A 560,902-nucleotide genomic window follows, 5' to 3' on the forward strand; every position below is an offset into this window, starting at 1 on the left:
GGTTAGAATTCATCATACAATCTCAGGGCTTTGATAAAAGCCAGTATCTGAGACGGCTCCACAGAGGCCAACTCCCCATCTTCGACATCAGTCGTACCAAAGTTCATGGCAAAAACGGTTCTCGTCTCGGCGCACTGAGTGATAAGGTGTTCTGGTGTTTCCTCATTTTCTCCACAGAATCTGCATTCGCCGTTGTTTCTCAGCTTCAATCTACCTACTGTTCGTTGAGGAGACAGTTTTCTGTTAGATACCCCTTGACAATCCGAAGATTGTTCTTACTTAAATCAAGTAAAATCTTTGATTTTTCTTGATCGTAAGTTCTCAGAAACTTTTTCGAGTGTCTTAGATCATTGGAGATCCCATTCCAGGTTACGGATGGAGTCCTCCAGGTTCTTCAGTTCTGCTTTAAACTGGTTTCCGCTTGGAAAGCAGAACGGTTCTGGTCCACTCCTTTTCTACCTAGATCATTTGCTTTTCATTGCCTTTTATCCCTTGGTGGGCGGGTATAGGAGGACTTTTATTTTTTTTATTTTCTTTGTTCAGCTTCTCTAGGCATTCTTCAAGTTCGAATTGATGGTTACTGAGTTGATCGCTTTTAGTGCCTATTGTGTAATATATCCTTATATATCGGGTGTTGCATCGTCGAGCGGGACATAGGAAATCCCATGTAAATTTTAATTTTCAATTATTGGCCTCCCTAATTATTTTTGAGAATAATTCTATTTAGGTTTATTGAAGAGCACTAAAACCCACATTCAAATGAATAACTTTAGATATTTTTGATTAGCCCGTTTACGAGTTATCGCCGATTTCTGTTTAAATATTTCGCCTTTCTTATGGCCCAGTATTTACTTATGAGCACCAGACAAGGTAAAAGATAACTGTCAAATGAAGTTGTCATTTCAGAAATGTATCTATTTAGTGCTTTATTATTATTATTAAAAACTCATACCTACATCGAAAATATTAGCCATGAATTACACTATCGAAGAAAAAGTATTGATGATTAAATGGTATTATCAAGGAAGTAGTTATCAAAAGGTGTCGGACATGTTTGCTGCTCTGTATCCGAATAGACCGATACCTGGAAAATCTACAATGGCAAGGAATATCCAGAGATTTGAGACCAAAGGTACCCTAATAAATAAATGCAGATGTGAAGCAAGGCAGGAACAAAGAGAAGATGCAAGAAATGATACCGACTTGGAAGTTTTATTGTGCGTGGAAGAGAACGATGGAAAGATCAGCACAAGAAAACTTGAGGATGAAATAGGAATAGATCACACTACAGCGTTTCGAATATTGAAGCGACATAAGTACTATTCCTTTAAATATGAAAAGCACCAAGAGCTACGAGATGGGGACGAAATACGGCGGCAGGCGTTTTGTTTTGATATGATGGAAAGAGCAAACACGGATAGGAAATTTTTAAAAAACATATGTTTCACTGATGAATGCACGTTTACCTTAAAAAATGAACCCAATGTTCAAAATTATTGATATTGGAACAAAGAAAACCAACACAGGTTTGTCGAAACAAGGACGCAATATCCACAGAAAGAAAATGTTTGGGCAGGGATATTCGGACACAATATTATGGGGCCATTATTTCTTACGCGAAATTTAAATGCAGAATATTACATGCTTTACATGATGCCGCTAGGGAAAATCAGGAAGTTTGGTACCTAATGGATGGCTGCCCGGCACATAGTACCTTGGCTGTTCGGGAATATTTAAACAATATTTTTAACGGAAACGTTATTGGCCTAAATCATATAGTAAATTGGCCAGCAAGGTCTCCTGATATTTCGCCAAATGATTTCTTTCTCTGGGGCCATTTAAAAAACAGGATATACAAGGATAAAAAATAACCCAAATCTAGACGAGTTAAAAATGCTATTTCTGCCGAATGCGATAGAATTTCAGTTTACCAACTAGCCAATGTAAGAAGAGAATTTTATGATCGCCTGGGTTATTGTCTAGCAGTCGATGGAGGAATATTTGAACATCTTCTTAAATCCTAAAGTTCTGACAATTTAATAGTACCTAAATTAATAAGTTATTGAATATTGTAATAATACTATAATTAACCTTGTAATTGATTTCTTTATTTTACTTTAATTCATATTAATTTGTATTTATAAATACATCTTTAAGATTTTCGATGTAGGAATAAGTTTTCCATAATAATTAAGCACTAAATAGGTAAATTTCTGAAATGACAACTTCATTTGACAGTTATCTTTTACCTTGACTGGTGCCCATAAGTAAATACAGGGCCATAAAAAAGGAGAAATATTTAAAAAGAAATCGGCGATAACTCGTAAACGAGCTAATCAAAAATATCTAAAGTTATTTTTTTGAATGTGGGTTTTAGTGCTCTTTAATAAACCTAAATAGAATTATTCTCTAAAATAATTAGGGAAGCCAATAATTGACCCCATTAAAATTTATATGGGATTTCCTATGTCCCGTCCGACGATGCAACACCCGGTATATATAGTTACTATCGGATAAGATGGCTATTTCTTGTTTCCGATAGTTGCTAAGTAAAATACTAAGTTTAAATTAAATTTGCGTTGAATGGTATTATGACAGTAAAAATAATAAATTTGGATTTGCATGGATTTTCTATTTTGATTGTCTTTTTTGTGTAACTTTTGTTGGCCGCACATTTTTGAAGCACTGCAATGATTTAAGTGCAGTAGTTCAAGATGGAGAAAGCAAAGACATAGAATCTTATGAGTTTTACGAAGAACTACAACAAAATCTACCAAACTCCATTAGAAATGCCAATCAGATCAATCAGAGGTTTAATACATAATTACAAAAGATTTGGAAGACATATATGCCAATGTTTATATTGCTATTAGAATAATGTTGACTATGCCTGTAAGTATAGCTTCGGCAGAAAGAAGTTAAAAATTATAAAGAACTACTGAAGAAACAGTATAAAGCAGAACCGACTGTATGCTTTAGCAATACTCTCAATCGAAGCAGATTTAGCTGCAAAAATCAATTAAAAATCCTTACTATAAAAGACTTCAGTAAAACAAAAAGCCGAAAAAGAATATTACTTTATATATAAAAACTGACATTATGTTTGTGTGTGTGGTGAAGGCACAGTTTTCCTTCAGTTCAAAAATTGACAGTTTCAAAACTGAAGATGGCATCGTTCGACGTAACTGCATTGTGTGTGGCCTGACAAAGTTCTGATCTTCAGTTCATCATCAGATCGCACAGTCTCAGACCTGCCGGCGAACTGTATGTGAATGGGCACATTAAGTTAACTAAAGACGACAGTTAATTTTGACATTTGATATTATGTTGACGGGCGCCTGCTATATTCCTATATGTAAAATATTAAAGACAACCCTCGTACGTAATCTCTCACTTGTAGCAGAACATTTAATTAATTTTCATTTCTTATTTCTCGATGATCCTTATTATAGGTATGATTAATATTAATCTTCTTTTTCTATTTACAGTCTTTATTGCATCCAATTTTTAGAGATTATAAAATATGGAGTAGAACATAGTAATATGAACTTTTCAGTTCAAAATAACTTCTTCCCCACCTGTTGCCAAAGTTTCTCCGTAAAAAACTCTGACCACTTGTTAGAATTAAAACTTTTTTGAAATTCATATTTTTATTATTTGGTATTAGACGTATCTTTATAAGAATTTAAGTTTGTGTCATCGCTGAAATCAGGAAGATGCTGTGCAAACTGAAAATATCCTATTCTTGTTAGTAAAAGCAATTTATCCAATATACTTTACTTGCTTTAAAATTACTTATTTTCCTTCTGAATATAAAATCCTGCCGGATATTTCATAAAAGCCAGCTTTAGTTGGATGCCTGGCTGTACTGAAAATATCTCGACATATTTTCTTCAGCTTGGGTAGAGGCTTTGAAAAGCTTATTTTCCTTCAGAATTTGATTTTGTTTGTGTATTATTATATGTGTATTTACGTATAAAAATTGCATCAGGGAAAAATATCTTTTCTTGGGTTGTCAGGTATATCACACATATTAATATTTTTAGAAGATATGTAACTAATCATTTTTACACAACCTATTCTTATTGCAATAAATTAAACTAAAAAATGACTAAAAATTAGATTTTGATCTGAAGTTACTTGACAGACATGTTAAAGTTTGATAATTATTAATTTTTGTTATAACAACTACAACGATGTTATAACGTATCTAGGTGTATTAAAAAGACAAGTCAAAATATAAAAATCCTGGAATAAATCGCAAACTATTAAAAATAGGTATACGATATACCGGGTGCGTCTCAAAAGTGGCTCACCCCTATAACTTTTTTATTTTTTTAGATACAAAAACGAGATTTGGTGTGTTAGTATATGACATAAATTAGGATTGATTAACGCATTCAATTGTTTTTGGTCATTTCCTGTTTCACCGGAAATTACTACAACTTTTGCTTTTTAAATGGCACCCTCGGTATTTTTTTACTTTATTTGATAGAAAACGACATTCTAAATAGAATGACATATCATATGTCAACTCTTGACATTTTCGGTTAATAAAAAATGATATTTTAAAACTCAATCTAGAGTGCCATGTTTATGTTAAAAACACTAATTCTTAATCAAGGAGCCTTGTAAAAATATATTTGATCCTCTAATATTTTTAGTGTCTTGTCCTGACCAGTTAGAAAATGCACAAATCGTTCAATTTTTCAATTTTTCCAAATGGAACGAGGGTGGCTCATTAGCATATTCCGAAAAAGCATTTTTTTACAATTTGATACCACACACTTGGTATTTCGAGTCAAATTTTCGTTACGAACCGCAAGTTATAATTTCAAATAAACCATATGCGAAAATGTCAAAAGTTGACATGTGATATGTCATTCTATTCAGAGTGTTATTTTCTATCGAATAAATTAAAAAAATACCGAGGGTGCCATTTAAAAATCAAAAGTTATGGTCATTGAAAAAAAACGAATTGAATACGTCATTCAATCCTAATTTATGTCATATACTAACATACCAAATGTCGTATTTTTAACTGAAAAAATAAAAAAAATATATAAGGGGTGAGCCACTTTTGAGACGCACCCGGTATTTAACACAAATTCAAGAATTTTTCGGCTTATATAAAATTCATTATCTTGGCTGTTTTGAGAATTACTTATTAAAAGATGTTACAAGGTATTCAAATTAAATTTATAAAATTTCAGTATTTAAAATTAGAAAATATCAAATTTTGGAAACGACTCAAATTATACAGGGTGTCAAAAAATAGTGTATCTAACTTCGGTGGGTACCACATATTTGGTATTTCGAGTCAAATTGTTGTCACATGGCACTCAGATTTTAATTGAAAATGTCAAAAGATGACATGTGATATGTCATTCTATTCAGAGTGTTATTTTCTATCGAATAAATTAAAAAAATACCGAGGGTGCCATTTAAAAATCAAAAGTTATGGTCATTGAAAAAAAAAACGAATTGAATACGTCATTCAATCCTAATTTATGTCATATACTAACATACCAAATGTCGTATTTTTAACTGAAAAAATAAAAAAATATATAAGGGGTGAGCCACTTTTGAGACGCACCCGGTATTTAACACAAATTCAAGAATTTTTCGGCTTATATAAAATTCATTATCTTGGCTGTTTTGAGAATTACTTATTAAAAGATGTTACAAGGTATTCAAATTAAATTTATAAAATTTCAGTATTTAAAATTAGAAAATATCAAATTTTGGAAACGACTCAAATTATACAGGGTGTCAAAAAATAGTGTATCTAACTTCGGTGGGTACCACATATTTGGTATTTCGAGTCAAATTGTTGTCACATGGCACTCAGATTTTAATTGAAAATGTCAAAAGTTAACATTGTCATTCTATTCAGAATGTCATTTTCTATCAAATGAATTAAAAAAATACCAAGAGTGTTATTTAAAAATCAAAAGTTGTAGTTATTTTCGGTGAAATATGAAATGACCGAAAAGAATTGAATACGTCAATGAACCCTAATTTATGTACTAACATACCAAATCTCGTTTTTTTATCTGAAAAATTAAAAAAGTTATAAGGGTGAACCACTTTTAAGACGCACCCGGTATATTGCAGTTATTGCAAATAATGAACTGAAAAACTGAATTTTATTTTTTCAATTATTAGAAATTAGAATACAAAAAAATATTTCGTGGTTTGTAGAATTTATGAAAAGCTATAATATACAGGATGGTCCGAATTGTGCAGATAAAAATAGGTAAGTAAAAAAGTTAAGTATTAACATAGTAGAAGTAGTATACTATGGTATTAATTTATGTGCTTAAATGCTACGTTTCGATGATATAGGGTGTAAAAGTTTCATTTTTATTTCGATTTTTTCCAAATAATTTCTCAACAAACGTCGATGTTTGAATGAAAATTGGTGTCAGGGAACTTTTTGACTAGAAATTTGATTTTGATGTCAATATGACACCTAGTTGTTGGGGGCGCCACCTATATAAATAATATAAATACTGGTTTGAATAGTAATTACTTTTTGTCTCTGCCTGTATAACCCCCCCCCCTCTGAGTGAAAAAATACACATTCCTACCGTTTTTACATGAAAACGGTCTCTCGGTAAAAAATGCTACGACTAATGATTCCCGAGATATTTGGAATCCAATAAATTCAAACATGTCATCATTAACAAAATTGAACATGTTGTCTGGATAGTTATTGCACTTAAATCATAAATTTGAAATGTTTTTGTGCTAAACGCTTAACAGAAACTGTTACATTATTATTTTTTCCAGAAAAAAATATTATTAACTTATAAAAATAAAAAGTTCCCAGATTTATCATTTCAGTCAAATAACTACAGTCTGATAAAAAAAACGGCGTCCGCGATGGCTATTAAATAAAGATCACTGTCATTTCATATGTAAAATTATATGGGGAACGTCATCAATCGTGAATTCCATGCCAACTGAACGCCGGTTTTTTTTTCGATCATACGCTATTTAATCAACACGTTTATTTCTTGTTAATAATGACATTTATTGATAATTTACATTCCAAATGTCTTAAGAACGGTTAGTCGTAGGCAGGTACGTTATACAGGTACAGACGAAAAGTTTTAACTCTTCAAACAAGTTTTGTTCAGATACCAAATATTGACATTAATTCAGAAATTATTTGGAAAATATCGAAATAAAAATGAAACTAATTCACCCTGTAGATACCTCCGAAACGAAGCATTTTAGGTCATAAAATTATACGAACTATTTTTATCGGTAGAATATGCTGTCTAAGTTTCCCGAATGCAATTCAGACCACCCTGTATATAATATCTATTATTGTTTGGTTTAATAAGTTTTTTGTATTATATGCTGTTAAATTATTCTAATTCATTTTGACAGAAATTACTTTCGAACACTTACTTCTAGGAATGTTTTAATTATTTTTATAATTTTTCAAAAATATATCAGGCCTGTTATTTAAGTAGTAGTTTTACAATACTTTACAGTTTAGGTTCTGAATTGAGTTGTATGACAAAACTATTTAATATATTTTAGCTAAATGAAATTAAATAATATTTAATTTAAATAATTTTATTTTTTATTAGGGGTTAGATTTCTGTCAAACAATGAAATAAATACCAACAAATGCCATATTTTAAGCGCTTCAAATATACGATATGCAGCATGCTTCAAGGTTTGCTAGTTTTGACATTTCGAATATATTATCATAAACTTTCTGCTACATTCTGTCATCTTTAAGGTTATTTTCATGCTTACCTTCTCTTAATGCAAGCTCGGAAAAAACACCACACTATTTATTGAATGAATCGTAGTGGCGGCGACGACGGCGGCACCATAGAGACGCAGCAACGCGTTGTCCCCAATCCGACAACAGGTCTCGGACTGCGCTCGGAGCGCCGCGACGCTCGACCAACGTCGACAGGCGTCGGAGGCGTCTAGATAATCGATAATATGAGTAGAAAAGGTAGGAGAAGCAAGTGGGATAAGAATGTTACTACCGAGTACATTGGTTGGCGAAATTAGCCATAGATGAATTTATGAGGCGATTCCCGAATCCCTAGGAGAGTTTGGTTCTTTAGTTTGCGAAAAATTTCTCATTGGATAGTTTTCCAATATACAGGGTTGCGCTCCTCGTACAACGCGGAGGCTCCATGAAGAACAGTAGTTTATGTTGGAATTTTGGGAGGGCGAAAAATGTTTTTAAAATTTAGAGTGTTACATTTTTTTTTATTTTTAGCCCTACTTTTATTAAATTATACCACCTTTTATTCGTAAATTCAGTTTTTTATAAACTTTAGTATTTGGCATATTATTGTAATGGAATATTTTAGAGCAGACAACAAACCTAGTTTGTTAAAAGTTTGTCATGTGTTTCCGCTCTTAAATTGGTATTTTTTCAGAAGATCGCAAAAACTGTTAGAATGAAGGACCCGTTTCTCTGGGAAAAACCAAATATCTTTCTGTTAGGTTTAAACTCCCACGTCCATAAATTAATATAATACTTGCTTTGCAACAGCTAGAAACACACGACTAGCATCAATCATTAAAACTGTAAAACCCTAAATTTTAACTTCGAGATTATATAAGCAAAACCCCTAGAAAGCAATAAAACTCTAAGACGATACCCTTCTCACGATAGACCTCCCACGGGCCAATACAAACAGATTTTGGATAAAAACAAGTATAATTGTTAATTTAAATATTAAAGTAAAGTTCACGTAATGATATTCTGAAAGTTAAGGACTGTCCTCCTTTTTTATCCAAAATATCCAAAAGTATGTGAAATAAATAAACATATAAGATAAAACAGCGGAATCTAATGAAATCAAATTATAAATGTGATTTCTTTGGTTTTCTCAGACCAATCAGATGGTTCCTGAAAAGCGAACCCGGAGAGGATTTGAGAATGGCTCGGCTTTTGGTGGTTCCCTATTCTTTTTACCCGCCCATTTTAAAAATTTCGAGGATTGGGAAATTAGTTTTTTGGATCAGTTCGGTACTGACTTTTAAATTAGACGGTCGAATTTACTCCGTGAAGATCTTATATTATCTAGTGGTTTTTTTTTACCATTATTTTAGTAAGTTTATCTAAAGATTTTCTTAAATGATATTCAATTCTCAAGTTAGGAAATTGTAAACCTTTCATGTATAAAGATTTTTAACTTGTTGTTTTAGATTTTCTTTAACATTTTTTTATTAACGATTTAAGACTTTCTGTTTGTTCTAAAGGCTTTAGTAAAAGTTGTCATCACACAAATGATTATTTTGCAATTGTTTTTTTTATTAAATTCTAATTTAAATCCAAATGTTCAGTTAATATTTTTTTTGACATATTAATTTTCTGGCCACGATAATTCTAAGAGAGATTTGAATTGTATGCTAATTTTAGATAATTTAGATTAGACTAATAAGAAGAATATTTTGTATTTTCAACTTTATCATCTCTGAGTTTTAATATCATTCATTAATTATTTTTGATTACATTTCTTTCCTTTTTTTATATTTCATTAATTATAAATATTTTGTTGTTAAATTTTTTTCTTTATTTTTATTTATTTATTTCTTTATATTAAATATAGTTAGGTGTTGTGAAAAATCGGCATTTTATTTCTTAATCTCACCTTTTCACTAAATTATTAAGCTATATAAAAGAACACTGTGGTAACCGGTCGAGTGGTTTAATCTAAAGAATGAGTCCAAGACCAAGACCGAAGCGGTAGATCTACAAGGGGATCAATGAAGTCTTCGACAGGTTCTTGTTGTTAATGAAATGCTGAAGGATGTTGACGTAATAAGGTAAGTGGCAATAGAGTTTATATTAATTGAATTTAGAAAGAACCCTTACCATAAAAGTGCGATGCCTTAATTTCTATTTTTAGCTGGTTATATTTTGTTTTTATATGTAAACGATAATCTATATTTGCGTTCTGAAAAGACGGTGTTCTCATTAATCCAAGTTTTGCCTACCACTCAATAAATTATTTTAATTATAATTATATAAGGGCCACACTACCATGATAACGGACAAATCTTGAAAGTTTTGTCACATTATACAGGTTTAATCGAGGGGCTGTTCCTTTACCCTAACTTTAAAACACCCTGTGCAATAATTTCGTGTGTAAATTTTCTTAAAATATATTTTTACGCTCAGAACCATGTCTTCTGAGCATTTTTTTTTTGGGTCATGTCAATACAGGCCTTGGTTAATTTTTAAGATCGAAATGAGCTTGCCCCCAACAATTTGCCATTTTATCAATTACCATTTCTTTTTTGTTATTTTTCAATGTGGCAATGGTTTTGGTGATTATTTTAAACTAAATAGATACTACTATGAACTACCCATCATGTTCGATGTTTGGCAAATGCTTGGTAGGAGGGTTAGAGGTCGCGAAGCAGTACCAGCTTCATTAAATGAACTTCGCTTGGTCCTTAAAGAAATATGTGAAAACATAACGCAATATGATATATGCAGCCTCAATGACAATATGAATGGACGTATACAGGCAGTTATAGCAGTCAGGGGAAGGCAATACAAAGTATTCAGGTATTTTTTACAATTTTTTTTTCTGTTTGTATACTTGAGTATTACAGATGTTTTCTTTAATATCGTTAGTTCTATTATCGTTATTATTGTTTATTAAAACCAGGACTGTATCGTTAGTCTTTAAGTTTGTTTCTTTAATTTGGTAAAGAGTATCCGATGCAGCGTAATATGACTTTACGACAATAGTCACCAAAACCATCTCGTCTTATTAAAAAATTACATCAAAAGAAATGATAATTGGCAAAATTGCAAATTGATCGTGATCAGTTCATTTCGCTCTGAAAAATTAACCAAAGCATGTATCGATATGAACGTTATGGTTGTGATCGTAAAATTATATTTTAAGAAAATTTAGACACGAAATTATTGCACTGAGTGTTTTAAAGTTAGTGTAAAAAACAACCCCTCGAGTAACCCTGTATAATATGCCAAATACTAAAGTTTATAAAAAACTAAATTTACGAATTAAAGTTTTGATATAATTATATACAGCTTGCTAAAAAAAATATGAAAATGGGGTTAAAAATAACAAAAATACCGTATGATCGAAAAAAAAAACGGCATTCAGTTGGCTGGGAAATGACGATCGATGACATTTCCCATATAAATTTACATATAAATTGACAGCGATCTTCATTTCATAGCCCTCTCTGACGCCGTTTTTTCTCTATCATACGGTATAACACTTTAAATTTGATCATTTCTCAAAATTTATTTATTGAGAGATGATTATTAATTCTGAACAACGTCATACTTTTTTGCTATTTTAAAAGTTAAGGAGCACAAATTTTATTTAGTTCAGTATTATGGAATTGAATAACTTTGTATATTTGTGAAAATAATTTGAAAATACATACTCCTATTATTCTAACTTACTTTAAAAATGATTAATAAAATAAAATACAATAATTCTTCAATAATTACTTTAATTATGGTTCTTGGCGTACTCCATATGTAAAACATATATAATTTTATTGTTAGTTATTTACATAAAAATTATACTTATAAAAATTATGTTAAAATATAAAAATTTAACAAAAATGAATATAAATAAAAATAATTTAAGAACAATAATAAGTTTCAAATTTTAACTAGCCAGAACACTCGTTTACAAACTATAAATTTATCAAAATTTACCCTAATAATATTATAACAACGTTTTATAAATAAATAAATTTATATTAAATATTAAAACATGGGTATTCTAACACAACTGAGTACGCTCATTTAAATAATTATTATTAGATGTAAATATAAAACAGACTAGTAGACAGATACTAAATTGACATTATAAATAATAATCAATTTTTTTAATATTTGTTGCTATGTATAATACTTAAAATTGAAAAAACGTGGATTCCAACTTTGAAAATATAAGAGGTTTTCTTCATTTACTGAACATTACTTACTTTTGTAGTAGGGATTTATTTAAAATTCAAATATTTTTTGATACCAGATATATGAAAAAATTATCAATTTGAATTGATGGTCATAATAAAGAAATAGAATACAATAAAGAAAATATGTTTCCCAGCAATAAAACAATATTTACAATTCAAAAATTTGAAGAAAACAAATTAATAGTTGAAAATAATGTCATGAAAGAAGAGAGAAGAATACCTATCTATATACATTAATAATGATATTGGAGATTTTTAAATTCCTGATCCACCCCTTTCATTTTTTTTTTCAAAATCGTTACACCCATAATATATTAAAATAATTTTTCATTGCTCTGATCCTTTGATACCTTATAAGCATACTTTATCTACTGAGTTTTATGACATTTTGTCATAAAACTACCCAAAAATTTACATGTTTATAAAACATATTTGTAATTACACTCTATATAATTTCTTTTAATTCGTTTTCTTTTCCTGGCCGTGTAGCAGTTTATTATCATAGGTGTTTCCTTGACCACATCCAACGTCCATGCCAAAGAATACCTGATTACCCTGAAAATAAATAGAGAAAATTAATCAATATATAATAATGTCCAAAAAAAACAACAACAAAACAATACAACAATAACAACACATAAAGACACACTCAAACAAAAAAGATTAACATTTTTACATATTTTGACATAAAAATTTAGTCTATTAAAAATATGTGAATTGTAACATTATTATCTTTAATTTAGTTTATATGAGGAGCTGACTTTCTAGATGCATTTGGGGGGGGGGTCCATTTTTTCGAATTTTTGCAAACAAAGAAAAACTGCTACGCTTTTTGCAAGAAATTTATCGAAAAACTAGAATACTTGAAAAATAGACATAAAATCATAAAAATAGTATACCTACAGCAAAGACTTTGCCTACAGTATCGGACAAATTGAGAGCAACTATAGAAAAATGTGAATTTAACTGCCATCATTTATTTGAATCGGTTTATTTATTTTTGCAATGGAATGTTTCTTTCAAGCAAAACATTTCGATTGTTTGTTGACTTAAACGGTAATTTTTTGCATTCAAATATGTTGATGAAATTCTTGGTCAAAATTAGAGCAACTTGATCTTTACGCAGTGTTAGTTTTCTGAGAGTGTTGATACAAGTAACCATTTTGCTCTGTAGAATGCCTCGGGGTATACATTATTCAATTGACTTGAAACAACGCATCGTTGACGCCTACAAAGGTGGCATGTCGCAGGCAGACATATCAACAAGGTATAGGTTTCGAAGACAATTAAAAATTGAGGTGGCCGACATAGAAAAACCAACAAACATTTTGATCGTCGCATTAAACTGTTAGTTCAAAGGGAGCCGAAAATGTCAGCTCAACAAGTATTGGCCAATTTGGGGGAACCAGAGGTTTCTTCCAGAACCATTCAGCGACGCCTAGTTGAAGCTGGTCTCGAGGCTAGAAGACCTGCTAAGAATTATTTATGTTATTTTCTTTTATTGTCAAAGAAAAACCGGGATGCGAGACTACTATTCGTTACCTTTGATCGTCAGTGGACCGCCCGAGAGTGGAAAAAGGTGCTGTTCTCAGACGAATTAAAATTTTGCATCTTTGGGAGTGATGGTGCTAGATGGGTACGTCGTCCAGAAGGCAAAAGGCTACATCCAAAATACGTAAATCGCTCGGTTAAACATGGAGGAGGAAATATAATGGTTTGGGATTGTTTCTCTTCCTACGGTATGGGCCCATTATACAAAATATGTGGAAAAATAGACCGATTTGTGTACCGCAATATTCTTGAAAATGTTATGTGGCCTTATGCAGAATGAAAAGAATACAATATTAAATTCATATACCAACATGGCAACGATCCAAAACACACAGCAAAAATTGTTAAACAGTGGTTTAATAATAATAATGTTCGAGTTTTAAAGTGGCTCCCACAATCACCTGACCTCAACCCCATTGCAAATTTATGGGAAATAGTAGAAAAGACGATTCGTTCAGAAAATATCTCAAATTGTGATAGTTTGTATCAAGAAATTGAAAATGCTTGGATGTCAATGGATGCTGACGTCATTTCAAATTTAATTGATTCAATGCCCAAGAGGTGTGAAGCTGTGATAGCAAATAAAGGGTACTGGACAAAATATTGATAATGCGGCCTTTTTCATACTTAAATTTAGTTTGTATTCTAAATAGCATGGAAAAAAATAAAAGTTGCTTTAATTTTGTCGCAGTAAAAAATAGGATTATTGGAATTTATTATTTTTTTAAAGAAACAATTGGAAATAAAGATTTGTTAGTATTTTCTTGTTTCATTTGTAAATCGTGTTGTCCGATACTGTACATGTGAAAAAACTAGTTTTAAAGTTATCTGAAAAAAAATGAAAAAAAAAACTGTTGACTGTTCTTTAGACGTGAAATTTCTCTTTATTTTTCTGCTACCACGATCCGTATCCCCAACCAAACCCCAACTACACTCAGATGCAGAAAAAGTAACGGAGAAATTTTTGGTCAAATTTAAAGTCATATATTTTTGTTATTGTTAGCTCTATTTTCATGATTTTTTTATCAACCTGTACATAATTATATCAACTTTAATTTGTAAACTCAGTTTTTTATAAACTTTAGTATTTGCCATATTATACAGGGTTAATCGAGGAGTTGTTTTTTTACCTTAACTTTAAAACACCCTGTGCAATAATTTCGTTTGTAAATTTTCTTAAAATATAATTTTAAGAAATAAAAAATTAAGAATTTTACGGTCAGAACCATGTTTCCTAAGTATTTTGTTTTTTGGATTATGTCAATATATATGCCTTGGTTAATTTTTAAGAGCGAAATGAACTTGACACCAACAATTTGCAATTTTTTCAATTATCATTTTTTTAAAGTTATTTTTCAATATGACAAGCCGGCTTTGGCGATTATTGTGAACTATATACTACTATGAACTGCCCATAATGTTCGACGTTTGGGATACGCTTTGCAGGAGGGTCGCGAAGCGGTTCCAGCTTCCTTAAATGTTCTTCTTAAGAAGAATGGGAAAGCATAACGCAATATGATATATGCAGCCTCAATGACAGTGTGAACGGACGTATACAAGCAGTTTTAGCAGCCAAAGGAAGCAATGCAATGTATTAACACAGGTATTAGAATATTTTTTAATTTTTTTTTTCTGTTTGTATATTTAAGTATTACAGAGGCTTTCTTTTATATCGTTAGTTCTGTTATCGTTATTAATGTTTATTAAAACCAGAACTGTATCGTTAGTTTTTAACGTGTTTTTTTTTTATTTAGTATAAAGTATCCAATGCAGCGTAATATGACATTATGACAATAGTAACCAAAACCATCTCGTCATATTAAAAAAATACATCAAAAAGTAATGATAATTGAAAAAATTGCAAATTGATCGTGATCAGTTCATTTCGCTCTTAAAAATTAACCAAAGGATGTATTGACATGAATCAAAAAATAAAATGCTAAGGAGTCATGACAATAAAATTATATTTTAGGAAAATTTACACACGAAATTATTGCACAGGGTGTTTTAATGTTAAGGTAAAAAACAACCCCTCGAACAACCCTGTATAATATGCCAAATACTAAAGTTTATAAAAAAACTTAATTTACAAATTAAAGTTGATATAATTATACACAGTTTGCTAAAAATAAAATCATAAAAATAGGGCTAAAAATAACAAAAATACAACACTTTTCTCCGTTGCGTTTTTTTTGCGTCTGAGTGTACAAGGTCCCCAGTCGCAGTTCCATTTATTATTTAAAGTTTTAAGTAGTATTACTCAAGAAATAGAGAAGTTGTAGTACAAAGAAAAAACTGGTCATCTGGCAATGACAAACAAACAGCAGTATGTCCACAGCACAAAGACATACTTCTGTTTGTATGTCTACCGCCAATAGACATACAGCACATAGAAAGTCTAAGGTATTTTTGCCATTTAATTCGAATGGGATAAAAACAAACTCTGTATGTAGTTTCCAATGTCACTTTTGGTTGAAAATCTTAAAAAATGGACAAAATGCATTTAGTAAGTCTGCTCCTCATATACACTTTTCCTAATGGACGAAAATGTTGCAAGAGGTGGTCATTTGAAAAAAATAAATTCAAAATTCTTTTTAATTATAATAAGTAAAAATATTTAATCAAAGAGGAAATTTCGTGATAATCTAAATATCTCTGATTTTGATTGATTTTCCAAACTATATAAAATCTGTTGAACAAGAGAATATATGACAGTGAAAGTTATTGTTTGTCATTTTAATTGACAGGTAAATTATTTATCTCTCATGATTTTGATGTCGTCTGTCGAAATATTCTTCTACTAACTGGACAAACTTTAACAATATGGGTCTGTTTTAATAAACGAAAATAAATTTTATATTCCACAATTAAAAATTTGCAGTAGGCCCTCATGCACATTCCTGTCTCTTAAGGCGCGTTCTCTCGACTCGTCTACTTGGCAAGTATTTTTTATTGGCCTACAGGGTCTGGCGTGAGTGCGGCGTAGTTCCTATAATAAATAACTTAGAAATGCTGTATAGATGCCCGACGCAACGTGTATACCCTGTATACCAATTACAAATGTTTGTCAAGTACACGAGTCATGAGTATGCGCCTTTACTGTACTCAAAACTGTATGATCGAAAAAAAAACGACTTCCAGTTGGCTTGGATATGACGATCGATGACATCTCCCATATAATTTTACATATAAAACGACAGCAAACTTCATTTCAAAGCCATCGCGGACGCCGTTTTTCTTTCGATCATATTGTATTTACCTATGCTTTTTACATCAACGATTTTCTTTGTGCGGTAACTGACAAGCGTAATAAAAAGGATATGAAAGCACGTTGTATAATTCATTCTAATTTACGTTGCGTGCCTGACAAGTTCACGAACGACACATTCATACACCATTATAAGATACTTATTCGCAAATTTCACTTTCAATACGTATAATTTTAACGTAAGGTAAAATAAAAAACGTAATTCCATATTTAATTAAAGTACAATATTGTTTACGTTTTTTAAATATTTTTTATGCTAATTAAGTCAGTGAAATTTTAATATTTATGTTTCTTCCCTTCTCTGATTGTAATATTTAGGCATAATAATATTAAGTAGGCTCCAGGGGCGCCGACTGCGTGGGTGTAAACAGAAAAACAGTGGGTGCGGAGCGTATCAAAGGAACTATCAAATATAATCAGTATATTTAGCGGCACATCTCATACACCACAAGTAAGACATCGCTCAAAAACTGTAGAAAGTCCTTTGGTACATGCATGATACGCATCATACTGTGGTAGTTTTTCGAAAAAAAAAAAAAATTTCAATAGTTCTAAGTTTCCTCGTCCATTCAGTAGGTAAACCAATCTTGTTTTTCAACTTTTAAATTAGCAAGGAAATTGATATGGGAATAATTTTTTTTTTAAGTAGCCAGTCTTTGGTCTATTATTAACTATATAACCGTTGCTTTTCCGCTTTTTCTGTATTGCACAAACAAGCAAAATCCAAGACAGAACTGCATCTCGGGAGTCCATTTTTTACTTAGAATAAATGTGCTAAAGTGACTCAATTTATTGTAGATAAAAGTGTACTATAAAATTGCGTATGTGTGCGCCTGTTGCATCCAACGAACAGGCTGTTGCACTAGGATAAACTGCGCAAACTATCCGCCTGTGTTAAATATATGAGCGTCTGTGGGGGTTTTACAAGTGTTTAATGAGTGATATTCATATAATAATGATAATTATTCTAAATTGGAAGCGAATTTGTAACTACTTTAGCATTGCTAAATAAGTTTCTGGTTTTCCAAACGAAATCCGTCAATTCCAATTCTGTGTTCATATCATTTTATCTATGTCCACAACTACAACTCATGCGCACGTGTGACTCACTGTCAATCGATTTAAAAATAAATCGTTCTTCTTTTAAATCTAATTAATTATGAGTTTTTACGTCCAACATGATATGACTGACATGTAGTCTTTCTTACCTTATCCATATAAGCTTTAACATAAAAGTTTCCAAACAATGCAATAAATGAGAGCATGTAGAAAATAAGAGTGTAATGCATCCATAACGGAAATTCACAGCCAGTTCTAATACCATTTACTCCCAAAACTAAGGCACAAGTAAATTGTATCTACAAAAAAATGATTGTCATATATTATCATTAATATCGTAATAATATATTAAATATTTATGCAACAGTGTACAAACTTACCAGTTGTAATATCGTGAGGTATTTCTTCCACCATAAGTATTTTGTCACAGAGGGTCCAAAAACTGACAGGCCATAATAAGCGTATAAAAGTACATGGATAGATGAATTTACCATGGCAGGTAAAAAGGCTAGAAATAGAATATCATTAGATCAATACATGCTAAAATTAGTCCAACGAGAGAAGGTACGACTTCGGCAATCGACATTCATAAAATGACTGGAAATACAATTTAGTTTTTAATTCAAATCACAATAGAAACAGCAACTATCACTATCATACAACAGTTTGTCATGCGAGAGATGGGACGATTTCGAGAAAATTCATTCAAAAAATGTCAAATAGAATTTAGTCTTCAATGAAATTGACAGAAAACTTCTGTAATTGTCATATTTTCTCTCGTTAAATAGACTGTATTGTTTTATTTTATTTTCTTCTTAATTCTTTTCTAATCATATACTGTACCCTAATCACGAACAGTATGTACCATGTATGTATGAACAGTTGTATTACAAGAGGGAAAACTTTTTTATTATTGACATTTTGAAAAAATGTATATTCTTTATAAAAATTTTTGCTTGTTCTAAAATGGTTAATCCCGTTTATACTTTTAAAATTTCCATACCATTTTAGAAGAAATTAATAAAAACATTTTTTGAATAATATGTATTTTTTTCTATAAATCAAAAAGCGTTTCTATGGTAATATAATTTCGTTTTCATTCTTTGATATATTGTGTGTATCTTTTTATTACCGTTCAGTATTTTACTTTACATCCTTTAATTTTTGTTAAATTAACAAAAGGTTTGTCACAGCCACCTAGATTTTTTCCAATAATAAAGATTTACTGACGCCAAATCACAAAAATTAAAATATCTACTTAGGAAAATCTTTGTCAGAGGGGTAGGCAACCTTACTAATATTTTGAAAATATATGAATTTCCCATTTAACACCGGAATAATATACTGAATACACTTCCATTTAAAATAAGGAAGCAACTTGCTTTTAAAAGTGACTAATGTTTCATATTAATTTTGTCCCCCCTGTATAACTTTTCGGGTCAAATTTTAATTTGGTTTAACATACAATGGTTATTGTAATTAAATATCGGTAATTTAAAATTTAGGGAGTTGTTATTGAAATTTAAAATTTACTCTTCATTTTCACAAAATGTGAAATATGTCAAAATCGTTACATTTTAGGCACACGCTTCTTTGATAAATTGTATTTATTTTTTTCATAAAATCCGAAAATCAATTAATATATAGGGTGTTAGTTGGTTAGTTAATACCATTACAATAACACAACTTTGAATTGTAACGTTTTTGGGGACATCCTGTATACTTAACTCTATATATTTTTATAAACTGCTTTCAATTAACCTACATGTGCTCCCAAAATTTCATTTCGATGTTGTAATAGAATAATATCAAGCTTGGTAAAATTTTATCTTTTGGGTTGTTATTCTAAGATGGGACCATTTCAGTTTACGAAGTTATCATTTGACATAGGCAAACGAATTTTAAAAGGCCTAAGCAAATAATCTAATGATATTCAAGACACATAAACTCTATAAAAGTACGCATATATCCTGAGAAACTAACTAAGCAAATAATACAATCTTCTAAATAATTTAAAGTCACATAAACGAGGGTAAAGTAGAACAAACATTCATCCCTTATTATCAAAACTCTATTTGACAGAGTGGTACCAGTTGTGTACCCTAGGGATATCTCAAAATAAACAACGCAGAAAAAGCACGTAGGCATGCTTAACGAAATAAGTAAAATTAAATCATCCCTCGCTAGAGGTTTTACATTGAAAATTAAAAGTATTAAATATATGTTTTAAAATCAGAATCCAAATGTTCACGAGATGAATGTCTGAAAATGATAGAAATAGGATTATCTTTTTTTCCGTTCCTAGAGTTAAATAGAAATAGACAAAAATGTGAAGAAATAAAGAGTTAATTTCTAGGCGGTTTTTTTTCTAAGGTAATCCTATGGCACGATATCATTTGTATTAGTTAAGGCTTAGATTATGAATATTATCCAGCAAATTGGTAAAAGAGTAAGATTTACACGGAAGGGTTTAAAAATTACATTTAATTAATAAATAGGACATGCTGATGCCCTCTCGGGATAAGGACCAGAAACAGGGGTGAAAGAAGTCTAGGGATCTTTCGGGGAAGGAACCCTTCGGCCAATTAAAAAGGTGCAAAATATGCATTTGGATGGGTATTCGAAGGTTCCTCAAACAGGGGCGTGCCGAAGATGTAGTAACGCCTTTCCGAGATAGTACCAGCATCAGTATTTTCATCTTCAAAATTAGTTCGGTACTGACTTTTAAATTAGACGGTCGAATTTACTCCGTGTAGATCTTATTATATCTTAGATATATATTATCCAGTGGTCTTTTTAATTGTTTTAGTAAGTTCTCTATCTAAAGATTTTCTCAAATAAATTCTCAAGTTAGGAAATTCTAAACTATTCATGCTTACAGTATTTTAATTGTTGTTTTTGGATTCTCTCTAATATTTTTCTTTATTAATGATTTAAGACTTTCTGTTTGTTCTAAAGGCTTTAGTAAATTTTAGATGTCATTGCATAAGTGATTATTTTACAATTGTTCTTTTTATTAAATTCTAATTTAAATTTAATTTTTCAGTGAATATTTTTTTAATATATTAATTTTCTGCCAACGATAATTCTAAGAGAGATTTGAAAGTGTATGCTAATTGTTGATAATTTAAATTGGACTAATAAGAAGAATATTTTGTATTTTTTTTTTAACTTTATTATCTCTGAGTTTTGTCACGGGGTTTTTAACAGGACACTGTCTCCTCAATGAACACCTCAGTAGATTAAAACTAAGAAGAAACGGCGAATGCAGATTCTGTGGGGAAGATGGTGAAACACCAGTACACCTCATCACTGAGTGCGCCGAGACGACAACCATTCGTGCCATGAATTTTGGTACGACTGATATTGGAGATGGAGAACTACCCTCTATAAAACCGTCCCAGATACTGGCTTTTGTCAAAGCCCTGGGACTGTATGATGAGTTATGATTCAAGAAAGGGGGACACAATGGATCTGTAAGGTCGAAGTGATTAACCCCCCTCCCACTCATTCTAAATTCTAAAAAAAATCTCTGAGTTTTAATTTCAATTCTCTAATTGTCATTAATTATTTTTGATTCAATTTCTTTCTTTTTCATTAATTATAAATGTTTTGTTGTTAAAACTTTTTCTTTATTTTTTTTATTTATTTATTTCTTTATATTAAATATAGTTAGGTGTTCGAAAAATCGGTATTTTATTTCTTTATTTCACCTAATCACTAAAATATTAAGTTATTTAAAAGAACACTGTGATAACCGGTCGAGTGGTTCAATCTAAAGTATGAGTCCAAGACCGAAGAGGTAGATCTACAAGGGGATCAATGATATCTTCGACAGGTTCTTGTTGTTGATGTATTGCTGATGGATGTTGACGTAATAAGGTAAGTGGCAATAGAGTTTATAGTAACTGAATTTAGAAAGAGCCCTTGCCATAAAAGTGCGATGCCTTAATTTCGATTTTTAGCTGGTTATATTTTGTTTTTATATGTAAAAGGTAAACTATATTTACGCTCTGAAAAGTCGGTGTTCTCATTATCCAAGTTCTGCCTACCGCTCAATAAATTATTTTAATTATAATTATATAAAGGCCACACTACCATGATAACGGACAAAATCTTGAAAGTTTTGTCACAATGTAAACTACCGTTCTCCTTGGAGCCTCCGCGTCGTATAACAGGCGCCACCCTGTATATTACCATAGAAATGTCTTTTGATTTTTAAGACTTTTTTAGGACGATATTTTCATGTTTTTTTAATTTTCTTTAAAACGGTATGGAAATTTAGGAAACTATAAACCAGATTAAGCATTTTAGAAAATCATGTTGTTGATTTTTTATGAAGAATGCATTTTTCTCAAAATGTCAATAATAAAAAAGTTTTTCCTCTTGTAAAGGCAATCCGGGGACATACTGTACAATATTTTGGTAAAAATTTAAATAAAAACTTACTTGATCCACTAGGTACCCATTTGATACCAATCCACCACAAGAGAAACATGGTCGAATGGTGGTAGACATGGAGGAAAGAAAGTTGATTTTTCTTTTTTCTTAAAATAAAGAAGAAAGTATCGCAGAATTCCAGAAGCTTGGAGAAATAATACCACCAAACCGCATTTGCAATCTATAAAAGTACATAGACGAAATGTTTATTTTATGGTTATTATATGTATATAAATAAAAATATAAAATAGTTTTTTTATTTTAACTTTTTCTAACGTTTTTTTTATTGCAAAAAATAATGCTTAAATTTTTTTCAAAGACTGAAATATTGTATATTATTATATGAAATATTGTATTATTACCTGTAATTCATCAGGATTATGCTTAGGCCTGCATGGTTCGCAAATGTAACTGTACCGTAACCTCGTTGAAGCTGTGAGAAGCTGAAATAAAAATACATTTACATAGATCCTGTAAATCTCTAAAAATGTCCGTTATTCTTATTCAAAACATCTTATCTACTACTTAATATGGCAAGAAATATATCACTGACAAAGAAAACAATGTAGATCAAATGAAATAAAAAAAATAACTAATTGCCTCTGACTTCGCATGGAAAACGAAAGAACGACAGAACAGTTATCTTAGTAAGTACAGTAAGTTTAAAAGATCCTGTGGAATGATTTAACAAAGAAATTCAAAAAATAAAAATCCAGTTTACAACACATTAAGAGTTTTTTGGTGGAGATATTGCGCTTTTGAAGAAGATTGTAACAATTACTAACAATTTTTGCATTAAACCCATGCCTTTGTTTTGGTCCTCATCATCAACATACCTATGAAATAGCGTTTATTTTTTTTTGTAATGTCACTACCATCACAGATTAGGTATCCCATAAGTATACAGATAAAAATCTTGTCCGTAATTCGTGGTACGAAAATTGTTTTTTATGACGATAAGCAAACGTAGGGGTCGTCATTTTCTTGACAACTTCTTGATCTTGTCTTGATTTCAAGACAGCATCAAGACAAGAAATGATTTTTGGTTTTCAAGACAAGACAAGAAATTACTTCTCAAGATCAAGATTTCTTGACAAGAAATCAAGAAAATCTTGAAATTTCTTGAAAATATAAAATGAAAAACAAATACTCATTTGCTTAAGTATTTGTATATTATATATAATATTTGTACGAAGCGGCACTTTGTCGGATGTTCAATGTCCAAAGTTGCCATACGTCCAAAGTTTTATGTCTAAAGTCGGATGTCCAAAGTTAGCATACTGTGTCAAATTGAATCAATTGAATTAAATTGAAACCTTTTTTAATGCCTAATAAATCTTGTCTTGAAATCAAGACAAGATCAAGACAAGAAATGATTTTTGGTTTTCAAGACAAGACAAGAAATTACTTCAAGATCAAGATTTTGACAAGAAATTAAGAAAAATCTTGAAATTTCTTGAAAATATAAATGAAAAAGAAATATCATTTGTTTAAGTATTTGTATTATATATAATATTTGTAATGAAGCGGCACTTTGACGTCCAATGTCCAAAGTTGCCATACGTCCAAAGTTTTATGTCTAAAGTCGGATGTCCAAAGTTAGCATACTGTGTCAAATTGAATCAATTGAATTAAATTGAAACCTTTTTTAATGCCTAATAAATCTTGTCTTGAAATCAAGACAAGAAATGATTTTTGGTTTTCAAGACAAGACAAGAAATTACTTCTCAAGATCAAGATTTCTTGACAAGGAATTAAGAAAATCTTGAAATTTCTTGAAAATATAAAATGAAAAAGAAATACTCATTTGCTTAAGTATTTGTATATTATATATAATATTTGTACGAAGCGGTACTTTTGTCGGATGTCCGTCCAAAGTTGCCATACGCTAAAGTTTTATGTCTAAAGTCGGATGTCCAAAGGCATACTGTGTCAAATTGAATCAATTGAATTAATTGAAACCTTAATTTAATAAATCTTGTCTTGAAATCAAGACAAGATCAAGACAAGAAATTTATTTTGTTTTCAAGACAAGACAAGAAATTACTTCTCAAGATCAAGATTTCTTTGACAAGAAATTAAGAAAATCTTGAAATTTTTGAAAATATAAAATGAAAAAAGAAATACTCATTTGCTTAAGTATTTGGTATTATATATAATATTTGTACGAAGCGGCACTTTGTCGGATGTCCAATGTCCAAAGTTGCCATACGTCCAAAGTTTTATGTCTAAAGTCGGATGTCCAAAGTTAGCATACTGTGTCAAATTGAATCAATTGAATTAAATTGAAACCTTTTTTAATGCCTAATAAATCTTGTCTTGAAATCAAGACAAGATCAAGACAAGAAATGATTTTTGGTTTTCAAGACAAGACAAGAAATTACTTCTCAAGATCAAGATTTCTTGACAAGAAATCAAGAAAATCTTGAAATTTCTTGAAAATATAAAATGAAAAAGAAATACTCATTTACTTAGGTATTTGTATATTATATATAATATTTGTACGAAGCGGCACTTTGTCGGATGTCCAATGTCCAAAGTTGACATACGTCCAAAATTTTATGTCTAAAGTCGGATGTCCAAAGTTAGCATACTGTGTCAAATTGAATCAATTTGAAATCAAGACAAGATCAAGACAAGAAATGATTTTTGGTTTTCAAGACAAGACAAGAAATTACTTCTCAAGATCAAGATTTCTTGACAAGAAATCAAGAAAATCTTGAAATTTCTTGAAAATATAAAATGAAAAAGAAATACTCATTTACTTAGGTATTTGTATATAATATTTGTACGAAGCGGCACTTTGTCGGATGTCCAATGTCCAAAGTTGACATACGTCCAAAGTTTTATGTCTAAAGTCGGATGTCCAAAGTTAGCATACTGTGTCAAATTGAATCAATTCAATTAAATTGGAACCTTTTTTAATGCCTAATAGTTTTTAAATGTTTTTTTATAATTTTTTGGATATGTTATGGCCTACGATATTAGAATAAAAAAAACTTATCAAAGAGGGTCTACTTCAGTGGTATAGGTACAGACTTTTTGAATTAACGTAAAACTTTTAAAATAAAAAAAAATAATACATTTTAATGTGCGCCACTGAAGTAGAGTAGCTTTTATCATTAGGTTCGTTCCAACCGGACCGAGAACCGATCCTGGGACGGTAATTTCTAGTCGCCCACTTATTGTTTGAAAAGTTTGATCGTTTGTCAAGATTAACAAATGAATTGACTGATAGGAAATTACCGTTCTAGGACGGTTCTCTCGTCCGATTGGAACAAACATATTGTTGTGTTTTGACTGTTTTTATCTGTAGTAATATTATCACCGTCACTACTGTCAAAGTCACTAATTAAACTTTTACGTCCAGGTGTCTGAGGTGGTAGGTATTCTGAACCAGATTCAATTATGAATGGCTCAGATTTGCTGCTCAACGAACCATCACAATCACTCATTTTAATGTTATATAATAATAATAATAATTAACAAAATTATGTAAATTTGATGATTTTGGCTACTGTAGTATAATGAGCCCAAAGTTTTTGAATTTTTTGAAAATTAGATGCCTGACCTTCGATTTTACGCATAAAGCATAAATATCACATTAACCAATCTCACCGCGACTTTAAAACGGGGGGTTCCCCTTTAATAAACGAATTTTAAACGGGGGTACCCCTTTTGTCAAGATATCAAGAAATTTCAAGATTTCTTGAATCAAGACAAGAAATCAACTCTCAAGAAATGGTCAAGACAAGATTTTTTTTTAATTCTTGAAAATATTTCAAGACAAGACAAGAAATTGCTTGTCAAGACAAGATTTCTTGTCTTGCCGATCCCTAAGCAAACGAGTAAATTTTCTTGTACGCAAAAATAAACTCCCGTTTAAGCAGCGTAAAAAGTGGGCCGATACAAAGCCGGTCAGGTACTGTGCACAATTTTATAGGCCATAAGTGGGCGTGCTTGTGCGCAAACTAGTAACCTAACTAGTGCGCGACTCGGAAAATTGGAACGACGAAAAACAATGGTTTTGACGATAAGCTTATAATCTGTATAATCTGTGCTACCATTGAAAAGTCATATTATTAATGTTTGTTGTCAGTTATTTTAGCAGAGATAATTTTAAGTTCAGAAGTTTTATCCATGCTATTGGTTGCTTTATTTGAACACTCTTCTAGATTAGAACCATCTCTCCATCATAACTGCCATCAAATAATATAATAATATGACTTTCCATGCCGGTGACATTAGAAAACCAAATTTATTTCACAGGTATGTTGATGAAGACCAAAAGCAAAGGCGTGCTTTTAATGCTAAAATCGCTGCAAATCATTAATGTCTTTAATGTGCAGGTCAGTGTAAATGTCAAAGAGTGGCTTCTTGTGAAATATCTACATTAAAGACAATACATATAAGTCCAAGAAGATCTTCTGTTTAATTGTTTAACACAAATACTAATAGCACTATCAGCAGATAATTAAAAACTCTTCATTTAAACCATATGATAGATCGCGACACGACCGACTATAGTTTATATTTTTTCTAAATTATTTTGTTAAAAGTAGTAATTAAATAAAAATAATTTGATTGTCTTACCTGTATTGCAATATAGAAATTTAAAACGGCCATCGACATATTATAGGGAACTAAAAGGAGCGATAATTTGAATGGTTCCCTTTTTTCCATATACTTCGGTCCAATCCATACTATAAAAAGATAAAGGGCCGTAAAAAGCAATGTTGGTATTGGTGAATCTACTAAAGCCCATCCTCTCGTTCTTTCATCTGAAAAATGAAATTAGTGAAAGTTGTTAAAATTTATCTACCAGATCTTAAAAAAGGATAAGAGTTAAAATGAACTGTATTGTATCTCTTCGATAGATAACAATAACCGTAAAATTAAAACATTTTGTTTCTTGAATGCCACTAGGTCAAAAATTCACACAGAAAATTCCTTAAGATATTTGTATTATTCTCGAATTTTATTAGTTTCATTTATTTGTTGCTTAAATAAACGCTAGTTGCTATTATACAAAATACAAGAGAAGAATGGGAAGGCAACCGAGTACTGAACACTCAAGAGATAGCAGTCTACACAGATGCTTCCGTAACTTCAGGAGGCACAGGTGTATGCATCTTCTCAGAGGAACTAGACATCCGACGATGTTTAAGGCTATCGGATGGTTGTAATGTTCTACAAGCAGAGGTTTACGCCCGTCATAAAGGAAGCAACCAGTTGTATACGAGAGAAAATCGTTGATAGACCAGTAGGAGATATTCGTGATATACTCTGACAGCTTGGGTGCTTTAAGAAGCATCACCATGTAATCTGTGAAGAGAAGCACTGTCCTGGCTGGCATTAAGGCGGTGCTACTCTGTGCTGGGTGCCAGCCACAGCAATGTGGTGGGCAATCAAGAAGCAGACAGACACGCCAAAGAGGGAGCCAGGGGAGAGGCCGTGGCGGATGACCCAAGGAAGCTATAGGAACTACCATCAAGGTCAAGCAGCAAGAGACATGGAAATACCATGAGGACAGCGCTACAGCTCAAAGACTGTGGTCATTGGTAGATAGCAAAAATAGACAAAACAACTACTGGAGCATTACAGTTGAGGGTTGGAACCTTTGGTGTTACACAGCAAAATAAAAACACTAAATCACCACAATACACCAAAACACTTTTACTTTTACACTGGACGCGCGTTTCGCTAACCATGTTAGCATCATCAGCAGATGATTATAAACTCACATTTATCATCTCTCATAGTTTATAATCATCTGCTGATGATGCTAACATGGTTAGCGAAACGCGCGTCCAGTGTAAAAGTAAAAGTGTTTTGGTGTATTGTGGTGATTTAGTGTTTTTATTTTACTGGAGCAAAAAAAGAACCAAGTACGCATAACTCTAGGTGTCATCACTGGAAACTGCCCCACGGAGGTAAACCTCGTGGGATGGAAGGTTTCCAACGACGGACGGCTACTGCAGAGAATGAGGAGGGGAAGGAGAAACCATAGAGCACCTGCTGTTCCACTCTCCGGCACTGGAATTCCGACGCTTTAAAACTTTAGGGTAAGGTTTTTTGGAGAGACTAAAGGAAGCAGCAGAAGCCAACATCAGCGACATCGGGAATATTGCAAAGAGCTGGAAGCCCTTTAACGCAAAGAAAGGATGAGAGAAAGGTTTGGTACAATAATACAGGGGTATTGCAATGGGCCCAAGGCCTCCAAGTGAGGAATCAAATATGATCCCAAACCCCAGCAACCTATATAACATATATGTATACAAAATTATTTTGATTTCAGCTTTGAATATATCTAAAAGATATTTAAAATAAGTATATTCGAAAGATATATTTTAATAAGGTCTATATAAAATATTTTAAACCGATAGAACAACTAAATCATTTACAACTGATTAGTACTAACGAAATCCCCTATTAAGAACATGCTATATTGAATACACTTGTATTGTAATAAGAGACCGTATGATCGAAAAAAACGGCGTCCAGTTGGTTTGGAAATGACGGTCGATGACATTTTCCATATAATTTTACGTATAAAATGACAGCGGTCTTCGTTTCGTAACCATCGCTGATGCCGTTATTTGTTATTTTTAGATCATATTGTATTATATCAAATACTAGCGTGTACCAGCGACTTCGTTCGTGTCGAATTAATCATTTGTAATGGTGATGATAAAGCAAAGTAAGAATTTCTATTAACATACAAACTGGATAAAATTTTCTCACATTTATGTCAGCATGAGAAAAAACAATATGGCGATATTATTATACAATTTGGTAATATTTAAGGGGTAGTTTCATCTCGTTGGAATTTGACTTTCGAAAAATCCGTTTGCCAAAAATAAGCTTTTTACGTCAAGCATTTTAAGCGGAATCGTGGTTAAGAAATTACCCAACTTTTTGGAATACCCTGTATGATTTTTTAAAAAATTTCAAAATATGCAAAGAAACCAAATGAATTATGTTTGTCCAAGCGTTTTCCCGGAAGACTAACCGTTTTTTAAATAACAAATATTGTAATATTTGAGGGGCGTTTTCACCCTCTTGGAATTTGAGATTCGAGAAACCCCTCCTTATCGAACCTCCTCTACACCCCACAGTCAATCCGTTTGCCAAAAATCAGCTTTAAACGTCAAGCAGTTTAAGCAGAATCGTGATTACTCAATGGTCATATTTTTAAATTTATAAAAAATCTTAAAATATGTAAAACAACAAAATAAAATATACGTGTTCAAGAGTTTTTCCGAAAAACTCACCGGTTTTTAAATAAAAAATATTTTAATATTTGAGGGATAGTTTCACCCATAGTGGCCGGCCGTAGCTCCAGCGTTAGTGTGTCGATCTGCGGAGCGGAAGGTACTGGGTTCGATCCCCAGCCAGTACGGTCGCTTTATTTATTTAAATAAAAATATTTATTTATCTAAATAGAGCGACCAACGAGCCGCCACCTCAAGGAAGGCAATGGCAAACCACCTTGAGTATATTTGCCTTGTACAGCCTCTCAAATATGCCGTTCGGATTCGGCAATAAACTGTAGGTCTCGTGTACTTGTGAAACACTTATGACACATATCACAAGTATATGCGAGAGGTAGCCGACGCTCTATATAGAGTATGGCACTGTAATAAAAAGTTTCACCCCCTTAGAATTCGAGTTTCGAGAAAATCCCTTCTTATCGAACCTCTATACCCTAAAGTCAATCTGTTTTCTAAAAATCAGCTTTTTACGTCAAGCGCTTTAAGCAGGATCGTGATTAATCAATGACCAGATTTTTCGAAACACCCTGTATACATTTTTAAAAAAACTTAAAATATGTAAAAAAACAAAATAAAATATACGTGTTTAAGCGTTTTTCGGAAATTTGGCCGTTTTTTAAATAAAAAATATTGTAATATTTGAGGGGTGGTTTCACCAAAAATCCCTTCTTATCGAACCTCTACACCCTAGAATCAACCTGTATGCCAAAATTGAGCTTCTTACGTTGAGTGGTTTGAGCAGGATCGTGATTAATCAGTATGTCAGTCACTTAAGGATTTTACATATTAGTATAGATTAAAACATCGATACAATGACATTCAAAAAAATTCCATTGAATGGATTATTAAAAACAGAATTTTTTTTACAAAAATATTGTGAAAAAACTTCTATAAATATGAAATATTTTTTTTTAATTTATAAATTAGATTTGATTTTTGAGGTGGCTGTTCACGACCTATTATTTTGCTACGACCTTTAATACTAAGTGACTTTGTAAATGTATTTGTAGCGCTACAAATGGTTTCTGGATAGGGTACCTATCTGTTTTTACGACCTTCTTTATTTCTCGAGGCACGAGAATTGTCGACCAGAAGAGATTCTCTCAGAATTTAGATATTTTTATTAAAACACGATGTTCAAATATAAAAAGTATAATACTCGCATGCACAAGGGATTTTAGATAAAATAGACGAGAATATCTAGTAAATCTGTTTCTGTTGATAAAAACAAAAAAAGGGGAAAATCGCTTTAAATTTAGTGTTATGGTAGGAATGTGAATGAACTGCTCAGAAACTTGTTTTTGCCATTTAATCATATAGCATCAATAACCTTTTCTTATAGGGTATAGGAAGCGGTTTCCGCTAGTGAAAGTTGTTCCTGCTACATAACGCTCGCGGAGCTTTCAAACGGTGTATATTTCCAGTATCTCCGGGCTATAAAACCGTTTGAGAATGAAAGAGAGTGAAAATAATCTTATTTGTAGAATTATTACATTGAAACATTGGTCTTTTTAGAGCCTTAGATTTACAGTAAAAATTGGAATTTCTGTGTTCCAGAAAATCCATTTATATGACAATTGATGTGAGTACTTACACTTCCCCAATAAATTAACGCACCACAAAAAAATAACCAAAAGTTTAAGTTAAGTTTTTGTCAAAACCGCTTATCACATTTTAGCCTTATCTTTTTTTACATTTCGTTTTTTTTATTTACTCCATTATCTTCCTTATTACACGAGAAACAACATTTTATAGGATGACATGATTTAATATTGGTTTTAATTAACATTTTTCCATTTTACTCACTAAAGTAAGTAGCAGGCTATGGAAAAACACGGATTACCAGTAAATATCAAATAGAGATGCTAGTTTCTGTGCAAACTTATAGACCATTAATATCACTGAGCTGAGTTTGAATGGTCCGAGTTGTTACGAAACGTTGTCTTAATGTTGAGAGTTTTAAAAAACGTTCCTGAATCGGATTGGTTCTTCGATTTCTGCCTTGTCCGGGCCTACGACAATTACTCCCAGTATCTCTATACCGTTGTATAACTCGTGAAATGGTTGAGTGAGTTACATTAAATCGTTTACCAATTCTTCGGTAGCTCCAGCCTTCCTCAAACAATATTAATGCTTGAGCACATTCTTCGCCAGTAAAATTTCTTGTTTCACGTGCACGTTACGTATTTTTGATATAATAAAAGGACGAAAACGATTGACACTGACAACAAGCATCTCTATTTGACATTTACTGGTAATCCGTGTTTTTCCAGAGCCTGCTACTTACTTTAGTGAGTAAAATGGAAAAATATTAATTAAAACCAATATTAAATCATGTCATCCTATAAAATGTTGTTTCTCGTGTAATCAGGAAGATATTGGAGTAAATAAAAAACAAAATGTAAAAAAAGATAAGGCTAAAATGTGATTTCAATTTTAACTTGATACTGTAACTGATCAACTCTACAGGGTGTCACAAATTTTATTAAAAAAACACGTTATAATTGCTACACCCGGTATTACTATAAAAAGGGTTCCTATCAAAATACAGTTAGTATAGCAACATTGTGGAAAGAATAACCTATCATTCAAAAAAAAAATCGTCCAAATCGGATAAGTGGTTTTGACAAAAACTTAACTTAAACTTTTGGATATTTTTTTGTGGTGCGTTAATTTATTGGGGAAGTGTATTTTGTAATTATCAAAATAGTAAGAAATCCGTGATTATTGTTCGGTACTGTTTTTTTTTAATTTATTACTTTTTTATTATTTAATATATTTCAAATCTTATTTAACTTTTTTAGGTATACAGGGTGTCTCAATATTCCGTGGATATAAAACTACTATGTATTTTTGGAATCAAAATAAGTTTATTGGACACAATTTACTACTATATGTATAAGTGTTTAGTTTGTCCGCTAGAGGGCATCAGACTTTAAAAAAATAAACACATTTTTTCAGACACTTTAAGAACCGTTTTTCCGATTTGAATGATATTTTGGGTTTTTATGTTTTGCTAGGTGCTTTAACATTTGGCTTTGACAAAAATCAAGAAAAAGTACGGGAAGGGTAAAACCTACCTCCACCACTACAAAAATTTTAGTGTAAATATTTTCCAACTCCACCGACGACAGATTTTCTTTTCGTAAAATGGCCCCTCTAGTAAGTATTTAGTAAATTTTTTGTTTCTTGTAAAAAAACGCCACACTGCATAATTTTTGAGAAAAAAATTTTAGTAGAATTTATTTTTCTTAAGCAGACTTACAAAATATACAGAGAGTTCCAATATTCCGTGGACATAGAACAATTAATATAATTTACCTTCGTATAAAAGCGTTGTCCGTTAGAAAGCATCCAAAATTCAAAAATAAACCCGAGCGTTAATTAATTTAAAAATATTACTTTTTTAAGCTTATTGTCAAATATAATTTGTGATATTAACGTAAAATTACATATTTTTGCCAACTAGATTATTAGAGCATAATATATTTTATGCGCATCCATACCTACATAATATGACAAAAAACATATTTTTGAAGTCAGTTTTGGAAATATATTTTTTTCCTCAAAAAGTATGCGTGGTGGCGTTTTTGTACAAGAGACAAAAATTGTAGTAAACACTAGAAGGACCATTTGACGAAAAAAACAAAATCTGTCGTCCGTCGAGTTGGAAAATATTTATACTAAGATTTAAGTAGGGGTGGGGGTAGTTTTCACCCTTTCTGTATTTTTTCTTGATTTTTATGAAAGCCAAATGTTAAACCACTTAGAAAGAAAAACATAGGTAGGCACCCAAAATCTCATTCGAGTCGGAAAACGGTTCTTAAAATATCTGAAAAAATGTATTTATTTTTGATTAAACTTTGATGCCCGTAAATGATGATAAAAAAATGCTTTGATAAAAATACGAAGTATTTCTATGTCCACAGAATATTGGGACACCCTGTATTATTACAAAACGTTAAAGCAATACACATTTTGACAATATTTAAAAGAACTATTTAAAAATTAAATTAAAATTATTTGCAACTTGGAACTTTCTTTTAGTAAAAAAAATAATTCTAGATCTTTTAACGGAACTTGTTCTACCATAATGGGAAAAGTTAGGACTTGCAATCAATGTGTTTATAGCTAAAATATCTCTCTAAAGTACAGCTCTCAGTCTGATTAAGTTTCCTGCTTGGTATATTGGACATTTAATTAAGAAGTTATTGATTGTAGTCATATCTACTCCGAAATCGAGCATATAGTTGCCTTAAAACGACATAGTTTCTGTAAAGTACTAATAAGAAAGTTATAGCAGTTAATCTGATAAAAGGGCATAAAGTCAAAAGCAGTTCTTAAAATACTGCCATATATACCCCGCAGCGTAGTGTAGCGTCAATACAAGGGGATGTAATAAGTAACTGCATTTAACATTTTACCAATATAATAATTTTTAAAGTCTTTAATTTTGAAGTTACAATTACCAATATAATAATTTTTAAAGTCTTTAATTTTGAAGTTACAAAAATCTATACTAAAGTTACAGTTGAGGGTTGGAACCTTTGGTGTTACACAGCAAAATAAAAATTATAAAATACTAAATCACCACAATACACCAAAACACTTTTACTTTTACACTGGACGCGTGGATAGCATCATCAGCAGATGATTATAAACTGAAGTTATGACCAGAAATGAAGTTATAACCAGTTTATAATCATCTCCTGATGATGCTAAGATGGTTAGCGAAACGCGTGTCCAGTGTAAAAGTAAAAGTGTTTTGGTGTATTGTGGTGATTTAGTGTTTTTATTTTGCAATCTATACTAATATATAAAATCCTTTAGTGACTCACTGATTAATCACGATCCTGCTCAAACCACTCAACGTAAGAAGCTCAATTTTGGCATACAGGTTGATTCTAGGGTGTAGAGGTTCGATAAGAAAGGATTTTTCGAAATTCCAGTTCCAAGGGGGTGAAACCACCCCTCAAATATTACAATAATTTTTATTTTAAAAACGGTCAAGTTTCCGAAAAAAACTCTTAAACACATATTTTATTTTGTTTTTTTACATATTTTAAGATTTTTTAAAATGTATACAGGGTGTTTCGAAAAATCTGGCCATTGATTAATACGATCCTGCTTAAAGCGCTTGACGTAAAAAGCTGATTTTTGAAAAACAGATTGACTTTAGGATGTAGAGGTTCGATAAGAAGGAATTTTTTGAAACTCGAATTCTAAGGGGGGAAACCACCCCTCAATTAGAATATTTTTTATTTAAAAACCGGTGAGTTTTTCGGAAAAACTCTTAAATACGTATATTTTTACAGGGTGTTTCATAAAATATGACCATAGAGTACCTACATAATCACGATTCTGCTTAAACTGATTGACGTTTAAAGTTGATTTTTGGCAAACGGATTGACTGTGGAGTGTAGAGGTTCGATAAGGAGGGGTTTCTCGAATCTCAAATTCCAAGAGGGTAAAAACGCCCCACAAATATTACAATATTTGTTATTTAAAAATCGGTTAGTCTTTCGGGAAACGCTTGGACACGCATAATTTATTTTGTTTTTTACATATTTTGAAATTTTTTAAAAAATCATACAGGGTGTTCCAAAAAGTTGGATAATTGATTAACCACGATTCTGCTTAAACTGCTTGACGTGAAAAGCTTATTTTTGGCAAACGGATTTTTCGAAAGTCAAATTCTAACGAGATGAAACTACCCCTCAAATATTACTAAGTTATATAATAATATCGCCATATTGTTTTTTCTCATGCTGACATAAATGTGACAAAATTTTATCCAGTTTGTATGTTAATGGAAATTCTTGCTTTGCCTTATCATCACCATTACAAATGATTAATTCGATGCGAACGAAGTCGCAGGTACACGCTAGTAAAATATACAAAACATGTAACAGGTTAAAAAAACAATCAAACCAATTTAAAAAAAGACTAAATTTATGTAAAAAAACAAAGCTGTGAACGTATCTGATATTAAATTTTAAAATAAGGATCAATTCTTCTAGTATTCATATTTGCGAAATTTTTTATTACATTTTCTTCAAATGAGGGAGAAGAACGCAGGCTCTCTACTACCGAATCTTTCATCTCAACGCGCGACGACATTAATTTTTATTTTATACCGCGAACGAGATGCATTTATGAAATCGCATCAACCATCGACTAAAACAGCGCACGGGAGACGTAATCACGGCCGGAAAGTTCGAGATGAAACGAGGACAGTCGCATCATCGTGCTGTCGAGATATTTTTATATTTAGCGTTTAGCTAAATTTTATGTTAGAGCCTTTTAATAACCTTGTTCCGGAGAAAATTTGATATCAACATAAATAAATTCAATCAGGACATTGACATTTACTTGAAACAATATTCTATAATAATTAAGCGTACATAAATAATTGCATAACATTAGGAATTAGGAAGCTACAGAATACGAGAATGACCATTGTTTATGTTCAAAAGATAGTATGTTTAGAGTTAAGATAGTATGTAGTTAGCCAAAATATGTATTTAAGTCATTATTTCATTCTTAACTTTTTTCATAGAACATAACAAATTTTCAAGCATGTGCAAAAAAATCAACAAGCTACAAAATTGTTAAAAAACAAAGGTAATTTTTCCTATAAAAGTTTTCAAAATGCGCTTTCCTGCAAAGTTATTTCATTATTCTAGTATATTGAATTAATAACAATTATAAATTATTTATAATTTTATTATTACACTAAATGATGACACAGTTTATAACGTTTATATGAAATTACCAGAAAACTTAAGTAAAAGTGTAACGGTATCAGTAGAAAAAGTGGTTATAATTTTAATAAACTTGCTGGCCGACATGGACTTGATTAATTAATATAAAGAAGTGTATATTTTTTTCAAAAACAATGAGGTCATTTTTCTTTTACGAATAAAACTTTTTCTTTCTGGTACACCTACATGGAAATAAAAAATAAAAGTGACGTAAAAAAGTAGTTCCTTTTAATTCGTGTTTTTTATACACCAGTTCTGTTGTTCGATCATTTACATGAAACTCTGCAGCGCACCTCACTGGATATTCGCTTGTCTTATAACGTAACCAGGTTGCTTTAAGATAGAAAGATTCTCCTTTAAATATCCGTTTAATATATGTATAATACCGAGACTGATGCTCTGACTCTTGATCACTACCATCTATTAGGTAGGTGCAGAAGAATGTGTGAAAAAAACTGGGGACTTAACCCTAAAATGACTCTGTGATTATAGTCTTATACACAAGAGTAGTAAGACTCCTTGATAACCTACAAGTCGGTGGCGTGGTGGACAAAGACGTCGCAAGTGGATGCGATAAGGTTATTAAGTTTCACACAAAGGCTTGCCTGCCTGTGTGTAACGGAGGCCATAAAAATCACTCCCATAAATACGATGGAAGTCTTGTTGAACTTACCACCACTATATATTTTCATACAAGGCGAAGCCAGATCTGTTATGCACATGTTAATTCACAGTCAGCAGCACATAAGCCATACGCTTAGTGCTGAAAACTAGAAGATAATCTAAGAGCTAAAGCAGACAAAGTATTATCGCTTGATGCAACAGTTACAAGATTTAACAACAAATTTAATATAACCATACCAGGAAGGGAGGACTGGAGAAAAAGTGTATCCATTCAAGTTGAAGCAACCTGGTATACAGATGACTCAAGAACGTCGGAAGGCGTAGTAGCTGGAATAGTAAGGCCGAAACAAGGAAGATCTTTCCACGTAAGCCTATCTAAGGATGTCACAATTTTCCAGGCAGAAATAATGGCAATGCACTATTGTGTAGAAAAAATAATAAGACAGCAAAGAACACATCGTTCGATGGCCATCTTGACAGACAGCCAAGTAGCGCTAATGGCACTCGGTTCCACGGACGCCAATTCTAGACTAGTGTGGAACTATGTGCGTGCTTTAAATACTTTAGGTGAACGTAGCATTGTTACGTTGGCCTGGGTACCAGGGCCCAAGCAAGGCTCATCAGTGGCATTCATAAGCCCAGAACCCTTCATCGGCGTTGCCAAAGCAGTCACGAGAATGACAACGGAAGGATGGGTGGCTAACAAATCTCTAGAATGGAGGAGAAACTCACCAGGGCAGAGACAGGTGAAAAAACTTCATAGTAACTTCATTCGCCAAAATTCATGGTAGGCCTGATAAGCAAAGACAGAAAGACAATCAAAGCTGTAGTGAGTCTACTAACAGGGAATTGTAAGCTAAATAGGCATCTAAAGCTAATGGGATTCTTGGCTAGTCATTCTTGGCTATGTTAGCTTATTCTTAGGCATGGCTAAGATGGCTATTTCCTGTTTTCGATAGTTTCAATCGATAATTCGTTCCAAAATGTCGATAGTTCCAATAGATTGAATGAGAATTGTACCCATCTTTCGATGGCGTAGATTTCTGCTTGAAGGATGCTCGGGTAGGTACCCATCGGTTCGGAGTATTCCAGTTTTCGGCACAAATACTCCTATCCCTGTCCCTGCTTTGTTTCCTAATGAAGCCATGTGCAGGTTCTGTCAATTTGAAGAAGAAACGACAGAACACATTTTATGTCGGTGCGACAGCTTGACAAATGTGCGGTTCTCGATAATAGGCAATGATAGGCCATGACTATATGGAGGGTTCAGTCTCTAAGTTGCCAGACTTTTTGAAAAACATAGGACTGGGGAATGTAACCTAAGGATCAGAAGAGGACCGCAATAGATCTGAAAAGGTCGCAGTGGACCAGGTCGATAGGCACCTCGAAGAATCTAATTTAATATAACTAACGACCCTTGGCTGTTACGTCACAAATTGTCAGGACCATCACCAGAAACGGAAATTTTTCGTGGTAAATGTTAAGTATATTTTATTTCTTATACTGACAATATTTTGTCTTTTTATATTGCGATGATCATCGTCACGGAAAAAAAATCCTTCTCTAATGCCCATGAATAAAAAAAGACAAACGTCTTAGTATTAACAGCTGAAACCCCAACAACACGCAAAGCAGCTGTCCATGAAATATTTATAACCTATGGATCAATTCGGGAAAAACGGGAAAACCAATATGGCGTCGAAAATGATAACGTAATAACAGCCAAGGATGCAAAAACAAAGCTTATCTAAATTTTCCCACAATGTGTTTTAAAATTATGACATGTTGAAAAAAGCATTTTGATTTACACCTGTATAATACGTTCTAAACAAAATTAATTTAGTTTAGAAGTAATTTTAATTATTATATTGTTAATTATTATCAAAGTAAATAAAACCATAAATCAATCTTCAAACTGGGATAAAGCTTGATTTTCATGCATCCGTTGTCCGACGATACGTTGATACGATATTAATTTTATTGGTTGTATTTAAAGGCTTCGATTGGTTAATCGTTTCTAACCAATCGAACCCTTTAAATACAACCGATAAAATTAATATCGTATCAACGTATCGTCGGACAACGGATGTATGAAAATCAAGCTTAAGACATAAAATTTGTGAAAAAAAAATAGCGTATTTTTCAGCTTGTTCCTTCTTTACTTATGACCAATTTGTGAATAACCACAAACTTTTATTAAAAAAAATATGTTATATAAATTACAATAACTAATTTTATAATTTTTTCTGTAAATAAAAATAAACACCAGGAAAACATACAGGAGAGTATGCTATTTTATGCTGAGACAGTAATAAAATGGGTTATAGTGTAAGATGAAAGTTTATACTATTATTTTCATTAATCTCTATATCACTAACAGACTAAATAAAAAAGGTATTAATATTTATATCCTATTAAGCTTTTTCCTATTTCTTATATCCTATCCAATCACATGGCGGGAAAGAAAAGCTTTCTTTAATTACAACCTAATATAAAAAGATGTTGCGGTGATTTGGATTTGTAGCTTGTCCGTCGTAAACTATAATTATTTAAATTACATCTTTTTTACATGCGCACTGTTATTTTTTAACATTCTTCAGATAGAAAATGAGGTATCATCTGTTGCAGTTTTTCTTTTATTTTTTGCAGTCGATATTATATTTTTAGTAGTAGATAACAAAAAATTATATATCTGTGTCACATAATAATAATATCTTATTCTTATTTATTATTAATAAAAATTAAAAGATTCTTATTAATTTAATAAATGAGTTATTTAGTAATACATGCTTCTAACGAAATGTATTCAATGCTCTAGATTGATAGTAAGACCCATGATTACCTATGCAGTAGTTGCTTGGTATACAAAACTAGAGCAACGTAGAGCAAGGCAAAACCTGGGCAAAGTACAGAGACTGGCATGCATCTGCATCACAAGTGCCATGAGAACATGCCCGACAGCAGCAATGGCGGTCATTACCACTGCATATTGTCGTCGGTAGATATGCTAACGCGACAATGATTAGACCATGATTAGGTCATTGACAGAAACAGTAGTGGGAAACTTTTCAGGTCAGAACACCCTTAATAAGAAAATTCCACTATTTCAACTCCCAGTTGATGACATAACAAGAATGTAGAACTTTAAGAAACATCTCACAGTAGTATTGAACTATAAAAAGAATTGGAAGAGAGAAACGTTTGCACAGCATGTAAAAGACCATATCATAACGTGGTATATTGATCTCTCCCAACCAAACCAGGGACAGGGAAAGGAGTATTTGGGCTGAAAAATAAATACTCCGAACGGATGGGTACCTACCCCAGCAACCTTCAGGCACAAAATCTACTCTATCAAAAGATGCGGACAATTCATCTTAGATAGGAACTATCGAAAACAGGAAATAGTCATCTTAGACCTAAGAAGAATGCCTAGAAAAGCTGAATAAATTAGGCAAAGAAAATAAAGTCCTCCTACTCTAGGTGCCCGCTCACGAAGGGATAGAAGGCAATGAAAAAGCAAATGATCTAGCTAGAAACTGAGCGAACACTCCACTAACTGGATCAGAACCATTTGCTTTCCAAGTGAAAACCAATTGAAGCGAAACTCAAGAACCTTGAAGACTCCATCCGTAACCTGGAATTGGAGTCCTTCAATTCTCCGTCTAGGTCACTCAAAAAAGTTTCTCAGAACTTAGGGTACAAACATAGTGGAGGCAGGTTTCTGCTTACCGGCAACCAGCGCCGTCTCAGGGCACCCTATACTTGACCACTCGCATCTTCAAATATCGCTCGCATCTCGCATCTTCGAAAAAGCCATATAATAATACACGTGTTGCGTATACGCAAAGTTGCGAACGATGTCAAGAATAGGTACCTATATAGATCAGCGCCGACTACCGGTAAGCTGAAAATTTGCTTGCACTGTGTTTCCACACTTACGACCGAGAAAAATCAAAGATTTTCATTGATTTAAATAAGCACAATTTTTGGAGTTCCTATAAGGACACCGTCTCCTCAATGAACACTTCAGTAGATTAAAGTTGAGAAACAACGGCGAATGCAGATTCTGTGGGGAGAATGAGGAAACACCAGAACACCTCATCACTGAGTGCGCCGAGACAACAACCGTTCGTGCCATGAACCTCCGTCTCAGGTACTGGCTTATGTCAAAGCATTGAGACTGTTGGATGAGTTATAACTTGTTATAACTCAAGAAATGGGAACACACAATAGATCTGTAAGATCGCGGTGATTAACACCCCTCCTAAAATTCTAAATTCTAACGAAAACGCTTGTCAGTCTTATTTCCTTCACCCTTAAATATTTCAAAATTTTAACAGCAATTTAAGAAAGTAAATCCCCCTGTAATTTATAAAACATTTATTATTCAGGCACTGTATATTATCGATCTCTTTTCATGACGACGACCTTATGTTTTAAAAATGTATATACGTATACTATAAACTTGGAAAATAAGTTGGTTATAATAATGGTTTTATAATTCGGAAACTCTCTATTTATTTATCCAGTAATGCTAAAACACTCTATTTGAAAGTCGATTAGAGAAAATAGTATGATTCATTGGCAAGTAATGTAAATATTTACGATCCGGTAAAATTGTGATGTAAGAGGAGGCTGAGCTTGCCGGAGGCGAGTCAGTAGTTGATAGGCCGGCCGGCTGTTGTGTTGTGTTTTGTCATAGAGCTGATATTTGGGGGTTGAAAGTCTTTTGACTATAAACGTTGCAAGTACTGTAAGGCAACGGGTCGTTTGACCAGAAGAAAACCTCTTGTGACGTCTTGCCTTCGAGGTTGGTCTTGAGAGTTTGAGGTCTCCCTTGTCTTCTCGATTGACACGATGCGGCGTTGGGGTAGTGAGACTAGTGAGGTACCCCAATTAGCCTATATTCGATTGGGATGCGAATCTGTTTAGCGGCAGATTTGCGTCCGGGGGAAGCCCCTATACTATTTCAGGTGACACTAGCTAGTTGTTGAAGATGATTAACCAATATATAACCGAATGATATTTGAATTAGATGGAAAATATGGAATAGAATATATCAGTAGCTAGGGGGCGGAGTACCCCCGGGTGAGTCTTACTATTTAACTATCAATTTTATCCAGATCAGTAAATGTTTGTTTTGTTATTTTCATGTACAATGAGAGAGTGCTTGCCCGTGACAACTAAATGGATATTTGAGGAGAATTTGCATTGTGAGACCCGGTTGAGTAAGCCCCAAAAATAGCGATTTTACACTTTGTTCTTATAATGTATCTCACTTACTAGCAAAAATTGAGGTTTGTAGTTTTTGCTAAATGCATGGTAAATACCACAGATACTACCTTTTTAAATGAAAGATATACGTGCACTTTTGTATGTGAAATACGCAGATAAAATTTGGAATTTAAACTTATGTCATTTGTATTTTAGGAATGGTTAATAATAGTGAAAATGAAAATTATATAAGGTAAAATAATATTTTTAAGTTTAATTTATTTGCACACTCAGTACAGTGCAGATTCATAATAATAAACTTAAAAAAATATTTTTTCGAAATTGTCATAAAAAATTGGCGCCGGGAGGCACGTATAGCCGCCCATACTAAAATATGTTAATATCATCTCAAAAACTGCGAGTTTGACTGATTTTGATGTTATTGCAAATTTTGTTGGAAATATTATTCCTAATCTTAATTTGAAACCCGCGTTTCGCTAGCTACTATAATTTTGGAGTTACGATTTTTTAAAATTGTTAAATACGAAAACACAGAAAAAATTAAATAGTTCTTAAAATTTAAACGAAAAATATTTTTTTTATTTTCTTTAAACAAAATAACTAATGTTTTTTGGACTTATTTGATAAACAAAGGTCTATCGAGACCTACCAGCTCTGACAATATATGCATTTATTTAAAATTCACCCTGGATTGGTAAGATATTTACATTTTATTGGCTCTGTTTTCTCATATTATAATGTTATTTTCTCATACAACAGAATTTGTATATGTATAAAACTAAAATAGTTATGTTAAAATACTGTACAAAATAAGCTATAAAACTTTCAGTTGGGAAGAGTAGAATATAAATCAAGGTAGATAGTATGTAAAAAGAACAAAGAACTGAAATTACGTGAATATAAGTTTTAATCAGATTTTTATTGTTTAAAGTTAAAATGAAGTCTATAAACATAGTGTATAAAATACCAAAACAAGTTAAACTTAAAACATTAAATCTCTTGTAAAACATAATATTTTGGCATGAGGATTTTATATAACTTTAAATAAAAGTATGCTTTTAATAAAAGTATGCATTTCAAGTATAAATACAGAGTGTCCCAGAAATAAGTGCAAGTATTTAGGTGGTGCTAGATCTCGATAAAAGAAACATATTTTTTCTATATCGTTTTTTAAATAAGTCCAAAATAACGGAGTTATTTTACTTCGAAAATTTCCAAAAAAAAAAATGATTTTTTGATAAAATTTTGAGAACCACTGGATCTTTTCTGGATTTCTTTTATAATTATTCTTTTCTGGATTTTCTTTCTTGTAAATTAAATCTAATATCTTTGTTGCCATATTATCAAGAAATTATGGGTTTTAACTAAAAACAAAAAAAAACTAAAAAAAATTCAAAAAAATTTCGAATTTTCAAAACATTTTTTTCGCAAAAAAAACTCATAGGCGTCTTTCTGGGGTCGAACTATACTAGCAGTTAAAATACTTCCACTTATTTCTGGGACACCCTGTATAAGAGAAAATAAATAATATGCTCTTAAAATTCACTTTTGTTTTCATTATCGTGAACATTAAATAAAATATATGATTTATTTTTAAGAAATTGTATTAGGTATTTATACATAACTTAAAATAAAATAGTATTTATACAGGGTGCGTCTTAAATATGAGTAAATATTTTCAGGGCTAGTAGATAAAAGAAACATAGTACTTTCTCTTTACCATTTTTCAAATAAGTCCAAAATAGTTTGAAAAAAAATAGTTTGAATAGTTGTCAAAATTAACAAAAATATACATTTTTTTAAATTTTATGAACTACTGGAATTTTTTGGGTTTTTTGTTCTTTTAATAGCAATCTACTACCTATGTTGCCATATTATCAAGGTAATACCGTATGATCGAATAAAAACGGCGTCAGCGATGGCTATGAAATGAAGATGTCATTTTATATGTAAAATTATATGGGAAATGTCAATGACTGTCATTTCCAAGCCAACTGAAGCCGTTTTTTTTTCGATCATAGGGTATGTTTTTAACTAAAAATTTAAAAAAAAAATATTTTTTTGCCAGATAAACCTCATAGACGTGTTTGTGGGGTCCAAATAGAAAATCTTTAAATAAATAGTATTATCGGTAATTTAATGCAAATAAAACTTTCATGAAAATTTTAACATTTCATTATTTAAAATGCTATGCAATAGTCAGGAATCACTATTTGTAATAAATTAAAACAATAATTTTGAACAAATAAGTTAATAATAATATCATATATTATAAAAGTAAAAAACGAGAAAAATCTAAAGAAGGAAACATTCGACCAATGTGCCAATGTGTATTACCAGTCATGACCTATGCATGCGAAACCTGGACACTGGACACATAAGGAAACCGCAGGTTGCACAATGCTCAATGGAACCAAATATGCTGGGAATAACCAATAAAGACCGTAAAAGAATAGAATGGATACGACAAAAGACCCAGATAATAATGTCATCCACAGAGTCAAATCCCTCAAATGGCAATGGGCAGAACACCTGGCAAGAAGAGCAGACAACAGATGGACCACAAAAATTACAGCATGGTACCCATGAAGCATTAAGAGACCTAGAAGAAGACCTGAGATGGGACCATGATATTAGGAAATTAGGAGGGATAACTTGGGCCCCATAGCCAACAATATTGCTGTCTATTGTTACTTATTAGCCGAGAAAATGTTTGAATTTTCTATCATCTACCACATTGCTTATGACCTCTATATTGTTTGTATTTATAGAACACCTGACGCAGATATGCATATGTTCTTTCAGAAATTACTGAGTTTGCTAGAGTCCCTGCCTGTGAATAGCAGGTTGATCTTGTGTGGTGACCTTAATATTGACTTCTCCAGTGTGTGTGATGCTCGGGTATCTCTCCAGTCTATCTTCGAGACTTTTGGTGTAGTAATGCATGTTAATGCACCAACAAGAATCACTAGAACTTGTTCTAGTACTATAGACTATGTCGTGTCATCCTTTGATCCAGAATTGGTTGACTGTACTGTGTTGAACTCAGGCTTCTCTGATCATGAAGGAGTATTAACAAAATTTTCCATAAAATCCGAGAGTAGAAACACTTTTCGTAAATTAGGACGTATTTTTTCGGAAAAAAACTTTATAAATTTTAAGCAGCTTTGTCTAACAACAGATTGGCATGTCATCTCTGGTGATGTAGACACTGAAGTTTCCAGATTTACACAAACATTATCTGGTCTGGCATCCAAAGCCTTTCCTCTCAGGCCTGTCAAAATTAAACATCATAAACCCTGGACTATTAAGGGCCTACGTACATCTGCAAAAAACATGCGCTCTTTATTCACCTAAAAAAATTCTCGGATAGTGCCTTCTTTCACGAGTACGTGAAACTTTACAGGAAAATTTACCATAAGACTATAAAAGCCGCCAAGGACATCTATTACAATAGGAGGTTGACTGAGTCCGGTAATATTGCCAAAGAAACATGGTCGATTGTGAATGACTTGAGGAGTAAGGTTTCTTCGTCCAACATAACCTCAACTTCACCTGAGGACCTAAACAATTACTTTGTAAATGTGGCGAAGAATATAGTGAATACTATCTCACCCTCCCTTGATCCTCTATCATTTCTCTCTGACTATAATGCTAATTTGCACAGTTTCTTCCTTACGCCTGTGGGGTTGGCAGAGCTTCGCAATACATTAAATGATATTAAAAATAAATCTTCAGCAGGGACTGACGGACTTACTCTTAAAATGTTCTCTAGTATGCCGGAATGTACATTAAACCATCTTTCAGCCTTAATTAATATGTCATTTGAAGATGGTGCTTTTCCAAATTGCCTTAAGTCGGCGATAATTATTCCTTTGCATAAAGGAGGTGATAAAGAGCAAGCTTCCAACTATCGTCCAATTGCACTCCTTCCCACGTTATCGAAGATCATGGAGAGACTGGTTAAAAAGAGGCTTGTATCATTTCTTCTAAAATACAAAATACTCACCCCCCTTTCAGTTTGGGTTCTTGAGTAACAAATGTACAAATGACGCTATGTTTTCGCTGTTTAATAATGTATACTCCAGTCTGAACAACCGTCTCGTTACAGCAACAATTTTCTGTGATTTCTCGAAGGCTTTCGATTGTGTTAATCATAACATCCTAACTAACAAATTGCAGTACTATGGTATCAGGGGAACGCCTCTTGAATGGTTTAAGTCCTACCTTAACAACAGAAACCAGCGTGTGAGGGTTGATAAGACTGTGTCTTCTTGCAAGCCAATAGAATGCGGAGTACCTCAGGGCTCAGTGCTAGGTCCTATTTTGTTTCTGTTGTTTATCAACGATATTGCTAGTCTGGACATCAGTGGTAAAATCTGTCTCTTCGCGGATGATACTTGTTTCACATGGAGCAGCCCGGACACCACGGCACTTCATAGAACCATTTCCAGTGACTTAATCAACATAAAAACATGGTGCGATTCTAATTATCTGTGTCTCAACGTCTCTAAAACTAAAGTCTTATCATATAAAAGTACGTTGCTACCTTTTCAACTTGATAATACCACCATTGACGTCGTTGATTCTGTGAAATTTTTAGGCCTTGTTGTGGACAACTATTTAAAATGGGATTTGCACATCGATGCTTTAGCTAAAAAATTAAGTTCTGCCTGTTTCGCACTTAGATCAGTTGCTAATGTGCTTAATTTGTCAACATCTAGGACAGTCTATTATGCCCTTTATGAGTCGCATCTCCGATACGCACTTCCATTCTGGGGTGCGTGTTGTGCGACTCAATTTGAGCGTATCTTCAAATTACAAAAGAGAGCTGTGCGATATTCACTGAGGCTAACCAGTTGTGCTCACTGCCGGGACTTGTTTAGAAGATATAAAATATTAACTCTTCCTTCCCTATTCATACTCGAATCCGTCTGCCTAGTTCGCAAGCACGTATCGAGTATTTCTCTAGAGCCAGTTCATGGCTATCCAATTAGGAACGCAGAGCATAACATGTATCTGCCAACCCCTCACTCTGAGTTAGTAAAGAGTTCCCAATTGTACAATGCAAAAAAAAATGCACTATCATCTGCCATCTGAAATTAATTCCATTTCATCCTTTCCTGCATTTCGCAGAGCCTTGAGATCATACTTACTGGAGAAAGCCTTTTACGCGGTTAACGATTTTTTTATTAATATCTAGGGTTCTAAATTTAACACACATTCACTAAATTTAGAAATGATTTTGTTTTCTATCCATTTAAATTTAGTATTGACATTATATACAGTTGTTTATTTACATGTATGTTTATATTTTATTTATATTTAATTAAATAAATTTTTGACAATGTACAATTTCTATAATTGTATAAAGTATTGTTTTAGTTTTGTATGTTTGCTGTTAGTTTTATATGTTTTTCTATTGTTAAGTGAAGTTTTGTATGTTTTTTATATTCTTTTTTTTTAAGCTTTGTCAACAAAATTGTAAAATTTTTTTATGACAATAAAGCAATTTCTTTCTTTCTGTTAAGCCCAATACAACTACAAAGAGAGTATCTAAATATGTGAGGGAGGCTACACCATAATTGGAAATGGTTGAATAAGCTGAAAATGGTGATGATAATGTTGATGAAACGTCAAAAAAAAACCGCAAGACTGAAAGAGTCTTACGTGCTTGGTCTTAGACGGGGTCTTGCCGAAGTAGTATTGGTAAAATAAAAATAAAAATCAATCTAAAAAAGTTAATCCCGGGATCCTGGGATTATACAGGGTGAGTTTTCTACGATGTTCTCTATGGGTATCTCGGAAACTACTGGAGATAGAGAGTCGGTTAAACGGGGAAAGAATTACAGTTTTGTGAGGTCATAAATATGCGCCTTTTAGATTTTTGAAAATGTTCATGGCTTTCTAGATATTTCGAAAAAAAAAAAATTTTGGCAATTTTAAAAATGGTCCCTAATTCCATTATAATCTATTTTAGACAAAAAGTTTTCAGATAAAAGTTGTAGATAATCACATCCTTGATGAGATTATGTTCTACTTTTTTTTCTAAAGTCTATCATTTTTGAGATATGACACAAACTTTTATGTTTTTTTAAATGGAAACCATAGTTGATCATGGCTTCATAAAAAGCGCCATTTTTTAATATTTTCAGTGATATAAACTATAATATGTTTTTTTCGAAAAAATAGTAAGTTACAGTCAATTCTTATAATTTTTAAACAATTTCAATTAGTTAACCATTGAAACAAGTTCAATCGTCGTTAATGTCAAACTGTCACATCCAAACCTTGTAAATTAAAATAACCAAAAATTGTAAATATGAATTTTTCAAATGAAGAAAAACGTGTAGGATTATTAGTTCAACTTTTCTTGGCCATACAGTTTCGTCTTATATTGCTTATATCGCTGAAAAGCTTAAAAAACGGCGTTTTTATAAAGTCATGGCCAACTATGGTTTCCATTTAAAAAAAACATAATTTTGTATCATACGTCAAAAAAGACAGGCTTTAGAGAGAAACGGAGAATACAGTCTCATTAAAGATGTGATTATCTACAACTTTTTTCTGAAAACTTTTTGTCTAAAAAAGATTGATTTTAATGGAATTAGAGACCATTTTTAAAATAGCCGAAATTTGTTTTTTTTTCGAAATATCTAGTAAGCCATGAACTTTTTCAAAAATCTGAAAGGCGCATATTTATGACCCCACAAAAAGGTAATTTTATTTTTTATTTTTATTTATTTTATTTTTATTTATTTCTTTTCCCATTTAACCGAGTCTCTATCTCCAATAGTTTCCGAGATACCCATAGAGAACATCGTAGAAAACTCACCCTGTAGTTTCTCCGGACTTTTAAAACGGGATCCTGATCCTAAAAATTGGGAAACACTAGTTGGAGGTTGGAAGCTTTGGTGTTTCAACATCAAAATAAAACACTAGTTCACCACAATACACCAAGGTTAGCAAAATTGATCATGATCATGAGTCATGGAGTTAGTGTTTAATTATCATAATCAACTTTTTTATTATCACAATTAACTTTGGCATTTAAACTGGAAGAAATGTCACTTTTTAATGATATTAATTAATCGGAGAAATGTCACTTTTTAATAACGTAAATTAGTTAGCGGAAATATGTTACAGTCATGTTGTGCGTTAAATGTAAATTTATTGAAGGCGATTTTTTTATTTCATCTTACGGTATATTTATACTTTATTAATAATTATCTTATAAAATAATTTGGAAGAAGACAAAACAAAAATTTGAAAAATGATGATAGATAGATGATAATCTCCAACAATTTTTACAACGTCTATATAAAATCTCAATATTAAAAAAGCTTTTTTTCTAGAGTCATTAATCACATACTCGTATGGCCTAAATGTTTTTTATTCATGTAATAATTGGAGCTGATGTTTTAAATCAATATTGTCATTTTAATAATTATTGTATTCATTAATAATTATAAATAATTACCATAAATAAATGAGATCCAGAATTAAATAATGAATATGTAATTAATTGTATTTTTTATTTAATTTGTAATAAGCTCAGAGATATAGACTTTGAACAGTTGCATATAATCAAGGGTGGCACCTAGGTGAAACCTCATTAAATTTTATTTTATAATATCAAATCAAATCAAATCTTTTTCATACAGGGTGAGTCTGAAATAAGTGCAAATATTTTTAAGGCCAGGAGCACGTCTATAACGCCCAGGAAGCCCAGGAACACGTCTATAAGGTATTTTTCACAATAAAAAAAGGTTTTGAAAATACTGCATTTTCTTTTAAATTTTCGTGTATATTTTAGAAAACTTTTTAGAACTGCCTGCTCAGCGCAAATTTTTCGACGGTACAATTTATTAATCTCTAATATTACCATGGTAACAGTTTTACTCTATGGTTACGGCACTAAAAGGGATGAAAATACAGAAAAAACCGGTGGCTCTCAAATTCATTTAAAGATAATAGTATTGTTTTATTAGGAGTAAAAATGACACTTGTTGTGGCGAGGCTGTACGTTTGACGGAAGAGCGTTAGCGAAGCACTAAAAAGCATTTTTACTCCGAATAGAACATGCTATTTTTTTCAAACGCACAAATATTTTTTTAAGCAATTTCAAACGTCCCAGATAATATAACTTTTTAATTTTTTCAGTTAAAAAAACGAGATTTGGTATGTTAGTATATGACATAAATTAGGATTGATTGACGTATTCAATTGTTTTCGGTCACTTCCTGTTTCACCAGAAATTACTACAACTTTTGATTTTTAAATGGTACCCTCGGTATTTTTTAGCTTTATTTCAAAGAAAATGACATTTCAAGACTATTTCAAAGAAAATGACACTCTGAATAGAATGACATAGGTATCATATGTCAACTTTTGACATTTTTGCATATGGTGTATTTGAAATTATAACTTGCGGTTCGTAACGAAAAATTGACTCGAAATACCAAGTGTGTGGTATCAAATTATTCGTAAAAAATGCTTTCTCCAAATACGCTAATTAGCCACCCTCGTTCCATTTGAAAAAATTGAGATATGATTAAAAATACGATTTAAGCATTTTGTAACTGGCCAGGACAAGACACTAAAAACAATAGACGATCAAATCTATTTTTCCAAGGCTTCTTGAGTAAGAATTAGAGTTTTTAACACAGTTATGGCACTCTAGATTGAATTTTAAAATACGATTTTTTATTAAACGAGAATGTCAAAACTTGACATATATTGACTTGATATGTCATTCTATTCAGAATGTCATTTTTTATTGAATAAATTAAAAAAAAACGATGGTTCCATTTAAAAATCAAAAGTTGTAGTCATTTCCGGTGAAACAGGAAGTGACCAAAAACAACTGAATACGTCAATCAATCCTAATTTATGTCATATACTAACATACCAAATCTGTTGTTTTTATCAACTAACCAAATCTCGTGTTTTTATCCGAAGAAATAAAAAAGTTATAGGGGTGAGCCACTTTTGAGACGCACCCGGTATATCAAGAAACTATGGTAAAGGGAAAATATGTGTCTTTTAACGGGACCCAGCAGCCCTGAAAATATTTCCGCTTATTTAAGACTCACTCTGTATATTTTTACCGCCGTAGATTTCCGATTGATTATTTATTATTATTACTCACCCTGTATATTTGAAAACTTTTACTTCTGATACTCAAATAGATGAAAAAATCTTTTGTGAGAATCATGTTAAATAATGTTTACTCAGTAATGTGTGAAAAATGTTCAAAAGCGTTAAATTTTATCGTTTCCTTTTTTTGTTGGCTTGTAATTTGTTGTAACAAAGTAAACTTAAATAAGTAATTAAAACAATATGTACTGAAGTTTAAACAAAGATATTCCTAGAAATGTTTAATTTACAACATGAATTCCCCAACCAAGTCAATGCCGAAAAGCTGAGAATTTTATTTCACCACAAAACTTTTCCCGTGAATTGAGTATTTAAAATGTTCTTCGAATATAAATTGAAGATATTGGTGATCAATTTGGAATAAAATTAATAATGCTACTGATAGTCATGGTGCTGTTCTTCGGATAGACTGTAGTAACTATAATGACGTTAATAAATCACAGAACGTTTCTTTGCAAATTTGATAAATATTGTCTAAAAAGCTGAAAGTTTTATTTTATCTTATCCGATAGTCAAACAGCGCAAAAAGCGATCAACTCAGTAACCATTAGTTCGAAGTTGGTCAAAGAATACTTAGAGAAGATGAACAAAATAAGCAAAGATAATAAAGTCCTCCTAGTCTTGGTGCCCGCTCACCAAGGGATAGGAGACAATGAAAGAGCAAACGATCTAGATACAAATGGAGCAAACACTCCCACTAACTGGACCAGAACCGTTCTACTTTCCAAGTGAAAACCCACCTTAAAGCGGAACTCAAGAACTTGGAAGACTCCATCCGCAACCTGGAATGGGAATGGCAACCTGGTTATGCTTTCGGGGAATAATAGGGGATGTCGACATATTAATTTTGATACAGCACACTATGGGGTCGGAAATACCTCTTACGCAAGATACAGGGTGTTAACGTTTTTGAAAAATTAAAGATATTCTTTAATAGTTTTTTAACAGTTGAAGGTATCGTTATAAAATTTTAATATAGGAGTCTACTTAACAGAGACACTTTAAATGTAAAAAGGAGAAGAGGTTTTAGTTTCAACCAGTGGCGTAGGCATACGCATTGGGTAATTTAAAAAAAATAATACGCCACTGTTACAAATAAAAATTTCGGAGTATTTTTATTTATTCGATTTATTTCCAAGAAAAAATGTAAATTTCTCCTATCTAACACCATTTTGTCACAATTTAAAAATATAATAATTTTTTTAATACCTTAAATATGCGAATTATTATAACTACCTTAAAACTAAGAATGTTATTATTAACAATGCAAAAAAATCTAGTTTAAGAAGAAAAAAAAATATATTTAAGAAGCTAATAGTAAATAGTACTAAACTAAAGTTACCCAAGGTGTGTAACTCTAACCTTGGCCTATTTAAATAAGTGATGAAGGAAGCTGACGATGCATGCATTCTCATAAAAAAATGTATTTATTTTTAAATTGTGACAAAATGGTGTTAGATAGGAGTTACAAGAGACATTTTTACTTGGAAATTACCGAGTAAATAAAAAAACTCTAAAAATTTTATTAAATTGTATTTTTTATCAGTGGCGTACTATTTTTTTGCAAGAATTACCCGATGCGTATCACATTTACGCCACTGGTTGAAACTAAAACATTAGCGTAACTAGCAATTTATCCTGGGGTGGGCTTGGGGGGGGATGTAATGGGGTTGAGCCCAGGGGGGCCTAGGTATTTTGTTTTTTTTTTAAATGAAAAATCATTTTAAAAAACACATTTTTTGAATAAAACGTTTACAAGAATTTCTCTATCAAGAAATTTCATAGACTTGGTTATCAAACCGAGTAACCGTAGATTACTTAAATACCTACAAATTTCTATAAATCCATCTAAAAAATAAAAATTAACACATTTTAACCTAACCTAACCTAACTAAACAAAATAATATTAACTAAACAAAACGCGTTAACTAGAAAACGTCATTTTTACTGCATCACAAGCAAATGAAAATTAATACGTAGCCAAGAGTAATAATTCAGGATTTCTCTGGGGGGTGCCCAGCAGTACCTGAGGGGGGCGGCACCCCCGGGCACCCCTGTAGTTACGCCAATGAATAAAAACTTATTCTTTTTACATTATTTGAAGTATCTCTGTTAGGTAGACTCCTAAAATAAAACTTTATAACGATACCTTCAACTGTTAAAAAACTATTAAAGAATATCTTTAATTTTTCAAAAAGAGGCATTTCCGGCCCATAGTGTGCTATATCAAAATTAATATTTTGGCGTCCCCTATCATTCCCCGAAAGCATGACCGACTTATAGGAATCACCCTGTAGATAAAACATTATGTGTGGACGGGACTTTATAAGTGTAAGCAAAGAATATCTTAAAACTATAATATTCTTTGGTGTAAGTTATTTTAATTACTTACCAGATAGAGTTAAAGTCCATAGATAGTAGTCGTAAATTTGATGGAATACCGTTTGGCTTGAATTTAACGCTTGAGTCATAGCGTTTCAAAATGCACCGACAAAAAATCTGCAATAAAGAAAACCACATTTTACTCGAAAATATAGAAAAATTATTGTTAAATTATATAACATCTTCATCGTGAATTAAATGAAATGCTAGCGTAATAATTAACAATAAGTACAATAATTAATGGTACATGATACACAATATTGTGTGAAAGTAAAAGTAACGCCAACTGTAACAAACTTTCTTCTTATGTTGCATTTTAAGATATGGAGAAAAGGTAAACGATTCGATTAAATTCTTAATGTTTGTGGACTATCTCAACTTTCGCTTCATTCAGCAAAATACTTTAATGGAAAGTTATATTCGTTAATTTTCACTTTTTATTAATCATCTAGTGGCGTAACTTATTACGGAGTATAACGGATACACAGTACAGGGAGGCTTGGATAGAAGTTTATACTCTTTATATATTCATCAATATTCATCCGTGATATACTATATGATCGGAAAAAGCTACCAAGGTCGGCGTAGAAATACCGATACCGATCGATAATAATTTCGTGCTCGACATGTGATGTTCGTTCATCGACCTGGCTCATGGTTCATTTGGTTCATGGACCTTCATCGAATTTTGGCAAAAATTAAGTAAATCTAAATAAATAAAACAAAGTCGGGTTAGCTACACCTTTTACTATATGGTTACACCATTTATAACTCAAGAAATGCTGGACCGACTTTAATGATCTCTGATTTGTCATTTGGTCTGTCTGGATTCGTCTCTGTCCCAAATAGCAGAATAATTATTAAAATATTATTAACTATTTAATAAAATTAATTAAACTATTATGGAAGTATTAGTATAGAGGAAAAATTAAAGAAAAAAAATACAGAATTTTTTTTTCAAACGTCACAAATAATGTATTAATTTTTGCGACGTGATAGATGGTACAAAACCGTAATTTTAACACCTAGGCATAAAAGAGAAGCATTTTTACGCCTAAGCATAAAAGTACGAGAATATTATTAAACTGACATACAGTGTCAAATTTAACGAGCGTAACCATAGTTTCTCGATATATAATTACTTACAAGATATTACTTTTAAATATTTTTATACAGGGTCGCTGATATGTATGGGAACGGTCGATTATTCGGTAAAATATACGAGGTACCACAAAAAGTTAAATATAAAACTTATAGGTAATAAATTTAAGTATAAGGGTGGGTCATAAAGTCGTGGCACATCAATGTTTCATATTTTTAATTAGAACCCTCTGTATATTATTGCATATTTCAATTCTTCCGTCAATTCTAAGCAAAAATCGAGATAAACACAATGTAACTCAAGCCAACCTTTTCCGAATTATTGACCTTTGAAAATATCACTTAAACAATTCGATTTAGTTAATTTCGATGTGTTCGGTCTCATTTAACGATGTCATTCTGCGGAAACTGTGATACTTAATAATATTTGACATTACAAAATCTTCGTTTAACATTTCAAAATCCAAACTTCATAATTCGGAAATGGTCGAATTTTGGTACATTATATGTATTACAATTATTGCTTAAAATTGAAGGAAGAATTGCTTTGAAATATGCATGCAAATATGCAGGTAGTCGCATTAAAAAAAATTGATGTGTCACAACTTTATGGCCGACCCTGTATACTTAAATTTACTACTATCTGATTCTGACTTTTGCATTTTTGGCGGTAGTTTGTATACCAGGTGCGTCTCAAAAGTGGCTCACCCCTATAACTTTTTTATTTTTTCAGATAAAAAATGAGATTTGCTATGTTAGTATATGACATAAATTAGGATTGATTGGTGTATTCAGTTGTTTTTGGTCACTTCCTGTTTCATCGGAAATGACTGCAACTTTTGATTTTTAAATGGCACCCTCGGTTTTGACATAGTCACTCAAAAATAAATCCTATTTTAAATTCCAATCTAGGGTGCCATGGCTGTGTTAAAACCACTAATTTTTAATCAAGGAGCCTTGGAAAAATAAATTTGATCGTCTAATGTTTTTAGTGTCTTGTCCTGGCCGGTTAAAAGATGCCCGAATCGTATTTTTATTCATATCTCAATTTTTTCAAATGGAACGAGGTGTCCAAACATTAGCATATTTGGACAAAGCATTTTTTTACAAATAATTTGATACCACACACTAGTTATTTTGAGTCAAATTGTCGTTATGAACCGCATGTTACAATTTCAAATAAACCATATGCCAAAATGTCAAAAGTTGACATATGAAATGTCATTCGATTCGAGTGTCATTTTCTATCGAATAAAGTAAAAAAATACTGAGGGTGCCATTTAAAAATCAAAAGTTATAGTCATTTCCGGTGAAACCGAAAGTGACCACTAACAATTGAATACGTCAATCAATCCCAATTTATGTCATATACTAACATACCAAATATCGTTTTTTTATCTGAAAAAATAAAAAAGTTATAGGGGTGAGCCATTTTTGAGACGCACCCGGTATTTTACATGATAATCGACCGTTCCCATACATAACAGCGACCCTGTATAATTTGCAGTGTTTGAAATTGTTCAGTCTGTAATGACAAACGTACAGCCTCGCCGCAAAAAGTGTCATTTTTGCTTCTAATAAAACATTTTAATAAATCAAATTTAGAACACCGTCATCTTTGACAGCTTCTGTCACGCACGCTTATACGCTTTATTTGTAATAATTGATGTTCTCTGCAAATCAGTGACATACTAGGTTATATTATAGAAATTAAACGGAAAATAGTGAGAAAATAGCATAATCAATTCTAGAGAGATTTTGAAATATGTATATAGAAATAGAAAACACTTCAATCATCGAAATGCAAGCAAAATTATAGAGAACAGATGAGAACACAAAGTATAGACAACTGTCAAATTGATTAGTCTCTAATCGTTCTAGATCATTTGATCAATCAGTCAGCCACACTACAAAACTGTCAAAAAATATCTTACTCCGCGTTAGTTCAATGTTAAGCGAGACTGGTCTTGATCTTCGTCTTGCAGAAAAAGCAAAATCAAGACCAAGGCCGACCAGTGCAAGGCTTCCGCAACACCAAGCATGCAAGACTCCTGCGGTCTTGCATTTTTAACGTTTATGTGACTTAAAAATTATTGTTTTAATCTATTATAAATAGTGTTCTCCTAATTATTTGCTGATATAATATATTGAAAAAGAAATTCCTCAGACAAGTTTTACTTGCATTGTATTACTAAAAATGATATTTATTTAAAGATCTTCTATGTAGAAAGTGAATCCAGTAGAAATCTATTAAAAATGCAAGAAAAAGATAAAGACCAAGATTAGGCCCTGCAAGATAAAGACCAAGGGAGTCTTTTACACCGTTTTTATTCGATCATATCTAATATTATAATAATTTGTTGTCCATATTATTGTAATCTTCGGGCTAAAATATAATTATATATGTACACACAATGAAGACAGATAATCAATCAAGTCAGTGTCAAAGATATGAGACAGTCAGATAATCGATTATCACTGACATTTTTTCAACAGGAAGGAATCAGATTTAAACCACAGATCTAAGTTTTAAACATATTATTTCTACCAAACGTAATTTGTGCTAATTGAACCCCGTTGATGAATTAATTATTCATTTTTATTACTTTCTTTTTTATAGATGTCACTCAAGTGCTTTTGATAATAAATAAATAAGTAAAATTCGGTCAACTCGAAGGAAGCGCAAAAAGAAAGTTTCTAAACTTTGACTTCAGTTGTCTCTGGCTTTAGTAAACATTTTTTTTAGTAAAGAAAATCCTCGATACAAGTTAAACGATCAATATGTGATATCCAATGCTATGTGGTCAAGATTAATATAAATTATCATCTTCTTTCCAGGAAAAACAATAAATAACTAAATTTTGTTGTACAGTGTGATCCAATGTTCCGAAAAAGTTCTACCGGGTGCGTCTCAAAAGTGGCTCACTCCTATAACTGTTTTTTTTTCATATAATAAAATGAGATTTGGTTTGTTAATATATGATATAAATTAGGATTGCTTGACGTATGCATTTCTTTTCGGTCGCTTCCGGTTTCACTGGAAATGGCTACAACTTTTGATTTTTAAATGACACTTTTGGTATTTTTTTTCTTCATTTGATAGAAAATGACATTCTGAATAGAATGACATAGCAAAAGTCAACTTTTGACATTTTAAATTAAAAAAAATATAGCGTTTAAATTTTAATTTAGAGAACCATGGCCACATAAATGTAGTAACAATTTGACTCGAAATACCGAGTGTGTGGTACCAAATTATCCCCAAAAAATGTTTTTTCCAAATATGCTAACAAGCCACCCTCGTTCCATTTGAAAAAAAATGAGATATGATTAAAGATACGATTTGGGCATCTTCTAACCGGCAAGGACAAGACACGAAAAACATTAGATGATCAACTCTATTTTTCCAAGGCTCCTTGATTAAAAATTGGTGTTGTTAACACAACCATGACACTCTAGGTTGAAATTTAAAATACGATTTTTTAAGCGAAATGATTATGTGATATCATTCTATTCAGAGTGTCATTTTCTATCGAATAAAGTAAAAAAAAAATACCGAGGGTGCCATTTAAAAATCAAAAGTTGCAGTCATTTCCGGTGAAACAGGAAGTGATCGAAAACAATTGAAAACGTCAATCAATCATAATTTATGTCATATACTAACATAATAAATTTATTTTTTTTTATCTAAAGAAATAAAAAGTTATATGGGTGAGCCACCTTTGTACACACCAAAATGTACCCAGTATATTAGGGTTCAGGTTTGAGATTTTCATTCCAAACTATTTTATAAAATCCGCAGGCAATAGTAGCGTACATTTTAAAATATTTCTGTCAATGTACAGGGTGAATCAAACATATTTTTAAGATAAGGATGTAAATTTTCAACTCAAATGCTGTACAGGGTGAGTTTTAAATCAGTGCAAATATTTTTGGGGTAGTATATATCGAACCCAGAAACATACGTATATGAGTTTTTTTTGCGAAAAAAATTTTTTGAAAATTTGGAATTTTTTGAAAATTTTTTTGGGAATTTGTTTAATTTTTAGTCATAAAACATAATATATATCTTCATAATATGGCAACATAGGTTTTAGATTAAATTTACAAGAAAGAAACCTCAAAAAAGATCCAGTGGTACTCAAAATTTAAGCGAAAAATATCTTTTGTTTGTAATTTTCAAAGTAAAATATTTCGGTTATTTAAGGCTTGATAAGCAGTAAAGAGAAAATATGTTTCTTTTATCTAGATCTACCAGTCCTGAAAATATTTGCACTTATTTAAGACTCACCCTGTATATTTTTTACCGCCATAGAGTGGCCAATTGTAAACAGTAAATACCGAATTCAAAAATACCTTAATGTCATATTTTATATGGAATAGAGGTTTTGAAATACTAAATTTGCTGTATAGTATAAAAGCTGGTGTATTTGAAGCACCTATCAGCCAATAAGCAAAAAAATACAATACTTAGTTTTGACTCGCCCTGAATAAATCAAACAACAATAAATATTTTAGTAAGCTGAATTTTGAAAAAATACTAATGTACGGTATTTTCGGTTAAAGAGTATGTACTATCAAAAATTTACGTGATTTTACATTTTAAACTATGATTTGTTTTTAAGTGAATTATAATACATTTATTAAATAGAGAATTTATCACGAGTAATATATCTTCTAGCCATGGATAAGCTGGAGTTTAAAAATTCTATATCTGTATATCCAGTTATTAACTTTATATTAGTTCTAATTTGGTTATCTTATAGTAATTTACTATGTTAGATAATATAAAAATGTACCCACCTTTTCAAAAAAAAACTTTTCAGTCAACTAAAGAAAATATACATAATCTTCTCTAGCAACAGATCAAATATCTCAAGACGAACTCGACTATATCCCTACGTTCCATGATTACACTGCAGACCAAAAATCACAAAACACTATATTCAATTAATGACAAATAATTAGATAAAAAAGAAATGTTAGGAAGACGACTGACAATTTTTTTATCTAAATTTATGGAAATTTCCACGCGATATCGCCTCGTCAATGTGAAGCAACAGAGTGAAGCTATGAAGAACAAGTCACGTTCAAAGAAGACAAGTTTCGTTAGTGAAAATGGAGGAAGTAGGCCGTTATTGGCTTGGGGGAGCCCAATATCGAGAGTTCCGTTGTTTGGTACCGATACACGAGTATTCGGCGCTACTTTCCTAATTATTCTGGTGTAATAGGGTCGATGGTATGCACAGAGAGGCGTTGCGGTACGACTTGGACGGTGTGAAGCAGGTCCGTTTTGGTGACCGCAATAGGGATGTCTAATTTTAGATTAAGTATCGATATATGGTGGATTCTGTGCTAAATGGTACATTCTTCTTAATTTATTTATAATTTAATTTTTTCTTTGTTATTTGTTTTTAATTCTATACATTCAATGTTCCGAACAAGCTCCAAATCCATCTTCATTTCAATCAAAGTTAGTGGATTTGTCATAAAATTCCTATTTTAAAAATATCATAATGTTTAAACTATTTTTATAACGAATTATTTTTGAAATATGATTAACTTTAAATTAAATTTTCTACACTCTTAAGGCTCTTTTAAAATGATTGATGCCTTGCTCTCAGCTAAACTTCGCCCACAAATTGTAACCATTTTTTATAGTACAATAAAGACGATTTATTATTATTATTTTTGTAACAAGTAGTACTATACGACTGAAAATAAAACGGCGTCAAAGACGGCTGGAGAATTACAATGGATGATAATTTTAGCGAGGTCCAGCCCTAGACGTCATTATTTGGCGCGCGCCTTCTTTATTTTTAATGGCGTACTGCTGGATGGCCTTAAGAAAGTTGTAATTTATTTTTATATTAAATAAAAATTATTTTTAAATGGTGTAGTATAAAAAAAATATTTTTTGGAAATAGATTTGTGTGTCTAGAAACGATCTATTTCTTTTTAATATTTCTATACTTAGTATTAATTTTGACAAGTTTTATGTCAATTTTTAGTAAATGACGTCTAGATAGTCCTCGCCGAAATTACCATCGATTGTCCGTCCGACTTTGACGCCGTTTTTTTTTTCGATCATACAGTACTTTATTATTATTTCTATCTAATCATAATAGAATAGATCAACACAGATTTTATCAAAAAAAAATATTTTATTCTGTTGTGCAGTAAAAACGAAAATGCAAGAAAATTTGATACCCACCGTTAATTGAAAGAATTTCAATCAATGTAGTACCACTATAAATACCGAGAATCAAGAATCTAATTTCAAATTCTCTTATTGCCATGACACTTACCTAAAATACGTTCTTCAGAAGAAAAAAAACATCAATTCATTTTTAAATTGAGAGTTAGGTTAGGTTAGGTAGATAAATCAACAAAATTGATCCTTTGCATATTGCATATTGCATTATGCAACTGCAGATGTTTGCAACGTGCTGCTATTGATTCTCGTATTATTATTAAAGGAAAGTCTAACCAATCAGTCAGGGAATATTTTAACAGAATGATAAAAATTACAGAAAAAACAATTTATCTGTGTAATAGGTGACAGGACAAAATAATTATCACTGTCATCTATCTATCCACTTGTTTAACAGACTATAAAAAATATTTTATTGGTTTTATTTAATTCTCTATGTAACTCATATTAAGTAATAATTATTAATTTTTAATTAATTTGACTATCTAACGATAGTCTTATCAAAACATCAATTAGCAGTACGAAAAATTTAAAGCAGGTACCTTCATTTTGGTCACCACAATAATTTTTAGTTTTTAATATTTTTTCTTATTTTTTTGCTTTTGGCCATGTAAGGAGATATCCCCTCTGAAACTTTAAGACCCTGTAGTACAAACATACAGTATGACACCTTCAATGTTCATAAAAAAGTGACAGAATTTACAAACAGACACAGAAAACACAAAGAAGCAATCCTAAGAGACGATAACAAAGAGATAATTCTAGGAGTAAAGGCTAAGCTTGCGAGATGGAAAGAATATATCGAAACACTTTTTAATGATGACAGACCTAGCTCCCCACCACCGATAGATCACATACGGAATGAAAAGGCTCCAGCAATAACCAAAGACGAAATTGTTCATGCAATAAAAGCACAGAAAAGCGGAAAAGCTACCGGCCCCGATAAAATAAACGTTGAAATACTTAAACTGATTGCAGATAATGAAAGCAAAAGTCTAGATTTGGTAACAGCATTAGTTAACAAATTATATAGCTCAAGCAAGAGGTGCCCGGTGGCGTGGCGTAGAGGTACAGGCTCTCGTCTGCCAATCTCAAGGTACTGGGTTCGAATCCCACACCCGGCATTGCATCAGCCGACTATTTTTTATTTAAAATAAAAATAGTTTGGGTACCTAGGTCGACTCAGCCTTAAATGAGTACTTGGGATTCACAATCCTGAGGTAATAATAGGCGGTTGAAGCGTAGTGCTAGCCACATTACCTTCCTTGTATACCGAATGGCTCTAGTATGGCAAGCTGTACCTTGCTACTCCCAAGGCGTCCAACGGGAGCTATTATTATTATATAGCTCAAGCAAAATACCGTCAGATTGGCTTAAATCAACATTCGTAACCCTGCCAAAGAAACCCAATGCCTCACAATGTGATGACTATCCGATGATAAGTCTTATGTTCCATGTCCCCAAAACCTTTCTTAGAATCATTCACATGCGAATCTACAAGAAGTGCGAAAATGGACAACACCCAGTTTAGCTTCAGAAACAGACTCGGAACGCGTGAAGCACTCTTCTCCCTAAATGTAATGACACAGAGGTGTAGAGACATGAATGTGAATGTAGTTGCATGCTTCATCGACTATCAGAAGATGATCAAAATTCTAAGAACAACCGAAGTTGACGAACAAGACCTACGTTTCATATCAGTACTTTATTGGTATCAAACGGCGGTAGTTAAGATGAAGCAGTCAACATCGGAAGATATACATATCAGACGGGGTGTTCGACAGGGTTGCGTCTTGTTGCTCCTGTTTAACCTGTACTCGGAGACTATATTTAGAGAAGTACTGGATCGAATCCAGGGCGGAATCAAGTTTAATGGAATCCCAATAAACAATATTAGATATGCCGATGATACGGTTATAATAGCCAACGATATACAAGAACTCCAAAGCATCATAGATTCCGTAGTCCACTATAGTGAGATGTTTGGACTGCATCTCAATGTCTCCAAGACCAAACTATTGGTATTCTCTAAGACTCCAATAAATGCACACCAGACCTGCGTGTCAAGGGACAAACAATCGAACAAGTGACCTCAATAAAGTATTTAGGAGCTAACATCAATAGTCAGTGCGACACGAAAAGAGAAAATATTTTCAAGAATTGAGCAAGCGAGGAAAATCTTCGTGAGTATGAAATCATTCTTTACAAGACGAGACCTCAATGCGGAACTCAGAACTCGAATGGCCAGATGCTACGTCTTATCTGTGTTACTCTATGGATGTGAGAGCTGGACACAGATCACAGATCGAAATAAATTCACAGATCGAAAAGAGAATAGAAAATTCGAAATGTATGTGTAGACGGATGCTGCGAATCTCATAGATACAAAGGATCACCAACGATGAAGTACTCCAGCGCATGCAGAAACAAAAAGAGATACTGAACACCATCAAGAAAAGAAAAATGCAATACCTGGGTCATATGACGAGAGGTGATAGATACGAAATACTGCGCCTCATAATAGAGGGCAAAGTGCAAGGGAAAAGATCAGTAGGAAGACGCCAGAACTCATGGCTAAAAGATTTGAGGAGATGGTTTGAACGCTCGTCTGCGGAAATCTTTCGGGCTGCAGTTTCCAGAGCCACAATTGCCATTTGGATCGCCAACCTTCGGCAGGAGAGGGCGTGATAAGAAGAAGAAGTACAAACATAGCATAAACTCGAGTTCATGTGAACTGTGACAAGCGGTGATCTCGGCAATTTAATTTAGGTATATTTTTCTTGGAGTATAAGAAATAGCTGCTCGAAAATATCGTTGAAATTAGTTCAAAAATTATGTACACTCTCGTATGAAAAAACGCAAGGGAAAAAATTTTGGTCAGATTTAAAATGTTGTATTTCTTTTATTTTTAGCCCTATTTCCATGATTTTTTAGCCAACTGTATATAAATATATCAACTTTATTTCGCGTAAACTCGGTTTATTATAAACTTTAGTATTTGACTTATTATACAGGGTTAATCAAAGAGTTATTATTTAACTTTTCTTTAAAACACCCTGTGCAATAATTTCGTGCAAGTGCTCCTAAAATGTTATTTCTCTTCTATGTTGTTCTTCTATGTTCTTATTTTTTGATTCATGTCAATACATGCTTTGGTTAATTTTTAAGAGCGAAATGAAATCGCCACAAACATTTTGCGATCTTTTCAATTATCGTTACTTTTTGATGTTATTCTTCATAATGACGAGGTGGCTTTGGTGATTATTGTTGTGTAGGATTAAATATGGTTCTTAGCAACTTATTCTGTGGTACTTAGTGTCGAAGGTTGTGCAAAAGTCATTGATTTTATGGCCGAAATTATGAGTATTTGTTTGGTTCTTGAAGAAGAATGGGAAAACATAACACAATAGCCTCATTAACAGTATGAACCGACGTCTACAGACAGTTATGACAGCCGGGGAGGTAATACAAAGTATCAGAGTATATTTTACAAGTTTTTTGTTTGTTTGTACACTTAGTTATTACAGTTATTTTTTTTAATATCCTTAGTTCTGTTAGTGTTACTAATATTTTTTTTGAAACCAAGCTTGTATCGTTACATTTTAACATTTTTTTAAATTTTAATATAGAGTTCTAATCAGTGTCGATATGACATTATGACAATAGTCACCAAAGCCACCTCTTGATAATAAAAAATAACATAAAAAAGTAATGATACTTGAAAAAATTGCAAATAGTTGATAGGAAGTTCATTTCGCTCTTAAAAATTAACCAAGGCATGTGTTGACATCAAAAAACAAAATGCTCAGGAGACATGGTTCTGATCGAAAAATTTTTTTTTTTCGGAAAATGTACTCACGAAATTATTGCACAGGGTGTTTTAAAGTTAGGGTAAAAAACAACCCTTCTATGACCCTGTATAATAAGCCAAATACTAAAGTTTATAAAAAACTGAGTTAATGAATTAAAGTTAATAATAAATAATAGATTTATATACAGTTTGCTAAAAAATCATATAATAGGGCTTAAAGCAATAGGGCTCAAAGAAAAAAAAATAACACTTTAAATGTGACGAAAAAATTCCGTTGCGTTTTTTTGCATCTGAGTGTATTTGACGATATTATTTGACTTTGAGCCATTTTCGAACATTTTAATCATCTCCTACTATAGTTCGGGGCACTTATGATTTTATTGGGAACAAAATAACATAAAGCTGGGACTAGTCTTAATCGATAGCTGTTATAGTCCGATTGAACGTACTAAAAGTTCCCATATCTCCCACTAGGGGAACACTGTCAAAATGACGTCGCCATCTTGGATTTTTTACATTTTTTTCTTAATCTGGTCTTTACTCAAAAACTACTTATTTTTAAAAAAAATATGAAGAGGGAAAATTTCAATACCGATAAAAATGCTATAAATAGAGATACCTCTGACATTCCTAAGTACTACCCTAAAATAACTTGAATAATTTTCCGTTTTGCTCGAGAGGTAAACATCTATGCACCGTCCGATAGTACTTGCAGTACTATCTAGCACTGACCAAGTACTACCCAACCACTGGCGAGTACACAGTATCCTTATGATCTAATGTATATTATTACTCCGAAGAGTAAATAGTTATTCACAAATTATAATTGGTCTGGCGAATTGGTCTAGTACTGACCAAAACGTGGTGCATGTAAAACTACTGCCTACAGTTGTTGATATCTCGATTTTGCATGAAAACTAATAAACAATTCGAAGCTAATTAGTTTTTGATCATAATAATTTTTGATCATACACTCGTATATAGAAAGAGCGAATCTATCCCGATTTTGAAATAGCCGAGGAAAGAAAACGTCAAAAGACTAGGGTTCCCAACCGTCCCGGTTTAGCCGAGATTAACCAGGAATCAGAAAGTTTGTCCCGGCGAAAGTTTTGCCTTGGCCGGGACTTGGAAACTAAAAAAATGTGTACTACATACATAATTTATTTTATTTTCTAATATTTAATGTCTAGTTTCAATTATTTAAAAACTTAAAAATAATTGTCCTGGAATCGCCGATGCTCAAGTTGGGAACCCTACAAAAGACTGTAGACGGGTACTTCTGAAGAACACCAGTTAATACGTTTATTTTGTCGCTATACATACAAAACATACATATATATAACTAAAAACTAAGGTATCTATATTTCTTCCTCAGGCTCGATATCATTCATCGGATTTAAATCGGGGATATTATCGCAAGAGTTTCCTTGGCAAAATTCGCATAAATTTGAACAAAAAATGCTAGATTTTTTACAGCTGCATTGCTTTGTGCATGAGGTTTTTACAGTTACAAAAAATCATCTTTAAAATAAATTTGGGAGCTACTTCTTGCTTCATTAAAATGAGATAAAGCTCATTATTTGCATCCTTCTACCCCCACTCCAGTGGATCGGGAGAGTAGTCTAACCATTCCTGTATTTGGTTATAAATTCTAAAGATATGGAATTTTGCGGCATCTGTGGTGGGAGGAAGAGCAGCCAAACTGAAGTTTGTGCTAAGATTTTGTCTAGCGGTTTGGTTTGGTTTGGTTTGGTTTGGTCTAGCGGTTATATCATTGTCTAGCGGTTATATCATTGTATTTTTTAAATCTTAATTCATCTAGTGAAATTATTGAAGCTTCTCGCGAAAAAGCGCTCGCCAGCTTTCAAGGCATCATCAATATCACAATATTCTCGTATCTTACACAGCCTAACCCGCACACTTTCATAAGATTTACAGACTGGTCTGCTGTTTAAATCCTGAATCGACATGTCTTGATTCTGCGTGGGTGCGTCTACTATGTTATGCAATGACCAAAACTAGGAAAGCGATTTTTGGGATGACGAGATATGCGTTGCCGGCGTCTTTTAGATGGTACCTATGTGTAGTACATTTCAGGAAGATTTTCCGAAAATGGAATATTTTGCATGCTTCATTAGAAACACGGCGTGCTAATAAATAAAAATTTGCACGACACAATATAACTAGTCAAAAGTACACCGCTCGACGACACTACTTGCAGTACTGCCTTGTACTACCCAAGCACTACCTAGTACACAAATTCCGGCCCTAGTCTGCCTAAGTACCATCAAAGTCCTGCACAAGTATTGCCTAAGTAGAAACTTCCCAGCTATCTACTGTCTAATCGACTGCTCAGAAATAATATGTAAGCCACCCGACAGTATACTTGCAGTACTGCCCAAAGTACTAACCAAAAATTTTTACAGCTACTGTCCAAAATTTTTCATCCATCGATCTTGTCACTAGCCTTTTTATAAACAGCAAAATACTTACTTATTTCAGGTTAAAAACGAAAATTCGCCAAAAATTCTTATGTTGGTGCTCCTTCTACGTACCTATCTTGGTAACCTATCTTGGTGCTACCTATCTTGATGCTACCTAGGAACCTCGAAGGTACCTCTAATTATAGAAATTTTATCGGTTCATTTATCTTCCAACATATTTTCTTTAAAAATTAAAAGTTTTTGAATAAATGGCAAATTAAGGAAAAAATGCCAAAAATCCAAGATGGCGGCGCCATTTTGACAATGTTCCCTTTATGGGAGGCATGGGGACTTTTAGTATGTTCAACAGGACCTTTAAAACTATCAATTAAGACTAATCGCAGCTTTATGTTATTTTGTTCCCAATTCGCCCTATAGGAAATTTCTAAGTGCCCCGCATTACTACAAGAAAACATATGTAAATACCTAAATAAAATTGTCGAGTTCAGCGTTGATCCGAGTTCACATGAACTAGAGTTTAGCCATGTTTGTACAACCGGACCTACGTGATTTTTCTAAAGGCGGACTCTGGACGACCCGTGTGTTTGGGAAAATACAAGGTCTGGCGAGATACGACGTGACGTAGCTCCTATAATAAATAACTTAAAAATTCTGTATAGATGCCCGACGCTGTATACCCTGTATACCACTAACAAATGTTTGTCAAGTACACGAGTCTTCTGAGCGCGCCATAAGGCTGGCTATACAGAGTTTAACTCCATTTCATATGAACTCGGATAAACGCTGAACTCGGCAATTTTATTGGAATATATTTTTTTGGTAGTATAAGATTATAAGATGATTAAAATCCAAGTTCAAGCCTCAAAAATGTTTCAATTTCAATCGTCAAATACCCAATTTTTGAACTAATTTCGACTCTAAGTCATTGAACAACAGATTAAAGTTTTGAACTTGGTTTATGTCTGAGCTCACCCTGAACCGAGTATGCAAAACCGGGCCTAAGTTAATCAAATTTGTTTACGAGTAAAGAACTACTATAATATTTGTTTCTATGGATTCTAAACCCAGTAAGTACCTTTGTGGCAAAATATCCAGCTGTTTTCCAGCATATGTTCTCCTATTTCTGCTGATTCCCATCAGCTGATTCTGACTTCCAACTTTCGAGCCATCTTTTTATTCTTATTTCTTATCTGGGTATTTTAAATACTGGCAAAAATATCGATATATTTCCACACGTCGATATTCTCTTGGACATCTCTAAGCCGAAGAAAGTCGCGGAATGGGTGAATCTTCTCGAGTACGGTGCTGGGATTTCAAGTAATCGGAACAAGAAGAAAGTTTATTGATGATGTTTGTTTAGGCGTTGTACTTAATAAAAAACTTTTTACTTTTCATTATTACTTAAGAAATATATAAAAAAACTTTTAACAAAAAGACTACTTCTGTGTACCAAATAGTTTTATAAATTCTATCGACAGAGTTGTTACAAACCGGAGGGCTGTTTGGACCCTAATGTAGATTTCTCGAATATTTAGTATGTTACATATATCCACAATATATTGCTGCTTCTCATCTCAGTAGTATGAATTCAGGAGTGGTTTAGTATTTTACCTACATCCTGGCCATAACAAAAAACAGGGAATACATTCATTTGCCAATTTCACCGGATTTTATCCTAAATGTAATATTCTGCAGCTGTTTGTAAAAACTATGTAAATTGCTTGGATAAAAAATAAAACTAGATTAGACTGTAATATTTAACAGGAAGACGATATAAAAATAATTAAAAAAAATAGATTTTATTAACTAAAAGGTGTTATAGTAATTGTCATTTATACATTTGTAAATAACTAAGAATAAGATAATACTTTGCTATACGCTGACGGCCTCAATATATATTATTTTTTTTACATTTATGTAAAATCGTTTTGAATTACTACATATTATAGAGGGTGGCGCATCGGCGTTGGAAACAGAAAATCCCATGCAAATTTTGTGACTGTCCAAATATTGGCTCCCTTATTGATTTTACAGCGAAGTCATAAATAGGCTATAAATAAAAAAAAAATTAAAGACCTGCGTATGTTGAATACACATACCAAATTTGAATAATTTTGATCAATCCGATTTTAACAAATTTAAGTAAAACTGCTAATATTTAAGTACAACTATAAAACTGAACAGATAACAATGCAAAACCAGACAAATGTCAACATACCTTAAGTTGTCAACCTATGATTTTATCATTATCAAATGTAATTATTTGTTGTGCTATCTACACTACTACGCTACTACCCTTAACCCTTACTACGTTATATTACCTACGATTAGTGTCTCCAAGATGCATTTTGTAATTTAAAACTTGTTCGAATTAGGCAAAAGGTCTAATGTATAAAAAATAGATTTGCATCCACAGAATCATAGGTTGACAGTTTGAAAACATATAGGTGGGCATTTGCTTGGTTTTGCATAGTTATATGTTCAGTTTCAATTTAAAAATAGATGCCGTTTTCCTTAAAAAAAGTTCAGTAAGTTAAATAAAGAATGGCCTTTTTCCAACCCTTAAAATGCCAATCGCGGGTGTTAAATAGCTTCTTTCGTAACTACGTTTTTAGAATTTAGCGAGGAATTTAGTTTAAATGAAATTTACTTTAGTATAGCTTCTCTTTAACCTAAATCTAGCCTACGAGACGCAAACGGTTCTATTCACTATTTACGGTTCTCAATATACATATACACGCTTTCAACTAGTTTCCATTTTAATAGTTGGAGTAATAGATAAATACTAAATAAGGTAGGTAATCTTAGGTAATTGAAATAATTAACTGATCTTTCAAGATATTCAATGCGATGATGCTAACATGGTTCAACGCGATGAATGCATATTCAATGCGATAATGGTTAGCATTATCGCAGCAGCTAACGCGCGTCCACTGCAAAAGTAAAGTGTTTTGGTGAATTGTGGCGAATTAGTGTTTTATTTTGACTATATTTGATATTATTCCTAAAACACGTACCTAAAAATAATCATTATGAAAACAAAAATTGGACACTTTAAACAACAATGGAAAATAAGTAAAAAGAAAGACTAGGATGTATCTTGTAACTTGTAATCTTGTATTTTAGATATTTTTATGAGGTTCTTGTACATCCCTGTTCATTGGACAGGCTATACCAAAATTTAGTAGGAAAAAAACTTTTTTTTCTCTTACTTATTCTTACGGTATATTATTTGGTATGTGGAATATTAATAGTAAATGTAAACGGAATAAATGTGTCGTACGGTATGCCTGTAGGGCCTTTTTATACTATTAAACCTTAAATCTGCTAATTGTGATAACTAGCTGCTAACAAGGTGTTAAAATAATATAAATAAATTCTCATTTTGTACCTATCTTGAAAACAATAGATTTAAGAAGTATTTTTGACAATATTAGATATTCAAGACTCTTAGCATACCAGTTTTCTAAATATGGTTTGGAAGAAAGTGGTCGTTTGTGTTTAATACATGATCTTTTTTTTTGTATAGAGAAGACATGAATTATTATGAATGACATGCGCTATTAGCTTGAAAGTATTTGTAGGTGACCACAAACATTATATTGTAATTGATCATTTTGCATCGTTATTTCACTTTTACTTGTAGATTCCAATCTGGGTTTAAATTGTTTTATCTATTTTTTTATTTATTGGATCTATTTAAAACTGTGACGCTCAGTAGAATATACAGAAAAGAAATGTAATTGGACACATTGCTTTTGATAGTATCTATCGTATTCAGAATTTTAACTTCAAAATGTAGTCCAAAATTTTTTTTTGGACTTTTTATCTTTTTTTTTCTCTCTTCCTTATCAAAAGAAATAATTAAATTATTTCAAAATTATATTACAAAATAAAATTATTATTAAAATTCGCACAAAAATAATAAAATATTAAATATTAGAAGGATATTAGTATATTATAAAATTTTAGAATAACCATCTTTGAAAGATGGTTATTGACTCCTATTTTTGTGACTTTTCCTCCACTGAACTGTAAAAATTGTTTATGTAATCAAAGATCTCATCGTAGATCTCATCTGTAGATTTATTGATATACAGGGTGAGTCTTAAATAAGTGCAAATATTTTAGGGGTAGTATATTTCAACCTCAAAAACACAATTATGAGTTATTTTTCCTTGAAAAGAAAATTTGGAATTTTTTGAAAAAAAATCAAATTATATAAATATATATAATAAACTCAAATTTCCAAAAAATTTTGAAAAAAATATTTGTAAATTTGCTGTTGTGAAAAATATTATCAATTTCTTGATAATATGGCAACATAGGTAGTAGATTAAATTTACAAGAAAGAAACCCAGAAAAGATCCAGTGATTCTCAAAATTTAACCAAAAAATCATTTTTTTTTGGAAATTATCAAAGTAAAATAACTCGGTTATTTTAGACTTATTTGAAAAACGGTAAAGAGAAAAAATATTTCTTTTATCGAGATTTTTTTTTTCAGGCCTGAAAGTATTACAGGCCCAAGTATCACCCTGTACATACATTATTACTGAATTCTAGATTTCGTTTAATTTTGATATAATTTGAAATTCTGAAAATTTGTTTAATTTTATAAAGGAAAGTACGAGGAAATGTGTTTTGCTAAAGAAACAACATAAGCCGATATAATTGTTATTTCGTATCTCGTATAACATGTTTAGTTATTTATTTATATTTTTGCTACCACTATACCGGGTATCTCTCAAAACTGGCTCATCCCTATAACTTGTTTATTTTTCAGAAAAAAAACTAGATTTGGTTAGTTAATATGACATAAATTAGATTGATTGACGCATTCAATTGTTTTCGACCACTTCCTGTTTCACCGGAAATGACTACAACTTTTGATTTTTAAATGGCACCCTTTATATTACTTTATTCGATAGAAAATGACTAACAAAATGACTGACTCCGAATAGAATGACATACATGTCAGTTTTTGACATTTTTGGTTAAAAAAATCGTATTTTTAATTGGCTGTGTTGAAAAAAATAATTTTTAATCAATGGGCCTTGGAAAAATAGATTTGATCTTGATTGTTTTTCGTGTCTTGTCCTCACACCGACCAGAGCCGCAATCGCCGCACGCGCCGCACGAATCGCACTTTTTTTTCTTGTCGCACACACTGAGCCGTACCGAACGCGCCGCATTATTCCCTATTTTGTTTCTTTTTGCCTCTACTACACCCGTATTTGCAAATCGAATTTCTCATCAGTCGCTTCCGGAGCCCTCTCTGCGGTGATAAGAGTGTTTTTTAATATTTCTCGACAACGAACGAGAAATAATTATGAGCTCCTTGCTAATAGAAGAAGAGCAAGAAATCACGAGAAAGAATCGAAAGTTATAGGTTTAGGGGAAGTTTACCTAAAACGGGATACTTAAGGTTTGGACCTGGTTTCTGAAAAAAAGTTTAAGTACAAAATCAGGGACAAGCCTCGTCGTGAACATACCAAACATAACTTTATTCAAAAAATAAACATAACATATAAAACTATTAACATAAAGAAAAAAAAAAGAATTTTCTTGCGAGAGTCAAATTTCCCATTTTAAGAACATATATATCTAAAACGGGATCAGTAGTGTTTCTAAAATGGGATTATATTTCCAAGCATAGATCACATATGAAAAAACTGGTTTCATTGTCTGACACACCGCAAGCTTCGTGGACCCATCTTTGGCAGGAACTGCATCGAATCCACTGGTCACCAGGTTTGCTGCTTAAAAAATCTACTTCACAATTAAAAGCACACAGGATTTTCTTCATCATTACTGTTTTCTGTGGTCATTCTCACCTTCTTGGTATTTTGTCTTTCATTTTTGTTTCTCTGTTAACATCTTTTTGGTCTCTATATAGTCTTGTTTGTTGCTTCATCAGTCTTCTTTTCGGCCGAACTATTTTTCTGTGGTTTCGAGATTTTCTTTATTGATTTTCCCCTCGATAGTCCCTTTCCTTTCAAAGATGGCAATTTGCTGCTTGGAACTTTACGTCTTTTGCCTGTATACTGGCATCAATTCATCTTTATAAGGTGTACTCGTTAAAATGGCGGCTTTACCTCTATTTGCAGTTTTCGCTGCCCTTCTTAATGTTGCTTTTGGGTATGGTTGAATCATTTCTGGTGTAACACTATCATGCAGTATTTTGATTAGAGGTTTATCGTCATCACTGGAGAAGCTATCATCTGACGCATGAGGACGAGTTGATTTTGAATGTGGCAATGTGGGAGTCGAATATGAAGTCGATGGAGGTGGTGTTTGGTGCCTGATTGGAAATGGTTCTTCTCTGTCTGGTGAAACTTCTTCTGTTGGATGCGATTCATTTTCTAGCTGATCAGTGGGATCAGCAGCTATAAACATATCGTCAGTGAAAACATGGCGATTAACTGGAAATAAGCCTGTTTCTAAAATGGGATACATCCCATTTTAGAAGCACATGCCCTGTCCCATTTTATCAACACATCAATGTATGAACAAACAATACCACACGTTATCCATATAAGAATATAACCTTAACATATCATACGTTAAGTGGTTGTTTATATCCTATTACTTGGTAAAAAATATATCGCTGCCATCTCATTGACCAAAACTTATGTTTGTAGATCTAAATTTTTACAAGAAATGTTTTAAAAACTTAAAAACTGACCTAGCGTCGTTGCACCAGCTACGATTTTAGTCAAACTGCTAAAGGTTACTCACACACTAACAGAAACTATTAGGTGAATTGCACAATAGATGGCGCTGCATGTACTAAAATAATTAGTGTATCCCGTTTTACCACAGTATCCCATTTTAGGTAAACTTCCCCTACAATATTGGCAAAAATCCACATTATTTCGAGATGAACCATGAAAAATTTGCGAACTTTCTTAGCATATTGAATCTCCTCTTCGGCTACCTACGCTACGTAGAGTGGAAGGAATTGCGTGTGACATCAGCAGCGCTAGCCGCATTTATCGAAAATCATTCTGGCCCAACAATGCTGGCCGCATTTTCGTCGATGCGATTCGTGCGGCTCTGGCTAGTGTGCGCACCTTCATTGAAAGTAACACAAACAATATTTTCCTTCGGCCGATGCGGCGCGTGCGGCTCTGGTCAGTGTGCGCGTAGCTTTAAAATATGCCCAAATCGGATTTTTAATCATAACGCAATTTCTTCAAATAGAACGAGGGTGGCTCATTAGGATGTGATTCGGAAAAGCATTTTTTACGAATAATTTCGTGCCATCCCTTTGATATTTCGAGTCAAATTGTCGTTATGAACCGCATGTTACAATTTCAAATAAATTATATGCGAAAATGTCAAAAGTTGACATATGATATATCATTCTATTCAGAGTATCATTTTCTATACAATAAAGTAAAAAAATACCGAGGGTGTCATTTAAAAATCAAAAGTTGCAGTCATTTCCGACACTTACATTAATGTCTTACTAATGTACCAAATCTCGTTATTTTATCTATAAAAATAAAAAAGTTATAGCCACTTTTTAGAAAAACCCGGTATGTTATAATTAAAAGAACATTCTCCCCATTTAATAATTAATGGAGCGTAAGAAATATTTTTTATTTATGTTGATGATGGCATTGATAAACGATGAAAATACCTTGGTGAACCATATTGGCCTTTCCTGGATATTCTAGTAAGTAGAGACTATTAAAGGCTTGTATACCGGGTGTTTTTCAAAAGTAGCGCACTCTTATAATTTTTCTGTAATTTAAAAAAAAAAACAGATTTGGTGGTAAAACATAAATCGGGGTTTATTGATGTATTCAATTAGTTTCGATCACTTTCTGTTTCACCGGAAATGACTACAACTTTTAATTTTTAAATGGTACTCTGAGTATTTTTTACTTTGTTTGATAGAAAATGATATACTAAATAGAATGACATATCATATCTCAATTTTTGGCATTTTCAAATAAAACAAAATATATTTTAAATTTTAATCTAGAGGGCCATGGCTGTGTTAAAATCTCTAATTTTTAATCAAGGAGCCTTGGAGGAGTAAATTTAATAGTCTAATGTTTTTTCGTGTTTGTTCCATACGGAAGCGCTGAGGGGCCAGCTGAGTTTTTTTTTATATATGACTATCGTCAGATAATAACCGACTATAGTTAGATAACAAATGACTATAGTCAGATAATAAATGACTATAGTCAGATAATAACTGACTATAGTCAGATAATATTTGTACAGTTTTAGATGCTCCTGGATATGTTAAGTATGCGCAGTATATTTCGCAACAGGTGGTTTTCACGTGGATTTCATTAGCTGTTCAAAAAGAAGTGAATAAGCTTGCGCTGTTTAGTTTACGATTTCGGACCTACTTTTCGGAGGCCATCCCGTTGATACTAGGGGGGTTTTTGACAAAAAAAATAAAAACCACACAGACACCCTGTATCTTCAAAAATATGCATTTCTGGACACACATGTTTATATGAATTTTTTACCTTAAAATCCCTCAAAGAATCACACCCTGAAGTTTGGCCACATACTTAATTAACACCCTATATATTACAGCGCTGATGCTATGTGTCCCGATATTTTGCTGTCTGACTGATACATTTTTATTCTAATATAAGGCCTACTGCATAGTCTTAAATGTATTTTTTTAAGTTTTGACCTCAATTTTTAACCATATAGTTTTAGTACAGGGTATATAAAATAGAGACCATCTGAGACTACATAATATTTAATAGCTAAGGGTTCAAATCACCCTGACTATAGCCAGATAATAAATTACTATGTTCTTCATTGAAAATTTAGGCAAAAGTTGGCAAATGTTCCAACTATATTATTGTTTTTTAGCATTTGGCATTGTAACGCATGTCGGGTACCAGCTAGTCTCATATAAAGATTTTATGTCATATAAAATATTATACAGGGTTAGTCAAAAGTCCCGAAACGGCCATATATCTCAGAAACCGTGAGACTTAATTTTATGACATTTGGTATACGGGAATATTTGATTAAGCTTGATCCAATGGTGATAGAGGAGATGTTCTCAAATTTATAGTATTTTTCCTAAGCCATTGAACTTTCTTATTTTAAATGAAAAGGCTATATTTTTATTCTATTTTTGGACCCCCTTTAAAATTAAGTATTTTTCATGTCCTATAGCCTCTGAAAAGTAGGCCCGAAATCGTAAACTAAACAGCGCAGGCTTATTCATTTCTTTTGAACCGCTAATGAAATCCACGTGAAAACCTACAAAAGCGCTGAGGGGCCAGCTGAGTTCTTTTTATATATGACTATAGTCAAATAATAACCGACTATAGTCAGATAACAAATGACTATAGTCAGATCATAACTGTCTATAGCCAGATAATAAATGACTATAGTCAGATAATATTTGTATAGTAAACGCCACGAATGTTTGGGAGTGATTCATCGGTCGCTACCATGTGAACTAATCTGTTCAAGGTCACATAAAACTTAATTCCAGTGCCGTGGTCTTTCAAGTCATATAATAATCAATATATAATCTGTTGTAATTTGTTGTTTTAATTGTCAAAGTCTTGTCAAAACATATATTTGGTTATAAATATAAAATGGAATGCCCCATTGGTCGCACTGCAAGAACACCAATGGACTGACGCACAAAAACGAATCAATCAAAGAAACGCGATATAGTATCGTCTTTGTCAATCACGCTAACATTTTAGAATAAGTAGGAGTAGCGCAGGCAGATGATTAGACCGGGCCTTTAGAAAACTACATCTGCGGTAAAAATTTACGTTTTTAATGTAAAAATGATAGCGCGCTTGTCGATTCTAACTTCATCAAGCGATGAGTCACTCCCAAACATTCGTGGCGTTTACTCTACACTTTTAGACGCTCCTGGATATGTTAAGCATGCGCAGTATATTTCGCAACACGTGGATTTCATTAGCTGTTCAAAAAGAAATGAATAAGCTTGCGCTGTTTAGTTTACGATTTCGGGTCTACTTTTCAGAGGCTATAGGGAATGCTACGTGAAAAATACTTAGAATTTTAAGGGGGATCCAAAAATAGAATAAATATATAACCTTTTCATTTAAAATAAGAAAGTTTAGTGGCTTAGGGAAAAAACTATAAATTTGACAGCATCCCCTCTATCACCATTGGATCAAGCTTAATCAAATATTCCCGTATACCAAATATCATAAAATTAAGTCTAACGGTTTCTGAGATATATGGCCGCTTCGAAGAATATAGTCATTTATTATCTGGCTATAGTCAGGGTGAGTTGAACCCCTAGCTATTAAAGTTTATGTAGTCTCAGATGGTCTCTATTATATACAGCCTGTACATAAACTTATGGTTAAAAATTGAGGTCTAAACTTAAAAAAATATATTTAAGACTATGCAGTAGGCTTATATTAGAATAAAAATGTATCAGTCAGACAGCAAAATATCAGGACACATAGCATCAGCGCTGTAATATACAAGGTGTTAATTAAGTATGTGGCCAGACTTCAGGGGGTGATTCTTTGAGTGATTTTAAGGTAAAAATTCATATAAACATGTGTGTCCAGAAATGCATATTTTTGAAGATACCGGGTGTCAATGATAATTAAATGGGACAAACATAAAACTGGTCGTACAATAAAGTGGTTTTTATTTTTTTGTCAAAACCCCCCCTAGTATCAACGGGATGGCCTCCGAAAAGTAGGCCCGAAATCGTAAACTAAACAGCGCAAGCTTATTCCCTTCTTTTTGAACAGCTAATGAAATCTACGTGAAAACCACCTGTTGCGAAATATACTGCGCGTGCTTAACATATCCAGGAGCATCTAAAACTGTACAAATATTATCTGACTATAGTCAGTTATTATCTGACTATAGTCATCTATTTTCTGACTATAGTCATTTATGATCTGACTATAGACATTTGTTATCTGACTATAGTCGGTTATTATCTGACTATAGTCATATATAAAAAAAACTCAGCTGGCCCCTCAGCGCTTCCGTAAAAACCACCTGTTCCGAAATATACTGCGCATGCTTAACATATCCAGGAGCGTCTAAAAGTGTACAAATGTTATCTGACTATAGTAATTTATTATCTGACTATAGTAACTTATTATCTGACTATAGTCATTTATTATCTGGCTATAGTCAGTTATGATCTGACTATAGTCATTTGTTATCTGACTATAGTCGGTTATTATCTGACTATAGTCATATATATAAAAGAACTCAGCTGGCCCCTCAGCGCTTCCGTAGTTCCAGGCCGGTTAAAATATGTTCAAATCAAAAAGTATTTTTAAACATAACTCAATATTTTTTTCAAATGAAACGAGGAAAATATTAGAATATTTTATATAGTTTGTTACCACATATCCTATTTCGAGTCAAATTGTCGTTATATTTATTGTCGTGGCACTCCAGATTTAAATTTAAAATACTATTTTTTTAAACGAATGTCAAAAGTTGACATAGGATAAGTCATTTGATTCAGAGTGTCATTTTCTAAAAAAATACGCTTTTCCTTTTTTTAAAAGTTGTTGTCATTTCCAGTGAAACAAGAAGTAATCGAAACTGAATACGTCAATCAATCCTGAAATAAAAAATTATAGGGGTGAGCGACTTTTGAAAAACACTCGGTACAGAATACTTATTCAAAAAAAGTCGATTTTATCATTAACGATCCAATTAAAATAAAAACCAAAGTTACATTTTGGAGTAATATAACGATCACCTTAGTAAAAAACGATCACATAGACACAGTTAAATAAATGCATTCTCGTATAACTAATTATTTATAAGATTCATTTCGTGAGAAAAAAATACTATATTATCGACTTAAAATAGCATACTTTTAATACTAATCACTTGTGAGCGCTGTAAATTAGAAACTACCATATTAATTAAAATTATTATCCGAATAGTAGGTATATTATTTTTAATAACTTGTATAATAACTCTATACAAAACGCGCATACAACAAAAGAAATTTGTCCCTCTTTAATCATATGGAAAATTAACAATGCTGTTTTAACAACAAAAGTTTCTGCGTTTCTGCATCTAACAACTGTTCTCTTAAATGTCATTTGATGTCGTATCAATTTCTTTCTATCATAAAGGAATTAACTGTTGAAAGATGACACACCTAGAATATAATAAAACGACATCCGAATTTAATATATACAAGAGACTAAAACACACGATCTACCGGTGTAGAATACACGCACGACGCCAAAGCTGTTATCATAGCAACATGAAACCAATCAAGTATGAGATTCATTTAGAATTATCTAATTACAGATTTTTTTCTTGCATTTTCGCTTTTATTTAAAACTTTTGTCTAAAATTATTAGGATATCTCAATTTAACTAAGGTTTTTCAGTAGAGTATCTGATATTTTTTTATTAAATAATTACTATAACTTATCTATTTTTCTTAGAAATATACAGGGTGAGTTTTAAATAAGTTCAAATAATACAGAGCTCTTCAGGACTGGTAGATATCGATAAAAGTAACATCTTTTTTCTAATAAGTCCGAATATAACCGAATTATTTTACTTTGAAAAAAAAATTGGCTTAAATTTTGAGAACCACTGGGATCTTTGTTGGGTTTTCTTTCTTGTAAATGTAATATACCATCTATATGTTGCCATATTATAAAGAAATTATTTTTTTAACTGAAATTTAAAAGCATTTCCAAAAATTTGTTCAAAAAATTCCATATTTTTCAAAAAAATGCGAAAAAGACTCATAGTCGTGTTTCTGGGGTCGAATTATACTACCCGTAAACGTATTTGCACTTATTTAAGGTTCACCCTGTATTTTTTTAAATTTTAATAACTAATAATACTTATTGAAAACGTAAACGAAAACCAACAAATTATTGAGTCACCCGTGCATTATATTTTTACACGTTAAATAAAATTAGAACTGCAGTAATATACCGGTATTTAAGTCAGCAGTCAGCCATCCCACATCTAAGTTTGTTGACATGCTCCTTTCTTAATATGTATATTCAAAGCGTTCGCCATATAATATTACATATAAAATATCTCTCAGCGATCTTCATTTTCAAGTCAATTATAACATTTTTTTTTGATCCTATAATTAAAGAAATATCATCGTAACAACATGAAGGATACATAGTGGACCATCTCGATGCGATGCTCGCGGCGCGGCGATGCATCCTACGCGCACGTTTTAAGCACTGTTTTAAAACGGCGAGTAAGTGTGCGTAGGATGCATCGCGGCGAGCATCGCAACGAGTTGCCTCACTATGTAGGTACCCTTAGAAATGTCTAGGTTTACTTATTACACTGATATTTACGGAAAAAGGTACTTTGCCTCGGGTATAGAAACCGACACGTCGTGGAAGTGGCTCAAAAAAAATAATAGGAAAACAAAATAACAGGAGGCAACCAAAAGTTGCCAAAACAAATCCCCTCACGCCCTTCTCCGCAATTTCACGAATAATTTCAAGGCGCTTTTAAGAAGCTTAGAAGCGTTTTTAGATTTTTCCTTAACTTTTTTTAGGATATTCGTTATCTAAACGTCTTAAGCCGAGTCTCCACCAAAGCAACATTTGTCGGCGACACTGTCGCCGACTAGTGTTGTCGACAATATTGCTGAAAATTCAGTAAAGTCGTCGACATTTTATGACGCAGATTTAAGTCGCCAACTTTGTTTCATGTTTCGCTTGAGGAGCGGTACATCAAAGAAAAATCGTGTCGACGACAATGTTTACAAACATGTCGAAAGACGTCTCCACCGAATCAACTCCTATCCAGTAACTTTATCGGGTATATTTTGCCATTTGTACTCGTGTAGTTCACAAGGCTAGAAGTTTGTTTTGGTGTTGATAAACACTAAATAAACTTTCGCTCGTTAGTCGAAAAATGAAGTCGAGCAACAATATTTCTTTGGTAGGTACAATCTACATTTCTCGACAATATTTATGAAAATAGTAACAAAAGTTGATGACATTGTCGTCGACATATGTTGCTTTGGTCAAAGTTTACAGAATAAAATATAAGTTCCGTCACTTGTGCCGGCGGCAGGTATCAAAAGCCGCTTCACGCACGTGTGTGGACTTTGGACCCAGCATACACGGCGGATCACGTTCGGCGTATTACTCTGATTTTGGCGTTATTACAGAGTGGTCTCGCATGCATATGGAATTATTTTTCAAGTGATTATTTAATTTTCATTGCAAAATGTTACTGATCACATTAGCCTTAGTTAAATATTTATTAGTTTATTAGAAAAAAAGCATAATTATTTTTATTATTTCTTAAAAATAATATTGAGTTTTTCGCCACTGGAAAAAAAATTATTTAAAATATCTAATTAGAATTATTCAAGAACACTTTATTTTTTTACACGAAAAATCATATACTAGGTGTGTCTCAAAAGTGGCTTATCCCTATAACTTTTTTATTTTTTTCAGATAAAAAAAACGAGATTTGGTGTGTTAGTATATGACCTAAATTAGGATTGATTAACGTTTTCAATTTTTTTTCGGTCACTTCCGGTTTCACCGAAAATGACTACAACTTTTTATTTTTAAACGGCAACCTCAGCATTTTTTTACTTTATTCGATAAAAAATGACACTCTGAATAGAACGACATATTATATGTCAACTTTTGGCATTTTAGCTTAAAAAAATCTTTTAAAATTTCAATATTGAGTGTCATAGCTCTTTTAAAAACAAAACTTTAATCAAGGAGCCCTGGGAAAAATAGATTTGATCGTCTAATGTTTTCCATGTCTTGTCTTGGCCGGTTAAAAGATGCCCAAATGGTATTTTTAACCATATCTTAATTTTTTTCAAATGGAAAGAGGGTGGCTCATTAGTATATTTGGAAAAAGTATTTTTTACGAATAATTTCATGCCACACACTTGGTATTTCGAGTCAAATTGTCGTTATATACCGCGTGTTACACTTTCAAATAAATCATATGTGAAACTGTTGAAAACTGACATATGATATGTCTTTCTACTCAGAGTATCATTTTCTATCGAATAACGTAAAAAAATACCGGGGATACCATTTAAACATCAAATGTTGTTGACATTTAGTAGTTTCAGCTTTGAATTTTATAGTGTACGTAATTCGTGTTGGAAAACCATATTATGCACTCATGGAATACTGCACTCGTGCGTAATATTATTTTTTCCAAAACACTCGTTACGTAATATACTTTTACATTATTTACTGTTGATATTGTGTAGCTTTATTTTTTGTGTTTGTTTTTAAAATTTATTTTATTTTTGCTATATCTTTTTTATCTTGCAATGTCTAAATATTTATATGTAATACACCAATAAACTGATAGTATATTTTTTCTTTTGTAGTTTTACCATTAGGTATTTTTGAAATACCCCACGTTCCCCTGCACCTTCTCGCACCTTGCGATCGGTAAAAATACGGCTTCTATTTACCCCGGCTTCCACTCCTGTTTTCATCGAAATCCGGCGTGTCGGACGAGGCGGCTTCTGGCTTTTGATACGCGATTTTCAAAGTGCCGATGCTAAGTGACCGAACTTATATTTTATTCTGTAAACTTTGCTTTGGTGGAGACCCGGCTGTACATAAATCTATGTAGTGTATTAAAAATTATTTAATATTTAATTTTAATAATTCAAAACTAATACAATATCGTGGCATTATGTTTTATTTTTGAACATATCGTTTTTTGAGTTGTTTTGATTAAAAGACTTTTTTTCTTCAGTATTTTAATTTTTTTTTATTTTTTTTTATATTTTTTTATATTTCAATAGTGATCATAGGCGCCGCTGGGATTGCTTACAGGGTGGTGCATCTGCAGTCTGTGCATTCTCAAAATTCAAATTACAAGCATAGAGAAGAGAAGAATAAAGATACGAATATAGACGAAGGAAAAAAGCATAAAGAATTTATCGACAAAGTACACAAATTTGAAAAGCACAACAGACCCTTTAATTTTTTACTAAAACAATTATAGTAAAAAAAATGCGTTTTTCTATACAACAGAGGGTGCAGTTATTGCGTTCCCTGCAAAACCCTTTCCCGACGGCCATGGTGGTGATATTCCTATAAATTTATAGGTTTTTATTCAGCTACCACAGCTAAAAGAAATATTATTCTCATCAGTTTCACCTCCTTCAAAAGAAGGCTAGAATATGCCCTACTAAGTAGTATCAATATGTAAATTAATTTTACAGTTAAGACGTCTTCAAATCAATTAATGTCATTAGAAGTTACATAAAATAATAAACATTTGTTTACATTGGAACAGTCATTTTTCTAATGGAAACTTTCACCGCAACGAGAGAAATTGTTTTTCGTATGAATATTTTGCCTCTTACGTCTATTCTCATACGTTCGTTCGTTCTTTATGAAAATCTGAAAGCTTATACCTAGAGTTGCGTATTGTTTTTTTTCCATTGCACGCATTAATTATCTATATTAATCTCACACGATAAGTTTTACTTTCCGAAGAAAGTACATAATTTTTAAAAATGTTTATTATGATAATAGCAATTAATATCGCTAGAATATTTTCAATCTAATGGAATTGATAAAATACCGCATAATCAAAAAAAATGCGTCAAAAAACGGCAGGGGAACAGGTGACAATAGATGATAATTTTGGCAAGGTCAGTCTCTAGACGTTATTTACTAAAAATTGACATAAATATTGTCAATAATTAACACTAATAATTATAGAAAGATTAAAAAAGGATAGAACGTTTCCAGATATATATCGATTCTATTTCTAAAAAATTATTTTTTCTCGAATTTTAAACTACTTATGTTCCCGGATTGTCACTACAAGAGGAAAAACTTTTTTTAAATGTTTGCTTGTTCTAAAGTGGTCAATCCCGTTTATACTTTTCCAAATTTCCATACGGTTTTAGAAAAAAGTAAAAAAAAATATGAAAATATAGTAGAATTTTTTCTAAAGCTGAATTTACATTTACGAGTTCCCGGATCCGAGTTTTGCTACTTTGACGCAAACTGGGAATTCTAAACATCTACTTGGATATATTTATCACGCGGATCCGTACTAGTATTGAAGTAGGGAACAAACCGAATTGTTGGTTACTCGTAAGCTTATTTACGGAAATAAAAATGGCGGAAACTAGAGGTGGGAATTCTAGTTCCTTGGGAGGAACTAGTTCCTTAGTTCTCGTTCCTCCAGAGGAATAGTTCCTTGAACTAGGTCTTTAGTTCACAATAGTTCCCGACTAACATTGACATCCCCCTTGCTTGCTAATGCGTTTCGTTGTCAGTCAGAAATATTCACAGTATGATCTGTATAATTTTTATAATGTACGGAGATATAACGAGACGTGCAATTGTGTATGTTAAAAACATATAGGGTAAGTTTTATTGCAGATAAAAAAAATAAAAAAAAAACTCAAATCAGAATTTAAAAAACTACATCACAAATCAATTGGAGCAAATATTACAAAAAATTTACGAAAAATTGCATTTTTCCTCACTTCAAGCTTTTTGTTTTTGTCTAAAAGTTCAGAATGTCTACTTCGTTTTATAAGATATTTCTTAATTTTAGGGACCTAAAGTGAAACATTCCCATAAAATATTTAAAAAACAAACTAAAAATCAAAAACAGTATCCACGACAAATTTCTGTGGTAATTACGCCGCGCCGGCTCACAGTGCTTCGTCCCATGGACAAAAATCGAAAAAAAAAGTTAAAATTTATTAATATCTGAATATGTAATTATATATTTATAGCAATGTTCAACCATCCTGTTTGTTATATATTATTTTTCATAAACAGCGTTTTTTGTTAGCAAATATTTTCACTAAAAATAAATTTTGCGATCATTATCTTATCAGTGAAAAGAATAACATTCATAGTAGTTCTGTATATTATGGAGTTAAACGGTACGTACTTAATTCAAAGCCACTATGGATATTGTTAAACAAGGAATGTACTTTAAATTTATTTCTAAACAAGTTCGTTATTGTTTAGTTTTTATTTATTTTTAAGATGATTCTTAAATGGGTATAAAAATTTTACGTTTTCAAACTTCAAAAAGGCATTTAAAAAACATATCAAAACATATCGTATTTATTGAATATATGTGTTGTCATATTCATACACTTTTAATTTTTGTATAGTTCACCTGCGTCTGCTTGCGACGAACTTTATTTTATAATACTTTTCAGATGGAGGAAAATTGATAAGCAATGCCGATCTGGTTAATACTTGGCTTGATCACAAGGACAAGAACTCAAAATTATTTGTATTTCAAAAAATGTGTTCTTTATTAGATATTGATGAACCTTCCAGTCAAATGAGACACTTGTGCCTGAAAAAGCCCACTATGTTGGAGCGAAACGTCGCATAAAAATTTTCCAACTTTCAATTTATTATAAAACCTCATACCCAAGAAAAGGAAAAAATAATATATGGATATGGTCTATTAAAGAGGTAACTATTAATATCCGAACCCCTCATGCCAGCAAGAAGAACAGTAACAACGCGAAAAATTAACTTATTAGAAAATGATGTACAGAAATATCTTATATGTGAGGATACTTCATCTACCTGTGATTTGGATACTATAAATTTGGAAGATTCTGTCAGCAGTGATTCTTCTGAATCAGAGTAGTTACGATCTATGCATTTTGATGTCCTAAAGTAAATTTATAGCATCTTAAGTTTTTTTTTTAATTAAATATAACATTAATGTTTCTTTTTCATTAAAGAAAAACATATTTATCTTATATTAGGCTTATATTGTAGGAATCATGTTCTAATGTTATTTCAATTCTTTTTTATCACAGGGATTTATTTAATACTTACACCGTTTGCATACTATAAATTATTATTTCCTTAGATGGAACACAGCTCCAACATTTTTATTATTTATAAGATTTCTTTCATAAACGTGGGACTAAGAACATCATCATTTAGTACAATGAGAGTACTCATCATTTGTGTCAAATAAACCTAGTTTGAATAAATTGCCTACTATAAAAGAGAAGTTTTGCATTTTTGTCCTCTAGAGCCATATGTTCGAAGCACTGTGCGGCTGTGGCAATAGACAAGGCCGAATCCATCGTCGTCGCGTCGCCTTGTATTATAGATGGCGCTGCCAAAATTGCTTTGAATGCAATGCAGATTTCTTTTTAAAATTTAATTGCAGATTTCTTTTTTAAATTTAATTTGTAGTTCTAAATCCGTGTCATAGATGGCGTACCAAAATGTTGTCCTAATTTTTTGTACGGAAGATTTCGTTCTGTTTTAATCTGTTCTGTGGTTTAGTTCCTCTAGGTTCGGATCCGATAACGTACGGCTGGCACTCCCCACTCCTGCCTATCATCGGGCTACGCGCGCTAGCCGATCCGTCGCCGTCGCATATTATTCTATGTCGGTCACAGTCTCGATCCCGGAATAGGTCTTGAGGAACTAGTTCTTTGAGAAACCAGGAACTAGTTCACACCTCGAGCGGAAACTAGATTTTCCACTGAACAGATCGAACAATTTATTGACATTTATCGATCTTTTGACTGCTTATGGGATGTTAGATGTAAAGAGTATCGCAATATTAATAAAAGAAATAATGCCTATGACACAATAGCCGATATAAGGTCTGTTCCCAGAAGAATCCCTGACTAGTCAGCACGTTTCTCATTGGTTAAAATGCGTAGAAACCTGATTGTTAGTCTGGTTTCTACGCATTTCAACCAATAAGAAACGCGCTGACTAGTCAGGGATTCTTCTGGGAACAGACCTATAATGAATATTAGTATAGAACAAGTGAAGAAAAAAATAAATAATAAACTTCAACATAGTCCATTCGCATGAAGTTTTTATAGTATTTCCATCTCGTGTTAATAAATCTTTTAATAAATTATTTTCAATGCCAAATGAGTTTCGCACTTGCAGATGTGGTTTTACCTAAATATTTCTAAACCTACTAATTTTATTCGTATTAAATTGATTCTTTTTTAACAACATTAATATTATTAAAGTTACTGCCGCTCGCTTTTTTTAGAGGCAGCCATTTTAAAAGGATGAAATCTGAGAACTAACTAGTATAGAGTGTAAACAGGAACAATCCAAGTCGTAACAAAACTCGGATCCGAGAACTCGTAAATGTAAATTCAGCTTAAGCCTTAAAAATTAAAAAGCGTTTCTATGGTAATATAATTTCATTTCCATTCTTTCATAGACTGTTATTGAAAGAATTTTAATTAAAGTCATATTTTTTGCTGTTTTTAAATATTAAAGAAGCACAAAATTTTAGTTCAATGCTATGGAAAGGGTAATAATAGTTATTAGAAAATATCATACTTTAACAGCACCAAAAAATATAACGTTAATCAAAATTATTAATATCCATCTATCAAAGAAAGAAAATATAATTATATTACCATAGAAACACCTTTTCATTTTTAGGACTTTTTTTCTGCTATATTTTCATCGAGATTTTCATGTTTTTTTTTTAATTTTCTCTTAACATTTAATTCTTCTACGTTCAAGTCTTTGTGATTTTACATTCAATCCTGTGAATATTATTTAAAAAAATAAAGGAATATTAAAATTTCCTTTTTAGTCTATATCTTATCCTTATGCCTAACCGTTCGGGTTTCTCTAGTAAAGCTATTAGCACAGATATCTGAGTAGGTGAAAACTCAGGGTGTCCCACAATTAGTGCGACAAACTGAAAGGGGTTGTAGAGGGCATCAAAACAAGTCATTTGAGTATAGGAACCCATGTCCGGAAATGTGCCGTTTTGGCAGGAGGTGGAGTGAAACGTAAATTTCAAGTTGCATTATTTATTTAAAACTTTTACAAAAACTGCTCAAAGTGCCGTCCATTCTGTTGAAGACACAAATGCACACGCCTGTTCGCTGTTGATAGTAGGGCGTGCAGTCCGTGTTAGTACCTTAATGCACGTCCAGTCAAGTTCCTTCCGCTCATTTTAATAATACCTACAACCCCTTTCAGTTTGTGGCACTAATTGTGGGACACCCTGTATATGTTATCTGTGCTATTAGCAAAAATAATTCCAAAATTCTTCAAAATCCAAATTTTTCCAAAAAAATCATCTCTCATTTTATGGTTATCACATACTTATCATACACCGATTCACATTCGCGATCACCGATTATCCACAAACATCTTTCACATAAGCCACGACGATGAACATGAATAATTTTGTATATTGTATAGTTTTATATATCAGTGTTCTTATTTATATAACTAGCCAAACTATAATAGACCCTTGTTACCGCAAAGATGAATTTTCATAGTGATAGGTACTTACTTTTATTAAAATTGTGGAAGGTCCATAGTTAAAATATGAAATAATACTTAAAATAGATCCGTTAAATGCCATAAACATATTTTCAATTATTACTTGATGACACAAACATGAATGAATGGAAATAGGAATTATCAGTTCAAGCAATTATTGAAATAATGCGAAAAGATTCTTCGCAAGCAAGAAAGAGTTGAGCAGTTACAAGATCATTTACAAGGATTTAATAGAGATTATTATTTTATTTAAAATTCATATTCCACAAGAAGATAATAAAATTATTATAAACGAATTAAGAGGTATTACTTAGTGAGTAAAAATTAACATGATTTTCTAGATATAGCACCCGTGACACTGACCTTTCCCATTGACCTAGCTTTTTGCGGACGATAGCAAGCTTTCGCTCTGATGTATATTGAACTTAATCGTTATAGTATGCTCCTACACAGATTTAGATTTTTGCATTAACAAACATACCGTGAGCAGGTAATAGAAAAAAATGCGATTGATATTTAATTTGTTTAGATCAACTTCTTCAAAAATAGAAAAAAATTGAAAAATGTAGAATAAGAAACATGCTAATTAATTAAATGAAATATATTATTGTATAAATCTTAATCGACATCATGATCCCCATATTTGACAGTTTTGTTTGACGTTTCAATTGACATACCATTTGAATTTGATTTGAAATTTAGCGGATTTGTTTGGCTTTTCTGAGCTTATTTTATATTATGTATTATTCATTCTACAATTATTGGTTTGGTTCAGGTTCAGAAGTAGTAATTCTAGATGGATATGGGTGTGAAAAATTAACCTAACGGCAAGTTCAAAATAACCGAGTTATTTTTAAAATTGAAAATTTAGGATAATAAAAATGAAAATAAAGATTTTTTAAAAAAGATTTCTTGAAATTTGAGAACCACTGCATGTTTTCTAGGTGTTCTTCCTTATAAATTTAATCTACTACCTATGTTGCCAAGAACCTATATTATCAGGAAATTATGTTATTTAACTTAAAAACAAAAAAATATAAATTTTTTCAAGAGATTCCAAATTCTGAACAAAAAAATTTGCGCGAAAAAAAACCCTCATAATCGTTTTCTGCAGTCAAAATATACCACCCCTCACCCTGTAGGTATATAATATACGTTACCTGTAATAAATTGCGTTTCCAATTTTCGGTATCGGGATCCCGTTTTGAAATCTAATATAATGAAATACTTAATAAAAATGCAGCTACATACTATATCAAAAAGAAAATGAGAAGAGTTCTATTAAAATAGACAAAACAAAATAATATTCATGTTTAGTAAGTAAAAAAAATACAATTTCTGTTGCAAAAAAAAATATAGGAAACACGGAAATATAACTTTTAGATATTGATGTTCTGCTTAGTATAAATAAAATATGATCTTAGAAGGACTATAGTGTATGAAGTCGTATCATTTTATACTGCGTATTTAAATTTTTGGAGATTTTCGGAATCCCGGGATATCATATCGGGATTACGAGGATAAATATACATCAGGATCCCGAGATTTTAGGATCTCGGAATCCCGGGTTGAAAACCCTAAAACTTAGAAAAGTATTTAAGATAACGAATTATTATAAAAGGTCTATTTTTTTAACATCCTGTAACTTTAAAACTATGAATTTCCGCACCCATGTTTATAGGAACTTTTTTTCATATTTGTTGATGGTGAATCAATGAGTACTTATTTGACAACACTTTAATAGTTAATGATCAGCTGATGTAAATCAATCCAATCATCGGTAATCAGCCCCAATCATTTGTGACTGATTATCAATTGCTGCCGACTCTCAAAATGTTGCCATTATTTTTTAAGATTCCAAAGTAAATAACTCGCTTATTATTAATTTATTTTAAAAATGGTAGAGAGAAAATATATGTCTTTTTGGCCAGATCTACCACACCTCAAAATACTTGAACTTATGCAACACCCTGTATATATATAGCGGACAGCGTGGGAACCAGAAAAGTTTTGCATTATTAATAAATGGAAAATGTGTAATAAAATCAGACAAAAATGGTGGAAATAAATTTAATATATTAAATCGTCAGTTATTATTGATGTGATATTAATAAAATTCGTGTAATAATTAAGTTTAATGTTTTAATCGTATGTTTAAATTAACGAATTTGTAACAGCGTGACTAAAAATAATAATAAATTATGTACAGGGTGGGTCAAATTCGACGCTTTTAAATGGAAACACCCCTTTCTATAGGAGATAGACAAAAACTAATATCGGTGTCTGGAGCTCAGTTTTTGTCAAAAACATGATGGTGAAAACCGCATATCGATATCTGTTACCGCTTCGGAGTTACGGGGAGTTTTTAAAAAATGTGCATTTTTAACAAATCGCTGTAACTTTTTTGCTATGGAAAATTTTGTATTTTTATGAAAATATTTCCAAAGCACCTTTTTACGTAGAATTTAATGGTTTAAGTATAATTTTTTTAAAATTAATAATTTAAGAATTATCAACAGAAAATTAGATTTTTTATATGGGACACCCCGTATATTTTTAATTTATTGAAAAGAATTTAAAATTGCCTTTCCAAAAATATATCACACTTGATATTTTGCTCGATTCGTCTTCGAGATATAGAGTATATAAAAATTCGCCCCTTTAAATAAGGAGGCTTTGAACGGCACCGGCTGTAATGCAAAAAATATCTAGCTGTGAGCATCAATTAAAACGAAAATAATATTTGCTATGAGAGATGCAGAATTTTATAACAATTTAAAATATATTTAACCAACATCAACACATTTAAACTATATCTAATAACAATAAAAATAAATAGCAAACCAAGACATGAGATTTTGCTACAGGTGTTCGACATATCGACGGACAGACGGGGCAGTTTTTGAACATTTCTCGCGGAATTCATTAACTCCAGGGGCGGGGATACAGGAATTTACTTTAGGGGGGGGGCCAAATAAAAGTAATGTAGAATATGCTATTTAGAGCGCCAATTTTAACACAAAAGCCTGATATTTAACCCAATTTTCAGATTTTAGGGGGGGCCAAGGCCCCATGGGCCCCCCCTCTGTATCCGCCACTGATTAACTCAGTGGGGGTGAAACATACCCTCCCATAACTGCTAAGTATTTCTAATTCTTGTCTAGATTATACGGAAGAATAAGGAACCTTTATTCTTCCGCAAATATATCCATAGGATTAGATCCATGGGCACTAAGTCAGGCGGCCTCGACGGCCAACGGCTGGGATCTTGGTTAGCTATTCAATTATTCTTGAAATTGGCTGCAAAAATTTGCTGATAACTTCAGCGTTCAGAGGCGGTACGTTGTCTTGCTGGATAAATATGTTTTCGAGTTCCATTAAGGGCATATCATCAATAAGGGGTCCAAAGCCTACTAGTTAAAAGTGGTGAACTTTTAAAAAAAATTCTGTATTACGAAGGGGATTACAACAAAATATCAAGTGTCCTATATTTTTGGAAAGGTAATTTTAAATTCTTTTCAGTTAATTAAAAATATAGAGGGTGTCCCAAATAAAAAATCAATTTTTCTGTTGATAACTCTTAAATTATTAATTTTAAAAAAAATATATTTAAACCATTAAATTCTACGTAAAAAGGTGCTTTGGAAATGTTTTCATAGAAATACAAAATTTTCCATAGCAAAAAAGTTACAGGGATTTGTTAAATTTTTATCAAAAACATGAGGGTGAAAACCACACATCGATATCTGTTACCGTTTATGAGTTGCAAAATGGGAGAGTTTTTCAAAAATGTGCATTTTTAATAAATCGCTGTGTAACTTTTTTGCTATGGAAAATTTTGTATTTTTGTGAAAACATTCCCGAAGCATCTTTTTACGTAGAATTTAATAGTTTAAGCATATTTCTTTTAAATTAATACTTTAAGAGTTATCAACAGAAAAATTGATTTTTTCTTTAGGACACCCTATATATTTTTAATTAAGTGAAAAGAACTGAATTAAAAATTGCTTCTCCTGCGATTTTCTTGAAAATTGAGCTCCAGACACAGATATTAGTTTTAGTCTATCTCCTATAGAAAAGGTGTTTCCCTTTAAAAGCGTCCAATTTCACCCATCCTGTACGTACATATCTTAAATATTGCGTAATTAAAAAAAAATCTATTGTATTTAAATTTTATTTGTAATTTCCGAAACAAATGAGATAATGAACTTTACTCCATAGTAGACCTAAAACGTCTTGACCTATTAAAATTTGTGTATTAAATTCTTAGCAATTTAATTAATAGCAAGAAATTAATAAAAAACTTACCACCAATATCAATCTAGAAAAAAAAATCTTAGCAGTCATTTAATTATTAGTAGTCATTTAATCATCTATCATATTAATGATAAATGTTGATAAATTGCATATAGGACAGATGGAATGGACACCTACCCTAGTATTCTACACGCAAAAATCTACGCTATCGAAAGATTCGTACAACTTATCTTGGATAGAAACTACCGGAAACAAGAAATAGCCACCTTATCTGATAGTCAAGCTGCGTTAAAAGCGATCAGCTCAGTATCAATCAATTCGAAGTTGATCAAAGAATGCATATAGAGATGCTGAACAAATTAGGCAAAAAAAACAAGTCCTCCTACTCTGGGTGCCACCTCACCAAGGGGTAAAAGGTAATAAGAAAGCAAATGATCTAGCTAGAAAAGGAGCGAACACTCCACTAACTGGACCAGAACCGTTCTGCTTCTGCTTTCCAAGCGGAAACCAACTAAAAGCGAAACTCAAGAACTTCGAAGACATATAGGTATATCCCTTAGACAAACTTTAGAGCATTCTGTATACTCAGTATACTGAGGAATAATTTTCAATTGTTGTTTAGAATTTCCAAAAAACATTGAATTTAATAATTCAAGGTTTTTTTTTGTAATTTTCCAAAACAAACATTATCAATGACCCTCCTGTATTTTAATTGCTCTAATATGTAATACATTGATATTAGTATGCTAAAATATGCATATTATATTAAACTACTACTAGATAATATTTCCAAATATAATGATAATAATCTAGATTTTTGTCCAACAGTTTTATTTTACACTTGGTGCATATACAGGGTGTCCAATATTCCGTGGACATAGAACATAAAACTACTACGCGTTTTTGGGATCAAAACAAGTTTATTGGACACAAGCACAGAATATCTAGCTTAGTTAAAGTTACCTCTTACCTCTATACAAGTGCTTCGTGTGTTCGCTAGAGCTCTAGGGCATGAAACTTTAAAAAAATAAACACGTTTCTTCAGATATTTTAAGAACCGTTATTCCGATCTGAATGAGATTTTGGGTGTCTATGTTTTGCTAAGTGTTTTGACAAAATTTACTTTCAAGAAAATGTACGGGAAGGGTGAAAACTATACCGCCACGCCTACATACATTTTAGTATAAAAAATATTTTCTATCTCCACCGACGACAGATTTTCTTTTCGTAAAATGGTCCCTCTAGTATTATTGTCTCTCTGTTGTATTTTGTCTTGTAAAAAACGCCACGAAAAACAGAGCAGATTACAAAATATACCAATATCTACTGGCCCTGCCACACATTCGTCGAGTGGCATAGGAAGTAGCGAGGGAAGGAGACAGAAACTTAGTGTGGCAACATTACTCGCCATGCTGCATATCATGCTCCTCGTCCTGCAAACCATTCCCTGTTTTGTCGGTTTTTTGGGCGCGAGTCAAAGGAACGTAGTGCAGAGCGTTGCAAGTAATTACGCGAGCGGAGCAGAATGTGGGCGGAGAGGACAACATTGCGGTAGCACGAGGAGTAGAGCGATGAGCAGCGTGAGGAGCATGGTGTGGCAAAGGCATACAGATCTAGCAATATTCCGTAAACATAGAACAACTACGTATTTTTTGAATCAAAAAAGATAATTGAACATAATTTACGTTTATTCAAAAGTGCTTCATTTGTCCATTAGAGGACATCAATTAAAAACTGAACGTTAATAATTAATGTAAAATTTATAAATTTTTCTAGCTCACTATCAAATATAATTTGTGACACTAACACAAAATTCGATATTTCTGCTAATAAGCAGAAAATAATCTAATAAGATTATTAGAGCATAATAGATTTTATGCGCCTCCATAGCTTGATGACATATAGCTTGTGACAAAAAAACTAAGCAAAAAAAACATTTTTTGAAAGTCAGCTTCGGAATTTTTTTACTCAAAAAGTATGCCCGGTGGTGTTTTTTTACAAGAGACAAAAAAAGTAGTAAATAACTAGAAGGGCCATTTTACGAAAAAAAAGTCGGTCGTCAGTTGAGCTGGAAAATATATATAGGGGGGGGGGGGTTAGTTCTCACCCTCAGATCGGAATAACGGTTCTTAAAATTTCTGAAGAAATATTTAAATATTTTTTAAGTTTGATACTCTCTAACAAACGAAGCACTTTTGTACAGAGGTAAATTGTGTCCAGTGAACTTATTTTGATTTGAAAAATACGTAGTAGTTCCTGTGGTAGTTCTATGTTCACTGAATATTGGACACCCTGTATATGTCTGTTGTCTATTAATACCGAGATTAATACATTATCCCGGGTCATAATAAAAAATACAGAAATCAAGCAAATATATCGTTTATTATTTCATACTGTCTGGTATTACTGGTCTACCGAGAAGACACATGACATTGGCACACATTAAAATCTATAAATGTAACTACTATACCCTGGTGCGTCTCAAAAGTGGCTGACCCCTATATATATTTTTTTTTATTTTTTCAGATAAAAAAACGAGATATGGTATGTTAGTATATGACATAAATTACGATTGATTGACGTATTCAATTTTTTTGCGGTCACTTCCTGTTTCACCGGAAATGACTATAACATTTGATTTTTAAATGGCACCCTCGATATTTTCTTACTTTATTCGAGAGAAAATAACACATATCATATGTCAACTTTTGACATTTTCGAATATTGGTTATTTGAAATTGCACATGCGGTTCATAAGGACAATTTGACTCGAAATACCAAGTGTGTGGTATCAAATTATTCGTAAAAAATGCTTTTTCCAAATATATTAATGAGCCACCCTCGTTCCATTTAAAAAAAATTGAGAATTTGATATGATAAAAAATACGATTTGGGATTCTTTTAACCGGCCAGGACAAAACATTACAAACATTAGACGATCAAATCTATTTTTCCAAGGCTCCTTGACTAAAAATTAGTGTTTTAACACGAATAAACGATTTAGGCAAAAATGTCAAAAGTTGACATATGATATGTCATTCTATTCAGAGTGACGTTTTCTATCGAATAAAGTAAAAAAATACCGAGGATGCCATTTAAAAATCAGAAGTTGTAGTCATTTCCGGTGAAACAGGAGGTGGCCGAAAACAATTGAATACGTCAATCAATCCTAATTTATGTCATATACTAGCATACCAAATCTCGTTTTTTATCTGAAAAAATCAAAAAGTTATAGAGGTGAGCCTCTTTTGAGACGCACCCGGTATACCAGGAACATTTTAGTTTTTTAAAGACACGTCTATTAATTTTAAATAGACTAGACATTTTTGTTTTGTTTTCTATATTTTTTTGGTTTTTTGCTTTTGAGGAAGGAAGAAGATATATCCTGAAACCGCGAGAGGGCCACTTCACAAAAATATTTTACAAAAAAAAAATCTAGATTTCCCTCTCAGTGGCAAATGGTAAAATATCCAGGGTTTTTTCAATAAAATGAAGATATTTATAATGTGAAATTAGTAACATATTATGTGAAATTGTGAAAATATTAAATATCAAAATATTTACTTACAGATCAATTATTGAAGACTTTCTAGCAATACACCTAACACCACATACTTATGAATTCCCTATTAGAACTAGACCTTCAATATACTAGGTTAACATCTTTTATATGCCCAAAAATTGTATATATATTATGAATTCTTAATTGGCATTCATGAAAATTTGGCGTGACGGAAGCAAACAATAGGTAGATTTTTTTAAATAATATTAATTTTTTGTAATCAATTTGTTGATATTATTAGTAGGTATCTACCGAGGTATTTACTATATGAGAGTTATTTCAATTGTATGAAAATTTTAATTGAAGCAAAAAACTTATGAATTGTTTAAAAAAATAAATTGTTTACAGTCATAATTATTTCATAACTGTTTTCTTTTTGGAAAAAAACTAATTTATACAGGGATATATTGGGATATGCTTGTATACTTTCACTAAGTTAAAGTTAACCTAAACGATATTATTTGCAGATAGTTTTGTATATGTTTAACTATACAATTTCATACTTAATTAATTTATAATAATCTCTAGTTAGGCAAAAACTTTGTCATTTAATCTATATACAATTAAAGTGGCCCAGTGTGTCAAAAATGTTCTACCGTGTGCGTCTCAAAAGTGGCTCACCCCTATAATTTCTTTATTTTTTCAGATAAAAAAAACAAGATTTGGTATGTTAGTATATAATATAAGTTAGGATTGATTGGACGCATTCAATTGTTTTCGGTCACTTCCTGTTTCACCGGAAATTACTTCAACTTTTGATTTTTAAATGGCATACTCGGTATTTTTTTACCTTATTCGATAGAAAATGACACTCTAATTAGAATGACATACCATAAATCAACATTTTGACATGTTCGCTCAAAAAATCGAATTTTAAACTTCAATCTAGAGTGCTATTGCTGTATTAAAAACATTAATTTTTAATCAAGGAGCCTTAGAAAAATAGATTTGAACGTTTAATGTTTTTAGTCTCTTGTCCTGGTCTGTTAAAAGATGCCCAAATCGTATTTTTGATCATATCTCAATTTCTCAAATGGAACGAGGGTGCATGGCTCATTAGCATATTTGGAAAAAGCATTTTTCACGAATAATTTGGTACTACGCACACTTGGTATTTCAAGTCAAATTGTCTTTATGAATCGTATGTTAAAATTTTAAATTAACCATATCCGAAAATGTCAAAAGTATAACACACAAAACATATGATGTCATTCTATAGAATGTCATTTTTTATTGAATAAAGCTAAAAAAAATACCGAGAGTACCTACTATTTAAAAACCAAAAGTTTTAATCATTTCCGGTAAAACAGGAAGTAACCGAAAACAAATGAATACGTATCAATCCAAATTTAGGTCATATACTAACATACCAAATTTAGTTTTTTTTTTTCTGAAAAAATAAAAAAGTTATAGGGGGTGAGCCACTTTTGAGCCACATTCGATATTTCCACTCCTATATTTTCTGTAAAATATGGGGTAATAATAAGGCACTTTTTAAAAATAGTCGTAAATACATAATTTTTTTTTATTATAATATAACATATACAGGTTGTTTTATTATTCGAAGCACATGGGCAGGTATAACATTACAATATTTTAACAACAAACCTTTAAATATATTTAAGAATTTAGCAAAATAAACTAACACAAGTCTGAATAAATTTGTCTCCCAATAAATCGTAATACTTCTCAGGCATTTTAATTTTACTTTTATAAATAGTGTATTAGCAGTTTATATATAAATGCAAATAAATTTTAATTATAATAAATGTTAATATTCTAGTACTACCAATTAATATTTCATTAAACTAATATTAATTAAAATCGTTGCAGCAGTTAATAAATTTATACGCTGCTAACTTGTTTATTTTATTAATTTATTATGAGACATGTATCCTTCATTTTTGTGATAAAATACAGTGTTACATTACATTTACATTTATAGTTTCATATTTATAGTTTCATAGCACCTAGCAAATTCAATTGCTGTGTGTGCTAGACACTCTAACAAATAACTAATAACTATTTGAAAGAAATAAATCATAGGTGCAACAGAAAGAAAAAAACAATAAATACGCAAACTCAAACTACAACAATCGAAACAAAAAAAAACTCAAAAACCCAATGTGCATAAATTTCCTGCACTAAAACAAACATAAAACAAGCACAAGTGTCCCAAATAATGAGCGGCAATTGGCGAGAGGAGAGAGAGGTCAGCGGGATGTACATTTTGGTATATATTATATGTTACATTAATTTTAAAACTTATTTTTAGTTCAATGCAAGTATTTTGTGTACCGCACTTTTATTATCAGTTATTATATTGTTAATAATATAGGGTTATTTAAATATTAATAAAATGTTTTATTTTGTTTAATGGGTTTGTCATAAAATTCGCATTTCATAGGCACTGTAATGCGAGCTGTAATGTCATAATCTATATCGGGTGGTTTTTGAAATACTTTTTTTCAAAGCCTCCCAATGATTTTTCTCTCGTTTTTTACCGTTGAAAAAACCATATGAAAGTTTGATCGGGTTAAAATGTCTAATGTGATATCTGTTCTTACTAAATCTATGATATGAAATAATACTGCATGTATCTGTGAAACTATTAAAAATTTTGAAATACTTTAAATACAAAAAATCAATGTTCATCTAATGATCTAATCAAAAATGTTCTGTTAATCAAAAAAAAATCTGTTCGTTTAATAAAAAATAATATAACAGAGAGCTTCATTTAAAAAATAAAAAAGAAAAATTATTTTATATTTTATTAGTTTTGGCGAAGAATTTTATTGAAAGAAGTTTGGCGTAGAATTTTGAACACCCAGTATGATTTAGGATGATATTATAGCAAAGTAAGTACAGATCATCTAAAGTAAATACCTAATATAGTTTTGATTTCAGGTTAATTCTTGTATTTGTAATATTTATTTCAGGAAGGTTGAAAAATATATATTTTTTATTTATTTATTAATATCTCTAAAATTATTAAAATATATTTACTCATACCTTAGAATTATGTAAAGTGATCCGAAAGGAAGCCAAAAATGTAATAATATACAGGGTGTTCCATTTAAAAATTGATCCCGATCCACTCACTCTTTTTTGAGCCACCCTATAGAAGTTAAAATATTTTCTTGAAATACATCCTCATACTTTAGGTTTGAACTTAACAAAATTCCCAAGTTTTTTATTCTAGGAGGTACAGATGCCCGAGGCACTATTGCCAGACTCCTGTATGTAATATAAATTTGCTGTTCCTTTTCAATGATTTTCTTGATTTGAAATGCTATTTTTTTATTTAAGTATATAGTTCACAAAAGAAAATGTAAGAGATCGTTATGTTAATAACAAAAAAAATATATCTATTAGAAACATAATATTAAATTTTCAACTTTTATCTAAATCATAGCGATTTTGGACTAAAAATTAAAAATTAAACCATAAAGTCAATTATTTTATAATATATTTTATATTTTTCAAATTTGTGCGCCAAAATCTCCATAGGTATCTAGGGATTTTTAAAATAATTGGTTGAAAATTTTGACATTTATATGACACTGAATCTTCCTGAATTTTATTTTAAATTACACATTGAGGTTAGATCTGTATATTATTTCAAAATTTTGTGATGTACGTAGATTTTACTTTAATTTTCATGCTTAACTGAATTAATATGTTGTATTTATAAGTTCAAAGCGCAAATTTTGCAATTAAGACATTGCCACGTCAATATGAATATCATTTTTTCTATTATTAATAACCTTTGGACAAGTTAATGTGTATAGTTGATATAAAAATATCGGGATACAATCGGTATTATTTGTTTATTTTTAATCAAATTTTAGTATTTCAAGGATTGTTAGGAAAGTAAACATGACTGATTACGATAAAAAGTTTAAAGAAGATCTTGAAAGGGCCCAGGCTCTTAGTTTGGAATCTCTTGCTTTAGAGCAATTTAGGAATAAAAGATTACAGGAACTAGGTAAAATTCATTGTAATGAACAAAATATAAAGAAGACACCATTAGGTAATAGTATTGATTGCAAGACATTCTTGTTTTGATTTATTTACAATATTTTTTAGTGTCTCGAACTTCATCTATGAGTGAAACAGATTCTAAATCAAAATATGAAAGACAGTCAAGTAAATCAAGGCCAAGACCTGGAACATCACTCAGTACAACATCTAGTTCACTTATAGCACCACCACCAGTATCTCAAAGAAAAAATAGTAGTGCCAATGATACTGAGGACTTAATATCATTTTCTAGTCCTCCTGCAAGTACCACTAATATTATCGATATTTATAACAGTCAAAGGTTAGTACACGTATTTAAAATATTACTTTGTATCTCTATTTATGTGTCCCTAAAGTGTATCTATTTGAGTACAGTAACCTATAATTTTTGAGCAATAACTAACTCAGTTTGATTAATTAATATTAATACTAGGTATTATTTGTCATTTTATTCAGCAAAAACTACATCAAAGTTCAATGATGTTTAGTATATTTTTATATTATAGAATTACAGTTTTTATCTGATAATTTCTCAAATCAATATCATTCAGTTTTACATATTTATTATTTAAAAGAGTAAAAATTAGTAGTGTGGAGAGTATTTTTTAATTTAGGTTTTTGTACTTCTAAATAAATTACTTAAAAATATGAATAATGGGAATCTTCAGAAGAAAGTTTTATACCAGGCGTTTCAAATTTGGCTCTCACCATTGAGATCTTGGGAACGGTAGGAGATACAGAGTGGCTTAAATTGGGTCAAAGTTGCCTGTTAGTGAGCCCAATGATGATATATTTATAGTAATTGAACTTTGTAATTTCCGAAAACGTGGAGGAAAAACTGAAATTTCCAGTTTTCTTTTTTATTGTATGAGTTTATTTTGGTTATTATATCTATATGGAAAAAGCTTGGGATAAAGTTGAAATACGATTTTGAAGTTTGTATTTAAGAGCAATATAAAAAGGGACAATTATAGAGGCAGTTGTGCGACCTGCAGTTTCCTTATGATGTCCGTTTTATGTGTATCATTATCATATTCATTTTAGCTTAATAAACCATTTCAAAGTACGCTCTTTGTAGTTGGGCTTGTTATTGTCTATTGCTGGCTATGCGGGCCCAAGTTATCCCTGTCAATTTTCTAATTTCATGGTCCTATCTCAGGTTCAGTCTTCCTCTAGGTCTCTTAATTCCTCGTAGGTACCATGTTGTAATTTTTGTGGTCCATCTGTGCTCCGTTCTTCTTGCCAGGTGTCCTGCCCATTGCCATTTGAGGGATTTGACTTTCTGAATGACATCTATTACCATAGATAAAAGAAAATAATCTACTATTAAGATAGATATGAAACTTAATAGTAAAATTTTGGGTCAAAGCGCCCCTCCGTGTTTTTAGTGGAGACTACGTTTAACCCTGCGCCTTCGCCTTTTCTGCTGTAAATGTTTTTTATGTTTATATTTGAATTCAAAGGATTTATTTTTAAAGTTACACTGATATATTAGTATATCAGAGTAACTTTAATAAAACATAAGAATATATATATTTTACAATTTATTTGTTTATTTATTTTACAGAGTTTCATGTAAATGATCGTAAGTCGACTGGCTGTTTAATGAATAGACCGAGATTTATAGATTTTAAAGCGAACGAAAAAAAAATCAAACAAACAGTCTTTAAAACAGTCTTTTGGAAACACGTACATTTTTGCAGTTTTGTTAGTTTCTTTGCAAAATGCAACACAACAAGAAAACACCATTTTTACAGTTAATAAATAATAAAACTATTTCTGACTATGATATTTAAAATTTAGATAGATAGAAAATTAAAAAACAAACCAGTATTTGCAAACGCAGGCCCAAATTCAATAAAATCAAAATTTTTCCTGCGAAAATCAGGCTTTTTTTCACTGAAAAGGTATTTTTGATTTATCAGCAGTCATTGTCAAGTTGACAATATACAGGGTGTTTTCGAATTAGTCTAAAAAAATTATGGTGTGATTCCTCATGTGTTCTTAAAACAATTTTTATATAACCATTAGGTCTCAAGTACTTACTTTCAGATCTACAGGGTGTTAAAATTTAAAAAAATCGATTTTTTGCCTAACATAAATGGTACACCACTGCTTTTTTAAAGAAAAAATATTTTTTTCTTGACTGGCCATCCTTTTTCAACAAAATTTATCTTTTGAGTTTTTCTTGTTCATCAAACGGTTGTCGAGAAAAAAATAAATATACTTATTAAGAGCCCGCCTTAATTCGTTTTCTAACGATTTTATATTTTTTAGATTAATTAGGAAACACCCTGTATATGCATATCACAGGCAACCAAATAAACTAGTAACCTCTAAAAATTATTTTTCCTACCGCTAGCGACATACCGTGTTTTTAGTGTGTACTAAATTATTTTATCAAAATTTCACCATATAAGTTTCCAGGCAATGATCTATTACCTGGGTCTTATGTCATATCTGCTCTATTCCTTTTATGGCTTCTCTTGGTTATTCCCAGCTTATTTCGTTCCATTGAACGTTGTGCGACCTGCAGTTTCCTTATGATGTCCGCTTTAAGTGTCCAGGTTTCACAATGGGTTTCACATACGTAGGTCATGACTGGTAGTACACATTGGTCATATGTTTTCTTTACATAAAGTGGCATTCTAGATTTGAATATGATTGAGTTTCTTCCATAAGTAAGTATTCCATGCTAACTTAATTCTTCTGTTGTCCCAAATATACAGGGTGGCGCCTCTCCAAGCGTCTCTCATACGCCGCGGAAGCTCCAAGGAGAACGGTAGTTTATATCGAAATGAAATTTTAGCAGCATATGTAGGTTAACTGAAAGCATTTTATAAAAATATATAGAATTATACAGGGTGTCCCCAAAAAATGTTACACATCAAAGTTGTGTTTTTTCTAATGGAATACCCTATATATTAATTGATTTTCGGATTCTAGGAAAAAAATAAAGGCGAGTTTTATTAACGAAGCATATACCTAAAATCTAAGGATTTTGACATATTTCACTATTGTGAAAATGTAGAGTAAATTTTAAATTTCGATAACAGCTACCTAAACTTTAGTTGATCTTGTATAGCCTTATATTTAATTACAGTAATCATTGTATGTTAAACCAAATTGAAATTTGACCTGAAAAGTTATACAGAGTGAGACAAAATTAATATGGAACATTACTCACTTTTAAAAGCAAGTTACTCCTTTATTTTAAGTGGAACACCCAGTATATTATTCCGCTGTTCAATGGGGAATTTATATATCTTCAAAATATTATTAAGGTTGCCAACCCCTCAGACAAAGATTTTCCTAGATATTTTAATTTTTATGATTTTGCGTCAGTAGATCTTTATTATTTGAAAAAATCTAGGTGGCTGTGATATACCTTTTGTTAATTTAACAAAAATTAAAGATTGTAGAGTAAAATACTCAACGGTAATAAAAAGATACACTTTTAAAACATATTTTAATTATTACAGGATTAAAACTAGATATAAACATAAACCTATAATTATGTGACAAAAATTAGCTAGATGAAATCAAATGATCAAATGCTTCCTTTCCTGTTAACTGCATAAAATTACTGTCTTTTCAAAAGGATCTTTTCATTTTAAAAAGCATATGTGGAGTTCTACCTCAAAAAGCGCTACAATAATTTCTGTCATGTTGTCGACAATAGTTGGTCGTGTTTTGTAAACACTGTCTTATCCCCATAACACTGTCATATCCCCATAAAAAATCCCAGACTACATAAAATCAGGAGCATTTAACTATTCTGTTAATTAGTGAATGCACACTGCATTCACCAAGTAATAGAATCATATCAATTCTCTCTGATGTAGGACAAGTTTGCATTTTCAGCAAATTTCTGAGAATTTTTTTTTCTTTTAACTGACAAAATGATAACCAGTTGTTAAAGTTGGACTAATTAGACAGCTATGTTGAAGTGACGTCAGACATATCACAGCCACCTAGATTTTATCAAATAATAAAGATCTACTCAGATCAAATCATGTAAATGAAAATATCTAGGAAAATCTTTGTTTGAGAGGTAGGCAATCTTAATAGTATTTTGAAGAGACATGAATTCTCCATTGAATATAGGAATAATATACTGGTTGTTCCATTTAAAATAAAAGAGCAACATACTTTTAAAGGTGACCGATGTTCAATATTAATTTTGTCCCACGCTGTATAATTTTTTGGATCAAGTTTTAATTTGATTTAAAGTACAATATTATTCTTCTTATATGCATATATATTATTCTACTATTTCCAGTGTTGTGTTATTTATTAGATTGTCTGTGTGTATAAAATTATGAATGTATTTGCTGTTATATTCTATAATAAAATAGACACTGAATCTCTTACATCATTTGCATTACATCATACATAAGAAGCGTAGGTACTCTACGTGACGTCAAAACATGCTCTAGATCAAAGGATTCTTTGTCTAGATGTAGACACATCGTTTCAAACACTTCGGTTTATTTTATTCAAATCAATTTTCTAAAGAATCATACTAAAATTGTAAAAATGATTTTAAAAAACTTTTTATACTGAATATTTTAATTATGAAAAAAAGAGAAAACCCTTTTTAATTTTTATGGGGTCGATGCTTTTGGTTACTAAATAGTCAGTTGTGTAAAGTTAAGCAGCTTTGAATTGATGCCCCAAAGAAAAATGCACTGTAGATGAAAATATTATGGCTTTTTATAGAAAATAGTTTGTATTTTAAAAATAAATATTTTTAATTGTGGTTTTTGCATATACAGATCTGGCCATCCTTAATTGGTGGTCTAGGCTTTAACATATAAGGTAATAATTGAGATACCCTAATTGGAGTTCAGTATTTAAGAAATTTTAATAAAAAATTCTATAATTGATCTATGTTTGACGAACGAATAAAAACTTTATTTATTGTATCTCTCACTCAACATATTGATTGATTATGAAACATATTTAGTACTTATTAAAATTATACAGGGTTCGGCAATAGTGCGTCGGGCATCTGTAGTTCCTAAAATAAAAACTTGGGAATTTTGTTTAAGTGCATGTACTAGGATGTATTTCAGGAAAATATAACTTTTACAGGATGGCTCAAAAAAGTGTGAGTAGATCGGGATGATTTTTTTTTAAATGGAACACCCTATATACTATATGTTATTGTATTTTTGGCTTCTTTTCACATCACTTTACATAATCCTAAGATATGAGTATCGCGATCTACTAGAAACAAGAGGGGTGAACAGAACTATTATTCGCTGGTTTTGGGAAATGCTGTCAACACGAACAGCAGAGGCTCAGATGGGCACCAAAACTGTAGCTGTTAAAACAACGCAAGGAACTCCACAAGGTGGAGTAACCTCCCCTTTGCTGTGAAGCTTGGTAGTGGATGCATGATCGCTCGGGGGAAACATGAAGGCACCCTGTGTGATATTATCCAAAGAGAACTCCGTATCACTGAGAGATGGTGCAGGACCGTCGGGCTGAGTATCAACTCAGACAAAACCGCGATAGTGCCATTCACCAGAAAGCGAAGAAAAAAAATTAAACGGCTCAGCCCTCAACAACTCGTAACCGTATACACCAGTGTACAACAGTGCAGACACGCACATTCACACACTCACACAACCACACCTACACTAGTGCACACTGATGTAACTGCCTTCAGGCTTCATCAGTACGGTAAGGATTCAGGAAGCGAAGAAACCAATCCTAAATCACAAAAATCCAGGAAGCAAACGATGCAACGAGGCACCGTGTGCAACCCAGGAGATGGAAAAAAAAATTTGATGAAGAAACGAAAATAAATGATGGAAAAAAAAGGAGCAAACGGGAGCCTAAAGCCGCAATTTGCAGCCAAGAACCAGAGTCGCCCAGGATTGTGGGCTTCGTCCAGAACAGCCGCGGAGGTAGCCAACAGCAACTTGGCTGCAAATTGGGGCTTTAGGCTCCCGTTTGCTCCTCTTTTTTTCCATCATTTATTTTCGTTTCTTCATCAATTTTTTTTTCCATCTTCCTGGATTTTTGTGATTTAGGATCGGCTTCTTCGCTTCCTGAATCCTTACCGTACTGATGAAGCTTGAAGGCAGTTACATCAGTGTGCACTAGTGTAGGTGTGGTTGTGTGAGTGTGTGGGTGTGCGTGTCTGCACTGTTGTACACTGGTGTATACGGTTACGAGTTGTTGAGGGCTGAGCCGTTTAATCTTTTTTCTTCTTTTTTTATACATTTCCCTCACTATTTCTTTCTCTTTCATATTGGTACCACGGCTAAGGGTATTGCGGCGGGTTGCTGTTGGCTACCTCCGCGGCTGTTCTGGACGAAGCCCACAATCCTGGGCGACTCTGGTTCTTGGCTGCAATTTGGGGCTTTAGGCTCCCGTTTGCTCCTTTTTTTTCCATCATTTATTTTCGTTTCTTCGTCAAATTTTTTTCCATCTCCTGGGTTGCACACGGTGCCTCGTTGCATCGTTTGCTTCCTGGATTTTTGTGATTTAGGATCGGTTTCTTCGCTTCCTGAATCCTTACCGTACTGATGAAGCCTGAAGGCAGTTACATCAGTGTGCACTAGTGTAGGTGTGGTTGTGTGAGTGTGTGGGTGTGCGTGTCTGCAGTCTGTGCCGTTTAATCTTTTTTCTTCTTAAATAAAAGATATATATTTTTTACAGTCTTTCTTAAAAAAAAATAAAAATACAAGAACTATCCTGAAATCAGAACTATATTAGGTATTTACTTTAGATGGTCTGTAATGATTTTCCTATAAATAACGTATTCTTAAATTATACAGGGTGTTCAAAATTCTACGCCAACTTTCCTAAAATATAAAATAATTTTTCTTCGTTTTTTTTAAATGGAACACCCTGTATATTATTTTATTAATAGATGGAGAATTAAAAAATGAACATTTTTTTGTATTTAAGAGTATTTTGACATTTTTAATGGTTTCGCAGATATTCGCAGTTTTATATTTCATATGGCATTTTCCAGAGTAAATTTTTATTAAAGCCACCCAATGATTTTTCCCTCGTATTTTAGCGTTAAAAGAGCCATATGAAATAATACCGCGAGTATACCCTGCTGGTCATCCAATTTATGTGGTGTGGATTTTAATGCGTGTGACAGAGAATAATATCAATGATCAGTTGGTTAACAGAGAGACAAAACAAAAATGTCATACAGTGTTACCGTTTTTTTACGTTTGTATGTAGTTTCTAGGAAAATGTGTGTAGAAAAATATAAGCTATTTTAAAACATTTATGTATACTACTGAAATGATGATAATATATCTAAACTAAATATAATCTATTGCAGCTGTAGAAATATGAGTAACTAATAGTGAAAAATAAAGTCCCAACCCTAGATGCAACATTTTTCGTAAACGTTTACTTGTGTGGTTTGAAATTTTGAAGCAAAATCTGGCAATATGGCATAGAAGAAATGTGTCGACCCAATTTTTATATCTTTTTAATACATTCGACTTTACATTAAGCTGTCTACATCACTGTCTTACATGTTAAAATAAATACCGCACACACACACACACAGTTTCGATTACCAAATCGGTATATCTGCGAAACCGTTAAAAATTTTGAAATACTCTAAATACAAAAAATGTTCATTTTTTAATTTTCCATCTAATAAAAAAATAATATACAGAGTGTTTCATTCAAAAAAAAACGAAGAAAAAATATTTTATATTTTGGAAAGTTTGGCATATAATTTTGAACACCCTGTATGATTTGAAGATTACGATATTTATAGCAAAGTAAATATAGAGCATCTAAAGTAAATATCTAGTATTGTTTTGATTTCAGGCCAGTTTTTGTATTTGTAATAATTTTTTTAAGAAAGTTTGAATAATATATAGTTTTTATTTATTTATTTATATCTCTGAAACTATCGAAATATATTTACTCATGTCTTAGGATTATGTAAAGTGATCTGAAAGGAAGCCAAAAATGCAATAATATACAGGGTGTTCGAATTAAAATAAATCATCCCGATCCACTCACACTTTTTTGAGCCAACCTGTAGAAGTTAAAATATTTTCCTGAAATTCATCTTAGTACATACTTTAGGTCTGCACTTAAACAAAATTCTCAATTTTTTTATTCTAGGAGCTACAGATGCTCGACGCATTGGCAGACTCTGTATATGGGCTATTTAAAGGATAGCACATTTAAACAACAGATGATAAGCTCTTGACATATAAGTAATATCGGAATTGTATTACTCAAACAATAGATTTTGAATCAAATTGTCACGAATTATTCGTCTCGCATTTCATAAAATTTATCATTAATCTTTATCAAAACGTATAGTAGATAAGCTTTTATCTCTTCCATACCTTAACTAATTTCAAAACATTCGTTTCAGTTCCAACACAAACAACCAAGTTGCATTAGTTTCCACGTCTTCCATAGTACCGCCTCAGCAACAGGGTCAGATGAATCCGTATTGGCCCGGTAATCCGTATTACGGTCAGCATGGACCGCCGCGGTATCCTCCGGGATATCCGCAACAGCCTTATAGTTATTATGGTTCAGGTAGTATGTACTATCCTCCGCCGGGAAATATGGGGTATTATCCCCCGCCGCCTCCGTCTCTGCCTAGCCGCCCCTATACGGGGGTGCCGGGTCCGCCCCCAGTTAACGTGTCGCATATCGGGTTTAACGTGAATGTAATCGAAGCCCCAAATTTATTAGCTTCGCCGTCGCAACCGCCACCACCCCCACCCTCAATGGGGCCGCCACAACCCCCGCCCCCAATGGGGATGCACACCACTGAGGTGAGTAGGTTTAGATTTAAGCTATGTGGTTTGGAAGGATATACAGGGTGATTCACGACGGTGGTAGGTTAGACGTTTATGGAAAACTAGTCATAGATTTTTTGCAAACTGGATTTTTATAGTACAAGGCCAAAATCCTTGACATGTGTTTGTCATTTGTGCGATGTCTTTATTTTACAGCAACTCCAGGTTTTAGTACTATATACGAACTTTATTGGTAGCTAATACAACATTCTGGGTCTACACTTACTGTCCCTCGATTTTCCCTCCATTTAACTTTAAGAAACGCAAAAGACGCGTAATAACATTAACTAAAATGCAAAATTATCTATAATTTTCCAGAACGCTATTTATTTGACATAATATAAAAAAAATGTATTATAACTTTTAATTTGACAAAAGCCTCGACAAAATCTTGACAAGTTTCAAAAATCTTAAGTCGAGTTCATACGCATCTGCTTCAGTGCGTTGTTCATCATTCTGTCACTTCAATCACATTGAAATATGACCTGTCATTTTTAAAATAAACTAATTAGACTGGCTAAAAAACGAACAAGAGATGATGCATGACGGATTTATTATATAAACCCATCCATAGTTAACTTATAAAATATTGAAAACTTTTTTAGCGAAATAGGTAGGTACCTTTGATATCCGTTGATTAAAATTAGTCTATGCTCTAAACATCTTTTCGATGTCAGCGGAAATAAGTATTTGATGTTACTTAAATGAATTAAAATCTAAAAAAAAGTTTGTTGGAGGGTACGTGGCTATCGAAAAAAAAACAACCATTGTTGCCGTTTTGCATTATTTTTGCCACACTTAACGCTGGTTCTCCATAAACAGCTAACCTACCATCAACCGTAAATAACCCTGCATATGTGATTAGAAATGTTGTTGTTTAAAAGTGTGAAATATTAAGTGACACTAATATCCTAATAAAATATATATAGGTTTTGTAATAAATAATAAAGATATCTATCTAAATTATAGCTCGTTGTGACTCAGCTCTAAAACATTTTAAGGCATTCGTTTTTTAATTTGGTTTTACGAGACCGAGGTGATACGTGGATATCTCAACATCAAAATATTTTGTTAATACAGGGCGGTCTAATGTTTTTATAGCAGGTCTTAGAACACTCGATAGAAATGAAAATTTTACGAATTATCGAATTTTTAGAGTTATAAAAATCCTAGAATAAGTAAAAATTATAGAATATTTTTATTTGTATAATGTAGTTTGTGGTATAATGAAATATACCTACTACAAACCACATTATACAAATAAAAATATTCTCTTCAATCATGAGTATTAGAATTTAGAATGAGTGGGATGGGGGTTAATCACTTCGACCTTACAGATCCATTGTGTCCCCCTTTCTTGAATCATAACTCATCATACAGTCCCAGGGCTTTGACAAAAGCCAGTATCTGGGACGGTTTTATAGAGGGCAGTTCTCCATCTCCAATATCAGTCGTACCAAAATTCATGGCACGAATGGTTGTCGTCTCGGCGTACTCAGTGATGAGGTGTACTGGTGTTTCCCCATCTTCCCCACAGAATCTGCATTCGCCGTTTCTTCTTAGTTTCAATCTACTGAGGTGTTCATTGAGGAGACAGTGTCCTGTTAAAAACCCCGTGACAATCCGAAGATTGTTCTTACTCAGACCCAGGAAGATCTGTGATTTTTCTTGATCATAAGCCCTCAGAAACTTCTTCGAGTGTCTTAGACCGTTGCAAGATTTCCATTCCAGGTTGCGGATGGAATCTTCCAAGTTCTTGAGTTCCGCCTTGAGTTGGTTACCACTTGGAAAGCAGAACGGTTCTGGTCCAGTTAGTGGAGTGTTCGCTCCTTTCCTAGCTAGATTATTTGCATTTTCATTGCCTTCTATCCCTTGGTGAGCAGGCACCCAGAGTAGGAGGACTTTGTTTTCTTTGCCCAATTTATTCAGCTTCTCTATGCATTCTTTGACCAATTTCGAATTGATTGATACTGAGTTGATCGTTTTTAACGCTGCTTGACTATCAGACAAGATGGCTATTTCTTGTTTCCGATAGTTCCTATCGAAGATAAGTTGTACGCATCTTTCGATAGCGTAGATTTCTGCCTGTAGGATACTAGGGTAAGTGCCCATTGGTTCGGAGTATTTAGCTTTCGGCCCAAACACTCCGATCCCTATTCCCGTATTGGTTTTGGAAGCATCAGTATACCAAGTTATGGTATGGTTTTTTAACTGCTGGGCAAGCGTTTCGCTCTTCCAATCCTTCTTATTGCTCAATACTACATTGACATGTTTGTCAAAGTTGTACGTTCTTGGCATATCGTCCACTGGGAGTTGCAGGAGTGGTATTTCCTTTTTGAGGGTGTTCCAAGCCCCTGATCTGACAATTCTCCCAGTACTAATTCCGTTAGTGACATTCTAATCATTGTCGCATTGGCATATCTACCAATGACAATGTGCAGTGGTGTTAAAAAAAGTGGTGTGCATTCTAAAAAAAAATTCTAAAATCATGAGTATACTCTTGTCCCAAGAGCCACATGACTTTCATATACCGGGTGTGTCTCAAAAGTGGCTCACACCTATGATCCCTATAACTTTTTTATTTTTTTTTTCAGTTAAAAAACGAACCTTGATATGTTAGTATACGACATAAATTAGGATTGATTGACGTATCCGATTCTTTTCGGCCAATGACTATAACTTTTGAATTTTAAATGGTACCCTCGGTATTTTCTTGCTTTATTCGATAGAAAATGACTCTGAATAGAATTACATACCATATGTCAACTTTTTTTTGTCAACGACATTTTCCCTTAAAACAAAAGTGTACTTTAAATTCCAATCTAAAGTGCCATGGCTGTGTTAAAATCACTAATTTTTAATCAAGGAGCTTTGAAAAAATAGATTTGATCATCTAATGTTTTTAATGTCTTGTCGTGGCCGGTTAAAATATGCCCAAATCGTATTTTTAATCATATCTCAATTTTTTCAAATGAAACTAGGGTGGCTCATTAGTATATTTGGAAAAAGCATTTTTTTACGAATACATAATTTGATACCACACACCACAGCCACACACTTGGTATTTTGAGTCAAATTGTCGTTATGAACCGCATGTTGCAATTTCAAATAAACCATATTCGAAAATGTCAAAAGTTGATATATGATATGTGACAAATATATATTTGAGTGTCATTTTCTATCGAATAAGGTAACGAGAGTGCCATTTAAAAATCAAATCTTGTAGCACAGAATATCTAGCTACGCAACAGAAAAATACTCGAAATGAAAGAGCTAAAATTGCACAAATGAAATACTAGATGGCGCAACAATATCATAATCAGAATATAATTGGAAATTTTCAACTTTCGGTTCTGGATCGACGTAGATCGACGGCACGTCGACGGCCTTGAAGCTCGGCTAAAAATGCACAGTTGCCAGATTCAAACAGACTTTAATTGGCATCCCATTCTTTTTCTCGTGTATAATAATTTCTTTCTATTCTTCGTTTCTCGTCAGATACGCTTATATTAATTATTCGTTTGGTTTTTAAAATAGTTTTAATTTTATGTATATTATTAGAAAGCATATGCTCTCAAAATACATTTTTAATATACACTACTCTATTATGTTAACTAAGAAAATAACTTTAACTACCTTTAAAATTAATAATATACAGGGCGATTGATAGTGATATTTATTAATGCTGAAACGTTAGTAATGAAATATACGTTTAATAATAATGGAAATGATTTATTAAAATGCAGTACAAAAAATGTTAATTGACTAAAAAAATACTATAATAACAATTTTTTTCTGTTTGCCACGTTATTTATATAGACCTAGGTAGATTTTTAAAAGTGACACAGGTACAATTAATAATATATTAGTTCGGCATAAAAGTTGCTGTCACGACATCGTACAATAAATTAAAATTCATAAAATAAATTAAAATTATTAATTATACAAATCTTTATAAAGAAACACAAGTATATCAAATTTGGGCCCAATCGAACGCCAGGAAATGGTATCGTAATATGGTACTACATTATGGTACCCCTTGATATGCTTCATGGTACCATAATATTGCAATGTCATCAAAAATACGCAAGTATAATCAAATATGAGCCCAATCGAACGTCAGGAAGTGGTATCGTAATATGGTACTATATTAAGGTACCACTTTATATATGCATCATAGTAGATGCATCATAGTACCATCATATTACAATGTCACCGAAGATACTTACTATACCAAGTTAAGCCCAATCGAACGCCAGGAAATGGTATCGTCATATGGTACTACATTATGGTACCCCTTGATATGCTTTATGGTACCATAATATTGTAATGTCATCAAAAATATGCAAGTATAATCAAATATGAGCCCAATCGAACGTCAGAAAGTGGTATCGTAATATGGTACTATATTAAGGTACCACTTTATATGCATCATAGTACCATCATATTACAATGTCACCGAAGATACTTACTATACCAAGTAGAAGTCCAATCGCACGCCAGGAAATGGTATCGTATATGGTACCTCTATCGTATATGGTACCTCTATGTACTATTATGGTACCTCTTGATATGCTTCATGGTACCATAATATTACAATGTCACTGAAGATACGTAATATACCAAGTTTAAGCCCAATCGAACGCCATGTATCGTAATATGGTACTATATTACGGTATCACTTGATATGCTTCATGGTACCATAATATTGCAATGTCATGAAAAATACGCAAGTATATATCAAATACCGTATGATACCAAAAAAAACGGCGTCCAGTTAGCTGGGAAAAGACGATCGATGACATTTCCCATATAAATTTACACATAAAATGACAGCGATTTTCATTTCATAGCCATCACTAACGCCGTTTTTTCCCGATCATACGGTATGAACACAATCGAACGTCAGAAAGTGGTGTCATAATAGTAGAACAATACTTATTATATTGTCGCCGAATTACAATCAAAATTCAGGATTCAGTTAGAATCAAACGTCAGGAAATGATTTTAATTCAGCTCGTAAGATTTAACTCCAACTAACATGGCAAGTTAAATACTTAAACGTTTGAAAAAAGATCTCTAATGTATTTTAATATGTTTAAATGATGTAGCAAATTTGAAGCTAGGCTTTATCAGGAAATATTACAATATAAATTACACAATGGCAACACTGCATAAAATTCTTTTAAATTTCGTTTGTAGAAAACTGTTTTCTTTTAAATTTATCGCCCTTTGTTATGTAGTAGTGAAACTACCACATCAAAATATCTGATTTGGAGACAGGCTTTTAAAGCCTGTCTCCTTTTGAGACCTACGATTTTATACATGTAACGAGGCTTCTGTTGCGTAGCTAGATATTCTGTGCTTGTAGTCATTTCTGGTGAAACAGGAAGTGACAGAAAACAATTGAATACGTCAATCAATCCTAATTTATCTCATATACTAACATACCAAATCTCGTTTTTTTAACTGAAAAAATTAAAAAAAACTTATAGAAGTAAGCCACTTTTGAAACGCACCCGGTATGTCGATGTTCTGGTATTTTGGTTCAAGTAACTAATTTCATTAACAAATACATTTTTGCTCTTAGAATAGAGTTTCTTAAAACTACACACCCATATCTTAGATTAAGTATCGGATAACTATGTAAAAAGTGTATTTGAATAATTTGTGCATTTAAATCAAAGCATTCTTTCTTTGTACCAAAAATCCAGATTTTTAAAATATAGTAATCCGGTCTACTTGTTTTTAACTCATATTTTTAAGCTTAGTAAATAGGTTGTTGTTCTTCCTTTAAAAAAATCATAATTTGGTTTAAGAATATTCAAATCCAGAGTATTCCAAAATGAATTAATAAAAAGTACTCTACAAAGTCTACTATCTCTACTAGGAAATGTATTTTTTGAGTAACTGAATTTTGTATCTTTGAATATTTGTTTCTGATACTTCTATGCTATTACTTTTTCTGAAAGAGAAGTAGTTGTTTTAATTTTCAGTATAAATACGACATTACGAACACATAATCACATGTGGTTTTAATTTTTCACGACGCGACGTGAATCGTATTTTAGTTCAGTAATAAATATCCAGACTATAAAATGAAAATTAATTTTATCGATTTCTAACGCAAAAGAACTTACAATTGGTGTATATTTTTAATGGCGCTTTCACTTTAATAGTTTTGAAATGACTTTATGCCATTTACTTTTGGGGTAATTAATAAACACTTTAAATTGCAGCTAGTTGTGTTTTGTGTTCACCAAAGTATTGACATTATTTTAGTTAAATCAACTTTAATAATCTTCATATTAATTATAATATGCCGGATAATAACTGATATGAACAATGAGAGGTAATTTAGGTAATAATTTTATTATTAATTATATATTTTTGTTAATTTTTACATTAGTTACTTTGCTGATTGAACTATAATGTAATGAACTCAACTATGTGAATAATTTTAATGCAATTTTAAAAATTATAACGAGAAGATTGGCTGTTGTTTTCTATAAACATGTAGGTTCCTAAATAATTTGAGTCTAAATGAAACACACATATACGTATGTCCCCGGTTGAGCTTACGTACGGGAAGTTGATAGCAACTTACTTATTTTAAATTATATATATAGTATCTATTTTTTTCTTATAGATTTATAATAATTCTCTGTAAAATTTATTTTTTTATGAAATTTTATATGAAATTACTTTATATCTAAAAATTTTTGAGCCAAAAAATGTCTTTCAAATATAATTCTAAACGTCTAAACGTATTTTTTATACAATTGCAAAATTTTTGTGTCTTTTTATACATTTTAGAAAGTGTCCTGATGATGGGAATAAATTTGTCGAAAGCTTGACAAATTTAAAAAGTAGTTTTATTAGCCTATGTGGTGATTTATTAACCTAACCAAACATCACTAAAATTGATTTTTTTTTCTTCTTAAGTTAGTCAGTCACGACTAAACCTGCTGTTGATTAGTATTAATATCAATCTTACAGACATTTGTAATAACATTTTTACCCTTCTGGATTTTTTAACAAAGCAATAAAAATATAACAGATATACAGAGAAGACCAGGCTACTAGTAACATAGCAAGTTGCCGGACGAATTTACGTTTACCCGTTTTGCGTTCGTACTCGAGAGTCACTGCCGGCTTGTCGGCTGGTCAGGCAGTACGCAGTTGCAGTTGTGCTTGGACGGGTCGGTCGTGACAGACTGGGAATATGACGCGAGGAGTGCCGTGTATTTATTATTTTCATTTTAAGTGTTTACCTTCACTACTTAAGGGAACTACACTACTTACCTTCACTACTTAAAAATACTTAAATATTTATTATTTGAGTGTGTTTACAAGCCAAAACTAAAAATAAATAAATTCTCTAAACCCAAAAAAAAAACTATAATATTACTCTAAATAAAAAAAAGTTATAACAAGTGTTCAAAAAGACCACCTTCTTGTGCTAGACAGAAGCCTAGGCGGTCGTAAAATCCCTGTCTGACATTGGCTAACATATTAGGGCTAATAGTTTGGAAAGCTAGCAGACTATTAGCCCTATTATGACCATACACTTTGGATTTTACATAACCCCACAAAAAGAAATCTGAAATTTGATTACTTGAAAACGTGGGATTTTGATCCGCTGTAGCACAAACGAACACTTGCTTTAACTCCTGTTCTTCATTAATCAACACATCAGGCTTTTTGTGTTTTTGTGGGAACACGCACCCATGTGTTTCAAAATTATTAATAACTCTTGATATAGTAGATAAAGATGGAATTGGCCTGTTTACAAAAGTTTGTGGAAAAATACCATTTTACAATTTGAATTTTCTCACGAACTTCATAAACATCCATTATTTTACTTAAAAAATAAATTTTACACGAGAACTGCCGCGAGAATCTACGTATTCGTTTTGGCTATTAAAACACGAATAAATACAAATTCTGAAACATTCTTATCTCATATCGACCTATTTTTATTTTATCGCATTTTTTCGCCTGCTTTTTATCCGGCGGACGGGTATACGCTAATTCGTCCGGTTCTGCCTATGTTACTACTACGGTGGTCCGGTCTGTATACCTATTGTTTTATGTTGTTTGATGCTTAATTTTGCAATGTTTTTGAAATAACCACATTGTATCGATAACTAACTTGACGTTTAAGCTATATTTAGAGATTTTTTTACAAACAGTTTTTAGTTAATTATTTTTCTTCTCCAAAACGGCTAATTTTAGATATACAAGGTGGTCCGATCTGTATTTCGGAAACTTCGGCAGCATATTCTGCACATAAAACTAAGTAAAAAAAGTTCATATAAACTTATGTCTTAAAATGTTTCGTTTCATAGGTACAGGGTGTAGAAGTTTCATTTTTATTTCGATTTTTTCCTAATAATTTCTGAACTAAATTCCGTATTAGGAATTTAGTTCAGAAAGTCAGTTTGGAAAATTAGTATCTGGGGGGTTTATTAACATTTTGAGAAATTTGATTTCGATGTCAATATGACTCCTAATTGTAGGGGGCGCCACCTACATCTTTTTTAACTGTTTTGGAGAGTAATAACTTTTCGTCTGTCCCTGTATTACACCACTGAGTGAAAAAATTTACATTTGTGCCCCTTTCTACATAAAAAACGTCTCTTGGTAAAAGTCGCTGCGAGCAATCGTTCTCAAAATATTTGGTTTCTTAATAATCAATACATACCATCAATGACAAGAATTAACATGTTCAGTAGATAGATATTTGAGTAAATTAATAATTTTCGAAACGTTCTGATACCAAAGGTTCAACAGAAGCTGTTTTAAAACCCAACTGTCAATTTTTCTAGAAAACAAAATACATAAAAGTTTCTGTTGTGTCGTTGGTAAAAAACATTTCAAATTTATAATTTCAGACTACTAACTATCCTGCCAACGTATATTATTTTTGTCAATTATGACATGTATTAACTATTTCGATTTCAAATATCTTGAGAACTGTTGCTCGTAGCTCTTTTTACCAAAAGACCTTTTTACGTAGAAAAGGGCACAAATGTATATTTTTTCACTCGATGGTGTAATACAGGGACGGACGAAATGTTATTACTCTTCCAAAACAGTTAAAAAGATGTAGGTGGTGCCCCCTACAAGTAGGAGTCCAATTAACATCGAAAATCAAAAAATCAAATTTCTCATGTTAAAAACACCCAGACATAAATTTTTATCCAAATACCATCTTATTAGATAGAAAATTATTTGGAACAAATCGAAATAAAAATTGAACTTCTACAGTCAGTATCTCCGAAACGAAGCATTTTAGGGCATAAGTTTATACGAACTTTTTTTACATATTTTTATGTGCAGAATATGCTGCCGATGTTTTCGCAATACAATTCGGACCACCCTGTAGAGTGTGTGATATCAAAATTCATGAAATATTAATTTAAAAATTAATATCTAATAAAAAATAGTAGTATCCATTTAAAATAAGAAGGCTGTTCTCAATTTTCGGTACTTCCGGAAGTGCCGCCATATTAAAAATATTTTTAATCGAAAGATAATCGTGATACACTGATATGTAAAAAAACACCTACTGAGGTATTTTAATTTTCTAGACTTCTAAATGCAGCTTCTGATGCAAGCTTCAGCCAAAGACACCCTGTATACACATCAGTTCACAAAATTTCCCAGTCGATATTATCAGCAATTTGTAATTAAATTTGTATCACTTTTTACTGTAAATAAAATAAAATGTAATGTTGTTATTTGTTTATTAACAGGAAACTTATTAAAACTTCTGCAGATTTAAAATATTATTTAACTTAAAGATTTTAAGTATAAATATATTACTTTGGAATGTTTATTTTAATTTGAATTTTCTGAAATATTTACTACTAATTTTAACAGGTATAGTAACTTTTATCTTTTTGTTAAATTAAATAAATATATTTGTTTATAAAAATTCAAAGTATTTTTTCTTTTAAAAAGTGACATTATGATAACCGTTATGTCGAACTTCTATTGTATGTATTTACTGAGAATATTAATAAAACAAATGCAAGAGAGAGATACTTGTAATTGTTTTAATAATAATTATCTTATTTTTATGGATTTCGTGTGGATAATTTAAAGTCAGGTGGCTGTTAACGAAGAGACACCGTTTTTTTTTTCGATCATACGGTATTTATATCCAAAATTGTATATCCATCCAGCACAAAATGTCAATATTATTACTTTTAAGGAATAATTTGTTTCTTCAGTGTTTAGTAGGAATATCTCAGAAAGTTTGAATTTTCATATATCTGATTGTGTGTATGTGTACCTAAAACATATTTCACTGTTACTAAAATGTTTTATGGGTTGCTTTTTTCTTTTAGCCGCCTCCACCTGCTTTACCACCTAAAAATCAGCACAGACAACCGCCCATCTTACTACCTCCCAAATCATCCAGTAAACATTCCAAATTATCGACTGCTCCGAAAGCGCCGACGAACACGTCGGAAGTCGATTCTAAAGATGAGGCGGTAGAGAAACGCGAACTAAACAAAACTAATTTAATTGATCTCGCCGCCGTAGACGATAAGAATAGCGTTAGAGTTAGTATTTTACAAGAATTTGATCCTATTTTATCTGATTCGCAGAGCCTCTATCCCAGTTTGTATGGCGCATCCATGAGCCCCGACTATTATCGTAAGTATTTATTATTAATTTTTTATAGTTATAGTTATTATGATAGATACATTTTTAACAGCTCATAAAGCCTATGTGTGTGTGTCAACGTTTTATCGCTATATATTTTAGATGTTAAGCCTTGTCTACACATGACGTTTTATCTTACGGTTTGCCTGTCGGTTAAAACAAGACCGTCTAGAGAACTCACGGTAGTTCTCTAGACGTGAGTCTAGACAGTGAGGATGCGCACTGAATCGACTTGACTTGACTAAAGTCCACGGCCACACAGAAAGCGATTTTAGCGTGAAGCGTCTTTAGCGACTAAAACAAAATAAGCCCACGGCGCCGGCGGCCACGGCCACACAGAAAGCGTTTTTAGCGTTTTGCGTCTCAAGTGCTTTTTGCGATTTTACCGTTTTAAGCGCTTTTTTTCGATTTGTGTCCATTAAAAACACGCAAAAGACGCGGCAGGTCTGCAATTTCTATCAAGATGTCAATTAGTAAAGTCGCGCGTCGCAAGCTCGTGAATTCCCGGCCCGTCCAACAATCAATCCTATGAGAAAGAGATAGGCGAGATCGGCGCCGTTAGCGTTGAAGAGACGAAGATAAAAGATGCTGGGATTGAATTGTGGACGGGCCGGGGTATATATTCGGAGACAAACACAATCTACTGCTAGTGCCATTAGTGTGTGTAAAAATAATAATTATTATTTGTTATTTATTTTACGAATCTTAGTTTATATGTGCATAGTTTTTTTATGTTGTAGTGTTGTGGTTCGTACTTGTTATAATTATAATATAATATAATAAATAATTATAATTATATAATAGAATAATAAATATTTCTAGTTGCTAATGCAATTTTTGGACGTGATGGTCATTGAAAACATTTGAGAGTGAAACGACTTCTTTACGCGCGCTGGGAGTAAAAATTCAAACCCGTGATATACGAGCTAGCGGGATGGCCCTGACACACGAGTTAGTTGTAACGAAACGTGTTAACGGCTTAGAAATACGTAGTGACGCGACGTGTATTTGTGAGCAGTCCACATGTTTATCAAAAATTTTGATATTTTAATACAAATTTTTTAAAAGTGAATCAAATTATTACGTGTAAAAAACCATTTGTTATACGTAAAAAACTATTTTTATTATTTTACGCGAATAAAGCTGTTACATGTAAAAAAATATTTTTTACGCGTATAAAGCTATTTGTTACGTGTAAAAATCTATTTGTTACACGCAAAAAACTTATTGTCTCTGGTAAAAAAACTTTCTTACGCACAAAGAAAATATTTTTTACGTGTAAAAAACTAATGCTACACGTAAAAAACTAATTTTTACGCGTCAGAAACTTCTTGTTTCTGGGAAAAAAACTTTTTTACTCAAAAAAAAAAAATTTACGTGTAAAAGACTATTTGTTACAGGTAAAAAACTATTTTTACGCGTCAAAAACTATTTGTTTCTCTTAAAAAAACTTTTTTACGCAGAAAAAAACACTTTTTAGACATAAAAAACTAGTTTTTACGCGTAAGAAAAAATTTCTTTAATTTATTACTTTTTCAACATTTCAAACTACACTTTTTCAAACATTTCCTTCCAATTTTTGAATTTAATAGAATCTTCCTAAACAGTAGATGTTTTCTATAAAAACATTTTTAGATAATACCCTAAAATGAAAAAAAAATGCATACTATTTAATTTATTTTTCTTGTATTAATAAATATAACGTCCGCCTATGACGGGGTGTCATCTTAGAAATCGCTAAAGACGCTACAGAAAACAAACTGATTTGTTTTCATTTGCGTTTTTTGCGAGACACGCCGAACTCGACACGCTTATGGTGGGGCCACTCCCATATAATCCTGTTATTTTGTTTTAGTCGCTAAAGACGCTTCACGTTAAAAACGTAAAAATCGCTTTCTGTGTGGCCGTGGGCTAGAGCTATCGGCAGATTTTGGTATGTCTTTCCGATCTTATTTGGAATAGTATGTGGTATATTACTAAATAATATGTGGTATATTCAAATTACTTGACGATACGACGAAAATAGCAATTGCAAACAAGGAGCTCGAAAACAGCAAACAAGGATCTCGATTCCCGTAAATCTAAACAGGACTTCAATCATGATTTGGATTGTACGCCAACTCAAACGATCGAGTCCACACGCCAGCTTCGGAATGGCTAATCGTATAATGTTGTTTAATCAGCTCAGTTCAATCAGGGTCTTCTATAGATTGAGAAAACTCGGCTTACTCGGTGACCATTCCTTGGTGACCAGGTAGAAGATGTGTCTTGCTTGACCATGTGCAATGTCGGTTAGCCTCAAGATGCTTCCAAAGTCTGGATCCTGTCGGCGTAGTTCTCCGACGCGCCCAAACTTTTCATTGAACGTCGCAGCTATTCCTCTGAACATTCGCAAATCTCGAGCCACACAGTGAGCGAGCGAATAATCGGGAGCGAGATCGGGAGGCACGGAAAAGACGTCTCGTTGTTCTTCTTTGGTTACACCATAGCAAGCCTTCTCACCGCTGTTGTATTGGGCCAGAAAGTCGTCAAAGGACATTGAATGAGGGGGATCAAAGCTGCAGGTTTTACCTGCGGTTTTATTAATTATAGCATTGTATTTAGTGAAGTCGAAAAGAAAAACCGGGAATGTAAACAAGCAAAGCTAATTGTGGGCATAGTATCATTCAGTAATAATCATTAAATATCTCTAAAGAATTTTTTTTGGAAATTTACATGTTGTGAAACTGCAAAAATACTGGATTTTTAAACGTCGCTTCTTAAAGATGCTCTAATATACCTAAATTATTTTTGGTAAATTTACTTATATTCTTTTCAGTGTAAGCAAACTGACAGTTTTGTTATAAAACTGAATAATCCCGGTAGTCCTCTAGACGATTAATTCAATTTAATTAAAATCTTTTTTTTTTCGTCTGCACTCATGCTTTTACTTTATGGTAAAACGTTATTATTTGTAGATGGGGCTTTAGATCTTTATACCGTAGTTTTATATTTTATCAGAGTTCTTTTTTTTTCAATGCCAAATTCCAATAGCACGTCGATTATCGGAAAGAGTAACAATAAAATATTATCAATGCATGAAAGTAAAATGTGTTATTTTTAATCTACAAAACAGGTATATTTTTATATAAGTTAAAAATGACCCACATTCTTCAGTAGTATGGTCTGTGAGATGAAAGTTTTATATAGTTTTCATATTAAATTGATGGGTTTATAATTAAGCTATTGTTTAATTTTATTCAAAAAATGGTTCTCCCGGAATAAAATTGTACAGAGTGTCCCATTTTCGCGTTGTATAACACGGTGAATTGAAAAATTGAGAATTTTCAAATTAGCTCTGTATTTCCGGAACTAAGAGGGCTAGGGCAAATCTGTGTGTAGCAACTTTAGTGTCATAAAAAATAAGCACATGTGAAAACCGCATCTTTATATACAGGGTGGTCTGAACTGTATTCCGGAAACTTCGGCAGCATATTCCGCAGATAAAAATAAGAAAAAAAGTTCTTATAAATGTTTGTCCTAGAATGCTTAGTTTCGGAGATACAGGGTGTAGAAGTTTCATTTTTATTTCGATTTTTTCCAAATAATTTTTGAAGTAACGTCAATGATGAGCAATTTGATTTTGATGTCAATATGACTCCTTGTAGAGGGCGCCACCTACATATTTTTTAATTGGTTTGAAGAGTAATAACTTTTCATCCGTACCTGTATAAAACTAATGAGTAAAAAAATATACATTCCCGACGTTTTTTACGTAAAAAAAGGTCTCTTGGTAAAAATCGCTACGAGTAATGGTTCTCGCGATATTTGGAATCGAAGTTATCAATACCTGTCATCATTGACAAATTAAACATGTTGACTAATTAGTTATTAGACTGAAATCATAAATTTGAAATGACTTCGGTTCAACCGAAACTGCTTTATCATCATTTCTTCGAAGAAAAAATTATGATTAATTAAAAAAAATAAAAAGTTCCCAAATTTATCAGTTCAGTAAAATAACTATCTACTTTTCATGTTCATGTTCAACATGTTTACTTTTTGTCAATAATGACATGTATTGACTACTTCCATTCTAAATATCTTGAGAACGGTTGCTCGTAGCGATTTTTATCGAGAGACATTTTTTCCGTAAAATATCACAGAAATTTGTATTTTTTCACTCAGTAGTTTTATACAGTTACGGACGAAAAGTTATTACTCTTCAAAACAGTTAAAACACATGTAGGTGGCGCCCCCTGCAAATAGGATTCATATTGACATCAAAATCAAATGTCTCACGTCAAAAAACTTCTAGATACCAATTTTAATCCAAATCCTGACGTTACTTCAGAAATTATTTTGAAAAAATCGAAAAAAAAACGAAACTTCTACAGCCTGTATCTCCGACACTAAGCAATTTAGAACATACATATATACGAACTTTTTTACTTATCTTTATCTGCGGAATATGCTGCCGAAGTTTCCGGAATACATTTCAGACCACCCTGTATAATACAGGAAAATGGGATACCCTGTACATATAAATATTTTTTTTACTTTGCGTATTTATTAATCAGTTAATAGAAATATAATAACTTAATAATAGTGATATGCAGTATTGATGCATTTAAATTTTGAACCTACAAGATATCAGATGTCGATTACTTACACTAATAATGTTACCAAGTAATTTACCTACAGTAATTTACCTAGAAATTACGCCCCACTCACTCTATATTCTAGTAACTTTTAATATTTCGATACACAAATTTTTTAAAGGTCTAACAACAGAAAATAAATGAACAAACAATGAAACAACACTTATGAAGATAAGTAAACATGTAAAACTATGTAACACTACGAAAAGAATATTTTCAGAGATGTCTTTTTTTAATTTTATATTTACTTCTTACAAACGAATATGTCCGAATGAATCCTTAGCTGAGCTTGCATTAGGAAATTGAACTAGTAAACTACGGAGCGATCAATGATTGAATTAGTTGCCTAATCTGATTTTGATTATTTTGTTAGCAATAAACTAAAGTATAGTTTTTTTTTAAATTTATATTGTATGTACGTCTAGAAAACAAGATAGATTTTTGCTTTAATTTTTTTTCAAATATATAACTACAGTTTTCTAAACATTTGTAATACAATGATTTTGTACCTTTACAGAAAGTTTTAATTTATAATTTGCTTTTATACAAATATACAGTACAATTAAAAAAAAATGGCATCAAGTTAGCTTCAGAAACAAACACCATATAATTTTGTATATAAAATGACAGCAATCTTTATTTCAAAGCCAGATCTGAATCCGTTTTTTTCGATCATATGGTAATACCGTTGATTGAAAGAATTGGGAAGATACGGTGGAGCCACCACTCGTTCTGCGACCAACACATAAAACACCCATTTTCTTTAATTCGGCCAGCAAAGGCATACAGAAGACGGTGTGGAACTGAAAGCGACAGTGAACTGAAAGCGCCAGTTTAAAATGTGTAATATCTGTAATATGTTTGACGAAAATATCTTTGGATGAAAAATCCGCGTTTATGTATTGAAAATTTATTCGTGTTATACATAGAATAAACAACAAAAATAAATATTCTAAATATAACAAAATATTTCTATCCTTCAGATTTTTTATTTCATGTAAAAGAATAGACGAAACAAAAAGCACTGTAATATCTTGATTAATATATATTTCTTTATTATTATAATTATATTGCCCGCTATGGACTATGGGCCAGTCATGCGATGGAAATTCTTAGCTTTTATTAACGTACTGTACCTAAAACCGTGTTGTTAACGTACTGTACCTAAAATCCGCAAATCTACGGATTAATCCGTAGTACAGGCAACACTGTCTCCGGCAACCACCCACTCTGTCGACTAAAAGTAGAACTACGGTACAGTATTCTTTACCCGCTGCGCTGCAAGCGACGATCAGCGCGCAGCGGTGCAGGCCTAAACTAAATCTCGAACACCCTGACGCCATGATACATCGCGGACACCTTTTGTGTCACGAATTCGTCGATGAGCTTGCGCATCTTATTTCTTCAATCAACGGTAATACACAATATCATCGTAGACTATTTACTTCTCATATGTTCTAAAATGATTTAGTTCATATTAATTTTAATGCCATTTCTTTATTTTTATTTAGGGGATGACGCTTACTCGGTTTGTGGTAGTGTGTACAATGAGTACTACAACGACTACGACTACATATATACAGGTTCTGGAAATAACAGTATTTGTGGCACAAGCATATCAGATCATATTTATGCTACTATAAACAGGCCTGTGATAGAAACTTCTCCACATTCTCCTAGTCCTGCAATTCCACCGAGGGCTCTCATGTCCATTGACAAAGTTTCAAAAGACACTAAGGTAATAAAATGTTTGCTAAATAAATGCTCTACATATTTAAAGAAACTAAAGACCGGCTTGTATTGATTAATTGGTTTAGAATAGTCTGTTCAACTGGAAGAAGGGACGTTTTGACAGACGACATGCAAAAAATGATATAAAAATCAACTGTCACTGTCATATATTTTCTTGTTGGTCAGAGTATACCCTATAATATATTTCATAGAGTATACTGCCGTGTTAAGGAAAAAGGCCTTAGCTACAATCGAGATTTAAGTGTGTAATTAAAAAGATAAAGGTATTTTCCAACTAAATGCAAACAAAAACACTTTCACTTGCTTTATTTTTATAATTATAAAGAAATATAGTTTCACTTCAAGTGTAAATCTGACGGATGAGAGATTATATTATATAAAAGTGACCTGTTTACAAACATTAACACACAAAAACTTATTCAACGCGTGATTGGGAACAGACTGGACATTGAAGAAGCGTCTAAACCTTTGAATAAAAATATTAAGAAAGGAGTATAAGTATAGTCTGTCCAACGACAAGATCCTTGACAGTGGTAGATGTGTCTGGCATTTTAATTTCAAAGTAGTAAAGTAATAGTATTTTATTTTACAAAGAAATAAGTTGATACAACTGGAACGCATAGCAGGAAATTAATATATTTAAAATTTGAGTAACAAGTGATTACTTCAAAATATTGTGAAACAAAACAGTATAAAACTGAAAAAATCTAATTGAGTTTTTTTATTTAAAACAAAACGGTATGTGTTAATGCAAAAAAACAAGAACAAAACACCACATACCAAAAAATATAAAAAAATACTATTTCTTACTTTCAAGGTTCAAGAAACTTCCCACATTTGTTATTATAATTATCAATATAACTTATGCACAAATACAAATTTGTAATATTCCACAGGAATAAATAAAACAACTTAAATAAAACAAACTATTTTATTAATAATAACACTTACAAAATTTTATACCTTAAAGGCTGATTAATTAACTTTAATCTTAATTTTTTTAAACCAGTACCTTTTGACATTATTTTTCTCCAGTACTAAAATCCATTATTTACCTATCGTGTGATGTCGATATTTTACAGCTACTCTACTAGTATATGTGTGGTACGATCCTTGTAGCATCTACGAGATGCACTTATCTACGACAAGATGGTATACAAACTTTGTCGATGGTAACTTTATTGGTGTATAAGACTTTCTGCCTGGGCAGCGAGTATTAACTATAAACTGTGCTCTGGGTCTACAGTTAATTTTCCCTCGATTTTTTCTCCACTTGACTTGGAGAAAAGTGCATCAAAAAGAAAAATGCGTCATCTTTCAAAACGCATATATTTGTCATAAGTTGACACAAAATTATAACCTATAATTTGGCAAGACTTTGACAAGCCTCAAAAATCTAAAGGCGAGTTCATACGCATCGACGTGCGTTTACCGTTCAGCGTTCCGTCAAACCAATAAAATTGAAATATGATCTGTCATTTTTGAAATTAACCAATAAAACTGGTTAAAAGCAACAAGAGACGACGCATGACGAATTTATATTTAAACCCATCCATAGTTAACTTAAAAATTATTAGAAACTTTTTTTAGTAAAATAAATAGATTGGTATGGGACGTCATCTGCTTTTTTTCTGTCATCGTCTGTCGAAATCTTATCTGAGAAAAACAAATAAATAAATAAATGCCTTTATTGTCAAAAAATTTTTCAATTTGTAGACAAAGGTAAACTAACAAACAAAGTAAAAAAACAAGGTACACAAACAAACAAACAAAAGATAATACAAAACATTATACAAATAATATTGTCAGTCTTATTGTTTAAAATAAACATTTATAAATGTTTACAATGTCAAAGAACAAAAAAATAAAAATAATATTCAAAAATATTTAGTTAGTTTATAGTAAAATATCAATGACCTCTAAATAAATTTATTTCGATGTCATTAGTAAATATAGCAATAGCAAACATTAGACCAGTGTTTACAAGATCAAATTCGATTTTCAAAACATAATTCATTTTAGGGCGTAGAAAGCCTTGTCTAGTAAATAACAGTTCAATTCTTTGCGAAATGAAAAAAATGATGTTATGGATTTGATTTCAAATGGCAGGTGATTGTGCATTTTTGTCGAGTTGTATAATATTGAACTTTTAACTAACTCTGAGCGTGTGGTAGGTAGATATGATAGTAGGTATGATCTTGCTCCACGTTCCTGAGTGGATAAGTGTGAGATGGCCTTTCTTGAGAAGCTGATACATGTTTACGTATTAGGCAAACGGATTCAAATATAAATAAGGAAGGAAGAGTCAATATTTTTATTTTTTTAAAAAGTCCCGGCAATGAGTTCTGCTGTATAATCCCAGTGAATATCGAACAGCTCTCTTCTGGAGCCTGAAAATGCGGTCAAATTGAGTCGCACAACACATACCCCAGAATGGAAGGGCATACCTGAGGTGCGACTCAAAAAGTGCATAATAAACAGTTTTAGCCACTGACAAGTTAAGCTCCTTAGAAACAGACCTTAATGCAAAACAGGCAGAGCTCAATTTTTCCGACAAAGCTTCCATATGTATGTCCCATTTCAGAGAATTGTCCACAACAAGCCCTAAGAATTTTACAGATTTGACGACGTCAATGGTGGTGTTGTTAAGTACAAAAAGCTGCAACGAGTTTTTATACGACAAAGCTTTAGTTTTAGAAATGTTGAAACTTAGGAGGTTCGAATTGCACCAAGATTTAATGGTGATTAAGTCATTTGATATAATCCTATGAAGTGCCGTGATGTCCTTGTTGCTCCAACTGATGCTAGTGTCATCCGCAAAAAGACATATTTTGCGACTGATGTTTATGTTAGCAATGTCGTTAATAAAAAGAAGAAACAAAATAGGACTGAGCCTTGTGGTACTCCACATTCTATTGGCTTGCTAGAAGACAACGTGGTATCCACCCTCACAAGTTGACTTCTGTTGCTCAGATACGACTTAAACCATTCGAGAGTTGATCCCCTGAACCCATGGTGCTGCAGTTTATTAATTAAGATCTTATGATTTACACAATCGAACGCCTTAGAAAAATCACAGAAAATTGTTGCTGTAGAGTAACTTTATTAAGGAGGGAAAACATAGCGTCATTTGTGGACTTGTTACTTAGAAATCCAAATTGATATTCAGTATTTTGTACTTAAACAGAAAAGATACCAGCCTTCTTTTAACCAACCTTTCTATGATCTTAGATAGCGTTGGAAGGAGTGCAATTGGGCGATAGTTAGAAGCTTCATCTTTGTCTCCTCCTTTATGCAGAGGAATAATTATTGCCGTCTTAAGACATTTTGGAACGACATGTTTATTAAAGTTGTTAGGTGATTCAGAGTGCTCTCTGGCAGATTCGAAAACATTTTTAAAGTTAGCCCGTCGGTCCCAGAAGAGGATTTATTTTTGATGGTATTAATTGTACTGCGAAGCTCTTCTAAAACTACGGACGAAAAAAAGAAACTGTGTAAGTTTATAATAAATATCATTAGAGAGATAAGAAAGTGGATCATGAGGAGGACATATGGTATTAGTTAAGTTTTTCGCTACATTTACAAAGTAATCGTTAAGGTTCTCAGGTGAGGTAGAGATATTGCTAGACGAAGAAAAGCTTTGTTTCTCAATTCATTCACAATAGACCATGTTTCTTTAGCAACATTACCATAATTGACTATTCTCCTATTATAATAAAGGTCCTTAGCGGCACTTATAGTCTTATGATAAATTTTTCTGTATAGTTTTACGTATTTGTGGAAGAAGAGACTGTCTGAGAATTTTTTAAGTGAGATAATGAACGCATGTTTTTAGAAGATATGCGTAGACCTTTAGTGATCCAAGGTTTATTATGCTTATTTTTTATAGGCCTAAGAGGAAAGGATTTAAACGCTAGACTGGTTAATGTTTTTACGAAAATAGAAAATTCGGTGTCGGCATCATAAGAGCTAGTATCCCAGTTGGTTATTTTACATAAGTGTCTGAACTTTTGAGTATTCTTTTCAGAAAAAATACGGCATGATTTACGAGGGGCATTTTTGATTTTGGACTTTATCGAAAATTCAGTTAAAACTGCTTCATGATTAGAGAGACCCGAGCTAAAGACGTTGCAGGTGATGGAGTTAGGATCAAAAGATGACACAACATAGTCTATAGTACTAGAACTGGTATTGGATATTCTGGTAGGTGAGCCTACATGCATGGCTATTCCAAAAGAATCAAAAATGGACTGAAGAAACTCCTGAGCAGCACATACACTGAGAAAGTCAATATTAAGATCACCACACAAAATTAATTTGCTTTTTAAGGGCAGGGACTCAAGCAAGCTTAGTAGATTATGACAGAATAATTGCACGTCAGAGTCAGGTGTTCTATAAATACAAATAATGTAAAGGTGATAAGCATTATGGTGGACAATGGAAAATTCGAATACTTTTTCAGATAACAAATCATTGTACCTAGTTACCCCGGAAAAGTCGTTGTTTAAAGACATTATCATAGTACCTCCATGAGAAAAATTTGTTCTATTAAATCTAGCCACTGTGGTATAATTTTTAACAAACACAGGCTCATCAAAATTTAACCAGTGCTCCGTTATGGCAATGATATCTGGAAATTCAAGCTCTTCTAGTAAAAGATATAATTCATCTGTTTTATGTCTTAAGGACTGAATATTAATAAGGAATAGACCAAGCTTGCTATCGCTTAATTTTTCAGAGGGTGCTTGATCCTCTGTTCGCGTCAATTCAACTAAAAATTTTTACTCTTATTTGGGGAGCCACTGGAATAATATTTGCCATGACTTTCCCTAATCTTTTGAAGTCGTAGAAGGCTCTCCGCAGAAAAGAATGACCTGAAAGCTGAAAGATCTGCATCAACTTCAGTTGAACCAATACCATAGGCGTTGTGGAAGCGGTAGTACAACTTACGCAAGGACTCCAGGTCACTAGGTAGCCCTTCTGATGCAAGCATCAATTTGATGCTGGTACTAGTGTGTCCTTCAAAACACACACTGGATGGTTGGTCGTGAAGATAGGCAAGGAATAGCCTAAGAGATTTCAAAATGGAGGGGTCCCTCAACCTGGCCAACACGTAACGTCCATTTACCGCATCTGAGTCCTGAGACAGCCGTACTATAGGTGGGGTCATCGGGTCCATAACTGCCAAACCATCTCTCTTCGCACTTCCCTGCACAATAATTTCTGGATTTTCCATCGCCAGGGACTTGCAAGCAGCTATAGCCTCCCTGTCAGACCCAATCTTAATAGTTCTTACCTCCCTTGGCATAGTTGCCAGTGGTGGGTCAAGTAGGTGAGGTAGCTTGCGGTTCTCAATGATGTTTATTTTGAGATTTTGAGCAGGTTCAACCGAAGAAGTAAACGAAGCTTGGCTTAAGGATGTTGAGGTTGAATCTATTATGGTTCCCGGCGGCCACATATTTATGTCCTTAAGCTGCACCAAGTGACACCTCTTTTGCACTCCAATTTTGAAATCGGAATGGGAACTGTCCTTATTTTTCAGCATTGGAAAGCATCTGATGAAGTCGGTGGTTCCTAGTTTTTCTTTAACATAGTGCGCAAGTTGATTCGCTGTGTAAGGAGGTGGAATTCTGGACACCACCACATAATTCCAGTCTTCTCTTATGGCGGCCTTAGGAGGTTGCGATGACACTATTTTGGGTGAAACTATTTTTTTTGGCGAATCTATAAAAGCTAAAGTACTATCTAAAGTACTATTTTGGTGATCTATAGGGCCCGTCTGCGTTGAAATGGATTTTTTCCGCTGCATATTATGATTTGTACAGGTCTTATCCCTTGTAACAAGCTTTTCCAATGTGAGCGACATTTGTTTAATGCTCTGCCTAAGGTCAGCCATTTCCTTCGCCATTTCTTCCTTAGATGGGTCATGAACTTGGACTTTAACAGACCCATCATGGTTGTCCATTAAAATTGATGATAAATTGAAGGTGTCTTGCTTTATCTCATTTATTGACTTAGATAAGGATTCTTATGTGGTATCTGATATCCTGGATATGTCATCAATTTTCTTGAGTAAAATTTTCCACTTGGAATCGTGGTCACTCAGCATGTCATACATTTCAGTTATGACTGGAAAAATGTCCATATTTTTTTTAAACAGAATCCTAGTGCTTCGATGATTTCTGGTTGGACCTGGCATTCTTGAAGCTGTGTAATTCTATCATGAACATATTTTAATGTAGGGGAATCGCAGACAGTGCAGAAAAATCTAACATTGTGGTACTTTTGTTGACATAGCACCTTTGTTGTTGCCTTATCCAGTCCTGTACAGGTCATACAAAAACTTCTTCGACACTCTCCACTACAGCGAACCTTATAACTGTCCTTTTGGATTTTTTGACAAGAATCGCACTTAAATTCAGCCATAATAATGTAAATGATTAATAATATTAATAAAAGTCGATGACAGCTGAATAAAATTCGGAAATATAAACAAGCTAAAACTCACGCACACCGGAAACAAGTACGCCGAAAAATGTTCAATTAAGGTTGCAAAAAACTAACACAAGTAAACAATGTCAAGTTTAAACGAACAGTGAACTTTGAGTTGATTTCGGGTCAGGAACAAAAACAAATCAAAACAAAACAAACGTTCAATAACCGGCCGACAAAACGCACGAACGGTAACACAACCTTATCGTACGACTGCTAAACTGTTACTGTTAAAACAGAGTATAATGCTATCCATGTATTTATGCATGGTAACAGAAGTAGGACCCTAGGGTGGGGATCCTTGACAGTACTGTTTTGACCGTTCATTAGACACATTTGAATTTGATTTGAAATTTTGTGGATTTGTCAGTCTTTGCTGTTTAGAGGTAGTAAATCTAAAAGGAAATTGTCACAGAACTTAAATTAACACTGACACTATTGCGATTTATTGAAAAAAACTGTAAAATAGTTGGTTGTGTAGCGTGCGGTAGATCTCGGTCAAAAATCCAGGGATTTTATTTTTAATTGAATAACTTTTCACTAGTAAGTGACTATATAGTATACATACGAGTAGTAAACCGATCATTTATGAAATTCACTAAAATATTTAATTATGTATTTTTTCTTGCATTTTTGCTTTTATTTACTACTTGTCAAAGATTGGATACTTGTCAAAGAATTTAGACACGCCACACATAGGTCATTTTCGCCAATTTAGGCGGTAATAAATAATACCTTTAAAATTTAAATTATTTTTTAAAACAAAAATAATTTGTTTGGTAAGAAAATAAATAAATGCGTGGAATAATGATATTTTGTTTCATTTTATGCTTGTACAGGGTGTCTTACGAAATATATTATTTTTTTTTCATTTTATTATATCGAACTCAAACAAAAACTGTAGTTCCTTACTTTTTGTAAGTGAATTTATTAGTATCTAGAAGGTTTACAGAAGATGTACTGTATTAGTAATTGAAAGTAAAAATTAGCTTGAACAATGAAAAAAGCAGCCTAAAACATTTAACAAATAAAATAAAATGATAATAAAACTATTTTACTAGAGAAATTTATGTAACAATAATATTCAATCATCAATAATGATCATCATCATCCTGACTAATATTTTCATCATTTTGTCCTAACTCTGATGCCTGTAAAGTACGCCCTCGAAGTAAATTAAGAACCTCTTTGATAAGTGGTTCCTTATTTGACCGTGCTCCCACACATTTAGACAAAGAGTAATAATAATAATAATTTAATTTTTTAATAATTTTCACTATTTTATTATAATGTTCGTCGCCATCATGTTGCCCTAAATTTAGCGTATTCAGAACAAATCGCAAAACAGATGCATTTTTTTTCTTCAAAGAATTGCCTTCACACCAAGCAGAAAACCAAAGAGATTTTTCTATTGACATGGTACCTAAAACAATATATATTTATTCTCTTGGCACATCTTGGCAGCTAAATTTAGGATAAATTAATTGATAAAAAGATTGTGAATACGAAAAAAATGTTCTTGAAATAAATCTGTATAAATCCTGAATTATAAACCTTTTTAAATACAAGGTTATGAAAAAAAAACTATTTTTTTCTTATTATTAAAACATTGTATCTTTTCCAAGTCACAAGCTTTTTACACGGATATTATTTTTTTTAATAATAAATCTTACCTTATGGTACACAATAACACAACACTACTTTTTAAACTCACTTTCTATTCGTAACAACAAAATTCGAAACTTTATGAACTAATGACAGTAATTTTACAATGCGAAATAATTCAAACAAACTTTGATATTGTCATTCTCGCCATGGCCACCTCTGTTAATATTAAAATATAATATTGCAGAAATAATATCTATGGGGCCCTAGCTCCAAGATGAAATATAAAAAAATATTTTTTTCGACATTCAATATTTTTATTTATTAATTCCTAAAATACATAAAATGACCTATGTGCGCCAGTTTGACTTACCTGCTTCAGTAACGTATCGGATGTTTGTGTTAATAAAAATGATTATAACTAATCTGTTTTTATTAGAATTATATATTTTTGTAACAATTTTACTACCAACATTATTTATTGACAACGTAAAACAAACAAACACAACAAATTAATGAGTCAACCCTACATTATATTATTACACGTTTTGAATAAAATAAATCGGAATATAAGTGGGCCATTTTTGGGCCCTATCGCGTTCGGTTAAGTTTTTTGATATGCTCCTTCCTTAATCTTTTTATTCAAAGAACTAAACAAAATGATTTACTTTTGAATTGAATGTTGTCTATTCTGCTGGATAGACTTTACCTTAAATCAATTTTTTTGTGTATATGATAAATATTATAAGCTGGTATTTTGTTAATCTGTCACTGATTTAAATCATTATGTTGCATAAACTGAAATATAGAATTTACTTTATTGTTTTAGAAAAATCTTCTAGATGAAATAGTTCAGAATGACAGCAAATCATTAACTACTGATCCTGATTTGAAAGCTTTTTACAATATGGTTTACAGGGTCCGAAGTGAGTATTAATTTAAATAATATTTAACAGCAACTAAAATGTTTCTCTCATTGAAATAATACTGGTTATGTGAAATTTTAAAGCGCGTACACACCGTACGCACAACATGTTTATAAACGTTTATAAGATCCATGATTCAAAGAAAACAAGGTATGATATTGCGCAGGATGGTCACTACGTCACAGGTAATATCAACACCATTGGTCGCCAATTTCAAATCATCAAACTGATGACACTAAATGCGAAAATAACTTTTCAAATATCAAACTCAATGATTTGACATAGTAACTTTTGAGGTTACGTCCTAATTCTTCCCTATTTTAGGTCTTTTTTTATTAGTGGCAGTTGAACAATGTAGATTTTTATAGCCGATCTTAATAGCCTACCATACCTGTTGGTATGGTCGGCTATTAAGATCGGCAAAAAAAAGTTTTTTTTTAATTTCACTCAAAATGAGTTAGTTGGGTCATAAATGACCTAAATACAAAATATTTTCATGGTTTCTGTCTGTCTGTCTGTCCGTCTGTAACACGATAACTTAAAAACCGATAAACCGATTTTAACCAAAAACTGAAGATTAGGAATATTTGCAACAAAATTTGTAATAACATCAAAATCAGTCAAAGTCGCAGTTTTTGAGATATTCCGTGTTTCCGTAGTCCGTTTTTGAGATAATCCGTGTGGAGAACGCCAAACTCCTATCGGACGCGACCCCAGGTGGCGGATAGGGGAAATAACCGCGGACCAAAATTGGAAAAATTCCTTTACTTTGAAACTAAAAGAACTGCCTACCAACTTTGTATTAACATATTTTAGTATGGGCGGCTATACGTGCCTCCCGGCGTCAATTTTTTTGTATGGCGTAGTTACGTCACAGGTGATATGCACAAACTGAACGAAATTGGTACCGCTATCGATCATACCTTGGTTTCTTTGTATCATGTATCAGACCGGTGTGTAGCCTAGATCATATATAAAAATCAACTCCATAACATTAAAATTAGAAAGGGTGTCTGGATCATCACGACATTCCATTTTTATACCGAGGACCTCACTTTGCGCAAGCGCATTAAGAATTGAACGTATGGACAATTCGTTTGGAAACATTTACCAATTTTATATTTTTTCATTTGAATTGGAATGTTTCACTGGCTAGCAAAATATGTTATTGTATTAGTGTCAGTCAGTAATTAAAGACACTTTTTCTCATCTTCATTGATTTAATAATCAATATAATCAGACGTAGTTTGTAATCAATATAGTACGAGAGCTAGCAACGTCGGGAAAACAAGTATTTTAAGAAAGCTGGCTCTTTAATATATCTTTTACTATGCTCTCTGGAACAGCATGCGGCCCGTCTGGCTGGCGGTAAACGTTGCGTTCCCTACTGCGCATTGAAAGAAGATTCTATATTTTTATTAGTCCTTTAAATTCTAGCTTTGAATATAAACTGAGCGAGTGTCCATAGCGCAGCATGTAGAGGTTCCGCCCATCAAGCGAGGAGTCAGAGTTCGAGACCGGGTCGGGGTAAAAACTTTTTTTTTATTTTATTTTTGTTTATATTCTGATAGTAAAGTATTAAATAATTCTGGTCATTAAAGAAAAATTTAATTAAATTACTATCAGAATATAAACGAAAATAAAATAAAAAAGTTTTTGTCCTGACCCGGTCTCGAACTCTGAATCCTCGGTTCGTAGTCGGAAACTCTACGCGCTGCGCTATGGAGGCTTGTTCGAAATTTCTTCAATACTAGAATTTAACGGACTATATAAAAAAAATGTAGGATCTTCTCCCTATGCGCAGTAGTGAGCAACGAGTATCGGCAGCCAGATAGGCCGCATGCTGTTCCAGAGAGCATATTAAAAGATATGTCAAAGCCATAGTAAAAGATATGTAATAAGCGAGCTTTCTAAAAATACTTTCTCCAAAACGTTGCTAGCTCATAATGGTCAGTGATCCTTCTGACCGAAACGTTGTTTTAATCAAAAATAAATAAAGTCAATGGAAGTTCGAAATTCTTTTAGTTTCAATACCGAATCGTTGTCTACCACATTCAATGCTATTACTATTTTGTAACATTATTAAAATAATAGTGTTTTTATTGTTTGTTTTTTTTTTAATTTTAGATTCTTACAAATATAATGACCCAGATTCGAATATGGGTTTGGTCATAAGCCCAATGGTTAATTATAAATACAATGATGGTCTTAGTATAAAACTTAAAGTCCATCCAGATTTTGAGGGTGCTGATTTTAATAAGCCAGTTACTTTTACATGTGACGGTAAGAATTATTTAAATTTTCAAATTCCCTATTAATATTTTTTGATTATTTTTTGCTAAAATAATTTTCTAGTAACATCTAGTGTTGATCACGTTACACTACAATTAGTCTGCGATCTCGAAGCGCCAACACATCAAAATTATACTCTTAAGGTTTGTGGTTTTAACGAGTATTTGGTACCTACGACGTTGTTATCCGATTACGAATACGTTCATAACTGTATCAAGTTAGACGAAGATGTAGTTCTAATTCTTATTCCTGATGTCATGAAAGATAAATCTTTTGCACGTACGGTAAGTAATAATCCTTTTGCGCATAATTAATATTTTCATACTTTTCAATACCCTGTGTTGCATCTCCGACCTGAACATAGGAAATATTCCATGTAACTTTTAAAAGGGATGAATAAGTTTTCCCTATTTTATTTTACAGTAAAACATGTGAAACTTTTTAAAGAACTCCTTAAAATTAAGGAAATTGTTCGGCTTGTTATTAAATCGAAAACTTTCAATTTAATTTTCTGACCCCAAAATTTGAGTTCGATAACCACATTACTTAAATATGATTATTAAGTTCAACTAATTCATATTATTAAAACATCTAAAATACAAATATGTATTTTTAAATTAATTGTAACTTCATCTCATCTCTCTTAAAAACTGCTACTTCTCAAAATTTTTCATTAAAAAAATAGACCATATACCATATAAAAGTAAATAATAGAAAGATCGAGCTACGGAAAATCACACAAATTTTCGGAAAAATTTTGACCACCTGCACACGCACACAAATATCAATTTTAAAAAAAACTACTATTTTAGTACATATTTTAATAAACGCAAAAATCGCACAGTATTTACAAGGCGAAGTTATAAAATAAAGCACTGATGCACACAAAAATCAAACTAATTACTAAATATTTCATTTCCCAAAGGAATTGGATAGTCGTGGCTCAACGATAACCATTTATCTCTCCAAAAAAATTCAAAAATATAGGTATAGACATTTTTGATAACCATTTAGTCGCACGACGAGGTTTTCACATATAAGCATATGTATACTAGCATTTGTATACTAAAGCTAGTATACAAATGAATGAACTATTGAATGAATGGTTACTGAATGAATCATTCATTCAGTAACCATTCTATAGTCTAATTCATTCGATAGTTCCCATCGCTAATAAAACCACTAAATAATATTTTCTGATCAAAACGTTACCTTCCTGAAACGATACGTGTATGACATTTGAATTTAGATCAAATGTAATCACCACCATAATTATTGCAATATTTTGATTAATTATTAATTTTTAGCTTCAGGATGATTATAGAGATAAAGACTTAACCTTTGAAAAAGTTGTACCAAGTGAATTAGTATCTAATATAACTTATGACAGTTTAAAAATTTTACTAGGTAATAATGAGTTTATTATTAGATCAGTTCAGAAGCAAGACGATTATATGTATTTTAGAAACTCTCGAGAGTGAAATGAACAAAATAGAAGAACAAGCAGAACAAACTGAAAGAAGTATTAATCCAACGTTTCTACCTCAATTGCAACCGCTCAAAGTGAGACAATCCGTCAAATGTATCATAAACTTAATGGGCGATTTAAGTACGATTGATATCATGCAGTCAGTGGATGAATTAGTCAATTTGTGCCAGGGTCCACATAATCCACATAATGTAAGTTTAGTTCTCAATGTACCATAAATATAACTATTTTTTAAAACCTAATATGTATTAAGTAATGCTAGAGTATAAAGATTTAACATCGAAAACAAATTTCTTGCAGTATAGGTATATAATAAAATTATATAAGTATTATTGCCACTTAACTGCTGATATAGAAATTTAATTCTACGCTGTGTTTGTCATAATGTGGATCAACCTGCTCTCACTACCGGTTTCGGAGCCCTACTCCATCATCAGGTGAGCTTGGGCAGACCCACAAAATGACAACCACAGCGCAGAGATAGTTAATTCCGACTTGTCGGAAAGTGTCGGTTAGATATTAAGTCCCGAACGGGAGATAGCGGCCTGCGTGCAATGGTAGTACTTTCGTACCACCGAGGCGCACTATCAATAGTAAAAGGATGGTAAAAGGCTTTTTTTCAGGCAAGCCAAATTATAAAATAGAAAACAAATTTCTTGCAGTATAGGTATATAATAAAATTATATAAGTATTCTTGCCACTTAACTGCTAATATAGAAATGTAATTCTTTTAGATTCGTCTAGAATTAAGTTTCTATATCAGCAGTTAAGTGGCAAGAATATTTATATAATTTTATTATATACCTATACTGCAAGAAATTTGTTTTCTATTTTATAATTTGGCTTGCCTGAAAAAAAGCCTTTTACCATCCTTTTACTATTGATAGTGCGCCTCGGTGGTACGAAAGTACTACCATTGCACGCAGGCCGCTATCTCCCGTTTGGGACTTATATCAAAGAATATTATAGTTTTAAGAACTCTCGTGTGGAAGCTTTAGTGATTTGACATACGGTGGCGCTTTTGAACATAATCGAAGCCTGAAAATGCTAATATTTTAAATTTTGAGGACTACGCGCGGCGATATTTCGTACGGTGTTGCCAAAACATATTTTATTTCTCGATATTTAAAGAAATATGTATTGATTATATATTTCCTATTCGTTAGTACGACGCATCATAAAAACGTAGCTATGAAAATAAAATTTTAGATTTTTAATTTTTTTGTATCTTCTAATAAAAATTACTTCTATTCCAATAAAAAATTAACTAGTATGATTATGTGTTATCTGTGCTAGTATTAGGAAACTGGAGTAAATACAGAGAATATTAATTCGTTCTCTAAGATGAGCACTACTAAGTAATTTTTTAAAATTCGACCCATAAGGGGTCGAATAACTAGATAAAGGGGTGTAATTATACAAAAAAAATATGTATCTACTAGGAGTATGAAACTTTTGCACAGATGTGGCGCATTTGAACATTGATAAGCGATTTTTGGAAATGTATAGCCTAAGGGTAGTGAAACTGGGGGGTGAAATTTTGTACAAAAAATGTTAGTTCTAGGAGTATGAAATTTTGTACAGAGTTTCCTTAAGTGACGAAAGTGAGTACCCAGAAGCTAATTTTTGACATTCATCCCCTAGAAATAAGGGATGAAAATTTGTACAAAAGTTTGTTACAATCAGTTTTAGAAGTATGAAATTCTGCACAGACGTTCCTTATGTAACGTAATTTAGCACTAAGTAGCACTTTTTGGAAATTCGCCCTCTAAGGGTGTGAAATGAGGGGTGAACGTTCTGAAACAATTCTGTTGAAGGATAAGGGGGTAAAACTAGGGGTGAAAATTTGTATAATATTTTATGTAAAATCCGTTCTAGGACTAGGAGTATGAAATTCTGTTCAGAGGTCCCTTAAATGATGAAAGTGAGTACCTAGAAGCGAATTTTAGGCATGCATTCCCTAAAAAATAAGGGATGAAAATTTGTACAAAAATTTGTTAAAATCGGTTTTAGAAGTATGAATTTTGCAGACGTTCCTTATGTAACGTAATTTAGCACTAAGAAGCGATTTTTGGAAATTCGCCCTCTGAGGGTGTGAAATGAGGGGTGAATGTTCTGAAACAATTCTGTTGAAGGAATATGAAAATTTGCACAGAAGTTCCTTATGTAGCGTAATTGAATAATTAGAGTGATTTTTGGAATTCATTCCTTAAGGGGTAAAACTAGGGGTGAAAATTTGTATAATTTTTTATGTAAAATCCGTTCTAGGACTAGGAGTATGAAATTCTGTTCAGAGGTCCCTTAAATGATGAAAGTGAGTACCTAGATGCGAATTTTTGGCATGCATCCCCTAAAAAATAAGGGATGAAAATTTGTACAAAAATTTGTTAAAATCGGTTTTAGAAGTATGAATTTTGCAGACGTTCCTTATGTAACGTAATTTAGCACTAAGAAGCAATTTTTGGAAATTCGCCCTCTAAGGGTGTGAAATGAGGGGTTGGACGTTCTGGAACAATAAATTCTGTTCAAGGAATATGAGAATTTGCACAGAGGTTTATTATGTAGCGTAATTGAATAATTAGAACGATTTTTGGAATTCATTTCTTAAGGGGATAAAACTAAGGGTAAAAATTTGTGTAATTTTTATGTAAAATCCGTTCTAGGACTAGGAGTATGCAATTTTGTACAGAGGTCCCATAAGTGATGAAAGTGAGTACCCAGAAGAAAATTTTGGACATGCACCCCCTAAAAAATAAGCACTCCCTATAAAACAATTAAAATAAAAAAATTTGTCTAAAAAATAAAAAAAAGTTGGGGACCACTCTTATCACTTAGGGGTATAAAAAATAGATAACCTGGGAATAGGTTGTGACCAAACCAAACCAAACCAGACCTACTGAATATACATATAAAATTTCATCAAAATCGGCCAAGCCGTTTCGGAGATGGCAACAAAAAAAAATAAAAAACAACCCCTATTAAAAATAAGGGATGATAGCAGAACGGTGAAAATTTAGGGTTGTTTGTATTTCTTAATGCCAAATAACAAAATAATAACATTTTTTTCTTTTCAAAAACTAAAAAATGAGGGTGGGCTACCCTCTCGGCTACCCTTATCAGTTAAGGGTATAAAAATAGATAACAACATATTCTTAGACGTACTGAATATACATATAAAATTTTATCAAAATCGGTTAAGCCGTTTCGGAGATGTTAACAAAAATTAAAAACAACCCTATTAAAAAATAGGGGATGAAGGTAGAACAGTGAAAATTTAGTGTTGTTTGTATTTTTTTTTTTAATGCCAAATAAAAATTAAAATATTTTTTTTTCAAAAAATAAAAAGAAATGGGGGTGGGCTACCCTTATCACTTAAGGGTATAAAAAATATATAACAACCTATTTTCAGACCTACTCAATATACATATAAAATTTCATCAAAATCGACCAAGCCGTTTCGGAGATGGCAACAAAAAAAATATAAAAAAAGCAACCCCTATTAAAAATAAGGGATGATAGCAGAACGGTGAAAATTTAGGGTTGTTTGTATTTCTTAATGCCAAATAAAAAAATAAAAACATTTTTTTTCTTTTCAAAAACTAAAAAAATGAGGGTGGGCTACCCTCTCGGCTACCCTTATCAGTTAAGGGTATAAAAATAGATAACAACCTATTCTTAGACGTACTGAATATACATATAAAATTTTATCAAAATCGGTTAAGCCGTTTCGGAGATGTTAACAAAAATTAAAAACAACCCCTATTAAAAAAATAGGGGATGAAGGTAGAACAGTGAAAATTTAGTGTTGTTTGTATTTTTTAATGCCAAATAAAAAAAAATTAAAATATTTTTTCAAAAAAAAAAAAAAGAAATGGGGTGGGCTACCCTTATCACTTAAGGGTATAAAAAAATATATAACAACCTATTTTCAGACCTACTCAATATACATATAAAATTTCATCAAAATCGACCAAGCCGTTTCGGAGATGGCAACAAAAAACATAAAAACAACCCTATTAAAAATAAGGGATGATAGCAGAACGGTGAAAATTTAGGGTTGTTTGTATTTCTTAATGCCAAATAAAAAAATAATAACATTTTTTTCTTTTCAAAAACTAAAAAATGAGGGTGGGCTACCCTCTCGGCTACCCTTATCAGTTAAGGGTATAAAAATAGATAACAACCTATTCTTAGACGTACTGAATATACATATAAAATTTTATCAAAATCGGTTAAGCCGTTTCGGAGATGTTATCAAAAAATTAAAAAAACAACCCCTATTAAAAAATAGGGGATGAAGGCAGAACGGTGAAAATTTAGGGTTGTTTGTATTTCTTAATGCCAAATAAAAAAATAAAAACATTTTTTTCTTTTCAAAAACTAAAAAAATGAGGGTGGGCTACCCTCTCGGCTACCCTTATCAGTTAAGTGTATAAAAATAGATAACAACCTATTCTTAGACGTACTGAATATACATATAAAATTTTATCAAAATCGGTTAAGCCGTTTCGGAGATGTTAACAAAAAATTAAAAAAACAAGTATGGTAGTAAAAACAAGAAGGTAGAACGGTGAAAATTTAGTGTTGTTTGTATTTTTTAATGCCAAATAAAAAAAATATTTTTTTTTTCACAAAATAAAAAAATGGGGGTGGACTACCCTTATCACTTAAGGGTATAAAAAATATATAACTACCTATTCTCAGACCTACTGAATATACATATAAAATTTCATCAAAATCGGTTAAGCCGTTCCGGAGGAGTACGGTAACCAAAACTGTAACACGGGAATTATATAGATAATATTATATGAAAACTGCGGAGTGCGGAGAGCGGAGAGCGGAAAGACTGATTATAGCAATAGATGCAATTTAAAACTATAATTTAAAACTATTCAAGAAAGTACACACAAAACAAGGCAACGCCGCGCGTCTATTCGTTCAATTCCGAGCAAAATAGCGATGGGGCCTCGCTCGCCAAAGCGAGGCCCCATCGACAGGTCAGATTTTGATGCGAGACGAGACTTCTAGGGTATTAAGATATTCTTTGCTTATATCTAACTGACACTTTCCGACAAGTCGGAATTAACTATCTCTGCGCTGTGGTTGTCATTTTGTGGGTCTGCTCAAGCTCACCTGATGATGGAGTAGGGCTCCGAAACCGGTAGTGAGAGCAGGTTGATCCACATTATGACAAACACAGCGTATAATTAAATTTCTATATCAGCAGTTAAGTGGCAAGAATACTTATATAATTTTATTAAGATTTAAAATCTTGATATTATACTAATGGTCATACATCTGTGTCGAATGTATTACTGCAAAATTCTGGATATATCGCCACTGAAACAAATATTTTATAAACAACAATTTATTGCGGCATAATAAAATAAAGTTAATAACTGATAATTTTCGAAAGACTTTTTTGTATATTTATGGTACTTGGTATATAGATGTAAAACCAAATTCTAAATAACATTTCTCTTTGAATTGGCACGTTGTCGCATGACATCTCATAGAGGTGGGAATTCTAGTTCCTTGAACTAGGTCCTTAGTTCACATTAGTTCCTCACTAACACTGACATCCCCGTTGCTTGCTCGTTTCGTTATAAGTCGGAACGATTCATAGTATGATCTGTATAATTTTTATAATTTACGAAATATAACGAGACGTGTAATTGCATAGATTAAAATCATATATAGTCTGTCCAACGACAAGATCCTTGACAGTGATAGATGTGTCTGTCATTTTAATTTCAAAGTAGTTTATTTTATTTTACAAAGAAATAAGTTGGTAGAACTGGAACGCATAGCAGGAAATTAATATATTTAAAATTTGACTGACAAGTGATTACTTCAAAATATTGTGAAAAAACTGTATAAAACTGAAAAAATGTAATCGAGTTATTTTATTTAACGAAAAAACGGTATGTGATAATATAAAACAAACAAGAACAAAACACCACATACCAAAAAAATATTATATTAAAATATATATTAAAAAGAACTATTTCTTACTTTCAAGCTTCATGAACCTTCCCACATTTATGATTATATTTAGTTTATCAATATAATTTTTGTACATATACAAATTTGTAATATTAGACAGGAATAAATAAAACAACATACATAAAACAAACTGTTTTATTAATAATAACACTTACCAAATTTTATACCTTAAAGGTTGATTAATTAACTTTAATCTTAATTTTTTTAAACCAGTACCTTTTGACATTATTTTTCTGCAATACTAAAATCCATTATTTACCTATCGTGTGATGTCGATATTTTCCAGCTACTCCAGTTTTTAGTATGTGTTTAGTATGATCCTTCTACCATATACGAGATGCACTTATCTACGACGAGATGGTATACAAACTTTATCGATGGTAACTTCATTGGTGTATAAGGCTTTCTGCCTGGGCAGCGAGTATTAACCATAAACTGTACTCTGGGTCTACAGTTATTAATTTTCACTCCATTTTTCCTCCACTTGACTTCAAAAGACACAAAACACACGTAATAATACAAATCAAAATGTATCATCTTCCAAAACGCAGGGTATTTGACAAAAGTTGACACAAAATTATAACCTATAATTTGGCAAGACTTTGACAAGCGTCAAAAATGACAAAAATCTAAAAGCGAGTTCATACGCATCGGCGTCCGTTTGTCGTTCATCGTTCCGTCAAACCAATAAAATTGAAATACGAACTGTCATTTTTTAAATAAACCAATAAAACTAGTTAAAAACAACAAGACGCGACGCATGACGGATTTATATTTAAACCCATCCATAGTTAATTTAAAAATTATTAGAAACTTTTTTTAGTAAAATAAATAGATTGGTATGGGACGTCATCTGCTTTTCTTCTGCCATCGTCTATCGAAATCTTACCTGAGAAAAAAAAACAGAGTATAGGTAAATTTTATTGCAGATAAAAACAAAAAATTAAACAAGAAACTCAAACAGATCTAAAATGAAACATTCTCATAAAATATTCAAAGAACAAACTAAAAATTAAAAACAGTATCCACGATAAATTTCTGTGGTAATTATGCCTTCCGCGGACATAGACAAAGCCGAATCCGTCGTCGTCGCTTTGTATTATATCTCGACGCTACGGACTGAATAGATTCCCGTGAACTAGACTTTTAATTAGTTCCTCTAGTTCCCCTCGGTCCGGGACCTGTAACATACGGCTGACACTCGTCACTTCCGCCTAGCATCGGGCTACGATCGCGCTGGCCGATCCGTTCGTGAACTAGTCTTTTATCTAGTTCCTCTCGGTCCTTTCAGTCCGGGACCGATAACATACAGCTGGTACCTCCCACTCCCGCCTAGCATCGAGCTACGATCACGCTGGCCGCTACGTCACCGTCGCGTCGCATCTCCTCTTCTGTGATTATACTATCTCGGTCCTCGGAATAGGTCCTGAGGAACTAGTCTTTTAAGAAACCTGGAACTAGATCCTTTCGTTCCGGGGTTGGAATAGTTCATTAGAACTAGTTCGTTCACGAACTACACACCTCTAAAATGTCATAATATTGTTTGTTGCTGGGCATTCCAAAATAATTCTGCTTAAACCTTTACATTCAATAACGTGAGGCGATTTTTTTGTCGCTTTCTTTATAATAATTATTTTGTGTATTTTTATTTCTGTTTCAGTAGCAGATATACCAAACTTTTGCGTAAATACAAATATATTGTAACAAAATACTATTTTTAGATTCGTGAAAGCTTTTCTGATGCAGTTAGGACGGGCTGCAATAAAGTTCGGTTTGCTATTCAGAGTCTGATTGAAATGTATTGTAGAACATTCGCAGTTAATTTTGAGGTTAAGTCATCTATAGCTTCAGAACGTAAGATATGATTCTTAATTTTTCTCCAATTCATATACCGATATATTCTTTAATTTTAGCAGCAAGGATGGTAGGTGATATCGCAGACTCTTTAATAGTAAGAATATGCGCAATATACAGGCCAAGTGCAAAATGGGAACATGAAACTTATTTCATATCAGGTCAAATATATCATGGAACAAGAAAAATAGGCAGACCTATGTTTACACAAGCGTATTATAAGCAAGATCGGGATCAGTTATGGCCCGCAAGAATAGTATTTGAAAATTGGTAAGTAGGTTTGTACAGGGTGTTGTTAAAAGTTCACAACAAATAGGAAATTTTTTATTATCGACTTATTGGAAAAAGGTTTATAATCAAATTGTGGGCATCATGCCAAATAACAAAAAAAAAGCATTTTGAATTTTGACATATGCGATAAATACCTTTATAGGCTTTTACATATATAAAGAAAATATTAAGAAATTAATTTAAAATTTAAAGAAAATAAAAAAATAATAAATTAATTAAAAATAGAATTATTTTTACTTTCAAGCTTCAAGAAACTTCCTGCATTTATTATTATATTTACCAATGTAACTTATGTACAAATATATATTTTTTTTAATAAAGTAGGAATAAATAAAACAAAATCTTTTATTAATAGTAATACTTGCTGAATTTTATACCTTAAAAGTTGATTAACTAACTTTAACTTTATTTTTTTTAACCAGTGCCTTTTAACTAGTGATGACGATACCCGAAATTATTCCTACCCGGATACCCGAAACTATTACCCGGGTATCACCCGTTACTCGAAAATGACCCGTCACCCGAAAATGGCCCGATACCCGAGAATGACCCGATACCCGAGAATGACTCCGATACCCGAAAATTACCCGTTTAAAAAATATTATAACTATTAAAATAGGGTCGTAATCGTTTAATAAAATACAAAAGTACAAACTACATACTATTACACAAACTACATAAAAAAATAATATGTCGTTACTCGTTAATACTGTTTTTGTTTTTTAGTGTTGTAGTTAATACTCAACCAAACATTATTCTAAACATAACAACATAATAATATTATATTATTTTTATATACCTAAAAGTTAGGTAACATAACAATCATAATAACGACTAACACAACAGGATTTTTAGAAACAGAAACCAAAAAGTGTAAAAAGTAAAAAGGACTAAGAATAATAAGGAATAAACAAGACATACGTATCGTGTTCAGTGCTGCAGAAAATACTTGATTCTGTTGGCGTTTACAAATAGCAAGGTACTGTTTGTGGACGGTTTCAGTCTATTGCGAGATTTTGTTATGTGTCGTCCTGCAGCCGAAAAATGTCTTTCACTAGCAACTGAGGTGGCTGGTATACATAAATAATATTTTGCCACTTTGGCTAAATTTGGGTAGGCGTTTTCGTGTTTTTTCCACCAAACACATACATTTTCTGTTCTTCCAATTGCCTCTGTCTCAAGAAACGATTGAAATTCAGTGATCTTAGTATTACTGTATTCGTTCAAAAGATCGTCATCTCCGAATAATGGACTATCTGAATTTTTGCATTCATCACTTTCACTGCCACTGCTATTTGGAACCTTGTGTCCTTGAATTGAGTCTGTCTCCATTACTACAGTTGCATCCCTGACTTGCACTTCAAACACGTCTTTTTCTATTTCATTGTAAACCTGCTTCCTTTCATGTGGTTCAAAGATTAACAACTTTTTAAACCTCGGGTCAACAGCCATTGCTTTTACATAAACAGAGCTTTTCACATCGAGTTTATCAACAAAGCGGGTGTTTATATTTTTAACTAGTTCTTCTTTTAGAAATTTTACTCCATGTAATTCGTCATCGTCTTTACTTGGCTGGAGTTTGCTTTTTAATTTATGTAACACATAAAGTACCTCAGTAATTGTGCAATACTTTTCTCCACAGAAAACTTTGTTGGCAATTTTCAACAAATTTAGGATAGGTAAGATGTCGCCAATTAACTTCCACTGTTCATCCTTCAGTTCTAAATGTTTTGCGTCAGTTCTTTTTGTTACCTTTGAGTCACTCAAAACAGCACACACACACCATCGCAAAGTATTCAATCGATCTAGCATACTGAAAGCTGAATCCCACCTGGTCTTGCAGTACTGTATTAATTTCAGTCCATGCTTATATGTTTTCGAAGAGGGTGTTTGCGGTTGAGATGTTCCTTCTTCACCTGATTCGATTTGTTGAATTTCTTCGTGGTCATCTTCATCAACTAGAAAAATCAATTTAGGTAAATATGGATGGGTGGATGGATATTTTTTTGTAAAACCTACCAATTGTGTTTTTTGTTGTGCTTTCAAGCATTGTTTCCTGTCGTTTCAATAGCTCATTTGTTGCCAAAACACTGTGATTGAATGTCCCACTAATCTGCTAGCTGCATGTATACACTTGGCAACAGGATTTGTAGAATCTGCAGTATTCAATCCGGTAGCTGCGTTAACACACAGTTGGAGGGTATGTGCAGCGCAGGGTACATCTACCCACTGGTCATTTATCAAGGAGGCAACATGACGAATATTAGAATCGTTATCGTGAACAATAGCCACAATTTTTTCGTAAATATGCCAGTTTAAAATGCAACTTTTAATTTCAGATGCCAAATAGTCACCGGTGTGCCTCTCCTCCAAGAAAATTGTATCTAAAACTGGGGTTCTAATTGCCCATTGAGTAGTTAAGTACGATGCAGTTAGCGCTAAATATGATGCATTGCTGTTCAATGTCCAAGCATCAGTGGTTAATGAAACATGTGTAGCTTCTTTCAGTTCGGCTATGACCATATCTTTAATTTCCTTTTCATCGCGTTTCAAATTTTGGACTATAGTTTCGTAACAAGGCACCCTATAATCTGGCTCTAGATAATTCATAAGTTTCTTAAAAGATGCACTCCCCGTAAAGTGTAGGGGTAACGCATTTTCAGATACTACATTAGTAATTAAATTGGTTATCTTGACTTGGCGAGATTGGGGAAATATGGTTCTCCTTTTAAAACAGTCTGTTATGCGAGCTTGGGAATGGGAACTCGTAGATGCAGCTTCAATATCTTTATTTTGTGTTTGTTTTTGTTCTTTACCTGTGTTGCCACTTTCACGCTTATGAACACCTATTAAATGTTTGTTCATTGAACGACCATACACAATTTTAGCATCACACAAATTACAAATCACGTGAGACTTCTTTGGAGAGAAGTGGAAACTTTCCCACACTGCCGAGCGCTTACGTTTTTCGGACATTTTGCAACTTGCAAATCATACGCTGCCGATATCGTTCCAAATTTAACGGCCTATCGACTAGTATCGATCACACCACATAATATCCAGCCAGCAGACAAACTACGACTACGGAACTACAAACGAAACAAAACGTATAGCATGGCGGCAGACGACAGGGCACGAAAAAATCCGATGCCAATCGATGATAGCAAATATCGGGTTTTCTAATTTTCGGGTAACGGGTATTATTTCGGGTAGGATCGGGTAACATTCGGGTATCGGGTACTAAGCAAAGTTACCCGGAACCGGAATCATTTCGGGTAACCCGGGTACCCGGGTACCCGTTGTTATCACTACTTTTAACATTATCTTTCTGCAGTACTAAAATTTATTATTTGCCTATCGTGTGATGTCGTTATTTTACAGCTACTCCTGTTTTTAGTACACTATGCGAGATGGTATACAAACCTTATTGGTGTATAAAACTCTGTCTGGGTACCGAATATTAATTATAAACTGTGCTTTGGGCCTACAGTTCATTTTCCCTCGATTTTTTCTCCACTTAACTTCAAAAGACACAAAACACACGTGATAACACTAACCAGAATGCAAAAGCAATTCACAAATATTTATAATCTTCTAAAAGGCAGGTTATTTGACATAATTGAACACAAATTTGTAACCTATAAGTTGGCAAGACCGTAACAAGCCTTGTAATACGCTTCAGCGCCCATGCATCGTTCATTGTTGCGTCACTCTAATAATATTGATATATGATCTGTCATTTTTGAAATAAACAATAACACTGGTTAAAAACAGGGACGCCGGGACGCCGGCAGATTTATATATGTAAACCCATCTATAGTTAACTTAAAAAAATATTAGTAACTTTTTTAGCGAAATAAATACGTAATATCTGCTTTTTGCTGTCATTTTCTGTCGAAATCATACCTAAAAAAAACAGAGTATAGCAAACTTTTTGGCACACCTTGTATGAATTTGTAATATAATCTAAAAATGTATTGTTTGTATGTTTTATCACTTTTAATTATTCAATTGAATTGGTTTTACATAAATTGTATTCTTTAATATAGGTTAGATTTTGAAGACATACCAATAAACACTTTAGCGAGGGAGTCCAGATTAGTATTACAGATTTTTGGAAGAACTCAAGAGAACCCAGAAAATGACGATTCTAAAAACTCAAACGGGCCAATTTTCAAAGAAGAGGAAATCGGTTGGGCTGCCGTTCAGTTCTTTGATTATGAAGGGTGAGTATAAAATATATATGTTTTTAATCATTGTCTTTTTAATCATGTCATGTTTTTTATATTACAACAATGTAAATTATTATACAGGATGATTCACGATCATGGCACGTTAGACGTTTATAGAGAACTGGTGATATGGCGATAGGATATTTTTGTCTATCTCCATCTGTCTAAATTATTTTCAGCATTACAGTGTTTGGTTTGGTTTGGATCATTTAAAAAGTAGTAGCAACTTCGTTATTTAAAATTTTACGCACCGGTTTTGCTAGTGGGGACATAACTTAGGCTATAACGAAAGTTTTTGAAGAGATATTGAAACAAGATTCATTTAGAAAAGATATTTATAAAAAATTTAAGTACTAGTTGATTAAAAAAAGAGTATACTATTAATACTGCAAATTATATTTTATCCTCTCTTAGTATATTGTTGCGAGCCGGTGTGGACTCGACCTAACCTCACAATATGGCCCGCCCTCGGATGACCTTAACATCGCATAGACACCGCAATGATTCATTCGTTCGAGAAGAATCGAGACCCACTAGAATGGACTCGTACATACGAGAACATTCGAAAACCTTCTCTATGCGCCTAACGATCTTTGGACTATTCTAGATTTCTTTTACCTGTCGGTATAAAAGCCGGCGGCAGTGGCCTAGAGAGGGCAGTTATAAATATACCAGTGCAGTTGACGCGCGAAAATTCAAAATAAATTCTTAGTTATAAATCGTTTGTAAATAGTTCTATAAGTCTTTTATCGTTATTGTTTTTGTTAATTAGTGTTAAATAAATAGTGTTTAAATAAATTGTGACTTTCTATCCACACGGAACCGACGAAAAACGTAACAATTGGTGTCAGGTGTGGCGTGTGTGATAGACTAGAAAAATAAAAAGACTAACAATGGCTCCGAAGAAATTGTTGAAAGACTTGAAAGTGTCCGAACTGAAATCCATATTGGAAGAGAGAGAGTGCGAGACAGATGGAAAGAAAAGCATTTTGCAAACCAGACTGAGAGACGTTTTGAGGGAGGAAGGCGAGGATCCGGACACATTTTGCTTTGAGTTCGAAGGTGACCTTGACTCGTGCCTACAAAAATTAGAAGCTAAAATTACAGAAAATTCCCGGGAATTGCAAGACAATTTAAACGACAATTTGAATAGTAAAATAATTGACTTGGAAGTTAATTTAGAAGATAAAATCAGTGATAAAATCACAGAGAATTCTCAAAAATTAGAAGACAGTTTGAAAGATAAAATTATGGAAAATTCCCAGGATTTAATTAATATTTTAGAGGATAAAATCATAGAAAATTCTAAAGATCTACAAGCCAGTTTCAATGACAAAATACTTAATTTAGAAGAAAGTTTAAACAATAAGATTATAGAGAATTCTACGGAACTACAAGACAAAATAACGGAGATTGAGGAAGATGTAAATAGAAAAATCGAAATTTTTAAACAAGAAATAGAAAAGGCCAATTCACCAAAATGTCAAGAAACATCAGAGGCACCGAAGCTAGTCGGAAATAAGTATATCTCAAAGTCAGTTATTAAGCCTCCACAGTTTGACGGAAAAACCGCTTGGGCCAATTATTTTTGCCAGTTTGAGGCCGCTGCGAGAGCGAACGGATGGACAATCGCTGAAAAGGCTACCGCTTTGACTGTCGCACTGCGAGGAGATGCGACTGATATCCTGCAGACATTGTCACCATCGGAACAGGGAGATTATCAGCAATTGGTACGACATTTAGAAATGAGGTACGGCCAAGCTCATTTGGAACATGTCTATCATTCCCAGCTAAAAAATCGCATTCAAAAGTCAAATGAGTCTCTGCAGGAGTTTGAAGCCGACGTAGCCCGCCTCGTTCGCCTTGCGTACCCTGCTATGCCCGAAAATGTTATGGAGCGCTTAACAGTACAGGCTTTTATTGATGGTTTACGTGACAACGAGACAAGGCAAACACTTCTTTTAGCTCATCCAACGCATTTGGGAGATGCCCTAGCACGTGCCCTGGAATTTGAGGCCGCGAAAGAATGCTCTAGGTCTCTAGGATTTGTACGGGCTGTTGAGGAGAGTTCCGACGATTCCAAAGTGGAAAGGATTGTGCGGAAAGTACTGGATCAGTATATGAGCAAGAAGGGGGGACCGATTCGCTGTTGGAATTGCGGACAGATGGGAAATCGTTACAAAGAAGAGAAAGAAGTGAAAGTCTTAAGGACGACTGTGGTTGGTGATAGTTGGCAAACCGAAGATCTTGCAAATGACCAAATCAGTGATCCAGAGTTGGGCTTGGTGATTAACTGGAAAAACGCGGACCAGAGACCAACGTGGGAGGAAGTTTGCAGATATTCGCGAACGAAAGTCGTACTGGGCCCAGTGGAATTCCTTGGTAATAGATAACGGACTACTTCGCCGTGTGATCGAGAGACCGGAGGGACAAGAAGAAGCAGACAGATCGTCATTCCAAAGCAAAGAGTGTCCCAGAAGTCTTGGAGGAAGTTCACAATGGAACCAGCGGAGGACATCTTGGTGTTACCAAGACACTTGGCAAGCTGCGTGAACGGTTCTACTGGGTGAACTGCAAAGAAGATGTGAGGGCCTGGTGTAAGAAATGTGACATTTGCGCAGCCATTAATGGGCCACAAAAGCGTGGTAAAGCCCCTATGCGCCAGTACAATGTTGGTAGTCCCTTCGAACGAATAGCGATCGACGTGGCTGGTCCTTTCCCGGAGACGAACGATGGCAACAAATACATTGTGGTAGTAATGGATTACTTCAGCAAATGGGTCGAGGCCTACGCGTTGCCAAATCAAGAAGCGTCCACGATTGCTGATGCCCTTGTTAAAGAATGGATCTGCAGGTTTGGTGTTCCCATGGAGCTTCATTCAGATCAGGGAAGAAACTTTGAGTCCAATCTGTTCCAAGGCGTCTGTGAAGTCCTGAACATCCGCAAGACCAGGACGACTGCTCTACATCCACAATCCGATGGGATGGTTGAACGCATGAACAGAACTATCAACCGTTATCTGGCCAAAGTAGTCTCTGACCACCAAAGAGACTGGGACAAATTTCTTCACCTGTTCCTGTTGGCCTACCGTTCATCCGTCCAAGAATCTACAGGGCAAACTCCAGCCAGCATCGTTATGGGACGGGAAGTGCGCCTACCCTGTGATCTGAAATTTGGTTGCCGACCGGGAGAAGAAGTCGCCGGAGAAGATTATGTCCACACACTACGTCAAAGGATGGACGACATTCATCAGAGAGTCCGCCTAAATATTCAAAGTGCTAGTGACCGAATGAAGGAACACTACGACATTCAAGCTGAGCATGGAGGATACCAACCAGGGAAGTTGGTGTGGCTATATAACCCGCAGAGACGTCGTGGGTTATCTCCGAAGCTACAATCCTCGTGGGAAGGGCCATACGAAGTCATGGATAGAATTAATGACGTCGTATACCGTATCAGAAAATTGCCAAAAGGAAAACCGAGGGTAGTCCATTTCAACCGTTTGAGCCCCTACCAAGGCGAAATAGAAGATCGTGCTGGGACCGTGAGAACCTGCAGCTTTGATCCCCCTGATTCGGAGATGTCCTTTGACGATTTCATGGCCCGATACAACAGCAGTGAGAAGGCTCGCTATGGTGTAACCAAAGAAGATCAACGAGACCTCTTTTCCGTGCCTCCTGATTATTCGCTCGCTCATTGTGTGGCTCGAGATTTGCGGATGTCCAGAGGAATCGCTGCGACGTTCAATGAGAAGTTTGGGCGTGTCGGAGAACTACGCCGACAGGATCCAGAGGTTGGAAGCGTCTTGAGGCTAACCGACAATGCACATGGTCAAGCAAGGCACATCTTCTACCTGGTCACCAAGGAATGGTCCCCGAGTAAGCCGACTTATCTCAATCTATGGAAGACCCTGATTGAACTGAGAGAAGCCCTGCTAAACAACAACATTGCACGATTAGCCATTCCGAAGCTGGCGTGTGGACTCGATGGTTTGAGTTGGCGTACAATCCGGAACATGATTGAAGTCTTGTTCAGATTTACGGGAATCGAGATCCTCGTTTGCTGCTACAACCCAAAGCTGAGATCGGGAGAGAAAACTGTAGACTGCTATTTCTACCAGACTTCGCAATGTACCAGGGGCCAGCTTTGCAAATACCTTCATTCACGTATACATCTCGGGACGATCATGTGCCTAAGAAGGGGGCAGTGTTGCGAGCCGGTGTGGACTCGACCTAACCTCACAATATGGCCCGCCCTCGGATGACCTTAACATCGCATAGACACCGCAATGATTCATTCGTTCGAGAAGAATCGAGACCCACTAGAATGGACTCGTACATACGAGAACATTCGAAAACCTTCTCTATGCGCCTAACGATCTTTGGACTATTCTAGATTTCTTTTACCTGTCGGTATAAAAGCCGGCGGCAGTGGCCTAGAGAGGGCAGTTATAAATATACCAGTGCAGTTGACGCGCGAAAATTCAAAATAAATTCTTAGTTATAAATCGTTTGTAAATAGTTCTATAAGTCTTTTATCGTTATTGTTTTTGTTAATTAGTGTTAAATAAATAGTGTTTAAATAAATTGTGACTTTCTATCCACACGGAACCGACGAAAAACGTAACAATATTATGTCTATTTAATTGTTTGATTATGTAATGAGTACTTTGTTTACTCATTTGTTTCGTCGAACTGCTTGAATCTATTTTTTTTCTTTTGATCAAATCGGTTGAATATATGGAAAAGTTGAATGTAATTGCACCCAACAACCACGTTATTACGCTTATACATAACCAACATAAGATACAGGCCAGAGACATCGATTTGTGACGTCACCGCAATAGTCGGGCTTTTGTATTGTTGTTGCTGTTGGTACTGCGTATAGTTTTTGCATAAATAATAGTATTTATTGATAGTTTTCCCAGATATAAATATGAAAAATATTATATACAAAGGTATTAAAAAATAACATTAACTTTTTATCGCGTTAAAGTAATTGAAAAGCATTAAAATTTAGATCTAAAACACGAATATTAATATGAAATAAACAACAGCATTAGATGAACAGAATAAAATCCAGATAATAAAAAGCATGTTCTAAAATTGCGTTAGCGAGTATTTAGCAGCTAGTAATAATATACCTTGTGATAAAGTTTCCAAATATTAAAAAATTTGAAAACTATACTTTATCGACACGTTAAGAAAATGTATTGTATATGATAAGGGCAGAATACATTTTAAAGTTTAATTAAAAATAATTGTAAAATTTTGCCTAACATATTTAAAAAATGTGGATATCAGGTAGAATTAACTATTATCATTAAGTAATTTGTAGTTCGATGTTCATGTAACCATTTCCATAAATCGTAAATAGATAAAGATATTTTTTTATATAAAATACTGAAATAAAGTACAATTCATTTAATTTCTCTAAAATATATTGCCATTTCATAATAACAATCATAATTTTCAATATTTATTTCATCCTGAATTTCCAAATCTCGTTTTCTTTCATCGGGATGTTTTCTCTTTATGGGAACATGCACAGTCATATGAGAAGGTTGATTTGGAAAAATTGTAGGCACAGCATCTTCTGTAGGTTTTGAACGTGACTTAGTTACAGTTAATATTGTTGGGAAAGAGAATGTAGACAGATCCTGAGTACTTATTATAATTGCTGCTAGAAGGCACAGGCACAGAACAATGTCGCGGCATTTTTTATTTCACAAAGTAAAAATAAAGAAACGACAACTGTTTTACCTAAAAATACACGTCACTTACGTTGGTTTAACACTATACACTAACACTAACGCTATTAATTATGTTTTTATATAAATTCCCCAACTTTTGCCTAGCCCGGACACAGCCGGCATCGCCGGTGTTACTATAATTTTTACCGAAAGTATGGTTTTTTTCGTGGGTACGATGTTATGAATCGGATCTAGATAGTTCACTATTCTCCCAAAATTATTTAGTATAATTTTATTAGCATAGAAACGCATAAAAAACACAGATTGGTTGCGAAACTAATGAAAACAATTAGTTTGTTTACGACTACTAATTCTCGACCACTTCGGTAGAACTGTCAAAACAGTCAGGCTTTGAATATGACGTTAGCCACGGCTTATATTATTACATTTTTGAAAACTACTTTGATATCTCATCATTTTTATATTATACTAACCTATACCTATCTTTGATAGTTTTCGAGATAAAAAATAAAATTGACAAAAACATGATCTTGAATAAGCATCGGTTAAATTATAAATTCGGCATTTTGAAAGATGAAATTTGATTTATAGGTTAAGGAAAGTCGGCATATCCAATCTATCTAAATCAACTGATTGGATATCAAACGAGGTCCGAAAAAATAATTATTTCCGTTAATTATAAAATCACTCAAATCTTTGTTATTTTAACTTCAACCCTATGAATATTATTTAAAAAATTATAACAAAAAATCAAGAAAAAAATCAAAATTATTAAAAATAATAAAAAAGTAAATATTTTGATATCTTCAGAAAGTCTAACTTGTATTATAATTTATTATTGAAGCTAATAAAACTTTTTAGATGAGTTCAACTATGGTAACGAGCATAATTTTACGTACCGGTTTTGCTAGTGGGGACATAACTTAGGCTATTTCGGCTATAACGAAATTTTTTGAAGAGATATTGAAACAAGATTCATTTAAAAAAGATATTTATAAAAAATTTAAGCACTAGTTGATTAAAAAAAAAGAGTATACTACTAATACTGCAATTTAATATGCTATGGATCGAGTCTGAAAAAATACTTTTGTTTATAGGGTGATGATTCATGGAGGTGCACTTTTATCTGTTTGGCCTAGAGAGGCAAACCATATTAATGAGCATATGTATGGTCCTGCACCAGCAATGGGCTCTCATCCACAAATAGATCACCCAATGATCGGTAAGTTTTGGTTTGTAGTAATTATTGTATTATATTTATTACTTATTTTACAATAGGTATTGAAATAGTGAGCCCCTCAAAAATAGAGTTTCCTAAAATAGAGTCGAATTCATCTAGAGCAGCAAATGAATTTGACTTTAACAGTCTAGATAATGAAACTCAAGAACTTTTAAGTGATTCTTGTGAGCAAGATATGTTTTATAAATTGCCATGTGAAGTAAGGTAAGATTTTTGTTTTCGCATTTTTATTTACGCTGAAAGAGTGTGTTAATTGTCTAAGCTCTACACTAATTTAATTCAATTAATACTACAATCGCATTTGCATTTTTAGGGAAATTTTATGGGAAAAAAGACATTACTTACACGATATGCCTAAAGCTTTACCAAAAGTATTATTAGCAGCAAATAGTTGGGCGTATATGTATCTTTCTGATTTACATGGTCTACTGCATCTGTGGAAGAAATTAGAACCAAGACAAGCTTTGGAGTTACTGTTGCCAGTGTAAGTGCAGGGCGTCCGAATATTTTGTGGACATAGAACTACCACACAATTTACCTCTATATAAAAGTGCTTCGTTTGTCCATTAGCGCATCAAACTTTAAAAAAATAATACACTGCCTGTGTATAAGCTAAGTACTTTAAAAAATATCTATACCTACATATGTGGCGGATTCATCTCTCCAAAAATCATATATGGGTATTTCGCCACTGCAAGAAATCTACAAAATAAAGATATACAAATTTGCCTAACGAACAAAAAATGCGTAGCGTTTCGGAAAGTTTATCTCTTTCCGTCGTCGGAAGCAAAAAAATACAAAGAATAAAGAAAAAAACTATTGAAAATATTTAAATTCAACTATTCGAGAAGACTTTAGTTTTTTTTTAAACAGATACGTCTACAAAAACCGTTGACGTTCTGTTAAAATGACATTATATCAAGTTAATCTTCAAAATTAACAATTACTACCTGGTAACAATTACTTAATAAGGTAAAAGCAAAAAGCCCCAAACTTTCTGTATGATTATTTTTAATTTTTGGTATGTTATGTTTATTTATGTTATGTTCTTTAAAATCAAAAAAGCGATTGCCATACATTACTAACATCTACAGATACATGAGCAATACATTTATTTTTGTTAGATTGTATTAAAAAAGCCTCTTTTATTAAATTTTTACGTATGTTATGTAAAAAAAATATGGAAAAATAAATAGAAATATGTTGGAAAACAATATAACATACGAACATCTTTCAAAACACTAAATACACTTGGATCCATTTTATCACATACTAAATCAATGAATACAGAACAAGAAACAAAAAATGTAATATACCAAATACCATGTGAATGCGATAAATTTTACATTGGTGAAACATCTAGACCCTTAAATGTTCGAATTAAAGAACATAAAGGTTATTTAAGAAAGGGAGATTTTTACAAATCCAAGATTTGTCAGCATTCATGGAATACAGGGCACAGAATAAATTTTAATAACGCCAAAATTATAATGAAAGAAGCGATACCCTCAAAAAGAAAAATAAAAGAGGCTTTTTTAATACAATCTAATAAAAATAAATGTTTGTTTTAACATGAACTTTTTGTTGCTCATGCATCTGTAGATGTTAGTAATGTATGGTAATCGTTAGCAGAATCGTGGTTAATACATTTTTGGAATACAACTTTTTGGAATATCCTGTATGATTTTTAAAAAAAATTCAAAATATGTAAAAAAAAACAAATAAATTATGCTTGTCCAAGCGTTTTCCCGAAAGACTAACCGTTTTTTAAATAACAAATATTGTAATATTTGAGGGGCGTTCTCACCCTCTTGGAATTTGAGATTCGAGAAACCCGTCCTTATCGAACCTCTACACCCCACACAATCAATCCGTTTGCCAAAAATCAGCTTTAAACGTCAAGCAGTTTAAGCAGAAGCGTGATTACTCAGTGGTCATATTTTATGACACACCCTGTATAAATTTATAAAAAATCTTAAAACATGTAAAACAACAAAATAAAATATACGTGTTCAAGAGTTTTTCCGAAGAACTCACCGGTTTTTAAATAAAAAATATTTTAATATTTGAGGGATAGTTTCACCCCCTTAGAATTCGAGTTTCGAAAAATCCCTTCTTATCGAACCTCTACACCCTAAAGTCAATCTGTTTTCCAAAAATCAGCTTTTTACGTCAAGCGCTTTAAGCAGGATCGTGATTAATCAGTGATTTAAACAATCTTAAAATATGTAAAAAAACAAAATAAAATATACGTGTTTAAGCGTTTTTTTCGGAAACTAAACCGTTTTTTATATAATAAATATTGTAATATTTGAGGGGTGGTTTCACCCTCTTGGAACTGGAATTTCGAAAAATCCCTTCTTATCGAACCTCTACACCCTAGAATAAACCTGTATGCCAAAATTGAGTTTCTTACATTGAGTGGTTTGAACAGGATCGTGATTATTCAGTATGTCAGTCACTTAAGGATTTTATATTAGTATAGATATTCTTCTAGTGGCGAAATAGCCAAATATATTTTGAAGAAAATTGAAAAAATAATTTTTCACGGCGAATCTACCGATATTTATTTATAACTAGACCGAACAAATACAGGGTGAGTTTTCTACGATGTTCTTTATGGGTATCTTGGAAACTTCTCTGGAGCTAGAGTGTCGGTCAAATGGGAAAACATGCAGTTTTGTGAGGACAAACATATCCGCTTTTTGGATTTTTGAAAAAGTTAATGGCTTACTAAAACCAAAAAAAAACAAAACAAATTTTGGGCTATTTTAAAAATGCTCCCTAATACCACCGTAATCTATTCTAAACAAAAAGTTTTTAGATAAAAGTTGTAGATACTCATATCCTTAATGAGACTATGTTTTCCTTTGAATAAGAAGACTAAGGAAGGAGCATAATGCTTTCCATGTACAAGGACTGTATATATTCTAAAGGACTGTTCGATCGCGTCAAATCGTCGCTGTCGTAGTCGCCGTGGGATACTACGTCACGCGCTGACCAGCGCTCAACAGTGCGGCGGATGGTTATTCTAGCGGGACAAAATCTCAAGAGCAATGTTTGGGACTTAAAATCTAAGAACGCAGCAAATGGTCTAATATACAGGGTGTCCCAGAAATAAGTGCAAATATTTTAACTGGTAGTATAATTCAACCCCAGAAACGCGCCTATGAAGTTTTTTCCGCGAAAGAACATTTTGAAAATTCGAAATTTTTTGAAAATATTTTTGGATTTTTTTTTAGTTCTTAGTTAAAAAACATAATTTCTTGATAATATGGTAACATAGGTATTAGATTAAATTTACAAGAAAGAAAATTCAGAAAAGATCCAGTGGTCTCAAAATTTTAACAAAAAATCATTGTTTTTGAAAATTTTCAAAGTAAAATAACTCCGTTATTTTGGACTTATTTGAAAAACGGTAAAGAGAACAACTTAATTTATTAATAAATAAATACAAGATAATAAAACGTGATATTATTCGTACATGACACACAAAAACCGTATTGTAAACTATTGCCAAATACATAAAATTATGATATCAGATGAAATACTTACCAAAAACTCTTTAGCAGTTATTTTTTAATTACTTTGTAATCTTGTGACACCCTCTATATTTTAGTTTAAAAAATTATATTTTATTTTAAAAATATTAATTAAGATAGATATTTTAATTTTAATTTTAACACTCGGTAATTGTAAATTCATATATAGTAAGTATCTAAGACAATTTTTTAAACTCAGTGCCTTTTGATGGAGTTGTTTTGTTTTTATACTATCCGATTGAAATGAAACTTTTTGGGCATTTACCTGTTAAGCTTGAACTCCCTGTGACTGTGACTACCTGTGTTGGTAACTATTGGTAATTCAAAAGATCTACATCATTCAATATATCGATATTTGAAAAAAAGTAAAAGTTTGATATCTGCAGAACAAAGGCACGAAAGATTTTAACAAATGATATACGTACAGTAGAAAAGTACATACCTTTGGCAATCAACATAATTTGGCTTTGGAATAAAATGTATAAGCACTTGTAAATATTTTGTTTTCGTATGATCTCTGTCTTGCTGAGCAGAAAACGACCAAATTTGGTTGATAAAAATGTATCGAAATACAAAGAATATTCATGCATTTTTATATCAATTGGAATGTCTACTATTTATTCTTACAGTACACATTTTTTGGCTTATTTCTAACCAAACGCTTTTGTCCCGCTAAATTCATCTTCCAACGCACTGTGCGCTCGTCCGTCAAATGCAAAAATAACTGTCACTGTCTAAAATCTTTAGCGCCAACTTCAACTCGGTCATCAGATGACGTAAAAAAACTGACGGTGCAGGAAGATAGAAATCGAACTATCCTTATCTCTATAGTATCCTTGATCCATATATTCATGCATGGTGGGCGGAAAAAGGACTCTAGGGTGGGGATCCTTGACAGTTCTGTTTGACGATTCATTTGACACATTTGAATTTGATTTGAAATTTTGTGGATTTGTCAGTCTTTAGGGAGCTTATTTTATGTTATTTATTATTTATTCTACTACTACTAATAGTTGTATAAAGGTAGTAAATCGAGATGGAAATTGTTGCAGAACTTAAATTAACAGTGACACTATCGCGATTTATCGAAAAAGATTCTAAAATAGTTGGTTGTGTAGCGTGCGGTAGATCGTGGCAAAAATCGAGTGAAATAATGGCTTTTCGCTAGTAAGTGACTATATAATATACATACGTGTAGCAAACCGATCATTTATGAAATTCACTTAAATTAACTAATTATATATTTTTTCTTGCACTTTTGTTTTTATTTACTACTTGTCAAAGAATTTAGATACGTCAATTTGATTTACTTGCTTCAGTAGCCTATCGGATGTTTATGGCTATAAATAATTATTATAACTTATCTATTTTTATTAGAATTTTATATTTTTATCAGCAATTTTAATAACTACCAACATTTATTGACAACGTAAAATAAAAAAAAATAATGAGTCTACCCTACGTCTACCCTACATCATAGTTTTACATTTTTTAAATAAAATTAGAACGGCACTGATAAACCGGAATTTAAGTCGGCCATATTTGAGGCCCATCGCGGTGGACCTAAGATTTTTGATATGCTCCTTCCTTAGTCTTCTTATTCAAAGATGTTTTCCGTTTTTTTCTAAAGCCTTTCATTTTTGACATATGACACAATTCAATTTCCAGCGACATAAGCTATAATATGTTTTTTTTTTTTCGAAAAATTAGTTAACGAAATTTTATTTTCTAAAAATGAGTTATAGCCTATTCTTATCTTTTTAACTAATTTCACTTAGTTTATATAGGCTTAACAAAATAAAATGAAAAAAGATTCGAACTAGGCGTTGTGTTGTGTTGTGAGACAAAAAATGTAGTAAATAGTAGGAGCACAGAATATCTAGCTACGCAACAGAAAAATACTCGAAATGAAAGAGCTAAAATTGCACAAATAAAATACTAGATGGCGCGACAATATCATAATCAGAATATAATTGGAAATTTTGAACTTTCGGTTTTGGATCGTCAGCACGTCGACGGTCTTGGAGCTCGGCCAAATATGCACAGTTGTCAGATTCAACAAGACTTTAATTGGTATCCCATTCTTTTTCTGGCGTATAATAGTTTCTTTCTATTCTTATTTTCTTGTCAGACACACTTAAATTAATTATTTGTTTGGCTTTTAAAATAGTTTTAAGTATATTATTACAAAACATATACTCATAAAATACATTTTTAATATACACTACCTTATATTGTTAACTAAGAAAATACCTTTAATTATCTTTAAACATGTACAGGGCGATTGATATTGATATTTATTAATGATGGAACGTTAGTAATGAAATATATGTTTAATAATAATGGAAATAATTTATTAAAATGCAGTACAAAAAATGTTAATTTCCTAAAAAAATACTATAATAACAAATTTCTTCTGTTTGCCATGTTATTTATATAGACCTAGGTAGATTTTAAAAAGTGACACAGGTACAATTATTAATAATATCATACTCGGCATGAAAGTTACTGTCACGACATCGTACAATAAATTAAAATTCGTAAAATAAATTAAAATGATTAATTAAACAAATCTTTATACAGAAACGCAAGTATACCAAATTTGGGCCCAATCAAAATCTAGAAAATGATATCATAATATTGTACTATATTATGGTACCACTCGATATGCTTCAAGGTACCATAATATTGCAATGTCATCGACGATCCGTAGTATACCAAGTTTAAGCCCAATCGAACGCCAGGAAATGGTATCGTAATATGGTACTACATTATGGTACCTCTTATTGATATGCTTCATGGTACCATAATATTGCAGTGTCATCAAACATACGCAAGTATATATCAAAGCCCAATCAAACGTCAGGAACTGATTGTAATTCAGCTAGTAAGATTTAACTCCAACTAACATGGGAAGTTAAATACTTAAACGTTTAAAAAAAGAGCTCTGATCTATTTTAATATGTTTAAATGATGTAGCAAATTTGAAGGTAGGCTTTATCAGGAAGTATTACAATATAAATTACACAATGGCAACACTGCACAAAATTCTTTTAAATTTCGTTTGTAGATAACTGTTTTCCAAAAATACGTAGTAGTTCTATGTCTACAGAATATAGACACCCTATATAAAAGTTTACATATTTTTCATAAACGTATAATTTTTTAATGCATGTCCTGCAGATATCCAGATATGTTTGTAAGAAAAATGGCTGTAAAATGGATGGTGGCATTGTCAAACGACGAACTGGTTGATTATCTTCCGCAACTTATTGTGGCATTAAGATATGAAACTTACGAAAGTTCTTCTTTGGCTGAATTTATATTACACCGGGCTTTGAGATCACCGAGATTTGCTCATTACTTGTTTTGGTTGCTTAGCCATAATTTACCTGGATCAATTCCTCAGGTTAGCTAAATTTTATATTGGTAATTGTAGAAAACAAGTAAATTTTGGAAACATAAAACGTTGCACTAAAGAGTCAATAATTAATTTTATTAAACAAAATTTTTTGTTATCACTAATTAAAATGAGGATTGATTATTTAAATCATTATCTGGTTTATACACTCACCGGCAAAAAAAACGGCCATTAAAAACTAGTCCCACTTTCAAAGTTGGATTTCTCGCGAACCACTCATTAGATTTTGATAATTTTTTTTTAATAAATAATAAAATAATTGTAAATTAATTCCTTCTTAAAGGATGCTACGTCAGAAATTTTTATCTCGAATTTATTTTGAGCATATACAGGGCACAACAATAACACGAAGTTTTTTGCCCGAACTTTGTAACACCCTGTAGAGTGCAGCAGCTGTAATAGCTATTGCTAAATCAAATCACATTGTAGCCTCATCTTTTGTGAGCATTTTGTTTTTTTAATCACGACATTATCTCTGTTTTTATTGGAGATACGCTGCTTTAAAACGACAGTCTCGGAAAAATGCTTTGCAGACAAAACCGCGATTCATCCGTGAAAACTAGTTAGTCCATTGCTTAATTCCCAATTCACATGTAAACGCGCAAACTGAAGACGTGCTCGACGATGTCTTAGAAGTAGCTGGGGTCCTGTGGCAGGCCTCCTTGCAGACAAGCTGTTTTCTTTTAGTCTTTGTCGGATTGTTCTCCCACTGACTTGAGTTACACACAACCGTGCCACAAGCCGTGCGTAGGGCTTGTAGCAGATGTTGATTCTGTAACGCTACAATTCTATGATTTCATAAAGTATTCAGGACAATAAAGCCGTCGTCAATTGCATTTGTCTTCTGTTTTCTTCCAGAACCCACTCGCCTGGTGAAATTTCCCGTTTCCATATACCGATTCCAGGCATCCTGGACTGTTGTTCGTGGTATACTCAGGGTATCGGACACATAACGTTGACTTCGGCCATCCTCAATTAAAGCCACAATACGAGCAACATCCGTCACAGATAATGGTATTTTTTAATTTGACAATGATGTCGCCTTGATTATTTACACATAAAACTTTCTGCCTGCGAAGCATTTTTTCGAGACGTTGGTTTTAGAGCAGCGTATCTCCAATACAAACAGAGATACTGTCGTGATTAAAAAAACAAAATGCTCACAAAAGATGAGGCTACAATGTGATTTGATTTAGCAATAGCTAGTACAGCTGCTGCACCCTACAGAGTGTTACAAAGTTCGGGCAAAAAACTTCGTCTTATTGTTGTGCCCTGTATATGCTCAAAATAAATTTGTAATAAAAATTTCTGACATAGCATCCGTTAAGAAGGAATTAATTTACAATTTTAAAAAAAATCATCAAAATGTAATGAGTGGTTCGCGAGAAATCCAACTTTGAAATTGGGACTAGTTTTTAGTGGCCGGTTATTTTTTGCCGGTGAGTTTAGTTTTTAGAAATATTTTTAAAATAACTAAAAAAATTTTAACCAAACGAAATGTAAATTAATCAGTGTTTATTTAATATGATCAAAAGTAGCAATTTATCTTATGCCGGGTCCAGACCAAGGCGACAAAAGGTAAACACGGTTTTGAGACAAAAACAAGACAAAGTTGTGACAAAAAAATGGGGAATTCTGACAAGACAAACTTGAGACAAATTGTCCACACCGCAAGGACAAAAGTACAGCAAAGCCAAAAGTTTAGTTGATGCGAATGAGCTTTATTAACCATGGGTGATTTCACTGGTCTCCTACTGTGTGCAGCATACACCATCCATACTGCGCCGACTACTTGTAAATTATACAAACAAAACATAGGCACTTTGATCTTTACCGACTCAAGACGGGACATTGAAGTCTCCGAATTTTTAAACAAAACAAAAATGAGACAAAAATGTCGCAGAAATGTATTGGATTTGCCGCAATTTTGTCGTAAAACATGAATGTTTCTGTTTTGTCTGATTGGTCTGGACCCCTTAGAAATATGTATTAAATAACACGTAAATTTTTTGTATATATGGCTGGTAAAGAGGTAATTTACATAAAAATATTATTATACCGGGTGCGTCTCAAAAGTCGTTGCAGGATTGATTTGATTCATTCAGATGTTTTCGGTCACGGGAAATTACTACAACTTTCGATTTTTAAATGGCACCCTCGGTATTTTCTTACTTTATTCGATAGAAAATCACACTCTGAATATAATGACATATCATATGTCAACTTTTGACATATTCGCTTAAAAAACATCGTATTTTTAATTTCAATCTAGAATGCCATGGCATGGCTGTGTTAAAACATTAATTTTACACCAGTTTTTAATCAAGGGGCAAAGTGTCAAACTTTCGCATATGGTCTATTCGAAATTGTAACATGCGGTTCATAACGACAACTTGACTCTAAATGCGAAGTGTGTGGTACCAAATTTTTCGTAAAAAATACTTTTTCCAAATATGCTAATGTGCCACCCTTAACAAGACACTAAAAACATTAGACGATCAAATATATTTTTCCACGGCTCCTTGATTAAAAATTAGTGTTTCACAGCACAACAGCCAGGCATTCTAGAATGAAATTAAAAATACGATGTTTTTTAAGCGAATATGTCAAAAGTTGACATACGATATCATTCTATCCAGAGTGTCATTTTCTATCGAAAAAGGTAAAAAAATACCGAGGATGCCATTTAAAAATCAAAAGTTGTAGTCATTTCCGGTGAAACAGGAAGTGACTGAAAAATAATTGAATACGTCAATCAATTCTAATTTATGTCATATACTAACATACCAAATCTGGCTTTTTTATCTGAAAAAAAAGTAGGGGTGAGCCACTTTTAAGACACACCCGGTATATTAAGCCTTGAACAGTAAATTAGTTGAAAAAATATCTTATTTTTTTAAATTTTTAGAATGGAAGTCTCGATATTAAGGAAAACAAAAATGATTTAAACGATATCAGTATTAGCGAAGTAAGGTACCACAGGAGAATGAAATTACTTTTAAGAGCATTACTCGCCGTGTGCGGAGAATCATTAAGGAAATGCTTTATGTCCCAACAGTTGCTGGTGAAAGTAAGTCATTGTTATTTATTAAGTATCATTTAAGCTACTTATTTAATTCCCTGACAGCAACTTAGCGATACTGCCGAAGTCGTGCAAAAATCCAAAGATTCACAAAAAATAGTACATATGCATCGAGATCTTGAAATGATTAATGGTTCTTTGAATGACAATCCGACAAGCTTACCTCTGTCACCTACACTCAGAGTTAATGGTATAGATGTTAAAGGTACATAATTCAGGCCTTTTTTATTTTTGCTTGTATAACAATATAAACATTATAGGTTCCTTTTATTTTGCCTCAAATACATTACCTTTAAAAATTAACTTTATAATGGAGGATAGCTCCATCTACTCGGCTATATTTAAAGTAGGCGACGATTTGCAACAAGATATGTTAACTTTACAAATGATTAGACTTATGGATAAGTTATGGCTTCAACATGGAATAGATTTAAAAATGGTAGCTTTTATGTGCATTCCAACGTCTAAAAAGAAAGGTAAACATTAAATATGTCCTGATGGATTAGTAATATAATATTTTTTTAGGAATGATCGAAATGGTAACGAAAGCGGAAACTTTAAGAAAGATTCAAACAGAACATGGACTAACTGGTTCCTTTAAAGACAAGCCAATAGCTGAATGGTTAGCTAAACATAATCCGTCAGAACTTGAATATGGCAGAGCCGTCCAAAACTTTACTGGTAGGATGATAAAACTTAAACATATTACTTCGACTTATTTACAGTTGCAAGATAATATAAGGTTATGATAGGATGGTCTAGTCTCTTCAAGGGATATATATATATATAATTAAACTTAACAGAATTTAACTTTTTTTTCAATACATATGGTGTGGCCAAAACTCAGTTACTGGTACCAACATTACAATAGTTCCCCGACAGATGTAGCCGTACACCTTGACAATATAGAATTATTAATTTTTAAATAGCTCTACTTAAGAAACCGGAAGCTTTAGATATAGAAACGTATATCGTTGAAAAGCAATTTTATTAGTAATTTGATCTTCTAAATAATATACATAGGGATCAAACAGAAATAAATAATTTTTTGCTCTCTCTCTGTCTATTACTCTATCAATTGGTTTAGACAGAACAAATATATCGACTTTCGTTAACTTGTAATGCAAATTTTAACTTTTAAAATGTTCAGTTCATGATTTTATCAACGCTTATTCAAGATCATGTTTTTGCCAATTTTAGACATGTTCTGTTTTTTATCTCAAAAACTATTGGAACTACTATAGGTTAGGATAATGGAAACATTATTAGATTTGAAAGTAGTTTCCAAAAATGTAATAATATACCGAGCTTTCCATTTAAAATAAGAAAGATGTTACCACGTTTCAAATGATGCGGCAACATTGTAACACACTGAAAATATTTTAGATAGATGGAGCATGTAAAAATCGAAATTTTGAAAAAATTCTATCATCGGTCTAACGTGCCATCGCCGTAATTCACCCTATATAATAGGTAATAATTTGATGTTTTAGACACACTGTTTTCATGGTCACATTGTTGCCAAGAAAAGCTTCCGTTCAAGGTAGTCCAAGTCCAAAACGGATCTTAAATCTGGTTTATATTCCAAACTTAATTGCTAATGACGCAGCACAGTATGTTTGTTCAGGACTGAAACTGTTCATGATATCTAAAATTCGAATTCTGTAACATACTAATATGACAACACAGCTATCCTCGACGTTACAGGGCCCGATTTCTGTAACTTAGAAAATGCTAAGCGCTTTTAGACGCTCAGCGTATATGACTTTAATTTTCGCTTAGCGCGTTAAAGTTAAAGTGTTTTCAACTTTTTGCGAATATTCGCGCGATTTTAAGGTTCGCGTTTACGCAGAATGGTGTTGTGATCCAGTTATCGATTATTTTGACGACGCTGCCGCAAAGTAACTGAAAGCATTTCTCCAGTTGAAATGGGTTCTCGTGCATAATATGTTTTTGATATACATGGTGACAATTTTTTTCCACTTCAACCAAGTTATCAAACTCCTATACAGACAATCTGTGAAAATTCCTAAATTTTTTCTCATCTTTTGTCCTTATTTCTTGAATTATATTGCGATAAGCACCTTGTTGCTTACGAAATTTGAATATTTCACATGTCCCAAATCCCAAATGACCCATAAATGACCTATAAACCTGTGCTATAAACCCGTTCTCTTCTACGTTTTAACAATAAGTAAATGGCAATGTTGCGCCTTATTCTGTTCCAATCCCACAATCGTAATCGATATTCATAATCATTAAACAAATTTAAACTCATATTGTATGCTATAAAATATAAAATAAAGATCGTAAACACGAATAAAGATGTATAAAACAAATTAAGTTATCTCAGGTTATGATTTTTTTTGGTAACTTTCAGTGGAGCAAAAATGAAATGTCCCTAAAAATTCGCGACTGTATGAAATAGGTCCAAATTTTGCGAATATTTTTTGGCGAATCGCTTTTCGCAATTCGCAATTCGCGTCTATATGAAACAAGCTTTAGATACCTGAGATTTTGCGATGCTGCCAATATGTGTTCAACGTGTATCCAGAAAACGATTCCCACGGCAACGAGAATACCAAAATCGACTGCTTGGCGTTCCGCTAATCGAATACTTTCGCTTACCGCTTTGAAAGCGTAACATTTTCATGTCAAAGTTCCAGAATTCGGACCCTGAGCCATAAACAAACGCCTTCCCGCCATTCTTAATGAGTTTTGGAGTTTATAATTCAGTGTTTAGTTGCTTATGTTATATTACATTTTTGCTTTTGTTATATACGTGGTGGTGTATCGTCGTTGGAAAATAGGAAATTCCATGCAAATTTTGAACTGTCCAAATACTGGCTGCCCTATTAATTTGATAGCTAAGTCGTAATTTTTTTAAAGGTCTGCCTATGCTGAATACAATTTGAACCATTTTGAACAAGCCGATTTTAAGGAATTTAAGAAAAACTGCATCTATTTTTAAATTAAAACTGGACAGGTAATAATGCAAAACTAGTAAAATATCAACATATCTTAAGTTGTCAACCTATGATTTTGACATTCTACCTGTCTACATTACTACGTGTAATGTATGCGAATGTATACAATACCGAAATGTATTTTTTGTAATTTTAAACTGGTTCGAATGGGGCAAAAGCCTAACGTTTAGAAAATACAATTTGACATTGACAAAATTCTAGGATGACAATTTAAGGTACGTCGGCATTTGCCTGTTCTTTCTTGCATAGTTACCTGTTCAGTTTTAATTTAAAAATAGATCCAGTTTTTCTTTAAATTACTTAAAATCGTTTTTTTTCAAAATTGTTCAAATTTGCTATATGTATTTAGCATACACTTTTTCTGTAAAATTAACAGGGGAGCCAATATCTGGACATTTCAAAATTTGCATGGATGTTTCCAACGACGACGATGCACCACCTGGTATGTGTTTTGTAATATTTTTTGTAATAAATTAATATTTTTGAATTGGAATATTTGTTTACCCTCTTTATATTATCTTGCATTTGCAAATATACAAATGTGATTTGTAATTATGTTCTCTAAAACATTGCTTTTAGCTTCCTGTGCTGGTTACTGCGTCGTTACATATATAATGGGTATTTGTGATAGGCACAATGACAATATTATGCTAAAAACATCTGGACATTTATTCCACATCGATTTTGGGAAGTTTCTTGGCGATGCTCAAATGTTTGGTAACTTTAAAAGGTTAGCAATACATCTTATATTTTTGAAATTATCTAATATTCAATATTTCTAATTGATTAAAAACTTATAGGGATCGCGCTCCTTTTGTTCTCACATCTGATATGGCATATGTAATCAACGGTGGTGACAGACCAACAGAAAAATTCCATCAGTTTGTAGATCTGTGCTGTCAAGCATTTAATATTATTAGAAATAACAGAAATCTGTTTCTTTTTCTGGTAAGTAGTCATATATATGGGGAAATTAAAATAACTTTGGTTGCACATCATAATACGACCACCCTGCAGCAAACTCCATAAGACGACGCATGGTGTCATTGATGACGTGCAACCAAAGTTGTTTTTTTTTTTAATTTCCCTCTTTATATTTATGTTTTTTAAAGAGATTCTATTATCTATTATATTTTTATAGATGACTTCGTCAGGAATTTGTAGCATTACACCTGAATCAATCGGTTATATGCACAGGGCTTTGCTGCCAGAAATGTCGAATCCCGAAGCCGCTGCTCACTTTACAAGACTTATAGAAGAATCTCTAAAAACTAAGTTTACACAATTCAATTTCTTCTTGCACAATCTAGCCCAAAATTTGGCTCAGTTGAAATTCACGTCGGACAATCAGTCGGGAAATTTGTTGTCATTTGTACCAAAGACATACAGGTAAAAATATAAGCATTTTTTATATGCGCCAAATACTATGTTTCCAATCTGTGGTGGAAAAATTGTTATTACTGGGTTATCAAAAGAAAACAATTATGCGGAATCAATTCACAAAGTTTAAAAATAATAAAACTAATTTTAACATTATGTAATAGCTGTCATAAAAATCAATTTTACATATGCAAAAAGAGGTAAATCACAAAATATAAGCAATTAAGGCCGTCTTACAGTTGGCAAGATTTTCTTCGGCAAGTTCAAAAACATCTGATCCTTTCTTGCAATTCTAACTATAAGTTCAACTATGCCATGAGCCATAAAAAATTGCCATTTTACATTAATTAACATTTATTTATATTTTTCTAATAAATACGGCGTCTCAACTGACAACATAGTGTTTTTGAAATGTCAATGTACCACAGGTGCAAACACAGGATGCAGAAATAATTGCTGACTGTTAAGTGAACTGCAACTTTGTTGCGGCAAGTAAAATTACTCCAACCTTTCTTGCATGCAAGTAAAATTATCAACTGTATAACCCGCTTTAGAAAGTTTTCTTCTTTCGTGTAATTTTAGTAAATAAAGTTTTTTCAAATTCTTGGAAAATGTTCAAAAAATAATATTTTTGGAAGTTTCTAGTAGTTACTCTATTTTTAAAAGTGTATACAGGGTTTCTCACCGTAGCCGTTCGTTAGAAGTTTTTGAGGTTATGAAAAACTTAGAAGCCTGAAATTTTGAGACTTAGGGTTATTTAAAAGTTCCTTTCATTTAAAAATATTTTCAAGGTCACACCATTTCCGGTTACACCGGAAGTCGCCATTAACTTCCTTATTTTAAATGGAACACCGTGTATATTATTTTACTTTTGGATTTCTAAGAAAATTTTATGATGAGTTTCATTAGGTTTCCCTATACCTATTTTCAACTGTTTCTCAGATATCTTGATTTATTTGAAAATTTTTACAGATTTACCCCTATTTTTAACAGTGGATCTTTTACTCATTTTGAATCGGTGATAAACGCTTCTGCGGTAAACAGAGGTCTAATACTTTCGAAGTCCATATTAGCAACTAATTTATTGCATACAGGGTGTCCAAAATTTGATAACTGATTAGATTATTTTCAAACTCAAAAAAAATAATTTTTTCAAATGAGACACCCTGTATATTTTTCGATAGTTGGATGCAGAATTCAATTCTTCATCGATTTGCTATAACTTACCCTATACCCATTTTCAACGGTTTTCTTGTTAATCCGTATTTTTTACTTTAATTAAATTTTTGGCAGAATCGACAATATGCACCAGCAGTTGACATTAATGTTTCAAGATCGCTGGATTGGTCCACAAGGACCCTGGAACTGGCCGCCACGGTCACCCGATTTAACGCCCCTCGATTTTTACCTCTGGGGGCGTATAAAAGAGCTGGTGTACTCTACGTCTGTACGTACTAGGGACGAGTTATTAAACCGTGTTAACCATGTGTTTACTTAATCTATGCCCAGACAAAATCCGGAGGTCTGTTTGAGAGTGCCTCGCAGAGCTTTCAATGTTTCAACCAAAATAGCGGTCACTTCGAACAATAATTTTTGTAATTATTGTGTTTACTTTTTTTTATTACGGTAGGGATACACTAACGTCTAGTGGTTAATAATTAATGCCTCACCGTTACTGTTATACGTTTGTTTTGTTATGTTATGTTATATTTTATATGATTTCACTTTTGTTTTGTTCCTGTTTTCTGATTAGTATGTTCTAATTACATTCAATTTCGTTACTTTAATATAATTATTTTATTTTAAAAAACGCACAAACGATATTGTCGATTCTACCAAAAATTGAATTAAAATAAAAAATAAGGATTAACAAGAAAACCGTTGAAAAGGGGTATAGGGAAAGTTATAGCAAATCGATGCAAAATTGAATTCTGCATCCAACTATCGAAAAATATACAGGGTATCTCATTTGAAAAAATGAACTTTTTTGAGTTTGAAAATAATTTAATCAGTTATCAAATTTTGGACACCCTATATGCGATAAATTAGTTGTCAATATGGACTTCGAAAGTATTAGTCCTCTGCTCCAATTTACCGCAGAAGCGTTTATCACCAATTCAAAATGAGTAAAAGACCCACTGTTAAAAATAGGGGTAAAACTGTAAAAATTTTCATATAAATCAAGATATCTGAGAAACAGTTGAAAATAGGTATAGGTAAATTTAATGAAACTCATCATAAAATTTCCTTAGAAATCCAAAAATAAAATAATACACAAGGTGTTCCATTTAAAATAAGGAAGTTAATGGCGACTTCCGTTGTAACCGGAAGTGGTATGACCTTGAAAATATTTTTAAATGAAAGGAAATTTAAAAAAACCCTAAGTTCCAAAATTTTAAACTTCTAAGTTTTTCCTAACTTCAAAAACTTCTAACGAACGGCTACGGTGAGAAACCCTGTATAGGTAAAATCACAGGGTAAAATTAAATTCTAAAAAAGTTTCCTGTTTCAAGGTTTTGTCATTTAACCTCACTTTTGTATGTATAGACTTGTTTTCAATTTTAAAAAAATTATTGTTCAAATAATGGAAAAAACTTTATGCTTAATTATTTCATACGATAGTTGTAATGGCCAAAATCTTCTATGCATATGCAAAAAATGGGGTTAGATTACAAAATATCGGAAAATGTCAGAGAAAAGTTGTTCAGAATTTGATTTTAAGTCTACTCATTAAACAGCCTATTATTATCATTTAATGGAACTTTTCGTACCTACCTAGATAATTCCCTAATCTTATGTTATGTAATAAGTCGTCAATTTTAAGCTTCATTGAAGCTGCGTTTATAAATACCGTATAATAAAAAAAAGCTGGAGAATGACAATCGATAATAATTTTGGCAAGATTATTTTGTAGACGTCATTTACTAAAAATTGACATACAACTTTTCAAAAATTAACACTGTTTATAGAAAAATTAAAAAAGAATAGAACGTTTCCAGATACAAATCTATTTCCAAAAAATTGTTTGTTCCCGAAGTTTAAACTACACCATTTAAAAATCATCTTTACTCATTGTAAAAATAAATTACAACCTTCTTAAGGTCAGCGGGTTTTAAGAAGGTTATAGTTTATTCAACCAGTCAATTATGGTGTAGCCTCCCTCACATATTTAGATACTCTCTTTGTAGCTGGGCTCATTATTCTCTATTGTTGGCTATGCGGGCCCAAGTTATCCCTGCTAATTTCTTAATATCATGGTACCATCTCAGGTTTGGTTTTCTTCTAGGTCTCTTAATTCCTCGCAGGTAACATGCTGTAATTTTTGTGGTACATCTGCTGTCCGTCCTTTTTGCCAGGTGTCCTGCCCATTGCTACTTGAGGGATTTGATTCTGTGGATGCCATCTATTACTTTGGTATCCACTCTATTCTTTTACGGTCTTTTTTGGTTATTCCCAGCATATTTCGTTCCATTGAGCGTTGTGCGACCTGCATTTTCGCTACAATGTTCTGGTTTCGCATGCATAGGTCATGACAGGACATTGGTCGAATGTTGTCTTCTTTAGATAAAGTGGCATTTCAGACTTGAATATGATTGAGTTTCTTCCATAAGTATTCCATGCTAACTTAATTACTACCTAATTGTTCTGTTGATTTCTGGTAGTAGAGATCCCGAGCTGTGTATTAATTTGTCTACTAGTTTGTTGTGCATTACTTGTAGTACACCTGTATTATTAATTATACCTGTATTATTAAAAAGTTAAATCGCGAATAATAAGCGAAAAAAAAACCAAGAAATGTATCAAAGGAACAGTGAAAATTAATACCGCGGTAAGCACCATTAAAAAATAACGACGAGTACGGGCTAAGTAAATGACGTCTAGAGCTTGACCTTCCCAAAATTATTATCGATTGTCATTCATCAGCGGCCTTTAACGCCGTTATTTTTTCGGTCGTATGGTACTATGTTGAGACTGGTGCTCTGATTCGAATGATCTGCATGTGTACGAGAACAGGCTCAGCAGGTTAAGCGTGAGTAGTCAAGAAATAGCAAAATCGACTGGCTGTCTAATTTTTACCCACTATTTTTTGTTGAAATATATTTTTTTGAAAAATTAATGGTTTAAATTTTATATCTTTATTTTGCTACATATATAATAAAAATATCTCAAAATTAATAAAATTAATTAAACCTTTTTTAGTATTGCTACTGATGGACGTTTAACCGAAGTAGAAGTAGTGGGTTTTAAAAAACGCTACGATCCTGATAAATATTACGTATATATTTTAAGAATACATCGAGAGGATCAAACTGAACCTATGGAAATCCAGCGTACATATAAAGAATTCTGCGAGTTACATCAGAAGCTTTGTTTAAATTTTCCCTTGGCGAAATTACACAGGTAAGATTTAATTTACTTTTTTTATTTTAGATCCAACTGTTTTTCAATTCGATATTTTGCCATATGTTTACTGTCGATTTATTCAATTGCTGTCTTCCATTCACGAATTTCAAGTTCCAGAGCTTTAAGCCCTGGAATACTCGAGAACGTTTCTGAAAGGAGCTGTGCGCGACAGACTGGTGCCTCCGAGTACTAATTTATAGGAAGGTGCTCGAGGGGAAAAGGGATCTCGGCGCGGAATAGTTCTGAACTTTATGACTCAATTGAATGGAAGGAGAGTATCTCGTTCTTGAACAGTTCTGAGCTGCACAACTGCGTGAATGGAGGACAGTAAATATAATCAAATATTTAACACATTTTTTTCGCTTTGTTAGTATTTTTACACTATTCCCATTCTCACCAAAAGCTTTGTTTTGATTCTTAAGCAATCATATTTCGAATAATTTTAGATATTTTTTAATATGTTCTATTTCTAAATATTTTTTAGGATAAAGGTAATATTTCAAAACAAGTCATTTACTTCAGTTAGTGTCTATGGAAGCATCTATTCAACATTAAATAGTGACCAGTTATTGTTAGACATCTTTACTTATATAGTAATTATGAATTGACAATTGCACGGCAACATATATTCAATTTATAGGTTTGGTGCATTTCAGTTCATTTTAAAAATTCCGACTGCGGCCCTCGAACGGCAGAAATTAGAAGTGCCGGGTACAAAATATTTCAAGCAGTCCCGTTACCGTTTATGTAGATCGCATTGAAATAATATTAAAATCGTGGCTTTGTCATAATATTTAAGTATTTGATTTTTTACTAGTGCAATTATTGCAACTATAAAACAATATGCTATAAAAATTTTGAAAAAATATTAGCGCGTAAAGGAGAGCGAGTTGTTATACTCTTTTTAATCAACTAGTAATTAAATGTTTTATGAACATTTTCTAAAATTATAATTATGTACCTTTAAAAAATTTTTCGTTGCAGCCGAAATAGTTCCAATTATGACTCCACTAGCAAAACCGGTGCGTAAAATTATGCTCGCTGCCGTAGAACTCATCTAAAAAGTTTATTTAGCACCTAAAATCTCATTCAAATTGTAATAACGGTTCTTAAAATATCTGAAAAAATATGTTTATTTTTTGAAAGTTTGGTGCCCTCTAGCGAACAAACGAGGAGAATTTAAGTTTAATTAGAGGTAAATTTTGTATAGTGAACTTATTTTGATTTCAAAAATACGTAGTAGTTCTATGTCCACGGAATATTGGAACATCCTGTGTATCAGTTGTTTACGATATTCTCCATTGGTAGCAGCACCGGCGGAGAATGTACCAAGGCTATTAAAATACTTTATTCTTAAGTGCACTAAATTTATTTAGATACTGTGGACTTAGTAATCGAAGTAGTAGATTATTCTTTTACATTTATGTTGCTGGGAAATGACGATCGATGACATTTCCCATATATAAATTTTACATATAAAATAACAGCGATCTTCACTTTTTTTTCGATCATACTGTAGTTGCCGTGCGAGCACAAATGTTGATATGGTTACTCTAAATGTTTATAGGTAATCTTTTTATTCAAAGATTTAAATATAATAAAAATAGATACTGACCATTACACTTTCTATATTGGATTGATATGTAAATATGATTATTTTTAATTATTGCTGATAGCCTTATCTAAACCAATTAATATGATCAAATGAGAGATATTCTAATTTTGTTACATATTTAACATTTTACTTTTTAAAACATAGTTGTTGTTTAAATATATTTATAGATTGTTAATATATAAATTGTTTAGTACACATACACTGTTTAACCTTTCACTATGTAACGTTTTTTCTTCGTCAGGATAAAAAAACTAAAGATACAAAACTTTTATTTAAAAATTTGTGAGGAACTTGTAAAAGTGTTCAAGATAGAATAATAGGCAAACATATTATTCTAACTATCTTGAATATACAGTGTAAAATTAAATCAGTAGATACTCAACTTTCATATTTCAGAATATTTTTCCTAATTTATGTTACGACACTAAACAATTATGAAATATCTGTTTTTAATCCTGAAAAGTTTGAAGTGCGTATTTTTTTACTTGCAAGGTATTAACGATAAGATAGCTGATCTCAACTAGGATTAGAAATTTAATTCTGTTTTAATCTAGTATGTGTAGTTTGACATAGCAAATGAATGAATTTTTGTAATCAAATCTATATCATGATATTTTTTTTTTCTTTTAAATCACACTGTTATGATACGTGCTTATTTTTAATATAAAAACTTATATTTATATACAGTGACAGTAAGAAAGTTTCCTAAAATTGGAGTTATATTATTGGATAAGAAATAATTTTTACATACGTCATGTGATAACTATCATGATAAAATAAAAAGGTTTTTAAATATGTAAAAAATGTATTGAGATAACTAAACTCCGGAAAATATCAGATATAAATGTCCAATTTTACGACCGTATGTCATTTTTGAAAAGTAAACCAGATAATTAACTTTTTATAATTGTAAAACCTTTGACGAGGGACAGGGGACTCACAATATTTTATGATGTTTATTTCAAAATTTAATTTGATTTAAAAAAGGTGCGACATGTTTCGGGATTCATTTAATGCCCATCTTCAGGCCCAGAAAGACAAGTCACATCAGGAAGCCCCACCCGGAAGAAATAAAAAAATTGGCTTGTTAAAATTCATTAAACAATTGTTCTCAGTGTAATTGCAAAAATCCAATTTCAATTACAATGAGAACAATTATTTATTGAATTTTAACAAGCCAATTTTTTTATTTCTTCCGAGTAGTATTGCTTCCTGATGTGACTTGTGTCTTTATGGGCTTGAATATGGAAATTAAATGAATCCCGAAACATGTCGCCCCATTTTTAAATCAAATTAAATTTTGAAATAAACATCATAAAAGATTGTGAGTTTTTTGAGTCCCCTGCCTCTCGTCAGAGGTTTTACATTGATATGTACTCACACTGGGTTGGAGAACGTTTAGTTTTTATAATTATTAATTCTTTGAAAATTTTTTTTTTAATGTATTACAATAACAATATAATTTATAGAAAGCTGTATTCAGTATAATTATTTAAAAATATTTCTAAAAATTTTTTTTAAGGTTGTAATTTTTTCTTATATCATCACCATTATTTTCACCTTATTCAACCATTTCCAATTATGGTGTAGACTCCATCATATATTTAGATAATTCCTTTGTAGTTAGGCTCATTATTATCTATTGTTGGTTATGCGGACCGAAGTTATCCCCGCTAATTTCCTAATACCATGGTTCCATCTCAGATTTGGTCTTCTTCTAGGTCTCTTAATGCCTCGTGAGTACCGTGCTGTAATTTTTATGATCCTCTGTTCCTTGCTTCTTGCCATGTGTCCTGCCCATTGCCACTTGAGGGATTTGATTCTGTGGATGACATTACATTTATGTGGGTCTGTTATCGTATGCACTCTATTCTTATACGGTCTTTCTTAATTATTCCCAGTACATTTCGTTCCATTGTCCTTTTGTTCCGTTTTAAGTGTCCAGGTTTAGCATGCATATGTCATAATTGGTACTACACATTGGTCGATTGTTTTCTTGTTTAGATAAAGTGGCATTCAAGATTTAAATATGATTTCGTTTCTTCATGTACTCCATGCTAATTTAATTCTTCTGTTGATTTCTGGTAGTAGAGATTTAGAGATCCCGAGCTGTGTATTAGTTGTCCCAAATATATGAGTATTCTTCTATTTCCAGTGTTATTATTAGAGAATGTATTTTCTGTCTACTAGTTGTACATTTTTTAATCCAACAACTAGTTTTTTTTTTAAATTCATTTTGAGACCTACTTGATTGCTAACTGTATTTATTTCGTTAATTTATGCTTGTTTACTTTATAATTCACCTTTTATCTCTCAAAACCCCTTTTAAATTTAATTTGTAAATACGTAAAGCTAATTGTGAAATTAGTATTCTACGGTAATAATCATTAAATATATCTACACAATTTTGTAACTATTCTGTAAAAACTACTCAAAAATATTATATTTTTAAAAGTCGCTGATTAAAGATGCGGTAATATATCCATATTATTTTTATGTATTTACTTAGGTACAATTTATTTCACTTAATAACTGGTATTGATGTGATCGCTATACTAAATTTGTATACCCACCTTGATGCGATCAAAATGAATACTCAAAGCAGATATAGCATTACAGTACTACTTTAATATGTCATGTCAATCAGATATCGGTGATTCATAATTCCCGTTATATCTTTAAACTATAATCCTTAATGCAATTTCTCTAAATTGCATTATTTAAAAAAATGTCACTCAGGAAAATTACTAGCCGTGTTAATATCAAAAATTGTATTTTTTTATTTTTGTAATGCACTAAGTATATGTGTTTAGAATACCTAAAATATTTTTGTGGTACAAATGTATTATTTCAGAAATCTAATATTTCTAGGTGTTACACATATTTAAATTGTCCTTGTTATTGATTATGATAGTCTGACATAAGTGTGATAAGGTAGGTATTAACCATAAACAAGTAAATAAAATTGGAAAACCAATACCCGTTGTGTAGGACAAAATTAATTATTGATAAGCAACTATGCGCTAGTCCAAAACAATATAAATTATTGCGTATCTGTAAAAATGGTTAGCACCAACCATAATTTAACTATAAAGAAATTGTGTGTACACTGTGCGCGCATATTTGAAGTGAAACTTCTTACTAACAGCTATTAAATTGAAGAATTTGAAGGACATATTTGAAAAAGTGTAGTTTGAAATGTTGAAAAAGTAATAAATTAAAAATTAATAAATAATTTGATTCACTTTCACAAAATTTGTATCTGAAGATTCTATTCGGGCGCCTAGTTTGGTTCCAGTCGATCCATAATTAAGAAAAATCTTGATAATTTTGTTTATTTAGAGGCATCAATTCGAAACGTCGCGGGCATCATCCTGTAGCCCGTCCCCAATTATGCCGAAATCGACCCACATTCTTTTTCAATATCAAATCCTTAGTCCCACCCTGATCAAGATGTAAACTAAACGTCGTGTCCAACTTTGCAGGGTGGAACCGTGTACACCGTTGCTCCATAGCCTACCCACCAAATTTGGTCGCGATCGGACGACATCAACTTTTGACGTTTCTTACTTAATTTGTACCGACCGCCTATATTAACAAGTTAAATAAAGACATACATTTTTTTACCTTGTTTATGAAAATAAATATAGAGTATATTAGAGTATATGATTTTTAGAAAGCTCATGATAAGGGAAATGAAATAAGATATATATCCAGGGTATTCCATTTAAAAAAATCAAATTTGGGTTAGATTTCAAGTATGAGACAACATACAGTGAAAAACTAGTTACGCCACTGAATTCTACGTACTTCATAAAACACATGAAAATGGGACACACTGTACACATTGGCGAACGATTTTTTCATTCGATTAAATCGACTCTCGTATTTTCTGAGATATCAATGAACATTGATAGTGTCGTCACCCTATACCGAGTGCCCCTCAAATGTGGCTCACCCCGATAATTTTATTATTTTTTCAGATAAAACAACGAGATTTGGTATGTTAGTATGTGATATATATTAGGATTGATTGACATATTCAATTGTTTTCTGTCACTTCCGGCTTCACCGGAAATGACTTCAAGTTTTAGGTTAGTTAATATTTTTAAATGGCACCCTTGGTATTTTTTTACTTTATTCGATAGTGCCACTCTGAATAAGAATGACATATCATTTGTCAACTTTTGATATTTTCGCATATGGTTTATTTGAAATTGTAACATGCGGTTCATAACGACAATTTGACTCGAAACAAGTGTGTAGTAGCAAACTATTCGTAAAAAAGTAACAGAGGATCATTCCAAATATGCTAATGAGCCACCCCCGTTCCATTTGAAAAAATTTAGATATGATTAAAAATACGATTTGGGCATATTTTAACCGGCCAGGACAAGACACTAAAAACATTAGACGATCAAATCTATTTTCCGAGGCTCCTTGATTAAAAATTAGTGTTTTTAACACAGCCATGGCACTCTAGATTGAAATTTATTCGAATATGTCAAAAGTTGACATATTATATGTCATTCGATTCAGAGTGTCATTTTCTATCAAATAAAGTAAAAAAATATCGAGGGTCCGAAATCAAAAGTTGTAGTCATTTCCGGTGAAACAGGAAGTGGCAGAAAACAATTAAATACGGCAATCAATCCTAATTTATGTCATATACTAACATACCAAATTTCGTTTTTTGAAAAAATAAAAAAGTTATAGGGGTGAGCCACTTCTGAGACGCACCCGGTATATATAAACTGTAAAATTGTTAAGCTTAGGTATTGTCTAATTTTCAAAGTATTTAACCAGATTAGTTCAAAATGGATTATTCAAGATTAACGTATAGTAGTAGAATTAGTAAGTAGAATTCCGAGGAATTTTTCAAAATGGTGTAATTTTTAATACAGATAAAAAATAGTATTGTTGTTTGGGTGTTTAGTCATTAAAATATTTAATTTACCAGATTGCACTAAGTTGTAAATCAGTCTATGGTTTGAATGCATTTATGTAAAATGTATATAATTACAATACATTTTACATAACCTAACCAAACCAAACCATATATCAATTTACAACTTAGTGCAACCTGGTAAAATAAACATTTTAATGACTAAACACCTAAACAACAATACTATTTTTTATCTACATTAAAAATTGCACCATTTTGAAATATTCCTGTGATAAAGTTTTTATCACAGATGAATTATAAATAATTCAAATTCAACCCAAAAATTACGAAATAATATGTAGTTATTTTAAAGAGTTTTATGGATTAATGCTCATTCATGAAAATAATGAGTAAAGAGGATGGAGTTTACAACTAAAATAATCCTGAAAGAAGCGTACAAGTTTGTAGTTTTGTATAAAAAATGTTTAAGAAAATCTATTCCTTCCAATTATGATAAAAAAATTTTAACTCCACAAATATAAGTATGTTTTAATTAGTATCTGATTAATTAAAGTGTTAGTAAGAAACGATTTCTATTGGGTATGAGTATTTGGAGGGGAAAAATATTTGCCAAATATATAAAAATAGGTCCTAAGGACTGATAGTTAACTCGACTGCTGAGGGCATGCTACTAAAATTTTGTCACACTGTATATGATTTTCATCAGTCGAGTCGGGAAAAAAGTAGATATTTATTTCAATAAAATTATATTTTATTTTATTATAAATATCAGTCTTGTCAAAAGCATACTATTACAGTTATGTAGATTAAATTATATCATATTATTCTTTGTGAAAACTGTAAATAACAATTTTAAGTGTATTAAACATTACATATCCTCAACTAAGGCTTCTACTAAAAGCACATCCACTGAGTAGTCTGTTTCTTTGGGATTAATCACTGGGATTAAAAAAAACTTAACTAATAAGCCGCACAATTGTCCACTTTGTATGTGAAAAATAGATCTCTGGCAATCAAACTTTAATTTCTTCGAAACTATCTCTTGCAAAACATACGAGTTCTAAAAACAGTATTTCAAGTCCATGAACTAACAAACAATCAAGTCACCATACACTTTATTTCTTTTCTTCATTATGACTTAGAGTATTGGATAGACATAATAATCTAACAATCAGCACTTACTCTGCGGTCATCATCTGTCTCGTAATCCAATTTTCTAGGTCTCTGTTCTATTTCTGGTTCATCATCTCCATCGAAAAATATACTAGCCGCATGACTACTCGTATTATTCAATCTACTTCCATATGATAAGTTAGGAGTAGAACTATAATTAGAATTATTATTAACAATTTTTCTTTCTGTTACTTCTGTATGAATCAGTGTAGCTACTTCCTCCCTCTGATCTTCTGATACAAACCGTGATGTAGTCAGTGACCCTGAAGTTGTACTGGTGTTTTGGTGGTTCGTATAAGATAGCGAAGCATAAGAACTGTTGACGCTTCTCGATTCCTTTAATGTTGCTACTGTAACGCTACCATCGCTTACCGGTCTTCGAATCTCTTTGGAAGGAGAATTTGTAGCTTTGAGAATTGATTTGGTTTGTTTTTTTGGGTTAGGGTTGAAACTACTTGTTTTTCCTCTCACATAAGATGATTCTGATTCTTCACTTGTTTTTGATTCTGCTTGAGTTAAAGCTTGTTCGGCTTCTGTATTAGAAGTAGCACTAGTATTCACTTTATTACTTGATTTGTCATTTTGATTAACATGAAACGTGGCTGGAAGTGGTGGAGGATTTTTCTTTGGAGATTTTTCTTTTCGCAAATTGGGAGATGATTTCGAAGGTATATCTTCAGTCGAAACTGGTTTGTTTACTATATTAGAAGTAGCACTAGACTTCACTTTATTGCTTGATTTGTCATTTAGATTAGCATAAAATTTGTCTGGAAGTGGCGGAAGTTTTTTCTTCGGGGATTTTTCTTTTTTCGAATCAGGACATGATTTTGAAGGGATGTCTTCACTCGGTGGTTCCTCATTGTAGTTTTGAAGCCTGAGGGCAGGTACTCTTACAGTAGCTGTTGCATCTAATTAAAAATATTATCAATTCTATGATTAATTTTGTACCTACAGTCACCGGCACAAAAAACAAGCACCTTAAAGTTTTAATGTATTTTAAAGTTATATACACGGTAGTCCGAACTGTATTCCGGAAACTTCGGCAGCATATACTGCAGATAAAAATAAGTAAAAAAGTTAGTATAAATCTATGTCCTAAAATGCTAAGTTTCGGAGATACAGGATGTAGAAGTTTCAGTTTTATTTCGATTTTTTCCAAATAATTTCTGAAGTAACGTCAATATTTGGATGAAAATTGGTGTCTGGGCGTTTTTTGACATGAGAGATTTGATTTTGATGTCAATATAACTCCTATTTGTAGGGAGCGCCACTTGCATGTATGTATGTCTTTTAACTGTTTTGAAGAGTAATAACTTTTCGTCCGTACCTGTATAAAACTACTGAGTGAAAAAATATATTATATATTAATATAATTCCGTGATTTTTTACGTGAAAAATGTATGTTTCTTGGTAAAAATCGCTACGTGCAACCGTTCTCAAGATATTTAGAATTGACATAATCAATTCATGGTCATTATTGACAAAAATAATCATGTTGAGTAGATAGTTATTTGACAGAAATGATTTTGGAAACTTTTTTAAATTAATCATAAATTTTTCTTCGAAATAAATATGATAAACAGTTTCTGTTGAATTTTTGACACAAAATAATTTCAAATTTAGGATTTCAGTCTATTAACTATGTAGTCAACATGTTTAATCTTTGTCGATGATGACAGGTATTGATATTTTCGATTCCAGATATCTCGAGAACCATTACTTGTAGCGATTTTTACCAAAAGACCTTTTTACGTAAAAAACGTCGTTAATATAATATATTTTTTAATCAGTACTTTTATACAGGTACGGACGGAAAGTTATTACTCTTCAAACCAGTTAAAAAATAAGTAGGTAACGCCCTCTACAAGTAGGAGTGATATTGATATCAAAATCAAATTTCTTATGTCAAAAAACTCCCAGACACCAATTTTCATCCAAATATTGACGTTACTTCAGAAATTATTTGAAAAAAATCGAAATAAAAATGAAACTTTTACACCCTGTATATCGGAAACTGATCATTCTAGGACGTATATTTATATGAACTTTTCAAACGATTGGATTATGATTACTTATTTTTATCTGCAGTATTATTTGCTGCCGAAGTTTCCGGAATACACCTTGTATTGTGTTCTAGTTGACCGATTTCGATGATCTTTTTAAACAATTTGCAGATAAATTATTTGACTTTTTAGTATCTCTTTCTAAATTAAAAATAAAAGTTTCTATCTGTCAATTATACGAGGGAACACAAAGTGTTGATATTTTAGTGGAAGTTTGAAATATGTTAAAAAAGAAAGGAATTTGAAAATCAGTTTATCAGAGATGAACCAAAAAAAAAACTATCGAAAAAGGATGTACCTAGATGATTTTTAAATCCCTTGCTGTCTTAACATATTCCACAGGGTGTTTTAAATTTTCACCAAAGTATCAACATTTTGTTTTCCTTCATATAATTCACGGATGGAAACTTTATTTTTATTTTAGAAAGAGAGACTAAAGAGTCAAATAATTTAGCTATATATTGCTTAAAAAATCATCAAAATCGGCCAACTAGAACAAAATATATTGAACTTTAAAATACACCAAAATTTTAAGATGCCTCTTTTCTGTGCCTGTGAGTGTAATTTAATATTCTTACTTGAAGGCAAATCGTCAAACTCCGATCGAATTCTATATCCCACACAAACAACTCCGGTATCTTGTGTATTTTTGGATGGTTTGGCCGTGGATTCCCTTGTAAACTTTGCTCTAAAACCTCCGAAAAGCCCCATAACGAAAATCTGACGTTAAAGTAGCAAATCAATGCATTCGGGATATCAAACTGCGGTGTATGTATAAGAAAAAAGTTATCAGTGGTTCTGATAGTATTCTATATGTTATCTTGCCTTATCTTTTTAAACGATTTTTTTTGTTTTAATGATAGGTAAGACCTACCTACAGAATTATCTAAACTCTTACAAATAGTACAAATAACATTATCGCGCTACCATATCATAGGTTAAAAATAATTTTTCAAATTTCAATTGTTCATTAAAAGGTAATTATTTTTCGCGATATTTTATTATAATGGTTATTGAGATTTAAAAAAATACATGTTAGATAGAATACGGATTCGTTTAGCTGTGCGTAACTATCTAAATACGTCCTGATAAGGCAACTAAGCATTCAAGGTACAAACAACTCACGTTATGTACAACTAAATATAGATTTTCATATTTGGATTGTAAGAAAATAATAAAAATAAGCGAATATGTAATATGGTTTTATTTTAATTCAGAATTTTAAAAGCACAAAAATATTAATATTTTTTTTGATCCGTAATCACAAAATGTATGCATAACCTAATGTCCACCAGAAATATTTTTGTATTATCAAAAAAATTGAAATTGCGATTTTTTTTATTTTGGCCTGTGCACCACCGACTTTTTTAAAATAAAAAAATAATTTTTTTGTTATATTTTATCAAAAATATTGTCAAAAAGAATCAAATTGACTGTGAAATTACAGCGTTTTATATATATTATATCATCATTCATTAGCTTATTCAACCATTTCCAATTATGGTTTAGCCTCCCCCTTAGATACTCTTTTTGTAGTTGAGCCCATTGTTGCCTATTGTTGGCTATGCGGACCCAAGTTATCTCTGCTAATTTCCTAAGATCATGGTACTATCCAAAGACATTATAAATATAGACCGAACATCTCATTCATAAATACTCGTTGGTAGTTTATCAAACATTCCAATGTGTCAAACAAGGACAGAAGAGACAGAGAAGTCTAAAATTTCCGACCCCGGCAACTAGGCGCATTTGGATTGTTCTAATGGCCAGTAGCGTATCGTTTTTTGGAACGAATTTAATTAGTAAAGTAAAAGTAAAGTAATTAGTAAAGTGTTTACTCCATATTAATATACTACATTAATACTTTTTCGTCAGATGAGTTTTGTTATAAGGTCTAATATAATAATATAATTAATATCCCACATATACTTATGTTGAAACGTTAGTAGGTAGTTTTCGAAAATCGCTCCAACGTCGACTTTCAATTTAAACTTTCAGTTAATTCTATATAAACTTTCAGTTACTTTTGAATATTTACAGAGTGACTCAGGCTTCCGAAACAGTTCTATATTAGGTTTGTGGTTGGTGACTTTTCTTTCAATTTTTTTTCAGAATATGGAGGCAATGGTAAAGCACATTTTAGACAGTTTTGTAAACATAGCTGGCCGGAACATATTTTCAAACTAAAGTTGTAGATTTGCCATTAAATTTCCATTCCAGAAATACCTAGGGTTGCCACCTGTCCTTTTTTGAAAAGGACAGTCCTTTTTTGGAATAACTTGTCCTTTTGACTTTTTTGACTTAAAAGTCATTTTTATTACATTATTTTCCCTGAGAAAATTACCTACAGCAAACAGAAATATTATTTTCGTCCAAATTTAATTAGAGATGTTATAAAACTTATAAATAAATTTTTCTTGTTTAGAATAGGCAACATTATTTAGAACTTCCGTTTAATCTCAAATGATAATTTAGGTTTTTAGTTTTACCTTTTTGATCTTAAAAAGAACTTTTTAAAATTAGTAATTAGTAACGATTTAGTTAGTTCGCAATCGATAGCTTCCTGTAAAGTACTGTGTAATAGTTGTTTAATCTTGTATTATTAATAACTTCCTATACCTAAAATCAATATTTAATAAGAAAATTGTGTTTTTTTGAAAATATAAGACAAGATTTGACTTTCGGTCTTCTTCTTGTATTATGATGGCTCTGATACGAGGCAATTACCTTTTAGTCTCTCAATAGAAGGCATTTATCATTAAAAGTATCAAATCTGTGTGCTACAATATGGGATTTCTGTCGCATAATAATGAATATTGCGTTTATTTACAAATCCATTACTTTTAAAGGTAGCTTCATCAGACAATCAAATTTTAGTTAAATGTCCCAATCTTCATGAACTGTATTAAGCATATGTATAGCGGTTTGAATCACCCTGTATGTTGACAAAAATATTTTGAAAATGTGCGTTACAATGGCCCCCATCTTATGTAAAAAATTGAAATAAAAATTACAAACCAAAAACGTAATAGGTAAAAAGCTTTTTTGGAGGCCTGGGTCACTCTGTATATAGGTATGTATAAAACTAGTAGCCTAAGAATTATTTACAGTTCGTCCCATTCTAAAAAAAAGGTAAACACACCGTACAAATAACTCTAGGAAGACGTATTTGTACGGTGGTAAAAAATTGTTTATTAAACGAGGCCGAAGGGGCAGATATAATAATGCAATAAAATGTAAAAAAGGGCTGGTAAACACCTTTGTTTATTTGTTGAGCAAAATTCCTTTAGAATATCGTATATGATGACCAAAATATGACGCAATTTTAAGAAAAAAAATGTCACTTTCTGGCTTATAATAAAGTTTCAAATGCAACGTTTATATTCAAATTTGTTATGATTTACAACAGTTAAGTAGTAATTGAGACGAATTATAATTCAATTACCGGCTACTTGTTTTAATAGCTCAAAATTCAACAAATATAATTAGAAATTATTTTAATTGTGAGAGGCTCCCTTGTGGGACGCCTATGTGCGGCGATTACGGCGCGGCGGAAACAATACCTACCTGTGAAAAGACAAATTCGGGTAATTTGAGCTTATTTTTCCACACATTTGACACTGTCGTACCATATTGAAAATTCGCAGATTCAAAAGTACGTTAAACAAAAGCAAAAACTACTGAAAAACACTGAAAAGTTCACTTCGGACTTGATTCCGATTTCAAACACACCGTAAGTTAAACGTAGTACGCTATAACGGACCAAGGGCCGTCGCGAGGGGTGGTGGGACGGACGGCTCATTTCATTCTGGAAGACTAGCAGCGACGTTGCCAATGGTTCTAGACGTTTCAGCACATTAAACAGTAAACATGTCCTTTAACAGTAACGCATATATCCTCTGGTTAATAACATATTATTACGCATGCTTCTTTAAAGATAAACTATTAATTTAATTAAGAAATTGAGATTTATTGATATCCGGTGAAGGTTTTAAAGTCACCTTTTCTGCAAATCAAACTATGTAGATAGGCGCAAATTTGAGATGTGGCAATATCGCCTTCTCTATCTCAGTTGGTTTTTACAGTACGTAGTCAACCTCCGATTGTTTGATCGGGTTAAAATGCAAAATGTGATATCTGTTCTTCCTAAATCTATGGTACTATCTCAGGGTTTGGTCTTCCTCTAAGTCTCTTAATTCCTCGTGGATCCTATGCTGTAATTTTTGTGGTTCATCTGTTGTCCGTCCTTCTTGCCAGGTGTCCTGTCCATTGCCATTTGAGGGATTTGATTCTGTGGATGGCATCTTTTACCGTTTTTGTTGATTATTCCCAGCATATTTCGTTCCATTGAGCGTTGTGCGACCTGCAATTTCCTTGTAATAATGTCCGTTTTAGGTGTCCAGGTTTCGCGCATATGTCGTGACTGGTAGTACACATTGGTCGAATGTTTTCTTGTTTAGATAAAGTGGCATTCAAGATTTGAATATGATTGCGTTATTACCAGGTTGCACTAAGTTGTAAACCGGTCTATGGTTTGAATCAGGGTTGGAAAAAATCATGATTTTTTTTAAAAAATCAAAAAAATCAGATTTTTTTTATTTAATTTAGATTTTGTTGATTTTAATTCAAAACAATATTTAAATCGGATTTCCAGATGATTAGGACTTATTTTCCAATTAAAGTCCTATCCTAAATGGCTAAATCTTTATAATTCTGCCCGATACCGATATCATTAACAATTTTACGGCGCGTGTCATTTTTCCACATCGGTCACCAATATATTCCGCATAAAAATTCGCTCGCTTCAGATCAAAAGGATTTTTTTTTCAAACGTCTCAAGAGTATTAATTTTTGTAATTTTAATGCCTATGCATAAAAGTAAAGCACTGTTACGCATAAGCACAAAAGTACAAAAATATATTATCAAACAAAAAAACTATTAAGTGTCAAATTCAACGAGGGTACAAATTGTTGCTCGATTACTGTTTCTATTATTAGCAATGTTTCAAATTGATTAAAAAATTATTTGTAATGTCTTAAGAAAAGAGTATGTCCTTTTCGGAGTAAAAAGGTACTTTTTGTGCCTTCCTGTCCTGTAACGTCGGAATAACTTTACGATGGTCCTTCAATTCGTCAAAAAAGGTATAATTTTTACTCCTACTAAAACAATACACTATTGTTCGGAAATAGTCTTAATTCGAGAATGAAATTAATAAGATATTATCTAATGTCAAAGTGTAAGGAACTTACATCAAAATGTCGGTAGGAATTTGGAAACATTTTCAAAAAAAAATACACCGTTTGAAAAAAAAATATATAAAACAACATACAGTAGAACTCGGTTATAACGAACTTGAAGGGACCAAAACATTTGTTTGCTATTGCCGAGTGATCGTTATATCCAGTTTTTTGTTAATTTGTATTTTTTTTTAAATAAAAAACTACATACGTATTAAACATCATAAAAAAACTGTATTTCAAAAATGTATACATATGTGCTACATAAGTACATATATTAAAAAAAAATGCAGGAACATACAAACTGTATGAAGTTATGTAGGTATTCATAATGCGGAAAACAAACTGGCGCACATAATGAGAAATATAAACGCATAAATGCAAATTAAGGTATGTAGGAAAATACAGATGAGAAGATATATATCAGATGTATTCTAATGTACAAAAGAACCTGCGAAACTTTAAACATTACCTAATTACTTTTTGGTAAAAAGTAGTCGGTCATTTTGTTTTGAACTTTATTTTTCGTAAAAGCTTGTTTTTCTATGTAAGAATACAATTTATCATATGCACTGACTACACTAGAATCGGCACCAAAATAGTGCAAGAACTATGAGACTGCAGTCATTGAATGAGGAGTTTTTGAAACGGTTGGTACTTCTTCACTTGGTTCATCTTCTCCATCTTCATTTTCTGAATCAATGGCGAGATCAATGGTGTCAACCTCTGGCGTCATTAGTTCAACATCGCTTGGAAGTTCAGTGGTTACTACATTTTCATCGATTGATACAAAATCTGTACTACCAAACACCAACGACTTAGGCGTCCGAAATTCGTTTAATCACTAAAATTGACTACGATTTATTATTGCCGTGGGTGGCGTGATATTACTGCTACGTGATTGGTCAGGACAGTAAAACATATGCATATTTATTCGCTATAACCGATCCGAATGCGATTTTTCCCGATAAAAGAGTTCGTTTAAACCGATCGTTCGTTATAAATGTGTTCGTTATATCCAGCCATAAAAAGCACGTGTTTATATCGAAAGATAATTGGTACTTTATCAATGGTTCGTTAAAACCAAGCGTTCGTTATAACCCGGGATCGTTATAACCGAGTTCTACTGTATTTTCTGACAACGATTATAATTACTCGGGAATGAAGATATAGTCTCTATATCAGAAGAACCTTATTCTGCACTACACTGCGAATGATATGTATTCGAACAGCGACTTTTTGTCACTTATACATAAATTTTAAAATTTTAGTTTAGCGATCTAATGGATTCACACGAAATTACTTCAAAAATTGGTCCAACATTTAAATTGATGAACAGATATTTTTATATAGTTTTATCACATTTACAATTATTTTTCGATTTATTATCTGTTATATCTGTTATAGAAATATTTTTTATACTTTTCAAAGACACATTTTTATAACTTTTACAGTTATTTTTTTATTTATTATAAAGTTTCAATAATTTTTTTTTTATTTAAATCACATGATTAAAATAAAAAAAATCACTTGATTTAAATCACGATTTAAATCATGATTTAAATCATTTGATTTAAATCAAGCCAACCCTGGTTTGAATGCATTTATGTAAAATGTATTGTAATTATATACATTTTACATAAATGCATTCAAACCATAGATCGATTTACAACTTAGTGCAACCTGGTAAATTAATCATTTTAATCACTAAACACCCAAACAACAATACTATTTTTTATCTACATTAAAAATTACACCATTTTAAAAAATTCCTCGGTAACAGTTTTTATTACAGGTGAATTATAAAAAATTCGAATTCAACCCAAAAATTACGAAATAATATGTAGTTATTTTAAAGAGTTTTATGGATTAATGCTCATTCATGAAAATAATGAGTAAAGAAGATAGGGTTCACAATTAAAATAATCCTGAAAGAAGCGTACAAGTTTGTAGTTTTGTATAAAAAATGTTTAAGAAAATCTATTCCTTCCAATTATGATAAAAAAGTTTTGATGAAGTTACATTTGCCATACTTCGACTTCGTACATACACATGTTTTTGTAGTTGCTAAAAAAACCTTAACATATAGAAAAAAAAATATAAAAAATCCTCTTTCCGATTGTCACAAAAAAATGGTTTCGCATTCATGGTACCATCTCAGGGTTTGGTCTTCCTCTAAGTCTCTTAATTCCTCGTGGATCCTATGCTGTCACTTTTGTGGTTCATCTGTTGTCCGTCCTTCTTGCCAGGTGTCCTGTCCATTGCCACTTGAGGGATTTGATTCTGTGGATGGCATCTTTATCATTTTTGTTGATTATTCCCAGCATATTTCCTTCCATTGTGCGTTGTGCGACCAGCAATTTCGTTATAATGTCCGTTTTAAGTGTCCAGGTTTCGCATGCATGGGTAATGGCTAGTAGCACACATTGGTCGAATGTTTTCTTCTTTATTTAAAGTAGCATTCTAAATTTGAATATGATTGAGTTTCCTCCATTATATTCCGTGCTAACTTAATTCTTCGGTTGATTTGTGGTAGTAGAGATCTCGAAGTGTGTATTAGTTGTCCCAAATATATGCATTCTTCTACTATTTCCAGATTTTTGTTATTTATTAGAATGTCTTTTCTGTCTACTAGTTCGTTGTACATTACTTTAGTTTTTGCTAAATTCATTTTGAAACCTACTTTATTGCTGGCTGTATTTAGTTTGTTAATTTGTGTTTGTAGTTCTTCAGGACTATTGGCTATTAGGACTATATTATCAGCGAATCTTAAATGGTTAAGATATTTTCCATCTATTTTTAATTTTTTGTTGATAATCCGTCTAGTTGACGGAAGATTTCTTCTAGTGATGCTGTAAACAGCTTTGGGGATATCCTGTCTCCCTGTATTTTTTAAAAACTCTTTTGAAACCTACTGTCTATCAGTTCGAAACCCATTAATGCTTAAGTTCAAATAGAAAAATTGATAAAACAGTTTTTGCGAAGCTCGAAAAAACGTTTTGAATTCTGTCGGAAAAGTTTTGTATTGGCTATCTTATTTAATAGATTTTTAAATAATTATTAAAAATGCATTTGCCAAGTTTAATTTATTTAATTTTTTTTCAGTTTATCAATTGGATTGCATATGGGTAGACAAAATATCAAACAAGTAGCTCAAAGAAGATTAACTGAAATTTCGTTATTTATACAATCGTTATTTAAATGCGCTCAAGAAATAACGCATTCGGATTTAGTTTACACCTTTTTCCATCCGCTTTTAAGAGACCAACAAGAAGATGATCCCCAACACACTGCAGGTAAATATAATTAAGATTTGAGCTTATTTCATTTCAACTGCTGAAATTTAACGAACTGTTTGAATTTAATGTTTTAGAAAAAAGAAATCCATCAGAAGAAAGTGGCAAATTAAAAGGACAACTGAAATTGTCTCTTCATTACACCAAAGGAGTTTTTACAATAATGGTGCATCACGCTAGAGGTTTACCCAGGTTGCCTAACGGACAGGAGCCTTCAACGTATGTGAAAGTATATCTACAACCGGACAATCAAAAGAGCACAAAAAGAAAAACTAAGGTAGTGAAAAAGAACTGCCATCCTAGTTTTATGGAAATGGTAAGAAACTTGTTTTAGAATAATATCTCTATAATCGAACAAATGGCGTCAAATTTCTTTAGAAATGGCGATGGATGACATTTTATATGTAAACTTATCGTCAGTCCCAAGCAACTCTGTAACACACTCGACTCTGTAACTCTGTAACATCCCTATAAATTTTTATTTTTTCAGATAAAACGAAATTTGGTGTATGACATAAATTAGGATTGATTGGCATATTCAATTGTTTTTGGTCACTTTCTGTTTCACCGGAAATGACTACAACTTTTGATTTTTAAATAGCACCTTCGGTATTTTCTTACTTTATTCGATAGAAAATGACACTCTGAATAGAATGACATATCATATGTCAACTTTCACATTTCACAAATGGCTTATTTGAAATGGTAACATGCGGTTCATAACGACAATTTGACTCAAAATACCAAGTGTGTGGTACCAAATTATTGGTAAAAAAATGCTTTTTTCAAATATGCCAATTTGAGACATGATTAAGCTAATTAACTAAAAAAATTGAGATATGATTAAAAATACGATTTAGGCATCTTTTAACGGAGCAGGACAAGACACGAAAAACATTATTAGACGATGAAATCTATTTTTCCAAAGCTTGATTAAAAGTTAGTATTTTTAGCACACTCATGACACTCTAGATTGAAATTTAAAATTCGACTTTTTTGAAGTGAAAATGTAAAAACTTGACATATGATGTATCATTCTATTCAGAGTGTCATTTTCTATCGAAAAAAGCAAAAATACCGAAGGTTTCATTTAAAAATCAAAAGTTATAGTCATTTCCGGTGAAACAGGGAATGACCAAAAACAACTGAATACGTCAATAAATCCTAATTTATGTTATATACTAACATACCAAATTTGGTTTTTTTTATCTGAAAAAATAAAAAAAGTTATAGAGGTGAGACACTTTTGAGGCGCACCCGGTATAGGAACGTACTTAAAATTTTCTAAACAATATGAACTGATCTCAGACACACCTTAAAACTTCTATTTGACCTTAGATCTTATAAACTTCGTGGATAAGTAAATTCGCTCATTTTTTTTTGAAGGCACGCCAGCCACATTCGACTATCTGCTTATCTTTGTCTTTGACATTGAATGACCAATCGTTCTGTCTTTCTTTTGTGTAGATGTCATTTTAACAAAAGAAATTGTCCTACCATTTTTGCAAAACATTTTCTAAAACAGAATACTGCCAAAAAAATCCGAAGTTTGGAATCTGGAAGTTGGATTTCATTGTACAATAATTCGAAAAATCAAAACAAAATCAAACCTTAAAATCACAACAAAAGCGTCTCAGTTAAAAATCAAATTATTGACATATATTGGCATTTTCATTGTTGATATTGACAGTTTTGTGTGAATTGAAGGACAAGCTTTTTTAATGAACTGTTGTTTCCATTTAAGTTTCCCAGCCATGGATAAGACTATTTTCCTATTGCGGGCAGTTTCACATACCTTAACATATTTATTAGTCATAATATCTATTTATCCACTAAATATACTACAAAAACAAACTTTCAGAAGGAACTCAAATCGTTGAATTAAATAAAAATAACCTGTTATAAATTTAAATAAAGTGCATAAATTAATGTCGATTTTGAAAATAGCTACTAAGTATCACTAGAAAATTGCCATGGCGACACCAGCCATCTTGATTACAATTTTATTGAAAAATCACTTTTTATTCAAAATCTGAACCAGATAGGTATAGGAAACCCTAATATAGTTAAAAGAGCATATAAATCTGCTTTGACTTGTTTAAAAAATACATAGTGTTGCATTTGAAATAACGAAGTTTTTATATAAAATAGATACTTAAAATACCAGCAATTTTTGATACCCCTGATACGTATATCGCCATTACTCGCTGACGAGTATTCGACACGCATCAAAAGATGGTCACGCAAGGCGTTTTCTTTCATGAGCTTTTCTGTGACTGAAAAGCCCAATACGTGATGTTATTTGCCTACCGCACTCCGGACCTTCAAAAATCTCATTGCTCTATTGCCTCTTTACTTTTTGGTTGTCGCTGTTAACTGAGTTTACTCTTCTCCATTGAGTTCTATTGTGAACTGCTTCAACCTAATGATTCTGCATGTTAATCCCCTTTAAGTTTTCGTGGAAAATGTCCTTTGAGTTGTCCACCCGGCCTCCTCTTACCGTCTACAAGCTCACCGTAAAGCAGAGATTTTGGTATGCGGTTTTCTTGCATTCTGCATACGTGACCAACCCATCTTAAGCGCGATTTTGTAACCATGACTCCAATACTCTCGCAATTAGCTTTTTCAAGAACCGATACGTTTGAGACATGATGGAACCACCGGATTCTTAAGAGTTGTCTAAGGTGTCTCTGTTGCAACTTGTTTAATGCGTTCATGTATCGGCCGTACGGCACCCAGGTTTCGCTCCCATATAACATGGTGGGGATAATAATTGCTCGGTACACTGCAAGTTTCGTTTTTGTACTCATGTCATGATTGTAGAAAAGTCTTTTAATTTCCAGAATGCTCTTGAGGCGCTGCTAATCCTGTGCTGAATTGCAGAGTCGATATTGGCCTTTTCCGTAATCAAACTGCAGAGGTAATTAAATTCCGCTACATATTCCAATAGTTCTTCTCCGATTTTTATAGCATTGTTATGATTTTTCGGGCGAGTGCACATGATTTTGGATTTGTCAATGTTTAGCTTAAGGCCCAAAGCCTCGTATACCCAGGTATATGTGTTCAACATTTCTTGTAATTGTTGTAACGTGTTTGCAACTAGAGCGCGGTTTTGTACGTGTATTCCCCGGTTATTTCCGCAGTCTGATGCACTTCCTTTGTTCTTAAATATATTCACTATATATTGCTTAAATATATTCACTATATATACGCCGGGATCGCATCACAGCCAGCTGATTTGTTGTTTTTAAGCTGTTTTATGGATGCCATTATTTCCTGTTCTGTTATTGGGGTATCTAATACATCGAGGCTGTTATACTGAGGTATTGTGTTTAGTGATTCCATATTGGGGTTGTTTTCCTGGTTAAGGATATGGCTGTAATGCTCTTTCCAGCGGTTTCTAATTTGCTCTTTCTCTTTTAGAAGTTCGCCATTTTGTGTCATGATTGGGCAGCTTACCTTCTTGGTTGGGCCGTATACTTCTTTTACAGCCTCGAAGAATTTACCATAATCGTGATGCGTGGCGTACTATTGAATCTGATTAGCCTTTTGTGACCACCAATCATCCTTTAATTGGCGCAGATTTTTTCGAAGCGTGTTGTTGGCTCCTTTAAAGTTATCTACCAGCCTTGGATTGTGTGGATTTGTAGTGACTGCTTGATGTGCTCTATGCTTTTGTTCCAACAAGGTCTGTATATGAGGTTGATTTTCGTTAAACCAGTCTGGTTGTTTCTTTTTGTTGGACTTTCCCAGTACTGCTTCGATAGTTTTATGAATCGCATCCCTTAATTGTGTCCAGCCTTGTTCAGCTTCCAAGATTGAGATTGAAGTTATCGGTGGAAGTGATTCTTTGATGACTTCCCGGAGGTCATCGGCGGTATTTTTGGTCTCTAGACCCCGTACGTACAGTCTGGTCATGTTGTTTTGCTTTTTACACTGTGGATGTTTGGGTTTTAACCAATGACCTCTAAATAAAATAGACCCGGCATTTTATTCATAAAAAGAAAAAGATCAGAATCAGACATTCGTTTCTTGTTCTATGCGAGTGGGAACAAGACGGGCTGATCGCAGTCATGAAGGATTCCCGAGAGAATGACAACGCTGTTCAGAGATCTTGAGAATGTGTGCCAGTGGCGTAGTTACTTTGATTGTAATATATAATTTAATATTATATTCTCGTAAATATGATTTTTGGATACGATATATTGTTGTGCTAGATGGCTCTTCAAATTTTGAAAATGACTAATTCTATACTCCAATCACTTCAATACGAAAATAACTAATTGAAATTATGATATGCACATTTCCATAGTAATGTCTGTAAATTACTCTAGTAGTAATATAATCCATCAAGCATTCAATGAATACGAGCCGAAGACGACTTTTATAAAACATTTATGTGAATTAATGGTATTATTTTGATTGAAGCAACGGTAAAAAATGAGAATATTTTAAAACTGTCGGCCATGACGAATTGCAATTTTATATTAAGTATAAAAATATTACTATATAACAACAATAATAAAGATCTTTGTTAAACAAAAGAAAATTTCTAAAATATTTACTTATTTCTGGATCAGTTTCTTCGCGGAAAATCGGGACCTTGTACTGAATAAATAATTAACTTTTCATTCGAAATTTCCAAACAAAAAATAAGTAATGCTTTATAAAACATATCAAACAAAGACGCATTCATCTTTTAAACTATATAATTTTTTTTAGTCTTAATAAACAAAACAAAAAATACATTCCTCTATTACCACAAAAATTATACTATCAAAAAAACGGCGTCAAAAATGACAATCGGTGATAATTTTGGCAAGGTGATATGTCATGGCCCCTACTCTTGTTTATTTTTTAATGACACTACTGGCAGTAGTACGCCTTAAGGTTGTATTTGATTTTTAAATGGTGTAATATAAATTCGAAAATTTTTTTTTGGATATCGATTTATGTTTCTGGAAACGTTCTATCCTTTTATAATTTTTCTATAATCAGTATTAGTTTTTGACAAGTTTTATGTCAATTTTTAATAAATGACATCTAGAAATAAACCTCGCCAAAATTATATTCGATTGTTATTTCCAGCGGTCTTTGACGCCATTTTTTTTTTCGATCATATGGTATTTAGTATGTAATATCCATTATATAAATCTATTTTGATTTTACACTTAAAAAATTAACTTTAATAACTAAAAATCCTAATAACAATCAGTATGATCTAAAAAAAGGCGTCCAGTTGGCTTAGAAATGAACATCGATGACATTCCCCATATACGCCGTTTTTTTTCGATCATATTTTATTTCACTATTGAACATTTTTCGTAACTGTGACACTGTGACTTTAATTTTTTTATATATTTTTTCAACAAATTAAAATTCGCATTTGTATACTTGGTTTTGATAATATTTAAATATTATGATCAAGATATTCAATAAAACCAAACGTGACGAAACTAACTTAATGTAATGGTTCATTACTTATAACGGTACATTTCAAAACTGTGTGATTTACTAATATTTCCAAAGATTTTTTCCTATTTTACTTTCGGCACCGCACTGATGTAACATAGCCTTACACACCTTCGAAATCAAACTTCTAGGTTAAAGTCGTCTCTATTTTTGCAAATTAAGCAAGTTCGCACCATTGTCTTATTGTTTCTGAATAAAATCACTAAAAATAATACCACAAAACACTAAAATATCTGGAAATCACCTCATAAAACATTTCGAAAAACCACAAGATATTGGCAACGCCGTAAAGCAATTTATGAACGAATTCGAACTGGATGTTTTGTTGGCTGCCTAAATTTAGGAGTATAGATAGTAAAATGCGTACGTTTTCGGCATCAGCTGGCGTTGCGACGTTGTCGATTGTTTTATGTTAAATTTCTTAAAATCTAAAAATTATAATTACAGAAGATTTAAATAACGGCTAATGCTGATTGGGAGTAGTTCGTTATACTAGGCTACCTTTAATTATTATCGGTTTAAAGTATTCTACGACGTAATCTATATTCGGAATTCCTGGTTTACAATGTGGGTTAGCTATCCCCGTACGTATACGTAGGTAAGATTTCCTTTTAAATGCGGCCGAAGTGGAAATTTGGCATACATACAATTTTCTAAGGCAATGATGGATTTCGCCAAAATGTAAGTCGCCGGGTCTAATTTATTTCGATGTCATTGGTTTTAACTGGATTTTCATTTTTAAAATTAAACACCTTGCATACCCCTGTATAGATTTAAGGAAGCAATAAATTTTTTTAGTAATGTTTATTTCTCTGGCTTGATAGTCAGCACAATAATAATTAATTCTGAAAAATAATGTACAATGTGTTGACTTTAAATATCTTTAAATATATCAAAAACCAAAGCTTTTAGACATATTAAACCCTTATAATAAATGCCTTATTTTATGTTCAAGAATCCAAAAATGAAATAAAATACCGGGTATTCCATAAGAAAAAATATAACTTTGGTATGGATTTTAGTTCTGACACACGCTGTACATTGGAAAATAATTTAAAATTATGCACATTGTCTTCCCACATATACCCATAAAATATTTTGTTTCTACTTTTTTCCGTTTTCGTATAATCAACCGAGGCGAATGAGGTGCGCCATCCTGTATAATGACTATACCGTATGATCGAGAAAAAACGGCGGCCAGTTGGCTGGGAAATGACGATCGATGACATTTCCCATATAAATTTACATATAAAATGACAGCGACCTTCATTTCATAGACGCCGTTTTTATTCGATCATACGGTATTTTAATGTAATGGATTTTTTCAGCTGGAGTATCGTATGGGTTTGGATATGGTAGAACGAAAAATATTAAAAGCGACATTATGGAGCTATGATGCATTGCAGGAGAATGAGTTTATGGGTGGCGTAGAATTAGACTTAAGTGAATTAGATTTAAAAACAGAAACATCAGAGTGGTATCCCTTAGTCAATTTATCAAGCAGATAGTTTTTTTATTTAATTATTTATCAAGTAGATAGATACTTACATGTTCTATTAATTTGATTACATCATCAACTGGAACAAAGATATTCTTTAAATTTATTAATTAAAATAGCAGCACAACACAAAATGCGAAAACAGAAAACAAACAGGTAGATGGTTGTTGAATTTTAATATACTTTTTAATAATTTTTAATAATACAATACAAAAATGTCAAGAAAAAATATTTTACATAAATATTTATAGTATTTTTTATCAATTTATTAAAGCCATCAGGTATGGTTTATTATACCATTTTTATTGTGATAGTTAATTTAATTGCTTAAAATTTCTTTTTATCGCTTTATTCTGCTTAATATCTAAATCTTACATTGGCCAGTTTTAAAGAGAGATTAAATAATTGTGGAGTGGATTTGTTTACTTACTTTTTTTTATTTTTCAATATTATATTGTTTATATTAATAAAATCTGTGATTGATTGGTAATCTGAAGTCTGAATGAATTGAAAAATGTACGGTGCTTTTATAAACTATGAAAATTTTTACCGAGAATCTACAAAAAAAATTGTCAAACGTTTTAACTGTTTAAGTGGAATGAACTGTATTTTATTTTATATTATGGTAGTTTTTTAATTATACGCCTAGAATTTAAATTTTAATTATAGTCGATAATGTGTATTTGTCGCTATAGTTAAATTTTATTCTTTTGTTGTGGATTTGATCTGATTTTACAATAAAAAAAGTTAGTTTTAAATTTCATATTAGTTAATTCTGCTGTATAAATATTATTTTTCAAAAGATTTTATTTATTTTTACACTTTCATATCTTTCATCCTAATCCATACTTTTACAAGGGTATTACCATATTAGTTACATTTGTATGTATCATTTTATATAGTATTAATAAAATAATAGCAACAATGTTTTTGGACTTGTTAATTTCTCGCTTGTAGTATATACAAGATCTCCTAGAAAATCAGTATCAGCCTGATTATAAACCTCTTTAACTGTTGTTTTTTCTTCTGTTCCTTTTGACTGTTGACTTCAATTCCGGTTTATCAGTGCCGTTCTAATTTGTTTCAAAGCGTGTAAAAATATAATGTAGGATGTACTCAATAATTTGTTTTATTTTCCATTGTCTATAAATGTTAGTAGTTATTAAAATTGTTATAAAAATATATAATTATTCTAATAAAAATATGTAGATAAGTTATAATAAAAATTTATCAACAGAAACATCTGATATGCTACTGAAACAGGTAAGTCAAACTAACGTGTCTAAATTCTTTGACATTTAATTTGTGACAAATAGTAAATAAAAGCAAAAAGGCAAGAAAAACTATATATAATAATTATTTAATTTTAAGTGAATTTCATAAATTATCGGTTTACTACACGTATGTACAGGGTGTCCCATTTTAGTTGAAATCATACGGTATCTCTGTTATTCGCGAAGATAGAAGTGTGCTGTTGGCACAATTTTTTTTGTCAAACGAAAGATGCCGTAAACAAATTTGTCATAGCCCTCTTCGTTTCTGAGCTACAGGGGTCTTTTTGAAAATTTTGCAATTTGGGACACCCTCTGTATCTCTGTTATTGTTAAAGGTATGGAGAAGGTGAAAGCTGTTTATTATAGAACTTTTTACGTAGAATATAGTGGCGTAGTCTGTTATTCTACGAAAAGAATATTTTTAAAGATATGAACTAAAGTTATGTTTTCCTAAATGGAACACCCTGTATATTTATAAATTATATGATCTGGCTTGCCATAAGCTTCTCAAAAATCTATATCACTCTATATTTATTTTGACTATTTAGGGCAATATTAAAAAAATATATATTAAAAGATCAAATTTAGTAGGCCAGGATTGATAATAAAAGAAACTAAAGAATTATTAAAAGTATACTGCTCTCTGTCTCTTGTTTTATTTTGAGAGCCACTAATAAATTCTTTTATATTAAGGAAACTTAACTCTCTACCTCTGTTTGTAAATCTTGGAAGCTATCGTATCGGGACTTTTAAATATTTCTTTAGCAAATTTACATGAAATAGACTTTCAGCAAGATGGGGCTCCTCACAACTTAACTTACAACGAGAATATTACCAAACCAATAGATCCGTATGATGGCCTCCCTTATTCCCGTATTTGTCCGTTCTCGATTTCTGATTTTGGGGGTTTTTGGAAATATATCGTGGCAACTAACACAATGTCGAACAAATAAATGCAAGCTTTTAGATAATTGCAAACCCATCCCGTTATAATAAATTCCGTTATAAAAAAGAGTATATATCTTCAGAGATTCAGGGGTAACAGTTCAAAAGTAAAATATATCAATTCCAAATAAAATTTTAATATTTGTATGACTATTTTAGTAAATACCATTTTAATTTTTTGGTATTTATCACGGCCTACTAATAAGAAAATTATATATTTTAAATATTGCAGTAAATAGTGAAAATAAATATAGAGTGATATACATATTTGAGAAGCTCATAGCAAGACGGATCATATGACTTATAAATATACAGTGTTCCATTTGAAAAATATAACTTTAGTTCATATCTTCAAAAATATTTTTTTCGTAGAAAAACAGACTACGTCACTGTATTCCACGTAAAAAGTTCTATAAGAATCAATTTGCACATTCTCCATATGTTGGTAGTTATTAAAATTGTTACAAAAATATATAATTCTAATAAAAATAGATAAGTTATAATAATTATTTATTAACATAAACATCCGATACGCTACTGAAGCAGGTAAATCTGATAAATCAAATTGACGTATCTAAATTCTTTGACATCTAATCTTTGACAAGTAGCAAATAAAAGCAAAAATGCAAGAAAAAATATATAATTAGTTAATTTAAGTGAATTTCATAAATGATCGGTTTACTACACGTATGTATATTATATAGTCACTTACTAGCGAAAAGTTGTTCCATTATTTCACTCGATTGTTGCCGAGATCTACCGCACGCTACACAACCAACTATTTTAGAGTCTTTTTCGATAAATCGCGATAGTGTCACTGTTAATTTAAATTCTGCCACAATTTCCATCTAGATTTAATACCTTTATATAACTATCAGTAGTAGAATAAATAATAAATAACATAAAATAAGCTCCGTAAAGACTGACAAATCCATAAAATTTCAAATCAAATTCAAATGTGTCAAATGAATCGTCAAACAGAACTGTCAAGGATCCTCATCCTAGAGTGCTTTTTCCGCCCACCATGCATGAATACATGGATAGCATTATGCTCCTTCCTTAGTCTTCTTATTCAAAGATTTCTCCTAAAAATTCAACTCTATTTTCAGTTTTTTTTTTATTTTCTCTAAAACTGTATGGAAATTTTGAAAAGAATAAACGGGATTGACCATTTTAGAATGAAAATTTTTTTTATGAAGAATGCATTTTTTCCCAAAATGTCAATAATAAAGTTTTTCCTGGGCTGATGTCGGGGATGGAGAGTTGGCCTGTGGAGCCGTCTCAGGTAGGTACTGGTTTTTGTTAAAGCCCTGAGACGGTATGATGAGTTATAACTCGTTATAACTCAAGCAAGGGGAACACACAATAGATGTACTGTAAGGTCGCGGTGATTAACTCCCCTCCTAAACATTCTACATTCTACAAAGTTTTTCCTGTCGCATGCATTAAAATACAGACAACTCAGATGAAGTGACTAAACCAAGTAATAAGAGACGCTATCCAAGTTTAGGTCTAACATGCCACTAAATTATACATATAAATTTTAATATATAGTATTTGTCGATGTAATTATCCATTCCCAAATTACTAAGAACTACATACGTACCAAAACAGCATATATTCCAGTGGCGCATCTAGAGATTGAGTCTGGGAGGGGTAGTGGCAGTATTTAAGTAAAGCACGAGGATTAAGTTAAGCAAATTTGCGCTGAAAGGTATTATCACTGCGGAAAAAATAACTTGGATTGGCCTGGACTTTCCATTTTGACTGGTATTATTAATTCATTTTGTGACGATTTTATTTTATACAACATTTGAACATATTTATAAATTTCGTTCTGGGAGGGGTAATTACCCCCATTATCCCTCCCGTATATGCGCCCCTGATATCTTCTATATACAAAAAAGTTATTCGCGCTATATACAGGGTGTCCCAGATATAAGTGCGTTCAAAGTAAAATAACTCCGTTATTTTGGACTTAAAAACTAAAAAATATGTTTCTTTTATCGAGATCTACCACCCCTTAAAATACTTGCACTTATTTCTGGGACACCCTGTATAGAAATAAAATAGGTCGGCAAAAAATGCTTCCGATATATTTCGTCTTATTAGACAAATATTAATAATATGTTTAGAAAACCTTATATCTCTATTATACCAAAAAATTATTAAATTTTAAAAATAATTTAATTAATTATTAAAAAAAACAGTTATTTTATGTAACATGTAACAGCCCTGTAAAGATGTAAAGCGAAAGCAATTTTTAGTTGTCGTAAATTAGCAGCTATTTATTAAGTGCTTTATACTTACTTTTTAACAGGCATTACGGTAATTCCGAATTTATTTAATGGCTGTGCCTAATTTTACTTTGCAAATTAGCATAAAATGAATTAAGGTCTTTTCTAGCTTTACCTGAATCTTAATAATTTTGTAGTCCAAAATATGCCTGTTATTGTTGCCTCTGAATAATGTTCTTTCGTCTGGATTCTTTCTGCGAATTGTTATAATCCCTTTCATACAGAAGAGATAAAGACGCTAGAAGATATAAAAAATCCAAGCCAATTAAAGTCAGAACATTCGTAATATTATCATAGTATGAGGAAACTAGTAGCTTCACTCCTTGTCAAATCCTTTGTTCTTTTTCTGCCACTTTATATGACCTTGTTCTCGCGTCCCGTGACCACTGACTTACCTGTATAGTCGTGGTCTATAACTAGGCAAAGTATAGTCGTGGCACTCGCCATAGTTTCACAGAGATGTATTTAGGAAAATATGAGTTCACAATAAAATAAAATAAAAGAAATTGATCATCGAGTAAAAATTTGCTTGAAAACAGAATAATTTCACATTTCGTGTAAGTAACAATTCTTCTGTATCTGAAAATCTTCTGATGGGAAGAAATGCGGAAAAAATATATGACATATTTTTATATGTAATAATTAGGTAAATGTAATATTTACTCCTGTTTTGCTAAAATGGTCATCATTTCAAAATTTTCTACAACTCTTTTTTAATTTAAAACAAGTTTAATTTTAACATTAATGTGTTTGTTTTGTAATATATTGGTTAAGTGATTTTCACTGGATAACTAATACATTGAACAACACATTGTACTAAATGACAAAATAACATATTTAAACTTCAATAATTATTGTTAATAAACATTACAGAAATTTCAAAAAAGAAAAAAAGCAAGAACAATGAGAAATAGCATCCCTACTTTCTCACGTAATAAAAGAATATTTTTTTAGTTATTGTTACCGAGTCCCGAAGGTACCGAAAGAACCAGGAATTAATAATTTCGAGACCCGGTTCTTTGATATCTCAAAAGAACCGGGAATTTCCGGTTATGAACCCTATCCAAAAAAAAATCCTTATGGATTTTTCGCCACTGCACTGCAAGAAAAATCTAAAAAATAAAATAGTTATTATTTGTAAACACTTCTGCGTTAAACCTAAACGGACGCTGCTTGTCAGAAGTTGTGTTTACAGTAAAAAAATTTGCCTAACAAAGAAAAAAATGCTTAACGTTTCGGAAAGTTTTCTCTTTCCGTCGTCGGAAGCAAAAAAATATAAAGAATCAAGAAAAAAACAATTTAAAATGTTTAAATTGAACTATTCGAGAACGCTTTACTTTTTAAAACAGATACGTCTACAAGAAATCGTTGACGTTCTGTTAAAATGACATTATATTAAGTTAGACTTCAAAATTAACAATTACTACCTGATAATTACTTAATAAGGTAAAACCAAAAAGCCCAAACTTTCTGTATGATTATTTTTAAATTTCACGTATGTTATGTTTATTTATGTAATGTTCTTTAAAATCAAAGAAGCGATTGCCATACTTTACTAACATCTACAGATGCATGAACAATACATTTATTTTTATTAGATTGAATTAAAAAGCCTCTTTTATTTTTCTTTTAGAGGCTATCGCTTCTTTCATTATAATTTTGGCGTTATTAAAATTTATTCTGTGCCCTGTGTCCCATGAATGCTGACAAATCTTAGATTTGTGAAAATCTCCCTTTCTTAAATAATCTTTATGTTCTTTAATTCTAACATTTAAGCACAGATAAGGGTCTAGATGTTTCACCAATGTAAAATTTATCGCATTCGCAGGGTATTTGGTATATTACATTTTTTGTTTCAACATTATTCCGCCATTCAACCTAATTTAGAATTATGAACCCTAGTTACCATATTATGAAGAAATTATGTTTTTTAACTAAAAACTAAAAAAAATTCCAGATTTTTTTTTCAAAAAAAATATTGCGCAGAAAAATCCTCATAAGTATTTCTGGGGCTAAAATATACTACCTCTAAAAATATTTGCACTTATTTAAGACTCACCCTGTATAGGGCGATTCATGGTTGTAGTTATGGTACGTTATAGCATTTCCGGAACCGGAGCTGTTTTTCGGAACCGGTAATTGCGGTAACATGCCTCTAAGGAACCGGGATTTCCAGTTTTTTTCGGTACCAGCAAATATTTGTTCAGTGATGGTGCAGTTCGTTAAACAAGCAAGGGATGGTTGTCAAAAGTAAAATTGATAAAAAATTGAGGTTTAAATGAAAATAATATCAAATTATTAAATAGTAATCAGTCATGAGAAAATTTACCTGAATACAAATGTCTCTCAAAAAAACTCAAATCACAATTTTTTGAATTATTAATACAACCAATAGCAGCACACAGTAAGGCACTCATTTTTGTCAATTCGTCTCTGTGCCGGGACGCAATGCTCGAACGTCGCAGGTCGACGGACGGAACTCAGGTGAAACGCTCTGCAATCTGCCGATATTCGACAGATTGTAAAAACTGGCAGAACATATTTGGGAGAGTGTGACTACTCTTTTCCTTCTACTATGATATTATTAGGCCAATGTCTAAAACAATTTCAAGAGTTTAATACAGTGATTTGACTTTGTGGAGCTAGGCAAGTGATATTATCGATGGAGGGAATTAAATCCAAAAGGTGTGTAGTGTGTGGCAGTTAGGCATTAGGCCTCATTGGATTCCTTTATGCATACTTGGCCAGAAAACCCATACATAGGTTAACTCCGCCATTCAACCTAATTTAGAAATTTAATTGAACGTAATGTCCTGACAACATTATTATTCACATTCGACATAACAGATATTGAGCGGTCTCTTCTTTCTATTTACACCCTTTACGAACTGATTACTTAATTTTGTGAAGGTATCGAAGGAATTGGCACGTCAGATTAGTATTCCAGTTGTCAAATACTAGTTTGAGATATCGCAAAAAATATAACAGAACAAAAACTGAAATGGGCTATTGGTATCTTTCAGCCTTATAAACCATCTGGAGAAGAGCAAAAGAGCTGGAGAAGAGCAAAAAATCATATCCCAAAATAAGGTCAAGTCATTGGGCCAACGCGAAATCATTTAGGCCTATTATTAGTGTCACATCGTTCATACTAAAAACGGTGGAGAAAGTAGTGGACAACCATATTGGAGAAAATTATCTAAAGGTTAAATCCAAATAAATTTTAGAAACGTATTTGGTTAACTACACTATAGTCAGCATGCATATAGGCAGGGCAGATTTTCACAAAAACTGCTTTGTACCAACTAACGGAGCTAATACAGGCAAGCCTGGATAGCAAAGAAACATCAATTTGTGCCTTCTTGGACATTGCCCCCGCAAGACAACTGGCCAGGTTAAAGTGATGTATGTAGTTTGCTTCCATAGTTCTCTGTCTTGTAGTTCGTGTGCCATGTACCAGCATGTGCACAAGGTTTGTCTGTGAGTTTTGAGAGCTAGTCTATCCATCGGGAGGAATTTTTGCTGGAATCTTGCTCTGTACTATGTCTTTTTTAAAGTAGAGCTCAAGAACTTGAAAGACTCCATGCGTAACTGTAATGAGAAATCTCCAACTGTGTAAGATAATCGAAGAAATTTATCAGGACTTACAACCGAAAAAACTCCAAAATTAAGGAAAATCCAAAAGATTTTCCTCAATTTAAGTAAGAACAGTCTTCGGATTGTCTTGGAATTTTTAACAGGACACTGTCTGTTAATCAATGACCACCTCAGTGCCTCAGTAGAGGCTGGGCTAGGGCTAATAGTAAGGTTGAGTTCAGAAAGACGAGTACAGTGCTTTACCCGGTAAAGAACTCCAACCAATGACTAAAGAATCCAAGGACAAATAACACCCGAGAGCAAATTGTGACGATGTCACCAAACAGTGCCGTGGCACATATTTTTCTTAATCTAGCTGTTTGAAGCAATATTTATATTTTTTGATAATTGTTTTGACTACGCCTATGGTGTATCATCCTAAGTAATTACGAAAAAAACGTATTAAAATGTTAACAAAAGGTACAAAACTAGTATCGACGTATAGCACATATCAAGTACATATAGATGTTAATTGAAATTGAAGAATAATTATCGAATTCAATAAGAAAACGCTAAAAAGTTGGAGTGGACTGTTTATTTACCTATGAAACGTAACTCCTGGCTCTTTCTTATCGCTGCTGCTTTTACACTTGAAAGCTGAACACCTAATCACCATTGTAATAAAGTTTATACAAAGTTTACTACACACAAACTATTAAAAATCGCTAAAATTGTCGCTGGCGACCAAATGATGACTCATTGTTTGCCACCAAAACAAAAAAAAAGGTCACAAATTCTGCTGCAGCCCGTATAGGGGCGTTACATGTCCTCATATCCTTTAGTCATTGACTCCAACCAACTCCAACCCTCCCCCTACCTCTGAGAATTCGTTTATTAACATGTTATGTATTTTCGTCCTTGCTGTATGGAATGGAGTCTTGGACCTTGAATAGGGACAAATAGAAGCCTTCGAAATATGGTGTTACAGGAGAATTTTAAGGATATCTCGGGTAGACAAAATCAGTAATGTCAGAGATGTTGGAGATTCTGAATACGAGTACCGTGTTTAGAAAAAGCATAAAAACCAGAAAACTGGCATATTTTGGACATCAAAATAGAAGGGTGACGCTTAGCTGAAAGAAGAAGGACGTCCTGGCTCAAGAACGTGAGTGGTACGGAGTAAAAACCAACACGCTGTTTAGAAGAGCTGCGAATAAAATACAAGTGTCATTGATGGTAGCCAACGTTCTTCGAGGCACATAAAGAAGAAGACATCAGTAGATTGAAGCTAAGAAAAAACGGCGAATGCAAATTCTGTCGGTGGGGAAACACCAGAAGATCACATCACTAAGTGCGCCGAGGCGACAACCATTCGTGCCATAAACTTTGGTACGACTGATATCGGAGATGGAGAACTAACTTCAGTAAAACCACAGTTTAATTAATATAGTTAATATTCTGTGATGAAACAACACGTAAAACATTTTAGGGTTAAAACCGTGTCAGATACTGCCTCTTGTCAAAGTCCTGAGACTGTATGATGAGTTATAACTCAAGAAGGGGGAACACAATAGATCTATAAGGTTGCAGTCGGTCCCCCCCTCCCACACAATCAACAATCTACAAGCCATACTACTTTGGGAAAAAGGCCTTTGCTTAAGGGGTTAAGTATGGCACGGCGCGCACACGTAGTGCGCCGAACGTGATTTCGGGGCACCGGCCGGGCCGCGGCCGCCTCCTTTCAATTTACCGTTCGACGTCGAGCTGGTGCCCCGCGAGACCGCATCGGGCCCTCTTTTCTCTCTCTTCACTCCAGTCGAGAGAGTCGCTGTTCGCCGCGCCACGCCGTGCCTAGTGAACGAACGCGCACCGCAGATACCGAACGCACGTTCACCTGTTGTTTGTTCCTCGACCCATCCATCAACAGGTTACCGGCAAATTCGATACGAAGGCCGTTTCCGCCGTGGGAATCCTTCCGAATCGTGCCTTACTTTCGCGTTTGTTTCGAATTTTTGTGTTCGCGCTCGACTGTGTGGAAAATATTATAAGCTGTCCATATGGAAAATTTAGCTGCGGAAAATCGTTGGAATTAGGAGAAAGAAATCTAAACTATTGACGGAAACAGAGCGCGGAGCTGAATTCTTCCCTTCTTCGATTCGCTTAAGCCCGATACACACGCACGTATACATACTCACACACGAACGCCATGGAAACTTGTTTTGAGGTGGATAAGTTCTACGACATCGGCTCGGCTGACGACTTGAAAGAACTGTGGGAATCTGACTTGGACCCGGTAAGCGAGTTAATTAAAAAATATCTTTCAGGCCCTAATTAAGAATAATAAAACACTCGAATATTTATAATTAACTTCTCATGAATACCGCTCGAAAACAAGCAAGGTATGGGAAATGAAACAATACCATTTTATAAAAGTAATTTTTTGAAATTAGGAATTCACCTTTGCCGCCAATTTTTAATAACAAATAATTATTCCTAATTTCGAAGTTATTACTTATTCCTAATTCCTAAGTTGCGAGTTAACCCAGGGAATATTCCAAATATTCACAGTACAAATATTGCTTTAAAACTTCTTAAATAATAGTAAAGTGTCTATATTTAGAATACTTTAGATATCATCCTTAATAAAAATAGATAAGTTTTGAATTGTAGATATTGTGAGTCTATTGTGAAAAACAAAGACCAAATTCCTACTAAGTAGCATTGTCTATTCATAATCAGAGGTAAAAATGAAGTAAATTAACAACTAGATTATGGAACCTTTAGTTATCATTAGGTCAGTCGCTGAAAAAGTTAAAATAATGTTCGTCTTATAATTCGACACAATAAACAGTTAAAGTTTAACAAACAATATGAAATGAGAATATAAAAGGGGGTAAAAAGGTAATTTACTAAAGAACCCATACTTATGGGTTTCAGTAAATGTTCAGTTTGTGGTCAAATTATATTTTTTTCTACTCATTATCAGTTTGTAGCGCATCAAAATAGGGAGTCAAGCCTATGGAACACACAATTCTTAATAATAAGAAAACAGTCTCTATAGTCCAGGAGGCAGTGAATTGTGTTTGTACTTATTTTCCCAGTGGGTGAATATGAAATACTTTGTTTGTATGGTGATATAAAATGACAATTGAACGAGTCCAGCTAAAATTTTCGGATGGGTTCACTAGATAAAAAAGGCAAGTTCTCTTATTTTCCCTTTTTATTATAAGTGAATAATTGAATTAATGGAAATAAAACAGTTTGGCACATCCCAAATGAATGAATTGGAAAGTCAGAGAGGCTAAAAATTTGCGGATGCAAAAATTCGACAGATTTTTGAAATCCGTAATCCTTATTTTCCCACGCTTGAAATTTGACGTATTATTTTATACCATCATAAACTGTAATCAAAAGCAAGTCTGGCCGATTTACGAAAATGGGTCTGGCGGCATCTTGAAAATTGCAAAAATTACAAAATTTTGCTCTTATTTTCCCGGATTTGAAAATTTGTCACATGATAAATAGTACTATAATTTCATAGAAAATACACGTTTGTCCATCATTTACAATCACGAAAGCCCCACCATACTCACAAGTCAGGTAGCTAAATGAGGAGAGGAAGTTACAATTGCGAATGAAGTTTTTTGATGACGGACTGACATTTTGCTAAAACCATGTTTTTTGGATTCCTGGTAGGTGCGCCGACTTTTATGAAACCTCATGGGTGCTCATCAAATATGAGTAAATGTAACAAATTTCCAGATTGTTACATTTGTCGTATTTATTACACTTTTTTACATATGTAACATACATAACAATATTAGAAAAATACCATATCAATTTGTCATTTTTACAATTTTATTGAGTATAATTTTAGTTGTGCAGAAATAATTTTTTTTAGTACAGATACCAATTTGTGAAAATATTAATTCTACCCATTACAATCGTGTACGGGTAGGCATTAAAAAAAACAGACAGATAGTGTAACTGTATTTTATAAAGAGATACAAAATAAACGAAGCTAAAAGTTGCTGAGAAGAGCTACTAGTGGAGAGATATCCGAGATTGGGAGGGGGACAGCTTAGGGTTTTTATATAAACAAATTTATCCGTCAAGACTAAAAATTCTCAAAGATAAACACAATATAATCATACACAACAAGCTTTCGCATCACATAGCACATTTCATATACTTGGCCAGCTAAATAGATTGACAGTGAGCTATCGTGGATATGAACACACATTCCTAAGGTAGTTTACAATTCGCTTCCAATTTAGAATAATTATAATTAATATGAGTCTTAAATAAGTACAAATATTTTCAGGGCTGGTAGATCTCGATAAAAGAAACACATGTTTTCTCTTTATCGTTTTTCAGATAACCCCCAAATAAACCGAGTTATTTTACTTAATAAAAATAAAAAAATGTATATTTTATGCCCATGTTTTGAGAACGACTGTTTTTTTCTGTTTTGTAAACATAATCTACTACCTATGTTGCCATAATATTAAGATATTGTATTTTTTGACTAAAAATCCATTTTTTTCGACAAATACCAAATTAAAAAAAACGAAACAAACCTTATAGACATGTTTCTGGGGTCGAAATATACCACCCCTAAAATATTTGTACTAATTTAAGACTCACCTTGTATAAATTTATGAGCTCTCTAAACACTTTTAGAGCCCTCACAAACGCACAGTTATTTATTTTTGTTTTTATTATTAAAAACAGGCCAGTCTACGCAGTTTAACCTGTATTACAGCCTGTCGCACACTCGCAATTTTATAGTACAGTTCTATCTTTAATGAACTTGATGAAGCTGAGTTACGGACTCACTTCGGCACATTTTTTCTAAGTAAAAATGGCCTCCCGAAATACACATCTGTCTTGGATTTTATTCGCTTATGGAATAAGTAAAAAAAGCATAAAAATAACGGTTGCTTAAAGGAAATAAGTAATGCCATGTTAATTTGCTTGCTGTTTTAACAGTTGAAAAACAGGATTGATTTAACTACCTAGAATGAACGAGGAAACTTCATTAGAACTACTGAAATAGACGTCGGGAATTGGGAGTTGGGCGGGATGAGATGCGAGTGTCTTAAAGTTGCTAAACTGAACAGTTTTGATGCTTAGGCTCGTGGGTGCTCCGCATCCACTAATTTTCTTTCGTGGGTGCTTGGGCACCCGAGCACCCACGCAGTCGGCGCCCCTGATTCCTGGGGTCTCAAAACGTTGAGAAATGTGTTTTTAGGCATAGTCAAATTTCGGCCTAAACAAATATTTCTCTTATGATAAATTATGAAAAGTAAAAACGTGTAAAGATGACAACAATCACCGGTATAATTGAAAATGCCAAATTTAGCGCGCCTGACGAGCGTTGGACGACTTTAACAAGGATTTCGGGATGTTCCACATTAGCCAGACATATTTGCAGCTATGTAATTATAATATAAACTATCATCTGAAAAATTTTTACTGCGAAAATAATGCAATGGTTTCAATAATTTTTATCCAATTTTTTACCTGCCAAAGATATTACCCATTCTCACAGATTGTATTTTCTTAACTGCACATCTCTTACTAATAGAACTGTTTTTATATTTATTATATTATATCGAATAATTCTATCGGTGTAAGAATATTGCCTTAAGAGCCTATTACGCTGTACTTTCGGGTGTATGGCCGAAAGAAATATATATTATATTTCAGAAATCTGCCTAAGACTTAGCCCGATCCTGTCGTGTTAAGTCACACCCAAAATTCCAAACACACGTGCTTTGATTAAGGTTTGCAGAGCTTCAGCATTTGCCATAAAATAGCGAACAATTTGTTACAAAACCATATAAATTATATATCACTGTAATCACAAAACTTCAATCTATTTCCGTATTGTAACGGAATTTTAAATTATGTTTTTATTTTCGAGAAAATTTAGTCCAAACATAAGGAATATTTTGTTGATGTTTAAAGATAAAAATCTTAAAAATAAAGAAGTTATTTAAAAATGTGCTACCGTGCTACAATACGGAGATAGTATAAGCCTTTATATTTAATTTCCTTCTTCATTTGTGTAAAAAAACCTAGCCAGTTTTACATAAAATGTTAAATGCCGAACGCTTATTTTGCTACTTTTATGTGAAATGGACTCTTAATTTTATATTTTTGAACTATAAAAGGTATTCTTATGTGAATATGTAAAATCAAACAATCAAACTAATATATTCATTTACCAAAATAATTGTTTTTAAACAATAAATACCAGGTATTATTTTAAAAATGAATAAAAAGAGTTATTAATAAGAGTTATTTATACTTATTAATGCTTATTTTTTATGTAGGTACTTTTATCTTTTATCTTTAACATACAAACATGGGAATACCTATATTCTATCTATTCTAAGTAAAAATCAATGGCAATGGTTAAAATTTTCAATGGCTTGGAACAGGAAAAACGTATTAAAATTATTATGCAGTCAATAAAAAATACATGAAGCCACGGAGAACGTAATATTTCTTTAAATAAAAACAATGCATTTTTTTAATTATTGTCTAATACCTATTTATTGCATAATTAATGATGTGAATTATTTAGATTAGCAGTTATAATTAACCAAAATTATGAACTTCTGTGTGTCTCAGCATGATAACTGTCGGTTAATTACTATAATTTAGATGAAACAGCTTTTGGATTTTAACTTGGAAGTAGTTTTTGTGTACTATGTAGATATAAATTTTATTCAATTTATAGAAATATTCTATAAAACTAACCATATTATAATTTCGTCTGTATCATATTAGAGCTAATATTTACTAATAAACTGTAATATTAGATCTGAATAGTTCCCGCCCTTCACCGGGTTTCCTGTAGGGCGTATAACGCACAGTGGTGAAAAATGTCAATAAGGAGGGACAATAAATGTAATGATACAAAGCCTTATATTCTTTGAGAAGTTCTGTTTGCTGTCGATATCATGTGATATCATCATCATTTTCAGCTTATTCAATCATTTCCAATTATGATCCCTCGCATATTTAGATACTCTCTTTGTAGTTGGGCCCATTGTTGTTTATTGGCTATGCGGGCCCAAGATATCCCTACTAATTTCCTAATATTCAGGTTTTTGGTCTTTTTTTTTCTAATATTCAGGTCCCATCTCAGGTTTGGTCTTCTGGGTCTCTTAATTCCTTGTGGGTACCATGCTGTAATTTTTGTGGTCCAGCTGTTGTCCGTTTTTCTTGCCAGGTGTCCTGCCCATTGCCACTTGAGGGATTTGATTCTGTGGATGACATCTATTAGCTGTCGACATAAACATCAGAATATTACTCTTATTCATACTAAAAAGGCCATATAAAAAATGAAGTAAGATGGGTGTGTTAATGTATAATGTTCATCCACTAATCCTAAAAACAAGTGGTTTAAATAAAGCATTATAAATGTAATGCTAAACTTCATTTAAAGTATTGGACTTGATGATAAAATTTATGGATATATGGATAACAAGTAGGTCACAAGAAATTCAATCATAAATCGATTTTTTTAATTATATCAGTGCCGGCAAATTTTACAGAGAATAGCATAAGTATTTATAAAACTTTAAGACATACTTACTTACTGTAAGAAGAGACTCCAACTTAGAGTGGCATACTTTCTTTGAAGTGCTAATATCCCGTAACCAATAAATCTGAAAATAGAATATTAAAACAAAAACAGCGTTTTAAATCACTGGCATTTTCCGTATAGTTAAACAGTTATATGAGTAGTTAAAACTATTTAAGTCATTGCCCTCTCTAGCTAGAATATAGCCATGTAATAATTATTAACTCTACACTTTTTAATGTGCAGGAGTATATTTATTGTGAACCTAAAAATGTTAACACATGTGAGTATCTCAAAAATTCGTAATTTCATCATCTTCGGATTTTTATACTTTACTTAGTATTACTTTTTTTTATCTTTTTACAGTATACTTAGCAATCACTCCGAAATTATTATTTTTGGTTTATTATCGATCTAATAATACATCCAACCATTATCTTATTAACTGAAAACGAAAGATAATATTAAAGTCAAAATTTATTTTTATAAAATGCACTGTCTCGTTTAATAGGTAATGTTAATATTCTAATTGCAAACGCTAATTAATACAAAACTATAATTAAGTAATATTATAATTCAGTATATGTATGTGCACTAAGTATGTGAAAGCCAGGATATGGAACTTTTCGATAATTCTCGTAATTGCGAAAACGGATCTTTACGACTTTACGCGGAATAGTTTACACACGCCGAGAATAAAAACAATAGTACATAAATATAGTTGGGATTTTCGCCATTGGCGATTAAAATGCTAAAATTTCATTTACAAGCGCTTGCAGCTTACACCACGACCTTTAAAAAAATATATTTTATAAATAAATTTTATAAAATATACAGGGTGGATCACGGTCATGCATGGTATGTTAGACGTTTACAGAGTAGAGGTGTGTAGTTCGTGAACGAACTAGAACTAGTTCCAATGAACTATTCCGACCCCGGAATGAAAGGAACTAATTCCCGGTTTCTCAAAGCCTCAGGACCTGCTATTCCGGGATCGAGACAGTGACCGATATAAATAATAATATGCGACGGCTACGGATCGGCCAGCGCGATAATAGCCCGATGCTAGGCAGGCGTGCGGAGTGCCAGCCGTATTTTATCGGATCCTAATATACGTATGTCGGATCCGAACCTGAGGCATGATACAAGGACGGTTAGATAAGATATTACGCATGTGGGCGGAGCTTAACAGAAAATTACTATCCGGGTGAGGTCATGCGCGCGGAGAACCGATTTGCCACCGCCAGGGATCTTCTGAGAGAAGATATTGCGCATGTAGTTGGCGGAGCTTAACAGAAAATTACTACCCGAGTGACGTCATGCGCACGGAGAACAGATTTGCGACCGCCAAGGATCTTATCTAACCCTTATTGTATCATGAACCTGAGGAAGAGGGACTAAATAAAATACTAGTTTTCGTACGGATCGGCCAGTGCGATTGTAGCCCGATGCTTGGCAGGAGTGGGGAGTGCCAGCCGTATTTTATCGAATCCGGACCTAGAGGAACTAAATAAAAGACTAGTTTACGTACGGATCGGCCAGCACGATCGTAGCCCGATGCTAGGCGGTAATGGAAAGTGCCAGCCGTTTGTTACCTGTCCCGGGCCGAAAGGACTGTGAAGAACTAGGAGAACTAGTTAAAAGGATAGTTTACGGTAATCTGATCAGTAGGCAGATCCGAGATATTACAAAGGCGGCGACGACGGATTCCGCCTTGTCTATTGCCACAGTAGACGTAATTGCCACAGAAAATTATCGTGGATACTGTTTTTGATTTTTAGTTTGTTCTTTGAATATTTAATGGGAATGTTTCACTTTAGATCCCTAAAATTAAAAAATATCTTATAAAACGAAGTAGTTATTCTGAATTTTTAGGCAAAAACAAAACGCGTAAAAAAATCGTAAAACTTTCGTATTATTTCCTCCAATTGATTTGTGATTTTTGAGTTTTTTAAACTCTGATTTGAGTTTTTTTTTCTTTTTTTTAACTGCAATAAAACTTACCCATATGTTTTTAACATAGGCAATTACAGGTCTCGTTATATTTCGTACATTATAAAAATTATACAGATCATACTGTCAATAGTTCTAACTGACAACGAAATCCATTAGCAAGCAACGGGGATGTCAATGTTAGTCGGGAACTACTATGACCTAAAGACCTAATTCAAGGAACTATTCCTCTGGAGGAACTAGAACTGAGGAACTAGTTCCTCCCAAGAAACTGAAATTCCCACCCGTATTATAGAGAACCGGCGATAGGATTTTTTTGAAAATTTGGATTTTTACATAAAGGCACCTGCTCCATCTATCTAAAATATTTTCAAGGTTACAGTGTTGCCGCTTCATTCTAAAAGTGGTGGAATCTTTGTTATTTCAAGATGGAACACCTGGTATATTATTACATTTTTTCTAAACTATTTTTATATATCCATAGTTTTTCTCAGTTTTTGAGATAAAAAATAAAATTGATAAAAACATGATCTTGAATAAGCGTTGATTAAATCATAAATTCGGCATATTGATGGCAGAAATTTGGTTTATAGGTTAAGGAAAGTCGACATATTCGATCTTCCTAAATCAATCAAATGGATACTCGAATGGATATCAAACAGGGAGATCAAAAATTATTTATATCTGTTTGCTATAAAATCAAAACATAAATAAAATTGCTTTCTAACGATATATCATGTTCCTATACCTAAACATTCTGGTTTGTTCAGTAAAGTAATTTAAAAGATAATTCTATTATAATTGTTTCGTTTAAAGAAAATCGTTACCGTGACAAATATTCAAACTTTATACAGGGTGTCCCAGGATGAGCGTGCAGAAGCGTGTGAAGTTTCTAAAGAACTACAATATCCAGATCGGAGCTTTTTTGCATATCATATTGTTTCACAACGAGATCTATCGATTAAAAAGATTTTTAATATGGCGGCACTTCCGCAAAATACCGGTAAGTTGACAACAACTTTCTTATTTTAAATGAGTACCCCCATTTTTTGTTACAGGCCTAAGATTCTCTGCAAAATTTTATTAATTTTGTTATTAAACACTCTATACCTAACATATACATATATACTCTTTATTCATATACCCATTTTTTGTTTTTTAACTAGTGGCTTATGACTTTAAACGTCACGCGATGTATACCTTAGGTACATACTTATTTGTTGTATATTCAATGTACAGGGTGGTCGAAATTGGTCTCTTTTAACAGAGAAAACCTATTTCCCGACTAGATAGAGCAAAACCGACATAGATGTATGTCATGGGCTCGATTTCTGAGACACTTTTAATGGCGTAAACCGCCTGTTGATATTTTCACTGCCAACTGAGATACGGGGTCTTTTTGAATTTTTTACCATTTGGAATATTGCCCATAACTTTTGTATTTCGCGGAATAATAAAATTTTGTAAAAACGTTCTTAAGGCACTTTTTTACGCACAATCCAGTGGCGTAGTCAGTTTTTTATATACTTGCTCTTTTTGGCAGAAATAATAAAAAACATAATTTTTTAAATGGAAATCATAGTTGGCTATGAACTTAAAATAATGCTGGCGCTTAACCCTTTCCAACGATATAAAGTTGTGGGTATCTATTTCTAAGAATTCGAAAAATATTATTTTTTTATCTTTGTATCGAAGCGGGCCTTGATTTTATGTTGACCTACTTGCCTAATTATTTTTTACCACAATTTAATATTCTATATTATTATTTATCTGTATAATTAGAGACTTTTGAAAGGGTAAATCAACATTCTATATTAGTATTACCAATTACAATTAAAACGCCAGGGTTACAACTGAACTAATAAACGAAGAATTTAGAGAGAATTGGATTGGAACCATATCTTGGTCTGCTAGATTCTGTGATTTAACTCCTTTCGACTTTTTTAGGGGCGAAATTAAAAGACCTTATATATAAGGGAAGAACCATTGGAACGAGAGAATTGCAGAGGCTACTAGGCAAGCTTTTGGACTTATTACACCAGTTCGCCTAATAAATCGTTGTAACTTTTGACGATTTCAATGACTTTTTTTAGAAAACTATAGTCGTCACTCAAAAAATACTTTTTAGTTTTGTTCTTTGTTTATTGTATAGATTTCAATTGTAATTACTAATACTAATATAGAATGTTAATTTACCTTCTCAAAAGTATTTTATTATGCACATAAATAATAATATAGAATATTAAATTGTGATAATAAATAATTAGTCAAATAGGCCAACACAAAATCAAGGCCCGCTTCGATATAAAGATAAAAAACCTAATATTTCTCTCATTTTTAGAAATAGATACCCATAACTTTATATCGTTGGAAAGGATTAAACGCCAGCATTTTTTAAGTTCATAGCCAACTATGATTTCCATTTAAAAAATTATATTTTTCATTATTTCTGACAAAAACAGCAAGCATAGAAAAAACTGACTACGCCACAGGATTGTGCTTAAAAAAGTTCCTTAAGAACGTTTTTACAGAATTTTATTATTTCGCGAAATACAAAAGTTATGGGCAATTTTCCAAATGGTAAAAAAATTCAAAAAGACCCCGTATCTCAGTTGGCAGTGAAAATATCAACACGCAGTTTACGCCACTAAACGTGTCTCAGAAATCGAGCCCATGACATCTATGTCGGTTTTACTCCATCTAGTCAGGAAATACGGTTTCTCTGTTAAAACAGACCAATCTCGACCACCCTGTACCCTCCGTATATCATTATTGTAGCAATAAAATTAAATAGCACGTGTATTCCATGCTTGGAACTAAAGTACTTTTATCGTGAACTTCAAGAATTTTATTTATATAATTCTTGAAATCGCTTTATCAAAAAAATTATTAATGATCTTGTATTTTTTTACCGATTTACAGATATCTTAAATCAATAGGTAGATAACCTAAAATCTATTAGAGGAATTAAAAAGAACCTTGCTTTCCAACAGACACCAATCGAAAATTAATAGGTACATTGTAAAGATATTTCGTATTTGCTCTTAAATAGTTTGTAAGTAATAAACTGATGAGTATCATAAAACGGGTTTCTAAAATTAAGTGAAGATAATTATTTACAGTCGATCTTAGCAGGGAACTGAAAACTTTTCAACTCAAAATTATTTGTTAAATTTATACCTACTTATTGAAAGTTCTCTAATTGATATCAAAAAGATAGTGTACCAATAATACGAAGTTATAACTGCTTATTCAAATTATTATGTAAAATATGAGTAAAATCAAAGCAATAGACACCATATAAAATATTTATGTAAATTTGTTTCTATTTTAGACATGTTCTTAATAATTATTTGTTAAGTATGAACCGAGCAGGTATTAATTAACATTCCATATTACAGTTACTACATATTAATACATATAAAATTATCTTTCATTACAGAAATAAGTAAAATAAGAGGTTTGGTTACGTTAACTAAAGCTGCATTTTTTTTAAATTACTTAACAAAATTAATAAATTTATTTTTAGAAATTTGTGATATTTGATGTATATTTCATATCAATTAAACTTCTAGTTACATAATCGAGGGCGCGATTTTTAAATTCATTGTTGCCAACCATGGACATATTTCAGGTGGTAGCTCTGCTGTAAAAAATGTCAAGTTGCCGCATTTATTTATGTATTTCCTGACCATAGATAAATGCAATAAGTTTAGATTGGAAAGCCCGTAAAAATTTTAGGTCGCGAAATTATTTTGGGTCGCGACCGTTATATGAGATCTGGCGCTGCTACAGCGGTCGCTAAGAACGACGGCAAACAAAAACAGAAGTAATTTTCTCTTGTCAAAGTCAGAATCTTCAAAAATCATAATAATCTTTCAAAATCTAAACCGCTCTCATTAAAGAAATTCCGAAAAGTGTTTATAGCGTCCATTTTCAAAGTAATTATTGCTATCTTGTGAGTTTAATTCAAGTTTTATTTACTCCAACCGGTGATAATTGTGAAAAAGTGGCATTAAAACTTAAAAAGCTGTGCTGTGAACTGTGAACTGCAAAAACCATCGTGGATCGTGGCATAACGTCAGTTTGCAATGTTTCATAGGTATTTCATACATGCCTCCTTATATAAAATAAAGTTTCTTGTATGCAACACACTGTATTTTATTTATAAAATTAAACGAAAATAATAATAAATTTGAATAAACAATATTTGGCGATATAATTCCGGAAAAGCCGAACCGCTCCGAAATTTTCAAAAGTTCTGGGTCGCGACCGTTGCAAGAATAGCGCCAAATAGTGTTTACATTGTCCTTATGGGCACTTTCCAATTTAAACTTGTTTCATTTATCTATGTTTCCTGACATTGTCATTCGTTTTGAAACTTCAGTTTTGTATTACGAGTTTTTGGTTTAAATAAATGAAGACTACACGGGAAAAAGTCCAAAAAAATGGAAATTGAGATAACACTGCCATCTTATGCCCATCAAGTGTCCGTTCCAAAATAGAAATAATGTAACACTGAATTAATTATCTAAGTCCACTAAAATCAGCGATTAAAATATTAATACTTTGAAAAAGCGATCTAAGTCCACGTGAATTCACGGAAGACCGATCCAAGTCCATATTTCATGTTTTTAAACATATCAACGCATACAAAACGAATAAAAATAGCTATACGAGTATATTCAGCACCACAACAATTTTATGCTGACCTAATTCGTTTGCCCAAACTCAAGTATGAGCAGTTACAATTTTTGAAAAAGTTCGTAGATGAATCTCTGCAAAATTACTAGACAAATTTGCCTTGTGCGTCAAACAATGCTCATCTAAACGATGCAGATATGGTGAGTAATATCAATTAAAGTATATTTTTTTTATTTCTGCCTAAGAAAAGAAGTCTGATTATGTCTATTGTGTCACTAGTTTTAAATTCAAAGAAATTAAATTCTGGAAATGTTTTAGTGGAACCATAAGGGAACTGTCTAGTAGTGTAGTTTCATTTTATCAAAAACAAATCGCCATTCCTAAGTAAAAAATAATCTAATGCTAATAATATTAATAAAAAAATAATAATAAAAATAAGAAATAAATAAAAATATATTAAGAAAATATAATTAATACAATATTAATAATAAAAATGAGAATAAAAACACATTTTTCTCTTTATTCCAGCACGAGTAATCCTCGGAGTAACCACATACAGAATTATTCCATATGGACTTGGATCACTTTTCCATTGAACCAAGCGAATACGAGTTTTATTTTATCTAACAAATTTGCTACAAATTATTTTTCTATGTTTTGTCTGTTAATCAGTTAATGTCTATACATATAACTATTGATAAAAACTTCTTACGATTCACTACATTTTATTATTTCTTTTCCTTTAGTCTTTAAAGTTTCAAAATCATTTATCTCAAAAGTAAGAAAATGTGACTTAGATCGTTTTTCCCCTGTAGTCTTCAAGTATTGTTGTGATACCTTAAGCTTGAAAATGTTTACTAGCAGAACTTGCAGTCGAACATTATTCTTTTTAGAACTTCTTTTAGTACGAAGTGGTACAAGATACGTAAAAAACTCATCGCAACTTTATTAGAATATTTTGAAAGGGAAAACGGTAGTAATGACCCTTTATGTCCTGTAAAGTGCTGTTAAAAAGGTGAGTTTTGTTGATGTAAATAATAACTGTTTCTATATTTCTAATTACTTTATTTTTGTTTCCTAAAATATTTTGATTAAAAGAAAATATATATAAAAGTGGGCATCGCTGTGCCGGTCAAGCTTAATCACGTGACTAAAAGTTTATTTGGTATGAATTGTATAGTCCGTCTAGAAAGTATCCAGAAAAAAGAAAGCAAAATTACAATTATCGATATATATTTTTAGGACTTGAGTTAAAAAAGTATAACAAATTATTAATTTTATTTACTTATACAACCTCCATTTAACTCCAAACACTTAACTAAACGTCCAGGTACACCCGAAACTAGGTCCACACCATAATGTTCAGTGGAGGTAGTCCAGGTCTGTTAAACTCAGCGAATCAAATCTTGTTTATTTCGTGGAGCTGCTCGTTCCACTTCAATCTTCATTAGTCCCCATATGTTTTTAATGGGACTAAGGTCTGGTGAAGCTGCTAGCTATGGAATTGTTGCCAAATGGTGTTCTTGCATCCAAGCTTGAGTATAGGCAGACGTATGGCATCTTGCATTTTCCTTCTGAAAACGCCACCCCTCTGGATATAAAACATGAGCCGTTTCAAGAAGAAAACCATTTAAAATATTACAATATTTTGCACTATCAACAGTTCCATCAACTATATACAGAGGTGTAGCACCACGCTGAGATATTGGTCCCCAAACCATTATTTTAGTGGGAAATTTTGAAACTTGAACGGTAACATTTTCTTTTGATAGGATTTTTAGGTGGTTTCCACCAAGCTGGAAACAACTTTCGTCAGAAATTAAAACATTATTAAAAGTATCCTCTTGAAAACGTTGACAAAAATCCATTCTTCGCTGCCTTTGTAGAGGTGTTATTGCAGGGATATTTTTTTGGCTTCCTTGATATGCAACCTTGTCTTTTCCAGTGACATGCGGACGGTTTCTGGACACACTTTTAATTTTCGCTGACTTCCAAATCTGTTACCCAATTTGCGAAACCCTATTTCGCGGCGCGGATTCTGTCGTCCTAATGCCACTAAAGCGTTTAAATTGTTTTCGCTAATCTTACGCGGTGTTCCTGAAACTGGTCCATGCTTCATATCTGTGCCATTTTTTATCCTCTTTATTGTCTCATATACTACTGCAGTTTTTCCTAGTTCAGTCAATTGCACTAATTTTTTAACGTTTCGAACATCTTTTCTATACAAATATTCCACCATTGCTCTTTTATTTTACTTGCGACATTATTTCTTAAATCTTAAGCCGGTTTACAATCAACAATATTTGACAGATGGTGTTGCCATGCGAATTTGGTCATAGCCTACTATCGGCACAACCTACGTGAGGGATTACTGTTGTCTTAGAGTGTTACAGAAAAAAAATACAGTAAAATTAGGAAAAATATAAAATTCCGGATACTTTCTAGACGGACTATATCTATACTTATTTCTGAATTGTACAGGGTGAGTCTTAAATAAGTGCAAATATTTTCAGGGCTAGTAGATCTCGATAAAAGAAACATATTTTCTCTTTATCATATTTCAAATAAGTCCAAAATAACTGAGACATTTTGCTTTAAAAATTAAATCAAAAGAGATTTTTTACTTAAATTTTGAGAACCACCACCATTTTGGATATTTTCTGGGTTTTCTTTCTTGTAAATTTAGTCTACTATCTCAGTTGTCATATTATGAAGATATTATGTTTCTTAACTAAAAATTAAATAAATTTCCAAAATTTTTTTTTCGCGAAAAAAAATTCATAGACGTGTTTCTGGGGTCGAAATATACTACCCCTCAAAAAATATTTGTACTTATTTAAGACTCGCCCTATAGATACTAAAACTCACAGAATCCACAATAAGACTTTTTTTTCTAATTAATTTAGAGTACTTAATAAATTCTTATTTCTGAAAAAATACAAATCTAGAGTAAATTATCAAATCTTTTATAATCATCTCTGTATGTATGCGTTTAAGATTTTCAAGTAATTTATTGTATGTGGTGATATTAAATAATAATATTTACGTAATACAATCATTCGCTTACACACACATAATGGTTTACGTTTTTATCTAATAATAAGTTTTTTTGGTATAGGTATTTATTATCTTGCCTGGATATGTGGCTTTTATCAGAGATAAGTATACACCAGAAAATCGAGATTTTTAAGCCTCACATGTCTACACATTACATAAAATTCTAAAAAGTCATGTGTAACATATAGACCTACATACATAGTGCATACAAACCATTTACTAAGTTGATAAATAAACTTCTTGAAACTGCTTTATCAAAATAGATAGGTAAATAAATAAATAAAAAATAATAATCTGGGAAATGGATTTTAATTGACTTGGTTATAAAATTTATCATTTTTATTACATAACATCAAAAATAGTATTAGAATTGGTTGAAAAAATATTTTATCAAAAATCATGAAGTATGAAGTATTTGGCAAATATATTTGGAGTAGAGCTCTTTAACAACTTATTTTTTATGTTATCAAAGAACGTTAGAACGTTCATAGAAAATGTATTTCAAATATTTATTAAATACTTCGAAATCCTACCGTATGATCAAATTATAACGCCATTATAATGGCTTGGAACCTGGAATACATAATATAAAATTACAGTGATCTTCATTTCCAAGCCAACTTTAACGCAGTTTTTTTTTCGATCATATATTTTTTTGTTTTTTTTTACTATCATATGGTAATGTGCTTTTATAATAGGTATAGAAAATAAAAATAAATCGTCACCACAGTCGTCACTAAAAAAATATATAAGCAATACCAAATCAATTTTAGTTACGTAATCGAGGGCGCAATTTTAAATTCATTGTTACCAACCATGGATATATTCGGCGCCGGGCTGCATGAATAACGGGAAGTTAAATTTCCCGCTGGGGATTCAGGTGGTAGCTCTGCTGTAAAAAAATGTCTGGTTGCCACATTTATTTATTTATTTCCTGACATTGTCATTCGTTTTGACACTTTAGTTTTGTATTGTAAGTTTTTGGTTTTGGTTAATTGTGTTGTGATAGTTTAAGCTTAATTTTTTTTACTAGCAGACCTTGCAGCCGAACATTGTCCTTTTTAGAACCCCTTTTAGTGCGAAGTGTACAAGATAGCTTAATAGCCGTTGCAAAAAACTCATCGCAACCTTATTAGAATATTTTGAACGGGAAAGGGTAGTAATGGCCCTTTATGCTCCTTAAGTGCTGTTAAGGAGGTGAATTTTGTGATGTAAATAATAGCTGTTTATATATTTATAATTATTTTCTTAATCACGTGACTAAAAGTTTATTTGGTATGACTATAGCTTCGTTTACACGGTTAAAGTGTATTTGATCCAAGTACGCTTTGACCTTGTTAACATGGTGTCAACCATCGGGCTTATCTGCAAAACCGTTAAAAATTTATTAAAACTGTAAACAAATAAATGTTCACTTTTTAATTCTGTATCTAAAATGAAAATAATATACAGGGTGTTAAAGCAGGGTGTGCATTTAAAAAAAATAAATGTAGCATTTTAAATATTGCGATGTTGGCGACACCATAAAAATTACCCTGTATAAGATAATGTAAATTTTTCTTTCGCGGGTTTATTCTGTTATCTTTGATATTTAGGAAAATGAAGCTAATTATTTATTAATACAGTTAAATTTACTCTATTTTTTAACCACTTTTCGGATATAGTGTTTTTAATCAAAGTTTCAATAAATAAGAAATAGAATGGCAACACTGCATAGCGCTGAAAATATTAATAACGTACTAATTACTATATGCTGAATCCAAATCTGTACAGAAAAATGGGCGGTGCAATTAAAAAAAAACTTAAAACTGTATCTTAACTTTTTTTGGCACACCCCATATACAAAAAATATTTTTAGTATAGGGTATATACTAAAAATATTTATATAAACCATGCAACATATGTATGTATAATTTTTTTTCATATCTTCGATAACGACGATAGTGAACTTAATCGCACTAAGGGCCACCCTGTATGTTACGAGTAGTAAACCGATCAATTATGAAATTCATGTAGAATAAACTATTATATTCTTAATTATACAGGGTGGCGCCTCTCATACGCCGCGGAGGCTCCAAGGATAACGACAGTTTGTATTGAAATGAAATTTTGTAAGCATATGTAGGTTAATTCAGAGCAGTTTTTAAAAATATAGAGAGTTCTAAAGGGTGTCCCCAAAAGAAATTACATATCAAAGTTGTGTTTTTTGTAATGGAACACCCTATATATTAATTGACTTTCGGATTCTGGGAGAAAAATAAAGCTGAGTTTTATAAGAGAAGTATATGACCAAAATGTAAGGTTTTTGACATATTTAACATTTTCTAGAAATAAAGAACAATTTTTAAATTACAATAAAAGCTACCTAAATTGGAATTTACCCGGTAGAACCTGTATATGTAGTTAAATTAACTATTGTACTTTAAATCAAATTAAAACTTGATCCAAAAAGTTATACAGGGTGAAACAAAATTAATATTGAACATTTAAAAGCATGTTACTCTCTTATTTTAAATGGAACACCCAGTATATTATTCCGATATTTAATGGAGAATTCATGTCTCTTCAAAATACTATTAAGGTTGCCTACCCCTCAAACAAAGATTTTCCTAGATATTTTCATTTACATGATTTGATCTGAGTAGATCTTTATGATTTGATAAAATCTAGGTGGCTGTGATATGTCTGACGTTACTTCAACATAGCTGTCTAACTAGTCCAACTTTAACAACTAGTTATAATTTTTTGTCAGTTAAAACAAAAAAAATTCTCAGGAATTTGCCGAAAATGCAAACTTATCCTACATCAGAGAAAATTGATATGATTCTATTAGTTGAATGCAGTGTGCATTCACCAATTAATTGAATACTTAAATGCTCCTGATTTTATCTACTCTGGTTTTTTATGGGGATATGTTAAAGACAGTGTTATAAAAACTCGTGTCGACAACATGAGATAAATTATTGTAGCTGATTTTCGAGGGAGATTAAAATGAAAAGATAATTTTGAAAAGACAATCATTTTATGCAGTTAACAGGAAAGGAAGCATTTTGAGCATTTGATTTCATCTAGCTAATTTTTGTCGCATAATTATAGGTTTATATTTAGTTTTAATTCTGTAATAATTAAAATATGTTTTAAACGTATATTTTTTTATTACCCCTGAGTATTTTACTCCACAATCTTTAATTTTTGTTAAATTAACACAATGTATATCACACAGCCACCTAGATTTTTTCAAATAATAAAGATTTACTGACGCAAAATCATAAAAATTAAAATATCTACGGAAATCTTTGACTGGGGGGTAGGCAACCTTAATAACATTTTAAAGATATATAAATTCTCCATTGAACACCGGAATAATATACTGAGGGTTCCATTTAAAATAAAGGAGTAACTTGCTTTTAAAAGTGACTAATGTTCCATATTAATTTTGTCTCGCCCTGTATAACTTTTCGGGTCAAATTTCAATTTGGTTTAACGTACAATGGTTACTGTAATTAAATATCAGGCTATAGTCAGGTCAACTAAAATTTAGGTAGCTGTTATCGAAATTTATAATTTACTCCTCATTTTCACAAAATGTGAAATATGTCAAAATCCTTAGATTTTAGGTATATGCTTCTTTAATAAAACTCACCTTTATTTTTTTTCTAGAATCCGAAAATCAATTAATATATAGGGTTTTCCATTAGAAAAAACACAACTTTGATGTGTAACTTTTTTTGGGGACACCCTGTATAATTCTATATATTTTTATAAAATGCTTTCAGTTAACCTACATATGCTGCTAAAATTTCATTTCGATATAAACAGATATAAACTACCGTTCTCCTTGGAGCTTCCGCGGCGTATGAGAGGCGCCACCCTGTATATGTCTTCTATTTATTAATTATGATCATAATATATTTAAAATTAACTAGATTAACTAGATAGTAATAATTTTAAAACATTATTTAAGGACGGGAAAAGAGGCAAATAAGATATTTATGTCGAGTTATAAGCTCGTGCTCTAGTGAATCTAATAAGTAAATAAGCCCTCTTCTCGCAACTGTATTTCCTGTTCTTTATGTTTTAAACACGTTGCCAATTGCAGTAATTGACGAAACTACGTTTACACGGTGTTCAATTACTGGTCGCCCGGATGAACTACGATTTTTAGTTATAGGAGAAAAATTGAAAGAATTAATCATAGCAAAATATAATACATCTTATGCCTAATGTTAGAATTAGATTTGTATTGTTAAAAAAAACGAAGGAACGCAAGAGACCAGCATTAGTTCATTATTTGGAAGCATGAGGGTACTTAATTTTTACAGAATTAAGAATGTAATAAAAAATAGTGAACATAAGCCCCTGCCGTTGAGAACAATTTACGTGTATTCTTATAGAACATGGACAATATGGACATATGTACATAATATTTGATATCAATTAAACTTTTAGTTACGTAATCAAGAGCGCGAGTTTGAAATTCATTGTTGCCAACCATGGACATATTCGGCGCCGTGCTGACTAACTGGAATCTAAATCTCGCGCTGCACTGAAAAAAATATTGTTCATAAATTAATGAACATTGATTATTAACTGTTCTTTCATTGGGACAATGATTTTTTTCATTATATTAATGATTTGTTAATTATAGATCGATGCCTGATTTATTAATAGTATGAATCTAATTTCATCAATATAATGAAAATCTGGATATTAAATTAATGTAAGATTTTCATTAATATAAAGAACGCGATCATTGTCCCAATGAATGCGTTCTTTGTTTTAATGCTGAAACCTTAATGAACACATTTTCATTATATTAATATACTAAATCATTAATTAATGAGTTGTACATTGTGACAATGAACAATGTTATTAATACAAGGAACACACTACATTATATTAATGTACAGGGTTATTAATATCAGGAATAAAATATTAGGACTTAAATGGTGGCCACCTTGATCGGTTACTTTGGCACTTTAATAACGTCTGTATGGTTGAGTTATTCAGTGAGGCTTTAGTTTCATTAGAGCGGTAAGTGTTCTCTTCAATATTTTAAATATTTTAAATAAAAGTCCTATCGTATTGTAGTTAACTTGTTGTGTTGTCAAATCAAATTCCGCTGTGTGAGATCTCTGGCGTGGGTTTCATTAAAACAGCGGTTTCCAAATATGTTTCAGAAGATAAAAAACAAAAAGAAGAAAAACATAGTAACAAGTCGAGGCATGGAACTGATTATGGTAAATTCGAATGTTCTTTTAATATTTGCCATTTTAATTATTTGTATATACGTCTTTTAGAACCGGAAGAAGATGTTGAGACCTGCCTTCAAGCCCTCAAATTCGACAATTTAACATCGGATCCACATGATGCGACTTGGAAAGCCTGTTGCAAATTCGTCTAGACGTTATCAAGTCTAAGGATACAGCTAATATAATGAAGAAATGGTCTTTTTATAGAAATCCCTCAGGATATCGACTGGTAAATTAATTTTCTTATTATAATTTACCCTAAATTTAATAATAACACTACTATTCTCTTCGTCGATTCGATTTTTTAAATTTTTAATTTGTATATGCTATATCGAGTTTAATAAATTATTATTAGTTTATTGCACTTGTTTTTTATTGCCTTAATGGAAAAATTTACTGTGCTCGTAAGTAAGTCGGCACTATTTGTAATTTTGTAGCCTTTGTAGCTAAGGGCTTGTTCAAATGGAGATCTATTTATAGTAGAATTATTTAGGTAGTTGACTGGGAAATGACTATCAATGACATTTCATATGAATGACATCGATCTTTATCATCGATTATACGGTATAACAAGAGTTACTAATGGTGTCGACTTTTAAATGTATAACTAAATAGGTTATGAAATTATTTCATTGTATTAATGATAACGGTTCATTAATACAATGAAATAAATTTCATTGTATTAATGATACGGTTCATTAATACAATGAAATTATTTCATTGTATTAATGATACGGTTCATTAATATAAGGATTTCGGTACATTATATTAATGAAATCTGTTCATTGTACCAATGAATGTGTTCTTCAATTTAATGAACACTGTTCATTGATTTAATGAACTTAAATGTCATAGAGTTAAAGAATTACTTTTCATTGTACCAATGAAATCGTTCATCGGCTCAAAATTAAAATTAATGTTTTAATTCATTATATTAATGAACTTTTTTATTATATTTATGTCGACTTTTGGTTCAGTGTGGGGATTCAGGTGGTAGCTCTGCTGTCAAAAATGTCAATTTGCCACATTTATTTATTTATTTCCTGGCATTGTCGTTCGTTTTGACACTTTAGTTTTGTATTACGAGTTTTTAGTTTAAATAAAGAGGTTTGTGATCAGGGTTCGGGAGTAGTTAATTAAGACGTAATTTACCTGATTAATTACGTGTAGTTTTTTTTCAAAAACTACGTCTTTTCCCGTTCATTAACTACATGAAAACTACGTTAATAAAGTATGTATTGATATTATGAATAATTTTGCTTTGTATGAGAGGTCTAAATAATATCATGTGTGAATATTATATTTAAAGCCATATTTCTTCTATTTTCTTAAATACATTGTGTTTTTTAAAGTTTCAACTTATTATAACCTCACCTCAAACCTTTGATATTTGAAAGTTACATATACATAGGTTACATAAACTACATCCTCTACATAAACTACATTAAATACACGTAATGTAGTATTTATGTGGTTTTTAAAAGTAACATGTAGTTTTCCGAACCCTGGTTGTGATACTTTAAGCTTAAAAATGTTTACTAGCAGACCTTGCAGTCGAATATTGTTCTTTTTAGAACCTCTTTTAGTGCGAAGTAAGGCTATAGATAGTTCAGTAGCGGTAAAAAACTCATCGCAACTTTATGAGAATATTTTGAACGGGAAAGTGGTAATGGCCCTTTATGTCCCTTAAGTGCTGTTAAGAAGGCGAGTTTTGTTCATGTAAATAATAACTGTTTATATATTTATAATTAATTTATTTTTGTTTCCTAAAATATTTTGATTAAAAGAAAATATGTAAAAATAGCCAACGCTGTGCTGGTGAAGCTTAATCACGCGACTAAAAGTTTATTTGGTATGAACTATATATGAAAATCATGATCTTGGGACAGAAAACAGAAGTAGTACGAGTATACGAATGATTTTTTTGTCAAGATTGATTCAAGAAAGGAAAATAAACATTTTCTTATTTATTTTTATGTTTTTCTGTAAAATTTCTAATTAGCGTTTGCATTAAGGTTATTTATTATTGCAATTATTGCACAAGTACCATTATTAATTACGAAAGATTAAATAAATAGCACTTTTATTGGAAAGGTGTTGACATTGACTATCATAAATATCACGTATTCTTTTCACAGGTTACACACAGAAAACTCTGAACACTGTTTATTTTCATACAGTATCTTTATCAAATTTCTGCTATAGGTTTTATGGGGAACTATACTAATAAGTCTGCAAAGTACCTCACACTTGCCTATTTAAACAAAAAAAAACAGGCAAATGGTAATTACAAAAAATACAAATATGAGAGTAAGTAGAAAATATTTCAGGAACTAAAAGGGCTAGAACAAATCTGTGTGTAGCATCTGTAGTTTCATAAAAAAGCAGCACAGTTGCGTGAACTAATCTACTCATAAACGAGAAACCCCATATAATATTACAGTTGAGGGTTGGAACCTTTGGTGTTACACAGCAAAATAAAAACACTAAATCACCACAATACACCAAAACACTTTTACTTTTACACTGGACGCGCGTTTCGCTAACCATGTTAGCATCATCAGCAGATGATTATAAAATGATGATTATAAACTGAATTATTATAAACTAAATGATTATAAACTTAGTTTATAATCATCTGCTGATGATGCTAACATGGTTAGCGAAACGCGCGTCCAGTGTAAAAGTAAAAGTGTTTTGGTGTATTGTGGTGATTTAGTGTTTTTATTTTCCCATATAATACACGAAAATGGGACCGACACCCTTACAAGCAGAGAAAATTTTAATTTTAGTAGATTCTAAAACCCATAAGGGATATATACCGGGTGACAATAAAATCAGTGTGCAGGTATTTCTTTGTTTCGTTGTATAAATTTGAAACTTGGTTACAAGAAAAATACAGAGTGAGTCTTAAATAAGTGCAAATATTTTTAGGGCTGATAGATCTCGATAAAAGAAGCATGTTTTTCGTTTTAAATAAGTCCAAAATAACCTAGATATTCTACTATTAAAAAAAATCGTTTAAATTTTAAGAACTACTGGACCTTTTCTGGGTTTCCTTTCTTGAAAATTTAATCTACTACCTACGTTGCTATGTTATGAAGATATTATCGTTGATTGAATAAATAAGAAGTCGCCAAATATTTTTATACTAAAGCTACAAAAATCTCAAGCGACTATTTCATTATACAAGGACACAATACCTATCACAATTCAAAATATGACTAATATTTTAAGTGGTTTGATGACGTCACAAAGGGGAAAAATGGCAGACTGGAAACGTGCTGAGAACATACTGAAAACTAAACTGAAGTCACAAACGCCAGCGCAGCGGTGCGCGTTGATAGATGATCGTCGATATCTTCGAATATCGATCTACGAATATGTAATTGCGATTTTCGCCGTTTCGAGAATCGATGTCTATAATAATTACACGAATTATTAAGTCAATATTGGTATTTGCATCGCCCAAATGGCGACTTGCGATTTTCCTAAAATTCGGGTCGCCAGAGCAGTCGGAAAATCGCCCAATTTGTGATAAATCGGCCAATTTGGTAACACTGGTCGACAGAGTAAGTGGTTGCCGGAAACAGTGTGGCCAGAACTACTGATTAATTCGTAGATTTACGGATTCTGGGTACAGTACATTAATAATACGAATTTTTTTATTTTTTTCAAAATTGAGATTACTTTAGCATAACGTTCTATGAGTATTGCACGTATTGACAAAAGGTAATATCTGACTTTAAAGAAAAGAAAACCTCCTATTTGAAACTAGCTGTTATTCTGGTCACACAAACTCCTATCTACTTATTTTGATTAAAAAGCAAAAGCTCCTATCTATAATCAGGTGATATTAAGGAGCAATTTCTCCTATCTTCATAATAAAACTATGAAAGCAAATTATCCTATCTTACTTTTACCACAAGCAAAACGTCCTATCCTTTATAATCCTAAAATACAAATAATCCTATGTGCCAGTTTATCAAAAGCAAAAAATCCTATCTGATTTAATAAACAAGTTCACAGTTTAATTTAAGAGAAAACATACATTATAATGTATTTTCAATAGCCCAGCCTTCTAAGTCGTTCCGTTTTTGAAAATACTGTTTTTATTGCCTCCTGTAAGGTTATTGTTTCAGTAGATAGAAACATTTGCCAGATCACCCGCGATATGTAAAATATTATGGTAAATATCAATAGTCGTTATTTCAAAGCCAACTTACGAACGACTTTTTTCTATCGTATGACATATTCAGTACCTATAGAAGAATTTTTTTTTATGGTTTATTCCATGTTTGACACGAATAAATTTTCATTTACATAAACGCGGATTTTTCATCCAAAAATATTTTCGTCAAACGTATTACAGATATTTTTTATTTTAATATGGCAACACTGTCGTTTTCAGTACCACGCCGTCTTCGATATGCCTACGCTGGCCGAATTAGCGAAAATAAGTGTTTTATACATAGGTTTTATACGTTGGCCGCAGAACGATTGGTATCTCCACCGTACAACACTTCAGACCTAAGGGAAAATCAAGTCAGCCTTGTCACGAATTCGCCCATTAGATTGCGTATCTTCTCAATTCTTTCAGTCAACGATATTATGTTTTTTATCTAAAAATTAAAAAAAATCCAATTTTTTATTTAATAATTCCAATTATATTTCACGAAAAGAACCTTTAGCAAAAAAAATGTTTCTGGGGTCGAAATATACTACCCCTAAAAATATTTGCACTTATTTAAGACTCACCTTGTATATAATTCATCAAAATTCAATATTGTTAAATTTTGAAGTTGCAAAAAAAGTTGTTTCAAAGGAATTCAGCTAATTCAGCTTCAGTTAATTTTTAATTGGGTCGTCTAAACTCTAATGTAATTAAGTAGATTACTAATTCAATATTATCATTATTTTTCCCGCTCTCAAAAGAATCTAATTTAATTCATTTTCTAACAGATAAATATTCTAACATACTACAAAAATAATTTTATCAGGTAGTTGATACCAATTCCAGGTTATTCATATATATTATCTGGCTGTTATAAATCCAACGAACGTTTAATATATTTCAATGGGTGGTATATGAAAACTAATAGATAACAGCTTGTGTCAACTGTTATGATGAGATAGAGCAAATCGTGTAGAGATTTTTTCAGGCTTGGAGATATTGATAAGAAATATAAATTTTTATTTTCGATGGTGAATGTATCCGAAAAATTATAAGAATATATGTACAGGGTGATTTTAACTTCGTACCCTGAATTAACAGGTACCAAAAAATGTTACATTTTTTTTTGCCTTGTTTTAGAATTTTTTAGCAAACTGTATATAAATATATCAACTTTAATTCGTATACCCAGTTTTTTTATAAACTTTAGTATTTGGCATATTATACAGGGATTTCTTATACAGAGAATTTTTTTTTACCTTAACTTTAAAACACCCTGTGCAATAATTTCCTATGTAAGTTTTCCTAAAATATAATTTTACGGCCAGAACCATGACTCCTGGGCATTTTATTTTTTGATTAGAATATGCTGAATTTATTCCACATAAACTATTTTTTCCTATGCTTTAATATTAGTTAAGAACTTTTTGACGAACACTGTAGACACATACCAGTTTTACCATTTTTAAATAACGATGTATATCAATACCATTTATACTAATTTACATCCACATTTAAGACACGAAATCCTTCAAAGATTATTTTGTTTTAGTTAACATTTAAATATTTTTAGAACATTAAAAGAATGTTCGTGCTGTATTTGAATTTTACTAAGGTCCAATCAATAAATGTTAAGTATCGTTATACAAAATTACTAGATACCTCTCTGACTTTTAAGGTTCTAAAATGACCCGATTTTATTTAGCCAGATGCCTTGCAATCTTACTGTTCCCTTATAAGCATATAGATAGTTTTATGCCGATGTACTTTACCGACTTATGTTAACGTCCAAGACTGCCTTTATCGCATAGCGCTTTCTACAACTTAATTGAAGGTGAACTAGCGTAAAATGTCACAAAGAGTGCACGCACAGTATCTATCGGGTAAGTGGCTAATTAGGGAGAAAATTTCCGCATAGCTATCGGGTGAAACCGACAAGCCATTGATGTTTATTTAGACGAAATTTGAAAGCAATCAAAAAGTTCCAGGTGTCTTCATTGTACACGAGATAATTATATTAAATTCAGGAAAATGAGACAATTCCTAAATCGTGTGTAATCGTGAATTTAATTTTCATACTTCGGATTTGGTCTTGACAATGTCAGTGGCGTGTAACAATAAAAATGTTTACAAACATAATGTAATAAAAAGTATTTTTAAAAATTAAAATAATATGTAGAATGAGTAAGAGGGGGGGGGAGGTTAATCACTACGACCTTAAAGATCTATTGTGCCCCCCTTCCTTGAGTCATCGCACAGTCTATAACCCATCATACCCCTTGTGTAGAGGGGACAGGGTATTTCCCATCCTTCTCTGACAACAGTTCTTCCTCCGACGGTACACACCCTTCCACGGTTGGAGTTTGGCCCTCCGTGCCGCCCTTCACAGTCAAGGAGCTTGCCTCCGGCTGAGGAACCCGTGAGGTGGAGGCTGGAGGATCGGTCTCCATTTTCTCCACCTCTTTAACTTGGTCTCTCCTTAGACCTGATACCGGTGTTGTCCCGTATCTATAATAGTGGATATGTTCCTCTTTCTCTATTGTTTCTTTGGACTTGAGGTCAATTCCTATTGTGAGGACCTGACCATGACGCTCCTCCCTCGAGTTGATGACTCGCCAACTCGATTCCTTACATTAAAGTTCCGACCCTGGATAAAGTTCAGCAGGTAGGTGGTGTTTTTCTCCTGGCTTCTCGGCAGAAAGACCGGCCGCCCCTTTAGGGATGTCTTCTCCCTTCACTGCAACCAGTTCCGGCCCCTGCTAATTTTTAAGCTTAGGTGCGATTTCCACCAATCAATTCGCCGATTCTTGAGATACACAATCTATGAGAATCATGCCCACCCGAAAGTGTATCCCCGCAAAACACAGCTGACCCACATTTTGTAGATCGTTGTGTTGCGATCCGATCGCCACTATTTCTTCCAGTATAGCCTCTTCTAGAGACGTTTGCTGGTCGGTGGTCAGAGCAACCTCTGGAAAATCCTTTGGCAGAACCGCCATTTTCACTTGTCCAGCAATAGCGACAAAGCTGGTGATATGTCAATCCTAAGATTGATACCACACATTTGGAAGTATCTTCAATATCAATCAATAAAAGTTCATACTTTGCTTCACCAAATAAATTTAAATTTACATTAAAAACTATTAATCAATGTAATTATGAGAGAATATAATCCATAAGGACTACTACTACTGCCATTACTCGCTGACGAGTATTTGACACGCATCAGAAGATGGTTATGCAAAACGTTTCCTTTCATGAGCATTTCTGTGAAAAACCCGATACGTGATGTTGATCTCTCTTCCGTACTCCGTACATTCAAAAATCTCTTTGTTTTGTTGCCTCTCTACATTTTGGTTTTCGCTGTTAACTGAGTTTACAATTTTTCTCCATTGCGTTCTATGTTCTATTGTGCGCTGCTTCTTCCCACTGCTTCTGTATGCTTATTCCCTTTAAGTTTTCGTGGAAAATACGTTTTGAGTTGTCCACCCGGTTTCCTCTTACCATCTACAAGCTCACCGTAAAGAAGAGATTTTGGTAGGCGGTTTTCTTGCATCCTGCATACGTGACCAGCCCATCTTAAACGGGATTTAATAATCATGACTTCAACGCTCTCGCAGCTAGCTTTTCCAAGGATCCATACGTTTGAGACATGGTGGAACCATTTGATTCTTAAGAGTTGTCTAAGGTGTCTCTGTTGCAACTTGTTTAATGCGTTCATGTGTCGGCGATACGGCACCCGGGTTTAGCTTCCATATAACATGGTGCGGATTATTATTGCGTTTTGTTTTTGTGCTCAAGTCATGATTGTAGAAAACCCTGTCTTTTAATTTCGAGAATGCTTTTGAGGCGTTGCTAATCTTTTCTGAATTTCAGAGTCAGAGAAATCAAACTGCCGAGGTAATTGAATTCCGCTACATTATTCCAATAGTTCTTCAACGGGTCTGGTAAACATTAAGTACCTCAGAATTTCGCAATTTTTATTTTTTTAGTCGAAAGCTCTATTGCTATAGAACAGTTTAAAAGAAAAAAATCCTTGGATGAAGCACTTTTGAACCAAAAAAAAATCATTTAAGAGTGTCTAAAATTCTAACCAATCTATCACAGTAAATTATTAAAATATAAAAACCATAGCTTAACACCCTCCACAAAGAAAAGCTAACCAAAGTAACCCAAATCCTACCCAATCTAATAATATTTTTGCATAATCACAGTTAATTATTAAAATATAAAAACCACAGCTTAACACCCTCCACAAAGAAAAGCTAACCAAAGCAACCCAAATGCTCAAAAAAAAACTGTATGATCCAACAAATTTTTTGTCTTAATATGCTCTATTTACAGTAATCTTTCTAAGAAAACAAAGAAAAGTGTAAAATTCCGAGGTACCTAAAGGTTACTAGAATTCTAGTAAAGTAAATCAGAGTTCTACTAGAACTCCGATTTTTATAGCATCGTTGTAATCTTCCGGGGGATGCACATGAGTTTAGTTTGATCGATGTTCAGCTTAAGGCCGAAAGCCTCGTATGCCCAGGTATATGTGTTCACCATTTCTTGTAATTGCTGTAACGTTTTTGCAACTAGAGCGCAGTCATCAGGGGCAGCGTATTGAAGTTCTGTGATGAATTTTGTACGTGTTTTTGCCCTGAGTCTTTTTATGTTGAACAGATCGCCGTCCTTATCTGTATCTAATGCCCATTCCGCTTTCCTGCAGTTTGCTGTCCACTATAATGGAAAGCGCTGCCATGAATATGTTGAATAGGAGAGGCGCTAAGACACATCCCTGCCTAACTCCTGTATATGTTGACAGAAAATCAAAAACAATAAATAAGTTGATTATTATTTATTTGCCTGAATACATTCTTGGGTAATTTTTTTAACAATTATTGAGTTAATTATAAATTAAATCTACAAACGTAAGTATATCTAGATTTGCATCAGTTTTTCAGGGTAAGTAACTGTAACGGGAATTATTTGGTATTATTGTTGTTATTATTTTAGATCGATTATTTAGATCGATTATTAGATCGAGCCTGAAGCACTAGACTGAATAAAGCTGAGTCTGATCGTCTACACATTATTTTCCATCTCTAATTAAACCCCCACAATCCATCCCTTTACATAACTAACATGTAACAAACAACATATTTAAAGGAAAAATAAAGTGTAAACAGGTATAGGTGTACGAGTATCTTAAATATAAAGTTACAAAACATGGAATATTTGTATATTTACCGTGTGTCGCCTTGCAGAGCCATGACGATTTAAAGTGTACAAAGTAATAAACAAACATGTTAATTGATATAAATGTAAAAATAGAAATAATTTGAATAATTCTTTATATGATAATTATACTGTAGAAAAAGCCCATCATCAAATCAAATTGAAAAGAGTTTTGTGAATAGCCTCATAAATTGCAAGGGTGTGTTAATCTGATAACTGATAAAATATAGGACTAAACTTACATTGACGAATGATTCATATCCAAATGATTAAGTTTTTTGTATTTTATTTTGAGATTTGCTTATCTTGGACTAGGACAACAATTTTAATTAATAAGATACATCAAAAGCAATATATAATATTACTAATATTATATGTAAAATGCTTATCTTAATTTGATTCATCAAGATTATAATAATGTGTAATACGATAAATAATTAGTCTAAAAGAACAAATCAACAAGAAAATTCTAAGCCACCGCACTAACCATTAAAGCTTTGTGGCGGGTTTATTTCTGTCATAGGCATATTCATACCTTGCCTGTCGAATTACATTTCTTTGCCTGGAAAATTGCTGCCTATCTAGACTACGTGAATACTGAAAAACAAGCGAAGATGACTAGCTGGTAATAAATAAACTGTGATTTTTTTAACCTGGAGAATGTCACACAAAACTACTTGAGGTAACTCTTAAACCACCAAACCAAACCAAACCGCATGTTAAATCTGACTGTAAGAAATCTGTAGTTTAAACATATGTTTTTGGATTGTGGCTTGTAATGGAGACACAAAAAAAAATGAAAGTCAGCATTTGTTTATATGTGTACAGGGTGGCTCAAATTCGACGCTTTTAAACGGAAACACCCTTTTCAATATGAGATAGACGAAAATTAATATCCGTGTCTGGAGCTCAATTTTCATCAAAAACATGATGGTGAAAACCGCACATCAATATCTGTTACCGTTTCAGAGTTACGGGGTGTTTTTCAAAAATGTGCATTTTTAACAAATCGCTGTAACTTTTTTGCTATGGAAAATTTTGTATTTCTATGAAAACATTTCCAAAGCACCTTTACGCATTTTTTACGTATAACTTTATGGTTTAAGTATAATTTTTTTAAAATTAATAATTTAAGAGTTATCAATAGAAAAATTGATTTTTTATTTGGGACACCCTCTATATTTTTAATTAACTGAAAAGAATTTAAAATTATCTTTCCAAAAATATAGCACACTTGATATTTTGTTTTAATCCCCTTCGAAATACAGAATTTTTAAAAGTTTGCCACTTTTAACTAGTAGGTTTTGGACCCCTTATTGATGATATGCCCTTAATGGAACTCGAAAAAATATTTTTCCAGCAAAACCACGCACTGCCTCTGAACGCTGAATTTATCAGCAAATTTTTGCAGCCAATTTCTAGAATAATTGAATAGCTAACCAACATCCCAGCCGTTGGCCGTTTAGGCCGCCTGACTTAGTGCCCATGGATCTAATCCTATGGATATATTTGCGGAAGAATAAAGGTTCCTTATTCTTCCGTATAATCGGGACAAGAATTAGAAATACTTAGCAGTTATGAGAGGGTATCTTTCACCCCTACTGAGTTAATGAATTCCGCGAGAAATGTTCAAAAACTGTCCATAACAGAAGACGGTCGATATGTCGAACACCTGTAGCAAAATCTCATGTCTTGGTTTGCTATTTATTTTTATTGTTATTAGATATAGTTTAAATGTGTGTGTGTTGATGTTAGTTAAATTTATTTTAAATTGTTATAAGATTCTGCATCTCTCATAGCAAATATTATTTTCGTTTTAATTGATGCTCACAGCTAGAATTTTTTTGCATTACAGCCGGTGTCGTTCCAAGTCTACTTATTATATAAAAGTATACAGGGTGTCCCATATAAAAAATCAAATTTTCTGTTGATAACTCTTAAATTATTAACTTTAAGAAAATTATACTTAAACCATTAAATTCTACGTAAAAAAGTGCTTTGGAAATGTTTTCACAAAAATACAAAATTTTCCATAGAAAAAAAGTTACAGCGATTTGTTAAAAATGCATATTTTTGAAAAACACCCCGTGCGGTTTTCACCATCATGTTTTTGATGAAAATTGAGCTCCAGACACCGATATTAGTTTTTGTCTATCTCCTATAGAAAAGGGTATTTCCATTTAAAAGCGTCGAATTTGACCCCCTGTACAAGCATTTTTAATTTGTGTGATAAAGTAAAACATCGTAAGAAAACAGTGGTGCATCGAGAGATTGAGTCTGGGAGGGGTATTGGCAATATTTAAATAAATTACTAAATTTATTACTATAATTACTAAATTTAAATTATATTTTCGCTGAAACATATCGTCCCATTGCTGCCAAAAGTCACTAACTTACTTTTTATTACTTCCGAGAAAAACGCGTTTAAAGATGAATTGCATTGCATAAAAATGTTATAGTTAGTAACTATTCGGTATTAAAATACAACATAAATAGCCAGAAATCGTAGTTAATGACTTTTGCAATCGATTCTCCGCTTCAAAACATAGTTAGTGATTGAATTTGGTTGTTCGGAAAAATGTTAGTTAGTGACTTCTGGCAGCAATAGGACGATATTCTGACTGGAGAGAAAAGACTGATTGGTTTGGATTTTCTACTTTGATTGAATTATTATTAACTTCTTTCGAGACAATTTTATTTTATAACACATTTTTTTACAATTACTCCCATTACCCCTCCCGTATATGCGCCCCTGTAAGAAAATAGTATATTGTTTTACTAGGAGTAAAAATTATACTTTTTGTGGCGAGACTGTATGTTCGACATTACAGGCGAGGCACAAGTCATTTTTACTCCCAATAGAACATGCTATTTTTAAATGTCACAATAATTTTTTAAACAATTTTAAACGTTCCAAATAATATAAAATAAATCTTGCAATTAATTATATATCGAGAAACTACGGTTACGCTCGTTGAATTTGACATTTTATGTCAGTTTAATAATATATATTGGTACTTTTATGCTTTGGCGTAAAAGAGCTTTACTTTTATGTTGCTTTTATGCCTATAGACTTTAAAATGACATTTTCTACGACTAGCCTAGAAAATGCAGTTTGACACACGGAAAACTAGATCTGAAATTGGCGTTTTGCTAACTGTTGTGTGCTAAGGATTTAGCGCACGACATGTGTCATTTTGCCGCACACGACATGTGCCAATTTTAACATTTTTAACCTCCAATGTTTAGCTGAAACGCCAAACGCCACGCAGCCGTCAGAAAAGTGTCATCGTTATATCGCAAATTATTTCACAAAACTGGCAAAAACTGAGTGAATCTGCTGCTAATTTGTAGTCGTAGAAAAAATAGCGTAAAAAACTCGTTCGAAAACTTCGTTGTACACTCGTTCGACTTGTGCTACAACAAACTGTCGAACTCGTGTGCAAAACGTCGTTTTCGAAACTCGTTGTTTAATATACTATTTCTATATTGTTAATCACGTCGCAAAAGTTAATACTTTTGTGACGTTTCAAAAAAATCTTTACATTTTCAATTATTTACTAACTACCTTTTTAGTCGCAATATGTATAAGTTAGATGTATTTATATTTGAAACATATTATTTCTGAAAAATAAGTTATATAAAATTATAAATCATTATTCTATCTAAAGTCTATTATTGATATGCTTGTTGAATTTAGTTTACTTTTGTCAGTTTGAAACTGTGCTAGTTAACTTATATGACATATTTGTTTGGAAAATCTTATTCTTCAATATAAACACCATAAAATCATTAACGATTCGTCTGGTATTCCGAAATGCTTAAAAATAGATTCACTAAAATTCAAACAGTATCTGTTTAGGTATAGCAAATACCGTATGATCGAAAAAAACGTCGCCCAGTCAGTTTGGTTTGGAAATTATCCATAGAATTTTACATATAAAAATTGACAGCGATCTTAATTTCATAGCCATCGCAGACGCCGTTTTTTCGATCATTTTGTATATTCCAGTGTTATTAGAGGGGGGGAGTTAATCACTGCTACATAATATTATGTCCCCATTTCTTAAGTTATATCTCATCATACGGTCTCAGGGCTTTAAGAAAAATGAATATCTGAGACGATTGTACCAAGGTTAGTTCTCCATCTCCGATATCAGTCATACAAAAGTTTAAAGCAGAAATGGTTGTCATCTCGGCGCACTCAGTGATGAGGTGTTTCCCCATTTTCCTCACAGAATATGCATTCGCATTTGTTTCTTAAGCAGAGTTTACACTGTGTCACTTTGGATGTACAACCAAAATGAATCACTCAGATTGAATTCATCCAAATTGAACATCCTTGTTTACATATTCTCATCCAGTTCGCAGCAGTTCACTGTTTCGTCTTCCACAGGCTGCCACCTCTCCCAGTATTTTCTACGAACCCTAACAACTAAATGTTCGGACAAACAAAAATTTATTAAAAATTTTTATTTTCATTAACTGAATTATTTACATTTAAGAAGTACATTAAAAATATATTAAAATCTAACATTTCTAATGAGTATTTAAATAGTTTAGTTTCTATAAACATTAAAATAAACTATAGGCCAATAAATAAACAAAAAGATTGCACAATATCGTAACAACTAAATGTTCGGACACTTTAAAAAATAACTATTCTAATATGGCGTTACATCGGCATGAACTTTTGCAACCACTGCAAGCCTGTTTGGCATTGTTTTTACTAATGATTGACATACGCCAGAGTAAAAATTTTGCCATAATTCACTTAATATCATCGTCAAATGGGCAACGGTTTCTTGGGGATCGTGGCACAATTTTTGTTTTGTTTTATGCCACATGTCTCGATAACATTAAGGTCTAGACTGTGCGAAGGCCATGAGGGGACCTTGATGTTCATGTTCCTAAACCATTTTTTAGTAGTTTCAGCTGTATGGCATGACCCGCCATCCTGTCGAAATATAAAATTATTGTCCTGGTCTTTACCAGAATAATTGGTTACCAGGACCTTTGTCCTTCCCACTTGACACAAGAATATTTTTCAAATTTTTTTGATTTTTTGACGCATCAATTATGCCTTCTACCACCTCATACTTTTCTGGGCCTATTTTGGACATACTCCTTCAAATCATAATGCCTTTAGGAAATTTCACTGTCCTTTGGAGGCAATCTTTATCAAACAGACACTCTAGAGGTGTTAATTATATCGATATTAAGGTGGCTCGTGTGCACATGTAATTCGTGCACTTGCCATTTGCGATTGGAATTATTAGCGTTCGGATTGGGAAATAATTAAATATTTAATGTCATTTTTGTAGTTTGTCACATCAGAAGTTCCAATCCGACGCTGAAAATTCTAATCGCAAATTGCAAGTTCAAGGATTACATCTGCACGCATGCATGATTTTTATGAAAGATGGACAGTGGAATTTCTTAAAGACATTATGCTTTTAGAGTTTATGTCCGCAATGGGTCTAGGAAGGTATGAGGTGGTAGAAAGGCACAACTAATGTGTCAAAATATCAAGATATTTTGAAAAACAGTTTTGTGCCAAGTGCGAGAGACCTTTACCAGGATATGAATTTTATATTTCAACAGGATGGCGGGGCATGCCATATGGTTTAGGGACATGAACATCAAGGTCCCCTCATGGCCTTCGCACAGTCCGGACCGGACCTTAATGTTATCGAGACATGTGGCAAAAAACAAAACAAAAATTGTGCCACGATCCCCAAGAAACCGTTGCCCACTTGACGATGATATTAAGTGAATTATGGCAACATTTTTACTCTGGCGTATGTTAATCATTAATAAAAACAATGCCAAACAGACATGCAGTGGTTGCAAAAGTTCATGCCGATGTAACGCCATATTAGAACAGTTCTTTTTAAAGTGTCCGAACATTTAGTTGTCACGATATTGTGCAATATTTTTGCTTATTTATTGGCCTACAGTTTATTTTAATGTTTATAGAAATTAAACTATTTAAATACTCATTAGAAATGTTAGATTTTAATATATTTTTAATGTATTTCTTAAATGTAAATAATTCAGTTAATGTAAATAAAGGTTTTCAATAAGTGTTTGTTTGTCCGAACATTTAGTTGTTAGGGCTCGTATATCGAGGTTGGCCGCACGGGTCGGCGTCGGCTGTTTACATTTTTCACTTGCCTTTCAATCTGGATGAATCAACGGTTCGTTGAACGCTTCTTTCAACAAAAGTAGGAAGACCGTCAACTTGTTTTATCGTTCAATTTTAGTGTACACTTTGGATGAAAGGCAATTTATACTTATCACTTTGGATTATTCATCCAAGTTGTACATCCAAAGTGACAATTAATGTAAATGAGCCTTTAGCTTCAACCTACTGAGGTGTTCACCCCGTGACAATCCGCGAAGATTGGTCTTACTTTCTTACTTTAAGTAAGAAAGTAAGACCAATCAATTTGGATTTAATCCAAAGCTAATCTTATGGTATTTATTTTCATCAATGATTTGTCACTTTCATATTTTGTATTCTTTTTACGCCAACTAAAAATGTAACTGAAACGTACTTTTTTACTTAAATAATATATATTTAATTAAATTAAATAATAAATAATAGAGATTTTAGAAGAGTAGTTAGTCATTACTTTTATCTAGCGTTTTATTACTTTTAAATACTTAAACAGTATAAGTTGTTCAAACATTATGTAAAAACGTGAAGCACGTGAATTACGGTGATATAATACCTATACCTGATGGCATTATTAAGTAAATCCAAAAGAAAACAACACAATAGTTTAGTACTGATACTACTTTTAATTTAATCAGCGTCGTAACTATGGAACGTTTTTTAGTATATTTTTTAATATGTCCGGACCGAGTTACAAAACCAGACTAAACCAAATCAAACTAATAAGGTTCAGGTTTAGATCTTACATATTATAATATTGGATAACATAATAAGTAAATTCTCTTTATTCTTGTTGAAAACAGACCACAGACATTATGATTCTTTTTGTATGTATTCAAGTCTCTGTATTTGACGCTGACTTGGTCCATCGTCAGCCTTTCACTATGCATAATTGTTGTTGTATTTCATGATTATACCACAGATAACATATGATTTTAGGTATATTTGAAATTCATCTTTATATTTTTTAAGTAAATCCAAATAATACCGGTATGATCGAAAAAAAAAACGCCGTCCAGTTGGCTTGGAAATGATGGACATGGATGACATTCCATAGCTAGATATACCGGGTGTTGCATCGTCGGACGGAACATAGGAAATCCCATGTAAATTTTAATGGGGTCAATTATTGACTTCCCTAATTATTTTAGAGAATAATTCTATTTAGGTTTATTGAAGAACACTAAAACCCACATTCAAAAGAATAACTTTAGATATTTTTGATTAGCTCGTTTACGAGTTATCGCCGAATTCTTTTTAAATATTTCTCCTTTCTTATGGCCCTGTATTTACTTATGAGCACCAGTCAAGGTAAAAGATAACTGTCAAATATGTGTCAAATGAAGTTGTCATTTCAGAAATTTACTTATTTAGTGCTTTCTTATTATTGAAAACTCATTCCTACATCGGAAATCTTAAAGATGTATTTATAAATACAAATTAATATGAATTAAAGTAAAATAAAGTAATCAATTACAAGGTTAATTATTATTACAATATTCAATAACTTATTTATTTAGGTACTATTAAATTGTTAGAACTTTAGGATTTAAGAAGATGTTCAAATATTCCTCCATCGACTGCTAGACAATAACCCAGGCGATCATAAAATTCTCTTCTTACATTCGCTAGTTGGTAAACTGAAATTCTATTGCATTCGGCAGAAATAGCATTTTTTAACTCGTCTAGATTTGGGTATTTTTTTATCCTTGTATATCTATCTTGTTTTTTAAATGGCCCCAGAGAAAGAAATCATTTGGCGAAATATTATGAGACATTGCTGGCCAATTTACTGTATGATTTAGGCCAATAACGTTTCCGTTAAAACTATTGTCTAAATGTTCCCGAACAGCCAGGGTACTATCTGCCGGGCAGCCATCCATTTGGTACCAAACTTCCTGATTTTCCTGATAGCGGCATCATGTAAAGCAGGTAAAATATGATTTTCGAGTAGTTCCAAATAATATTCTGCATTTAAATTTCGCGTAAGAAATAATGGCCCGATAATATTGTGTCCGAATATCCCTGCCCAAACATTTACTTTCTGTGGATATTGCGTCCTTGTTTCGACAAACCTGTGTTGGTTTTCTTTGTCCCAATATCGATAATTTTGAACATTGGGTTCATTATTTAAGGTAAACGTGCATTTGTCAGTGAAACATATGTTTTTTAAAAATTCCCTATCCGTGTTTGCTCTTTCCATCATATCAAAACAAAACGCCTGCCGCCGTATTTCGTCCCAATCTCGTAGCTCTTGGTGCTTTTCATATTTGAAGGAAGTAGTTTTTAATAATAATAATAAAGCACTAAATAGATTTACAGACAGAATTTCTGAAATGACAACTTCATTTAACACATGTAGTAACCTATTATATGAGTTAAAAGGATTATGACAATTTTCTTTCCAGCATCTTTGATTCTACAAAAAAGTTTGTTCATGAAAACCACAGTTCTACATTTACTATACATACTATATATGTATATACATATAATATTTAATATGCCGAACTGAGGATAAAACCCTAATTGCAAGCAAAATTTTTCACTTGCGTATTATTTGGTCGGTAAATGTGTAACAATAAGAAATTTGCATAAACTGAACATAAATTCATGTTCAAATAAAACACGCAAGCAGAATAGTCCTGAATTACGATTCACAAAAAAAAATGGGGTTTCCACAAGATAGTCTGAAATATAAAAATGCTACAGTAATAATAGCAATATTCGAAAATACGCACAGGTATTATATGAAAAAAAATATGCTATTAGTTATAGGTTTGATTGAAATAATTGGTACCTAACTAATTTAACTCCTATGATTGTAAAGTCATTTTTAAAAACAATTTGAATTTTATCAAGTTTATATTCGTTACTGCTTATATTTTTCACCACTTTTAAATATATGAGTGTAGTAAAATTTGGATATTGCATATTGTATATCTTGCATCATTATACAGCGATATAGGTTTATCGTAAATTTTACTCGCTATACGTGCATGCACGTAATGAATTTCGCGATAATAAAATTTTACATATATTTTTTTGTCATAAATTGGCGCCTTTTCAACAAAGTATTGATATTCAAAATTAAAGGAATTAACATTTTTAGGGTTCCGTACCTCGAAAGGAAAAAACGGAACCCTTATAGGATCACCCCTGACATTTATGCCCTTATGAAATGCAAAACTTTTTTACAAGCAAATGAAAATTAAACGGCAAACTAATCAATAAGCATGAATTTGTTGGAAATTTTTTTTCTAAAAAAAGATTGAATAAGGAATAAGGCAGTCACTAGTATAAATTTTAAATCCTAAAATCATATTTAGATTAGAGGTAAGATTAGATTAGATTAAATTGTTTAGAAAGTTCTGACAGAATATGTTACAATTCCGCAAATTTTGATGAATAATATAGGCACGACACGTTGACGAAAGAACATTAATAAGGCATTGATTTTTATATGATTTTTGTATTTGTTTATTTTAATAGCTCTCATATTGTACACTATAACATAACGACATATTCTCTTCATATTTATTTATTTTAATGCTTTCAAAAATATTAAACTACATGAAGGTAAAGAAAATATGTACATAGGTAATGTAAATTTTAGTCTACAAGAGATTTTTTTAGGAAAACACATAAGTGTCTAAAAAGTGTTAGTAGATCAGGACCCGTATTCTGTAACTTTGACATAAAAACGTTACGCTTTCAAAGCGGTGAGCGCAAGTATTCGATCAGCGAAACGCAAGGCAGTCGATTTTGGTGTTCTCGTTGCCATGCGAATTGTGTTCTGGATACGCGTTGAGCACATATTGGCAACATCACAATTTCTAATGTAGCTAATAGTCAAAAGTTGATAACTGACCGATGTAACAATGAAAAATACGTGAATTTCATAACCTATTGTTGAGTTATGTCAAGCTATTTTTCTATGGATATGTCATTATTCTTATTATACGAGGGAAGTGTTGAAGAGGCTTCTCAGCATTTTCGATGTTTTGAACAATATTTATAGCTGCCAAGTTGTAAATTATCAATTACTTATAGAGGAATTTATAGAAGAAGTAGTAATTTTCACTAAAGAGCAAGATAACGCACAAAATCACAATTTTTTCGATTTTCACTGACAGTTCGACCAGCAAAACGATCCTTTAAGCTGTGCCTTAAGGCAACCGTTTTCAAAGCGCTCAGCGCAGTCAGTAAAGACGCTAAACGCGTCAGACGGGAATACCGAAATCATTAATTAAGTGCGTGCTCAGCGAAAATTAACGTCATATTACGCTGAGCGTCTAAAAACGCTTAGCGTTTTCAAAGTTACAGAATAATTTTTAAATAGAACCTACAGCACAGAGTACAGAATATTCTGTACTCTGTATATTGCTTTAATTGATAAAAAATGACATTCTGAATAGAATGGCATATCATATGTCAACATTTTAACTTTTTCGCTTAAAAATGTCAATGTATTTTAAATTTCAATCTAGAGCGCATCGCCACCAAAGACAGCCACAGACTAACTTACAGATGTGGCCACAAAACACATATACAAGAAAAAGTGCTAGCGCCTTGCTAAATATTGGAAAGTGAAATTGACGTTTAAATTTGACACTGTTGACAAGCCTACTGCTGCTAGCGCCCCCAATATCGCTTGTAGGAACTATGAACAATATTGTCACGTATGGCGGGAAGTTTAAAAAAATAAAAATTTAAATTCTTCAGTTATGGGCCCTTGATTCAAAAATAGTTGCTGTTTCTTAGTTATTTATTTTTTATGAGCTCATTCAATTTTTGAGTATAATATACATAATATGTAATATACATATTTATGAAAATGATTAGCATTATCGTCATTGTCTTAGTTGACATTCAAAATATGAAAAATTTCATACTTAAACCGCAGGATCTATGATGACCTTTAGCTGGCTACTGGGAAGCTGCTAATAAAGTTGCATATTTATATTCACCGCGAAGTCAGAACCGATATTACATTTATATTTATTACGTATACAAATCTGTACGAAAAGCAGGTTTACCACCAGATGATAATTATGAATTATTACATAAGTAAAAACTATACACAATTACCTACCATAAGTAATATCACAAGCAACTATTTAGTTTGTGGTAATATCCATGATTAATATAAGTATGTATAGGTGGGTAGGTAAATAATAAATAATATTCATATTTCAAGAAAAGTATTCTTAATTTTTTTACTAATTTTCTATAATCAAATAACTGTTAGTTTTATGAAAAGTAGCCATCTTACAAACGGTATTTTGCATTAAACACCCTAGATCATCTATATATGATCTAGGATAAACACAGATGGTTTTCTTGATATTTGTGTCATTTAGCTAAATGCTAACTTAGATATATTTTTATACCATAAAAATTAAATATACCGGGTGTTTTTCAAAAGCAGCTCACTCATAAAACTTAATCATTTTTCAGACAAAAATCTGAGATTTGGTTTGTTAGTATGTGCGATAAATTGGATTGATTGATGTATTCAGTTAGTTTAGGTCACTTCCTGTTTCACGAAAAATGACTACAACTTTTGATTTTTAAATAGAACCTACGGCACAGAGTACAGAATATTCTGTACTCTGTATATTGCTTTAATTGATAAAAAATGACATTCTGAATAGAATGGCATATCATATGTCAACATTTTAACTTTTTCGCTTAAAAATGTCAATGTATTTTAAATTTCAATCTAGAGCGCATCGCCACCAAAGACAGCCACAGACTAACTTACAGATGTGGCCACAAAACACATATACAAGAAAAAGTGCTAGCGCCTTGCTAAATATTGGAAAGTGAAATTGACGTTTAAATTTGACACTGTTGACAAGCCTACTGCTGCTAGCGCCCCCGATATCGCTTGTAGGAACTATGGACAATATTGTCACGTATGGCGGGAAGTTTAAAAAAATAAAAATTTAAATTCTTCGGTTATTTTATGACATAAATAAAAACACGATTTCACCAAACAGTGCCGTGGCACAAATTTTTCTTAACCTAGCTGTTTGAAGCAATATTTATATTTTTTGATAATTGTTTTGACTACGCCTATGGTGTCTCATCTTAATTAATTACGAAAAAAACGTATTAAAATGTTAACAAAAGGTACAAAACTAGTATCGACGTATAGCACATATCAAGTACATATACAGGGTTGTTCACCACATACGACACGGAGTATTGTAGCTAAACGATGAGATTTTTACAAATTGTAAGTTTGGGGTTCCTTGAAGGACTATTAGAGCTACAATTTAAAAATATTTTTACAAGATACAGAGTGTCCCAAATAAATAAAAAATATCAAAGTTGTATTTTTTTAAATGGAACACCCTGTATATTATTACATTTTTAGTTTCTACGATTAAAATAAAGGTAAATTTGATTAAGGTTTATTATACTTAAATCTTACCGTTTTTGAAATATTTTCAATTTTGTGAAATTGCAGTAAAAATTTTAAAGTTTATTTCTCCAAGGGTATCAATGCTTTTAATACTAAATATTTAATGAAGTTTATTTATTGATCAGTTATTGTGTTACAATAATAAGAATAATACTACCTTATACAGAGTGTCTAAAAATTTATGTTAAATAATTATTACCTTCAAACGGCAATAACTTCTTTAATTTAAATGGAATGCCCTGTATATTTTAGGTGAATCAGATGCACAATTAAATTGTCTATCAAATTGTATTATACCATTTTTTACCGTACATACCCTTCAAGTATTCGTAGAAAATGCATTTTCTTATAATTTAGACCTCATTTATCAATATATCCATGGAATATTGACATTTTAGATTGTTTTTAAAGCAACAAATGTATAAAATGTACAGACTAGTAATATTATCGTTTTTAGCAAATCGATAATATTACTAGCCCATTTGTATGCAAAAAGAAAACTATTTAAATCTTTATAAAAGAGTATACCATTAATTAAATATAACACCATTATTTCCGCCCATATACTAATTAATTACATACTTAATTGTGTTCGTTAATAAATTATTATAAATAAATGCGGATTTGAGTCAGAAATCAATATAATAATAAGTTATCAAATTAAAGTATCTGTTGTTATAAATAAGCATTTATTAAAAATGAAATATCATTTTAAGGTGTTACTTTTATCACACTGTCTAATGCCCATACAAAATTCAATTTTTTAGTATTTGGAGCAATTATTATTAATCAACGCAAACAGTCAGTTAATGTAGTTTGAATACTGGAATCATATTAATTGGTCCTCTTTAACAAATATTTAAACAGTTTTTTTTTATTTTTTAATGAAATAAACGAATTATATCGACAATATTAGTATCTGTACTCTTTAAAAATTTGGTACATCTTTAAAAATAGTCTGTCAATAGTCCATGGGTATATTGATAAATAAGTTCTAAATTACAAGAAAATGCATTTTCTACGGAAACTTAAAGAGATAGGTAAAAAATGGTATAATATAATTTGATAGATAATTAAATTGTGCATCTGATTCTCGTAAAATATACAGGGTGTTCCATTTAAATTAAACAAGTTATTGCCGTTTGAAGCTAATAATTATTTAAAATAAATTTTTAGACACTCTGTATAAGGTTGTATTATTTTTATTATTGCAACACAATAACTGATCAGTAAATAAACTTCAGTAAATATTTAGTATTAAAAACTTTGATACCCTTGGAGAAATGAAACCTTAAAATTTTACTGCAATTTCACAAAATTGAAAATATTTCAAAACGGTAAGGTTTAAGTATAATAAACCTTAATCAAATTTACCTTTATTTTAATCGTAGAAACTAAAAATGTAATAATATACAGGGTGTTCCATTTAAAAAATACAACTTTGATATTTTTTACTTATTTGGGACACTCTGTATCTTGTAAAATTATTTTTGAATTGTACCTCTAATAGTCCTTCATCGAACCCAAAACTTACAATTTGTAAAAATCTCATCGTTTAGCTACAATACTCCGTGTCGTATGTGGTGAACAACCCTGTAGATGTTAATTGAAATTGAAGAATAATTATCGAATTCAATAAGAAAACGCTAAAAAGTTGGAGTGGACTGTTTATTTACCTATGAAACGTAACTCCTGGGTCTTTCTTATCGCTGCTGCTTTTACACTTGAAAGCTGAACAACTAATCACCATTGTAATAAAGTTTATACAAAGTTTACTACACACAAACTATTAAAAATCGCTAAAATTGTCGCTGGTGACCAAATGATGACTCATTGTTTGCCACCAAAACAAAAAAAAAGGTCACAAATTCTGCTGCAGCCCGCTTAGGGGCGTTACATGTCCTTATATTCTTTAGTCATTGCTGGTAGCAATTCATTTAAATCAATGACTAAAGAATATAAGGACATGTAACGCCCATATGCGGGTTGCAGCAGAATTTGTGACATTAGACGCCATTTTTTTGATGTCAAGGAATGAGTCATGTGTCATCAGCAGGTCACCTGCGACAATTTTAGCGATTTTTAATAGTTTGTGTGTAGTGAACTTTGTATAACCTTTATTATAAATCTGTGTTAACCTGCAGCATATGGCTGTGTCCATAACGACAATTTGACTCGAAATACCAAGTATGTGCTACCAAATTATTAGTTAGAAATGCATTTTCCAAATATGATGAGTCATTTTCAATCGTGACCATTTGAAAAAATTGTTAATTAAAAATACGATTAATAAACGATGTTTTAACTGGCCAGGAAGCGCCACAAAAAACATTAGACTATCAATAAATGTATTTTTCAAAGGCTCCTTGATTAGAAATTAGTAGTTTTAACAACACAGCTCCAGCATTCTAGATTGATTTTTTTTTGCGAGAATGTCAAAAGTTGACATATGATATGTCATTCTATTCAGAATGTCATTTTCTATTAAATAAAGTAAAATAATATCGATGATATCATTTAAAAATCAAAAGTTGTAGCCATATCAGGTGAAACAGAAAGTGACTCAAACTAATTGAATACGTAAATCAATCTTGATTTTTGTCATATACAAGGTGGCGCACCTCATTCGCCTCGGTTGATTATACGAAAACGGAAAGATGTAGAAACAAAATATTTTATGGGTACATGTGGGGAGGCAATGTGCACAATTTAAAATTATTTTGAAATATACAGGGTGTTTCAGAACTAAGATCCAAAGTTATATTTTTTTTTCTTATGGAACACCCGGTATTTTATTTCATTTTTGGATTCTTGGGCCCAAAAAAAAGCGTTTATTATAAGGGTTAAATATGTTTAAAATATTTGCTTTTTGAGATATTTAAAGATATTTAAATTTGCCTGCTACAATAGAATAGATTATTAACACCCTGTACATTACTTCTCATAATTAATTCTTGTGGTGAGTTTAAAGGTAGAGAAATAAACTTTACATAAAAATGTTATTGCTACCTTAAATTTATACAGGGTATCAAAAATTGCTGATCTATTTTAAGAATTTATTTTACATAAAAACTTCGTTATTTTAGATACAACGCCCTGTATTTTTTAAAACAAATGGAAGCAGATTCAAATGCTCTTTCAAACTATATTAGGGTTTCCTATACCTATTTTGAATAAAAAGCATTTTTTCAATAAAATGACAACCATGTCGTCATGGCAGGTTTCTAGTGACAGTTAGTAGCTATTTTCAAAATCGAAATTAGTTTATGGACTTATTTAAATTTATACCAATTTACTTTTATTTAATTTACGTACAATATTTTAATAAATAATATTTATTAAATATTGTATTTATTATTCTATCAAGAAAAACGAAGAATTAGTTCTTTGATTAATTTTACGATGACTTGTAGATATATGGATTTTCTATAAAAGGGACAGTTACGGCAAATTCATTTTCTTCACTTCCAACTACAGGTTTCCGCCTAATAGGTTTTTCATATACCACACTATCATCTCTGCGAAATATGAAAAGTAGTTTTTCATATTTGAAAAGGAACGCTTGTCTAGAAAATTCCTATTTGGATATCTTTGAACGTAAACCCTTCAGGCCAACAACCAATTTTCCTCACAAAATAAAATCACTAGTAACATATCTATTCGTTCCGCCAGCAGATACTGCTTTATTTTTCTTGACAAAAATAATGAATACTTATTTATTAAACTATTGTAAGTACATACATTTAAGTAAACTGTTATAAATTATAAATAACAATGTCCATAAACTAATGTCGACTTTGAAAATAGTTACTAACTCTCACCAGAAAATTTCCATGGCGTCACCAGCCATCTTGATTGCAATTTTGTTTAAAAATCGCTTTTTATTCAAAATCTGAGCTAGATAGGTATAGGAAACCCTAATATAGTTTGAAAGAGCATTTGAATCTGCTTCGATTTATTTAAAAAAATACAGGGTGTTATATTTGAAATAACGAAGTTTTTATATAAAATATATCCTTAAAATAGATCAGCAACTTTTGATAGCCCTGTATAAATTTAGGGAAGCTATACCATTTTTCAGTAAAGTTTATTTCTCTACCTTTAAACTCAGCATAAGAATTAATTCTGAAAAGTAATGTACAGGGTGTAAATAATCTATTATATTGTAACATGCAAATTTAAATATCTTTAAATATCTCAAAAACTAAAGATTTTAAACATATTTAACCCATATAATAAATGCCTATTTTTGGACTCAAGAATACAAAACTGAAATAAAATACCGGGTGTTCCGTAAGAAAAAATATAACTTTGGTATGGATCTTAGTTCTGAAACACCCTGTATATTTCAAACTAATTTTAAATTGTGCACATTGTCTCCTCACATATACCCATAAAATATTTTGTTTCTACATCTTTCCGTTTTCGTATAATCAACCGAGGCGAACGAGGTGCGCCACCCTGTATAACATACCAAATCTCGTGAGCCATTTTTGAAAAATACTCAGTATACTGAATATAACAGACAACAGACCTCTTAGAGCGCTTTCACACATACGAGTATATGCCGACTCCGGCACCGATTTTGCAGGTGTATGTGCAAGCGCTCTTAGTATATTTCAAATATTTTTTTCTTATCATTTTTAAATTACTCAATCAATACTCGAAACGTATATACCCTTTATTTTAAATTTTTTTTTAAATAAAAAGTGGCAAACTGAAAGATTGATTAAGATATTATTTTTATTTAATTTATTTATCTCAAGTAGTTTAAATATAAATATACCATGTATTGCTGTCCTCCAAATGCTGTTATCAAAAAATAATTTTCACAAGTATATGAAGAAATCTCTAAGCTGAACTTGACCTAAATGTTATTCTTGGAGTATAATGACTTATAATTTATAATAACCTTTTAGTTAATTTTGTCAGTAAAGTATGTCTAACGAAATGAGCCCTGATAGTCACAGATTCCTTTTTTCTTTTTACTTCATAGATAAATTAATTTTTTGTCGTTTTTTTGGATGTCGTCTGTTGAAATTTTCCCTAAACACGTTGAACGCATTTTATATACTACCTCTCATTTTAAATGGTAAAGATAGATCTCTATTAAATAAATCATTAGCTTATACTTAATTGGGGACTACTTTTGGTAAAGATTAAAAATTGATTTACAGTAAGTATACTAACCTGTAAAAGAATTTTACAAATCCCTACCTGGTTCAAATGAGCTACCTGAAAGCCTCGTCTAGACATTATGGAAACATTAATGCCCATACCATTAAATAAAACTATATTGCAAATTACTTAGTGTAGTCAACATCTTGTTCTACAGGTCATTTTGGTTTTTATGAATATCTTTTTTCAAGATATCCGTAGTACGGAGCAGGTTTATTTTTGCTCGTGTCTTAGTATTAACTTGATTAATATTCATATTTATATTAAAATTTAATTCACTGAAAATTTAATACAAAGTAAAAAAACGGTACCTTTTCCTTAATTAACATAATTTCAGCATACCGAGTGTTTCTCAAAAGTGTCTCACTCCTATAACTTTTTTATTTTTTCTGATAAAAAAAAACGAGATTTAGTAAGTTAGTGGGATGACATAAATTAGGATTGATTGACGTATTCAATTGTTTTCGGTCACTTCCTGTTTCAGCGATAAATGACCACATCTTTTGATTTTTAAAAGGCACCCTCGGTATTTTCTTACTTTATTCGATAGAAAGTAACACTCTGAATAGAATGACACATCACATGCCTACTTTTGACATTAAAAAAAAATAATAAAAAATAGTATTTTAAATTTCAATCTAGAGAAGAAGCCTTGAAAAAATAGATTTGATCGTCTAATGTTTTTAGTGTCCTGGCCGGTTAAAATATTACAGTTGAGGGTTGGAACCTTTGGTGTTAAACAGCAAAATAAAAACACTAAATCACCACAATACACCAAAACACTTTTACTTTTACACTGGACGCGCGTTTCGCTAACCATGTTAGCATCATCAGCAGATGATTATAACTTAGTTAGTTTTTAGTTAGTTTATAATCATCTGCTGATGATGCTAACATGGTTAGCGAAACGCGCGTCCAGTGTAAAAGTAAAAGTGTTTTGGTGTATTGTGGTGATTTAGTGTTTTTATTTTGCGGTTAAAATATGCCCAAATCATATTTTTAATCATATCTCAATTTTTTCAAATGGGAGTGGCTCATTTGCATATTTGGAAAAGACATTTTTTACGAATAATTTGGTACCATACAATTAGTATTTCGAGTCAAATTGTCGCTATGAACCACAATAAATTACAGTTTCAAATAAACCATGTCAAACATGTCAAAAGTTGACATATATGATATGTCATTTTATTCAGAGTGTCATTTTTATAATAAAGTAAAAAAATACCGATGGTGCTACTTAAAAATCAAAAGTTGTAGTAATATTTCCGGTGAAACAGGAAGTGATCGAAAACCATTGAATTCGTCAATCAATCCTGACCTATGTCATATACTAACGTACCAAATCTCGTTTTTTTTGTCTAAAAATATAAAAAAGTTATAGGGATGAGCCACTTTTGAGAGAGAGAGAAAAAAAACACCCGGTATATTAATTAGTATATGCAAGAACATCAGTAGGCATTGGTCTTGAACTTGAACCAAACACATTAGTCAAAAACTTGACCTTTATTTGCTATATACCGGTGCGTCTCAAAAGTGGCTCACCCCTATAACTTTTTTATTTTTTCAGATAAAAAAAGATTTGGTATGTTGGTATATGACATAAATTAGAATTGATTGACGTATTCAATTGTTTTTGTTTACTTCCTGTTTCACGGAAAATGACTATAACTTTTGATTTTTAATGGCAACTTTGGTATTTTTTTACTTTATTCGCTAGAAAATGACACTCTGAACAGAATGACGTATCATATGTCAACTTTTGACATTCTCACTTAAAAAAATCGAATTTTAAATTTCAATGGAAAATTGGAAAAATTGGAAAAATAGATTTTAACGTCTAATGTTTTTAGTGTCTTGTTCTGACAGGCTAAAAGATGCCCAAATCGTATTTTTAATCATATCTCAATGTTTTCAAATGGAACAAGGGTGGCTCTGATTACTAATATGTCATTTCTATGTGAAACAGCACAGGGTGAAACAGTCAATCCTAATTTATGTCATATAGCCTACTAACATATCAACTCTCGTTTTTTTATCAGAAAAAAAAGGTTAAAGTGGGCCACTTTTGAGACGCAACTGGTATATATTTTTTGTATTTTTCTAAAGTAGTGTAAAAAATATTTCTTTATATAAATTTTTCTAAAATATTCTTTATATAATTATCAGTAATCAAGTAACTGTTGAGAAATTCAAATAATTTGATCTTGAATTGTTATTAAATAGAACCAATTACTTAACCAATCAAGCGGGATTTCCAGATTAGTTTTATGTACATAAGTATTCCCTGATAAATTCAATACGTATAAAATATAATTAACAGGTAATAATATAGAACAGTGCTGTAAACACGGAGTAGTAGAATTAAGGGTCTTCATTTTTTCGTTTCAATAGCTTTATTTTTTGGAGATATTCACTTTTGATGAAGACACTAACATTTTTTCGTAATTATTAAGCCGGTTACAGACGGCATGGCAAGCCATGGCCAGCGTTTCAGCAAACGTTTGTAGAAGCGTTGGTCTTTGCTTGATATTCGCGCACCGACGACAGAATACACATGTTTTATCTTTGCCAGTCTCTTCGAGGCAAATGAAGGCGAACGTTGTACAAGGGTACAAATAACACAAGAAATGAAAGAAAAACTAACATATATGTCATGTGTACGGCGATTAAGCCCACTGGGGAGTTTCAACAAGTCCCTTTGATGTGTGTCGAAAATACCGCTTCATAGGCGAACCCTGGCCAGCGCCAACCTTGCCTTTGCTTTGCCATATGTTTTGCATACACACGATGCGCCAACGTTGAAACGAGCGGACACTGACCAAGGCTTGCCATGCCGTCTGTAGCCGCCTTTACATTAAAACCATGCCTTTGTTTCTGGTCCCAGTCAACAGACCTATAAATAGTGTTTATGATTTATATTATAATGTTACTGTTATTGAAAAATCATATTATTATTGTCTGTTGACTGTTCGGCAGTTTCTTCTAGCAAAGTTGCTTTAATTGAAGATGATAGACATTAAAATTATGTCGCTAACAGATTAAGATGTGCACGTAGTACAATGCAGTCTCTTCCTCGTAACAAGTTCATACTATGGTTCATACGCTAGACGTCCAGAAACCTTCGTATGAGAACTTTGAATCGAGACGCTCAATTTATTTTTTTATTTCTTTTTTTTTTTCGTTTCTCAGCTTTTCAAATTTGTAATGAATTGCATCTAAGGAACGTACATGTAAGTAAACGGACTGTACAATTTAGAATGAGTGGGAGGGGGGTTAATCACTGCGACCTTACAGATCTATTAATTGTGTCCCCCTTTCTTGAGTTATAACTCATCATACAGTCCCAGGGCTTTGACAAAAGCCAGTATTTGGAAAATAAATCCAGGAAGATCTTTGATTTTTCTTGACCGTAAGCCCTCAGAAACTTCTTCGAGTGTCTTAGACAGTTGCAAAATTCCCATTCCCGGTTGCGGATGGAGTCTTCCAAGTTCTTGAGATCCGCCTTGAGTTGGTTACCACTTGGAAAGCAGAACGGTTCTGGTCCAATTAATGGAGAGTTCGCTCCGTTTCTAGCTAGATCATTTGCTTTTTCTTTTCCTTCTATCCCTTGGTGAGCAGGCACCCAGAGTAGGAGGACTTTGTTTTCTTTGCCTAATTTATTCAGCTTCTCTATGCATTCTTTGACCAATTTCGTATTGATTGATACTGAATTGATCGCTTTTAACGCTGCTTGACTATCAGATAAGATGGCTATTTCTTGTTTCAGACAGTTCCTATCTAAGATAAGTTGTACGCATCTTTCGATAGCGTAGATTTCTGCCTGTAGGATTCTAGGGTAGGTGCCCATTGGTTCGGAGTATTTAGTTCTCGGTCCAAATACTCCGATTCCTGTTCCCGCATTGGTTTTGGAAGTATTAGTATACCAAATTATGGTATGGTCTTTTAACTGCTGGGCAGACGTTTATTCTCCCTTCCAATCCTTTTTATTGCTCAATACTACATTGAGATGTTTCTCAAAGTTGTACGTTCTTGGCATATCTTCCACTGGGAGTTGCAGGAGTGGTATTTCCTTTTTGAGGGTGTTCGAAGCCCCTGATATGACAATTCTCCCAGTACTGATTCCGTTATTGACCATTCTAATCATTGTCGCATTGGCATATCTAACAATGACAATATGCAGTGGTGTTAGATCTAGAAACGGACTGTAAGAAGAATATTAAACGAAGCAAAAGTCAAAGTTATGTCAAGAGGGCCTGCTTCGGGACCACAACTTACTAGGTCTGTTGACTAGGACCAAAAGCAAAGGCGTTGTTGATGTAAAAATTACGAAAAAAATGTTAGTGTCTTCTTCAAATATCTCCAATAAAATTAAAGCTATTGAGATCAACCATATGACAAACTATCGAGAAAGGATGTACCTAGATGATAAAATGATTTGTCAGTCTTACTCCTTAACATACTCCACAGGGTGTTTCAAACTTTCACCCAAATACCAACATTTTGTTTTCTCTCTTGACAGATGGAAACTGTTATTTTTAATTTAAAAAGATATACTAAAAAGTCAAATAATTAAGCTACACATTGCTTAAAAATCATCAAAATCGGCACAGTAGAACAAAATATATATTAAACTTGAAAATAAATAAAAATTTTAAGGTGTCCGTTTTTCGTGCCGGTGAGCGTATTTTTTAAGTAATTTTTTCGTTTCTATTACAAAGCCACTGAGTACCTTCTAAGAATGTATGTTCTAAAAGCAACCAATTTTATTATAGGCCTACATATAAAATTCAATGACAGTAGTTTATACGATCTACAGTTCAAACCCTTTCAAATCTCCGTCCGCCGAATATCTTTAGAATGCTTAACATCGTTGTCTGAGTATCCGGTAAAATATCCGGTTTCCGGACGCTGCCTTTACGACTACGATCGCTTTATGGCAGTGTAATACTTAACTGTACTTAAGCAATCCGATGTTGCAACTTATAATGGGAACTTTAATTAACTTCGCATATTGTGGAATCGAATGCTGCTCGACTGGATTTCCACTTTGTGTAAAGACATATAAACTTGATTCTAACGTGGAATGCAATGTAAAATATAATACTTGTACCATAATATAAATTTATTGTATTCTATAATAATAGTCTAATGATAAATTTACATTCAAAGAAATTACTATTATACAGGGTGAGCCTTAAATAAGTGCATAAGTGCAAATATTTTTATTTTTTTATTTTTATTTAAAAAAAATTGAAAATTTGGATTTAAAAAAAACATAATTCCTTGGTAATATGTAGAATATAGATAGTAGATTAAATTTACAAGAAAGAAAACCCAGAAAAGACTCCGTTGCGCGTTGTTCTCTAAATTTAAGCAAAAAATATCGGGTGCGTCCCAAAAGTGGCTTACCCCATAACTTTTTTATTTTTTTTTCAGATAAAATAACGAGATTTGGTATGTTAATGTATGACATAAATTAGGATTGATTGACATAATCAATTGTTTTCGGTAACTTCCGGTTTCACCGGAAATGACTAGAACTTTTGATTTTTAAATGGCATCCTCGGTATTTTTTTACTTTATTCGATAGAAAATGACGCTCTGAATAGAATGACATATCACATGTCAACTTCTGACATTTTCGCATATGGTTTATTTGAAATTATAAAATGCGGTTCATAACGACAATTTGATTCGAAATACCTAGTGTGTGGTATCAAATTATTCGTAAAAAAATAGTGCTTTTTTCAAATATGCTACTGAGCCACCCTCGTTCCATTTGAGAAAGTTGAGATAAGATTAAAAATACGATTTGGGCATCTTTTAACCGGCCAGGACAAGACACTAAAAACATTAGACGATCAAATATATTTTTCCAAGGCTCCTTGATTAAAAATGAGTGTTTTTAACACAGCACTCTAGATTGAAATTTAAAATACAATTTGTTTTTGAGCGACTATGTCAAAACTTGACATATGATACGTCATTCGATTCAAATTATCATTTTCCATCGAATAATGTAAAAAAATACCAAGGATGCCATTTAAAAATCAAAAATGGTAGTAATTTCCGGTGAAACAGGAAGTGACCATAAACAATTGAATACATCAATCAATCCTAACTTATGTCATATACTAACATACCAAACCTGGTATTTTTATTTGAAAAAATAAAAAAGTTATAGGGGGCTCTTTTGAGACGCACCCAGTATATATTTTTTTAATTTCTAAGTAAAATAACTCGGTTATTTTAGACTTATTTGAAAAACAGTAAAGAGAAATTATATTTCTTTTATCGAGATCTACCAGCCCTGAAAATATTTGCGCTTATTTAAGACTCTCAACCCTATAGACTTATAATTAACGGACACGTTTGTTAAACCTCGTGGAACAGAGATAGTAAACTACCGTATGATCGAAAAAAAACGTCCTCAAACACGGCCGGGGAATGGCAATCGATGATAATTTGGACGAGTTCAGCAATCTCTAGACGTCGTTTACTAAAAATTGACATAAAACCTCAAAATTAATATTCATTATAGTTTTCAGACATACAACATCAACAAAATATTAAGATACAACTTTTAATTGGCATCAAACGGTCTACACAGTTTTGTTATAATAAGAGAAAGAAGTTAGTGGCGCACATGTTTTTTTAGAAAATTATATTACTGATACCCCATGTGTTGCACTTAAAAGTAACTTAGCCCAATAAAATATTTCGCACTTATAGTAACTTTTACCCTCGAAATTCCATTCGAATCGCTAAAAGCACTTGGCAGAAAATTATAATAAATAGAAAAAAAAATGAAGACTTTCACCTCTGTACAAACAAAGCAGAATCGGACCTATGCTGATATAAAAAATAAATCTTATACACGAGGAATCTCCCCACGAGAGATTGCACATGTTGTATATTTGGACAATAAAAAATAAATTACTAATATTACATTCTTGTATACTCAGAAGCTGATGATGACTATGTACTGAACTGGTCATCTGGGAACTCTTAACTCCAAATTCAAAATGTTGAATGATAAGTAAAAAAAATCATTTATTGCTTGAAACAATTAAAAATCTGATATTATCTTGACATTACTAATCTATGGATATTATAATACGTATTTTTGAGAAACAAGTGAACTATTCATAAATGTTAATATGTATATTTAATATTTAAATAAATTTTAAAGCATTATTTTTCTCTATTATTGTGATATCTACCTGGAATATAAGAAAATTCAGCTACTATTATTCGTGTATGCCAGAAAATGTTTTATTACTACGAAATCCGTCAAATAAGTGTATTCAATACTTTAAAGGATATGTTCGTATTTAGTTCAGATATTTAAATTTCCTGGAAGATTTAACAGTATTTGTTGTTTTCGAAAAGGCTCTTTTTATCTTTACAGTCATGTTGGGATAACTGATAGACTCCTCCTGATAACAACCTTGATAGGAACATACTTTGAACAGCACTTGTAATCGATACATTGTTATCTAATCGAAACAGTCTCATGGAATGAGCTATAAACGGAGCATAAAACACTGGTATAATGTTTTATAAAAAGAATGAAAGATGCAGTAATAGTAAAGTCAGTATATTTAATTTTGAAAGTAAATTTGAAGAATCCATAGGAATCCAAATTCAGGCATCCATACCTTATAAAAGCTCGAAAGGAATGTTAGTCCGGTTTCTGAAGCGGTTATCTCAATTTCGATGATTGATTTTTGGCTCTCCTGTAAAATTAGTAAAATTGCGCTTATCATGTTTTAGACCCTTCAACTATATTCTCTAATTGGTAAAGTTTAATATTAGTATGATATTACAAATTACTTTCTGTTTGGTATACCGGGTGCGTCTCAAAAGTGGCTTACCCCTATAACTTTTTTATTTTTTCAGATAAAAAACGAAATTTGGTATGATAGTATATTACATAAATTAGGATTGATTGGCGTATTCAATTTTTTGGTCACTTCCTCTTTTACCGGAAATAACTAGAACTCTTGATTTTTAAATGACACATCGGTATTTTTTTACTTTAGTCGATAGAAAATGACACTCTGAATAGAATGACATATCATATATCAACTTTTGACATTTTCGCATAAGGTTTATTTGAAATTGTAACATGCGGTTCATAACGACAATTTGACTCGAAATACCAAGTGTGTGGTACCAAATTATTCTTAAATAAATGCTTTTTCCAAATATTCTAATGGACCACACTTGTTCCATTTGAAAAAAATTGAGATATAATTAAAAAAACGCGATTTGGGCATCTCTTAACCGGTCCGGATAAGACACGAAAAACATTAGGTGATCAAATCTATTTTTCTAAGGCTCCTTGAATAAAAATTAGTGTTTTTAACATAGCCATGTTATGTTATAGACTGGTTCTATATTTTATTTAGAATTATTCTATGTCCGTATACCCACTGGCATATTTTAAGTTCTGTAACACTCTCTAAATAGCAACTTTCTACTTTTTTGGAAATTTACTGCATTAGATTGGCAGCATTGTTATCAACAAATTATAAGTGATGATGCCTTATTTGCCTAAAATGTTATATCAGTCATCATCCGGTAGATGCTATAAAACTTTCTGCATAGTTTAGAAAACTGCAGATAATAAATGTATTGAATGCAATTTCATTCGTAACATGGAATAAAATACTTTCAAGAGTTCTATGTTTCAATAATATTATCTTCATGATGTCATCTGAGGTTTGCAGACGATATAGTCTTATTCGCTAACAATGCTAAAATCCCGAAAAAAATGATTTCGGAGTTGGACGAGAAATCAACAAACATAGGGTTAAGAATGAACTAAAATCATGTGTCCTGACGACCCCAACATCATAATAAATAACTGGAAAATAGAAAATGTAAAAAACTACACATACTTATGGGCCAACGAATAACTCTTGGCAAAGAAAATAAAGAAAACAAATTAAGAATCTCTCAGAGATTTATAGAAAGGTACTGAGTGTGCCCTTGCGGGACAAAAATCGAAACTAATATATCGGATACCACACTAAAGTAACAAATGTAATAGGTTGGGCAACACGCAAGACATAGGACTACGCAAGACATATTGCCCGAATAAAAGATAACAGGTGGAATAGTAGAGTGTTGCGATGGAGACCGGAGACTGTGGAAGAACAAGAGGATGACCATTTGCACGCTGGTATGGTGACATCAAAAGGATAGCTGGCCTAGCATGGACGAAATCTAAAGAAGGCCTATTAGAATTTAGAATAAGTGGGAGGGGGTTAATCTCTGCGACCTTAGAGATCTATTGTGTCCCCCTTTCTTGAGTTATAACTCATCATACAGTCCCAGGACTTCCTACGGAGACCCGTGTCCTTCACAGTCGAGGGGCTACGACCCAGGCCGGGTAGACGAAACGGTAGCTCGTGTCGCCTGTTGGGTTTAGAGGTAGGAGGTAGGCTCCCGACCCTTGGAGGAGGTGGTAACTTGTATGCCACATGCGGAGGATGGTCTCACGCAAGTGTCAGCCACCTCTCCTGTAGTTCTCTTTGTGTTTGGCCCCTTGGAACTTTCATTGTTACTGTTCCCAGTGTTGCTAGAGGGTTTCCCCACAGCTTCACCGGTGATGTTTTTATTATTATTATTACCAGATCTCATAGTGTTCCCATGAGTCTGTAGGGACAGTCGGTCCACTTCTACAGAGCCCCGCATGTAGAAGTAAGGGGTAAAATACAATGGGCTACCCCCCGGTCCCCCAAGGTTGAGGCTGTCTGTAGTCCCGCCCGGTATCGTTATATGTCTTGGTGCAATTCCCTGGCCAGAACACTACAGTCAGGGACAAGACGATGAGTGAGATGCTTCTTAGACCAAGGCAAGTGCTAGGGGGGATTCCCCCCAGCACCTGACCAGGAGCTTCCCCACCAACGACAAGGTCTTGCATCTCCTAGGGGAAGAAAGAAGGCCTATGCCTAGCTCTGGGAGCAAGATTCTTAAAAAAGTTGATTACTTATGTTCTTTCCGATATATGCTATGTAATCTAAAAGGACTGAAAATTGTGCCATTGCAACATTTTGCATCCTCCCCTAAAGATGCACATCTCTAAGCCATCAGCCACCCTAATTTTGCAAAGAAGATGGAAATGTGCCTCAGGGGTACGTCTTGCAAATTTGCCACAGTATGCGGTACTTAACTGATCTACCACAGTGCTGGGAAATCACTTAATATATGCTGAATCTTTAGTTCGTGTTTACATTCCGTGCAGAGTGGTCTCTACTACTACTGCCTCTAGTTACTACTTACTTTTTCGTGTCCGGACACCTTAAGATTAAATAATTTTCTCCCAATATCTGGCTTCATTAATTGTCAGCCATAAATTTTCAGAACTGCAAGCATAAAGACAGTTTCTGTATCTGATAACATGCTCCATGGTCTGATCTTCGCCTCATTCTCATTGGGATTCCCATTCTATTTTATACTCCATTTCACTAGGTTGACTTTTATAGAAGTCTTTACTGGTCTGCCTTTTAAATTCATTTTCTAAAAGAGTTTATGAAGTTTTTAATGCCCAGTTAGCATTCCATTTGAAGTATAACTAAGTAATATTTAGGTACCAAATTTCTTTAACCGATGTATAATAATTGGTCTCTTTTGAGATGTAGGTAAGTTTTTACCACTTCCCTATTGTGGAATGAAATTAGTAATGCTCCAAAGTCTTCCAGTGTATTTTTGTATCGTTGATCGATTGATTTAGTTTTGATATTCCTTTTAAATAGCTAGCGCAATAAGAAAGTAACAAAATATTGGTCTATTTTATTGTAGTATTTCTTGAGAGGTACTTATTCAGTAGCCATCATTATCATCATCATTCAAATGGATTACTAATACGGTACTAATTTTTTGCTATCTAAGATTTTTTTTTGAAATATTAAAAGATCCATTTAAATAGCTTCAGCATAATAGGAAGCAAATAAAAAATAGTTCTAAGAAATACAATATAGCCTACATAGAAAACGGTACTGGGCGCCAATAAATTTTAAAAACGTCAACTACAAAACCCGCTTATTGTTTACCAATACATCAATAAACGTCAAGAATGATACATGTATTGCTCTCCAATAATTCCACTTATATAAAACTGTAATTTCCAGCGACTACGTGATACAACGATTCAGGTTGCACGGTTTAAAAGCCAACAACTGAAAAAATGTAGGAAATTAGAACGAGCTCAGAAAATGTCTAAAGTAAACCTTATTGCTAGCAATTTCTTTTGTAACAGGTAACAGTATAAGTCGCCTCTTAAAAGTTCAACCACTGTCTGCTGCTCGGCGCGACCTCAATCGGATAGAAATGCATTTTTACCGATTTGCTCGACGAGAAATAGACCTTTCTCTCAGCCATTCGCCAAAGGCCACCTGGTGGAGGCTGAATTCGCCGATAAATCTCAAGTTCGGTTGCCTAGGACAAGTAGCTTTTCGTTAGAATAGGTTAAACACATTCAGTAATACCTCTCGATGTTCTAAATGATTTACACTCCGTTCTATCCTTATTAATAGGCCAATTATAGTGATGGGCATTACGATTCTTTTTAGTGAATCGAATCACACAATTCAATTTCTCATATCGAATCGACTCCTACCACTCATATTCGTTCATTTGAACGAACCACATCCACAATTTACGTTTCATAAAAACAAGAATCGTAACTGGCACTACCGGCGATAATTTACTAAAGCTTGTCGCCCACTTGTCCGGCACAGCACGGACCGTAGCTGCCCGTCACCTGCAGGCGACGGAGAGCTTGGTCGCTCACTTTTCCGGTGGAAACCGGCAAACCGTCACGTCGCGGTCGTGTGTTGCCAAGATCTTTTTATTTTGTTTACATGTAGCAGTTGCAGAGTCACTATGTTTGAAAGCAGCAGTTCTGATTTTGCATTTTTTGCAAGAAGAAGAAATAAAAAGAAGATAAAGAGAAACATGTGGGTCCATCCCATTAATCAAAAGACGAAAAGAAATTTTTTCAATATTTTAGAATGTCGCCCAATAAATGCCTAGAACCTAATTTATAATTTCAAAATTCCTCATTTCGAAGAGCAATATCGAAAGAAGAAAGGCTTGCCGTAGGACTGCTTTCTCGGACTCAACAACAACAACTGCAGAAATAACTGCAAAACAAATATGCGATCGACAGGCTTTCACGACTTAATACAGGCCAGCGCCGCGCCGGCCGGCTCCGCGCACACTTGACCAGCCCGTCCCGGCACGGACCGTCGTTTGACGGGGAGAGTCGGAGAGCTGGAATCTGTTCCGTCGACGGACTCGCCGTTCCGTGCCGTGACGGGCTAATGTGCGGTAGTCTATTCATTTGCATGGTTTTAATCCTATCCGTATTTTGACGGGCCGGAACGGGACGGGACGTGACGGCCAAGTGGGCGACAAGCTTAAGAGACCAGAAACCAGACAATTACTAAGGGACCAGAAAAAGAAATATACAGTTGTTTTTTCATTTGTTTTTTAATTTATATACCTATATGCATAACCAACATGACATACAGGCCAGAGACATCGATTTGTGACGTCACCGCACTAGTCCGGCTTTTGTATTGTGCCATATGGTACTGCATATAGTTTTTGCATAAATAATAGTATTTATTGATAGTTTTGCCAGATATAACTATGAAAAATATTATACAGAAAGGTATTAAAAAATAACATTAACTTTTTATCGCGTTAAAGTAATTGAATAGCATTAAAATTTAGATCTAAAGCACAAATATTAATATGAAATAAACTACAGCATAAGATGAACAAAATAAAATCTAGATAATAAAAAGCGTGTCCTAAAATTGCGTTAGCGAGTATTTAGCAGCTAGTAATAATATACTGTGATAAAAAGTTTCCAAATATTAAAAAATTTGAAAACTATACGTTTATCGACAAGTTAAGAAAATGTATTGTATATGATAACGGCAGAATACATTTTAAAGTTTAATTAAAAATAATTGTAAAAATTTGCCTAACATATTTAAAAAATGTGGATATCAGATAGAATTAACTATTAACATTAAGTAATTTGTAGTTCGATGTTCATCAAGTAACCATCTCCATAAATCGTAAATAAAAAGATAAAGATATCATTTTTTTTATATAAAATACTGAAATAAAGTACAAATTCATTTAATTTCTTTAAAATATATTGCCATTTCATAATAATAATATATATTTCATAATAATAATAATACTTTTCAATATTTATTTCATCCTGAATTTCCAAATCTTGTTTTCTTTCATCGGGACGTTTTCTCTTTATGGGAACATGCACAGAGGGTCCATAAGAGGGTTGATTTGGAAAAATTGTAGGCACAGCATGTTCTGTAGGTTTTGGACGTGACCTAGTTACAGTTATTATTGTTGGGAAAGAGAATGTAGACAGATCCTGAGGACTTATTATAATTGCTGCTACAAGGCACAGGCACAGAACAATGTCACGGAATTTTTTATTTCACCTATATCATTATTTCACCTATATCAAAAATAAAAAACGAAAACTGTTTTACATAAAAATACACGTCACTTACGTTGGTTTAACACTATACACTAACACTAACGCTATTAATTATGTTTTTATATAAATTCCCCAACTTTTCCCTAGTCCGGACACTCAGCCGGCATCGCCGGTGTTACTATAATTTTTACCGAAAGTATGTTTTTTTCGCGGGTACGATGTTATGAATCGGATCTAGGTAGTTCACTATTCACTCAAAATTATTTAGTATAATTTTATTAGCATAGAAACGCGTAAAAAACACAGATTTGTTGCGAAACTAATGAAAACAATTGGTTTGTTTACGACTACTAATTCTGGACCACTTCGGTAGAACTGTCAAAACAGTCAGGCCTTGAATATGACGTTAGCCACGCTATATGCTATTTATTAAAGACTTCTTAATACCAATTTAATATTTTTAGAGTCATATTTTAATTCCGATTTAATAATCATAATAAATAGCATGTAATACCGCATGATCGAAAAAAAATGGTCCAGTTGGTTTGGAAATGAACATCGATGACATTCCCCATATAATTTTACATATAAAATGACAGCGATCTTTATTTCATAACCATTGCTGACGCCGTTTTTTTATCACATTGAGCAGAGGCCAACAATATTTATTTGGAGATGCATAAAAACACGATTTCGTCTTTTAGTCTAACATTTAATAGTCGGTAATATTACTTGTGATATTACTTTAACAAAAATATTAACGTGAAAATTAAATACCTTACAGATACTCCCGTACTAAGCACAGTATATAAGTTTTTTCTTTCTTGTAAATAACTTTCTTACGGCGCTTTCAGATGGAGCGGAGCGTCCGCGCGGACCGTCCGCGACTTTGAGCAAGTATCATGAGTTTATATGAACAATATCACATGGGTCGCGTATGCTCCGTCCGGATGATTTCGTCCGACGGCTATCTTGAAAAAACACGCGAAAGAACAGCGAGGACGCTCCGCTCCATCTGAAAGCGCTGTTATCGTTTGCATTTTATTCCCATGATGTTTGTTTAGGGCTTTTGTTTAAGTCTAAATATTGGTGCCTGCCTCTATCACCGCCGACCATAGACTTAAAATAAAATATAGACTGGGCATCTCATTCATAAATAGCTGGAACATGCGGTCAGACACTGTCTTGTTATTGTTGTGTTATTGTTTTAGGTTATAACGAGTGCGACACGAGCGATAGATAGGTTGTCTCTGTCGTAACGGTCGTTCCCTGACGACTCTGCCGCGAAACACAACACTGTCTTTCGTTTCTCAAGTACACCTGAACTCTCCGTATCATAGCCGGGTAATTTTTTTATTTTAATGAAGCTATAATTAAATTAAAAATATATCGTATTTAAACTTTTTTATATTTTATTAAGATTTAGGACAGGTTTTTTAAATAAAAGTTTAGAAAAAACAATTTAGAGTCCAAAAAGGATAAAAATAATAAAATACACGTTATAGAAGAAATTTTATAATCGAAATTACGTATTTTTTGAAATTAATAATTTTAGTCAAACATTTACAACCCCTAATATTAATCAAAACAGGATCTATTCCACAGATATAATAGAATCGGCGACAGGGAGAGAAAAAAAAATATGATTGTTGTAATTTTTTTTCTGGTTAAGTGATGTCTTATTATGTAAATTAGAGAAAACATAAATCTGTTCCATTAAAGCAAGGAAGGTGATAGGAAGTGGATAAAATAAAAACTACATTTATTTAACTCGGTACTGTCTTTATTATACCGGGTGCGTCCCAAAAGTGGCCCATCCCCATAATTTTTTTTATATTTTCAAATAAAAAAACAAGATTTAGTATGTTAGTATATGAAATAAATTAGGATTGATTGACGCATTCATTTGTTTTTGGTCACTTCCTGTTTCACCGGAAATGACTATAACTTTTAATTTTTAAACGGCACCCTCGGTATATTTCTACTTTATTCGATAGAAAATGACACTCTGAATAGAATGGCATATCATATGTCAACTTTTGACATTTTCGCATATGATTTAATTGTAATTGTAACACGCGGTTCATAACGACAATTTGACTCAAAATACCAAGTGTGTGGTATCAATATATTCATAAAAAAATGCTCTTTCCAAATATGCTAATGAGTCACCCTTGTTCCATTTGAAAAAATTGACATATGTATGATTAAAAATACGATTTGTACATCTTTTAACCGGCCTATACAAGACACGAAACCTATTAGACGATCAAAACTATTTTTCCAAGGCTCCTTGATTAAAACTTAGTGTTTTTAACAACACCATGGCACCCTGGATTGAAATTTAAAATACGATTTGTTTTTAAGCGACAATGCCAAAAGTTGGCATATGATATGTCATTCTATTCAGAGTGTCATATTTTATCGAATAAAGTAGCAATATACCGAGGGTGCGTTTAAAAATCAAAAGATGTAATCATTTCGGTGAAAAAGGAAGAGGCCAAAAACAATTGAATACGTCAATAAATCCTAATTTATGTCATATACCTACTAACATACAAATCTGTTTTTTTATCTGAAAAAATAAAAAAGTTATAGGGGGTGAGCCACTTTTGAGACGACCCGGTATATTAAAAAATATTGTTTCATAATGTAATATCATTTTAAAATTCTTGTATGTTATTTTAGATTCTGAAGATAATTTTTGAATAAACCGGAATATATTTTTAATAAAAACATTATTAATTATTAACAGGGTTATAATTATGATTTTGCTACAATGTAAGTAAGTAAATAATGTAATGTAAGACAACAAATTCAGATTTTACATTTTACTAAAATATTATCTAAATAAGCGCCTTTCTACAACAACGCCACTGACTCCCAATGGGTAAATTGAGAGTTGCCTACCGGTCGAAAGTCGTTTCAAGACTTAAATGGATTATTTAAGTCAAATTTCTTGCAAATTTGGCACTGGCGAACCATATTTTATAGTTCTTGAACAGAAAATGTCAATAAAATAAACACTTAAGGACTACAAGCTAAGAAAATGCGTTAAAACAGCCGGGGACATAGTGGCAACAAAGCTTTACCGCACACGTGCAACGCGTACTACAAGGTAATAAAAGAATGAATAGGCTCCCTCGCCTCTAATCGGTGTTGTATTGTAAAGAACTTATCCTTTTTAAACAGTATCCGACTTATAATTTAGTAGTATAAGGACTATTTAATACATCTATGGAATATTAAAACCTACTCTATTAAACTGTAGTATTAATATCTCAATATATGTGTGTAACAAAAAAAAATATTGATAATATTAAAGACGTGACAACATAGGCTGGATGAGGAAGGCTCGGTCGACTGTACCCAGAAGTAAACATGTATACAAAAAATATTGTTTGACCGCGTTGAGATGTAAATAGTGTAGTCTATATTTTATTTTAAGTCTATGCCGCCGACAGACGCCGCGCCGCGCCGTAGAAACGAACGATCGCATCCGATTCAATTCTCACGATTCATTTTTACGGCCCATCGTTCAAATTTTATGGACCGTGCTAGCCACGATTCAATTGAACGAACAGTATTGTAAGCAATGAATCAATTCACACTACTCTTTTTTACGGTTCATTGTTCAAACCTTATGAATCTGTGCTGGCCACGATTCAATTGAACGAACCGAATTGCAAGCAATGAATCGAATCTCACGATTCATTTTAGTACTCGTTCAAATGAACGACTCGCTCAATCTTTGCCCACCTCTAGGCCAATAGACTATACTATAATTGTTATTTGTGTATATTTTTAATTTGCTGGTATCCAGTAGCGGCGCGTGGTTCATTACTTTCCGAGTACACAGCTTAAAATTGCCACACAGTCACGCCCAAAAAGAATCTTTTTAGCGCAATATTATAATCACTAGTTCCAGTTTTTGGACGTCCCAAGCGTATTTTACCTTTTAAGTTGGTCCGATCATGTTTAAATTCAGTAGCCCAAAATTTCCCCATGATAAATGATGAGGCAATCAAAAACAAATATTTGATGACTGCTCGATACTCGATTTTCTCTATTTCTACAATTACCCTTTCCTCGACTCGCTCAAGCGACTGTCAAGCAATAATTAAGCTTCGGAAATAGCTTGAAATCTTTTTTAGTGTATTTCAAGAGATTTTGTGCCATGAATGTTGCTGTATACTGTATAAAGTATCTTTAGATTAAATAGATCTTATTAATGTTATTCTCCTTCAGAAGCATATACTTTATATAAATTAATATGTGTATACTTCCAGTTTGCATAAAATAAAAAATTGCCGTTGCATTTATCGATATTATCAGCTTTCTTGAAATATATATGAGAAAACAATGTTAACGTTTTCTTCTATACATCTCCTTACTTACATGTAATCATTAAAATATTTTAATTACATGTATTCAATACCAAATAGTCAAGGTGGAATGATACTCGGTGACTTATTTCAATCTTTATAAAATCGTGATTTGACTTCTAAGGAATACTTAATTGAGTAACAGTTGTTTTCTAATATATTCTTAAAATTTAATACACGAAACTAATTTTATGGGAAATTGTTATTATTATAAATCAACTGGGATTCTTTAAGAGTAAGTTATTAAAAGTAGCTGACCAAGTCAAATCAGAAGAGTTTACAATATAACATAAAGTAATACCGTATGATCGAAAAAAACGGCTTCAACGATGGCTAGGAAGGAAGATCGCTGTCATTTTATATAGAAAATTATATAGGGAATGTCATCGATTTTTATTTCCAAGTCAAATGGACGCCGTTTTTTTATCATATCGTAGTAATATAGAATTTGTTGTTGTTAAGACAACTCAGAAGATATTTTTAATTATCTCGACGCTATATTATTCGTGATAATTTCGTGTAGTTGTAAATAAGTTAGAAATATTCCAAGCAAAGATATAAATTAGCAATAAAATTGGATAAACTAAGAATATTAAAATATGTATACAATTGTTAGGAGAAAGGCACCTTTCCCATTCTATATCAATAAAACTCTTTCTACTTTCACGAGAATACGAGTTCATACAACTTTAGTAATACCCGTGTTAAATGCATGCTTGGACTATGTTAAACATGATTTAGTGGTATATTTTGTGATTGACTTTTTCTGTTATAAAATTAAATATTTCCATCAGAATTATACATTATTTAAAATCTTCTTTAAAAATCAAACATTCTAAAACGCAGTTCTTCTGCGATTGGATGATTGGATTTAATTTCTGGATAGTTTGATACCTGTGTGTTTTCTTGAAGATAATGCTAATATAGTAGATATACCGTTCAGTTGCAAACTGAACCATTCTCATTTTTTTTCTAATTTTGTTTTAAAAAATTATTAAAACTATTTAAAGTTTACTATTAAAATTAAAAATTAAAACTAAACGAATTTCGGACTTCCATTGTCTTTATTTATTTTGCTTACACAACGTTTGGGTCCGAAGTATCATTGACCGTTATCAAGTGTGAACTGATAACGGTCAGTGATACGGTATTTGAATTATATCTTAATTTATTAAATATACTATTTTATTAAAATTAAGTAAGGATTTAAAAAGACGTCAGTTATACTTGTGTAAAAAGCTTATGAAAAAATGCGAGAGTTCTAACAATAATGGGAATAAAAAGCAAATATAAGTGGATAAGACGGATTTTGCTGCAGTAACGTAATTTGTAATAAATTTAATATAGGAACAGGCGACTTTTTCTGCAGTTTGGGATTATATTTGTGTAGATTTCAGGGCACACTATTAATATACTCTGTGTCAATTTTAAAACTTCCCACCCTTAATATCTTTCTTACAGGTCAGATGGTAATCCAGTTTTACAGGAGGATTTGTTAACATTCCAGAAGGACGGTGCTCCACCTCATTTTCTTCCGGTCCGACAGTGGTTAAACGAGACATTTCCGGGTACATGGGTTGGCAGAAGTGGACCAATTGAATGGCCTCCAAGATCACCAGATTTAACACCTTTAGACTTCTTTTTTGGGGACATCTTAAATGCGATATTTATAAAACACAACCTACTGATATTGATGATCTTAAAAGGCCAATTACAGCACATGCCGGTCAATTCCCGGTGAAATGTACCGAAATGTTAGGGAGGAGTTTGAAAACAGACTCTATTATTGTTTACAGGAAAATGGACAACATTTTGAACAACTAATAAGATAGGGCGTAAGTGGTGTAACCTAATATTCTAATCATTTGTACTACAAGGAGATCAATTGCAATAATTTTTGTGTAAACACTAGCCTGAAAACCAAAATCTCAATGCAGACATATTTAGTTGTTTCTGCAACTTTGAAAGACGATTATTCGGAAACCTCTGGAAAGAAGCAACAAAGTAGGATACCACTAAAAAGAGAATTAAACGCTCTTTAAAACGATGTTTCACTTGACCCCCATTCCCATTTAAGATTCTAAGGGTGACATCTACTCAGGCATCTACCCCTCCTAGGGGATTGAAAGAAAAAGGCTAAAAATATTCATTTAAAGTGTCGCCCTCACAAATAAAATTGACGTGTCTTACCGATTTTTCATAATTTTAACTGCAAGAAAGATATTAAAGGTGGGAAGTTTTAAAATTGACACAGTGTATGTCATTAGGCCATTTTTTTTTTAAATGGATAAGGCGAGTTTTGCAACTTGACGCCTCAATTATACCCTTGACATTGTTTAATTTCTTGACCATTGTCCAAGTTCAAATTTGCTTCTGGTGCGTCTATTAGACTAGCCCCAATCTCATTAATTACCCTGTTCTATCAATAAAATCCTTTCACTCGTTTACAAGAGTAACTCCAAACAACCTAAGCCAAAGTAAAATTAAAACGAACGTTAAACCTTTGCATTGAAAGTTCGTCTTTGCAAATTTCTCTTCTTAGAAGAATAACGTGCTGTAAACTGTTGTTAAAAGCCGATTTAGACAGTCGGCGATTAAATCGTTCGATGTATTTAACTGCAGATACGAGCGACGCACATACGGCAAAATAGGTACTTTACAGCGACAAAACCATATTTTTTTATTCAAACTAAGCACAAAAAAACACAGCTAGTAGAATTCTATAAGTAACTCCCCATTTAAATCCGTTTATATTTTTTTCGAATGATAATTTATAAAAGCGCAGGCGGCTTTGCAAGCAGACATGCCTCGCGCGACTATCACGCTAACCTGGTTACGCCAGAATATGTCACAGTTACAGTTAGTATTTGTATCGATTTCAAAGTATTTTAAGTAGTTTTTCTAGATGGATCGTATAGCTACAGGTATGTACTACTAAGTTATTTTATGTAATCAATTATTTTTTGATTGGTAGACTAGGTTTCAAAGCAAATTTCAAATGAATTTATTTTCTGAAAATTTTTGGAAAACGTCATTTTAAGTTAGAATTACAACAAAGTTCCGCTTAGTACCACATTTTTTTGTAGTTTATGTTGTTGCTCTGTCTTTGTATAATAAATAAACTAAAATCTAGCTATCCCAAATCATCCTTTTTTAACATATCTGCATTTGTTTGCAGGTAGTGGGAGTGCGCCTAATTTTAAGAAAATTGGTGTCAGCAGGAATGAACTTTTTGCAATCTTAAAGAGTGTTAATTTTTATAAACAATCATCATCGCAGTGCAATGAACATTTAGTTAGTTATATTAAGGACAAACTGAGTATAGATAAACTTTCCAAAATATCAGAAAATCGGTTAAAAGAAGTGGTAAAAGTGTTTGTGTCTAAACTTTTAACAAAATGGAAACAAAGCCATCACATTGAAGCAAGGTTTATGAAAAAAAATACTTATTGGATAGCAGGAGCGGTAAACTTCCCAAATTTACAATATACTGTCTCTACGCCAACGACATCGACACAGGGACGACCGAAAAAGTTATTCAGTCAAAAATGCAAGAGATCGCAGCAGAGGGAAATCAGGCCTATTGTTTCGGAATTGTGTTCTGAAAAACTTGCGTATGCAGTTGAATCCAGTTTAGTTAAAAGTGGTAAAAGAACTGCTGCAAAAGTAGTAAATCTTGCTTTATCATCAACACCAAAAAGATTAAAAAAAATGAAACAAGTCCATGATTCATCTTCAACCTTTACTATGGACCTATATACCCCGGAAGAAGCACTCGGACTTATAGTAGACTTAGGATTAACTAAAGACGACTACATAACACTTCAAAGAGGGGCAAAAAGAAAGGGTGCTAATATATATCCTTCATACCCTGCTATTGCTGAAGTAAAAAAAAAATGTTACCCACCAGGTATGTTTATCACAGAGACAGAGGCGACAATTCCATTACAAAACCTGTTGGATTTAACTATTAGTCGGCTAGCACATATTCAATCAGAAGTATTGCTGCAGAATGTTCCAGATGAAGTCATAAACATAAATGTTTTTTATAAGTGGGGTCTTGATGGTAGCGGTGGCCACAGTATTTATAAGCAAAACTTTGCTAACCATTCAGAATATGGCGATGCCAACATTATATTGTGTACAATTGTACCTCTAGAAATATCGATTCAATCTAGATCTGGAAAACAAATTTTTTGGAAGAATCGGAGCCCATCTTCTACCAGATATTGCCGTGTCGTAAGCTTTAAACTAAAAAAAGAAACAAAAGAGACCATGAAAGAGGAGTACTTGGAGATTGAAAATCAAGCAAATAATTTACGGCCTACAAACATTTTCATAGGTAACAAAGAACTGGCATTTAAACATATTTTGGTCTGCACCATGATGGATGGAAAAACATGTAATGTGCTTACGGACACGGCCTCATCCCAAGCATGCAACGTATGCAAGGCCACACCCAAAGACATTAACAATATAGAAAAAATGGTAAATATAGCGTGTGACTCATCTACATATAAATTTGGAATATCTGTGTTGCATGCATACCTTAGATGCTACGAGTACCTACTTCATATTTCTTATAAAATGGACAACAAAGAATGGCAGGCAAGAAGCCAAGAGGCAAAAGAAAGTGTTAAGAATAGAAAGAAAGCAATTACTTCTCAATTTTACTCAGAAATGGGATTGGTTGTAGACCATCCAAAACAGGGAGGAGGCAACAGTAATGATGGGAATACGGCCCGCAAATTTTTTGATAATCCAGTGTTAGTGTCGGAAATAACAGGTGTCGATAAAGATTTAATTTCCAGATTTGCAAACATTCTGAGTGCGATTTCAAGTGGGCACTATATTAATGAAAACAAATTTAAGATTTATTGTCTTGAAACCGCTCAAATGTGTATACAGCTTTATGGATGGTACAAAATGAGTGCTACAGTACATAAGCTGTTGCTCCATGGAAGTGATATTATTCGGTCTTTTCCTCTGCCTATTGGGCAATTATCCGAAGATGTTTTAGAGGCCAGTCATAAGAGTTACAAAAACTTAAGGTTATTTCATGCTAGAAAAACATCGAGAATTAACACCAATACGGACATCATAAACTGGCTACTTGTTTCATCCGATCCGGTAATTACTTCTTGTCGCAAAGATGTACAAAAAAAGAGGAAACCGTTTTCGGCGGTAGTCATCGGAATGTTAAAAGAACCCGAATTTTTAGGACAAATGTATGTGGAACAAGCTGACGACTCTGACTCTGACATCCAAGAGGAAGAAAACACATAATGCGAATAAATAAGGGATAAAAATTTATTTTACCCTTTTTCATTGTTTTCCTTCTTTGTAACAATTCCAATACACTGGCAAAAAATAATTTTAGGATTAAGTAAGACAATACGAATAAAAAAACTTTGAAAAATTTTACACTACTAAATTTTATTCTTAAATCTACTTTCAACCTGTCTTTTAAAATTCTTTTGACCAATTTACCAAGGTAGATATGCAAGTAAAAATTAAAGTTTCCATTCAGAATATTTCTTTTTTATAATAATAATTATATCTAGTTTATTACCGTAGGTATTGGTGGATTTGGAAATTTTGTTACACACTGTATATAAATTATAAGCCAAATTAGGTCTATATTAGAAATATATGGTTAGTTCTGTACTAAAATATGCTTTGCATGTAAATTCTAAGTTAAATACCAAATTAAATCAATGAAAATGTTTTTGTCGCTGTAAAGTACCTATTTTGCCGTATGTGCGACGGTGGAAATAAGTCCGGCTCGATGGCTATTTCTCCATTCAGTTACGAACGTTCTCTCGTGAACTCGTGAAAGAAGAAGCGTCTATGAGTACGGTCAAGGTTGTCGACGGTGGTCGCCGGTCACGCGGTGCGCCGACTTACGCAACTCGGACTGACCGGAAGGTCTTCGGGCTGGTGTTGCGTGTTTTTCTTACTTTTCACATACCGAGACCATATAAAATACCGACGGATACCGAGACCTGTTCTTGATAGGAACTTAGAGTCAGAGGTGGAATAGCAATGGATGTGGATCTCTCAATATTCTTCTCCTTTACTTCTAAAATATTATGTCCGTAAACTGTAAAGTAAAAGTAAAGTATTTTAAGTAACGTCTCCTTTTCAAACAGGAAATACCACTCCTGCAACTCCTAGTGGATGATATGGCAAGAATGTACAACTTTGACAAACTCTGAGAAACACCACAATGTAGTATTGAGCAATAAAAAGGATTGGAAGAGAGAAACGTCTGCTCAGCAGTTAAAAGACCATACCATAACTTGGTATACTGATACTGATGCTTCCAAAACCAATGCGGGAACAAGGATCGGAGTATTTGAACCGTGAACTAAATACTCCGAACCAATGGGCACCTACCCTAGGTGCATCCTACATGCAGAAATCTACGCTATCGAAAGATGCGTAAAACTTATCTTAGATAGGAACTATCGGAAACAAGAAATAGCCATCTTATCTGATAGTCAAGCAGCGTTAAAAGCGATCAACACAGTATCAATCAATTCGAAGGTGGTCAAAGAATGCTGAATAGTCATAGAAGTCAAAGAATGCTGAATAGACATAGAGAAGCTGAATAAATTAGGTAAAGAAATCAAATTCTTCCTACTCTGGGTGCCTGCTCACCAAGGGATAGAAAGCAATGAAAAATCAAATGATCTAGCTAGAAAAGGAGCGAACACTCCAATAACTGGACCAGAACCGTTCTACTTCCCAAGTGGTAACCAACTAAAAGCGGAACTCAAGACTTTGAACTTGGAAGACATCATCCGCAACCTGAAGGTCGCGGTGATTAACCCCCCTCCTAACATTCTACATTCTAGGATTGTCCAAGTATTTTCATTCAGATGTCTAAAGTACCTTATGACTCCATTTTGTTTTTTTTTCGTCATTCATTACTTTGGTATGTGCAGATTATTTTCAATTCAATGCTATCCTAATTAAACATGACCTATAAATCATCTTTTCTAAAATATGTTCACATTACAGTCCAGCTACAAGATTTTACCGTTCAGCTAGTGTGTTATAATATGTAAACAACTAGAATGTGAATATCTGCAGATAAAATTATAAATTAAAATTAAGAACAAATAGACTGTGTTTTATCTATAGATAACAACAAAATTGCGACCCCTGCAGATAGGCTGTAGATTAAAAATATAATTTAGCAAAGTTAATTCGAAATAGTCAATGATTACCTTTTATATATTTATTGTATACTTAGTAATGTTAGTGAAATCTGTTGAGAGAGAAATTAATTATCTGCATCTGCACATATCGATAATCGATACACATGAAGTACCTGCTCGATTTAAAGATAAATTGCTATCTTAGAGCACTTTTATTAATTATTTCTAAAATATGTGACCTTAAATTCAATTTTTAATGTATTTATATTCACTTTTTCTTATTTTGATAATGAAACGTAAGGATATAATAAAATCAGGCCTTGTACCATCAAAATCTTGAACCGCTATCGTATAACGTATAACCACAAACAGTTAAGTCTGTGGTATAACCAAAGATAATTCTAATAACTATAATTTTCTTTGGTATAACAGGGTATAACTCACATTCTACATTTGATATAGATTAAATTACCATCCGAAAGGCTGTGTTATATTTTTTAAGTAAAATCAAAATACTTCCAAGTTCGTCAAATTGTGCATTACTCATTGTCTACCAACTATGTAAACAAATCAAATATACCTACGATTAATAAAAAAAACCGATGAAACCTAGTAAACACAAGTTAGATAAAGCAAATGTTTTTTTTTTCGACCAAAAATCATTTAGGTATATTTCTAATTCGAAAAAGCAATGAAATTTTTATCAACAGAAAAAAACCACAACACTTGTGTATTGTTCAAGATATTGAGTAGGCTACCTTGAAATTAATATCTTTCTATTTTAATTTGATTTTTTTAGATCTACTGCAGTAGGTTTAAAACCTTATTTTTATGGTACTTTACATATTATTTGAATATTTGAATTTTAGTTCACTTTTTTAATTATCTAAACGTGGGATTTCCTAGGGAGTCGGCAGTTTTCGCGGACCCTGGCCGTTTAATAAATTCAAAATGACAAGCTACTGTAAAACTACATCAGTTAGCCAAGACCAATTCAATACAAGACCTATAGAATTAGTAACAGAAACAGTACGTTGATAGTGTATACTTACTACAAAACACGGACACTTCGAGAAAATCCAAAAATCATCGCGACCAGTCGTTGAGGTTTGACGTTGCGTCGGGCCACAAACCCTAGACGTCGCCGTCGGTTAGGAATTCCCGCCTTTTTATATCACAAAATTTTTATTACCAACCAATTTTAATAAGATATTTTTGTTTCAGGTAAGCTTGAGGCCTGGTTACAAACCACTACAATATCTAGACCTGATTTAGTAAGTAAAATAAAGCATATTGGATAATTTTATAAGAAGGCAAAAATTACGTCTACCTTTTCATTTATAATCGAGAGTTATGGCAATGACATGCGGCTAAAATGAAAATTTGACTGAAGCGGAAAAAAGTACCTGACATTATAAGTCGTTTTTTATTATTGGCCAATGATTGCTAATTATTATGGATATTAGTTTCGTCAAGGTTTACTTCGTCATAACCCTTACAGCGTTTATGGTAAAAAATAAAACATGTAGTGTAAAAAATAAAATATGTGGTAAAAAGGTTTTAGCCATGTAAGTTTCAAACCTCAACGTCTATAAATCTAATTCTATATAATTTCGAATAAGAATTCTTTATAGCTATCAGCGTTACAGTATATGATGTCATCAAGTTTTTGATTATACGCCTTTTTGATTAGGTATATGCTTTTCAAATAAAATATAGAAGTTAGGGACCTTACATTGGTTGTTAAATAGACTGAAAAACAACGATATTTAGGTGTAATTGGTCAGAATGGTTTTACAGTAAGAATCACCAGTAAAATAAAATACTAATTTACCATTTGCAATACGTGCATCATATAATTTTATGTTAATACTGGACGCGCGGATCGCTATAGTAACCATATTAGCATTATCAGCAGATTATTAAAAATTATTTTTTTTCAAACGTCACCAAAGTATAAATTTTTGCTACATGATTGACAATATAAAAAAGTAATATTAACGCCTAGGCATAAAAGTCAAGCATAAGCATAAAAGTCAGAAAATATATTATTAAACTGACATAAAGTGTCAAATTCAACGAACGTAACCATAACTCTGACCATCGTTTCTCGATAGATTACTTACAAGATACTATCATAGATAAATGAATCAAGTTTAGATTGGAAAGTGCCCATAAGGACAATGTAAACACTATTTGGCGCTATTCTTGCAACGGTCGCGACCCAAAACTTTTGAAAATTTCGGAGCGGTTCGGCATGGGTTCGGCTTTTTCCGGAATTATATCGCCAAATATTATTTATTCAAATTTATTATTATTTTCGTTTAATTTTATAAATAAAATACAATGTGTTGCATACAAGAAACTTTATTTTATATAAGGACGCATGTATGAAATACCTATGAAACATTGGAAACCGACGTTATGCCACGATCTATGGTGGTTTTTGCAGTTCACAGTTCACAGCACAGCTTTTTAAGTTTTTAATGCCACTTTTTCACAATTATCACCGGTTGGATTAAATAAAACTGGAATTAAACTCACAAGATAGCAATAATTACTTTGAAAATGGACGCTATAAACACATTTCGGAATTTCTTTAATGAAATCGGTTTAGATTTTGAAAGATTATTATGATTTTTGAAAATTCTGACTTTGACAAGAGAAATTCTTTTCTGTTTTTGTTTGCCGTTGTTCTTAGCGACTGCCATAGCAGCGCCAGATCGCGTATAACGGTCGCGACCCAAAATAATTTCGCGATCCAAAATTTTTACGGGCTTTCCAATCTAAACTTGTTGCATTTATCTATGGATACTATTTTTAAATTTTTTTATATTATTTTATAATAATAATAATAATAGCTCCCGTATATAGCGTTTAACGCCTTGGGAGTAGCAAGGTACGGCTTGCCATACTAGATCCGTTCGGTATGCAAGGAAGGTAATGTGGCTAGCACTACGCTTCAACCGCCTATTATTACCTCAGGATTGTGAATCCCAAGTACTCATTTAAGGCTGAGTCGACCTAGGTACCCAAACTATTTTTATTTTAATAAAAATAGTCGGCTGATGCAATGCCGGGTGTGTGATTCGAACCCACTACCTTGAGATTACGCTCACCTTATATACACATTATAACACCTTATATTATTTTTATTATATATATGTATATTAGTTTAAAAGTAAAAATATATTTGTGACGTTTGAATAAAAATAGCATTCGGAGTAAAAATCACTTTTTGAGCCTCACTTGTGATATCTAACGTACAGCCTCGCTATACAGAAAGTATCATTTTTACTTCTAATAAAACAATATACTATTAATCGCATTAAAAGTAAAGTGTTTTAGTGTATTGTGGTAAATTAGTGTTAGATTCTTCTGTTGGAATACCAATGGTTCCAACTGTTTGTCTTTTACCTAACTATTTGTCTTTTACGGCTAGGGAATGTTTTTTGCCATACGATTGAAAAAAATGCCTCAAAGACGGTTGGGGAATGGCAATCGATGATAATTTTGGCGAGGTCAAGCCCTAGACGTCTCCCTAGTCGATTACTCGGCCCGTACTCTATTAAGTATCTATTTTTTAATGGCGCTTATTGCCGCCAGTTGGCCTTAAGAAGATTTTAATTTATTTTTATATTGAGTAAAAATTATTTTTAAATTGTGTAGTTTAAAAATCAAGAAAAAATAATTTTTTGGAAATAGATTTGTGTGTCTGGAAACATTCTATTCTTTTTTAATCTCTCTATAATTTTAGTGTTATTTTTTTTGACAAGTTTTATGTCAAATTGTAGTAAATGAGATAGACCTAGAGATAGACCTCGTCGAAACGATCATTCATTGTCATTTCCCAGCCGTCTTTGACGCCATTTTTTATATCGAAGATATATTCAGTGTAAAAATCAAACGCTGAGACCAAGGCAACACGAGAGTTCATTATTAAAATGACAATTGTCCGTTCGCGACCAATTTTGGTGGATAGGCTATGTGAGCGACACGACCGCGACGCACCACCCTGCAAAATTAGATACGTCGTTTCGTTCACATCTTCATCAGGATGGAACTAAAGATTTGATATTGAACAAAAATGTGGGTCGATTTGGGCATCATTGGGAACAGGCTACAGGATACAGGATGACGCTCTCGACGTTTCGAACCGATGTCTCTAAATGAACGAAATCATCAGAATTTTTCTCTTAATTATGGGTCGATTGGAACCAAACTCGGCACGTAGATAGAGGTGCGCGAATGAAGTCCTCAGACGGATAGACGGTCATTTTAATACAAATTTTGTGAAAGTCAATCAAATTATTTATTACTTTTTCAATATATTAAACTACGCTTTTTCATGTTCTTCAAATCCTTTACTTTAATTGCTTTTAGTAAGAGCACAATTTTTTTTTAGATTTTATTCAACTTCCGACATTAAAAGCTAAATTATTATTATTAATAGTAAAGCTATTTAATTATGTAGTATATTTAGTAAAGACTACATTTTTATGTTTGAAACTTTTTTTGTGTATGAAATGTTGACGTATAATTACCGATTTCAATGACTATACTTTTTGAATATAATCTATTCTTCTTTAGAGATGGAAATTTATTTATTTTACTTCAAAGAATGTCTTTCATAAATAGAAATAATAATTTGAACATATGAAAACGATAATTAAGTAAATGTTTTAACATTTTCCATATTTTCTATATCTCAAAAGTGGCTCACACCTATATAACTTTTTTATTTTTTCAGGTAAAAAAACGAGATTTGGTATGTTAGCATATGACAAAAATTAAGATTGATTGACATATTCCATTGTTTCTGTCACGTCCTGTTTCACCGGAAATTACTAAAACTTTTGATTTTTAAATAACACCCTCGAAATTTTTTTACTTTATTCGATAGAAAATGACATTCTGAATAGAATGACATATCATATGTCAACTTTTTACATTCTCGCTTAATAAAAAATTGTATTTTAAATTTCAATCTAGAGTGCCATAACAATGTTAAAAACACTAATTCTTAATCAAGGAGCCTTGGAAAAATAGATTGAATCGTCTAATGTTTTTAGTGTCTTATCCTGGCCAGTTAGAAAATGTTTAAATCGTATTTTATATGGCTCATTAGCATATTTGGAAAAAGCATTTCTTTACGAATAATTTGATACCACACACTTGGCATTTCGAGTAAATTTTCGTTACGAACCGCAAGTTAAAATTTCAAATAAACCATGTGCTAAAATGTCAAAAGTTGACATATGATATATGTCAACTATGTAGTCATTTTCGGTGAAACAGGAAGTGACCGAAAACAATTGAATACGTAAAGCAATCCTAAGCTGAGCCACTTTAGAGACGTACCCGGTATACCTACATCATAATGGCTACTAAATCAAAAAATAAGTTCGACAACTTTTTAGTAAATCGAATAATTCCGCAACTTTGTTTATTCAGCTTCGGTGTCTTCCTACTACTTCCTTGTTATGTCATATTAAATTAAATGTCTTTCACGACAGATTCAAACAGAAAGCTTCTCCCAATATAGCCTGTTTCTCGGTACAAACCTACGTAAATACTTATTTTTATACACATCCCCGACACTGAATGACGTATAGTTTGCTGTTTTAAAAACAAACTAGGATAATTACTATCCGCTACGTCAACAACAAGGGTGGAAAGAGAAATTGGTATAAGAAAAGCCCAGGAACCGAAACGCTGCTTTTTATTTTCCATACTTCCCGCATCTATGAATAGTAATGAGGTTTACTTAATCTAATAATTTACATTTTCAGAAAGTTTAATAAGGGTATAGTTATCTAATATTAATTAAGAGATAATGCCGTTTCGACAAAACAACTTTCTAGGACATAAATAGTTTATAACGTAAAAATATAAGTTATTTTGATATAAGCCTATTAAATAGTAATATAATAATATAACCCTCAAACTTCCAAAATGTTACTATTGAGAAAGGATGTACCTAAATGAAAAAAATATTTTTAAATTCTTTGCTGTCTTAACATATTCCATAGGGTGTTTCAAACTTTTATCCAAATATCAATAGTTTGTTTACCCTCGTATAATTAACAGATGGGATCATTTTTAATTTAGAAAAATATACTAAAATGTCAACTTATTTAGTTACCTATTGCTTAAAAAATCATCAAAATCGGCCCACTAGAACAAAATATATTAAACTTTAAAATTCATCAAAATTTTAAGGTTTGTCGTGCCAATGAGTGTTCCTAAAAACACTCACGCATTCATTGTTCTTTATTAGTAATTTGGAGATATGCCCCTATATACTTAAATACATGATATGTTCATAATATATAATTATACAAAGAGCAGATGTGCAATACCTAATTTCTAACTTATTTTTTTATTACTAATGAAATACTTACTTTGATAGACCTAATATTATTATTTATTAATAATCATTTTTTATAATATTTTTACATAGGTATTTTCCGAAATAATAAAAATCTATACTAATATATAAAATCCTTAAGTGACTCACTGATTAATCACGATCCTGCTCAAACCACTCAACGTTAAGAAGCTCAATTTTGGCATACAGGTTGATTCTAGGGTGTAGAGGTTCGATAAGAAGGGATTTTTTGAAACTCGAATTCTAAGGGGGTGAAACCACCCCTCAAATATTAGAATATTTTTCATTTAAAAACCGGTGAGTTTTTCGGAAAAACTCTTAAACACGTATATTTTATTTTGTTGTTTTACATATTTTTTAGATTTTTTAAAAATTTATACAGGGTGTTCTAAAAAGTTGGGTAATTGATTCACCACGGTTCTGCTTAAACTGCTTGACGTAAAAAGCTTATTTTTGGCAAACGGATTTTTCTAAGGAGGTGAAATGGGGTGAAAATAATTTTTATCTGTCATATTTAGTAACTGCCAAAATATAATAATATCGCCATATTGTTTTTTCTCATGCTGACATAAATGTGTGAAAATGTTATCCAGTTTGTATGTTAATGGAAATTCTTGCTTTGCGTTATCATCACCATTACAAATTATTTTATTATTCGAAGCGAACGAAGTCGCGGGTACACGCTAGTAAGTTAATAAAACTATTTCAACAAATGTATTATTATTATTTCGATATTCAGAAAACCATATCAAAAGATATTGTTGTGTTTAGAAACGACATTTGTCATGCTTTCTCTTTCACTTTGTTATAGAATTATTTAAGTACATAAAAAAGTGGAAAAGTGGCCTTAATTTAATAAAATCATACTTATTTTTAAATTACCAGTCAACCATAGAATTTGTTTTTATATTTTAACTTAGTTATGTTTCGAGCATTATCTAACCCTTGTTACAGAGTTTCACATTCTATTGTCAACGCTAATATCTTTTATAGAAAATTAAAATAAAATACGATCCAAAAAATGGCGTCAAATACAGCTGGGGTCTATCGATAATAATATTGGAGAGGACAAGCCCTAGTTGGTCTGTACTCTTCTTTATTACTTAAGAGATTGCAACTTAATTTTATACTAGTTTTTTTCTGCGACTTCGTCCGCATAGATCCAATTTTATTAATATAAAGTATAATATTTATTATAGCACCTAGTGGCAGTATTTGAAAGTACATATTACATGTGTCTAGTTGTAATTGATAGTCGATGAATAAAGATAGTCGCCGACAGAGTTTAAGGGTGAGCACACACGAGGCGGCACTTTGCTCCTAGACGCTTCGGCGGCCACCGCCGCACAGTGGGGCAGGATTAACTAAATATGTCGAAAAAGTTTTTGTGATAGTGCACATATATTTTACGAATAATTAACATGTTATAAAGTGACTTTTATCGAAAAATGGTTATTGCTTAGGTACGACTATTATACAGGGTGTCTCGACAAAAAAATCACTTTATTTTTCGAAAGTTTAGATATTTTTATTACTTTAATTTCAGCAGGTTATAAAATGACTCTTATCAAAAAATGGCTATTGCTTAGCAGTATAACTATTATACAGGACGGGTAAACAAAAAAAATCACTTCATTTTTCGAAAGTTTACAACGGTTATTTTAACTATATATTAGACTAGAAATTCCAATTTAGGTAGAATTTACTGAAGTTTAAAATGTAGTCTTCATTTTTAGAAAATGTTAAATAATATATCAAAACCCTTACATTTTAGTTTTATGCTTCTCTAATGAAACTCACCTTTATTTCTTTCTAGAATCCGAAAATCAATTAATATACAGGGTGTCCCAAAAATAAATGCACGTATTATAACTGGTAGTATAGTTCAACCTGAACTAATGCCTATGTGAGAAACATGCCTATGAGGTGTTTTTCGCGAAAAAAAATGAAAATTCGGAATTTTTGGACATTTTTTTAGTTTTTAGTCAAAAAACATAATTTCTTGATAATATGGCAACATAGGTAGTAGATTAAATTTACAAGAAAGAAAATCCAGAAAAGATCCAGTGGTTCAAAATTCCAGCAAAAAATATTTTTTTGAAATTTTCAAAGTAAAATAACTTCCTTATTTTAGACTTATTTGAAAAATGATAAAGAGAAAATATGTTTTTTTTATCGAGATCTACCACCCATTAAAATACTTGCACTTATTTCTGGGACACCCTATATAGGGTGTTCCGTTACAAAAAATACAACTTTGATAAGTAACTTTTTTGGGGACACTTTATATAGAACTCTATATATTTTTAAAAAATGCTCTAATTTGACTTACATTTGCTTACAAAATTGCATGTCAATGTAAACATTCATTCAGCCATTCTTCTTGGAGCTTCCGTGTAGTATGAGTAGTATGAGAGGTGCCACCCTGTATACCAAACATTTAAAAAACTTTAATAACGAAAATGTTTTTGCAGTATTTGTGGTTGTAGGTAAAGTTTAGTACCTAAATCTTGTTGCAGAAATATAGTAATGCCCATATACAATACTACACCCATCACCACACGCCTTGTGTACAACTTTTCTATTCACCCGTAATATATTTTTTACAGTACTCATTACGTAATATAGTATTTCATCCATTTTCTATTTTTATACCATATATCCAGAAGAAACCAGCAGAGAAATGTCAATACTTGCCGAAGAAAACTTAGCGAGAATAAATTTAGCGATAATTTATGATCAATTTTTGACTATTCATAGGTTCATTAAACTTAAAATAATTTACAATGGGGCAAGAACGGGCAAAATTTTTTGTTATACTTAAATTGTTTGAATGGAGGAAAAATAATATATGTCAAAATCAGGCGGATGTACGAAGATTCATAACTAAACTACTTTGTGATTTTCAAATTGAATTAAGTGGATGCAAATTTTTGGCTTACATTATTTCAACTTTCTTGTGTCTTCGAATAATCGCGTAATATAGATCAAAACCAGAGGAATATTAATTTACTTACCCGATCCGAGCGAATAAAAATGTCGCTATTAAAATAAATATAAACTTATTATTAGAAAATCAAATATAAAATAGGAGTCAATTGAAAGGCCGGCTCAAGAAAATCGAAACAATTTTACTTGATACGCAAAAACAAAGGCTATTTCTAAGCAATCACTGTCGATTCAGCGCCTATATTATTATATGATCTTCAGCGGCATATAGCCTACAACAATACATTAATTTCACCTGAATTAGGAAGATTTAGTTTTTAATATTTATTGTATATAAATTGCCAATTCTGCCCCAGTGTGCGCCGCCTTCCCTGTGTTTTGTACTATTGAGGTCCCATTGAAGAGCCTACACAGGAGACAGAACTCGCGGCGCGCAGTGCGTTGGATGGTCATTCTAGCTGGACAACAGTCTTGTATTTATTTATTAATAAATTAAGTTGTTAATAAATAAATGAATTTAACTCTATGATTACTATATATTAGACCATTTGCTACGTTCTTAGATTTTATTTAAATCTCAAACAACGCTACTGGTGTTTTTTCACGCTAGACTTACCATCCGCCTCAGTGTTCCGCGCCGCTTCGACGAAAAGCCGCCTCGTGTGTCCTCAGTCTAACCGAACCGTGTATTGTTTTTCAACATTATCGTTACATTTTGGACAATTCACACAATATCGTTATAAATTATAGCCTATGTGTTATTCTGGTGTATAAGCTATATTATGGCAAAGTTTCATTAAAATCCATTTAGTTGTTTTTGCGCGAAAGAGTAACAAAGTTCCAAACAAACTTTCACGTTTATAAAGCGGGCGTCACACGATCATCAGTATTATTGACATTGGCTATTGTCAGTATTCCAAAATATCCTCAGGATTGCCAAATTATATCAGTATACTGACAGCCCCATCAGCATTTTTGCCCTCACACGATCAATATTACTGACAATTTTTGGAAATACTGTCAAATATACTGATCGTGTGAGGCCCGCTTAATATACACTATCGGACAAAAGTAGAGCAACACTTCAAGAAATATTTGCAAATCGCGATTTTTTAATTATACATGCATGATAATGTATACAAATACAATAAATTTAAAAACTACAAAGTAGGCTATGAGTATCCATAACAGCAATAATTTTTACTAACAAAACAAATGAATTTATTTTGACATTTAGTTTTAAATGCTTAATAGTAACGCGTCAAAAGTAGAGCAACATAATTCATCCCAAAGAAGAGTTTAGCAAAAGTAAAAACCAAAATAATTGTGCGAGGTTTATTTTATAATTTTTTAAACATTTCTATGCTAGATTAGTCATGCCAAGAGGAATTCCAATTTCAAAAGACTTGAAGCAAAGAGTTGTGAATGCATTCATGGAAGGTAACAAACAAGCCGATATTTCAAGACAGTTTGTGTTACACCGGTACAGTGTATCTAAAATAATTTCATCGTATAATGACAGGGGACACTTAGAAAAGTTGCCAAAATCGGGAAGGCCAAAGAAAACAACAATAATGACCGACAGACGCATTAAAAGAATTGCTCAAAATGATCCTTGGAAGTCCGCACCTAGAATTATTGCCGAAATTCCAGAAATTACGGTTAGTATACGAACAGTACAAAGAAGATTAGTAGATATGCAAAGTTATTTAGTAGACGTCCAGCTAAAAAGCCGTTAGTTTCGGAAAGAAATAGAGCAGCAAGGTTGGCATTCGAACGTCGGCATTTAAACTGGGCCGTCAATGACTGGAAAAAAGTTCATAGGCCCTATACACTTTATTAATGACACGATGGACCGATTTGTTTATAGGGATATCATGCAGAATGTTATGCTTCCTTATGTAGAATGGGAAATGCCACTGCGTTTAATTTTCCAACAGGACAACGATCCAAAACACTCTTCACAAGTTGTTCAACAGTGGTTTAGGGAAAATGACGTTCAAGTTTTACAATGGTCAGCACAATCCCCAGACCTTAACCCCATTGAAAATCTCTGGGAAGAAGTAGAACGTCGTATTCGTACCCAAATGTTTCCAAATAAACAATCCTTGATAGATAAAATTAATGAAGTTTGGACAAATCTTCCCGAAAATGTCATTCAGAAGTTGATTGCTTCAATGCCGCGCCGTTGTCAGCAAGTTATTAATAATAATGGATATTCTATCAATTACTAATGTATTACTTTCAATTATTATTGTTCTTAAATGTGTTAAATATTTTTTGTTGAAATAAGACACAACAAAATCTGTTGAATACAATTTGTTGCTCTACTTTTGTCGCTCCCATTCTCATCAATTTTTATAATCATTATTATTTACCATTTTTAAACTGACTAAAGGTACAGGAAAATTTTGTAAAATATTACTTTTAGTGTAAGGATAGTGTGTTAGTAAACATAGCCGAAAATCACAACCTAATAGTTTTTTTTTATTCAAACATGAATAAAAATGAACTTTGTTGCTCTACTTTTGTCCGATAGTGTACAGGGTGGGTCAAATTCGACGCTTTTAAATGGAAACACCCTTTTCTATAGGAGATAGACGAAAACTAATATCGGTGTCTGAACTCAATTTTTATCAAAAACACCATGGTGAAAACCGCATATCGATATCTGTTACCGTTTCGGAGTTACGGGGTGTTTTTCAAAAATGTGCATTTTTAACAAATCGCTGTAACTTTTTTGCTATGGAAAATTTTGTATTTCTAGGAAAACATTTCCAAAGCACCTTTTTACGTAAAATTTAATGGTTTAGGTATAATTTTTTTAAAATTAATAATTTGAGAGTTATCAACAGAAAAATTGATTTTTTATTTGGGACACCCTCTATATTTATAATTAACTGAAAAGAATTTAAAATTACCTTTCCAAAAATATAGCACACTTGATATTTTGTTATAATCCCCTTCGAAATACAAAATTTTTAAAAGTTCGCCACTTTTAACTAGTAGGCTTTGGACCGCTTATTGATGATATGCCCTTAATGGAAGTCGAAAACATATTTTCCAGCAAGACGACGCGCCGCCTCTGAACGCTGAAGTTATCAGCAAATTTCAAGAATAATTGAATAGCTAACCAAGATTCCAACCGTTGGCCGTCGAGACCGCCTGACTTAGTGCCCATGGATCTAATCCTATGGATATATTTGCAGAATAATAAAGGTTCTTTATTCTTCCGTATAATCTAGACAATAATTAGAAATACTTAGCAGTTATGAGACGGTATCTTTCACCCCCACTGAGTTAATGAATTCCGCGAGAAATGTTCAAAAACTGCCCCGTCTGTCCATAACAGAAGACGGTTGATATGTCGAACACCTGTAGCAAAATCTCATGTCTTGGTTTGCTATTTAATTTTATTGTTATTAGATATAGTTTAAATGTGTTGATGTTGGTTAAATATATTTTAAATTGTTATAAAATTCTGCATCTCTCATAGCAAATATTATTTTCGTTTTAATTGATGCTCACAGCTAGAATTTTTTTTCATTACAGCCGGTGCCGTTAAAAGCCTACTATATAAAGCGGGCGAATTTTTATATACTCTATACCTCGAAGAGGAATCGAGCAAAATATCAAGTGTGTTATATTTTTGGAAAGGCAATTTTAAATTATTTTCAATAAATTAAAAATATACAGGGTGTCCCATATAAAAAATCAAATTTTCTGTTGATAATTCTTTAATTATTAATTTTAAAAAAAATTATACTTAAACCATTAAATTCTACGTAAAAAGATACTTTGGAAATGTTTTCATAAAAATACAAAATTTTCCATAGCAAAAAAGTTACAGCGATTTGTTAAAAATTCACATTTTTGAAAAACACCCCGTAACTCCGAAACGGCAACAGATATCGATATGCGGTTTTCACCATCATGTTTTTGACAAAAATTGAGCTCCAGACACCAATATTAGTTTTTGTCTATCTCCTATTGAAAAGGGTGTTTCCATTTAAAAGCGTCGAATTTGACCCACCCTGTACATATATCAGATTGAGTAAAAATGATTTTTAAATGAGTTAGTATTCGGGAAAAATATTTTTAGGAAATAGATTTGTGTGTTTGGAAACGTTCTTTCCTTTTTTAATCTTTCTATAATTACTGTTAATTTTGACAAAATTTATGTCAATTTTTAGTTTAGTAAAGGCCGTCTAGAGATTGATCTCGCCAAAATTATTATCGATTGTCAATCCCCTGCCCTCTTTGACGCCGTTTTTTTCATCGTACGGCATTTCAACTATTGGCAAATGCAAAACAAAACTACCAAAACCAATTTAAGTAATTTTTAAAAGTTTTTCATTTCCTTTAACAAAATTAATCACATTATTAAATTGAACATTTTTAAATAACTATAATTTCATACACAAATATGTTTAATAATAATTTCTTCGAAGTTGAGATCTGTAAATTCCGGTTTATTATCGTATCCAAGTTCGATATACGCACAAAACATTTCAAGAATTATTAAGTGATTTAATTTTTAAAATAGATTGTATCTTTATTCGGCATTTGCATAATTGTTACAGCTCAACTGCAGATATTAACAAATAGTTTTTGTTATTTTTAGAAACAAGTGCATTCGTCATGCTTTCTATCTCGGTTCGTTTGGTGGTCGCTTGGTTACATCTCTTTTTCTCAAAAATCATTCATTGGTTAAGAGATACCTCAGAGTAATAATAAAAATGCCATTCATACCGATTTTTTTTACTAAAATATCTTAATATGTACTATCTTTTATAATAAAGCAATAGGTACACTGAACCAAAAGTCGACATAAATATAATGAAAAAGTTCATATATAATGAATTAAATCATTAATTTTGAGCCGATGAACGATTTCATTGGCACAATAAAAAGTAATTCATTAGCTCTATGAACTTTAAGTTCATTAAATCAATGAACAGTGTTCATTAATTTGAAGAACACATTCATTGGTACAATGAACATCTTTCATTAATATAATGTACCTAAATTCTTATATTAATGAACCGTTATCATTAATACAATGAAATAATTTCATAACCTATTTAGTTATACATTTAAAAGTCGACACTATTAGTAACTCTTGTTATACCGTATAATCGATGATGAAGATCACTGTCATTGATACGAAATGTCATTGATAGTCAATTCCTAGTCTACCCTAACCAGTCTACCCTAACTACCTAAAATAATTCTACTATAAATAGATTTCCATTTGAACAAGCCCATAGCTACAAAGGTAACAATTTTACCAATAGTGCCGATTTACTTACGAGCACAGTAAATTTTTCCATTAGGGCAATAAAAAACAAGTGCAATAAACTAATAATAATTTATTAAACTCGATACAGCATATATAAATTAAAAATTATAAAAATCGAATCGACGAAGAGAATAGTAATGTTATTATTAATTTTAGGGTAAATTATTATAATCAGAAAATTAATTTACCAGTCGATATCCTGAGGGATTTCTATAAAAAGACCATTTCTTCATTATAATAGCTGTATCCTTAGACTTGATAACATCTAGACGAATTTGCAACAGGTTTTCCAAGTCGCATCAAGTGGGTCCGATGTTAAATTGTCGAATTTGAGGGCTTGAAGGCAGGTCTCAACATCTTTTTCCGGTTCTAAAAGACGTGTATCAAAATAATTAAAATGCCAAATATTAAAAGAACATTCGAATTTACCATAATCAGTTCCATGCCTCGACTTGTTACTATGTTTTTCTTCTTTTTGTTTTTTATCTTCTGAAACATATTTGGAAACCGCTGTTTTAATGAATACCCACACCGGAGATCTCACACAGCGGAATTTGATTTGACAACACAACAAATTAACTACAATACGATAGGACTTTTATTTAAAATATTTAAAATATTGAAGAGAACATTTACCGCTCTAATGAAACTAAAGCCTCACTGAATAACTCAACCACACAGACGTTATTAAAGTGCCAAAGTAACCGATCAAGATGGCCACCATTTAAGTCCTAATATTTTATTACTGATATTAATAACCGCGTACATTAATATAATGTAGTGTGTCCATTGTATTAATAACATTGTTCATTGTCACAATGTACAACTCATTAATCAATGATTTAGTACATTAATATAATGAATATTTGTTCATTACAGTTTCAGCATTAAAACAAAGAACGCATTCATTGGGACAATGAACGTGTTCTTTATATTAATGAAAATCTTACATTAATTTAATAACCAGATTTTCATTATATTGATGAAATTAGATTCATACTATTAATAAATCAGGCATCGATCTATGATTAACAAATCATTAATATAATGAAAAAAAGCATTGTCCCAATGAAAGAATAGTTAATAATCAATGTTCATTAAAATTATGAACAATATTTTTTTCAGTGAGGTATATAATAAAATTATATAAGTATTCTTGCTTATTTATATAAGTATTCTTTGTGGATCTGTCCAAGCTCACCTGATGATGGAGTAGGGCTCCGAAACCGGTAGTGAGAGCAGGTTGATCCACATTATGACAAACACAGCGTAGAATTAAATTTATATATCAGCAGTTAAGTGGCAAGAATACTTATATAATTTTATTATATACCTATACTGCAAGAAATTTGTTTTCTATTTTATAATTTGGCTTGCCTGAAAAAAGCCTTTTACCATCCTTTTACTATTGATAGTGCGCCTCGGTGGTACGAAAGTACTACCATTGCACGCAGGCCGCTATCTCCCGTTCGGGACTTAATATCTAACCGACACTTTCCGACAAGTCGGAATTAACTATCTCTGCGCTGTGGTTGTCATTTTGTGGATCTGCCCAAGCTCACCTGATGATGGAGTAGGGCTCCGAAACCGGTAGTGAGAGCAGGTTGATCCAGATTATGACAAACACAGCATAGAATTAAATTTCTATATCAGCAGTTAAGTGGCAAGAATACTTATGTGGCACATATTTTTCTTAACCTAGCTGTTTCAAGCAATATTTATATTTTTTGATAATTGTTTTGACTACGCCTATGGTGTATCATCCTAATTAATTACGAAAAATACGTATTAAAATGTTAACAAAAGGTACAAAACTAGTATCGACGTATAGCACATATCAAGTACATATAGATGTTAATTGAAATTGAAGAATAATTATCGAATTCAATAAGAAAACGCTAAAAAGTTGGAGTGGACTGTTTATTTACCTATGAAACGTAACTCCTGGCTCTTTCTTATCGCTGCTGCTTTTACACTTGAAAGCTGAACAACTAATCACCAATGTAATAAAGTTTATACAAAGTTTACTACACACAAACTATTAAAAGTCGCTAAAATTGTCGCTGGTGACCAAATGATTAATCATTGTTTGCCACCAAAACAAAAAAAAAGTCACAAATTCTGCTGCAGCCCGTATAGGGGCGTTACATGTCCTTATATTCTTTAGTCATTGATTTTTATGCAGTAGTTAAATCTATTATTATTTACCTTATTATTTTTACGTGATGTATTTATTTAAGAGCTACTCCAGTTTTTAGTACCATATAGTAGATGGTAGGTAGGTATACAAACCTTATTCGTGGCTAATACAACTCTCTTTGCACCAAATATAAACTGTGCTCTGGGTATCCTTAATTTTACCTCGATTTTTCATACAGTTAATGTTCAAACACAAAACACACGTTCACAAATAACACAAACCAAAATGCAAAAGCAATTCGCAAATGTTTTTTATGAAGCTTATTGTCAAATATAATATTTGATATTAACATAAAATTCCATATTTTTGCCAACTAGCATATTAGAACATAATAGATTTTTCGTCATACTATATTGTTATATTATTATAACATAAGCAAAATCAGAATGGAAAAGATGCATATAACGTCCGCCGGACGTTATCATAACGGCCGGCGGCCGTTAAGTTTCTAAGGTAATCGTAACGTCTGTCACCTGCAACAATGACTATTTATTGTCAGTTGGACTTTTCAAAAATTGGGAAAATAGACCATAGCGAGATGTCGCGAGAAATTCCGTTGGAAATACAGGAGGAAGCGGCTGCGGCTACTCAAAATTATACTTCCGACTATAACCAGAGAGAGATATCAGCAGGAATATGACAATTTTTTGAAGTGGCGGCAGGATAGAAGTATAAACAGCGTAAATGAAGCGGTATTGCTGGCTTATGCTAAAAGAATGTCTGAAATGTATTCTCCTACATCACTGTGGACAAAGATATCCATGCTGAAGCTTGCGTTGAGAGTATATGAAAACATCGACATATCAAGGTAAAAAGCCATTATATTTTTCGATATTTAATCATACTCATCTAAATTATATTTGTTCATAGATTTGGTAAACTGTTCATGTTTCTGAGGCGCAAAAACGAAGGTTATTCACCAAAAAAGCCAAAGTTCTGTCGGAGAATGACATAAATAATTTTCTACTGGATGCCGATGATTACACCTGGTTACTCGAAAAATTGTATTGGTGCTTGGTATTCTTGGAGCTTGTAGGCGCAGCGAGCTTTGGTCACTCACAGTTGATGATTTCGAAGATTCGGAGAAAAATATTCTTGTCTCATTAAGAAATACTAAAAATAAGAAAGATAGGAAATTTCTTATTCAAAAACGGGCCTTCCGTTTGATGCCTATGGTTTATACAAAAATACATCAACCTGCGTCCTCGTAACTTTGACAATCCAAAATTTTCATTGGTTAAAAGAAAGGCAAGTGTGTTAAGCAAATCGTCGGTATACATACCATCGGGAGCGTACCGCAGAAAATTGCAAAATTTTTGAACTTGGAGAATCCAGAACGTTATACAGGGCATTCATTTCGTAGATCATCAGCAACCATGCTCGCCGAAAATGGTGGTGATTTACTATCGCTAAAGGAGCTAGGAGGATGGGGAGTCTTCAACAGTGGCAGAAACTTACATAGAAAAATCAGTTTCCAAAAGAATGAAAATAACAAATCAACTTTTCATGATAGCTCCAAAAAATAATGTGTCTTTAGTGGATACAAATATTTGCCATTCTTCAGTAGCATCATCTTCTTCTATAAAATCTGTAAATCCCTGGGAAGGATTACAGATTTCTAAGAACAACAAGTGCACTTTTAATTTCCATGTTCATTATCATGAAAAATGAATTTTAGTATAAGACATTATGTATTTTTTATCCTTACTTGTGTTATTGTTCAATAAAATTTGTTATTAAATAGTAGTGTTTATTGCTCTAAAAAATCTGCAGTATGACGAAAAATCTAGAACGCAACACGGCCGATAACAAATAACGGCCTTGGCTGCTTATGATCCTCGGCTATCGCCTCGGATCACAAACTTCAGCCCGGCCGTTATTTGTTGTTTATCGGCCTTATTACGTTAATAACTATTAAGCGCCTCCATAGCTTGATGTGACAAAGACAAAAAACTTTTTTTGGAAGTCAGCTTGGGAAAAATATTGTTTTTCCTCAAAAAGTATGCACGATGGCATTGTTTTACAGAAGACAAAAAATATAGTAAATACTGGAGGGGCTATTACGAAAAGAAAATCCGCGCCGCCGCCGCACATAGGTCATTTTATGTATTTTAGGAATTAATAAATAAAAAAATTGAATGTCGAAAAAAATACTTTTTTATATTTCATCTTGGAGCTAGGGCCCCATAGATATTATTTCTGCAATATTATATTTTAATATTAACAGAGGTGGCCATGGCGAGAATGACAATATCAAAGTTTGTTTGAATTATTTCACATTGTAAAATTACTGTCATTAGTTCATAAAGTTTCGAATTTTGTTGTTACGAATAGAAAGTGAGTTTAAAAAGTAGTGTTGTGTTATTGTGTACCATAAGGTAAGATTTAATATTAAAAAAAATAATATCCGTGTAAAAAGCTTGTGACTTGGCGAAAAGATACAATGTTTTAATAAAAAGAAAAAAATAGGTTTTTTTTCATAACCTTGTATTTAAAAAGGTTTATAATTCAGGATTTATACAGATTTATTTCAAGAACATTTTTTTCCTATTCACAATCTTTTTATCGATTAATCTATTCTAAATTTAGCTGCCAAGATGTGCCAAGAGAATAAATATATATTGTTTTAGGTACCATCAGGTACCATGTCAATAGAAAAATCTCTCTTGTTTTCTGCTTGGTGTGAAGGCAATTCTTTGAAGGAAAAAAATGCATCTGTTTTGCGATTTGTTCTGAATACGCTAAACTTAGGGCAACATGATGGCGACGAACATTATAATGAAATAGTGGAAATTATTAAAAAATTAAATTATTATTATTATTACTCTTTGTCTAAATGTCTGGAAGCACGGTCAAATAAGGAACCACTTATCAAAGAGGTTCTTAATTTACTTCGAGGGCGTACTTTACAGGCATCAGAGTTAGGACAAAATGATGAAAATATTAATCCGGATGATGATGATCATTATTGATAATTGAATATTATTGTTACATAAATTTCTTTAGTAAAATAGTTTTATTATCATTTTATTTATATTTGTTAAATGTTTTAGGTGGTTTTTTTCATTGTTCAAGCCAATTTTTACTTTCAATTACTAATACAGTACATCTTCTGTAAACCTTCTAGATACTAATAAATTCACTTACAAAAAACTAACGAACTACAGTTTTTGTTTGAGTTCGATATAATAAAATGAAAAAAAAAATAATATATTTCGTAAGACACCCTGTACAAGCATAAAATGAAACAAAATATCATTATTCCACGCATTTATTTATTTTCTTACCAAACAAATTATTTTTGTTTTAAAAAATAATTTAAATTTTAAAGGCATTATTTATTACCGCCTAAATTGGCGAAAATGACCTATGTGCGCCGGTCGGTGGAGTTGTAAAATATTTCGATGTACTTAAACAGCCGTTAAACGGTAGCCTACTAAAATGCCGTTATAGATATTGTGACGTCATTGGTTAGTTGGTTATTTGGTGGGGTTGGTTGGTTTTTACTAATTTATATTTGTTTTTTAATTTTTTTTTATCAGTGTCGAGGTTAGTTGCGTTGGTTAAGTTGGTTATTTGGTGGGGTGGATAGCGTTGGTTAGTCCTTATAAAATTCCTATATTTCATAAAGCCGTCAAGTGCTTCACATCAACGACGTCATACCTATTAACGACATTTTAGTAAGCTACCGTTTAACGGAAGTACAGCCAAAATATTTACGATGTACATATTAACAGCCGTTAAACGGTAGCCTACTAAAATGCCGTTAATAGATATTGTGACGTCGTTCATGTCGGCGGAAAGTAATGCCTGGATATAAGCTTTATGCAAGAGCACCTGTGGCACCGTGGCAGAGGCTATCGCTTCGTGAGCGAATGGTCCGTGGTTCAAATCTCACGCCGACCAAGACTTTTTTATATTTTTTTGCTTATAACGTGATCTTATTTCACTCTTTTTGGTTGGATTGGTTTAGTTATTTGGCGGGTTGGTTAGCGTGGTTATTTGGAGGGTGTTAATTCATTGGTTAGTTAGTTATTTGGTGGGGTTGGTTGGTTTTTACTAATTTATATTTGTTTTTTATATTTTTTTATCAGTGTCGAGGCTAGTTGCGTTGGTTAAGTTGGTTATTTGGTGGGGTGGATAGCGTTGGTTAGTCCTTATAAAATTCCTATATTTCATAAAACCGTCAAGTGCGTCACATTAACGACGTCATACCTATTAACGGCATTTTAGTAAGCTACCGTTTAACGGCAGTTTAAGTACAGCCAAATATTTATACTAAAATTTATTTAGGGGTGGGGGTAGTTTTTACCCTCCCCGTAATTTTTCTTGATTTTTGTAAAAGTTAAATGTCAAAGCACTTGACAAAACATAGACACCCAAAATCTCATTCCAATCGGAATAACGGTTCTTAATATATCTGAAAAAATATATCTATTTTTTAAAGTTTGATGCCCTCTAGCAGGCAAACGAAACACTTTTGGGTAGAGATAAACTGTGTCCAATGGACATATTTTGATTCCAAAAATACGTAGTAGTTCTATGTCCATGGAATCTTGGGACACCCTGTATATGCCGTTTGTGGTTGATTTCGACCATTCGTTTTGTGATTGATATGTATTTTTATGCCTACTAAAAAATTGTTAACATTATAGATGGTTTAACTTGGAGAAATTGCAGCAGGTGTTTTTGTTAAAAGAAAAATAGACAAATCGATATTTTTTGTCGCTCTGAACCAGAACTAAGCGGGCCGCTTCAAATCCGGATTCCTATCTCCAAGTCGGTGGCCCGTTTCCATCCGAGATTGTTACGACTTGCGACGCCCCATCGAACAAAAAGACATGCCTACTTTACCAAATCCATTTTAAAATGGTCACGCTTATTAATGAAAATCGGCCTTTTACTTTTTTTCGTTAGAGTAACATAACTCCGTTTAACCGAACAGGTTTACAAGAAGGAAAAAAACATAATCCTTCTCTAGAGTTATTCGTACTGTGGCGAAAAACTTCTCTTATTTTGCTTGGTTACAGGAATTTGTAGTGGAACGTACGTTTCTTGTGGTGTTTTTATCATCTGATTAATAATTATTGACGTAATGTAAGTCTGGGAATTTTACTAATGCACTGGTAGTTTTAGTGAAATATCATGTGTAGTTATTTGAAAATATAAGACGAAGCTGATTCACTAAAGGTGGGTTCTCACCATAGGGAAAGTTATCTGTCTCTATGGTTCTCGTGTCTCAGTAGTACACACATAGATTTAGGAAGAACAGATATCACATTATGCATTTTAACCCGATCAAACATTCGGAGGTTGACTACGTACTGTAAAAATCAACTGAGATAGAGAAGGCGACATTGCCACATATCAAATTTGCGCCTATCTACTTAGTTTGATTTGCAGAAAAGGTGACTTTAAAACCTTCACCGGATATCAATAAATCTCAATTTCTTAATTAAATTAATAGTTTATTTTTAAAGAAGAATGCGTAATAATATGTCATGTGCTGGATGTTTAATGTGCTGGAACGTCTAGAACTATTGGCAACGTCGCTGCTAGTCTTCCAGAATGAAATGAGCCGTCCGTCCCACCACCCCTCGCGACGGCCCATGGTCCGTTATAGCGTACTACGTTTAGCTTACGGTGTGTTTGAAGTCGGAATCAAGTCCGAAGTGAACTTTTCAGTGTTTTTCAGTAGTTCTTGTTTTTGCTTAATGTACTTTTGAATCTGCGAATTTTCAATATGGTACGACAGTGTCAAATGTGTGGACAAATAAGCTCAAATTTCCCGAATTTGTCTATTCACAGGTAGGTATTGTTTCCGCCGCGCCGTAATCGTACATAGGCGTCCCACAAGGGAGCCTCTCACAATTAAAATAATTTCTAATTATATTTGTTGAATTTTGATCTATTAAAACAAGAACGTAGTAGCCGGTAATTGAATTATAATTCGTCTCAATTACTACCTAACTGTTGTAGATCATAACAAATTTGAATATAAACGGTACATTTGAAACTTTATTATAAGCCAGACATTTTTTTCTTAAAATTGCATCCTATTTTGGTCATTAATACGATATTCTAAAGGAATTTTGCTCAATAAATAAACAAAGATGTTTACCCGACCTTTTTTACATTTTATTGCTTTATTATATTTGCCCCTTCGGCCTTGTTTAGACAATGTTTTACCACCGTACAAATACATCTTCCTAGAGTTATTTGTACGGTGTGTTTAACTTTTTTTAGAATGGGACGAACTGTAGATAATTCTTAGGCTACTAGTTTTATACATACCTATATAGAGAGTGACCCAGGCCTCCAAAAAAGCTTTTTACCTATTACGTTTTTGGTTTGTGATTTTTATTTCAATTTTTTACATAAGATGGGGACTATTGTAACGCACATTTTCAAAATATTTTTGTCAACATACAGGGTGATTCAAACCGCAATACATATGCTTAATACAGTTCATGAAGATTAGGACATTTAACTAAAATTTGATTATCTGATGAAGCTACCTTTAAAAGTAATGGATTTGTAAATAAACGTAATAGGTATTCATTATTATGCGACAGAAATCCCATACTGTAGCAAACAGATTTTATACTTTTAATGATAAATGCCTTCTATTGCGAGACTAAAAGGCAATTGCCTCGTATCAGAGCCATCATAATAAAAGAAGAAGACCGAAAGTCAAACCTTGTCTTATATTTTCAAAAAAAAACACAATTTTCTCATTAAATATTCATTTTAGGTATAGTAAGTTATTAATAATGCAAGATTAAACAACTATTACACAGTACTTCACAGGAAGCTATCGATTGCGAACTAACTAAATCGTTACTAATTAGGTACTAATTTTGAAAAGTTCTTTTTAAGATAAAAAAAGATAAAACTAAAACCTAAACTATCATTTAAGATTAAATGGGAAGTTCTAAATAATGTTGCCTATTCTAAACAAGAAAAATTTATTTATAAGTTAAGTTTTATAACATTCCTAATTAAATTTGGACGAAAAGAATATTTCTGTTTGCTGTAGGTAATTTTCTCAGGGAAAATACGTAAATAAAAATGACTTTTTAAGTCAAAAGGACAAGTTATTCCAAAAAAAGACTGTCCTTTTCAAAAAAGGACAAGTAGCAACCCTAGGTATTTCTGGAATGGAAATTTAATGGCAAATCTACAACTTCGGTTTGAAAATATGTTCCGGCCACCTATGTTTACAAAATGTCTAAAATGTGCCTAAATGCCTCCATATTCTGAAAAAAATTGAAAGAAAAGTCACCAACCACAAACCTAATATAGAACTGTTTCTGGAAGCATGAGTCACCCTGTAAATATTCAAAAGTAACTGAAAGTTTATATAGAAGTAACTGAAAGTTTAAATTGAAAATCGACGTTGGAGTGATTTTCGAAAACTACTAACGTTTCAACATAAGTATATGTGGGATATTAATTATATTATTATATTAGACCTTATAACAAAACTCATCTGACGAAAAAGTGTTAATGTTGTATATTAATATGGACTAAAAATTTTACTAATTACTTTACTTTTATTTTACTAATTAAATTCGTTCCAAAAAACGATACGCCACTGGCCATTAGAACAATCCCAAATGCGCCTAGTTACCGGGGTCGGAAATTTTAGACTTCTCTGTCTCTTCTGTCCTTGTTTGACACATTGGAATGTTTGATACACTACCAACGAGTATTTATGAATGAGATGTTCGGTCTATCTTTATAATGTCTTTGAGTACACACAATCAAACTTATATGGAATCATCTATTATTTTTCATAATTTGTGAGACGTATGAACATTTTGTGTTTATGACTAAAACTCAGTCCTTATCAATAACTTTTAATGAAAAATAATCCATATAGCAATAAAAAAAAAATGGCGCCTGGAGGCACGTATAGCCGCCCATACTAAAATATGTTAATATCTCGAAAACTGCGCCTTTGACTGATTTTGATGTTATTACAAACTAGGTTTTTCCCGCGACTACGTTCGCGTTACACCTCGAATAGTTCATGCATTGATTTAAATGATTTACTTTTTATAGAGCTAGTGAGCCTTACAAATGCCCTATTTAAACTAAGTTTTTAAGAGTTTTAGAGCTACTCGTATTTCATATGAAAGTTATCAATTGTCGATTCTCTGGGTATTATACAGGGCAAGTCTTGAATAAGTGCAAATATTTTCAGGGCTGGTAGATCTCGATAAAAACCCATATTTTCTCTTTACCGTTTTTCAAATAACTCTTTCGAATTACTTTAAAAATTTCCAAAAAAAAAATTTTTTTCCTTAAATTTTGAGAACCACTGCAGCTTTTCGGATTTTTCTGTCTTGTAAATTTAATCTACTACCTATCTATGTTGCCATATTATCAAGAAATTATGGTGTTTAACTAAAAACTAAAAAAAATCCAAAAGGTTTTTCAAAAAATTCCAAATTTTCAAAAAAAAATTCGCGAAAAAACTCATAATCGCGTTTCTGGGGTCAAATATACCTACTACCGCTGAGAATAATTGCACTTATTTAAGACTCGCTCGACAAAAAATCGATATTGTTATTTTTGACTTATTACTTATTTTTTACTGAAAATTTGTAAAAAGCCGTCAATATTCCAATTTCAAGAGCATTTTTATTCTCTTTAAATATTATTATGTACTTAAGAAAATTCGAAAATTTAAAAACCGTTTTTTATTTTTTCATCGCCTGTATATGACTTTATGACACATTTTGTATACCAAAAATAAAACTTTTGATTAGAGCCGTCTGAAATAAAATATCTTAATAATTCTAGAAGTTATCGAAATCAAAGTATTTCAAAGAAGTTCAATTTTGGCCACAAAATGTTTTTGAATTCTTGCAAATTTTTACTAACTTTACCCATTTGGTTGATGAATTTCAAAAATCTCTTCTAATTCTTTTTGTAGGATTTCATTCTTCTAGACCACATAGTAAGGAATTTTCATACAACAAATTGTTCTAACATAATTTTACTCTCTAAGAGGATAAATTTCCTAAAATCGCTTTGTGTAGCTAATTCACTAATGTCGTTTAATCGAACCTTTGTTCTAATATTTATGTATCTAAAGCTGGCTGTATGAACTAATCCCTAAAATATCTAAAAACTTGATATATAATCTAACTGGCAAACCACTGACAATGACAAATAATTTATTTCTGGAGGTATTGTGTGTAGATGTTTTTCAGGTATGTTTTAATATTTAGTCAATTTACACAAAGAAATAGCCATTCAACAATTTAAAAATACTTCATAACAAATCTAGACATATATACCTTTCATTTAAAAAAAGAATGATCAAGATTCGTAAAGCAGTTTCGGCGGTATGGATGTAACAAAAAAAAACATAAATAAAAGCTCGAAAGCCCTTTGAGCTTTTATAGGTATATGTATGGATTTTGTTGCAAATATTATTCCTAATCTTAATTTGAAAACCGCATTTCGCTAGCTGCTATAATTTTGGAGTTACGATTTTTTTTCATTTTTAACCCCCTCCCATACCCCGTTACCAACCCCCCACCCCCACCAAATACTAATAGCCAGATTCTTGGGTGCCGCAGTATTTTTGTGCCAAATTTGGTTAAAATCGGTTCAGCGGTTTTTGAGTTATCGTGTTATAGACGGACAGACACCATGAAAATATTTTGTATTTAGGTCATTTATGACTCAATAACTCATTTTGAGTGAAATTAAAAAAACTTTTTTTTTGTCGATCTTAATAGCCTACCATACCTATTGGTATGGTCGGCTAATAATCAGTTCCCAATATAAACACAATGGTATTTTTTGGTTTCTGAAACGAAATGAGATTTAAATTTTCAATGGTCAAAAAGCAAAAACAAAAAGAAAATTGATTATTTTAATAATCATTGTTGCCACCTCTAGTCCTTTTACAAGCTTCTATCCGCGCTGGCATGCTTCTTATTAAATGATCAACGTTGTCTTGGGTATGTTTTCCCATTCTGCTAATGCTGCATCAATAAGCTGTGCGATATTTCATGGATTGTTTCCACGAGCTCCAACTCTTCTTTTCTGCTGGTCCTACAAATCTTCGATGGGGTTTAGATCTGGTGAACATGCAGTATTGCCGAGATAACTGTGGGACCCTTGCTGCTGCTGTACAGCCCTCGAGCACGAAGCCTTTTTCTTATGGCCAACTGAAACGTTCACACCTGTAGCTGCCAGAAGTTGTCTTTGTGGTTCTGTTAGAAACATTGGGATTTCTTCTAGCAATTTGGCACACAAGACGGTCTGGTTGTTCAGCTGTGACTGTTTGACAACTCTGTCTGGGCCTGTTCTTGTGTGTTCTTAGTACTAATCATTGCAGTTCCTTGTAGTACCAAGTACCTTGGCAATAAATCTTCCCCTCTATACATCTCCTAAACCAACTTAAGGTATTTTTTATGTTTTTTAGGCTTTTTTAGGCTTTTATGCTTATTTTGGATCGAATGAAAATTACCGGACAATCGCAGCAGTCGTTTACTCTCTATTATCATGTTTATTTACAACAAAAAGCCTTATCTTAAAGTTGTATACCAATTTTTTTCCTTCCCCAAAAATTTAGTCAAAAATAAAGAGTAATTCCATCTAAGTTTGGTGGTGTGTTTTTTATTAATTCTACATTTGTAGAATTAGTAGTGGAAGGGGGCTTAATCACCGGCGACCTTACAGATCTATTGTGTAGTGTGTCCCGACCCCTTTCTTGAGTTATAACTCATCATACAGGCCCAGGGCTTTGATAAAAGCCAGTATCTGAGACGGCTCCATAAAGGCCAGCTCTCCATCAGCCGTACCAGAGTTTATGGCACAAACGGTTGTCGTCTCGCCGCACTCAGTGATGAGGTGTTCTGGTGTTTTCCCATTTTCCCCACAGAATCTGCATCCGCCGTTGTTTCTCAGCTTCAATCTATTGAGGTGTTTGTTAAGGAGACAGTGTCCTGTTAGAAACCCCGTGACAATCCGAAGATTGTTCTTACTTAAATCCAGGAAAATCTTTGACTTTTCTCGGTCATAAGTTCTAAAAAAAATGTGTCTTAGACCGTTGGAGGATTCCCAATTCAAGTTACGGATGGAGCCTTTCCGCTTCTTGAGTGTTGGTTTCCACATGGAATGCACCGTTGTGAAGATTGGTCCAGTTAGTGGAGTGTTTGCTCCTTTTCTATAGCTAGATCATTTGCTTTTCCATTGCTTTCTGTCCCTTGGTATCTCTCCCAGAGTAGGAAGACTTTATTTTCTATGCCTAATTTGTTCAGCTTATCTAGGCATTCTTTGACCAACTTAATTTTTTTATATATTTTTTTAATATAGGTGTATTTCAAGGTGATGTGAAAATTAGTTTTTGTCATTTTTAATGCAAACTTCCATTACACTCAAAACTCGGTGTCAGTAGGTTTCTACATAAAACAAGAATAAAACATAGTTCTACTTTAATAGAAGATTGTTTTCTGTCCAATACCCCACGAATGAATATCCACAAAAAAGTAATTATTATTCCTGTCAATATTTGGTTGACCTCGGTCAAAATCACCCCTTCGCCTATTGTAAAGACTTTATTTGAAGAATACGTTTACATCTTCATTGTTGAAAGGCAAACAGGCTAATAAATAGGGATGGGCGGTTATTGCATAACCGATACTTTTAAAAAATAACAACCGTTTAAATATAACTTGTTAATATAAACCGGTTATCGAAAAACCCGTTATTTTTTAGTAAATATTAATAAAAATATACAAGAGGATTAAATATTTACAGTTTTTTTTTTAATTTAAGCTGTTGTTTTTTATAAAAATAGTCATAAATAAAATCAGGAAATTGAATCAGAATGGTGAAAAAATAATTATATAAAATAATAATAAACAAATTATACAAAAAACAGGCTGTTTCCAGGGCTAGTAAAAGTAAAATTAACTTAATTAACCATCTAATAACGGTTATTGGAATAAAATTATCGGCTATCCGAAAAATTTATCAAAAACAGGAAATTACCATCCTATTCGATAGTCAAGCAGCACTTAACGCGATCAACTCAGTAACCATCAATTCGAAGTTGGTCAAAGAATGCCTAGAGAAGCTCAACAAATTAGGCAAAGAAAATAAAGTCCTCCTACTCTGGATGCCTGCTCCCCAAGCGATAGAAGGCAATGAAAAAGCAAATGATCTAGAGAGCTAGGAAAGGAGCGAACACTCCTAACTGGACCAGAACCGTTCTGTTTTCCAAACGGGAACCAACTGAAAGCGGAACTGAAGAATCTGGAAGACTCCATCCGTAACTTGGAATGGGTGTTCTCTCCAACGGTCTAAGACACTCGAAAAAGTTCCTCAGAACTTACGACCGAGAAAAATCAAATGTTTTCCTTAATTTAAGTAAAAACAATATTCGGATTGTCACGGGGTTTCTAACAGGACACTGTCTCCTCAACGAACACCTCAGTAGGCTGAAGCTGAGAAACAACGACGAATGCAGATTCTGTGGGAAAACACCAGAACACCTTATCATTGAGTGCGCCGAGACGACGACCATTCGTGCCAGGAATTTTGGAACGGCTGATGTCGAGGATGGAGAGCTGGCCTCTGTGGGGCCATCTCAGATACTGGCTTTTGTTAAAGCCCTGAGACTGTATGATGAGTTATAACTCGTTATAACTCAAGAAAGGGGAACACACAATAGATCTATAAGATCGCGGTGATTAACTCCCCTCATAAACATTCTACATTCTACATCCGAAAAATCGGTTATTTTTGCGCATACCTACTAATAAATCCCACCTTAATTGTATTAAAATCGAGTGAAAATGTCGTAAAGCCTACGGGCACGGCATAAGAACACATCACGTAGTTTAAATTATACCGTTATGCCATGATTCATTGGCAAGGCGTTAATATTTCGCTAATGATCCACTGTTAATCATAACTTTATTTAGATAATTGATTTCCATTACGAAGATTTGTATGCGTAGGGGTTTCTGTTCCGTATTGAAAGTTAAAGAGTTTATTTATGCGATGAAAATAACAGTAAATTTAGCTTTATCTTTTTTAATTCACTTAGAAAAGCTTTTTTTGTGAAATAAAGAACTTCAATCAGCACAACTTTAAAAAGTCGGGTTAATAAATTAGTGTTAACTTGATTGTTTTTCTCTTTATTTTGTACGTTTACTCTTAATAGTTATGTTTGGAAGCTATATATTTTCATGAGTGTTTTGCAGCTTTGTTGTGGGTTGTAAATTATTGTAAAATTACAACGCCAAGTCACAAGTTTATTAACATTAAAATACATACAGCTATTAAACGGTATATCATCATTGGTGAATGCACCCTATACAATTAATAGAATCAATTATTTCTGCTATAGGATAAGTTTCCTTTTTGGGCAATTTTTACACTGGCGAAATACCCGAGAAAGATTGCTGATACTATATCCTAAAAATGAAAATATCTACGAAATATTTGTTTGAGGGGTAGACACAACCTTAATAATATTTAGAGACATGAATTCCCCATTGAATATCGCAATAATATACTGAGTGTTTTTTTAAATAAAAGAGTAAATTGCTTTTAACAGTGACTAATGTTCAATATAACTAAAACTGGCTCTAGTACTATAGATTATGTCGTGTCGTCTTTTGACCCGGAATTCGTTGACTGTAGAGTCCTTCACTCAGGTTTCTCTGATCATGAGGCAGTATTGACAACGTTTTTGCCACAATCCAAATGCAAAAATACCTCGCGCAAATTGGGCCGTATTTTTTCGGATAAAAATTTTCTAAATTTTCACCACCTATGTCAAACAACTGAGTGGGTTGTCCTCTCCGCTGACGTCGATTCCGAATTTTCTAGATTTATAAATACCTTGTCTAATCTGGCGTGCAAGGCGTTTCCTCTTAGGCCTATCAAAAGTAAGCAAGGTATACCCTGTCTACGACAGGCTTGCGTATATCTGCAAAAAACGTGCGCTCATTATCTCACCTTAAAAAATTCATAGACAGCGGTGTCTTTCATAATTACGTGAAACTTTATAGAAGGGTTTATCGTAAGACTATAAAAGCTGCCAAGGACATTTGTTATAATGGGAGGCTAGCCAAATCCGATAATGTTGCTAAAGAGACTTGGGCTATTGTAAATGACTTAAGGAATAAGACTTCTTCGTTTGGCACAGTCTTTAATTCACCTGAAGATTTAAACACTTACTTTGTTAATGTGACTAAAAATTTAGTGAACACCATAACTCCTTCTCATGATTCACTTTCATATCTCCCTAAAGCAAATGAGAATTTACACAGTTTCTTCTTCACGCCCGTAGCATTAAATGAGCTCCGTAGTACAATTAAAAATATTAAAAATAAATTCTCATCTGGGACTGATGGGCTTACTCTCAAAATGTCCTCTGAACTTCCGAAATGCACATTAATCTATCTTACTACTTTAATTAACGAGTCATTCCAAAAAGGAGTTTTTCCAAACTGTCTTAAGACAGCAATAATTATTCCTCTGCATAAAGGAGGAGATAAAGATCAAGCTTCGAACTATCGCCCAATTGCTCTCCTGCCCACATTATCTACGATCATTGAAAGATTGGTTAAAAAAAGGCTTCATCTTTTCTCCTTAAATATAAAGTACTTTCTACCCATCAATTTGGATTTCTAAGTAACAGTTGCACAAATGATGCTATGTTCGACCTTTTTAATAATGTATACTCTAGCCTGAATAACCATCACTCTACAGCCACAGTTTTCTGTGATTTCTCTAAGGCTTTCGACTGTGTAAATCATAATATCTTAATTAACAAATTGCAATACTATGGATTCAGGGGAGTGTCGCTCGAATGGCTTAAGTCGTATCTTGGCAACAGAAGGCAGCTTATGAGGATTGATACGTCTATGTCTTCTTGTAAGCCTATAGAATGTGGTGTCCCTCAGGGTTCAGTACTTGGCCCTATTTTGTTTCTGGTGTTTATCAATGACATTGCAAATCTAGATATTAGCGGTAAAATCTGCCTCTTTGCGGACGATACTAGTTTCACTTGGAGCGGCCCAGATGTTACGGCACTATATAATCTATATCCAGTGACTTACGCACCATTAAATCTTGGTGCGATTCTAATCTCCTATGCCTCAACTCTCAAGTTTTGTCATATAAAAGTACTATACAACCTTTTGTACTTAATAACACCACTATTGACGTCGTGGACTCTCGTGGATTCTTAGGACTTGTTGTAGACAACTCGTTAAAATGGGACTTGCACATCGAAGCTTTATCAAAGAAACTAAGCGCTGCCTGTTTTGCGCTAAGATCAGTTTCTAAGGAACTTAACTCATCAACCTCTAGAATGGTCTATTATGCCCTTTTTGAGTCGCATCTTCGTTATGCCCTTCCATTCTGGGGTACTTGCTGCGCGACAAAATTTGATCGTATTTTCAAACTTCAAAAGAGAGCAGTTCGATACTTATTGGGACTAAACAGTAGAACTCACTGCCAGAATTTCTTTAAAAATTTCAAAATTCTGACTCTTCCTTCCTTATTCATTTTTGAATCCGTTTTCTTAATCCGCAAGCATATATTCTCTATTCCGGAAAGGCCTTCTCACAACTATCCACTTAGGAATGAGCACGATATTTATTTGCCAACCCCGAGCTCAGAACTAGTTAAGGGCTCAATACTGTACAATGCCAAGAAAATATACAATAATTTGCTTTCGAATATCAAGTCACTTTCATTCTTTCCCGCATTTTGCAAAGCTCTGAAATCATACTTACTGGAGAGAGCAACAACGACTTTTTTGTTGATGTTTAATTATGAACAATTTTGAATTTTAAAATTTTGATCATATCACACACTGGTTAAAGGTCTAGTATTTAATATTTAATATTTTATAACTCTTGATTTTATGATATATAACATGATTTTATTCATTTACAGTTTTCCATTTGTAAAATTTTATGTTCTGCAATGTCCATATATGTTTTATTTGTAATTTTATGACGTAAATTTTTTGGAATTGATTTATATTGTATGACATTTTTTTTTTATTATTTGTATATTTGTTTTTGTGCTTTTTTGTTTTGTGAATGCTTTGTCGATGAAGCTGTTTTGGCTTTTTGTACAATAAAGCGTTGTTTTTTTATTAATTTTGTCTCACCCTGTATAACTTTTTGGGTAAAGTTTTAATTTTATTATACATATTTTATTATACAATGGTTGTTTTAACTGCATATTAGGCTATACCAGGTAAATTCCAGTTTAAGTAGCTTTTATTGAAATTTAAAATTTATTCTTCATTTTTAGAAAACGTGAAATATGTCAAAAATCTTACATTTTTGTCATATGCTTCGCGAATAAAACTCATTTTTATTTTTCTCCTAGAATCCGAAAATCAATTAATACCTATATAGGGTATTCGATTAGAAAAAAACACAACCTTAACGTGTAATTTCTTTTGGGAATACCCTGTAGAACTCTCTGTATTTAAAAAATGCTCTAAATTAACATGCATTATATAAAAAAAATAATTTCAATACAAACTGTCTTTCTCCTCGAAGCTTCAGTGTCGTATGAGAAGCGCCACCCTGTAGATACATTTTTTATAACAAGAAAATAAAGATCCTTTAATTTATTTCTTTTTAATAAAACTGTATTTAAATATTTTCTGGTGCTTTAGGTTTCTCAATCCAAAATTTAAACATATTTAGTAGTTACTAAGAAACTAATAAGTATGTGGGATTAAACTGAAGTAAAGGTAAATACATAAGTGGTATTAGCTCTATTATACTAAAAACAGTGAATAAATATGGTTGATATTTTATCCTAGCATATATTTGCTATTAAATTACATAATAAGATAATCTTTAAACAAGGACAATAATACAAGCTTCGTGGTTGTAATTAGGAAAAGGCGAAATTATTTATAACAGAATAAATTTTGTGATTGAAGAATTTAATAACTTAATAATTAATGAGAGCAAACTACATTTATTGCAAATTTTGATGTTTTTAAATATGACCAAGGCGGAAAGTTCATGAATATAATTTGGACCACCCTCTATAGTTGTAGAACGTAGAATGTTCAGGAGGGACAAAATCTCCCTCTCCTAAATTACCGCGAGAAATTACCGCTTTTCCTTTCTTGAGTTATAACGAATTATAACTCATCATACAGTCTCAGGGCTTTAACAAAAGCAAGTATCTGAGACGGCTCCACAGAGGCCAGCTCTCCATCCTCAACATCAGCTGTACCAAAGTTCATGGCACGAACGGTCGTCGTCTCGGCGCACTCAGTGATAATATGTTCTGGTGTTTCCCCATCCCCCCCCCCCCAGAATCTGCTTTCGCCGTTGTCTCTCAGCTTCAGCCTACTGAGGTGTTCGTTGAGGAGACAGTGTCCTGTTAACAACCCCGTGACAATCCGAAGATTGTTTTTACTTAAATTAAGGAAAATCTTTGATTTTTTTTGGTCGTAAGTTCTGAGGAACTTTTTCGAGGTTCTGGTCCAGTTAGTGGAATGTTCGCTCCTTTTCTAGTTAGATCATTTGCTTTTTCATTGCCTTCTACCCCTTGGGGAGCGGGCATCCAGAATAGGAGGACTTTATTTTTTGTCCTAATTTGTTCAGCTTCTCTGGGCATTCTTTGACCAACTTCGAATTAATGGTTACTGAGTTGATCGCGTTTAGTACTGCTTGACTATCAGATAAGATGGATATTTCCTGTTTTCGATAGTTCCTATCTAAGATAAATTGTACGCATTTTTTGGTAGCGTAGATTTCTGCCTGAAGCATGTACATACCCATTAATTCGGAGTATTTAGTTTTCGGCCTAAATACTCCTATCCCTGTCCCTGCTTTGGTTTTGGAAGCTTCAGTACACCACGTTATGTTATGGACTTTTACATGTTGAGCAAACGCTTCTCCCTTCCAATCCTTTTTATTACTCAATACTGCAGTGAGGTATTTCTCAAAGTTGTAAATTCTTGGTATGTCATTCACTCGGAGTTGGAGAAGTGGAATTTTCTTTTTGAGGGTATTCCAAGCCCCTGACCTGAAAATTCTTCCAGCACTGTTTCCGTTAATTATTGGTATATATAACCTAACCTAACCTAACTACCGATGACAATGTGCAGTGGTGTTAGGTCTAGGATGACCTCCATTGCTGCTGAGGGGCATGTTCTCATGGCATCAGAGGTGTACCTGACAGATCTCTGTACTTTGCCCAGGTTTTACCTTGCTGTACGTTGCTCTAGTTTTGTGTACCAAGCAACTGCTCCATATAGGTAATCATGAGTTATCCATCGTAATCCAGCCAAATCTATCATGGTATCCAGCGCAAAATGTTAGAGGCGCAGCCCCATCTATTTCTCGTCAGTCTTCTGCATATTATAAGAGCTTTTCTGGTAATATTCTTATTATGCCTGTTCCAGAGAAGTTTACCGTTCAGAGTTATTCCTAGATATTTGACATCCTGTGATGGCAGTATTTCCTTTCCCTCTAGATGGATTATTTTCAAGTTTTTCAGACTTCGCTTTCTGGTGAATGACACTAATGGCTGTTTTGTCTGAGTTGATGCTCAGCCCGACAGTCCTGCAGCATCTCTCAGCGATGCGGAGTCCTCTTTGGATAATATCACACAAGGTGCCTTCATGTTTTCACCATGCAATCATGACTATGTCATCTGCGTACCCTATGCAGTGTATTTCCGGTAGAGTTAGTTCGTCTAGTAGTTCATTTACTACCAAGCTTCACTGTAACGGGGAGGTCACTCCACCTTGTGGAGTTTTAACACACAGTTTCCTTGCGTTGTTTTAACACCTACAGTTTATCCTATCTCAGCCTCGGCTGTCCGTGTTGAGAGCATTTCCCAAAACCAGCGAATTATCGTACTGTTCACCGCTCTTGTTTCTGGAAATCGCTTGACCACCTTGCGAGGTATATTGTATAACGCCCCTGCAATGTCCAAGAAGGCACAGATTGCTGTTTCTTTGTATCCAGGCTTGCCTGTATTAACTCGGTTAACTGGTACAAAGCAGTTTCTATGGATCTGCCCGCTCTATATGCATGCTGACTATCGTGCAGTGGTTTAGTTTTTAGATTATTTACTCTAATATGTTTGTCCACTACTTTCTCCACCCTGTATAGCTATTCGAGGTGGAGACGAATTCGCAAATCGATCCAGCCGTTCTTCAGTTATAAATTGTGTAACTATCTATTTATTTAGATAACTGTAGATTTGATTGCTTAATTTGTTGAAACATGCAGTATGCGGCATAACATTTTATAATTTTGTATGAATTAATTATGTCAGTACTGTCGAAGAAAACGTAAGATCTTTGTTTATGTTATTGTTTCCAGTACCGCTAGGTTGTAAGCCGTCAGTCGAACGAAAAGAAAATGTGTTACACCAATTTTACCTAATAAGAGAACAAAACAAACGCAGTAAGAAATCCAATTGTTCTGGCGTATTTCCGGTTTCTGATGAATGAACTGTATAGCGATGGCGGCGCATAGCAAGGCAACCGACTACTCTCCGCAGCCGTAGCTCATCCGCGACTTGTGAAAGGTGCTCAAATAACATTAAGGTCGTTTACACTAAGTGTACTGTTAACTTACGGCAAAAATTTCTCCCAGATGTGGATGATGATACGAGTGGCCCGTTTGATACGTTACTAGATTTATTGTTTTATTTCTTCGATATCAGACAATTAGTAATAACAATATTATAGATTAAATGTAAAAGGATAAAAGATAATTGCTATTTCGTGATCCATATATTGCTTTTGCTTTTGAGTCTCAAGAAATTGTTCTCTTGAATCTTGAAAGAGAGAGAATCTTGAAGAAATTATTGTTTTCTTGATTGTTCTTTTGAGTCTCAAGAAATTGTTCAAGAGAATTCTTATTAAGAGTCCATTTCACTAGTTAGAAGTAGCAAAATAAGCGTTCGGCGTTTAACGTTTTATGTAAAACTGAAGAAGGAAATTAAAGATAAAGGATTATACTATATCCGTATTGTAGCACATTTTTAGACAACTTCTTTATTTTTAAGATTTTGATGTTCAAAAATCAACAAAATATTCCTTATGTTTGGACTAAATTTTCTCGAAAATAAAGCCATAATTTAAAATTCCGTTACAATACGGAACTAGATTGAAGTTTTGTGATTACAGTGATACACAGGGTATCCCAGAAATAAGTGCAAGTATTTTAACTCAGCCTCAGAAACTGTATACAGGGTGGTCCGAACTGTATTCCGGAAACTTCGGCAACATGTTCTGCAGATAAAAATAAGTAAAAAAATTCATATAAATGTGTGTCCTAAAATGTTTAGTTTCGGAGATACAGGGTGTAGAAGTTTCTTTTTTATTTCGATTTTTTCCAAATAATTTATGAAGTAACGTCAATATTTGGATGAAAATTGGTGTCTGGGATGTGTTTGACATGAGAAATTTGATTTCGATGTCAATATGGCTCCTACTTGTAGAGGGCGCCATCTACGTATTTTTTAACTGTTTTGAAGAGTAATAACTTTTCGTCCGTACCTGTATAAAACCAGCTAGTTAAAAAATATACATTTACGACGTTTTATAAATACACGACTTAACGAAGTCAAAAATAATGTACCAAGAGGTGAAGGACTAAAATCAGAGATTGCAGAATATGTGTGGTCCAAGAAGCACAATATAAAGTAGTTCTGAAGCTCGGTTTATCCACAATCGAAAGAATCAATACATGTCAATGTAATTTAAATGTTTTTGTGCCAAAAGTTCAACAGAAACTGTTTTATCATCATTTTTCCGCAGAAAAATTTATGATTAATTTAAAAAAATAGGAATTTTATAATTTATTATTTCAGTAAAATAATAATCTACTCAACGTGTTTACTTTTTTTGTCAATAATGACATGTATTGACTATATGGATTCCAAATATCTTGAGAACGGTTCCTCGTACCGACTTTTACCAAAAGACCTTTTTTAGATGGAAAACTGAGGAAATGTATATTTTTTTCAGTGGTATAATACAAACACGGACAAAAAGTTAAGATACCAATTTTCATCCAAATATCACACCAAATGGTCCTAAAAATGGCAATTAGGTCATATGCAAATTTCTAATGCGTCTAAATTAAATAGTTAACGATATATTTTGATTCTACCTATTTGTTACATTACCGATATTCCCAGAAGAATTAACTAGGTTTATAATAAGTGTGTTGCATTTAATTCTATAAACAAAAGTGTTAGTATCACATGTATTATGTATTATTTATTTATGTATAAATATATCTATTATTTATAAATATTTTTTATTACTGCACTCGTAACAGGCATTTGTATATTTTCATATGGCATAATTTTTGGCAAGTTTTATTTAGTTAACATCCAGCAGATCAGTGAGTGGACGTTATTTTATCTATTCAAATTCTTCAAAAAGAATGTTTTCTAAATATTAAGTAAAGATTTATATAAAATTAAAAATTCTATGTTCATTAGTAATCACGTAAACACTTAAAAAAGTCTGATAAACCAATGGATATAAATAATATGGTTAAGTTAATCGACAAAGTAAATAAAAGCTTCGTTAATGTCTATTAAAATTCTATTGTGAACTAATCAGGTTCTTGTGGCTTTCTTTAGATATCGTTGCAGTTTTATTTATAATATTTCAAGTTAATTACCATATTGTAAGTTAAAATGTTGATGGTGTTCTAAGCTTTTTATTGGAAACTAGTTTTTAATACATACTTAATTTAAAACATAATTTTTAGTGTAAAATCGTCAATTTCTTAAAAAAAATCATTTTGTGGAATAGATTAATAAGTATCTATATGTGTAACTGGGAGGAAATGGGCATTAATATTAACGGGGAAATGCTCAATAACTTGCGTTTTGCTGATGACTTGGTGCTGATTACAGACAAAATACACGAAGCACAAAATATGCTAGAAACACTTAAACGGGCGTCAGATCAAATTGGACTACGTATAAATTATTGAAAACCAAAACTAATGACCAATCTTGTTATTAGTGGAAATGTCTCGGTGGACGGAGCAAATATAGAACAAGTATATTCATATAAACATCTGGGACACGAAATAACAATTGGTCGCGATAACCAGACACACGAGATATAAAGAAGAATAGGACTAACATGGGCAGCATTCGGCAAACTAAGATATGTGTTAAAATCAGATCTACCAATGTGCTTAAAGAGGAAGGTGTTCCATCAGTGCGTTATGCCAGTACTTATGGCACAAAGACACTTACACTGACGAAAAAGTCCATAGAAAAAATCCATGTAGCCCAACGAGCTATGGAAAGAGCAATGATTAATGTATCTCTAAGAGAAAAGATACCCAATACAGTTATAAAACAGCTGTAAACAGATATAATATCTGCTTAAAAAACTCAAATGGAACTGGGCTGGGCATATTGCTACAAGAACGGACGATAGATGGACCAAGCTAATACTAGAATGGCGGCCAAGACAGGATGCTCTCAGAAACAGAGGCGGACCTCCGACAAGATGGTCAAATGACTTAAAGAGATTTAGGGGAAACTGGATCCGAGTGGCACAGGACCGAGAAGAGTGGAAAGATTTGAGGGAGGCCTACGTCCAGCAGTGGACACTTCAGGCTGGTTGATGATGATGATATACTTTTAACTTTTTTCCATATTTCAATGAAAAAATGAAATATATGGATTAGATTAGATTTTTTTGAGGTTGCTATCGGCCTATTCCACTGCGACTTTTTCAGATCTACTATGACCCTCTTCTGATATCTAGGTAACATTCTCCAGTCCTATATCCTTTTCAAAAAGTCTAATAACTTGAAGTGTGCTTGAAGACTGAACCCTGAACCCTCCCTATAGCTCTTTATCAATCGCTTATTATTGCCCACTGCCAATACAAAGAACCACTGACATAAAATGTGTTCTGTTGTGTTTTGCCTTCTGATTAACGAAATTTGCACATGACTGCATCACCTTTAGATACATACCTGTTGACTGTTGAGCTTACATTAGTGCCCTGTTAGTAAACTTGCTTTGGCAGTATTTTCTTCTTTCTGTCTGTACTTATCAGGACTGTACTGTCTATGCTTATCAGTGTGTAAATTTTAGAATAGTCTACAAAATACTATGACCTTTATCACCTGTATCTACACTGGTGAACTTTTTCGCCATTCTATTGGCCACCTATTGTTTTATACCCACTATTATAACTGCATTTGCCGCATCGCAGAAGGGTTTTGGACCTACGAATGGCATTGATGAGTCTTGTTTGACCTTTCCATCTATCTTTTAGTTGTCCTTGACATCCAGGCTAACGTATCAAATAAAAAGTTACATAATAGTAGCAAAATAACATTTCAATCCAATCTTCTTCTTTTTATTCAATGTTCCCTCGTGAATTTTAAATATGCTATGAACAATCAATTCATTAATTGGCATTAGATATGTACTTGAAATTAAAAAAAATTATATGTTATATAAAATAGCCAGTACAAACAATATTGATACAAATCATCATATTTCTTGACCTATATTTTGTTACAGCAACAATTACATTTAAGTGCAACTGTTCTATTATTGATGACACAACAGTATACAACGATCAAAATACGGCGAACTGCACGTGTTGTAATACCATGTAACCAATAAAATCGTTAAATAACATAGAAACACAATCACAGTTCAAAGCGATCTTCCATATTAAATATTCATTAATATCTGAATAATTGTATTTGTCTGTTTGCCAGACAGGAAGTCCATAATAATTTTATCGCCTGTAATCTATAGTAAAAGATTACTATAATACTTTGTTTACTGCAATGTTGAATAAAAATGGGATGTTTCGTACAACACAGTAATTACATTTTATTGACATAGCTTTTTTAACAAGGATTAGTGGATTATATAACATGAATTTTAGTATACTATAAAAAATACAGGGTCTAACAAAATTGGCACATTCTTCTAATTTTTAAACTACTATTTCAAATATGTTTTATTCAGGGTGTAAATGGAGCATAATCATCATCATCATCATCATTTTCAGGTTATTCAACCATTTTCAATTATGGTGTAGCCTCCCCCACATATCTAGATACTCTCTTTGTAGATGGGCCCATTGTCGTTTATTGTTGGATATGCGGGCCCAAGTTATCCCTGCTAATTTCCTAATATCATGGTCCCATCTCGGGTTCGGTCTTCTTCTAGGTCTCTTAATTTCGTGGGTACCATGCTGTAATTTTTGTGTTCCATCTGATCTCCGTCCTTCTTGTCAGGTGAGTTCCCCATTGCCACTTAAGGGATTTGACTCTGTGGATGACATCAATTACCTGGCTCTTTTGTCGTATCCACTCTATTCTTTTATGGTCTCATTTGGTTATTCCCAGCATATTTCGTTTCACTGAGCGTTGTGCGACCTGCAGTTTTCTTATGATGTCCGTTTTAAGCGTCCAGGTTTCGCATGCATAGGTCATGACTGGTAATACACATTGGTCGAATGTTTTCTTCTTTAGATATAGTAGCATTCTAGATTTAAATATGATTGAGTTTCTTTCATAAGTACTCCATGCTAACTTAATTCTTCTGTTGATTTCTGGTAGTAGAGATCCCGAGCTGTGTATTAGTTGTCCCAAATGTATATATTCTTCTCCTATTTCCAATGTTGTGTTATTTATTTTTTTTTCTTTCCACTAGTTCGTTGTAAATTACTTCAAAATGAGTATGTGCAAATATCTACAGATGCCTGAGCAGTTGATTGTTCAATTTTCAATATTTTTGCATGACATCTTCTGTAAATATATGTTTTTGGTAATGCGACTAATTTTCTATTAAAACAATTTATGAACGAATAGTTGATTAACGAATTCTTAGTAAACGATAGTAATTTTGGTGAAAAATATAAGATATGTCGACCAAAAAACAACTTTTCTCATCGATATAATAAATGTACTCATCAACGCGTCCCTCATCTATGACTTTAGACAATTCTGTTTGATTTTTGGTGTGATAAGATGATGCAATATATACAGGTGTATTGAGCTCGGTGTGTCAATATTTTGAAAAATCCAAACATAATTTTCGTGGCGTGTCACACATCACAAAAGTAAAGACTAAAAAAAGATAAAGATCTGTTGTTTCCGTCATCAATTTCAGTCCAGTGTAAACAATAGATCTTGTATTTTCAAATAAAACACTGAATTTCCCTCATAACTTCTTTATTACATTTTAGTACTTAGGATTACGACACAAACATGTGTATCGTGCGAGCGCACGGTACCGACTGACTGCGGCGGGCGCCTCACTCACCATCTTATCTCCCGTAACATTCTATCGCCTCTGTCATAAAAACCATGCATTATGAATAATACAATCTGACATATACATAAACCATAATTTGTTAATCATAATAATACACTATATAAACAAGGTACTCATAAAAATCATAACACTCGGCCATCCTATTTTCCGGTCGTCCTCGACTTCCCTCCTTTATTGCTTCTGAAAAGATAAATAAAAAAAAATAAAAAAAAAGAAAAAAAAATATTTATTTTTAAGTTTCTCGCTCGCATTAGAGTTTTACTTATTTTTAAGTTTTTATGCTCGCATTAGAGCTTTATTTGTTTTTAAGTTTTTATGCTCGCATTAGAGCTTTACTTATTTTTAAGTTTTTATGCTCGCATTAGAGCTTTACTTATTTTTAAGTTTTTATGCTCGCATTAGAGCTTTATTTATTTTTAAGTTTTTGTGCTTGTATTAGAGTTTTATTTGTTTTTAAGTTTTTATGCTCGCATTAGAGCTTTATTTATTTTTAAGTTTTTATGCTCACATTAGAGCTTTACTTATTTTTAAGTTTTTATGCTCGCATTAGAGCTTTACTTATTTTTAAGTTTTATGCTCGCATTAGAGCTCTACTTATTTTTAGGTTTTATGCTCGCATTAGAGCTCTACTTATTTTTAGGTTTTATGCTCGCATTAGAGCTCTACTTATTTTTAGGTTTTATGCTCGCATTAGAGCTCTACTTATTTTTAGGTTTATGCTCGCATTAGAGCTCTACTTATTTTTAGGTTTATGCTCGCATTAGAGCTTTACTTATTTTTAGGTTTTATGCTCGCATTAGAGCTCTACTTATTTTTAGATTTTATGCTCGCATTAGAGCTCTACTTATTTTTAGGTTTATGCTCGCATTAGAGCTCTACTTATTTTTAGGTTTTATGCTCGCATTAGAGCTCTACTTATTTTTAGATTTTATGCTCGCATTAGAGCTCTACTTATTTTTAGGTTTATGCTCGCATTAGAGCTCTACTTATTTTTAGGTTTTATGCTCGCAATAGAGCTCTACTCATTTTTAGGTTTATGCTCGCATTAGAGCTCTACTTATTTTTAGGTTTTATGCTCGCTTTAGAGCTCTACTTATTTTTAGGTTTTATGCTCGCATTAGAGCTCTACTTATTTTTAGGTTTTATGCTCGCAATAGAGCTCTACTTATTTTTAGGTTTATGCTCGCATTAGAGCTCTACTTATTTTTAGGTTTTATTTTTAATAGTAAGTAATAATGAAAATAAGTAAAGTGGGGAAAACCTAATCCACTTTTAAATTGTTGTATTAAGAGTAAATTGTATCTTTAAAAGAACGTTCGTTCATCCTGGCCTTACTCGCATCGCTGCAAATCGATGTCCCTTTTTATGGTTCTAAGGAATAGAATGTTGAAACATACAAAACTTTATATCTACTTAATAATTGTTCGCCTTAAGTGAATCCATAAAGTCAAAGAGTATTTTATATTAGACGTTAGATTTCTTTTTTTTTAATATTAGACGTCACATTATGGCAGATACTGTATTTTGTAGTACCCCAATTGTCAGAATTAATTATTTTTTACAAACTCCTTTGATCTTTGATTATTGCATAGATTTCATTTAGTTTTTGACTGAAAATTTTATTATTATTTTATTTATATTTTTATTATTATTATTATTTATTTATATTTTTATGTAATTATTTTTTTATTATTTAGAAATATTTGTCTGCCAAAAGCTTTCATAAACTGATTTATTTTTCTTTTACTTTTGTTTGCAGTTTTAAATCACACTTCTCCAAATATGAGAATTAAATTCACCTTACTTTTCATACAGTAACCAACCAAGTATATTTTCAATCGATTCATATTTTGACCCTATTTTAATAAGAATAAGTATTAATGAATAATATTTCAATTATTTTTAATACTAAAGATATTTCGTTTTTATTTTTAATTATTATTTTTTTTTTATTTACTATTTTTGCTGAAAAGTTTAGATTCAATTAGACCACCAATCAGAACCCAGTTGAAGAGGATCGGGCCCATAATCCCCTGCAACCAACGATCCTCAATGATCATTATCAAAGCCAAACATTAATTAATTAATATGGGTTGCAGCATTGTAACCCTGTGCTTTTACTGATACGTGTTACTAAAAGTATAAGAACATTTAGTTCTAATTTTTTATACCTTCCTGTAAAATTTAAAATTAATTAAAACTGAAACTTTTGTTAAAACTGGAGATGTTTTTTTTATACAGTCTTAAATATTAAATATCAATTTACTAATAATAGTCAACTTCATGAAAGACTGGTATGGTTTTTCATAATTCCTTGTACGAAATATAGTGTTAGTTGTATGCAGTAATTTGTTTGTAACAGGTTTTTTTATAAGTTATTTTTTTTACCAAAGAACTTTAGTTTTTATCAATATGCTTCGAACCTTTTATTAAACTATCGCAGTTGTTTTTAAAACAAAATATAGAAATATTAGAAATATTGATGATATTCTGATCCTCTTTGTTTAGCACTTACTCGTCAGTTTAGCACTTACTTAGTCATATTTAATTCTTGGTATTTTTAATTAAAAAGAAAATTTTATCCTGTAAACATACAGGGTGCAATTTGAGTGTTTTTGCTTGAACTCTGTTGTGGTTAAATAGGAAATGATATTTACTCAATTGTTTTTAATAAGAAATTATTGAGTTTTGATAAACTATATACAGCAGTCAAATTTGCAACATTCGATGAAAGCTGGAGGCAATGAAATTGATATCTGTACCTAACTATTCATAAGTAATAGACATAAATTATTATTTTGTTTTTTTCTGATACTTTAGTGTTGATGAACACTACAGATTGGAAATTATATTTTAATTTAATTAAATTCGATTTTTTTTTAAATGCATTAAGAATTTTGTTAAATAAATAGTAAGTACAGAGTGAATAATGGTGTGATGACTTGAAAGGATACATATGATGGTTGAAATCAAGTTCCAACTATATAAGTAGTAGGTAGTTGCACAATTTGTTTCTATATAAAAGAAACAGATACTTCATATTCTTCTAAACTTCATATTCCAAATCGCTCAGCAAACTTATCATCTGTAAATTACTCTACTCGCCTGTGCTACCAAAAGAGACACCTTGCTCTCTCTAGGGTTCTAGAATCTTGATAATATCTCCCAATTCATTTATAATTTTATAATTCATAAAGCACTTTAAATATGTCTTCCATGTCACTAAAGCAGATTTCAATAAAAGAGATTAGCGAATAAATCATGGAACAAAATAATAATCATTCAAAAAGTGAAATCATATACTGTTTCCAAAGAGAACATTCAGAATAAACATTTTTTTTTTAGGAAGTAGAATGTTGTAAGGACATTGCGTTCAATGCTAATTTATTTTATTTTTGTTGCAAAACAGTCTGATTTCTTATATTGATAAACTTTTTTTTTTAATTGCTATTGTCTGAAGTTACAGCTTTTCGTATTTCAAATTTCCTATTTCTTGTTATTTATTTTTTTTTGAGGCCGAACAAAAGTAATTATTTAAACTTTGTATTCCTCCGACACTCTATCTTCTGGTAAAATCCTGAAGGGGCTTTACTAAAACCATAACATAAAATATAATCAACACAATACGAAATTCATTAAACGGTTTCTTTTAAACTCCTCTGTATAAATTGTTAAACATACAAAACAATTTTTTTGTGCATACTAATTTCTTTTTACAAATCCAAACAAATATTATTGTGTTATGTAAAAAACTCTGTATGTTTATCGACCTGTGTACGAACATTTTCTGTTGTCAATTATCACCATATTTTTTTTTTTGAAACATATTGGGTAACTCCTTTTATTTTTATTAACAGACTATTTTCCAAGACCGTCCTGAAAATAATAATTAGTCCTTAATTATTTTAAAAAGAACGTTATATCTTTATAAGAAACAGAAATAATTTTGAATCATAAACTTTATTAAAACAATAATTATTTCTAGACTATATCGGTCTATAATGTTTGTAGAGACTTATTTTTGCGATTATTTGTTCACAGTGTAAATTTAAACTTTGGTGATATTTTAAACCTTCATATTGTTTAATTTTATTCACTAGAAATGAATAGCCTTTACAAAATCAATTTAAATAATTTAGACATTAAAAATTTGATTTTGCTTGTATCAAATTTGCAAAGAGATTATGCAAAATATGCTTGTTTTTAATTTTAGTTAAAACATTTTTTTGTTGTACAGGCTGTCCTATATTGATATCACTATCATTAATTGATCTGAACCTTTTATTTTATTTGATTTTTTTACAAATTCAATTTATTGAAATATTAATTTCAATAACGTCTTTAAAATCATAAACAAGCAACTAAAAATTTTATATTCGTAACTATGAAACATAAATTAACAATTAATTGATATCTGTGTACTTATCTTATTCGAATGTATCCTCTGAAGCTATATTTTCTCACTGCTTTAGTGTTTATGTCAACATGGTCAATCAAAAGACTTATTTTACCAAACATGACTTGCAGTTTGCAACTTGCACATCGTAACAGCCTTGTCTTTTCCCATTTTTGAAGTAGGAGTGGATAAGCCAATTTCCAAATGTTCCTTTATGTACTATTATCCTTTTTATTCACTAACACTGCTGGACTTGTTGTTTTATGGTTTTATGTCCTTTTCCAGCAACTTAACTTATGGATTTACACACAACATGGCATATTGGCACTTTTTAAACTCTTGTGGTACTTCTAGTAGCTCTATCCCACTTCTGATATGTAAACAATAGATCTTGTATTTTCAAATAAAACACTGAATTTCCCTCATAACTTCTTTATTACATTTTAGTACTTAGGATTACGACACAAACATGTATATCGTGCGAGCGCACGGTACCGACTGACTGCGGCGGGCGCCTCACTCACCATCTTATCTCCCGTAACATTCTATCGCCTCTGTCATAAAAACCATGCATTATGAATAATACAATCTGACATATACATAAACCATAATTAGTTAATCATAATAATACACTATATAAACAAGGTACTCATAAAAATCATAACACCAGTATCAATTTTGGTCCATATGTCTTGCAATGGACGGCTACTGCTACTTAAATTTCCTTTATCAATCAATTTTTGTTTATTTTTTAAGTGAAACTTCTTTACGCGCGATTGAAGTAAAAATTCAAGGACGTGACACACGACGGCCTTCACACGACATGGCCTTGGCCATTCCTAGACGCACAAGCTAGCGAGAGAAGAAGTGGTAAAAATCGCGCAAACACCTAAAAACATTTGACTTAAAGCTAAGAAAAGCATTATAATAAACTTGATAACCTGGACACCCATATCCTCTGGTTGTGTGCTAGGAAGTAAATTTTCATGCATCTTTTTCTCGTAGCTTCTGAATAACGGTCTAGGTAAAGCATTTAGTTAAGCAACTCGCATTTTCATTGGAGGATATCGTCATATTTATTTCAAACCAATAACGAGAATATTCGTATAATTTAACAAAATTACTGTAAACCACTATAAATATCTTTGAATAGAAAGATAAATCCAAATTGTTGGTTAGGTTCAAAATGTATTTTCTTCTTAAATATATTTAAGCATTAACATTATTAGTCATTTGCATAAAAGTGTGTATTTTGAGTGGTATATATTCCACAAAATTTGCAGGCTATTGAAACAAAAAATGTACCTACAGATTACAGAAATAAAAATTGAAAATAATATTTATATTAAAATAGCATTATATGTCACTTTGTCACACGTATCCTTCAAATCCTCCAATTTAATAGCTGTTAGCTGTTAGTAAGAAGTTTCAAGATGCGTGTCACCAAAAATAAGCACGCTTGTCAACAAGGTTTGCTATCACTGCTGTAAGGCAACATTTGAACATAAAACAAAATATATCTACTCGGTCAGTAGATTTCTGTGTCCCCTTGTGAGCCTTGTGGACGTATTTAGGATGAATACTATTTTATACCTTACTAGCGTGTACCAGCGACTTCGTTCGCGTCGAATTAATAATTTGTAATGGTGATGATAAAGCAAAGCAAGAATTTCCATTAACATACAAACTGGATAAAATTTTCTCACATTTATGTCAGCATGAGTAAAAACAATATGGCGATATTATTATATAACTTGGTAATATTTGAGGGGTAGTTTCATCTCGTTGGAATTTGACTCGTTGGAAAAATCCGTTTGCCAAAAATAAGCTTTTTACGTCAAGCAGTTTAAGCAGAATCGTGGTTAAGAAATTACCCAACCTTTTCGAATGCCCTGTATGATTTTTTAAAAAATTTCAAAATATGTAAAAACAAATAAATTATGTGTACCCAAGCGTTTTCCCGAAAGACTAACCGTTTTTTAAATATCAAATATTGTAATATTTGAGGGGCGTTTTCACCCTCTTGGAATTTGAGATTCGAGAAACCCCTCCTTATCAAACCTCTACACCCCACAGTCAATCCGTTTACCAAAAATCAGCTTTAAACGTCAAGCAGTTTAAGCAGAATCGTGATTACTCAATGGTCATATTTTATGAAACACCCTGTATAAATTTATAAAAAAATCTTAAAATATGTAAAACAACAAAATAAAATATACGTGTATAAGAGTTTTTCCTAAAAACTCGCCGGTTTTTAAATAAAAAATATTTTAATATTTGAGGGATAGTTTCACCCCCTTAGAATTCGAGTTTCGAAAAATCCCTTCTTATCGAACCTATACACCCTAAAGTCAATCTGTTTTCCGAAAATCGGCTTTTTACGTCAAGCGCTTTAAGCAGGATCATGATTAATCAATGACCAAATTTTTCGAAACACCCTGTATACATTTTTAAAAAATCTTAAAATATGTAAAAAAACAAAATAAAATATACGTGTTTAAGCGTTTTTTCGGAAACTTGACCGTTTTTGAAATAAAAAATATTGTAATATTTGAGGGGTGGTTTCACCCTTTTGGAACTGGAATTTCAAAAAATCCCTTCTTATCGAACCTCTACACCCTAGAATCAACCTGTATGCCAAAAGTGAGCTTCTTAGGTTGAGTGGTTTGAGCAGGATCGTGATTAATCAGTATGTCAGTCACTTAAGGATTTTATATATTAGTATAGATTACCTTTTCAACTATTCATTATTTTATAGTAAATATATTTGAGAAGGGTTTAAAGGACGACAATTAAAGTACACGTTTAAAACAAAAATAAAAAATTAAATAATTTGAATAAAGTGCGGCTCTGTGTCCTGACTCGTACCCTTCTTTTATTGTTTAAAAATATACCATCTTTGACTAATTTAGCTTATATTTTACCGCCTTGAGAGAAAAAGTTCCGCCATGAAGGCTATACCAAGCTATACTAATTTAACATTATATTCTTCAATTTCATTTGCTATATATTCTTTTATCACTTCGAGGATTATAGGCCATTTCTAGGTACTAACTTCATGCAAAAACAATGCAAAGTAAAAACATGTTTTTATTATTATTGTATAATTTATTCTTAGTAGTACCAATTTTATACCATTGTTTAGTAAATCCGTGTACATCATCTCGATATCCGTACTATAGAACAGCAAATAACGCCAATGCATTCTGCCCGTCCTTCTATTAACATAAATATTATTGTTGTCTGTGAGAGGTCGCATACATACAACCGGCTTTTTAACCATTCTCGATTATTGCTAAGTGTGTGTCTAATTCCTATTGGACGAGTGTAAATTCAATTAGTTAAAACAGTAAATACCACTTGATTTCAGTTCTGGCTACCGCAGTGGGAGGAGGCTTCGTTTAGTGGGCAAAAATAGTATTTATTAGAAAACACGTGCTAATAAATTTAGAGGTTTATCATTTGGAAAACACGTCGTGACTTTTAGGACGTTTTTTAAAATATTAAAATAGTTTTTTCTTGATAAACATATTTTGTTGAAAAGTTGTAGCAAAAAACGTAATTATGATCAACAATGTTACGTTCGGTATACATACAGAGTGGCCCATTAGCGCGAGGAAGTCCAATATCTTCGTCGTTGTTGTCAAAGATATATGAAAAAGGTTTTATACAGATGTCGCATAGTCTATAAAGTGGCATATCCAAAAAATATTTTGTTGTATACAGGATGTCACAAAAAATGTTATGATAAGTTTTAAGTTTTTTTAAATTGCACCCCCCATTTTTGTAGATAATGGGATTCGGCATAAAATTCTGCATATAGTACACGATTTTTATTTAAAGCACTATGCGGTGTTGCCATTATATGCTATTTATATTACTAATACCGGGTGCGTCTCAAAAGTGGCTCACCCCTATAACATTCTTTCACATAAAAAAACGAGATTTGGTATGTTAGTATATGACATAAATTAGGATTGATTGGCGTATTCAATTTTCTTCGGCCACTTCCTGTTTCACCGGAAATTACTACAACTTTTGATTTTTAAATGGCACCCTCGGTACTTTTTTACTTTATTCGGTAGAAAATGACATTCTTAATAGAATAACATATCATCCTGCATCCTAATATCATATATGAACTTTTCTCGCTTAATAAAAAATCGTATTTTAAAATTCAATCTAGAGTGCCATGGCTATGCTAAAAACACTAATTCTTAATCAAGGAGCCTTGGAAAAATAGATTTGATCGTCTAATGTTTTAGTGTCTTGTCCTGGCCAGTTAGAAAATGCTCAATTCGTATTTTTAATCATATCTTATTTTTTTCAAATGGGACGAGGGTGGCTTATTAGCATATTTGGAAAAAGCATTTTTTAAAAATAATTTGATACCTACCTAACCAACTTGGTAATTCGAGTTAAATTTTAGTTACGAACCGCAAGTTATAATTTCAAATAAATCATATGCGAAAATATCAAAAGTTGACATATGATATGTCATTCTATTCAGAGTGTTATTTTCTATCGAATAACGTAAAAAAATACTGAGGATGCCATTTGAAAATCAAAATTTGTAGTCATTTCCGGTGAAACAGGAAGTGGCCGAAAACAATTGAATACGTTAATCAATAATAATTTGTGTCATATACTAACATACCAAATCTCCTTTTTTGACTGAAAAAATAAAAAAGTTATAGGAGTGAGTCACTTTTGAGACGCACCCGGTATATTACTTCATAGTGATTAGTGATTGACAATATTATTTAGAGAAATTACATGTTTTCTATATGCCATTTTTAAAATAAATTGAAAATATCTGATTTATTTAGCCTACATTTTGAGAACCCAGAGGACAATCAGCCTCAATCGGCATACAGCAAATGCGACGCCCTGTGTTACCACACGGATAAGAAGGCACACACTTAACTTTATAAGATAATCTGCATTTTAGTTTAGTTGAAAATAACTGTAAAAATGCACCGTATGATCGAAAAAAAACAGCGTCCAGTTGGCTTGGAAATGACAATCGATGACACTCTCTATATAATTTTACACATAGAATGACAGGGATCTTCATTTCAAAACCATCGCTGACAACATTTTTTCTCGATCGGATTGCATTATTGTGTGTCAAAAAAAACACAGTGCGTTTTTCCAGAATCATTAGTAATGTCAGTAATATAATGTAAATTAATTCTCGTAGTTTTTTGTGTAGAAAATTAACACACACACATTCAAGATGTGAATGACATTGGTGGTGGCATATTTACAAGACTTCGATTATCTTCTGTGACTTCAACCGACCGTCAAGAAATTACAAAAAGTTTACAAAATTTACTTTTTTAATTTCCTTTTCTTATTTCCCTTCAGTGTTTTTACAGAAAATATACCTGGGCGTGTATTTAAGAGACCCCCGGTATATTTGGTCGTACAATTCTTATCACAAACGAATTAGTGACCTAAAAAATCAAAAGTTTTTTTTGTCGAAATTTAGTGTCTAATAAACTGGTCCATAGCATTTCGGATAAGTAAAAGTTTTTAAGATCGCTTAAATGTCAATACAATCAAGCATGGAATGAATCATGTATTTTATGTAGGTTGTACGTATGAGTACGTTATAATCTCTGTTCACTATCTATATAGGACAGATATTTAGTAAGCATTACTTTTATATGGTATACAAAACTTTCATCTTACGTTTTATTATTCTTGTGATAGAGGTAATTAAAGAACTGTAGATACTAAAATAATTAATATGCATGTATTGTCAAATGAGGATCTATGTTACACAACCCACACAAAAATTATAAATTATACAGGAAAGAATATTACAGTTAATAATACATTGTGCATTTTTTATAAAAAAAAATATATTTCTTTATATTATTTTGACCCACTGCATGAACACTGTCTTCATTTAACATACAAACTGCCTTTCTTAAGAAATGTCACGGCCTGCTTAACGATATCACAGTTGCAGCAGATAAAACCATCGTCGGAATTTATACAAGATTTGAATTCGGTAAAACCAAACTATTAATAGTTAATGACTTGCTTATCTTTAATCTTTCTAACTTTTAACTTACTATTCGGATTAATTACACACTATAATTATTTTAAAAAACGTAAAAATATGATTACCAGAATTATTTGTTGTATTTTGCACAGGTATGTACAGAATTGGTCAAATTGGACGCTTTTAAAGCGAAACACCCTTTTCTATAGAGACGAAATGTAGAATGTAAAATGAGTAAGAGGGGGGTTAGTCACTGCGACCTTAAAGATCTATGGTGCCCTCACACAGTCTATAACCCATCATACCCCTGTTGTAGAGGGGACAGGGTATTTCCCATCCTCCTCTGACAACAGTTCTTCCTCCGAGGGTACACACCCTTCCACGGTTGGAGTTTGGCCCTCCGTGCCGCCCTTCACAGTCGAGGAGCTTGCCTCCGGCTGAGGAACCCGTGAGGTGGAGGCTGGAGGATCTGTCTCCATTTTCTCCACCTCTTTAACTTGGTCTCCCCTTAGACCTGATACCTGTGTTGTCCAGTTTCTATAATAGAGGATATGTCCATCGTTCTCTATTGCCTCTTTGGTCAATTGATAAATACAATATTTGGTCATTTGAGGTCAATTCCTATTGTAGGAACCTGACCATGACCCTCCTCCCTCGAGTTGATGACTCGCCAACTCGATGTTCTTACATTGAAGTTCTGACCCTGGATAAGGCTCAGCAGGTAGGTGGTGTCTTTCACCTTGCTCCTCTGGCCGCCCCTTTAGAGATGTTTTCTCCCTTCACTGCAACCAGTTCCGGCCCTTGCCAATTTTTAAGTTTAGGTGCGATTTTCACTAACAATTTCGCCGACTCTTGAGATACACAATCTATGAGGATCATGCCCACCCGAAAGTGTATCCCCGCAAAACACAGCTGACCCACATTTTGTAGATCGTTGTGTTGCGATCCAATCGCCACTACTTCGTCCAGTATAGCATCTTCTAGAGACGTTTGCTGGTCGGTGGTCAGAGTAACCTCTGGGAAATCCTTTGGCAGCACCGCCATTTTCACTTGTCCAGCAATAGCGACAAAGCTGGTGATACGTCCCTGCTTGCCTCCCAGTGTTGGACGGCTTTCCATCCTGGCTTTTTTCCTCCTTGCCGGAGAAGAGGTTAGAGGTTCTCGATCCCTCTCTTATCCTTTGATGGAGATGAGTCAGGTTGTTTCTTGGCTTCTTTACTCTTTTTCGGAGGGGTGTTTTCGCTTTTGCTTCCTCTGGAGCAAGTCCTTCGTGGAGCAGTCGGAGGTATCTCCGTGCTTCTGCTCCGCTAAGACCTACTCTCAGAGGATCGTCTAGCCCGCCTGGGTGACCCAGGCCGGGTAGACAAAACGGTAGCTTGTGTCACTTATTGGGTCTAGAGGTAGGCTCCCGACCCTTGTTAGAGAAGGTGGTAGCTTGTGTGCCACTTGTAGAGGATGATCCCAAGCAAGTGTCAGCTGCCCCTTTTGTAGTTTCCTTTGGATTTGGTCCCTTGGAACTTTCATTTGTAATGTTCTCAGTGTCGCTATGAGGCTTCCCCACAGCTTCACCGGTGGTGTTTTTAGTACTAGATCTCATAGTGTTCCCACGAGTCGCTAGGGATAGTCGGTCCACTTCTACAGAGCCCCGCATGAAGAAGTAGGGGTAAATACAATGGGGTGCCCCCTGATGCCCCAAGGTTGAGGCCAGTAATGGCTAGTCCTCTATCTAGCCACGCATCCCTTTGACCTGGTCCCGCCATCTTGGTTTTAGGTTTTTGGCGAGGTTGTCTTCTCTTGGTCCAAGCGTTTAAGCCAAGACCCCCCACACCCTCTACCCGCAAGACATGACCACAGTCAATAGAGGGTGTCTGGCATGACGGACAGGGGACAGGGGTAGCCCCGTCCGGCATCGTTATATGTCTTGGTGCAATTCCCTGGCCACGACACTACAGCCAGGAACAAGACGATGAGTGAGATGCTTAATAGACCAAGCCAAGCGCTAGGAGGATCCCCCCAGCACCTGACCAGGAGCTTCCCCACCAACGACAAGGTCTTGCATCTCCTAGGGGAAAGAGACGAAAACTAATATTACTATCTGAAGCTCCATTTTTATCTAAAACATAATAGTTAATAACGCTTATCAATATCTGTTACCGTTTCGGAGTTACAGGGTGTTTTTCAAAAATTAACATTTCAAAAATATAGCATACTTGATATTTTGCTCGATTCCTTTTTTGAGATATATAGTTTTTAAAAATTCGACCCCCTTGATTAAGTACTACACATTTAAACTATATCTAATAACAATAAAAATTAATAGCAAACCAATGAGAATTTGCTACAGGTGTTCGACATCGTCTTCAGTTATGGACAGACGGGACCGTTTTTGAACATTTCTCGCGGAATTCATTAACTCAATGGGGGTGACAGATATCCTCGTATAACCGCTAAGTACTTCTAATTCTTGTCTAGATTATACCGGCAATTTAAAAATAGAACCTTTATTCTTCTGCAAAGATAAAAATCCACTAAGGATTACAAGAATTACGGCGGCCCCGGCGGCCAACGGTTGGGATCAAAGACATCTAAATATAGGTAGACAGAACACTCCATTCATAAAACTCAATTTTTTAGAATCATACATGGTTTGACACTTTTATGAGAGTTAAAAAGAGATGGGTACATAAATATGACAACACGGTTGAGTTTCGTCTATCTTGCTGTCATTTCGCTCCATCAGTGGCGTGACGGTGGTGTGGTGTTTTTTATCCAAAATTGTAAAAAAAGTTTATTTTGTGTATTTTAATTTAAATTTTAATTTGTAATATACGTGGTAATATCGATAATATACAATGTAGGGGCGTTTGCACCAAGTTTTTTAAGCAAAACTTAACATTATGTTTAGCTTATTTTCTTGAACTATGCTTTAATCTAACTTGAATTTATATTTAAATTAAGCGGTCAAATTTCCAGGCTAGTGGCCACTTAACCTGACTAAGGCACAAAAAATTTGTTTTACGAGGAAGTATAATTATTTTTATTATATTCCTTTGAGAAAGCTAAAAAGTGTATTATGATACCTCTACGTAAGTTCGATGATTACTTTTGATATCTTAGAGACGTCGATCAGTAGGTATATTCATTGAAAATGGATTTCCTCAAGAGTGGATGTAAGGAAAAATCATATTTCCAAGAAATGAACCTCCTTAAGTCTTTAGGACAGAGACTTTTAAATGACACTGTAATATATATCCTCGGTTTAATTGAACAAAATCTAGAATATCAATATGAGAGGTAAGTTGGAATTCTAGTAAATCTAATGTAAGATAAATTAATTATATTTATACTTTGAACCATCTTTCTTTACTATTTCCAGAAACAACAGCAAAAGTGTTTTAAATCAACTCTTGTGTATATTAAGATTCTACACTTCAGGGGCTATGTCCAGTCTACAGCTTTTTTTATGGGCATGTATGTTTGTTTCTACCACTTCTCGTATTATGTTACAAAAGTATCCCATGAACTTCCACTGCTTTACCCTCAGTTCATAAAAATGCCTGAATAAGAAACTCTAGTTTTAGAGCAGGAACAATTTTATAGTATATTTGGGTTTCCTTGGATTATAGGGATAGTTGATGGAACACAATGTAAGAAAACATTCACCTGGTAAGTACCTATATGTTATATTTTCTTCAATATTTATCAGCACAAGATTTCTTATACTTTACAGGGGGTAATGATGGAGAGGTATTTAGAAATAGAAAAGCATTATTTTCCCCAACATTTAAATTACTGGAAATGCTAGTCTTAAAACTATAGACAATAGACATGATTGCTTGTTGGCACGGGTCTGTGCATGAAGCCACCATTTTTTGGATATTAAGGACGTATTAAGGACCCGCTTGGAGACTCAAAAATGTGACTTTTCAAATTAAATCCTGCTTGGTTAGTGGTCCATATATTTACTTATTGTTAGATCATTTATATAAAATATATTCCTTAAATATTTGAGTAGGTATTCAATTTAGAAATATATTACGAATAAGATGAATTGAAAGAAATTTTTTAAAATTAAATGTGAAAATATTCAAAGGGTTCATATACTCTATTAAATTATTTTATTATCTGTTATAAGGTGATAGTGCATATGCATTGAGGGGATATATGCAGAAAGAGAGCTGAAGAACTGTATTACTGAAGAAATGTTTCAGAATTATCGGAATATGGAAACGCCACTTTCCAATATGTTTTATGGTATAAGACCAAAATTGCAAACCACAATGTCAGTTATTGTTGCACAACAGTGAGTTAAGAAAAATATTATCTGTTTAATTATAGAACACAATTTAAAAATTTTAATGTATGTACTTAAATTTTTAGATTTTGTTGTTTCAATGTGCTACACAATACAGCCAGAATGATACCTGAACAAGAGCTGCCGCCGTTAGATGAAATAAATATGGACCAAATTAATAAGAAGAGAAATAATAAATTATTTTGAAAGATTAGGGCAATATTTTTTTAACTTATTCTAAACATGTTTTTATGTTGCTAATGTTGCTGTTGTTTTTTTGTTTTTGAGTATTAATTTCTATAAAATATCATTATTAAATGTCTTTTATTCAGAAATAACATACATTACAGTTTTTACATTACAATATAAACAATAATTAAAATTATTAAATAAGTTCTCTTTAAGAACTTCACTGTTCTTTTTTTATTTCAATGTCTACAAGCAACCCTTTTTTTCTTTAGCTTATGTTCTTCTCTGTTTTGACTACTACTACTTTGAATTTTGTCCATCTCCATATTACAAAAGAACAGCCTTTTGTCTAGTAAATTACTATCTTCCCTTTTCTTCAGTTTCTTTGTAACCATCAGTATTGTTTTGAGACTGAAAAATATCTAATTATATTGAATTCTCTTAAAAGTAATAAAAATTCAAAAACACAATGAAAGGTTAGTACTTACAATACCAGTACTCCCTATTAGTTTTAGACAATCTATCACCATCGTATGTTTTTTAATCCCACAATGCTCTTCTCATTTTTACATTAATTGAATATATTATTATCTTCCGTTTTTGTTTTTGTATATGTAGACCTCCACCAGTTAGTTAAAATATATTTTAATAATTGCCTTTCTTTTACATAGATTTAAACATATGTTGTAAGCTGTTTTTCTTTTTGCGACTCTATGATTGGCCTTTCTTTTAAAGTAAGTCCAATAATATACAATTAAATTATTTCAAAATTACTAAAAAGTATGTTGTTCTTATATTTTGATAATTTTTTATATGAATATTTTGTAAATCCATTCTGAGAGTTAAAAATATCAAAAATATTGGGCCAGTTTATGTATCCTTTATAAAATTCTATGTTTTCGGTGAATAAAATTACAATGTTAAAGCAAAGGATAGTAGCAGAGGATTGGATTTTTGTGTGGCAGGTCCTTTTAACATTCTTTCAAAAATACTTTGTGCTGGCCCAGCTAGGGAAGCCTAAAAAAACATATATTATCTCTGTTAATATTATACCTCTATAATATTATTATTAGTCTTTTTTAGACACATCCAAATTCACTAAAGGGTTTTAAAATTTAGACCTGGCCTTGTCATGGAAATTAGAACCTTCCATTAATCGTATTTATGCCACTGTCATATGGATTAGTATATCATTCACAAAATTAAACCAGAACCAACTTTAAAACTTGTTAATGAATCTTGGCAGATTTTGGCATAATGGCTTTAGGACTAAAGTAATAAATGGCTGATAACTTTACATTATTAGAGTTCCCCTCCGCCACTCAGATATATACATATATAGTGCGTCCAAGATAACAATTATAAGCATTGAAATCTCAGAAAGGTAAGAGATACAGGGTCAATTAGAAATTGCTTTTAGCGATTTTTGTTTTTTTGGATCTTCACATAATAACCATTATGTTTTTAAAATGTCACCCTGCATACCTATATTTATACCCTTATGGTCAATTCAGATGATTCACTTATCAAAGATTTTTCTTTTAAGTAATCAATTAATTGATGCATTGATGTTATTTTATTTTTCAATCTTCTTAGACCCATTTGTAAAGTATATATTTTTCATTTTCTTTGTTCCCAAATTTTTATGAGACTTAAATTTCTACATAATATCATTATTATACCTCATTAACATACTTCTTTCTGAAATTAAATATCTTTTGCACAATTTTACTTGAGATACAGGGTGGCGCCTCTCATATGCTACCAAGGAGTACGACAGTTTGTATTGAAATTAAATTTTGGGGGCATATGTAGGTTAATTTAGAGAATTTAAACATATAAATGTATAAAATATGTGCTTTTTAAAAATAGAGAGTTCTACAGGGTGTCACCAAAAAAGTTACACAACAAAGTTTTGTTTTTTTGTAATGTAAATTTGTTTTTTTTTGCAAAGTTTTGTTTTTGTAATATTTGATTTTTGGATTCTATGAGAAAAATAAAGGTGAATTTCATTATTGGACTAAAATGTAAGGTTTTTAACATATTTAAAATTTTGTACTTGAAATCAGATTACAACAGGACTTAAACAGTTATACAGGGGTGACAAAATTAATATTGAATATTGACCACTTTTAAAAGCAAGTTTCTCTTTTATTTCAAATGGAACACGCAGAATACTATTCTGATCTTTTAATTGTAGTGTGCATTCATCAATTAATAGAATGCTTAAATGTCAAATGTATGAATGTGTAAAGTACCATTTAGGTAGCTCTTACTGAAATTTAAAGTTTATTCATTATTTTCACCAAATGTGATATGACAAGCCTTACATTTTAGTATTTTAGACATATGCTTCTTTAATGAAACTCACCTTTATTTCTTTCCTAGAATCCGAAAATCAATTATGTAATTTATAAGGTGTTCCATTACAAAAAAAAACTTTGATGCGTAACTTTTTCTGGGGACACCCCGCAGAACTCTTGATATTTCTGTAAAACGCTTTCTATTATCCTACATATGCTTCCAAAATTACATTTCAATATAAACCACTATTCTCTTTGGAGCCTCCGCGTCGTATGAGAGGCGCCACCCTGTATATAATGTACAGATAATTTTTACCTTTTTCTGATAGGACTTCTTGAGCCAATAAATATCCAACTATTGAAAGATCAGAAAATGAGAATTATCTTACTATGCTGTAAACAAAAAAAAACATTAATAATTAATTTTTCAATAAAAATAACTATATTTTTTGTTCTTTAAATTTTTCGTAAATACTAATAATTTCCTTCTAATGGTATTATTAAATTTATCATGGGAAGTTTAAACAAGAAGGTTTTTTAGTGCAAAGAGCAAAAGCTCATGCATATAAAATATATGTATGTAAACAATATTAAAATACCATATGATCGAAAAAAAATGGCGTCCAGTTGGCTGGGAAATGACGATCGATGACATTTCCCATATAAATTTACATATAAAATGACAGCGATCTTCATTTCATAGCCATCGCTGACGCCGTTTTTTCTCGATCATACGGTACATGTATAAAATATATTTTATCAATGCTCTTACAAATTTAAGGGGCCAGCCAAGGAACAAGCCAAACTGCCAGTCCCTCAGCTGGTCTGGAGGCTCATTTACGTAAAATATTTTTTGGGTGGAGTGCGAACTAGAAGAAAACCTAGCCTAAATAATACTAATATTGTTACAATACTTTGTAACTGATAAAATGTATTTCACTGCTTTTTACCTGCATGATAAGGCCCCAGCAAAAATGGTAGTATCTATTTGAGGCTCAGCATTTGGTCTTATTTGCCTTCAACCAGTTTATTCGGTGATCATAATATCGCTCTTATCAAACTTATCAGAACAAATTTGATTGCACACTTTTGATTGATTTTCCAAATTCTAGAGTGAAATGCTTCGCTGTCTACGCTCAGTATTTACAGTAAAGCTACAAAAATACTATTGGTTACATATGCAACACATACATAATATATATAAAGTATAATAAACCTAATTGATAAAATATGTAAAATAAAAATATGTGGTAAAAAAGGCAAAATTAACCTAAAGGAAAAATCTAGGTTTATACATATATATAGTTATTTTATTATTTTTTTAATTTGAGTGTAGGACAGACTTATATCTTTATAATAAATAAATAATAGATCAATCTTACCTATAATATATGTTACGGTTAATATCTAAAACCTGCTAATAATAACTAGAGCTCAAATATACCATGTAGATCGTAAAAACAGTTTTCTTTCAACATTAGGGGAAGAATTACACAATAGCTAAAGTCTGAAGCTCTGGTCTGAAGTAATTGTAAAAATGGTGATGGTACCTTTTATGTACGCCGCCAATCTTAAAGTTATTGATGTAAATTTGATTGATATTCTACAAATAATGTATTAACTGTTTAAGTACGGATACTCGGCTAAATGTTTGAGATCACTTCATTATTTATTTTTTGACAAAATTTGAGGTTAGAATATACCTTTTGCTCGCGTCTGCGCGTATGGCTGGCGGTAACAATGAAATATTGAAAATCTGGATTTTATTTTATTTATATTTTCCTATTAATTTTGAAAAATAGCGATAGCAATTTTGATATTCAAATTTCAGGTATTAACTACCTATAATAGCTGTTTTATTGGTACAGATATTAGCCATAACATCCACAATTTTTAAAACATTTATAGCGGTTTCGAATGTGTGTGTAATTCTAATTTCACAATCGAAAACGCTATCTAATAACAAAATATACGCATTTTTGTAATAATCTACGTATAGTTCTAAATAGTAGAGACGCCACTGTTAAAGCTAGAAAGACGTAATGTTACTTACCGCCGAAATATCAATCCAGGGGTAGAATAATCCACCTTTTTACAAATTATGCACTTGCGAACCACCGTAGATAGTTAAAATACTACTTTGAACAGTTTTCTTCGCAAAAACGCAATAATTGCTTGAAAACCTGTTAAAACCAAAAAAATTCACAACCATAAAGGAAATCTCGCAACAACGGCCTGTAAAACATTTGATGAATGAAACCGTCAAAAATCAGCGTAATTCCTACAGATTCCTACAATTTGTAGTAAAATCTCAACCACAACGATGCCAAGCGTTGCCACAGTAACTTCCCTAATATATTTTGATATAATAATTTAAACAGAAAAAGTAATTTCTAAAGATAATTTCAAAGGTATAATCTATGTATTTTAATTAAAATTATATACCTACACAAATATTTAGTTTAACGTATCTATCGTACCCAAAAAACATTAATAAGAATAATAACATTTTTAACAACAATACTACAATCTATAGGCGCAAGGGAAATCTGTCATCATCGATTTTTGTGCAACACGGTTCGTGATCGCGGTAAAATGTAAGTTGTTTTGTCTCCCTTTATTTAGATGTCTTTGGTTGGGATCTTGGTAGCTATTCAATTATTTTCGAAATTGGCTGCAAAAATTTGCCGATAACTTCAGCGTTCTGTAGCAGTGCCTCGTTTTGCTGGAAAAATAGGTTTTCGTGTGCCATTAGTGGCAGATCATCAATAAGGAGTCCAAATCATACTAGTTAAAAGTGACGAACTTTTAAAAATTCTGTATTTCGAAGGGAACTATAACACAATATCAAGTGTGCTATTTTTTTGGAAAGGCAATTTTAAGTTCTTTTCACTTAATTAAAAATATACAGGGTGTTCCAAATAAAAAATAAATTTTTCTGTTGATAACTCTTAAATTATTATTTTTAAAAAGTTACACTTAAACCATTATATTTTACGTAAAAAATGCCATGGAAATGTTTTCACAAAAATATAAAATATTCCTGCACGTCACTGGTTTATTCAAATCATGGACTTATATACACCATATTGTAGCTAGAATAGTCTGTAACTAGAATTTGTTTAATAAAGTTAACGGTACATATATTTAACAGAAACTAAAAAATTGTGCTTTTAGGGGTGGTTTTGGGGTGGTTTGCACAGTAGTTAATCAGGGCCATAATGGTGATAACTGGTAACTAACTACAAAAACTCAGCTTTAGGAGATTTTTTCCCACAAAGCTCCTTAATTATCATGGATTATTAAATCACATATCGTTTTGAAAAGAACTAATTTTAAATATTAAGTCAGCTTTCAAAAAATTACTTAAAATCAAATGACTTAAGTCATTAAAATGATTGAAATCAAAAAAACACTTCAGCTTTCTGTGAGCTTGCAGCGCTAGTAATGTTTAACTCTTATTATAACATATAAAAAAAACCTTAATCGCTTTACTTGCTTTCTGTGTGGCCGTGGGCTAAGAGTTTTTCGCCAAACAATTCAAACTAATAAAGTAAATGAAATTAAATGACAATAAAGCAGTAAGAATAAAAGACAATTTAATTTCTTCTGCATGAAACAAGAAAGAGACCATAGAAGTTAGCAGACAATTATGTCTGGCTAATAACGAAAAATATTTTTAAAGAAAGGAAGATGGCCTTCACCTTGGCAGTGAACATTTTCCTACGGTTGACTGGTCACTCAGTCGTATCTGAAATGAATAAATAAAAAGATAACTCGTTATTTTTAGAAGAAAAAAGCACAACGTGTTTATCGTTTATAAACCATCATTAAGTATAGAGTTATAAAATATTTTGCTTAAAATGTAATTTTGAATTTGAATAAAGGGTGAAAAAATAGCCTTCGTATTATTCTACTAGCGATTCTAGATTAATAATTTCTAGTTTATAAAATGTAAATATACTTGATTTTCTTATAGAAATATATATAGAATACATTTTAGTATTAACCCCATACTAACTATGCGCTGATGCGTCCATTTGATTCGTCCATGCACATTACTATGACGCGCTTCGTCGATGCGGTGCCGGTGCGTGGATGGGGTTTGTCCATAGATTTAGGAAGAACAGATATCACATTTTACATTTTAACCCGATCAAACAATCGGAGGTTGACTACGTACTGTAAAAAACAACTGAGATAGAGAAGGCGACATTGCCACATCTCAAATTTGCGCCTATCTACTTAGTTTGATTTGCAGAAAAGGTGACTTTAAAACCTTCACCGGATATCAATAAATCTCAATTTTGTAATTAAATTAATAGTTTATTTTTAAAGAAGCATGCGTAATAATATGTTATTAACCAGAGGATATATGGCGTTACTATTAAAGGACATGTTTACTGTTTAATGTGCTGAAACGTCTAGAACTATTGGCAACGTCGCTGCTAATCTTCCAGAATGAAATGAGCCGTCCGTCCCACCACCCCTCGCGACGGCCCTTGGTCCGTTATAGCGTACTACCCTTGTACTACGTTTAGCTTACGGTATGTTTGAAGTCGGAATCAAGTTCGAAGTGAACTTTTCAGTGTTTTTCAGTAGTTTTTGCTTTTGCTTAACGTACTTTTGAATCTGCGAATTTTCAATATGGTACGACAGTGTCAAATGTGTGGAAAAATAAGCTCAAATTACCCGAATTTGTCTTTTCACAGGTAGGTATTGTTTCCGCCGCGCCATAATCGCCGTACATAGGCGTCTCACAAGGGAGCCTCTCACAATTAAAATAATTTTTAATTATATTTGTTGAATTTTGAGCTATTAAAACAAGAACGTAGTAGCCGGTAATTATAATTCGTCTCAATTACTACTTAACTGTTGTAGATCATAACAAATTTGAATATAAACGTTGCATTTGAAACTTTATTATAAGCCAGAAAGTGACATTTTTTTTCTTAAAATTTTGGTCATTATATACGATATTCTAAAGGAATTTTGCTCAACAAATAAACAAAGGTGTTTACTCGCCCTTTTTTACATTTCATTGCATTATTATATCTGCCCCTTCGGCCTCGTTTAAACAATTTTTTACCACCGTACAAATACTTCTTCCTAGAGTTATTTGTACGGTGTGTTTACCTTTTTTTTAGAATGGGACCAACTGTAAACAATTCTTAGGCTACTAGTTTTATACATACCTATATACAGAGTGACCCAGGCCTCCAAAAAAGCTTTTTACCTATTACGTTTTTGGTTTGTAATTTTTATTTTAATTTTTTACATAAGATGGGGGCCATTGTAACGCACATTTTCAAAATATTTTTGTCAACATACAGGGTGATTCTCGGGGTGATTCAAACCGCAATACATATGCTTAATACAGTTCATGAAGATTGGGACATTTAACTAAAATTTGATCGTCTGATGAAGCTACCTTTAAAAGTAATGGATTTGTAAATAAACGTAATATTCATTATTATGCGACAGAAATCCCATACTGTAGCACACAGATTTGATACTTTTAGTGATAAATGCCTTCTATTGAGAGACTAAAAGGTAATTGTCTCGTATCAGAGCCATCATAATACAAGAAGAAGACCGAAAGAGTCAAATATTGTCTTATATTTTCAAAGAAACACAATTTTCTCATTAAATATTTATTTTGGGTATAGGAAGTTATTAATAATACAAGATTAAACATCTATTACACAGTACTTTACAGGAAGCTATCGATTGCGAACTAACTAAATCGTTACTAATTACTAATTTTAAAAAGTTCTTTTTAAGATCAAAAAAGGTAAAACTAAAACCTAAATTATCATTTGAGATTAAATGGGAAGTTCTAAATAATGTTGCCTATTTTAAACAAGAAAAAATTATTTACAAGTTTTATAACATCTCTAATTAAATTTGGACGAAAATAATATTTCTGTTTGCTGTAGGTAATTTTCTCAGGGAAAATACGTAAATAAAAATGACTTTTTAAGTCAAAAAAGTCAAAAGGACAAGTTAGTCCAAAAGGACTGTCCTTTTCAAAAAGGACAGGTGGCAACCCTAGGTATTTCTGGAATGGAAATTTATTGGCAAATCTACAACTTTAGTTTGAAAATATGTTCCGGCCACCTATGTTTACAAAAATGTCTAAAATGTGCTTTACCATTGCCTCCATATTCTGAAAAAAAAAATTGAAAGAAAAGTCACCAACCACAAACCTAATATAGAACTGTTTCGGAAGCTTGAGTCACCCTGTAAATATTCAAAAGTAACTGAAAGTTTATATAGAATTAACTGAAAGTTTAAATTGAAAATCGACATTGGAGCGATTTTCGAAAACTACCTACTAATGTTTGAACATAAGTATATGTGGGATATTAATTATATTATTATATTAGACCTTATAATAAAACTCACCTGACGAAAAAGTGTTAATGTAGTATATTAATATGGAGTAAACATTTTACTAATTACTTTACTTTTACTTTACTAATTAAATTCGTTCCAAAAAACGATACGCCACTGGCCATTAGAACAATCCAAATGAGCCTAGTTGCCGGGGTCGGAAATTTTACACTTCTCTGTCTCTTCTGTCCTTGTTTGACACATTGGAATGTTTGATACACTACCAACGAGTATTTATGAATGAGATGTTCGGTCTATATTTATAATGTCTTTGGGTTTGTCGATACGATTCGTTAGTTCGTTTAGAACTTCGTCCATTCTATACGTGATATTTCTTTTGATGGTTTCCCCAAAAACTGACATTTCCCCGAAGCGCCGCACATCCCATCGCATCGACGCATTAACGAACCACATCAGCACATTAGTGGGTATGGGACTTTAGAGAAAATATATAGAATTTTGAAATAAGAATATGCAGTTAAAAATAATATTAGAGATCACAAAACTACGAAAACTTATTTTTGACCAATTTTTATTTTTATCAGTAAAATAAAAAGAACATATCATTTTTTAAATTTCAGTTACAAAAAATTTGTGAAAAATTTAACATATCTATAATTAAAATTTTGCTATTTTCTATACTTAGTCTGTGCAACTAGTCTTGGGACATTTTGATAGATGAATTCAAAAAAAAATACAAAAAATATAATTAATTAAATTATAATTCATAATAATAATATTTCGTTGGACAGACTATTCGATTGGCCGTGTTAAAATTGTGAATTTTGGCCACTCTGTATCAGCAAATAACTTGGAAACATCTACTTCAAAAATACTTCTGCACTTATTTATTTACACCCTGTTGAATAATATTGCCGTACATAATACTTTTTTTTGTTTTAGGTAAGTTGGAAATTCCATTTCTCTACTCCAAAAAAATGTTGAAACAGCAGAAAAGCATACAAGGTAAGAGAGATGGTTTATTAAATTCAAAAATAAATAATATACGTTTTAAATAAATCAAAATGTTCTGCTATTTAAAGACTAATGACAAAGAAAATAATAGTTAACACAGTTTTCGTAGTAGAATTATCTTTGCTAATGGCAATCAAACTACATAAATTTTGTAGAGTTATGTCAGCTATTACATTAAAATTTGCATCGTATACATAGGTATACGAATCTTACAACAAAGTAGTTTTTTTAGTAATATGATATTTTCATAGTAAGAAGCCGACATTGTATAACGATAATAATTGGTAATTATTATTGTTGATTTGCTGTATACTGTGTGTATATTGTTATATGTATCCTACTATACAGGGTGGTAGTAGTCCTAACCGAACTATATTCCGGAAACAGCATATTCTGCAGATAAAAAACTACATATATAAAATGCTAATGTTTATCTGTGTCGTCTCTACTGAAGTAACGACTTGCTCTAGAAAGTTGCTTTTTTTACCAAAAGATGGCTAATTGGCTCTTCTAAAAACTGTCGACGCCGGATTTTTTGTTTTTCATTTAATTAAAGAAAAAAATAAAAAGTATTTTTTTTTCTGATGTCGTGGTGGATGCGCCAGGCTCCAACTAGTAAGTAAAAAAGTTTGTATAAATGTCCTAAAATTCCAGTTTCGGAGATACAGGGTGCAGAAGTTTCATTTTTATTCCGATTTTTTCCAAATAATTTCTGAAATAACGTCAATATTTAGATAATAATTGACGCTGGAAATCTTTTGACATGAGAAATTTGATTTTGATGTCAATATGACTCCTATTTATGTAGGTGGACATGTGTTTAAAGTGTTTTGAAGAGTAATAACTTTTCGTCCGTACCTGTATAAAACTACTGGGTGTAAAAATATAAATTTCCATAATTTTTTACTTAAAAAATGTCTCTTAGTAAAAATCGCTATGAACAACCGTTCTCAAGATATTTAGAATTAAAATAGTTATTACATGTAATTATTGACAAAAAATAAACATGTTGAATAGATAGTTATTTTACTTGAATGATAAATTTGAGAACTTTTAATAATTTAAATTTATGATTTCTGTCTAATAACTATTTAGTAAACATGTTTAATTTATGTTAATGACAACAGGTATTGATAATTTCGATTCCAAATATCTCGAGAACCATTACTCGTAGTGATCTTTACCAAGGGACCTTTTTTACGTAAAAAACGTCGTAAATGTATATTTTTTACTCGTAGGTAGTAGGTACACAGGTACGGATGAAAAGTTATTACACTTCAAACCAGTTAAAATATATATAGGTGGCGCCCTCTACAAGTAGGCATCAAAATCAAATTTCTCATGTCAAGAAACTTCCAGACGTCAATCAAATATTGACGTAACTTTAGAAATAACTTGGAAAAAATAAAGATAAAAATAAAACCTTTACACCCTGTATCTACCAAACTAAGCAATTTAGGACATACTTTTATACGAACTTTTCTACTTATTTTTATCTGCAGAATATGCTGCCGAAGTTTCTGGAATACAGTTCGGACCACCCTGTATATTTTCCAAGTTATATTTTATTGTGATACCCACAACAGTATTCTATATTCTAAACTAGAATTATTGTGAATATTTTGAATTATAAATAAAATTTAAAACAACAAAGTTTTAAGAAATATAAACCTTTATAGATTACATATTCTTAAACAATATTTGTTACATTCCCACACGAGGCTGATTATTCAAGTTTACTCGATGCAAATATTATTTTCTCTGTTTAAAAATGCACAATAATTATTTATTAATAAGAAACAGTGAAAATATTTAGAAAAGCATACAAAATTTATTCAAGATAGACAAATAATTCAGAGTTATTACTTTTCCACAAAATATTTTGCCATAGTTATTTTCGCCATACCCAAAACCCAGAAATCTTTAATTTCTCTAAATAAACTTATTTATAATATTTATTTATTTATTTATCTACTCGTATATGCTTTATGGTTTATATGTATATCTTAACATGTTTTATTATGTACTACATAGGTACTTATACAAATCTTAACGTGAGATTACACATGTTGACATAGTTTATCCTTGGGTACCAATATGAGATTATTTTTATTAGTAACAACAAATTTACTAGACAAAATATGTAGTTGATTAGTTATTAATGTACTTTTCAGAAATGCTTTTACAACTTTCCATATACCAAAACATGGAAAACAAGCTGGTGTATCTATTAAGTTTAACGATAATTAACTAACTTAATAATTAAAGTTTCGACAGTTGGCAGGTATAAAAAAATCTACTAATATCATTTGTTAATTATTAACACTATAAAATAAACACTAATGCAATATAATTAATGAATCCTTTACCAACTGCAATAACATTACAGTTACTTTTTAATTTTTAATGTTTTTTAAATAATTATTTTTTTTTCTAAATCTTGTTTTACAGTTATAGTCTAAGAGCTAGCAACGTTTTCGAGAAAGTATCTTAAGACGTCTGGCTCTTTGATTTATCTTTTATTATGCTCTCTGGAACAGCATGCGGCCCGTCTGGCTGCCGATACCCGTTGCGTTCACTACTGCGCATCGGAAGAAGATCCTATATTTTTTATTAATTTAGTCCTATAAATTCTAGTATTGAATATAAATCGAACATGTCTCTATAGCGCAGTGCGTAGAGTTTCCGACCACGAACCGATGTTCAGGGGTCAGGTCAAAGACTTTTTTATTTTATTTTCGTTTATATTCTGATAGTAAAGTATTAAATAATTCTGGTAATTAAATAAAAACAAATATTTAATACTTTACTATCAGAATATAAACGAAAATAAAATAAAAAAGTCTTTGCCCCGACCCGGATTCGAACTCTGAATCATCGATCGGTTCGTGGTCGGAAACTCTACGCACTGCGCTATGGAGACATGTTCGATTTATATTCAATACTAGAATTTAAAGGAGTAATAAAAATATAGGATCTTCTTTCAATGCGCAGTAGGGAACGCAACGTTTACCGGCAGCCAGACGGGCCGCATGCTGTTCTAGAGAGCATAGTAAAAGATATATCAAAGAGCCAAACGTCTTAAAATACTTGTTTTTCCGACGTATTCAAAAATATTCAAAAATATCTGTTAATTAAAAATATACCTATGTACCTATACTGTATATATAATGTTGAATTAGAAATGGATTATTTAACACAAGTCCAAAATAAATTATAGTAATAAATAACGATGTTTCTAACAATATATTAATATAAAAGATTACTATTAGATTACTATGAAATAGAGAATATTAATTAATGGTAGAGTTACAGCTAGAATATTATTATTTGCGAGAATTTAATGGTATTATATTAAATTGTAAAATTGCATTTTAAGTGTTGCAAATTAAGATTTCCAACATTTAATATGCATAGCTTTTAAACACACACGGATTAGTTTTAAATAAAATAGTTCTAGAAATAACAAGAAAAAATTAATACAGAATTAATATTAATTATAAAAAAACCCTACACCGTAAAATTATTCTCATCTGACCTATGATATTTAAATAATAATCAAACATATTAAACTTCAAATTGTTGTATTGTAATGTAAGCCTATAACCACCAAATGTGAGAACAAGTATACAGGGTGGTCCGAACTGTATTCCGGAAACTTCGGCAGCATATTCTGCAGATAAAAATAAGTAAAAAAGTTGTTATACATATGTGTCCTAAAATGCTTAGTTTAGGAGATACAGGGTATAGAAGTTTCATTTTTATTTCGATTTTTTCCAAATAATTTCTGAAGTAACGTCAATATTTGGATGAAATTTGGTTTCTGGGAGTTTTTTGATATGATAAATTTGATTTTGATATCAATATGACTCCTACTTGTAGAGGACGCCATCTACATATTTTTTAACTGATTTGAAGAGTAAAAATATACATTTAGGACGTTTTTTGTGTTAAAAAGGTTTCTTGAAATCGCTACGTGCAATGGTTTTCGAGATATTTGGAATCGAAATTATCAATACCTGTCATCATTGACATAAATTAAACATATTAACTAACTAAAGGTGTAAAAGTATTAGACTGAAATCATAAATTTTAAATGTTTTTGTGCCAAAAGTTGAATAGAAACTGTTTTGTCATCATTATTTCAAAGAAAAATTTATGATAAATTTAAAAAAATAAAAAGTTCTCAAATTTATCATTTCAGTCAAATAACTATCTACTCATCATGTTTATTTTTTGTCAATAATGACATGTATTTATTATTTCCATAAACATCTTGAGAACGGTTGCTCTCAGCGATTTTTACCAAGAGACATTTATTACGTAAAAAATCACGGAAATATATACAGGGTGTCCCAGAAATAAGTGCAAATATTTTAACTGGTAGTATAGTTCAACCCCAGAAAAACGCCTATGAGGTTTTCTTCGCGAAAAAAAAATTTTGAAAATTCGAAATTTTTTGAAAAATTTTTTGAATTTTTTTTTTGTTTTTAGTTAAAAAACATAATTTCTTGATAATGTGGCAACATAGGTATTAGATTAAATTTACAAGAAAGAAAATCCAGAAAAGATCCAGTGGTTCTCAAAATTTTAGCAAAAAATATTTTTTTTTGGAAATTTTCAAAATAAAATAACTCCGTTATTTTAGACTTATTTGAAAAACGACAAAGGGAAAATATGCTTTTTTTATCAAGATCTACCACTCCTTAAAATATCTGCACTTATTTCTGGGACACCCTGTATATATTTACGTATACGTATATATGTATATTTTTTCACTCAGTAGTTTTATACAGGTACAGACGAAAATGTATTACTCTTCTAAACAGATACCAATTTTCATTTAAATATTGACGTTACTTCAGAAATTATTTGGAAAAAATCGCAATAAAAATGAAAATTGTACACCCTGTATCTCCAAAACTAAGCATTTTAGAACATACATTTATACGAACTTTTTTACTTATTTCTTTCTGCAGAATATGCTGCATGCGGAATACAGTTCAGACCGCCCTGTATATTTTTATATTCCGGTTTGGATTTGAACTTGGAAGACTCCATCCGTAACCTGGAATGGGCATCCCACAACCTACAACGGTCTAAGACACTCCAAGAAGTTTCTCAGAAGTTAACTACAACCGAGAAAAATCAAAGATTTTCTTTGATTTAAAGCATTGTTTATATTTAAGTAAGAACAATCTTCAGATTATCACGGGGTTTTTAACAAGATATCGTTTCCTCAATGAATACATCAATAGATTGAAGCTAAGAAAAAACGGCTAATGCAGATTCTGCAGTGAGAATGCGGAAACACCAGAACACCTTATCACTGAGTGCGCCGTGACGATAACCATTCATGCCATAAACTTTGGTACGACGGATATCGGAGATGGAGAACTACCCTTTGTAAAAGCGTCTCAGATACTGACTTTTGTCAGAGATTTCTTTCATTTCTTTGTCTATAACTCAAGAAAGGTAGGTTGCAGACGGCCACCCATTCTATATTCTAGCTCGGATAATCGAGAATCTACTGTATATAAATGTTTTTGATTTTACCCACACCATAAAGCTTGAATCACGCCGTTTCTTAAGCCCCATTTATGTCATACAAATAAAAAAAATGTTAGTAATACTTCTTCGTAATAACAGTATAGATTCGTTAGAATAACCATTTTTAAATATGCGCCTAATTAATGTTTCAACGACCTTATACCGAATCCCGTTATGTCAAAAGACCGGTATACTACACGCCTATGTGTTTGTGTGTACGTAATTCGTGTATGGAATGCCGGCAATGATCTTAACGCTATTGGAAAGTCCGCGTGTCGTATCTTGTGGCATTATCTTTAGTCTAGTTTCGTCGGGGCTTACGCACCCGCGTGTGGGTGATGTAAGAGAAACTGGTAGGAGAGAGATTTAGGCCAGTCGATTCGAATTAAATCTAAATAACAGCGATATGTACTAGTGAGATATATCAAATATTAGTTTTTGCTATTTATATTGCAACGAATTCCACAGGATAAATAGAATATAGAATGTTTCGGAGGGGGGTTACTTACTCTGAGACCCTATCCCTAGGTATGGAAAAGTTGGACTGTTAACTGTTTATAACCATTCGGTGACATTAAGGTAACGGGGGACTTCCGTTATGCTCTTCCCGGCAACATCTTCAAGATTTACAAAGCTGTAACCACCGAGGAAACGGTTGCGGGTCCTATACAAAGTCGGACAGCGGCACAGGAAATGCAGAACCGTTTCTCCTTCCTTCGGGTGGTTGCAGCTTCGGCAAACTTCGTTAAAAGGGATATCCATTTTCGCGGCATGTTCGCGAATTGACCAGTGTCCCGTATATACCGCCGCGTCGTAAGCCTAGTTATGAGCTCTCCCGATTTCTTAAGGTCGTTTTTGGGCCAAGTTTTCCTGGCTATTCTGCAGGTGCTTAAAGTTTTCCATCTACTGTTCACCATAGACAGAAAATGGTGGTAAATGTCTTTTTTATGGTATTGAGGGGAGTAAAAACTTCCTCTGGTGCATCTAGCTCACGGCACGATCCTCGCCTTGCAAGTTCATCAGCGCGTTCGTTCTCTTCGATATTCTTGCGGCCTGGAACCCAAAGCAAGGTTATATCATACCTACTTGCCATGTAGGATAACTTGTCGTACGTTTTTTTGGCTATTTTCGAGGATATGGTATATTATTGCAGTTTTCCGCCCATAAGGTGTCTGCTCGCTCAACCATTCGCAGGCCTTCCAAATGGCAAGTATCTCCGCCTGGAAAACACTTGATCTATCCGGAAGTTGGTAAGACCTTGCAATGTCAAGACCCTTCGGGAACACCTCCGAACCTACTACTGAATCTATCTTGGATCCGTTAGTAAATAGCGCAATATCAAATTCCTTCACTAGTTTGTGAGTCTCCCACTCCTTTGGTTGGAATTCTGCCTAGAAAGTTCTTGCCAAGTTCCAACCTAGGTGTCAGATGGTCCAGCAATAATATCCTTCGGTAATCTTCCAAGAATACTGCTGTGACCGTAGAGTTTCTCCGCCCAGCAACCAGTTTACGACATAACCAGTTATAACTTACCATACAGTCTCAGGGTTTTGGCAAAAGCCAGTATCTGAGACGGTTTTGCGGAGGGTAGTCCGCTCAATCTTTGATATCAGTCGTACCAAAGTTTATGGCACGAACGGTTGTCGTCTCGGCGCACTCAGTGATGAGGTTTTCTGGTGTTTCCACATTTTTCCCACAGAATCTGCATTTGCGTTGTTCCTCAGCTTCAATCTAATAAGGTGTTCGTTGAGGAGACAGTGCCGTGTTAGAAACCCCATGACAATTCGAAAATTGTTCTTACTAAAACGTAGGAAAATCTTTGATTTTTATCGGTCGTAAATCGGAAACTTTTTTGAGTGTCATAGATCGTTGGAAGACTCCCATTCCAGGTAACGGATGGTTTGGTTTTATTCTTCCAGATTTTTGAATTTCGCTTTAAGGTTGATTCTCACTATACCTTCCATATCAGCTCCCTTCTGTTTCCCTTCCGTTAACATAAAATATTATATCATGGAAATGAATAGGACAATGCACACTATCCATTCCGTTTCCCTTCCGTTCCATATCCTTTCCTTCAATACATTTTTTTGGCGGACGAACTGAAGCGTATCGGAAACAGCGTTGTCAAGTTCCTAGGTACATTTGTACCAGCTCTGTTAAAATTTTGCTGATATTTATTTATTCTTTCGCCTCTTAATTAAATCTATTACTTTTTTCAAAAGATACAAATTTTTAAAGTAAAACTTTCGTAATGATATAAATTGTACAATAAAAAGTATGGAACTGATACGAAACGGAAGCTTATACAAAAGTCAATACAATAAAAATACGGAACGGATATGGATATGGAATGGATATGGAATGGAAACGGAAGGTATAGTGAGAATCAACTTCTAAGTTGGTTTCCGCTTGGAAAGCAAAACGGTTCTGGTCCAGTTAGTGGAGTGTTCGCTGCTTTTCTAGCTAGATCGCTTGCTTTTTCATTGCGTTCTATAATTTGGTGAGCGGTGAGCGGCACCCAGAGTAGGAGACTTTATTTTCTTTGTCTAATTTGTTCAGCTTCTCTAGGCATTCTTTGACCAACTTCGAATTGATGGCTACTGAGTTACAGGATAAATAACAGACGGTCGGAAAAAAACGGCGACATCTTTAAAACTGTTAGCGTTTTCATAGACTGACATTGCATAAAGTCAAATTTCAAATTTTATTTAACCAGCAATGTCAGTTACCTTTTGGTCAGAACAGTTTGTTTAGCATATTTTCATATAAAATTCTATAATAAAATCTATATAAATTTCACCTACTCTGTGCTTAGTCTTGTCAACTGTTTAAATAATTATTTGACGCCGTGTAATGCTTGACGATACCTAGTTAATATATTATATTAGACCAATTTGTTTGATACCATAACAGTTTTCAATAAACGATACCGGTTTAATGCCAAGAGTTAAACGATAATCGTCGCCTGAAATATTCATTCGATACTAATTAGATATTGATCAGATGTTTTTCATAACTGTTAATCGGTATATTTAAAAATTAGATAGTGTTACGTTTTTCGTCGGTTCCGTGTGGATAGAAAGTCACAATTGATTTAAACACTATTTATTTAACACTAATTAACAAAAACAATAACGATAAAAAAAACTTAAAGAACTATTTACAAACGATTTATAACTAAGAATTTAGTTTGAATTTTAGCGCGTCAACTGCACTGGTATATTTATAACTGCCCTCTCTAGGCCACTGCCGCCGGCTTTTATACCGACAGGTAAAAGAAATCTAGAATAGTCCAAAGATCGTTAGGCGCATAGAGAAGGTTTTCGAATGTTCTCGTATGTACTAGTCCATTCTAGTGGGTCTCGATTCTTCTCGAACGAATGAATCATTGCGGTGTCTATGCGATGTTAAGGTCATCCGAGGGCGGGCCATATTGTGAGGTTAGGTCGAGTCCACACCGGCTCGCAACAATAGATATTAAAGTAAATAACAAATCTAAGAAATGATAAAATAAGCATATATTTTCAAAACGGCACTTTTATCGTGTATTTTCTTCAACTAACAATGACAATATCTTATTAATGTATAGAAAAATATCAAAAATCAACAAAAATATTGTGAAAGATTTTGAATTCATTAAAGAATTACCGAGATATTTATTATTTTGCAAGAGGAAAGCACACTTGAGACGAGTTTCGGCACTTTAGACTTGCATCGGTTAAGTTGATAACTCGTTTTTTTGAAATTATAATAAAAATCAGAAAATTTATGATTTTTTTACTATGTTTAGGAGTAAGATTTAATAGAGGCGCGATCCAGTATTCCAAAACCTTGATTTTTTTAAATGTTTGCTGCAGTGTTTTTTGCAATGAAACAATGCAGAATCAGACTAATGTTGATATGAAAAATAAATCTTATTTTTATGTAGGGAATCCTCCCCACGAGAGATGGCACATGTTTTTTGAAACACCCTGTATAATAAATATATTATTTAGGTAAAAAATAAATAACTACTATGAAATATTTCTAAAATAGTAAGTATGCATAAATATAATAGATATATCAACATAAACTATGTACGTTATATAAGCAAACGATAATAGCTCATCACATACAGGAAATGATTAGAAACTTCCGTACATTTAATAATATCACTAAATTATAGATAATAATAAGGCTGCTATGTATTTTTAGAAAATTTGTAGTTACTTTCAATAATCGATTGTATAGAGTTATTTTAATTTTTTTATTTAGGTATAATCAAAGATATAACTGAAGAGAATCTATTACTGATTATTCTGATAATATAGTTCGTTGTACCTGCAGAAAGAAATAATAAGCTTCATTCAGAACCTTGCAAATAGTGGAATAAATTAGTGGTTTCAATTACACTTTATACTTTTTAGTTTACGATCATTCACAATGTTTAAAAAACGCTAATTAGTGCCCGATTCCGAAAATTGGAACCACGAAAAACAATAAAGAAAAAACAAAGTTTATAATCTGGTGGTTGTAGTAATAATTCAAAAAATTAAGCTTTGAGTTTTTTTTGAGAGTCATTTGTGATCATGTTTGTGTTCAGGTTAATTTTCTCATGACTAATTACTACTTAATAATTTGATATTATTTTCATTTAAACCTCAATTTTTTATCGATTTTACTTTTGTCAACCATCCCTCCCTTGCTTGCTGTTTAACAAACTGCACCATCATTGAACAAAACTTTGCTAGTACCGAAAGTACCGAAAAAACTGAAAATCCCGGTTCCTTAGAGGTATGGTACCGAAATTACCAGTTCCGAAAAACAGCTCCGGTTCCGAAAACGCTATAACGTACCATAGCCGTGAATCGCCCTATACAGGGTGAGTCTTAAATAAGTGCAAATATTTTCAGGGGTAGTATATTTTGACCCCAGAACTATTAGGATTTTTCTAGGCAATTTTTTTTGAAAAAAATCTGGAAATTTTTTTAGTTTTTAGTTAAAAAACATAATTTCTTGATAATATGGTAACTAGTGCTCAGGACCGGAAATTCCCGGTTCTTTTGAGATATCAAAGAACCGGGACTCAAAATTATTAATTTCCGGTTCTTTCGGTACCTTCGGGACTCGGTAACAATGACTAAAAAGTATTCTTTTATTACGTGAGAAAGTAGTGATGCTATTTCTCATTGTTCTTGCTTATTTTCTCTTTTGAAGTTTCTGTAAGGTTTATTAGCAATTATTATTGAAGTTTAAATATGTTATTTTATTGTTTAGTACAATGTGTTGTGCAATGTATTAGTCAACAATGTGTTGTTCAATGTGTTAGTGTTATCCATTGAAAATCACCTAACCAAATGTATTACTACAAAAGAAACACATTATTGTTAAAATTAAACTTGTTTTAAATTAAAAAAAAGTTAGAATATGTTATTTTATAATTTAGTACAATGTGTTGTTCAATGTATTAGTTATCCAATGAAAATCACCTAATCAAAATTAAACTTGTTTTAAATTAAAAAAATTTGTAGAAAATCTTTGAAATAGATAATAATATAAAAATATGTCATTATACATTTTGTGACGACTTTTTCTGTCATCACTCAAACAGAAAGAAAAAGGTATCCGTTGCTCAGGGTTAGAGGAGAGCTGGGTTCGTAGGTAAGGCTTGTGACCTGTGGTGACTTAATAATGTTGTTAAATAATAAAATAAAAGTAATAATGTATAGGCTGCAAAGATTCTAAAATTGATGTTAAGTATTCAAATAGTAATGGTCAAAGACAGTAAAAGGGCGCCACTTACTTTGGGTATGAAAAGGTAAAGTAAGAAACCAGTAAGAGAATTTGATCATGAAATAGCTAAAATAAAATAATCAACAGCAATAAGGGTCTATTATGTTCATCAAGAATAAAAGTCAGATATAACTATCCTACGTTGAACATTTATTTAAAACGAACACAATTATCAATCAGTTTAAACCCAGTTTCAATTATCCCAATGAAATCGTTAGTTACTTTAAGTAAACTCAAATTTAGTTAGAGTTCTCTCAGTATACTATACTACGTAATATATAAACAGGTGAAATTTATGTAAGTACCAATACGATGATGTTTCAGAAACAAGTCGTGTACAATAACCTTCAAAAAATGAATCCGTGTTAGCGATTCTCACATAAAAGATCATACTGAAGTAAAACGTACCGTTAAGGACAAAGCATGACTTATAATGTTAACTAAAAGGTAAATTTTGACTATAATATATGGAATAAATGACAACAATTTACAGAGATATTCAAAATATTGTCTCAAAGTAAAAAAAAATTAGGGAATACCTTGTGTGTTGAACTTAGAACTTATCTGTATTTTTTTATTTTTAATCTTGTGACGTAGTGAACAGGTAGGCAGGCAGTCTCCAGACTAACGGAAGTGGATGTAGACTCTTCGATAGTAGCAGGAGTCTTCGATATCAGTAGATTAAATGTAGAGTCATAAATACAGTCTCAAAAAGTGGTTACTCATATGCCAATTACTTATACGTCAATTTCTTATACGCCAGTTACTCTATATAAAAAAACTCTCAGAACAGTCACCGAATACCAAAAAATAACTTACGGTCTGAAAATCAGCTGTACACATTCCAAAATATAGCCAAACTATATGCTGATCCAAACCAGTAATGCACAATCAAACATTATCAAAATAAATAAAAAACGGGAATAACTGAAATAAAATTTAGTTAGACATGGCGGTACAAAATGGTAGATACACTTACTGTGATCTTATTCCAGGAAAAGGCCCAAAAACACGAACTAGGCTCTGAACAGTATATTCTACAGGATTTCAAATCTCCACCTTTGGATACCCGTGCCTTTACTGTTAGGAAAAATGTTTCAGAAAGCCCTTTTCTCTGAGATTCGTCGGACGCTGAACCACGCGTCTTTTCTGATCTCAATCTCTCGGAAAAAGCCTCCTCCTCCTTTTCGCAAAACGGAAGTCTTCGAATTGACAGGTCATATGACCAAAGGCAATTAAGTGAACTCTATCGTCTATACTGAATGAAATTTGTTTTTATGGAAAGGAACCGCTACCTGTACTGAATGAAGTTTAACATCTAGCGAATAGATGGCGCCAGCAATATTAAAATTTGGAATTTTATAAAAAGAAAAATAAAACGCTACACTGCCCCCCTCCAAAAAAAAGAAAGGCCCTCAAAGAGGACTTTCGCCCAAACACCACATAGGAAAACTAAACTAAGTTTGTACAGGGTTTTGGATTTTTCAAATGAAAATTTGGTGGATGATAACTTCGTGTATCACACGTCCATAAAGGAGTCACTATTGGTAAGTCGCAATCGGTATGTCAAATCAGTGAGATTACACAATCGGGAAAGTCAAATCACCATATAATCCAAATAAAAACATTCATATAAACTATATATGAAAACTAAAACTAAATCTAAACCTAAAAGTATGGGATAGGAAAAGAAAGAAAGAAAGAATCCCATGGAAGCGCAGATGTTCCTGAAGAAATCCTCAAGCTGATTGTCCGTACTCAACCCACCTAGTGTGAGGCAACGAAAGATTCACAAATCGCGTGTAATCAGTCATGCGACCCCTCACACCCAAGGAAGCGGAGAACAAAACAAACAACAAAAGAACCTCAACAAAAGCCATGCTACGGATCACTATAAGAGGTAAGTTTGGCGTGACCAAAACAAACTACCTTCGCCACAACCTGTGTGCTCACCGGTTAACCATTCAAGGTAACTCACCTGTATGAGAAAAAGAAAGGAAAATAACAATAGAAATCACAATAGATAAACATATAAAGGAAGAGAGAAAAGATTGTCACGAATGACCCAAAATATCCGTAACATAGGATTCCAGCCTATGAAACGCTATTGCAAATATGGAAAGAAAATCACAATCATACCCAATACACAGTAAACTTACGAAGTTATGAGGTCAGCTATGTCTCACCATTAGGTTGCAATCAGAATCATAACAACTTTTCGTTTTGTCACGAAGTCGTGTTCTCAAAATACAAGAATTGCTTAAATTTCAGATTCTTGTGAACTGAATGTCATAGAATGGAGCAAATGGCACAAAACCATATGAGTGATTAACAGAATTACCATCCCACAAAATATTTACTCAAAATTAGGTAATCTGTAGAATACTCGGAAAAAGAAAAATACTGCTATATGCTCGCATTTCTAAATAGAAATACTATATTATACTGAAAATATACGCAAAAAAACTAAATAACACAATAGTTATGCTGATTCGCGACAAATCCGTAAAAACGATAAGCGAATTGTTGTATAACTTTTTAATATAAACTAAAAAAACTAAAATATAATCTATGTATCCTTTAGACTAAACCCTAAAAAGGAATCGGACATAATAGATTATTTAAATTACTGTGACGTAGTAGAGACATTTCCTGTATCATCGTCGTCAATCATGTGACCTTGGTATGGTTTAAGATCTTTTATATGCCAGCGGCCTGCGTTATTACCATCCTCGTCTACTAAAACATAAACTAAATTCGAAATTTTCTTTCGTACTGAAGATAAAACAAAACGAGGGGCTAACTTGGCTGAAAAGTTAACACCAGCATTTGATAAGACCTTATTACGTCTCCAAACCAAATCACCAACCTGAAAAGATAGATCACGTCTACGCAAATTATAAGACTTTGAGTTTCTTTCGTAAGCAGCATGAAGTTTCTTACGGACTTCGCTAAAGACACTATAAAGATTTTTGAGTTCTGAAGCGTAAGAGTTGCGATCGCCAGGCATAATTTCAAAATCTTCAGAGAACTTAACTTGACCATAATAATTACCAGAGATGGGAATATGCCTACCGAAAACTAAAAACGAAGGAGAAAAACCTGTGACCTCATGTTTAGAAGTGTTTAAAGCAAACTGAATATTAGAGAGTTGAACATCCCAATCTGTATGTTGTTTAACATAAGTTCTAATAGCTGTTCCTATTGTTTTATTCATTCGCTCAACAAAGTTACATTGAGGAGAATACACAGCATTATACCAGATCTTCTGAACTTGATATTTCTTTGCTAAATCTCTGAACTCTTTAGCAACAAACTGAGGACCATTGTCACAAATTATATGTTGAGGTACTCCATAGGTAAGAAAAACTTCATTCTCAAGATACTTCACAATATAGGGAGATTTTGATGAACGCAACGGACACAGAAGAACATACTTCGAAAACCAATCGCCAACAACTAAAAGCCACTTATGACCCTTTTTTGATCTAGGAAAAGGACCCATAAGATCTAAAGCGATTGTCTGAAAAGGCATATTAACTTGCTTTTCTTTTCCCATCTTACCTAACGGCATAGTATTTGAAGATTTCTGAGCTCCACAAACACGAAAACTCCTAACAAATTTAAGAACATCGGCTCTCATCTTGGGCCAGTAAAATTGTTCTTGAAGTCTTGATAAAGTCTTATAGAAACCCAAATGCGAACAAGTTGGCGGATTATGACATGATTCGATAATATTACGACGTTGAGGACGTGGAACAACCTTCTTCCATTCTTGAAGATTTGATGAAAATGGTAGCTGTACCGGAATAAACTTAAAAAGAAAACCATCTTCAACTTTCCACTGTGGAAATGAACTAGGCGAAGCTAAAATCTTTTGCTTCATAGTCTCATACCATGCGTCAGTATGGTCTAAATCTATATTCAAAACGGAAATTTGCGGACATACAAAATCATTATCTGAAATATCTGAAAGAGAAACTTTATGATTGGTAGTGGTGGATCTATAAAAATTCTTAACACATAATAACCACTTCTTCCAATCAGATTCTGAAAATAAATTTCTGGGTTTGAATTTTTGAACTGCACGACCAGAAACACGAGTTCGTCCAATTAGTTTTTTGAACATTTGGGACATGCCGGTGACTTAACACCTAAATTACCACATTTAAAACAAAAACCTTACGTTTCTGTCGACAATCATGAAATGTATGATTTGGACCAGAACAATTCCAACAAACTAAACGCGAGGTTGCTTCCTTACCTGAATTTTCTACAGATCTGGGCATACTCGAAGAAGTATTTACCATATCAGGGTCAGAAGACGACGACGCTACAGAATAACTAGCAGACCGAACAGTAGTATTTTTATTTTTGTTTTGAGCATTGACATTCTTAGACTTTTTACAAAACTGTACTCGATGAGAATCAGACGAGCTAGAATCAGGAGTAGTATTCAATTGAGAAACATTTAAACTTCTAGATCGTTTTTCATTCTGATGTTTAGCATTTTCTAATTTTCTACACAAATTAGAGAGGTCAGACACAGATAAAACATCAACTAAAGCTAACTGAGTAATGTATTCAGGAAGTAAATTTTGTCTAATAATTTTAATCTTATTAACCTCACTAGGGCATTTACTTAATCTACTAAAAAGATTCTCTAAAGTTGCTATAAAAATTAAAATACTTTCATTTTTTTGTTGTTTATAAGATTTAATTTGCGACCAAATATTGTCATCATTATCTGGGGGCAAAAAGTCTTTCTTTAATCTTTCTACAAGAGATTTCCAATCTGTAACATGTTGTTTAATACTTCTGTACCAAATAAAAGCATTCCCGGTAAAAAGTTCTACTGCGGAAGAAAATAAATCTTGTTCACTAACTTTACGTGATTCAGAAAGCTCAGTAACAGTTTCTAAAAATGAAAATAAATCTTGAGGATTACCATTAAATTTAATAGGCCAGTCTGACACTGGACAAGGTTTAGCAACATAAGTCACAATAGGAGGCGGTACATTAATAACCGGTCCTGAAGGGACAGAACTAACATTTAAAATTTCATTTGTGTCAGAAATTTTTGAAAATAAGTCAGCTTCAAGTTGATAACAACTACTAGTATAAACATCAGTTTGAATAGTCTCTGCATCAGCACGATTTTCATCTAAAATTATTCTTCTAATTCTACCAGCCAAATGTACAAGACGAGATTTTATAACTTTAAACATTGACTCATTTACTCCACCCTCGAATTCAGAAATTGACAAAGAAATTGAATCTAAAGTTGCTTTAATTTCGAAAATTTCCTGATCAAAAGAAAGAAGATAATTTTCCATATTAACTAAACAAAAAGGGTTATTAATTTCTCTACTTAAAAGACCTGACAAAATTTTACGTTTACTCTCAACATTTTTAGATGTCTTAATACCCCTAATAAGAAGTTCGTAATCTAATTCTACTTGTCGTAAATGATTAACTTTAAAAGATTCTTTCTCCATTGTAATTCAGTTATATAAGATATTAAAGACTAAATGATTCAGAAAAATTTACTAATTTTAACAAAAAGCTGTTATGATTCGGCGCAAACTATCAGAAAGAAAATATGTTCAATGTCAAAACCAAAAAAGATTCAAGTATTCGAAACAAATTCCAAAATTTTATGAAATACTAACAGTGCTACCCTGTATACTGAAATTATGTCCACTCTGTATATTCAAAATATAACCATACCTGTATATTTAAATCAAAATCAGAAACGTCAATAAAAAATGTAGTCAGAAATACGTATTAAGTTATTTATCTGGGTTTTAAATAGATAAACAAACACCCTCAAGAATTTATAAAACAAAAAAATTGCTGTTGAACTGATATTATTAGAATTTAATTACAGAAATAATGAAAATAAAATTTCAAAACTATAGTCTTTGCCTTATAGAAAATTTATCTGAGCCTAACAAAAATTATTTTACAAAGTCTACCAAATAAGTGAAGCAAATTAAATTAAATTGAGCCAATTAAACTAAGTCGAGCCAATTAAACCAAGTAAAGCCCCACGTGACAGGGCGTCATATTCTTTATTCTTCTATTTGTGTGACGACTTTTTCTGTCATCACTCAAACAGAAAGAAAAAGGTATCCGTTGCTCAGGGTTAGAGGAGAGCTGGGTTCGTAGGTAAGGCTTGTGACCTGTGGTGACTTAATAATGTTGTTAAATAATAAAATAAAAGTAATAATGTATAGGCTGCAAAGATTCTAAAATTGATGTTAAGTATTCAAATAGTAATGGTCAAAGACAGTAAAAAGGGCGCCACTTACTTTGGGTATGAAAAGGTAAAGTAAGAAACCAGTAAGAGAATTTGATCATGAAATAGCTAAAATAAAATAATCAACAGCAATAAGGGTCTATTATGTTCATCAAGAATAAAAGTCAGATATAACTATCCTACGTTGAACATTTATTTAACCCAGTTTCAATTATCCCAATGAAATCGTTAGTTACTTTAAGTAAACTCAAATTTAGTTAGAGTTCTCTCCAGTATACTATACTACGTAATATATAAACAGGTGAAATTTATGTAAGTACCAATACGATGATGTTTCGAAACAAGTCGTGTACAATAACCTTCAAAAATGAATCCGTGTTAGCGATTCTCACATAAAAGATCATACTGAAGTAAAACGTACCGTTAAGGACAAAGCATGACTTATAATGTTAACTAAAAGGTAAATTTTGACTATAATATATGGAATAAATGACAACAATTTACAGAGATATTCAAAATATTGTCTCAAAGTAAAAAAAATTTAGGGAATACCTTGTGTGTTGAACTTAGAACTTATCTGTATTTTTTTATTTTTAATCTTGTGACGTAGTGAACAGGTAGGCAGGCAGTCTCCAGACTAACGGAAGTGGATGTAGACTCTTCGATAGTAGCAGGAGTCTTCGATATCAGTAGATTAAATGTAGAGTCATAAATACAGTCTCAAAAGTGGTTACTCATATGCCAATTACTTATACGTCAATTTCTTATACGCCAGTTACTCTATATAAAAAAAAACTCTCAGAACAGTCACCGAATACCAAAAAAAAACTTTACGGTCTGAAAATCAGCTGTACACATTCCAAAATATAGCCAAACTATATGCTGATCCAAACCAGTAATGCACAATCAAACATTATCAAAATAAATAAAAAACGGGAATAACTGAAATAAAATTTAGTTAGACATGGCGGTACAAAATGGTAGATACACTTACTGTGATCTTATTCCAGGAAAAGGCCCAAAAACACGAACTAGGCTCTGAACAGTATATTCTACAGGATTTCAAATCTCCACCTTTGGATACCCGTGCCTTTACTGTTAGGAAAAGTGTTTCAGAAAGCCCTTTTTCTCTGAGATTCGTCGGACGCTGAACCACGCGTCTTTTTCTGATCTCAATCTCTCGGAAAAAGCCTCCTTCCTCCTTTTCCCAAAACGGAAGTCTTCGAATTGACAGGTCATATGACCAAAGGCAATTAAGTGAACTCTATCGTCTATACTGAATGAAATTTGTTTTTATGGAAAGGAACCGCTACCTGTACTGAGTGAAGTTTAACATCTATTCGCTAGAGCGAATAGATGGCGCCAGCAATATTAAAATTTGGAATTTTATAAAAAGAAAAATAAAACGCTACAATTTTTCCGCATTTCTTCCCATCAGAAGGTTTTCAGATACAGAAGAATTGTTACTTACACGAAATGTGAAAATATTCTGTTTTGAAGCAAATTTTTACTCGATGATCATTTTTTTTTAATTTTATTTTATTGTGAACTCATATTTTCGTAAATACATCTCTGTGATGAGTGCCACGACTATACTTTGCCTAGTTATAGACCACGACTATACAGCTACGTCAGTGGTCACGAGACGCGAGAACAAGGTCATATAAAGTGGCAGAAAAAGAACAAAGGATTTGACAAGAGTAACTACTAGTTTCCTTATACTATGGTTATAGTGAGAATCGCACCTTGCACCACATCAGAACTGAACTGCTCAACTACAGATATGCGGAAAACCGCACTGCATAAATAATTACCTATGTATTAAGCCATTTTCCATCATAAATTGAACCGCTTATTTAAGAATGGAATAAATATACTGAGTCATATAAAAGAATATAGAGTCTGTACGAATTTGATTGTCGATATTCAAACATTGACAGAAAAATCAATTTACTTGTGCATTAAAATGACAGACAAGTATCAAGTATCACCTTCCCTCACCCTGAATTCTTCTAATTGGACAGACTACTTACTATACCCTATAAGAAAATTTTGTGTTTTGTTGTTTGATTGTGTTATAATTATTCCAATTTTAATTCCACGACACCGTAATTTATCACGAGAATCGACTTCTAAAACGAGATCGCGGTACACACATAAACGCCAAGGTCGATTTTACGTACCTACTTCAGTAGAAATTCATAAATGATAAGCAACTTACTTAAGAAAAGCAATACATATAAGTAAGTACTTATGATTAAACTCTATAGTTGTCTTATATTTACATATAATTTTATATATAAAAGCAGACGATCGAAAAAAAACTGCTTCAGATTTGGTTTTACTGATTTTTTCTAATTGGAAATATTTTATAATAAATATCATTGTTTGATTTGTAATATAGAATACAGGGGTGTTCTGTTTCAGACACGACAAAGGCGATACGGGCGACGAAGCGAGCGACGCGACGTTGTCAAAAAACGTTTTCTTATGAACAATGTTCATAAGAAAACGTTTTTTGATGAACAATGAATAATTTCTTATGAAACTTATAAATTAGCTCTGTTATCTATGCTTATGAAGGTGTCCTGCATTGCTGATGCAGGACGATTTCATAAGAAAACATTGTTTGAAAAACACGTGTCAGTCGAATCGCCCGAATCGCGCGCTTTTGTTGCCCACGTAGGTCGAAGCGTTGCTTAGTATGTTTACTTAAATCATTTTGATATTAGAAATGACTTAAAACTTAAGTATTTTTAAAACTGACTTGTTGCAGCTCTGTTTGCAAAATAGGCACTTGGCAATAAAGTTTATTTTTTACACAACTTCAACGGTTTATAACAGACTTATCTGCTAAAAAAAACAAGATACACGAAAGAAGACCCAAGAAAGATCGAGTGGTTCTAAATACTTCAGCAAAAATCATTCTTTTTTAATTTTCTAAGTAAAATAACCGAGTTATGATAAATTATACCGGGTGCGTCTGAAAAGTGGCTCACCCTTATAACTTTTTTATTTTTTCAGTTGAAAAAAACGAGATTCGGAATGTTAGTATATGACATAAATTAGGATTAATTGACGTATTCAATTGTTTTCGATAACTTCCTGTTTCACCGGAAATGACTACAACTTTTGATTTTTAAATGGCACCCTCGGTGTTTTTTTACTTTATTCTTTGAATAAGAAGACTAAGGATGGAGCATATTAAAAATCTTAGCTCCACCGCGATGGGCCTCAAATATGGCTACTTAAATTCCGGTTTATCAGTGCCGTTCTAATTTTATTTAAAAAATATAAAACTATGATGTAGGGTAAACGTGGGGTAGACTCAATAATATTTTTTTTTTATTTTACGTTGTGAATAAATGTTGGTAGTTATTAAAATTGTTATAAAAATATAAAATTCTAATAAAAATAGATGTTATAATAATTATTTATAACCATAAACATCCGATACGCTACTGAAGCAGGTAAGTCAAATTGAAGTATCTAAATTCTTTGACATCTAATCTTTGACAAGTAGTAAATAAAAGCAAAAATGCAAGAAAAAATATATAATTAGTTAATTTAAGTGAATTTCATAAATGATCGGTTTACTACACGTATGTATATTATAATATAGTCACTTACTAGCGAAAAGTTGTTCCATTATTTCACTTGATTTTTGCCGAAATCTACCGCACGCTACACAACCAACTATTTTAGAGTCTTTTTCGATAAATCGCGATAGTGTCACTGTTAATTTAAGTTTTGCCACAATTTCCATCTAGATTTACTACCTTTATACAACTATCAGTAGTAGAATAAATAATAAATAACATAAAATAAGCTCCGTAAAGACTGACAGATACACAAAATTTCAAATCAAACTCAAATGTGTCAAATGAATCGTCAAACAGAACTGTCAAGGATCCCCACCCTAGAGTCCTTTTTCCGCCCACCATGCATGAATACATGGATAGCATTATGCTCCTTCCTTAGTCTTCTTATTCAAAGACTTTATTCGATAGATAATAACACTCTGAACAGAATGACATATCATATGTTAACTTTTGATATTTTCGCATATGGTTTATTTAAAATTATAACTTGCGGTTTGTAACGAAAATTTGACTCGAAATGCCAAGTGTGTGGAATCAAATTATTCGTAAAAAAATGCTTTTTCCAAATATGCTAATGAGCCACCCTCGCTCCATTTGCAAAAATTGAGATATGATTAGAAATACGATTTGAGCATTTTCTAACTGGTCAGGACAAGACACTAATAACATTAGACTGTCAAATCTATTTTTCCAAGGCTCCTTGATTAATAGTTAGTGTTTTTAACATAGCCATGGCAATGTAGATTGAATTTTAAAATACTATTTTTTATTAAGCGAGAATGTCAAAAGTTGACATATGACAGAATGTCATTTTCTATCGAATGAAGTAAAAAAATACCGAGGGTGCCATTTAAAAATCAAAAGTTGTAGTAATTTCCGGTGAAACAAGAAGTAACCAAAAACAAATGAATACGTCAATCAATCCCAATTTATGTCACATACTAACATACCAAATCTCAGTTTTTTTTATCTGAAAAAATAAAAAAGTTATAGAAGGGTGAGCCACTTTTGAGACGCACCCGGTATATGGAATTTTGGAATTGAAGACTCCGGTGCAAAAAGGGGGTAGCTCCATTTTTTTACGAATTTCACTTTTATATAGCAAAATAGGAACAAGAAGTCACTCCATCGACTGGTACAAGAACGAGGCAGCTCCATTGATTCGTTTAGATGTTATATGGGATGAACTTATATACCCTTTAAAGGTTCGGTGCAAAAAGGCAGCTCCAGAGCTACCTCGTTTTTGCATCGAATTAGTTTATTGTTTTCCCGCTTCGATGCAGCACCAGTATTTCACATTGCGATCGGCAACCGGTAGACAGTGACACTTAGTTTACCTAGTTGTGCGTTCTAGATACTCAGTAATAGAACGTCTGCCAGCTTTTTTTACTAGTAGCCAATAGTCAGTTTGGTGTTTAAAGAGTTTTACTATATTAAAATAACTTTCGTGTTGTTTGAAGTATATAACGGTTTGTAAAACATGTCAAGCAGTGACAGTCCGAATGAACAGTTTGATGATTCAGACCAGGATTCTGATTTTAATCCGGATGACCCTGGACCGAGTGTCAGGCGTTTTTCTGTGTTTGATTCAAGTGCTAAGGTATCAGCGTTGGTCGAAAGTGATTCGGAAAGTGATAAAGTTCCAATGACTGAGCAAGAAATCAAAATAAAACTCAAAAACTTTGCAAAAAACGTGTCAGAGATGAAAGTAAATGGAAAAGAAACGTGTCCAAGAAACTGAGAGCGGAAGGAAAGCCATATTTGGGTGTGACAAACAAGAATAAATGTGCCAAAGAAGAAAGAAAAACTGGTAGAGACTGCAGTTGCAAATTTAAATGCTTCCAAAAATTTGACGATTCTGGTAAGCTCGAAATTTTAAGAATATTTAACGAAATTGGAACTAAAGAAAAGCAGGATATTTTTATTGGAGGGCAAATAAGGGTAAAAAAAGTTGAAAGACAGAGACCAAAGTCCGGTGGGGGGCCAAAACGATCTTGTTCTTGTGTGTACACTATAAAATTGGCACAGCTGAACAAAGAGTATGCAAAAGGTTTTTGCTCGCTTTATGGTATAAGTAAAAACGAGTAGAGCTGATTGTTAGCCATTTACAAGATAATATTCCTGCTCCTAGAGATATGCGTGGTAAGCATGTCAATCGCCCTAATAGGATTCCTGAGAACATAATACATCAAATTGATTCACACATCCAGTCTTTTCCAAAGAGAACATCGCATTATAGTCGCACTAAAAATGAAAATAAATATTATTTGAATCCAGAACTGAATATGAAGAAAATGCACACACTGTACCTCAAAAAATATGAACCCGATATCCATGCTGCAATCGAAAATGGTCAACAAGAAAAACCTCAAGTTACCTATGACTATTTTTGTCGACACTTTGTCACAAACTATAACTACTCTTTTGGAAAACCACGTTCTGATACATGTCAAACGTGTGATAGATTAGACAATCTCATCTCAGCAGAAAAGAATGAGGAAGTAAAGAAAAATCTGAAAGTTGAGAAAGAGGTGCATCAGAAAAAAGCTAACTACTTCTATACACAGTTAAGAAAAGATATCGCCGAGGTCAAGATGAGTAACAACCAAACCGAGTTATTAGCATTTGACTATCAACAAAATATGCCTGTTCCCCATGTATCCAGTGGTGACGTATTTTTCAAACGCCAGCTTTGGGAATATAATTTTTGTGTTTTTCTAGGTAGCACTGGAAAATCCTACTTTTTCATGTACGATGAAACAGTCGCAAAAAAAGGACAAAACGACGTTGTCAGCTTTCTCCATTACTTTATTGATCATTACGTGCCAACAACTATAACAAAATTATTCATGTACTCTGATAACTGTTCTTCGCAGAACAAGAATCAAACCTTGGCTCACTATTTTTCTACCATTGCCATAAATAAAAGGTTTTCCAGAATAATACACCGATATCCAGAACCAGGTCATAGTTTTCTTCCTTGCGACCGCAGTTTTGGATTAATAGAAAAAGAGAAGAGAAAGAGAGAACGGATTGTATTACCAGAAGAATGGGTTGCTCTGGTAAAAAATACGTGTCGAAAATTTGAAATAGTTCCAGTTACCCAAGAAACCATTTTAAACTTCAGTGATCACTTCAATAAACTTTTTAAAAAGTCTGTTATTAACAACCGGAAACAAAAATTTTCAATCTCTTCTTACCGCGTTATCGAATACTCAGAGAAGGGTGTTGAATGCAGCAGCTCTGCTAGTGTCTCCTACAAAGATGAGTTCACTCTTCAGAAACCTGGGGTAACTCCGACACTACCCTGTCCCGAATCTCGGTTATACTCTGGTCCCTTACCGCTCAAGCAGGCTAAGTATCTGCAAGTGAAAGAACTAGCTGCGAAGTACGTCCCAGCAGATTGCATGTGGTTTTACAATGGACTTAGATGCCAAGGGGAAGAGCAGCCTAACCAGTCAGAAGACAGTTTTACAGATAACTGATTATTGTTGTATGTATTTACTATTACTAAGTATTACTTTTGGAACACTTTTTGTAATAAAAATACTTAAAAAAGCATTGTTTTGAAATTAATTAACGCTTTAGATTTCGTAAATATAATTTAACTTACCATCCGGTGCAAAAAAAGGGGACAACTCCCCATTTTTTCTAATTTTAGTATCTTACTGAAAGGCTTTTCATTTTTCGATATTCATATTACTTATTCATTGTCAGCTAAACTACAACCTCCTTTTTGCACAGAAACAAAAAAATCACAATTTTTCAATTAAAATAGTTTTTACTGTCTCCTGAAAAATTCATTAAAATGGAGCTACCCCCTTTTTGCACCGGAGTCTTCAATTATATATGGATATTTTTACCAATATCCAATTTAAAAAACACCATCTTTTAGTCTAAATTTAGTTTAGAAGTAAGTATGTCTGACTCTACGTGTTAAAATATTTGTAAATTTTAGTGTTACTAATTTTAGTGTGAAAAAAAAATCAAAAAAGTGGGCCACCCTGTATAGTCAAACGCCATTCTACAGGGTGTTTCAAAAAACATTTTATAATATAAAATCTTTAAATTATAAAAATATCATATAAATAAGATTTATTTTTCATATCAATATAGGTCCGATTCTCCTTTTTTTCGTAGCTACAGAGTGTTAAAATCTTAATAGTTTTTCGACTTATTTTAATTTTCTTTCAAACGCTTTTAGCAATTACAATGAAATTTTGAGGGTAAAAGTTACTATAAATGCGACATATTTTAAATCTAAAAAAGTGTCGACATATTCACCAGGGACGTGCATATGGGTTATCATTGGAATATTTTTCAAAAAAAACATGTACGCCACTGACTTTCTTTTCTTTTTTTCACGAAATAATGTAAGTACTTTGATGCCGATTACAACTTGTCTCTTGATATTTTGTCGATTTCGGCCTCCTTCATGAGATAAACGCAATTTTATTAATTTACCTGGATTCAAGGGTAATAGCAACCTTTAAAAAATGTTAATATCATTAACTTGCGAAAGCTTTAAATAACTACTCACTGATTCCTCACCATAAAATATGAAAAAAAGTTCTTATAAACATGGGTATGGAAATGCGTAGTTTTATAGTTACAGGATGTTAAAAAATTTTAAAATTAGTTTTTTTGTAATTATCTTAAATACCATGCATTTTTTATTTGAAATTTGTGTAGGTTGGACTAATAGTAATAATAGCTAATATTAATAATATTTAATAGTAAATTAGGTAAAATATATAATTTATTAATTTTATTTTTATTTTATTAATTGCGTGATTAATAAAATTGCCTTTATATCAAGGAGGCCGAATTTGACAAAATATCAAGAGATAATTTTCAATTGGTATTAAACGGCCTACACAATTTTGATATCAAAAGAAAAATGTCAACGGCGCACATGTTTTTTCTGAAAAATAATCCAGTGATAACCCATAACCCATGATAAATTTATCGACACTTTTTCAGCATTAAAATATGTAGCACTTATAGTAACTTTTACCCTCAAAATTTCATTCGAATCACTAAAAATACCTGGAAGAAAATTTTAACAAATCGAAATTTTATTACGACTTTAACACCCTGTAGCTACGAAACAAAGCAGAATCGGACCCATGTTGATATGAAAAAAAAATCTTATTTTTACGTGAGGAATCTCCCCACGAGAGATGGCACATATTTTTTAAAACACCCTGTATAGCTAAAATGATCCTTAAACCCAATAACTGCTTAAAAACATTACAATAAACATTAATTTTATGATCCTGAATAACTAATTAACACAGTAGCTTATATATCGAAATAACACTTACGAAACAACATCATATAGTTTGTTCTTAATGAACAGAAAAAATGTACACAAGACGTCTCACATTTTATTGAAATCGTATTTAACCTTTATAGAAAGAAATCTGTCTACTCATAGTTAGCTTAAGCGGTCATAAATCATATAGAAAGTGAAGTTTGGTTTGAATCCAAGCTGACATAGATAAAGAATTGCATCATGGTAATGGTATATAGTCTATACTTACATTATAAGAGCAACTACAATTATTGGGAAATAATTTAATCAGTTTACCCATTGATTTAATCTATACTTAAAAATAAAACTGAAGTACGCTCTGTAATTTCGAAATAATGGTATTTTTTGGAAATTATATATATGATTACATGCATCTTATCAAAACTCAAAATGTTGTCTGTCTGGCCGTCAATTTCTCCATATTCTCAAACGTCTGAACACAGAAGAAGGTCTGAACATGAACCGAGAACCAATTTCATTGATTCCAGAGGTATTTTTCAAAAATTTATACAGGGTAAGTCTTAAATAAGTACAACTATTTTCAGTGCTGGTAGATCTCGATAAAAGAAACATATTTTCTCTTTATCGTTTTTCAAATAAGTCCAAAATAGCCGAGTTATTTTACTTTGAAAATTAAAAAAGAATGATTTTTGCTGAAATTTTGAGAACCACTAGATCTTTCTTGGATCTTCTATCTTGTATCTTGTTTTGTAGTAGATAAATCTATTATAAACAGTTGAAGTTGTGTTAAAATTAAATTTTATTGCAAGTGCCTATTTGGCAAATACCTGTGAATTTTATTGATGATACCTATTTTCCAAATGACAGTGATAAATCAAGATAAATTTGTTATAAAAATCGCACAATTGATATCTCCCTAGTCATTAAAATCATCATCATTATCATCTTCAGCTTATTCAACAATTTCCAATTATGGTGTAGCCTCCCTTTTTGTAGTTGGGCCCGTTGTTGTCTATTGTTGGCTAAGCGGGCCCAAGTTATCCCTGCTAATTTCTTAATATCGTGGTCCCATTTCAGGTTTGGTCTTCTTCAAGGTCTCTTAGGTACCATGCTGTAATTTTTCTGGCCTTCTTGCCAGGTGTTCTGCCCATTGCCACTTGAGGGATTTCATTCTGTGGATGACATCTATTACCTGGGTCATATCCACTCTATTCTTTTACAGTCCCTTTTGGTTATTCTTTTTTGCTTATTCTTCTACTATTTTCAGTGTTGTGTTATTTATTAGAATGTCTTTTCTGTTTACGTAGTGTCTGTAGTTCGTTGTACAGGGTGGTCGAAATTGGTCTGTTTTAACAGAGAAAACCTATTTCCTGACTAGATAGAGCAAAACCGACATAGATGTCATGGGCTCGATTTCTGAGAAAAGTTTAATGGCGTAAACCGCCTGTTCATATTTTCACTGCCAACTGAGATACGGGGTCTTGTTGAATTTTTTACCATTTCGAAAATTGCCCATAACTTCTTTATTTTGCGGACTAATACAATTCTGTAAAAACGTTATTAAGGCACATTTTTAGGCACAATTCAGTGGCGTAGTCAGTTTTTTTCTATGCTTGCTCTTTTTGTCAGAAATAATAAAAAATTTAATTTTCTATATGGAAATCATAGGTGGCTATGAACTTAAAAAAATGCTGGCGTTTTCCCCTTTCCAATAATCTAAAGTTATGGTATCTATTTCTAAGAATGAGAGAAATATTAGATTTTTGATCTTTATATCGAAGCGGGCCTTGATTTTGTGCTGACCTATTTGCCTAATTATTTTTTATCACAATTTAATATTCTATATTATTATTTATCTGCATAATTAAAGACTTTTGAAAAGGTAAATTAACATTCTATATTAGTATTAGTAATTACAATTGAAATCGATACAATAAACTGTCACGCGTTTTGGCCTTAGCTCGGCTCTTTTAAATTAAAAAAAAAGAAAAAAAAAATTAGAAAAGAAGTAAAAAAAATACGAAGAAGAAAAAAATATTATTAAGTTAGAGATTAAGAAAAATAAATATTTATGGAATTTGCAGGGGTCTAGTCGCGAACAAATTTATGCCCTAGCTCAGAAAATTCGGAGAGTAGGGGCGGGTTAAGAGCGCCACTGACTTTAGACGGAAAAAAATCAGAAATCCCCAAGGTGTATTTAGGGCCTTACAAGTTCCACAAATACATAAATAAAAAAAAAGTAAATAAATAAACAAAAAAAAGTCAAGATCTTAGAGAATTATGTAGACATAGGGTCAAAGGAAAAATATAAAAAAATAATGCAAACTGATTAGTTTCAGTACCCTCTATTGAAATATAAAAGGAAAATATAGGCAACAGTAAATAGAAAATACCAAATAGCAAATAGTAAATTAAATAAATCAATAAAAAAAATTGTGCACCAAGAAAAATATATCTCACAATACGCAAGTAGCAAAATTACGTAAATACCTAGGTACCCTTCGTGATCACGTAAGATTTACAAAATAAAATATATATGTATATATCAGCGCAACTAAATTCAGCTAATATATCAAATTAATCAACAAATTAATAAATCAAATAAATAATACTAAACCAATTCACTAATAATAATAATTAATAATATAATTATTAAATAAATAAATCAAAATAATCAACTAATAATTATGAATTCATCAGTTCAAGAAATTTAGATATCGATAAAAAAAATGAATAGATTTAAATTTTAAATAGAGACAAAAAGAAACTGTGTCAGCTGTATTAAATTTACAAAAAAAATTAAAGGGAAAAAAAATGAAATATTATTTTATCAACAGAATTAAGTATGTGAAAATTTATTCTAATTAAATTATAATGTTAAAAAAAAATTATCTACGTTCAGTATTCGTACGCACCAATGAAATTCAAATCGTAAGATAGGAAAAAATAAAATTGAATTGTACGATACCAAATAGTTGAAAATCTTCTAAATCAAATCAATCTTGGGCAGACACCGTCGGCTGTCAACTGTCAACCGTCGACTGTCAACTCCTCCAGAAAAGTAAAATGGATACAGCGAAAAAAAAACTGCTCCAACAAAAAAACTGGCTCAGAGAGAAGTCTTCAACACAGAAGAAAAACTTCTTCGGCCCAGACAAAAAAACTTCTTCGGTCCAGACAAAAACTCTTCGGCTCCGACGAAAAAAAAACCCTACGGAGAAATAATATTATAGTTTCTCCATAGTACGAGATACCATAAAAAAAGATAGTTTTTTTTTAAAGAAGAAAAAAAGTGGAAAGAAATGTATTAATAAAAAAAAATAGGCTTTACCTGCTAACTCAGGGTTTTCTACGAATCCTCAGGTGATTAATATTATTTCTTCCCCTGGATGGAATGGGGTGCTCAATAAAAAAAAGGCGGGCTGCTTGGTTGACCCACGTCAGCGTTTTGAGGTGAAAATCCCGTCACCGGTAAACCGTAGCACCGTCCAAAAAACAAAAGGTAAGATAGGATGCTGCAGTAATTTTTGAGGCACACTCGAAAATCCCCACAAGGGTAAAAATCAAAAACTTGACAAAAATGACCGAGAGGCCTCTGTACCTCAACTAGCTGAACATAAAGTGACCAAACCAAGGTAGTTCCAAGAAAAACGAAAACCTTTTTTGCAACAAAGAAATAGCCAGATAAAAACACGAGCCCTTGATAAAATATGGATTGCCAACCATGAGCTGAATAAAGACATGAAGAAAAAGTTATATATTAAAGGAAAATAAAGTTAATATCAATAATTTATATAATTAATAGAATAAATAAAGTTAACGAGATTAATGAAAGTTATATAGAAATTTGCTTATCAAAACATTCAAAAATTAATAAATAACAACAATCTAGAGATATTGCGCATGACTCACTTGCCGGATCGATACGATATTTTTAAGACAATTATGCTTAGAAAATTCTACCTAAAAATTAAAATAGAGCAACATAAATTTAATGAGTTTAACTAAGTGACAATAGGCTCAATAATTACTGTTGATTAAATAAAATACAAAAATATATAATCAATTTATTAAAGTATATTTTGGGTTGCCTAATAGTTAATGTTAATAAAAATATAAATAAATATTTGACAGTTCAATTCAAAAATTTCTAACCTACGTATTTAGTATATAAACAGAATTAACGGCGGAAAGAATTATTTTATCTATTTCGGCTAAAATAAATATTAAATTGTATTAAATCAACTAGTTTTGTGCTGCAAAAAAATGTTATTAAGTGTGAAATATGTTTAGTTAAAAATAAGGATGGAATAATTACTTTTGTTAACATGTAAGTACGATTTATTTATTCTTGGTTTACTGAATTGAACTGATCGATATTTCAGACTAATAATAATATCAATTAGCGTTAAATTATTAAAGAAAAGAAATAAAATGGTTTAGTGAAATTTTGGCACGTTACAAAACAAAGAATAAAACTAAAAAAAAGTATTTTTTGAGTGACGAATATAGTTTTCTAAAAAAAATCATCAAAGATGTTCAAACTGAGCACCCCCTTGTTGAATACACAATAAACATCTTTTGCGCACAGAGTTACAACAATTTATTAGACGAACTGGTGTATAATAAGTCCAAAAGCTTGCCTAGTAGCCTTCTGTAATTCTTCTCTCGTCCCAATGGTTCTTCCCTTATATATAAGGCCTTTTAATTTCCCCCATAAAAAAAGTCAAAAGGACCTCATTTACTTTGTTACATCACAGGACCTAGCAGGCCAAGATATGGGATCCCTACTTCCAATCCAATTCTCTCTAAATTCTCCATTTAATAGTTCAGTTGTAACCCTGGCTTTTTAATTGTAAATGGTAATACTAATATAGAATGTTGATTTACCTTTTCAAAAGTCTTTAATTATGCAAATAAATAATGACATAGAATATTAAATTGTGATAAAAAATAATTAGGCAACTATAGGTCAACACAAAATCAAGGCCCGCTTCGATACAAAGATAGAAAACGAAATATTTCTCTCATTTTTAGAAATAGATACACATAACTTTATATCGTTGGAAGGGCTTAAACGCCAGCATTTTTTTAAGTTCATAGCCAACTATGATTTCCATTTAAAAAATTATATTTTTTATTATTTCTTACTAAAAAAGCAAGTATAGAAAAAAACTGACTACGCCACTGGATTGTGCTTAAGAACGTTTTTACAGAATTTTATTATTCCTGGAAATACAAAAGTTATGGGCAATTTTCCAAATGGTAAAAAATTCACAAAGACTCCGTATCTCGGTTGGCAATAAAAATATGAATAGGCGGTTTAGGCCATTAAACGTTTCTCAGAAATCGAGCCCATGACATCTATGTCGGTTTTGCTCTATCTAGTCAGGAAATAGGTTTTCACTGTTAAAACAGATCAATTTCGATCACCCTGTACATTACTTTAGTTTTTGCTAAATTTATTTTGAGGCTGTTCGTTAATTTGTGCTTGTAGTATCTATCGTCGGTCGCTCATCTCTTCAACTTTACATTTCCGTCGACAGAAATATTCGATATCGTAATTCTCCGCCCTGTATATCTAGTCTAATTAATTACTTCATCCAAAGCCTTTAACATATGGCATCGCCTAAAGGGTACAAAAAACAACAAATAAATACCTTACATAAACATTCTACGCGCCAATTTTGCATGCCGCGTTCGCTCAAAATTCGCTGATTTACCGTTACACGTCTAAGCAAATTGTCTAGCAGGTTTTGCAATAATTTCTTTTTCGACGGCAAAGATATTGACCCCAAATACAATTATTTTTTAGCGCGAACGCTCTACGAACGAGTTTTTGAAGCGTTTTATTTGAGCATACGTTTAGCGCGCCTTAACCAAACCAAATGTCAACGGACTCTTGCCAAGACTCGGTGGTTCCTTTCACTTTATAATTTTGGTACCTAGCCGACTGCTGACGAGAAACTTTTGCGAACGACTTTAGAATACCCGGGCGAAATATTCAAAAGACCACCACTCCTTTTTATTGATTGAGATCTCAGTATAACAAAACAACTTTTACTGACACAGTAATACCACATAGGTGATATTTTCCAAACGAATGAGTTTATTTTCTAACAAATTTAAGAGCAGTTCTAAATGAATAAATTTATTCTTCTTCCTCTTCTTCTTCTTAAGTTGCCGTGCAGATTCCCGTGTAGGCTTTCATCTTTTTCTTCCTCACCTATTAGTTGCATCAACTTTCCTCTAGGAGATGCGAGACCTAGCCGTTCGTTGGTGGAGAAGCTCCCAGTCGGCAAGCCCCCAACTTTGGCTGGGTCTAAGGAACATCTCGCTGTTTTTCACTTGCTATAGTGTCGTGACCAGGGAATTTCTCCAATACTTATAACGATGCCGGATGGGACTACCTTGTCTGTCATATCAGGCCCCCTCTACTGTCTGTGGTCATGTCCCACGAGGGTGTGGGGGGAGTCATGGCTTAATCGCCCGGACCAAGAGGAGACAACCTCACCAAAAATCTAAATCCTTCAATGGCGGGATCAGGTCAAAGGGATGCGTGGCTAAATAGAAGACTAGTCTTTTCTGGTCTCAACCTTGGGGTACCCTTGTAGAAGTGGACCAACTAATTCTTGCGGTAAAGTTTCAGAGAAACACCCTAGCAACATTAACAATGCAAGTTCCAAGGGACCAATCCCAAAAAGAACTACAGGAGAGGCAGCTAACACTTGTCGACACCTCCGACTGCTCCACGAAGATTTTGCTCCAGAGGAAGCTAAAGTGGCAACATTCCTCAAAAAGGGGAGAGCAAAGGACCCAAGATGCAATCTCCACCAAAAGGAGAGAAAAAAGCTAGGATGGAAAACCGTCCAGCACCGAGAGGCAAGCAGGAATGTACCACCAGCTTGGTGGTACGTGAAGACATCGAGTTAGAGAGTCATCAACCATGGTTAGGTCCTCACAATAGGAATTGACCTCAAATCCAAGAAGGCAATAGAGAAAGAGGGATATATTCGCTATTATAGATTCGGGACAACACCGGTATCGGGTCTAAGGAGAAGCCAAGTTAAAGTAGTGGAGAAAATGGAGACAGATCCTCCAGCCTCTACCTCATGGGTACCTCGTCCGGAGACAAACCCCTCGACTGTGAAGAGCACGGAGGGCCAAATCCTAACCGTGTAAGCGTGTATACCCTCTTAGGAGGTAGATGTCCACTCCTCAGAAGAACATCTTCTGTTGGCAGAAGAGGATCGGGAATATCCTGTCCCCCATACAACAAGAGAATCCACATGGATAATGAGTTATAGACTATACATATAATGAGTTATAACTCAAGAAAGAGAGACACAATAAATATTTAAGGTCGCGTTGATTAACGCCCTTACCACTCATTGTAAATTCTAGTTACAGCGACTTGGAGTGCTTCGAAGTCCGGTAGGCCTATCCAGTGACGAATATTTCTCAACCAGGATAGCTTTCCTCAAGATACATCTTTGCTCGATAGCACAAATTACCTATCGATGGTATGTTTTTGCTTCATCTTGATAGCTTTACTTTTATTGGAGATATTTGCTTTTGAAAAGGACAGTGACAATTTTCGCATTAAAAGTATGTTTTTGCTTTTGGTCTTCATCAACAAACCTATGAACTAGATTTTATTGTTTTTTTAATGTTACTGTTATAGAAAAGTCATATTATTATTGTTTCTTGCCAGTTACTCTAGAAAAGATGGTTTTATTTTCATGTTACATTAAAGTAACAATAGCCGATACAAATGATGTTGATATAATAATTTCTTTCATTAAATTTTTATGCAGTAGTCGGGAAAACACTAGTAGTAATAAATTAAAACAATATTTTTGAACAGATAAGTATTCATCAAATGTTTTACTTTCTAAATATAATTTAATTACCTATGCTTCTTTTTAATGTTTGGCACGTAACAGCTATGAAATCATTCAGGTCAAGTTTTCTCAAACTTAAATCTTCAGGCGTTCCTTTTCTATAAACCAAATTAATGTACCATTAATAACTGATGATTTATTAATTGTGATTAATGAATAAATGAAAATCTCAAGCTTCAATAATGTCTTTTTACGAATTTTTCGAATTCTTTTTGTATGTAAATAAATATATAATTAAAACGCCCGATGATATCATCTTTAATTCTAACGTTACCTCTTACCACATACTATAAACGAACTTATATAAAACGATTATCTTTATGAAAGTTGTTTATATACGGTTTTATAATAAAGTACAAGAGGCATGGATCAAATAATTAAACCTTCGATGCTTAATTTAGATATTAATTATGCACGCCTGAATCAGTAATTGGCTTTTAATTAGTAGGTTATATGTATTAAGCCATTTAGCAAATTTCTAATAGTTTCTTTATTCTTTCTTAACAGGCTATTTAAGAGAACTTACTAAAATAGTTCTTAGTTTTTTGATAATTTTACACACTTTAATTTGTGACGATTTGATATAAGCTATGATATCATAAGCAATAATAGAAGCCCTAACTAAATAAGGTATTGACAGGTCTTATATAGAAACACTCGCCAATATATACAAAGAAGCCAAAGCAAGAGTAATGCTATATAATATAAAACAACCCCAGTGGTGGAACTGTGTAACGAAATAGCGATCGGTAGCGATAAAGAATACTGTCGCTTGCCCTTTAGTTTGTACTGCCAAGGTCAGTATTCTTCATCGCTACCGATCGCTATTTAGTTACAGAGTTCCAGCCTAGAGTTCCCAACTGGCAGATGAGTACGAGAGGGAGACGCGATATCCCCAAAGCTGTTTACAGCAACACTGGATTGGTCTTCCACAGAAATCTTCCGTCAGCTGGACTGGACCAACAAAGGATCAAAAATAGTCGGAGAATATCTAAACCATCTACGATTCGCTGATGACATAGTCCTAATTGCTAATTGCCCTGAAGAACTACAAGAACACAAATTAACGAACTAAATACAGCCAGCAATATAGTAGGCCTCAAAATGAATTTAGCAAAAACTAAAGTAATGTACTGCAGATATGATAATGTAACTAGCAGACAGAAAATGCATTCTAATAACTAACACCAACATTGGATATAATAGAAGAATATATATATTTCGGACAACTAATATTTCGGACAACATCAGAATTAAGCTGGCATGTAGTATTTATGGAAGAAACGCAATCATATTCAAATCTAGAATGCCATGAAGATGAATATCGGTTATCGAATGGAACACAACAGAGTTAGCATGGTGTGTTTCGCTGATAATGCAGCCATTATCGTGGAGACAGCGGACGATATGCAGAGACAGCTTCATAAATTCTATCGCGTAAGCCGAAAATTAAATATGATTATCTCCACAGAAAAAACTAAATGCTTTAGGACTATATATGTCGACTAGATATGTCGCCTACCATGTCCAGAGAAAGATCTGAGAAGCCAGATAAACAGAGCAACGGCCATGTCAGGATGTCTAAGACAAATAGTGTGGACAAACCCTTTCATGCGAACAGACAGCAAAATGAAAATTTATAAGACCTGCATCAGACCAGTAATGACATATGGCATAGAAATCCGAGAGGAAACAAACAAGACCAAAAGCATGTTAAGAGTCGCTGAAATCAAGAACCTAAGAACCATAATGGGGAAGACTAGAAGAGACAGAATTAGAAATACAACTATCAGAATTTTAGAATTTAGAATAAGTGGGAGGGGGGTTAATCTCTGCGACCTTAGAGATCTATTGTGTCCCCCTTTCTTGAGTTATAACTCATCATACAGTCACAGGACTTCCTACGGAGACCCGTGTCCTTCACAGTCGAGGAGCTACGACCCAGGCCGGGTAGACGAAACGGTAGCGAAACGGATATGTGTCGCCTGTTGGGTTTAGAGGTAGGAGGTAGACTCCCGACCCTTGGAGGAGGTGGTAACTTGTATGCCACTTGCGGAGGATGGTCTCACGCAAGTGTCAGCCACCTCTCCTGTAGTTCTCTTTGGGTTTGGCCCCTTGGAACTTTCATTCTTACTGTTCTCAGTGTTGCTAGGGGGTTTCCCCACAGCTTCACCGGTGATGTTTTTATTACTATTATTACCAGATCCCATAGTGTTCCCATGAGTCGCTAGGGACAGTCGGTCCACTTCTACAGAGCCCCGCATGTAGAAGTAAGGGGTAAAACACAATGGGGTGCCCCCCGGTGCCCCAAGGTTGAGGCTGTCCGTAGCCCCGCCCGGTATCGTTATATGTCTTCCCCACCAACGACAAGGTCTTGCATCTCCTAGGGGAAGACAACTATCAGACAACAATATATGTGCAATACAGGACGTAGTGAGATGGGGTAGGCAAAGAAAAAGACAATGGTTCTTCATAGCTCTTGAAGGGAAACCCATGGGCAAGAGACAGCCGGGAAGACCTCCAAAAAGATGAAAAGACAGTTGGCAGTCCATCTCCCAATAAGTCCTGCAGAGGCAACCTTAAAATTAACAGATCGAAAGATCTCAAATAAGTAAAAGAAGAAGAAGAAGAATGTCACTTTATCTAAAGAAGAAAACAGTCGCCCAATGTGTACTATCAGTCATGACCAATGCATGCGAAAACTGGACGCTTAAAACGGGCATTATAAGGAAACTGCAGGTCGTGCAATGTTCAATGGAACGAAAAATGCTGGGAATGGCCAGAAAAGATCGTAAAAGAATACAGTGGATACGACAAAAGGTCCAGGTAATAGATGTCGTGCACAGAATCAAATCCCTTAAGTGGCAATGGATTGGACACCTGGCAAAAAGGACGGACAAAACAACACATGGACCACAAAAATTACAGCGTACCCACGAGGAATTAAGAGACCTAGAAGAAGACCAATCCTGAGATGGGACCATGATATTAGAATATTAGCAGGGATGTCTTGGACCCGCCTAGCCAACAATAGACAACAATAGGCCCAACTACAAAGAGAGTATCTAAATATGTGAGGGAGGCTACACCATTATTGGAAATGGTTGAATAAGCTGAAGATGATTATGAAGACCTCTTTTAATGGCTAGGGAGGTCAATTGAGCGATTTGTATAACAAATTTATCTGGATTTATCACTGTCATATACAGAAACTTGCAAAATACTTGCAATAAAATGTCATTTTAACAGAACTTCTACGGTTTATAATAGATATATTTAAAAAAAGCGACACCCCCCAGGTAGTACTGCAAAGAAAGTATCTAAAAATCTGAAGGAGGCTACACCATAATTGGAAATGGTTAAATAACCTGAGAATGATGATGATCATCATCATCATAAACTAAAAATTGTATGACGTATAATAAAATTTTATATGAAATATCCCCTTTATTTTTCAAAAACAATAATTGTCTCCTGAATATTTTTTTCGAACTTATACACATTTACAACCTGTTTTTAATAAAAATTATCCAATAAACTAAAATTTAAAAGATATTATACCATTGGAAATAAACGTCATTACAATAATTGGCTTATAAATATCAAAATCGCAGTCATTATTGATATGTAAAATGTTATAGGGTTAATATAATCGATGATCATTTCCATTTCCATACTAAGTTGACGCCGTTTTTTTCATTATACGGGAGTTTTGACGAAATATTATTACAAATATCTTGTAGTTTTACTAAAAATGCCTACATTTTAATATGTAGATCGCTGAACGTGTCATTTTACAGACATGCTTATGAAAATTGCCGTTTAAAGACTGAACAACAGTTGCGCCTATACAGGTTGGGTTCTACCTGAATATTTGTATTCAATTAGTATTCCGTCAAGAACCGTTTGACAAATAACTTTTCGAGAGAGAAGTTCATCGACTTCCAAATTGTTTTCCCATGGTGCTAAACATTTCAGAAAAACATATACAAATAGTTCTAAATAAATGATTTACATACAGGTAACAATATTTATCGTAGAACGTAAATTGATTATGAACAAATAAGTTTTAAAAATATAGGACAACATGGAATGAATACCAATAATAGGGAGGCAGGGGAGCCCAAGCGAGGATTTTGGGATTTACTCAAGAGCGGCAGAGTAACATAAGGGAAGAAACCTTGCACATTGAACACGGTTAAGTACCCCCACCCACCATATATATTCGATACCAATGAAACATTTAGTTACGTATTCGAGGGCGCGATTTTTAACTTCATTGTTGCCAAGCATGGACATATTCGGCGCCGCGCTGACTAACTGGGATTTAAATTTCCCGCTGGGTTCAGATGGTAGCGCTGCTGTAAAAAATATCAAATTGCCACATTTATTATATATATATTATATTATTATATCCTGACATTGTCATTTGTCTTCACACTTTAGTTTTGTATTACGAGTATTTGGTTTAAATGAATTGTGTTGTGACAAAAGATGTGACAAAAATTAGCTGGATGAAATCAAATGCTCAAAATGATTCTTTTCCTCTTCACTGCATAAAATGATTCTTTTTTCAAAAGATCTTTTTATGTTAAGAGGCATATCTGGAGTTCTAATTCGAAAAGCAGTCATTTCTCTCATGTTGTCGACAATAATTGGTCGAGTTTTTTAAACACTGCCTTTAACATGTCCCAATAAAAAAGTCCAAACTAGATAAATCAGGAGCATTTAAGCATTCTGTTAATGGGTAAAAGCATACTGCAGTCAATTTTTTTCTGATGTAGGATAAGTTTTGATTTTCGGCAAATTTCTGACATTTTTTTTTATTTTAACTGATACAAAATGATAAGTATATAGTTGATAAAGGTGAACTAATTTGGCAGCTATGTTGAAGTAACGTCAGGTATCTCATATCTCATAGCCACCTAGATTTTATCAAATAATAAAGATCTACTGACACTACATCATAAAAATGGAAATATCTATGAAAATCTTTGTTTGAGAAGTAGGCAACCATTATATGATGGATTCTATTATGTATTTTGAATATCGGAATAATATACTGGGTGTTATATTTAAAATAAAAGAGGAACTTGCTTTTAAAGGTCACCAATGTTCAATATTAATTTTGTCTCACTCTGTATAACTTTTTGGGGCAAGTTTTAGTTTGATTTAAAGAATAAAGGCGGAATTACATTACTGTCACGTCACGTGAGTTCACATGTGGTTCACAGTAAAAGTGAGTTCACGTGTGGTTTAGAGGAAACACATTAGTATCACGTCGTTCTATTATTATGAACGTCGCGCATTTTATTATGAACCGAAAGCCGTTTCTCGTTCGTTCAGCATTCTTCTCAAGTTTAACAACTTAGGTCCTATACTTAACGTAATAATGAATCAAATAAATAGTTCTTCATCTTCATCTTCTGAGTTTGAAGAAGATTTAGAAAACGCATGTGGTTTACTTGTGGTTGCTGATAATATTAAGACTAGGCAATGGGTTTATGACATTAATTTGAAAAAGAGTAATTTGTTCATCGGTTATTGTAAAGCACCTCGTGTAAACGCACTTTTTCTATTAGAATTTCTTCCATTTTCCAACCCTCACGTTTTCACGCCTCACGAAATTGATGTTAAAACAGAATATTTGAGCGCGAAGCAACTCGCAATATCACGTGATTTCGCATGAATCCCCCCAGTCACAATAATGTGTTCACCCTTGATGTGTTGATATTTACTGCTGATGTGTGTTCACGTGAATTCACGTGACGTGATAGTAATGTAATTCCGCCTTTATAGTTATTTTAATTACATATTGGGCTATATTAGGTAAATTCCAATTTAGGTAGTTTTTATTGAAATTTAAAATTTCTTCTTCATTTTTAGAAAACACAACAAAACAAACAAACAAACGCTTTATTGTACAAAAAGCCAAAACAGCTTCATCGACAAAGCAAAACAAAAAAGCACAAAAACAAATATACAAATAATCAAATAAAAATGTCATACAATACAAATCAATTCCAAAAAAAAATTACGTCATAAAATTACAAATAAAACATATATGGACATTGCAGAACACAGGCGTATCTAGAAAATTTTACAAAAGGAAAACTGTAAATGGATAAACTAATGTTATATATTATAAAATCAAGAGTTATAAAATATTAAATATTAAATACTAGACCTAGATCAAAATTGTAAAATTCAAAATTGTTCTTGATTAAACATCAACAAAAAAGTCGTTTACCGCATATAGGGCTCTCTCCAGTAAGTATGATTTCAGAGCTTTGCGAAATGCGGGAAAGAATGAAAGTGATTTGATATTCGAAGGCAAATGATTGTACATTTTCTTGGCATTGTACAGTATTGAGCCCTTAACTAGTTCTGAGCTCGGGGTTGGCAGATAAATATCGTGCTCCGCATTCCTAAGTGGATAGTTGTGAGAAGGCCTCTCCGGAATAGCGAATATGTGCTTGCGGATTTAGCAAACGTTAAATATGTCAAAAACCTTACATTTTAGTCAAAGATTTCTCTAATGAAACTCACCATTATTTATTATTTTTCTGCTGTCGTTCTCCTTGGAGTCTCCGCGTCGCGCGACGTATGAGAGGTGCCACGCTGTATATTTTACTTACATTAGTTTTAAATAAAGACGTTCATATTAAATAATTATTTGATTTTTAATAATAATTTCATTACCTGTATCTTTTTTGTCTCTTAAATATTTGCCGTTTTACTGGGTTATTGGCCGCCTGACGATCCCAAATTTGGGCTCGTCCAGTTTCAGTGGACAAGGACATTACGTGTTATTAAAATCTCACTTTAGGACATCATAAATAACGGGAAAATGAGAAAAAAAAACTTTGAATATTTAGTTGTACATCATTTTAAGCATTTATTATGAAATGACATTTTTGCTATGTTAAAATAGACTTATATTAATGCGGCATAGTTAGAACCCAGGTCAATAGATGGATAGCAATAATGAGTTCAGTATTAGGGAATGGATTATAATATCTAATCTTAATCTCTCTCTCTCTCTCTCTTTCTCTCCCTCTCTCTCTAACGGCAGTATATCAATAAATTTACAAATACCTACTTTATTTAATAATTGTTGTTAGTTGGTGTAGTAAAAAAATAAAACTCAATAAAATGACTAAATTAGATTATTTATTAAGTAACTATTTACAACAAAAATGAGTCAGTTTTATTATGGTTGTGTTTCCCAGTCATAATGATACGTATGTACATGTCTAACAAAATTATAAAAGTCCAAAACCTTTGTAGTCCAGTAAATAAGGACACGAAAAGGCCCAAGTCTCGGCGTAATTCGTCGACTTTGACTTTTTAGGTGGATTGTGTACCTTTTGGGGAGTAGTTTTAGGGGAAAAAATTATAACACCGTACTCGGAGCTTCGGCAAAAATATCAGTTTTTCGCAAATATCTGCCAAAATATGCAATTTACAAAATTGGAATGAAAAATGAAACTTAGGTAATTACCTATAAAAATGATCCTTATCATTTTTTACGTAGAATTAAAAGAAGATCCCTGAATTTTCTCTCCAAATCTTAACGGCTTCGGGAACAAATTTCATAAGCGTATCATTGATTGATAGGACAAATTGTTTAGTAACTTGGCTAAAATTTAATATTTTTTTGATGATCCAAAGTTAATTTAAAAGGTAGAATCAATAGCTATCACATTTTGGAACTTGTTTGAATTTTGTCATATTTTATGATAATAAAAAAACGGGAAAACTTAGCTCAAAAACTTAGCTCCTTAGCCCAAAAATTTTCAGATTTTTACAAACTTAGGTATTCATATTTTCACTAAATAGCTTATTTGTCAATATTTTTTAACAGTTGTTCTTAGACTTCTTAGAGTCTCTTTAAGGAACTCAGAAAGTTTGAATTTGTTTAATCAAATTTTAATAAAAAAAAAACAACTATTCGGTTAGTGACCTTTTCCGCTTTTTTTTTTTGATTTCCGGAAAGTGTCATAAACAAAAGAAAATTGCATAATAACTTTATAAGTAACAAACATCAATGAGGAGAAAGGAAATCAATGACAAAAGGCTTGTCATGGTAATCAATGACAAAATTACCTGCAATATCTTGCAACTCTTTCAGAGTATATTGTTCTTGTCCATTTTTCCGAATAAACTTCACCATTTGGTCTACGCCCCTTGATGGTCTAGGGGTGTAGAACATGACTTATAAAATTGCGTATGACAATGACAATGCTTGTGATATCTGGCACCAGCAAAAAAAATCTTGAATAAGCTATTATATTAGTGAAAATATGAATAAGTTTGTAAAAATCTGAAAAAATTTAGGCTACGGAATGTTTGTCCGTTTTTTTATTATCATAAAATAAGACAAAATTCAAACAAGTTCCAAAATGTGATAACTGTTGATTCTACCTTTAAAATTAACTTTGAATTATCAAAAATATTAAATTTTAGCCGAGATATTTAACAATTTGTCCTATCAATCAATGATAGGCTTATGAAATCGAAGCCGTTAAGAGAAAATTCAGGAATCTTCGAGGCAGAATATCTCGAAAACTACTAATTCTACGTAAAAAATGACAAGAACCAGTTTTGTAGGTAATTACCTAAGTTTCATTTTTTATTCCAAGAAACATTTTGTAAATCGCATATTTTGGCAGATATTTGCAAAAAACTTATATTTTGGACATGGGGTCATATTTTTTCGGCTGGCCGAGCACGGTGTTGGCACCACTGCAGCAGGTGCACGAGTAAATTGTGTGGCGCAATTTTTTCCTCTAAAACTACTCCCCAAAAGAGACACAATCCGCCTGAAAAGTCCCGGTCAACGAGTTAAGCTTGATTTTCATGCATCCGTTATCCGATGATACGTTGATACGATATTAATTTTATTGGTTGAATTTAAAGACTTCGATTGGTTAGAAAAGGTTAACCAATCGAAGCCTTTAAATTCAACCAATAAAATTAATATCGTATCAACGTATCGTCGGACAAAGGATGCATGAAAATCAAGCTTTAGGCCGTGGTTTCAACCTTCATTAACTGAACTATTGTAACTATGCGTTTTGAAATCGAAAGCTAACATTTCGATTGTGTTTTTTATTGTTAAGTTTTTCAGAAAAATCTTAAGTTTTTACTTATTCTAAAATGGTTAATCCCTTTTACACTTCTCCAAATTTCTATACCGTTTTAGAGAAAAATAAAAAAATATGAAAATATAATTGAACTCCTAAAGTCCCAAAAATCAAATGATTTTAATGATATTACCAAAAAACAAAAAACGCCTTTTGATTTTTAGGACTTAATAACATTCAACTATATTTTCATATTCCTTTTTCCAAACGGTTTGGGAATTAAGAAAAATATAAAAGGGATTTGCCATTTTGGAATAAGCAAAAACTTTTATAAAATTAAAAAATAAGTTTTTCATCTTATAAAGACAATCCAAGGACATACTGTGCATTTAAAATTTTATGTTTCTTAAAAATACCTATAATTGACTTAAATATCTAAATTTCGTCTGTAAAGTAGGATTTCAAAATGGCCATATTGAATTTCACTAAATTGGCCAACAAGATCTAAGTACCATTTACAAAATTGTAATATATAATTTACAAGTACATACTAAATTACCGAATATTAAATTAAATCATTAATTAAAAGTCCGAAAGGTTATATCATTCTTGAATATATTATACACACAAATAAAATAAAGTATAGGTTTGCTAAAAATATTTAAAATATTAATAACTAAATTTAGTACAAAAACATTATGTCTGAAGTGACGTAAAAGTAAAGTAAACCTGACTGTTATATTATTCTTGGCATGAACAGATATCGTACAGTATTTCAAATAGGTATGTTCGTTTATCGTTTTTTTATACTTAAAATTTAACTATCGCCAATATAGGTTGTTGGTAATGCACGCATGCATAATTATATCAGTTTAGTTACTATTTTTAACAAAAAAACAGGTTATTACATATTTCACTGAAAAATTCCATCATTTAAATAATAATCGAAAGCTGGTAAGTTTTCAGCGATTGTGGTTCAACCAATATTTCAACCGAATAAATATTGTAAAAATAAAATATTCCATGCATATTTCACTAGGATTAGGGTAGTATCAGAGCCTAGAATAAGCTGTGATAATATTAAAATAGAGGTCCGTTAGATATTCTATTAAATTCTTTTGACACTAAATTATTTATACTATATACAAATAATTAAAAAACACTACAAAATGCAGCAATTACATTATAATACAAAATTCAAGAGAGATTTCCAAATTATGATAAATTGAGAGATAAATAAACAGTCTCATTCCTTGGGGATATTGCGGCTCTATGCGGGCTTTGATTTACAGCTGATTATTCCTTAAGAATATGTTTAACAGTTAGAGCATTGATTTTATTATAATCCATGAAGCAGTAAAAATGTGTTATGTACTTATTTTCACAGTGACATTACATGACAATTTGTGTCTGGCTAAAATTTTCGACTAAATAAAAAAAGTATCTAAAGTCCACTTATTTTCCCAATAATAAATATATGTGACATTTATTAAAGTGAATCATTTTATTTTAATAAAAACAAAAGACTGGTTAGGACAAGTCATCTTGACAGATATTTTGATTGCTATAACTCAGAGATCGATTTTGTAGAGAATTAAATTTCCTACAATATATAACTTATAACTTCTTAACACCTATAACTTCACGTGCCTCTGATAGTTACAAAGTTTTTGGGAATTAAGTTTTTTGATGACGGGCGGACTGACGGACTGACATTTTGCTAAAACCATGTTTTTTGGATTCCTGGGGTGGAACTCTGTAACTAATAGCGTTCGGTAACGATAAAGAATACTGTTCTTGGCCGTAGAAACTAAATGGCAAGCTAAATGGCAAGCTTTGAAATGGCAGTATTCTTCATCGCTACCGATCGCTATTTAGTTACCACCTTTGGGGTCTCAAATCGTTGAGAAAAGTGTTTGTAACTATAGTCAAATTTCGCCCGAAACTAATGTCATAAATTATGTAAAGCAAAAACATGTAGAGATGACAACAATCACCTGTATAACTGAACATGCCGAATATAGCTTGCCTGACGAGCGTTGGACAAGTCTGGCAAGGCTCTCGGGATGTTCCACATTAGCCACATTATTTGCAGCTATAATTATAATATAAACTATCATCTGACAAATTTTTAGGACTGCGAAAATAAGGACAATGGTTTCAATAAGCTCTATCCAGTTTTTCACCTACCAGACATATTGCTTATTCTCGCAGATTAGCCAGACTATTTTTCTTAAGTGCATAACATCTCTCACTGATAGAACTATTTTTATCGCTTTATGGGATATATTCCCATCGCTAAGCTGCTTCTTGTAATATTTAATAAATGGTGAGTAGCTATTTCCTGACCCTTCTTTAAAAGGGCAGGAAAAATCCAATCTACTCCTGCTGTGTCAATAGCCTATTTCAGGTTATGTTCTGTTATTACTAGCTTGACTATCTCCTAGTCTTCCCTGATAGTATAAACTAGTAGCTTTACTCCTGGTCAAATCCTTTGTTCTTTTTCTGCCACTTTATATGACCTTGTTCTCGCGTCCCTTGACCACTGACGTAGCTGTATAGTCGTGGTCTATAACTAGGCAAAGTATAGTCGTGGCACTCGCAATAGTTTCACAGAGATGTATCTAGGAAAATATGACTTCACAAAAAAATTGCACAGGAAAATCCTCATATTTCTAGGACCAAAATATACTACGCCTAAAAATATTTGCACTTATTGAAGACTGTTATGGTACGTTATAGCGTTTCCGGAATCGGAACTGTTTTTAGTAACCGGTAATTTCGGTACCATGCCTCTAAGGAACGGGGATTTCCAGTTTTTTTCGGTACTAGCAAATTTTTGTTCAATGATGGTGCAATTGGTTAAACAGCAAGCAAGGTATGGTTGTGAAAAGTAAAATCGATGAAAAATTGAGGTTTAAATGAAAATAATATCAAATTATTAGGTAGTAATCAGTCATGAGAAAATTAACCTGAACACAAACATGATCACAAATGACTCTCAAAGAAAACTCCAATCACAATTTTTTTAATTATTACTACAACCAATAACAACACACAGTAAGGCACTCATTTTTTGTCAATCCGTCTCTGTGCTGGAAACGCAACGCTCGAACCTCGCAGTTTGACGGACGGAATTCAACTAAAACGCTCCGCAATCTGCCAATATTCGACAGATTGTAAAAACTGGCAGAAAATATTTGGGAGAGTGCAACTACTCTTTTCCTTCTACTGTAAGAGGTTAGCTCTTTTTTCATCTCCTTCCGTGTAGCTTCCGTCGAGTTTCTTAAGTGCCATGCTGGGGATGGGCCCGCTCTTGGCCATAGCTTTATGGCCTAGTCTAGCTGCATAAGTAGTTGAAATGATGGTTTCGCAAAAAGATCTGAAGTCAGACCCTTCTAATCTCCTTATTAAACTCAGTTAATTTCTCGGTGTAGAGCTGCCATTCACGGGCTCTAGTAACTCAGCATTCTACTGTTTAATTGCTTTGCTGCTGATCGATGGCTCGGTGTAAAGATAGATAAAATACAATCAAAAAGTCCTTTGTATAAAAAGGCTTTGCAAAGGTATTCCGCAGTAAAAAAAGTGCTAAATTCAAGTTCTATGTAAGCCATTTTTTGACAAAATCTATAGATAATTTAGACGTCAGAATGTCGACCCGAGATCGCGGTATCCTTTGCAAGACCTTAATTTGGCAAACGCCAAAATTCAGCGCAATAAGAGCCGGCCGGCCGGTGCCGCGGTACCATCGCCGGCCACCGGCTGCCAAGTCAACAACCTTTTTCTAGGAGCGGACACACTTGTGGTCACGGTTGTCATAGATGACCGCCCGTTGTGGTGCGTTTCGTGTAACATCTAATTTGTAGAAAAACGCACACAGGCATTCTTATGGCTTCGTTGCATATAAATTTGCCACAATAAACAATACCGTTTACATAAGTTCTAAATAGGAACGTATACAGGGTGGTAATTTAATAAGTAGAAATTGCGATATCGGGAATATCACCTTAGACGATAGCCATCCTAACTTTCTGTAATAGGAAATAGGAACCTACATTGTGTGTAGGGTTCAGAACCCAGAAATCCCGGTACCGAAAGTACCGGAATTTATTTCCCGGTTCTTTTGAGACATCAAAGAACCGGGACTCGAAATTATTAATTTTCGGTTCTTTTGGTACTTTAGGGACTCGGTAATAATAATTAAAAACATATTTTTTGTTACTTGCGAAAGACTTTTCATACTTTCTAGCCAAACTCTTCTAAATAATTAGTGATGCCATCTCTTACTGTTCTTACTTCTGAAGTTATTTTGAAGTTTCTATAATGTGTATTAGCAATTATTGTAGTTTAAATATGTTATTTTATTATTTAGTATAATATTGCTGAATGCATTAGTGATATTTTTTGTGATGTTTTATAGGGATTTACATCTTTAATTGAAAATTTTAAGTTTTTTTTCTAATAAGTTGGTTTCGAGGTTGGTTTGATATTGTTTGATGTAATTTTTAAGCTACCTATGTGTTTTCTTTTTTTTTTCGATTGTGTATCTGTCTCTTCTAAATAAGTATTATAATATTATAATAATGCTATTTCTTATTGTTCTTGCTTCTTTTCTCTTTTGAAGTTCCTATAATATCTATTATGTTATGTTTTAATAGATATTTGCATTTTTAATTCAATAATTTAGTGCTTTTGTCTCAAATTTGTGAAATTTAAGTTACCTATACTTTTTTCTTTACTTGTGTTCATGTTAATTTTTTCATGACTGAAAATCTCAATTTTTTATCCATTTTACTTTGAAAACTATCCCTTGCTTTCTGATTGATAAACTGCACCACCATTGAACAAAAATTAGTCAGTACCGAAAGTACCGAAAAAATCGGGAAATTCCGGTTCCTAAGAGACGCAACTGAAATGTTTGCCTTTTACGCGCTTTTGCTGAAATTCCTGGTTCCGAAAAACAGCTCCGGTTCCGGAAACCCTAATTGTGTGGCACATCATTAATAAGCTCATTGCTTTCTCTTCACAGTCTTATGGCAAAATCCTACATCGCAAGATTAGTTTTTGAGATATCGGTATTTAGACATTCTTAATCTTTTGTTTAGAATTAAGTTTTTATTCTTAATCTAAGGAACTAAGCAGCATATTTGAAAACAAGTAATTTCCACTTTTTTATAGTCCAGGAAACTTATTTTTTTCATGGTGCTCGTGGAACGAAATTAACTAAGGCTAGATTCCTAGAGGTGGCTCTCGGCCTGATCCACTGCGACCTTCTCAGATCTATTAATTGTGGTCTATACCTAAGGCTAAATTTTGAAGTTATACAGGGTGGCGCACCTCATTCGCCTCGGTTGATTATACGAAAACGGAAAGATGTAGAAATGTAATTTTTTATGGGTATATGTAGAGAGGCAATGTGCATAATTTAAAATTATTTTCAAATGTACAGGGTGTGTCAGAACTAAGATACATACCAAAGTTATATTTTTTCTTATGGAACACCCGGTATTTTATTTCATTTTTGGATTCTTGGGCATAAAATAAGGCATTTATTATAAGAGTTTAATATGTCTAAATGCTTTGGTTTTTGAGATATTTAAAGATATTTAAATATGCATGCTATAATAAGAAAGTTTGTCAACACCCTGTACATTACTTTTGAGAGTTAATTCTAGTGCTGACTTTAAAGCCAGGGAAATAAACTTTATTAAAAAAATTATTGCTTCATTAAATGTATACAGGGATATCAAAAATTGCTGGTCTATTTTAAATATTTATTTTACATAAAAACTTCGTTATTTGAAATACAACACCCTGTATTTTTTAAAATAAATCGAAGTAGATTTAAATGCTCTTTCAAACTGTGTTAGGGTTTCCTATACCTATCTAGCTCAGATTTTGAATAAAAAGCGATTTTTCAATAAAATGGCAATCAAGATGGCTGGTGTCGCCATGGCTAGTGACATTTAGTAGCTATTCTCAAAATCGACATTAGTTTATTTAGATATTTTTATAGACTTTATTTAAATTTATAACAGTTTACTTTTATTTAATTTACCTACAATAGTTTAATAAGTAAGTATTTATTATTTTACCAAGAAAAATAAAGAAGTAATTATTTTTGATTTATATTACGATGACTTGTAGAAATATTGGATTTTCTATAAAAGAACAAATTAAGGCAAATTAATTTTCTTCACTTCCAACGACAGGTTTCTGCCTAATAGATTTTTCATATACCACACTATCAGCTCTGCGAAATAGGAAAAGTTGTTTTTCAAAGGAACGCTTGTCAAGAAAATTCCTATTTGGATATCTTTGAGCTTACCAGGCTAACAAGTAATTGTCCTCACAAAATAACTAATCACTAGTAACATAATACCCATTACTTCGGCCAGCAGATATTGCTTCATTTTTCTTGATAAAATAATTAATACTTACTTATTAACCTTATTGTAGATAAATTAAATAAAAATAACCTATTATAAATTTAAATCAAGTCCATAAACTAATGTCGATTTTGAAAATAGCTACTAAGTGTCACTAGAAAATTACCATGGCGAACATCAGCCATCTTCATTTTATTGAAAAATCGCTTTTTATTCAAAATCTGAGCCAAATAGGTATAAAAAACCCTAATATAGTTTGAAAGAGCATTCAAATCTGCTTCGACTTATTTAAAAAAAATACAGGGTGTTGTATTTGAAATAACGAAATTTTTATGTAAAATAAATATTTAAAATAGACCAGCAATTTTTAATACCCCTTTATACATTTAAGGAAGAAATCAAGTTTTTTAGTAAAGTTTATTTCTTTGGCTTGAAAGTCAGCACTAGAATTAATTCTGAAAAGTAATGTATGAGGTGTTGACAAACTTTTTTATTATAGTATGCATATTTAAATATCTTTAAATATCTCAAAAACCAAAGCTTTTAAACATATTAAACCCTTATAATAAATGCCTTATTTTGTGTCCAAGAATCCAAAAATGAAATAAAATACCGGGTGGTCCATAAGAAAAAACATAACTTTGGTATGGATCTTAGTTCTGCACACCCTGTACATTTCAAAATAATTTTAAATTATGTACATTGCCTTCCCACATGTACCCATAAAATATTGTGTTTCTACATCCTTCCGTTTTCGTGTAATCAACCGAGGCGAATGAGGTGCGCCACCCTGTATATAGAAGCATACTAATGTCTATATCAGAAATGTATATCATAAATCATAAAAACAAGTTAAAAATTGTACCAGGGGCTACTCATCTCAGGAACGGGCCTGTTAGTTGATCAAACTAGAAAATAATTAGTACTGCCCTATAAAGGGTTAAACTTATATGAAACTGACAATTTTTGTGCAATATTTCAGTTAATAAAAAATTCTGTCTTCGGATTAAGCTAATTTTTAAATTTAAATTTAATAGTTTAATTGTTTCTTTTTTCTTAACCCTTTAGATTGTATCCATATATTTTTTTCCTTTTCTTGGGTATGAGTATTTTTTAATAAACTGAAAGATGGAAAAATTTTTTATGCAACCTTTCGCTCCAACATAGTGGGCTTTTTCAGGCACTTTATTCTAAAAACTTGAAGTTGAAGTCGCCTTGCTAGCACCAGTCTGTATATGAGATACTCATTTAGAAAAAAAGGAAAAAAATATATGGTTTAAATCTGGTTTAAATTTAATGTCCTGTGCGCCATCTACCTCGCCATTAATGAAACAGCTATTAAGCTATAATGATGATTTCTGTACCATACTGAAAGTACGACCAGTACGACCGACTATGATATAGTTAGACAACTCTTTATACAAACATCACGGACACGGAGATCGTACGATCGTACGATCGCAGATGTTTTGAGTTGGTCTTGAGCAGATGTGAGCAGATATATTGTGTAGACGAAATAAAACGAACAAGTTTGTGTTATTTTAAAAATTATTTTTAATAAGATACCAGCAGATACCAGTCAAATTTCGGGCTCGGTTTCAGGTGCGTTATTGATTTGCTTGTCAGCATCGTAGTATTAGCTAAATTAACTATTGACTTTCTTCAATTGTAAATAATGAATTGTATATTTCTTGCTATCACATATTAAGCCTAGATTCATAACCGAAAAAGTAAAGTTGCCATTTGATTTTAAGACATCAGTATATACTAGTTTTTAGTATGTCCATAATCTGTTAACATATAAAATTGCATTCTCTATATAAATTAGTACCGTTGAGTGTATTTTTTAAGTTGACTGTCTCGCCCAGTCTCGCCATTGATCCTCCCATTGGATTGGAGACCTATATTGTTCATCATAGAAAAAAAAATACTCAGAATAGAACTAATAAAAGTGTTCATCAATAAGGATTATTAGCCAAAACAAGGTAAAAGCAAAATTATTATCATCCAGCTAGGGAACTTCTTAATCTAAGGCACATTTGTGTCTAAGGTCTAAAGAACTTACCACGCCCGTACACACATGAGCCAAAGCCAAAGACCAATGGCGTAGGTAGATATGAGAAGGGTACTAGGATACCCCCTTCTTGTGCTCTGAAATTCTGAAAATATGTACCTCATTAACTTACAAGTGTGAGTTAAAATATTAATTTCGTTTTATTATTGATAATTTGATTACCTTACATGTTTTTGTAATAAATGCTAACTTAAAACTGGATTAGTTTTATGTAGTACCATAGCACAGTGGTTCCCAGATAGGTCATTTCTTAGAAATATCAGTTTCAAAATGTTTGCATGAAACTGTTGCTAATACTTTTCTTATATTCCCCTGTAAACGATATATAATAAATAACAAAATCAAGTAAGCCTAGTGTAGCGCTTTTTTTATTAGAAATGTCACATTTTTGCTACTGGTATCAAGCTGACCATAGAAGCTGACATAAATAGTTTTCAGATAACGCCAATTAATTACTTATTTTATTAAAATTGATAAAAGATGTTGCCTTTTCTGTAATGGACGTTCGAAAAGAAGGTAAAAAAAACTGTTTTTTTCTATTTTGCGCTTAATTAAACCTAAGTAATATTAGTTTATGGCAATTTATTTGAAGGCAACAAAAATAGTATTTTTACATTTTTGCTTGTCACTCTTTAAGACTTTTAACTACTTTCCCTTTCAAATCCTCTTAAACGGCATGATCATATTTGTTGCTTAAAGTATATTGCATATAAATTAATTGCCACTGGCTGGCGCGAATTGCCGCCGGATCTTATACACTTTTTGTCTTAAAATAAAAGTAACTTATTTTTTCCCCTTCGTGTCAACTTATTTCGTGGACACACTGTATATCAATTGACAATAAAATTGTATTTATAAAATGAAACAACTGTCTCTTTTATTTTTTCAACATTTAAAATAAATTTGACCTCTTCAATATGAAAAACCATGTACATATGTGCAAACATAATCTGTATACCTTTCCGAATAGTTAGAACTTAAAATGCAAATCACACGAACTGGGCCCAATTTTTTTAATACATATTACATTAAATTTTTTATATACATTTATTTAGCATTTGTTATCAATTCTTTTCTATTAAAAAAGGTGCAATCAAGCTATATCTAGATATCTAACAGTTATGACCGCGCAGCTAATTAAGGGGAACCACTGTGCAACCAGTAGCATATAGGGTTTCCGGAACCGGTGCCGTTTGTCGGAACCGGGAATTTCGGTACCACGCCTCTAAGGAACCGGGATTTCCCGGGTTTTTCGGTACTTGCGGTACTGGCTAATTTTTTGTTCAATGATGGTACATTTCGTCGATCAGCAAGTAAGGGATGGGGTTTCAAAAATAAAATCGATAGAAATATGTGCTTTTTAATGAAAATAGTTATTAAATAATCACATACATATACATTCCTATAAAAACAGCATATAATATAACTAATATATTGAACAACAATATACTTAATTATTTAACTATAATTTATAATAATAAAATAAAATATCTAAACTTCAATAATAATTGTTAATAAGCATTATATGAAATTCAGAAGTAAGAACAATAAGAGATAACATCATTATTTATTTAGAAGTGTTCGATTTCGACCACTAGAAAGTATCAATGAACTTTTGCATGTAACAAAAAATAATGTTTTAATTACATTATATTAACGAGTAAAAAAAAATCGGTACCGAAAGAACTGGAAATTGCCGGTACTTTTGGTACCGGGATTTCCCGGCTCTGAACCCTAGTACCATACGATCGAAAAAACGACGTCAAGACGGCTAAGGAATAACAATCAATGACAATTTTGGCTGTCAAGCCCTAAGCGTCTTGTTTTATTTTCTAATGGCACTTACTGCCAGTTGGCCTTAAGAGGGTTGTAATTTATTTTTATATTAAGTAAAAATGATTTTAAATGGTGTAGTTTAAAATGCGAGATTTTTTTTTAGAAAGACATTTGAGTGTCTAGAAACGGGGGGGAGGGGTTCTATTCTTTTTTAATATTTCTGGAGATTGACCTCACCAAAATTATCATCGATTGTCCTTCCCAGCCATCTCTACCGCCGATTTTTTTTTATTATTATACCGTGCTTCGTCTTGAGCATATTTCGGTCAACTAATTTAGTACTCACTTCAGAATATAAGTTAAATATAATATTATTAATTATATAAAGGGTGTTTCAAAAAACAAGTGCCATCTCTTGTGGGGAGATTCCTCGAGTAAAAATATTTTTTTTGCATATCAACATAGGTACGCTTCTGCTTTGTTTCGTAGCTACAGGGTGTTAAAGTCTTAATATTTTTTCGATTTATTATAATTTTCTTCCAAGTACTTTTAGCCTTTCGAATGAAGAGGGTAAAAGTCACTATAAACGCGACATATTTTAAAGCTAAAAACGTGTCGACGTATTCACCAGGGACGTACATATAGGTTATCACTGGAATATTTTTCTAAAAAAAAGCATGTACGCCACTGACTTTTTTACTTCTGTCGTAAAATGGAGTTTCGGAGATACAGGGTGTAGAAAATTCGTCATTTTTTTAATTTTTCGAAATAATTTTTAAACTAACATTTTTAACGTTTTTTTAACATGAAAAATTTGATTTCGATGTCAATATAACTCCTATACTTGTAGGGGGCGCCACCTATATTTTTTCTACTTTTTTGAAGAGTAATAACTTTTCGTCCATCCCTGTATTACACTACTGAGTAAAAATATATACATTTACGCCTTATTAAGTAAAAAACGTAAAAAAGTCTCTTGATAAAAATCGCTGCGAGCAACCGTTCTAGATATCTGGAATGAAAATAATCAATACAACATGTCATAATTGACAAAAATTATACATGTGGACTGGGTTAGTTATTAGTCTGAAATAATAAATTTTCATTGTTTTCATTTTACAGAAACTGTTTTACTGTATTCTTTTCTAGAAAAATTCATAATTAGCTTAAAAAAATAAAAAGTTCAGAAATTTATCATTTATTTTTTTGTTATCGATAGTTAACATATTTATTTTTTGTCAATAATGACGTATTAACTACATATTTCCATTTCAAATATCTTGAAAACTGTTGCTCTTAGCGATTTTTTCGTGTGTTTACTAAGAGACATTTTTTACGTAAAGAATAATTTTTCAATCGTTTCACACAACAGTTTTATACAGGTACGGACGAAGACTTATTATTCTTCAAACCAGTTAAAAAAGATGTAGGTGGCGCCCCCTACAAGTAGGAGTCATATTGATATCGAAATCAAATCCTCTCATGTTCACAACTCATGTTAAAAAACTCCCAGATACTAATTTCCATCCAAATACCGAATTTAGTTCAGAAATTATTAGGAAAAAATCGAAATAAAAATTTAACTTCTACACCTTGTATCTTCGAAAAGAAGCATTTTAGGACATAACTTTATACGAATTTCTTTACTTATTTTTATGTGTAGAATATGCCGCCGAAGTTTTCGGAATACTATTCGGACCACCCTGTATATCTAGGTCCTGGACGTAAGCCCCTGTACCGTGGATGAATCAGTCAGTACCATGGCATGAAAGGTTTTAAATTTAATTCTAATTCTCGATATTTTATAGTTGCAGCAAATCATCTTGCGTTTCCAATTTTTTATAAAACAGACTAACAACATGCATAAAAATATCAAAAAAGTTGTTTCGTAGAATAACAGTTTTATAGAATTTAAAAAAAATGATCAATAAAAATAGTTGAAACAAAATCACTCATACTATATCATGAGATCAAAGTACCTGGTGCCATAAACTTTAATGTATGTTTGAATTTCATTTGTAATTTATAATTCATATGAAACCTTTCTCCTCTGAAGTTATGAGTCATAAAAGTATGAATGACAGTATAATGTATCCCATCAAAAACATAGAATGTAAAAAATGCCAAGTCTCGCAACACAAAATTCTTCAACTATAAAAAGTTGTGAGATCTCATGTAAAACCAAGTCAGTTTATTTTATTTAGTCTTAGTCTTAGGATTTTATTAAGCACCTATTCAGAAATTTTGTTATAAATTGTTAGTATCAATATTAGTCATCTTTATTTCTGTAATAATTATAATGACTTGGCAATTGCACAACACCATAATTATAAAAGAATAATCTACCATCTCGTGCATCTAAACAGTACCCTTCAAATTAAAGTTTTTTAATTAAAATAGAATATCATATCGTGCAAAATCTAGAAGTACCTTTTGATGATCTCTCAATGAGTCGAAAAATTTCGAAATTAAAGAAATTTGACAAGCGAGAATTCATAAACTATGAGGTACAATTATTATATATTTTGGTAACCAAGCCAGCTATATATGTCTTCATGTGTAGTGAAAATTAGTATTCTTGCTTTATCCACAACGAAGTTACAGGGTGGTCAAAAGTGCCGCTAATACCTTCGAGAAAAGGATGGTACGGCTATAGTAGATGGAAGTAGTTTCCTTATACTATGATTGTGACTATGATATCTACGGCTGTGCTCGACTTGGCGGGGGCTTATTAGACAGGGTGGGCTTGTCAAGTTCCATTCGATTTTAATTAAATAATTAATTTAAACAATAATTAAAGAAATTAAAATAGATAAACATATATTAATAACTGGATATTGTAACTGGAACAAAAACTTGATTCGATAAATTTCTTATGTGACAAGTTTATTTCATACCAAATTTTATCTTATTTATAAATTTATTCATGGGAGGGGCAGTTACCTCCAACACCCATCCCGTATATGCACCCTTTATTGGATATATTATTAATTATTATTTTTATAGGACCACTTTTTCTATTCAAAATTTCGGTGAAAATTATGATTAAATTTTACATTTAAAAGAAAATCTAAAAGTGCTTTTATTTAACAACGACATTTCAATCGATATCTATTAGCAAAATATCTCTCTGCCAACTGCCAATCTCTACTTTAATTGGCACTAAATAAGTTTCTACTCACTAAACGAGTAGAACCCGTAGAACCACAACAGAAACGAACAAACCTTAAGCTTAACCGTTTTTGAGATATTTTAATTTGTATGTCAAAAATGGCATTTGCAAAGTGGGAAATGATTTTATTTACAACCACATAATATGTAATACTGATATTACTGACTTAAAAAATTTGAAAGTGTCAAATTATCTACATTTCTTCCCTCTTCCATTTCCCTCACTCGGTTTTTCTTATTTTTTGCCTCATTTAATTAAGCAAAATATTCTTGTAATATCTCTATTAAATATTTATCTAACATCAACAAAAATAAACAAGAAGATTAACAATAATAATTGAAAATTTTAATACATTTATTTGTTGAAGGTAAAAATGCTAGACTTCTTTGGCTTAAAACCTACATTCTGGCGTTTTAAAAAAGCGACGAGTTTGTGATATTTTGATATGTGAGTCTTTTCCCTTAATACTAGCATTGTCCGTATCATGCTGTACGTAGCCCAAAGAGTAGATGGCTTTTTCTGCCTTGTCATGTCGCTAAAATATGCCATCAAGATTGTCTCCGAAGCAATATTCTTAGCATTTCTTTCGGCACACCATTTTTCGTATACTTTCAATGCTATTTCATATCGCCCCCTACTTTTCTTTGGAAGTAAACTGGCTTCTGCTCTTTTTGCAGCTTCTGTAAGTTCTGGTGGGGTACCAATATTAAAGTAGTCTTCAATATCAGAACTTTCCGACAACATTCTGGTTTTCTTTGTTATATAAATTCGAAAAAACAAACGAGAAATTCAAGACTTGCACTTAGTTGTTGGTTTTACTGTTGAAGGTTTGCGCCATAACAATCACTGGTACCGGTAACAATAGATTATGGAAATGCCAAAACAGAAAACGACAAATGTTCGCATATTTATTTTTTTTTCAAAATAAAATCCCTATTTTTTAATTAATGATGTGGTTGTAAATAAAATAGTATACAAACCTCGGAGGAAAGTTTTCATTATTGTCTCGAGATTTAGTTAATCTCTCGACAGTAATGAAACACTTCCCTCCTAGGTATGTAATATACCGTATGATCGAAAAAAAATGGCGTCCAGTTGGCTTGGAAATGACCATCGATGACATTTCCCATATAATTTTACACATAAAATAAAAGCGATCTTTATTTCATAGCCATCGTTGACGCCGTTTTTATTCGATCATACGGTACTATTCAATACCTCTGTAGCACCTTCCTTCTAGAAGAAGGCTTACGTTACTAAAAACTTCGTCTTCATTATTAATTTTATACGCGCAGAGAGTACCAGTATTAAAAATACTTTTTTCCTTTTTCAGGAGATGCGAGACGTCTTGAGACTGCATTCCAGCAGAGAATCAGGTGGCGACTGGAGCTACATGGAAAAAGACCTTCCTGGAGTAATATTACACGACAGACTAATGACTGACGCTGCTATTGGCGCTAGGCCCATTAAAAAGGAACACAGTTACAGTTTGGCTTCTGAAGGAGACTCCATGACTGATTCACCTATGTCACACGAAAAAATCGATGATGGTAAGTTTTTAGTCTTATATATTAATTATTATATTATACAGGGTGGTCCGAAGTGTATTCCGGAAACTTCGGCAGCATATTCTGCATATAAAAATAAGTAAAAAAGTTCGTATAAATGTATGTCCTAAAATGCTTAGTTTTTTTCTAAATAATTTCTGAAGTAACGTAAAAATTTCGATGAAAATTAGTGTCTGGAAGTTTTTTGACATGAGAAATTTGATTTTGATGTCAATATGACTCCTATTTGTAGGGGGCGCCACCTACATGTGTTTTAACCATGTTTTAACTGTTTTGAAGAGTAATAACTTTTCATCCGTACCTGTGTCAAAAATATACATTTTCGTGACTTTTTACGTAAAAAATGTCTCTTGGTAAAAATCTCTACGAGCAACCGTTCTCAAGATATTTCGGATAGAAATAGTCAATACATGTCATTATTGACAAAAAAATAAACACGTTGAGTAGGTAGTTATGTGAGTGAAATAATAAATTTGGGAAATTTTTATATTTTTAAATTAATCATAAATATTTCTGCGACAAAACGATGATAAAACAGTTGCTGTTGAACTTTTTACACAAAAACATTTTAAATTTATGATCTCAGTCTAAACTATTTAGTCAACTTTAGACAAGTTTTTAGACAATTATGTCAATGATGACAGGTATTGATAATTTCGATTCCAAATATTTCGAGAACCATTACTCGAAGCGGTTTTTACCAAAATACCTTTTACGTAAAAAACTCCATAAATGTATATTTTTACTCAGTAATTTTATACAGGTACGGACAAAAAATTATTACTCATCAAACCAGTTCAAAAATATGTAGTTGTCGCCCTCTACAAGTAGGAGTCATATTGATATCAAATTTCTGATATCAAAAAAACAAATTTTTTCATCCAAATATTGATGTTACTTCAGAAATTATTTGGAAAAAATCGAAATAAAAATGAAACTTCTACACCCTGTATCTTCGAAACTAAGCATTTTAGGACATACATTTATACGAACTTTTTTACATATTTTTTATCTACAGAATATGATGCCAAAGTTTCCGGAATACAGTTCGGACCACCCTGTATAATACCTATATTACTTTATTTCAGAAAATTCTATATTATATATTTTTAACATTATCGTTGCCTTCTATTTTCAGATATGGAAGACGAATGCTATCCGTCTATACAGATGAACACCTCCGATGATAGACTAACAGAAGACTCGGTAGAAATAAAGGAAGAAGTAACCAATATTAAGGACGAATACAGTGAAACAGATAGTATTCAAAGTTCGTGTCCATCATCTCCTCAGCCACAATTTGTCAGCAGTAATGAGATTCACATAGACTCAGAAATAGTAAGTTTAATTTCGAAATTTCCGTATGTAGGAGGAGTACAATGCATTTATAATGTACTGAACAAAGAGAGAAGGAGTAAATACGTTGCCAAACGTATGAAATAAACCGAGAAACTGTGCACATTGCTAAGAGACGTGGAAGGGAATGTGACAGCTTCCGTCGCGGTCAATATTTTTTTCTTGAAACGCACCCTGTACATATATTAATAGACTTTTTTAATGTTTCAGTTAACAAATACATTTTTGAAACAAAATGGTTCACATATAGTGCTCACATCTCCACACTCAATTATACCTCAAAGGATAAATATTCCAAAGTTCAATATCAGATTAGGTAAGTTTATACTACTATATTTTTGCTATGTTATATCATTTGATGAGGCAATTATTATTATTTGTTTACAGCAAATGGGACGACATTTCATTTACCGCCAACGCCTCCATCGTGTACAAGTAGCGATGACTCTGAAGATAATACTACCATTTCGCAGCCACCATCTCCATCTGTTAGAAAGTTAACCAAATCGGTGTTACCGCATCATACGTCTACCCGACAACCGATTCACACACCTTTAATCAGTAGTCAACCAGTGAGTATCCCATATCAAATCTATCTATTGTATTCATCTGCCTTTATTATTCAAAAGCATTACACCATTCCATTCCAACAGATACAAGCAGACCGTTTGTTTATTTCAAGTTTGATTTGACAACAAACTTAATACAGTACAACGTCTGTAATCAGAACAGCTAATTGTAACGACCTATTAGCGAATCGTACTGATTAGCGAATATAATATAAACTATGAAAAAAAATCTTATAGTTATTTATTTAGTAATAATACATATTATGTTGATAATTATTTGTTACAGAAGAACACTGTTTTCTAAAACGCCACATTGTTTTCTACAAATATATATATATGTTATAAAATTAATAAAAATAAAACACCTACCCTTTGTAGAGAAAACATTGCGGATCACTATAACAGTTGATTGATACGCAACCTTGGGCAAATTCGTGACAAGGCTGATTTGATTTCCCCTTACGTCTCAAGTGTTGTATGGTGGAGCCTCTAGTCGTTCTGCGGCGAACGCATAAAACACTCATTTTCTCTAATTCGGCTGTTGAAGGCATATCGAAGACGGTATATGGAACTGAAAGCGACAGTATTTCCATATTAAAATGTGTAATATCTGTAATACGTTTGACAAATAAATCCGCGTTTATGTATTGAACATTTATTCGTGTCAAACATAGAATAAACAACAAAAATATAAATTCTTTTATAGGTACTGAATATTTCGTACGATCGAAAAAAGTCGTTTAGTTGACTTGGAAATGACTACTGTTAACATTTACCATAATATTTTACATATGAAATAACAGAGATTTTCATTTCCAACCCAACTCTGATGCTGTTCTTTGGTTAATCATATAATATTATATTAAATTGTTTAATGATAGAAAATCCGTATTATTAAGGTATTGTACCCAAAATCCGTAAATCTACGGGATAATCCGTAGTTCTGGCAACACTGTCTCCGGCAATCACGCACTCTGTCGACTGAAAGCAGAACTACGGTAACAGTATTCTTTATCCGCTGCGCTGTAAACGACTACCAGCGCGCAGCGGCACAGAGCTAAACTAAATCTCGAACAGGTTTTGGCACAGCACGAAATCACCCATAAGGTTGCGCATCTTCTTATTTCTTCAATCAACGCTATAATAATCTATCCCACATTGGTTTTGGAATGTTCTTTTGTTAACAAAACTTCTAATTTACTGCTCTTTAAGTTTTTTCGTAACGCGGCTTTTGTAACATCTCATCTTATTAGTTATCGTTAAATAAATTTTATCAATCTAATAATTATTGTATCTGATTATAGAAAGGATCAACTGGAATTCTTATACTAACGGAAGAAGAAAAAAGGACGTTGATTGCCGAAGGTTACTCAGTTCCTACACGTTTACCTCTGACAAAAGCTGAAGAGAAGTCGCTTAAAAAGATAAGAAGAAAAATTAAAAACAAGGTATTAATGGTTATGTATTATATTAATATTCTTTTTATCAATGACTAAAGAATACAAAGACATATAACCGAGACCAAACTGTTACCATGGCACCAAGCAGTGCCGTGGTCATATATTTTTTTTAACTTAGCTGCTTGAAGGGATATTTATATTTTTGATAAATGTTTTAACTACGCCTATGGTGTTGGCGATGGAATCATACTAATTAATTACGAAAAAACGAATTAAAATGTTAACAAAAGGTACAAAACTAGTATCGGCGTATAGCACAAAAGTACACATAGTATCAGAAAAATAAATACCAAATTCAATAAGAAAACGCTAAAAAGGTGGAGTGGACTGTTTATTTACTTATGAAACGCAACTCTGGTTCTTTCTTATCATTGCGGTTTTTACACTTGAAAGCTGAACACATCACCATTGTAATAAAGTTTATACAAAGTTCACTACACACAACAAATTATTAAAAATCGTTAAAATTGTCGCTGTTGACGAGGTGGTGATTCATCCGTAGGCTCCAAAATGATGGCGTCTAACGTACAAATTCTGCTGCAGCCAGTATATGAGCGTTACATGTCCTTGTACTCTTTAGTCATTGCTTTTTATACAGTGATGTTCGCGATTTATAAATACAGTAGTTTAGATTAGAATAGATTTTATCAGGTGCCTATGATCAGTTTAATTTATATATTTTATTTTGCATTTCCTCGTTTTTATATTCTCGTGAATAATGTACATTTAAAACAAAAAAAAAAGAAAAAAATGAGAATGAATATTTAGCACGTTATACTTTTTTCTGGGCATATTTATATAACTGTGTAATTTTACTATCACAGATAACATAGTAATTAATAATATATTACGTTATCTGTGATACTATATTTTAAAATTAAAACGGAAAATCACTAGCTATAAATATACTACCTCTCCGCTAGTGCTGCCACCATCTGAGAATCCCGTAAACAACCGAGTTATACACAGAATCAAGCTACTAAAACTTTTTAGATTGGTAATAACACGCCGGCGCTAATTTAGGCGACAAAGAACAGGCTGAAATTTCTACAGTGTTATAACGTTTCTAAATAATATGTTGTATTATAAATAGAATAAAGAAAATACTATTTTTCTAAAGTGCTTATGCAATTTGGACTAAAAAAAATCACACTGAGGGTGCATCCACACCATCCTAGAAAAAGCGGAACGGTGTATCGGCGTAACGACCTTGGATCGATTTCCAGCAATTCTATTGGCTGAAATTTTTACGAAAATTCATCTGCTAAAAATTTCAGCCAATAGAATTGCTGGAAATCGATTAGGTCCTTTATATTTATGGAGATTAAATTTAAACTCCTACACTACTTAAGTTCGCCATTTTGACATGGCAGGTGCCAAATCCGCGGATAAAAACTTTTTTGTTTGTGTGGCGGACCAATTCTGTCACGGCCCAAACCCGCAGACTTGATCTGTCAGATTAGATTGGTTTAAAAAAACGATGCCCGCGGACTTGTAATGCTTTATAAAACATCGAAAGATTGAATCGGGCAAAGATCTAATCGGCAGACTTAGTCGCCAGGCCAGATTGACCTCTCCAAAATTCCAGTTTTGGTATGTGACAGGCTAAGTCCGCCGATAAACCGGCAGATCAAATCCGCAGGTCAAATCTTCTAGTGATGGGAGGCTAATGATTGGAAATTTACATGTTGTTAAATATACCATATTCCTAATCAAAAATTTTATAATCAAGCAGGCATTGACTTTGACAGTTCAAGTAATTGTAATGTAATTTACCATAAGAACTGTTCATTTGTCATCTAAAACTAGTGATGGGATAATTGATGATAAATTATTAATGATGATTAATTTCAATAATCGAGTACTCGAGTGTCAAACGATTGCAATAACCGAGTGATCGCTCGAGCGAAATATCACTCGTATTTAAAAATACGGTTTTTCACCCGTCGCTTGCTGTAAGTACTCATTAACGCCAAAGCAGTAAGTTGCATGCGCAGTGATGAATGGCAAGTAGCAAGCGGCGAGCGATTCGCTTGATTTAGTTTATTTCAAAGCATTGTCGATGTAAGTCGTAAAATTTTGTCCCTCAGATACGCAACGGATAAATATATATATATATATATACGGCGTCGTATAAATTTGCTTCCTGCAATGTATGTAGAAAATTCGCTCGGCTTTTTATCGAGTATGTCACATTAAAATCGGATTTCAATTTATTTCATTCTAGGATCGCTTGCGTTCGTCGCTTGGTACTCGTCAGTTACATCGCTCGTTCATAATCGAGCGATGTCGGTTATTTCAATCGCTCCAGTTATCTCATAACTACCTAAAACCATACTTAATCGTAAGTTTTTGATCTTACTATATTAATTTTATCTCTTCAGGTCGTATTTATGTAAAAAATAAATACAACTTACTAAATTATTGATTTTATTTTCAGATATCAGCTCAAGAAAGTCGACGAAAGAAAAAAGAGTACATGGATCAATTAGAAAAAAAAGTTGAAATTCTAGTCACCGAAAATAGTGACTACAAAAGGAAAATAGACACTTTAGAACAGTCGAACGTTAATTTAATGGGCCAACTACAAAAATTACAAGCTCTTGTTGCTCGAACACATCCTCAAATTGTCAAGCAGGTTGCCAAATAAAACTTACCAAGGGAAGTCTTTTAACGTTTAAAAACACTATATTTGGGAAGTACATTGTCATTTTGTCATTAAAAGTAGCGTATTAAAGACAGTAGGTACATATAAATAATACGACTATTATGACCTTTATTTTGAAAGGGAAAGAACATGAAATAAAATTTATTTTATATACCTCTGGATTCAGTATGTAATTTATGTAAGATTTTACTAGTTATTATGAATGTGCTGCTGATTTAAATTATTAAATTATCGTCTTCCATTTAAAGATCGTGTTTATATTTAAGTCACCATAGAATAAAACATATTACTAATTTTATATAATTTCATACATTCCATTTACAAGCCAAAGGAGTATAGTAAAATTACATTAATATATTTTTATAAGAGAAAAGCTTTGGAAGCTATAAGAGATTTATATAATTTGGGTGTTGAAGAAAAATATTGTTTAAGACATTTTAATGTTGATATTAAATTCCTAAAATATATACACTCCAAAAAATAATACTATATGGAGAATGCTGTAAATGACGTTTCGATTTTTTTTTCAATTAAAAAAGCTCAACTAGGAAAGTGCAATAAAATCGAGTTTTAATCGATTTTAATAGTTCAAATCATATATCTTTATGTAAAGTATTATTTATATTAATTTCAGAGTTCTCGTCTTAAATTATAAAAAGTTTCATATTTTAGCATATATTTATTTATAGCTTTTAATATTTAAAATTGTTTATAAAAAATTAAGAAAATTAAAATGGGTTTATCACTTTTATGTGTGTATAGATTAAATATTAAGAGCGAATGTTACTGTTTTATATTTCATATTTTTAACACCCTGTTTTTTGTACTTAAATATTATAAATATGAATAGACTTATTACCGGTACCTATTTGTGCCTTACTATTAAAATTATTATATTATTAAATTTCTTATAAGCAATCAGAAAATTGATGAAAGATCCCAGTTTTAAAAACATTGACTTATTTGACTGAATAAATAAATACTTTATTAGATGTTCTGGTTTTAATATTGTGGGAATTTTAATAATATAACAAAAACAAAAATTGTTTTTGTTTGAAATTTTAAACGATAGATTTTACGAGTACATTTGATGTAGTAAATTGCAGAGTAAAAAAGTAAACTTAACTATTTTTTATTAAGTATTACATGATCTACTGTTTTTTACAACAAATAGTGGGACCATAATATTTGTCACATTGACGATAAGATAGATGCCTTATTGTATATGTCTGTTGCATTTACTAAACTGTATACAGTAGCTTTTCATGGAAAATGTTATGTACGTCTGTTTTATAGTTACAATGAAATATATTTATTTTTAACCGATTTTAGTGTTTCTTTTTTTACATACCATTAAATAAAAACATTAAAAAGCATATCAACAAAATTAGCGTGAACTCGACGGTATAATGGTACTCAGGGTTGGCATGATTTAAATCAAATGATTTAAATCAAGTGATTTTTTTAATTTTAATCATGTGATTTAAAAAAAACTATAATAAAATCAAGAAATAACTTTAAAGTTATAAAACTGTGTCCTAGAAGACTAGAAAAAATATTTCGAAACAGATAGTAAATCGAAAAATAATTATTGTAAATGTTATAAAAATACATAAAAATAATTAAAATATCTATTCATCAATTTAAATGTTGGACCGATTTTTCAAGTAATTTCGTGTGAATCCATTAGACCGCTAAACGCAGGAATTTATTTTAAAATTTATGAATAAGTGACAAAAACTCGCTGTTCGAATACATATCATTCGCAAAGTCTAGTGCAGAACTAGGTTCTTCTGATTAAAGACTATATCTTCATTCCCGAGAATCTATAATCGTTGTCAGAAAACGAATTGTTTTATTTTTTTTTGAAACGGTTGTACGTTTCCAAATTCCTACCGACATTTTGATCTACAGTAAGCACTTTACACTTTGATATTAGATAATATATACTAACTTCATTCTCGACTAAGACTATTTCCGAACAATAGGTAGTGTAGTGTTTTATTAAGAGTAAAAATTATACTTTTTTTGGTTTCAGGGAGCACAAAAAGTACATTTTTACTCCGAATAGAACTATTTTTTTAAAAACATTACAAATAAATTTTTAATCAATTTCAAACATTGCAAATAATATGAACAGTAATCGAGCAACAATTTGTACACTCGTTGAATTTGACACTTAATATCAGTTTAATAATATATTTTTGTACTTTTGTGCTTAGGTGTAACAGTGCTTTACTTTTGTGCCTAGGCGTTAAAATGACAAAAAAAATCCTTTTGATCTGAAGCGAATGACTTTTTTTGCGGAATATTTTGGTGACCGATGTGGAAAACACGAAAAACGGAATGACACGCGCCGTAGAATTGTTAATGTTATCGGTACCAGGCAGAGTTATAAAGATTTAGCCATTTAGGATTGGACTTTAATTGGAAATAAGTCCTAGTCATTTGGAACTCCGATTTAAATATTGTTTTGAATTAAAATCAAAAAAATGTGATTTAAATCAAATAAATCTGATTTTTTTGATTTTTAAAAAAAATCGTGATTTTTTCCAACCCTGATGGTACTAATTTGGCATTAAAATATGTAGTAGCGTAGACACAATACAGTGGCGTTGTATATATATATATACATATATATATATATATATATATATATATATATATATATATATATATATATATATATATATATATATATATATATATATATATAGATAGAACTGTCTAGCTATAACGGTTCATAAGATAGAGCTTTGTGACAGACGGACGGATGGGCGGACGGACGGACGGACAGCGAAGTTAGTAATAGGGTTCCCGTTTTTACCCTTTGGGTACGGAACCCTAAAAAGGAAATAAAATGCTCAACTCTAAAATAAAAAGTTCAACTGAATTAGATATTTCCCAACATTTGATATCCATTTGCTCTCTTATAATAAAATCTTCAAATACAGTGCCACAGATAAAGTCCCATGGGTTATCACTAGAATATTTTTCAAAAAAAATCATGTGAGCCACTGACTTTCTTTCTTTTGATATCAAAATTTTGTAGGTCGTTTAATGCAACTTAAAAGCTGTCTTTTGATATTTTGTTGAATTCCTTCCTCCTTGATGAGATAAACGCAATTTTATTAATCACAATTAATAAAATTAAAATTAAAATAAAATTAATAGATTGTATATTTTACCTAATTTATTATTAAACATTATTACTATTAGTCCTTATTATTATTAAATTAAATATTTTTTTTTGTCATCACAGGTTTCTCTGGAATAATCCTTGTATCGGGTCGTATTATTACTATTATTATTACTATTACCAAAGAATATTATAGTTTTAAGAACTCTCGTGTGGAAGCTTTAGTGATTTGTCATACGGTGGCGCTTTTGAACATAATCGAAGCCTGAAAATGCTAATATTTTAAATTTTGAGGACTACGCGCGGCGATATTTCGTACGGTGTTGCCAAAACATATTTTATTTCTCGATATTTAAAGAAATATGTATTGATTATATATTTCGTATTCGTTAGTACATGAGGCATCCTAAGGCTAATAAAACGTAGCTATGAAAATAAAATTTTAGATTTTTATTTTTTTTGTACCTTCTAATAAAAATTACTTCTATTCCAATAAAAAATTAACTAGTATGATTATGTATTATCTGTGCGAGTATTAGGAAAGTGGAGTAAATACGGAGAATATTAATTCGTTCTCTAAGATGAGTACTACTAAGTAATTTTTTAAAATTCGACCCATAAGGGGGTGTAATTAGATAAAGGGGTGTAATTATACAAAAAAAATCTGTACCTACTAGGAGTATGAACTTTTGCACAGATGTGGCACATTTGAACATTGATAAGCGATTTTTAGAAATGTATAGCCTAAGGGTAGTGAAACTGGGGGGTGAAATTTTGTACAAAAAATGTTAGTTCTAGGAGTATGAAATTTTGTACAGAGTTTCCTTAAGTGACGAACGTGAGTACCCAGGAGCTAATTTTTGACATTCATCCCCTAGAAATAAGGGATGAAAATTTGTACAAAAGTTTGTTACAATCGGTTTTAGAAGTATGAAATTCTGCACAGACGTTCCTTATGTAACGTAATTTAGCACTAAGTAGCACTTTTTGGAAATTCGCCCTCTAAGGGTGTAAAAAGAGGGGTGAACGTTCTGAAACAATTCTGTTGAAGGAATATGAAAATTTGCACAGAGGTTCCTTATGTAGCGTAATTGAATAATTAGAGTGATTTTTGGAATTCATTCCTTAAGGGGGTAAAACTAGGGGTGAAAATTTGTATAATTTTTTATGTAAAATCCGTTCTAGGACTAGGAGTATGAAATTCTGTTCAGAGGTCCCTTAAATGATGAAAGTGAGTACCTAGAAGCGAATTTTAGGCATGCATCCCCTAAAAAATAAGGGATGAAAATTTGTACAAAAATTTGTTAAAATCGGTTTTAGAAGTATGAATTTTGCAGACGTTCCTTATGTAACGTAATTTAGCACTAAGAAGCATTTTTGGAAATTCGCCCTCTAAGGGTGTGAAATGAGGGTTGAACGTTCTGGAACAATAAATTCTGTTCAAGGAATATGAGAATTTGCACAGAGGTTTATTATGTAGCGTAATTGAATAATTAGAGCGATTTTTGGAATTCATTTCTTAAGGGGATAAAACTAAGGGTAAAAATTTGTATAATTTTTATGTAAAATCCGTTCTAGGACTAGGAATATGCAATTTTGTACAGAGGTCCCTTAAGTGATGAAAGTGAGTACCCAGAAGAAAATTTTGGACATGCACCCCCTAAAAAATAAGCACTCCCTATAAAACAATTAAAATAAAAAAAAATTGCCTAAAAAATAAAAAAAAAAGTTGGGATGGACCACTCTTATCACTTAGGGGTATAAAAAATAGATAACCTGGGAATAGGTTGTGACCAAACCAAACCAAACTTTTATCAAAATCGGTCTAGCCGTTTCGGAGATGGTAACAAAAAATTAAAAAAAAAACAACCCCTATTAAAAAATAGGGGATGATGATGGAACGGTGAAAATTTAGGGTTATTTGTATTTTTTAATGCCAACTAAAAAATAAAAACATTTTTTTCTTTTCAAAAAATAAAAAATGAGGGTGGGCTACCCTCTCGGCTACCCTTACCACATAAGGGTATAAAAATAGATAACAACCTATTCTTAGACGTACTGAATATACATATAATTTTATCAAAATCGGTCAAGCCGTTTCGGGGATGGTAACAAAATATTTAAAAAAGCAACCCCTATTAAAAAATAGGGGATGATGGTAGAACGGTGAAAATTTATGGTTGTTTGTATTTTTTAATGCCAAATAAAAAAAATTAAAATATTTTTTTTTCAAAAAATAAAAAAATGGTGGGCTACCCTTATCACTTAAGGGTATAAAAATAGATAACAACGTATTCTCAGACCTACTGAATATACATATAAAATTTCATCAAAATCGATCAAGCCGTTTCGGAGATGCTAACAAAAAATTTAAAAAAAACATCCCCTATTAAAAATAGGGGATGATGGTAGAACGGTGAAAATTTAGGGTTGTTTGTATTTTTAAGGCCAAATAAAAAAAATATTTTTTTTCCAAAAATAAAAAAATGAGGGTGGGCTACCCCCTCGGCTACCCTTATCAGTTAAGGGTATAAGAATAGATAATAACCTATTCTTAGACGTACTGAATATACATATAAAATTTTATCAAAATCGGTTAAGCCGTTTCGGAGATGGTAACAAAAAACTTAAAAAACAACCCCTATTAAAAAATAGGGGATGATGGTAGAACGGTGAAAATTTAGGGTTGTTTGTATTTTTAATGCCAAATAAAAAAAATTAAAATTTTTTTTTCAAAAAATAAAAAATGGTGGGCTACCCTTATCACTTAAGGGTATAAAAATAGATAACAACGTATTCTCAGACCTACTGAATATACATATAAAATTTCATCAAAATCGATCAAGCCGTTTCGGAGATGCTAACAAAAATTTAAAAAAAACCCCTATTAAAAATAGGGGATGATGGTAGAACGGTGAAAATTTAGGGTTGTTTGTATTTTTAAGGCCAAATAAAAAAATATTTTTTTCCAAAAATAAAAAAATGAGGGTGGGCTACCCCCTCGGCTACCCTTATCAGTTAAGGGTATAAGAATAGATAATAACCTATTCTTAGACGTACTGAATATACATATAAAATTTTATCAAAATCGGTTAAGCCGTTTCGGAGATGGTAACAAAAAACTTAAAAAACAACCCCTATTAAAAAATAGGGGATGATGGTAGAACGGTGAAAATTTAGGGTTGTTTGTATTTTTTAATGCCAAATAAAAAAAATTAAAATATTTTTTTTTCAAAAATAAAAAAATGGTGGTGGGCTACCCTTATCACTTAAGGGTATAAAAATAGATAACAACGTATTCTCAGACCTACTGAATATACATATAAAATTTCATCAAAATCGGTTAAGCCGTTTCGGAGGAGTACGGTAACCAAAACCACCCAAAACTGTAACACGGGAATTATATAGATAATATTATATGAAAACTGCGGAGTGCGGAGAGCGGAGAGCGGAGAGCGGAAAGACTGATTATAGCAATAGATGAAATTTAAAACTATAATTTAAAACTATTCAAGAAAGTACACACAAAACAAGGCAACGCCGCGCGTCTGTTCGTTCAATTCCGAGCAAAATAGCGAGGCCCCACGAAGTTGGGGCCTCGCTCGCCAAAGCGAGGCCCCATCGACAGGTCAGATTTTGATGCGAGACGAGACTTCTAGGGTATTAAGATATTCTTTGCTATTACTAATGTTATTATTACTATTAGTCCAACCTACAGCAATTTCAAATAAAAAAATAATGGTATTTAAGATAATTACAAAAAAACTAATTTAAACTTTTGTAAGTTAACGATATTAATTTTTTTAAAGGACTTGGATCAAGGCAAATTAATAAAATTCCGTTTATCTCATCAAGAAGGCCGAAATTGACAAGATATCAAGAGAGAAAAATATTCCAGTGATACCGTACAGTGAGAACTTTTATCCTCAAAATTTCATTCGAAACGCTAAAAGTACAGCTCAAGACTCTTTACAATTTTTTTTCGAATATTTGAGCAGTGTATGTTTATGTGTCAAGTATTTTGACATGTTAAGGTTATTAATAAAATTATATAAGGATTCTTGCCAATTAACTGCTTTTATAGAAATTTAATTCTACGCTGTGTTTGTCAAAATGTGGATCAACCTGCTCTACTACCGGTTTCGGAGCCCTACTCCATCATCAGGTGAGCTTGGGCAGATCCACAAAATGACAACCACAGCGCAGAGATAGTTAATTCCGACTTGTCGGAAAGTGTCGGTTAGATATTAAGTCCAGAACGGGAGATAGCGGCCTGCGTGCAATGGTAGTACATTCGTACCACCGGGGCGCAACTATCGATAGTAAACGGATGGTAAAAGGCTTTTTTTCAGGCAAACCAAATTATAAAATAGAAAACAAATTTCTTGCAGTATAGGTATATAATAAAATTATATAAGGATTCTTGCCACTTAACTGCTTTTATAGAAATTTAATTCTACGCTGTGTTTATCATAATGTGGATCAACCTGTTCTCACTACCGGTTTCGGAGCCCTACTCCATCATCAGGTGAGCTTGGGCAGATCCACTAAATGACAACCACAGCGCAGAGATAGTTAATTCCGACTTGTCGTAAAGTGTCGGTTAGATATTAAGTCCCGAACGGGAGATAGCGGCCTGCGTGCAATGGTAGTACTTTCGTACCACTGGGGCGCAACTATCGATAGTAACAGGATGGTAAAAGGCTTTTTTTCGCCTTATTTCCCGTTCTGGACTTAATAAACCGACACTTAATAAACCGAACTTAATAAACCGACACTTTCCGACAAGTCGGAATTAACTAGCTCTGCGCTGTGGTTGTCATTTTGTGGATCTGCCCAAGCTCACCTGATGATGGAGTAGGGCTCCGAAACCGGTAGTGAGAGCAGGTTGATCCACATTATGACAAACACAGCGTAGAATTACATTTTTATAAAAGCAGTTAAGTGGCAAGAATCCTTATATAATTTTATTATATACCTATACTGCAAGAAATTTGTTTTCTATGTTAAGGTTATTGTGACATTGTATAAAACAACATTGCTTTTGACAAAGTAGCAAATAAATTTTTCAGAACGTCAGCATGACATGAGTAGAGAAATGGGGGACTGGTATCATAGAATATACTGCCCGAAATAATAAAAATATGTTTTAAATCGTACTCAATTTTATTGGAACCAGCTGTACTTGGAAGAAAATTATAATAAATCGAAAAAATATTAAGACTTTAACACCCTGTACTTTTACGTGAGGAATCTCCCTACGAGAGATGGCACATGTTTTTTGAAACACCCTGTATAATAAACTATCAATTTCTCTTTTTTTACAGTTTTTTCTTCAGACGACGCGCGACGGCGCGGCGGCGGTAGGAGATATACCTTCTAAAACGGTAATCATTTTTTTCTCCGTTAGGCAAATTTGTTTTATTAGTAAAGCACCGCTGACAAATTGGTCTCCATTAGATAAACGCAGCAGTTTACAAAAAAACTATTTTATTTTGTAGAGTTTCTTCCAGTGGCCACATACCCACAAATATTTTTTGAAGAAGAGAATCGGCCACAAAGGTATTGACATTATTTAATATATAGAGTTATCTAGATGTAATCTAATAGGCGAATTGATAAAAATAAGTTGATATAAAAAACTTTTAGAATTTTAAAATGTTCTTTTACGCTAAAATACTACTAATCAATAATATTTTTAAAATATAAATTAACCTCCATAAATTGTATAAAATATCACTATCATAAAACAAACTATATCACTATCATAAAAATATAGAGCTAAAATAATAATTGTATGCCTAAAATTTACCAGTGACGGCCTTGATTGTAGTTTTGGCTTCCTATATGAAGAGCACACGGGAAAAACGATGTTAGTTCATTTTTTGCTAATTTGATTTTAATGTATAATATTTTTCGTCTTAAAAAGCTACACCTTTTGGTACTTAAATAAAGGTGAATATCGATAACGGTCACATAGAAACAGGCATTTAAAAATGTATAAAAGTCCATGCATAATGTGCAGTAATTAAAAAACGCTTTCCTGAACATTTATCGTGTTTGGGCGTTATCGTTTTTCCCGTGTGCTCTTCAAATGAAAGTGAAAAAAATATTAGATATTGGTAAAATCTGAAAAAATGTCTTTAATATTTTAACAAACAATACATATAATACACGCTTTTGTCTCTTTTTGACATGTTAGAATTTCTATTAGGGTATCTAGCTAAATAAAAAAAAACACGAGTTTCTAATTAATCAATGATATTGAATGATTTTTTAAAGATGCTACTAGTGATTTATTATTTACAAAAAAAAAAGAAAACTATTGACTTGATCAATTTTATATCATATAATTCTTCTAACAAAGCTAAATTGTATTTAACTGTATTATTTAAATCAATTTGTTATTTTAACAAAATTGTCACACATATAGAATGATCAAAGTTAGTTTTTGATGAGAGATATTTGAATGTTTAGAGTCGAACAAATTTATTAAAAATTGGTTTTTATAAACAGTTGACTATTAAAAGTGTTTCATCAACAAACATCCATTTTTTTCTCCATGATCTCTCTTCTTTGATCATATGGTCACAGACTAGGTATACTATATGTATACAGATAAAAATCTTATCCCTAATTCGTGGTACGAAAATTGTTTTTATGACGATGTGCAAACGAGTAAAATTTCCTGTGCGCAAAAATAAACTCGCGTAAAATAACAATAAACAGCGTAATAGAGAGATATCGCTAAACCGAATAGCGTACATGAACGTTAATCACGCCAGGTGTTATTTCCTGTACGTGAGGTGGTATTAAGTCTCTTCATTTATAGTTATCGGATCGGAAAGAATTCTGCTCGCGTCGCCTCCGCTATTTAAACTTAACCTAACTTTGAATTTAAAACTTTGAAATTGTTTTGTTTACTAGGTATTTTAAAACTAAAGGGCTAAAGTGCTTATTTCCAGTGCTTTATTATTCAACGTCTGCCAGTGGGTTTAGGGCAACAAATTCTCTTAGAAGGGCTAAGTCGTCATCTGCTGTAAACCTAAGCCTCTTTATAGGTTCTTTAATATTGGAAGTGGTGGAATCCACATATTTTAGGCCATATTTATTTAATTAAAACTAATCCTAGCTACTTAAATATCAAATTACCTAATAAAACTAAAGTAATAATTCAAAACAATTCAAACATAACCTAAAATAAAAGATCTCGCCGGCCGGCCCCGGTTGTCAAATACCCGCACATGCCCATTTAAGCAATTTTTAAACGTTATTTACAAATAGCGCTTGGTGTAATTGATCCGCAAATTACGTCAGGCGGTAACGTTATTAGCGGGTGTTGCGTTAAAAATTGACTCGCACATATCGTAACCATGATAAGGTACACGTAAATACTGCATGACGCTATTCGGTTTTCCGATATCTCTCTAATAACTGTGCCGGTCAGGCGCTGTGCACAATTTTAGAGGCCATAAGTGGGCGTGCTATGCACAAACTAGTAACCTAACTAGTGTCCGGTTCCGAAAATTGGAACCACGAAAAACAATAAAGAAAAAAACAAAGTTTATAATCTGTATAATCTGTGATATGGTATAGATAAAATAAATCGCTAAAATAAATAATATAAATAGCTAAAATTCAAATAAAACAGTTAAAAGTATAGAGTTTTAATTTCACCATGAGAGGCACTACTAACCTACTAATTGTCCTCTAACAAAAAATTAATGTAGATTAGAGCTTGCTTAACGTCATGTTAAGTCTTAACAATTTCAACATGTCTCTTCTATAATTATCAAAATTGGCCGCCACTGGTATTGACAATATTTAATATTAGTTATATTTACAACCTTACTTTCATGACATAATCATAAACAAAATATTATACAATAAAACTTGTATAATATCCAAGTTGATTTAAAATCGTTGTTGAAAACTTTGTTGTTGCTGTTGTGAATTGTTACTGTACATCATTTGCTGTTGATGGAATTCTTGTTGTTGCTGGGACATTTGCATCGGCTAAAACGTATACAAAAGTGATTAGCATAAAAAATTGTAAAAATTTAGGATGAGCCACAAATTCGAAAAAAAAGTTAAAATTCCTCACTGAGATTTTATGTACAGGGTGTCCCACTAAGAATAGTTCTCGGCTGTAACTCGTAAAGTATTAGCCGTAGGGACTACGGAAAAAAATATTTATAACTAAAGTGGCTATGAGAAATTGCAAAATGCCGATAATTTCAAGAACCTCTTGGTTTAGAGTCGCATTTTTAGACCTTTTAGGAGAAACCCCCTAAGCAAACAAAATATATCGCATTCCATTTAAAAAACTACTACTTTAAGATAAAAATGTATTTGAATCTCTCTGCAACCTGTCACTGCCTTCATTTTTTTGTAAAAAAAAAACAAACTGAAAATCTTAAACAGCAAAACCTGATACCGAGCTTTTTTGGAGCTGTAGGGTACGTTGGATAATGTAATCTTGCGTTTTATACTTATGTGATTTAATTTTACATTGTATTATAGCGGGTGCGTATCAAAAGTGACTCACCCCTATAACTTTTTATTTTTTTTTTAGATAAAAACGAGATTTGGTATAACCTTTGATTTTTAAGTTGCACCCTCAGTATTTTTTTACTTTATTCGATAGCAAATGACACTCTGGATAGAATGACATATTATATGTCAACTTTGGACCTTCGCATATGGTTTATTTGAAATAGTAATATGCGGTTCATAAGGACAATTTGATTCGAAATACCAAGTATATGGTACCATGTCAAAATACCAAGTATATGGTAACACAATTATTCGTAAAAAATGCTTTTTCCGAATATGCTAATGAACCACCCTTGTTCAATTCGAAAAAATTGAGATATAATTAAAAATACGATTTGGGCATCTTTTAACTGGCCAGAACAAGACATAAAAACATTAGACGATCAAATTTATCTTTCCAAGGCTCTTTGATTAAAAATTATTTTTTTTAACACTCTAGATTGAAATTTAAAATACAATTTTTTTAAGCGAAAATGTCAAAAGTTGACATATGATATGTCATTCTTTCCAGAGTGTAATTTTCTATCGTATAAAGTAAAAATATACCGAGGGTGCCATTTAAAAATGAAAAGTTGTAGTCATTTCCGGTGAATCAGGAAGTGGCCAAAAACAACTTAATATGTGAATGAATCCTAATTTATTTCATATTCTAATAAACCAAATCTCGTTTTTTTATCTGAAAAAAATAAGAAAGTTATAGGGGTGATCCACTTTTAAGACGCACCCGGTTAGGGTGAGGCTTAAATAAGTGCAAAATTTTTTGGGGTATATTTACGATATTGTGAACCTAGAAAAATGGTTATAAGTTTTTTTCGTGAAAAAAAATTTTTAAAAACTTTGTATTTTTCGTAAATGTGTCAAAGTTTTAAATTTTAACTTATATCAAAAATTTAATATCTTGATAATATGGCAACATAGGTAGTAAACTAAGTTTAGAGGAGTGAAAATCAGTAGTAACAATCCAGTGGTTCTCATAGTTTAAGAAAAAATCCATTTTTTAAATTTTCGTAAAAAGTACAATAACTGGCTATTTTAAGCTTATTTGAAAAACGGCAAAGAGAAAATATATTCCTTTTTTCGATATCTATCAGCCCTGTAAAAGTTGCACTTATTTAAAGCTCGCCCTCTATATTATATTCAATGCTATATTGCATCATGTTAACCTTAATATCTTAGAAAATGCTGAAACTATGTATGAAACAGAAACGGATTGTCAGGCACGACTTGTTTAACAAATGCTTCAATATCTAACCTGAGAATTGACCTGTCCAGGATGTCCTGGTGGCCCAGACAATCTGACTCTTTTAGCTGGATGATTCTCTTGTTGATTTGATTGTTGCTGTTGTTGTTGAGTTTGTTGCTGCGATTGTTGAGCCTGAGATTGTTGAGGCTGTGCTTGATTCTGCCTTTGCTTGTTCTCAGATTTTTCTTCCTGGTCATCGTCGGTGAGAAATTCACGTTTGGGGTATGGTATTGGACAACCTACAATAAGTTTATTGAACTCCTTGGTGTGACATTCCAAGTCAAGAAATATAAGGATAGCGTCTAAGCGTAAAGTTGAGTAAGCAAGAATAAAATAAGTCAGCAATATTTAAATGTGGAGTGCCCGGTGGCGTAGAGGTACAGGCTCTCGTCTATCAATCTCAAGGTAGTAGGTTCGAATCCTACACCCGGCATTTCATCAGCCGACTATTTTTATTAAAATAAAATTAGTTTGAGTACCTAGAAGGTTATTAAAAGATAAGGTTGTCTCGTAACTTTTGGACCAATAGGAGCGAGCTGCAACTACGTCACAGGGATGTTACAGAACGTATAAAATCATAGATAAAAGAATAAAAAATAAAATGCAACCGACAAAGAGAGATAAATGGACAATACAATAAAGAAAACACACATCAAACAATTGAAGACTATTGACGCCATACACTATAAACAATAAAGTACACAATGAATATCGATTCGGAAATGCACTGTCCGACTGTGGGCAGTTTTTATCCCTTTATCTATGAGTGGTATCATTCCTCTGATGTAGTAGATGGTCGAGTTACGAGACATCCTTATCTTTTAATAACCTTGGGTCGACTCAGCCTTAAATGAGTACTTGGGATTCACAATCCTGAGGTAATAATAGGCGGTTGAAGCGTAGTGCTAGCCACATTACCTTCCTTGTACACCGAACAGTTCTAGCATGGCAAGCTGTACCTTGCTACTCCCAAGGCGTTAAACTCTATATACGGGAGCTATTATTATTATTATATAATATTTAAATGTGTTAGGCTAAGCGCAAATTGAGTCGCATATATCGCGTGGCATGACCTGACGTGACACGCCACACGCGCTGCTTTGTGGTCCGCAAATTGATATGGAATGGAAAGGGAAGGTATAGTGAGAATCAACCTTTACTCGTATATCCTACTAATAAGTAAAATTCTTGTGTGTAATTATTCACCTCCATACAGAGTAGCGTTCTAAAACCAGCAGCTTATAAATTTCTAGTCTGCACCACCAACAAGCGTCACTAGCAAACATCTATTTAGAAAGAATACAATGAAACACTGCATAATTTGAAAGGATGCAATGCTGAACAATTACTTTTTTAGCCTGTAACATAGACTAAAAAAAGTCATTTTATTAGTATTAGTAATTTTATAGTGTTAAATCCCAATAAAACCGTTTCTGCATGAAAATAACGTTTTAAAATATATAAATTTTGCATCATGTCTCGGTCTCGGTCTCGTACTCGGCTGAGAATTTCTTTTTTCTCGGTCTCGGTCTCGGCCGAGACTAAAAATCCAGGTTCGGTCGGGCCTTAATAAAAAGTAATGCACAAGAACGCAAGACAAGTGTTGCACAAGAACTCGACGCGCGAAGAACTGTGTCTGAACTACAGAGACACGCGCTGGTCACGTCACGCGGGTAGCGCCGCACCATTTATTTCTGCAGTCCTGTAGTTTACAAAAACTCACGTCGCGCCAGATCGTGTCACACGCGATATAAGCGACCCAATTTGCTCTTAGCCTTAGTGTCCGTTCATATTGGCACCACTCGAGTGGTGACCTTTTCGTGCCGAGCGTCGAGCGATACCGTCTCAGGCGTTGTGGTGTTCATATTGAACGAACAGTGCTTTGCTTTGTCTCACTTGTTTCCTAGCCATTACAAGACAAAATTACGTTGGTAAAAATTTGCACATAGAAAATTTACACCTAGAAAAGCTTATTCTTAGAAATAAGAAAAAAATTCAGACAAACTATCCATGAAATGAATAAAAATAGTTTTTTTGGAGAATTTTAACAGCTGTACACTGAATTTATAATATTTATTATTTGTCATAGAAGATGACATTTTTCGCAGCAAGCATTTCACGCTACTTCTTTGATACATCTACAACCATTAAAATTGAATAAAAATTCCGAACTGTAGCAGCGACTCCGCTCCAAATCAACCAAGTCAACAGCTCGAGTGGCGCGATACGGTGCAACGCTCAGCAACAATAGTACCTTTTCGGCAAAAAAAAGATATTAAGGTAAGATATTAAGGTTTTCTTTTGTGACTTTCAAAATAAATTTCTTTGTGCATGGATATTTTTAGAATACTCTCATCTCAAGTGGCATTGCGCAATGTTTACCTCTGGAGCGGTGCCCATATGAACGCGCATTTAGGCTAAAACACCTTTCAAATTAATTATTAATTATTCTAGGAATTCTTAACTCAATCCTGATTAAATAAAGATAGGCAATTTTTTTCTTGTTTCTATTTGAGAGGTTATACTAGGCAAATATAGGCTTGGTGCATTCTCCGCCGGTGCTGCCACCGCCGGAGAATACCGTAAATAACGAACAAATACACGGGTTTAAATGGCGAGTAAACGAAAAAATTAGTATATAATTATTCTAAGTGTTAGAAAGTATAATTTGTGGAAATTCGAAACAAAAAAATAAAAAGGCAAATATTTTGATATCTTTAAAAGGTCTAACTTGCATTATATTTATTATTCCAGTTAAATTTTTTTTTAAATGAGTTCAACTACGGTAGCGAGCATAGTTTTATCACCGGTTTTGTTAGTGGGGCATAATTGGAGCTATTTCGGCTATAACGACATTTTTTAAAGGTACATAATTAGAATTTTAGAAGATGGTCATAAAACATTTAATCCCTAGTTGATTAAAAAAGTATACCATTAATATTGCAAATTATATTTCATCCTCTCATAGTACCGTATGATCGAGAAAAAACGGCGTCAGCGATGGCTATGGAATGAAGATCGCTGTCATTTTATATGTAAATTTATATGGGAAATGTCATCGATGTTCATTTCCCAGCCAACTGGACGCCGTTTTTTTTCGATCATACGGTATATGTCTATTTAATTTTTTGATTATGTAAAGAGCACTTTGTTTACTCACTTGTTTCGTCGAACTGCTTGAATCCATTTTTGCTACTGACTATTGATCAAATCGGTGTAAGAAATTATGAAGCTATAAAATGTTGTTTCAGGAGAGTTGAATATCCGGGAAAGTTGAGTTATTGAATGTTATTGCACCCAACAACGCCCTAATTACGCTCTCCTTTACGCGTTAACATTTTTTTGGGCAATTTTATTAACATTTGAAATTGTCACAACACAAGACGCAAGACGCCTAGTTCGAATTCTTTTTCACTTATTTTTTACTACCCGAAACAGCGTTACATCACACAAACCTGGTACCTGAGTGTTTTATAGTCTCAATAACTGTACTTTGCAAAATAAAAAAAAAATAAAAAAAAAAATAAATAAAAACTGCACTAGCAAAAAACTAAAATACTTAAATATTACGACAATACCCCGATTTCAATATCATTTTAATGCGATCGACATGACGGCGGCGTGAACTATTTATTGATAATTTCTGATTTCTGCCGTAGAGTGCGCTGCGGTCGGAATTTGTTGAAATCAACTGAAATGCACCAAGCCTATAATATACTCAAGGTGGATTGTCATTGTCTGCTAAAAATGTTTATTAACATAGACTTATTCATTTTTAGTATGTTGACAGTTTCAATATATCAATTTCGTCCACTTCTAATTATTATATAAAGACAAAGTTTTTACATTTAGGTGAGCTTTGACTTTAAAACAGATGAATTTTTCTTTTTTTGGGCTTTAACTTTGAAACAGATGAATTTTTCCTTTCAGCGAAAAGTCGTCACAAAAAGTTGACTTAGAAACCAACAAGAGCGCGATATTTTTGTGCTATAAATGAATAGTGTCTTTTTACCTGCAAATACATCTTGCGTTGGTAAAGGATCTTCAGCAAAATAAGGATCTTGCATTGCTTGTTCTGACGTTATTCTTTTGTTAGGGTCCATCAATAACAATTTTTGTAGCAAATGGAATGCTTTACTATCGGGTTTAATTTTATGCCGGTCCATATATTTAACTAAAGAACAATTTACATAACTGAAATAAAAGACCATTTTTTTAAGAAATTTAACAATGATGTGGGATAATTTACTTTGATTTCTTAAAATCTTTTAATAATGTAGGGTGCTCAGGCATCTTCTTAATATCCTCCCAATCTTTCTCATGGGGGAAACCCATTACATTAAATATTCTGTCAAGCTGATCATGATGGTAGGGATTACTTGTTTTTATATCTTCCTGTCTACAATGAAAAATAGGTTCGGATGTTAATAATTCAGCAAATATACAACCAATCGCCCATATATCTAAAAAAATAAAAGTTAAATTAAAAAAATGTTTTATATACATAAATAACTTCTTATTTAGCCAGAACTCTTTTAAACAATTATATTATGTACAAACAATAATATTAAGTTGTAATCCATAGTCTTAAATTACATTTAAATTCTTTTATGCTAGTCGGACAGTGCCAGTAAGCTACTGTTATATGTCTAGATAAATATTTGATGAAAATTGTAACCAAGCTTTTTATGAAGTATTCCACCAATATAATAATTGATATTTATTATGCAAAATCAATGTATCTAATTAATTGTTAAATTTTTAATTGCCATTTTCTTTTGTGACTTTAAAAATAAATTTCTTTGTGCATGGATATTTTTAGAATATTATTTCTTTAATATACATTTAATATCATTGTGTTAATAATATTTTAATATTCAGTATACATAGGTAACATTAGATGAATTATTATTAAGCACAAACAATGTAAATTGAGCACTTGGGATACTGAATAAAGAGGGTATTACCACAGTATAAAGATACAAATTTAATTTCATTAAATATTAAGAAAAAAATAAGTGAACTCATAAAATATTTTTAGAAATGTTGAGAATAAAGATATTTTTATATTACTTTAATCTTTAATTCACCTATAGCTTTAGTATAATGCCGGGCTCCCAACAGAAGTTCCGGTGCTCTATACCAAAAAGTCACTACGACAGGATCCAAATCGGCTAGTGGCTTTAAAGGGGCATTAAATAACCTAGCAAAACCCATATCAGCAATTTTAACTCTGCCTCTCTCAGGTCCTTCACCCATAACTAATATATTTGCTGGTTTTAAATCTCGATGTAAAACCCAATTGGAGTGTAAATAATGTATTCCATCTAAAATTTGATACAATAATGACTTCACCATTCCTTTGGGAACCATAACTGGTTTTTTGTTAGCTTTGGCAGCTCTATGAAACTTAATAATATGCCACAAATCATGTTCGGCAAAATCAAACATAAGCCATACTTTGCGGTCATTGTGTGACAGGAATACTTTAACTAAATTAATTACATTTGAATGTTTTAATTCTCGAAGTAGCTATAAAAAAAAAACCAAGTTAGTATTATTCTATGTAATGGATAATTTAAAGCAAAGCTTACAGCAATTTCTCTACAAGCAGACATTGAGAGTCCAGTACCCTCAATTTGTTTTAGGGCATAATCTCGATTATCTGAACCGTCCTTTCGTCTCCCTTTATAAACGTGGCCATATGTACCTCTACCTACTTTACATCCTTCATAATCAAATAAATCTTCAACTTTTACTCTCTCATTTTGAGTTTTCATTTTAAATTCATAATCCATCATAAATGTTGACATAATATGCTTAAAAACAATCAATAACAATAGCTGGCAGAGCAGTCCTTTTATCACAGTATATTATTATTAAGTGTTGTATTTAATATAGTTGCTTTTATTGACAAATATTTTATAAATAAAAAATAACTTTATTTACAAAGTTCACTTTTCGAATGTTGTCAATTTTTGGAGGTTAACACGACCACTTCTTCTTGTTCTTTTTTATGGCTTATAAAAGTTATAAAATAGAATATGATCTTATGAGAAGAAGAAGAAGAGAAGAAGAATATGATCTTCTGCCTAGTCAAAATTACCTAGCCTACTATTTAAGAAGAAGAAGGATGACGATGAAGATATGATCAGAGCAGAAATATCCATAAGAAATATGGAGAATAAATTTCCTCTATATCTCTGGATCAGAAACACCTAGCTCTTCTCCTTCTAAAACATGGCCACTTCTCTTTACATCATTCAGCCAGCACCTTATATTATATATGATCATGCTTAAAACGAACTACGCCTCTATGCTTCATATCTTTGACTTCATATATGGACCTCATATCTATATATCTATGGACATAAAATAATTTTTTGACAGTTTGACAGTATTTGACAGAAAAAAAGTTTGCGATTGGCATCTTTGTTGGATGTTTCTTTGTTTTATTACGTTTATTTGGATTATTCTCTTTTATACTAAATTTAAAAGTAAATGTTAAATTAGAAGCAAACACTCAAAGCATCAAACAGGTAATTTATTTTATATAGATATACGGACAATTTGCCATATCTTATCAGGGAAAAAATATATCTTCACATACTTCAGTAAATATTCAAAATTATTCCACCAAATGCAACAAAATATTAGAACTCGAACCAAATTATTCTCATATCGGTAAGAGTTTTGACACATTATCGGTGGTTAACTTTTTTTATCCGATTTTCTAAATTTTTTATTTGTTCATAGGTAAATAAGCAATTATAGTTGTTTAAGCTAGTTTTTAAGTAATTACAGACTTCAGTTGTTTTTCTCTTTTTATGCAATCAAAAGTTGAAATTTTAATTTCTATTGCAAGACAAAGTAAGTAAATAATGTAAAAAACATTTAAAGCATTGTAAAACCATGTAAAGTAAAGCATTAGCTCTGGCATTAGTAAATCATTTAATTTTTCAGAATAATCAACAAATTATTGAGATGCTAGCCTGCAATTGTTTGAACATAACAATTGAGTTTGAAAGAAATGATGACACAGTTGCTAAAGAACTGTTACATGATGAGAATTGTGATTTTTTAGATCAGGTAATAATCTTTTTAGGTAATTGTTTTTTAATGATCTATGACATTTTTGAGGACCATTCGTCATTTATAACATAGAAAACAAATTAGTGTAGTAGTTAAATTTAATTATGCTTCAGTTATTCTTGCTATTATATTAATTTAAAAGAAAAATGTGAGAAATATGAACACTTCTTGTACTTTGAAAATATTTTATTAATAATCAAAGCTAAAAGTATAAAGTAAAAAAAAGCATTTAGTAGGCAAATACCAAGCATTAGACATTATTAACTATTAATACAATTTTTAATAGTGACATATTTATATGTAAGATTTGTTTTTTCCATGTATTTACAAGTTATATGTAATATGAGGTATTATGCCACACTTTATACAGGCATATACAAAAATAGATTTTAAATTTTTTATCTAAATATTCCCTAAATCTATTTTTTTTCTCATAATATTGGAAAGAAATATGAAAATAAACTTTAGCTCTATCTTTGACACACCTTGTGCATGCCAGACTGATTGGCAAACAATCTAACAAGTTCTAAAGTACCAATGAGCCTCCCATTATGCATGCCAGACTGATTGGTACTTTAGAACTAGTTCATTCACATCAAGTATATTACTAAATAAATATTAACTTATCAGTCTGCATTAATACCAAAAAAATTAACATTGTATGAGTTAAAACATTTTTTTACAGAATGATTGGTTAGTAGGAAGACTTGTAAGCATTAAAAAGCTGTATGCTGGTCTAGTATTTAATTATTCTATAGGCTTATGGACAATATCACGATGTATAAATTGTAATATTCAAACTTATGCAATTCATAGAGACAGAGGCACTTCATGTGGTTTAATAAACTCCAAATTGCAGGTAATTAGAAATTATATATTATAAATATGTAAATGTCTAAGTATTTTGATATTTATCATTACAGACATTATTATTTTTAACTAATATTAAATTTGCTGATACATAAAAAATGCAAAAATATATTTAATATCTAAGAAAAATGCTTATAATTTGGTTTAGTTAATTTATGTACACACAAACAAAACAATAGGAACAAATAATATCAAATTCTTGCTTATATGGTTTCTGTGAATTTATAAAGAAACTCCTTGATTAGTAATAAATTGTGATATTTGAAGGAAAATCTCAGTTAGTTGTTAAAAAATGCAAAGGAAATGTTATAGACGTGTCGAAATAGATCTGACTAAACTTATCTTTGTCTATAATTTTTTGTCATGTAGTGTATTTCGTATATTTAAGTAAACCAAACATTGATTAAACCAGCTTTTCTTTTGTCTGCTTCTTTTACTACTTAATAGTTTGTCTAAAGATAGAATTCTGGCAGTGACAGATGTCTGTCATTTTAATTTAGAAGTAACTTATTGTTCGTCAATTATGTTCTCTGTTGAAATTATCCCTTTTCTTATTAGAAAAACTTTACTTAATATTTGAAAAATGAAACATGGAATGTACTAATTTGCCCCAACATTTTGTTAAATATTCAATTATATATTTTGAATTTAATTTTTCAATATAATATACTATAGTCTGTCCAAAAGATGGTAGTGGATGATAGAAAAATCTACTTTTGAATTAAAATAACTAACAAGTGCCAAAACACAAACACCAAATAATGAAACATATCAAATATTGTATGATCAAAAAAAGTTGAATCAAGTTGGCTTGTAAATGACAGTTGATGACTTTTGCCATATAATTTATATATTAAATGCCAACGATCTTATTTTCCTTTTCCAAGCCAACTATGACGACGTTTTATGACTATGGTAGATATTTTAATCATTTATTTTTCCAGCTAGATGCTAAGCAATTCGTCTTCAACATTATTTTAAAATAAACATAGCACTAACTCATTGACATCGACTAATAAAAAAATTCCAGTTTGTTGTGTTTCATGTTTTGTTGAATTCTAAAAACTAGGATCAAGTGGTGTAAAGATGAGACATTTTTTAAAAATTTTAGTTTTTTTTTTAGTTACAACCATTTAAATACAAAAGTATTTTTTCTATAAAAGGAATTTGGTGCTAACAAAATTATTTCAAAAGTAAAAATATACCAAAAGTATCTTTAAACAAGTCAGTATGCAGAAAAGTGTGCCTCAGATTTTACCCATAATAAGTCTAAAAATAAGACATACTAAAACGTATATTTAAAGGCCCTGCTATTGTTTATATTAAATGCTGACATATAGATGAGAGTAGAAAGAGAAACATTATACATTGATTCTTTTTTGCGGGAAAAAAACCATCATGGGGACATGGTATGACAACCGAACTAGTGTCAGACTATTACTGACTAAAACAACCCTCAGAACCTTTATGTGTCTCCCGGAACCATAGCATTAATTCAGAACGAGGGTTCTATGTAGATGTTCTGTTCTATGTAGCTGGTTTGGACCTATCGGATCATACATTCTCTCTTCTTTTTTCCATAAGGATTTCCTTAGCCATTTTGCTTATTTCCTTCCAAACTATTTCGTTCTTCAGCATGGTGTCGATTAGGTTATCTGGTGTTAGTGTACCCACTTTCTCTTCTACAGCATGTCTAATAAAGCTCCATCTTGCGCAATGGAAAAATGTGTGTTCGACATTGTCAACCAGTTCGCAGTAACGACCGTAACGAAGTATTCGTATCCCTAAGCTGAAAGCGTTTAAAATAAGCTTCAAAGTATCCATGTCTGGATAACACTTGTGTTAGGTAGAAGTCAACTTCGCCATGACTTCTGGAGACCCAGGACTCTATATTGCATATAAGACATCTTGTCCAGCTTGCTGTGGTTTCTTCATTAGACCACTCTTCTTGCCATATCTTCATCATGTTCTCATATGATACTTGCTTTTTTCCTCTCCCTTCATTTTCCAGCTCTGCTCGATGAACGGCTAATAGATGTATTGGCGGGGTTCTTCTTATAATCAGTAAAGCACTTGTTGACGTAGTCCGAAAAGCGCATGCAATTCTTATCGCCGCCATTCTTTGTACCCTTAAAAAAGCGTTTCTATGAACTTTTGTCTCATCGCTTCTATCCACATACTTGCTCCATATAGCACTATGGACTAAGCTACTACTGATGATAGAAGTCTTCTGTTATTTTCTTTAGGGCCGCTTATATAGGGCATTATTCTTGAGAGGGCCTAACCAAAAGTATCTGTATACTAACTTAAAAAAGTCAGTATACAGAAAAGTGTGTCTCATACTTAAAATATGTTTAAAGGCCCTGCTATCGTTTATATTAAATGCTGACGTAGACGTAAAGATGAGACTAGAAGGAGAAACATTATACATAGAAATTTATCTTTTTTATTAGTAGATCTCAAATAAAAAAAATCTACATTGATAAAAAGGTCACCTACATATATAATTCAAATCAAAATACAGTAAAATTACACCGTCGCAAAACATTTATAAACTGAAAGTGTAAAACAATAATTTTATTAAATTAAAAACAAAGAAAAATATTATACATTGTACACCTGGATTTATACAACTTGATTTACCTACCCGTTGGGTATTTACCCACCGCCCATCACTGTTCGCACATGGGTGGCACCTAATAATGAATTGGTCATCAACTAACAAGTCAGCTATCTTTATTCTTGTCCGACATGTTAAAATACAGTCTACAGATAGCAAACGATCTCCAAAAATAGTAGAAAATTCAGCCTTTCAATTAAAAGGAACAAACCAACACTGTCACTCTCATATACATAATATTGCAAAATAAGAAACACTAAATCACCACAATACACCAAAACACTTTTACTTTTACACTGGACGCGCGTTTCGCTAACCATGTTAGCATCATCAGCAGATGATTATAAACTGTCTGATTATATCTGCTGATGATGCTAACATGGTTAGCGAAACGCGCGTCCAGTGTAAAAGTAAAAGTGTTTTGGTGTATTGTGGTGATTTAGTGTTTCTTATTTTACTGTGTAACACCAAAGGTTCCAACCCTCAACTGTAATATACATAATATTGTATATTTTTATATTATTTTACTGGGAGACTGTTGCTTACTAGAAGTCAAACGTTTGTTAGACAGTTAATTTGATTACTGGCCTAACAATACAAATAATTGCCTTAGGTTTATTTATCTTTTAAGCCTTGTTCTCAAAACTAAGTCGAAACGCTAAGCGATAGTTTTCGGAAAAAGGTTTTAGACAGTGGCGGCGATAGGCGTCGGCGACCGTCGAAAGCCCTGTCCCTGAGGTGGCTTTGCAAAAAAGTTGTCATTCAAGTTATTTTTTTTGTAATTCGTATTTATTATTTTATCTATAGGAATCTAGTAGTATTTTATGATAATATTTATTATTGAAACATAAGGACGTGTATATTTGTCATTATCATTTTTGTCGTTATTTAATTAATAATAATTGCTATTACAGGCATTGAATAAAAATACTAAGGATTTGACGTTATCAGATACGATTTTAAAAAGTTTTATTTGATATATTTGAATTCGCGTTATTTGATGTTATGTTTTGCTAATTTTTCAATAGGATATATGCAAAGTGTACAAATTTAAAAATAAATTGTGTCAGGACTTGAATTTGAGTTAGATTTCTGTAAATCTTAGAAAGAGGGTTTAACAATAGTTACTTGCGAAGCATGCTAAGGCTTCTAGACATTTCACTAATAAATATTTCTATGTATATGTTACAAGTAAACCATTCAATTATTACTACTACTACTGCCATTACTCGCTGACGAGTATTTGACACGCATCAGATGGTTACGCAAGGCGTTTTCTTTCATAGGCTTTTCTGTGACTGAAAAGCCCGATACGTGAGGTTATCTTTCTTCCACACTCCGGACATTCAAAAATCTCATTGCTGTGTTGCCTCTTTACTTTTTGTTTGTCGCTGTTAACTGAGTTTACGATGTTTTTCCATTGCGTTCTATGTTCTATTGTGTGCCGCTTCTTCCCACTGATTCTGCATGCTGATCTGCTTTAAGTTTTCGTGGAAAATATCCTTATACAGAGTTGTCCACCCGGTTTCCTCTTACCGTCTACAAGCTCACCGTAAAGAAGGGATTTTGGTATAATAGGCGGTTTTCTTGCATCCTGCATACGTGACCAGCCCATCTTAAGTATTTGATTCTTAAGAGTTATCTAAGTTGCCTCTGTTGCAACTTGTTTAATGCGTTCATATGTTGGCGGTACGGCACCCAGGTTTCGCTTTTATACAGGGTGGTCCGAACTGTATTCCGGAAACTTCGGCAACATATTCTGCAGAGAAAAATAAGTAAAAAAGTTCGTATTAATGTATGTCCTAAAATGCTTAGTTTCGGAGATACAGGGTGTAGAAGTTTCATTTTTATTTCGATTTTTTCCAACTAATTTCTGAAGTAACGTCAATATTTGAATGAAAATTGGTGGATGGTTGTTTTTTGACATGATAAATTTGATTTTGATGTCAATACGACTCCCATTTGTAGGTGGTGCCACCTACATGTGCTTTAACTGTTTTGAAGAGTAATAACTCTTCGTCGGTACCTGTATAAAACTACTGAGTAAAAATATATTGCTCTTGAGGCGCTGCTAATCCTATGCTGAATTTCTGAGTCGATATTGGCCTTTTCCGAAATTAAACTGCTGAGGTAATTAAATTCCTACATATTCCAATAGTTCTCCGATTTGTATAGCATTGTTGTGATCTTCCGGAGGAGTACACATGATTTTAGTTTTATTGATGTTCAGCTTAAGGCCCAAAGCCTCGTAAGCTCAGCTATATCTGTTCAGCATTCCTTGTAACTGCTGTCACGTTTTTGCAACTAGAGCGCATTCATCAGCGTATTGAACTTCTGTAATAAATTTTGTACGTGTTTTTGTGGAGTCTTTTTATGTTGACCTTTTATACCGTATGATCGAGAAAGAACGGCGTCAGCGATGGCTATGGAATGAAGATCGCTGTCATTTTATATGTAAATTTATATGGGAAATGTCATCGATGTTCATTTCCCAGCCTTGGAATAAACTAATTATATTTTCTATTCGTACATTTTCGTATTTATTTCCTCCTTGTCAAAAATAATTGGGATAGGTCAATTTGACTTGTTGGGTCCATTCTTGTCTATTGTTGGCTATGCGAGCCCAAATTATTCCTGCTAATGTCCTAATATCATGGTCCCATCTCAGGTCTGGTCTTCTATGTCTCTTAATTCCTTTTGGGTACCTGCTGTACTTTTTGGTGTCCATCTGTTGTCCATCCTTTTTGCCAGGTGTTTGCCCATGCCACTTGAGGGATTCGATTCTGTGGATGACATAGGTAATAGTGTGTCTATTGTCGTATCCACTCTACTCTTTTACCGTCTTTCTTGGTTATTCCCAGCATATTTCGTCCACTGAGCGTTCTGAGGCCTGCACTTTCCTGCAATGTCCGTTTTAAGTGTCCAGGTTTCTCATGCACAGGTCATGACTGGTAGTACACGTTGGTCGAAGGTATTTAAGCCAGCCATATTAAAGCTCCATGGTCTTTTAATTCTCCTTGGTCTTTTAATTCAATGCCTATAGTACAATTTTAAAATTAATGTGTAATTATTACTAGTGTATGAATCAACTCGAATGTTTTAACATTTATTTGGTTACTAACTGGAAAATGACGTCACCATTTCGTCTAGCGCCGCCACTGGCTTTAGAAAACAAGATCCATCAGCTTCTTCACCTAATATAAACAATTTTCTATAGAATGAAGAGGCTATAAACAATATAAAATCTAGCAACTTATTTTCGAACATATTTCAAATTGTTGTTAACCCCATTGACATTGGAGCTGACAATGCAGGTGTAGATACATGTAAGTTCAAAAATGAACTTATTATTTATCTTATTGAATTAATAATTTTATTAGTATACAATGCCCAGTAAGGTCTCCTCATCTTTTTAAATTATAAAAAAGTTCAACTATAATAATAAAGTATCGAGAAATAAGTTAATTATTAATTGAGAAAACATTCTCGTGTCCTATATGAGCCTATTAAACTCTTAAGTTATTAAAGTAGTAGTAAAGCAAATTATTCACATAATGGGGCTTTATTCTGGGCTTTGTATATGTTAAATTGATGTTAAATTTGCTTTATAATATTAAATAACTTTTATAATCATTAAAAATATAATCAAATATAATAAAAAAATATATTTAATTGTGTGAGAACATCTGTTATGGAAAAAAATCTTAATATTTTGACAATTTTTTTAAAAGTAATAGCGTTTTCAGATCTTACAAAAGATGTTGGAAATATTCTTGAAAGTATTAATGATGTTGTTACAAATTACATAAGAAAAGAAGAAGTCTCCGTAGAAGAAAAAATAAGAAAATTTACTGAAGAAGAATATGAACGTCTTAATGATGCAAAGAATAAAGCATTTAAGGAAAGGGCAGCTTTAGTTAGGTAAATAATATAATATTGTCTCATATGAGTATACATAAAAAATATTTAAATTAATCAAAAAGAAAAGCAAAGCATACATAATTAAATGATTTATTTATTTATAGGATTATTCAAAATGCGGCCAAAGAGGCTAATATTTGTAAGTCTCCTAAATCTTTGAAAAGCTCTGGATTGTTTTCTCCAGCCAACTGTTCTATACCTAGTAGCCCAGTGGTGAGTAGATCATTAGTTGTCATTAGTTTATTGAGGTGGGGATAATTTTTCGCCATTTTTTAAATTTATTGACTAAATAATGATAAGGTCATGCTTTTGCAACTAAAAAACGGTTACTTTTATATTGTTCAATTTTAACTAACGCTTAAATATGGCAATAAAATTTTATTAGCCCCCCATACACGAGAAGGACCGGCCTGCGGATCCGACCTTTCGACAGTCCGTTTCGAACAGTTAAATGTCCTACAGGATTCTGCAATAGTGCGTCAGACATCTGTAGCTCCTAGAATAAAAAACTTGAGAATTTTGTTTAAGTGCAAACTTAAAGTATGTACGAAAATGTATTTTAGGAAAATATTTTAACTTCTATATGGTAAAATACTAGAGAAACATCACTGGGTGTGGCTTTGATAAAAAATTACTGTGGAAAATGCCATATGAAATATAAAACCGCGGATATCTGTGAAACCGTTAAAAATTTTGAAATACTCATTTAATATATACTCAATTTTCATTTTTTAATTCTCCATCTATTAAAAAAAAATAATATACAGGGTGTTATATTTAAAAAAATGGAAGAAAAATTATTTTATATTTTAGAAAGTTTGGCGTAGAATTTTGAACACCCTTTATGATTTACGATTACCATATTTATAGCAAAGTTAAGTACAGATCATCTAAAGTAAATACCTAATATAGTTTTGATTTCAGGACAGTTCTTGTATTTTTAATAACCTTTTTAAGAAAGGCTGAAAAAAAAATAGTTTTTATTTTTTTATTAATATCTCTGAAACTACGAAATCTATTTACCCATATCATAGGATTATGTAAAGTTCTATTAAAAAAAATCATCCCGATCCACTCACACTTTTTTGAGCCCCCCTATAGAAGTTAAAATATTTTCCTGAAATACATTCTAGTACATACTTTAGGTTTGAACTTAAGCAAAATTCTCAATTTTTTATATTCTAGGAGCTACAGACGCCCGACGCACTATTGCCGAACCCTGTATGTGGTAAAAAAAGAAACAAAAAGTATAGATAAACTTTTTAAATTGAATTAATTTAATTTAAATCGAAATAAATAAAATACTTGATAAGATATAAGGAAATAATCAAAGTGGAGTAGCTGTTTGATCACTCTATGAGTATATTTAATTATTTTGGGCATCTTGAACTAGAGTATCAAAGTGTATTTTATTGTAAAGAATTTCAACTTTTTTCATAAGTTTATTTTTAAAATAGGTACAATTTACCTAAAAAAACTGGTATATGCGCCTAACTATAAATTGAAGGGGTGGCTGCAATAACCAGGCAGCTCCACTTTTTATTGAAAATTAGATATTTAATGAATTCCTCTTTAAACAAAATTGGCCTATCGTTTCCTGAAACAATCAGTTTTCTCAATACCGGGTGCGTCTCAAAAGTGGCTCACTCCTATAACTTTTTTTTTCCGTTAAAAAAACGAGATTTGGTATGTTACTATATGACAGAAATTGGGATTGATTGATGTACTCAATTGTTTTCGGTCACTTCCTGTTTCACCGGAAACGACTACAACTTTTGATTTTTAAATGGCACCCACGGTATTTTTTTACTTTCTTCGATAGAAAATAACACTCTGAATAGAATGACATATCATATGTCAACTTTTGACATTTTTGCATATGGTTTATTTAAAATTATAACTTGTATCAAATTATTCGTAAAAAATTTTTTTTTCTAAATATGCTAATGAGCCACCCTCGTTCCATTTGAAAAAATTAAGATATGATTAAAAATACGATTTCAGCATTTTCTAACTGGCCAGGATAAGATACTAAAAACATTAGACGATCAAATCTATTTTTCCAAGGCTCCTTGATTAAGAATTAGTGATTTTAACATAGCCATGGCACTTTAGATTGAATTTTAAAATACGATTTATTAAGCGAGAATATCAAAAGTTGACATATGATATGTCATTCTATTCAGAGTGTCATTTTCTATTGAATAAAGTAGAAATATAGCGAAGGTGCCATTTAAAAACAAAAAGTTGTAGTCATTTCCGGTGAAAAAGGAAGTGACCAAAAACAATTGAATACGTCAATCAACCCTAATTTATGTCATATACTAACATACCAAATCTCGTTTTTTTATTCGAAAATAAAAAAAGTTATAGGGGTGAGCCACTTTTGAGACGCACCCGGTATAACAGTACATAAATGGCGACTTTAGTTGAAGCTGCCTTGCGCTGGGTTTGCAGCGACAACCGAGCAGCTCTTTTTCGATTTCCCACAAATTTATTAAAATGAAGCTGCCTGGTTATTGCAGCCACGCCTTTAATTGAAAGACAATCAAAATGAATAAAGGCGTAACATGAATTTAATAAAAACGGAACAATATGAACTGATCTCACACCTTGAAGCGCATATTAGAATAATAATGACATAACCTTTAACGATCGCCATAGATGATCGCAGAACCTTTGATTAAAAAGATTGAAGAAGCAGCATATTAAAAAACTTAGATCGAACGCGACGGGGACCTAAAATGGCGGAATTCTGGTTATCAGTGTCGTTCTATGTTATTCAAAACGTACAAAAATTGACTGTAGGGTAGACTCAATAATTTGTTGTTTAATTTTACGTTGCCAATAAATGTTGGTAGTTATTAAAATTGTTATAAAAATATATAATTCCGAGTATAATTCTAATAAAAATAGATAAGTTATAATAATTATTTAATAACAAGGTGCCCGGTGGCGTAGAGGTACAGGCGCTCTACACAAAAGGTCTCTTTGGTTTTTTCTATAAAAGCGTTCCTTTAAAAGTTATTCGCGGTCAAAGTTATGCACATAGTTTATAATCAAATTATCAAATTCATTCACTGCCAATTTTAATTGCGTCTTTTTATTTTGACTAAAAAAGGATCTAGAGCCATACTTTTTTCAATAAAACAATATTTCTTTACCAACTTTAATATGGAAAACTAATATTGCGCCATCTATGATCAATTAATCAAAACTATAATTTAAGGTTATTGTTTCATTGCCTATCAGATGCCTATCAGTGTTCGTAAATACATGTGTGTCAGTTGAAAAGAATGAACAAATTTCGAGTGGTTTTTATCCTAAATATTACTTGTATCGAATTATCTTCATTAACTTAACGTAATTAATTAATAATTTAATTTAATTTAATTTAATTAATTAATCATTTAATTTAAATAAATTAATTAATCATTTAATTTAAATAAATTAATTAATAATTTAATTTAATTAATTCGGTACAAGTAATATTTAAGATAAAAACCACTCGAAATTTGTTTATTCTTTTCAATTGACACACATAGTTATATACAAACACTGAAAAACCTTTGAATAAGAAAACTAAAGCTTGATTTTCATGCGTCCGTTATCCGTTGATACGATGGTCCGATATTAATTTTATTGGTTGACTTTAAAGACTTCAATTGGTTAGAAACGGTTAACCAGTCGAAGTCTTTAAATTCAACCAATAAAATGAATATCGTATCGTCGGACAACGGATGCATGAAAATCAAGCTTAAGGAAGGAGCATAATGCTATAGTAAACGCCACGAATGTTTGGGAGTGATTCATCGGTCGCAAAGATCGGTCGCTACCATGTGAACTAATCTGTTCAAGGTCACATAAAACTTAATTCCAGTGCCGTGGTGTTTCAAGTCATATAATAATCAATATATAATCTGTTGTAATTTGTTGTTTTAACTGTCAAAGTCTTGTCAAAACATATATTTGGTTATAAATATAAAATGGAATGCCCCATTGGTCGCATTGCAAGCACACCAATGGACTGACGCACAAAAACGAATCAATCAAAGAAACGCGATATAGTATCGTCTTTGTCAATCACGCTAACATTTTAGAATAAGTAGGATGAGCGCAGGCAGATGATTAGACCGGGGCGGGCCTTTAAAAACCTACGTCTGTGGTAAAAATTTACGTTTTTAATGTAAAAATGATAGCGTGCGTATCGATTCTAACTTCATCAAGCGATGAATCACTCCCAAACATTCGTGGCGTTTACTATATCCATGTATTCACGCGTGGTGGGCGGAAAAAGGACTCTAGGGTGGGGATCCTTGACAGTTCTGTTTGACGATTCATTTGACACATTTGAATTTGATTTGACATTTTGTGGATTTGTCAGTCTTTACGGAGCTTATTTTGTTATTTTTTTTATTCTACTACTGATAGTTGTATAAAGGTAGTAAATCTAGATGGAAATTGCGGCAGAACTTAAATTAACAGTGACACTATCGCGATTTATCGAAAAAGACTCTAAAATAGTTGGTTGTGTAGCGTGCGTTAAATCTCGGTAAAAATCGAGTGAAATAATGGAACAACTTTTCGCTAGTAAGTGACTATATAATATAGGGTGGCCTATCGAAAATGTTCCGCAAGGCATAACGGCCAGGGTAATTTTTTTTTTCAGAAAATTCAAAAACACGTCAATTTTGTTTCTGAGGGGGACAACTTTTGCCCCAAAAATGATTGCAAAATCTTCAACCCTCTAAGCGGCGGTGTGATCCCCCAATTTTTTTCAAATGGGAAGCGGGGTAAAGTGGTACCGCAATGGAAAGGGCTTTCTATTCTCTATACTTTCCGGCTTCGTTTTTGAAAATCGGTCGAGTCATTGAGAAAATATGAAGGATTGAAATTTGAAAAGTTTATTTAAACATTTATCAGAGTAAACGATAAGGATAAATTCCTTCGACCGATTTGCTTTTTTTTCTTATTATTTCTAGATGTTTACGCATTTTTTCACTTGTCACAAGGTTGAACGATCAGGTGCGGTAGTTGCTAGATAGCTGTTCTGTGACTTATGCGTTGTTCTTCTCAATATCGTTAAAATTTTTAACAATTATGGTGGACTCACTTGCAGAAAAAGTGGAAATAATCGAACTTTATTTTAAAAATATTGAATGTGGCAATCGGGTTGCGCAGATATTCAATGAACGCCATCCTGACAAACACCATTATGGCAAAATTGTTCGCGAGTTAGTAGCAAAATTTCGCGAAACCGGTTCCGTTATGAATAAAAAGAGGCAGAGGGAAAATCCTGTAGAAAATGAAGCTATGGAGGTATTCGTATTGGGCCAAGTTGCCATGGATAGTACGCTGAGTACAAGAAACTTAGCCAATGAGACCGGCGTGAATCGTACAAGTGTCCAAAGGATATTAAAAAAATACAAGTTCCACCCGTACAAAATTCAGTAGGTACAAGAACTCAACGAAGACGATTTTGATAGAAGCCTGCAATTTTGTGAAACTATGAGTAAACAAGTGGCGAATGATAATAATTTCCTATTTAATGTGTGTTTTTCGGATGGGAAATTTCTCAGAAATTGGATGTGTGGGCTGGTATTTTTGGAAATTCTGTTGTGGGTCAGTTTAACGATATTGAGAACTTCAACGCACAAGTCACATAACAGCTATCTAGCAACTATCGCACCTAGAAACTATCGCACCTAGCTATCGCAACTATCGCACCGTAAACATCTAGAAATAATAAGAAAAAACAGCAAATTGGTAAAAGGAATTTATCCTTATCATTTACTCTGAAAAATGTTTAAATAAACTTTTCAAATTTCAATCCTTCATATTTTCTCAAAGATCTTCAAAAACGAGGCGGGGAAATATAGAGAATAGAAAGCTCTTTTCATTGCGGCACCACTTGACCCCCCTTCCCATTTGAAAAAAGGTTGGGGAGATTTACCCCCGCTTAGAGGGTTGAAGATTTTGCAATCATTTTTGGAGCAAATGTTGTCCCCCTCACAAACAAAATGATGTTTTTATGGAAAAAACCAAAGAGACCTTTTTTGTAGAGCTAATTTTCTATTAGAATATGTCTTTGTCGAAGCTGTAGGTTCATTTGCTTTGGAGATAAAAAATTAAATGCAAAAGGTCAGAAAATCTCATGTTATTTAAATGAAAAGTATCATGATTCCGGCATGGTTTAAATTAAAAATTTAGAGCTTTTTTACGTTGGATAATTTTTTTTAGACCAAAAACTAAAACTTCAGAGGGCGACACCAAAAAAAATATCAACTTGGGAAATAACAGACACCCTAGTGTGTAGTCACTTACCAGTGAAAAGATATTCTATAATTTTTTCCTATTTTTTACCGCGACTACCGCACGCTACACAACCAATTATTTTACAGTCTTTTTCGATAAATCGCAATAGTACCACTGTTAATTTAAGTTCTTACAACAATTTCCTTTTAGATTTAGTACCTCTAAACAACTACCAGTTGTAGAGCAAGTAATAAATAACATAAAATAAGCTCAGTAAAGACAAACAAATCCACAAAATTTCAAATCAAATTCAAACGTGTCAAATGAAACGGCAAACAGAACTGTCAAGGATACCCACCTTAGGTCCCCGCCTCCATCTACCATGCAAGAATACATGGATAGCATTATACTCGTTTGTTAATCTTTTTTCTCAAAGGCGATTGCAGTAACGATCGCAGACAGTAAATATATTTTTAGAGAAATGTCAAACTGAAAATTTTAAGATAAAAAAACCGATTACTTTTAAAAAAGGTATCACCTGCTTTTCATTCGCACTAATTTATTTACCCCTCTTCTAAAACTAGAATTTTTTAAGCATATTCCGTTTTCACCAAAGAGGCCAAAGGGTATTGATTCTTTTCCAAAAAGCAACCAAGATTATAGAGACGATCTGCAGTTTAATTTTGAATCAGAGGAGTACACAATTGAAGGCGATTCATTCAGAAATCGAAACTTAGATGACAGTGAAAGTGATGAAGTCGAAGAAGCAGAAGGTATTATATACATATTTATTTTTAAATGTCTTTAATGACATACTATAAGAATTCATAATTTCTTCTCTGTTTTTTTGCATTCTGTGCGGAATTTTCAGTAAGTATTCAGAACATATATGAAACTGGTGTTTTATTTTATTTTTAATTGAATTGCAATTTAGATGTAGTTAATGAGGCAGCTGGAATAAGTATCTTTCAAGGAAAACATAGTCGCTCATCAGGTAGCTTGGCCAAATCCTGTCCCGTTGACATACCAACATTTTCTCCAGTTTCAAGAACCAAGAACAGTCGTGGGGATGATGATTCAGATTTTGTAAGTAAAATCATTTTTATTTCATTTTTATATTGATTGTAAGTTTAAACTACCGTCAATTCAATTATCGTTGATATAATCAAGTAATTATATTTTAAAATATGGAATTTTTGTTAATTGTTTAGCTGTATTTTGAGAAAACCTACATCGTCGGATATTAAACAAACCATCGAACTTTTTATGAGGAATGAAAAAAGTTATAATATTTTAACAAATACAAGAAGTAAAATTTGCAAATTAAGAAAATTATTATTATTCAATTAAAAAAATAGTTAAATTACTATCAAATAAAAATTATCAAAGCAGGGTAGACAGGGTAGTAAATATTGGCAAAATAATAAAATAAACGTAGCATAAATATTTAAGTAATCAATATAATTATTTTTTAAGCTTCATTCAGAACCTCAAAATTAATAGAATAAATCAATTATTTCAATTAAAGTAGAAGTTTGTTCCTCTAAAATCACTGTAAGCATTCACAACAGTTAAAATTAGTGGTAGTAATCTGCAATTAGTGGAAAAAGTTAACAAACTTTTAAGTTTCCCACTAATTATGCTTCAAAACTTGCGAGGAATGTCATTTTGACCTTTGATTATCACCCGTCAAGAGAAATTTGCTTAGAAATCAAATGTTTATTGTTTTATAAGCTAAATATTAGGCTTTCTCTATGGATACAACTGACTACCGCAAGCTGTTACTAGGATATTCTAATAATTTTAATTCGTTTTTTAGACATTGTTAATGATCGTAAACTAAAAAGTATAAAGTGTAATTGAAACCACTAATTTATTCCTCTAATTGCGAGGTTTTTACTCTAAATTGGGAGAAAACGCACGCCCCTGAATTTATCCCAAATCATTAAACAAAAGACTAAAAAAGGAATATGTAAACAAAATTAGCGAGACTTCAAGAGAAGGCGCTTCTGTCTTTTTTGTTTGTTTTCTGTTTCAATATAATGTTTTCCTTTAACATAAAGTAGAGTAATTGTTACCTGGAATAATGGTTTACATTACCGTGTGTCATTAAATTAAATTAAATAGGTTACCTATAACTATCAGAATAATCAGAACACCATAACGTGAACATAATTGATTATTTTAAAATGTGCCTTAATAGGTTTAAGCTGGATTTATAAACTCGCCAGTTGAAGGTCAGTTGACGTTCAAAATGTTCATCACGAGCATTTATAAAGTCAGTTGGTCGAAAAGTTGGCAGATCTTTTTACGTTCAGGGGAGTTCAGAAATGGTCAATATTTCAGTCGTCAGTTCTTGTCGTTTGGCAGTTGGAACGGCAGCCAACCAGTAAGCGCCTGTCAATCACGTGAAGCACAGAAAAGAGATGCATTGGAATTTTACCTTTATTGTTGTTTCATTATTTCTGTTTATATAATGTTTATATTTTGCGCAGTCTTGGATTATTATGTTAGAACTTCAATTGGAAAATATCAAAAGTATTTTTAAATCGAAAGAAAAACGTTCGAAATTTTCACAATTCAAAACCTAACCTACAACCGAAACTGACAGTTTATAAATGCAAAAATTTTGAACCTCAACTGCCACGGACATCCAACTGCAACTGAACGTCAACTCCCGTGTTTATAAATCCAGCTTTACGGTTGAAACTTTGTATTTCAACAGAAAATTCCACAAATTATAACTACACAACTATTAAGGCGGGCGGCCACTGAGAGCGAAACTAAACTAAGCCAAGCGAAGATAAGATTTGTAAAAATCAGCTCCCATACTTTTAAATGCATCAGCGGCCACTTGAGCGAAACTAAACGAAAATATATGAACGAAGATTCAAATCGTAGTTTAGTTTCGCTCGTTTTAGTTTGACACGTTCTTCCAGCGAATTTTTCGCTGCTTTCGATTATATGATAGCAAAGACACAATACGAAAACGCAGCTAACTTAGCTGACTACTGAGCAAAAATCGTTCCCAGTGGCCGATGAAACTTATTTTCGTTTAGTTCCCGTTTGTTTTTATATTCTTAGCTTAGTTTAGTTATGCTGGCAGTGGCCAAGGATACTATAGAGATAAGGATAGTTCGGTTCCTATCTTCCTGCACTGTCAGTTTTTTTACGTTTTCTAGGGACCGAGTTGAAGTTCGCGCTAAAGACTTTAGACAGTGACAGTTATTTTTGCGTTTAACGGACGAGCGCACAGTGCCGCGGAAGTTAAATCTAGCGAGACAAAACCGTTTGATTAGAAATAAGCCAAAAATGTGTACTGATAAGAATAAATAGTAGACATTCCAATTGATATAAAAAAGCATGACTTATTTTTTGGTCGTATATATTCTTTGTATTTCGATACATTTTTATCAACCAAATTTGATCGTTTCCTGCTCAGCAAGGCAGAGATCATACGAAAACAAAATATTTAAAAGTGCTTATACATTTTATTATAAGCCAAATTATGTTGAAGATTGTCAAAGGTATGTATTTTTCTACTGTAGGTATATTATTTGTTAAAATCCTTTGTGCCTTTGTTGGATCGGATGGTATAAAAACGAAACAAAGACTCGTTAAAGGGTTAATTGAAGGGCATTCAAAAGAAGAATTGGGTTTTGCAAGTACTATGAGCTTTAGGGCTAGTGGTAGTAAGGAGCAAGGATGCTGCTGTAATTGTTGAAGCCTTAACTTTGAAGCCTTAACTATTTATTAATAAATTAAGTTTTTAATAAATAAATAAATTTAACCATATAGTTGCTATTATATGCCATATGATATATTAGACCATTTGCTACGTTCTTAGATTTTAAGTCCCAAACATGGCTCCTGAGATTTTGTCCCACTCGAATAACCATCCGCCGTACTGTGGAGCGCTGGTCCCTGCGTGACGTAAGCATCCTTAGAATATATACAGTCCTTGAGCAGTGGCCGCCTGCCTTTATAATACACAACTCAACTTTTTTAAAACTCTGGCGCACAATTCTATTGACTTACCTTTCTTTACCTTAACGGCTTGTTTAAAATCGTTAAACCTCAAACAACTATAAGTATTGTACAAATTTGTAATAATTAATTTTAAATTAATATTATAATTTCAGTCGCCTAACAATGAAATTGATATAGCAGCCAGCATTAAAGCTTTGGCGCGCAGTGTACATGGTGACACTATTTTTGGCGAATTACCACAACCTAGATTCAGCACACAGATCTGACTGCCCTAAGTGTACTAATTGTTGATGTGCTTCCTACTAAAAGTAGAGGTTAACTTTTACCTTAATTTTATCCTAATGTGTCTTTTTTGTTAATTAGGTCGGTTAAGGGAATCTTAAATGGCCTTGCTTAGTATAGGAAATCATCCAAAAGGTAGAAAACTGAATGTGGTACATGTAGTTGTATATCTTACGCTATATTATGTTCTTCTATCTAAACTTCGTATTTGCTTTAAAACGTATTGGCACTCTAGTAAGCACTACTTAATTCAATCACTCTATCATGGTTATTATTAGAAGGAAAAAACGACAAATAAACTTAAGAAGTCTGTGATAAAAATGTTTTATATAAAAATGGAAAAAATAGAATTCCCTTAATTGGCCTGAAATATGCTCATGATATTTGATGTTAATTTGTGTTTTAAAATTGTGTAAAAAAATCGTAAATGTAATCGTTTCCTCACATTTTTAACTTTGTGTTTCTTGTTTTGTAATATTTTAGAGAGTTTGTATTTAATGTCTAAAAGAAACGGCATACAATGTGAAAAATCTCAGGTATTGTATTTAATATTGCAAAACTCTAATCTGTTTACTTTTCAAAACTAGGATTATTGCATTTTCATCTCATTAAAAACATTCTAAAAATTAATAAGTCTGTGCCATAATTCACGTTTTCCTTGTATAATATTTTCATGAAATGAAATTTGGTTTTGCTTAAAGAAGATAGTGTTATCAGTTTCTTTAAATCCTAGTTCTAAAGACAATTTCCATTATTTTCTTTTATTTTTTTGGTGGAAGCTACTAAGTGTATGTGTATACACGAGTGATAAGGAATTTACAAGATGAAAACTGAAACGTACAACTTTATAGTTTGTAATTTTTTAGAATAATGTTTATTAGTTATATTGCAATAGAATAATAAAATGTTCCCCTTAAATAAATGTTTTATTATAATTCCTATTTTTCTAAGAAATATAAATAAAAATGAAGATAAAAACATATTAGGGACCATGCAGGTGTCTAAAATTTCACATATTGGTGAAATAAAAGAGACATTAAGATATTGCAATCTACGTTAGGTTAAATCAACACCAGATTTGGTGGTTAGTAGCGAAAAGTGTCCACAGGGAATTTGTTTTGGAGGAAATGAAAATCATTTAATTGCTGTCCTCCATTCACGCAGTTGTGCAGCTCTGAACTGTTCAAGAACGCGATACTCTCACTCCATTCAATTGAGTCATAAAGTTCAGAACTGTTCCGCACCATATGAAGGCACCAGGCTATTGCACACAGCTCCTTTCAGAACCGTTCTCGAGTAGCCCAGGGCGTAAAGCACTGGAACTTGAAGTTCGCGAATGGAGGACAGCAATTTTATACAGGCTATTTCAAAAAACATGTGCCATCTCTCGTGAGGAGATTCCTAACGCAAAAGTAAGATTTTTTTTTCATATCAACATAGGATTCTGCTTTGTTTCGTGGCCGCAGTGTGTTGTCTTAATTTTTTTTTCGCTTTATTATAATTTTCTTGTAAGTACTTTTAGCGATTCCAATGAAATTTTAAGGGCAAAAGTTGCTATAAATGCGACATATTTTAATGCTAAAAAGTGTGAAACAAAGCAGAATCGGACCTATGTTAATATGAAAAATAAATGTATTTTTACGTGAGGAATCTCCCCACGAGAGATGGCACGTTTTTTGAAACACCCTGTAGAATGCAACACATGAAAACGGCATCACAGTAAGCCTAGAAATATTTTTAGAATTTTGGTTACCCAAGTGATAAACCCCTCGGTTTCTGTCTTACGCATTGGTTTGTTGCCTCTCTTCATGAGTAGATCGGCTTATACCTCACGTACTAGCCTTCTAGGAGTCTTGCATTTCCTCAGATGCATGACGGCATCTCAGGAATATCCGCCATTGTGTCTCTAAAGTAGTGGGAAAACCAATTCCGATACTCTAATATCTACAAGCTTGAGGTAAAATTATTGAACTTTGTATATAGAGTACCATGATTGGTTTGTACACTACCTTGGATCTTATATCTTAAAATTCTTATTGCAGACCATAATACCATCCAGCATGGAACACATTTTTTCCACTGTCTAACTGTCTAGGTATTTTTTGATTTAAGCTTGATTTTCATGCATCGACGATACGATGATACGATATTAATATTAGATAATTTTATTGGTTGAATTTAAAGATTTCGATTGGTTCGAAAATTACGAAGTTTTTAATTTTTTTTTCTATAAATTACGCAGGTTCTGAATTTCAATGCCTTCGTTCATCGGATATACGATTTGCTTGTGATTGATGTCATTTTATATTTTCATTTCCATAACGATTTCGCTGTTTTACTTATAGTCTAAGAGCTAGCAACGTTTGCGAGAGAGAATTTTAAGAAAACTGGTTCTTTAATATATCTTTTGCTATACTCTCCTGAAGAGAGTGCGGGCCGTCTGGATGCAGGTAGACGTTGCGTTCACTACTGCGCATCATATCTGTATTCAATATCTGTTCACTACGCATACCAAATTTGCATTGTATTTCATGAACTAAGGAGGCTAGGACAAACCTATGTGTAGCATATTTAGTTTCATAAAAAAGTAGCAAAGTAATGTGAAAATCGCATCATTGTATCTCCACTCATAAACGAGAAATCCCATAAAACACACGAAAATGGGATATCCTGTCCAGATTTGATGCGCAGTAGTAAACCGCAGTAGTCTACCGGCAGCCAGATGATCCGCGCTTTGGCCAGAAGAGCATAGCAAAAGATGTACTAAAGAACTAGCTTTCTTAAAATCCTCGTTTTCCCGCCGGTGCTAGCTCTTGTACTATTATATTTTTAGTAAGGTTAGATAAAACTGGTCAAAACGTCCGTTATCGTACGATCTTTCTCCGTTGACAGGCTGGAGTAAAAAATTTACGGATGAAAAGTGGCGCGAAAACGCTATGACCAATCAGAGCGCCGTCGGACTATCGTATCAACGGATAATGGACGCATGAAAATCAAGCTTTAGTCATAGCGTTACCATACAGGCTGTCATATGTTGAAATAAAGAAAAATAATTCACCATTCGAAATTTTTAACTTATTTCACTGACACCCTGAATAAGCTTCCATCTTAATTTTTTTTTTAATAAAATCATCCTTTTATAATGAAGTCCCAGACACAAGATACTTGGGACTTCTGTTTCTATATTTTGAATTAAGGATATATTAATATAGAACAGAGCTGTTTGTAATAAAAAGATTTTTTATTAGATAAAACGAATACAATTTAAATTACCTTACACAAACAATAATTACAGTTAGTAATTCTCACAACTGCCATAACTAAAGTAAATAAATCACAAGCAATATATTTTATAACATGCCAAAACCCTTTGAATAGTTTATAGCTTTTACTAGTCTATCTTTTAATTTATCTTTTGAACTGTATTCGGGTAATAATAAGACGTTAAAGCAAGTATGAGCGGTAGGTAATCTGTCCGAATCTGGTCCGTTCTTGGCTATCACTAATTTTAACCTACTTAGACCTCCTATTGGCACTCTGTCTGAACCGGTGGTGAATTGTAAAAGTTTTCTTTTGTCTTCTAAAGAAAATGCATGGACAAGTGACCAAAAGTCTTTGATTATTTGCGATTCATTTGAGTAACCCCCGTCGTATTCAGTTGACTTTTCCAGTTCATCAAAATCAAAGTTCTAAAATTCAAATAGTTAATAATAACTTTAACTTCAATTGTTGCTAAAAACAATCAACATTTCTTGTTATAAAAAAATATTGATATTAACAGAAAATCTCACTAAGTTACGTTATCATACAGGGTGTACTTTTTTTTATTATTACTGGGTTATCGAAAAAAAAAAGTTGTGGAACTACTTCTGCATACCCAATAACAAATCTACACATTTTGATAATATGCAACAATAACCGTCATAATTGTGGGGTTTGGGCGGTAAAAATATCGAAAAGTCAGAGCGGCAATATGCTTGTGAAAATTTAATTTTATATCTACGTAGAAAATTTCATAAATATACAGAGACTACCAACAATATCTCCATAATTTTCTGGAAAGAGTCAAAAACAGGATTTCTTCTTCTTTTTATTTTCTCTAAGACGGTATAAAAATTTGGGATAGTATAAACGGGACTGACATTTTAGAACAAACTAAATCTTTTATGAATGTTTTCTCAAAAAGTTAATAAAAAAATTCTCAGTTAAAAATAATCCAGGGACATACTGTATATCATAGATAAACTACAATAAAAGAGTATTCGAGAGGTTGTCTAACTTGGCCATAATATTGCATAGCTCAGTTAGGGCGTCGCCACCTGCTCGTCACGTCATGACAAGATTGACAAGTGACATAACGGCAAATTAACAATTGAACTTCATGTAATATATTCTTTGTTTGTGTATTTTGCGCTTAGAGAAATTATGCATGAACTTATATCTCTCTTCAGTCCTTCACCCTACGTGAGAGTATGGTCACATCATGTATTGATTCCCCTCACTTCCTTGGACCAAGTTGTTCGACACTGCGCATATGTAAGGCTTCAGGCAGGCTGTGGCTCACTAGGGTCTTGACTTGGTCTACCCACCTCTTAGGTGACCTTCCAGGTGATCGCCTTCCCCTCCACCATCAGTCTCTCCATTGAGGTGCCACTCCTGGCAACATGGCTGTGAACTTATCTCACTATAAAATCCTGTCAATATAAACCTATATCCGAGACACTATATTTCTCTATGACTTGAACTTTATGTTTTGTGTTATATGTTTTGCCGTTTTATGTGGCGTTCGCGGTTTTTAAGTTATTTTATTTAATATTTTGTTCAGCCAACGATGTGATTTAAACATTTAAACTGCCCGCCTTTTTCGTGCTACGTAAGCAATACAGGTACCTATTTTACCGATTACGTCTGTCATGTTTCCATTGGTTCAGTTAGGGCTCCAGGGTGCGCTACTATCGATCCTGGCTAAACGTGTTGCCTACTTTTGACTATGGAAATGACATCTCTTTTATTTTATGCCGTGTATCCTATACACAAGTTCCTGTGTATTTAACATTTAACATAACTGAACAACTTTTCTCAGTTTTCGATATTCTGTCATCTAATCCTACTTTTTGCACACGTAGAGAATATAGTCAAATTGACATTTTTTTGTTATTGGGTATACTGAAGTAATTCCTATAAACTTTTTTTTAATAACACAATAATATCAAAAATTTCCAATTATCCATATCAATAGTTTCCATTTGTTGTAAACTTCTTGACATACGCTGTATAAGAGGAAGGTAACTTACTTTACTACCACAAATAAGTAATTCAATTTCTTCAGGACGGAATAGCTGTTCTAAAGGCGATTCATCTACAACCATTTGGAAACCTTTATAAAAAGCTCTAAATTGTTTCTCTACCGACTTGTTTAATAAGAAATCCGCATATAAGTCAACGAATTCCTAAAATGTTAATTGTCATAAATACGATGATATTATAAGATTTTATAACTATAATAATACTAACGTATTTATTTTCCTGGGTTACAGGTATTTTATGTCCTTTGTCTACTAAATCATAATTTATAATGGTCCCGAACACATCTTGGTAGCTTATTCTAAATGTTTGCATGAACACATCCTCTAAATTTGGATCGGGGTACTCTAACATTTGTTTTAAACTACTATATAATACCTGGAAATGGTTTATTCATCACTAATCTAAGACAATTGATAAATAATACATACAGGATTCCAGTCTAATAAATCTTCAAAAGACCCTTTCCTACCCATTAACTTTCTATATAAAACCATAGGAAAATTAACAGCCAATATCACATTATTATATATGGCCAAACCCAAGACAATTCCTAAAAAAAATAAATTTCTTTTTATATAAATCTTATAAAATAGGAAAAACGTATTCCATCCTTTAAATATATTGAGATTATAATACGTTATCGAAAAAAAAAACGGCGTCTGTCACAGCTTTTGAAATGATAATTAATAATAATAATTGATAATTTCTGCAGCACCGACTCTCTTATGTCATAGACTAGTGTGGGATTGTGTGTGTGTCCTAAATACTTTGGATAAGCGTAGCAATGTTACGCTAGCCTGGGCACGAGGGTCACAAGGGTAACGAAAAGGCAAATGAAATGGCCACACAAGGCGCATCAATGCCATTCATAGGCACAGAACTTTTAGGTAGGTTCTGTCAATCTGAAGAAGAAACGACAGAACACTTTTTTGTCGGTGCGAGAGCCTCGCTGTGCGGTTCTCGGTAAGAGGCAATGATAGAGGCCATTAACAGAGAGTTGTTGAAAAGCTGTACATATATGAAAGAGATATTATTATTAACAAGTTTCCATACACAAATATATTTTCAAATATTACTAGACTATGGGCCTATTCCACTCCAACCTTCACAGATTTTTTTTTTCACTTCTCCTTTTCTCTAAGATATATTTTGAAGTTTGAAGTAGTATCAATTTCAAAATGTGTAAACTTAGAAAATGAACCTCCCATATAGCTCTTTGCCAATGACTTACCATTCCCTAGTACAAAGAACATATTCGTCAGGCTATTGCACTGACATGGAATGTGCTCTGCCGTTTCTTCTTCTGATTGACTGAATCTGCACTTCACTTTGGCTGTCAATCCCATTCGCTTTAAATTCCTATTGAGCTTGCAATGCCCTGTTGAGAAGACCAACTACAATTTTCCTGTCTTGAACTTTTGATAGTTTTATTTTGCTTATATAAGGTCTGCCTCTGTCTTAGTGGAATTTTCTACCGGTCTGATGATTTTGCGGTCTCGCTGTTTTATGGCCATTCTTGTGTCTGACAGAAATTATTAACGATAGTCTTTTCCAAAGCTACTGGGACGCCATTTTTTATTTTGATCGTATGGTAATATTATATTTATGATAATACTGAATATTTTCACTTTTATTATTCATACCTATTAACGTAAATTGAGCTGAACTTTCAAAACTAGTTGGATTAAACCAAACAGTTTGTGTTTCATTCTGCATTGTAAACATTGCGTAATCAGGATTAAATATCTCTTCTATGACTAGTTGGAAAAATTCCTTTGATACTCCACCTTCATCTATACCCTGCTCACCCTCAAACTCAACCACTAATTGCTTTTTTAAATCATTAGGATTTTCCATTGATATCATCTCCAACTGTAATAGATTATGAATAAACAATATATAAAGTATGTCTAATAAGTCATGGAAGATTTCGACAGACGATATCCAGAAAATGACAGAAAATTCAATTTACTAATACAATATATTTATACAATATACAATACATATTTATTCAACAATACTCTTGTTAGACAGACTTTGGCCGTAATGTCACGGAACGTTACGTCATTATTTATATAATATCCGTTTTTGAATATCTGAGATCACTTCATATCTTTCAGGAAATTTAAAGTTCGTTCCGAATTAGTAACTAAACGCGTCCCGATTTTATTAATTTCACGTAGGTATGTTTGTCCTTTATTAATTTTGGTTCTTTCAATTTATAATTTGAGCCGCATATACCAAATATAGTAATAACAATTTTAGTAACAAATTGGTTCATTTTTTAATTTGAATGTTTGACAGTGCAGTCAATTTTTAATTTTGATACAGATCGATATTCGTCAACAAAATCATCACCACAAAAGTGAAATGACAGTAAAGAAATTAATGAAATGACGCCTGGTTATCCACAACACTAGAAACAATGTTCAGTGGTTTACAAAATGCCGTAATGTCGTCTACAATCTATTTTATCCCGTTTTCACATGAAGGAAGGAGTACTTAAATTAACAACTCACTTCTACTAAGGCGTCATCTATAATATTATCCCTCCGAACTTTTAATCGCAAATACGGATTGGATGGAGAAGGGTGACCAGAGACTGCTTGTAAGAGACTAATCCTTCGTTCAGAATACATCCTAATTCGATTATCGAAATATAAGCCCATTGTTTTTGTTGCGGGAGTTAAAATAAACGGGTAATTCATAAAACTAAATTTCCCTGAAAAAATTCCTACAAAGAGTGCAAATTATTAACGAGTTAAGATTTATTTAGTCCTGACATACCTAGTTCACTTTTATAATTTGCAAAGTCCCGGTCCATCTCTACCAAGTCACTAAGTGGCTCATTATAAAACTCATTAAACGGCAAGTATGGCTTTCTGCAGTCTAAAACGTGAATACCGAGGATTTTAGCTAACGGGTCCTCGGGAGTGATATTCTTTTTAAGCTTAACTGCTAAAAACGATTCATCCATAGAATCGCTCATTTCATCTGTATACCTTAAAGAAGGAGATTCCAGTACTCCAGCTAACATATTTCCATAATAAAGTATCTAAAACATTGCATTCAGACTAGTAAATATACAACCTAACCGATCTGGTCACGAAACTGTGTGGTCTGAATTTTAACGTGTAAGACAGTAATGTCGACAGCTTAATGGAAAATTAAATGTATTAAAAAGAGATAAAAGTTGGGTTGGTACATTTCTTCTATGCGGTATTGCCGGATTTTGAATCAAAATTTGAAACCGCACAATTTATGAAAAATGTTGCATCTAGGGTTGGAACATTATTTTTCACGACTAGTTACTCATTTTACTACAGCTGTCATAGATATTTAGCTTAGATATATTATCTTCATTTCAGTAGTATACATGAAAGCTTTTAAAAAAGTTTATTTTTTTCTACACACGTTTTCCTACAAACGCAAAAACCGGCAACACTGAATGCCGCTCTTTATTTTGTCTCTCTGTTTGTCAACCGGTCACTTATATTTATCTCTGTCGCCTGCATTAAAATACAGACCACGCAGATGAAGTGACCAGGGCTAGTATAATTCATTAATACAATTACATTATTTTTTAAAAATAATAAATCAGCATGCTAATAATTTCTGCGTAGTATTTTATTTTCTTTTTGTTAAACTTAAACACATACTAAAGTAAGGCAGATATGAAAGTACAATTTTATACTTGCTAGTCAAGACAGCACTCTACTAGACAGCATACTAGACCCATTTAGTACCAGTTAAAATATGTCCAACGATAGGAGAAACGATTGCAAGAGACAACATCCAAATAATAACAATAGTGTATGATAACACTGTGACTTACAAAATATATCTAGACAATAGACAATATCCGTATTTAGAATATTTTGATTTTTAATAGTTTATCTTTATTATCTATATTTTTTAATGTATACAGGGTGTCCCAATATTCCGTGGACATAGAACTACTGCGTATTTTTGGAATCAAAATAAGTTCAATGGACACAATCTACCTCTATAAAAAAGTGCTTAGTTTGTTTGTCCGGTAAAGGGCATCAAACTTTAAAGGAATAAACACATTTTTAAGATATTTTAAGGACTGTTATTCCGATTTAAATGAGATTTGGGGTGCCTATGTTTTGCTAAGCGCTTTAACATTTGACTTTTAGGGTAAAAACATAGTGGAGCGACGAGGCTAGAGGCACAGCGACGAGGTAAGAGACAAGATAAGCGACGCGATAGGAGACACGCACAAGGAGACAAAAGTTGCGATTTATTGCTCGACTTTCCAAATTCAAACCAGTATGTACAGCTGGTTCCAATAAAATTGAATACAATTTAAAACATATTTTTATTATTTCGGGCAGTATATTCTATGATACCAGTCCCCCATTTCTCTACTCATGTCATACTGACGTTCTGAAAAATTTATTTGCGACTTTGTCAAAAGCAAAGTTGTTTTATACAATGTCACAATAACCTTAACATGTCAAAATACTTGACACATAAATATACACTGCCCAAATATTCTAAAAAAATGTGTAAAGAGTCGTATTCATTTTTTTTGGAACCAGCTGTACAATGTTCTCCGACAGTGTTACCTGTTATTCCACATTCTCTAGCCACTTCTGCCCAAAGTTCGTCTAATGCATAGCGGTTTCTGTGGTCTGGATGAGATGCATTCCATAACGCACGTCTGTTGAATACGGATGTTATTATATTATTCTCAGCCATTGCAAATGATAAATGTTGTCTCTATACCAGCAGTACTCCTATTTAATACCAGTCAACTGAAAAAAGGCCACACGCATTCCAGCGTCAACGCGACAAGAAATCATATTTTTATCTCGACGCGCATCTCCTCGCTTGTCTCGTCGCTTGACGCTTCGGCAATCTCTTTACTATGTTTGCCTCCATTACAATACACGATCGAATTCAAACCGCGACGCTTACCTCGTCGCTGTGCCTCTAGCCCCGTCGCTCTACTATGTTTTTACCCTTACAAAAAAAAACAAGCAAAAATATGAGAAGGGTAAAAACTACTCGCACCCCTACATAAATTTTGGTAGTTTTTTTTTCGTGAAATAGTCTTTCTATCTTCTAGTATTTACTAGATTTTTTTTGGTCTCTTGCAAAAAAACGCCGCCGCGCATACCTTTTAAGAAAAAAAAATGTTTTTCCGAAACCGACTGAAAATTATTTCTTGTCATATCAAACTATGTAGGCGCATAAAATCTAGTATGTACTAATAATCTAGATGACAAAAATGGGAATGTTATGTTACTAATGCTACTATCATAAATATTCCTTGACTATATGAAGCGCTGAAGTCACGATTACTAAATCCCGCTTAAGATGGGCTGGTCACGTATGCAGGATGCAAGAAAACAGCCTACCAAAATCTCTTCTTTACAGTGAGCTTGTTTTGGTTAGGTTAGGTATGTTATTGGGTATTATTTCTTAGGACCCGTTAGTTAAGAACTAAAGGTACATTCAGGCTGAGAGCGTCGAGCGTCGCGTCGCGTCCACCTCATTGAACTCGAACCCCGACGCTCAGCGGACGCTAGCGCAACGCCAAACGCGACGCTGTCTGCCTGAACGGTCTAATTTAAGTTAAGCGAACTGATTTCATTTCGACACGCGGACGCGACGCAAACGCGACGCGACGCTCGACCCTCTCAGCCTGAATGTACCTTAAGACGGATTTATTTTTGATGCCCTAACGGACAAACGAAGCACTTTTGTGGAAGTAAATTGTGGCCAATTAACATATATTTTGAATCAAAAACACGTAGTTGCTCCATATCCACGGAATATTGGAACTCTCTGTCTATTTTGTAGGTCCTCTTTGGAAAGAAAAATTCTCAACTTTTTTCTCAAAACTATGCGATGTGCCGTTTTATTACAAGAGACAAAAAATGTAGTAAATACTAGTAGGACCACTTTACGAAAAAAAAAATCGTCGCTAGAGTTACAAAATATTTCTACTAAAATTTATGTATGGGCGGGGATAGCTTTCAACCTGAATAAGCTGTGATCAAGCTAAGTCATGATTCAAGCAACATTTTATTTACTTTAACATCTAATAATATCAGAAGTATTCTTTTTGTCAAGTTTTAATTAGGAAGTTAGTGGCTGTAAAATTAATTTGTTAATAACAGAAAAAAGCATCAAGTCTCTATTTTGGTAGAATTAAATGTTTTAAGAATTATCCACAAATTACCTTCACAAGTTTTGTGGCTGATGTTATAACATTTTCATCTTGTATAAAAAAGTCTCTATGAAACGGTGTTCCGTACGTTCGTGTCGTAATTAACTGTTGTAAATTTTGCAAAATATTTCGTATATTTGTCCTACCAGGCCCTGCCCACATGCGAGCTAGAGTTGCTTGTACTTCTACAGGCAACCACTGTGAAGCTCTACAAATAGCTGGTAGGGCTGTATCAATAAAATCTCCCAAACCTAGTAATAATAAGCTATTATACAGTATGTCCCCGGATTGTCTTTAGAAAAGGAAGAACTTTTTTATTATTAGCATTTTGAGAAAAATGCATTCTTTATAAAAAAATGTTGCTTGTTTTAAAATGGTTAATGCCGTTGATACTTTTCCAAATTTCCATACCGTTTTAGATAAAATTAAAAAAACATGAAAATATTGTTGATTTTTTTCATAAGTCCTAAAAATCAAAATATAATTTCGATTTCATTCTTTGATAGATTATTATTGATAGAATTTTAATTAATACAATATTTTTTGCAGATTTAAAATGTTAAAGAAGCGCAAGATTGATTTAGTTCAATGCTACGAAAAAGGTGATAATAGTTATCGGAAAATGTGATACTTTAACAACCGCAAAAAATATGACATTAGTCAAAATTAATAATAGTCCAATAATAGTCATCTATCAAAAAATGAAATCGAAATTATTACCATAGAAACAAACGCCTCTTAATTTTTAGAACTAGAAATAATTGAACTATATTTTCATGTTTTTTTTTAATTTCCTCTGAAACGGTGTATGGAAATTTGGGAAAGTATGAACGGAATTGACCCTTTTAGAACAAGCAAAAATTTTTGTGAAGAATGCTTTTTTTTCTCAAAATGTCAATAAAAAAGTTTTTCCACTTTTAAAGACAATCCGGGGACATACTGTATATTTTTGCAACAGATAAAATATAAATTTTAGTTTATTGATAATTGTTGGAAAATGTTAATGTTAAAAAGAATGTTCAGCCATCCTTCAACGTTACGTCATGATTATTTGTCAAATTACTTACTTACTTACTGCCATTACTCGCTGACGAGTATTTGACACGCATCAGAAGATGGTTACGCAAGGCGTTTCCTGTCATGGGCCTTTCTGTGACTGAAAAGCCCGATACGTGATGTTATCTCTCTTCCGCACTCCGGACATTCAAAAATCTCATTACTGTGTTGCCTCTTCACTTTTTGGTTGTCGCTATTAACTGAATTTACAATTCTCCTCCATTGCGTTCTATTGTGCGCTGCTTCCTCCCACTGTTGCTGCATACTTATCCCCTTTAAGTTTTCATGAAAACATCCTTGTATCTTTTGAGTTGTCCACCCGGTTTCCTCTTACCCTCTACAAGTTCACCGTAAAGAAGAGATTTCGGTAGGCGGTTTTCTTGCATCCTGCATACGTGGCCAGCCCATCTTAAACGAGATTTAGTAATCATGACTTCAGCGCTCTCGCAACTTGCTTTTTCAAGGACTGATACGTTTGAGACATGGTGGTACCATTTGATTCTTAACAGTTGTCTAAGGTGTCTCTGTTGCAACTTGTTTAATGCGCTCGTGTGCCGGCGGTACGGCACCCAGGTTTCGCTTCCATATAACATGGTGGGGAGTATTACTGCTCGATACACTGCAAGTTTCGTTTTTGTGCTCAAGTCATGATTGTAGAAAACCCTGTCTTTTAATTTCCAGAATGCTCGACTTGTTGTTGTTATGGAGGCTTTTACACACAGTAAGAAACTTGTTGGGCACTCCGAACTTTTGCATAATTGCCCAAAGTGCATCTCTGTTTACAGAGTCGAAGGCTTTCGTGAGGTCGATGAATGCAACATACAGTTAACTCTGCTGTTCCTTTACTTTTTCCTGTAGTTGGTGGACGGAGAATATGGAATCAACGGTACCGCGGTTGGTGCGAAAGCCCGTTTGCGATTCTGGGAGGATTTTTTCTATATGTGGGTGAAGGCGGTTTGACATAATTTTTGCGAAAACTTTTCCTCCGATAACCAGTAGTGAAATTCCTCGGTAGTTTCCGCAATCTGATGCACTTCCTTTGTTCTTAAATATATTAACTATATTCGCGTGGCGAAAGTCCTGAGGTATCTCTCCGCTTTTCCATATGACATCGAAGAGAGCCTTAAGATGACCAATAAGTTCTTCACTTGCACACTTATAGATTTCCGCTGGAATCGCGTCACAGCCAGCCGATTTGTTGTTTTTAATTTGTTTTATGGAGGCCTTTATTTCCTGTTCCGTTATTGGGATATCTAATACATCGATGCTGTTATACTGAGGTATTATGTTTGTCAAATACGCGTTTTAGGGCGGGTCTGATAAGTTCATATTGTTTAGAAAATTTTAAGTACGTTCTGAAATTATTAATTGACCGAGTTCCCTTTTTATTAAATTCATGTAGGAATGTTATTCATATTATTAATTTTGATTGTCTTTCAATTTATCAGTAATTTTATACAATAAAATACACTTTGATACTAAGTTCAAGATGCCTAAAATACTTAAATACAGATACTGATACTTCTTAAACTGTATGAGAAATGTCTGTTTTCTAAGCATCAGCAACACGCTATATTATTTAAAAAGATAAAGCTAGGTAAGACAAAATAAAAAAATTGGTCAAGCGCGAGTCGGACTCGCGCACGAAGGGTTCCGTACCATTCATTATTTATACAACATTAGACACTATATTATTATAAACTTTTTTTCCGATTTAGCTGAAATTTTGAATGCGAGTATAAGTAATTTAAAAAAAATTGGTCAACCCTTTGGGTACGGAACCCTAAAAATGAAGAAACACATTACTAAAAATTGTATTAATCAATAATAAATATGTAAAAAGTAAAAATAAACATGTAAAAATTAAAAAAAAAACGATTAAAAAAAAGTTGCCTTGACTAGGATTCGAACCTGCCTTACTACGGCTCCAACGTCATAGCAGCGTAAAGTCCTAACGCTTTAAACCACGCATAAATATTTATTTAATTCCGTTTTTAGTATTTGTTCTTATAGCGGCAACATAGATAAATTATCTGTAAAAATTTCAACTGTCTAGCTATAACGGTTCATAAGATAGACCTTTGTGACAGACGGACGGACAGCGAAGTTTTTTTTTATGAAGGGTCGAGTAAAGTTATCTAGTAAAAATTCAAAACATTTTTATACGATATACTCTATTTATGGTTGGTATGATACCTCTTATTATACTTTCTAGTTTCGATGGTAAAAAATAAAAAAGCATATTTAAAGTTTCTTTATGATCTGCCCTGTATAATTTTTTTTTCTTCCTCTACAATGTGTGAAAACTATACTAATTACCATACTGTAATTACCATTAATATTTTAAATGCATTATTTAGTATTAGAACATTTAATAAGCTCATGAATAGGAACTTCGCTTTTTAGTTAACTCGGATATTTTAACATTTCTGAAACCAATATTTTCTAATTGGTAAAACGTAAAAAATCGTTAGATCTGACAGCCCTGCTGAAACTATTTGTTCATCTGGACGCACCTATGTACGCAATATATCCGACCTGGCCGTCAGTGTGTTTGAGCTCTAAATCGACAACGCATTTTAGTAATAAAAAAATTGAATTTCAAATTAAAAATCAAAAAGCCAAAATTAAAAATTGTTTGACAGCGCAATTAAATTTTAATTTTGACATTCATTGATGTCCCTCAATAAACTTATAACCCCAAATCAAATTACAATTACAGTTACTAAAAACAAATTTTGACAGTGATCAATGTCCGTCAATAAAATGATAACCCCAAATCAAACGACAATAATAATTGCTAAAAACAATGTGCAGTAATTTACAAATGACGTATGATGTACCGTAATGACGTCACCAATTTCTTTAATCTGGTTATCAAGTGTCAGAGAGAGTTCGACAATAATATGACGTGATGTTGAACGATCGATGAACAAACAATATAAACAAAAACGTATTTTTTGTTATACTTACCTAAAGAGGGTATTTCAAAAACAATTAATAACACATTTACAATATCATCATGGTTGTCTGTATCTTTTCTCGTTGGCAATTCCATTTGTAAATTCCCTGCTAACGTCACTAACGCATTGATAAGAGAGTTTTCAAATATCGACGTCTTCAGTTTAAAGAGTGCGTTATAGGCTCTTCTTAATGATGCAATATCAAGTGGCAAGATTACATTTTTACTAATGTTTGCACAAGAATCTTCGTCTTTATCCTTTTCTCCTTCTAAATGGCGAAGCTCCTCTTTATTTAATCCAGAAACTTGCTCTTCAAAAGAATCATAATGTACAGGGTGTCCCATTTTGATTGAAATCATACGGTATCTCCGTTACTAGTAAATATATGAGGATGCGGTTTGCACAAACCTGTCCCACTTTTTGTCTAACGGAAGATGCTGTAAACAACATTTTCATAACCCTCTTCGTTTCGAGTTTTGAGCTCCAGGGTCTTTTCGAAAATTTTGCAATTTGGGACAGATAGAGAGGAAAAACAGACTACGCCACTGTATTCTACGTAAAAAGTCTACATAAGCAGTTTTCACCTTCCCGATTGTTGTCGGGATAACACGGTCACAATAACAGAAATACGGGGGGGGGAGGTGTCCCAAATTGCAAAGAGAGCTATAAAAATTGTGTTTACAGCATCTTCCGTTTGACAAAAAAGTGGGACAGGTTTGTGGAAACCGCAGCCTCTTATCTTCACTAACAACGGAGATACTGTATGATTTCAACTAAAATGGGACACCCTATACAAAGACAAATAAAAATGTAAAAGTATAATGATTGAAATTTCTGATTTCAAAAATACCGGGTGCGTCTCAAAAGTGGCTCACCGCTATAACTTTTATTTCTTCAGATTAAAAAAAAACAGATTTGTATGTTAGAATATGACATAAATTAGGATGGATTGACGTATTCAATTGTTTTCGGCCACTTGATGGATGGAAATTATTACAACTTCTGATTTTTAAATGGCACCCTCGGTATTTTTTTTACTTTATTCGATAGAAAATGTCATATCATGTCAACTTTTGACATTTTGGCTTAAAACAAAATTGTATTTTAAATGTCAATCTAGAGTGCCATGGTTGTGTTAAAAACACTAATTTTTAGTCAAGAAGCCTTGGAAAAATAGATCTGATCGTCTAATGCTTTTAATGGTTTGTCATGGCCAGTTAAAAGATGCCCAAATCGTATTTTTAATCATATCACAATTTTTTCAAATGAAACGAGGGTGGCTCATTAGCATATTTGGAAAAATCATTTTTTATGAATAATTTGATACCACACACTTGGTATTTCTAATCAAATTGTCGTTATGCACCGCATGTTGCAATTTCAAATAAACCATATTCTAAAATGTCAAAAGTTGACATATGATATGTCATTCTATTCAGAGTGTCATTTTCTCTCGAATAAAGTAATAAAATACCTAGGGTGCCGTTTAAAAATCAAAAGTTGTAGTCATTTCCGGTGAAACGGGAAATGGCGGAAAACAACTGAATACGTTAATCAATCCTAATTTATGTCATATACTAACATACTAAATATCGTCTTTTTATCTGAAAAAATAAAAAAGTTATAGGGTGAGCCACTTTTGAGACGCACCCGGTATATCATATGCCTACCCTTTCTTTATAATAGTTTTATCAAAATTTGATAAAAATATAAACCTACGTTAATTAAGTCTATTGGTTTCAAATTAGCAATGTAGTTGTACATAATATACCCCAATTCACGAAAAAGTACAATTGCGTGAAGTTTTTTTTTTATTGGAAAAGACGTGCGAAACTGATATTCAAATGTGTTACATGTGTGTGTTAATGAGATGTTTTTAAAGAGAGACACGTCGATTATAAGTAGACTTATAAGTATAATAAATAGGTACCTGGATTTTCAACATTAGGTGTAGATGAAGGACTAAAAGGTTCTTGTGCAAAACTCCTTGATAAATTTTCTATACTACTAAATACTTCACCTATTGTCCTTATTAGAGGTGAATATGAGTCATTTGCTTCACACTCATCAATTATATCATAAAGGGCTTCTTCCGTGAGAAATGAAGGTACAGACGCTAAAAAAATATGTACTTTATTTATGGTAATATACAGAGCGTCACTGAAAGGTGCGAAAACTTCAGGGGATGGATGCTTTTTTTAAATAACGAGAATCAAAAATTTAAATTTCAAGTATTGATGGCACTGCATTAACTTCAAAGTTAATACGTCTAGCTTATTGTTAAAAAAACATTTTATGTGTAGCCAGTTATTAAGAAATGAAGTGCCATGATGTGTATCCTTTGCAACAACGATGTGTGCGAGACAATAATACAGTTTCGAAACATGAGTGTGCAATTGGTCGCATGAATAAAACGCCGATATGTAACTGTTCCTTAAATGTGACAAAAGATTGCTCACTGGGTGATCAAAACAAAGTTTATAATCAGTCAAATATTGACAACAGCCAACTGTTTTTTGAAAATTTAATTGCTCTGGCGAGGTTCATTAAATTAGATTTTTGAGATGGCATTAGCTAGCCTGTTTCGCTGCGTCCTTTTCCGATCTATTGTGATCCTCTTCTGATCTCTGGTGGGGTTACTAACATTGAATTATATTTTTTCTTTGTTGTCCCCTCTACCCCTTATTCAATAGAAAAAGATTTATTTTAAATTTCCTTCAGAAGAAGAAAATATATAATATTGCATTGGTAAAAGTATTGAAGAAGTTAACAGGTGTTTAAACACTTTGTGTAGGTTTGGTGCATTTCAGTTGATTTTAAAAATTCCGACCGCAGCGCTCGATACGGCAGAAACCAGAAGTATTTCTCTGTATTTTACGCAGTTACGATGTTGATCGCATTGAAATAATATTAAAATCATGGCTTTGTCATAATATTTAAGTATTTTAGTTTTTAGTAATGCAGTTATTGAAACTATTAAATACTCAGGTACGAGGTTTTTTGTGATGTAACGCTGTTTCGGTAGTAAAAATTAAGTGAGAAAGAACCCGAACTGGGCGTCGCTTTGTGCTGTGACAATTTCAAATTTTATGTTTATAAAATTTTAACATTTTTTAAATTTATTTCCACTACTAACTTTAAAATTCCAATTTATTTAAAGATATCGACTTTCTTCTTGGTAGGTCATGCCGAGTATTAAAGGAAACAAGCGAATATCTAGTTTCAAATTAATCCATGTATTAGCAATTAAATAAATTCGAAAAATAAGAAGCAAATAAAAAATAAGTGTGACAGAAACAAAAGAACATTTTTTATTACAAACTCAACAGGTTACATCAATCAGGCTTCTCAGTTAATATAAAAAATAAAAACACAAAGACTACATTAAATGTTCAAACTGCTGCCCATTATTATCTAGACGGAGTTGGCACCGTCTCTGCACGCCGCCTCTAACAGCATTTCGAATGTGTATGTTGGTTACACTTTGCAAAGCCACAACAAAACTATTTTGTAACTCTTCTAATAAATTTGCATTTCGATAAATTTCGTTTTTCAGAACGCCCCAAAGAAAGAAGTCTAAGAGAGTGATATCAAATGACCTAGGTGGTTAGGATTAAACTATTTTCTGACTTTTTAAAAATGGCTGGGTTTGGTTGCTCGCGCTCAAAATACCGCTCAAAATATAAATCAGCTGCCATTTGCTTATGCTTGTCAGACTCAACGTTCAACTATAACATTCTAACATTGTATTTCTCAAAATTTTCAAATTTACTCATTTTTAGCCGGTTTAGCCGACCATACCAATAGGTATGGTAGGCTATTAAGATCGAAAAAAAAAAGTTTTTTTTTAATTCCACTCAAAATGAGTTATTTGGGTCATAAATGACCTAAATACAAAATATTTTCATGGTGTCTGTCTGTCTGTCTGTCCGCCTGTCTGTCCGTCTGTCTGTCTGTCCGTCTGTAACCGCTGAACCGATTTTAACCAAAGTTGGCACAAAAATGCTGTGGCACCCGAGAATCTAGCCATTAGTTTTTGGTGGGGGTGGGGGATTGGTAAGGGGGTATGGGAGGGGATTAAAAGTTTTAAAAAATCGTAACTCCAAAATTACAGTAGCTAGCGAAACGCGGTTTTCAAATTAAGATTAGGAATAATATTTGCAACAAAATTTGTAATAACAGCAAAATCAGTCAAAGTCGCAGTTTTTGAGATATTAACATATTTTAGTATGGGCGGCTATACGTGCCTCCCGGCACACACACTTCAATCTGTTGAAATGAAATGTCACGCATCTATCAAAGGTATGTGCCGATCACCATTACAACCGTTTAAATGACTTACACACGTAACGATTTATCGTACTGCATGCACGATATCCATCGAAACTGCCGCATTAACGATAAATCGTAGCGTGTGTAGGGGAATTGGATGGTTTGCAGTATGCAGTCATCAAATCGTTTGCAGTACGGAGCTTCCGTAAAATATCGTATCAACGGGTCGTGTCTGGGGTAGGGTTTGAACGCAAATCTGAACGTGTGGAGTGTATTCCCTGCCGCAGCGCGCAGTTCCGATATAATTTTTTTTCTAATTCCTAATTTATTTTTGGTTTAATCAATATTATGGATTTAAAAAATAAGACGTTCTGGGAAGATATATAGAAAATAGATGCCTATGGGATGAGAAATCAAAAGATTATGCAAATAAAATGAAAAGAAATTCCAGTTATGAAATTTTGTTTTTTTGTTTTTTTTTTGAATATTTCTCTCCAGCAACCACTTTTTACACCATTTTCGCTTTTTGATTTCTTTTTGTTCATCATCTTCATCTATCAGCAATACCGCAGCTACAAGCACGGCACCTTTCTTCTTTGAAATTCTTGATATAACGATAGCCCTTCTCGACGAAAAGTGAATAATCTGAACTGCGGCAGTACAATGTGTTGCATCATGTGTACAAAAAATGGCTGTACTGCAAGCCGTACGATTTTCTTTACGATCTGCAGTTCAACGCGCAGTACGATAAATCGTTACGTGTGTAGGCCGTTTTACTTTGTTACTCGGCGCGGCTTACTATAATAACTGGATATTTAAAGAAAAATTTGAAATGTTGAGGTTAATAGTGAAAATAAATATAGAGTGTTATATATTTTCGAGAAGCCCATGCAAAGCTGAATCAGGAATTTTAAAAATATAAAGGAGGTTCTATTTAAAAAAAAAAGAAGTATAGGTAATATTTAAAAAAAATATTTTTTTCGAAAATAACACAAAAAACAACACAAATCTTAAAAAATAGTTTCTAATGCATTAATTTTAGTTTATTATGCCTCAAAAAAATCTGAAACTAAACAATTTACAGGTACCAATAAATCTGAACTAAGTTCAAAATATCTCTATCTATATTTTCTAAATGGCTTGAAAATCCAGAATTGTTTTGCATTTGTTCAAATTCACCCTATATACAAACAGAAAGCCAAAATATCTTTATTACTTGTACAAAAATTTTCAAAGTAACTAATCAATTTTATGTTTTTCAACGTTTTTTCCACGTAAATGAGACATAATCTTTATATAAATTAAAAAATTAAGGAGAAAAATAATAAAAATTTAATAAAATCACACGCAACTATTTTACCAATAATGACTGCACTGTTTCCAATAATGTTCAGCCTGCTACCGTTCTTTTAAAAAAATTAGGCTAAGCATCCTATCAATAAAAATTCGACAAATTTGCAAGTGGCTAATGTAATATCATTTGACTAGATTTCTTCCAGAAATACAGCTGTATCCAGGAAAAATCTACCATACCTTCTTTTAATCAATATGAAAATAATTTATAAATTATTTTCATATTGATTAAGTCCAAAATGGCGCTATTTTAGTTCATTAAAAATGCATTAAAAATTTATTCATTTTTGGACTTGTGTATTTTCCAGACCGACAATATTATAAATATATAGTTATGAATATCATATTTTTTAAAATTTATTTGATTATTTCTAAATACGTTTGGGTAATATAAAATTCCATTTTCGAAATTTCAAACAATAAAGGTTGCTCTCTCCAGAAATATGTTTTATTTTTTATTTCTGCAAGACCAATATCTGCTATCTCCCTATTGTGTCTGAAAAAAATAAAGTAACACAAAATATTGAGTTTTATTGTTCCCCAGCAAACACAGTTCTTATCTCTTTATCATATTAGCGCAGGAATATACTTTCTACATGTGTACATATTTTTTTATACTGTTTTTTTGCTCTCCTGTAAAATTAGGAATAATGGAGTTAGGAGTTTATCACATTTTACCAACGATTTTTAAATCTTTCTCCTGATATAGTCTACACATACCATATTGCATATATCTGTGGTACTAAGGCAGCATCCGATATGTCATATATGGGAAACAATGTTGACAATTCGGGTTCTGCTTTAGTACCAAAGATATATTATATTAGGTATTTGTTCAAAAGTCGGTATAGGCCAAGGGGTATAGGCTTCCATTGGGAGTGATGGCTGTGTTTTGTGTTTGCCATTTTAACTCACAGACAAATTGTATTTTCTGTATATTTTTTTGGATATTGCCTGTCAAAATCTTCCCTGTGTCTTCTTGGATAAAAAACTAATGAAATTTACTTACCACTACTATACTTATTATTACTCTTAGTTCCATCTTTACTGGATTGTGATATAATAGTATCATTAGAAGGTATTGAACAAATTCCACCTATATTTTCATTTTGTGTATTGCTTTTACTTGGTAAATTTGTTCTTGCAATTTTACTGGGATGTCTTTCACATAATTTTGCTTCTTGGGAAAATAACTTTAATGCATGACCAGCTGCTTCGTTGGGCGTCATCGGTTTTAACTTAAATAAAAAAAATATGTTAAAACTGTATATAAAATACTAAATTCCACGTTTTTATATTGAACATAATCATATACTTCAAAGTTCAAAGAAAGTATATGTTTTGTAAAGATAGTACAACACTATATTTACTTCTCCACTAGAAGCACAGTTAATATTTTTGCAGTTCTGGTTTCCACAACCTTCAGTTAGTTGATAGAAGTATTGTTCTATCAATTTTCTTGCAGCTGTCCTCTTCATATCGTCTTCTATGTTATCAATAGCAGAATGGTCGTTGTTATTAGACGAGGCCTCTTGAGTACTAAAAACAGGTAACGGGATAATTCCATAACATAGATAAAGAGCATAAGCTTGCTATATTTGAATATTATACAATAATTTCAATATCACAATCATTTCCAATTTAACCTTAAAAATTTATATTATTTTAAGAAAACTGCTTTTCATATCAGAAACTTAAGTACCTCGAAGCTTCGCCCGAATCTGATGATGTATTTTCTGAGTTCATAGAATCTGATTATCAGGAATACAAAAGAAATAACAAAAATGATAAGTTAAATAACATTAATATCTACATATGTATATTGCCGATATTAAATAACACCACAAAGGTTCATCACTAAAATTATAAGTGCCTTATCCGTCTTAATATGTTCATAAAATTCAGATACTGCAAGATCCAAATTTTTATTTTGTTTTTATTTTTCTACGTTGTTGGTTGCTGTTGCTGATGCTGAAATCGGAAATATGCATAGTAATGGGGGTGGAAATGAAAACTTCACTTTGAAGTTTTCGATTTGGTCAAATATAATCTATATCCAAATTATCAACTACTAGATGGCAGCAGTGTAGTTTAAATTTTAAAAACTGTTTTAAGAATGACTTTATTTTCTTTACTTATTTATCACAGCTAAATCTTGCTCACAGAAATCTTGCTCTGACATTGATTAAAAAATGAGTCACAGAAAATGAGTTATTAGGCTCTATAAAGAATATTAAAATGTATATATTTTTTATTTGAAAAACTGTCATATATAATTTTCGCTATTTTGTAACCAAATTATTGTCATAGATTCTATTATTATAGGCATGATCCATGGGCATGATCTTTATATCTATCATTTTACCGGTAAGTGAGAAACAGTAGTTCTGTGGAAACACTGACCTTGAACTTTAAACTTATTTTAAATTTAAAGAAGTTTAATTTATTTTTGTTTTTCTATAAGAAGTGTTCTTTTGTACAATTTTATTTGTTTGCTATTATTTGTTTTGTGATTTTATTTTTCTATGACAGGTAGTTGTTTAAGAGCTCTGGTTTAAGAGTTTAAGAGTATATATATTTTAACCTTGTATATAGAAGGAACTAAAAATGCACTTTGTTGTGGGATGTAAAAATTGCACAAGAGTAAAAGGGAAAGTTTCATTTCACACGTAAGTAAACTTAGAATTTATTAATAAAAATATTATATTAAAATTTTATCTACATTTTATTAGTTTCCCTAAGAATGCTGATCTGCAACAGAGATGGCTTCATGTTATTGGTAGAGATCCAAATATGCGTATTATATACCGTAGAGTTTGATCAGAACACTTTGTAGAAAGTGATATTGATAAATCTGGGAATAAGCTTTTACTAGTTCCAAATGCAGCACCCAGTAGAAACTTATCAATTGTTCCTCCTTTAAACTGTCGCAGTAAGAAAAATGAAAATTGTTATCCACCAAATATTATTAATGAGATACTTGTGCCATATATTGGTGGTAGAAATAATAATATAGTTGATGAACCTTCAATTAGTGGGTGGGTAGAAAATTTAAATAAAATAAGAACTAGTAATAATTTTTTATTGTAGACTAATAACAGATCATATTTATAGTAAAACAGCTATAAGAGTTAATTCTCCATCTTCTGAAATCAAAAAATGTCCACCTAAAGCTTCGCCATCAGAAAAAAATAGTATGATAATTGTTGATCACACTTATTATAGGTAACTTTTTGGTTTTGGTTTCTTTGAGAGATATATATTTTTAATGCTACTATATATTTTTAAGTATACCTATCATCTAAGCCTGTGCAGATTGAGGATCAGATAGATCTGCTAAAGGAAAAAAAAATATATTCTTACAAACTAAATTGAAAACTCTCAGGAGAACAATTGTAAGAAAGGACAAGAAAATTGCTTCATTGAAGCAAATTATTAATGAACTTAAGAAAGAAAAAAGACATTTTTGGTAAATTTAATTTTTAATTATTGGTATGTTTAAGCATATAAAATTTAAGTATTAAACTGATTCATAAATTATACTTTCAGTTAAATGTTGCAGCCTGAACACTAAGACCTAGCGTGAACAATCATTTTTATTCAAAAAATAAATAATTTGTTTCAGATTCTGAATTTAAAAAATCTATTTGGAAAAGGAGTTAGGAAGCAATACTTTCTTGATGACTGTATATAACAGAGGTTTCTCTAATGTCAATTATCTACTACCGTATAAGTTTATCAGCATTATTTGGTATTACTTATTTGATTTTTAGGTAATCTTTGTAACTGTAATTAGTGACTATCAAGACATAATAGTCATAATACTCTTATTATTTGTAGGATCAGAGATAGAGTAACAACAATCTGAGCTGACTGATTACTGCACTTTTTTACACTATTACATAGGTATTTCTCATTTATGTTGACAATAAAAATATGGGAAAGTGCTTTTCTAAAGACAATACAGGTGTAATAAGTGAGAAGAAAATCTTAAATTTAATTAAAAAAAATTATACTCTAAATTATTTTTCTCAATAAAGACTATTATTATGTAAGATATACAATTTGAGTAATTTATATGGGGAAATAGGTTTACATAATCAGTTGTATTAATTTTTATCAGTTGGTTTAATAGGGTTTAATTGAACATATGATTTGCCTAAAATATGAGGAAAAAAAAATAAAAGGTTGTTATAATGGGTTATGCACATCTGAAAATATATACATATAGTCTAAACAAAATTCTTAAAACACGTATAATTCAAATTTCCCGGTTCTAGCACTATTTTTCTAATGTTTGTGACACTGATACATCATTGTCCCCACAAGTAACTTAAACTAAATTGGGCACAACAGGGGCAAGCATATTTTAAATTGATTCTGATATATTTTTAATTTACTTTAACCAATTATTTACAATACTAGGTAATTACCCAATACTATATTAGCAAACGTAAATCATTATCTAATCCATTAATAAGTAAAATATAACATATATGATCATATATATACAAAAATCATATATGGAATTTATTACCAATGGAATCTTCTCATTTTTCTTGTTTTGGTAACTCCATATAAACAAAACACGACAGTTGACAGTACTGCTCCATGGCCGAGAGATGAAGAAGATGGCGTCTAGCTGTGAATTTCGGATTTAAAGTGTTGTTTCCGTGTTTTTGCTAAACGATATTAAAGGTTTCGATAATAGATAGTGTAATTTATGTCGGTTTAAATGTCTGATTTACTGCTGTATGGTTTGTCAATGTACGTGGTCGTTTATATATCTTTAAAAAATATAAGTAATTGTGAAGGTTGTACTGACGTTTGCCCATTAGGATATCGAAGCTCAGCATAATAGAAAGTAATCATATTAATTTTGCAGTATCACATTCTTTAAGGTAAAATTAAGTATTTAATTACTGTTAAGTTTTAACTTGTACAATTATTATAGCTTTAGATATCTCCAAAAATATGTTTGACAAAAGTCACACCCTTTTATTCTAATACATTCTTTTAAAACCCACTAAGTTCGCTCTGCTTTATATTATAATTAATTCCAGACACCTACTAGACTGACAAAATCTTTGTGAAACTATATGTATGTGGTTTGGAACTTATAGACCTTTTTAAAAAACTATGAAAGATAAACACTGTTTACTTATAACTTTTTAGATATAAACAATGCAGATATGTTTATATCTTTTTAGATATAAATATTTTAGTTAAGTATTTGCTTAAATCTCTCTAATCTAATTCTTAAAAAATATATTTTATCTTTGTAATTAAACTTTACTAAGAGCATTAATTAACGTTGGCATTTAGAAACAAACATGTAAAGTGACATACATTAGATTAGAATAGGCTTTTAACATTGATTTATAGCCAAAGCTAAATTTAAAGTTGGTTATAATTAGGTAAATTAAACTAACCATGTTATCAGCATTTTCTAACTTATTAAAAACTAAGTCAAGGTATCCCTTCACATTACACATATCATACGTTACAGCTCATGAAAGCATTTTAACACAGTTTAGGTTTTAATTATACTTTTTGTATTCACTTTTACAAGATATTTTTTAATATAATAGTGTACTTTTATTCTTTATTTATCATAATATTAGTTTATGATTCATTCAAAAATTATTTATATCTACACTTAATCATGCCTGACTTATGTTTAGTAAATATTTGTTTATTTACCAAATCAGATTGATTTTATACAATTTTATATTTATTCCAAATATACATAATATACCAAGACAAATCTGTTGATAATAAATAAATTAAGTGTAGATAACAAATTTACAATTTTTGGTAAAAATGTATAAAAAAAACTAAAATAAAAAAAGAAATTTATTTTGTCGGGATTGAATATAGTATAAATAAAATTAATTTGAATGGAAAGTTGTTTTTAATGGGATGATACTCATTACACTGTTGCCTATTCTTCAATAAAAATGAAGCATTCTTGCAGCAGCAATTTGAAACTTTCATTTCTTACGATATTTTAAATGTACTAATTTATAGTTTCTTTTCAAAAATACTTTGTATTATATAGTAAAAGGTATTTATATAGTTAAAAGGGCTGAAAAACATGTTTTTTTTTGTGTCCAAAAAATAAAAGAAAAATGGGTAGGGCCACCTTTATCACGTAGGGGTAGGTATGTACAGGGTGGTCCATTTTGGTTGTTTCTATAGGGTATCTAGGAAACCATGAGAAATATTCAAATTTTGATACTGCAGTCTCGGGTTCTTTTTTTGAAAAAAAATACAATGGCGCAAACGGATCGCGGCTATCTTGATCGGTTTCGAAGCTACAGGGGGATTCTCAAATTTTGTACTTTTTGAAGATGTTCGATAGTTTGTTTATTTCAACCACCACGGAAAAATGAATTATACATTCTAAAGGCACTTTTCTGTGTAGAAAGCAGTAGCGTAGTCAGACTTTTTACAAAAAAATATTTTTTGAGATATTAACTATACTTACTTATGTTCTTTTTTTATATAGAACCCCCTGTATATTTTTAAATTTTCTTATTCGGCTTGGCATGGGCTTCTCGAAAATATATAACACAAATATTTATTTTCACTATTAACCTCAACATTTCAAATTTTTCTTAAAATATCCGCTTAGTAGATAGTAGGCCGCGCCGAGTAACAAAGTAAACGGTTGTCATGGTGATCGGAACATACCTTTGATGGATGCGGCACATTTCATTTCAACAGATTGAAGTGTGTGTATTTTAAATAATAAAAAAAATTAGTAAATTTGAAAATTTTGAGAAATACCTATAATATGTTATATTGAGTCTAACAAGCATAAGCAAATGGCAGCTGATTTATATTTTGAGCGGTATCCAGAGCGCGAGCAACCAAACCCAGCCATTTTTAAAAGGTTAGAAGATAGTTTAATCAATTCATCATCTTTTCAAAAACCGCGTCCGAAAAATTATCAGAAAGAAGATGAAGAAAATCAATATATTAATGTCCTCGAAGCCGAATACATGAATTAGCAATTAAATAAAATGGAACAATACGAAGCAAATAAAAAATAAGTGTGACAAAAACAAAAAAACATATTCTAATATAAACTAAAAGGTTACTTCAATCGGGCTTCTCAGTTAATATAAAAAAAATAAAAACACAAAGACTACATTAAATGTTCAGACCGCTGCCCAATATTATCTAGACAGAGCTGGTACCGTCTCTGCACGCCGCGCCGCGCCGTCGCACAGTGGGGTATTTGACACAGATAGTTGATCGAAGTTTTTTTATGTAGACCTTATATAAATTATTGCTATTTTCAATTAAAGAGGAAATAATATGAACAAAATAAACGACAATTCGTCGATTCTAAAAAAAGAAAGAAAAATCACTGTTCCAGTGTTTCCACGGTCAATGCCACTAATGCCAGTAGTAATATCGCAACTAATACTACTAATGCTACGACTGATCCGCGAGCAATGCCCATACCACTAAAGTCGCTACTAATGCCAAATTGTGCTATACTGCTAATGGCAGCAAAGTCGCAATATTTTATTTTACTGTATGAAAGCCCAATGTTTACTAATTAAAACGTATATAGACAATATGCTGAATTTTTCGAAATGCGCAACTAAATTTCTGAGTAAATGCTGCAACCGCACATGCGGCATTTGGCGATCTCCGATCGGGGCTTCGCTGATTTCCTATGTGTGTGGATGGGGAAGTCGGAGTTCGGCGACTCGTTCAGCGACGAGAACGAGCGCTCGTCTCTATGTTGTTGCTACCAGAGCCCGCATGTGTGGATGGAAAGGCGAAGTCCGATCACGAGCGCTCGGTAGTTGACGACCCCTCAGAGTTCGCTAAATGCCGCATGTGTGGTTCCGGCATAATAAAAATGTCACAAATTTAATCAAATTTTCTGAACGCCTAACTTTTAGTTGCAAAAAAAATCGTTAGTATAGAGAATATCAAAATAAATAATACGTTTTTGTAGAATACATACCTGCAGCCATCCTGCAGCTTGCTTAGTCATTTTCAATCAAAACAATAATATAAACGTAAAAAGAGCACAAGAACAACAACAATTTATAATTTTAAACATGAAATTTAGCCATTTACCTCTTATCTGTGAGAAGTAACAACTTTGACGTTTCGTTGAAACAAATGAATGCAACTAAACACACCCATAGCAACGCCATTCATGGCAGACATGATTTAACTTATCATTTATCTTTTTTTGGGAAATCTTAAACACATTTGCTTTTTCGAATTGTTGTTGAATCTAGTGTTACGGCTCCGAGGACATTAATATATTGATTTTATTCATCTTCTTTCTGATAATTTTTCAAACGCGGTTTTTGAAAAGATTCAAAATTGATTAAACTATCTTCTAACCTTTTAAAAATGGTTGGGTTTGGTTGCTCGCGCTCTGGATACCGCTCAAAATATAAATCAGCTGCCATTTGCTTATGCTTGTTAGACTCAATATAACATTCTAACATATTATATTTCTCAAAATTTTCAAATTGACTCATTTTTTTATTATTTAAAATACACACACTTCGTTTTTTATTATTTAAAATACACACACGTTCCGATCACCATGACAACCGTTTACTTTGTTACTCGGCGCGGCCTGCTATCTACTAAGTGGATATTTTAAGAAAACTTTGAAATGTTGAGGTTAATAGTGAAAATAAATATAGAATGTTATATATTTTCGAGAAGCCCATGCCAAGCTGAATAAGAAAACTTTAAAATATACAGGGGGTTCTATTTAAAAAAAAAACATAAGTATAGTTAATATCTCAAAAATATATTTTTTTAAGTCTGACTACGCCACTGCATTCTACACAGAAAAGTGCCTTTAGAATGTATAATTCATTTTTCCGTGGTGGTTGAAATAAACAAACTATTGAACATCTTCAAAAAGTACAAAATTTTAGAATCCCCCTGTAGCTTCGAAACCGATCAAGATAGCCGCGATCCGTTTGCGCCATTGTATTTTTTTTCAAAAAAAGAACCCGAGACTGCAGTATCACAATTTGAATATTTCTCACGGTTTCCTAGATACCCTATAGAAACAACCAAAATGGTCCACACTGTACATACAGGGTGAGTTTCCTACGATGTTCTCTATGGGTATCTCGGAAACTACTGGAGATAGAGAGTCGGTTAAATGGGAAAAGAATTGCAGTTTTGTGGGGTCATAAATATGCGCCTTTCAGATTTTTGAAAAAATTCATGGCTTACTAGATATTTCGAAAAAAAAAACAAATTTCGGCTATTTTAAAAATTGTCCCTAATTCCATTATAAGCTATTTTAGACAAAAAGTTTTCAGATAAAAGTTGTAGATAATCACATCCTTAATGAGACTGTGTTCTCCGTTTTTTTCTAAAGCCTGTCATTTTTGACATATGACACAAACATATGTTTTTTTTAAATGGAAACCATAGTTGGCCATGACTTCATAAAAAGCGCCATTTTTTAAGCTTTTTAGTGATATAAGCTATAATATCTTTTCTTCGAAAGATTACTGAGTTCTAGCCAATTCTTATCATTTTTAAACAATTTCACTTAGTTAGCCATGGAAACAAGTTCAATCGCCGTTGCTCTCAGAAATGTGAAGCTGTCACATCCAAACTTTGTAAATTAAAATAAACAAAAAATGTAAATATGTATTTTCCAAATTTTTCTTCATTTGAAAGTGTGTAAATCTCGCACATCAATAGAGTGGTTCCAACATGAGTTTCATTATGACACACCACCCCCCACCCCCCATAATGAAAGAAATGCTAAAAATTATTTATGTCATAATTATACAAACGCAGGGATAGGAAGAGGTGGACTAATTGCATGGGCCTCCTCGATCATCTGACTTATCCCATTTAGAATTTTTTATGCGGTATAGTTAACAATAAGGTTTACAAAAGAAGTTATGAATTAAGAGAGGCACTCGAAGTGGCGGTACGAGAAAAGTTTAATTCCGACCGATCCTTCTGTGAGAATAGGTAGTAATTCAGTTTTAAAAAGATGCAACTCAAAACAATGGCGGATTTTTTGAACATTTTCTAAAATAACTTAAAGTGTATGTAGTGATATTATTTTTTTAAGTTTTAGTTTGTGTAATGTAAATTGTAAAGAACCGTTTAGTAATATATTCTGACTTTTTCTAAGTTATAAATCATAACTGAATAAGAATACCATGCAATCTAAGTGAAATTAGTCAAGAAAGATAAGAATTGGCTATAACTAAATTTAACTTCTCTAACATGTCTTGAAACCTGTTCTCTAAAAAACGTAACATTCAGCAGCCAGCGTATCCTCGAAAATGTATGGTCAAGAAAAGTTGAACCAATAATCCTACACGCTTTTCTACATTTGAAAAATTCATATTTACAATTTTTGTTAATTTTAATTTACAAAGTTTGGATGTGACAGCTTCACATTTATGAGAGCAAAGAAGATTAAACTTGTTTCCATGGCTAACTAAGTGAAATTGTTTAAAAATGATAAGAATTGGCTATAACTCAGTAATTTTTCGAAGAAAACATATTATAGCTTATATCGCTGAAAAGCTTAAAAAACTGCGCTTTTTATGAAGTCATGGCCAACTATGGTTTCTATTTAAAAAAAACATATGTTTGTGTCATATGTCAAAAATGACAGGCTTTAGAAAAATATGGAGGACACAGGCTCATTAAGGATGTGATTATCTACAACTTTTATCTGAAAACTTTTTGTCTAAAATAGATTATAATGGAATTAGAGACAATTTTTAAAATAGCCGAAATTTGTTTTTTTCGAAATATCTAGTAAGCCATGTACTTTTTCAAAAATCTGAAAGGCGCATATTTATGACCCCACAAAACTACAATTCTTTCCCCATTTAACCGACTCTTTATCTCCAGTAGTTTCCGAGATACCCATAGAGAACATCGTAGGAAACTCACCCTGTATAAAATTTCATCAAAATCGGCCAAGCCGTTTCGGAGGAGTATGGTAACAAAAACTGTGGCACGAGAATTTTATATATTAGATTAGATTTTATGGGGAACGTTATCGGGGATCGTCATTTCGAAGCAAACTGGACGCGGTTTTTTTTTCGATCATACGGTATTAATATGGTATTAATAATAAATGACCTATTAAGAAATGCTTTTTTTGTTTTTAATTAACTAATATGGTTGGTATAGTTTATACAAATAGTAAAAGTAAAGCATTTTAACATCCCTTTTTAGCGGGTATCTATATAGGTATGTAAATTCTTAAGAAACATCCGGTCTCTTATCGGCTTGAATGGTCAGTGCGTTTCAACAGATTTTAATTATTTCCTTCGAAAAAAAGCACGAAATTGTTTTCAGATGGAAACCCTTTCAAACGCTCCCCTATTTATCGTCGTTTATTATCGTGATTCGTGGTTTTTACGATTCTGGTAAAAAAAAATATAAATCCGATTTAAAATATAAAACTATTTGATCAAATATATTTCTGATTGGGCCAATTCAAAGCTTATGAGGTCTGAATAAATGCCATGTAAAAAATACGTCAATGTCGTGTCAGTTACTATCTAAAAACACTGTATGATCAAAAATAATCGCTGGCCCTCATGTTTTTACATTTCGGATTAAAATTACTATTTTTAATTTTAAGCCCTAAGTAGGGCTGTAACGAGCCCTGTTTTTTAACTTGGCCGAGCACCGAGTACTCGGCTAAAGGTAATGGCCGAGTACCTAGTACTCGGCTGCCGAGTAGTGAAATTGTCGGGTTTTTAATAGTCTTAACAGGTTATGCGACCTTTATTAATATATACTAATTATACTATACACCATAACATACTAATATTATATTTTATACATAATATAAATATACATATATAATTTAACATTAAAGAAAGCTAGTTAAAATTCCCGGAATTCCCCGGCCTTAAACCAATGATCTTGTTTGTTTTGCCTATGATTGGCGAGCGGCTGGGATTCCCCGACTACAAACCAATGACCTGGTTTGTTTTACTTATGGAGATATTGTTTTATTCTGTGGTTCCCCATGCAAACTGATATTTCTAATGTGCTGGATTCTGAATTGATTCTTTTAAGGTGCGGTGGCGACGTTGATTTTGTTTTAAGCAAATCTTATATGTGTAACTAATTTAAAAGTGAAAAATAATTCAAACAATTAATAATACCCTTTAAAGTTATATTAAAATGAGCGACAGTGATGCTGACCTCTTTTAGATTATAAGTATTAAATTATTATTTCACTGTGTTTGTGTTATTACTTATACTTATTATTATTACTTTGCTAAAATACATTAATTAAAGTTATGAATGAATAACTTTTTGTTTATTTTATTATTTGCCACTGTAAGTCTCACTTCTATCTGTTTTGGACATGTATAAATGGATTGTTTCTATTACTATACTTTACTCGGCCTACTCGGCCGAGTAAGGCCGAGCACCGAGTACATATTACTCGGTTAAAATTCTGGCCGAGCACCGAACTACTCGGTACTCGGTGCAGCTCTAGCCCTAAGTTTACATTTGTGCCTAATATTAAGTGTGACGATCGCTTAGAAATGACGATCAATGACATTCACCATATATTTTCACCGTGTTAAAAAGCCTTAAGTATATATCGTCAAAATTAGCTAGACCACAAAAAAAGAGTTTTTTAGTACGACTAAATTGAATTCCGACTAAGTAATATATGCTAAAAGAAAAGCTCCAATCAAATGTCATAATTGATTTGTTTACTACTCCTATATATAATGTTTATTAGGTATACAACTAGTGAAATGTTCCATTATTTTTTTTTTAATTTGGGAACCATCGCACGCTGCATAGTGAACATTTTTTGAAACCGTTTTTTAAGATTCATTATACTTTCTGCAGATGCTTCTACGTCCCACTAGTCAACTGGCATACCCAGCAATGTTGCCGTTTGCTGTCGCCTTATTTTAGAACGGCGGAAAGTAACGCCTAGCTATTTTTATAGCTGTTTTTATTTTTTAAAAATAGCTGAAAATATCTAATAGCAATCAAAATACGCCGTATGCGTGTTTTGGTTGCGTTGGTTAGTCTCTGGGGTAAGTTTTTTTTGTTTAGATTGCACACCAAAAACCCAACCCATGGTTATTAAATTAAACAGGTTGCCTCGTAACTTGACATTAGCCGCCATATTGCGCGTCATCCTGTGGTAGCAGTTTTCAGCTTACAAATTACAAATAATTTAACATTGTTTTCCTAAGGTTTTCCGTGTACTAAGTGCATTTGAGTGTTTGAGTGGACATAATATATTTTTTAGTGTACTTAACGTAATATAATTGATAAACTAGATAGTTTTTTTTAAATTATTTATCAATTTTCCTTAGAAATAGAGTTCATTCCTACCTCTAACAGCCTATAATGTTCAGTATTGTTTTTGCTGAGTGATGTATATGTATAATAAATTATTTCGACTAGGTTGCGATAATTTAACATGGTAAAAAGCTAAAACTATTTTTTTTGAATACAAATATTGCTTAAAAATGTTAAATGTTAGCAAACTTAGATAAAAATAAATAAAGACTTTCTAGAAGAACAGTTGAACTTGTGTAATTGTTATTATTATTAAACATTTTGATAATAGTTATTTTGAATGTCCCACTAGCTGACGTAATCGCGCTAATTATTGTGATTGGTCCAAAGTTACGAGGCAACCTGTTTAATATAATAACCTTGTAAGCTTGCACCCAACCGATTATCGTTTATGCGCGTGCAGAACTGCGAAATTAAGGGACAACAAACGGCAACGTTAGGTATGGGAGTTGACTAGTGGGACATATAGAAGCTAGTATTTTCTTCAAATCCGGACGCAATCTCTTTTCTGATTTGTACACTTTGCATAAAACTAATCGCAAATAAATAAGAGATTCAGAATTGTTAATACTCAATAGAAAAAAACAAAACTGACAATGAAGGTAAAATAAAAAAACACATATGTTTGAATATATTATAGTAGGTATTTTATTCTCTCTACTCTATACTTTTTTATGGAATGAATTTTACATCTAAAATATCATCTACCCTCATTTCCAAGGAAATTTGACGCCTTATTCTCTACTGTACGAAAAAAGTATTTTTAAAACATATGACCACCCATTTATATTCTACTAATCTCAATCAGTAAATGTGAAGTCTAAATATAATTGTTGCATCTTGGACACACACCACATAGCAGATGAATAATTCTGTATATTTTTGTTTTTCTACTGAATATGATTTTTTCATAGCATTTTAATCGGAAAATATAACGCACATAAACAAAAGATGAGCCAATGTAATGATTAATTTTCCTGTTTTAAAATAAAGAATGATAATATTGTAGTAAACATAATAAGTCTGTAGATTTGCTGAACTGGTTGCCAGTTTCTACCGTATGATCGAATAAAAATGAAATTCGATGACGTTTCCCATATAATTTTACATATAAATGACAGCGATCTTCATTTCATAGCCATCGCTGACGCTGTTTTTATTCGATCGTACGGTACATTGGTTTATAAAGTAGAAGTTTAGAATTAGACTATTTGACTAATCTTTAAAATTTCCACTATAATCAAATACTTACTAATTCCTTGGTGATTTAAAATGTTATCTATTATTTTTACAACAGAATAGCTCCGAAAAAATCATATCTTTTGCCAAGTATGAAGTTTATAAAGTTGCTGGAAATTTATTATAATATACAGGGTGTTTCAAAACAAATGCGAAAAACTTCAGGGTGTGATTCCTTGTTCAAAATAAAGGGTAGTTTGGTTTATAAATGTTGGGTCAAAAGTCAACCATTAGGGAGATATCGCGGTACAAAGATGGCGGAAAAATAATGCATAAGATAACGTATTGCAGTAGAGTAATGTCAAATGAAATAATATTAGAAATATCCTAAAAAGTGACAGCGGCCAACTAGATTTTTTCCTAAAAAATGACAGCATCCCACTAGATTCTTTATCTAAATATTTTTTTGGTCCTGACATGTAATGCTTTACATTTTTTTTTATTTCAAATCGGTGAGTTTTATCAAAAAATACAAGAGATAAAAAAGTTTCTAAACAAACTAAACAGTCCAAATCATTTTTTTTGCATGTGTTTGATAAGATTTTTCTTTAAATTTTGTTAACAAGAATGATAGGGGAGGGATAGTTTATTTCCACCCCTTTCACTCATTTTAAAAAAGTGAAAAAATTACCAGAAAGTGTGTTTTCATAATAGTAATGCTTCCATAAAATTTCATTAGTCTATCGCTTTTCGTTTTCAAGATAAAAAATAAAAACATTATTTTTCGGCTATCTTTTTACGGTGATATCTCCCTAATGGTTGACTTTTGACCCAACGTTTATACTACCAAACTACCCTTTATTTTGAACAAGGAATCACTCCCTGAAGTTGTTCGCGTTTGTTTTGAAACACCCTGTATATAAATATATATCTTGAATAGTAATTTACCCCAATGTAGGGTAAAATTTTCAGATTTCAATTGAGTAGTTTTTTTGATTACACTGGTCTACAAAAAATTTTTTTTTTTCGGGCCATGGTACCATTCCTACTGATTCTTATGTATTCAGAATTCATTCCGAATCCAAATATAGCTTTCGCTTTCTTCTACCACCCACCATTTACCGGGGAGCTACCCTTTATTTTTATCACTTTTCGATAATAATAATACTTTTTTGGATGAGATCTCAAATATGTAAAAAATAAGTGAAAATGTGCCATATAAACGACGGAAAAATTGATCACGTTTACTGATTTTATAACACTTTGAGCGGAATCCCCGTCAGAATTGAGCTAGCATGTCTTATATTTTTTCTAATCGCAAAAAAGCTACCACAAGTCATGATTTTCGAAAATCGCAGGAATCTGAACCAAAGCCGGTATAGGGATAGGGTTTTTTTTGGGTCGCTGACCATGAATCTGACGTCGGATTAGCAGAATTAATTATGGCGGATCCAATATGGCCGATGTGAATTTCAAAAAATGCCCGGACTTGGACAAACGTTTGTATATGGGAGTTTTTTGGGTCGCTGATATTTTCTCTAACCTCAAAAAACCTACCACAAGTCATGATTTTCGAAAATCGCACGGATCTTAACCAAAGCCGGTATAGGGATAGTTTTTTTTTGGGTCACTAACCATGACCTCACGTCGGATTAGCAGAATTTAAAATGGCGGATCCAATATGGCCGCTGTGAATTTCAAAAAATGCCCGGACTTGGACAAAAGTTTGTATATGGGAGTTTTTTGGGTCGCTGATAATGAATTTGACGTCGGATTCGCAAAATTCAAAATGGCGGATCTAATATGGCCGACGCGAATTTCAAAAAAACCACGGATCCGAACAAAATCAGTATATGTGAGTTTTTTGGGTCGCTGATCGCGAATCTGAAATCAAATGGGTCATTGATCGCGAATCTGATCTCGGATTGGCAAAATTCAACTTGGCGGACCCCATATGGCCGACCTCAAGTATACGGTATGGGTTCAATTCGAATCGGTCCCGCGCCGACAAGGTAGGCTATTCTTGAGGTCGACCATACGGGATCCGCCATCTTAAATTTTGCCAATCCGACTTCAGATTTGCGATCGATGACCCATTTAACCTCAGGTTCGCGAACAGCTTTTGTTCGGATGCACGTTTTTTCGGAATTTGCGTCAGCCATATTTGATCCGCCATTTTGAATTTTGCTAATCCGACGTCAGATACGCGATCAGCTTTTGTTCAGATCCATGTTTTTTTTTAAATTCGCATAGGCCATATTGATTCCGCCATTTTGAATTCTTCTAATCCGAAGCGACGTCAGATTCATGATCAGCGACCCAAGGAACTCCCTATACCGGTTTTGATTAAGATCCGTGCGATTTCCTACAGTCATGACTTGTAGGTTTTTTGAGGTTAGAGAAAAAATATGAGACATACTAGCTTAATTCTGATGGGGTTTTTTGAGTTTATCAGGCCCATTTACATTAGGTTATATTGTTATACATAAGAAAACTTTTTTTTAATTTTTTCCCTACTACATTTTCCTGAATTTTTACGGATTTTCGCAAAGTTTTTGAGGTTAGAAAAAAAAAATTGCCAAACCGAACCTGTGACCAAACTATAGAAAAGCAGTAAAAATAGGTAAGGGTTTACTCGTTCCCCCAATAAACGAGGGATGATGGGGGAAAATGGAAGTCATATATATTTTACATAGGAATCGCCAAGAATGTTGCCAAAACTGTTATCAATCGAAATAGTTCCCCGATGTATACACTCAGTATAATATTTCTTACACAGGTACAAATTCCTGGGTCAAATTTTTGTTCGCAATCACTTTCCTATCTCGGCACGAACAGGAAGAAGACTTGTAACAAAAGCATTCTTTATCTTTTGCAGATATTTCCGATAATTTTTTGTGTTTCGGTCACGTTCAGCAGCCGGCCGTCATGATATGGGAACGAAGATAGTGCAGTTCCGAACCTAGAAAGATGAGCGCTGGTGCTTCGGTGCCGGTCGTGGGGAAGCAAGCGCCGCCGCCACCGGTGTTGACCTTGAAGCGTCCGAAAATAAGCGCATGCAGGGATGCAGTGCCGGCGGTGCACGGGAGGGGTCACACGGATCATCAAGGGTCCAGAGCGCGTCTCAGCAATCACCAGAGGAATTTAAGTCTGGACTTTAGGTGAGCGATTTTAGATATTCAGTGCAATCTCTTTAAACGTAACACTCTAATTGCGATGTTATAAATATAAATACATACATATAGTTCATACCAAATAACCAAATAAACTTTTAGTCGTGAAATTAAGCTTGACCGGCACATCGTTGCCCACTTTTATGTATTTAATTTTAATCAAAATATTTTAGGAGACAAAAATAAATTAATTATAAATATATAAACAGTTGTTATTTACATCAACAAAACTCACCTTAACAGCACTTAAGGGATATAAAGGGCCATTACTACCGCTTTTCCGTTCAAAATATTCTAATAAATTTGCGATGAGTTTTTTACGGCTATTAAACTATCTTGTACACTTCGCACTAAAAGAGGTTCTAAAGAGAACAATGTTCGACTGCAAGGTCTGCGAGTAAACATTTTCAAGCTTAAAGTATCACAACACTATTTATTTACATCAAAAACTCGTAACTAAAGTGTCAAAACGAATAACAATGTCAGGAGTTGTGAGTAATCTAAAGGGAAATTGGAACAACTTTCGTTGTACGTCATCAATGACACCATGTGTCGTCTTATGGAGTTTGCTGGTGGTCGTATTATGATGTGCAACGAAAGTTATTTTAATTTCCCTTTGGGAAAAATGTGTCTCGCTAATTCTACTTGTTCACACGAAAAGAAATATTTACGTACAAGAAATATTTGTGGATGCCTCGGTGGATGCGATAGACATGTTTAGCTTTTTTGTGTTTACTTACTGTTTACTACACTTAAGGTTATGTATTGAAATAAAAAGTTTTGTAGAAAATCATTGTAAATGTTTTGTAAAAAATCAGTTTATTCCAACATAGTAGAGAACCGTTCTTAGTACAGTTACCCTTAAGGTGCGTTCACACCGGCTTCGCCGCTCCGCGCCGCGCCGCGAGACTTTTTTAAGGTGTACTTTTGAAGTGTATTTTTTAGCGCGCACAAAAGTATATTTTAAAAAAATAATTTGGGCGGAGCGGCGCATCCAGTGTGAACGCACCTTTATGCGCAATAGAGAAAATGCGAATTGTAATGTATTGTATTTATGCATATGTAAAGAATATTTTTGTGTTTGGCGCTATGAAAAATGTGAAAATTAAGGTCTGCGCAGTGGTATAAGGCAAGCTTTTGACTATATAGATTCTTAAACAACTGTCTAACAGAAATAAGCATTGTTGTGTGAATAATTTAGATATATTATTTTTTTATTATTTTATTTCTCGTACTAACCGGCAACACTGTATGCCGCTTTTTATTTTGTCTCTCTGTCAACCATAATAAAGTCATATATATATTGTTGCGGACCGGTGTGGACTCGACCAACCAACAAACCAAACCAAACCTAACTATATGGCCCGCCCTCGGATGACCTTAACATCGCATTAAAGAATAGACACCGTAATGATTCATTCGAAGATTCGAGAAGCATCGAGTTCTACTGGAATGGAGTAGTACATACGAGAACAATCGATACCTTCTCTATGCACCTAACGATCTATGGACTATTCTAGAGACCTTTAGCTGTCGGTATAAAAGCCGGCGGCTGTGGCCTACAGAGGGCAGTTATAAAATATACGAGTGCAGTTGACGCGCTAAAATTCAAAATAAATTCTTAGTTATAAATCGTTTGTAAATAGTTCCATAAGTCTTTTATCGTTATTGTTTTTGTTAATTAGTGTTAAATAAATAGTGTTTAAATAAATTGTGACTTTCTATCCACACGGAACCGACGAAAAACGTAACAATATTTTTCTCTGTCGCATGCTTTAAAATACAGACCACACAGATGAAGTCTCCAGGATGGTATATGATCTTACTATCACTAATTATTATTCCTCTAGATTTAGAGAACCTTTTTGTATACATTTCAAATTCTGAAGAAATCATTTATTTATACTTTGAACATTTTACAAGAAATTTATTAAATAACTTTCTGGCAGTTCTTGAAAAGAACTGTGGGTTTTTCGCCACTGGAAGAACATCTGCAAAATAAAAAGCTAATTTTTTTTGAGCTGCACTGCGTTGAATCCAAACGGAAACAAGTTTGTCAGTGGTATTTATTTAAGACCACTTTAGTTTTTAGCAGATACTTCTATTATAAGTTATCACCGTCAAGCAGAATTTTGCAAATGACAGACGACAATACCGGGTGCGTCTCAAAAGTGGCTCACCCCTATAACTTTTTTATTTTTTCAGATAAAACAACGATATTTGGTATGTTAGTATATGACATAAATTGGGATTGATTGACGTATTCAACTGTTTTCGGTCACTTCCGGTTTCACCGGAAATAGCTACAACTTTTGATTTATAAATGGCACCCTCGGTATTTTTTTACTTTATTCGATAGAAAATGACACTCTGAATCGAATGACATATCATATATCAACTTTTGACATTTTTGCATATGGTTTATTTGTAATTGTAACATGCGCTTCATAACGAGAATTTCACTCAAAATACCAAGTGTGTGGTATCAAATTATTCGTAAAAAAATGCTTTTTTCAAATATGCTAATGAGCCACCCTTGTTTCCTTTGAAAAAATTGAGATATGATTAAAAATACGATTTGGCCATACATCTTTTAACCGGCCAGGACAAGACACTAAAAACATTAGACGATCAAATCTATTTTTCCAAGGCTCCTTGACTAAAAATTAGTGTTTTTAACACAGCCATGGCACTCTAGATTGAAATTTAAAATACAATTTGTTTTTGAGTGACTATGTCAAAAATTGACGTATGATATGTCATTCGGTTCAGAGTGTCATTTTCTATCGAATAAAGTAAAAAAATACGGAGGGTACTATTTAAAAATCAAAAGTTGTAGTCATTTCCGGTGAAACCGGATGTGACCGAAAACAATTGAATACGTCAATCATTCCCAATTTATGTCGTATACTAACAAACCAAATCTCGTTGTTTTATCTGAAAAAAAACAAAAAAGTTATAGGGGCGAGCCACTTTTGAGACGCACCTGGTATAGAGTTCATGGCCTGTGTAATTCTTTTTATTATATTCTACCGATCTTACGGTACTTTAATATAATATTCTAAACAGAGTCGAACTTGAGAAATTGTGAAAAAATTGGTTCCGTCGCTGTTTATTAATTCTAAGCGCGAACAAATTCTTCCGTTTTAGAACCCACTGTCAGTTTTATGTAGGATGTTACCGATAACGTAAAAAAATCGACGATATCCAAAATGCGAACGCAACAAAATCTGCGAACTAACATATTCACTAGGCATTATGCAAAATTACTAGAACCTTGAATCTGCAAATTGGGTAACACGTTTTAGGCAATAGGAAGAAGTTTAAAGCGTATATTTTTTCATTAACTAAGCAGTTTGTGCAATTTTTGATTATATCGGTCTTACAGTTCAATACCAGTTATTTATAGTCGCATACGAGAAAAAATAATTGTTTTGGGGACAAGGGCCATTGAATACAGTGTTGAGTAATCAATGATCTGATATGTTTTAATTAGAATTCTGAAGGGAGCGCAATATGCGGGTAAATGTTAAATTATTATAGATATAAAAAATGTGGGATAAACTTGGGTTAATTATGTCGTCTCAATTCGATATTCTAATATTAATAAATTGTACTGAATATGTGGTTGGCTCTTTGTGAAACATCGTTGAAATTTTAGTATTTTAATAAAACACTTTTAGATGTTTCAAGTTTGATGAGCATAATTTTACCTCTACGTGGTTCATTTGAGCTGTGTTGTTTTGTTTCAGATTGTTAGGCCTTTACCAAAAATTTCTTAAAAACTAACCGTCTAACTACAGTGTAACGATAATTATTTGCTATGGTGTGAGTTTAAAGTGTTTACAACAGGGGCAATAAAAATATATTTAAAAATAATTCTTGTTGGTCATTTACATTATTGTTGGTTTTTACTTATTATTTATGATTTATTTTTTTTTTATTATGATTTATATTTCTAGTTGTTCCTGAAAATTTAAACGTTTACCTTTTAGATCGCTATGTAGTAATTTAATTGAATTTACATTAATTGTGTGACTATTTCATATACAATGTGTTGCTAGACCGGAACCACAGATTAACTTACAGATGTGGCACTTATTTCATCTTGCTGATAGACGCCGCAGTAACCTCGAACCTCTAATAGGGCTATGGCGTTTTCAGACTTCGTTTTTCTTCTCGAATGCATTGTTGCCTTTTGTAAAAAATGTACAGCCAATTGAAATAATACATAATCTAGCGATTTATCATACGCATGCCCTTTGTATTCGGTCCCTTTAAATATAATATTTAAAGGGACCGAGTGCATTCTTGTTTTATTTAGTTTATACTAATATTAAATGTAGTGGTGGGGGTAGTTTTCACCCTTCCTGTACTTTTTCATGATTTTTGGAAAGTCAAATGTTAAAGCACTACGCAAAACATAGACACCCAAAATCTCATTCAAATCGGAATAACGGGTCTTAAAATATCTGAAAAATGTGTTTGTTTTTTAAAGTTTGATACCCTCTAGCGGACAAACGAAGCGCTTTTGCATAGAGTTAAGTTGTGTCCATTGAATTTATTACGATTCCAAAAATACGTAGTAGTTCTATGTCCATGGAATATTGGGACACCCTGTATATGAAGACACTAACTTACACATTGTATTTCCCAGTGCGCTACCTGAATAGACGAGAAAATGGAAAGAGTTGCTAGGAAAATTTAAAAACACTTATTTGGAATCCGGCAATAATAATAATAAACATGACTTCATTAGTAATAAAGAAAAAATAAAACATTATGGTTTGGGCATTATGGTGCTAAGTAGTAGTGTGTTAATAAAAAATATCTTAATAAAAAAGTTATTTCTAATTGAAAGACATACAAGCTTCATTTTATTCATACGTGTGGATTATTTTTGAACTTCGAAAAATAAACAACTATTAAGATCTAGACAACATTTAAGAATTTAGTAATATAAACAAGGACCATAAAACTATCTTATGCATATAAATAGACAATTAACCTCAATAGAGGCAAGTTTATGCCGTATTTCAAAAGTTTTTTTTTTATTTTTGGAACCGTAACCTTACATTGAGTGGTTTACTTTAAAACTGCTAAAAAAATAAATATAATTTATGCATATTATGTATATTTATGTTTTAATAACAAAGAGTATTTAGGATAATTATTCAAAAATTGCATGCTGTGCTATTTTAAATTCTCCATCTACTTTTGTAGGAAATATTTGAAGGGTACAGGGGAAAAACACCGTCATTGCATTTTTTTGACGAAAATAATTTACCCAAGCCAATCGGTACATATGAAGGTGTAGAATCTAAATCTGATCTTATTTCGGTGGATCATCATTGGATTCAAAAGTTAGGCCGTGGCCCAACATAGCTTCGAAAAAATTCAACACACTATATTTTCTTTATTTTTTTATATTTTCTCTAAAACTGTATGGAAATTTGAAAAAGAACAAACGGCATTATCCATTCTACAACAAGCAAACATTTTAGGTTCATTAACCATTCTACAACAGATAAAAAAGGACTCTACTATACTTTCATATTTTTTTAATTTTCTCTAAAACGGTATGGAAATTTGGAAAATTAAAAACGGAATTAGCCATTTTAGAACAAGCAAAAACTTTTATGAAGAATGCATTTTTCTCAAAATGTCATAATAAAACAGTTTTTCTTCTAAAGACAATCCGACGACATACCTTGATATTAATAATTAATATTATAATTATTTTTACAGTCTCCTTTAAATTCCTTATTTTGTTAAACCATTCTACAGGGTGTTAAAAACTTTCGTTAAAATCAATCGTCAACTTTTTTTAATTTTTTAAAGAAAAATATTCTGTTTAATTTTTAATTTAAAAAAAGGTTAAAAAGTGAAATAAATTAAGTAGAAATCACTTAAAAAATAATAATAATCGGCCGACTAGAACAAAAATAGAAAACTTGACAAATATTATAGATATAATAAATAACTTTAGAAACGTCTAATTCGAAGAAAAAAAAATGAATATTAAGCAGTTTAGTAAGACTTATTTTTATATTCTCCGAAGGCATTGAAAATTTGTCTAAACTTAGTTCCTGAAATTGAAAAAAAGTGGATTGGCATATGAAGAAGGCCACCTGTTACGTTTTTTGAATAAGCCAACTTTCACATTCTTAATGCTTTATAACCGACAAAAAAATCACGTAATGAAGTATCATTTAATATTTACTTTTTATTTGTACTTGTTTGTAAATTAAAAATAAATTAGTGCAATTATGAGTACGTCATTTTTAGGCTTATTTTTTTATTATTAGAAAAAAATAGATAATGATATCTCTTTAATTTATAGATAGCTTAAATATTGTGAGGTTTAATTAAAAGAGAAAATAACTAATTTGCACTATTGTAAATAAGAAAGTAGAATAAGATTTAAAAAAAATCAACATACATGGTGTCCCATTAATTCATAAACATAGAACTACAACGCAATTTTTCAATCAAAATAAGTTACTTGGGCACATTTACCTCTATATAAAAATGCTTTGTTACAATCCACGTGTTCATGCATGGTAGACGGAGGTGGGGACCTAGGGTGGAAATCCTTGACTTGCTTAGTTCTGTTTGAGGTTATACTTGGCACATAATTTGAATTTGATTTGAAATTTTGTGGATTTGTCTGCCTTTACTGAGCTTATTTTAAGTTATTTATTATTTATTCTACAGCTGGTAGTTGTTTAGAGGTAGTAAATCTAGAAGGATTTTTTTTGTGGCAGAACTTAAATTAACAGTGACTATTGCTATTTATCGAAAAAGACTGTAAAATAATTGGTTGTATAGCGTGCGGTAGATCTCGGCCAAAAATCGAGGAATTTTATTTTCAATGCAATAACTTTTCACTAGTAACTGACTATATAATATACATACAGTGGTGGCCAGAGAAATAGAGCCATTTATATTAAAAGAACTATGGTTTCTAAACAAGAATCAAAAAGTATTCTGAATTATTTCTAACATTATTAGAAATTTATATAACAAAAAGGGATAAACAGAACATAAAATTTAGTTTCAAAAAGTTTATTCAAAATCATATATAACAAAAATTTGGAAGAAATAACATGAACATTTGGTCATAGAAATAGAGCCAACTAGCAAATAAACAAAATAAACACTATTAAATAGCACTATCAATAACATTACATAAACAGACATGTTTATTAACATTTAATATTTTGTTTTATGGCCTTTGTGTTTTAAAACTGCTGCGCATCTTTTGGGCATTGAGTTTACTAATCTTTGGCACATTTCAAGTGGTATGGATTCCCATTCTTTCTTAATAATCTCCCAAAATTCATATTTATTTTTTGATTTATGTTTACCAACAGCATTTTTGAGGTAAGTCCACAAGTTCTCAATGGGATTAAGGTCCGGCGATTGAGAAGGCCATGGAAATATGTCAATTTTGTTTTCAGTAAAAGTAATTTTTGTCCTTCTGGCGGTATGTTTAGGATCATTATCTTGCTGGAATTTCCACACTAGCGGCATATTTTCTTCTGCATAAGGCAGCATTACCTTTAGAATAATATTGATATATTCATCTTGGTCCATGTTTTCTTTAATCCAATAAATTGGGCCTACACCATACCACGAAAACGCTCCCCATATCATTTCCCCCTCATGTTTTATAGTTTTAATAGTATATTTTGGTAATAATTCTTGGTTGGGTGGTTTTCTAACAAATCGCCTACCATCAGACCCTATTAAATTTAATTTTGTTTCATCGCTCCATAAAATATTACGCCATTTTTTAATTCCTTGTTCACCATCCCAATTTAAGTAATTATGAGCAAACTTTAATCTTTGTTTTATATTCCTAGCGGATAACATAGGGACCTTTCTAGCAGCTCTACCATGCAGGTTACTTGCTTGAAGCCTTCTTCGAACTGTTCTTGAACTAATTTCTAACTCTAATTCGCGTTGAATATCGCGAATAATTGTTCGTGATATTTTACTTGTAACTCAAAAACTTTTTGTAGATAACCTTTCTTTCTATAATTGTTTTTATAAATTTTCTCTAAACGAACTGATTTGGGTCAAGAGCCAGCAAAATTGATTGAGTTTTACCAGAACGAAACTGCCGAAGTTTGAATTCTATTTCTTATAACTCTATATACGGGGTTATATACGGGTTAGTATACGACAGAAATTAGGATTAATTGACGTATTCAATTGTTTTTGGTCACTTTCTGTTTCACCGGAAATTACTACAACTTTTAATTTTTTGGCAATTTTTAAAATGGCACCCTCGGTATATTTCTACTTTATGACATATGTCAACTTTTGACATTTTCGATTAAAAATACGATTTTGTCATCTTTTAACCGGCCAGGGCGAGACATGAAAAACATTAGACGATCAAATCTATTTTTCCAAGGCTCCTTGTTTAAAAATTAGTATTTTTAACAGAGCCATGGCACTGTAGATTGAAATTTAAAGAAAATGTTCAAAGTTGACATATGATATGTCACTCTACTCAGTGTCATTTTCTATCGAATAAAGTAGAAATATACCAAATCTCGTTTTTTTAATAAAAAAATAAAAAAAATATAGGGGTGAGTCACTTTCGAGACGCACCCGGTATACAAAAAACAACAACCGCAGACTGAATTGTCAGATTGAACGAAGAGAAGAATTTTGAAGTATCTTTGAGTGAAAATTTATTGTTAAAGTAGCATAAATAAACTTAGTAGTAGTTAAAGTATGTATTGAAAGAAAAATATAAAGTTATCATAAATATTAGGGGGGGCGCCAGGTAGGGTACTCGCCCGGTCTAAATATTTCCCTTCCGCCGGCCCTGTTTATGACTTTGTTTTTTGTGTATATCTTCAATATTCGTTACTAAAAGTTCATACGAATATTCAAAAGCACGTTAAAATATTTTTTATAGAACGCTTAATTAATTTTTTTTATATGTTTAACTTGGCTCTATTTGAATGACCATAACTGTATACATGTAGTAAACTGATTATTTATGAAATTCACATAATATTAACTAATTACCTATATATTTTTTTCTTGCATTTTTGCTTTTATTTACTACTTGTGAAAGATTAAAAATGCGATGTCAAAGAATGGGCTCTTACACAAAAAATAAAATACCCAATTCAAGGACAAAATCTGAAATAGAAGACTATTTTCAGTATATTTATCCAAAAAAATAGTTATAACATAACATTGAATAATTTTTTATAGGCCCTCAAAATTGCTTTAATTTGGAATAATTTTAAAGGGCCAATTGATGACGTATGAAAAATACGCCCAATCACATTGTAGAACCGTGCTCGTGCGCCAGCCAACAACTGCAACATTGCGATTTGATTTGACGTGCATGTTAAATAATAAATTTGAGGTTAAATTTTTTGTTTGCTCCGTTTGTGAAAGCTTGTAATCAAATTTTAAGTTTTAAATTGGTAATTTTTGATAATTTGTTCCATCGTGGTCGTATCAGAACCTGGATTCGAAAAGGCGTCATCTGATAACCTTCCTAAAGTTGACGTCGAAATGGTTAAATTTTAAATGAGTCAGCATGGTGGCTCGGCGGTGTTGCCGCTATTCAACATGCTATGTGTGACGTATTAAAAATATAATGCGGATTTTTATTCTGGGCTTTTTTGTTTTTATTTATTTTCTTAAGAACGAACTTCAAGTTTTTCGAAAGTGAGATAGCAGAAAATTCTAGAATAAACTGCTTTATTCAATTATGCGAATTCCAAAATATAGTGAAAGAACTCATTTAAATACGTCAATTGAATTTGACTTACCTGCTTCAGTAGCGTATCGGTATATGATACCGTGTGTTATTGATTAATTAGTATAGCTTATCTATTTTTATTAGAATTATATATTTTTATAACAATTTTATTAACTAACAACATTTATTGACAACATAAAATAAAGCTACATTATATTTTTACACGTTATGAATAAAATTAGACCGGCACTGATAAACCTGAATTTAAGTCAGCCATTTTTGATCCCCATCGTGCTCGACCTAAGTTTTTTGATATGCTCCTTCCTTCTTTTTATTCAAAGGTTAAACAGCCTCAATCAAAAATAAACCCAAATGTTAATTTAAAATTTATAAAGTTTTTTACCAAAAACCATTTTTGACACAGACATAACATTCCAATTTTTATGAAAAATCAAGAAAAAATGCAGTAAATACTAGAAGAACATTTATAACGAAAAAAAATCAATCGTCGTTGAAGTGGTATTTATGTAGGGGTGAGGGTAGCTTTCGCCCTCCTCTAAAGTGCCTAGCTAAACATAGAACTCTCATTCAAATCGGGATTTCGGTTTTTAAAATATCTTAAAGATCTTTTTAAATGTGATGCCTTCTAACTTCTATATTCATAGAATATTGGCCCATCCTGTATAGAGCGTATTCAACAATAGGAAATATAAGGGTAATATTAAAACACATTGATATTTTGATATCTTTGGTATTTAAAATTGTGACTTATTATATTTTATTGAACAAATTAACATCATATAAATCTTGTTGATTATTTTTTATTTTATTTGAGGACTTTCTTAATTAAATAGTGCAATCTTAATGTTTTTAAAGTTCAACTTGGTTTGCTATTCGCGGAATTTTATTCTCAAATTTTTTTTGTAAAATTTAAATAAATTTATGTTCATATCACAATTTGAAATATGTAGTAATAATAATCATTCCCACTGATATTTTTTGACACTGGTACTGGTCTACCGTGCTGGCAATTGTTACTTTTGGGTCGGTATTTACATGTGTGGAAATAAAGCGCATAGGGATTTTATTATGTCGGAGTGAGAGAAATGCGACGGTGTGAGGTTGCGTTGTTGCCGGTACCCCCTGTCAAGTAAAGTAAAATCACGATCGCAAACCGCTTATTTTTAAGACTTTTTTCGAAAAGATAACGAGATAAAATCATTAGATATGTTTCTGAGCATCTGAAATGGAATTATACGAATATCGTTAGGGTGTCAATTTTTTTATAACGAGAGAACGTCAGTAATCGCGATAATCTAAAAACTCAAATTTTTAACCATAACTTAAGAAATAACTTAAGAAACACTCATATTGAAGTTTTTTTTTATTTTGAAGATCGGATCATTTACAATATGTTTACATAAGAAAAATTCGATAATATTGTTTTTTTCCATTCTAAAATTTAAACAACCCATCCATTTACTTTTAGTGCATAACAGTTTTCAGCAATCGTGTAATTTTTTTTATTTATAAAGATTTTTGCATTACTGTCTGCGAAGAAAGTTTCTGAAAAACTACAATCAATTATTTCTAATAGATTTCGAGATATCGATTTTTGAATTCAGAGTTCTAATAGCGCGACTACTGTCGAACACCAACCACTTAAAAATTTTGAAGCTATAGGGAAAATTACAACGACTCGTTAATAAATAAACAAATAAAGTATCACGAGACGTAATTAAATCGTGAAGCTGAACGCATGATGTACACCTTTCCCTAGAACTTTAAGTATTGACACATGATATAAGGACGGTTAGATAAGATATTACGCATGTAGTGGGCGGAGCTTAACAGAAAATTACTATCCCGGTGACGTCATGCGCGCGGAGAACTGATTTGCCACCGCAAGGGATCTTCTGAGAGAAGATATTGCGCATGTAGTTGGCGGAGCTTAACAGAAAATTACTACCCGAGTGACGTCAGGCGCGCGTAGAACAGAGTTGCGACCGCCAAGGATCTTATCTAACCCTTATTGTATCATGGTACTGACAGAGGTACTGATTGGGTCAACCGGTCGACTGCGACAAATCTGCTTATTCCCTTCCACGTCTTTAGTAGCAATGTGCACAGTTTCTCGGTTTATTTCATACGTTTGGCAACATGTTTAGTTTTCCCTCTTTGTTCAGTACATTATAAACGCATTGTACTCTTCTTACATACGGAAATCTCGACCCAAGACTAACCTTTGCCAGCCCTTAGTATAAATAAACATGTGCAAATACTATAATACTGTTTATATCGAGATTCTGTGCATTTTCGGATTTCTGGTGTAGAATTCGATATAGAATTCTATACTTTTAGTCGTTCAGCCATACAAACTGCATTTTCTAGCAGAGTTCGGCCGACTTAAATAATTTGCTTTAAATTGGCGATTTTAATCAAGCACTTATTTATTATAATCATTAATTTAAATTTATAGAAAACCTTGAAAATAAAAATATTGTTTACTCAAATTTAGATATTTGTGATAACAAGAAATAATTCGCTGAACTAAAGGAGATAATAAAACTCTACATAATTTAACAACAGTTTCTGATATACAGATTGTTAACTGGCCGGTTACTTATTGGGGAACAGAATGGCAAGACTGCCTACATTCCAAATAAAAAAGTTTTTATATATATATATATATATATATATATATATATATATATATATATATATATATATATATATATATATATATATATATATATATATATATATATATATATATATATATATATATATATATATATATATATATATATATATATATATATATATATATATATATTGTATTATTATTGTATATTGCCCAGTCTTTCTGTGACATACACAATGTATAAAGTGTACTTGTTAGATTCCAAGTTAATTGTTATAAAAACAGTTCTAAAAAATATAAATTTTAACGTCATGGCTTTTTTTTATTTTTTTTGAAATTATGGTTTTTATAACTCTGTTCTGTAAATATGTATGTATATCGCAAGGATTTCTAGCGATTTCGGGTAATATTCAAAAAACAATTCCATGTTAATTGAAGGGATACATGCATTTAAATGCGCTTAAATTGACATTGATTGTCAAGTTTGACATACATAATTAAAAATAAATCTATTTTTTAGATCATTCCTTTGAAATTTTTTGGGGTGCTACAAATTTAATTTGTTTTTTTTTGTTGACAAAAAGAAAATTCAAACATAAAAAAGTTTGAGAGATATTTAAAATTTTCAATGTTAATTATTAATTATAGAGCCATGCTTCATCTTTCTTCTTTACATACATGTGATAAAAAAAATGTGATAAAATACCGTATGATCGAAAAAAAACGGCGTTACATTTTTGTTGTAATAAAGATCAACAACTATATTTTAAACAAGATTGCATTTTTAGCCAACCATACCAATATAGGTATGGTTTTAAGATCGGCAAAAAAAAAGTTTTTTTAATTTCACTCAAAATGAGTTATTTGCGTCATAAATGAGCTAAATACAAAATAGTTTCATGGTGACTGTCTGTCTGTCCGTCTGTAACACGATAACTCAATAGCCGCTAAACTTATTTTAACCAAATTTGGCACAAAAATACTGTGGCACCCGAGAATCTGGCCATTAGTTTTTGGTGGGGGTGGGGGTTTGGTAAGGGGGTATGGGAGGGGGTTAAACATTTTAAAAAATCGTAACTCCAAAATTACAGTAGCTAGCGAAACGCGGTTTGCAATTTAAGATTGGGAAATTTAAGATTAGGAATATTTGCAACAAAATTTGTAATGACATCAAAATCAGTCAAAGTCGCAGTTTTTGAGATAAAAAAAATTTGAAGAATTCCTTTACTTTGAAACTAAAAGAACTGCCTACCAACTTTTTATTAACATATTTTAGTATGGGCGGCTGTAGTACGTGCCTCCCGGCGCCAATTTTTTCTCATAAGAGGCGTTAGTTTTAGTTCTGTAAACTTTGACAGTGAATAGTACTGAATTAGGTAATACCACAGATTAGGTATACTATATGTATACAGATAAAAATCGTATCCCTAATAGTACGAGAGCTGGCAACGTCGGAAAAACAAGTATTTTAAGACGTCTGGCTCTTTGATACATCTTTTACTATGCTCTCTAGAACAGCATGCGGACCGTCTGGCTGCCGGTAAACGTTGCGTTCCCTACTGGGCATTGAAAGAAGATCCTATATTTTTATTAGTCCTTTGAATTCTAGTATTGAATATAAATCGAACATGTCTCCATAGCGCAGTGCGTAGAGTTTCGGACCACGAACCGAAGATTCAGAGTTCAAATCCGGGTCTGGTCAAAGATTTTTTTATTTTTATTTTTGTTTATATTCTGATTTGGTTTGGATTTGAACTCTGAATCTTCGGTTCGTGGTCGAATACTCTACGCACTGCGCAATGGAGACATGTTCGATTTGTATTCAATACTAGAATTTATAGGACTAAATTAATAAAAAAATATAGGATCTTCTTCCGATGCGCAGTAGTAAACGCAACGGATATGGGCAGCCAGACGGGCCGCATTCTGTTCCATGGAGCATAGTAAAAGATATATCAAAGAGCCAGACGTCTTAAAATACTTTCTCGAAAACGTTGCTAGCTCTTAGACTATAATTCGTAATACGAAAATTGTTTTTTATGACGATGTGCAAACGAATAAAATTTCCTGTGCGCAAAAATAAACTGGCGTAAAATAACAATAAACAGCGTAATAGAGAGATATCGCTAAACCGAATAGCGTGCATGGACGTTAATAAGGCCAGGTGTTATTTCCTTTACGTGAGGTGGTATTAACTCTCTTCATTTATAGTTATCGGATCGGAAAGAATTCTGCTCGCGTCGCGTCCGCTATTTAAACTTAACGTAACTTTGAATTTAAAACTTTCAAATTGTTTTGTTTACTAGGTATTTTAAAACTAAAGGGCTAACGTGCTTATTTCCAGTGCTTTATTGTTTAACGTCTGCCAGTGGGTTTAGGGCAACAAGCAACAAATTCTCTTAGAAGGGCTAAGTCGTCATCTGCTGTAAACCTAAGCCTCTTCATAGGTTCTTTAATATTGGAAGAGGTGAAATCCATATTTTGGGCCATATTTATTTAATTAAAACTAATCCCAGCTACTTAAATATCAAATTACCTAATAAAACTAAAGTAATAATTCAAAACAATTCAAACATAACCTAAAATAAAAGATCTAGCCGGCCGGCCCCGGTTGTCAAATACCCACACATGCCCATTTAAGCAATTTTTAAACGTTATTTAGAAATAGCGCTTGGTGTAATTGATCCGCAAATTACGTCAGGCGGTAACGTTATTAGCGGGTGTTGCGTTAAAACTTGACTCGCGCATATCGTAACCATGATAAGGTACGCGTAAATACTGCATGACGCTATTCGGTTTTCCGATATCTTTCTAATAACTGTACCGGTAATTTTAGAGGCCATAAGTGGGCGTGCTATGTGCGCAAACTAGTAACCTAACTAGTGCCCGATTCCGAAAATTGGAATCACGAAAAACAATAAAGAAAAAACAAAGTATATAATCTGTTTAATCTGTGTAATACTGAAAAGCGAAGTTAGAATATTATATGGTTATATTATAATGAAGAAAATATACTCAATACACAAAGCAGCGCCACAAAATTAATCTTAAGTCAAATAGATTAATTATTGTTAAAAATTAGCATTTTATACATATATTAGGTGTAAATAAATTTATTTTTATCTACTAATAATGTATTATTTTGTTATTCAGTTTAATCATTTTTTTTATATTTATTAAATAAAACAATGAAATATTCTTGATAAGCATATTTCCTAAGCAGAGCTGGAGAGAATTTTATTAAAAACAACCTTCATGCCAATATAAAGAAGTAATATAACATCGAATAAAATTTTTAAACCTGTTTCTGATAATTATATACCATCTTTATCATTAACGCTTATAAAAATCTATATTTACTACTTGCTCATATTTTTTCTGCAGTTTAATTTTAATTGTCTAATTTATTTTTTTGCTTTTTAATTTCTTAATAAGAACTTTAATTTTTGATCTGTGAAACCTGAACAGTCGGTTGTCACTGTCAACGAGTATATTGTGTTCTTTTGATGTATTTTGTTTATACCGAGTGTGTCTCAAAAGTGGCTCAACCCTATAATTTTTTTATTTTTTCAGATAAAAAGTGAGATTTGGTATGTTAGTATAAATTAGTAGTGATGGGAATAATCGAATTATTTTCACCATCGAATAATTAGTAATAATTCATATTTCACAATCGAATTATTTAGTAGAATTATAAATTTAATCTAAAAATAAATTCGTCCCAGCTAGTGCTCGTCTAGGGACTATTTTAAACAAATTCTGAACCATTACCATACCTATATTCTATCATTGAATAAAGAATAAAAAAATATATTCTTTATTCAATGTATTCTATTAACTGTGCCGAAGCCGTTTAATAAACCATAATTTAAAGTTTTAAATTTAAAAGTGCCGAGTTTATGATTGTTATTGTTATGGCCTTTTATAAACATTTCAATTCCTATTGAAAACCTCCTCTCTAAAATAAAAGCTTCTTCTAAAACGATATAAGTATGTCCTTGTTTACGTGCGGTTCGTATTTCTTTTAATTTTATCACTGGCAATCGATAATTATTTAGATAAAAGAAGAAAATTAATTTTAGTATTCGGCAGGTGTTCGGTAAAATTTGGGTGAGATGGAAATGAACCAAATAATAGTAGTATTCTTTCGTTCTGAACGAAATGAAAATTTTCACTTAAATTGATTTATTCCTACGTAGTATAGGAAATAACAATGATTCCTGGATTTTTCTATATCGGATCGTTCCACAGGATCGTTCCTTTCTTTGCCGATTCCCTTTATAAATCAGTTTAAGTGAAAATTTTCAATTCGTTCAGAACGAATGAATACTACTAAATAGTACTAATTACTAATATTCGTCCATAAGAGGTTATGTTTTATGTTCATTTGTAATTTGGTTACCACAGATATAATATAAAATACTACTAATTTTTATCTCGATTATATCGAAAAAGATAATCGAATTAGTTAGTTTTAATTTACTATCGAATTAGTCGAATTATTTAATTCGAATTTTCCCAACACTATAAATTAGGTTGATTGACATATTCAATTGTTTTTGGCATTTCCTGTTTCACCGGAAATGACAACTTTTGATTTTTAAAAGGCACCCTCGGTATTTTTTTTTTCTTTCTTTGATAGAAAATGTCACTTTGAATATGTCACTCTGAATGGCATATAACATGTCAACATTTGACATTTACGCTTTAAAAAAATTCGTATTTGAAATTTCAATCTAGAGTGCCATGGCTGTGTTAAAAACACCAATTTTTAATCATGGAGCCTTGGAAAAATAGATTTGATCGTCGAGTTTTTTTCATGTCTTGTCCTGGCCAGTTAAAAGATGCCCAAATCGTCATTCCCCAGCCGTCTTTGACGCCATTTTTTTAGATCATTACATTATTTCTATGTTTAATATCTTAAATTTTGCGTGGCACATTATTTATTGTAAAATTATATTTACAGGTCTATGGGGATTCTTTTACCTCCAGTTACACAAGTAACAACCGTAACTAGTACGCACATGACGTTACATCATCGTAATCGTTCGTTGGATTCTGCCTTGCAGAGGATACCGGAAGTTGATGTCACACCAAGTCCGGAATGTGAAAATGTCATTACTACGGCCCTGGTTGATGGAGTGAGACATCAGGTAAATAAAGGCATTCCAAAATACAAAGATAATTTTAAAATTCCATAGGATCTACCGAAAATGTCACTATAAATTCTTGATTTATCACACTGTCTATTTGTTTTATTATCTAAATATAGACGTTACCGGTTCTTATTTGCCTAGGTCATATCTATATAGAAGGTTCATGGATCGCAGTAATAACCGTATTTACTGATTCTATAACTTTTAATTATAATGATAAACTACAATAATCATTTTTACACAACCTGTGACACAAACATGATACAATAAAACACATTCCCGCCATAGATTATTCTCTCTATTACTACTAGTGGCGACATCTATATGAAAGTAGATGAACTAATACTAAATACAGCATTGCATATCAACAATATCCATCTTTTCGTAGTAAATTATGTGTTCAATAATAATTAATAATGTACTGCTATTCGAATAAATTAATTACATGAACGAAAACTATTGAACTTAGATTTAGCAACGAACTAACCTCCTAAATGTTGCTACACCATTATTAGATTATTAATAACAACAAAAAAGTATAATCAAAAAGTCTTATCATCATTCGTGATTTCTATACTGACACAATTCTTATGGGAAATTGCATTATAGTTTTTTTTGTCAAAGTGGAAGCTTTTTCTAATGCTTTTCTAATGCTAACTCCTACAGTACGCAGCAGTTCCTTTCGTTAAAGTAGAACTGACAATACCTTTAACATTAATTTTCCTAGTCGTATCGACAATTTCACAGTCATTTAAACTTTCAGTAAAAATACAACTAATACTAGCCCCGGTATCAATTAAAAGTTTTATCTTATTTAATCCATATAAAACAGAAATGTAATTTAGTGAATTTATATTAAAACTTATTGCATTAGTGGAATTATTATTTTTATTGTGAGGAACGAAAAAACTGCTGATCATTATTTACTTCGTCGCGACGCTCCTGTGTGTTATTTGAATCGTCTGCAAAATACGCTCGACGCGTTGGAAATCGTCCCCGACCTTGCTAACCACGATTATGGGTCATATTACCGCGATAATTATTAGTGTTATTTTTATTGTAATTTTGTCGGCTTTGATGAAAATTTGACCTATTAAAATTATTGTTATATCCATGATTAAATTTTCGCACCGGCCGCGGCCTGCCACGATTACCCTGGTAATATCCCCTATTATAATTTTGCTTATTTTTAATATGATAAACTGAAGAAGAACTAACGTTATTTGAACAGATTTCTTCCTTAGCCCCGACAATAGCATCATTTAAGGTTTGGTAATTTCGCGACTTAATAATTGTTCTTAATTCTGCGTTTCTAAGACCATTTGCAAATGTACTGATAGCGATTTTCTCATTTACTCCTCGTAAGACTGACAAAGCATCATACAGATGGATAAAGCTGATACAGATTTTTTAGCAAGTAAGAAAAGTTTCATGTCTTCAATTAAATCAACAACACTATTCTAATCTTTATTTAACCTGCACTTAGCGTTTTGGTTTAATTTGGCCTTTAAAATATATTTAACTAGCAAAGGTTTACTGGATTGATCTAAAAGTTCGCTATATAATTCGATGGCATCAATTAATTGTTTAGTAGCCTCCTCGGACCCATCCATAGAGGGTAACAAGGACGCTGCTGTGCGTAAATCAAAATTTTCACCCATATTTTCAATATTTTTATAACACTACTATTCTTAATATCTACACAATTTTTTATTCTACTAGTTAGGATTCCTTAACTACTTCTAAATCTGAACTACTCATAAAAATCTAAAATTAACTCTGTCGAATAAATATTAAAAAAAAATAAATCGAATAAACTAACATTACCTAGAACTAACTCCGTATGCCATTCCTAAACTAAACTAACTCTTGACTTTGGATTTTGATTCGGCTCTTCAATTTCGGATCTCATTTTCCTTTCCAACGCCTTCTTAACTTTTGGTTTGGTTTTGTTTGGGTTGGTGTATCCATATTTGAAAACTACATTGCTAACGCCACCACTGTTCTAACCAAACTTCTTCTTTGGATTGATTATTGCCCCATTCTTTTATACCATAGTCTTCCTAAAATATCCCCAAAGCATGCAATGGCAGGGTCGCCATGTAATGTTCTTATTTGGGTTCGCAATTACATGCTCTGAAGGAGACTCCAAGACTATATAAAAAACCAACTTTATTTCGAATAACTAGTACAATCTGTTCTCGTGTAAATCTTAATAGTAATTAGATTCGGTTAACCCTAATTAGCATATCGCGCGACATCCAATAAATGCATAGTTGCATTCCTAATATTATATAAACAACTAATTCTAAACATATAATATAAACTGACCTTAATTAGCTTAACTTAAGAAATACTTATATCTAAACTATTATGTACAGGGTGTAATAATATTTATACACTACAGTATTATTATTATCAATTACTTTTAACATAGATATTGATGAAGTATCCCGTGGCGCTCTTAAATCTTTAGGATTTCTCCTGAGATCCACAGAAGGTTTCAATAGTCCATTATGTCTAACGGCATTATACATGAGCCTTGTGAAATCAAAAATCAATTATGTAATACGGAGATTAGAAAATGTTCAGCGTAAATTCCTAAAATATATCTCGTTCAAACTGGATGGTGTTTTCCCAGAGCGTGGTTATAACCACTTACAGCTGTTGCAAAGGTTTGATCTTTTATCTATTGAGCAGAGACTCATTGACTTCACTCTTTATCTTTCCTTTATAAACTTTATAACGGTCATGCGGACTGCGCTTCGCTATTAGCTCGACTGAACTTTTCAGCTCCGCTCGTCCGTACTAGAAATCAAAACACGTTCTACCTGTCAAACGTCAGGACTTGTTTAGCTGGTAAGGCACCCCTCTACCGGTCCTGTACAGATTTCAATGATGTTGAGAGCCTGGCATCTGTTGATATATTTGGCGACTCGCTGCGTCAATTCAGGAATGTTTTGGTCCGGCAAATGAAGAATCCTAGCATTTTTTGATATTTTTTATTGTAGTTCGTTAGAATTAGAGTTTTACTTTCACTTTTAAATTTATACTAGGTGTTATTTTTTTTAAGATTACATATAGATTGTTATATTTTGCATTGTACTTTTATTGTCGATTTGTGCTTATGTTAGCTTCATTTATTATGAATGTTGTGAATTTTTTAGTGTACACAATTGTCTTTAATTTGGGATTTCCTGTTAGACAATAAACTATTATTTATACTGCCATTACTCGCTGACGAGTATTTGACACGCATCAGAACATGGTCACGCAAGGCGTTTTCTTTCCTCTTGAGCTTTTCTGTGACTGAAAAGCCCGATACGTGATGTTATCTGTCTACCGCACTCCGGACATTCAAAACTTTCATTGCTTTGTTGCTGAGTTTACAATTCTTCTCCATTCCGTTCCCTGCACTCATTCTGCATGTTAATCCCTTTTAAGTTTTGGAAAATATCCTTGTACCTTTTGAGTTGTCCACCCGGCCTCCTCTTACCGTCTACAAGCTCAGAGTAAAGCAGAGATTTTGTTATGCGGTTTTCTTGCATTCAAATAGTATTAAGAGCTTTATTGTAAAAGAACAAAGGTTACATTGACCAGAGTTTATATACGCCTAATATTGTTTTAACTCTAAAGCACATTTTAATACAAAGCCTATTATATGATTTTTGTTGTAATAGGTTGTTAAGAGCAATAAATATTACAAATTTTAAAATATTGGTAGTAAATATTTTTAAGGCCGTCCAATAAAATGTAAATATGTGATTTACAATAGAAATGCCTACTTTACCGGGTACGTACCGTTTACCAGGTAGAGACATTAGATTTTTAAGTGCTTAAATAATAAAATGATTTTTCTGTACCTACCCAATAACTTTTATGATATTTTGATGTTAACATAAACCGATAGGCAATAAAATTTAAATAGCTTTTTCTATAGGGCAACCTGTAAGTTTTTCAAATTATACAACAGAACCGTTTATTTTTGTCACATCAAATTTAATTTGTAGACGTCGTCGTTTGCAGGCATTAAATTTTAACTATTTTAAACATATTCTTTATTGGGTTGTGGTGTTAAAAGTACCTACTACATAAATGTTAAATTTTTATATCCAATATACATTATTAGTTTTTTCAATAAAGTTAAAAATTAAAAGTTTTTTCACATTTACTCGTTCAGTTAAATTATATAAGTTGTTTATTATATAAAAACATTCCTGTCTTAAAAATGGTTTTAAATGGTTTCTCTAGACTTGGGCTGATATGTGTCAAAAGTCCCCGGGGATAGATTGGGTTCAAGCATGGGGAGAGGTTAAATGCCATTTTATTTACGTTTTGGGTATATCTCGGATTTGACTTTTTACAGAAAAATAACTCGTATACTAATTAAAGTTCAGAAAATTCTACAAAACTGTATTTTTCTCAGAAGCCAAACCTTTTATAGGTTCAGGACTGACAAAAGTAACACCGTTTATTGAATTTGAAACGTAAGGTTGTCCACTTAGGACGCCAGCATTGGTAGGTTTTAGAGGTTGCCATAGTATTGAAATTTCCATGCTTGGAATGCTAACGTTATTGTTTAATATAAAAACGAATTCTCATTAAATTTACGCATTTTCTTATCAGATATTAAAAGACGCTTCACCAGGAATCTGAAAGAAGCCTGAAGCCAGTGACAAGTAGGTCTTAGTTTAGATTTTAACCCAGAGTAATTTTACAAAACCACTTTTTATTTTTTAGTTTTCTGTCTCAGTCATGACATGCCTCTTTCCAGAAATAGAACGAAAAAACTGAAATTATTTTTACAAATACGTCTATTTATCAATTATGTTCTAAAATAAATATTTGTGTAACTAGCGCAAAAACGATATATTTGTTGCACGACGCATGAATTTTCAATCATGCTGCGTGCAACAATAAGTATGCTCTGTGCACATGTTGCAAACAACATTTTTTCTACGTTGGAATTAAGATTGTTATTTAAATGTTTATTAAAAAGTTTTTACAATAATTCACAGAACAATATTACCATTGACAATGACACTATAAACAAATATTATTATTTTTTTTAATAACTTTTTTTTGAATTCATTTTAATTTTGATGTCGCAATTGATTGGATTGTCGTAATTGATTGACCAACTTCATTTCCAGTAGTTTTTTGAGTTTTATTTTCATTTCTGTTCGTGGAGGCCTCGGGTTCTTGTTCTTCACTTACAACTCTTTTCCGGAATGTTGCTGCGATGTGTCCAGTACTGCTACTTGGTTTACCTACCAGGATTTGAGCAGCTATTTCGTTTTTTTTTTTGGAAAATAACTCTTCAATTTAACCCTCAGCTACATTTGAAGACTTTCATCCTCCAGTGACTTTTTAGTGTTAACATGTCTGCCCCAGATTCTGGTCTAGTGTAAAAAACTAGTTATTTTTTACACGATCGACGAATTTTTTTTTGGTAATTACACAAATTTCTACACAAGTAAACAGTGAAGTTTTCAAGAATTTTCTTCTGTAGATTTTGGATCAGTTGCGTTTTACATCAGCTATATACAGGGTGCTACAAATTTGAGGTACGAGCATTGGTATCTCAGTAACCGTAATAGATACGAAGATGGTTAAATTGGGGCAAAGTTGCGCTATGGGATGTTCACCAAGATGCCATCAAAAAAGTTTTAAAAATTTTAAGGATTGCTGAGTTTTTTGGATAAAAACGTTTTTTTTGAAAATTAATTTTATTTTTTCCTGTCGTTACTTTTCAGAAAATCTAAAAACTAATTGCACATTCTCATTGTCACTTTATTAGGGCTATCTGATAGTATTTTTAGATTTTCAAATTAACTGATAAATTGTGAGATACAGAGGCCAACTTAATTTTTTTTAAATACTGACCTGCATTTTTTATTTCAGTTTTTGAAAGAACTCGGTCTGCTGAGTACAATAATATGCAACACTTCATATTTTTTTTGTTTCAGACATTTGAACACAATTTATTTAAACTAATTTCAAGCCAGGCTCTGTTTTTTTAATATTTAATCTATTCATCCTTACAATATTGATAAGTCTTCAAACTTAACTATGACGTGGGATAAAATATTGAATACGGAATATCAAATGCAGTAAAAATAAAAAATAATATAAATATAATATAAACAATCAAATCATTCACCCGGAAGATGAATTGGAAATGGTAATATACTGGCCAGCGAGATTCCTGAACGTCTCACCAAGGGGCGGGCGGCATAAATTTACGTCATTTGTAAAAGTGAAATCAAAATGTTTTTCAACATTTACAATAAAGAGTACAAAATGCATTCGGAAGTATAAGAAGATATGTTCAAAGAGTTATTAATAAAATTGAATTAATAATAAATTTGTGCAATAGGGAGGGTAACAACCCTAGTTTGATGAAGCTGATTTATATAATAACTAGGATTATAATGTTATGCATATTATTAGATCGTACACTGAGATTTCAAATTCACAATAAAATAAAAATATTATCTTTAAATTGCTGACCTGGATATTATTTATTTGAATCTTTCAATTCGCTCAATTTGGTTTATTTAATGTTAATTAGGGCTGATCAATATTGTTGCGATCAATATAATCAGATTAAATAATTTAAAAAACCATAGTCGGACTTGAAATTATTTTATATAATAATTAACTAGTTTTGTTGTTGTTAAGGTACCCAAAACAAAAAAAAGTATAAAGTATGACATATCATTGTACTCAGGAGACCGAGTTCTTTCAAAAACTGAAATAAAAAATGCAGGTCCGTATTTAAAAAAATTAAGTTGGCCTCTGTATCTCACAAATGATCAGTTAATTTGAAAATTTAAAAATAGTGTCAGATAGTACTAATAAAGTGGCTATGAGAATGTGTAATTAGTTTTTTGATTTTCTAAAAAGCAACCACAGGAAAAACTCAAATTGATTTTCCAAAAAATCCGTTTTTTCCAAAAAACTTAGCGATCCTTGAAATTTTTAAAACTTTTTTGATGCCATCTTGGTGAACATTTCAAGGCGCAACTTTGCCCCAATTTAACCATCTTCGTATCTATTACGGTTTCCGAGATACCAATGCTCATACCTCGAATTTGTAGCACCCTGTATATTGATTTTGATTTTTTTTTTGATGTGTGCAGAACTTTTAGAATGCTGGGTCGGACTAAATACAGTTTTATAAAACAAAACTAATACAGTTTTATAAACATTTATTTTTACAAACTACACCAATAGAGGTTTGAATAAAATCAAATTAGAATTAGACCATCTATCAGTAGTTGTTTTTTTCAAAGGTATTTTATAAAGATTAGTCACTGTTTCAATTAATCGGCAATAGAGATATTCTGTTATTTTACGTAGGTATTTTCTCACTCTCTAAATGGTAAACAACGGTACGGCTCTTCTTTCTTGTTCACATAAATAGGCCAAGAAATTTAATTTCGAAATTTCGATATTACGTTGATTTACTTTAATCAACTTCGTTAACCACTAGGGAGCGTAAGAGCAAGCCTAAATCAAAAATATCAAATTTCTCTTAAATTTTATGTAAGTATGTATGTTAAGATAAGCACTGAATATTCATCAAAATTTCACACCTTTTTGCTTTAGACCATTGTTATGTATTATCAAAAATAACGTAACAATAAAATACCCAACTAGACCAGTAAGAACAGATAACTAAAAGGAATGAGATCACTATCTCTGCTTATATTGTCTATACATATTTATTTAAATTGATATTACGATTAGTTAATCTTGAAATAAAGTTGGTTGTGGTATCAGAATTTAAATTTTAAACCGTATTTTTGGGAAATACTCAAACTGGTTTTTGGCCTCTAAATCATACCGGGTTATGAGTAAATTGGTCAAAAGGAGTTACCTCCCTATTATTCAATAAAGTTAGTGAATTGAAAACAAGACAATGGATTGTGCCTATCTTCCTGATATTATCTATATATACAAAAAAAGTTCTTATTACACTGAAAACTGAAGAAGATTTGTGTGATGGCTTTATTTTACATCTACTCCAGTTTTTAGTTAGTACCATATGCGAGTATACAAACTTTATTGGTGGCTAATAAAACTCTGGGTCTACCCTTACACACTTAATAACACAAACTAAAATGCAAAACCAATTCACAAATATTTATCATTTTCCAGAACGCTGGTTATTTAACATAATTTGACACAAATGATAACCTATATTTTGGCAAGAGTTTGAAAAGTTTTAAAAAATCTTAAGTCCAGTTCATACGCATCTCTGCCTCCGGACGTCATTCATCGTTCCCGCGCTGCAACCATAGTAAAATATATCCAAAAAAATCCTTTATGGGTATTTCGCCACTGCACTGCAAGAAAAATCTACAAAATAAAATAGTTATTTTTTTGTAAACACTTCTGCGTTAAACCTAAACGGACGCTGCTTGTCAGAAGTTGTGTTTACAGTAATAAAAATTTGCCTAACAAAGAAAAAAATGCTTAACGTTTCGGAAAGTTTTCTCTTTCCGTCGTCGGAAGCAAAAAAATATAAAGAATCAAGAAAAAAACTATTTAAAATATTTAAATTGAACTATTCAAGAACACTTTACTTTTTAAAACAGATACGTCTACAAGAAATCGTTGACGTTGTAGACGTATCTGTTTTAAAAAGTAAAGTGTTCTCGAATAGTTCAATTTAAATATTTTAAATAGTTTTTTCTTGATTCTTTATATTGTTTTGCTTCCAACGACGGAAAGAGAAAACTTTCCGAAACGTTAAGCATTTTTTTCTTTGTTAGGCAAATTTTTATTACTGTAAACACAACTTCTGACAAGCAGCGTCCGTTTAGGTTTAACGCAGAAGTGTTTACAAAAAAATAACTATTTTATTTTGTAGATTTTTCTTGCAGTGCAGTGGCGAAATACCCATAAAGGATTTTTTTGGATAGATGAATCCGCCACATAGGTACAGTACGTCTGTCCGTTCTGTAGCTACGGGGTATCCGTGAAAGGGGAAACGATATTCTCTCGATGTTTTTCGTAAAAAAATAAACGACGCGTACCATCAATAAAAATTCGACAAATTTGCAAGTAGCCAATAAAATGAGTGGGCGGAGCGATTTGCGGTGACGTACTCGGCAAGTCGACGTATAAAATATATTGCTGTTTATTTAAATGTTTTTTGTCCGCATTCCTTTCATAGACACAGATCCAGCAGACGTGCAGTATAGACAATTTTTACATAGTAAAATATCCTATCTGTCATTTTTGAAATAAACCAATATGACTGGTTAAAAACAAGAGACGACGCATGACGGATTTATACAGGGTGTTCCTTAATGACATTCTAATATTTAAGGAGGTGATTCTTCGACCTATTCTAAGAGAAAAACTTCATATGAATGTATGTACTAAACATCTTAATTTCTGAGATACAGGGTGGTAAATTTTTCTAAAAAAACTTTTCATAATAACTCTGATTTTATTACAGATATCTTTATGAAACTTGATACGCGTCTTCTATGCATCAAAATACCTTTTTTGGTCTACAAAGAATTTTATTCGTTTCAACCAGTGCCGTCCATGCGGGTTTTACATTGAATATTTTTGGAGAAAAAAAATGGTATACTACTGAATAATAAAAATTATTTTCTAAATCTTTATGACTATGAACTATATATTAACTAAAGTATATCGACTCCAAACTGCATTATGTGAAGCCAAGCCGGTGAAATGGATATATAAATCTTCTGAAGGAATTTGCATAAGTCGCTCAGTTAGCTGTGCTCAAGCGTAGTGCGCAAGCCGGGATTTTGAATTATTGATCGGATCACCAGACGAATAAGAGACTAGACGCTAGCACCAACTGTTCATTCGTACGGCTCCGTCCAACTTCGTACGGCTTTCATTTGCGTTCCCGTTCGACAATTGGCTAATCCTCAGAGTAAGGGCTAATCGATATTCGGAATTTTGGAGTTGCGCTGTTGCGCCAGTATCTGCCTAACAGATGAACTTATGTTAAATATACATGGACCGGTTATCTAGTTGTCTCTAACTCGGCTTCAATTTCAACACATTGCAGGGATAGGCGATAATCAGTATATATTTAATATGTATATGCTATGAACGGAACTTTTTCGAGTGTCTTAGATCGTTGGAGGACACCCATTCCAAGTTACGGATGGAGTCTTCCAGATTCTTCAATTCCGCTTTCAGTTGGTTCCCGTTTGGAAAACAGAACGGTTCTGGTTCAGTTAGTGGAGTGTTCGCTCCTTTCCTAGCTAGATCATTTGCTTTTCCATTGCCTTCTATCCCTTGGTGAGCAGGCACCCAGAATAGGAGGACTTTATTTTCTTTGCCTAATTTGTTGAGCTTCTCTAGGTTCTTTGATCAACTTCGAATTGATGGTTACTGAGTTGATTGCGTTAAGTGCTGCTTGACTATCGGATAGGATGGTAATTTCCTGTTTTCGATAGTTTCTATCTAAGATAAATTGTACGCATCTTTCGATAGCGTAAATTTCTGCCTGAAGGATACTGTGGTAAGTGCCTATTGGTTCGGAGTATTTAGTTTTCGGCCCAAATACTCCTATCCCTGTCATATATTCATATGAAGTTCTTTTCTTAGAATAGGCCCAAGAACCAACCACCTTCTTAAATATTAGCATGTCATTAAGGAATACCCAGTATAAAACCTATCCATAGTTAACCTAAAAAATATTAGAAACTTTTTTATTTTTAGGTGGCATCCTCCAAACAACGAGACGAACTTGCATCTTTGGGCTCGGATGATAGCGGCATTTTATGCGGCTCTGATACCAGCGATCAAACTCGTGAGTCTAGCGTGGAACTGACCAACGAGAGCAGAGAGAGTCTCGACGATTTGGATAAACCACTGACGACAGAAGAAGAATGTAAAATTAGTGAGGTCGATGAGAACGACCAAAGGACTAAAAGGTTGCGCGAAATTGTAAATAGTGAGAACGGTTCGAGTGAGAATAAACCAGCGATGAGAAAAAATCCGCCAACTAAGAGTTCTGGAATGTTGAGGCTCTTAGAGAGTAAAGTTTTTGATGTGCCTATGGCAATGCATTATTTATTTAACAGCAAAGAGCCAGGGGTAAGTAAAAGTTTGAATAGATTACATTATTTAAAATATTATATTATTTATATTTTATTGGTATTTTGTAAATTAACAGTTTCAATATATCTATTACCACACCGTACCTAATAGTTGGGGATTGCAAATTTACCGGTAAACGGTAATGTAAAACATGGAATTACCGGTTTATCGATACTTACCGGTGTTTCTATATCAGAACCAGCAGAAAAAAATTAAAATATAAAAGCAACCTCTATCAAACACAGCATTTCAAACATTTCTTCTAATTCCTTCTCAAAAATATTATTTTTTCTGTTTTTTATTTCTGTTTTCATGTTTTGGGCAATAACCATAGATATTACTTATTTTACAGCTGGTTAAGCTTGGTTACTTTTTTCTGTTGAATTGTAACTCTGTTGATTAAGGAAATATTTTCCTTAATCAACAGAGTTACTGACGATGTTGAAGGAACCGGATTAGCGCAATTCAACTTTGATTTTTTAGGGACTGTCGGATTCAGTAGCGTCGTGTTCAATTTTTCATTTTTAACTTAGAGATGTTTTGAACTAGTTATAGTTTTTCATTATCAAATGGAAAGGCGATCGGAATAGAATGGGACTTTTAATTTTGGCACTGTTTCTGTTGGCCTCATTGCCGGCATCGTCTGTACAAACCATTTAAGAGTTCCAGTATTCGCAGTTGTTTTCGGAATATATACTATTGCCTTTGTTATAGCTGATTTTGTTCTATTTTCATTCCGTAATTTTTAGAATCGGATTGTTCGCAATCAGGATTATGTATTGAAGGGCATCGACACTCGATATTTAAGTTATGTTCTGATTTGTTACCTTAGTAAGCCTACATTTTAAAGCAACATTAATTTTCGCAAACATTTCACAACATCGATCGTCATTTCCAAGCCAACTGGAGGTCATTTTTCATGCCACCACAAATACGAATAAATTAAATTTTAATGTAAGAGTAATGTTAGAATTTTGTTTCTATTTGAGTGTGGCTGTGGCGACATGTGGCATAATACTATGTGTATTCTGTGCGTTTTGCTTATCGTGTGTAATATGCTACCATATGATCGAAAAAACGCCGCCAGATTTGGAATAGAAATGACAGTCGCTGACATTTCATATCTGAAGCTGTAAAGCGAATGATCGTAATTTCCAAGTCTACTTGACGCTCTTTTTTAAATCATACAGTATTTATCGCACACTGATAGATAGTTGTAGATGGTATATAATAGTGATTCATAACTTTAAATTATTTTCTTAATTTTTTCTCTGCTTCTTTAAAAAAAATACTTATAAAAGATTCAAACAATAAATTATCTTATTTATTGACGTTTCTTAATCTACATAAATAAACCAGACATTATTAAGATATGTTTATTATCTTTGCTACTGATACAGAAATTTCAATTAAATAATGTTTATTTTTGACTTGTCTCGTGACGCCAGCAAAAATATATAAAGAGTCGATTAAAATTCTTTAGGTAACAATTAAAATTTTCAGTTCATTTACTTAAATACCGGGTGCGTCTCAAAAGTGGCTAATCCTTATAACTTTGTTATTTTGACAGTTAAAAAACGAGATTTGGTATGATGTTAGTATATGACTTAAATTAGGATTGATTGACTTATTCAATTGTTTTCGGTCACTTCCTGTTTCACCGGAAATGACTACAACTTTTGATTTTTAAATGGCACCCTCGCTATTTTTTTACTTTATTCGATAGAAAATAACACTCTGAATAGAATGACATATCATATGTCAACTTTTGACATTTTCGTATATGGTTTATTTCAAATTGTAACATGCGGTTCATAATGACAATTTGACTTGAAATACCAAGTGTGTGGTACCAAATTATTCGTAAAAAAATCTTTTTCCAAATATGCTAATGAGCCACCCTCGTACCATTTGAGAAAATTGAGATATGAGTAAAATACGATTTGAGCATTTTCTAACTGGCCAGGACAAGACACTAAAAACATTAGACGATCAAATCTATTTTTCCAAGGCTCCTTGATTAAGAATTAGTGTTTTTAACATAACCATGAAACCATGGCAATCTAGATTGAATTTTAAAATTCAATTTTGTTTTAAGCGAGAATGTCAAAAGTTGACATATGATATGTCATTCTATTCAGAATGTGATTTTCTATCGAATAAAGTAAAAAAATACCGAGGGTGCCATTTAAAAATCAAAAGTTGTAGTAATTTCCACTGAAACAGGAAGTGACAAAAAACATTTGAATACGTCAATCAATTCTAATTTATGTCATATACTTACATACCAAATATCGTTTTTTTATCTGAAAAAATAAAGAAGTTATAGGGGTGGGCCACTTTTGAGACGCACCCGGTATATGTTTATTATATGTTAGCATAGACTTTGCAGTGAAAACATTTATTTATTTAATAACAATGCTAAATCATAACATATTTTAAACTGACAATTAGTTCACTCTGTTCAGTTTTTGACAAGATAATGGAAACTAAAATTTAGACTGTTTATTAACATTACTGATATAATATGATCAATGACCATCCCAATCATTCTGACGTTAATAGACATTAGTCAGAGTCAAAGACTGCTTGATCATCAAATTTTTTGATAGTCCGGTATTATTTATTAATTATACCTCATGATCGGAAAAAAAAACAGCTTCACAGACTGCTGGGCACGGAAATCGATAATTTTCGCGAGGTTACTCTCTAGACGCCATTTACTAAAAATTGACATAAAAGTTGTCAAAAATTACCACTAATAATTAAAAACCTTGAGGCCGAGCGCCCACGGTTGGATTATTTTGAGACAAAAGTTGCAAACTAGTTTACAATCAGTTTCCGGAACTAAGAACTAAAGTAAAACTTCTACACGCATACGGATGCAATTCATTCTGAATCAGTTTTAACCAGTTGGTGTAGCAGTTCAGTTAAAAAAAAATACAATGTCAAATTCCGAATATTGAGAATCAGATGATGAAGACCACATTAATTACACAAGTACCGCAGATAATGCAGTACTCATGGAGAGTACTGGGTCCATCAGTACATGCTTTCTCTATCACGTCTTTCTTGGAGTAGCACAGAATGTATATAATTATAGAGTTCTTTGGATTTCTCAAACTCTCTGACAAATTTTATGTTCAGTTCTTAATCGCCCATTTTGAAATATATAAAATAACCACTTGGAAATCACTTAGGCTGTATTCCGTTGCAAAACCAGGCGAATCAGACCGGTAAACTACGGTAAAGAACGGTTCCTGAAAAACATCGGTTTGATACGGAACGGTTTGGTAAAATACTGGAAACGTCATATGTTGACGTTTTCTAAATTTCAATACCTCTATTATAAAATTTATCTTTTAAGCATTTTTAATGTGCCTATTCTCTGCTTTTACGTTTGCTTCTTCTTTTCAATGGAGTTTAATATTGAAAAGTACTTTATTAATAAACTGTTAAACTCGTTAGACAGCTCAAGTGAACATTTGCAGGTCCAATATTAAAACAGGTCGATAATAAATAAACAAATTATTCAATATTTATATTTCTATAGCTTACAAAACATTCACGATTACTTGTTGTCTTTTTTTTCATGTTTTCTTTAAATGTTCCTGACTTTAAGAGACAATGACTGCATGATAAGTTTAAATGGTCCTAAAAAGTAATTATATTTAGTTAATGAAATTTATATACCTTTACTGCCTACCTCCATTGCTTTTGGATGTAAATACAAAATGTTATTACAAATTTTAGAAATTAAATGAGAATTTCACTCAAACTTACAATATTTGCTTGATTTCTGTCACATAAATGACATTGATTGACAAACAAAACCAGAAAAACCAGCCTTTTCGCGCTGGTTAGTTTGGTGACAGTTATAACCAAATTTTTTAGGAACCGTGTTCCGTAATAAGAAAACTTTCAGGAAACCGATAGAAACGGAACATAAAACCATAACCAAGGTAAGCAACGGAATACACCCTTAAATACTCGCATCTTTAAAATTGCAACGCAACTGCGACCGCGGGAAATGGTCGCGAACAACATATTTGAGACTGATCGCAAACTAGTTCCATTCGAATCGATTCGTGTGCGGCTTTACACTACTATACGTTACTAAGGTTGTAAAATACTTGCAAGTTCCATCAAACAGCAACTTTTGTCACAAAACAGTTACACCGTGGACGCTGGGCCTAAGTAAGAAACAGGCTAAGTGCCAAAATAACAAAACAGAGTTATTGAGCATATTTCTAACTTAGTGGGGGTACAAATGCGCTAATTTCAATCGTTGACTGTAAAGACAGTTTTAGGTTTATATTTTTTAGGCTAGCATATTTTTAAGATAAAACCACAATTTTCTTTTTTTTTGCACTTAACCTGTTTCTTACTTACCATCTTCAATTATAGAAAGATTAAAAAAGGATAGAACGTTTACAGACAGACAAATCTATTTCCTATTTTTTTTTCTCGAATTTCAAATTACACCATTAAAGGCATTTTTACTCAATTTAAAAATAAATTACAACCTTCTTAATGCCAACCGGCAGTAAGCGCCATTAGAAATTAAAGAAGAGTACGGGCCAAGTAAATGACGTCTAAAGCTTGACCTTGCCAAAATTAACATCGATTTTCATACCCAGTCGTCTGTGACGCTGTTTTTTTCATATGATACAGATATTGTTCTGTACTTGACGTCTCTCAATACATTAATAATTGTATTTAAAAAAAATTTTTTGACTTCCAGGTGCTCTGTTATATTGTCAATAAAATGTTTACATTTGATGACAGTGAAGTGGATTTTTACTTGCCACAACTTGTATGTATGTACATAGAAATACCAGAAGTTGCCGAGGTGATACATCGTTATCTAGTTCATCGGTAAGTTTTATACAGTATGATCAAACCAAACCAAACCAACTATATATTTATAGTCTGTCAAACGAGAAGATCCTTGACAGTGATAGATGTGTCTGTCATTTTAATTTCAAAGTAGTTTATTTTATTTTACAAAGAAATAAGTTGGTACAACTGGAACGCATAGCAGGAAATTAATGGTCGCGTTCATCAGGATAAGTTGATCAGTGAGCGATGTGCCATCGATTGGTTGTCCTGCTGAACGCGCTTTTTAGCATCCCTTAGACAAGGAACTCTCTTTCCTTGTCTAAGGTCAGTAGGTCAGGTATAAATCATCAGTAGTGCATATAGTCTAAGTCATAAGTAAAGCATATTAAATTGTTTTCATCCTTTTTTGGCACAAATCGAGGGGATTAGTCAACCGAGAACAATAAAGAAAATGGTTTGTTTTCGTTTTCCAAAACATTTTGTGACATTTGGCGTATGTGACGTTTAATCCATCATGCATCGGTAGCGTAGCGTATTTTAAATCTGATGGAAAAAATGGCGACTGATCCCAGAGCGCTCACAACTAATCGGCGCGTTCAGCAGAAAATTAGTGATCGCTGCGGTAGCGCTACGTCCTGATGAAGGCGACCTATATTTATTTAAAATTTGACTGACAAGTAACTTCAAAATATTGTGAAAAAAACTGCATAAAACTGAAAAAATGTAATCGGGTTATTTTATTTAATAAAAAACGGTATGTGTTAATACAAAACAAACAAAAACAAGACACCACATACCAAAAAATATATAAAAGAACTATTTCTTACTTTCAAGCTTTATGAAACTTCCCGCATTTATGAGATTATATTTATCAATATAACTTATCTACAAATACAGATTTGTAATATTCCGCAGGAATAAATAAAACAACACAAATAAAACAAACTATTTTATTAATAATAACACTTACCAAATTTTATACCTCACAGGTTGATTAATTAACTTTAATCTTAATTTTTTTAAACCAGTACCTTTTGACATTATTTTTCTGCAGTACTAAACTAAAATCCATTATTTACCTATCGTGTGATGTCGATATTTTACAGCTACTCCAGTTTTTAGTATGTGTTTAGTATGGTCCTTCTACCATATTCGAGATGCACTTATCTACGACGAGATGGTATACGAACTTTATTGATAGTAACTTTATTGGTGTATCTGTATAAGACCACAGTATAAGACTTTCTGCCTGGGCAGCGAGTATTAACCATAAACGAATCTGGGTTCTACAGTTAATTTTCACTCGATTTTTCCTCTACTTGACTTCAAAAGACACAAAACACACGTAATAACACGAATCAAAATGCATCATCTTCCAAAACGCAGGATATTTGACAAAAGTTGTCACAAAATTATAACCTATAATTTAGCAAGACTTTGACAAACGTCAAAAGCCTAAAGGCGAGTTCATACGCATCGGCGTCCGATTGTCGTTCATCGTTCCGCCAAACCAATAAAATTGAAATACGATCTGTCATTTTTGAAATAAACCAATAAAACTGGTTAAAAACAACAAGTGACGACGCATGACGAATTTATATTTAAACCCATCCATAGTTAACTTAAAAATTATTAGAAACTTTTTTTAGTAAAATAAATAGATTGGTATGGGACGTCATCTGCTTTTCTTCTGTCATCGTCAGTCGAAATCTTACCTGAGAAAAAAAACAGAGTATATCAGGGTTGGCATGATTTAAATCAAATGATTTAAATCATGATTTAAATCGTGATTTAAATCAAGTGATTTTTTAAATTTTAATCATGCGATTTAAATCAAAAAATCAACTTTTTTAAAACTTTACAATAAATCGAAAAATAACTGTAAAAGTTATAAAAATGTGTCCTAGAAAACTATAAAAAATATTTCTATAACATATATACCCTATTCATTAAATAAAATGTTACACTTGCCAGTTTAACGGTTAAATACGTCTAATAAATCTAGAATAAATTGGAAATGTTATAAAACTATATAAAAAATGTAGAACACATACACCTACACATATCCATTTACAATTATTACAATTTATGTACAAGTTACAAAAAAAATGTTGTACGAATACATTTCATTCGCAACCTCTAGTGCAGAAAAAGGTTCTTTTGATGTTAGACTATACCTTCAAATTGTTGTCAGAAAATATGCTGTTTTATATCTTTTTATTTTACACTTTGACAATAGATAATACTAATTTCATTCTCCACTTAAGACTATTTCCGAACAATAGTGTGTAAGGAGTAAAAATTATACTTTTTTTGACAAGGTTGTACGTTTGACGCATGATACAAAAAAGAGGCACAAAAGTACATTTTTACTCCGAGTAGAATATACTATATTTTTACAAATTAAACATTACAAATAATTTTTTAATCAATTTCAAACGTTGCAAATAATATAAAAAGTAATGCCTTGGAAATAATCGAGTAACAATTTGTACACTCGTTGAAATTGATACTCTTGTGACATTTCAAAAAAAATCCTTTTGATCTGAAGCGAGCGACTTTTTTGCGGAATATATTGGTGACCGATGTGGGAAAATGACACGCGCCGTAGGATTGTTAATGTTATCAGTATTGGTCAGAGTTATGAAGATTTGGCCATTTAGGATAGAACTTTAATTGGAATTAAGTCCTAATTATTTGGAAATCCGATTTAAATCATGTTTTCTATTAAAATCAAAAAAATCTGATTTAAATCAGAAAAATCTGATTTTTAAAAAAAATCATGATTTTTTCCAACCCTGATATTTATATTCTTTAAACTGTGGTATGACATTCTTAAATTATAATTTTATTAGTTTGAAAGTTACTTTTACTTTTTAAGAATTTAACTAAACGTTCTCCAACCTACTGTGAGTACATATCAATGTAAAACCTCTGACTAGGGGTAGGGGACTCAAAAAACTCACAATCTTTTAGGATGTTTATTTCAAAATTTAATTTGATTTAAAATTGGGGCGACATGTTTCGGGATTCATTTAATTCCCATCTTCAGACTCAGAAAGACAAAAGTTATACCAGGAAGCCATACCACTCGGAAAAAATAAAACAATTGGGTTGTTAAAATTCATTAAACAATTATTTTACTCATTGGAATTGCAAACCAATCCAATTTCTCAAAAGAAAAACCCTTCGTTGTTGTTCTAATCAATAAAGGCTTATACCATAATAATTATGGTATAATTACTACCACTAATACTATACTTTAGACGTTGATCCTTGTCGAAATAGGAAAAATATTAAATAAAATAATATAAGACTGTGTTTAAGAATTATGGTATAAGCCTTTATTGATTAGAACAACAACGAAGGGTTTTTTCTTTTGAGAAACTGGATTGGTTTGCAATTACAATGAGTACAATTGTTTAATGAATTTTAACAATCCAATTGTTTTATTTTTTCCGAGTGGTATGGCTTCCTGGTGTGACTTTTGTCTTTCTGGACCTGAAAATGGGAATTAAATGAATCCCGAAACATGTCGCCCCAATTTTAAATCAAATTAAATTTTGAAATAAACATCCTAAAAGATTGTGAGTTTTTTGAGCCCAATACTCCTCGTCAGAGGTTTTAGATTTTAAGAATTTTATTATGACTTATGTGATATTTTTTTATACTATCAATTATGCTTATTAGGATTGTTTTATACAAATTTAGGTATTTCCATTTTTTTTATAAAAAGGCCCAAAAACAGGAATAACACTTTAGAAAAAATAATACAGTGTATAACTAAAATGGGTATAGTGTTTCCAAAGTAAGTTGAAATGCTTTGAGGCTCATAATTTCGGTACTGCCTTTGTCGACATTGTCTGGACAAACAACTTAAGAGTCCCAGCGACTCTGGAAATACTTTATACTTTTATTTTGAAAACATACATATACCGACCAAAAATAAAAAGTCTTTCAGAAAATGACTACTAAATTCTGTCTGACGCAGTGTTGCCAACTATTTGAAATGGAATTTCCCACTAAGACGGTCAAAATAATTTCCCGATTTTACTAAAAATTACCACGAATTACTCAAAATCAATTATAGTATCGTCGAGAGATAATATTTGGGGAGGGTTTTTCGTTGCTGTTTACGCTTTCCTCCGACGAACTAGACATTATTAACATTTATTTTCCAAAAATAATACCCAGTATTTGTTTTTTTGAATCACTTTATTTACTACTTTACTATCAGAATATAAACGAAAATAAAATAAAAAAGATTTTACTCCGAGCCGGTCTCGAACTCGGACTCCTCGCTTCATAGGCGGAACCTTTTTATAGCTCGGTTTATATTCAATACTAGAATTTAATAAGTACTAATAAAAATATAGTATTTTCTTTCAATGCGCAGTAGTGAACGTAGCGTTTACCGGTTGCCGGACAGCCCGCACGCTGTTCCTGAGAGCATAGTAAAAGATATATCAAAGAGCCAGCTTTCTTAAAATACTTGTTTTCCCGACGTTGCTAGCTCTCGTACTATTAGATTGGTTACTGTTTTTTTTATGGAAAAAAGCGAAACTTTTAGTACTCAACCACATATCCTGCAATTGAAAAAAACACGGCGTCAGAGTTTGCTTGGAAATAAGAATCAGTGACATTTTACATATAAAATTATAAGGTGAATGTCGTCGATTGCCATTTCAAAGTCAATTCTAACACCGTTTTTTCAATGATATGATATTTAATTAGATGGAAACATTTTTCTTTTGAATTGACGAATATGTATTATTTTCGTAAACAACTAACCGATCCGACATGGAAAATACCGCGAAATTATATCGGTTCCGTGAGAACGTTTTTTTTAAATTGTTACAGTTTTGTTTTGCATGCAAATTGTTGAAAGGCGTAAATATATACTGGGTGGTGCATCGTCGTTAGAAACATAGGAACAAACGAATCCCGTGCAAATAATTTTGAAGTATCAAAATATTGACTCCCTTATTAACTTTACAGCTAAGTCGTAAATAGGTTTTGTAAAGGTCTGCCTGGAGCTAAATACACATGCCAAATTTGAACAACGTTGGACAAGCCGATTTTAAGTAATTTAAGAAAATCTGCATCTATTTTTAAATTAAAACTGAATAGGTAACAATGCGAAACTAGTCAAATGCTAATATACTTTAAGTTACCTATGATTTTATCATTGTCAAATGTAATTTGTTGCGCTATACGTTATAGTACCTACGCTCAGTGTTCCCGAAATGCATTTTTGTAATTTAAAACTGGTTTGAACAAGGCAAATGCCTAACGTTTAGAAAATACAATTTGACATTGGTAAAATTATAGGATGACAACATTAGGTACGTTGACATTTGCCTGGGTTTGCATTGTTGCCTGTTCAGTTTTAGTTTTAAAATAGATGCAATTTTTCTTAAATTGCTTAAAATGGGCTTGTCCAAAACTGTTCAAATTTGGCATGTATATTCAGCATACGCAGACTTTTTAAAACCTATTTACAACTTCACTGTACACCACTTACACAACTTCAACTTTACACCACCCGGTATGTTTTTTTGTCTTAATTGTTCTTACTTTTATGGCCTAAAAATATATGGCTACTTACCAATAGCAGTATTTTTAAGTTGGTAGTAGTAAAAATAGAGCCAAAGTTAATTCAAGTCAATTAAAGGTTTTATTAATATCGGGACAATTTATATTTAAATTGGTCTTTAAATGCTGCAAAAATGTTTAAATGTAACGTAGAAAAGTTAAATAAGATTTAAAGTTTACTAAGTAAAAAAGGATACATATTACTTTTTAAATAAAAATGTTCAAAATACTAATCCGAATGTCATATACTTAGACAGAAGACGTTTATGTTTACTAAGTATAGCTACTGTGTTTAAAGTATCACTTAGTACCGTATGATCGAAAAAAATGGCGTCCAGTTGGCTGGGAAATGACGATCGATGACATTTCCCATATACCTAAATTTACATATAAAATGACAGCGATCTTCATTTCATAGCCATCGTTGACGCCGTTTTTTCTCGATCATACGGTATTACCATATACGATACAGTGGCGTGCATATAATGTCAAAAAGGCGTATACAGGTCCGGTAATAGGATATCTAGGCATAGGAATTACATGCATTGGAATGAAACGCCTATAAAAAGTCTAAGCTTAAACAGAGATGGACAACAACTTCCCGTTTCCACTTCCACTACGACTGTCGAGTTAGACAAACTCCAATAAGATAACACATTTTGGAAATTCCGCCGCCTCCCAACCACCCATGATACCCATCCACCTGCCCATTATCGCCATTATCTTATGTCCCTTCCCGCACCTCCGGAAAACGCCATCACGTCAGTCCATCACAGAGTTGCCAGGTCTACCGGTTTCGTCTGTAAGCTACCGATCTACAGATTTAAACAAAAATCTAACGATACGTTCAATTGCGTCTTTAGTCTAATCGGACTTTATTATTGTTTATTAAATTTTATTTAGTAATCATAGGTCATTGTTCTGTCTAGTTGCAGAGTTACAAAGATATTCCTACAAATCCTTATTACTTTTTATTAGGCGCGGTATTGGCGATATGCCCGAAGAAGTTGATATCTTTTGAAAAGATTTTGTTTCATTCGTCTACTAAAGTTGAACCCATATTTTCCCCAAAAAAATATAAACAAGAAACAAAATCTAAGTTAAGAAACAAACTGAATACGGATAAATATTTTAGTGCTTTTCCTGTCAAAAAAATATATTAATATGAAAAAAGAGTTGAGAGTTGCTACAGCTTTCCCATTGAAATGAAATTAATTTTAGATATCACTGATCAAAATTTGTACAAAGGTAAAAAGTGACTGCTATCCCTACTTATTATAGTTTTTATTAATATATTAATATTGTTTAATTCAATATATTTTTTTTAATATTAAATAATATACCTCTTCCTCAACCCGGATTCATCCACTCCTGGATATAGGTCTCTCCTATCCTTTTCCATGTCTCCCTGTTTTGTGCTGTATTTAACCACCGTTTACCTGCCACTTCCCTAATGTTACGCAGGGACGTGCCCCTGCCCACGCGAGCCTTAGCTTATCTCCCAAGACCATACTGGAAATCACTGTCCCATCCCATTCTCATTTCCAAACCTCAAAATTTTCCAATCAAAAGCATGGCCTTGAAATTGCCAAACCTCTAAACCACGAAATGTCGAACCTTAAAACAAAACTACCCCAGGCGAGTAGAACGTATGATTCAGAATCTCGCACTGAATATAATATACCTAGCTATTTCCAATTCTTGTTATATTTATCATATTTGTATTTTATTTGAGTTATCTAGTATTACGACACAAAGGAATGCCAATTTTGGACTTAAATATTATATTTTATTTTGTTTCTGTACTTTTGATTTTTGTTGAAGATCTACCGAGAATTTTGTCCTCGTATGGAATTATAATCTAACAAATCCGGCAACCCTGTTCGGCTACTCCTTTATAAAGTTTTTTCGGCCCAATTCTTTTGTCACCGCCGCCGCCGACCGACCGGTCGGTGTCGGGGCGACTGGAAGGAAGATCGTACAGTATTGCCATTTTATAGAATTGCACTTGCTATTTTAGAAATGATTTAAAAGTTCTGCATGTTACTTTTTGTTTTAGAAAGAAGTTGTTATGTGCCTAGAGAAAACATTCTTAAAATTGTTTGGTACTTTATTTAATATTTCATTAAGTAGGCAAGATAATGGGATTAGAAGATTCGGGATTTAGGATAAGCCAACATAATTTTGATTTAACAGAATGGCAACACTGTCCTTCCTCTTTCTATTTTTTCGATTCTATTCTATTAGTAGCCGGTAGTCCCCACAGAAGCGTCTTAAAGACCCGCCCCCCCCACGCAGAGGCTCTCTCGTCGTATCACTTCTATGATCACTTCCCCTATACAATGGTAGGGAAAAGACACTTTATCCGTCTCTGTTGTACTGCAGTGTATTTTGCAGCCTTACCATCTTTTTTTATCGCATTGAAAACCTCCTATTGCTAATGAAATTTTGCCACACGTGTATATTAGGTTGGCAATGTCATAAAATCTTTTTTTATCATTACATTTTAAATTATGACTAATCCAACAAATATTCGCATTAAGCATTTTTTGTCTTATTTTTATTCTAGCGACTACTGCGTTAACGCGCAATTTCCATATAAAATTTACCATACAGGCGCTCCATATGATTTACGCGAAAGCGGATTGATTTACATTTATATTGTCTCTGTTGGGATGTTAAAGGTTGTGCTTTTGCGAATCTTCCATGTACTCTACAGACCGCAATGACTAGAAGGCCAATGTGTAAGAAAGAGATAGAATTATGAAGTAACGCCGTGGTTTAATTTTGTCGGCATCGCGCGTCGACTGCTGTCCTGTGCAGTGATGCTAAATCTGAATATTTTCCCCCAATTATATAAAAAATAATTATTTTGAATACTTAATTAGCTACTTAGTTTTTGCCGACCCTGCTTTGATTTGCACTGCAGGCCACGGATAACTCATATTTCTACTATAGTGGTGTTGTATGGTTTGTATGATTTAGTAGTAAAGATCATCAGAAAGTTCGATTTTTTCGAGTTCAAAAATCGTATTTTAAGTTATGTTAGAAACTGTTTTGAAACACATTAAGTAAGCAAATCAGTAAATGTATACATTCGTAAAATAAGTAATTTGCTGGTGTTTATGTGTCGGGATAATTGCGACGTAATAATTCGTATTCCTGTTTCTAAAATATTTCTGAACTTTTAAGTACTGTTGATACGCTTAAATACTAGTTAAAGAAGATATTTCATTTTATCCTTGTTAATGGGCGAACTAATTCATTTATTTTTATTTAAATTTTGCCATAAACAGTAACTTTAACTTTAAACTATATTTGTTGACAATTTATTAAAGGACATAAAATAATAAAGATTATTTTATGTGTAGATCATCTGTTTATTTCCATCGTTTGTTATTAAAATTGAGAGACTTGTTTATAAAAATGTGTTAATAGGTATGTCTATATGCTTGTTTGTCTGGGACGTTAAAAGGAACTAAGTCGATTTTAGAGTAAAAAGTTATTTTAATATTTAAGTTTTATATTATTATTGGGCATTTCTATTTCAATGCTATTTATGTTGGTCTCAACTAGTGATGTTAATATTTCAGAAATTTTTGATTGTTGCAGGAAATTTCCGAAACTTTCGGAAATTTAGGAAATTTTACAATTTTACATATTTTTTTTGATACAATAAAGGAATAAATTAGATAGATATTTGATACCAACAAATAAGTGAAAAAAAAAACAATAAACATAATATTAGTTGTTATATTTTTAATAAACAATACATAACTCATAAAAGTCATAAACATAACACATAACAAAAATCATTGGTAACATTTGTACTTTGTACATAAACCATGAACTATGATTATGAACTTAAAAAAAACAAAAAAGCACGAAATATAAATTTAAAAAACGTAAAACAAATAACTGAATTATTCTATTCCGGAATACTTTCAGGCACCGAGCTGGTCCCATCTTCATAGGGTATTATAGTAGTAGTAGTACTCTACTATACCAACTCTCAACTGTAATAGTAGTACTGTCTCCGTTAGTTTCTATTTCCAAATCAGATATATTTGATGTATCATCTGGTTCTGATTCTGAAGGATGGACCTCTACCTCTACGGGTTCTAGTGGTTCTGGAGGAGTTTCATGTTGAATATCATGCTCCATATCCACTTTTTGTTTTTGTAGTAATATTTTATTGTTATGAGCTACGAACATTATTTTGCCGGCTCTTTGTGCAGACTTCTCTCAGTGGCTGCAGATGAGGTTGGTAAAGACAGCAGAGCAACAGCTAAATATTTCATTCATTCTTTTTCTTCTGATTTAAGAATAGGCATACTTGATATATTTTCGTGAAATTTTTGCTCAATGTCTTGAATTTTGAAAAGAAAAAAAACAAAACATACTTACAAAATTCGGATTTTTGCGAATATTCGCGATTTTGGGACCGAATATTTCGGACATTTCTGAAATTTCCTGCAAAATTCGAATGGAAATATTCGCTACCAACATCACTAGTCTCAACAGCTGGAGTATTGCCTTCAGTGCTTTCTACCCCGACTTGTATGTGTTACGGTTAAGCCTCAATTTCCTACAAAGCGGTACCGCTAAAGAGCGACTGTAATTTGACGGCGAGCTATGTCGCTAAAAACGTGTTTGTAATTGCAAATCGGCGTGTGTAAGCGTTCGGCTTAAAAAAGCGACACCCTATTTTCTGAAATGGCCGCTCTCTACGGTGGGTTATTGTAAGCACATTTTTTGACTGTGGTAGAGTTGCCGTATTTATTTATTTCCTGAAATTGTCATTCGTTTTGACATCTTCTAAACATCTTCAATTAAAATAACAAACAACTGTCACTAATATCATATTTTTTTTGTTGGATAAAATACAGTTTCTGATTGATGAGTTTTGTTTTGGCACCATTTCTGAGATTTATATTGTGATTCGTCGAGCCTGTGTAGACCCCCGCGAACATAAATTAAATAAGAGAATTATATAAGCTACTCAATAATAAATATTATTGAGTAGTTGTTGTGGTTTACGAAAGTTGCTTAATATACTACAAACATATTTGATAGCTTTTACTTTGACTTATGATTAATTATATTTTCAGGTGTCGGAAATGCATCGATTTTTCTTTGAAAGCTGCTTGGTTGTTGGATGCTTACAGCACTGATGCAGCCTTCCCTTCCAAAAAGAAGCCACACGGTATAAAACTTCGTAATCTGATCCTTTCTGATGAATTGAGACCAAAGAATCAGCTGCTACCAACTGGCCCCAGTGAGAAAATGACAGCGTCACTTACCGTACCCATCACACTAAAGAAATCTCATTACAGATCACAGGTATTTATACATATTTTATGAAATATTTTTTTACTTAAACATTGTACTGTTTATACAGAGTGATGCTTCAGCTTTAATCACTCCATCGGAGAACAAGAATATAACACAGCTTAAGCTGTGTTTTGGCGATCTGAGTTCCGGTAGAGCCTTTGATAATGGTTGTATATGTTTTCACAGCAGACGTAGTGTAGTCAATGATCTTAGAGGAGAGAAGACTGAATGCACCTGCTTAGTAAGTCAAACTTAATTCAATATTTTTGGTCTTAAAGATATCAATAACATTTATTATATCAATTGTTCTAGGCTCCTAGACTGAGACCTGAATTGGAGTTTATGCAGGCCCTTATTTTAATTGGAAAACTTTTAAGTTCCATACCGACAAAAGAAGGCAAAACGACCAGATTAATTGCCGAACTTAACACTTTAAATTTGAACTTGCCAGCCCGGGTGTGGTTGCCTTTAAATACATCAACACCTCACCTAATTGTTAGAATACCTCCCCAAGTAGCTGCGGTATTGAATTCCAAAGATAAAGTATGCTAATTTGAAGTGGGTATTTGCTTATCCTGATGATTGTCTTTTTTAGGCTCCCTATATTATATACATAGAAATAGTAGAAGTAAACGACATATATAGTTCTCTTGTACCTAGCAAGATAATGCCTACCCTTAGACACACTAAATCAGAAGAGAATTTAAAACATGACAATGTGTCGTTATCGGCATTTAGCGTTTGCGGAAGCTGTTACGATGAAAACGATCCTGATTGGAGTCAGGAAGATGATGAAATATCACAACAGGTACAATTTACTATACTCTTTAACAAAACTACTAGTATTGTTTAGAAAAACATGGAAATAATTTACTGTTTATTCTTTAATTGTACTCTCATTTTTTATGGGTATCTTTTGATTATACTTGATATTTAGAATAAAAATTAATAGTAAATTATGAGATTTTTTACAATTGTTTTTATTTCTTTTAAGTATACCCAGATAAAGAAAACTGTAGATAGAGATACAATATCACAAATGAGCCAAGAGTCTAGTGATTCGGGTATTCCACCCATGTCAATACCTGCTAGTGAGATTCGAAGAAGATTATCTGATTTCTTCCATGAAGAAAAGAACAAACAATTTACACATGACCCTGAAGACCCGTCAGCAGCTGTATTAAAAGAACCATGGCAGGTAAAGAAATTTAATTAAAAATAAATTATTATTTAGGTTGTATTACCTATCTAATGGCCTTCTCTCTTCCGTTTCTATGAGTTGCAATTTTTATTCCAGAATACATTACAATTAATAAAATATATATCTTTATTGTCATAAATAACCAAGGAAAAGGCTTGTTTGATTGTCACTCATCTGTCATTCAATATCGTTTGTGTCTTTTGAATAAAAAGATTAAGGAAGGAGCATATCAAAAATCTTAGATCCACCGCGAAGGGACTCAAATATGGCCGACTTAAATTCCGGTTTATCAGTGCCGTTCTAATTTTATTTAAAAAGTGTAAAACTATGATGTAGGGTAGACGTGGGGTAGACTCAATAATTTGTAGTTTTATTTTACGTTGTGAATAAATGTTGGTAGTTATTAAAATTGTTATAAAAATATAAAATTCTAATAAAAATAGATTAGATAAGTTATAATAATTATTTATTAACACAAACATCCAATACGCTACTGAACCAGGTAAATAAAATTGACGTATCTAAATTCTTTGGCTAGATGTCAAAGAATTTAGATCTTTGACAAGTAGTAAATAAAAGCAAAAATGCAAGAAAAAATATATAATTAGGTAGTTAATTTAAGTGAATTTCATAAATGATTGGTTTACAACACGTATGTATATTATATAGTCACTTACTAGCGAAAAGTTGTTCCAGTATTTCACTCGATTTTTGACCGAGATCTACCGCACACTACACAACCAACTATTTTACAAACTTTTTCGATAAATCGCAATAGTGTCACTGTTAATTTAAGTTCTGCCAGAATTTCCATCTAGATTTACTACCTTTATACAACTATCAGTAATAGAATAAATAATAAATAACATAAAATAAGCCCCGTAAAGACTGACAAATCCACAAAATTTCAAATCAAATTCAAATGTGTCAAATGAATCGTCAAACAGAACTGCCAAAGATTCCCACCCTAGAGTCCTTTTTCCGCCCACCATGCATGAATACATGGATAACATTATGCTCCTTCCTTAATCTTTTCATTCAAAGTTTGTGTCACAGAAAAAAAACTTCACACACTTGTCACAGAAATAAGAACTTATAACAGTTCATTTAGAAAGTTTGTCCATTTACAAAGTATTTTTAAATATTAAACTGCATAAAATTTTCGGCATCCGATCCTTACCATAGCTGGTTAACCTGCTTTTTTACAATTTATTCAAGTCTGAAGCCTAAACTTGTAACTAGTGTATGTGAAAGTCTACCCAGCGAGTTTTAAAATTTATTTAAATGGAAGAAGCTACTGAATTTCTTATTTTTGAAACCCTTTTTTTTAAATCTTTATTTTTGACTGTAAATAAATTATATATAATAATAGCTCCCGTATATAGCGTTTAACGCCTTGGGAGTAGCAAGGTACAGCTTGCCATGTGGCTAGCACTACGCTTCAACCGCCTATTATTACCTCAGAATTGTGAATCCCAAGTACTCATTTAAGACTGAGTCGACCTAGGTACCCAAACTATTTTTATTTTAATAAAAAAATGGATAAAGCCAAGCAGCAAGAGACGTGGCAACACCGTGAGGACTACGCTACAGCTCGAAGGCTATGGCCAGTGGTAGATAGCAAAAAGACAAAACAACTACTAGAGCACAAAAGGACCTAGTACGCATAATTGTAGGTGTCGTCACTGGAAACTGTCCCACGGGGGTAAACCTCGTAAGATGGAAAGTTTCCGACGACGACTACTGCAGAGAATGCGGAGAGGAAGAAGAAACCATAGAGCACCTGCTGTGCCACTGTCCGGCACTGGAATACCGACGCATAAAACTTTAGGGCTAGGTTTTTTGGAGGGACTAGAGGAAGCAGCAGAAGCCAACATCAGCGACATCGGGAACTTTGCAAAGAGCTGAAAGTGCTTTAACGCAAAGAAAGAATGAGAGGAAGGTTTGGTAAAACAATACAGGTGTATCGCAATGGGCCCAAGGCCTCCGAGTCAGGGATCAAATATGATCCCAAACCCCAGCAACCTAACCTAACCTAGATCTTAAAAAGCTTCTAATGCACCAGTAGCACTGTATATTATGAAATCTTTTTTTAGGATAAAGAAACACGCATCCGAGAAACTTCTCCTTATGGCCATCTTTCCAGTTGGAAATTGTTGTCTTGCATTGTAAAATGTGGAGATGACTTGAGACAGGAGCTCATGGCATTCCAGTTACTCACCGTGTTTCAGAAAATATGGGAATTGGAGCATGTGCCTCTGTGGGTTCATCCTTATAGGTATAAGTAGCTTTTTGTTATATATTTTACCAGTATTACATACGCTTTATTGTAGAATTTTGGTATTGTCAGATGACAGTGGTCTAATTGAGCCAATACTAAACACTGTTTCACTCCATCAAGTTAAAAAGCATTGCCAACTGTCACTCCTCCAATATTTTAGAAAAGAATTTGGAACAGAAACTTCAGAAGCTTTTCTAACTGCTCAAAAGAACTTTGTACAGAGCTGTGCCGCCTACTGTTTAATTTCATATCTCATTCAAGTCAAAGATAGGTATGTGTTAAACTCTTAATAATTAAATATCAATTTCTTAACAGAAAGTATTACATAAATATGTTTTTAGGCATAATGGCAATATACTTCTGAAGAGTGATGGACATTTAATACATATCGATTTCGGTTTCATTTTGTCAGCTTCCCCGAAAAATTTAGGCTTTGAAAAATCTCCTTTTAAGTTGACGTCGGAGTTTGTTGAAATTATGGGTGGTGAAAATTCAGATATGTTTGAATATTTTAAAATACTAATACTTCAAGGATTGATTGCTGCAAGAAAACATCACGGAATGGTTATTGATTTGGTAGAAATAATGAGATCAGGTTAGTTAAGAACTCAGTAATTATTTAAATTAATGTCTAACCGCTGACAACGATAACGTCGAACCAACGGTCATTCGTGCATGTTATCAAATAAATTTGAAACAGAGGTTCAAAATATACTTCACCAAAACTTCGATTTTTCATTAAAAAATAATTGGCAGTCCTTGTACCGGGAGGCCAACTAAGAATGGACGCCGGCTGTAACTCAGAAACTACTTATCGTATAACTTTGGGAAAAAAATTCTAATAAGTAAATCGACCAAGAGAAATCGCTGGAAATTATTTTCAAGTTCGAAAAATGTCCGCTTGGGGGCGTTTCTCTGATAGACAATCCGAAAACAGGGGTTTTCTCAAAAATATGCAGGTAGACAGGTATTTTAAATATTACTATTGTAATCATCGAGAAATTTGTATTTTTTTTTGATAAGAGTATTTTGCTCTATCTCATAAAATAAAGTGGTGAGGGAAGGTTAAACTTGCTTTTATTAAAATAAAGATAACTCTGGTTTAAGTTAGCCGATTTAAACAAACTAGGGCTCGTTTAAAAGAGCTTTTCTTCCTAAATAATCTTCAGTATAAACTTTGTTTCTATAATTTTTTTCGTGGCAGCTTGAGGGCGCTGTTTGACATGATATTGCGCTTTTGCATAAAAAAATTAAATAGGAGGCTATATTTCTCTTTGCACAGTTAAATAGAGCACAAAATTTCCAAAATATTAGCGGAAACCGCAACTTTCCATCTTCCCTCTAACGGGAGATATTAAGAAAATAAATCATATTAGGCTGTCAAATAATAGTAGTAGGCTAGGAAACAAAAAGAAGTAAATTGGTTACGTCAAAATATCAAAACATATATTTTAATTTCATTTTAATACCATTTAATTGATATTTATCCATGTTCGTTCTTGATTCGACCCCATAAATTAAAACCCAGGCATATTGAATCCGATGACCTGGCTGGCCATGGAAATATGCCGCACCAGCATCTCTATCTACTCAAGTAAGTAAGTGGTATCCAAGAAGACACATTCATTGCAAAATAAGCAGCATAACTGCACCATCATGCTGATGAAATTGCAACAAATGTAGTTTCATCATGATGGATTCCCTAACAAAATTGGCAATTCATTTCTTATAAATTATGGATAGTTCATTTCATTCAGATAATTAAAAAAGTCCAATCATTCGATCCTAGAATTCCTGCCTAAACATTTACCGACTAACTTGGTCCTGAACTACTTGCATCAAGGGTAGATTTGGACCAGTAATTCATGTTGTTAAGATTCGCACCTTCGGTGCTATATGAAAAGTGACCCAAACGACATGAACTTTATAATATAATTTTAAATAAAACAACAAAACAAGTAAAACACGAAAACAAGTAAAATCAAGAACGAACTTGGATTAATAACTAAATAACGTTACATGAAATAAACCCCTAGTTTTCGGCCATACGAAATTCGACCGTTTTCGGTTAAAAGCAATATGGCCGCACAAAATTCCTAGAAATTTTAATAAAATTATTGATTGTCCGACTTTCGAACATTTTAATCTGAGAATTCTGAGAAATTTAATCTGAATTCTACCTACGTATAATTAACCAAGAAATTCGTAAAAATATATGGATGGACGATATTGTTAAATAAGCATGTCTAAAAATTTATGACATTTTTTAAGAAAACGCCCGAAATTCGGATGCATGAAAACTGAACTTAAACGTATTGATATTTTGACGTAACCAATTTACCTCTTTTTGTTTCCTAGTCTACTACTATAATTTTTAGACCATATAATCCTAAGCGGCATAATCCTAACATGATTTGTTCTCTTAATATCTCCGGTTAGAGAGAAGATAGAAAGTTGCGGTTTGCGCTGATATTTTGGAAATTGTGTGCTCTATTTAACTGTGCAAAGAAAAATATAGCCTCCTATTTAATTTTTTTATGCAAAAGCGCAATATCTGTTATGGTGTCAAACAGCGCCCTCTAGCTGCCACGAAAAAAATTATAGAAACAAAGTTTATACTAAAGATAATTAAGGAAGAAAAGCTCTTTTAAACGAGCCCTAGTTTGTTTAAATCGGCTAACCCAAACCAGAGTTATCTTTATTTTAATAAAAGCAAGTTTAACCTTCCCTCACCACTTTATTTTATGAGATAGAGCAAAATACTCTATATCAAAAAAAAATACAAATTTCTCGATGATTACAACAGTAATATTTAAAATACCTGTTTACCTGCATATTTTTGAGAAAAACCCTGTTTACTGATTGGCTATCAGAAAAACGCCCCTTAGCGGACATTTTTCGAACTTGAAAATAATTTCCAGCAGTTTCTCTTGGTCGATTTACTGATTAGAATTATTTTCCCAAATTTATACGATAAATAGTTTCCGAGATACAGCCGGCGTCCATTCTTAGTTGGCCACCCGGTACATCTCATAAGCAACATTAGAGGCCCTATTACTAGGGCTGCACCGAGTACCGAGTAGTTCAGTGCTCGGCCAGAATTTTAACCGAGTAATATGTATTCGGTGCTCGGCCTGGTAGGCCGAGTAAAGTATACTATAATAAGGTATAGTCGCCACCGCACCTTAAAAGAATCAATTCAGAATCCAGCACATTAGAAATATCAGTTTGCATGGGGAACCACAGAACAAAAGAATATCTCCATAAGCAAAACAAACCAGGTCATTGGTTTGTAGTCGGGGAATCCCAGCCGCTCGTCAATCATAGGCAAAACAAACAAGGTCATTGGTTTAAGGCCGGGGAATTGCGGGAATTTTAACTAGCTTTCTTTAATGTTAAATTATATATTTATATTTATATTATATATAAAATATAATATTATTGTGTTATGATGTATAGTATAATTAGTATATATTGATAAAGGTCGCATAACTGTTAAGACTATTAAAAACCCGACAATTCCACTACTCGGCAGCCGAGTACTACGTACTCGGCCATTACCTTTAGCTTAGCCGAGTACTCGGTACTCGGTCAAGTTAAAAAACAGGACTCGTTACAGCCCTATTACTGTAAATTTGATGTTTTAGATTTTGACTGTTAGATAAAATGAAGAGGTTAAGCGGGAAGTGAATGTTCAATTTCAAAGTTTTTTTATTTGGATATCGCTGGTCATTAGTCATTAACGCCTAATTTCAAAGTTATCTGATAAAAATCTCTCCAGTGGTGGTTTGTACAACGATTTCGTTATTGCCCGGTGTATCCTTAAAGCGGATTCAATACTTCAAACACATATTTATCAGTAAGACGGAGAAACTAAATAAAACAAGGATGCATTGCCTTTAAATAGGATATTTAAGGTGGTTCCTCACGAGCGAGGAATTGCACTAATTTAATTAAGTGTCAAATTAATTTCGTGGCGTTAAAAGTTTAACTTCCAAAATTTGACCGCCAAGACCGGGAATCCTGTAGTAATTGGACGAATAGAGGTTTGGTTTGGTTTGGTTTGGAGTCGCGTTACAATAGCGACCGTTCCAGAAAAATACGGCGATTTTGTAACCGTGTTTCGACTTCCAAAGTGTTGCGGTCCTCGCTTATGCAGTATTTCTGGCATTAGTACCTACCTACTCCCAACCAGTGTTGTCAGGTTCTACCAGCTGTTACAACCATTCGTGCCATAAACTTAGGTACAACTGATATTGGAAATGGAGAATTACCCTCTATAAAACCGTCCCAGATACTGGCTTTTCTCGAAGCCCTGGGACTGTATGATGAATTATAACTCAAGAAAGGGGGACACTATAGAACTGTAAAGTCGCAGTGATTAATCCCTCTCCTACTCATTCTACATTCTACCAGCTCAAAATAAATTTTACTGAGATTTACTGACTTTTCCACAATCTTTTTTCACAAACTATAAATTTTAAAAATAAAACTTTTGTAATGATATAAATTGTATTTTTAAATTTATTTTAGAAAATGATAGAAGTTCTGGCAACACTACTCCCAACCCTGCCGTTATCTCTGTACCCTTGTAAATTCATAAACAATTTCATAGACAAATTCGTAAACAGATGGCTAGAAGAATTTATGACAGTGGCGATATGTTAGGTTTCAATTTTGGAAATTAAACTATTAAATAAAATAAAAAAATATGATCTACCCCTATTACCCCAAACTGACGCCTTTGCGTTTCATCTTTCATGCCTAGTACATACCAAAAATCGCTATTTCGAAAGTAACGTAGCGACGGGAGCACCAACGCCAATAGTAACCGACCAAATCGCGACAGGCAAAACTGGAACCTTAGTAGCGCTCCAGAGACTGCTGGAACGAAGGACCTCGCCGCCGAGGTCAAGCGTCGATAGCCAGTTACAGCAGGGACCAGTTACTTCTGTTCGCGACAGACGGAACTACGGCTCTAGGAGCGCGACGGCTGGAGCGAAGTACGTCGCCGCCGCGCCGAGGTCGAGCGTCGATAATCAGTTACAGCAGTTACCAGTTATTTCTGGTCGCGACAGGCGGAACTACGGCTCTTGGAGCGCGACGGCTGGAGCGAACACGCGCGACGCTATGTACATACCAGTGCCAGTTACTACTCTTAGCGGCCAACGAAATTGGCCAAGCGACGGCTGGAGCTAAACACGTCGCTATGCGGTTACTACGGTTCGAGCTAACTTCAAGAGCGATTATAAATAATTTATTTGCAAATTATAAATTATAATTTTGTCGTCTTTATGATCGTCGTTCTTCAGTAACAGGTTCCTGATACGTTGTGGAGCGCGACTCGACGTTACAAAAAAAATACCGCTCCAAGATCGCGTCACTTAAATACCGACAAATCACTACTACAAACTAAAACAATTCCCGCCCAATTCGACTTCTCTTTTTAACATGCATTGCCTATCCCATTCCCGCGGAAACAATTCGCTAAAATGTTAAAGAAAGCGAATATTCCAAGTTATCAGTATGGAACAAACTGACACAAAGTATAACGCAAGAAATTTATGTAAAATTTCGCTTTTCCGCGCTCGTGAGGAACCACCTTTAAAGGAACCGAATACTAAGCGCATGCGTATGATGAATCGCTACAAAAAAGCTGTGCCCCAGATTAAGTATTATTTCAATTGGGAATAGATTTTTTGCAAAAGGCAATAATGCATTCGAGAAAAAAAAATGAAGTCTGACAACGCCTTAGCCCTATTAAAGGTCCGAGGTCACGGTGGTGTTTATCAGCAAGATAAAATAAGTGCCACATCTATGAGTTAATTTGTGCTTCAAAGTTGAAATATGAATGAAATTATAAAAAAAAAATATCAATTACTAATAAATCATGTTTTTTTTCCTAGGAAATCAGTTACCGTGTTTCAAGTCTGGTGCTGCTACTGTACAGAATTTAAGAAACCGATTTCATATGAACATGACAGAAGAACAACTTAGACTGGAAGTAAATAAAATGGTAGAAGGAAGCATTCATTCTCTTTCGACGAAACTTTACGATGGTTTCCAGTACTTTACCAATGGGATACTATAGCTTTGTCCTTTCCGGGAGAGTAAAATATAAAGATATGGCCAGGTAAATTCAGTTATTTGAAGAGAATCATCGTTTAGTAATTTCAAACAACTTATGAAGATATATGAGTGAAAGTTTCATTATTTTTCAAAGTTAAAAGTGAGATATAATCGTTTTTTTGCAGTACAAAAAACTGTGTAATAAAAGACACTTTTAATAAAAAACGTGTTTTAATCACAAAAGACCATGAGATATTTTCATTTTAAAGAAGTAAATAAGTGAAAGTTAAAATAATACCATTTATGTACTGTGTAAGCTTTGTTTTAGAATACTTATTTATTTACTTATATAAATATTAACAATTTTTACTTATATACAGTTGTTAAATGCTCAAAAGGTACTAATATTGTTAGTTACTCTTAAATATAAATTTCCTATATCTAAATAAAAATATGTTTATATGTGTATAAAGTATATTAATGAATATGTATAAAATTTATTAAAGATTATAATAATTATTCATGTTGCTTATTAGTTTGTCAGTGTATATTTCATCTATATTCAATCCTTTCATAAAATAAGGAGAAATTAAGCTATGTAATTTTTATAAGTATACTTTTCTCCCAATAGATAACTGATAGTTAATAAAAACAATGTTATTCATACGGGGTATGTCATGAAGTATGCATCAAATGGGTTTTTATTATTATTGAGTTATTCAAAAAGTTTATACGGAACTACTTTAGCATGCACAATGACAAAAAATCATTTTGAGGTATAACATTACATGGCGGTAATTTACAAAAATTCTCTTAAGTGACGAAATATTGAGAAAAGTCAAAGAGAAAGTTCAGAATTTTATTTTACATTTATATCAAAAATTATAAATATACAGGGACTTTTGAAAATGTAAATTTTTTTTATATTTTCATAAAACTGTACATAAAATTGTATTTTTTGTTCAAATTACATAAAACAAAGTAAATACTATAAGAGTAAATCCTAATACAGTATATTTTCTTTATTCTGTCTCGTAAGCAATTGTAGAAAATCAAAAATGTCAATTTTTAAGATACCAAACTAGTTGCTTTATGGATTGTAAAAAGAAAAACCTCAATCTTAACATATTGTGAAAATTTTCAACCAATTGTATATATCGTTTTTTCATCTAGAATTGTGTCAGAAAAATTAATCATTCCTTATCATTGTTCATTTTAATTTTTTACTATGAACCAATGCTACAAAATATATAGTACAATTTATGGCTTAACGATACAATAAAATTATTCCTTTGCAAATTAGTTATATTAAATTCGTTTTGTATGTCATTCATTCCAAAAAAATCGACTTTTTTCAACAAGTGATGGAAAAATTGGTAATATTAAGTCTATATATTTATGAAACTTGGCACATAGACATAGAATCAAAATCTGAATATGTTCTTTTTAGCTTTTTTCAGTATTTTGTCACCTAACTTCACTTTTTGCATATTACCGTATAAATATCTATGTAGTTTCCCGCCGTTTTTTTTACTCAAAAGTAATTTTTGAAGTGAAACTTCTTTACGCGCGATGGGAGTAAAATCTGAAGGCCGCTAGTCGGCCTTGATGACGGCTGCGGGATATGACCTTGTCATAACGCGAAGGTCGTGCGAAATAATCGTTGACAAGAGCCTTATTTTGATTATTTTATAGGGTAATATGGCGGCATGGCACAGGTTATGGTTGAGAATTGTTTTTTAGTTCGTTTAATTTAATAATAATTACTAAAATCAGCAGTTCCAAAAATATATTTAAAAATAAAAGATAAAAATCCAAAATATTTATTATCTATTAACATGGATTTGAACGATAATAGGCTGTGTAATAGGTAAGAACACTAAATTGATTCGAATAACGCTATTGCCTATAAAGTAATGTCGCTATTTTAATTTCTATGAAAATGTTATCTGGTTTTTCTCATGTAGTCTTCAAATGGTGTAAAAATCAGCAGGAATGACCCATTATGCAGTAAAGACACTATCGTTGAATCATTGGTAGGTCTTTTGTGGGCATTTCACGAATAAAATCAATTGTCTCATCAAAAACGGAAAATGCAAAACAGATAGTAAGCTTTATAAATATCTATACAAATAACCACAACCCATAACCACACACGGGCCACGGGTCATTCTGTCACTGAAGTAGTAAGGGGTTTTCTTTTAATATGTCGATAACATATTTTTCTAACAGAGAAAAATGCAATTACGCGGGCTTCTCTTTTTTTGTATGGCAAAATAACTAAGCTGTAACATCTCTGGAACTATGCGTATATTGCTTTCTTTGATGGTGCCTCGAATAAGGTTAACATTTGCCTATAAAGTTATGTCGCTATCTTAATTTCTATGAAATGTTTAATAAAAATTAAAAAAATCATTATAAAATTATATAGTTAGAATAGTATACGGTATTATATTAACTTAATTTTTTTTGAAGTTTATAAAAAGTATTCATAAAAAATATGTATCCTTGAAATCCATCAATTTAATAGCTGTTAGTAAGAAGTTTCACTTCAAATATGCGCAGATAGTGCACACACTGTTTTTTTTTTGTTATTAGGTATGCTAAGGTAATTCCGTATAAACTTATTTTCAATAACTCAATAATTTGTTTCCTATTTATTGCGGTCTTTTTGGCAAGTCTTGTATAAGGTAATAAGACTATATAAAAGCAGGTCTGGGCACACTATAAAATCAAGTTAAAAATGACCTGTATTATTTTGCTTAAGCTTCGTTAAATGGAAAGTTATGTCTATGTTATAAAGAGCATTTAATTGTAACATTATGCCGATAGTACATACTCACCGAGGCAGACGAGTGCGACAGGATGGTGGTGTATTCGCCTGCCTCAGGTCTAGAGACGGTCTCATCCAGCTCGTGTCAAAGGAAGTGAGAGGGTTAAAAAATGGGTCACGTGAGAGTGTACACGGTGGTCCCCTCGGCATGTTCGCACCCGGAACGCCTCGGCGAGCGTCTACTGTCGACCTTTCACTTATACCGGGTGTTGCATCGTCGGACGGGACGTAGGAAATCCCATGTAAATTTTAATGGGGTCAATTATTGGCTTCCCTAATTATTTTAGAGAATAATTCTATTTAGGTTTATTGAAGAACACTAAAACCCACATTCAAAAGAATAACTTTAGATATTTTTGATTAGCCCGTTTACGAGTTATCTCCGATTTCTTTTTAAATATTTCTCCTTTCTTATGGCCCTGTATTTACTTATGAGCACCAGTCAAGGTAAAAGATAACTGTCAAATGAAGTTGTAATTTCAGAAATTTACCTATTTAGTTCTTTATTATTATTGAAAACTCATTCCTACATCGGAAATCTTAAAGATGTATTTATAAATACAAATTAATATGAATTAAAGTAAAATAAAGTAATCAATTACAAGGCTAATTATAGTATTATTACAATATTCAATAACTTATTAATTTAGATACTATTAAATTGTTAGAACTTTAGGATTTAAGAAGATGTTCAAATATTCCTCCATCGACAACCCAGGCGATCATAAAATTCTCTTCTTACATTCGCTAGTTGGTAAACTGAAATTCTATTGCATTCGGCAGAAATAGCATTTTTTAACTCGTCTAGATTTGGGTATTTTTAATCCTTGTATATCCTGTTTTTTTAATGGCCCCAGAGAAAGAAATCATTTGTCGAAATATCAGGAGACCTTGCTGGCCAATTTACTGTATGATTTAGGCCAATAACGTTTCCGTTAAAACTATTGTCTAAATATTCCCGAACAGCCAGGGTACTATGTGCCGGGCAGCCATCCATTAGGTTCCTGATTTTCCCTAGCGGCATCATGTAAAGCAGGTAAAATATGATTTTCGAGTAGTTCCAAATAATATTCTGCATTTAAATTTCGCGTAAGAAATAATGGCCCGATAATATTGTGTCCGAATATCCCTGCCCAAACATTTACTTTGTGTGGATATTGCGTCCTTATTTCGACAAATCTGTGTTGGTTTTCTTTGTTCCAATACCGATAATTTTGAACATTGGGTTTATTATTTAAGGTAAACGTGCCTGAAACATATGTTTTTTAAAAATTCCCTATCCGTGTTTGCTCTTTCCATCATATCAAAACAAAACGCCTGCCGCCGTATTTCGTCCCCATCTCGTAGCTCTTGGTGCTTTTCATATTTGAAGGAATAGTATTTATGTCGTTTCAAAATTCGAAACGCTGTAGTGTGATCTATTCCTATTTCATCCTCAAGTTTCCTTGTGCTGATCTTTCCATGGTTCTCTTCCACGCACAATAATACTTCCAAGTCGGTATCATTTCTTGCATCTTCTCTTTGTTCCTGCCTTGCTTCACATCTGCAGTTATTTATTAGGGTAGGTACCTTTGGTCTCAAATCTGGATATTCCTTGCGATTGTAGATTTTCCAAGTATCGGTCTATTCGGATACAGAGCAGCAAACATGTCCGACACCTTTTGATAACTATTTCCTTGATAATACCATTTAATCATCAATACTTTTTCTTCCGTAGTGTAATTCATGGCTAATATTTTTGATGTAGGTATGAGTTTTTAATAATAATAATAAAGCACTAAATAGATAAATTTCTGAAATGACAACTTCATTTGACAGTTATCTTTTACCTTGACTGGTGCTCATAAGTAAATACAGGGCCATAAGAAAGGAGAAATATTTAAAAAGAAATCGGCGATAACTCGTAAACGGGCTAATCAAAAATATCTAAAATTATTCTTTTGAATGTGGGTTTTACTGCTCTTCAATAAACCTAAATAGAATTATTCTCTAAAATAATTAGGGAAGTCAATAATTGACCCCATTAAAATTTACATGGGATTTCCTATGTCCCGCTCGACGATGCAACACCCGGTATACAATGCTCCCTTTGCACATTTTGAAAATTTAAGTATACGCATATACGCGAAAAAAGTCATTACGTTAATAATTAAATTATTTGTAAGAATATAAGAAATCCTGGTCTTTCCAGTATTCTATGAATAATTTGAAGTAAGAATTAAAGACTGTCTATTTTTTATATAGATCAGACTCGAGTTGTCTTGAAATAACATTGTACCAAATTTAAGGGTGATGGTTACATACATGTATGCATATAATTAAGATTTGAAGTACTATGTGCTATTTGTGTGTTCGCATTTTAGTGACATTTTAGGTGCCATACATTTTGTAATATAAATTTTATTGTTATCCTAAAAGAGTTTGTATCACTGGTATGATTCTTTATACGGAGTGAGTCAAGTTTTTTTTCACCAATGCATAACATTAGTTTAGAAGATATAAGATATTCTGGTGTGAGATCTGTTTCATGATATTTACATTACTTATTAGTATTATTTCTTAAAAAAGTCCTATGGTTATTTCGCCGTTTGCACTGTGAGAAAATCTACAAGATAAAATAGTTATTTTTTGTAAACACCGCTGCGTTAGACAACTAAGACCAACTTGTCGGCGGTAGTTTGCTAATAAAACAAATTTGCCCAACGGACAAAAAAATGTTAAACGTTTTGGGAAGTATATCTCTTCCCGAAAAGGACTTCATAGGACTTTTTTGAAGATATGAATCCGCCACATAATGGCCTTCCAGGATGTATTACCTAAATAGGATTAATTAAAGTTTCAACATCACAATTTAAATCCAGTGTATCGGTAATCTATGCAATGAAAGAATGTATATAACAGTGGCCTTTGTATTATTATTGCGAATTTTTGAATTTTGCTTGTTAAAATCGCCTCGTGTCACTGGACATAGTTTACTTGATTGTTGACTCCCTCTGTATACTCTTATGGTATTATTCAGTATGTTAATGCACTGAAAGATAATATGTTATTTATGCTGAAGGTAGAAAATGCTATCTCTAATTTTCTTCTATTTGAAATATAGTTAATTTTATTTTGTTTGAAAAAAATTAGAAAATGTTTGTGTGATATCAAAATAATACTCAATGAAAAAAATTGTTGATACCATAATTAGTGTCAATGCCAAATAAACCTAAATAATTTTTAATATAAGATTATATTTATTTAAAATGTTGCTATATATAACTAGGTAATAAGTATGTATGTACATTCCAGTGATAAAAGGAGCTAATTCCGTTAAAGAATTTCTAATTGTACAGGCGTTTTAATAAAAAAATGATTATCTAGTTGTAATAAGATAAATTAATATTTAAAATAAAAATATATATTATTTCCATATGTTTAGCATGTTTTTATTTCTTTATTTTTATGTATGGTAATAAATTCGTTTTTAAATAATTCTTAATTATTGTAGAATATATTAAATTTATTTATCTATTGTGTTTATCTAGCTAATTAATAATTCTCCATCCATTGTGTAAAATATAAAATAACGTATAAAAATTCATGCTGATATCCAAGTCTCTTTATTAAGTAACCAATAAACAGATCCTTATCATTTTTTTTGGGACAAACAGTAATAAAAATATTTATTTCTGAACCAGTTATGATCTATGTTCTTAAATTTCTTAAAACATTTTCTGTACTGATGTAAATATCTATCATAATTTAAAAAAAAAGGTGTCTGTTACTTAATAACTTGACCTTAAAGATATTGATGCAAAAAGACTGAAATGTCACTGTAGGCTTTTTGCTGTTGTAGGACTTTTTTACTGTATTAACAAGTCGAATCAAAATAATTTTAATCCTTATAACTATAAGTTAAGATAAAATATCAAGTGTGTTTTATGTAAAGATTTTTTTTATTATATCAAATGTATAAATAAACAAATATATATACAATTAAAATTATTCTGTCTTTTATTTTTTGTGTTTCATTTCTTTAGGCTTTTTATTAGGCTGCCCTAATAGTTTCTGATACAGATAGATTTCGTCGACCATCAATTCAATTTATAGTGTTCTGGTGCAATTGCTAGATTTCATTATTTTGAAACCTTTTTTGTTTTATTTGTTTATTCCAAAAATGATAAATGAAGAAGGTTCATAATTAAATATGGTTAGGAGTTGGAGTGACAGAACGACGCATAATGGATGCACATTTGTCTGACCCTTTGAATAAGAAGACTAAGGAAGGAGCATAATGCTATGCATGTATTCATGCATGGTGGGCGGAAAAAGGACTCTAGGGTGGGGATCCTTGACAGTTCTGTTTGACGATTCATTTGACACATTTGAATTTGATTTGAAATTTTGTGGATTTGTCAGTCTTTACGGAGCTTATTTTATTGTTAAGATTTGAGCTTACAAGTTCATGATTTAATTACGTCTCGTGATATTTTATTTGTTTACTTATTAACGAGTCGTTGTAATTTTCCCTATAGCTTAAAAATTTTTAAGTGCAAATTAGAAACACTTGCATTTTTGGTAAAAATAAGTGGAATTGAGTTAGTTTTCGACAGTGATTGCGCTATTAGCTCTGAATTCAAAAATGGATATCGAAATCTATTAGAAATAATTATTGATTGTAGTTTTTTTCGAAAACTTTCTTAATATTTCTGCTATATTTTCTTCGCAGACAGTATGTGAAAATCTTTATAAATAAAAAAGTTACACGATTGCTGAAAATTGCTATGCACTTAAAGTAAATAGATGGGTTATTTAAAAGTTTTGAATAGAAAAGAGCAACCTTGTTGAATTTTTCTTATTTAAACATATTGTAAAAGATCCGATCTTCAAAATAAAAATAAAAGTTTCTAAAGTGGTTCTTCAGTTATGGCGTGTTATGTGTTAAAAAGTTGAGTTTTTAAATTATCGCGATTACTGACGTTTTTGCGTTATAAAAAAATTCACAGATTTTGCAACATGCGCAACCATCATAGGCGTATTGAAAATACCAGACACAAAAGTCGGCGCGGCGGTGGTCAGCAATCACCTGTTTTTTACATTTTATATTAACTTGTGACGTCATTTGGAAGAGCTCAATAGAAATATAAAAGAACTAAAGCTTGTTTGGAAAGCAATTTGACATTCGTGACGTCAGCACTCCAGCAGTCTAACGTATCGCTAATTGCCATTCGCAAATATATTCCAGATACGTATAGTGAACAAGTGAAACGTTCGCAACGTTAAATAATTTTGATATTTGATTTTTATCGTGATGGCTTTTTATAAAAGTGAAGAATTTAGTAAGAAAAATATTAATGATGGAGATGAACGTGTACGGATTCATGAATGGCCACGATCACGGTCACGACACTATAGAAATGTGAGGTATGTATGTATATATATATATATATATATATATATATATATATATATATATATATATATATATATATATATATATATATATATATATATATATATATATATATATTATATATATATATATATATATATATATATATATATATATATATATATAGAATTAATGACATTAATTTGCAATAGCACCTCGAACCCACAGTTTCATTATGGAGCCAGATTAAACCAATCAGAATGAGTATTATGTTACCGTAAAAGCCTGAATATTGGTTAAACGTAGGGTTACCCACGTAGGAGCCCGAAATATGCAAAAAAGGTCACTTTAGGTTAAGTTTAGATTAGGCCTATATTTTTATTAATGCAAAACCAACTAAGACCTAATTCTAATATAACCTAAACTCACTCCCTCTTTTGCATATTTCGGGCTATTACCTGGGTATTTCTAGGTTTAACCAATATTCGAACTTAGAGTGTAAATTTATGGACGGTCCATAAATTTAAATTCGCCGTACAAAAAATAAGTAATAGTTACTATAGATAAAAATAAATTAAAATATAGTTCCACGATAATTTAGTTTGCAGCTTCTTTTCATCACACCTAGTAAAAACCCGTCACAACCACTACTCATAGTATGTATACCTATGTATTTTTAAACATCATTATGAGATTTAAGTCATAGGTGCCCATAATATGAGTAGCGGTATTGACGGTTTTGTTATGATGAAAATGTTGTGTGATATGAAAAAGCAACAAAATATATTATCGATTGCAGCAACTATACCTAGTTTACATTCAGTATGTCCAATTAATATAGAACATTATAGCTATGCATGATTTTAAAAATTTGCTAGCATTATATTTTCTTAGTTGAGTTTTTGAAATTATTTGTTAGCTTCTTAAACAAAACAGACCCATAATAATTCAAATCTTTATCATCCAAGACTTCCAAGAATTGTAAAGTAATCTCACGTCAAAATTTTTTAAAATGATTGCATGCCTTAAATGTTTGCAAACTTAACAAAAATATGTCTTTGATTACCTGCAATTAATATATTTTGTCCAATTTATCAGTTCTGCATCATATCCGAAATTCAGATTGTGGCTCTGTTCCCAGACGAATCTCTGACTAGTCAGCGCGTTTCTTATTGGTTGAAATGTGTAGAAATCAGAATAACAATCAGGTTTCTAGGCATTTTAACCAATGAGAAGCGTGCTGACTAGTCAGGGATTCTTCTGGGAACAGACCTTGTGTGTGACACAACGAAGAGTCAACGTACAACGCGAACGACAAGAAAATGGCAAGTAAAAAAAAATGTAAAGTCTTAATTACTAATTACACAGTCGTTCTCTTGAGTTCTCCTGCCTAAAATCTATATTGCCTTCCCTAAGATTTTAAATATAAATGATTGAAACTCATACAAGTTTACCACAATTTAAACATAAGATAATTATTTAATTATTATAAATCCATAATTATATTAAAATATAACACTTACGAAGTTACTAAATATTAACTATTTCTAATTAATCATTTAATAATTCTGATAAAAACACGCTTGATTATTTATTTTAGAAATCATACGGGCTATAATCATTAATATGACTATATTAACAATACTTAAATCAAAAAAAGGAATGCTACTGTATTACAATAATTGTAAAACAAGTATGTAATCTCACTCTCGGACTAATTATTAAAAACTGCTCATCTTGTTATAGATGTCGGCGTGTTGTCTCTATTATTTTATTAGCCGTTTAGCTATAGTTTGATTTCAGATAATGCAGATTTTAATGTGCCATTTGTGTTTTTTTATTGGAATTATTATTTTTAGCATATTTGGTTTGGTTGAAGTTATTTTCTCTTAACTCTATGAAGTTATTTTTAAGTGCTCCTGTCCATTTTTCAATTATTAAAGTGCCTTTAGATACAATTAAAATTAATTAGTTGGTGTATAGTATTTGTATATTTGTATATTACTCTGCCCTTGTGAGTTTCTCCCCCATTCTAGAGATTGGTTGGCCACCCATCAGTAGCCATTCTCGTCACTGCTTTTGCAACGCCGTAGAATGGTTCTGAACCTATGAACTGATCTATCACTGATGAGCCTTGCTTGTATTTTCGTTACCCTTATGACCTTCGTGCCCTAATAACCCAGGCTACCTAACATTGCTATGATCACCCAAAGTATTTAGAGCACACATACAATCCCACACCAGCCTAGAATTGACCACCGTGGAACCGAGCACCTGAGTACTGCTTGGCTATATGCGAAGATGACCATCGAAGGATGTGTTCTTTGCTGTGTGTTTATTTCTTCTACACAATAGTGGATTGCCGTTACTTCCACCTGGAAAATTGTGACATCCTTAGATAGGCTTACGTGGAAATATATTCCCTGTTTCGGCCCTACTATTCCAGCTATACCTACGCCTTCCGACGTTCTTGAACCGTCTATATACCAGGTTACCTCAGCTTGAATAGGTACACCTTTTATCCAGTCTTCTCTTCCTGGTATGGTTATGTTAAATTTATTGTTAAACTATTCCTTGTAGCTGTTGCATCTAGCGGTAATCCCATTACCTTGTCTGCTTTTGGCTCTTAGCTTCTGGGTTCAGCGTTTTGACCGTGAAATAACCTGACAGCATGACAGATCTGACTTCGAATTGTATGAAAATATGTAGTGGTAGTAAGTTCAACAAAACTTCCATCGCATTTGTGAGAGTGGTTTTCATGTCCCCCGTTACACACAGGCAGCCATGCCTTTGTGTGGAATTTAACAGCGTTGTCCACCACACCACCGACCCGTAGGTTCATGGGTCTTACAACCCTTGTGTAGAGTCATGAGTCATTTTAGGGTTAAGTCCACAGTTTTTTCCACACATCCTTCTGCACCTATTTAAAGAGATGGCAGCCTTCTGTGTCGCCTTCGCTATGTGAATATTCCATGTGAGCCTTTGATCAAAAAATACCCCATTTTTGTTTCTTTGGCAAATGAAATCTCTGATTCTCCTAGCACCTGTGGTTTTAGGCCTTTTGGTGCTATCTTTTTTGTAAAGTTGACAATGTTTTCTGATCATTGACTGTCAGTCTCTCTTGTTTACACCATTTGTCTACTTTGTTTAGGGCTGTCTGCATTCTTCCTGATATCATCCCAGCAAACTTACCCTGACCACAATTAATGTGGTTTGCATATCCTAGTAGTCTAAGAGCTAGCACCGTTTTCGAGAAAGTATTTCAAGACGTCTGGCTCTTTGATATATCTTTTATTATGCTCTCTGGAACAGCATGCGGCCCGTCTGGCTGCCGATACCCGTTGCGTTCACTACTGCGCATCGAAAGAAAATCCTATATTTTTTATTAATTTAGTCCTATAAATTCTAGTATTGAATATAAATCGAACATGTCTCCATAGCCATAGCGTAGTTTCCGACCACGAACACGATGATTCGAGTTGAATTCGGGTCAGGTCAAGACTTATTTTGTTTATATTCTGATAATAAAGTATTAAATAATTCTGGTAATTAAAAAAAACAAATATTTAATACTTTACTATCAGAATATAAACGAAAATAAAATAAAAGTCTTTGCCCTGACCCGGATTCGAACTCTGAGTCATCGGTTCGTGGTCGGAAACTCTACGCACTGCGCTATGGAGACATGTTCGATTTATATTCAATACTAGAATTTAAAGTACTAATAAAAATATAAGATCTTCTTTCAATGCGCAGTAGAGAACGCAACGTTTACCGGTAGCCAGACGGGCCGCATGCTGTTCTAGAGAGCATAGTAAAAGATATATCAAAGAGCCAGACGTCTTAAAATACTTGTTTTTCCGACGTTGCTAGCTCTCGTACTATAGAGAATAAGTTTTCTTTGGACAGTTCGGTGAAGAGGTCATCTACCAAGGTTTCCCAAAATAGAGGAAATAATACTCCTACTTGTGGACATCTTCCACCCGTTATTGTTTTGATGGTAGCTTGTACCAAAGTGGATGTTACTATCCTATTTTCTAAGGCGGCGTTTATCCATATGGATACTACTGCAGGTGTACCTCTTCTACTCATTGCATTTACTAACGAGTTGATAAAAAAACTTGATAAAAAATAAAAGAATAACATAGAATATATTTCTTTACTCCACAGTATGAATAGCCATAATAAAATTAAGATTGTTTTTAAATGAAACGTTTTTGTCGAAAAATTTTTACATAAAAAAAGTGCAATTTAAAATACAAATCATCAACATGTCCGATCTTTTCCAGATAACTTTGATTTACTGTACTTAATCGAAACTAGAGAATTGGCCTGTACAAGAGTACATAAGCCGATCTATTCTCGAAAACCAAGAGACAAAATAGGTACAATACGTTTGAAGTACAGAGTATGAAAGGAACAAGACAATTCCTTACATATTTACAGTATAAGTAATTAATACTTAAATATAAAATAAGTACTCTATTTTGTAGATTTTCTTACAGTACCAGTGGCGAAATACTCATTGGCCTTAATATTTGTGTTAATTCCAACCTAAAAATTAATCAAAATGGCAACACTGCTACATATCTATAATAGCTAAGTTCGGTAATCACATTCAGATGTCGACGGATTTTTGTCACGTGATCACAGATTGGATGGAGTAACCTGAAATTACCGAACGGTTTGGATTGTTTGGATCGCTAAGGAAAAAATGACAAGTTTGAAATCTTGCAACGTTCAAAGACAAAAGGACCAATAATTTATTTTTTGAGTTTTGTACGTCGTTTTGCATTAAGCAACAAAATAAACAATTTAAAACTTGACAACAACTTGGAAATTAACCTCACTAATTCAAATTAATCTGTTTGCTCCGTCAAAATTCTCCGAGCAAAAAGATCACCGTCCGATTGCTCCTTTGAATAAGAAGACTAAGGAGCATATCAAAAATCTTAGGTACTCCGCGATGGGCCTCAAATATGACCGACTTAAATTCCGGTTTATCAGTGTCGTTCTAATTTTATTTAAAAAATGTAAAACTATGATGTAGGGTAGACGTGGGGTAGACTCAATAATTTGTTGTTTTATTTTACGTTGTGAATAAATGTTGGTAGTTATTAAAATTGTTATAAAAATATATAATTCTAATAAAAATAGATAAGTTATAATAAGTATTTATTAACACAAACATCCGATACGCTACTGAAGCAGGTAAGTCAAATTAACGTATCTAAATTCTTTGACATCTAATCTTTGACAAGTAGTAAATAAAAGCAAAAATGCAAGAAAAAATATATAATTAGTTAATTT

The 560,902-nt window shown here is 32.3% G+C and overlaps 8 protein-coding genes and 4 long non-coding RNA genes across 26 annotated transcripts; 6 read left to right on the top strand and 6 right to left on the bottom strand.

The window, feature by feature from the left end:
- Nucleotides 1-11,486: 11,486 nt before the first annotated feature.
- Nucleotides 11,487-60,059, bottom strand: LOC115876958 (elongation of very long chain fatty acids protein 4-like). Its single transcript, XM_030893003.1, has 8 exons — nucleotides 59,631-60,059; nucleotides 53,737-53,843; nucleotides 26,879-27,066; nucleotides 22,648-22,728; nucleotides 22,295-22,466; nucleotides 18,226-18,353; nucleotides 17,995-18,144; nucleotides 11,487-12,522 (listed from the first exon to the last, which is right to left on the bottom strand). The coding sequence occupies exons 2-8, from the start codon at nucleotides 53,813-53,815 to the stop codon at nucleotides 12,427-12,429; spliced, it is 894 nt and encodes a 297-aa protein (XP_030748863.1). The 5' UTR covers nucleotides 53,816-53,843; nucleotides 59,631-60,059; the 3' UTR covers nucleotides 11,487-12,426.
- A 39,927-nt stretch (nucleotides 60,060-99,986) lies between these two features.
- Nucleotides 99,987-203,570, top strand: LOC115876959 (phosphatidylinositol 4-phosphate 3-kinase C2 domain-containing subunit alpha). 3 transcript variants are annotated; one of them, XM_030893005.1, is made up of 29 exons: nucleotides 99,987-100,026; nucleotides 100,242-100,423; nucleotides 100,480-100,714; nucleotides 108,797-109,208; nucleotides 119,591-119,903; nucleotides 126,064-126,290; nucleotides 135,231-135,327; nucleotides 137,455-137,610; nucleotides 137,683-137,903; nucleotides 138,927-139,026; nucleotides 139,085-139,299; nucleotides 146,836-146,968; nucleotides 147,031-147,238; nucleotides 151,309-151,485; nucleotides 158,302-158,426; nucleotides 158,483-158,648; nucleotides 158,758-158,928; nucleotides 165,170-165,395; nucleotides 168,316-168,477; nucleotides 168,535-168,694; nucleotides 168,750-168,965; nucleotides 169,015-169,170; nucleotides 172,056-172,206; nucleotides 172,277-172,424; nucleotides 172,618-172,865; nucleotides 177,057-177,257; nucleotides 195,361-195,551; nucleotides 195,629-195,867; nucleotides 202,352-203,570. In XM_030893005.1, the coding sequence occupies exons 2-29, from the start codon at nucleotides 100,270-100,272 to the stop codon at nucleotides 202,529-202,531; spliced, it is 5,388 nt and encodes a 1,795-aa protein (XP_030748865.1). In that variant the 5' UTR covers nucleotides 99,987-100,026; nucleotides 100,242-100,269; the 3' UTR covers nucleotides 202,532-203,570. The 3 variants fall into 3 exon arrangements, with proteins under 3 accessions (XP_030748865.1, XP_030748864.1, XP_030748867.1); XM_030893004.1 differs by having other exon boundaries at nucleotides 147,028-147,238; nucleotides 202,352-203,569; XM_030893007.1 differs by having other exon boundaries at nucleotides 119,855-119,903; nucleotides 147,028-147,238; nucleotides 202,352-203,568.
- On the bottom strand, nucleotides 184,514-187,856 carry LOC115876960 (probable serine/threonine-protein kinase DDB_G0276461). Of its 2 annotated transcripts, none has more exons than XM_030893008.1 (2): nucleotides 187,596-187,856; nucleotides 184,514-185,862 (listed from the first exon to the last, which is right to left on the bottom strand). In XM_030893008.1, the coding sequence occupies exons 1-2, from the start codon at nucleotides 187,726-187,728 to the stop codon at nucleotides 184,946-184,948; spliced, it is 1,050 nt and encodes a 349-aa protein (XP_030748868.1). In that variant the 5' UTR covers nucleotides 187,729-187,856; the 3' UTR covers nucleotides 184,514-184,945. The 2 variants fall into 2 exon arrangements, with proteins under 2 accessions (XP_030748868.1, XP_030748869.1); XM_030893009.1 differs by having other exon boundaries at nucleotides 184,514-185,853; nucleotides 187,596-187,797.
- Nucleotides 203,571-212,352: 8,782 nt separating the features above from the next.
- LOC115876961 (cyclic AMP response element-binding protein A-like) lies at nucleotides 212,353-417,921 on the top strand. Of its 3 annotated transcripts, none has more exons than XM_030893010.1 (7): nucleotides 212,353-212,906; nucleotides 410,308-410,524; nucleotides 411,681-411,880; nucleotides 412,109-412,214; nucleotides 412,286-412,470; nucleotides 413,772-413,915; nucleotides 416,368-417,921. In XM_030893010.1, the coding sequence occupies exons 1-7, from the start codon at nucleotides 212,820-212,822 to the stop codon at nucleotides 416,575-416,577; spliced, it is 1,149 nt and encodes a 382-aa protein (XP_030748870.1). In that variant the 5' UTR covers nucleotides 212,353-212,819; the 3' UTR covers nucleotides 416,578-417,921. The 3 variants fall into 3 exon arrangements, with proteins under 3 accessions (XP_030748870.1, XP_030748871.1, XP_030748872.1); XM_030893011.1 differs by lacking the exon at nucleotides 212,353-212,906 and adding an exon at nucleotides 403,412-403,554; XM_030893012.1 differs by lacking the exon at nucleotides 212,353-212,906 and adding an exon at nucleotides 403,707-403,937.
- Nucleotides 340,616-342,454, top strand: LOC115876963. The gene is made up of 5 exons (XR_004049242.1): nucleotides 340,616-341,243; nucleotides 341,326-341,615; nucleotides 341,680-341,894; nucleotides 342,085-342,252; nucleotides 342,330-342,454. It is a non-coding gene; the product is annotated as an uncharacterized LOC115876963 (long non-coding RNA).
- Nucleotides 343,150-346,780, bottom strand: LOC115876962. Of its 2 annotated transcripts, XR_004049241.1 has the most exons (5): nucleotides 346,118-346,780; nucleotides 345,686-345,889; nucleotides 345,052-345,128; nucleotides 343,918-344,133; nucleotides 343,150-343,449 (listed from the first exon to the last, which is right to left on the bottom strand). It is a non-coding gene; the product is annotated as an uncharacterized LOC115876962 (long non-coding RNA). The 2 variants fall into 2 exon arrangements; XR_004049240.1 differs by having other exon boundaries at nucleotides 343,150-344,133.
- On the bottom strand, nucleotides 403,767-404,325 carry LOC115876964. Its single transcript, XR_004049243.1, has 3 exons — nucleotides 404,189-404,325; nucleotides 404,018-404,111; nucleotides 403,767-403,853 (listed from the first exon to the last, which is right to left on the bottom strand). It is a non-coding gene; the product is annotated as an uncharacterized LOC115876964 (long non-coding RNA).
- A 9,588-nt stretch (nucleotides 417,922-427,509) lies between the features above and the next one.
- Nucleotides 427,510-435,519, bottom strand: LOC115876966 (cyclin-dependent kinase 8). The gene is made up of 6 exons (XM_030893013.1): nucleotides 435,128-435,519; nucleotides 434,624-435,065; nucleotides 433,783-433,996; nucleotides 433,546-433,727; nucleotides 429,543-429,772; nucleotides 427,510-427,750 (listed from the first exon to the last, which is right to left on the bottom strand). The coding sequence occupies exons 1-6, from the start codon at nucleotides 435,344-435,346 to the stop codon at nucleotides 427,649-427,651; spliced, it is 1,389 nt and encodes a 462-aa protein (XP_030748873.1). The 5' UTR covers nucleotides 435,347-435,519; the 3' UTR covers nucleotides 427,510-427,648.
- A 402-nt stretch (nucleotides 435,520-435,921) lies between these two features.
- LOC115876967 lies at nucleotides 435,922-455,485 on the top strand. 2 transcript variants are annotated; one of them, XM_030893014.1, is made up of 9 exons: nucleotides 435,922-436,072; nucleotides 436,497-436,622; nucleotides 437,311-437,484; nucleotides 443,333-443,441; nucleotides 443,862-444,036; nucleotides 444,141-444,249; nucleotides 450,887-451,064; nucleotides 451,226-451,377; nucleotides 454,434-455,485. In XM_030893014.1, the coding sequence occupies exons 2-9, from the start codon at nucleotides 436,518-436,520 to the stop codon at nucleotides 454,545-454,547; spliced, it is 1,116 nt and encodes a 371-aa protein (XP_030748874.1). In that variant the 5' UTR covers nucleotides 435,922-436,072; nucleotides 436,497-436,517; the 3' UTR covers nucleotides 454,548-455,485. The 2 variants fall into 2 exon arrangements, with proteins under 2 accessions (XP_030748874.1, XP_030748875.1); XM_030893015.1 differs by lacking the exon at nucleotides 435,922-436,072 and adding an exon at nucleotides 436,224-436,403.
- A 2,298-nt stretch (nucleotides 455,486-457,783) lies between these two features.
- LOC115876968 (ubiquitin-protein ligase E3A) lies at nucleotides 457,784-477,738 on the bottom strand. Of its 2 annotated transcripts, none has more exons than XM_030893016.1 (13): nucleotides 477,419-477,738; nucleotides 477,087-477,255; nucleotides 476,726-476,954; nucleotides 472,022-472,207; nucleotides 470,102-470,401; nucleotides 466,085-466,323; nucleotides 462,658-462,925; nucleotides 462,390-462,604; nucleotides 461,514-461,742; nucleotides 460,299-460,420; nucleotides 460,078-460,245; nucleotides 459,858-460,013; nucleotides 457,784-458,252 (listed from the first exon to the last, which is right to left on the bottom strand). In XM_030893016.1, the coding sequence occupies exons 1-13, from the start codon at nucleotides 477,460-477,462 to the stop codon at nucleotides 457,914-457,916; spliced, it is 2,664 nt and encodes an 887-aa protein (XP_030748876.1). In that variant the 5' UTR covers nucleotides 477,463-477,738; the 3' UTR covers nucleotides 457,784-457,913. The 2 variants fall into 2 exon arrangements, with proteins under 2 accessions (XP_030748876.1, XP_030748877.1); XM_030893017.1 differs by having other exon boundaries at nucleotides 477,087-477,362.
- Nucleotides 477,739-478,116: 378 nt separating this feature from the next.
- Nucleotides 478,117-479,751, top strand: LOC115876969. 6 transcript variants are annotated; one of them, XR_004049246.1, is made up of 7 exons: nucleotides 478,208-478,248; nucleotides 478,312-478,385; nucleotides 478,449-478,754; nucleotides 478,807-478,941; nucleotides 479,006-479,208; nucleotides 479,266-479,489; nucleotides 479,557-479,751. It is a non-coding gene; the product is annotated as an uncharacterized LOC115876969 (long non-coding RNA). The 6 variants fall into 6 exon arrangements; XR_004049250.1 differs by having other exon boundaries at nucleotides 478,117-478,385; nucleotides 479,342-479,489; XR_004049249.1 differs by having other exon boundaries at nucleotides 478,117-478,385; nucleotides 478,831-478,941.
- A 551-nt stretch (nucleotides 479,752-480,302) lies between these two features.
- Nucleotides 480,303-547,897, top strand: LOC115876971 (phosphatidylinositol 4-kinase beta). Of its 2 annotated transcripts, none has more exons than XM_030893018.1 (14): nucleotides 480,303-480,617; nucleotides 493,118-493,400; nucleotides 510,765-510,951; nucleotides 521,680-522,057; nucleotides 526,805-526,938; nucleotides 537,609-537,840; nucleotides 537,899-538,072; nucleotides 538,144-538,374; nucleotides 538,427-538,639; nucleotides 538,826-539,029; nucleotides 541,129-541,310; nucleotides 541,366-541,584; nucleotides 541,655-541,908; nucleotides 547,220-547,897. In XM_030893018.1, exons 2-14 carry the CDS (start codon nucleotides 493,210-493,212, stop codon nucleotides 547,402-547,404), a joined length of 2,784 nt encoding a protein of 927 aa, XP_030748878.1. In that variant the 5' UTR covers nucleotides 480,303-480,617; nucleotides 493,118-493,209; the 3' UTR covers nucleotides 547,405-547,897. The 2 variants fall into 2 exon arrangements, with proteins under 2 accessions (XP_030748878.1, XP_030748879.1); XM_030893019.1 differs by having other exon boundaries at nucleotides 480,303-480,580.
- Nucleotides 547,898-560,902: the final 13,005 nt, after the last annotated feature.

The sequence above is a fragment of the Sitophilus oryzae genome, unplaced genomic scaffold (genome assembly GCF_002938485.1).
Source record: "Sitophilus oryzae breed Bouriz unplaced genomic scaffold, Soryzae_2.0 scaffold_1441_pilon_pilon, whole genome shotgun sequence".
NCBI lineage: Eukaryota > Metazoa > Arthropoda > Insecta > Coleoptera > Curculionidae > Sitophilus > Sitophilus oryzae.

Coding starts and splice junctions, on each gene's coding strand:
- LOC115876958 (XM_030893003.1), bottom strand. CDS start 53,815: ATGACTCAAGCGTTAAATTCAAGCCAAACGGTATTCCATCAAATTTAC. Junction 18,354..22,294: donor ATGGGTACCTAGTGGATCAA/GTAAGTTTTTAT, acceptor TTCTATTTCTAG/CCTTTTTACCTGCCATGGTA. Junction 12,523..17,994: donor TTAAAGCTTATATGGATAAG/GTAAGAAAGACT, acceptor ATTTATTTTCAG/GGTAATCAGGTATTCTTTGG.
- LOC115876959 (XM_030893004.1), top strand. CDS start 100,270: ATGACTGATTACGATAAAAAGTTTAAAGAAGATCTTGAAAGGGCCCAG. Junction 139,027..139,084: donor CAGTTTAAAAATTTTACTAG/GTAATAATGAGT, acceptor TATGTATTTTAG/AAACTCTCGAGAGTGAAATG. Junction 172,866..177,056: donor TTTGTACCAAAGACATACAG/GTAAAAATATAA, acceptor AACCTTTTTTAG/TATTGCTACTGATGGACGTT.
- LOC115876960 (XM_030893008.1), bottom strand. CDS start 187,728: ATGGGGCTTTTCGGAGGTTTTAGAGCAAAGTTTACAAGGGAATCCACG. Junction 185,863..187,595: donor GTTTGACGATTTGCCTTCAA/GTAAGAATATTA, acceptor ATTTTTAATTAG/ATGCAACAGCTACTGTAAGA.
- LOC115876961 (XM_030893010.1), top strand. CDS start 212,820: ATGGAAACTTGTTTTGAGGTGGATAAGTTCTACGACATCGGCTCGGCT. Junction 411,881..412,108: donor TTCACATAGACTCAGAAATA/GTAAGTTTAATT, acceptor TTAATGTTTCAG/TTAACAAATACATTTTTGAA. Junction 412,471..413,771: donor CTTTAATCAGTAGTCAACCA/GTGAGTATCCCA, acceptor ATCTGATTATAG/AAAGGATCAACTGGAATTCT.
- LOC115876966 (XM_030893013.1), bottom strand. CDS start 435,346: ATGTCAACATTTATGATGGATTATGAATTTAAAATGAAAACTCAAAAT. Junction 433,728..433,782: donor AAAGATTTTAAGAAATCAAA/GTAAATTATCCC, acceptor CTTTTATTTCAG/TTATGTAAATTGTTCTTTAG. Junction 429,773..433,545: donor AACGCAAGATGTATTTGCAG/GTAAAAAGACAC, acceptor AACTTATTGTAG/GTTGTCCAATACCATACCCC.
- LOC115876967 (XM_030893014.1), top strand. CDS start 436,518: ATGCTAGCCTGCAATTGTTTGAACATAACAATTGAGTTTGAAAGAAAT. Junction 451,065..451,225: donor TGAAGTCGAAGAAGCAGAAG/GTATTATATACA, acceptor ATTGCAATTTAG/ATGTAGTTAATGAGGCAGCT. Junction 451,378..454,433: donor GGGATGATGATTCAGATTTT/GTAAGTAAAATC, acceptor TTATAATTTCAG/TCGCCTAACAATGAAATTGA.
- LOC115876968 (XM_030893016.1), bottom strand. CDS start 477,462: ATGAACTCAGAAAATACATCATCAGATTCGGGCGAAGCTTCGAG. Junction 462,926..466,084: donor CAGCCACAAAACTTGTGAAG/GTAATTTGTGGA, acceptor GCAATGTTTTAG/ATACTTTATTATGGAAATAT. Junction 462,605..462,657: donor AAATTATAAAAGTGAACTAG/GTATGTCAGGAC, acceptor CACTCTTTGTAG/GAATTTTTTCAGGGAAATTT.
- LOC115876971 (XM_030893018.1), top strand. CDS start 493,210: ATGAGCGCTGGTGCTTCGGTGCCGGTCGTGGGGAAGCAAGCGCCGCCG. Junction 538,073..538,143: donor AGACTGAATGCACCTGCTTA/GTAAGTCAAACT, acceptor CAATTGTTCTAG/GCTCCTAGACTGAGACCTGA. Junction 541,585..541,654: donor CTCATTCAAGTCAAAGATAG/GTATGTGTTAAA, acceptor ATATGTTTTTAG/GCATAATGGCAATATACTTC.